A 576716-nucleotide genomic window follows, 5' to 3' on the forward strand; every position below is an offset into this window, starting at 1 on the left:
TAATTAAAAAATTATATACTCACCCTCCGGTGGCCCCGATATCTGCGCGGGTTCTCTTCTGTCTTCTATCTTCTTCTGTCTTCCGCAGGGCGCCACCATGTTTTTCCCAGGCGCCAGGCGCATAGTATGACGCGGCCGCTGCTGACGTCATACTATGCGGCGGCGGGGAGAAGGACATGGCGGCGCCCTGCGGAAGACAGAAGAAGACAGAAGATAGAAGACAGAAGAGGACCCGCGCGGACATCGGGGGAGCAGCGCGGATATCGGGGCCACTGGAGGGTGAGTATACAAGTTTTTGTTTTTTGTTTTTTTACTGTTGGGCTTGCTGTATACATAAGGGGGCAGGCTGGGCTGGCTCTATATACTGGGGGCAGGCTGGGCTGGCTGTATATTACTGGGGGCAGGCTTGGCTGGCTGAATACTACTGGGGGCAGGCTTGCAATATATTGGGGGGGAGGGTCTGTGATTAATGCATTTCCCACCCTCGGCTTATACTTGAGTCAATAGGTTCTCCCAGTTTTTGGTGATAAAATTGGGGGTCTCTGCTTATACTCGGGTCGGCTTATGCTCGAGTATATACGGTATCTATAAATTTGGTATTGCCAGAGAAAAAGTTTTTATGTTACTTAGGTTCCACAATAAAAGGCAGAACATTTTTATAAGAAAAAACAATTTCAGAATTGCATTCTTTTTAAAACATACTGGACAGAAAGAGTTCAACCGTAGGACATATGAAACCCACAATTGCGCTATTAAAAATTTCATTTTGTCCCAAAACACAAGACCTCATACAGCTATGGTGAAAATAAAAAGATTATAGCTTGTAGACAGTACTAATGATAAGAAAATTAACAATAGACTGGACATTGATGTGGAAAATAGGCGCAGAGATAAGGGGTTAAACATATAGAAATCAATATCAAGTGAGGTCGCAGAAAAAAAAATCACTGAAGGGCTTGGAAGAAGCAGAATCAAACTGGATGGAAAAATGACAAGTGTTCCAATTTACTTTTTTTACCTCATTCTATATGTATCTATCCTGTCAGATAGGGTAAAAAAAAAGTTCAAATCTGTGAATGATATTTCCTCAGCTTCAGTTATTTTATAGTGAAATGGTGACTATCTCTGTTGAATCTCAGCTGAATGAAAATTCTGGAAATACTGTCAACTTTCTTGCTCTATTGGTGAATAGAATATGCGCTTACAGAACAGCTATAAAAAAAATAGAATTTTAAAAATATTATTTCATTTAAATAACGTGATTTGTCTCTTCAGACATAGTACAACAAAATACAGAACTGATGAAAAGTTATTTGAGTTATACTTCACAACTCAAATCAAATCTAGATATGCACTGCTTGAACTTTTCGTGGCTTAGGTATATAATTTCAGGAGGAAACGCTGATGTGTGCTTTTATTATTATTATTATGCCTAAAATTGCAAAACTCATTGCAACAGACTACAACTTTTATTGGTTTTACAAAATCCATTTTACAGTCCTCCAAAATATATATTTTTATTAAAGTCGTGTATAATATATCTATTTTTCTTGCGGCACCCAAAAAGAAGATGCTTCAAAATGCAATGAAAGTCTTATAAGTAGGAACAAAAGATCACTTTGACTTATTTGAGGAGTCCCATCACACAGGTAGATCTATTGCCTTTTAAAGGTCTCTGATTGATGATCATGCTCGAGTAAGCTTGTAGTTGCACGTGGAAATCATTTTTAATATAAGGATGTATGATAATTATTAATAACATTTTCCATTTGTCATCTCTACCAGCTTTGGTGTGTACAATTAAAGAGCTGCCGTTGATAACAACAAACATTTTTATACTTGCATGATACATGAGTTTTTACAGATTGTAATATTTAAACGTCAATGATTGGGAACAAACTGTTAGTTTGATAAATCGTTAGTTTAACACTGAAAAAATGCAACAGAATAATAAAAAGTCCAAAAGAGACCACCACTTGACTATGCACAGTGTGTCATATGTACCCACGAAAGTGGTCTATAGACAAAGTTTATAGGTTGTCTTTTTTTTCTCAATAAACAATCAGCACTCTTCTCTATGAGCTAGAACTAGTACTGCAACATGTTGTGGGCAGGGTCAGATTGAGAAGGCAAATAACAAATAAAGTTAGCCTCTTGTGTACATTGTAAGGTGTCAATTTTAAGGAGGTGTCTATTGCTACTGTTGTGGGTAGGTAAATAATGGATTGCATTTGAATTAGTTTTTCGTGCAGATGAAAAATGCAAATTAACATACACATTGAAGGAGATATATCATATGTATGAAAGCAGCCACTCTCCCCTTTGGCGTGTCGTATACCTCTTGATGTGTCCAGTGGGATTTGCAATTTACACTGCAATTTACACTGAAAATAAGCATAGAATCAGTGATCAATCACCCTCTTTGAGTTTGTTCAACCGGCATTTTGGGATGCGGAAATACCAAACATGTTCATAATTTTTTACTGTTTATCTTTATATGTGCTCTAAGGATAGGAGTGCGATTTCAACTTTTTCATATAAATTTTTTTTTTATATTTTAACTATTATTTCACACCCTTTAGGGAATTTTAAGCCTGCATGGTCTGATCGCTAATACTATATGCTGCAATACTACTGATAATCTGTAATAGTCTGTCATTCAAAGGCTATTGGAGATCATTATACATGGCAAGCAATGACAACCAATTGCCACCCACCGATGACATCAAGAGTGGGCGGTAGGTGATCGGCTATCTATCAGCAGCATTGTTAGTTGCCATGGTCGGGTTCGACTGCGGCACTTTTGACATGTTAAAGGTAGTAACAGGCAGGTCAGCTGTATTATATATCTGACACCCGCTCTGTATGGAGAGGACTCAACCTGTGAGCTCCCTCTATACACCCCCTACAGCACCAGGATGGAATAATTAAGTATTAGTTAATAAAGGGGTTTATATTCCACTCCATATAGTGGGAAGCTGTAAAAAAAAAAAAATTGCCACCCAATTTGGGTATGATCACATAAATAGCAAATTTTTAAAGGTTTTATGTTTATGTTTTAAAATAATGAAAATTATTAGTACCAACTTTTTGGTACTTTGGACTTGTGTAAGGTGTCAATTTTATGGAGGTTTCCATTGCTGCTGTTGTAAGCAGGTAAATCATGGATTGCATTTGAATTAGTTTTTCGTGCAGATGAAAAATGCAAATTAACATACACATCGAAGGAGATATATCATATGTATGAAAGCAGCCACTCTCCCCTTTGGCATGTCGTATACCTCTTGATGTGTCCAGTGGGCGGCGCAGCCATTAAAGGGGTATTCTCGTCTGGGCATTCACATTCAGTTTCATTAATCTGCCATATATAAACATTTCTTCAATTAGATGTTATTAAAAAAAATTGTTCCTGTGTGAAGATAATTTCCCATAAATGTAGTCATATGGTCCCTTAGAGATAGCTTCCTCGGATCCGGCCACCTCTGCTGGAGTGATTGCACAAAGAAACAAAAGGTTATTGTATATAAAATGTCTGGGAGTTACTACATGTCCCACAGCCACCCTGTGGTAATGATTGCTGAATCCTGGTGGTCCGGCAGGACTCTATAGCACAAGTCTGGCCACCGCTGCCAGAGTGTGACGTGGTCGTATCCGAGGAAGCTATCTGGTTTCTAAGGGACAACATGACTACATTTATGAGAAATTATCTTCACACAGGAACATTTTTTTTATTAACATCTAGAGATGAGCGAGCACTAAAATGCTCAGGTGCTCGTTATTGGAGACGAACTTTTCCTGATGCTTGAGTGCTCGTCTCGAATAACGAGCCCCATTGAAGTCAATGGGAGACTCGAGCATTTTTCAAAGGGACCATGGTTCGGGAATAAAATGTGTTATTTAATTGAAATAGAATGTCTTCTGATAAGTTAGCAGATGTATGCAAACATCTGCAATCTATTCTTCACTGTTCCGCGCGTATATTATCTCCCGACAAGTTAGCAGATGTGAAGAATAGAATAAAAACAGTGAACACAGTGAACACAGGATCATTTAAGTGAAAAACGCAGTGAAAAACACAGTGAAGAATAGATTGCAGATGTTCTGCACATCTGCTTACTTGTCGGGAGATATGCTGTCCCGGGATCCGCTCCTCTGCTTCCACTGAAGTCTCCCTGATGCCGTCTTATAGATGTTTATGTACTGGATGAAAAGCGACACCAGAAGGTAGAGGAACTTGAAAAGAAGACTTCCGTCCAGCGGCAGGTCAGGGATGCGGCAGTGACGCACCGGCTCGGGGGTGATCAGGGCGGTTATCGGAGGGGCGGAGAGGCCAACAGCGCTGCCATTCCTGTTTCTTAACCCTGTGCCATTGCCACACGTCCCGCCAATCAGAGTCTGCAGTGAGGGCAAAGCGGATCGGCTCAGTTGCTGCCGGCTTGGACCCCTTCTTCCGCCGGGCATGACAAGGTACCGGTACACATCCAACAGTCAGCGCCAGTCCGACACATACAACACAGCGAGCAGGAAGATTCAGCTACATGCAGCGGCTCAGTCATCAGTGGCGGCAGGTGCGGGGCGCGGGGCTGTCTGCCGCATGTCGAGCCCATGCAGGGTGCACGTCTTGGGGGAGGGTTGCAGGGGAGCGGGACACCCCTCTTCCTGCAGCCTCGGTCTCCCCAGATTTCTGCTTCCCTTTACTCTCCGCAGCTGCCCAGGAGCTATATATTGTTCTTCACATTTTGTTCGCACCGTTCTGCGCCCTTCCGACAAGTAAGCAGATGTGCCGAACATCTGTAATCTATTATTCACTGTGTTCTTCACTGTGTTTTTCACTTAAATGATCCTGTGTTCACTGTTTTTATTCTATTCTTCATTGTTCTTCACTGTGTTTTTTTAATTAAATGCTCGATCTCGAGCAGGGGAAATACTCGTCCGAGCAACGAGCCGTTTCGAGTAGCTTAATACTCGAACGAGCATCAAGCTCGGACGAGTATACTCGCTCATCTCTATTAACATCCAATTGAATAAATGTTTACATAAGGCAAATGAATTTATTTAAATGTAAATGCCCAGATGAGAATACCCCTTTAAGCAAAAATATGCTAGGTCCCACCTGGAGAAGTTTTCAGTAAAAACTGCAAACAAAACTGCCTGTCACCTCCACAGGCCACCACGCCCCTCTACACCCACATGGCATTCGCTATTTTAATTGCAAATTCTTACACTGAAAATTAGCATAGAATCAGTGATGAATCACCCCCTTTTAGTTTGTTCATTGGCTTACATTAAACAAAGTATTAAATGGCTACCATTGCATTGTTCAGTTTTGCCACCAATGACAGAACAGCATGATTGTGTGTGTCACCGGACATCACTTCCAAAACCTCCTTTTGCCTTTTCCTTTAGAAGAGGTTACCACCACCAAGGGGGAAGTCAATGGGATCCAATACAAGTGTTACCACTCTATAGGAATTGCACTGTCTATGTAAAGTACACCTTTAGAATGAATACACACACACACACACACACACACACACACACACCATTTTGCAGCCTGGTCTTTTATGAACTCTTTACAGGAGTTTATATTTGGCAGCCTGGATCTATTCCACATGCAAGTTGAGCGTATGTCACAGATAAATTTAGCAACCATTTTCATTTAACAGAATTTATCTGCTTTAGGCAGCTTGCCTAACTGGTGATAAACTGGCATTTTCATAACCTTTAAATGATTAGCTGAGTTTTCTAATTTCAGCAATCATAGAAAACTTTTGTAAGTCTATAGTTCAATGTTGCATGTCAAAAAGTAACATAAACAAGCCTGAATATTTTAAATGGATTAATTCTAATAGAAATAAAATGCAAACCTGAAGGTTTTCTTTGTTAAGCTGCTATACCTAGAACCTTGTTCAGGGACCAAGGTCATAAGTCCTGGGGTAAATGAGGGTATCAGATAGCAGAAGTAGTTATCGGAAGAATAAGAAATCCAAGGAAGAGTGAGGAAGCAAACATCAAAGGTACAAGTGATGATGTCAAACTAAAGAAAAAGGCAACAAGAGCTCAAAATGGACTTTAAAGTGGCAATAGAGGTTGGTATATTTGGGCGACTGTGACCCCGTTGATGGTGCTCTAACCTTATCTCATTATGCTTAGTGTATAACGTCTGTGTTCACATGGTTTGGTGTCTGTCTCCTCAAGGGGCTGATGTGGTATGCAAACTTGGTTTGTAGAAAAATGGGATGTCTGAGCTCAGTGACGTAACTTGAAGCTGATGGGCCCCAGTGCAAAGTCTGTGCCAGGCCCCCCTGACTATAATGTATGTTTTATAGTACTAGTCTTCTCATATTGAAAGGTGACACCTTATGGGCCCCCTAAGCCTCCTGGGCCTGCTTGCGATCGCACCCTCTGCACGCCCTCAAGTTACGCCTGTCTGAGCTGCACTATGATGAATCAGATCCGAACACTTTATAAAGCCAATACTTCTTTTATTGTTATATATAAACAAATTACAATAAAGGAACAATAAAGGAAGCACAGGTGGTCCCCTACTTAAGAACACCCGACTTACATACGACCCCTAGTTACAAACTGACCTGTGGATGTTGGTAATTTACTGTACTTTAGCTTTAGACTATAATAAACAGCTATAACAGTTATCACAGATGTCTGTAATGAAGCGTTATTGTTAATCCTGGTTCTTTTAACAATCCAACATTTTTAAAAATCCAATTGTCAGAAAGACCCAAAAAAATTTGGCTTGGGCTACAATTGTAAAATATATAGATCCGAATTACATACAAATTCAACTTAAGAACAAACCTACTGACCCTTGTCTTGTACGCAACCCAGGGACTGCCTGTATTGACTTTATAAAGTGTTCAGATCTGATTCATCACAGTGCAGCTCATCCAGTTTTTCTACAATCTGAGATTAAATCAGGAAAAGAAGGGAGAATTTACATGGTTTGAAAGCCAAGACAAAACCAAAAGTTACCCCAAGGGAATATAGCTCTAAGAGTTAGGATATTGTGGAGACCATTAAATGGTGATGGCGCTCCATGATGTAGGGAAATGGGATGAATTCCATTGTACAGAGAGTTTGAGGAAGAAGGAGAAGGATGATATAACTACTAGATACGCTGATATTTTGAACCCATATGTAGCATCAGAATATTTATCAGGATAAAGGAGTCATTTTTTAAAGAGGGTGGGCAATAATGTTAATATTATGTACTAAAACTTATGTATTCTCCTATAGTGCTAAAAGCTCTATAATCTAAAATCTGGTGGTAGACTATCTCTTCTTCTGTGCACAGGAGGCCTGCTATCTCCCTCTTATATTACCACTGACCTTTTAGCATTGTCTGTTTTGATTACCTCAACCTACAGCCAACTATAACACAATACCTTATGTAAATCTCTCAGATCAATTCCCTCTCCATATGCTCATTTAAACCATATTGTTATTACAGGATGGAAATCGCAGAAGAGCACCATCACTATTAATATGACAAGTTGTGTCCTAGATCATAATATGACATATTGGCATATTGCTAAGCTTAATAATATGTAGGTCGCATTTACTGAAGATGATGTTCATAAGACCCTGTTCAGATCTAAAAAGGTCAAACAGACTGATTGGAATAATGAACAAAAGACTGAAAAAACAATGATAAAAAAGCCCCAAATTTAATATTTGAATAACAAACACCTAATACAAGCAGTAAATGAGAATGTGGTTTCAGTATTGTGGGCATAAAAATGTTACTGATTTAAAACTTCATATGCAAAAATGAAAAAATAAAATGGCGCACAAAAAAAAAAAGTAGCCGTTAACTTTATTCCCCCAACACTACATTTCAGTAGAAGCCATTGTCAAGCAAGATATACACTCACCGGCCACTTTATTAGGTACACCTGTCCAACTGCTCGTTAACATTTAATTTCTAATCAGCCAATCACATGGCGGCAACTCAGTGCATTTAGGCATGTAGACATGGTCAAGACAATCTCCTGCAGTTCAAACCGAGCATCATTATGGGTAACAAAGGTGATTTGAGTGCCTTTGAACGTGGCATGGTTGTTGGTGCCAGAAGGGCTGGTCTGAGTATTTCAGAAAGTGCTGATCTACTGGGATTTTCACGCACAACCATCTCTAGGGTTTACAGAGAATGGTCCGAAAAAGAAAAAACATCCAGTGAGCGGCAGTTCTGTGGGCGGAAATGCCTTGTTGATGCCAGAGGTCAGAGGAGAATGGGCAGACTGGTTCGAGCTGATAGAAAGGCAACAGTGACTCAAATCGCCACCCGTTACAACCAAGGTAGGCAGAAGAGCATCGCTGAACGCACAGTATGTCAAATTTTGAGGCAGATGGGCTACAGCAGCAGAAGACCACACCGGGTGTGCCACTCCTTTCAGCTAAGAACAGGAAACTGAGGCTACAATTTGCACAAGCTCATCGAAATTGTACAGTAGAAGATTGGAAAAACGTTGCCTGGTCTGATGAGTCTCGATTTCTGCTGCGACATTCGGATGGTAGGGTCAGAATTTGGCGTCAACAACATGAAAGCATGGATCCATCCTGCCTTGTATCAACGGTTCAGGCTGGTGGTGGTGGTGTCATGGTGTGGGGAATATTTTCCTGGCACTCTTTGGGCCCTTGGTACCAATTGAGCATCGTTGCAACGCCACAGCCTACCTGAGTATTGTTGCTGACCATGTCCATCCCTTTATGACCACAATGTACCCAACATCTGATGGCTACTTTCAGCAGGATAATGCGCCATGTCATAAAGCTGGAATCATCTCAGACTGGTTTCTTGAACATGACAATAAGTTCACTGTACTCAAATGGCCTCCACAGTCACCAGATCTCAATCCAATAGAGCATCGGTGGGATGTGGTGGAACGGGAGATTCGCATCATGCATGTGCAGCCGACAAATCTGCGGCAACTTTGTGATGCCATCATGTCAATATGGACCAAAATCTCTGAGGAATGCTTCCAGCACCTTGTTAAATCTATGTCACGAAGAATTGAGGCAGTTCTGAAGGCAAAAGGGGGTCCAACCCGTTACTAGCATGGTGTACCTAATAAAGTGGCCGGTGAGTGTATATATTAAGAGTGACATTAAGAGTGATGACCTATTTGCATAATGATTTTTACAACATGTGATTCATTTATATACAAGATTATACATAGTACACATAAGTACATAGATAAATAATTGATTCACTCTGCTCTCCTCCCCTTACAGCTATATATTGTCGGGATCCTAACCTGTGTCCGGATGTCTTGTTCTGTGTCTCAGTTGGATACTGGTTTGTATATGCATCAAAGTAGAGGTTGCACTGGTTTAAAAATCCTCTAAATTTGTCCCGGTCGCCGGTGAATCTAAATGGTGGCCTTTTTGGAGAGGGAACAGAGGTGGGAATCAGGCCTTATGCATCCAGCAGAGCAATACGTGTTGTGACCGTATTCACGGATTCCTGCAGAACTTGGCTTTGCACAGTAATTTTACCAGTGATCAACTGATCAAAAGATTCCCATTGTTGTTTCATATCTTGGACCTCCACATACATTTCACCCAAGGCAGCTTCTACTTTCTTGAAGCAGACCTCCCAAGCTTCTTTCCCAAAGGAGTCCATTGTTGGGTGTTAGCATTCTGCCACGATACTAGTGGGACGGGAGAAGGAGTCCAGTAGTCAGGTAAGGCAGAGGAGGCTGGAGCAGTGCACGGAGAGCCCACAGGGGGCTGCAGTAGCAGTCTGGAGTAGGAACATAGAGACCAGAGTAATATTCGGTTGTATCTCAGGAGCTGAAGGTGCAGTATTAGACAAGTGCAGTCACCAAAGGTGAGGTTCCAAGGAACTGCAAGAAGATCTCCAGCAAGGAGGTCTCCTGGGTGTACAGGTTGTACTCAGTAAACTGAACACAATATTAACACAAAGCAGGGGTCAGCACGGGTCTAATCAGGAGAAACAGGTGGCAGGTTTTACAAATAGTCTTATACAAATATCGGGAAGTATCAACGACACCACTTTATGTCACCAAAAAATACAAATATCTAAAGAGTGCCTGAGATAATACTCGTGGATGTAGGAACAAAATCTGAATCTGGTGGTGCTCAAGTCCTTTAGATAAACTTTATTAACATTCCAGTTTGTATAAATTTTAAAAACATGGACGGCACTCACCAATCTTCAGTAGTACTCAGTTAATCTTCTTTTATTGAAGTGCATAGGTATACATACTCACAAAAAGGACATTCAAGGGAGGATGGTGTGGGCAGGATGCCCATGAGAAGGTGACGGCCGTGTCACACAATCTAGCGCTTCTTCCGGCCTGCTATCAAGCCTGTGCGGAGGCCAGAAGAAGCGTAGACCCTGAAAAACGGGCATCCTGCCCATATATATATATATATATTTTTCTTTCACTGAGGGTTAAGGTACAAAAGATACTGACCAATCTGTTACACTATTACTCGAAAGCTACATTTTCCTACAACACTCATACTAAACACATAGGGGCAGATATACTTACATGGTCCAGTCGTGATCCAGAGGTGCATTCGGGTTCTGCCGGAATTCACTAAGGTCGTGCGCCCAATGTCCACTAGGTGTCGCTGCTGCTCTTAAGTCCGCCGTAATTCACCTTCCTCGCCTCGGTGTATGTGAATGCTATTTTTGCGACACATTTTTTTTAAAAATTCCGCGTGCGCCAAAAATCCCGGGGCAATTCGGCGCAAATTGGAAAAATTCAGGAAACCCGGTAGAAAAACGTGATTCGGACCCTTAGTAAATGTGCCCCATAGTTTCCTGCAGTGACTATTAGATCCATATAAACATATACCAGCAAGAACTATACTGCATGCATAAATATATAGCAGCATTAATAACTTCACATAAAATTAATAATTGCAACACCTGGAGTTCCCAAAATATTCAGTAAACTCAAAATTGGGTTAATGCCGCATGGGGTCCACAGACCAAGCAGTCAAAATCATCACTCCAAAAGCCATATAGCTCTCCTTCCCCTGTGTCCCGCTGTGTATCCAAATATCAGTTTATGTCCATATCATTAGCTGGCACAATTTGTGGGTGCTTTTAATTTACAATACACTTAAAAAAACATATACGTTTTGCAGAGGCATAATAATTTTATTTTGTGAAATGAGCTGTAATTTTGTTGGTACCATGTTCTTTTAAATGTGGCTTTCTGATTAAATTTAATCAAGCTTTTGTGAGGCGAACAAAGCAAAAATCAACATTTCTGGTAACTCTTTTTCTGTTTTAAGTGCTGGTTATAGAATAGTTAACATGTTTTTTTTTAAGAAATTACATTTTTTTGTATCCCACTGTAGTACTTGCTGCCTTGTTCAATAAAATACAAAGCAATGCTGATGTTTTGAGGTGTTTAAGTATTGTCAACCTATGCATATGACAGAAACAAGCAGATTCGGCTGACAGATGCTGGAAGCCCTGTGGTCCTAGATAAGACACTGCAGCTGCCATAGAAATTACTGAAATCCCCTGAAGGCAGCAAATTGTGGGGAGTGGGTGATTAGGATTCACAGTGCAGAAAAACACATTTGATCCCATGTTTGCAAGTGTAAACCATTCAAATTTCACAACCGTTATCAATGACCATGAATGTTACACTAATGATGAAGCTGATCAACTATTATATACAGCTGACATCCACTGTTTATGAGGCCCTGCACTGACAGGTGTCATAAAATGGTTTATGTTAGGGAGAGATCTCAGACAGATAAATTCTAGGAAAACTATAGAGAGAAAAGTTAGCGGATTGCTTGGATTGTTTTGCTCATATCACAAATGTAATTGTCTACTAATTGAATTTTCTCTAAGTCTGCACATATACAGTCATTGAAAGAAAACCTCTACAGGAAATCGACAAGTGTACCATTCTATTATTCTAAATAACAAAGAACGGTATCAGCAGCAATGAATGATCAATCCTCAATAGATGCAAAAAAGTTATATTATATTCAATGAAACTCATCACAGGTTACATGCAGTTCCTACTGACGCTGGAAAAAATAAATATGGGGGGAATTTCTCATGCGCTGGTATATGATGCAAGCCACCCCCCTGCCTGTTGTGGCAGATACAACAAGAGACTTATACCCAGTGATGTATCCATTGTTTGCTGCATAAAAACCTGAAAACATTTAGTGGTGAATGTTCATAGGTTTTAGTGTGACCAAATGGGGGAGGAATGCCCCACGCCAGCCCCCTCTGCTAGTGCCGCTGCCCCCTTTACGCCCACATGTTGTGGAGGTGGTGTAGTTGAAATAGTAATCTTAATTTCTTGTAGTGCAGAAAAATTTAATAAAAGCAGTGATAAATCTCCCCCAATGTATTTAACGATCACATAAAAATAATGCAAATCATAGAAAATTAAGATAGAGGAATATAATTCAAACAAGAAGAATTTAGACCCCCATCTAGTTTAACTCAAACTTTCATTTATTTGCTTGTGTATAATCACCTACCAATAGTTTTTATGTGTTTGTGTAAATTCATGTTAAAAATAAGTGGTGATAATTATTTTCATTTTGTGCCAGACAGGCATAATGGAAAATACAATATATCTTAATGAGTAGCTGGCAAGTGTTCTTTATTGAATAAGTAAGAGGTAGAGATGAGCGAGCACTAAAATGCTCGGGTGCTCGTTATTCGAGACAAACTTTTCCTGATGCTCGAGTGCTCGTCTCGAATAACGAGCCCCATTGAAGTCAATGGGAGACTCGAGCATTTTTCAAGGGGATCAAGGCTCTGCACAGGGAAGCTTGGCCAAACACCTGGGAACCTCAGAAAAGGATGGAAACACCACGGAAATGGACAGGAAACAGCAGGGGCAGCATGCATGGATGCCTCTGGAGGCTGCTTAATCGTACCATTATGCCAAAATTATGGGCAACAGCATGGCCATGACAGAGTGACCGAATGAGGCTAGATAGCATCTAAAACATGCAATAATTGACCCTGACACTATAGGGGACGGCATGCAGAGGCAGCGGCAGCAGGCTAGAGAGTGGCATGGCGACATACCCCAAATGGACTCAGGCTTCAAACCAATTAAAAAAAAATTCCTTTTGGTGAGTATAACGTGTAGCACTGTATGTATCAGTATTTTGCCTGGTTAAGGCGGCAGAGAGGAACCAAAGGAGTTGAGCAAGAAGTGCTGAAATGATTTCCTCTGTGAACAAAAGGTTGATGGTATATTTAGTTGATAACACAGCATGGTGGCGACATAGTCACCAAGTTCCATAACGTATCTGGTGAAACACCCGAAAAATGAGCCTGACACAGCTCGTTTGATAAGGGGTTGACATGTGGAGGCAGCCATGGAGACGACTTCCATGATTAAGAGCGACAGTATGGGGCATCCTTATTGCGCTGCCATGATTGCAACTTCAGGTCTCCAGCATGGCGGCGACAGATGGGCAGAGTTCCACTATGTATCTGGTGAAACACCTGAAAATTCTGCCTGACACAGCTCGTTTGATAAGGGGATGATCTGCTGCATATCCTCTCGTGCTCCAGCGTCTGGGGTATAGAGAGTTGAAAGTTGCACATGGAGACATTGGTGGATGCTGTTGGGTATCGTGGAGGCAAAATGGACAGGAAACAGCAGGGGCAGCATGCATGGATGCCTCTGAGGCTGCCTAATCTTGGGATGGAGCTGGCGGTCTGCTGCCATGCGAGCTTTCGCCTGTCCAAGCCCCTGTCTCTCGGCTCCTCCCCACCCAAAATGGGCCTGGGGCCAGAAGCGTTTACTTTGAAAAAATTATAATTTTTTAAAGCAGGCGGGGTCGTTTGAATATTTCACTTAGGAATAATGGAATAGCATAGTGGTTCTATTTTTAATTGTTTTTTCAAAGATGGTTCCATGATTAAGAGCGACAGTATGGGGCATTCATATTGCGCTGCTGTGATTGCAACTTCAGGTCTCCAGCATGGCAGCGACAGATGGGCCGAGTTCCACTATGTATCTGGTGAAACACCTGAAAATTCTGCCCGTTTGATAAGGGGACGATGTATGGAGGCAGTGAAGTAGTAGTAGATTAAAGGTGCTGCAGTTAAAACTATGTTAGTTGGATCTTGGGATGGAGCTGGCGAGCTTTCGCCTATCCAAGCCCCTGTCTCTCGGCTACTCCCCAAACAGCACTTCTTAGAACCTTTTATATAAGATCAAGTGTAGTAGTGTTCTTATAAATTTGGGTTATGGCGGGTGAAGGGAATGTAAACAGATGCGCAAGAAGCGCTGAAATAATATCGGCCATATGCGCCAGAGTCCCAACGCGCAAGAATTCACTCCCCTCACTGGCCTGACTGTCCATTTCCTCCTCCTCCAACTCCTCTTCTTCTGCCCATACACGCTGAACAGTGAAGGACTAAACAATGGTCCCCTCTTGTGTCTCGCCAACATTCTCCTCCTCTTCCTCCTCATCCTCCTCCACCTCCTCCGATATGTGCTGAGAAACAGACCTGAGGGTGCTTTGGCTATCAACAAGGGAATCTTCTTCCCCCATCTCTTGTGACGAGCGCAAAGCTTCCGACTTCATGCTGACCAGAGAGTTTTTCAACAGGCCAAGCAGCGGGATGGTGAGGCTGATGATGGCGGCATCGCCACTGACCATCTGTGTTGACTCCTCAAAGTTACTCAGCACCTGACAGATATCAGACATCCACTCCTCATTGTAGACTTGAGGAAGCTGACTGACCTGACTACCAGTTCTAGTGGAAGTTGACATCTGGCAGTCTACAATCGCTCTACGCTGCTGGTAAACTCTGGATAACATGGTTAATGTTGAATTCCACCTCGTGGGCACGTCGCACAACAGTCGGTAAGCGGGCAGTTGGAGGCGGCGCTGCGCTGCCCTGAGAGTGGCAGCATCTGTGCTGGACTTCCTGAAATGCGCACAGATGCGGCGCACCTTCGTGAGCAAATCAAACAGATTGGGGTATGTCTTGAGGAACCGCTGAACTATGAGATTTAACACAAGTCTGCCGAGTTGCAGAGCCGCCACCAGGTTACGGCCGTTGTCACACACAACCATGCCTGGCTTCAGGTTCAGCGGTGCCAGCCACAGATCAGTCTGCGCCGTGATGCCCTGTATTAGCTCTTGGGCGGTGTGCCTTTTATCGTCTAGGCTCAGCAGTTTGAGCACCGCCTGCTGTCGCTTAGAGACGGCACTGCTGCTGTGCCTAGAGCTACCGACTGATGGCGCCATGCTCACAGATGGTAAATCGGAGGAGGAGGTGGAGGAGGGGTGGGAGGAGAAGGAGGCATAGTAGGCCTGAGAGACCTGGACCGAGGTAGGCCCCGCAATCCTCCGTGTCGGCAGTATATGACCAGCCGCAGGGTCAGACTCAGTCCCAGCCTCCACCAAGTTAACCCAATGTGCCGTCAGCGATATATAGTGGCCCTGCCCGGCAGCACTCATCCACGTGTCCGTGGTCAGGTGGACCTTGTCAGAAATGGCCAGGGCACGGATGATGTTGTCTGGCACGTGCTGGTTAAGGGCTGGGACGGCACATCGGGAAAAGTAGTGGCGGCTGGGGACCGAATACCGAGGGGCGGCCGCCGCCATGAGGTTGCAAAAGGACTCGGTCTCTACCAGCCTATAGGGCAGCATCTCCAAGCTAAGTAATCTGGAGATGTGGACGTTGAGAGCTTGGGCGTGTGGGTGGGTTGCACTATACTTCCTTTTGCGCTCCAGCGTCTGGGGTATGGAGAGCTGAATGCTGGTGGATGCTGTGGAGGATCGTGGAGGCGAAGATGGGGTTTTCGCACGGGAGGTGTTTGGGCCGGGATCCTGGGCAGGGGGCTGACTAGCAGATGACACAGTGGAAGGAGCATTGGTGTGCCCGGCCGGAGGTGAACGGGCTTGGTGCCATTGAGTGGGGTGTTTAGCATTCATATGCCTGCGCATACTGGTGGTAGTTAAGCTAGTAGTGGTGGAACCCCTGCTGATCCTGGTTTGGCACAGGTTGCACACCACAGTCCGTCGGTCATCCGGTGTTTCTTTAAAGAACCCCCAGACTTCAGAAAATCTAGCCCTTGACACGGGGGCTTGACTACGTGAAACATTTGGCGCTGATGCACCAGCTCTGGCCCTGCCTCTCCGTCTGGCCCCACCACTGCCTCTTGCAACCTGTTCTGGTATAGTACTCGCCTCCGTCTCAGAAGCACTGTGTTCACCCGGCCTATCAACCCAGCTTGGGTCTGTCACCTCATCATCCTCCGATCCCTCAGTCTGCTCCCCCCTCGGACTTTCTGCCCTGACAACAACTTCACCACTATCTGACAACCGTGTCTCCTCATTGTCCGACACCTCTTTACACACTTCTTCCACTACGTCAATAATGTCATCATCACCCACAGACTGCGACCGGTGGAAAACCTGGGCATCGGAAAAGAGCTCAGCAGCAACCGGACAAGTGGTTTGTGACTCTGGGAAGGGTCCAGAAAACAGTTCCTCAGAGTATGCCGGTTCAAATGCCAAATTTTCCTGGGAGGGGGCAGACTGGGGAGAAGGAGGCTGAGGTGGAGGAGCTGGAGGAGTGCTGATTTCGGTGACATGGGTGGACTGCGTGGAAGACTGATTGGTGGACAAATGGCTAGAAGCATTGTCCGCAATCCACGACATCACCTATTCGCACTGTTCTGGCCTCAACAGTGCTCTACCACGAGTCCCAGTAACTTGAGACATGGACCTAGGGAGTGTAGCTCTGCGGCGTTCCCCTGCTCCCTCATCAGCAGGTGGTGTCTCACCCCGCCCAGGACCACGGCCTCTGACTCCTGCAGTAGTTCGACGCTCACGTCCACGCCCTCGTCCTCTAACCCTAGCCCTCGGGTTAAACATTTTCAAAATTAAAGTGTAAATTGTAAATTTTTTGTTTGTTTGTTTTTTTGTGTTATTTTTTTTTTTAAACAAAATGAGGCTATCCCATTGCTATGGCTAGTTTCTAACCTACACTGACAGCACACAACTGGATTTTGTGCTGTGCCTGATGACTTTGAGTTATATAAGTAAATAAACGTAAAAAAAAAAAATAATCAGCAGACTGTGCCTAATTCAAATCAAACCCCTAATAAATTGTCCCACTTCGGTGTTTGAGGTGGATATGTGTGTCACTAAGAGTTAAACACAACGGTCGCAAGTCTCCCTGCAAATTCCTCACAATATGGTACTAGCTGCACTACTAGTGCCAGCAAGCCCAGCCACAAGCAAATCAACAAAAAATAAAATATATAACGCTATTGTAGCCCTAAGAAGGCCTGTTGGACTCTTGTATAGCTAGTTTCTAACCTATACTAACAGCACACAACTGGATTTTGTGGTGTGCCTGTCACTTTAAGTTTTAATAAAAAAAAAAAATCGTCAGACTGTGCCTAATTCAATTAAACCCCTAATAAATTGTCCCACTTAGGTGTTTGAGATGGATATGTGTGTCACTAAGAGCTAAATAGAACGTTCCCTGGAGCAGCAGCAGCTCTCTCCCTTACGGCATCCAGACAGAGAATGATGCGAGCAGCGCAGGCAGGGGCTAGTCTATTCCAGGGTCACCTGATCAGGCCAGCCAACCACTGCTATCGTCATGCACGCGTACCACGTCATGCTGGGTGGAGTGCAGAGTCTCCTGGCTTGTAATTGGCCTTGTTTCTGGCCGCCAAAAATCAAAACGGCGGGAGATGCCATTTTCTCGAGCTGGCGAAATACTCGTCTGAGCAACGAGCAGTTTCGAGTACGCTAATGCTCGAACGAGCATCAAGCTCGGACGAGTGTGTTCGCTCATCTCTAGTAAGAGGGTTCTCCAGGATTACATACTGATGAACTATTCCTAAGGAAGGTCGTTAATATCACACTGGTGGAGATCTGACACAATGGGGCAGATTTACTTACCCGGTCCGTTCGCGATCCAGCGGCGCGCGTTCTCTGCGGTGGATTCGGGTCCGGCCGGGATTCATCAAGGCAGTTCCTCCGACGTCCACCAGGCGCTGCTGCACTGAAAAGCATCTGAAAAGTTTTTCCGAATCCGTCGAGTTTTCGCTCGACCACGCCCCCCGATTTCCGTCGCGTGCATGCCGGCGCCGATGCGCCACAATCCGATCACGTGCGCCAAAATCCCGGGGAAATCGGCGCAGATCGGAAATATTCGGGTAACACGTCGGGAAAACGCGAATCGGGCCCTTAGTAAATGACCCCAAATGTGCTGAAAGCAGAAGCAATGGCTTTGGAAAGTGCACAAGTGCAAAGTGCACAAACCAGAATTTCAAGTCTCTGAACACTATACTCATTACTTTGTATCAGTGCTGAGTGTAGGCGGTGATCAGACAACATCCAGGGTACAGATAGGAGGTCAGAGCACGAAAATACGGATCAGCATCTGGTTAAGACAAGGCCATGACCAGAAACAGGATACAGAACCTAGTCCAGAGTTTGTTGAAGTTTATTTATTTTTTTGGAGTGGATGGCTTCATCTGAACTGTATTTATTTGGACATGGTCAGGGATTCGGTCTTATATGGTCTGGTCTGACTGTATGCTTGAGTTTATTTTCATAAAGATTATGGTCTTAATTATAAAATATATTGAGTGTCATGAGGGAACACTTGTCTTTATCTGGCCACTTGAGGGACATGCAGAAACTACTAGACATTTCTTATACGAAAATAGTTTCTTTATGCAAATCACTCCAGCAGCGGTGGTCATATCCAAGGACAGCTGTTCTCCATTTCCAATGGACCATGACTTCATTTATGGGAAATTTTTTGATACAGGTCCATTTTTTTAATAACATCCAATTGAAGAAATAAATGTACATAATATATGAATTCATTGTGAATGTCCCGTTGGTAATTACCTCTTATTATTTTCATTTTGTCATGTACATCCTTGTTGCCTCTGAGGCTTTTTTCTAAATGCATATGGTTAACTACAGAACACGTATTGCTGCACTTATCAATTTAGTTCAAGAGTTTTAATGATAATGACTACATGTACATGTAACACGTGCCAATATGGAAACTGTCTAAATGCTTATGGCCAAATAAACAGAGGACATTACTTACCTTTTATGTTATACTAAGTCCCACTTAAAATAGTGCAGGAAAACTTTCCTGCATTTGTGAAGCATGCTGTAAAAACGTGATGTTAGGAAGCTGCAGATAATCTGACAGCATTTATAATGTATCTCAATAATAAAATTGTACAATACTATTAAAGTTCTGACACTATGAAGATCCTGCAGATCATGGCTTTTGTTACCGAGTGCTATGCTTACCACACATTATTGACTTCAGATTTCCAAGAATATCCAATTTACCATATCTAATGACCACCAGTATACCATTTAACAGGCTTTATTATGGTGCAGAAAATGCTTAATGATTGTCCTCCGTGCAGCTCTGCATGGTGGGTTATTTTCAGGGGATGATTATTTTTTCCATGAACATTCTTCAACATAAAAAAAAAATCTTATCTTAATCCTTTGGAACATCATCATAACTCTCCAAACCCTGAATTCCATTATGAATTTATTTTTTACTCTATTGCCTTTAGAATAATTGGCCCCAATCTATCAATGTCTAACAATGTCACTTTCCTTATATTAGCCCCTCTTGTCTTTTAGCTGCTTATAGCACATTGCATCTTTCAGCTCCTTCAATCTCCATGATCCCGACAGGTTGGAGGGGCAGACTTCAAACAATTATATCTTCTAAACCAGGGGATCTAGAAACACAGTTCTAGTATAAATTTAAAGAGAACTCATCATGCAAAATAACCCCCCTAATCTAAACAGATTTTCATAAACTGCCATTAGAAAGCATTGCCTCTATCCCTTCATTGTCCCTCTACAAACTTAAGCAATGAGGTCCTAAAGCTGTATGCAAATGACCTGTGAAATGTTGGATGTAGTTTGAGCACTCGGCGACTAAAAGGTTTGCCATCAATGTTATAGCAGAACATGTCAGGTACTTGTGTAACTGGTGTCTGATGTCACACATGTGTATTAGGAGGACACAGCATGGCAGCAGATGCAACACACACACTAGCAATGCTTTACATTACACACAGACATGAGCAGGGGGAGGAGAGGGGAGGGGTAACAGGAGTGACATCACTGCATCTGACCATGTGACCAGCCTCATTTATATAATAAAGAAAAGATGATTTTATAATGATTAATGTATGAAATAACTAGATAAAGGCTGGGATGGGATCCTTGTGAGCTACTCCAACAGGTAGAGGTGACAGAAATTGTGACAAAGACCTTATGACAGGTGTCCTTTAAAGAGGCGAGTCATCACACAATACTGGTGTGATGATTCACAGTCAGAAAGCCATTTATGATTACACTCTCGACTGTATGTATATTGGTGAATATCTTCAGTTCTCTGTCACCACGTGTGACATTAAAAGGGCGATTCTCCGATTTAAAAATATACCAGAACTGTGTTTTTAGGTACCTTAACTAGATATAGATATAGATATTTGTAACTAGGGCCTATTTCTGAAGTAAGACTTTAGCCCTTTTCTAAAATCCTGAAAAATCAAGATAGGTCTTATTTTCAGAGAAAGATGGTAGCACAGACCATTGGCATATCAGTACAGCTAGCCTATTGTTAGGGCATAATACTATGGAAACAGTCCATAACAGTACAGAAGCAACTCTGTGTCTCATATAACCATCACACTCCTTCTAAGTATAATTCCACAACCTACACTCCCACAACCTTTCTCTTTCTGCCCTCACCAAGTAGGACCATAGTATACTATATTTAAGGGGCCACAACCATCATTTTAGCCATGTGATGGCCAGTGGAGTATAGAAACTCACAAGTAAATCCATATGGTTCAATAGCATAACTATACTTGTATAAGTATATAAGCCATGTTTACTCATGTATATAAGTTTTCAGCCCTCGACTTATACTCGAGTGAGATTTGCAGCCACTGCCAAGTTACCATTGGAGCTGAAGACAAGATTTTCCCCTGGAGCACTCCCCATGTACGAGACTAGTCCCCGGAAGAATGGAGATTCTTAAACAAATCATGGTTCCTTTATTGTCAGGCTTAGAACAGCTGCACACAGTGGTCTGGTGATAACCCCCCTCCTTTTGAGGCCGAAGATTACTATATATAGCCTGACTGAGGTGATAGTAAATGCCATTTGGCTTGCAGGAATGTCAGTGTGGACCAGTGGTCAGCTTAGCTGGTAAGACCCCCTTATGGAGCCATTTTGTCTCTGCTGCATCAGCAGCACAACAGCAACCAGTCTGGTAGTGTGTTCACAGCAGAAATCTCTAGAGTGAAATCCAGAGCTTATATTCATAGGTTGGCTCTGTCTATAGACAATGGGGCAGATATATCAAGTATCTGAAAGTCAGAATATTTCCAGTTGCCCATGGCAACCAATCACAGCTCAGATTTCATTTTACCAGTGCTCATGAATATTTTAAAGGGGAGCTGTGATTGTTTGCCATGGGCAACTGGAAATATTCTGACTTTCAGACACTTGATAAATCTGCCCCATTGGGTTGCTGGTCAATGAGAATAAAGAGAATAATGCAATTCAGTGTCCTATTCCCACCACTGGGTAGTAGCGTTGTTGTAGTATGTAGCCTACCTAGGGGTTTTAAATACAATTAAAGGGATCCTGAGCATACTGACACCCTAAAGATCTGTATTACCTTGTGTTGAGGAAGCTAAGAGGTGATCACCCCCGCTAGACCACTAATGTAATCCCAGGTCTTGTTCACTAGCTCAACACAGCTGAAGTGCTCTCTGATGGTCACCAATGGAAAATATTAAAATGATTCTATATTTTTAATATTTCTTCAAATGAGTACAGCAATAGAAATAAATGTCCACAAGTCACTAAATAATGAAAAAACAATTCACTTTAAAAACTTTATCATTTCGGTCCTTCCACAACCGTATCTTTTTGATTTATCAGTTAAGAGAGCCATAGGAGAGCTTGATATCTGCAAAACAAATGGTACTTTCTAGTGGAACCCTTTAAAATTCTGTTCCATGTACTGTGAAGCTGGAAAAAATACAAAAATTTGGTGGAGTTTGCAAAAAAATCCCCACAGTTGTGCCATATTTCAATAGGCTTCTTTAAGACCTTTCAGTGTGTGGTCCAGATCCTTTCCTTTATTTATTGGGTCATTATGAATGCAGAAATAGCAAATTTATACTTTTTTATACTTCGATGTATGGAGCTTGGTAAGGGGTCTTTATTTGTGGGATGAAATGACATTTCAATTGATACCATGATGACAACTGTACAACCTTTTCATCACTATTAATGAACATTTTTATAGGATGGAGAAAAAATGTTTTATTTGAGCGTTTATATCTGTTAGTCAGTCATCAGGAATACCTCATTTTTCTGATTTTATCTGTTTATTTTTATATGTGTTCTAGGGAAAAGGGGGTGATAAGAATTTTTAGTTTTTCATTATTTTTTCATATTTATTTAAAACTACGGTATTTTGTTACTATTATTTCATAACTTATTAGCACATATACAATACCCTGCAGTACAGCAGTATTACAATAAAATATATATACATATACAGGCGGTCCCCTACTTAAGGACACCCGACTTACAGACGACTCATAGTTACAGACGGACCCCTCTGCCCACTGTGACCTCTGGTGAAGCTCTCTGGAGGCTTTACTATAGTCCCAGACTGCAATGATCAGCTGTAAGGTGTCTGTAATGAAGCTTTATTGATAATCCTTGGTCCAATTACATCAAAAAAATTTTAACTCCAATTGTCACTTGGGCAAAAAAAAAAATTGTCTGGAGCTACAATTATAAAATATACAATTCCGACTTACATACAAATTCAACTTAAGAACAAACCTACAGACCCTATCTTGTACGTAACCCGGGGACTGCCTGTATATATATTTACTACTTCTTCCCTGTTGTAATCTGTCTCCTATTGGAGCGATCGAAGATGTTGTGGTTAGTATGATACAGCTGACATCTGCTGCATTTGGAGATAGCTCAGTGTCTAAGCCCTGTCCATATACCACTTCACCACCCTCCAACACATTTTAATGTTAGTTGGTCAGGAGGCAGTTGAAAGGAAAGTCTCACCAAAAAAAAAGAAAAGTATCCAAGCAAGTGTCCATCTATATACGTTGTGCATTTCATCCATTATCAGGTAAAACATATTAATTTAAAAAGCCTTTGGTTAGCTAGTACACTATCCTTGGAAATTGAATTAGCATTCTTCTGTCTATCTATAATGCACTTACTGTTCTACTGCTATTATACATACTTTAATATTTTGAAACTTATATTAAATGGATTACAATGTGCAGTCAATTACTTTATACTAAAGGAGGCTCTTGGGAAATTCTATCTTAACTATTAATAATTATAGTGATTCATACTGGAATGATTCTGTATGATGTTTAATCCAATCAGGCTCCAAAGATGTGATTACAGTTACAAACTTTACCCAGAAACAAAAAAAATTAAAAATTGAGGAAAAATTGATTTCTGTAGCAAGTTGCCCCCCCCCCCTGCAACCAGGCCGTATCTGAAGAGAAAAAGGAAAAGAAAAAAAAACCTCATTGCCTCCACCTCTCTCCTACACTTCCCCCTCCACTTCCATATAATGCAACCACTTATACCACTTCTTGTCCCAGAACTTTCTTTCTTCTTTTGTTACCAGGGACAATCTTTCTAATTTCATCCCTTCCTTGACACTCTGTTTCAGCAATTCAATTGTTAGTGGAATATCTGTAATTCACAGGTTTAATATTACCTTTCTAATCATGAATAATAATTGGGATATTACTCCTTTAACACACTTAATTTTTTACCTCCAAAATAACCCATAATACCTAACCACAGATCTTTTACTAACAACATTTTGAACACATTTATTAACGTAAACACATCTTCCAAAGATTTAAATAATTTTGGGCATCTCCAAAACATGTGATACCACCCAGCCATCTGTTCGTGAACACATACCGTATATACTCAGGTATAATTTGAGACCCCTAATTTTACCACCAAAAACCGGGAACACCTATTGACTCGATTATAAGCCAAGGGAAGGAAATACATTTGTCACAGCCTCCCAGTATATAGCCAGCCAGCCCCCTTTAGTATATAGCCAGTAAGCCCCCAGTAGCATACAGCAAGCTAGCCCCCTTTAGTATATAGCCAGCCCCCTTTAGTATATAGCCGGCCAGCCAGCCCCCTTTAGTATATAGCCGGCCAGCCTGCCCCCTTTAGCATATAGCCAGCCAGCCCCCATTAGTTTATAGCCATCCACCTGTAGTATACAGCCAGCCAGCCAGACACACATTTTTTGTCCCTTATTATATTCCTAACTTGTGTATACCCCGGTGTCTCCGAGTGAGAGTTTACCTTTCTGCATTCAGAGCTGTGTCCCTAGTCCCACAACAGAGGCCTGTGAGGAGTGGTTCCCCCCACAGGAAACTGCTCTGTCATGCATCAAATTCAAATTGAGGGAGGGTATGAAGAGGGCTCATGGCTGTGCCCTCTTCATACACAGGTGGAGTTTGTTACATATTGCTTGCACCAATCGCAGCTATTAACTCTTCTGATACTGCCAGAAAAGCTGCAGGGGGGATTTAAAAGATGGTGGCGCGTCGTTTGCCATGACAGTCCTGGGTCTTCATCACACCCGAGGTTGCATAGTTTCTGCAGATTCATTACAATCAGCCAGTGGCTCATTGTGATGAATACTGTGCAACAACGCCATATACTGCAATACAGTAGCATTGCAGTATATGGTAGGAACTATCAGAACATCTAGGGTTAATGTTCCTTAGAGGGTCTAAAAGAAATAGTAAAAAAAAAATAAAAATCTTCAAAAAATGTTTAAAAAATAAATAAAAAGTAAAAAAAACCTGGAGATCTGATATAAAATGCTATAATTTTCTTTTTCATATATAAATTTGGTATCACCATGATCGTACCGAACCAAAGAATAAAGTAGAGGTGTTATTTGGAGCACAGAGTAAAAGTTGTGAATGGGGATGAGGATGGGGTTTTTATTTCAGTCTCTTTCGTAATGTAACACTTTATGTAATAATGGAACACTGAGGTTTACACATAAATTGTAATTATCTTTACCTAAAACTCAGGAGAATAAAGAGAAGACTAGTGGGAGTAGGAGATTTTGATCCTTTTATACTCCAATTACGAATAATAAGCACATTGTAAAAAAGCATAATGCATTTTCAGTAGAAATTATAAAATGTATATATTATTTTTTGCTTTCAATAACTATATATCCTATTTTATAGGTTGGCTGAGGGGATTGGGGGAGGGAGTTTACTTGTGCTGCACTGACTCACTAGATCTGTGAGGCGTTTTAGATGGAAAAAGTAAAAGGAGAATAAGTACTGTGCAGCCCCCACCCCTTTTGGATATTTAATGTATAAGTACCATAAATACTCTAATATAAGAATAGTTTTTCATAAAAAAAGGGAGTCAATACTCAGCAAATCCCATCTCTGTATCAATCACAGAATCACTTATTAGAAAGATTAAAGAAATAGAGACACTCTATAAGCGGACACTAGACTAGAATTGCATGCCAAGAATGTTTTTCAAAATTTTATTGATTTTTCGACGAATTTGGTAATAGGTGTAGTCGTGGATTAGCTAGGGCACTTTGTGCACAGTGTTCAACAACATATGTCCCTACTGTTGTAACTTCAACTGGCAACAAGGTCCAACAATCTTCTGTCCTTATATCTAATCCTAGGGCAGTGATGGAAAACCTTTTAGAGACCGAGTGCCCAAACTACAACCAAGACCACTTATTTATCGCACAGTGCCAACACAGAAATTTAATGTGGGATTTATGCTCCCTGCTCTGTTACAGCTTTCATTCATATCAGCACCCTGAGAACACCAATAATGCAGAAAATAGGAGAAATTTGGATGATCTTTAGCAGGATTTAATAAATAAAATAAATCAAGAAATACTGTGAGAACTTGAAAAGTAGCAAATTTTCTTGGTTGGGACAATGTGCAATTTTCAAGAGAATTCCAAGAGAATTCTTTTGTCCAATTCTATGGATTCAACAGGAATTTATTTGAGCAGGCAGAAAAGAAGTTTATTATTTATACAAAAGTAGAGAGGAGGACTGGTGTTTGCCAGATATTAGATCATATTATAAAACAACTCATTTGGTAAGAGTAATTGATCGGTGCCGACATAGGAGTAATAAACCGTAGGTCCAAATAGAACAACAATTTACAAATATACCACTATACAATGTATCATGGATAGTGAAAAAAATTTCTGTTCCAGATGAAATCACACTTGACTATTTGTGCTACAGTACAGGTGTGCTCCTGTATATATCCAATAATAGGACACCCTAGATTCAATCCCGACACTGAGAATAAAGTTTCTAAGGAATCTGACAGGTGGGAATATTTCTCACTTGGTGCAACGTGGTGCCACCTATCAGAAATTGACAAATATACGGGAGTCCCTGTTCTGAGCCCTTAGAGGTCGTTTGACAACTTTTGAGAGTATATGTATGGGCATAGAGACAGTGCAGCGTTCTCTATCTAGGATTTATGGTACCCTCCTCAGCCCCAAGAATTAGGCACCAACATTTCACAAAACTAAATGGGAAGCTGAATTACAGATCTCCCTGACACTAGAACAACATGAACAAATATTTTTATTTGGACATAAGACAACTATTAGTCCTAGACATCAAGAAGGGAACAAGAAATTGCGATCACGATGGTTTCACGTTCCAACACGAGGACATACAATATTTCCAAGTGTAGACAATGTGGATTAGAAGAGGAAACATTTTTACACATTTTTTGCTCATGTACGGTTTTATCTACATTCTAGATTTCATTACAGCATAGAATCCAGGATATAGTGAATATTGATTTTTTGTTTGAACAAGTATTTGTTCTTTTGCAGCACTGTGAGATGCCTATACATGTATATAAAGGTTCATTGTTGTATTTCCTGACATTAGTTGCACATTCTTGCATTCCAAGAAAACAGGCTACAGCCCCTTCAGTGTCTCTATGGCTTTCTAAAGTCAATGATATGATGGGTATGGATGTATTAAAGGGGTAGTTCCATTTCAGTAAAGTAATGTTATTGTTTGTATTACAAAATGTTATACAACTTTCCAATATACTTTATGTATCATTCCTCACGATTTTCTAAATCTCTGTTTGCTGTAATTCTATAGGAAGCTTCTATATTTACTTCCAGTGGACTGAAATTTGACCATGGTCACACATGTGCACAGATCGTTATATCACACAACTCGGATTATCCTCTAAGATACTAATTAGCCATCTATATATAGAAAGCAAGCCCATGCAGGCCCAGTACATATAGCCAGCCCATGCACCTAGTGTCGGACTCAACCCGATACTGAACCCCAGAGGTCCATCAGAAAACAACACAATAAGAAGGCTGCTAGAGTAAATTTCCTAGGGGATAATGATTTATTTTCTCTGGTGGTCCTAAGAAAACCCAGTTTTCCAACACTGCATGCCCCCCAGTATATATAGCCAAGCCATGTTCCCAGTATATAAAACCAGCAGCACAACCCTCCCCCCCCCCCCCCCAGTATATATTCAGCCGGCTTATGTCCAGCACATTAAAAAATAAACTCTAATCACCTTTCCGATGCCCTGCAGAGGTTCTCTTCTTGACTGTTGTGGGTGGCCAGGCCCTTGCACACTGGCCACACACACACCATGACATTAGCTGCTTGCTGACATCATAGTGTGCCATAGTTATTTTTTTCATTTATTTGAGTATAAGCCGTACAAAAAACTTGGCTTATACCCAAGAATATATGGTATATTATTCAACATAAAGCCTATACTATTTTGTGACAAGCACATGAAACCTTGTTAATAAACCAAGTAAAAAAGTAAAACTATTTGACAAGCAGAACAGACTAGAAAGTCATTTTAATTTTACTCTGTACAGTATAAACCTTGGCAGCCTATATTTAAGAAAATAATGGGGCTCTGCAACAACCAATGCAGAAAATGTTTGTTATTTTATCTTTTAACCTAGGACTTAAGGGCGCCCAAATCACTCATCTAATGACTGGTGGTTCTCTTTACTGAAAATACAGTATTCTGAGCTGTGTCATTGTTCTTCAAAAAAATATGACATCTGTGAAGTCTTATTCTGAAAAGACATTTTACCTTCTTTCCCAAGCACAGTTGTTTCGCCTGCTGATTTTGAGGATTCCTTATTTGCAGGGCCAAGGGTTACATGCTATTTCTCTGTTCATTAGATTCATTTCCTTTTTTTCAAAGTCAGACGATGGTGAAAAAGATGTCAAACTCCAGATACAGATGGAGCAGATTTCTTCACGCAAGTCTACAAAGTTATTCTCCCCTGTACCCAGGAAATTCAAAATCCCCAAAACATTAATAACACTAATCCCCAGAAGATTGGCTTTGGCTTGTATATGTTATTCACATTCAGATTCAGTCAGTTCTGACAGTTCAATTATGAAAGACCGTCTTATAGTTTGATAAATGGAAATTGATTTCATGCATCAATATTATTTGGCCGATAGCTTGCAAATGCTTAAAATATGTTACCAGAAGACAGAAAACTCGTAGAAAAGTTTAAAGTTCTTTCATAGTCAAGCATATTGTTTTATATCTGCATGACATTTTCTGTCAGTTATGTTTGAAAATACTAGTTAAAGTAGATTTAATCGGTATTCAAATAACATGGCTGCTGTCGTCATCTATAGGCTGTATTTGAAGACCAGCTAAGCCCTGAATCCTTGAATGGAACTGAACTTCAATACCAATGGACAGCCATAGACCGTTACAAGGCTTCCTCTATTTTATTTGACAAATAATGAATCTCCAAGCCCTTGCATTGTGAAACACCCGTAGCTGTTATGGTTTAAAGGGCGTGATCTTCCTTCCATGGCTGAATAAAGAATCCACAATTGCCGAGTGACTTTTTTTATTTAGATGTCTTTACATAAACTCATAGTTTGAATGAATAAAGGGACAGTGCCAGCTCATTACCTCTCTGATCCCCATTATAAGTCGATGAGTTTTGGCTGCTACATTTGGCTGCTACATTTGGTATCCATAAGATGGATCCAGCAAAGAATTGTGCCCCAATATTAGTGTGAACAGTGACATAGTAAATGTCTTTGAGGCATAAATAGAGAAAATGTAAAGAGGAAGCAGACAATAGAAAGTAGAGGGGAAGAAATCTACCACAAAAAGAGAAATATAGGGGAGTACAACATACTTGTTTACAAACTGTCCTAAGACAGAAAAAGCCTTATCAGTCAGGCCTAAAACTTAACTTTTATTAATGTTCACCTAATAAAATATACATTGCTGTAATTCACTCAATTAAGAATGTTAAAAATACTTGGTGGGGCTTCTACACATAACAAATCCCTTTAGGGGGAACAATTCCCCTCAAACTAGTGTATTTGATTGGTGTATCTCTACAGCGATTGACACTATTAAGCAGCCTCAAACAAGACATCTTAAAACACATTCACCAATCAACCCCCCCCCCCGCCCCCCCCGGCATGTTTAGCTGTAGCACCAGCAGGACCCAGCTCCCAGAGGAAGCAGCCCAGGGCTGTCAGCGGAGGATCGGACTTTCCCCCCGGTAAGAGCTGCGGGAGGGTCCGATTTTGCGAAAGGAAACACCGATCGTGGGTGCTAGAGATGGGTGCCAGCTGTAACATAATTCTGGTACCGGGTTGGTTCAGGAGCTGGTGCCAGAAGCATGACATAATAATACTACAAAATGCGGGAATGCACCTCCCGCCATGCAGTACTATTACCTCAAAAGTCGGGAAGGGGTTAATATGAAAGGGCTGCATTACAAGGTAGGTAAGTGGCAATATTTTCTTTAGCCCATTGTGGAAATCAATTTTGCACATTTCAAAGGATTCCTTCTCATGTTTTCCTTTACACAGCTGCTTCTAAGCTGCAGGTATATCCCCATCCTTACCAAGATCAGCTCTGATTCCCTGAACTTTTCTTGGTCTCATCCCTGTACTACATAGTTGCCTTACTCTTCTTCAAAGTATGAAAGAGAGAAAGGTGAGGAGCATCATAGAGGATTGCCTCTGACTGAATCTTGGCAATCAGGAGAGGCTGATAAAGTGAATGGATGGATCCCTGTGGTTTGCGGGTCCACAACTCCACAGTAGTATTGATGAGTGGACCCAAACCCTGAAGCTGGACTTCAGCCAGACGTTTGTGTTCAAGTTCAGTAAACTTCAGGAAGACAATCAACCAACTTTCAGCCCGTTAGCAGCCACAGTCATGCCCATTCTTACCATGGCTGTGGGATTGGCCAAGTGGGACATATTATCTTGCCATTACAGAAAGAAGATAGAGCTAGAAAGGCTGCTGATCAGGAAAGGGTCAGTCAGAAAGATAGGGATTTGTAAAAACAAATGATTTCCCTCTTCAGGGCAATCGGGTATGGAGAGGAGTTGTACCAAGTACTACTTATATTTACAGAAGCATACAGTACTATTTGCATTATACAGCTCTACTTTACAGTACCAATCTTTGTCTACATAAGATAATCTCCATAAGAATAATAATCATCTCAATAATAATAATAATAATCTCTGAGAAGATCCCTCTTTATATAGCAGCGCATTAAGCCTGTGCTACAGTGTAACAATGAAGCTCTTCGTTACACAAAATCCTCTCAGTGACAGGCAGTAAGCCTAGTGGATGGTGGATCTGTCCTGTATCTCTATCGCAGGTGGAGTGTGGAGGTTGTGGGTTCGAATCCCAGGCTGTGCAAAAAATATTTAATTGAATAGAGACCTTGTGTCTGGGGAAGCCCTGGGAGATTTATTGACATCATATATGGACAGATGGTGATATTACCCTGATGACATGGTCCCTGCTCTGCCACTAACCCCATACTTCTCTCAAAGGGATTCCCTGCCGATGTCTGCTCTATGGTAATCCTCTGCAGACAGATACAAGGAGTCTGTAGAACAGTAGAAGTCTTTCAGTACTGCAATCAACAGAAACCCGGTATTGAACTGTTCTGACTTTGAAAGTATCGTACAAGTCCAGAGATTTTGATGCATCATGCAACCTTAGTTGTTAGTAATGTCTACATCATACAGTACTAATTTAGATGACCTTTCTTAGTGATGTCAACATCATAGAGTACTACTTTACCATACCAGTCTTATTAATGTTTACATCATAGTTTTCCTTTTTCCAGTACCAGTCTTGGTAATTGTGCAATATTGTAGTGTTGCAAAATTCCAGCATGAGGGTGCTTGAGGGTGTAGAATGATCACAAGAAATCTATGATGATGATGAAACCCAACTGCAAACTTCTGCAGCGGTCATGATGAGGTCCTAGATGTGCAGAAGTCAATAAGAATATTCGAAGAATAAGTGGTGGTAGGAAAGCACCAAGCAGCCAGCAGAAGATAGAAAAGGGTGCCATGGCACATGGTCAGCTGGTAGCCTCTACATTTCCTGCTGCTTCACACCATGCACAGGGACTCCACACACAAAATCCAGCACAGGGGGTATTCACAAAGTATTTTTACACCCAGAGTACAGCATGCAGAATGTGTCATTTTAACGCTTTCCATCAGTCCATAAAGTGCAGCCAAAGTCTCAACAATATGACTGCAGCATTTCAAAATTGCTGGCCTTTGAAATGCTACCATTCGGGCTGGTGGAGATGGACTTTAAAAAAAATCTTATGGCGCCCATACCCCCATTTATGGTGCCCACACCTTACATACCTAGAGATGGGCGGGGTACAGTCTCTCACCGATTGACTTGAAAGGTCCGTTGCTCCTGATTCTGGACAAGGGCAATTGACAATATGGAGCGAAGTTTGCTGCTCCTGGAGCACAAACTCTCTGGGGAAGATGGGTGTGGGGATTGAAGTATGGAGGTTCAGAGTGAGGGGGCAGCTAGTTGGGTAACATTTAGAAAGCGGGGTAGAGGGAAGAGTTGTAGGGAGTCTAGTCCTGATCTGGCGCACCCTAATAAGTTTTCCAGGCTGGCGGATGAGGGGGATATCAGCTGTGGGGTAGCAATGTTGCAGCAAGACGTGGCCTCTAGCAACTAGGGGTCCGTCTGTTCCAGTAAGAAGGGTAAGGGGAGCAGATGCAAGGTCAGACAGGTGCTGGTAGTGGGATTTGATTATTAGTGGAACAGACAGGGCAATCTGTCACAAAGACCGTGCATACCGAACAATGTGTTGTTTGACGGGTGCTCGGGTTCGGCATGTTGCGGATCGGGTTGACAGATTACTGGGAGGGGCTGATGAGGAACCAGAGGTCATGGTCCACATTGGCACTAATGACAAAGTAAGAGGTATGTGGGAGGTCCTTAAAAATGATTTCAGGGATTTAGGCCATAAGCTCAGGGCAAGGACCTCAAAGGTAGTTTTCTCCAAAATAATACCTGTACCACGCTCCACACCTGAAAGGCAGCATGAGATCAGGGAGGTAAATAAGTGGCTCAAAAGTTGGTGTAGGAAGGAGGGCTTTGGGTTCATGGAGAACTGGGCTGACTTTTCTGTCAGCTACAGGCTCTACAGTAGGGATGGGCTGCACCTTAATGGGAGGGGGGCAGCTGTTTTGGGGGGAAAATTGGCTAGAAGGTTGGAGGAGTGTTTAAACTAGAGACCTGGGGGGAGGGCAACTACACTTGTGCAGGGCAAATAGACAGTGTAGATAGAGAGCTGGGAAGAGTCATAGTCCATGGGGGAGGAAGGGAGGCTGGAATGAGATTGGGGAATAAGAACAAAAGGAATAGGGAAAGGGAACACCATATAAAGTGTATTGTACACAAATGCTATAAGGCTCACAAACTAAATGAACTCTTGATTTAGGAGTGGAAATATGATGTAGTGGGTATCAGCGAGACATGGATGGACAGTAGCTATGACTGGGCTGTTACTATAGATGGTTATAGTCTTTTTAGAAAGGATCGTATAAATAAAAAAGGGGAGGGGTTTGTTTATAAGTGAATTCTTGCCTCAAGCCTGTCCTGCGAGATGACATCGGTGACGCAAATGCAAATGTGGAGTCCCTATGGGTGGAGATAAGGGGAGGGAAAAAGAATAATAAAATATTACTAGGGGTTTGTTCTAAGGCTCCAAATATAATGGAGGCAGCAGAGGAAATGCTGATAAGTTAAATGGATGCGGCTTCAAAGCATAGTGAACTACTTATTATGGGGGACTTCAATTACCCAGATATTGACTTGGGGGGCAGAAATCTGCAAGTCCTTCAAGGTAGCAGGTTCTTGTCAACAACAAAAGACAATTACCTGTCACAACTAATCCTGGAGCCAGCAAGAGGGGGGGGGGGGGCACTGCTGGACCTTATCCTTACCAACAGACCTGATAGGGTATCAAAACTACAGGTTGGGGGATAACCTGGGGAATAGTAATCATAATATCATTGATTTTCTATTACGCTTTACTAAGAGCATTAGGGAAGGGGCAACCAACACCAAGGGAAGACCTCAAAGGCATAGGCAAAGCCAATGTGGCTAACTAGTCTTGTGAGGAAAGCAATAAGCGAGAAAAATAAAGCGTTTAAGGTGCTAAAACGTGAAGGTAGCGATGAAGCATTACAGGATTATAAAAAGAAAAATAAATCCTGTAAAAAGCAGATACAGACAGTCCCCGGGTTACATACAAGATGGGGTCTGTAGGTTTGTTCTTCAGTTGAGTTTGTATGTAAGTCGGAACTATATATTTTATCATTGTAATCCCAGCCAGAACTTTTTTGGTCTCTGTGACAACTGGATTTTAAAAATGTTGGGTTGTCATAAGAATCAATATTAACACTAAAGCTTCATTACAGACACCTGTGATAACTGTTACAGCTGATCATTGTAGCCTAGGACTAAAGTACAACAAATTACCAATACCCAGGGGTCAGTTTGTAACTAGGGGTCGTATGTAAGTTGAGTGTTCTTAAGTAGGGGACCGCCTGTAAAGGCCGCAAAAATAGGGACAGAGAAAAATATTGCCAGGGAGAGCAAAAATAATCCCAAATTATTTTTCAAGTATATAAATAATAAGAAACTAAAAACTGAGAGTGTGGGCCCCCTTAGGAATAACATGGTGGAAGGAGATAAGGAAAGGGCCAATCTACTGAATGTCGCCTTTTCAACTGTCTTTACCCAGGAAAATCGCCTAGTGGAAGAAACAATGAGGAATAATGTAAATTCTCTTTGGAATGTCAACAGTTTAACCCAGGAAGAGGTACGGTGCCGCTTCACAACCACTAAGATAGTTTACCGGGGCCAGATGGCATACACCCCCGGGTTCTGCATGAACTATGTACCGTGATAGACAGACTGTTTTTTTTAACCCCTTAAGGACGCAGCCATGTTGTAGCTTAAAGCACAGCCCGATTTTTTTGGATTCTGACATGCGTCGCTTTATTTGGTTATACTTTTGAACACCGTTACTTATCAAAGAGATTCTGAGATTGTTTTTTACACATATGTTGTACTTCATTTCAGTGGTAAATTTTGGCTGATAAGTTTTGAGTATATTTACAAAAAAAAAAAAAAAGAAAAAATGATGAATTTTTGGAAAAATTAGCAATTTTCGAAATTCCAAATCATTGCGTTTTCACGCAGATAGATTTACAACCTAAATAAATTGCTGAATAACATTTTCCATTTGTCTTCTTTATATTTTCATAATTTTTGAAATGTCTGGATAATTTATTTTGATGTCACGCGGCTTGCAAATAGAATATCGCTTTTCGCATTTTCAGAATTGACTATTTTGGGGATAAATACAGTTTTGAATGAAATTTTACATATTTAGCATCAAAACCCCTATATAACCAACCCATTTTCAAATTTTCACCCCTTAAGCTATCAGAAAAAGCTTTTACAAAGATTGTTAACCCCTTGAGATCTTCATAGTAATTGAATCAAAATGGAGATGAAATTTAGAATGGTCAAATTGTGTCGGTTATATGGTCATTTAGCCCTAACAGCGAGGCGCAGAAAGGAAGGAGCACACTGCAGCTGCCAGGATTTTAGTTTCCTCATTGGCCACTTTTGTAGGCTTTTGCGTTATTGGGGCCAGGTGACACCATTTTTTTTGCAGGATGAGATGCTTTTTCCAGTGTTACCATTTTGGGTTGGAATCCCCTATTGTTGAAAATGTAGGAACTTTTTTTTCCTTTTTTCTTTTCTTTTTTTTTTTAGTGTTCACCGTATAGCCTAATAATCATGTTATCTTTATTCCATTGGTCGATACAATTACGGGGATACCATACATGAATATTTTTTCTTACGTTTTACTAAATTTGTCAAATAAAACCCTAATGTGGGGAAAAATCTATCATTATTGTATTGCTGTCTTCCAAGTGGCATAACATTGTTATTTTTTTGGCTACGGAGCTGGTTGATGGCTTGTTTTTTGCAGGACATGTTGTACTTTGCGGCAGTATCATTCTGGAGTACATATGTTTTTTGTTCACTTTTTATAGCATTTTTTGTGGGATTGAATAGGTAAAAATCATAATTTTTGGAGGGTTTATAGCAGTTTTTTTTATGGCGTTTATCGTGCGGGTTCAATAATTATTTACTGTTATTCTACGGGCTGTTACAGATGCGGTGATACTATATAAGTGGGGTTTGTGTAATGATTTAGACTTTTTTTTCCGTTATATATCTTTTTATATGTTTTGGGGCTTTTGGGCATTTTTATTGATTTCTTTATTTTTTACATTTCCACTTTTTCTAGCATGGTACATGAACAAGAAATCATCTGACTGCTTGTTCATGATAATACTCTACAATACACATGTATTGCAGGGTATTAGCAGTCTCAGCCTATGCACATGCATAGGCTGGCACCGTGCCAATAAGATGACGTCGTAGACGCCATCTCACTGCCGTTCTTGCAGGCAACACTGGGGTCCAGATCGGACCCCAGTGATGCCACAGCAACAATCTGCGCCCCCCGAAAACTGTTCGGGCGGGGGCGATCGTGGGGGAAAGACCCCCCCAGAGGCATGTTAGATGCCGCATTCGCGCTGACCACTGCATTTAACGGGTTAAGCACCCGTGATTGGAGCCCACTCTGATTGCAGTTGTTACACTGGGGTGTCGGCTATCAGTCACAGCCGGCACCCCGTGTTTTCCAATGCCGGTTTGGCTGAGATCTTGAGCTGAACTGGCATCGGCTCTGCGTCCGATATATTGGACGCTGAGCGCTAAGTCACTGCGCTCAGCGCACGATATATCGGACGCAGAGCAGGAACGGGTTAATATTTGAAGATTCAATGAGGACTGGTTAAGTTCCACAGGATTAGCACATAGCAAATGTGGTACCAATATACAAGAAAGGATCAAAAAGCGATCCTGGAAACTACAGACCTGTGAGTCTTACTTCTGTGGTGGGGAAAATATTGGAAGGGTTTGTTAGAGATGCTATCCTGGAGTATATCACTGTATAACCTTACAACCCAATGTCAGTTCGGTCCTGTAAGACTAATCTGATTCTGGTTTCTACGAGGAGGTAAGTTCAAGACTGGATCTGGGGGACGCTGTGGATATTGTATATCTGGACTTTTCAAAGGCATTTGACACCGTGCTGCATAAAAGGTTGGTATATAAAATGAGACTGCTGGGAATAGGGGAAAATCTGTGTATTTGGGCAAGTAATTGGCTTAGTGATAGAAAACAGAGGGTCGTCATTAATGGCACATTCTCAGATTGAGTTGTCGTTACCAGTGGAGTGCCACAGGGGTCAGTATTGGGGCCACTTCTTTTTAATATTTTTATCAACGACCTTGTAGTGGGTTTACATAGTCAAGTTTCAATATTTGCAGATGATACTAAGCTGTGTAAAGTAATAAATACTGAGGTCAATAGTTTAGCATTGTGGAAGCTTGAGGAGTGGGCAGAGAAATGGTTGATGAGGTTTAACGTAGATAAATGTAAAGTTATGCACTTGGGCCATGGAAACAAAAAGTATAATTATGTCCTAAACAGTCAATTACTTAGTAAAACTGGAGCTGAAAAGGACTTGGGGGTATTGGTGGATGGTAAACTTAATTTTAGTGACCAGAGCCAGGCGGCTGCTGCTAAAGCAAATAAAATTATGGAATGTATCAAGAGAGGAATAGATTCTCATGATAAAGACATAGTTTTGTCCTTATACAAATCCCTGGTCAGACCACACATGCAATATTGTGTACAGTTTTGGGCACCACTGTATAAAAAGGATATAGTAGAGCTGGAATGGGTGCAGAGGAGAGCAACCAAGATTATTAGGGGAATGGGGGGATTAGAATACAATGACAGATTACAAAATTTGGGATTATTCAGTTTAGAAAAAAGACAACTGAGGGGAGACCTCATTACGATGTACAAATACCGGGGAGTACAAGGATCTCTCCAAAGATCTTTTTATACCTAGGCCTGTGACCAGGACAAGGGGGCATCCTCTGCGCCTAGAGGAGAGGCGATTCTACCATCAACATAGACAAAAGGTTCTTTACTGCAAGAACAGTGAGACTATGGAACTCTCTGCCGCAGGAGGTTGTTATAGAGGACTCTATGTACATGTTCACGAGAGGCCTGGATGCCTTTCTGGAAAGAAAAAATATCACGGGTTATGGGGATAAAACATTTATTTAATTTGTAAAGGTTGGACTTGATGGACTTGCATCTTTTTCCAGCCTTATAGTCTATGATACTATGAATCCTATGTTCCTGCCTGGAGTGACTGGAAGTTCCATGCCCCCACAATAAGCCACTCAGATTCCATCAAGTACTAGAGGGCTCCAACATTCAACCACAGTTACTAATACCTAATGAGACATTTATCTCCACATACCTCCTTCAGTATGACCAACTCAAACATTTCTATGACTCAATTAAGAACCACACTGACCTGTCCAGCACCCTCTTAAACAGACTTGCCTAGCCTCTATTCCCACAACTCATGCTATTTCTTTCACCTATAAGTTACTGACTGCTTTGCAGTCTGCCTCTCTCCCCCTTGTACTGTGTGGCATGGGAGGCTGAGCTGAGCAAGTTATTCTCCCCTGCTCAGTGGTTGAAATATTTCTCCCTCTCTGCAATCTGCAATCACCACCAGGCATTAGGAGACAAACTACAAGATTTTATCCAGGTGATAAAGAATGGCCACGCTACTGCATAAATAGTACCCAGAGGTTCCCAATAATCCCCTGACGATGTGGCGCTAGCGGTGATACTATGGCTCACATTTGGTGGTCATGCTCATGCATTTTCTGGTCCACAGTCTATGCCTCTATAAGGGACGTCACAAGCATCCTAATTAGAGATGAGCGAGCACTAAAATGCTCGGGTACTCGTTATTCGAGACGAACTTTTCCCGATGCTCGAGTGCTCGTCTCGAATAACGAACCCCATTGAAGTCAATGGGAGACTCGAGCATTTTTCAAGGGGACCAAGGCTCTGCACAGGGAAGCTTGGCCAAACACCTGGGAACCTCAGAAAAGGATGGAAACACCACGGAAATGGACAGGAAACAGCAGGGGCAGCATGCATGGATGCCTCTGAGGCTGCTTAATCGCACCATTATGCCAAAATTATGGGCAACAGCATGGCCATGACAGAGTGACAGAATGAAGCTAGATAGCATCTAAAACATCCAATAATTGACCCTGACACTATAGGGGACGGCATGCAGAGGCAGCAGCGGCAGGCTAGAGAGTGTCATGGCGACATACCCTAAATGGACTCAGGCTTCAAACCAATGGGTGGCAGAGAGGAACCAAAGGAGGTGAGCAAGAAGCGCTCAAATAATATCGGTACATGATAAAAGTTTGCCAGTATATTTTGTGGATTACACAGCAGGGTGGCGACAAAGTTAACATGGAAGCCATGAAAACAACCCAAAATTCTGCCTGACACAGCTCGTTTGATAAGGGGACCATGTATGGAGGCAGTGAACTAGTAGTAGATTAAAGGTGCTGCAGTTAAAACTATGTTAGTTGGATCTTGGCATGGAGCTGGCGCTCCGCTGCCAGGCGAGCTTTCGCCAATCCAAGCCCCTGTCTCTAGGCTACTCCCCAAACAGCACTTCTAAGAACCTTTTGTATAAGATCAAGTGTAGTAGCGTTCTTATAAGTTAAGGATATGGCGGGTGAGGGGAATGTAAACAGATGCGCAAGAAGCGCTGAAATAATATCGGTAAATGATAAAAGTTTGCCAGTATTTTTTGTGGATTACACAGCAGGGTGGCGACAAAGTTAACAAGTTTGTTGTGGAAGGCATGAAAACAACCCAAAATTCTGCCCGACACAGCTCGTTTGATAAGGGGACCATGTATGCTTACAGTTCATGCCAGTAGCTGCACTGGCTGCCAGTCTCCTTTCGAATAGTTTAAAATAATAACCCTCATCCATAAAGCTCTGTATAATGCTGCACCCCCCTACCTCTCCTCTCTTATCTCAGTCTATCGCCCAACCCGTGCTCTTAGATCCGCCAGTGATCTTAGATTAACCTCTACCCTAGTGCGGACCTCCCACTCGCGTCTCCAAGACTTCTCTAGAGTTGCACCAATTCTATGGAATGCTCTGCCCTGGACTATCAGACTAATAACTAACCTCCAAAGTTTCAAACGTGCTCTTAAAACCCATTTCTTTAGGCAAGCCTATAACACTCATTAACTGCATGAAGTTTTAACTCTTCTACTAACCCGTCCTGTGTCGTCCTCCCATCTGTTATCCAGCAACCAACAGGCACCAGACTTCTCTACAGTCCCATTCACCCTGGACCTGGTATATAAGATGACGGCTGAGTGGTTCAAGCGACAGCAATTCCATTTATTATATTTTGTTCTATTCCCTAAGAAGAATGGCTTGACCATTAAATATTCTTTTACCTCGTGTTACCCCATCATCTTCATAAACCGTAAGCTCTGGCGAGCAGGGACCTCACTCCTGTTGTTCCATACAAATGTTGTGCTCTGTTACATTACATTTGTATTTGTTTCCTATGATTTGTAAAGTGCTACGGAATATGATGGCGCTATATAAATAAAGATTATTATTATTATTATAGAGGCAGTGAACTAGTAGTAGATTAAAGGTGCTGCAGTTAAAACTATGTTAGTTGGATCTTGGGATGGAGCTGGCGCTCCGCAGCCAGACGAGCTTTCGCCAATCCAAGCCCCTGTCTCTAGGCTACTCCCCAAACAGCACTTCTAAGAAACTTTTGTATAAGATCAAGTGTAGTAGCGTTCTTATAAGTTTGGGATATGGCGGGTGAGGGGAATGTAAACAGATGCGCAAGAAGCGCTGAAATAATATTGGTAAATGATAAAAGTTTATTAGTATATTTTGTGGATAACACAGCTGGGTGGCGACAAAGTTAACAACTTTGATGTGGAATCCATGAAAACAACCCAAATTTCTGCCTGACACACCTCGTTTGATAAAGGGACGATGTATGGAGGCAGCTATATGGACGACTTTTGGAGGTAGCAATGGAGACAACGTGTGGAGGCTGCTATGGAGACAATTTAATTTGGATAGTGCCTGTATGTGGCAGTCCCAAAAATTTTTCAAACCAGAGGAGCAGGTAGGTGGCCCTCCAGAAAAATAGAATAGATTGAGTGCCTGTATGTGGCAGTCCCAAAAAGTTTTCAAACCAGAGGAGCAGGTAGGTGGCCCTCCAGAAAAATGGAATCGATTGAGTGCCTGTATGTGGCAGTCCCAAAAAGTTTTCAAACCAGAGGAGCAGGTAGGTGGCCCTCCAGAAAAATGGAATCGATTGAGTGCCTGTATGTGGCAGTCCCAAAAAGTTTTCAAACCAGAGGAGCAGGTAGGTGGCCCTCCAGAAAAATGGAATCGATTGAGTGCCTGTATGTGGCAGTCCCAAAAAGTTTTCAAACCAGAGGAGCAGGTAGGTGGCCCTCCAGAAAAATAGAATAGATTGAGTGCCTGTATGTGGCAGTCCCAAAAAGTTTTCAAACCAGAGGAGCAGGTAGGTGGCCCTCCAGAAAAATTGAATAGATTGAGTGCCTGTATGTGGCACTCCCAAAAATTGTTTAAAACAGAGGACCGGGTCGGTGGCCCTCCAGAAAAATTAAATGCATAAAGTACTATAGCTAGAGCCAGTGGGCCCTGTCAAAAAATAGCCAGTTTCCTCTGCTTTACTGTACAAAGAGGAGGAGAAGGAGGAAAATGAGGAGGAGATGGAGTGGATCAATTATTCAGGTTGAGCTTCCTTCACCTGGTGGAGATTGGAAATTATGAGAAATCCAGGCTTTATTCATCTTAATAAGCGTCAGCCTGTCAGCGCTGTCAGTCGACAGGCGTGTACGCTTATCGGTGATGATGCCACCAGCTGCACTGAAAACCCGCTCGGACAAGACGCTAGCGGCAGGGCAGGCAAGAACCTCCAAGGCGTACAGCGCCAGTTCGTGCCACATGTCCAGCTTTGAAACCCAGTAGTTGTAGGGAGCTGTGTGATCATTTAGGACAATGGTATGGTCAGCTACGTACTCCCTCACCATCTTTCTGTAAAGATCAGCCCTACTCTGCCGAGACTGGGGACAGGTGACAGTGTCTTGCTGGGGTGACATAAAGCTGGCAAAAGCCTTGTAAAGCGTACCCTTGCCAGTGCTGGACAAGCTGCCTGCTCGCCTACTCTCCCTCGCTACTTGTCCCGCAGAACTACGCACTCTGCCGCTAGCGCTGTCAGAAGGGAAATACTGTTTCAGCTTGTGAACCAGGACCTGCTGGTATTCATGCATTCTCACACTCCTTTCCTCTGCAGGGATGAGAGTGGAAAGATTTTGCTTGTACCGTGGGTCCAGGAGAGTGAACACCCAGTAATCGGTGCTGGAATAAATTCTTTGAATGCGAGGGTCACGGGATAGGCAGCCTAGCATGAAATCTGCCATATGCGCCAGAGTACCAACGCGTAAGAATTCACTCCCCTCACTGGCCTGACTGTCCATTTCCTCCTCCTCCAACTCCTCCAACTCCTCTTCTTCTGTCCATACACGCTGAACAGTGAAGGACTCAACAATGGTCCCCTCTTGTGTCTCGCCAACATTCTCCTCCTCTTCCTCCTCATCCTCCTCCACCTCCACCTCCTCCGATATGCGCTGAGAAACAGACCTAAGGGTGCTTTGGCTATCAACAAGGGAATCTTCTTCCCCCGTCTCTTGTGACGAGCGCAAAGCTTCCGACTTCATGCTGATCAGAGAGTTTTTCAACAGGCCAAGCAGCGGGATGGTGAGGCTGATGATGGCGGCATCGCCACTGGCCATCTGTGTTGACTCCTCAAAGTTACTCAGCACCTGACAGATATCAGACATCCACGTCCACTCCTCATTGTAGACTTGAGGAAGCTGACTGACCTGACTACCAGTTCTGGTGGAAGTTGACATCTGGCAGTCTACAATGGCTCGGCGCTGCTGGTAAACTCTGGATAACATGGTCAGTGTTGAATTCCACCTCGTGGGCACGTCGCACAACAGTCGGTGAGCGGGCAGTTGGAGGCGGCGCTGCGCTGCCCTGAGAGTGGCAGCATCTGTGCTGGACTTCCTGAAATGCGCACAGATGCGGCGCACCTTCGTGAGCAAATCTGACAGATTGGGGTATGTCTTGAGGAAACGCTGAACTATCAGATTTAACACATGGGCCAGGCATGGCACATGTGTCAGTCTGCCGAGTTGCAGAGCCGCCACCAGGTTACGGCCGTTGTCACACACAACCATGCCTGGCTTCAGGTTCAGCGGTGCCAGCCACAGATCAGTCTGCGCCGTGATGCCCTGTAATAGCTCTTGGGCGGTGTGCCTTTTATCGCCTAGGCTCAGCAGTTTGAGCACCGCCTGCTGTCGCTTAGCAACGGCACTGCTGCTGTGCCTAGAGCTACCGACTGATGGCGCCGTGCCCACGGATGGTAGTTCGGAGGAGGAGGTGGAGGAGGGGTGGGAGGAGGCATAGTAGGCCTGAAACACCTGGACCGAGGTAGGCCCCGCAATCCTCGGCGTCGGCAGTATATGACCAGCCCCAGGGTCAGACTCGGTCCCAGCCTCCACCAAGTTAACCCAATGTGCCGTCAGCGATATATAGTGGCCCTGCCCGGCAGCACTCGTCCACGTGTCCGTGGTCAGGTGGACCTTGTCAGAAACGGCGTTGGTCAGGGCACGGGTGATGTTGTCTGACACGTGCTGGTGCAGGGCTGGGACGGCACATCGGGAAAAGTAGTGGCGGCTGGGGACCGAATACCGAGGGGCGGCCGCCGCCATGAGGTTGCGAAAGGCCTCGGTCTCTACTAGCCTATAGGGCAGCATCTCCAGGCTAAGCAATCTGGAGATGTGCACATTAAGGGCTTGGGCGTGCGGGTGGGTTGCACTATATTTGCGTTTCCGCTCCAGCGTCTGGGGTATGGAGAGCTGAACGCTGGTGGATGCTGTGGAGGATCGTGGAGGCGACGATGGGGTTTTTGTGGCAGGGTCCTGGGCAGGGGGCTGACTATCAGCTGACACAGGGGAAGGTGCAGTGGTGTGCACGGCCGGAGGTGAACGGGCTTGTTGCCACTGAGTGGGGTGTTTAGCATTCATATGCCTGCGCATACTGGTGGTAGTTAAGCTAGTAGTGGTGGAACCCCTGCTGAGCCTGGTTTGGCAAATGTTGCACACCACAGTCCGTCGGTCATCCGGTGTTTCCTTAAAGAACCTCCAGACTTCTGAAGATCTAGCCCTCGCCGCAAGAGCCCTCGCCACGGGAGCTTCACTAGTTGACACATTTGGCGCTGATGCACCAGCTCTGGCCCTGCCTCTCCGTCTGGCCCCACCACTGCCTCTTCCAACCTGTTCTGGTCGAGGACTCTCCTCCGTCTCAGAAGCACTGTGTTCACCCGGCCTCTCAACCCAGCTTGGGTCTGTCACCTCATCATCCTCCGATCCCTCAGTCTGCTCCCCCCTCGGACTTCCTGCCCTGACAACAACTTCCCCACTGTCTGACAACCGTGTCTCCTCATCGTCAGACACCTCTTTACACACTTCCACTACGTCAAGAAGGTCATCATCACCCACAGACTGTGACTGGTGGAAAACCTGGGCATCGGAAAATTGCTCAGCAGCAACCGGACAAGTGGTTTGTGACTGTGGGAAGGGTCCAGAAAACAGTTCCTCAGAGTATGCCGGTTCAAATGCCAAATTTTCCTGGGAGGGGGCAGACTGGGGGGGAGGAGGCTGAGGTGCAGGAGCTGGAGGAGTGGCGATTTCGGTGACATGGGTGGACTGCGTGGAAGACTGACTGGTGGACAAATTGCTCGAAGCATTGTCAGCAATCCACGACATCACCTGTTCGCACTGTTCTGGCCTCAACAGTGCTCTACCACGAGTCCCAGTAACTTCAGACATGAACCCAGGGAGTGTAGCTCTGCGGCGTTCCCCTGCTCCCTCATAAGCAGGTGGTGTCTCACCCCGGCCAGGACCACGGCCTCTGACCCCTGCAGTAGTTGGACGCCCACGTCCCCGCCCTCGTCCTCTACCCCTAGCCCTCGGGTTAAACATTTTTAAAATGAGAGTTATAGCTTTAATTTTTTTTTTAACTTTTTTTTGTGTTTTTTTTTTTTTTTTGTGTTTTTGAGTTTTTAAAACCAAACAATGCTATCCTATTGCTATGGCTATTTTCTAGCCAAGTATGAAAGCACACTACTATGCCAGATGAGATGACACTGAGTTATTAAACAAAATAAACGTAAAATAAAAAAGGACAAATGGCAGACTGTGCCTAATTGAAATCCAACCCCTACTAAATTTTCCCACTTCGGTCTTTGCAATGGATATGTGCGTCACTAAGCGCAAAACACAGCGGTCGCAAGTCTCACTACAAATTGCTCACAATTGGCTAGTAGATGCACTGCAGCAAGTACAGCCACCAGCAGATCAACCAGAAATCAAATATATAACGCTACTGTAGGCGTAAGCCGTTTGGATTCTCCTATGGCTATTTTCTAGCCAAGTATGAAAGCACACTACTATGCCAGATGAGATGACGCCGAGTTATTAAACAAAATAAACGTAAAATAAAAAAGGACAAATGGCAGACTGTGCCTAATTGAAATCCAACCCCTACTAAATTTTCCCACTTAGGTCTTTGCAATGGATATGTGCGTCACTAAGCGCAAAACACAGCGGTCGCAAGTCTCACTACAAATTGCTCACAATTGGCTAGTAGATGCACTGCAGCAAGTACAGCCACCAGCAGATCAACCAGAAATCAAATATATAACGCTACTGTAGGCGTAAGCCGTTTGGATTCTCCTATGGCTATTTTCTAGCCAAGTATGAAAGCACACTACTATGCCAGATGAGATGACGCTGAGTTATTAACCCTTTCAGGACCTGGCCCTTTTTTGTTTTTTCATTTTCATTTTTTACTCCCCATGATCAAAAATCCATAACTTTTTTATTTTTCCATGTACAGAGCTGTGTGACAGCTTATTTTCTGCGTAACAAATTGCACTTCATAGAGATGGTATTGAATATTCCATGCCGTGTACTAGGAAGCAGGAAAAAAATTCCAAATGCAGTGAAATTGGTAAAAAAACGCATTTGTGCCGCCTTCTTGTGGGCTTGGATGTTACGGATTTCACTGTGCGCCCCAAATGACATGTCTACTTTATTCTTTGGGTCGGTACGATTACGGGGATACCAAATTTGTATAGGTTTTATAATGTTTTCATACATTTAAAAAAATTAAAACCTCCTGTACAAAAATTTTTTTGGGGATTTTGCCATCTTCTGGCGCTAATAACTTTTTTATACTTTGGTGTACTGAGCTGTGAGTGGTGTCGTTTTTTGCGGATTTTGATGACGTTTACAATGTTATCAATTTTAGGACTGTACGACCTTGTGATCACTTTTTATAGAATTTTTTAATTTTTTTAAATGACAAAAAAAGTGCCATTTTCGAATTTGGGCGCGATTTTCCGTTACGGGATTAAACACAGTGAAAAACCGTTATCATATTTTGATAGATCGGGCATTTTCGGACGCGGCGATACCTAATGTGTTTATGATTTTTACTGTTTATTTATATTTATATCAGTTCTAGGGAAAGGGGGGTGATTTGAGTTTTTAGGGTTTTTTATTATAATTTTTTTTCTTTTAACTTTTTTTTATTTTTATTTTTAGTACTTTTCAGACTCCCTAGGGTACTTTAACCCTAGGGGGTCTGCACGATCCTATCATATACTGCCATACTACAGTATGGCAGTATATGGGGATTTTACTCCTCATACATTACAATGTGCTGATAGCACATTGTAATGCATGGGTTAACCAGAAGTAGCCTCGGGTCTTCGCGAGACCCGAGGTTACCATGGCGACGGATCGCCGCTCCCCGATGACGTCACGGGGAGCGGCGATCCTCGAAAAGATGGCGGCGCCCACGCGCCGCCATGCTTTTGAAGCCGCCGGCAGCATTGCCGGCGGCGATCGAGGTGAAAACACCCGCGATCGGTGCTAGCACCGATCGCGGGTGTTACCGGTAAGCCTTTGCTGCAATATGCAGCAAAGACTTACCGGCTATGGAGAGGGCTCAGCGCGTGAGCCCTCTCCATGCACCCGCGGCCGACCCGTGACGTGCTATTACGTCACGGGTCGTGAAAGGGTTAAACAAAATAAACGTAAAATAAAAAAGGACAAATGGCAGACTGTGCCTAATTGAAATCCAACCCCTACTAAATTTTCCCACTTCGGTCTTTGCAATGAATATGTGCGTCACTAAGCGCAAAACACAGCGGTCGCAAGTCTCACTACAAATTGCTCACAATTGGCTAGTAGATGCACTGCAGCAAGTACAGCCACCAGCAGATCAACCAGAAATCAAATATATAACGCTACTGTAGGCGTAAGCCGTTTGGATTCTCCTATGGCTATTTTCTAGCCAAGTATGAAAGCACACTACTATGCCAGATGAGATGACACTGAGTTATTAAACAAAATAAACGTAAAATAAAAAAGGAAAAATGGCAGACTGTGCCTAATTGAAATCCAACCCCTACTAAATTTTCCCACTTTGGTGTTTGAGGTGGATATGTGTGCCACTAAGAGCTAAACACAACGGTAGCAAGTCCCCCTGCTAATTCCTCACAAAATGGTACTAGATGCAAATAAAAAAAAAAAAAGTAGAACGTTATTGTAGCCCTAAGAAGGGCTGTTGGGTTCTTGGAGAATCACTCCTGCCTAACAGTAAGCTAATAGAACACCCTAACGCTTTCCCTGACCAGCAGCAGCTCTCTCCCTAGCGGCATCCAGACACAGAATGATCCGAGCAGCGCGGGCAGCGGCTAGTCTATCCCAGGGTCACCTGATCTGGCCAGCCAACCACTGCTATCGACGTGTAAGGGTACCACGTCATGCTGGGTGGAGTGCAGAGTCTCCTGGCTTGTGATTGGCTCTGTTTCTGGCCGCCAAAAAGCAAAACGGCGGGAGCTGCCATTTTCTCGAGCGGGCGAAGTATTCGTCCGAGCAACGAGCAGTTTCGAGTACGCTAATGCTCGAACGAGCATCAAGCTCGGACGAGCATGTTCGCTCATCTCTAATCCTAATATCAAGCACCGCTGAAACGATTCTTTACGTTTGACATGGTAGCTTGTGAGGGGTAAAAGATTTCTTATACTTTAAAGCCGGCTAGACAGTAATCCACAAGAAATGGTAATCTGACTTCCCCACCCCCTTTCAATTTCTGAATGGCTAGCGAATTGCCTTAACTCATAGGATGGAGGAACTTCTAGCTCAGTCCCATACCTGACTGCGTTGGCAGAACTTTCGGTCCTCTCTTGCATATTGCACACTCCAAGGTTAATTGTATTTATCTGATTGGTGGACCTTCTTCCTACTTCCTTGTACTCCCCCAGGTCCTCTTTTTCCTTCTGTCTACCCCCACCCTCCTTTCCAATGCTTCCTTCCTCACCAATTCTCAAATATATCCATTCTATTGATTTCTTCTTCTCTACCAGTGTTATACAAAAGCTTATGGTGCCTGCTGTCTTACATAATATATATTTGCCAACCATCACTACTTTTCTTGGCAAGTCATCCCTGTCTGCCCAACAGGTTGTGGACAAAATTGGGAAAGTGCTGCACAATTCCATTAGTCCCGAGTAGCACAAATGACATATGGATAAGTAGACATCTCTGCTTCCTCCTCTCCTGCTTTCTTATGCAGTCAGCCCCTGCACAACCAATTTTAGTAAAGCCAAGGGGAAACCACAGAAGGCTGTGTTGAAACTCATCATTTTGGGTGAAAGATCACACAACACCTGGGAGTTGTGGACTGAGTGTCAGTAGCAGATAGATGGGTGGTTGCTGCCACTGAACCACAAGCCCGGCAAGGTGGTATGCAAGAATGGCTAGAACCTTGTGGAAGCCTTGAGCCTAGCCAGGTGATGCACATATCTTGCCTTGCGCATGTTCTTAAATTAGTGGTGCAAAATATGCCTACATTACGCTAAATGCCCATCTGCAATGCAAGAATTTTGACCTTCTCACCGCCTGCATCATACGCGATACACCAACTAGTTAAAAGTCAACTTTGCATATGCTGAAAAAGGGTGTGTGAGCAGCGGGAGGCAATTGTTGAATTCCAGCCCCAGAAGCCCAGGTGAGTCAATGTGCAGACCAAATGCATTTCCCCCCCTATAACAACAGGACCTCCATGAGGGACATATGTGCCATTCTGCACTGCTTCCAATATATCACCATGGTTTGCACTGATAACGCCATTGTTATGGCTAAAATCCCCATGTTATGCCTGCTTGAAAAAGCTCTTCTACCCATGAAGGAGGATGTAATGGTGGCACTGGAGGAACATGTGTCAGGACAGACCACACATGGCTGGCAGGGTGGGTTGCTATATCAGTTGTCAGGTACTGCACTGCCCAGCCAGGGAGGTTTTGGATGATGAGGAGGAGTTTTTCTCCGAGAAGGGTGACACACAGAGCAGCTCATGGGCATCACTGGAGGGTTCCAGTGAAGAAACACCAACAACCTAGGACAGCGTGTCCTTGCCTCTCTTCATTCCACCACTTGAGCGTGAGAGACAAATAAGGGAGTACAAGCACAAATTGGTGGAGGCACTACTGGCAATGTTGCCACTCGACATTAAGAACTCAGTGGCAATGTACCAGAACCACCTCTAGAGACAGAGTTGGTATGGTCATAATTTGGAACTATGAGTTCAATTCGCCTCAACCTCCAAGAATAAAATGTATTGTATAAAGCACCAGTCTCTGTAGTTGGGAGCACTCAATCCATACAAACCAGTCCTTGTTCAAAAAAATTCAGAACCACTATCTTGTGATAAATACCTACATCTAGCCTATGCCAAAATTGTTACAAACACATGAATAAATCACTGATTGCAAACAAAAATTAAATTTACTAGTTCATAAAAAGATATACACCATAGTCACCAGGACTTAAAAACAACCCATTAAATAAGACAAATTGGTGGACAAAAAAAAAATGGTACAACACATATACATGCTGCATGTTAGAATGAAGACCAGGACCTCTTACCCCTGATGGAGTTGTCTTGAGGACAACAATACGCTTGGGAAGCCATTCACCTCGCACCTGCCTCACCTCTACCTGTATGCCACTCTGTTGGAATACCTTTTTGCACTTCTGCTTCCATGTTCCCAGTGAGACTTTTTGATCTGTGGTGTATATATATAATTTTTTTTTATTGAAGCACTTGCACTTTTCAATTTAGTTATATGCTGCACATGCTATGTACTTTATATTGGGGCAATAACAATATTATCTTCATTTGATGGATTTATAGTCCGACAGGGATTGTGCTTAGGGTTATTTACCCATTAGCTGGATTTTAAATTTAAAATGGTCAAATTCAGAATTAGTTGGAGTCAAAATTGAAATCTGTCAAATACTGCAACAGTAAAAAGGGTTTGAGGTTTTCAACATTGCTTCTTTTACCACTATGATAATAACTGGCCCTGAACACCTAGATCCCCTTTAACCTTAAGGACAGCATTTTAAATAAATTATAAAATGTTATAAAAAACTTTAAAATAATAATATAAAATTATTTTTTAATTAAGTGCAACTCATTTTTTCACATATCAATAGCTCTTTGGATGTAAAACTATTCTCTAACAACCATTGACCCAACCTTGCTCAGAGCAGGAGAAACTCTAGTGTTGCCAAAAGATGTCACTGCAGACTCAAAACCTGCACAAACTAATATCTCCCATTCAGCAGCTACAATGGCTGTCACTTGCGGATCTCTGTTTCGTTACCCGTGTCGCACACCTGTTACTGCCTGAAACTAGATCTGTAGCAGTTGCAAGGGTGTGGTCAGGACAGCACTACCAGTCTCTGTATACAGACAGACACCTGGCACTGATGGCCGGCATCACAGCTTAATGGGAGTGGAGAGAGAGGCAAGTACACGAGTATAAGCCGACCAGAGTATATGCCGAGGCCCCTAATTTTAACACAAAAAAACTGGGGAAAACTAATGATTCGAGTATAAGCCTAGTATATAGCCAGAAACCCCCCCTTGCCCCAGTATATGTCCAGCAACCCCTGTCCCCCAGAATATAGGCAGCAACCCCTGCCTCCAAGTATAAAGCCTACAGCTTCCAAGTATATAGCCTACAGTCCCCAAAATATAGCCAGCAGCCCCTGCCCCCCAGTATATAGCCAGCAGGCCCTGCCCCCAGGTATAAAGCCAGCAGCCCCCAGTATATAGCCTGCTTCCCCTGCCCCCCTAGTATATAAAATAGTCACAGAGCCTGACATTCAGCCTATCAGCAAGGCACAATGAAATGTTTCCAACAAATATCAAAAAATCACAGAGGAATAGAAACACCTAAAATATAACTTTTATTAAAAAGAAAACATTGGGGCACATTTACTTACCCGTCACGTTGATGCAGCCAATCCACAATGCCTGACGAGGATTCGGATCTGCCGTGATTCACTCAGATCGTGCGTCCAATTTCCTGCATGTGTCGTTACCCCACTGAGGTCTGTCAGAGTTCACCTTTTTCTTCTTCCCGATGCATGTGAGTGCTGATCTTGCGACACAATTTAATTTTTAAATTCCATGGTTTCTCCGAATCAGTCGGGTTATCCGACGGTCATGCCCCCCGATTTGTATCCCATGCAAGCCGGCGCCGATGCGCCACAATCCGATCGGGTGCGCCGAAAGGCCAAATCGGAAAAATCTGCGAAACCCGACGGAAATGCGTCCAACGGACCTTTAGTAAATGTGCCCTATAGTCTCAAATAGACAAACAAACAAGTTACATAAACATTGTCCTGGTATCCATTTTTTTTAGGCCTCTCAACCAAGGCACTTGATGCTCCACAAAAGTTAAATCAATACACTATATGTATCTTATGGAAAATATCACCAAGTTGAGATACAGAACACATAGCCCCTGTTAACCCTACGCATTTCGCCGTTAAAATATAGCTGCTCCTTAGGAGTCTCACTGTGGGGAAATCGAACCAAAAGGGGGGGAGAGCAAGTCCCCAGTAGTATACAGCCAGCCTGCCCTCTGTAGTATGCAGCCAGCCTGCCCCCTGTAGTATACAGCCAGCCTGCCCCCTGTAGTATACAGCCAGCCTGCCCCCTGTAGTATACAGCCAGCCTGCCCCCTGTAGTATACAGCCGGCCCAACCTGACCCCAATAGTATACAGCCAGCCCAGCCTGACCCCAGTAGTATACAGCCAGCCCAGCCTGACCCCAGTAGTATACAGCCAGCCCAGCCTGACCCCAGTAGTATACAGCCAGACCAGCCTGACCCCAGTAGTATACAGCCAGACCAGCCTGACCCCAGTAGTATACAGCCAGACCAGCCTGACCCCAGTAGTATAAAGCCAGACCAGCCTGACCCCAGTAGTATACAGCCAGCCCAGCCTGACCCCAGTAGAATACAGCCATCCCAGCCTGACCCCAGTAGTATACAGCCATCCTAGCCTGACCCCAGTACTATACAGCCAGCCCAGCCTGCCCCCAATAGTATACAGCCAGCCCAGCCTGCCTCCAGTAGTATACAGCCAGCCCAGCCTGCCCCCAGTAGTATGCAGCCAGCCCAGCCTGCCCCCAGTACTATACAGCCAGCCCAGCCTGCCCCCAGTACTATACAGTGAGCCGAGCACTAAAAAAAAAAAATGTAAACAAAGAAAAAAACTTCGGCGGCCCCGATGCGTAGCGCTGCTCCCACGATGTCAGCACGGCTCCTCTTCTGACTTCCGCGCCCGTCTTCTGTTTTCGGTAACATCCTGCAGGGTGTGGCCACATTCTTCAAGGCCGGCAGGCGCATAGTATGAAACGGCCGCTACTGACGTCATACTATGTGCCGGCCGGGAGAAAAACATGGCAGCGCCCTGCAGGATGTTACCGAAGAAAGAAGACAGAAGAAGACAGAAGAGGACCCGCACTGACATCAGGGGAGCAGCGCTGCGCATCGGGGCCGCCGGAGGGTGAGTATATAAGTTTTTTTGTGCTGTATTGACTCGTGTATAAGCCGAGTTTAGGATTTTCAGCACAAAATCGGCTTATACACGAGTATATATGGTAATTAAAAAAATATTATTAGATTAAATGTCTAAATGATGTATTCAACCAATTCAATAGTCACATATAGTAAATGCCTATATACTCAAACGCCAAATTGATTATATAGTCTTATCAGTTCTTAGTCATACCATATTATTTACATCTCTTACTTTAAAAGAAACCTACCTCTGCTCGCATGATGGAATCATGCGAGCAGACCACCCAGTAGGCTATTTAATGCTGATGCCGGCACATACTTTAGTTAGGCACAGCGATCTTTAGTTTTGCTAAAAAAAAAAACAATCTTACATATGTAAAGAACCCTCCAGTGCTACCCCTACATCATCTTTGGAATGTCGATGACTTCCGATCTTTAAATATTCATGCTTCCTTCAGTGTACTCATCCTCCTATCGGTCCCTAGAGCTCGGTGACGTCATGGCTCTCAGCACCTTAAGGCGGATGGGTACAATGAAGGAGGTGAGAATATTTAAAGATTGGAAGCCATCGACATTCCAAAGATGTAGAGGGGTAGCACCGGAGGTCTATTTACCAAAGATTTTCCAAAGATGTAGAGGGGTAGCACCGGAGGGCTATTTACAAAATGTAAGATAATTTTTTTTTAGCTAAACTAAAGATCGCCGTGCCTAACTAAAGTATGTGCCAGCATCTGCATTAAATAGCCTAACGGGTGGTCTGCTTGCATGATGAAATAAATCAGTGGTACGTTTCCTTAAAATGTTCAGATTGCATACAACCAGGATACCTATATTATTACTTAATATATCTACAAACAGATTATACACCCTCCACGCTGCCCAGATGAAATTGGGGAAGTAACCGGCTGTGTGCGCTCAGAGGCCGGTCTTGTTTTGGGGTGTATAATCCACCGCTGGACAGCGAGATCACTGGGATCCAAGAGACTAAGTGGACCGTGCAGGTCGGATCCCGGAGACAGAGGCAGTGTGGAACAGCGAAACAATTGGTGGAGACTCTCTTGGAGACAAAGAAGGCTTCGATACAGGTGATGCAGCAGGTGGAATGACAACCGGGTTGTGAATACTTAAGACTTTGTTAATATTCAAGGCAATTGATTTTGTTGCAAATACATATTATTAACATGACTAACGCCACTCTTGTTAATACCTCTTGGACTACTGCCTTCTAATCAGTCCTGGCTATCATCTGACCATTACTAACTGTGTATTGGATGTGATAGATTGTGAGCCATACCATCCTTACTAACTAAATCCCACTGTGTACTGCATACCGGGCACTTTTCAACCTGTCTGTGAGTCCCGGAGTCCAGCAGTCATTTAATAGACCTTAACCTACTAACTATATTCTCGCTGTTATTGGAAAACATATTTATCAATCTTATTTCCACAATTTTCTGGATACCAAGTTGATCATTATTAAAGTTAGTAGTAGTTTGCTATAATTACTGCTTTCTACGGAAATCTTCTGGGCTCAGCCTTTTTGCAATAACATATAAATTCTACTTACCAACTACAAACCAGTGTTACAGTACTAATACTGACACTTTAGATGTGTTCATACTAATTTTGTAAACTAAGAACTTTATGTTGAGGTTTAGTCATATGCATCTATTATGAAAAAAAATGCAAAATAAAGTGACTGCTAGAGGCGCAGTTCTGGTGGATGTGTAAGCCCCTGGGTTGTAAGTACTAAAGGGCACGGGCCATCCTAAACTAATTTTCTCCAAAACAATCCCAATCCAATCCGGCAGAGAGCACTAAGCCATAGAAAAGACAAAAAATATGTCTCCAGCTGGTAAATTTCGGTTTAAAAAATGTTTCAACTGAAGGAGGAGATCACTCCCCTAAAATGTTACAAGCAACGGAGGTTCAAGTGATGGTGGTATCTTGAATGGAAAAACTGTTGAATAAATTACACTCGAACATCAAGCAAAACTTGGAAAATCAGACCAAAGAACTGAGAAAAGAAATTACTACACATGGTTATTGTACGACACAGGTGGAAAGCCAAGTGTCAAATATTGCGGTCACATGTAACTCCTTGATAGATATTTCCAACCAACTGCAAGAATCCCTAAACGTATAACAAGGTAAACTGACGGAACTAGAAGATGGTTCCCGTAGGAATAATATACGCTTTAGGGGGATTATGTAATCAGTAACTGATACAGAGCTACTTATTTATGTATGGGATCTGATGGCTATGGTGCTTCCCGGGGCTACTGATTATGAATTAACGATTGATAGAATCCATAGGATTAAAAAACCACTTAACACCGCATCGGCGGCTCCAAGAGATACAATTGCGCTAATTTATTACTATCATATTAAAGAAGACTTTGTCAAAAATTTTAGAAGAAAGGATTCTATGCCGGTGAAATTTAAAAACATCAAGGTGTTCAATGATGTCTCGCCAGCAACAATCTCCAAATAGAGAGAATTTAATGCAATAACAGCAATCCTACAAAAAAAAAATATGCTACAAGTTGGGATTCCCTTTTAGACTTATATTTTTTCTGTAATGCAGTGCAAGACGCAGAGAACCTACCTACCAACCAAAAAGTGTAATAGGTTGCTCCCTGTTGGTCTCTCCTGGCCAGGTTTTAGAGACTTAGTTTCTAATTCTGGATATGGATAGGTCCTACAGCCTCCTTCAGGTGGCAGATGGATTTAGAGGGAAGAACAGTGAAATTTCTTTAATTAATGTTACAAATAATGTTTTCTTCCATCATGTTTTCTTTTTTTTTTTTTTCTTTCTGCATACTATCTTTCATAACGCTAATAAAAACTTTATTTCCAGGCTACTCCATTGTTCCTCTAAGTGATGGGACCACAAATACTTACTATCAGTATGGGTAGTCTGCACATTCTCAGTTGGAATGTTTGTGGTCTCAATTCTTTTTCTTTCTTTCCAGACAGTATGTCTTTTAACTGGTGAATTAACTGTCACTTCGTATTTTTGCAGGAAACACAGTTGTTGGGGAAAGATAACTATAGATTTACCGACCATCAGTTTCCTGTAATATTACATGCTTCAAACGATAAAAAAGGGGGAGTGCTAATTGCTATAAATAAAAAGGTAAATTGTAGATTGATTTAAAAAATAAGGTGCCAGACTCACTAATTGACCGATAAAAGGCGATATATACATGGCAGCGAAAGAAATTATACTTTTTTTTTTCAAATAGACATCAATCATATTCCAGAATAGATTTTTTCACAGTTAAAAAAGAATTATTGAACAGAATTTTAAGTACAGAAATTCTTCCAATCACATGTTCTGACCACGCTCCAATTACAATGACCCTAACTAGATATACGGTCCAATTCTCTAATGCCAACTGGAGACTAAATTATCGCACTTTAACCCCATAGCACAATAAGACGTATCCTTATGCCTTGTTACATATAGGAGAGTATGAAGAGGGCTCGCGGGCTGAGCCCTCTTCATACTCGCCGGGCGTTTGCTTCACAATAAAGCAAACGCCCATTGCTAACACTCGCGACCGTTGTTAACCCTTTGATCGCGTGGGCGCCACCATCTTAGCTCCGATCTTCGCTCCCTGTGAGGTCATCGGGGAGTGGCGATCCATTGCCATGACAGCCTTGGGTCACACAAAGATCCGAGGCTATCATGATTTAGGCTATATACTACAATGTGGGATTTGCAGATTATAATAGATGGTGTGCAAAATCCCCATATACTGCCATACTGTTGAATGGCAGTATATGGTAGGATCAATCAGACAACCTAGGGTTAAAGCACTCTAGGGAGTCTGAAAAATAGTAGAAAATAGAAGTCATATAAATAAACAGTAAAAATCATAAATACATTAGGTATCTTCATGTCCAAAAATGCCAGATCAAAATAAAATAACAGTTTTTCGCAGTGTTTAACCCCGTAAAAGGAAAATAGCGCCCAAAGTCGCAAATGGCATTTTTTGGCCATTTTGTAAAATATAAAAAAATTTTAAAAAAGCGATCAAAAGGTCGTACAGTCCCAAAAATAGATGCATTTAAAACACCATCAAAAGTTGCAAAAAATGACATGACTCACAGCTCCATACACCAAAGAATGAAAAAGTTATTAGCGCCTGAAGACAGCAAAATGAATATTTTTTTTTTGTACAGGTGGTTTTAAGTTTTGTAAATGTATGAAAACATAAAACCTATACAAATTTGGTATCCCCATGATTGTACTGACCCAATGAATGAAGTCAGTGAAAACAGTGGGCGCACAGTGAAAACCGTAAAATCCAAGCCCACAAGAAATGGCACAAATCTGTATTTTCATAATTTTCACTGCATTCAGAATTTTTTCCTGCTTCCCAGTACATGGCATGGAATATTAAATACCGTCACTATGAAGTACAATTTGATACACAGAAAACAAACTGTCACATAGCTCTTTAAATGGGAAAATAGATTTTTGAAGGTGGGGAGTGAAAAATAAAGATGCAAAAACGAAAAACGGCCTGGTCATTAAGGGGTTAAAAAGATATAAAGATAGGGTAGATATGGCTATACAGGAACACTTTAAGTCGAACCAGGATAATCAAATGCCGACAGCAACATTATTGTCAGCTCATTAAATTGTTACTCAATGTTAAAATTGTTTAATAAAACAGGAAGATAACCAGGAAAAAGATGTATTGACAGGTAAAATTTCTTATTTAGAAGAATTACACAAACATTCACCTACAGACCTTATTAAAATCTGATTATTAGATTTAAGACAGTGACTCCAACATTTACTTGAGAAAGATTATGTGAACAATTTATATAAATTAGGTGTGAAAAAATATAAAGCTGGATCAAGGGCAAAAGAATCATTATCTTATAAACTAAAGTAAAAAACAAGCAGACCGGAAAATAGAAAAATAATTATTTAATGGATGAGAAATATACGACCTGCAAGAAATATTAGATAGTTTTAGTGACTGTTACTCAGATTTATATAACTTAGTAGTAGCAGGGAAGGTAGTTAAACCCTCAAGAGAAGCAATGAGGGAGTACCTGAATTCCCTAGGACTCCCGGACATAGACTCTAATCAAAACACGGTTCTGGATGCACCCTTTACATTCGGGGAAGTTAAACTAGCCATTGAAAAGTTTAAAAAAGGAAAATCCCAGGGTGCCGATGGGTTTTCAAATGAATATTACATTGAGTTGAAAGAAACTTTGTCCCCCGCCTTACTATTTTATTTAATGCATTATGGACGGGGGAGAAAATACCCGAGGAAATGTTGGAGGCAAAATTAGTTACTACCCAGAAGGAAAGATCCATCGCTGCCTGAGAATTACAGACCAATATCTCTCTTGAATAGCAAATTTTTTCTTCCATTCTAGCCTCCAGACTGGCGCCAGTTATAAAGACTTTAATGTATTCAAGTTAACTTTTTTTGTGAATAAAATCCATAGGGACATAGGGATTTAGGAGAAACAATTCTATATAACATAACCATCAATGTTATTTAGGTGTAAAAAGGCATCTAGACCATTCTTTAAGCTCTCTGCTGTCCCTGCTGTGACCGGCACCTGAGGCAGGCTATTCCACAACTTCAGATTTACAGTTCTCATAGTAAAAAAGCCGTGTTGCCTCTGGTGATTAAACCTCGATTTCTCCAGACGGAGAACGTGCCCTCTCGTCTTTTGATTTGATTTAATCTGAAACAACTTACCACCATATTTTTTGTATGGACCATTCATATATTTATATAAATTAATCATGTCCCCTCATTGTCTTTTTCCAGAATAAATAAATCTAGTTGTTTTAATCTTTCCTCATTACGGAGACCCTCCATACCCCTTATCATTTTTGTGGCTCTACTTTAAACCCTCTCCAGCTCCAGGGCATCCTTTTTATGGACCGATGCCCAGAATTGGACGGCATATTCCAGGTGAGGCCGAATCAATGCCTTGTACAGTGGTAATATTACATCCCTATCCCGAAAGTCCAGACCACTTTTGATGCATGACAAGAACTTGCTGGCTTTAGAGGCAGCTGATTGACATTGCATGCTGCTATTCAATTTATGATCTACTAGTGCCCCCAGATCCTTCTCAACAAGGGACTCTCCCAGATTTACTCCCCCAAGGACATATTTAGCCTTTGGATTATTAGCTCCCAGGTGCATAACTTTACATTTATCTACATTAAACCTCATTGGCTAAGTGGATGACCAAACATTCAGTTTGTCCAAGTCACCTTGCAGCCTATGAACATCCTCCATAGACTGTATTACACTACACAGCTTGGTGTCATCTGCAAACATAGACAAAGTGCTATTAATTCCTACCTCTAGATCATTAATAAATATGTTAAATAGTAGTGGGCCAAGCACAGAACCCTGGGGTACACCACTCATAACTGGTGACCATTCCGAGTAGGAATCATTGACCACAACTCTCTGGATACGATCCTTCAGCCAGTTTTCAATCCAATTGCAAATGATTCCTGCCAAACCAATAGACCTTATTTTACCCATCAGGCGTTTGTGGGGGACAGTGTCAAATGCCTTTGCAAAGTCCAAGAACACAATATCCACAGCCGCTCCTCCATCCAGACATCTGCTAATTTCTCCATAGAAGCAGATCAGGTTAGTCTGACAACTTCTATTCTTAGTAAACCCATGCTGGCTGTCACTTATTATACTATTGTCACATACTCCAGTATATCGTCTTTTACGAACCCTTCCAATATTTTCCAATATATTCAATAAGTCACTTGGCACCACACCAGACATTACGGAATCCCTGAAAATTTTAGACAACGGTACAGCAATGACAGAACTAAGTTCTTTAAGAACTCTGGGGTGTAACCTATCTGGTCCAGGAGCATTGTACACATTGATATTATTGAGCTTAGATTGGATCATGTCTACATTCAGCCAGTCTAGTATATTACAGGATGCATGACCTATACTGGCACCACCCACGTTATAAGTTCTTTCTTCTATCTTATAAACAGAGCTTAAAAAACCCCATTAAGTTTTTCCGCCTTCTCTTGGTCTCCAGTCACCGATGCCCCATTTTCAGAACAAAGGGGTCCAACCTGCTCTGACCCTTTTTTTTTTTTTTGCATTGATATACTTAAAAAATTCCTTGGTTGGGATTTGTCTTGCTATCTTTAGCCACCTGTCTTTGATTTTATATTTTGTCTGATTTGATTTCCTTCTTACAGATTTTGGTAAGTTTTTTGTAAGTATTGAAAGCCTCAGGTGACCTGTCAGCTTTATATTTTTTGAATGCCCTCTTTTTATCATTTTTTCCCTTTTAACTGCAGCTTTAAGCCATGTGGGGTGTAATATAGCCTGTCTATACTTGTTACCTATTGCAATAAATTTAGAAGTATAATGACCCAGGATAGATTTGAATTTCTCCCATTTAACATTAGTATCATCACATGATAGTATTTGACTCCAGTCTATATCCTGCAGTGCAGCCCTGAATTTCTGGAGATGAGCCCTCTTAAAATTCAAAGTTTCCGAGTTTGCCACCTGTTTTGCTTTTTACAGTTTAAGAGGAAAATAATTATGTTATATTTCCCAAGGGTTTACCAGCCAATGACATTTTGGACAATCTCCACATTGTTAGAAATCTCAATGTCCAACAATGCATCACCTCTTGTGGGATCTTCTACAAGCTGCACCATAAAATTATCCTGCAGAAAGTTGATAAAATATTTCCCCTTCACAGATGAAGAAGAGCCCAATTTATTTTTGTAAAGTTAAAGTCTCCCAGTCTCCCATTATCATTACTGTCCCCTCCTGTGCAGCCCGCTCCATCTGTTTTGATAGGTGACCCTATATTTCCTCAGAGATGTTAGGGGCTCTATAAGTTACACAAAAAATTATTTTCTCAACGCTCTCCTGGTTTTGAATTTTTTCTGAGGCCACTGTCTCATTCACAATCACAAGTCTCTTCCGGCATACATCACCTCTCCTCCTCTTTGCCCTGTCTATTGCACTTGCCCAAACAGTTCATAAACAGATCACAATGAACTGTGTATCCCTTGGTCAATAGCACCATATATGAAATAAAACAATTAATGTGCCGTAATAATGAATGTATGAAGCTTGGATGTACGAAAACCATCATGACGCCCAGGCAATATTGATATGGATATATATAGCCTGCAGCCCCTGCCCCCCAGTATATAGCCATCAGCCCCCGACCCCCCAGTTCATAGCCTGCTTTCTCTGCCGCCCAGTATACAGCTTGCAGCCCTTCCCCCCGGTATATAGCATGCTTCCTCTGCCCCTAAGTATATAGCCATCAGACCCTGCCTCCCCAGTATATAGCAGCACATGAACGCCCCCCCCCCACCCCAGCATAAAGTGGGTGCTACACTGTCTCCTGTGCCATGCCAGTAGAGCATTCTGAGAGCATTCATGTGTGGGGCATTATGCATTAGACCTAAAATGCTGAGAATAATAAAGAAAAAACAAGGACATAGTGTAGATTTCTGTTTCCAATTCTATTGTAGCTGCACTGAAAGTGTTAAAACCTCCTTTACTCAGCTACACTGCATTTCAATATGTGTCCCCACAATCCCTTTAAACATATACATTTAAAAAAGAAAATAGCTTATTATGATGCCACTGAGCTACTACTAGCAAAGAGCTTCTGGAACATGCAGCAGGAAGCCAATGCCAGGTGTGATGCTTTGCTGTAACTAAACCACCAACAACAAAAAAGAAGATGGTTATAAAAACTCCTAGAGGTAATCTACTGCTGCTGAACCTGGTGAAGTATTCTCTGTATAATAGCTCTTGAGGTGAGCCATATGGAAATGAGTATTATTCCAGATTTTGAAATGTTTTGCTTTCCTATCTTTTTTTCAAATTGTTTTCGGTCATTACTGAAAACTTTTGGAGGATCATTTTATATAGTTTTGTCACGTTGCTCTGAAAAAAATAAACCCATGTGATTACAATACCACAGTCAGTCCAAGTAGATTATATTTACGGTCATAAGAGACATGAATAGGCAAACAATTGAGTTTCTAACAATGTATACATGCAGCCATGCTGTAGATTTCTTTATGTAAAGAAGGAAACACACAGAATTTCTACATTACATTTGTTACGTGAAAGTTGAAGAAATGAATGCAGAAATGTAACATCTTTATCAAGGGCTCAAACAGCCCTTCTACAAACAAATCACTGTGTTTATTTCAAAGCAGGCAGCCATGTATATCATAACAGAAAAAACCTTGCAGAGGACATGAAAAGGTGATAAAATACTGAAATGCTATAGGTTACTTTGAATATACCAAAACCTCCCCTTTAAGACATTTTCCCAAAATGTTGATTAACTATGCACTGCTTCTCTTAGAGGCCTTGTTCTCATATAAATAGAATGTTTATATTATCCCAGTTACAAAATGTACTGAGAATGGCTCCTAATGTTCCTTGTTAACAAAAGTAAGGAGAAGAAAACAGGCTGTAGGATGATGTTTAAATCATGACATGGCCCCCAGCTAAGACAAGATGGCGGCTGGGTGAACAAAAATGGAGAGAAATATGATCTCTATCACAGTGTGCATGGGAAATTAAAGTTATGAGTTCACTGTCTCGACAATCTGACACAATTATTGTAAGTAAACAATATATTTCTGCCATAAAATCAAAATGCTTAATTAGAAATGAAGTATGCCAGCATATGTTACAGATTTCATACAACAGGGTTGGCCAAGTTATTTGATAGACCCAGGGTAGCTTTAGGGCAATATTTTCCTTATCACACCATGGAAAACATTATAGCTTATTTACTTTCCAGGACGTCAGGAAACTTCTAAGTGCACATGGCATACTGCCTAGATTTTGATTGTGGATATTTGTCATGTTTGCCACTTGCAGCACTACAAGTGAAGCACAAAGCTGAGGAACAGCAAGGTTACATTTATGAGTAATATCGTCACACAGGTAAATGGTGTTTTATCACATTCAATTGAATAAATGTGTGTATCGGGCGGAAGAAGTTAAATGTGAATGCCCAGATGGTAATACATTTTTAAGAGTATATATCTGCCCGGCATAAGATAAAGTCGAGGAAGAAGGCAACAACCACCTCACAGCCACTCTGCTTGCTTGAGACTTTAGGAGAAGCAGGATGTGGCATTGACACTGAAGGGCATTGGTAGAAAGCAGAGTGGACCATGCAAAAGCAGAAGGAACTTGACCTCCTTCCCGAATTTATCTAAAGGATGGGAGGCTCCTACTGTAAGGATTTATGTAATGTGAACATTGGTTGGTCTACATCAACAAATGTCCCTCAGGAGCAAGTGCAATGAATCATAGAAATAAAGGACACCTAAAACACAGCCTTTACTAGTTAAATTAAAAAACATTGGTATGCTTATAGTTATAACTTTCATACTTTTGAGCATTTGGGCCTTCTATTTGCTCCTTTTACTTTGCTTGCAGTAAAGATGCATTCTATAAATAGTATGAAACAGAAATTGCATTTTCTCTAAAATATTTATGTTATTACTATAGGCGTTTTCCGTAACAATTTAAAATTCATTAGCGTCTATTGACCATAAAGCACACATTTTCTCCCATAAACTGCACAGGGCTGGGCTGTTTATGACTACTTCACAACTGCACAATTCTAGTCTATGTGAAATGTATATTGCTAACAACTGTGATACTATGAAAGCACACATATAAAAATCCAATAAGCTCTGAGCCAGCTTTACATATCTCAACCAATTTGTGCCACAGATAAAGTGGTGCAGAATTCAGTAGTTGGTAAATGAAAAGAAAACTGATGTTACACAGAACACTATTTAAATGCAGGTGCGTTAGCAAGGTACTGACAGAAAACATACTCAACCCACTGTATATGACACATTGAGACAAAAGTGTTATATTCCATTAAAATAATAGTATGCCAACACTAAACATATCTCCCGCTTAAGATATTAAGGGATATTAATGAATAATAAAATACATCAAATAACACACTAAATGCAAAAACATCTTTCACTGGAGGATTTCCTGCGTACATGTAATGTGCCAGCCAGTGAGGGAAATAGAATACCAATGCCAATAAAATTTATAGCTTTATTATAGCTACATTATTCTTGATCTAGTAATGTAAAATGAAGGAGGAGTGAGCCAAGCAGTGAACTAAAGGTTTTTTCTGCATTATTACTTTAAAATAGAAGTCCCTGTGACTAATTACAAGTTCATACCATTCCACAAATTCTGTTCTTAGATCCCAGCGCTCCTTCTTACCAGCATGAGCTTTAATCCTCTCTGCAGATCCATCAGGCAGACTGCAACATATATACTCAAAAATCATGTCGAACACTCCTTCCTCCTCCTATATTGTCTGGAAATGAAGTCCACAGATTTTCACAGCTAGTGAAGGATTATTTCAGATGCTTATCTCTTCCTTTTTCTGAGCTGCTGTTTCGAGCACACAGGCTGACATTGCCATGGATAAAGTCACCTACTTCCTTACTTTTGAGCTACTCATGACTCTTGTCTCACCTCAACCCAACCTATGTGATAGAGTGCTGATGATTGACTCCCCTGTCGATCATATGAGGATGATGAAACGCAACTGCCAACTGCTCTGACAAAGAAGGAGGGCAGCAGTGGGGGCTTGATGGCAGAAGAAGAGAGAAGTGTTGATGGGGTCCTAGACTATACATGGGCGGAAGCCAATGATAGTTTGGAGAAAGAGGTTGGGTTCAGAAAAACTCAGGCATCCAGCTGAATAAGTGCAAGGTTGGCAAGGCACAGCGGTCAGCCTATTGCAACATTGTTGCCTGCCACTGCCCAGCGCCTTCAGGGACCAAGCAAACAAAGGCCATCCCACAGAGGGTCTGTGACATGGAATGTTTTCAATCGAAGTGCAGAAGACAGAACACTTGTCATGTGCTTGCTGTGCCACTAGCCAATGCCTTAACAGCTCCCTCTGCAGTTTCGGTTAACCTGTAACCAACCTCCCAAGGGACCAGATCACCTGTCTCTCTGCCAGGGAGGATGTGACACCACCACCTCTACCACCATCACCAACCCTTTTCACACCATCCATTCAGCCACCAATGACCCAAGTATACTTTTGGGCCAAGTTCTGGTCCTGAATAACATTCCAAACTGCTGCCCATTGAAATGTTCTGATTCGGGCTGGTGGAGACTGATCAGAGAGCAGCAGTATTCCCACAGTATGAAGTTCCTAGCCGGCAGTACTTTTCCCGACAGGCCATCTCTGTCCTGCACCAACATGTTCTGGATGAAGTTAGAAGTTTAATAGACATTTACATTAGTTCCAATGTGCACTAAACAACTGACAAGCGGAAGAATGAGCATGAGCAGGTACTTTAAATCTCCTTTACATCTTTTTAGAAGTAAGACCCCACACCATCCAGAAACTGTGGACTGAGATCCAGGAGCAGACAGACAAGTGGTGGCTACCACCAAACCTCAAGCTCGGTGTCTTTTTGCAGCTTTGGGTTGAGCCATGCAAATCTCTTGCCTCACACGTGTCGAACCTGGTTTGGCAAAAGTTCCTTGCCAACTAAACAGACCTGCCAAAGCTGCTGCTTAAAGTACCTAGTGTTTGTTCTGCATTACACCCTGCTGCTGTTTGCCTATTTGCACTGAAGAGGAATTATGGCCTGCCCAACTACTGCCACATATGTTATGCACCAACTAGGTAGAATTGCATTTTGCGATCTGGAAAGGCTGTGTGAGCAGCAGCAGGCAACTGTTGATTTCTAGCTGTAGAACAGAGTGAGTCAAAGTATTGACCAGCATGAAGGAAATGTATTCAGTGCCGCTCTACTCCCAATATTCCACCAATTTTGTCTGTGTTTATATATTCAGTGCTATCATCCCTATCTTTCAACTGGTTGTAAAAGCTCTTTTGCCCATGACAGAGAATGTAAAGGGGGCACAGGAGAAAAGAAGAGAAGAAACTGTTTTTAGGCCAGTCCACACAGGGTGAGCAGGGTGGGACGATAGACCAGTGGTCAAGTACTGCTCTAGTACCAGCCAGTGGACACTTTTGGAGGAAGAAGAGTAGGATGAGACAGAGAAGTTTTCTTCAGTGCAGTGTTACACCTGGAACAGCTCACGGGTGTCAATGGAGCATGGCTGCCTCTCATTTCCTTACCTCTACAAAGCCAGGGTCACATGAGCTACTATATGCTCCAATGCCTGTGCAACACCATCCAAGTTCCATAAATTAAGACAGAGCTACTGGAGTTACCTGGACTATGTCCACCTAAATCCTTCTAGTGTCCTGGAACATCGGTGAATGGAGTAATTATCGGCACAAAGGCACGAGGTGAAGGAGGAGAAACGCTGGTGTGAACATAGGGTTATTTTAATCCTCACTATTCCCGAGTAATTTTGGAAACAGATACATCTCTGAAATATGTACGAATGTTATCCTTGACAAAGATAAAGGATTGTGGTAGAGGTTGAGCTCAGTCTGACATTTCTATTGAATAACCATCCAAGTTGCCCAGATAATCACCATTTCGATTAATGGGATTATCAGGATACAGGATACATGCTACAAGTAGAGTGTAGTATTCTTAATTCCACAAGTAGTGCATGAGACAAAAATGAAACAGCATTTACTGGGCCAAACTTCACCATGTGAGTGCCATCACAGTTGGAAGAATACAAAATGTAGGCCATTCATCCAATTCAAAGCCAAGAGATGGACATTGAGGCCAAATATCGGAGTCAATAAATCACAAGGTCTATCAATTCTGGTGTGACTCAAAAGTCTGCTACAGTGGCCCCCAAAAAAGGTGAAGGAGACAATTCAATCCAGTCAAGTTTGCAAAAAAAGAGTATAAAAATTGGAGAGTAGAAATCTAAACAGGTGATTTGGAGAAATCAGGCAAACCTAGGCAAATGATCAGCACAAATAGGTCTTGGAGAACCAAGGGAAAGTGGCTAATAAATCGAGAGATTGATGTTACTGTCAAGTGCATTGGAGGAAGCCTGATGTTATATTTTTCCCACTGTTAAAAGGCATTAGGTTATTAACCAAGATTGATGTGTTTTCTTAATGCGGAACTATATCTTACAAGATGGTTTGCTTTGTAAAGTTGAGTACTACGGGTATGAAAAGGATAGAAAAGTGCTCCAGGAAAACAATCTTTGGCTAAGAAAACAATGCTCCAGGAAAACAATCTTTGGCTAAGAAATTGTTTGATAATAATAAAGTACAATTGCTGGATTGCCCCCCACAGTTCCCGGACCTCAACAGGGTTGGCCTTTATATACCAATATACCATTGTTTAAAATGTGCAGATGAGAACTGGGCTCAGATTTTGGTTGAGGCATACATGACTCGTATTGGTAGTTTTATAAAATACTAACAAAAACTTCTAATTTTTAATTATGTAGACTCATGAAAATCCACATAACTAAGCATAGGCTTAATAGTTGTAAGTAAAATTTATGCTAGAGATAGGCAAGCTTTAGTAGACGGGGAGATATGGAGACGGATTTCCTGCATAAAATTTATTAAGGATATGTGAGATGGCTGCTTTTTGTTACTCATCTTTTAAACTACATAATTAAAATAATCTCGGATGATCATAGAATAAGTGCCTTTCACATAAATGTGCCACTTCCAACAGCTATAAATATAAGCAGGAGTCAAAATTTAGATACACTATTCAGTACAAGTTTGCATTAGTGAATCTGACAGTTCACATTATCTTGCTTTTCCATTAACCATCAGCAGGAGCTTCAGTCATGTCTTCCAGGCAGAGTTCTAATGGAAACTCATGCAATAAATAAAAAGCTGAGAATGCAGTCACCCAAATTAAGACAACCCTGACCCTTAAGAAATGGAACAAAATATAGCAGAAGACATATGTCCAGTATATAATAGATTGTTGGGACATGATTATTATTTTCAATCTTAAGGGAACAGATTGGAGGATGTATTTAAATAAACTGCTCTAAAAATAAAGGGAACACTCAAATGACACTGAAATGAGCGCTGAATGAATCATATATTGTCATTGAATACTTTCTTCTGTACAAAGTTGAATGTGATGAAAACAAAATCAAAATAAAGTAGAATAACAAACTACATGCTGATCCAACTTTGATGTAATGTCCGTAAAACAAGACAAAATGAGGCTCAGGGTTGTGTGTGGCCTCCAAGTGCCTGTATGACCTCCCTACAATGTCTCAGCATTCTCCTGATGAGGTTGTAAATAGTCTCCTTTGGGATCTCCTCCCAGACTTGTACTAAAGCATCCGCCATCTCCTGGACAGTCTGTGATGCAACTTGACATTGGTGGATGACATGGTGTCCTAGATGTACTCAGATTCAGGTCTGGGGAACTAGCGGGCCAGTCCTTAGCTTCAGACACATGCACATTCGTGGCCTGCTAGAAGTCATTTTGGAGGGCTCTGGTAGTGCTCCTGTTGTTCCCCCTTGCACAAAGGCGGAGGTAGAGGTCTTGTTGCTAGGTTGTTGTCCTACTACGAGCTGCTCCATGTCTCCTGGCCTCCATTAATAAATTTGATTTGCATTGATGTTTTTTTTGTAATTTTGTTGACAGCACATTCAACTTTGTACAGAACAAAGTGTTCAATGACAATATTTCTCAGTAAGATCTAGGATTTTTTTGAGCAGTGTATATTACTTATCTGAAATTACTGTCATAGTGCACATGTAAGTTTCAAGCACCATGATTTTATTACGGACTTGCCATCCATATGTAAAGAATTGATTTCCAGTTGCAGAAATATTTTCAAGAAAAATTTAACATGTGAATAAACATTAGGCCCTGTTAATAAGATTCAGGGCAGTTTCAGAGAACACACACTTTATCAACATTTCTGAACACCATCTCACACAAAGCGTAAATTAGAGTAATTACAGGCAGTCCCTAGGAGGCCTACAAGAAAGATTCTTTAGGCTTGTTTTTAAAGGGGTCATCCACTTTCAGTAAATAATTGATATTGTTTGGGTAATGAAGCATTATATAATTTTCCAATATAGTTTCTGTATAAATTACTTACGGATTTCTAGATCTCTGCTGACTCTCCTCCTATAAAAACCTTCTAGTGGATAGGAATCTGTCCATGGTCTTGTGATGGACATGCAGGAGCCATTATTATCACAGAAAGTAATTAGAGCTAGATATTAACACTTCCTGCACCTGTGCATCCATTGCAAGACCATGGACAGATTTCTATCCACTGGAAGTAAACATAGAAAGACCATAAGCAGAGATCTAGAAAACCAAGATGAACTGATACAGAAAGTATATATAATATAACTTTTCTTTACAAAAAGAAAAAAAAATATATTAGTTTTTATATTTTATGAACTGCAGAAAATGATAGATATATTCCTCATTAATGGCATATTAACCTATTAAAGTTTTTTTGCATTAAAAATGTAAACTAAATATAAGGCTTGGGGTTTTTTTTGGTTATCATGGCAACTCAGGGAATGGTCATTTGTGGGGGGAGATATTAGGTAATTTACCGATATACATCTATTAATAGTTCTGCACCACTTTTTTCATGTAAAGTCTGAAATGCCTTTGATCTCATCAGCCACACATCCCTGTCCATAAAATGGCAGCAGACGGAGGGTCATGTGACCCTTACGGTCCATCGCCAATCTACCTTCCAGGACCTCATCATAGTGTGAAAACAATATTAAGTTGATGGAAGAAAGGTTGGTCCTTTGACTCCGAGTAGATTCAGGAAGAGGTTAGTCTCTGCCCACTGCTGCAGAGGAGGATTTCTGAGAAGTAGCTTCTTGAACTATGGAAATAAAATTGTGAGGAGCACAATATAGGCTTTGTTCTGTTTGTTTTCAAAGGGGGAAAGACATATGACAATTTGGTAAAAATCATTATGAAAATCGGAGTTGAGCACAGAAATATGGGACCAAGGTTGTGACACAAAACAAAAAATGTAATAAAATTGCTTTGTCCCAGTGTAAAAAAAAAAAAAATAGCAAAATTTGTTTACAAATTGTACATTAACACTTTGAATGCACCATGAATTCATGTATTGCTTTGCAATGATTTCTAGTATTCAGTGGAAACAAACTTTACATTTTAATGACTTGTATCACAATACCTACACTTGGATGATTTGTTTTATATGACCAATGGTGATGGTAGTCATAGCAATCATGGGGATAAAAAAAGGTAACATTTTTGTCAATGTTTACTAATAACTAGAGATGAGCGAGCACTAAAATGCGTGAGTGCTCGTTACTTGAGTCGAACTTTTCCCGATGCTCGAGTGCTCGTATCGAAAAACGAACCCCATTGAAGTCAATGGGAGACTCGAGCATTTTTCACTGAAAGAACACATTGCAGCTGTTTGCAGATGTTTTCACTGAAAGAACACATTGAAACAACACTGAAGAACACATTGCAGATGTTTCCGTACATCTGCTAACTTATCCGACGACAAGAGTGTCGAACGGTGTTCGGCACAATAGTATGTGAAGAACAATATGTGTGAAGAACACATTGCAGATGTTTCCATACCAAGTGGCCACAAAGGGTTAGCCCTATAACCACTGCTGCATCTGGCAGCGCTACCTTACCAGAAGTATAGCATCGATATCTTAACAAAGAGGCCCTGTGTGGGTGGCAGGCGAAAGTCCCCCAAGGTGGCCTTGTGTAATATACATTTAAAGAGTGGTAAAAGGAAACTTCCAGCTACCAACCAAATTTATTGTTTCTTAATAATTCATGCCGCGTATCAGTTGCCTGTGGCCAGTGAAGGTACAAGTCGGATCAAACTACCTGTATAGTGTATGGTTTGTACTTATGCACTTTATCTTGCATTGATTAATAAAATAGGAATGACAAGTCAGGACCATGTGTATATGAAAGTTTTAATCTACTAAATAATTAATTGAAATTTCACTTTGGTTCAGACTGCATGTACTTTTCTATATTGGGTAATCAACTTTAAAGGCCTTTTGCATTATTTAAGACATGTTTATAACTAAACCTTTCTACACAGTCTGAAAATGTTCAGAATAAGTTGATGTCTGTACTATTAGTCAATGTATTGCCACAATCTTTTTTTAATAAACAGACCATTTCTATTGAAATAATTACTATATCAGAACTATTATTTGTACATGTAACATCATGTTCTTTTAAAGAATCTAAAGAATACAATTTGGATAGGAATTAAAAATGAGAATGAAGAACAGAATAATATAAGAGTATTCAATTTATTTCACAATTCTCATTTAAAGTTCTTTATCTTTGAAGTTTTATTTTAAAAGATGTTAGCCCTATTTCATCTGAATATCCCATAAACTTAATCTTGTAACCTTACAGAAGATAGATTCATTTTATAGATTAACTAAACAGGCAACCCTCTATGCTAGGATACAGTGGATAGTATATTTAAATTAAGCAACATCATTTAACTATAAAGAAATTTTGAGTTAATAAAGTAAAAGTCAGTTACTAAGGAGCCCCTTATATATTACCTGGAGCTTATAAAAAGCACAAAAAAATACAAAAAAATTGTCTGCCCACCCACCACCCACAGGCTGCATCTTCTGATAAGGTGTAGCAATGCACACAAACTTGGTCCTGTCCCAAGGGTAGAAATGTTCAAGTAAAAATTGTTCAATATGTTTATTCGTAACCCATGATTAAAATACAAACAGCACAGGATAAAAAGTGTACACTGGACAAAAAAGGTGACGCATTTCGGACCCACTATATGAGGTCCTTTTTCATACCTGATGTTCACAAGACTAAGGTAGCCGGGTAAGTAGTAAGAGGACATGGTGGAAAAGGAGTTGAGGCAAAGAGAATGTCGTGTTTTAAGTGTTAGAATACACTTAATATGTAAGAGGCTAAGTGGATTCTAACACTTGAAACATGATCTCTCTTGGCCTCGACTCTAAAAATGACTTTTATTTTGCTATTTTATTTACTTCCTTTCCTTTTAAATCTCATTATTATTCACCTGTTATACTTTGTTCCACCTTCCTCGAGTCACATAACCAGTTGGTGGTTTCCTTTTCCACCTTGTCCTCTTGCTATTTATCTGGCTACCTTAGTCCTGTTCACATCAGGTATCAATATGCACCTCATATAGTGGGCCTGAAACGCTTTGCCTTTTTTGTTCGGTGTAGACTTTTTTGTAGCTGTTTGTAATTTAATCATGGTTTACTAGCAAACACCCTGTGTGGGTGACAGGTGAAAGTCCCCCAAGGTGGCCTTGTGTAATATACATTTAAAGAGTGGTAAAAGGAAACTTCCAGCTACCAACAAAATGTATTGTTTCTTAATAATTCATGCCGCGTATCAGTGGCATGAGCACATGAGCACATTAAACCCAGTGCATTTGATATATAATTCCTAATTGCATCAAAATAGGACTTGCGAAAGTATTCAGCCTCCTTGAACTTTCTACCTTTTGCCACATTTCAGGCTTTAAACAAAGATATAAAATTGTAACTTTTTGGTGAAGAATCAACAAGTCGGACACAATTGTGAAGTAGAATGAAACTTATTAGATATTTCAAAGTTTTGTAAAAAAAAAAAAAAAAATAGTAAACTGAAAAGTGGGAAGTGCAATATTATTCCCCTTTACTTCCAGTGCAGCAAACTCACTCCAGAAGTTCAGTGAGGATCTCTGAATGATTCAATGTTGTCCTAAATGACTGTTGATGATAAATAAGATCCACCTGTGGGTAATCACGTCTCCTTATAAATATACTTGTTCTGGGATAGTCTCAGGATTCTGAATCATGAAGACCATGGGACACACCAGGCAGATCTGCGATACTGTTGTGAAGAAGTTTAAAGCCGGATTTCGATACAAAAAGTTTTCACAAACTTTAAACATCCAAAAGGAGCACTGTGCAAGCGTCATATTGAAATGGAAGAAGTATCAAACCACTGCAAATATACAAAGACCCGGCCATCCCTCTAAACTTTCATCTCAACCAAGGAGAAGACTGATCAGAGATGCAGCCAAGAGGCCCATGAACTGCAGAGCTCTACAGCTGGAGGGGCGAGTCTCTCCATAGGACGACAATCAGTTGCACACTGCACAAATTGCACAAATCAATTTCTCAAAGATATCCATAAAAAGTCTTGTTTAAGGTTTGCCATCAGCCACCTGGGAGACACCAACCATTTGGAAGAAGGTGCTCAGGTCAGATGAAACCAAAATCAAACTTTTTGGCCAAAATGCTAAATGATATGTTTGGAATAAAAGCAATACAGCTTATCACCCTGAACACACAATCCCCACTGTCACACATGGTGGTGGAACGTGTAGAGGATTCCAATCCTGGTGTTGATTGGGTACTCCCATATTCCTGTCAAAGGATCCGGCACCGTTACCTCCAGTTTGAACAAATGGTTTTTATTTTTAGTAAAACTTGTTTACACACATAATTAAATTAAAAATAAATAAAATGGCCAGCAATACGCGTTTCGGATCCGGAACGGATCCTTCATCAGTTGCATATGTGGGGTCTCTCTGCTTGTGATCTATTTAAATGTGATTTGGCGGGTAAGTGTCATCACCCAGGGTTGTCGATAAGTATGACGTGTTGAGAACCGAGTGATGGATTCCATCATAAAAGCAGAATTTTTCTTTGCTTGGAAAGTGTATTTTAATTGATATAGAGTGTCTTAATCCAGACTGCTATTAGATGTATTGTAATTTAATAAGAATAGAGTAAACCTGTATTTTTGTCAGTGTCAGTCTCGGTATTGTGATTGAGCGGAAGGAAAAAAAAAACTACTAAGATGGCTGAACTCGGATGTTTGGTACTACAAGTACGGAGGCCTGTGTAAACCAAAAAACAATGGGGAACTACCAAAATGGCTCTAGTGAGCAGGAAATACTACAACTATGGTGGCTCAAAAGAGTCAAGAAGAGTTTATCTGTAGGGGGTCATTATACCACCGTCGAGAGGTATGTGGCATCAATTAATTTACATATTTCAGACAAAAATATATAATAAGCAAGGTTATATTGAACTTACTGGATGGGATAAGTGTACTGGTGGTCGGAGTGCATACGTTTTTTACGTTGTTTCGGTATGCTGAGGGCCAACCTTTGTTTAAGAGTCCTCGCTCTTCTATATGTAAATTAGGGTATTTTAGGGAGGTTTTTTTCTAGGCACGGATCATTTAAAAGAATGTGCCAGTGTTTTTTTAGAATAGCTTCCATTCTTTAATGGTCATTTGTGTATGTAATTATAAACCTCGTGTTATTCTTGTTTGTATCGCTGACGTTATCCTTTTCTCTTTTTTTTGGGCTGTAGACAGATCATGTTGGCCTGCTTTTTTCTTGGCATCCTTAACTATCCCTTTTGGGTATCCTTTTTCGAGGAACCTTCCTTCTTTTATCTTGGCTTGCTCTCTATATGTAGAGGCATCCGTACAGTTCTTCCTAATTCGTAGGAATTGGCTGTAGGGTATATTTCTAACGGCCCTCGACAGAGAAACTCGTCTTGACTCTCTTGAGCCACCATAGTTGTAGTATTCCCGGCTCACAAGAGCCATTTTAGTAGATCCCCATTGTTTTTTGGTTTACACAGGCCTCCGTACTTGTAGTACCAAACATCCGAGTTTAGCCAACTTAGTAGTTTTTTTTTCCTTCCGTTCAATCACAATACCGGGACGGACACTGACAAAAATACAGGTTTACTCTATAAGAATATTTTTATTAAATTACAATACATCTAATAGCAGTCTGGATTACTACACTCTGTATCAATTAAAATACACTTTCCAAGCAGAGAAACATTCTGCTTTTATGATGGAATAGTAATTCATCACTCGGTTCTCAACACGTCATACTTACCGACAACCCTGGGTGATGACACCACAAGTTTAAGAGGGCCGAAAACTTTTACAAGGCACTGTATGTATACATATTTAAACCACCTGTGACGGTCATTAAATAGAAACACCAATGTTGCATGTGCTAGTTGAGAGTGTAGGCATACTTCTGACAATGGGATAAAATAAGCCACACACCTCACTGATGCCCCTCCACTTGGTGCCATGGCTACTAGGTTTGTAACACAAATCCCAAACGTTCCCTTGGACATATAATTTTGGACCAGCTGCAGCTTTACCACTTTTCTGGTTCCTAAATTGAAGTGTTGACATTGGGGCACATTTAATAACAGTGCAAACAGCACTATATGCAGTTTTTCTGTGTAGTGTGCAGAGAGCACCAGATTCAGGATTTCTGGCACACGTTCTTCATGAATCTGGCTGGCCCCTACACTGCTCCAACAGAGTGCACAACTTTTTTTTTTTTTGTGTACTTTTAACACGGCCCATTTTTGCATATTAAATCTGACGCACGGTCCACCTGAGCACCAGAACGCCACCTTCAGTGCAGAAATTTGTGGAACATGATGCCTAGTGCAGTTGCGACACAAAAGGTTTGTGTGTTATACAAATGTAGTTCAGACACTCAAATACCTGTGCAAGCAGTTTCCACTAGAAAGAATGTGCAAACTCAGACAAAGAACTGGTTCACGGCCCTTAGTAAATGTGGGCCATTGTGCATCATCTTGTCGCTCATTGACCAATCCCCTATTATCGTGCATGGTGCCTTACCTAATAGATGCATAATATGAGGATAGTGTGAGTACTCCCAAAGACATGCGATGTTATTTTGCTGGGATCTAGATATTCACTCTATTGCATAGACATTATAGACAGCAGCAAATCAACAATCACAGAGAAAACAGTAGTGCTGTAAATAATGAGAATATTGACAACTAGCTTTAGGAGATGATGTGCCAGTCTCTATCTGTATAAAGTGTACTTTTTGCATATTATTGAAAAGCAAAATTCTTATAAAGGAAATACAAATTCCAACATTCTTGGTCTCACCGATAATTGTACCATAAATTGATGGGGAAATAATCCTGCTCTGCATGGTACTTTGTGAGATGTAGCACCTGCTTTGAAGGAAAGAAACATTTCTTTCTCACCTTACTGTGTCACTACTAAAAAGATTTAAGGCCATGCTTTTCTGTTCTTAAAAGTGCAGCTATCTGTCACAGCCGCAGTAATGCCATGCTAGCGAGACAGAGGGAAAAACTACAATGACAGACTTTGCAAATCTAAATGCCCTTGTACAAAATCAATTTTCCAAGCCAGTGACAAGCCATAAACACTCCTTCCATGTTAATGGTCAGCAAGCATTCAAGGAGTGGTCCTTTCTTTTCTGCAGAAATAGATAACCCAGAACATTTCTCAAACCAACAGCAATACAGAGCCTTTCATTTTAGCATAAAGTCAAAATAATTGCAGGATATTGCAAAAATTTGAAGCTGACAATATGAAAGTACATAGACAGATAAAATTTTGTGTTTTATTTATTTAGGCTGCAGGAATTGTAATGCTGTATTTTTGATCACTTATTGACAAGGAAATGTGTAAATGTAATACAGCAAAGGGATAAGTTTAATGGGGAAAACTGTTTAATTGAAAAAAGCACTAGTACTGTACCATGTGGGCTGCCTCCAGCCTGCATATAATATGAGATATGGTTGGGCATGGTTTCATATGATGGCCTATGGCACAATTGCCCATCCTTAAGATCCTGGATACTCTTAGGACAGTGGTTCTCAACCTTTCTAATGCTGTGACCCCGCAATACAGTTCCTCATGCTGTGGTGACCCCAAACCATGCAACTCGCAGTAAAAACACAATAAAATTGCGGCTCCGATGGCTTTAGGCTACCCCCGGTTTTGGTCGTTCGACCCCCGCTGGGGTCCCGACCCACAGGTTGAGAACCACTGTCTTAGGATATCTGCACACACTGCGCATTACCTGCAGATATGCTGTGCGGTTAAACCACAATGTAATAAAGTAGGATAGTAGTATATGAATTGCTGCTGATTTGTGCTATTCAACCTTTGTAATGCAAAGGTTGAGCCCCGGTCTGGGCAGAATCACAGCTGTATCGTCTTTTAAAACTATTTGATTACCGCTGCTGTAAATCCCATAGCAATTTGGCTCACTATTTATAGATGAAATGGTTGGTATGTCACCAAATTCCTCTCTGCGAAGCCCCTGGAAATTTTCCAGGCATTGATAGGGGTTGCCACCTGTGTCTTAAAAATAGACAAGGAAACTATGGTAGATGCTCAAGCTTGTTGCTAGATTAACCCCTTATGTTCCTCTCTTCATACACATAGGGTGTTTTCTGCATAATGCAGCAAATACCCACTGCTAACAACCGCGATTGGTGCTGGCACCAATTGTGGGTGTTAACCCTTTAAATTCCACCAGCAAAGCTGCCAGAGGCATTTAGCAGACGCATGGGCGCGCCACAATCTTGGTTGTGATCATCGCAGCTCTGGGTGCCATTTGAAAGCACAGAAGCCTGAACCTGATCCCATTCAGAGCCATTTGTGAGTTCTGACAGTAACTTTAACAGATCGTGTGCAAAATACCTATACAGGCGGTCCCCTACTTAAGGACACCTGACTTACAGACAACCCATAGTTACAGACAGACCCCTCTGACCTCTGGTGAAGCTTTCTGAATGCTTTACTATAGTCCCAGATTGCAATAATCAACTGTAAGGTGTCTGTAATGAAGCTTTATTGATAATCCTTGGTCCCATTACAGCACAAAATGTTTAAACTCCAATTGTCACTGGGGCAAAAAATATTTTTGTCTGGATCTACAATTATAAAATATACAGTTTCGACTTGCATAAAAATTCAACTTAAGAACAAACCTCCGGACCCTATCTTGTACGTAACCCGGGGACTGCCTGTATACTACTATACTGATCCAGTAGACAATCAAGGGTTAAAAGTACCCTAGAGGGTCTAAAAAGTAGTTATTTTTTTAAAAAAACCTAAAAGTTTAAATCACACCTCCTTTACTTAGAACTGTATGTTGTAGTGTCTCAAAAGTACCGATCTATCAATATTTAACTGTTTTTCCAGTCTGAACCCCGTAGCACAAAATATTGCCCAAATGTCCTAAACTCCACTTTTTTACCATTTCATCAAAATTTTACTATAAAGCGATCAAAATGTCATACAGTCCCATTAATGGTGGCAATGAAAAAACTCTCACATCCTGCAAAAAATAGCACATTACCCAGCTCCATACACCAAAGCATGAAAAAGTTATTGGGCTCAGAATATGGCAAAATTAATAATTAAAAAAATAAAACTACTAAAACATAATAAAAAACTTATATACATTTGGTATCTCCATGATTGTACAAAACCAAAGAATAAAAAGGGAAGTGTCATTAGGGAGCGCACAGTAAAAGCTGTAAAAACAGGGCCCAAAAGAAAATGGTGTAATTTTTTTTGTCAATTTCACCATATTTGGAATTTTTTCCAGTTTCACAGTACGCAGTATGGAATATTAAATACTGTCACTAGGATGTACAAGTTGTTTGACTTCATAACAAACATATTATTTAGTGACTGTTTATATAATCACTAGCCTGATTGTCATGATACCCAATCAAAAATAAGCAACACTAATTGGGGCTCATTTACTAAGAGTCGCACTGCTCACTTTTGTCGGATTGTGCGCCTTTTTACGGCTTGGACAGGTATTTCACAGGTGTCTGTGCTTGGATTTTGTCGCACGCAATCAATTATTGGCGCAGCTGGCTTCCATGCGACACAAATAGGGGGCGTGCCGTCAGACGATTCTGACTAATTCGCACTGAGCGTGGGATTTAACCTTCAAATTGTGTCTCAAGACCAAGCAGTTACATGCACCATTAAAAAGATGTCGAACTCTATCGGACCTGAGCAGGGAAGCGACACATGCAGGATATCGGGCGCACAATCTTAGTGAATCGCGGCACAGTGCATTATCATCGGACAATGCACGTTCGGTGATCTCCAGTGGACGGGTAAGTGAATGTGCCCCATTATGAATTACGGGCAAATTGTTAATTGTCACCGTTCAATCGCATCACAACTGCATCTAAGCTGTATCATGAACCGACCTAGTAGTTGATTATAATAAAGGTGGTTTGGGTGGAGGCCCAAGCTGACTAGGGGGTCCATGGCCAACAAAATAAAATTATTTCCTGAGAAGGACCTTTAGCCATGAAATCCTCATACATATTTTCCTGCTCTCAATAAACATGTATACAAGAGCCATTTCAGGACCTTTGAAGGTCCTCCAAAGGTCCAGAATCAGCAGACAAAGTAGGCAGAAGGGATGCATGCTCCATTCCCCAAGAAGCATATTCCTAATACTATATGTAGGAATTCCAGACTTATAGGGGCTATAATATTCATCCATCCAGCCAAGGCCCATGGTAGTCTTAAAGGGGTTTGACCATATAAGAAAATTCTCAAATTTCAATACCCTAGTGATGTTAACACAAAATAGATCATTTTTAACCCTATACTTTACAATATTACTCAGTTTTATTGCTGTTTTAGCTCCTATCACTACCAGTGCAAAATTCCAGGGGCTCTCTTAGAAAACACATTATTTTTTTATTATTTACTAATTTACCAAGGGTCCGCTGACTCACTTTTGTCGGACTTTCCAATGTTTTCAGGTTTTGCACGGCTGTGACAGGTATTTAACGGGGGTTTGTGTTGCACGCAATTGGATTTTGGCGCGGCTGTTCTGGCTTTCATGCAATAGAAATCATGGGGCGGGCCGTGAGACAATCTGACAAATTTCGGACTAGGCGCCGGATTTAACTTTAACTTAATTGTGTCGCAAGACAATGCACTTACATGCAGCAGTAAGAAGAAGGTGAACTCCATCGGACCTGAGCAGGGAAGCGACACATGCAGGATATCGGGTGCACAATCTTAGTGGCAGAGTGCATTATCGTCGGACACTCCGCACTTTGTGAACTCCTCCGGATGGGTAAGTAAATGTGCCCCATTATGGTCCATCTAGTTTTATTCGCTGAAAATGTGGTTAGCTGATCAGCGTACAAGGTGTATATACACTTTCATTATCAGTATCTGACACATAGAAAGAGAGATGAGGCAGATCAGAGATGATGAGATGCCTATTACACACAATATCAGCTCTCCTACATCTCTGCTATTCCACAGCACACTGCTACATCTGCTGTTCCTTCCTTCCTCCCCCTCCCCAGATAAAGAACTTATCTGTCCGTAGCTTTACACTCCTCACGGCTGCTGTTGGCAGGATCTCAGAGTATGTGTCAGTGTGTGCTCCATCCTGCATTGCAGGGGGATGAGGCTAGATGCAGAGAACAAAGAGGGAGACCGAAATCTTAGCTCCATGGCCTTCAACGACCCCAAGTGAGAAGTTACAGGGTCATGTCTAGGGGCAACTGAAATTGTGTACACCAGGACTGATAGAGACAGGTTGGGATTATATATGTGAAATGCTGTATTTTGTTAATAATAGTGAATTAGAGAATGTGTCATTTTGTTATACAGTACATGAGTACATGTAAGAAACTTGTCTCTTTGGGGATATCCCTTTAATCCATCCCTGATCGGCCCATCTATTCATTACATTGTAGTCTGTAGCAAGACCTGATGTCTAATCATACAGTACCTGAATGATGTTGAATAATAGTTTGGACATGACGGAGGTTGTTCCATGTGCTTACAATAAATTAAACATTTTATGTGAAACATTGGATCAACAACTACATAACCAGAGAAACCATATGGACATGTGTGACACTGCTGTAAAAGCAGATCTTTTATCTGAACTACCCATCTGATGTGGCCCATTATAAATACATGAATATAAATGCCAATTATCATTCAATGTAAGTACTTGAATCATTTCAAATAGTCAGATATAACCAATTGTACAACCTCAAAGTACAATGTTATGTGAAAAAACTGTTTATCATTGCATCTTTCCTCGTAACACTGATCCTATAATTAGTAGCTCAGTGATTATATGAATCACCAAACTACAGTAATTATCACAGAGACTCATCATAGCTTAGATTTCAGGATGTTCTATAGTACAATTCCTTATAGTCAACAGTATCGTGGTGCAGAAAACAAATTACTGAAGCCCTCTCACCATTGTACTGGTGCACAAATCCTCCTACGCTCAATTCCATAATTGCCATTTCTCATTTGGACTGAGCATCATTTCTCACCTTCCAAAACTCAACCTTTTTTATTCTTCCAGTTACAAAGCTGTCTGATGTATTGTAATCTGCAAGACACATTTTTACTTCATAGCGGTGACATTTAATATTCTGTTCAATGTACTAGTAAGATGGAAAATAATCCAAAGAAACTGATAGAAATGTATTTGTGCCGTATCCTCTCGATTCTTTGGGTCACTGTGATCTTGGCAATACTAAATTTATATAGGCATCCAAAATTGTTTCATGCTTAGTGTTCAGAGCTGTGTAAAGTGTCATTTTCTGTGCTATGGTCTGATATAATCATTATTGGGTTTGTGAGAACTGTAAGACTGGTCGACTTTAAAAAACAAAATATTATTGGTGACAAAATGGTGAAAAAACAGGCAACTTAATGGATATATTTTTGATGGAATACAAATTTGGGTCAAGGATTACCCAGACCATTTATGACTGAGGTTGTAATGTGCCATCCAGGGAAAACGGGAAGATAGGGTTAGTAGTTTTATTTACTTACAATTTTTTTTATGATAGCTCAAACAATATTTCACTACAATTGTATTACATTACTGCTTTAGATGGTTGTGCAATTTTTTAAACTTACAAAATAAGATTACAATGAGAATGATGCCAAAATGTGTGCATTTGTGCCCTGCAGGCCACTTTTCTGAAAAGTGTTTGTGTTAGAATCTGTCAGACTCCTCATCCTCTTAATGATTCCTGCCCTAATTTTCACCTAAAAATGTATGTAGGGCATTAATCAAAGCTATAATTGCCACTTGCTGAAACAGATTTCAGTTTATGGAAAAGTGATGTATCTCACTTTGGTGCAGGGGGAATAAAAGATTGACATACTCCCCTACAGAGCTGCAGAAAGTTTTAAAGGGAACCTGTCAGCATAAATTGACCTAATAACCCATCAGTATGTTGCCAAGCAGCTGAACACCTTCCAGATTACATTTCTTTCATGACCCAGTGTGGTGGCATCATCCAGAAAATCAATTTTGAAGTGAGCTGTTAACTGGATGCCTAAAGTAGGGGGATATTTTAACACAGAAGTCAAACGCTCTTCCTCAGAAAGCCTCCTTCACTGTAATTGATGACCCTGCATCCAGAGACATCACTAATCTGATCTCTTTAAAGGGCTCTTACCACCCCGATTCTACCTATAAAGGTAGAAGGGGTGGTAGGTGGATGGATGGGACGTGAGGATAGCCCTTTTTTGGGATAATCCTCACGTCCCGGGTGTCTTTTACAAAACTTTATTACATCTATATGCAAGTTTTTTTATGCGGCTACTGTGGCGTGGAGTAGCCGGACATTAGGCTACTAGTCGCGGCTACTCCACACCCCAGTAGCCGAGTTACTCCGCCTATCAGGAAATCGTCCGAGTCCCCCGGCTACTGCGCATGCGCAGTAGTTCCGGCCCCGGAGCCGCGCCCGCGCAGCCGAAGGCCTGCGTTCTGCGCATGCACAGAACGCAGGGGACCCGGACGAGGGCGCGCAGCTACCAGGAGCTGTGCGCCGAAGATTATCTGGTAGGCAGAGTAACGCGGCTACTGGGGCGTGGAGTAGCCGCGACTAGTAGCCTCATGTCTGGCTACTCCACGCCCCAGTAGCTGCATAAAAAAATTTGCATATAGATGTAATAAAGTTTTGTAAAAGACGCCCGGGACATGAGGATTAGCCCAAAAAAGGGCTATCCTCACGTCCCATCCATCCCCCTACCACCCCTTCTAGCTTTATAGGTAGAATCGGGGTGGTAGGTGCCCTTTAAGTCTGATGCATGATGTCAATCACAGAGGAGGAGGTGTTCAGAGCCTGACCTTGACAACTAATTTACTTCACACTTCAAAGTTGATTTTCTGGATGATATCACCACACTAGACCATTAAAGGAGGAAAAACTAGAAAGTATTACAATGTTTGACAATATACTGGTAGTGATTTATTAGGCCCATTGCTGATGACAGGTTCCATTTAAGTAAAAGCCCTGGAAGGATGTGTAAACAATCTTTTGTGTGTGTGTATTAGCAGAAGAACAGTGAAAATTTATATATATATATATATATATATATATATATATATATATTTATATTCCAGGACTGTAGCTGGATTTTGATCACTCTGTTGCATTGGTGTGAGAGATATCTTCACTGAACATGGACCCTTCCGCACGGGTAACTGCAGCAGCATTCAAACAGTAGCCTACTATAGCAGAGACTCAAAGAAGAAGGGAGGAATATGCTGTGTTTAGTAAAGAGATCTCACACACCAGTGTATTTCAGTGGTCATGATGCCAATTAAAGCACATAACAGGTTATGGTTACACAGCTTTCCAGTGTCGGTACATAATACTCTATACAGCTTTATATAACCAGAACAGATTCATTTTAACAATTCAAAATCTACTGAAATAGAAATTGGAGGTTGAGAAATTGAAGATAAAGCTGAACACAACACGATTTTACTTGCCTTAGTAGAAGCTGCCAGACACTTGATACAACAGGCAGTGGTAGTTTTTAACCCATAAGTCCATGTTATTTTCAATGCTAGCTGCCTTCAACCGAACCTGTGCAGCCTTTGGAAATGGCAGGCTCATTGGCCCAACCGCATGAACTGCGCACCCTGCATCGGATGGGAATCCTTGCATCATACAGAAATATGATGAAAGGACTTAACATCTGCCAGCAGAAATGAAGCGTTGGCATTGAATCGACCATTACAGTTTTTGGCGCTGCAGTCTCGTGATGGGAAATCTATGCATCATATTTCATTATAATACAAGGACTCTATCCTTCTATACAAAGTGTGCTGTGGGATTGGGACACATCGGCATGCTTCCATGGGCTGCATATGTTCAGGTGTGCGCAAAATTATGCAGCAGTATTAAAAAAAAAAAAGGAAAAAATATCTGTATATGTGCTCTAAATGTCTCCCCCTTACAGCTGGCTTCAGTATTATTATGGTAATTAAATAATACTTGAAGAACAAAGCTAATGCATGCCTTCTTTGGAGTGATATGACTGTCATTTACAGATTTTCATGTAGAATGCCATTTTATCCAGAATGCTCATGAACAATATTTGTGCTCATAACAAAGCAGTAGCGAAAATAAAAGCAAGTTTCTATAGCTCTGGGGAAGTGATTTCATAAAATGTTTTACAACAACAACGGGAAAACTAACATTTAATATGTAATCATCAACTACAAACTAGAAGTACACTCTCCAGGAGTAGTCAGTAAATGGAAGATTACAGCTTTAACTGGTTTCCCCACAAAGGCAAGTTAGGGCCAGTGGGAGTCTCAGTGATGAGAACCCCGCAAATCGCATAAACAAGGGGTCTGATCGACCCCTCGCCGCTCCTGAGACTGATGGAGCAGACGGCCATGCATGGATGAGTTGACCTGAAATTCTCACGGGTGCGGCCATAATGCTGCCATTTGGCACCCCCTACAACATCATTAGAGGTTGTATATTGGTTGCCATGATAGCTTGACAACCACAATCAGTGCATAATGCAGCGAACGCCTGCTGTGCATAGAGTGAGCTGAGCCCATAAACCCACTTCATACATTGTTAACCAACTTGTGACATACAGTTACATCACATGTCAGAAAGGGGTTGAATGCATTAATAAGCCAAAATCAAATTATCACTTTTACTAGTGGATTGCTTAAATACATTTCGAGGTTTTGGATCTCTTCCCTGTACAATCTAACCTTAATGCAGCAGCCCGACTCCTCTAATAATCCATGTACTATGTGGATGCCTTTAATCTATACCAGTTACCTCAATGGTTGCCCACTCACCCCATCAAACTGATGACCCTCAAAGTTCACTATAGTCCTAGCCCTCCTTACATTTCCTCTATTATGTTTGTCAACTTTACAACTACCAACTTAAGATTGTCATACCAATGTTATTCATTCTGCCACCAGTCTAAGACTAAGAATTGTTGGAGGTCAGATAAAGTCTTGGACAATTAAGTGGGTGGTTCCAGTTAAATAAGAGATTAAATAGATGGTTCTGACTTTGGTGGTTAATAGAGATGAGCGAACATGCTCGTCCGAGCTTGATGCTTGGTCGAGCATTAGCGTACTCGAAACTGCTCGTTGCTCGGACGAATACTTCGCCCGCTCGAGAAAATGGCAGCTCCCGCCGTTTTGCTTTTTGGCGGCCAGAAACAGAGCCAATCACAAGCCAGGAGACTCTGCACTCCACCCAGCATGACGTGGTACCCTTACACGTCGATAGCAGTGGTTGGCTGGCCAGATCAGGTGACCCTGGGATAGACTAGCCGCTGCCCGCGCTGCTCGGATCATTCTGTGTCTGGATGCCGCTAGGGAGAGAGCTGCTGCTGGTCAGGGAAAGCGTTAGGGTGTTCTATTAGCTTACTGTTAGGCAGGAGTGATTCTCCAAGAACCCAACAGCCCTTCTTAGGGCTACAATAACGTTATACTTTTTTTTTTTTATTTGCAGCTAGTACCATATTGTGAGGAATTTGCAGGGGGACTTGCTACCGTTGTGTTTAGCTCTTAGTGACACACATATCCACCTCAAACACCAAAGTGGGAAAATGTATTAGGGGTTTGATTTCAATTAGGCACAGTCTGCCATTTCCTTTTATATTTTACGTTTATTTTGTTTAATAACTCAGCGTCATCTCATCTGGCATAGTAGTGTGCTTTCATACTTGGCTAGAAAATAGCCATAGGAGAATCCAAACGGCTTACTTACGCCTACAGTAGCGTTATATATATTTGATTTCTGGTTGATCTGCTGGTGGCTGTACTTGCTGCAGTGCATCTACTAGCAAATTGTGAGCAATTTGTAGTGAGACTTGCGACCGCTGTGTTTTGCGCTTAGTGACGCACATATCCATTGCAAAGACCGAAGTGGGAAAATTTATTAGGGGTTGGATTTCAATTAGGCACAGTCTGCCATTTCCTTTTTTATTTTACGTTTATTTTGTTTAATAACTCAGCGTCATCTCATCTGGCATAGTAGTGTGCTTTCATACTTGGCTAGAAAATAGCCATAGGAGAATCCAAACGGCTTACTTACGCCTACAGTAGCGTTATATATATTTGATTTCTGGTTGATCTGCTGGTGGCTGTACTTGCTGCAGTGCATCTACTAGCAAATTGTGAGCAATTTGTAGTGAGACTTGCGACCGCTGTGTTTTGCGCTTAGTGACGCACATATCCATTGCAAAGACCGAAGTGGGAAAATTTATTAGGGGTTGGATTTCAATTAGGCACAGTCTGCCATTTCCTTTTTTATTTTACGTTTATTTTGTTTAATAACTCAGCGTCATCTCATCTGGCATAGTAGTGTGCTTTCATACTTGGCTAGAAAATAGCCATAGCAATAGGATAGCATCGAGAGTTATAACTCTCATTTTAAAAATGTTTAACCCGAGGGCTAGGGGTAGAGGACGAGGGCGGGGACGTGGGCGTCCAACTACTGCAGGGGTCAGAGGCCGTGGTCCTGGCCGGGGTGAGACACCACCTGCTTATGAGGGAGCAGGGGAACGCCGCAGAGCTACACTCCCTAGGTTCATGTCTGAAGTTACTGGGACTCGTTGTAGAGCACTGTTGAGGCCAGAACAGTGCGAACAGGTGATGTCGTGGATTGCCGACAATGCTTCGAGCAATTTGTCCACCAGTCAGTCTTCCACGCAGTCCACCCATGTCACCGAAATCGGCACTCCTCCAGCTCCTGCACCTCATCCTCCTCCCCCCCAGTCTGCCCCCTCCCAGGAAAATTTGCCATTTGAACCGGCATACTCTGAGGAACTGTTTTCTGGACCCTTCCCACACTCACAAACCACTTGTCCGGTTGCTGCTGAGCAATTTTCCGATGCCCAGGTTTTCCACCAGTCGCAGTCTGTGGGTGATGATGACCTTCTTGACATAGTGGAAGAAGTGTCTAAAGAGGTGTCCGACGATGAGGAGACACGGTTGTCAGACAGTGGGGAAGTTGTTGTCAGGGCAGGAAGTCCGAGGGGGGAGCAGACTGAGGGATCGGAGGATGATGAGGTGACAGACCCAAGCTGGGTTGATAGGCCGGGTGAACACAGTGCTTCTGAGACAGAGGAGAGTCCTCGACCAGAACAGGTTGGAAGAGGCAGTGGTGGGGCCAGACGGAGAGGCAGGGCCAGAGCTGGTGCATCAGCGCCAAATGTGTCAACTAGTGAAGCTCCCGTGGCGAGGGCTCCTGCGGCGAGGGCTAGATTTTCCGAAGTCTGGAGGTTCTTTAAGGAAACACCGGATGACCGACGGACTGTGGTGTGCAACATTTGCCAAACCAGGATCAGCAGGGGCTCCACCACTACTAGCTTAACTACCACCAGTATGCGCAGGCATATGAATGCTAAACACCCCACTCAATGGCACCAAGCCCGTTCACCTCCGGCCGTGCACACCACTGCTCCTTCCCCTGTGTCAGCTGATAGTCAGCCCCCTGCCCAGGACCCTGCCACACAAACCCCATCGTCGCCTCCACGATCCTCCACAGCATCCACCAGCGTTCAGCTCTCCATACCCCAGACGCTGGAGCGGAAACGCAAATATAGTGCAACCCACCCGCACGCCCAAGCCCTTAATGTCCACATCTCCAGATTGCTTAGCCTGGAGATGCTGCCCTATAGGCTAGTAGAGACTGAGGCCTTTCGCAACCTCATGGCGGCGGCCGCCCCTCGGTATTCGGTCCCCAGCCGCCACTACTTTTCCCGATGTGCCGTCCCAGCCCTGCACCAGCACGTGTCAGACAACATCATCCGTGCCCTGACCAATGCCGTTTCTGACAAGGTCCACCTGACCACGGACACGTGGACGAGTGCTGCCGGGCAGGGCCACTATATATCGCTGACGGCACATTGGGTTAACTTGGTGGAGGCTGGGACCGAGTCTGACCCTGCGGCTGGTCATATACTGCCGACGCCGAGGATTGCGGGGCCTACCTCGGTCCAGGTGTTTCAGGCCTGCTATGCCTCCTCCTCCTCCCACCCCTCCTCCACCTCCTCCTCCTCCGAATTACCATCCGTGGGCATGGCGCCATCAGTCGGTAGCTCTAGGCACAGCAGCAGTGCCGTCGCTAAGCGACAGCAGGCGGTGCTCAAACTGCTGAGCCTAGGCGATAAAAGGCACACCGCCCAAGAGCTATTACAGGGCATCACGGCGCAGACTGATCTGTGGCTGGCACCGCTGAACCTGAAGCCAGGCATGGTTGTGTGTGACAACGGCCGTAACCTGGTGGCGGCTCTGCAACTCGGCAGACTGACACATGTGCCATGCCTGGCCCATGTGTTAAATCTGATAGTTCAGCGTTTCCTCAAGACATACCCCAATCTGTCTGATTTGCTCACGAAGGTGCGCCGCATCTGTGCGCATTTCAGGAAGTCCAGCACAGATGCTGCCACTCTCAGGGCAGCGCAGCGCCGCCTCCAACTGCCCGCTCACCGACTGTTGTGCGACGTGCCCACGAGGTGGAATTCAACACTGACCATGTTATCCAGAGTTTACCAGCAGCGCCGAGCGATTGTAGACTGCCAGATGTCAACTTCCACCAGAACTGGTAGTCAGGTCAGTCAGCTTCCTCAAGTCTACAATGAGGAGTGGACGTGGATGTCTGATATCTGTCAGGTGCTGAGTAACTTTGAGGAGTCAACACAGATGGTCAGTGGCGATGCCGCCATCATCAGCCTCACCATCCCGCTGCTTGGCCTGTTGAAAAACTCTCTGATCAGCATGAAGTCGGAAGCTTTGCGCTCGTCACAAGAGACGGGGGAAGAAGATTCCCTTGTTGATAGCCAAAGCACCCTTAGGTCTGTTTCTCAGCGCATATCGGAGGAGGTGGAGGAGGATGAGGAGGAAGAGGAGGAGAATGTTGGCGAGACACAAGAGGGGACCATTGTTGAGTCCTTCACTGTTCAGCGTGTATGGGCAGAAGAAGAGGAGTTGGAGGAGTTGGAGGAGGAGGAAATGGACAGTCAGGCCAGTGAGGGGAGTGAATTCTTACGCGTTGGTACTCTGGCGCATATGGCAGATTTCATGCTAGGCTGCCTATCCCGTGACCCTCGCGTTCAAAGAATTTATTCCAGCACCGATTACTGGGTGTTCACTCTCCTGGACCCACGGTACAAGCAAAATCTTTCCACTCTCATCCCTGGAGAGGAAAGGAGTGTGAGAATGCATGAATACCAGCAGGCCCTGGTTCACAAGCTGAAACAGTATTTCCCTTTTGACAGGGCTAGCGGCAGAGTGCGTAGTTCTGCGGGACAAGTAGCGAGGGAGAGTAGGCGAGCAGGCAGCTTGTCCAGCACTGGCAAGGGTACGCTTTACAAGGCTTTTGCCAGCTTTATGTCACCCCAGCAAGACACTGTCACCTGTCCCCAGTCTCGGCAGAGTAGGGCTGATCTTTACAGAAAGATGGTGAGGGAGTACGTAGCTGATCATACCATCGTCCTAAAAGATCACACAGCTCCCTACAACTACTGGGTTTCAAAGCTGGACATGTGGCACGAACTGGCGCTGTACGCCTTGGAGGTTCTTGCCTGCCCTGCCGCTAGCGTCTTGTCCGAGCGGGTTTTCAGTGCAGCTGGTGGCATCATCACCGATAAGCGTACACGCCTGTCGACTGACAGCGCTAACAGGCTGACGCTTATTAAGATGAATAAAGCCTGGATTTCTCATAATTTCCAATCTCCACCAGGTGAAGGAAGCTCAACCTGAATAATTTATCCACTCCTCCTCATTTTCCTCCTTCTCCTCCTCTTTGTACAGTAAAGCAGAGGAAACTGGCTATTTTTTGACAGGGCCCACTGGCTCTAGCTATAGTACTTTATGCATTTAATTTTTCTGGAGGGCCACCTACCCGGTCCTCTGTTTTAAACAATTTTTGGGAGTGCCACATACAGGCACTCAATCTATTCAATTTTTCTGAAGGGCCACCTACCTGCTCCTCTGGTTTGAAAACTTTTTTGGACTGCCACATACAGGCACTCAATCTATTCCATTTTACTGGAGGGCCACCTACCTGCTCCTCTGGTTTGAAAACTTTTTTGGACTGCCACATACAGGCACTCAATCTATTTCATTTTTCTGGAGGGCCACCTACCTGCTCCTCTGGTTTGAAAACTTTTTTGGACTGCCACATACAGGCACTATCCAAATTAAATTGTCTCCATAGCAGCCTCCACACGTTGTCTCCATTGCTACCTCCAAAAGTCGTCCATATAGCTGCCTCCATACATCGTCCCCTTATCAAACGAGGTGTGTCAGGCAGAAATTTGGGTTGTTTTCATGGATTCCACATCAAAGTTGTTAACTTTGTCGCCACCCTGCTGTGTTATCCACAAAATATACTGGCAAACTTTTATCATTTACCAATATTATTTCAGCGCTTCTTGCGCATCTGTTTACATTCCCCTCACCCGCCATATCCTAAACTTATAAGAACGCTACTACACTTGATCTTATACAAAAGGTTCTTAGAAGTGCTGTTTGGGGAGTAGCCTAGAGACAGGGGCTTGGATTGGCGAAAGCTCGCCTGGCAGCGGAGCGCCAGCTCCATGCGCATCATGCGCTTCTTGCGCATCATGCGCTTCTTGCGCATCTGTTTACATTCCCCATACCTGCCATATCCCAAACTTATAAGAACGCTACTACACTTAACTTGGTGCAGGCTGGGACCGAGTCTGACCCTGGGGCTGGTCATATACTGCCGACGCAGAGAATTGCGGGGCCTACCTCGGTCCAGGTCTCAAAGGTCTAGTATACCTCCTCCTCCTCCCACCCCTCCTCCACCTCCTCCTCCTCCGAATTACCATCCGTGGCCATGGCGCCATCAGTCGGTAGCTCTAGGCACAGCAGCAGTGCCGTCGCTAAGCGACAGCAGGCGGTGCTCAAACTGCTGAGCCTAGGCGATAAAAGGCACACCGCCCAAGAGCTATTACAGGGCATTCCACATCAAACTTGTTAACTTTGTCGCCACCCTGCTGTGTAATCCACAAAATATACTTGCAAACTTTTATCATTTACCGATATTATTTCAGCGCTTCTTGCGCATCTGTTTACATTCCCCTCACCCGCCATATCCTAAACTTATAAGAACGCTACTACACTTGATCTTATACAAAAGGTTCTTAGAAGTGCTGTTTGGGGAGTAGCCTAGAGACAGGGGCTTGGATTGGCGAAAGCTCACCTGGCAGCGGAGCGCCAGCTCCATGCGCATCATGCGCTTCTTGCGCATCTGTTTACATTCCCCTCACCCGCCATATCCCAAACTTATAAGAACGCTACTACACTTGATCTTATACAAAAGGTTCTTAGAAGTGCTGTTTGGGGAGTAGCCTAGAGACAGGGGCTTGGATTGGCGAAAGCTCGCCTGGCAGCGGAGCGCCAGCTCCATGCCAAGATCCAACTAACATAGTTTTAACTGCAGCACCTTTAATCTACTACTAGTTCACTGCCTCCATACATGGTCCCCTTATCAAACGAGCTGTGTCAGGCAGAATTTTGGGTTGTTTTCATGGCTTCCATGTTAACTTTGTCGCCACCCTGCTGTGTAATCCACAAAATATACTGGCAAACTTTTATCATGTACCGATATTATTTGAGCGCTTCTTGCTCACCTCCTTTGGTTCCTCTCTGCCACCCATTGGTTTGAAGCCTGAGTCCATTTAGAGTATGTCGCCATGCCACTCTCTAGCCTGCCGCTGCCTCTGCATGCCGTCCCCTATAGTGTCAGGGTCAATTATTGGATGTTTTACATGCTATCTAGCTTCATTCTGTCACTCTGTCATGGCCATGGTGCGATTAAGCAGCCTCAGAGGCATCCATGCATGCTGCCCCTGCTGTTTCCTGTCCATTTCCGTGGTGTTTCCATCCTTTTCTGAGGTTCCCAGGTGTTTGGCCAAGCTTCCCTGTGCAGAGCCTTGGTCCCCTTGAAAAATGCTCGAGTCTCCCATTGACTTCAATGGGGCTCGTTATTCGAGACGAGCACTCGAGCATCGGGAAAAGTTCGTCTCGAATAACGAGTACCCGAGCATTTTAGTGCTCGCTCATCTCTAGTGGTTAACCCCAATCCACAGGATAAGGGATAACTTGCTATTCGGTCCAACAGATAGTATCCTCACTGGTCATGAGAACAGGACCCAATGCAATTAGGAGAAGGCGATCTCTGACCAATTCCATAGAACTGAATGGAATGATAGGGCACATGCTTGGCCTTTCACTCCACCCATCAGATCAAATAGAATCCTTTTCTCCTGATTGCTGGGGGTCCTAGCTGTCGGACCCTCACCGATTAGGAAGATATTGCATATTCTGTGGATTGGGAGTAACTTCTGAAGTTGGGAAAACCCCTTTAAATGCGCTACCATGGAAAATTACATTAACTGTGGGCAGATTCTGGGTAAGTCATTTGTTGAAGATTTTTAACAAACAGCTTTTTAAACAACAGAAAATACCATAACTCCTTAAAGAAAAGGATAAGCAGCACAATACAGGCAGTCCCCGGGTTACATACAAGATAGGGTCTGTAGGTTTGTTCTTAAGTTGAATTTGTATGCAAGTCGGAACTGTATATTTTATCATTGTAGATCCAGCCAGAACTTTTTTGGTCTCTGTGACAATTGGATATTAAAAAAGTTGGGTTGTCATGAGAATCAGGATTAACACTAAAACTTCATTACAGACGCCTGTGATAACTGTTACAGATGTTTATTGTAGACTAGGACTAAAGAACAATAAATTACCAATATCCAGAGGTCCGTTTATAACTAGGGGTCGTATGTAAGTCGAGTGTTCTTAAGTAGGGGACCGCCTGTAAAGGCATCAGTTCGTTTGTTTTTAAAGGGGGAATCACTTGGCAACTTGGTAAAAATCATCAGGACCACAGAGTTACGCTGGAAAATTAATATCAATTTTTATTTAGTCCTTCTTGAAGGAGAATGGAATAAAAATGTTGCACAAACCACTGTGGTGCATTAATATGCTAAACGTATTCTGTGGATCAGCATGATTAACAAAACTACTTTTGAACAAAAAATAGCTATTTAAAAAAAAACTAATTTTCATAATAAAGATTACTAATTAGCACTATTGCTTATTTCTTATTCAACCCGTAAATCCTTTGTATTTACCGTATAAACTTGAGTATAAGCCGACCTGAGTATAAGCCGAGACCCCTAATTCTACCACCAAAAACTGGGAAAACCTATTGACTCGAGTATAAGCCGAGGTTGGAAAATGCATTGGTCACAGCCTCCCAGTCCCCTTGAAGTATGCAGCCTGCCAGCCCCCTTGAAGTATGCAGCCTGCCAGCCCCCTTGAAGTATGCAGCCTGCCAGCCCCCTTGAAGTATGCAGCCTGCCAGCCCCCTTGAAGTATGCAGCCTGCCAGCCCCCTTGAAGTATGCAGCCTGCCAGCCCCCTTAAGTATGCAGCCTGCCAGCCCCCTTAAGTATACAGCCTCCAGCCCCCTTAAGTATACAGCCTCCAGCCCTGTTCGCCAAGCACATTAATAAAAAAAACTTTCATACTCACCTACAGGCGGCTTCCTGATGCTCCGTTCCCCGCGGCCGGTCTTCGGTCTTCTCTGTGTTGTAACAGCCGGCAGACACGCGTCCACGTGATCTGCCAGCTGGCGCACAATATCACGTGGTTGTGTCGCCGCTGATAACGTCATCAGCGGCGACACCGTCGCGTGATATTGTGCGCCAGCCGGCAGATTGCGTGGACACGTGTCTGCCGGCTGATACAACACAGAGAAGACCGGAGACCAGCTGCGGGGAAGACGGAAGAGGAGCCGCCGAACATCAGGAGCCACGTGGACCATCGGGCCTCCGGAGGGTGAGTATGGAAGTTTTTCGTTTTTTATTGACTCTTGTATAAGCCGAGGGGAGGTTTTTCAGCACATTTTTTGTGCTGAAAAACTCAGCTTATACACGAGTATATACGGTATTTTGTGTGAAAAATTATTTTCTCTTATGCGTGTTGCTGGAACACTGCAGACAGACTTTTTTGTGATAAAACTGCTGTCTAGTCTGTTATGTTGACCACTTGCTGCTAATTAAACAAGTGTGGAACCATATAAATGGTAGGAAGCTGCAATGTTCTCACAAAACAGCAAATTTTCTAAACCTTTTAAGTATTTGTCTGTTATATTGTGCCTCTCTTTTTCATACGAAGGTAAAAATAGCAAAGCAGAGTGCAAGCAAAGAAAACATGTACATGAACAGTATAAACATGCTACCTTAAAATACAGTTTTTTGACAATCTGTCCTTAGCCTATTAAATATTTACTATAGATATGTTGGGTCCTCAAAATGGTTTTTCCAGTGAAGTTAAATTACCAGATTCTATTCTATACATCTCTGTTTTGGATCTAAGCCAGCCTCCGTCTCAAATCGGAAAGCCGCAATGGAGTAGGGGATTGGCTGAGCTACTGAACTGAGCCCAAGAGCCAGCCCCCACCCATGATGTCAATCAGGGATGAAGTTAGGTAATTTTATTTCCCAAAAAATCCATTATTATTTAAGAACTTTCTTACATAATAAAATAAGCACTGAATTTTATTTTCAGTGACACCTATTATTTAACCCCTTAACAATCTGGCCTTTCTTCTTTTCTATTTTTCACTCCCCACCTTCAAAAATCTATAACTTTTTTATTTTTCCATGTACAGAGCTGTGTGATGTCTTATTTTCTGCGTAACAAAGTGACAGTATTAAATATTCTATGCTGTGTACTGGGAAGCGGAGAAAAAAAATTCCAAATACAGTGAAATTGGTGAAAAATCGCATTTGCGCCGTTTTTTGTAGAGTTGGATTTTACAAAAATGCCCAAAATTACATGTCTACTTTACTTTTTGGGTCGGTTCAATTACAGGGTTACCAAATTTGTATAGCTTTTATAATGTTTTATTTAATGTTATAATAATTTTTGTACAGGTTTTCATACATTTACAAAAAATTAAAACCTCCTGTACAATTTTTTTTTAGGACTGTACGACCTTTTGATCACTGTTTATTGATTTTTTTCAAAATGGCAAAAAAGTGCCATTTTCGACTTTAAACGCAGTAAAAAAAAACGTTATTATATTTTGATTGATCGGGCATTTTTGGACGCGGCGATACCTAATGTGTTTATGATTTTTACGGTTTATTAACCCCTTCCTGACATTTGACGTACTATTACTGCATGGCGGGAAGTGCGTTCCCGCAAAATGCAGTAATAGTACGTCATGCTTCTGGTGCCGGCTCCAGAACGGAGCCCGCGACAGAAGCTGCGGGTGTCGGCTATATATTATAGCCGACACCCGCCTCTAACACCCACGATCGAAGATTTCTCCGATTGCGGTTGTTAACCACTAACATGCCGCGGTCGTGCTGACCGCGCCGTGTCAGGAGCATTTGACTGTAATCGGACCCCCCGCGGCGCTTACCGGGGGGTGTAAGTGCCTCCGATTGCAGCCTGATGCGTGATCTCCTTCCGAAGAAGGCAGGACCCGGCTGTGACACACTAAGCATGCGCAGTATTACACAGTGTTAGGTGAAGAATAGCTACAAGCGATCAGTGGACCCATACGGTGAACGCCGTAAAAACAAAACTTGAAAAACTCGCCAAAAATGAACATTTTCAAAAAATCCCTTCACAAAAATGTTCTAAAAAGGGAAAAAAAAAAGATATGTGCACCAAAATGGTACCACTGAAAACGACAACTCAACACGTAAAAAATAAGCCTTAAACCAGCTCTGTCAAGCAAAAAATATTAAAGTTATATCTCCGAAACGATGGCGATGCAAAAACAAATGAGATTTTCTTTATATTCGGTTTTTTTCCTGTTAAATTGTAAAATATATTAAAAAAAAACTATATAAATGAGGTATCACTGTAATCGTAGTGATCTATAGAATAAAAATATTATAGTATGTTTAGTGTATGGTGTACGACCCCCAAAATATACAAAAAAAAGAAAACCAAAATTGACAATTTTATTTTCCTTCATACATTAAAGAGTTAATAAAATCTCATCAAAAAGCTACAGACCCACTAAAATGAAGTATTTGTAAAGTGCATCTCATGTCGCAAAAAATAAGCCCTTATATGTCCAAATTGCCAAAAAATAAAGATTGTATAGCCATTATAAAGTGACAATGCATAATCTGCTCTGAATGGCGCAGCTCGCCCCTCGATGCCCTGGCGTGTGCACATTCAGCAGGTTACAACCACATATGGGGTATTGTTATATGCGGGAGGGATTGGGTATCAAATTTTGTGGAGCGTTTTGGTATTTTATCCACTGAGAATTTGTACATTTTATGAAAAACACATTCATTTAGCCCAAAAAAATTTAATTTCGAAATTGCATCCGATTTTGCTTTAACCCCTGTAAACCAATTAACGGGTTAACAAACTTCTTAAAAGTTGTTTTATGTACGTTGAGGGGTGTAGTTTCTATAATGGGGTAATTTATGGGGTTTTACTTTTATATAGGCCTCTCAAAGAGACCTGAAACCTGAGCAGATCCCTCAATAGCAAGATTTAGCTTTTTTAATGAAAATGTGAAAAATTGCACCGGACGTTCAAAGACCCATAACATCTTACAAAAATGAGAGTATGCACAAAAAACCACTGAGGCATAAAGTAGACATTCAGTGAATGTCAGTTATTATGTTTTTTTTGTGTTATGACTTATGTGTGGAAAAAGTAGAATATTTCGAATTTTGAAAATTGCAAATTTTTCAAAATTTTCACCAAATATCTGATTTTTTCATAAATAAATGCAAAACATACCACCAAAATTTTTTAACTAACATGAAGTACAATGTGTCGCTAGAAAACTATTTTAAAATCACTTGGATATGTTAAAGCGTTCCAAAGTTATGACCACTTTTAGTGACACAGGGCAGATTTGAAAAAATGTGCCGTGTCAGGAAGGTGAAAACTGGCTTCGGCGTTAAGGGGTTAATAGTAATATCAGTTCTAGGGAAAGGGGGTATTCTAAATATTTTGGTGTTTTTATTATTATTTCCTAAAAAAAAAATTTACTTTTAGTTTTACTATTTTTCTGACTCCCTAGAGTACTTTAACCCTAGGTTGTCTGATCGATCCTAACATAAACTGCCATACTACAGTATGGCAGTATGTGGGGATTTTCCTCCTCACTCAATGCAATGTGCACATTGTAGTGATAGGGTTAACATGAGTCAGCCTCGGGTCTTCGGAATGCCAATGGATCGCTGCTCGCCAATGACGACACGGGGAGCAACAATCCTCGGCAAGATGGCGGCTCATGGACTCTTTGAAGCCGCCGGCAATGCTCGGCGGGAAAAACACACAATATGCAGCAAAGACTTACTGGCTATGGAGAAGGCTCAGCCCGTGAGTCCTCTCCATACACTGGGACCCAACGCGTACTATTACGGCGCATCTGTAAGGAGTTTAACACATTAATAAGGCTTTTTTTTCGTATTGTAGTGCATTATGCCAACATTAAATGGAAAGGCAGCCAATTTCGGGCAGCCTTCAGTGAAGCCTAATATTGTTGCATACCGACAGTGTCCATTTTAGGACATGTTCAGCAGTCATAGATCACATAATGGCATATTTGATACCCAACACTGACACCCGCGACCTGATACTGACACGTGATACAGACACCCGACACCTAATACTGTCACCTCATACCTCACTGGGGGTCATTTACGAAGGGCCCGATTCGCGTTTTCCCGACGTGTTACCCGAATATTTCCGATTTGCGCCGATTTTTCCTGAATTGCCCCGGGATTTTGGCGCACGCGATCGGATTGTGGCGCATCGGCACCGGCATGCACGTGATGGAAATCGGCGGGGCGTGGCCGTACGAAAACATGGCGGACGGTGAACTTCAGTGCAATCCGATGAACTTCAGTGCAGCAGCGACACCTGGTGGACGTCAGAAGAACTGCCTTAGTGAATCCCGGCTAGACCCGAATCCTCCTCCGAGAACGCACCGCTGGATTGCGAATGGACCGAGTAAGTAAATCTGCCCCATTGTTAAGCTGATATGTGACAATCTTCAAATTTCACATCTCGGTGTCAGAGTAAAGGATGCAGGATACATTGTATCTTTGTACAAACTGTGGCAGCCAATGATGAAGAGAGAGGGGGAGGGAAAAAGAACCAAGAATCCAGTGCATTAGTTTCTCACACTTGCAGAGGCTGCTGCTACAAGTTTCCTATATCCCTATACAAAATAATGCAATTCCATGCAATGTATGAGTTATCATACAGGTAGGTTTATCTTTGAGGTCTGAGGTATATGGACTGTGTGGTGATAACATTTCAACAGTCCAACATTTACCCAGGAATTATGGTTATACATGATAGAAATTTTACAAAAGGGTAAAGTTTCTTTTTTCTACCCTTTTATAAATTTTCCGTGGTACTAGAGATGGTTTACACCAAGGGTGCTTCTTAAGGAGGAATTTACAGTGGTAGTACTTCATCATGGTTATACATGATGCAGGGTGTCCCTGAGCTGTTTTGCTGCCCATACCCATGTCTCTGTTAGTATGTACAAGTTGGCGCTGCCCCGTTGGTCTCTGTTAATATGTACAGGATGGCGCTGCCCTGTTGGTCTCTGTTAGTTAGTACAGGATGGCGCTGCCCTGTTGATCTCTGTTAGTATGTACAGGCTGGCACTGCCCTGTTGGTCTCTGTTAATATGTACAGGCCCTGTTGGTCTCTGTTAGTATGTACAAGCTGGCGATGCCCTGTTGGTCTCTGTTAGTATGTACAGGATGGCTCTGCCCTGTTGGTCTCTGTTAGTATGTACAGGATGGCTCTGCCCTGTTGGTCTCTGTTAGTATGTACAGGATGGCTCTGCCCTGTTGGTCTCTGTTAGTATGTACAGGATGGCTCTGCCCTGTTGGTCTCTGTTAGTATGTACAGGAAGGCTCTGCCCTGTTGGTCTCTGTTAGTATGTACAGGAAGGCTCTGCCCTGTTGGTCTCTGTTAGTATGTACAGGATGGCTCTGCCCTGTTGGTCTCTGTTAGTATGTACAAGCTGGCGATGCCCTGTTGGTCTCTGTTAGTATGTACAGGAAGGCTCTGCCCTGTTGGTCTCTGTTAGTATGTACAGGATGGCGGTGCCCTGTTGGTCTCTGTTAGTATGTACAGGATGGCGCTGCCCTGTTGGTCTCTGTTAGTATGTACAGGAAGGCTCTGCCCTGTTGGTCTCTGTTAGTATGTACAGGATGGCTCTGCCCTGTTGGTCTCTGTTAGTATGTACAGGATGGCTCTGCCCTGTTGGTCTCTGTTAGTATGTACAAGCTGGCGATGCCCTGTTGGTCTCTGTTAGTATGTACAGGAAGGCTCTGCCCTGTTGGTCTCTGTTAGTATGTACCAGCTGGCGCTGCCCCGTTGGTCTCTGTTAGTATGTACAGGAAGGCTCTGCCCTGTTGGTCTCTGTTAGTATGTACAGGCTGACGCTGCCCTGTTGGTCTCTGTTAGTATGTACAGTCAAGGCCGCCTCGCTCCGCGAGGTCACTTCTGGTTCTGCGGTATGCGAACCAGCTGTTTCCGGCTCAACATGTAATGACAGTGTACACCTCTAGATGGCCTCGTGTAAACTAACTAAATTCATGAATGAATGTTAGGAGACGTGGATTGGGTCCTTAAGCCGACGGGTGGATCCTGTTTTACAAAGAAAGCACTATGTCACTTTATATTGTTGTCACTGCAAATTTCATTGCACAATGTACCTAGACACTTTATGAACTTCACAAGAATGATATTATGAAGTATTGCGATGTTTTTTTTTTCACATTCTATCATGTATTTGTTCACTTTTACCATTGACCAATCAATGAATGGTTTGGTCTTTAAATAATTGGATACCTGACAAACATGTTATACTTGAGAAAGGTGTAAACTCACACCGAAACATCGTGGTTCATGGTATAAAGGTTCACCCCCTTTCAACACTACTTGGAGTGCGGCCTCTTCACTTTGATCTTGCTAAAAAGTCCCTGCGTCTTATATTCAGGAGGTCAGGAGGATCCAGCACTGCCAAGGGAGCACTGAAAGGGAGATCGGGTGATGCCCAGATACAGAGCTGCACCCGATCTCCCAGAGAGGAGCCTCCGTACTGCTCTCTTCCTACAGGACCTGTGACTGATCACATGATTCTTACATCACCACACGTCTCATACTGCCATGCAGCGCTGGGACAGGGTAAGAAGAAGGAGAATGGGGGTAGTATGTATGTATGTATGTATGTGTATGGTGTATGCGTGTGTGTGTGTGTGTGTGTATATATAGCTGAAGAGTGTGCATAGGTGAGCAGAGTGTGCATAGGTGAGCAGAGTGTGCATAGGTGAGCAGAGTGTGCATAGGTGAGCAGAGTGTGTGTATAGGTGAGCTGAGGGTGTGTATAGGTGAGCTGAGTGTGTGTAGGTGAGCTGAGTGTGTGTAGGTGAGCTGAGTGTGTGTAGGTGAGCTGAGTGTGTGTAAGTGAGCTGAGTGTGTGTAAGTGAGCTGAGTGTGTGTAGGTGAGCTGAGTGTGTGTAGGTGAGCTGAGTGTGTGTAGGTGAGCTGTGTTTGTATGTGGATGGATGATGCAGAGCTGAGTGTGTAAATGTATGTCTGTGTGCGCTGTGCTTTAGTGCGACCAACAGGGATATTTTAATTGGTGTAAAATATATTTTTCCTTTTTTTGGAAGCCTAAATCTGGGGTGCGTCCTATAGTAAGAAGCGTCTTATAGTCCGAAAAATACGGTATATATAACTTTCTAATAAACAAATAGCTTAAAGGACACCTGTCATCCCAAATGTGGGATTATTCAGTTTAGAAAAAAAGATGACGATGTACAAATACCTGAATGGACAGTACAAGGATCTCTCGAAAGATCTTTTTATACCTAGGCCAGTGACCAGGACAAGGGGGCATCCTCTACACCTAGAGGAGAGGCGATTCTACCATCAACATAGACAAAGGTTCTTTACTGTAAGAGCAGTGAGACTAGTGTTCAAGAGAGGCCTGGATGCCTTTCTGGAGAGAAAAAATGTCACGGGTTATGGGGATAACACATTTATTTAATTCTTAAAGGTTGGACTTGATGGACTTTTTCCGGCCTTATATACTATGATACCCCTGTTACCCCTCCCCTCTCCTCCCACTGCTGTTGTCTGTGTGTAATGTATAGTAAAGTATTGCTTTTGTCTGTGCTTTACCTGCTGATATGCTCTCCCTCCTAACACACATGTGAGGCCTAACACATCAGCTACACAAGTACCTGACATGTTCTGCTATAACATGGCTGCCTGGAGCTGTTGTATCTTTCACATATCATATATCATTCTACAGGCTGTCAGTCATGTGTATAGGAGGATCTCAAACCCACAGGCTGCAGGGGGCGCCAGCACCAGGAAGCACATGGAGGAGCCATTACACCATTATACTTTACATCATTATACAGGCCGTCAGTCAAGCACTGGGGGGTGTGACTGTGCCTCCCACTCATGAATAAGCTGGACAGCTTGAATATGATAATGAGTTATTGGAAATTTTACAGGTCATTTGCAGCTTTAGGACCTCATTGCTTAAAGGGGTATTCCGGGAATATGAACGTCTGACACAAAAACCCATGATGATATAAATAAATGAATACAACAATACTCAATGTCACTAGTCACAGAACAGAGCTAAAATAATATGATTTTATGATTTACAAAATTTATGGCCACTCTAAAGTAGGTGGAGTTATCACTAAGATGGCCGCCACTGGAAACTACAAGTTCCATGATCCTTTAGTTCTCAGTAACTCCTCCTACCTCTCAGGCTCTGCTCCCAGTGATGATGTAACAGATTTTCTTGCTCTGTTACCATAGTAATGATGTGTAACTGCCATCACTACAACACTGACCATACTGGCTGCACTGCAACCAACCGACTACAGCCAAGCATAGTGGTGATCACATGACCTGCCCAGGCAGGTGCAGGACATGTGATGTGAACATGTGACCAGCGGCCATCTTCTGTCCTGTGTATGCTCTGCAACGGACCGCGCGGAGGAAATTAACGGACTGATTAAAGGGCCAGTAGCATTTTAATTCTTCATTACAGTCTATGTCATCAGCATTTTCTGCTAAGGGGAGCAAAATTTTAAACAACAACTAATTACACATTAGCTTATTTTTTGAGTGCCCACTTGTATATGAATTATGCTGATTCCTGGAATACCCCTTTAAGTTTACAGGCATGTAGAGGGACAATGAAGGGATAGAGGCAATGCTTTCTAATGGCAGTTTATGAAAATATATCTAGTTTAGGGGACTAATTTGCCTTATGGTTTCTTTTTTAGAGGTCCCAAATGACAAAGTCTGCAGAAGGTCATTACAGAGTTAACTCACTACTGACTATGGTATATTAATTTCAAAAGGAAACTAGAAGAATAATGAACAAATTTTCTTAAAACCTAAGGCACAAATGCTATTGCATTTTGTTAAATCAATATTGATTACTCAATATCATTGCTGTGGTAATAACTTTGGAATAATTTCATTTACCAAAGTCAAGTAAACTACTTTATTTTAGTGATAAATTTGTCTCATAATGTTTTGTGTTTCTAATAATGAAGAATGACAGGTGATTCGCGTAAAATAAAGCAGTAGTAAAGTTAATTCTTCAAAACCCTTTATTCTGTAGCAAAGCAAATTTAAATATAACAAAGGATATAGGGATTTGTCATTCACTTAAAATTTTTCTAAAGCCTCTGTTGTTTTTTTAATAACAATATGTGGGTAACTGAAAATGTGTATGCTAAAATAAACAACCACTTTATGGGGATTTCCATTTATGTACGATTATCTGTTATGCATGTGAAGTATTTTTACCAATGCCACAATAATGTTTTGAGCACTCAGGGGTACTTAAGTTATTAGACAAACAAGAGACATCCATGTGTTTATAAGATAAAACAAAATGTACCTGCGCCAAACACTCTATCAAGTGAACAATCCCTACTGGGGTCTAGATGGTAATTTGCTATTAAATATAAGTGGATACCTGGTGATGGTGGAAACCAGACCTCCTGGTCTAAAGTGGATACAGTCCCTTTTCGTGCTGGAATCCGGAAATATGGTAGAGTCCACGATTATGGTTGTCCAGAAGGGTTTCTTTCCACAGGTAATCCAAACTGGATGTTCATAGACTTGAGGATCGCTAGTGTTTGCACGTGGAATAGAGCCCCGGCCGGTGGCTACTGCTCCATACACAGTTCTGATTGCAATCCGTGTGGTGACGTCACCCGGTACGGTAAGGCCAGAAAGACAAAACTTCTTCCTACGCGTTTCAAAGGCTGCTGCCTTCTTCGTCAGGGAATTTCCCAAATTACCATCTAGACCACAGTAGGGATTGTTCACTTGTTAGAGTGTTTGGCGCAGGTACATTTTGTTTTATCTTGTTTTTAGTAGCTCCACTAGTTGGATCTATACTCAAGTTGGGGTGCAGGTCACCACCTTTGTTACCAGCTACTTCAGCCTATTGTCCAGTGTTTGCGCTGACTCATTCCTGTTATTTTTCCATGTGTTTATAGTTTAAACTTGTTGCTCCTCATTAGAGATGAGCTTAGGGTCAGACTGGACCAGCGGAGGCCTGGAGGATCCTCCGGTTGGCGCCAACACTCGTGGGGCCCCCTCTAGTCACCTTCACCAGAAGGTTCCATGTTGGTGAGACACAGTCGACACAACTGTGAGAGCAGGCGCCGGGTCATATGCCCGTTGCAGCTGCTGCGCTGCACATACTATTGACAGATTCTATTTTGTAGTGGTTTACAGGACCTCCGATGACATCATGTGCATGTGACCAGGCTCGACTGCCTGAATAATAGCTGCAGTGGAGATGGTAAAGTACCTTTGATGAGGTCATTACCATATGACTCATGTGCGGGAGGAGCAAAACAGGAGGACCCTGGCTACAGTTTGCTGCCATGAGTGATGAGTTAAGCTGAGGCAGTGCAAGAGAGACAGTGGGAGAGGGGGTTATGGGAAGCAGTGTGATATGTATATAATTTGAGGTTGCAGGGGGGGTTATGGGGTGTAGTGTGTGACTCATATGAGAGGGTTCCCGCCATGTGGGGGTGCAGTGTAACACTTATGTAATGTGGGGGTACAGGGTGACATGGATGTAATGTGGGGTGCAAGGTGACATGCTTGTAATGTGTGCAGTGTGTGAGACATGGAGGGAACATGCAACGCAGGCAATGTGTGATGATGATGAAATTGACCTTTTGCAGGCTACATCTTACATTGCCTGTGGCGGAGCTGTACAGAAGGCACCAAAGCCGAGAGGAGCAAGGCAAGTATGCTGTCTTTTCTGTTGGCTACTGGGGCAGCACATTGGCTACCTGGGGGGCATCATTGGCTTCTGTGGACTACCTTCTGACTACTTGGGAACGGGACATGGTGTGGGGAATATTTTCTTGGCACTCTTTGGGCCCCTTGGTACCAATTGAGCATCGTTGCAACGCCACAGCCTACCTGAGTATTGTTGCTGACCATGTCCATCCCTTTATGACCACAATGTACCCAACATCTGATGGCTACTTTCAGCAGGATCATGCGCCATGTCATAAAGCTGGAATCATCTCAGACTGGTTTCTTGAACATGACTATGAGTTCACTGTACTCAAATGGCCTCCACAGTCACCAGATCTCAATCCAATAGAGCATCTTTGGGATGTGGTGGAACGGGAGATTCGCATCATGGATGTGCAGCCGACAAATCTGCGGCAACTGTGTGATGCCATCATGTCAATATGGACCAAAATCTCTGAGGAATGCTTCCAGCACCTTGTTGAATCTATGCCACGAAGAATTGAGGCAGTTCTGAAGGCAAAAGGGGGTCCAACCCGTTACTAGCATGGTGTACCTAATAAAGTGGCCGGTGAGTGTATATATATATATTTATTAATATATTTATTAATATATATATATATATTTTTTATATGTGTATATACATGTATACACACACAGAAACTTGTGTATATATGTGTGTGTGTGTATATATATATATATATAAATATATATATGCATATATACACCTCTATATGTATAAATATATGTATGTATACATACCTTATACATACAGAGATGGGGTGATGGGGGCACAGTGCTCGACTGGTACACCGGTACACCACAGGGGGTAGGTGCAACAGCTTGTTCTTACACCCCCAAACACCTTTAATTATGGAGGGCACTGTGTATGTATGTGAGGTCAGATCCAGAGACCTTCATTAGGTTCTCGGCTGTTCATGTAAGTAGACAGCGCCCCGTAGTTTCTGCCACCTCTCCCACAGCTATTGAAAATAGTTTATTAGGTATAAAAATAAGTTGTTCGGGTATATTGGTATATATATATACACACACACACACACACAAATATACAATATGCAGACTAAAATATGCAGACATAATTGGCAACTGCTATTTGAATACTCACTTGAATATTTATTTTATGTAAATACACTGTATTTTCATAAATGCCACCTGTAAAACCTAGCAGATGAGGGAAAATTGAGCAAGAAACGACAACGATAAATCATTTAAAATGTTTGCCACTGATAGCGCTTCAATATTATTAATTTTAAAATAAAAAATAGTATCCTCTTGCAGATTTTTCACTTATGTATGCAGATAACCAAATATACATATTACATTAGAAGCACTGCAAAAATGGGAGAGGACTGTTGGGAAATAAGAAAGATAATTCTTCAGATGCTCTGTCATTCATAACTTAAAGAGCGGAGTTACTATTCAGCAGGAATGGAACAGATTTCCGTTTAAATGTGCATAATATTAACCCCTTAAGGACGCAGCCATTTTGTAGCTTAAGGCTCAGCCCGATTTTTTGGATTCTGACCTGCGTCGCTTTATATGGTTATAACTTTTGAACACTGTTACTTATCAAAACGATTCTGAGATTGTTTTTTCCCCACGCTGTACTTCATTTTAGTGGTAAATTTTGGCTGATAAGTTTTGCGTTCATTTACAAAAAAAAAGAAAATATGATAGATTTTTTGAAAAATTTGCCATTTTCGAAATTCAAAATCATTGCGTTTTCAGGCAGATAGATTTACCACCTAAATAAGTTGCTGAATAACATTTCCCATTTGTCTACTTTACATTTTCATAATTTCTGAAATGTCTGGATAATTTATTTTGATGTCGCGCGGCTTACAAATAGAATATCGCTTTTCCGGATTTTCAGAATTGACTATTTTGGGGATAAATACAGTTTTGAATGAAGTTTTACATATTTAGCATCAAAACCCCCTATATAACCAACCCATTTTCAAATCTGCACCCCTCAAGCTATCAGAAACCGCTTTTACGAAGATTGTTAACCCCTTGAGATCTTCATAGTAATTGAATCAAAATGGAGGTGAAATTTAGAATGGTCAAATTGTTCCCTCATACGTTCATTTAGCACTAAAATTTACACATTTCAAAAATATAAAAAGAGAAAACCCACCATACAATTTGTTCTGCAATTTCTCCTGAGTACAGAGACCCCCCACATGTGGACATTACTTGTTTTATGGGCGCACAGCGAGATGCAGAAGGGAAGGAGAGCCCTGCAGCTGCCAGGATTTTAGTTTCCTCATTGGCCCCATTTGAAGGCTATAAAATTTTCGCTTTTTCGTTATTTGGGCCATGTGATGCCATTTTTTTTGCGCGATGAGATGCTTTTTCCATTGTTACCATTTTGGGGTTAGTATCACCTATTGTTGAAAATTTAGGAACTTTTTTTGAGGGCAGGAGTAGAAAAGCATCAATTCTGTACTGGATTTTTTACTCTTTTTTTTTGGTGTTCATCGTATAGACTAATAATCATGTTATCTTTATTCTATGGGTCGATACGATTACGGGGATACCAGACTTGAATATATTTTCTTACGTTTTACTAAATTTGTCAAACAAAACCCTAATGTGGGGAAAAATCTATCATTTATGTATTGCCGTCTTCCAAGCGGCATAACATTGTTACTTTTTTGGCTACGGAGCTGGTTGATGGCTTATTTTTTGCGGGACATGTTGTACTTTGCACCAGTATCATGTCGGAGTACACATGGTTTTTTGATCACATTTTATAGCATTTTTTGTGGGATTGAATAGCTAAAAATCATAATTTTTGGAAAGTTTATAGCAGTTTTTTTACGGCGTTTATCGTGGGGGTTCAATAATGATTTACTTTTATTCTACGGGTTGTTACGGACGCGGTGATACTATATATGTGGGGTTTGTGTTATGATTTAGACTTTTTTTTTAGTTATATGTCTCTTTATATGTTTTGGGGGTTTTGGGCATTTTTTAGTGATTTATTACTTTTTTTTTTTTTTTTATTGAATAACATTTTTTTTTTTACTTTTTCACTTTTATACCATGGGACATGAACAAGAAATCCTCTGATTGCTTGTTCATGATAATATTCTGCAATACTCATGTATTGCAGAGTATTATCAGTGTCAGCCTATACACTTGCATAGGATGGCACTGTGCCAGTAAGATGACGTCACCGACGCCATCTTACCGGCAATTCTTGCAGGTAACTCTGGGGTCCAGATCGGACCCCAGAGTTGCTATAGCAACGATCGGCGCCTCCCGAAAACTGTTCGGGGGGGCAATCGTGGGGGAAAGACCCCCCAGATGCATGTTAGATGCCGCGGTCGCGCTGACCGCGGCATTTAACGGGTTAAGCACCCGCGATCGTAGTCAACTCTGATCGCGGGTGTTATACTGGGGTGCCGGCTATCAGTCACAGCCGGCACCCCGTGTCTCCCGATGCCGGTTCGGCTCAGATCTTGAGCTGAACCGGCATGGGCTCAGCGTCCGATATATCGGACGCTGAGCGCCAAGTCATTGAGCTCAGCGTCCGATATATCGGACGCTGAGCGTTAACAGGTTAATATCCATCCACAATACAGGGACAAAGCACATGCTTAAATACCACATCTGAAACCAAGTCTCTACATGGGAACAGCAAGGTGAAATACAACATTTGGACCTATTTAACATTGACTGATTTTTCTCCCTCCTGGACATTAGTAATTTCTATCTAAAGTTGTATCATGACATCATTCCCATTTTAAAAAGTTTCCACGTCATTCCTTTTTTTGCATCAAATTCATCTACAATGCATTTTAGTTTGGTTATCATCTAGTCAAAGGGTATCTGGTTTCGGGTGGATTGACATGTGTGGGGCATGTCCATTGTGCGTCTGTTGCATTTGGTCTCCATTTAGCTTACATTTTTGATCTACGTCTAGAAAATATCCTGATGAGTGGAAAAAAAATGGACCTATCAGGTATTTTTTTTTGCGGGTCTGCGGTTCTGTTACATCAATGAAAAACAATGAACAGGTTTCAAAATTTGTTCCATGGACAATGGCTTTGCAGGGCATCCATGAAAATCGCTGGATCACGGATTTGAAAAACGCTAGTGTGAAAGATCCCTTAGATCCTTTAGGAGCAGACAGGAGGAACGGGTTGTATTTCCTGTATTGAAAATGAGGTTCCCCATATGCATGTAAAGATACTATCCACTAGGTTTTTAATGTTTTTTAATACCTGAGGAAGGCTATTGTTCAATGCCATAAAGCAATAAAATAACAATCGACTCAATAATCGCTGATGCAGAGTCTTTTGTTTACTTGCACTTTTCCCATCCATGCTCTAAAGTAGACACTCGATACATCTCCCTCCAACAGCGAACTTTTTTTCTCATCTTCACTCATTTGAATCTAGTGCTCTCCTCTTCGTTACATTAACTCTGATAACCTGCGGTTTACATAAGCAAAATTAGACTACAGTCCATATCAATTCAAGATCCCTTAAAGTTTATACTCTGGAGAGATTACCAATAATTATCTAGGATGGATTTCAAACACAAATGGGCAGATATAATCTTGTCTAATATTTTGGCAGTATAAATGTAGATTACACAGTTTAAAAATCCATTAGATCTACCAAGCGTATACTGCTAGATTTTGCAGGTCAAGTTTATACCACCTACTAGCTGCCCTTATGATCTAAAACACTTAAATGGTTTTCTACTTGAAAAGCGTCTGTTTCCACTGCGCAATGCCTTCTGCACCTATCTGGACACTGTAGCTAATGGCTGTGAATTTTTATAGTAATAGTCATCATTGCTAACCGTCACTGCCACAGAGTCAAACCTGACATATAAATGTGGAGGAGTTTGGCCCAGTTGCAGCCTTGCATATGTCATCTAGAGGAATGTGGCCCATTTCAGACCATGAGGTCACTGTTTCCCTGGTGGAAAGGGCTTTAACCTTTAACCCCTTAACGATCTGCGCCGTAGCTCTACGGCGCAGAGGTACAGAGAGAGAGTGTATGAAGAGGGCTCACGGGCTGAGTCCTCTTCATACAAGGGTGGGGGTTGCTGCATATTGCAGCAAACCCCCACCGCTAATAACCGCGGTCGTGATTGCACCGCTCGCGGCTATTAACCCTTTCATTGCCACCGGCAAAGTCGGGGCGGCATTTAAAAGATGGCGGCGCACAGACGAACGTCATCAGGTGGGGGGTGGCGATCGGTTGCCATGGTAGCCTCGGGTCTTTGTTTGACACGAGGCTATCTGGCATCTGCAGATTTGTTACAATTAGCCAGTGGCTCATTGTAATGAATGAGCTGCAAAAATGCCATATATTGCAATACAGAAGTATTGCAGTATATGGTAGCAGCGATCTGACCATCTAGTGTTAATGTACCCTAGATGGTCTAAGAAATAGTGAAAAAAAAAAAAGTTTAAAAAATAAAAAAAATGTATAAAATATTAAAAATTCAAATCACCACCCTTTCCCTAGAACTGATATAAAACATAATAAACAGTAAAAATCACAGGCACATTAGGTATCGCCGCGTCCCAAAATGCCCGATCTATCAAAATATAAAAACGGTCACGGCCGGCGGTGACCTCCGAAACGGGAAATGGCGCCCAAATGTCCGAAATGCGACTTTTACACCTTTTTACATCACATAAAAAATGGAATAAAAAATGATCAAAATGTCGCACAGTCCTCAAATGGTAGCAATGCAAACGTCGGCTCATTTAGCAAAAAATGACACCTCACACAGCTCCGTGCGCCAAAGTATGAAAAAGTTATTAGCTTCAGAAGATGGCAGATGTAATCTACCTTGCTAGCGTAGCTTTGCTGGCTTTTTGACTCTTGTTGGGGCCTCTCAGTTGTACAAAGAGTGCTTCAGAATTACGGAAGGAATTAGTTCTTTGGATTAATATCAGAATTGCTCTTCTGACATCCAACAGATGCCCTTTTCTCTGTTCTTCATTTTGAGGATTTGGAAATAGAACTGGCAAACATATTTCTTGTGTAATATTTTTGAAATATGGCACTTTGGGCAGGAATACAGGCATGGTTCTAAGGTTAAGGCATTCTCCGAAGTCCCTTAAGTATGGATCCCTATGGGATAAGGCCTGTAGCTCGCTAACATGCCTTGCTGAAGAAATAGCTACTAAAAAGAGAGTTTTTACTGATAACCACTTGATTAGAACCTTCTCTAAGGGTTCAAATGGTGAGCTTATGAGTTGTTTCAGAACCGTAGGCAAGTCCCAAGAGGGAGCTGGAGGATGAGGATTTGGATCCAGTCTTCAGAGAGTCTTGAAGAAGTTTTTTATCAAGGGATTACCAGAGAAGATGTTCTGTAATTGTGCATTTATCGCATTGAATTGAACTTTAAGAGTGTTTATCTTGAGGCCTTTTTGATATCCTTCTGGTAGGAACTGTAGTATTGAATTTAAGGAGTCTGAAGCAGTTGCGTTGTGACTACAACAAGATTTAAACAGGGACAATACTCTATTGTAAACTTTTAACATAGAGGGTCTTCTTGACAACAAGAGGGCGTTTCTAACTTCTTTTGAAAGACCTAAATTCTTCAGATTTTTCCTGTCAGTCTCCAGCGACCAAGCGAGGGAGAACCAAGCCCTGCGCAGGCGAAGGGGGAGAATGGCGATGGCTTCCGCTTTGTACCTTCGGGATGACGGCTATCTGGGGAAAAACATATATTAGGTGATGCGCTGGGGCTTTTGGGGAGCGACATAGTGTGAAAAAGTGAACGCATTTCGTGTTCTCCTCCGTTGCCATCAGGTCTATTATGGGGTACCCAATTTGTTCGGCAGTAGAGAAAAAGTGATTTAGTGACCATGGCACGGGCTGAGTCCTCTTCATACAAGGGTGGGGGTTGTTGCATATTGCAGCAAACCCCCACCGCTAATAATCGGTGATTGCACCGAACGCGGCTATTAACCCTTTTGAATGTCACAATGGTTGGATACGGTGCCCCAACCTTTTGCTCATAGAGCATCAGGATACATAAAAGACAGCTTCGAGTTCCTAAAAATGTTAGATAATGCTACCTGGTCTGAGAATCACATCTGGGTTACATGTGACGTTGTAGCCCTTTACACATCTATAACTCATATCCAGGCAATTATAGCTGTACGTTACCATTTGGACAGTACAGTCATTTTTCAGAAACATTGATCCAATACATTCTTGATACATTGTGGTTTTTACTCTCAAATAATTTCTTTATGTTCGCCAATGACTATTACCTACAACTACAAGGTTGCTCTATGGGCTCGAAATTTTCACCGTCCCTGGTGAACATATATATGTCATGGTACAAAGAATTTATAGTTTTACTGATAACAACCCATTTTCCACTTACATAAAAAGTTACAATTGTTACATCATCAACTGCCTGCTTATATGGACCGGTCCAGACAAATAAACCTTAGATTTTGTACAGTATGTAAATAATAACAATTTCAATCTTAAATTCACTTACACCATTTCTGCTACAGAAATTCCTTTTTTAGACATACTATGAATATGCAACCCACATACAGCCAAAATAAAAACTAATCTTTACAGAAAACCTATGGCAGGGAACACCCTACTTCATGCGACATTGCATCAATCCCCACATGTAGCACAAAATTTAAAAGACGGCGCCGCATGGGCGCCACCATCTTTATTCCGATCGCCGTGCCCCCGAACAATCATTCTGATTGTAAAAGAAAATTTGTGCTGAGGCTGTCCACAAGTTGATTCAGACAACCCTTTATATGGACTTCTGAGATGGAGGGGATGTTGCGTTGAGCCCAGTTCATGAGAAGGTTGCATTCTGTCATCATGGAGAGACTTTTAGTGCCGCCTTGTTTATATATTAACCCCTTTCCGACATTTGACGTAATAGTACTGCATCGCGGGAGGTGCGTTCCCGCAAAATGCAGTACTATTACGTCAAGCTTCTGGCGCCGGCTCCTGAACGGAGCCGGCGCCAGAAGCTGCGGGTGTCGGCTATATGTTATAGCTGACACCCGCCTCTAACACCCGCGATCGGAGATTTCTCCGATTGCGGGTGTTAACCCCTAACACGCCGCGGTCGCACTGACCGCGGTGTGTTAGAGGCATTTAAAGTTATCTAAAGCTGAATCGGACCCCCCCGCGGCGCTTTCCTGGGGGGTCCGCTCCTCCGATCGCAGCCCCGGGACTGCCGGTGCCCGGGGCTGCGCGATCTTCATCCCAGTGCCGGGTCCCTGCCTTCTGACAGGACCCGGCTGTAAGACACTGGGCATGCGCAGCCAGAAGATCACTTGTTCAAGCTTAGATGTCATTAAATGTAAAAAAAGGAAAAATAAATAAATAAATAAATAATAAAATAAAGTGAAAGTCCCCCCAAACACCACATTTCCCTTTACACAAGTAATAAAGTATAAAAAACACTAAATCACGAAAAAACGCCACTTATTTGGTATCGCTGCGTCCGTAACAATCTGTACAATAAATTCTAATCATAATTGGACCCGCTCGGTGAACGTGGTAAAAAAAAAAAAAAAAAAACTTGCCAAAAATTAAAACTTTTTATCAAATTGCTTTACAAAAAATGTTCTAAAAAGTGATCCGAAAAAGTTACAAGCACCAAAATGATACCAATAAAAAGAGCAACTTGTCACGCAAAAAATAAGCTTACAACCAGCTCCGTAAACTAAAAAATACTATAATTATACCACTATAAAAATGGCAATACTAAAACAAATGCAATTTTTTCTATTCTAGTTTTCCTTCAATAAAATTGGACAAATAAAAATAAAACTATATAAATGAGGTATCACCGTAATCGCAGTGATCCGTAGAATAAAGATAATATATTATTGTTATGCTACAGTGAACCCCCCCCCCAAAAAATGCTAAAAATCCAAAACAAGAATTGATGATTTTATTTTCCTCCACACGTAAAAAGTTAATAAAATTTCTTCAATAAGCTAAAAACCCACTAAAATTAAGTTTTTTTACAGTGCATCTCGTCTCGCAAAAAATAAGCCCTTATTTGTCTAAATTGCTTAAAAAATAAATAAAGATTGTATAGCCTATTCCCAACGAGCGTTCTTATAGAACGGTGCGGCGGGTAGTGACTTGCCAACACCGGTCAGGGTAAGACGGCGGCTATTCACTGATCGGGGTAAGACGGCGGCTGTTCCTCACAGCCATCCATCCTGCCCCATGGACCAGAAGGGTTACGTCCCCCCCCCACACACCCCCAGTTTATTATCGCTGCTATTGGCTCATCAATTCAGACGAGCCAATAGAAGCGAATTTACTTATGACGTCAGTAATACCAGTCACCATGTCTGTAGACACGGTGATCGGGGCAGGGTGGCGGCTGTACCTGACAGCCACCAATTTTGCCTTGCGGTCCAGAGGGGTTTTGTTGCCCCCCTCTGTCCATGTTTGCCGCTATTTGCTGGTCGATTTGGTCCAGCAAAAAGCAGCAATATTCGTCACAATAGGCATCGCTAGGGTGAATAAGAGTAACACTTGGTGATAATTTCCCTACTAAAACGAAGATATGGTACAAAAGTGCTGGCTGTGCACATTGTTCAGATGATGCTGTACAACTCTTACGAGCTGTACCAATGTGCAGGTCCTGCCGTATCATTTCTCCGTTTTCAAGAGGAAGATATTAGGAAACTAATATTGGGACAAGAAGGACGGAGCCCCAGTACCTCTGGTTTAGATGTTCCTGTGTTTTGCCAGGATTGCATTTTCCCGGTGAATTCTGCTGCTTCTAATGGTAGGACTCAATAAAGAGTCTGTTCCAAAAGAGGAGTTAGGATGGACACTACATACTACTAAGATATCTGCGACAACTCCAAGTGTGAAAAAAGTTTAGTTGGTCCCCTGGTATATTCTACCTCCTTATACACTAGACATTCACAATTCACGCCCAACCTATTATGAATTAATTTCGGTAAAATGAATAATTGTAACAACTGTTATGTCCCGTTGCTCCCTATACCCCTCCATTATTTCATAAGGGGCGCCACATAATGGGCACTGAACTTTCCAGAAATAATTGAAATTTCCATCTTGGACTCCATTGCACATCATAATTGGAAATCACCTATATGTTCAAAATGCTCATTTCACCACGTGTATTACACTACACCACATATTACACCTTGCTATATTCCCCAAGGGGTGTACATTCAACAATTAGGGTCACTTTTCGGGTTTTCCTCTGTTTTTGTACCACTACGGCTCTCCAAATGTATCCTGACACATGTGAAGGATTTCTTACAAATTTGGCCTCTAAAAGACAAACATCCCTCTTTTCCTCTACTGTGCGCCCATAAAGCATTTTATATGCACATGTGGGGTACTTCTACACTCGGGAGAAATAGTTTTACACCTTTTTTGGGGTTATTTTATATATATTCCCTTGTGGCTTACATAAATTAGGGGTAAAGTGACATTTATAGGAAAATTTTCACCTTTTTAATGATTCGGGCCTAATTGGATCATTCACCTGTAGGGGCAAATACATATATTACACATTGCAAAATTCTCTAAGGGTTGTGCATTCAAAGATTAGGGTCACTTTTCGGATTCTTATCTGTTTTATACCACTAGGGTTCTCCAAATGCATGTCAAACATTTCTGTCAAATTTGGCTTTTAAAAGGCAAACATTCCCCTTTCCTTTTACTGTGCGCCCATACAACATTTTATATATACATGTGGGGTACTTCTACACTCGAGAGAAATAGGTTTACACATTTTGAGGGGTTATTACATATTTTTATCCCTTGTGGCTATAAAAAAATAGGAGTAAAATGACCTTTATAAGAAAATGTTCACCTTTGATCTATTTAAGTCCTAATTAAATCAAACACCTTTACGGACAAATACACATATTACACCTTGCTAAATTCTCTAAGGGGTGTGCTTGTTGGGGTTCCCCTCTGTTTTGGTACCGCTACGGCTCTCTAAATGCATCCTGACATATGTAAAGGATGTCTGTCAAATTTGGCTTCTAAAAGGCCAACGCCCCTCTTTCCCTTCTGAGCTTCACTGCGTACCCATACAACATTTTATTTGCATGTGTGGGGCAATTTTATACTCGGGAGAAATGCTAGTACACATTTTTTTGGGGTTGTTTCATCTTTAATGCCTTATGGGATACAAAAATGTTCACCTTTTTCCTTTTAGGGACCTAATTGAAGCAAACACCTGTAGGGTAAAATACACATATTACACCTTGCTGAATTCTCCAAAGGGTGCACTTTCCAAAATGGTGACACTTGTTGGGGTTCCCCTCTGTTTTGGTACCACTAGGGCTCTCCAAATGCATCCTGACACATGTAAAGGATTATTGTCAAATCTGGCTTCTAAAAGGCCAAAGCCCCTCTTTCCCTTCTGAGCCCTACTGTGCACCCATACAACACTTTATATGCAAAAGTGGTGCAGTTCTGTGCTTAGGAGAAATAGTTTTACACATTTATGGGGTTGTTTCATCTTTTATCCCTTGTGGCTTACAAAAATTTTGGGTAAAAGTGACATTTTTGAGAAAATTTTCACCTTTTTTCCCTTTTGGGGCCTAATTGAATCAAACACCTGTTGGGGAAAATACACAAATTACACGTTGCTAAACTCTCCAAGGGGTGTACTTTCCAAAATGGTGTCTCATGTTGGGGCTTTTCTCTGTTTTGGTACCATTATGGCTCTCCAAATGCATCCTGACACATGAAAACTTTTTCAGCCTTTTTGCCCTGCAAAAACGAAACAACGCTCTTTCCATTCCAAGTGCCCCCCTGTGCCCGTATAGCAGGGTACAGTGACAAAATGGGTATTGGCATACTCAAGAGGAATTGCCCTCAACATTGTAAAATGCATTTTCCTTTTTAACCCATTGTGAAGGTGCAAATTTTAGTGTTCAATGAATCTATAGTAAGATAAAATTACATTTCTGTAATTTCACTTTCATTTATCTTTCACGCTCATGAATATTGTTTTGAATATTTTGAATATATTGTATTGTTTTGAATATTTTGAGGGGTGTAGTTTCTAAAATGGTGTCATTTGTGGGGGGTTTCTGTCATGTGGGCCTTATAAAGTCACTTCTAACTAAATTGACCCTCCAAAAGTAGGTTTTGATGATTTTCGTGAAAATCTGAAAAATTGCATCTAAAGTTATAAGCCTCCTAACATCCAAAATAAAGGAAAAGATGTTTGAAAAATGATGCCAAGTTAAAGCAGACATATGGAAAATGTTAGTTATCAAGTTATTTTAGTGATATGACCAACTTTCCAAAAAGTAGAAAATTTTGAATTTGGAAAACATTGTTTTTTTCAAAATTTTTGCCAAATTTCCATTTATTTCATAAATAAATACTAAATATATTGATTAAATTTCTCAACCAGCATGAAGTACAATGTGTCATGAAAAAACAATCTCAAAATCAACTGGATATGTTAAAGCGTTCCAAAGTTATAACCACTTAAATAGACACATGTCAGATTTTAAAAAATGGGCCGTGTCAGGAAGGTGAAAAGTGGCTTCAGCGTTAAGGGGTTAAACTGTGGCTAGATTGTCTGAATGTACAAGTATCCTGAAACCGCATAATATTGGTTGAAAGTATATCATGGGCCAACCTGAATGCTATAAGCTCCTTGCGATTCGATGACAGGCAAGAATCCTCCTCCTTCCATTTGGTCCAGAACCAAAGATGATCTACATGGGCACCTTAGCCCCAGGAGGACACATCCATAGTGAGGACCTTCTGGGGCTGAGGGACCAAGGACACCCCCTTGAGGAGAGGACGGTGTCCGCCAACAGGAGAGATCCCTGATCATTTGTGGAGAGACCATCAGATATGACTGTAGATTTCTCTTGCCATGACACCAAGCCTTCAAAAGATCCCTTTGGAGGGACCTCATTCTTGCTCTCGATTGCCGAGGTCATCTTCCCCAGCACTTTCATGGCAAATCTGATGGAGCTTAAATACTATTTCTTGGATGGATTTCATTCTTTCTGGTGATAGATTCTCTCAACTGGACAGGACAGGACACAACAGATCAAGACTCTCATGCAAATACAGTTACAACTTCATTTCTAAATAATGGGGGCCAAGCACAATTCAAAAACAATATGGAATTCAATATGGAAAATGTGGATTTACAAACAGAAACTAATCAAATGTTTATTACGGACACTTCAGGATTAATAAAAACAAAAAAAACCCATTTCTACCCTATTCAAACCAGAGTCCCATTAACGGACCAATTCCAAAACACTGTAGAAGAATTAACAAACTGACGCTATGCGTAGACAGAAAAAATATAAATCTCACAAAAAAAGAATCCGGGCCATTTACAACAGAATCCCTTCATCACAATAAGAAATTCAAATAAAGGAGGATCAATTGTTATCTTAGATAAGACAATATCATAAGAAAATCAATGCTATGTTACAGAATAGTACAACTTATATAAAATAAACTCATCACCCTGGCAAAGCAATACAGGATAAAGTTATCTAAATTGATTAGGGAAGGCATCACACTGAACTTTTTTCCGACACTGCAGGTTTATATTTACTACCAAAATATCCAGAAGATCCATTGTTCTATGCACTCCCAAAAACACATAAACCCATGTTTCCCCCTACATTTAGACCCAAAATTTCAGGAGTTAACTCCCTACTGGAAAGAATGCCACAATGGTTGGATACGGTGCCCCAACCTTTTGCTCATAGAGCATCAGGATACATAAAAGACAGCTTCGAGTTCCTAAAAATGTTAGATAATGCTACCTGGTCTGAGAATCACATCTGGGTTACATGTGACGTTGTAGCCCTTTACACATCTATAACTCATATCCAGGCAATTATAGCTGTACGTTACCATTTGGACAGTTCAGTAATTTTTCGGAAACATTGATCCAACACATTCTTGATACATTGTGGTTTTTACTCTCAAATAATTTCTTTATGTTCGCCAATGACTATTACCTACAACTACAAGGTTGCTCTATGGGCTCGAAATTTTCACCGTCCCTGGTGAACATATATATGTCATGGTACAAAGAATTTATAGTTTTACTGATAACAACCCATTTTCCACTTACATAAAAAGTTACAATTGTTACATCATCAACTGCCTGCTTATATGGACCGGTCCAGACAAATACACCTCAGATTTTGTACAGTATGTAAATAATAACAATTTCAATCTTAAATTCACTTACACCTTTTCTGCTACAGAAATACCTTTTTTAGAGATACTATGAATATGCAACCCACATACAGCCAAAATAAAAACTAATCTTTACAGAAAACCTATGGCAGGGAACACCCTACTTCATGCGACATTGCATCAATCCCCACATGTAGCACAAAATTTTTGCCCAAGGGGGAATTTATGAGAGCCAAGAGAATTTGCTCTACGGACATTATGTTTTTGGACACCTCTAAATCTATGTCCGCATGCCTCAGGGAAAGGGGATACAATAAACATAATGTGACAAGAATAATGGGAAAATATACAAAGAAGAACAAGAAAAGATACATTGTACAAGAAATCCAATCAACAAAATCAGCAACAACAGTCAACTTATCAAATAGTTTTTAGTACTACATACACGAGACAATATTATGATCAAAATAATTAAGAAACACCTACCACTGCTGTATCAAGATAAGCATCTGGCTACTATATTACCGTATATACTCGTGTATAAGCCGAGTTTTTCAGCACAAAAAATGTGCTGAAAAATGTCCCCTCAGCTTATACACGAGTCTATAACAAAAAAAAATTACCCACTTAAAAAAAAATAAACTTAAATACTCACCCTCCGATGTCAGCGCGGCTCCCCGATGTCTCCGATGTCACCGCGTCCCGTCTTCTTTCTTCTCGGCGGCTCCTCTTCTCTCTTCTCTTCGTTTCTTAGTGGCCGCGCATACTGTGACGTCAGCAGCGGCTGCATCATAGTATGCACATGCTAGAAGAAAACATGGCCGCGTCCATGCCGGAAGAGAGAAGAGGAGCCGCGGAGAAGAAAGAAGACGGGACGCGCTGACATCGGGAACATCGGTAAGTCGCGCCAACATCGGGGAGCCGCGCTGACATTGGAGGGTGAGTATATAAGCTTATTTTTTTAAGGGCCGTGGGGGCGGGCTGGCTGTATACTACTAGGGGGCTGCTGTATACTACTAGGGGGCTGCTGTATACTACTAGGGGGCTGCTGTATACTACTAGGGGGCTTGCTGTATACTACTAGGGGGCTTGCTGTATACTACTAGGGGGCTTGCTGTATACTACTAGGGGGCTTGCTGTATACTACTAGGGGCTTGCTGTATACTACTAGGGGCTTGCTGTATACTACTAGGGGCTTGCTGTATACTACTAGGGGCTGTGCTGTATACTACTAGGGGGCTGCTGCATACTACTAGGGGGCTGTTGTATACTACTAGGGGCTGCTGTATACTACTAGGGGGCTGCTGTATACTACTAGGGGGCTGCTGTATACTACTAGGGGGCTGCCAAATACTACATGGGGGCTGCCAAATACTACATGGGGGCTGGCAGGCTGTATACTACTGGGGGCTGGCAGGCTGTATACTACTGGGGGGGTTTGACCAATGCATTTCCCACCCTCGGCTTATACTCGAGTCAGTAGTTTTTCCCAGTTTTTGGTGGTAAAATTAGGGGTCTTGGCTTATACTCGGGTCGGCTAATACTCGCGTATATACGGTACAAGATGGTTACACGTTTATGTCAAGAAACGCCTATTCTATAGGTGCAATTTTATCACCAAAAAATTTTTCTACATCAGACAGGAAAACAACCCGGTTACATACCACAGGCAGCCACAAGTGTGGTGACATAAGTCAATAAATGCAAATTTATATAAGTCGAACCACCTTGTATATCTCATTAAAATGCACAGATTGCAAGGTCACATATGTCACATAGGTCTGCATATCTAACGTATATACGTAGTTCCTCCCTGAATATTGCTACAACCATGTCCGGTGCTTTAGAGAAGTTCATTCGGGCAACACCAAAACGTTTAGATTAATACCTATAGAAAGAGTGGACAAACCCAAAAGGGACTGGATTAAAAAATTACGAGCCAGAGAAGCTTTCTGGATCCTTACATTAAACACTCGTATTCCAGTAGGACTCAATCATAGAGATCTTATGTACATTTATTGAATTGTATCCCTGCAATAGTATCTCACATGCTCTGCATGAACTACGACTAAGGATCGCTTAGATCTGAAACGCATCCGTTTTTTCTATTTTTGTCATGGCATATGTTTTTTAAAGTATGGAATAAAAGTTGCTTTTAACTGCATTATCGTATGGATTTGTCTGAGTGCCGGACAACCACTGTCTCTTTTCTATGCTACGAACTCACTCCGACTCAGATACTCCGTGCACCGGTGAAGCGGGACATCAGAGAGGTGAGCTGAAAGGAATTTTCTCCCTTTTTCTTCCTAGGGTGTTTTAACCGTAGGTTGTCTGATTGATCTTGTTATACTACAGTATGGCAGTATATGGGAATTTACACATCATTTATTACACTGTGCAAATTGCACATTTTAATTGAGGAGTTAAAATAAGACAGTCACAGGTCTTTGTAAATACCTGTGGCATTTTAACACCCTTGATCTGTGCCAGCACTGACCGCTGGTGCAACCGTTGGGTGTTTGCTGCGTAATGCAGCAAATGCCCGCCTTGTATGGAGAAGGCTCAGCCCATGAGCCCTCTCCATACACCCGCAGCCAACATGTGATGTACAGATTTGTCACACATGGGTAAGGGGTTAATACACAGAAAGCGATGTTTTCTTTGTTAAAGACAAACGTTATTAGAGATTTTCAACGGATGCCTTCATCTTTTAAATGATGATAAGCTTGAAAATATAATTAGAGTCAAATTGTAGTTAAGAAAAAAAAAGGATCCTTGGAGACATTTTCATTTTTGCATTAAAATAGATATAACTTTTCTTTTTTTTAAAAAAAAAAATGTGTTGGCACAATGTAATGTGTGGAGAATATGCACTAAAGAAATCTAATTTTATGTTTGTTTTATAGTGACATTTTCTTAATATCAATTTATTTGTAAATGGAGAGAGTCATGATGTGATTAATACCATCCAATTTAGTTTTTGTAACTTGCTACATGTCGGTTGAACCATTCATAAAGCTAAAACCAAAACTATTGGAGCATTTAAACTATATTGACAAATAAAAAGCTAATGCCTTAGGAGTTGCAGAAAGCTTTTTAAATTGTCAATGGAAATATGAAATCTTTACCTTTTTATAATTGAGAAAGTCAACAAACTGGAAAAAGTGGATACTGACAGAAAAATTGCTTTTGGAATTTAAATTTGAATAACAAATCTTAGAACGGTTTGAATTGAATATCCAATTTGCTAAAGATCTACTGATTTATTCTAACATTTATACCAAAGGGAATATTTTGTTCATTGTCTAAATAAGTTCTCAATAATTGGCCCACAAGCCATCTCCTTTTATAAAGCATTATTTACGGTCATTGAAATTGATTGTTGTAACCCATGATTTTGTTCATGTCTGCTACTATCAGGAATGTTATTGTTTCAATGTTAACGTGCTTTTTTTGTTAAGCAACTGAACTCATGTATTTATCTATAGGTTAACCTTTTTATGAATTAATAAAGATGGATATTGGAAAAAGTAAAATTATGTTTAACTACCGTAATCTACGTTTAAATAGCTTGAAGAAAAAGAGCTCAACACATGTGGAAAGTTGTTGATATGTAAAGATGAGCAAATTTATTTGTTGGTTTGTTAATTTTTTTTCCGATTCTTTCAAAAGCGCAGTTAGGTAATATTATCATTCATCCCACAGGGAGATGGGATGGGAGAGAGAAAATTTTTTAAAAAAATAATTACAAAATTATGAAATGATATAGGAGCAATTTCAAGGACAATTGGAGGAACATTGGTTTGGAATGATTTGATTCAGACACAAACAGAATGTTTCCAAACATTTTATAATTAGCTCATCTCTAATGATAAGATTTATGCGGTACCAATTCTCACTAATGAGTGGAGCAGCAGGACGAATATGCACTATTATGTATCTTTGAGTATGTATCTATTGGTATATCTCTATCTCCAGCACACTCCTTGACAGAAGATGAGAGGACTGGAGATAATGGAGCGCTGTGCTTGGAAAATCTCCAACTACTCCCATAGATTTTAATGAAGCAGCAGGATGCACACTCATCCTGGCCAATCAAAGCCATGGCTAGTTGGTAGATGCATTTATATGGTGGATTAGCTGTTTGGCAGCCACTCCAGAAAATTGCCCTCAGTGTGTGGGGTGCACCTGAGCTGCAAACAGGAAGTTCGGGTCTGTTCATCTCTACCGGTAGAATTAAATGGCTCCCTGTTCTGGGATAATTCTCTCTGTTTAACAAGAGACCAGAATCTCACTTCCAGATGATCAAGCGGTCAGAACTGCACTACACAGTGATAAAAAATCATCATGCATCATAAAAAAGATAGAAGATTGCAAAGAGATAGAGAAATCTAAATGTGAAGTGCAGGAAGAAGCATTAAAAGTCCAGTAGGTATGCCAATTGAGGGCTGTAAGGAAAAAAAAAACTTTTTTAAGCTTTAATAAAATTAAGACTTAATAATATTAATTGGAAACCAAACAATCAAACCAGTTGCTGAGAAATGACGGCGCAAGAGAGAAGGAAAGGAAAGGGGGTCCAGTATTCCTAGTGATCAAAAAGTCTAGAGGAGTTTTTCCCTCTGCATCCATGTCTTGCAGAGGGAAAAACTCCTCTAGACTTTAATAAAATTAAGAAGGTTTTAAAGTTCCGAAAATAATGCCATTAACACTAGCACTCCTTCAAAAGACAAGCTCACGTCATTATGGCAATTCATTAAACAAATAAATTATGGCTTTTAAGATAAGGGCATAAAACAAAAAAAAAAGCTGAATGTTGCACCCATACCAGAATTTAGCATTTAATATCAACACAAAAACCAAAAAGAAGAAAAAATTGTCTGCAACTGCATTTGGTTACTAGCACGGTAGTCTATGAACAATGTCCAACAATTGACCACATAAACAGGCTTGATAAACCAGTATTGTCTTTACTTCAAAACTTCTTATTGATATATTATTCTCAGTAGTTTTTCAGTTTGTTCCATAAGTATATATATTGCACATTTCTTTAAGTATTGCACATTTCTTTAAATATTTGCTTGCATAGGATAAATTAACCTCAGGGTCAGGTGAGTCACCAATACAATTGTGTAACATTCATAAAGTCCGATAATGCGGTACAGATAGTATAATACTCACATTAATATGTCTGAAGAAGGGGGCGTGTCCCTCGAAACGTCATTAACATGGAGCGTACCTGACCGCTGTTCGGCGTGCAAGTGAGGTAGTGTCTCTGCCCCAGGGATCATATTAATGTGAGTCTTATTCACCATATTATACTATCTGTACCGCATTATCGGACTTTATGAATGTTACACAATTGTATTGGTGACTCACCTGACCCTGAGGTTAATTTATCCTATGCAAGCAAATATTTAAAGAAATGTGCAATATATATACTTATGGAACAAACTGAAAAACTACTGAGAATAATGTATCAATAAGAAGTTTTGAAGTAAAGACAATACTGGTTTATCAAGCCTGTTTATGTGGTCAATTGTTGGACATTGTCCATAGACTGCGTTTTTAAGGGAGAGTTGGAGAATCTCCCGTCCTAGACCACTTTTTCTGAATAACTCCACACACTGTACCTTGTCTATTTTACTAGCACGGTAGCCCAACACAAGTAAATGCTTATCTCTTAAGCCAATTAAAGATAACCTACCATTTAAACTAACCCACCCAAAAATAATACTTAATTAACACTATGATTAAAGAATGGCCCTTATCCCCAAATGGTTCCTTTCCATGGCTGCAAAAAACAAACAAACAAAAAAAATCAGTTTGTAAACTTATGTGCAACTCATCTGATGTTAGTCCAATCACACTAAGTGAGTTCTGCATATGAAATTTTATTGGCATTGCCCCGCATCCTTGGCATGCTATGATTTCATGTGATCAGATACATACATGGGGTAGATGTTGTAAATGTAACATGGTAAAGGATATTACATGAAATCACTCGGATCACATGATATGGAGATGTAGGGGAAACAATTTTAGCTAAAAATAATTAGGGCTCTATGGGAACCTATTACTAGCTGTATATGTGAAAATGTGGTGACAGGTTCTCTTTAGAGCCTCATGTACACAAACAAATAATGGATAAATGCACCACCAGATTTCATTGTTTCAACATCTAATTCATGTTTTCCTATATTTTATTTTTTGATTTGCACAAAAAATGCAATAATATTATCTCTATATCCAACATATAAACAAATTGAACAATAAAATAATCATAACAAAATAATACATATTGCAGCAAACAACTACCAGCAAAGCTGCCGGAGGCATTTACACCCCAGCAGCGCATTGGCGCCTCCATACTAGATTCAATTGTTGTCCCCTGTGAGGTCATCAGGGGGCAGCGTTTGGTTACGATGATAGCCCAGGATCACATAAAGACTCAAGGCTGTCTCATTTTAACCCATCTATTACAATGAGTGATTTGCAAATTGTGAAAAATGATGTGGAAAATCCACATATACTGCCATTACTGTAGTATGGCAGTTTATGGTAGGATCAGCAACCTAGGGTTAAAATAACCTAGTGGGTCAAAAAAAATAGTAAAAAAATAAATGCTTAAAAACAATTCAAATTACCCCCTTTCTTTAGAGCGTATTTGAATCGAAACAGTAAAAATCATACTGTCCCAAAATGTCCAATCAAAATGGTTATTTCCAGCATTGAACACTGAGACAGAAAATTTCGCCCAAAATCAAAAATGCCTATGCAAAATTAAAAAAAAAATCAATCAATAATAAGGGATCAAAAGGCTGTACAGTCCTCAAAATTATTTTTCTTTTGTACAGGAGGTTTTAAGTTTTGTAGATGTATGAAAACATTATAAAACCTATATAAATCTGGTATCCCTGTTATCATACCAACCCAAAGAATAAGGAAGACATGTCATTTGGGGCGCACAGTGAAAACCGTGAAATGGTGCAAATGCATTTTTTCTGCAATTTCAGAGCATTTGGATTTTTCCCCTCCGTGTTCCAGTACACAGCATGGAATAATAAATACTGTCACTATAAAGTTCAATTTGTTACACAGAAAACAAGCCCTCATACAGCTCTCTACATGGAAAATTAAAGAGTTTATAGATTTTTGAAGGTGGGCAGCGAAAAATGTAAACACAAAAACGAAAAAGTGCCCAGTTGTTAAGGGGTTAATAATAACTCTGTTGGATTTTATTTAGCTTTCAATAATAGTATCACTTTCATTTTGTCAACCATAGCACCATCCTCCCTCCTCAACTGTTGAAGCATCAAAAAACTGTTGTCTATCCAATTTCCTCACTTTTTCCCACTCTTCTAGCATATTTTTGGGGTTTCTTCAGCTTCTTTCTTCAAAGTCTTCTATATTGGTGTAGTTTCTATGTAATCTCCTATATTGCCCATAGGGTACATTCAAAAGCCATCTAGGGAGATGGAAACTATTGAATAGAATAAATCCATTCCTGGTTGATGGTTTCTGATATGTACTGCACACAATTTGCTCCCCCTTAAATTCTACCAATAAATTCCACCTTCTTATAGTGAGTGAAAACTTTAAACCAAAGGCTTCTGAATCCAAATGTGTAACAAAATCTCTAAGTTTGTCCTCTGAACTTCTGCTTTTATTGTTTTATTTATTTACCTAGCACACCCCTAAACCCATTCCATAGCACAAACACCATATACAATTATGGATATTTGTGAACAAAAAGTTCTATTTGAATCGGGTACAGATATAGAAATAATGACAAACTTTGAGCAAATTCCATTTCAATCTGTATTTGAGTCTTTTAGAAATTGAGAACGTTATATAAGAAAGTGAACCAATGGGAAATAAAAACTTTTAATCAGTATATCAGTGCAGCAGAAGACACAACTGTGTATTTCAACATCTTATCACTATGCAATTTCAGATAATGATGTTTATTTAGGGCAAAACATTACAGTAGGCTGAGAAAAGCATGGTCCCCCTACAAACCAGGAGGGCGATCTAAGTTATGCAAGTTTAAGTATTAGACTTGACAGGATCAACAGAGGTCCTATCGGCACAAGGATATTATAGACAATACCGACACCAACACAACAATACACCAGATCAGTACTATTCACGCAGACACCAACAGAATCAACACGGGTAGTATCAAACATGTACAGCGGATAAAGCAGACTCATTCAGATCACAATGGAGTCAACATCACTGATACAGAAAAAAAATCGCACACCTATGGATCAATATAGACACAAGCCACACTAAGGACAGAAATCAATATCGTGGATACTACCGAACACCTCCAGTGAATCCTCAACATAAATTGTATTACTACGACACAATGAACAATCATTCTCCAAGAACAGAGAATTCAGAGTGTGAATCAAGTGTCGATATGGTGAAGAACAGTGCACAGAAAAAACACATCAGCCCATACAGGGAGAACAGATGAATGCAAGAGGCAGCAAAAATTACATTACACAACAGGAACGGCAGAAGGGGGCATATTCCAAAAGAAGAGGGCTCGAAGAGGTAGAGGAGGTAGAATAAATATTCCCCAGATGCAAAAAAATTAAAATATAGAGGATCAAGATACTGCCACTTTCAATCTTCGTTAAGCTCAACTTCCTAAAACACATGTTACACTTTTAAATAAAGGTCTAAAATGTGCCCCCATACAAACTTTGGATAAGTTAAGTATCTATGTAGGTATAGACAAATACATCCGGAAAGTATGTCTTAGAAAATATTTAACCAAAAATCCAAAGCCATGATGGGGTAATGCATCCATTTTTGTAAACACAGATCTAATACTCAGAAGTTTTATATTTATACACACACACACATATATATATATATATATGCTAGTAAGGAGCTAGTAGCTAGTAGGGGGGGGGCAGAGTGATACAGAATATTGAGATGTATGAGAAAGAATTGTGTATAAACAAAATTAAAGAGAGATCCAACTGAAACATTTGGTTTGGATTAAAAAGTGTTTAAACCGCGATACAGCGGTTTAGGACACTAATGAAAGTAAGCACCGGCACCAGCTCACCCTGAGCTGGTGCTTGGTATTTCCATCTTACATCTACCACTTCAAGTGGTAGGTTTCCTTTAAAGAACTTATAGTCTATTAAGTTAGGTTTAGTGAATAAATCAGAGTACGATTACATTTTCAGACAGAACCATCAGATCCCAGTTACTGTATCCCCAATATACATAAAATATGCAGAAAATTCCCCTTGGATGTCCAATCTATTTAAGGGATAGGTTACTGGTGATAGAATCACAAAATATAGAACATAATATATAAAATTTACCCCCCCCCCCCGCCCCGTTACATTCATGACATGACATGGAAGGATTATTTGATTTTTGGCACTTTGGACACAAGCTCCCTGTACACATGAAAAGATTATCAAATGGGAATAACAGCTACTGAATATGATTTAATTAACAATTCTACATTCACGGGTCCTCAAATTAATTTTATCTTGGGGGGAATCAAATTTATACTTCCACATAATTATTTTAATTTTAATGGAGAACACTGCTGTATTTACTTGAGCTGACCCGAGTATAAGCCGAGGTACCCAATTTTAACACAAAAAACTGGGAAAACCTCTATAAGCAGACACATTATGAGCCATTTCTGTGTGGTGAAAGTGGGGTTAGATTATCAGGGTACAGGTGTATATACACTTTTATCTGGTTTCTGAACATTGTTCTAGTATCTGACACAGAAAGAGAGATGAGACGCCTATTGCACACTGTAAGCTCTTTGCTATTCCACAACTCACTAGATCTGCTGTGTCCTCCTGCTGAGCCTCCCCAGATAAACAAATTAACTGTTGTAGCTTGTAGTTCTACTCTGCTGCTGCTTAGACAGAGAGAGTAGCTCTGTGAAGCCTCAGGCAAGTAACAAGGTTGTGTCTAGGGGCAACTGAAATTGTGTACACCAGGACTGATAGAGACAGGTATGACTTATATTTGTGAATCGCTATATTTTTGTTAATAACAGTGAATTAGAGAATGTGTTATTTTGTTATCCTGAGTAAATTTAAGAAACTTGCTTTTGTGTGAATGCCCCTTTAACTCAACAATTCAAGGAATATAAATACTCCCCAAAAAATTTGTTAGATGCATGGGAGAAAGTTTTGAAATTGTATAGTGTAATGCTAGTGGCGTGTTCCGGCGACTTTCCGCCAGCCGCTGTGTCCGGTCATGCTTCCACGGGCAGTGCCGCTGTCTATTTTGAAAGGAATAGGGCTTTTCCCAACTAGGTTGTCCCAGTCTATCAGCGTGAACCGCCATATACCCCAGCATGCCCTGTTCTTGGTGCCTGAGCAAAGGTTCCTAGCTTGCTAGTCCTGCTGCATGGTATTCTATTTCTGTCTGCTATCATTTGTGAGCCCGGCTTGTTCCTGACTTCATTTTGATCTGCACTCCCTGGTATATGACCCCGGCTTGTTTCTTGAACCTGTGCTACCTGCCACAACCCTCTGCCTATTCCTGGATTCTGATTGAATGCTGCTGCCTGGACTACAGACTGTTACTGACCACTCGCCTTGCCTGACCTTTGGTACCACATACCAGTGTCTCTGTGCCTGCCGGGCCAGCTGCTATCTATACTTGGACCACCACAACAGGTAGCGGCCTTTAAAGCTCTCTGCAGCGAAGTCCAGATCCCTGTATAGGAGTAAAAGGGTGAATACCAGAGAGGTCCAGGGATAACATGCTTAGTATGTGGCCCAAAGTCAAACCAGTTGGATAGCACAGCGGGTTCACAACCCGGTACTTGTCACAGATAGACAGTTTTGCGAAGCTTCAACAATAGTTAAGGTGGAGGGAGCTATGGTTGACAAAAAGAAAATTATACTACCATTTAGTGCCAAATATAAACCGATAGAATATATTATTAAGGAACACTGGCATTATTTATAAGAAGACAAAACTATTGGACTGATGCTTCCCAACAGATCCTCGATAGTATATTCAAAAGCACCCAATCTCAAGTGTAGAATAGCTCCTACTATTAAAAAGAAAAAAACAAACAAACAAAAAAAGAATATAGCTCTTTGTCACGTACATGGTTGGACTTGAAGGGCTTTTACAGGTGTGGATCTTGTGTGTATTTATATACCTCCAGTCTGCATGTAATGGTCGATTTACCATTGAAGTAGGTCTAGCATGTATGGCCTGCAGGTTTCAGTGTGTGTCTACAGGGTTAGTCAGTCCAGGTATTCTGCCACAGATATACGCTGGAGAAGACCCTGATAGGTTGTGAGTGCAGTCTCCGTATAAGCTGGATGGTAGATAGTAGAACTCACTGACATTCATTCCACAGCGTTGCCATTTGCATGAAGGGAGGATGCAATGGATGTGCTTTAGGTTCAGTTTAATTGTCTTTACCTTAGAAATGACATGCCATGCGGTCAAAACACATTGCTACTGCACAGTGAGGATGTCTGCTACAGTCACAAATGGAGGACAGCATGAAGAAGGAGGAAGTGATGTCACAGAAAGAGGAGGAGAAACTGGGTAACAGTGCATGATGGGATAGCTAGCTTAAAGATACAGCAAGCAAATTATCAAACAATAAAAACTTTGACCACTAGGTGGCAGCATGCATAACATGAGTATGAACATATCATTGCAGACTGAATGTACAATTGACAACCAATAACAACATATGACAGGCTGTCACAGCATACCAGGCTTCCCAATTCTAGAGATATGCTACAGTGTGCCAGGGGCACACTAACAGATCATCAGCAAAGTAGCAATATAATGCAATACAGCTGTATTGACGTACACTCACCGGCCACTTTATTAGGTACACCATGCTAGTAACGGGTTGGACCCCCTTTTGCCTTCAGAACAGCCTCAATTCTTCTTGGCATAGATTCAACAAGGTGCTGGAAGCATTCCTCAGAGATTTTGGTCCATATTGACATAATGGCATCACACAGTTGCCGCAGATTTGTCGGCTGCACATCCATGATGCGAATCTCCCGTTCCACCACATCCCAAAGATGCTCTATTGGATTGAGATCTGGTGACTGTGGAGGCCATTTGAGTACAGTGAACTCATTGTCATGTTCAAGAAACCAGTCTGAGATGATTCCAGCTTTATGACATGCCGCATTATCCTGCTGAAAGTAGCCATCAGATGTTGGGTACATTGTGGTCATAAAGGGATGGACATGGTCAGCAACAATACTCAGGTAGGCTGTGGCGTTGCAACGATGCTCAATTGGTACCAAGGGGCCCAAAGAGTGCCAAGAAAATATTCCCCACACCATGACACCACCACCACAAGCCTGAACCGTTGATACAAGGCAGGATGGATCCATACTTTCATGTTGTTGACGCCAAATTCTGACCCTACCATTCGAATGTCGCATCAGAAATCGAGACTCATCAGACCAGGCAACGTTTTTCCAATCTTCTACTGTCCAATTTCGATGAGCTTGTGCAAATTGTAGCCTCAGTTTCCTGTTCTTAGCTGAAAGGAGTGGCACCCGATGTGGTCTTCTGCTGCTGTAGCCCATCTGCCTCAAATTTCAACGTACTGTGCGTTCAGAGATGCTCTTCTGCCTACCTTGGTTGTAACGGGTGGAGATTTGAGTGACTGTTGCCTTTCTATCAGCTCGAACCAGTCTGCCCATTCTCCTCTGACCTTTGGCATCAACAAGGCATTTCCGCCTACAGAACTGCCGCTCACTGGATGTTTTTTCTTTTTCGGACCATTCTCTGTAAACCCTAGAGATGGTTGTGCGTGAAAATCCCAGTAGATCAGCAGTTTCTGAAATACTCAGACCAGCCCTTCTGGCACCAACAACCATGCCACGTTCAAAGGCACTCAAATCACCTTTCTTACCCATACTGATGCTCGGTTTGAACTGCAGGAGATTGTCTTGACCATGTCTACATGCCTAAATGCACTGAGTTGACGCCATGTGATTAGCTGATTAGAAATTAAGTGTTAACGAGCAGTTGGACAGGTGTACCTAATAAAGTGGCCGGTGAGTGTATATTATAGTAATGATCAAACCCCTAGGTGGTCTGTTAATACAGTTAGCAAAAAAGGCAAAAAAATAAATAAAAAGAACCTAAAATTCAAATCGCCCCCTTTCCCTAAAATGAATATCAAAACATGTTGTTTTTAGGTTATACAAAAGCTCCTCTTTATTTACTAATGAATACTGCCCATGTTTGTTCCCTATACGTCTCCCCATGATGAACCGTGCATCGTAAAGTTAATCCCCTATTTTTTACAACAATTAATTCATTGTTACAATTTTTTGGGTACAAAAGGTTTTAGTTTTTTCAAATCTATTTAAACTTTATAAAACCTACATAAATCTGATATTATCATTATTATACAGACAAAGATAAAAGTGAAGGTGTCATTTGGAGTACACAGTAAAAGCCGTAAAAACAAAGCCCAGATTTTTTTGTCAATTTAACCACATTTGGAGTATTTTCTCCAGTACCTTGCATAGAATATTAAATAGTGCCACTATGAAGTATAATTTATTCTGCAGAAAACAAGCCCTCATGCAGCTCTGTATACAAAAAAAAATGTAAAAAGTTATTAATTTTTAAAGGAGGGGTAAAAAATTATAAATTAAAAAAGGGGATCAACGAAAAAGTTTACATAGGTTAAATAGCCAACAGAAATTGGCCTAGAACAAACTAAAAGGTTTTTCTATGTTGCATGTTCTACAATTTTGTTTCCAATTACCGTATATACTCGAGTATAAGCCGACACGAGTATAAGCCGAGACCCCTAATTTTACCACCAAAAACTGGGAAAACCTATTGACTCGAGTATAAGCCGAGGGTGGGAAATGCATTGGTCAGAGACCCCCCCCAGGATATAGCCAGCCAGCCCCCTATAATATACAGCCTGCCCCCTGCAGTATACAGCCAGCCCAGCTTGCCCCCAGTAGTATACAGCCTGCTCCTAGTAGTATACAGCCAGCCCAGAATTTAAAAAAAATAATAAACTTATATACTCACCCTCTGGTGGCCCCGATGCACAGCGCTGCTGCCCCGATGTCCGCACAGCTCATCTTCTGGCTTCCCGGCTCCTCTTCTGTCACATCGTGCTGGGCGCCGCCAGAAGAGGAGCCAGGAAGCCAGAAGATGAGCTGCGCATACATCGGGCCACCGGAGGGCGAGTATATAAGTTTATTATTTTTTAAGCCCATTGACTTAAGTATTGAATCGTGTATAAGCCGAGGGTAATAAAGCCAAGTATATACGGTAATAAAGCAAAAAAAACCTGATTTGTAAAATAAGAACACAGGAAAGGTACTTATCCTCCCTTTTTAAACCTAATAGGGAACCACAAAATATTTCTACATTAACAAGACATTTTGTTTGGTGTGTATGATGCAGGGTTTACAAAATGTCTTTAGATTATGCGTCTTTCAATTAAATGACATAATATGTATGTGCATTAGCCATGTCAGTTCATGCTCCTTAAGTAATTATCACTGCAAATCATCAGTTGTATATACATATGGAAGGTAATTATTTTCTTACATCCATCCCTATAATTAGGATGTCCTATTGACAACATAACTACACAGTGCTTATTCAACAGTAGTTGAAATTCATAAAGATACAATTGCAAATTTATGTATTAGTTGATTGAATTTCAGTTCCTTTAAAGAAAATGTGACTTGGACAGAGACATATCTTACACATAATTGGACACCACCTCTGAACAATCTATACTCTCTACACTAAGATAAAATGGAAAAGTTGAAACAGTACAAAATAGAAAGTACTGTATATACCGAATATAAGCCGACCCGAGTAAAAGCCGAGACACCTAATTTTACCACAAAAAAAAACTATTGACTTTAGTATAAGCCTAGAGTGGGAAATGCATTGGTCACAGCCTTCACCCAGTATATAACAGCACGTGCCCACTAGTATATAGCCAGCCAGCCGTTGCCTCCAGTGTATAGCCAGCAGCCCCCTAGTATAATAGCCAGCCGCTGCCCCCTAGTATAATAGCCAGCCCGTGCCCCCTACTATAATAGCTAGCTCGTGCCCCCTACTATAATAGCCAGCCCGTGCCCCCTACTATAATAGCCAGCCCACGCCCCCTACTATAATAGCCTGCCCGCGCCCCCTTCTATAATAGCCTGCCCGCGCCCCCTTCTATAATAGTCTGCCCGCGCCCCCTTCTATAATAGTCTGCCCGCGCCCCCTTCTATAATAGCCTGCCCGCGCCCCCTTCTATAATAGCCTGCCCGCGCCCCCTTCTATAATAGCCTGCCCGCGCCCCCTTCTATAATAGCCTGCCCGCGCCCCCTTCTATAATAGCCTGCCCACGCCCCCTTCTATAATAGCCTGCCCGCGCCCCCTTCTATAATAGCCTGCTCGCGCCCCCTTCTATAATAGCCAGCCCGCGCCACCTACTATAATAGCCAGCCCGCGCCCCCTTCTATAATAGCCAGCCAGTGCACCCTCCTGTAATAGCCTGTGCCCCCTCCTATAATAGCCATCCTGTGCACCCTCCTGTAATAGCCAGCCCATGCCCCCTATAAAAACTCTGTACTCACCTTCTGACACAACCTGCAGGTCCTCTACTTTCTTCTGAAGCTTCGGCGTGGGTCCTGCGCACTGTGTCTGACAAACCATGATGTCAGTCGCTTGCTGATATCCTAGTGTGTGCCGATGGCGGCGTACACACTATGTCGGCAAGCGGCTGACGTCATGGCTGACGCAGCAAACGCTGAGCTGGAGCTTCAGAAGACAGAAGGAACCTGTGGGGGGAGGGCGTATGAAAGGTGAGTACAGAGGATTTTTTTAATAGACTCGTGCTGAAAAACTTGGCTTAGGCTACATTCACAATACCGTATGGGAGCAATATTGTGCAGCACCGTACTGTTCCGTAACTGGGAGAAATATAGGACATGTGCTATCTTTCCCCGTAATACGGAGCCATGCCCCCTGTTTCTTTATGGAGAGGGGGAGGGTTGAGCAACTCTCACCCCCTTCCTCTCCCTGGCGCTGACGTGTGTCCGTCGTACTATGGTACGGCGGGCACACATAGTGTGAATATAGCCTTATACAGTACTAAAGTATACATAGCAAAGTGGGTGCCTGTGTACTAGGATTTTGCAGTGATGTGTTACTACCTTTCTGAGGGTCCATCCATCTATGTGAAAGCTATTTGTATTCAGTTTAAGTTTGAAAGGATCACATACTCAAGTAGTTCTTGATAATCAATAGAGCATCACTTTAAATTTCATGATGTTCAAATACTAAAAAGAAAGAATCAGTAAGCTTCAAGGGCCTGGTAGATGGACAGGTTATGATGTGCAGGACATATTCACCAATCAGTAGTACACAAAAAAAACCCTATGCCTATTCCCTCAAATACTGTAATGTAAATGTATATATAAATGCAAAATTGGTAGCAGAGGAATTTTACTGATGTATAGAATCCTTATAATGTCCAACACACTGGTATATACTTAAAAATATGCAATAAGTGATAAAAGTGTATATTTTGCAAAAATATAACAAAATATTTTTATAAAAATAAGTAATTTATGAAATAGTCTAATTCACATTCCCCCAACTGTGTAATGAAGCTTTCTCTGCTGTTACTAAAGCGGAATTCATAATTCTACCATGACAGCCCATCTGGAGGATTAACTTTTGGCAGGGACAGGAACTTGCAAAAAAGAATAATAGCCCCTCCCAAGCAGCATCTCACCGGTGTCTTCCGTGTGATGGTCTCAAAGACAATAATCAGAAGATTAAGATAAGGGAATATATGCCCATCATGATGGACTTATGGAAAGCAAATTAAAGGTAAAAATGTCTAATTAACATTTTCCCATCATGTACTCCATGACGTCTCCCCTGGAGACTTAACAGATAAACATTTTAGTTATCTGCATGGAGTACTTTTCTTCCAAAAGTCCTCCAGTTCTCCAAGAAGAGATGTCCAGATGGTTATGCTTAGTAAATGTATAAGCACTTGACCACGTGGCTGCATTGTAGATCTAATCTATTTTTTCTACCCAAATTGCTGCATCAGCTTTAGTAGAACAGGATTTAATATCACTGGGTTGATTAAATTTTTGTACTCCATAAGATTTTTGGATCATAGATTTTACCCGTCTAGCGATTGTAGACTTGGAAGCTTTTAGGCCATTGTTTTTTCCCCCATGAACAAATACATCCTTTTCTGGAAATATTCAGTTTCTTTGAGGTACCAGATTACAGTCCTTCTGAAATCAACGGTGTTAAAATCTAAATATTTACTGTTGGCAGGATGTTTACAAAATGAGGGTAAAAGGATCTCTTGATTATGATGAAAACTGGACAACACATTAGGTAGGAAGAAAGTGTTTAACTTTAGGGTAATTCTATCTGCTGGAATACAGAGATGGGGTTTGCTGAAAGAAAGGTCCTGAAGATCTCATATTTTGCAGGCCAAGTAAGTGCTACCAAGTAAGAGGTTTTTACTGTTAGTTTTTTGATATCTGAATCTGAAATAGGTTCAAACGTTACTTTCATCTAGGAATATCTGATTTAACAGTGGGACAAAGATTGACAGAGACCTTAAAATCTCCTTACCTTTCTTTGTTCAGCAAGTGTGAATTCAAAACAAACTCTTGGAGCAGAAATGTGTACATATGTTTCAACCCCTTGACGTATCCATCCTCTAGAAAGTCTAGGATGTGCAAAATGTTCATATTTTTCTAATCCAGATAGGATTTGCCACTCAAGGAGAACAATATTTTCTATATTTTACGGTAAATTTTCTTAGTGAAGGGTTTGCGGCTAATTACTTTATAGGACAGCCCTTTGGCTAACAGGAGTTGCCTTTCAGATCATTTTAGATCCTGTAAATGATACAAAAATACTAAAGTTTGTGATCCAGCTCACCTTCTATATTGCTCTATGTTCATTAACGCCTTCACGACCAGGCCCTTTATTTGTGCATTTCCATTTTTCACTCCCCACCTTCAACAATCTATCACTTTTGATAGATCACAAAGAGCTGCGTGGTGGCTTGTTTTTTGTGTAACAAATTACTCTTCAAAGAGACGGTATTTAGTATGCCTTATTGTGTACTGGGAAAAAAAATTCCAAATGCAGTGAACTTTGTGAAAAAATGCATTTGCGCCATTTTCTTGTGGGTTAGGATTTTATGGCTTTTACTGTGCGCCCCAAATTACATGTCTTTATTCTTTGGGTTGGTACGATCACAGGGATACCAAATTTGTATATGTTTTATAATGTTTTCATACATTTACAAAAATTAAAACCTCCTGTGCAAATGTTTTTGTTTTATTTTGCCATCTTCTGGCACTAATAACTTTTTCATACAGTTCTTTGGTTTATGGAGCTGTGGGTGGTGTAATTTTTTGCGACTTTTGATGGCATTGTCAATGCTTCTATGTTAGGACTGTACATCCTTTTGATCACTATTTATTAAATTTTTATTTTCAAAACAGCAAAAAAGTGTGCATCTTGGCAAAATGGCGCATCTTTCCATTATGGCAGTATATGGGGATTTTCCTCCTCATTCATTACAATGTGCAAATCGCACATTGTAATGAATAGGTTAAAACGAGACAGCCTCGGGTCTTTAATGTCATCTTACAAGCTAGTACATTTACTATTTCCTGGAACAATTACACTTTAATAAAAGAGTCTGGAAAATTGCATCCTCTCTTTCCTGTATGTGTCAGGACATCCTCAAAATATTACATAGACCTTAAAAAGGCGCATCCACATGACTTTCTTTCAGTAATACTAACTTTCAAATATGAAGGATCGTAGACTACGAAGATTGCTCTTAGAGATATTTTTTTAGGAAATCAAGCAAAAAGTTTATTATTTCTAAAATGTGTAGTCCAATATTCCAACTCTTAAATAATACACTACATTTACACCATAACCACTATTAATGACATTTGAGAAACCATAATTTGGTTTTTAAGAGTTGTTTTTAAAGAAATTTGTTTCTACAAAAAGGTCTCAGTTACCCATTTTTTCCAAAACATTGTTTTCTCTGTGTATTTGTTGCATTTGGTATTGCAGCTTAACATGGCAAAATTAAATTGAAGATTGCATCTTATAGACCTGGCCATAACCCAAATCTCCCTCCCTTTTTAAGCAATTAAATTGTTGTTCCAAAGATGGTCAGGGCTGATAATACCCTATTTCAAACTCCTCTGATATTCCTGACACACAACATGCCCCTTTCTTTCCCTCTCTTCTTGGTCTTTGCATGAACACAACTTTGGAACTGGTTTAGTCCAGCTGACTCATTCTCTCGTCATTATATAATATATTGAAATATTGAATATATTGAATATGTAAAACTGTTTAAATAAACAAAAATGCGGATTACAGATCAGTAACCCTTTGAGGGCAGTTAAAGGAATTTCAAGGTGTGCCACACTCAATCATTGTGGCTGATCTTGGTGCTACAGTGCATCAGGGTGCACTCCTTGTTTGTGATTGACAGGTCTAAGTGCTGTGATATGCTGCTGTGTGGAACATTGAGAGAGAGCTCGGTTACATCATTGGGCCAGGATGACATCATCTGAGGCCCTGTTACATTTGCTACATCTACCTCATGTATGTATCTGATCACATGAAATCACAGCATTCCTCCATCGAGGATAGTGAGAAGTAGGAACTGCACAGATAGTAGGCTCTATTTAACACATGAAGTTCATTTTATATTTTTTTTTATCATATAAATTTGTGTATGAGCTGACTTTTTCAGCACATTTTTTATGTTAAAAAAGCCCCACAGCCTAGTAGCCAGATGACTTCTGGTTCATGACAGGGGCATAAAATCAATTGTATGAGTGCAAGACATGTATACAATTGATTACCACAGCATCGCAAATCGAGGAAAAATCACCCAGGTCACCCAGTTTGGAAATTGATGCCAAATTATTATTTAAGTGGCAAAAAAAGAGCAGAAAAAATATCACAAAACTATAGCTCAACTAGAAATGGACTGACCTTTAGACCACACAGTATATATTAAGTGGATTCTTTTCCTATTAATATTGGATTATATATTAGTTGATACTTACTGTGCACAGTAAGCATACAATGATATAATCCTATATGAAGACAAATCTAATTTCCTAAATACATACAGTAGTATGAGGTCTACAGCTCAGTACAATACCAACGTTTAGATATGCTGCAGAAATTTTGAAGTCCAATATAGAATATATTCATCTATACTGTTCATGATTAAAAACACATTTATTAAACCGTATGCATTTTCCAAATGCTACATATATTAAGGAGTTGTGATGAAAAGTTGTGATGCTCGGTACATGTCAGGATTCGGGATGCGTGAATCCACCGGACCACCGCGGGAGGTGGTACTAGCCAACACCTGGGAACGGAGTCCAAGTGGCACCTGGTCTTCATCAGAGCCCGCTGCAAAGCAGGTTGGACTTGCTGCAGCAGGGTACCACCAGGTCATTCCACAGGTGCGACTAGCCAGCGGTGGCAGCTGAGGGTGAGGTTCCTTAGCAGGAGACCGTCTCGTGGTCAGGTCAAGGCACAAGGTCAGGGCAGGTGGCAGAGATGCAACGTCAAGTCCAATCCAGGATCAGCAACGAGAGGTCCAGGCAGATGGGAAAGGGAACACAGGCACAAGGGACAATGGACACGGGAACTCAGGAGCAGGAATGCAGGATACACAGGAACACACAGGAATGCAGGAGACGCATAGAAACGCAGGAGACTTAAGAACAAACTTATAGAACAAACTTATGGAACCTATCTTGTACATAACCTGGGGACTGCCTGTATAGGCTACCTACATGCCTTATAGAAACTAGAATTCATTCATTTTTAATGTAATACAACTCAACTGCATTTTTGTGGCTTCTCATAAAAATAAAATAAGATAAACCATTCTTTATGTGTAGTGTAGATCATGAGGTCTAGTTTTCTCCTGGTCTTCCAAGAGATACTCAATATCAGGTTACAAACTCAAGTTTGGAATGGATGACACTCTACTGGCATGATGTTGTATTTGTAATGCAGTTAAAAAAAAAGTGTTTGGGACAAAACTTTTTCTGCTATCTATAACATGTTACAATAAAATGACTTTACCGGTTCGCGACCGCCCGCCGTGTATCCACGGCGGCGGTCGCGTTACGATGCATGGAGAGGGCTCGCGGGCTGAGCCCTCTCCATAGCCGGTAAGTCTCTGCTGCATATTGCAGCAAAGGCTTACCGGTTTTCTTGCTGATCGCCGCCGGCAGCTTTGGGCTGCCGCCATCTTTCCGAGGATCGCCGCCCCCCATGACATCATCGGGGAGCGGCGATCCGTCGCCATGGTAGCTTCAGGTCTCACGAAGACCCGAAGCTACTTCAGGTTAACCCATTCATTACAATGTGCTATCAGCACATTGTAATGTATGAGGAGTAAAATCCCCATATACTGCCATACTGTAGTATAAAGATGTAAATACCCAGCATGCTGACTGTGCACGATAATGGTGCCAGTGTTAGCGGGCTTAGCCTAGCTATGGTGATCTATAGCAATGGAAAATACCCACAGTCAGATGATTGAGCTAGATCGATTGAATGGAATATACTAGCAAAAACACTATGATTGTATAGGGCTTCCATGACCTGACCACCTTTTACCACCAAGTACCTCTGATGAATCACTGGTCAGAAGGTCCGGTAAGCAACACATCAGTTAAATTTGCTGTATAAGCACTGGGGAGATTGGCTGCTGTTGCAGTGCCGAGAATGTTGATCCTGGGCAGGAGAAAATATCCAGGGGATTGCTTTTAATTCACTAGGCAGGCCTCTCCCCATGTGTCTCACAACCTAGAAAGGGATATTAGTGGCCATTAGCAGTCCCAGTCTAACACAGGCCCGGTTGGTCTGTGAGCCCACACATAATATGTAACAAAGGTGCGGCCCACTAACCATTGGCGAAACTGCTGACTCATTGTTCTTTGCGGTCTCTATCCATGTACTCGAACCCGCCATTTGATCCTCAGCATACCTGTCCTTTGACATTCTTGGGGATCTTTGGCCCAGTTTTTGCACCGTATTAAAGTAATTTTTCATGTTAAAGAAAGAAAATTAAAGTAATAGCTACTCTAATATGTGTAACCACACAAATAGTACATTCAAGGATTTGTCACCAGTGCAAACTCCCCTAAATGCATCCCCAGTCTGATCAGTATGTATAGCCACCCCTCTACCCCTCCTTTCTCTCCCCTCAACATATTTTATTCCTTTCTCCATCTTCCTACTCCCTTTGATTGGATCGGATCTCCCTCCTATCCTACATGATTTCACAGGCCAGTGGAGGCAGATTGGAGAAGTGAAGGAAGCAGGAATGGTAGTGCTGAGGAGAAAGGAGGGATATGCAGATATATGTAAGCAGGACTAATATGTGCAAAGAGTGATCATAATGAAACCCATCGGCTTAGGTAGTTTGGTGAACAAGCCTGAACAGCTAAAGTGCAAGTTTAGCTGGCCTTATTAATTAATATTAAAATTAATAATGTCTCTTTGAAACTCAAAATGACTTTCCAAAAAATTAGAACAACAATATTCAAAAATACTTGCTAGGTTGTATAGAAATATTTAAACCTGTGATTATTTTAACCCCATGGTTGTAGACATGTTTAAATATTCTAAGATGGCTTCCTCTGTCAGCAGTTTTAACATAAAAGAGAACAAGGCCCCCAACATGGATCAAAGTGGGATTTTCATGATCGTCCAAGATTCTACTTTCTAAAGTCATAACTTACATTACAATTTTCCATCCATTAGCAGTTCCAGTACAGCATGTAGAATAATTAGCTTAAGTCTAAATGCATGCACATAATTTATCTATATTACCGGATTTAATACACTACATAAAATTATTTCAGCCTCATCTGTTCGTAATGCTTTATCAAACTAAGATTATGTTGAGAACAAAATGGATATTATTTAAATTTCTGATATGTAGTATTATATTTCGTATCTATATCCCCTGGCAGACAATAAATTGTGTAACTTATCTACTGATGGAGAAGCCCTTACAACGTGAATTTAATAACACCATTAGCAAAATATGAGCACTGAAATAGTGCCAGAGAAGACACTAAGGAAAATAAAGAACAAGACTATGGATAATGGAAGAAAAAGGTCACATGGATTTCACATGAAAAAAAAAATCTAATGTGTCATATAAATGCTAATATATTATTGGGACACTATGTGGATACAATTCATAAAATGTGCCCCATAATAAATTTAATACATTTATTGCCACCTTATCATAAAAATGGGGCACCTCATTGTTTTTTAATATAAAAATAATGATTACAAATAAATAACTCCTAATATTGGGGCCAATATGTGTGTTAAAATTTCTAGGGTATTTATGAGGCTGTATATACATATAATATTTATATATATATATATATATATATATATATATATACACTCACCGGCCACTTTATTAGGTACACCTGTCCAACTGCTTGTTAACACTTAATTTCTAATCAGCCAATCACATGGCGGCAACTCAGTGCATTTAGGCATGTAGACATGGTCAAGACAATCTCCTGCAGTTCAAACCGGATGACCAGATCTCAATCCAATAGAGCATCTTTGGGATGTGGTGGAACGGGATATTTGCATCATGGATGTGCAGCCGACAAATCTGTGGCAACTGTGTGATGCCATCATGTCAATATGGACCAAAATCTCTGAGGAATGCTTCCAGCACCTTGTTGAATCTATGCCACGAAGAATTAAGGCAGTTCTGAAGGCAAAAGGGTGTCCAACCCGTTACTAGCATGGTGAACCTAATAAAGTGGCCGGTGAGTGTAGATCTATAAAGTAAAAAGTATTTGAGGGCAAGTATGTGTTCAAATAATAGCACATTTTTCCAAAATTATCAAACCACAGCAGTGTGAATTAACCTGTAAAACGGATTGTCCACTTTAAGCAAATAATTGATATGGTTTGTGTATGGAAAAGTTTTACAATTTTCCAATATACTTTCTGCATCAATTCTTCACAGTTTTCTATATCTCTGCTTGCTGTCCTGCTATAGATAGGTTCTATGTTTACTTCAAGTGGATGGAAATCTCTCCATTGTCTTGTGATGGAAACACAGGTGGGTAATCAGCCCTGTGTGATAATGGACCATGAACAGATTTCTATATACATAAATAAAGAACAAATTCACTTCCTCATCCCCTTTACACACCAAAAATGAATGTTGAGCTAAACACTGAACTTGCCTATCTTTTTTTTTTCTAAAATGTTTGGAATCAGTTTTAAAAAAAATCCAATTTATATGGTCTCATTACATTCCTAGCATTGTTTGATAATATCAAAATATTACAGCATTTTTACAACTTTGAAACAGACTGTATATTTAATAGATGCAATGACTAATGAACTCCCCCTACTGTACTTAATGGAAGACCAAATATAAGATTACAGTAGCCCTAAGTTCTCTTATAAGAGTTCTATCCTATGCATTGTACGCTTCAAAACATCAAACATTAATGTGCTGGATACGAAAGTGTATTTCGCTAACAACAATGAGAAGGCATATTTCTTTTAAATATCTTGTTGCGTCGCATATGAAAGTGGAAGATATTTTGAGCAGAAATATTGGCATAGCAGCTGGGTTATGGTCTGTCTCAACATTACTCTCGATTACTATGTACTATGAACAGATGTTAGAACACTGGCATGTGGATGTATTTTGATAAATTATTTGGATACATGGTTTTCTAGAGCTATACTGGTGTAAATGAATTTTCTTATTCATATAATTCTTCAACAAAATGCCTTCTTATACAGCAGTGAGAAAGTAAAGTGCACGCTCTATAAATATTATGTACTTACATGTAAAGGCATAATAAAAAAGCGCTGTTCCAAAAAAACTTCACCCCTTCATCACCAGTTTTTGAATTTCCCCTTCCCACTTACTCCATTTACCTTTAAGAGTCATCTTCAGTCATTTGTCATCTAGAAACAATTTCCTGGCGTCATATTGCAGAAGAGATTTTCCCCTTTGGGATGGCATCTGTGCTTCTAGATTCCACTGTTCTAGTGTGCATAAACCAAATGTTAAGTGCATCTTTAGCTAAACATGGGGAAGAGGGTAACATGAACTGTTCCTGTTATTAACCCTCTCCTAGCAATAACAAACAGATCACAATTGCTCTCTCATTGTCAAAGATTGAGTCAACTTTTCTTTTCAGAAAAGGAGCAAGCAGATAAAGTCGAATGTATTCTACTCATCTAACAGTGACTTTGACTTTTAGTTTGTGGATAAATAAACTGCTCAAAAAAATAAAGGGAACCCTTAAACACCACAATATAACTCCAAGTAAATCAGACTTCTGTGAAATCAAACTATCCACTTAGAAAGCCACACTGATTGACAATAAATTTCACATACTGTTGTGCAAATGGAATTGACAATAGTGGTTCCGCAGGGAGACCACTTCTCAGTATGTATGCTTTCTATTTGATGTATTGGTCAATTTTGAATGTTGGAGGTGCTTTCATACTTTTGGTAGCATCAGATGAACATTGCAACCCACACAAGTGGCTCAGGTAGTGCAGCTCAACCAGGATGGCACATCAACACGAGCTGTGGCAAGAAGGTTTGCTGTGTGTATTTGGTAGTGTCCATGGGCTGGAGGCGCCACCAGGAGACAGGCCAGTACACCGGCAGACAGGCTAGTACTGGGAGACATGGAGGGGGCTCTAGGAGGGAAAAAACCCATCAGCAGTTACCAATTCCTTTGCATAAGGAGAAACTGGAGAAGCACTGCCAGAGCCCTGCAAAATGACTTCCAGCGGGCCACAAATGTGCATATGTCTGCACAAATGGTTAAAACTGATAAAACTGACTCCATAATGATGCTTGGCATTTGCCAGAGAACACCAGGATTAGCAAATTCGCTGTTGGTGCCCTGAGCTCTTCACAGATAAAAGCAAGTTCTCGCTGAGCACATGTGACAGTCTGGAGATGCTGTGGAGATCGATCTGCTGCCTGCAACATCCTTCAGCATAACCGGTTTGGCAGTGGGTAATTATTGATGTGTGGGGAGGTATTTCTTTGGAGGGCCGCACCCATGTACTCACAAGAGGTAGCCTTACTTCTATTAACTACAGAGATGAGATCTCCAGACACCATGTGAGACCGTATGATGGTGCGGTTGGCCATGGGTTCCTCCTAATGCAGGACAATGCTATTCCTCATATGGCTGGAATGTGTCAGCAGTTCCTGCAAGATGAAGGCATTGAAGTTATTGACTGGCTCGCTTGTCCTCCAGACCTGAATCCGATTGAGCACATCTGGAAATCATGTCTTACTCCATCCACCAACATCACTTTGCACCACAGACTGTCCAAGTGTTGGCGGATGCTTTAGTACAGGTCTGGGAGGAGATCCCTCAGGGGACGATCCGCAACCTCATCAGGTGCATGCGAGGTGTAGTAGGTAGGTTACACCAGCATGTGGAGGCCACATACAATATTGAAACTCGTTTGTCTTGTTTTACAGACATTAGATCAAAATTGGATCAGCATGTAGTGTATTTTACCACTTTAATTTTGTGGGTGACACCAAATCAAGGCCTCCATTGGTTAATAAATTTGATTTCTATTGATGAGTTTTAGAGATTTTGTTGTCAACACATTCAACTTTGTACAGAACAAAGCATTGCATGAGAAATTTTCATTCATTCAGATCTAGGATGTGATATTTGAGTGTTCCCTTTATTTTTTTTTTAACAATGTGTATCTATCTATCTATCTATCTATATATATATCTATCTATATATATATCTATATATATATATATATATATATATATATATATATATATATATATAATTATTTTTTTTTTTTTATTTGGGTTGCAGCTGTGTAAGGGAGTGTAATATATTACTAATTATTGTCCAAAGACTTGCACAATATACTATGATATAATCTATGTTAATGTTTTTCTCAATTATGCTTATATGATACAATAACGATTTTTGGAAATATTCCATAGCATTGGTATACAAATTATATTGAAAGAAGACCCAAAAGCCCTTGAAGTATTCCCAAAGTGATCACTCTCAGTCCTGACAAGATCTGCACTTTACAATCATGCCAAAAATATTAAACATATTGGCAAAACATTCAAAGCATTCAAATGGAACCATAGGGGTAACCACAGACTAACAGTGAACAGGTTTTCAGAGATCAATACCACTAATGAGATTACCTCTAGTGATGATTTTTTTATCATCCAATCCAAACCAAACTTAGACCGGGCAAATACAGACCAATCAATCAAACCCCAAAAAAACAAAATTCTATGAATCAAGGATCACTCCCCACATTACAAGAGGGTAAAAACACGACAAATTATCCCATGTGAGCGAAATCTAGAATGACGAGAGGGTAATTTACAGATTATTAATCTGTCTGATCATGTACTCAAACTCCCTAACTGAGATTGCGGTGTTGAAAAACAACCTTTTATTTTAAATGCAGTGCCAGAGGAGGATTGGCAAACATTTCGAAATTTACTTGACCTTTTGTATGAAAATGAACAACCCAACTAACTAGATAAGCGATCTTGTACTTTATGTATTCCTTCACAAGCCTTGTCCCAGCCATCCAATTATTCTACCACAGTGTTGGTGAAGATATTGAACGACTGTCCACCAACAAGATAAGTGGTGAAAATTTGACCAAACAGGAATGACAAGTGATACAAACGCTGGCCTCTAATCCAAGTTTCATCATCAAAGAGGCTTACAGGGGGGGGGGGGGGGTAATGTAGTATTGTGGTTCATTAGGAACAGAACATACTACACCCCACTACCCTAAACCTAATAGACTATTGGATTCTACCTTACATCACTATATCATCTCTAAAAAAAAAAAAAAAAAAGAACATCAATTTTTATCAGCAAAGGATCCTAAAATTAACATTTTACATGTTACCCAAAGTCTACAAATCCCTGACCAATCCACTGCAATAGTGTCGGGGATAGGTGGACTGGGGGAAAAAATCATTCATGTATATTGATTTCTTTTTACAGCCTATTGTTTTGGATCTTCCCTCAAGTGAGGATACCGGATTCAGCCTGGATTGCCACACTTGATGTTGAAGCTCTATACACCAACATAGCCCATAAAGATGGGCTGCTGTGGCATATCATTTTGATTGGAAATCCAATGGTGATCAACAACACAACTCCTTTTTATTGGATCTCTTGGAGTATGTATTGAAACATAACTACTTAGTTTTTGATGGGCCCTTTTATAGGCAATTTTCTGGCATTGCAATGGGTGCACATAGTGCGCCCTCCTATGCCAACCTATTTTAGGTTGGTGGGAGGACACACGTGTCCCAAGCAAGAGCAGCATGGAGCAGAAGATGATTTTCTTTGCATAAAATATATTGGAAGGCCTGAGATGTGTGCTGGCCTTTGTATATATTCCACCAACGTACTCTTCAGAGATCATTAGGCACTTGTTGCGGTTCCTGGACAACTGCCCGAATTGTCCAGTATTGGCCTGTGGAGATAATAATTGCATAATGAACCCTGAGATAGATAGAATATCATGTGATCCCTCTAGGAAAATAGGAGAGACACCCCTGAAAAAGATCTGTGATGAGGTAGGATTGTTAGATATATGGAGGCAAAAATGCCCACAAAAAAAAGCATATTCGTGTTTTAGTAGATCACACAAAAGTATGTCCAGGATAGATCTTGCCCTGGGCAATGGGACCTGTATGGATCATATAATAAAAATGACGTACGAGCCTAATACCATATCGGATCACTATCTCATAGTACTAGATTTAAGAAGTGTATTAGTGGGGGGAATACATTACCTTTTAGAATTAATGCACATTGGTTGACAATATTGGATATGGATCAAGCCTTGATGGAGGAGATAGAGTCATTTTGGGAAGATAATAAAGGAAATATGGATGTAAGGATCGTCTGGGACGCATTAAAGTCTCATATTCGGGGTTTTCTATATAACAAAATCCACTGGGCTAGGAAAACCCAGCGCTCAAAAGAAGGGAAGCTAAAAGAGAATATTAAAAAATGTAGGGAAAATTTCAGAGCAACACCAAATGTTGAGAACTTTGAAAAATTGAACTTGGCCCATAAGGAGTTGTCAGACGAATTAATAGATAAATCAGTACATGCCAATCTATTTGCAGGATATAGGAAATATTATGAGGGGGGTAAACCTGGTAGGATGTTAGCTAGGGTGGTACAAAGCCAAGATCACAACCCCGGTATAAATGTAATTAGGACTAGGAAGGGGAACCTGACAAACGACCAAAACATAATTCAGAGGGAGTTTGTTAATTTTTTTTCTGAGTTATACTCTAATGCAACACAAGGGGTAGATAAGATTACAGAGTACCTTGATGGGATTGAGCTCCCGCAGCTAACCCCCGACCAAAAGGGACAACTAGATGAACCAATCACGGGGAAAGACTTAGAGGTATCCCTTGGCACCATAGTGGGAAACACAACCCCTGGGTCGGATGGAATACCCTTTGAATTATACCGGAGATGTGGGAAGGTGTTAATCCCGATTTTAGCAGATGTATTGAGGTATTCATTGGGAAAAGGAAGGCTGCCGATATCGATGAACGAGGCAATAATATCACTCATCCCTAAGAAAAATAAAGTTAATACAGAAATAGAATCATACCGTCCAATATCCCTTATTAACACGGATATTAAAATTTATGCGAAAGCCCTATCCATAAGACTGCAATCTGTTGCTGGGGGGTTGATCCACCCTGATCAGTCTGGTTTCATCCCAGGGAGATACATGTCTAGCAATATTAGCAAGGTCTTTGCAGGTATACAGTTGGGCCGGGGGGGGGGGGGGGGGGGCGCGCTCCATCCTGTCAATCGATTCGGGTTTGGCACACAGTTCGTGAACTATATTCGATTATTATATTCGGAACCAAAGGCCAAAATTAGAATAGGTCAAGGTCTGACGGAAGAATTTAACATCTTAAGAGGTACGAGACAAGGATGTCCAGTCTCTCCAATCTTATTTGTGTTGTTCCTGGAACCATTAGCAATAAGGTGCAGAAATGATACATGCATTTTAGGGTGGGGCCGCAATGGATCAGAGGATAAAATGTTACTGTATGCTGATGACATACTGTTTACAGTAGAGCATACAGAGGAATCTATTCCGATAATTATGGATATAATAGCGGAATTCGGTAAATACTCTGGACTAGAAGTAAATTGGAGTAAATCCTCTCTTCTTCCAGTGGATGAATTTTCTTTTGAAAATAGGGGGAACTTGACGGTATTGGCCAAAGGAGATACCATTGAATATTTGGGTATTAAAGTGTCTATTGAACCAAAAGAGTATATTGGAAATAATCTGATGCCATTAATACAAAAAATTCGGAAGAAAACATCTGTATGGACTAAATTACCATTATCTCAGCCAGATAGGTTGGCACTGGTCAAAATGATTTTGCTACCCCAATTGCTTCATGTTATAACAGCTACACCTATATGGATTAACAGCAATTTTTTTAAAGTTATCGAAAGACTCTTGAATGAGTTAATTTGGGGCAGGAAGAGGGTGAGAATTAAATTGGAACATCTTTATAAGCCCAAAGGAAAGGGAGGCTGGGCATAGCCAAATTTTTTTCTTTATTTTGTGGCGTCGGTACTGCAATATATACTAGGGGGGAAAGATGATGGAATAATTCAAGTTATTGCACAAAGGGTAAATATGGAATTCAATAGGGGGCTTGTTTATTTGGAATCTGGGGTGTTGAAATTCACAGAACTATGGGATTGGGTCAAAAAACAACACGAGCTGAATGATAGTATAATATATTCACCATTATGGAGTAATTATTACTTAAAAGAGTTGCAGCAATTTAAGGATCGGAGATTTGGGGAAAGTAGGGGTATTGAGCAAATTGCACAAATTTTTGTTGATGGGAAATTAATGTCGTTTAATATGATTAAGGAGTTGTATAAAATAGAAGAGAAGCACTACTTTCACTATGTTCAATTATCTCATAGAATTAAAACTATAAGTAGAAAGCACTATTTAAAAATAGACAGGAGTCAGGTGGTTGAATTTTTTGGGAAAATAAGAGGGGGAAAAAAAACACTATCAAAAATATATTGATTTATCTCGATAAACTTCTATGATGGTTTGTGTCATAGTAGTAAAAGAAAGTGGGAAGAAGATATTGGGCCCCTCTCAGAGATGCAATGGGCAATATATACCAAAATGCTGGGAATCTGGCAATGTCCGAAGACGTTAAATTAATACAACTTAAAATTGTATATAGGTTATACTACACCCCCAAAAATATTAATAGGTTTAAGAAAACACAGACAGTAAAATGTTTAAAGTGCCAGGAAACTAACGCAGACTTTCTGCATATGGTATGGAATTGTAGGCTGGTATCACAATTTTGGGAGGAAATATACACAGAGATAAATAAGATTTCCGGGCTGAGTTTTCATAAATCACCGGATGTGTTGGTACTTGGTAACACCTCAGATATAAAAGGTTCTAGAGTCCAAATACAATGGTTGGTGATGGCATTACAAACAGCAAGATGTATGTTGATTTATGGCTGGAAATCGACTAGACCTCTGGCGATCAGAGACTGGTACAATAGACTGAATAGATTAAAAAAATTTGAAAGAATTAAATATGCTGAGATAAGGAAAGAAGAAGTATGGTTAAAGAGATGGTTAGGTAAAGGTGAGGAAGAAATATAAGTACAAGGAATAATTAATGGTTGTGGTTTTTCGTGGGTTGCCTTTTTTTTTCCCCTCTTACCGGGGTTGGGGGGGGGGGGGTTGGGGATAGATAGTATGTAATAAACAGAAAGCAGAATATGTATTAATGAGTTGGTCTGGATGACTTAAATCATATCTGTATACGTGTACACGTTGTTAAAGTGACAATACAGTAAGCATCGTAACAGTACCTATAATTAGGCATTGTATGCCTTTTTCTGCGAAGTTTATAATATCTTATTCTACAATTCTGCTTGTTATCCTTGATGGTTTGTTAATATGTATGTATACGAAAAATTTATAAATAAAGCGTTAAAAAAAAAAAAAAGAAACATAACTACTTCGTTTTTGATGGGCCCTTTTATAGGCAATTTTCTGGCATTGCAATGGGTGCACATTGTGCGCCTTCCTATGCCAACCTATAAAAGTCCCCCCCCCCACCTGTGGCCCCAAAACCCAGTTTCAAAACAACACCAGAACAACTTGTAAATGGAAACCAAAATTTGCCTGAGTTGAAGGGTAAAGGAGCAGAATTGTTTGCAAAAAGACAAAGTCATATGGACAAATTTGTGGTCGATTCAGATCACAGATCAAGCTTCAGGCCTAACTCAAGGCCAAGAACGCCTTCACCAACAGCATCTCTTCCCTCTTCCTGGAAATATTCACCTAATATACGTGCACCACCCCCAATAAGATACAATCCACTGGTTTCTCCAATCTGTCCTTTAGCTCAAGATAGCAAAACAGAAAGTAAAGTGAAAAAAGGATCTAGTGGAATGCAAGCCATAAATTTTACGTGCCACCAACCTTACCATATAAATTCAACCATGTTCTGTTTTGGGGATTCTTCCAATAGCCAGGATACTCAAAAAACGAATTCCCTTCAAAGGGATGAATTTCAGTAACACATTATAAGATGGTTTTGTTTCATAGAGAATGTCCTTTTAATATGGAACAGATTTTTCTTTATATGCTCGACAGTTTTAGTTGTTTTGGCTTATTTTCTTTGCTTGTCAAGTGACACTTTTGAATTGTCAACTCTAGAGAAAAGAAAAAGGATCATGGATTTCACTATATCTACAATGATGGTTGCTGTTACTCCAAGACACCAGGGCTTCTTTAAAGAATGCCTCGGTGACCATTGAATTCAACTGGCCTTTAATTTCTGGAATTGCCTTTTCCCTGATGATCTTTCGCTACACATCTCTCATGGATGCCACCTAACTAAATTTAGACCTTCTTTCACTTTAGACAATAGACTTGAACCTGACCAGTTCGGATTACACTGTGACATGACTGGATACCATTTTTATATATAGTTTGGTAGTGTATATGTGGGGCTCCCCCCCCCCATCTATATCTTGATATTTGACTCAAGGGAACTGCATATTTTTTTGTCATAATGTTTTCTCCTGTACGGGGTATTATTTGCAACATACCATATCATATTTAATTACCATTTTATTATTCTTTTTGTTTTACTTTATTACTTCGAATGATGCACTGCAGGTGATGGGCATAATCTTGTTTATTTGATTTTTACTTTTGAAAAGGTATTCCTCCTATTGGCGTTTTTACTCTATACCATGACATACTGTATGTGTGACTTCGTTGGTAATATTTCGGCCGTTATCTTAATAATTTGACATGGTTCGGGGACACCGATCTGTTGACTTTTTGTTATGTATCTGTACCAAACTGAACTTATAAATTAAGTATGGATATTTATTTCGGCATGAATATATACTAATATATATTATACTGGATGCTGTATTATCATGAATGAGATCTATGCTAATATTTTGGTTTTCTAAGAATTCCTTTAGGGTAAATTTCTTTTTGGCCGCCTTTGCACATATTGTGGTTTTTGGGTGATATGCGTCTTGTATTATTCATACTGAAAGATGTGATAATATCGTTATATACAGCTTACTACATTCATTTGCGTTGAGTTGAATATTTGTATAGATAATAAATCTAATATTTTCACCTATATATCTAATAGCTTGTGTTGTATATCACATTTTTCTTTGGGGTCATCACTCATTACTTTGGGGTCATCGCTTGCTATATGTGACTTTTACACGCTATATTTATTATTTACTATGGATTATGTTTTATTGGGGAGACTGTTGACCAATATAAAATTTTATATCATTAGAAATAAACCATCCCCACTATTTATAATATGCACCTAGTAACCCTAAGGTATTTATAACAACTGTGTTGCTATGTTACAAGGTTAAGCTGACTCAGAGCTCTACTTTGTCCATCTGCGTGCATGCGCATCTGGCAGGCTTACAGAGCTGTAGCTTGTCTTCTCATGCAGGTGCAGTGTATACATATGCTTTCAGTTGTTTGTATTTGATCCCAGATTCTTCTACTTCTGGAATAAAAGTGACATGACAGCATACTTCACACAGGTGAAAAGGCTCTAGTGACCATGCATTTTTAGCAATTTATTTTTTGCGCCGGTTTAAGGACCATAGCTTTTTGTTTTTGCATGCTACTTTAAATTTTTTTTGGGACACATAGAGCTTGTTAAAAAGGTTATAAAAGTTTAAACATTTTTTTTTTTGCTTTTATTTTAATTTTAGGTTAAAAGTGGAAGAAAGGCTTTTTTTGTCATTTACAGTGCTTTTTTAAATTTTCAAATGAACTCAGAATTAACATTATTAACCCCTTAAGGATGCAGGGTTTTTTCGCTCATTTCTCACTCTCCACCTTCAAAAATCCATAACTTTTTCATTTTTATGTTTACAGACAGACCTGTGTGAGGGCTTATTTTGTGCGTAACAAATTTTACTTTCCCGTAATGTTATTTATTTTAACATGCCGTGTACTGCGAAGCTGAAAAAAAATTCCAAATGTGGAAAAATTGAAAAAAAAAAACGCACGTGCTTGTGGGCTCAGTGTTAACGACTTTGACTGTTTTTATTCTTTGGTTCGGTGCGATCGCGGTGATACCAAATTTATATAGGTTTTATTGTGTTTTAAAACATTTTCAAAAATTAAACGAATGTGTACAAAAAAGAAAGAAATTTTTTTTTTGCCATCTTCTGAAGCTAATAACTTTTTCATACTTTGGCGCACGGAGCTGTGTGAGGTGTCATTTTTTGCAAAATGAGCCAACGTTTGCATTGCTACCATTTTGAGGTCTGTGCAACATTTTGATCATTTTTTATTCCATTTTTTATGTGATGTAAAAAGGTGTAAAAGTCGCATTTCGGACATTTGGGCGCCATTTCCCGTCTCGGAGGTCACCGCCGGCCGTAACTATTTTTATATTTTGATAGATTGGGCATTTTGGGACACGGCGATACCTAAAGTGTGATTTTTACTGTTTATTATGTTTTATATCAGTTCTAGCAAAAGGGGGTTGATTTGAATTTTTAATATTTTATTAATTTTTTTTATTTTTTAGACTTTTTTTAAACTTTTTTTTTCACTAATTCTTAGACCATCTAGGGTACATTAACCCTAGATGGTCAGATCGTTCCTACCATATACTGCAATAGTTCTGTATTGCAATATATGGCATTTTTGCAGCTCATTCATTACAATGAGCCACTGGCTCATTGTAACGAATCTGCAGAAGCCATTAAAACGAAGACCTGAGGCTACCATGGCAACCGATCACTGGCCCCCGATGACGTTCGGGGGCGCGGCGATCGGAATAAAGATGACGGCGCCCGCGCGCCGCCATCTTTTAAATGCCGCCGGCAATCAAAGGGTTAATAGCCGCGATCGGTGCAAGCACCTACCGCGGTTATTAGACGTGGGGGTTTGCCGCCCCACCTTTGTATGAAGAGGACTCAGCCCGTGAGCCCTCTTCATACATTCCCTGTACCTCTGCGCTGTAGAGCACATTTTACCTTTTTTTTTTTTTACTTTAATTTGTGTTTCACAAGTTTTTCCCTGAAACTGAGGCATCTATAAGAGCCTCAGTTACAGAAGAAATGACCACCTGTCACTGGGGATTGTGAGCTGAGCTGTTCTGGGCCTAATTAGACTAAACAACTCTGATTAACCCCTTAAGACCCGGCGGTCACGTGACTTCTGAGTCTATGGAGCAGAAGGGCGCCGGCTCTGCTCATCGCTGCATAGTGCTCATTTAGCGTGATGATGTGAGGAGCGGAGAAGTGAGAAGCGGTAACGAACCGCATCTCCCTTCTCCCTAGTGTCTCCGGGTGTCTCTGACATCTGGAGACCGGGTCCTGCTCCAGCGGCTAGCTGCGTCTTTAGACATCACTGCAGACTCCAGAGCTGCGCCCCTGACGTCTAAAGTCATTATCTCAGTGAGGTAATGTGCAGTGATGGCAGTTACACATTACTATGTTAACAGAGCAGGACAGTCTGTTACATCATCACAAGGAGCAGAGCATAAGATGTAGGAGGAGTTACTGAGAACTAAAGGATGATGGGACTTGTAGTCTCCAGTGGCAGCCATCTTGGTGATAACTCTGCCCACTTTACAGTCATGGGCATAAGTTTTGAGAATGACACAAATATTATATTTTTACATGATCTGCTGCAATGCAATGCTTGCATTTTGTCACAATTGGTTGGTTTTTGTTTGTCCACCCGTCTCTTGATGATTGACCACAAGTTCTCAATGGGATTAAGATCTGGGGAGTTTCTAGTCCATGGACCCAAAATCTCTCTGTTAGGCCAGTTTTGTGCAGTGCAATGATGACTGCACGTGTTTCTTTAGAGATAACCATAGTTAACAGAAGAGAAACAATGATGCCAAGCACCAGCCTCTTTTTAAAGTGTTCAGTGGTGTGATTCTTACTTAATCATGACAGATTGATCTCTGAAATGTGTTTTGGGGGAAAAAGTTCATTTTCCAGGCAAATGTTGACTTTGCAATTCATTGCTGTTAAGCTGATCACTCTTTATAACATTCTGGAGTATATGTGAATTGCCATTTTAAAACCTGATGCAGTACACTTTGTAAAAAATTAACATTTGTATAATTTTTTTTTTTAAGTTTAAAAAAACATTTTATTGCAGAATTGCGACTTCAATCATTAATGTTACATGTAAATTGTTTTGCATAGGCTATCCACCAGGTTATTTAATTCTCCTGACGATTCTCAGGGCTACAAGTCCTTTCAGTAGTCCAAAGGTATTGGTGGGTGATAATTTTTCCTATGAGCTTGCAGTCCAACTTGACTCTTGTGGTGATAGTCCTTCCTGTTTAGATATGAGTGTTCTTTCCACGTGGATGGTATGTGTATAGTCAATAATAGAATAAACAAACATAACAATACAAATTACATAACATATGTATGAACAGAGTATAACAACCTGTGATTGTGGGTCATTTGTTGCAATACTCGGTGGGTGCTATTTGAAGAGGTATTCCCCTCCTAATGAGCAAATTGAACTAATTCCCAATCTAAGTCGTCATATTGTAGGTTGTAAAATTCCTTGTATTTTACTGAATGGGCTATCAAGCCAGCACTTCCAGGAGTCAAGAAATAAATTGTGCTTATTTGTTTGAAGTGAGATAATTTTTTCGTATGTACATGTGGTATTCATGGTATTAATCACTTCACTGAATGAGGGGGTAACAGCTTCCTTCCAATGCCTAGTGATTACTAGCTTGGTTGACATCGGTAAATGAGCTACCACCACTCTCAAAGAGATAGGTATAGTTTCTATATCAATTAAGAGAAGGGCTGTATATGCCTTGATTTCCTTCTGCTTATGTAGGATTGTTTCTATTGCTCTGGAAGTTGCTTCCCAGAGTGGTCTTATGACTGAGCAGCCCAATAATATATGTAAGGTGGTGCCTATTGTGCCACAGACCCTCCAGCACATAGGAGAAGAGCAGGGGTAAATTTGTGCCAGTCTTACTGGGGTAAAGTACCACCGCATTATTGTCTTAATAATAGCCTCATGGTAGTTTGTACATCTGAATAGTGTGTAGGTATTAGAAAAGGCTTTATACCAAGTCTTTATATCAAACAATTTTCCCAGATCTTTTTCCCATTTTCTCATACAGGTGGTTTATTCAGTAGCATCTTTTGCACCCAATAGTTTATAAATATATGAGATACCTTTCTTGTTTCCTGTTGTCCGATTTAACCATTTGAGCAGGGAGGGGGCCATTTTGGGTTTTTTATCTTGGCATTTATTTTGAAAATCCCTAAGTCTGAGATATGAGTAAATTTCCTGCGAGGGTAGACTGCGTTTTTCCTTAAGAGAGTTAAAGGTCATCAATTGGTCACCCACTAAAACATCTTGGATGGTGTTTATCCCCATGTTACACCAACTTTTCGGATTCATATCGGGGAATTGGCATTCAAAAAATTCTATTGGTATATCCTCAAATTGCAGAGAAGACACCTCTTGATTAGTTTTTATCAGTATTTGACTCCATGCCCAGTCTGAGACCAGTATGGCTGAAAAGGGTGAGAGGGGCGGGGGTGTTTGCCATGATTCCGCCACTAATCTGTTTTTTAGCGGGGTGTTCCTATTGAGTGTTTTTTCCAAGCATACCCAGGCTTTGTTTGTGGTGTCATTCCCCAAATGTGACAACTGATCTATCAATGCCGCAACGTAGTAACTGAATAGATCCGGCAACCCTAAACCCCCTTTCTCTCTGTGCCTAGTAACGACCTGTAGAGCAACTGTAGGATGTTTATTTTGCCAGATGAATTTGTGTAGTTGCGTGTTTGCAAATGTAAAAAAGGTTTTGGGTAGCAAGATTGGTAGGATTCTAAACAGGTATAGAAACCTTGGTAAAATGCTCATTTTGTAGGCTGCTATTTTCCCATACCATGAAAGAATTACCTTTTCATTTCTAATTCTTTATCTATCTTAATAGCGGAGTGAAATTGCAGGCAAAAAGTTTAGATGTGGGAGTTGTCAGTTGTACCCCTAAGTAGGTAATCAAGGTGGGTTGCCAGTCCAACGGGTAAAGCCTCTTTAGATGTTGTAATTGTTTAGGAGGGATTGCTATTGATAGGACTTGCGATTTATTGTTGTTCATTTTGTAATATGAAATATCTCCATATTCTTGTATTTTGGAAAATATGGCAGGTAGAGGTGTCTGGGGATTAGTAGACATTAAGATGATATCATCTGCAAACAGTGCTATTTTATGATGATTAGATCTTACTTCTATACCAGTAATATTAGGGTCAGCTGTGATTATTTCCGCAAGAGGTTCTATGGATAAGATTAAAAAAAAGAGGGGGGATAGGGGGCAGCCCTGTCTTGTTCCATTTGTCAAAGAGAATTCTTTAGATAGCATTCCATTTGTATAAACTCTAGCTGCGGGGTTAGAATATAATGATTTGATAGCTGTCTGTATTTTACCAGTGATACCAAATTTAGTGAGAGCTGAGAAGGCGTACGTCCAATTAACTCGGTCAAACGCCTTCTAGGCGTCAACTGTTAGAAAGGTTGATGGGAGATTACGGCGTTCGCAGATCTGCATTAGAGTTATTATGTGCCGGGTATTGTCTGGTGCCTGTCTGTCTGGGGTGAATCCGACCTGGTCGTTTTTAGTGTGGGTATTATTTTTTGAAGTTTTTGAAGGCTATTATTTTCGCATATATTTTAACGTCACAGTTAAGGAGTGAAATTGGTCTAAAGTTTGAGGGGGAATTTGGGGGTTTTCCTGGTTTGGGGATGGTGACTATTAAAGCAGATAACATGTCCTTGGGGAAGGTACCTTCTGAAAAAGCTAAATCAAATGTTTCTTGCATGTAAGGCAATATACTGTCATAAAATTTTTTGTAATATTCCGAGGGAAGACCATCTGGTCCAGGGGCTTTCCCTGATGGAATTGCTCTAATCGTGCTTTGGATTTCCTCTTGCGTGCTAGGGAGATTTAAAGTGTTTAGATGCTCTTGGGATAGTTAAGGTAAGTTTATTTTGCCAAGGAAGGCGTCTATCATGTTTTAGGTTGGTTTTAAAATGTTAGAATCTACTATGAAAATTTATACAACTTAGCTAAAGACCCTAAATGCCTCAAAAATTTCCCTAGGAGATATCAATTTCTCTACAGATACTGGATGCAATATGTATGGGATTTAACTTTTCTGGCTTCTTTGTTTAAGGCTAGTGCCAACAGAGCTTTGGCTTTCTGTCCCTGGGCGTAATATTTGGTTTTAAGTATTCTATGCTTGTAGGCATGTTTTTGTATTAGGAGATTTTGTAATTTTTCTCTTTCTTGGTTGAGTGTGTTTGTGAGGCCTTGGGAGGGTTGTTGTTTGTTTTGTTGTTCAAGGAAATGAATTTTGTTGTGTAGTGTTCTAATTTCTCCTTCCTTTTCCTTAGCAGCCATGATTTGTAGTTTGGTCAGTTCTCCACCGATAAACACTTTATGGGCTATCCAAATCTTATTGTTTAATACATTACCACCTGACACTGGTAGTTACGAGTCCCCAATTTTTTGCCATTCACGATTCACTTGCCTTGGAGGGCCTTTGTTTGGAATTTTGACGAGTTGGTCAGTTGCTATTTGCCAGGATTCCAGCAAGTTCATTCCTTCGTCAATTGTTTTCACTGCATAGATAGTGTTGTTCTTCCTAATTAAAATTTTTGTGGGAAAGCCCCATCTGTATGGGATTTTCTGTTTACGTAAAATTGCGGTTACTGGAGCGAGAGCCTTCCTGGCTTGTAGCATGGCTGCGGAGAGATCCACGAATAGCTTGAGATCTTCATAAGGAGCTGGGAAGCTTTGGAGTTTCCTACATTGTGTTAGAAGTTGTTCATTCACATGAAAAAAGGTAAAGCGGGCTAGAGTGTCTCTTGGTACTGATTCTGGTAAATTCGGAGGCTTAGGGACTCTATGAGCCCGATCTATGATGAGTTCATAATCGGTTAAATCCGGAAGCAAGGTTTTGGTTAGTTGTTGGAAGTATGATCTGAGTAGATGACCTGGGACTAACTCTGATATTCCTCTGATCTTGACATTGTTTCTTCTGTCTCTGTCTTCAGAATCTATTAATTTAGCTTGGATGACTTTTTCGTGACTAATGACATTGAGTTTTGTTAGATTTCATTGATTTATAGCATTAAGGGTTTTTCGTATCGGACGTTCATATTCCCGGAATACCCCTTTTATTGTTGACCAATTTCTATAATGTTTCTTTTACACTCTAGGTTGCACTGTAGAACTAAAAGTCTCTAAACAGAATTTTCAGCTGGTTAATTCAGCTTCTGGCTCAGACTGTTGTCCTTATAGGACTTATAGGGGGAGATGTATCAAGTCTCTTAGAGTACAACTGTTCTAGTAGCACATCGCAACCAATCAGAGCTCAGCTTTTCCCACAGCTCTTTATAATATTAAACCTGAGCTCTTATTGGTTTCCATGGGCAACTAGAACTATGTTACCTCAGAAACTTGATGATAAATCTCCCCCATAATGTCCATACCTTATCAATGCCTCAAATGCATTGCCAAAGCATTTATAAAATATTGGATTGTGGGGAATAAGGTGGGAGCAGTGTGATGGGGAACAGGATGAAAGGGGACATGGGTTTAGGGGGGTTATTATAGTCTATGGTATATCACGTATCTCAGCTTATGGCAGGCAGTGATGTAGTGTTCCACTTTGGCCATTGTGGTCTCCACTTTCCCCAGCAGGATGGAGATTTTCTCTAACTCCTCCATGGAGCAGAAGCCTGGGAGGGGATCTGAGAGTCTCCTGAAGTGAGTGTCCCTTACTGATGAGTATTTGGAGCAGTGTAGCAGGAAGTGGAGCTCATCCTTGGTCTCCTGGTCCTGGCACTGTCGGCAGTCAGCTCTCTCTGGTCACGTACGTCTGTCTGTGTTGCCCAGACTCCAAGGCCAGGTTGTGAGCGCTCAGTCTGTAGCGGCTCAGGATCTGACAGTCTGTGGGGTCTGGAAGTTTAGCAGGTACAGGGCCAGTTTGTAGTCTCTCTGTAGACTCTGGTAGATGGTCAGCATCTGGGATGACTATGGTGGTCCTCCAGTCACTGACATGTTCCTCCTGGGCCTTGTTTTTCAGCGCCATGATTTTGGCTTTGGTCATTTCTGGTTTGTCCAGGTTTGTGTCTGGCTGAGTTTGGGTTTCCAGGTTTTATGCTGGAAGGAATCTGGACTGCTATTCTGTGGGTGAGCCAGGAATGATAGCGCCCTCTTGTGGACTGTAATATGTAGAGTGAATCTGCCCAACTGTCCTCTACAGCCACTGTTTGAGTTGCTCCGATGGACCTGGAGAAGGTATTTGCAGAACTCCATATGGTGCAGTCAAAATGTTTTTTCCAGACGGTCACCGGTGGTTTAAGTCTTTACAATTGTCTCCTGACTGCATGGTAGGTTCTGCAGGGCTTCTAGCTACGACTAAACGTTGGAACCCACCATCAGGATGCCAGCGTATCCTCTTTCTGTGTTGTATGTGTGAACATCCTATAACAGCTATCTCTTGCACTTTCCTCTGATGAGTCTATGTATGGTGGGCTAAACGCATAGGGACAAAGGAGATGAGGAGATATATGATATGTGGTTGAACATTGAACCACATGTTGGTAGCAATTCAGGGCAAGGGATTTAGAATCATCAGTACCTGCTCAAGGGCTGTGCACACTCATGAATTTGCCGATATTTGAGCAGTCTGACTACGAGCTATTACACTGTATACCTTTGGTTGGTAACTAGTTACAGATTATACCAGTATGTAAATAGATAATGGGTAATATAAGTCTGACAATCGATGATCCAGCCCCTATGTATCAAAAATAGAGGTGGATTTTTTATTTATTATATATATTGTACACACACCTATACATTCATATAAAATATTCTGGACTACAACTATTGTGAATATGTGAATGGGTGTTTCAATAAGTCAGAAGAGAGTTACAAACATTTTGTTTTAAAATAATGAGATTTTTGCAGACAGAATGTTTGTGGGGCTGTCAAAAGCAGGGGATCCATTACACAATCCATATAACACGGACTACTTCCCTCCTATTTTATGTAAGACAGTCTTGATGGAACAGGAATTGTTTTACCTGCCATTCATACCAGTCTGTTGTCATGTAGTAGTTTAAATCATATGGGTGATGTAGTCATTTCCCAGAGACAAAACTCGGCAGACAAACAACATCCATTTCTAGCAATGGATTTTTTTTTCTGCTATCCAGCAAAAACACACATCTACGGTAGGCACGTACTGAATAAGAATACAATTCTTTTTAAATACCTGTAAAGGCAGGTTTGTCTGTGAACAGTTGTGTTGTTAGAAATAAACATTTCTTGTCAAGGAGGGAAAAGCGAAATGGACACATTCCATATAATTGGCAATGTTTTCACATTTTAATAAGTGTTTACAATGGTTTACAATGGCAGCTTTCAAATATTACTTTTTACAAAGACCCAAATAACAATGGCAGAGCATGGCAGTGTTTGGAATTAGACACGTATGTCATCACAAATGATAGCTTTCTTTATGAGTTCGTTAAACATGTTGGAGATGTATATATATTACACACACATATACATATACACTCACCGGCCACTTTATTAGGTACACCTGTCCAACTGCTCGTTAACACTTAATTTCTAATCAGCCAATCACATGGCGGCAACTCAGTGCATTTAGGCATGTAGACATGGTCAAGACAATCTCCTGCAGCTCAAACCGAGCATCAGTATGGGGAAGAAAGGTGATTTGAGTGCCTTTGAACGTGGCATGGTTGTTGGTGCCAGAAGGGCTGGTCTGAGTATTGGGATTTTCACGCACAACCATCTCTAGTTTTTACAGAGAATGGTCCAAAAAAGAAAAAACATCCAGTGAGCGGCAGTTCTGTTGGTGGAAATGCCTTGTTGATGCCAGAGGTCAGAGGAGAATGGGCAGACTGGTTCGAGCTGATAAGGCAACATGACTCAAATCGCCACCCGTTACAACCAAGGTAGGCAGAAGAGCATCTCTGAACGCACAGTACGTCGAACTTTGAGGCAGATGGGCTACAGCAGCAGAAGACCACACCGGGTGCCACTCCTTTCAGCTAAGAACACTAAACTGAGGCTACAATTTGCACAAGCTCATCGAAATTGGACAGTAAAAGAATTGGAAAAATGTAGCCTGGTCTGATGAGTCTCGATTTCTGCTGCGACATTCGGATTTTAGGGTCAGAATTTGGCGTCAACAACATGAAAGCATGGATCCATCCTGCCTTGTATCAACGGTTCAGGCTGGTGGTGTCATGGTGTGGGGAATATTTTCTTGGCACTCTTTGGGCCCCTTGGTACCAATTGAGCATCGTTGCAACGCCACAGCTTACCTGAGTATTGTTGCTGACCATGTCCATCCCTTTATGACCACAATGTACCCAAGATCTGATGGCTACTTTCAGCAGGATAATGCGCCATGTCATAAAGCTGGAATCATCTCAGACTGGTTTCTTGAACATGACAATGAGTTCACTGTACTCAAATGGCCTCCACAGTCACCAGATCTCAATCCAATAGAGCATCTTTGGGATGTGGTGGAACGGGAGATTCGCATCATGGATGTGCAGCCGACAAATCTGCGGCAACTGTGTGATGCCATCATGTCAATATGGACCAAAATCTCTGAGGAATGCTTCCAGCACCTTGTTGAATCTATGCCACGAAGAATTAGGGGGTCAATAGGGGGTCCAACCCGTTACTAGCATGGTGTACCTAATAAAGTGGCCGGTGAGTGAGTGAGTGAGTGAGTATATATATATATATATATATATATATATATATATATATATATATATATATACTGTGGGGTATTGCTCGGGTATAAGCTAGGTAGCGGTCGCAGACAGAGGGAAAGAGACAGTTCTCAGTTCAGTTCAGTGTTTATTCACACCACAAAACAAATGGAACAAAAAATCCAGCATTGTCTTCATGCTTGGTTAAAACATAAACATACAGACCAGGCTTGGCCTTCTCACCCAGAAGCAGGGTCTTCACAAATAGTCCAAATTATTGGTGTAAGTTCACACCTTGCAGAAAATGCTGTATAGCACTTAGTCCGTTTAAAGTCCAAATAAAGCCAACCTGTCTTCCTAGACAGGACACGTGTTTGCTCTTGGAACAAGCCTCTCCCTCCTTGTGCACACTTCCAGCTCAGCTTTGTTAGCTGGAACACCCTGAAAACCCGGTTTGGACCGGGGCTTGAAGTTTGGTCCGGTGCTTGATTTCAGCTTGCTGCATTACTCTGAGCAACACAAGCTGAGAGGATAATACCTCCCATCCAACAACAAACCCCTGACTGTGTCACATACCCCCTCCCTTTGTTCAACCTTGAGGGGATGAACACTCGCCAGACAGTGCACCCGGGACAGGGCATCTGCATTCCCCTGTAGCCGGCCTGCTCTGTGTTCCACTGTGAATTTGAAGTTCTGTAGATACAAGAACCATCTGGTGACCCGAGCATTCCTCTCCTTGGCCTGGCTCATCCACTTGAGAGGTGAATGGTCAGTCACCAGTCGGAACTTCCTCCCCAACAGATAATAGCGGAGAGACTCGAGTGCCCACTTGATGGCTAGGCACTCTCTCTCCACTATACTGTACCTGGTTTCGGCTGGGGTGAGCTTGCGACTCAGGAACCCAACAGGATGCTCTTCCCCATTAACTTCCTGAGATAGTACAGCACCGAGGCCCACTTCAGAGGCATCGGTCTGTACTACAAATTCCCTGTTGAAGTCGGGTGTCACCAGGACTGGTGACCCGCACAAGGCCGACTTCAAAGCGGAAAAAGCCTTCTCCGCTTGGTCATTCCAGCGAACCATCACTGTCTTACGTCCCTTCAGGAGCCCTGTCAATGGAGCCGCTACAGTAGCAAAATGGGGAATAAATCTCATATAATACCCCACCATCCCCAGGAATGACTTTATTTGCCTGGTGGTGACAGGTCGTGGCCAACTCCGTATTGCCTCTACCTTATTCATCTGGGGTTTGATGACTCCACGCCCAATGATATAGCCCAAGTACCGTGCCTCCTCTAGCCCTATGGCACATTTCTTTGGGTTAGCAGTTAGCCCGGCCCTACGGAGGGAGTCTACTACAGCCTGCACTTTTGCCAGATGACTCTCCCAGTCAGCACTGAAAATGACAATATCATCGAGGTACGCTGACGCGTAACGCCGATGTGGACGCAGCACAATGTCCATTAAACGCTGGAACGTGGCCGGGGCGCCATGCAGGCCAAAGGGTAACACTTTATACTGAAATAGGCCCTCAGGTGTGATAAAGGCAGTTTTCTCCTTGGCAGCCTCCGTCAAGGGCACTTGCCAGTACCCTTTAGTGAGGTCCAAGGTAGAAAAATACCTGGCCTGTCCTAAGCGCTCAATTAGCTCGTCCACCCGGGGCATGGGATAAGCATCAAATTTGGATACTTCGTTCAGTTTACGAAAATCGTTACAGAAACGTAGCGTCCCATCTGGTTTGGGTATCAAAACTATTGGGCTTGCCCACTCACTTCTTGACTCTTCAATTACGTCCAGCCGCAGCATCAACTGTACTTCCTCCGTGATGGCTTGTCGCCGAGCTTCGGGCACCCGGTACGGCTTTAGCCGGACTTTTGCCTGGGGCTCCGTGACAATGTCATGTTGGATTACGGAAGTACGTCCAGGGAGGTCAGAGAACACGTCCGTGTTCCGACTAATGAACTCCTTGGCCTCTTGAGCCTGTTTAGGGGAAAGGCTGTCAGCAATGTGCACTGTGGCAACCGCTTCCCCGGGAACAGTTGGAGGTATTGGTTGCCCTTCCCCTAAACATACCGGCTGCGGGGTGCTCCCAACGCAGGTCTCCCTATCTCTCCAAGGCTTTAGCAAATTGACATGGTAGACCTGCTCTGGCTTCCGTCGCCCTGGCTGATGTACCTTGTAATTTACATTGCTTACCTTTTCCAGAATTTCGTAAGGGCCTTGCCACCTTGCGAGGAACTTACTGTCTACCGTTGGTACTAAAACCAAGACTCTGTCTCCTGGGTTAAAGCTCCGCACCTTAGCTACTCTATTGTAGACCTGACTCTGGGCTCGCTGAGCCGCCTCCATATGTTCCCTGACAAGGGGCAACACTGTCTCCATCCGCTCCTGCATCTTAGTGACATATTCAATGACACTCTTATGCGGAGTGGGTTGTTGCTCCCATGCCTCTTTGGCCACGTCCAGCAAACCTCGGGGATGTCTGCCATATAGTAATTCAAAGGGCGAGAACCCAGTAGAGGCCTGGGGCACCTCTCGCACTGCGAACATAAGATAGGGCAGAAGCAGATCCCAGTCCCTTCCATCCTTGGACACTGCTCTTTTCAGCATATTTTTCAAAGTTTGATTAAATCTCTCCACCAGGCCGTCTGTTTGGGGGTGGTAAACTGAAGTCCTTAACTGTTTAATCCCCAGCAACTTGCAGAGTTCCTTCATGACCTTCGACATGAAGGGAGTCCCCTGGTCTGTCAGAATCTCCTTAGGTATCCCAACCCTCGAAAACATCTCCATTAACTCCTTAGCTATAAGTTTGGCAGAGGTATGACGCAGTGGTACTGCTTCTGGATACCGGGTTGCGTAGTCAAGGACAACTAAAATATGTTGGTGACCCCTAGCAGATTTAGGTACTGGACCCACAAGGTCCATGGCAATTCTCTCAAAAGGTACCTCGATAATTGGGAGGGGTACTAGGGGACTGCGGAAGTGCTGCTGGGGGCTAGTTATTTGACAGGTCGGACAGGACTTACAAAACTCTTCCACCTCTTTGAACACACTGGGCCAGTAAAATCGCTGTAGTATACGGTCCTGGGTTTTCTGCGGCCCAAGGTGTCCACCTAAAACATGTTGGTGAGCAAGATCCAGTACCATCCTACGATATGCCTGAGGCACTATTAATTGTTCAACATTCTCACCCCGTAGTTGGGTGACCCGATACAGTAAATTATGGTGAACCACAAAACGAGGAAAAACTGCCTCAGCTCCTGGTTGTTGTGGCTCACCTTCAACCATTAACACATTCCCCCAGGCTCGGGACAGAGTCTGGTCCCGGAGTTGCGCCGTACCAAAATTGTCACCAGAGACGTTTAATTCTGACAATTCAGGGCCTGGCGGCAAGTCCTCTACTTCCCCAACCATTACATTCATTGGTAGTGTCTCCCCATCATCCACCGAAGTGGCGGTCACCCCTACCGCTGGCCCTTCCGCCTCGGGTTCCCAAGGTTCTGGTTCTAGGTCTGGAACATGACCTTCAGCTATTGCTCTCCCTGACCCCTGGGGACTGACATGCAGTAACGATGGCCATAGTGCAGAGAATAATGGAAAGTCTCTTCCTATAATTAGGTCATAGGGCAGATTTGATGCTACTGCCACCTCGTGGACTTTCCTCCCAGCAGGTGTTTTTATGACCACCAGTGCGGTTGGATAATCTTTTAAGTCTCCATGAATACACAAAACTCGAACCTTGCGACTAGTGAACTGAGAGGGTAGCGCCAGGGTATCCCGTACTATGGTCACTAGGCTCCCTGAGTCAAGTAATGCATTAGCCCTGCACCCATCAACGGACACTGGGCACATGGGAGGTGCCCTACCTGCATCCAGGACGTCAGCGGTACATACAGGCCGTGCATAGAAGGAAGTACGGCGAGCGTACCCACAGTCCATAGGTTCGGAGGCCAAGGGGCAATTTGCAGCCATATGTCCCAGGACATGACAGCGCCAACAGCGGAGTGTGGGGATCTCCCGAATCTTTGTGGAACGTTGTTTGGACATCGTTGGGGAGCTACTCCCAGCAGAAGGTCGGGGCTTTTCCTCAGTCACTGCAAGTGGGGGTGAGGGACGGGGTGGCTTACGCGTAGGGGTACAGTCCCGCACAAAGTCCTGGGTGGCTATATAACGTTCGACCAGACCAACCAGCTGGTCTAAATTACCTGGGTCACCTTGACCTACCCAGCACTGAATGGCAACCGGCAGAGTGCGCACAAAACGGTCTACCACCACCCTCTCCACTATTTGGGCTGGGGTTAAAGTCTCAGGCTGAAGCCATCTTTTTACCAGGTGCAGTAGGTCATAAGCTTGAGACCTGGCAGCTCGGGATTCCACAAACCCCCACTGATATACACGTTGGGCCCGCACATAAACATTGACTCCCATGCGTGCCAGGATCTCACCTTTCAACTTCTTGTAGTCCAGGGCATCCTCCTGAGTGAGGTCAAAATATGCCTTTAACGCATCGCCAGTCAGGAACGGGGCCACCACTTCAGCCCACTGGTCATGCTGCAGCCCCTCACGCTCTGCCGTTCTCTCGAACACCGCCAGGAAGGCCTCTACGTCATCCTCCGCTGTCAGCTTTCTCAGCGCAGTTCGGACTCTCTCTCTGGCCGCAGGCTGTAGCTGGGTCACCACTGTTGGAGTCTCACGCAGCGCCTTTATTTGTTGTAGCAGTAAGTCGTTAGTCTGTTGCTGGGCCTGCATAGCCTCAGAGTGTGCCATCTGCTGTTGAACATTAGCTTGCACAAGTTGTTTAATCAGCTCCTCCATCTTGTCCGGTGATGCTAGCTGAAACTTTGCAGGTTTAATCCACAACATGCAATGGTGCCCAGAAAAAACTCCGGTTTTGCACCACCCTCACTGCGTTTTGCCCGCATCCTCCACCAATTGTGGGGTATTGCTCGGGTATAAGCTAGGTAGCGGTCGCAGACAGAGGGAAAGAGACAGTTCTCAGTTCAGTTCAGTGTTTATTCACACCACAAAACAAATGGAACAAAAAATCCAGCATTGTCTTCATGCTTGGTTAAAACATAAACATACAGACCAGGCTTGGCCTTCTCACCCAGAAGCAGGGTCTTCACAAATAGTCCAAATTATTGGTGTAAGTTCACACCTTGCAGAAAATGCTGTATAGCACTTAGTCCGTTTAAAGTCCAAATAAAGCCAACCTGTCTTCCTAGACAGGACACGTGTTTGCTCTTGGAACAAGCCTCTCCCTCCTTGTGCACACTTCCAGCTCAGCTTTGTTAGCTGGAACACCCTGAAAACCCGGTTTGGACCGGGGCTTGAAGTTTGGTCCGGTGCTTGATTTCAGCTTGCTGCATTACTCTGAGCAACACAAGCTGAGAGGATAATACCTCCCATCCAACAACAAACCCCTGACTGTGTCACAATACACACACACACACACACACATACACACACACACACAATGTCTTCAGTATTTATAGAGCACTGTTAATTCCAATGTGTATGTATATGCATTACAGTTTTTATTGAAGACTAGTGTTGAGCAGACCCGAACCGCGCTTCACTTTTTTTTTGTTCCATTTCCCACATACAAATTTATTAATAAAATATTAAATGCATATGAAAGTAGGGGAAAGCCTAAAAAGAACAGAGCACGGGTTAGAACTCAGGGTCGGATACAATCCAGAAATATCATGTACACAGCTACATCCCACAGTCATATGCTGCACAAATTTCAGGCCAACAGAAATATTACTTGACCTGTTGATGATGTAATATACCTACAGAACTGCACCGGGTCACTAGTCAGGGTGAGCTTTGCCACAAGGCGTACTCAACAGCTTTCAGGCATCATCACAAGAGTTTGAGAAACAAAGCTAGCTAGGAAATTTGGTATAACATATTTAGGTAGTTAGGGTGGTGCATATTAATCACATATAAAATCCAAAACAATAAAATCAAAACAAAGCTATGGATTATATTCTGTCTAATTGCACTCCACACTGAAACAAATAAATCGGTAACTCTCCCATTTAATTTTGAAATGTCACGTTTTATTAAGGGTTTCAAGTATCCTCTTATATGTCCAAAATATGATACATATCTGTCCAGCATTAAAATACAAAGTGTTACAAATAACATGGGTAAGAATGTCAGTATACATTTCTCAAAGTGCAAAAGGATGTGTGAAATGCCTCTGCGATATAGATAGGATAAACAGGATCGAAATGAGTCATAGGTTACAGGATTCATACACCAGACAATAACCTCTATGAATAAAGCTTTGACAGATTATTATATGTATGTACAGGCATAGAGACAATGCACACACTATATAAAAAATATGAAGAGGCATCAAAATGCACATGTACTATATAGTCTGCTTTTATTCATATCTGTCAATTTTCCTTACAAAACTGAAAGAACTTTACTTTCCGCTTGTCTTACTGAATATCTTCATAATCTCTCTACCTAAAGGCACCTCCCTCTTCTCTCATATTCAAGATTCCGTTGCTGAATAATAGGGGTATAATTTGGTACCAATTTATCAATTATCTCTAGAAAATATTTGACAATACAACACAGTGCCAGTAGTGAGAATCTGCAATGTAGCTCTTGGTCAGGGCTCTCTGCTGTTCTCTAGTGTCATAAACATGTAACTACAGCCAACGTTTACTAAGGGACAGGATCTTCAGGGTAGAACTAGTCAAAATGTATATAAGGTGACACAGTTACATGCAGTGAAATAAATGTTGTGTGCTATGAGATTGAAGGATATGAATGTGCCGGAGTCACTGAAAAGAAATGTATGAATACCTGCCCAAGACAAAGGAAGACTACTTTAAGTGGTGACCTACAACAATATATTATTATCAGATATTAGTGGTAATTTGCTGCACCTTACTGTCTAAATCACCTTATTCCTCTTATAACAACTATTAGTGTACTTTCATACAGATTGTGTTCAGATTTTGAAATCCAAGTTGTTGTGGATCGTAATAGGAAAGAATGTATGGTACTTCTATTTAATAATTTCACTCCTCCAAACTACATTACAAACCTAAAACAGCATCCTATCAAAACCTACATGTGTGAACATACCTTTGGACTGGACTCTCAGTGATGTCAGTTGTGCAAAGAAATATTTTATGGCCATTTTCAAAAAGTGTTACCTGTGAGCTCATATGAAAATACATACATGTGGTAGATTTTTACCTGCATTTTTTCTTAGTGAACACAGAATAGTGTAGATGGCTTAAGTCCACAGGATGGACAACGGCATGACTGACCACCACAATGGCCTCATGCGCAATTCAAAAGCTCGACAACTGATAATGAGTTCGACTTGGGCTTCAAACTCTTTTTCACGTCAGCTTGTTTTATTGCATAAAAGAACATTCTCCAATAATTAAAATGTCCAATACCATGTGATTTAGGAGGCATTTCCTATATACACCCACTTTCCTTACTCCACAACCCTGCAGGAGAACCATCAACGATCACTCAACTAAGTAAAACTAATTCAAGTTGTGCTGACCAATGCAACACCAAAAGGTGAGTGCAATTCTATAATATTATAATTATTTAAAATAATTTTCCAAAAATGTAAGGATTCACTCATTGGAGCACAATTAATGGGAATGCATAGATTTCTTCTCTTACGAATCATGATTCTCATGTATTAAAATAACTTATTCCTATTTCTCCATCCGGTCTTTGCAAAGTTCAGACCATGTTCTGGAAAATTAATACTAAAAGACATCAGTCTACTTTCTGAAGTGACGGGTAAAATACTCATAGACACACAAAATGTAGGACCTACTTGTTCATATTTTTAACCTCTTTCTGCCCATTTTATAATACACCACTAAAGCAGATGAATCATCAAGTGCAACAAGTATTGTACTGACTTCACAAAAGGCTTGACATGAAAGCAGACTGTAACTTCTGTGCTACATCTAGATATAACTGAGGAAAGATCAAAACATAAAAAAGGGGGTTAAATAAAAAAAAAACAACAGGGAAATGACTACCAGCACCAAGAATGGTGAGGGAGGGGGCTATAGTAAATGTATCCATAGCAATAGGAAGCATGCAGCAGCCAGTCTGCAGACCCCTGCCTCTTTAGGGAGGGAGGTAGCTGCACACTCTGCATTGAGGCTGGTGAGTCAGACAGCTTAATGAAGGGAGGAAATTCGGAGCAATGAGTAAGATGGGGAGGGGATGCCTCTCTCCAGACCACTAGTCTTCTATTCAGTGTTTCTAGAAGGCAGGAAGACTGTGTGGCATTTTTGGCATCTGCTGCTCAACATCTCTGCCCAGGAGTGAGAACAACCATTACTTACTATGGATCTGCTTCCATTGGAATAAAAAGGAACTGATGAATGCGCATGAAAGTTTATGGAGATTTGTAGTAGTGCTGGCAATATCTATAGTAAAGTAATAAGAAACTTTACTTGGAAAGGGAATAAACTAACAGGTGTATAAAAGGTTCCCTAGAAGAATGCAGAGCTGACAATCACCTATGACCAGTCTCCTGGATCCCAGAGATTCACTGCAGACAAGGAGATGTTGCAGAGTGATCAGTAAAGGCACCAGCAGCAGACAGTTCAGCACCACTAGAGTGGACAGCTCCTCTCCTCCCGAGCAGACAGTGACCTCTCCACCTGCTGGACTTACACAGACACCATGGAAGGTGAGATTATAAAACCCTTCCCTGGGAAGTGGAGCTTTAATGCTTAGCCATGCATACATTTACTGTAGTGTGTATATTAATATACTAATAGTGGCATACAGAGATGAATACTAGAAAATACAAGCACCAGTATCCTAATAAGATGTGTGATGCTACACTGGAGCACAGACCAGTCATATCAATATCCCCCCCTTTATCAGGGATAGCAGCATATTTCTACACACAAGGGGTGGTATTAGATTGCCCTACTGCCTGTCCATATACCTGATGTTGATTGAAAGACCATTTCATCTATTTTCCCTTCTTCTGCCTCTCAATCTTTAATGTGCAAAATTTTAAGAGGCTGTAATGCCTAGGTCAGGAGGTCATAGTGTATTTTAACACTATGCCATTACTTTCCAAGGTTTCTTATTGAATGTGAAATTCTGTGCAGATAAAGGATTAGATACAAACATATGGGAATGTAAAGAGTCTAACAATTTGCCAAACCCACAATAAAAGTCTTGCTGTAAACAGTTCAGAATTACACACTATTCTATATCATGGTAAGTAAATGGGAGGTTGTTACAAAAATAATTGTATGTTTTAAGAAACCATGTAACTCGCTGGTAGATAAACCTAGAACATGACAAATGGTGATACTGTATGGAAGAGAGTTGTGCTAAATGACAAACATCTGCATACACACTGTGATCATTTTTTTCTATTTGGTATCAAAATTGTTACCTAGCAAACAGAGGATATACCAGAAGTGATATATGTTTTCTTATAATGTGGATTGATTTGTAGTCTGGTTTGGCGATAGCCTAATTTGCACCACAGGTGTTTGCTGCTGCATGCGTAGTGGAGTAAAAAGAATGTGTACACTAGCATATTAGATGGATGCCTTACATGTTCTCAAAATATGGCTTTATCCATATACATTTTGGAATAGTCCTTTTTAGCAATACCCTATTGGAAACCTGTTCACAGCTTTTAATGAAATACAGTATGACCCTAAGCAAACAAAAACACATTAGGGGTTTAAAGTCTTGCACAGTCATGGAGGTTTTAGAAAATCTGCATGAGAAAATAGCATGGGTAGAACATAATCCATACTATTATGATAGGGTGATCTCGAGTAATAAGCTTATAATAATGTTTTCAACAAGTTATACTTTGCGCAGTATTCATTTTGGAAACTACTTGAACTGCATTTAAAGCGATTGGCCACTTTCAGCAAATAATTGATATTGTTCATGTAATGAAAAGTTATACAATTTTTCCATGTGTTCTATATCAATTCCTCATAGCTTTCTAGTTCTCCACGTGTTGCCCTCCTATAGAAAGCTTTTATATTTAATTCCAGTGGATATAAATCGGTCCCTGGTAATGTGATGGACATACAGGTGCATGAGCTGTTATATCACACGGCTCTTATTAATCTCTATGATATAACGGCTCATGCACCCGCATGTCCATCAAATGGATTGATTTCTACTCACTGGAAGTAAACATGGAAGCTTTCTATAGGAGGACAGCAAGTAGAGATCTAGAAAACTGTGAGGAATTGATACAGAAATTATATGGGAAAATTGTATAACTTTTCATCATACAAACAATATTAATTATCTGCTGAAGCTGGACAACCCCTTTGAAGTAGATCTGAAGAAAATTATAGTGTATCTGGTGTTTAGTCTCAATCCCCCAAATCATATCTGCATCTGTCCTGAAGTACTTATTGTCCAATGTATTTGTGTGTATATATATATATATATATATATATATATATATATATATATATATATATACATACACACCCATGTATATACATACATACATGCATACAAGTGATATAAATATTAAAGAGATTACAATGGTAAAGTGAAAGGATACTAATGTTGCATAAAACTGCACAGTTCAAAGAATCCTCTAGTATCCTGTTGGATTTATCTCTAGCCAGGACACGAGAGGAGACGAGCAAGGTGGAATACAGGTTCCATAATGTAAACTACAGCACACCAAGATTTTTCAGCTGGACCTGTAGATCTTGCACGCTCATAGTGGTGCCAAAGCTGGCCTCACATGGCATCCCATAAATGCTTGATTGGTATTGAATTAGGTGACCATGAAGGTCAAGGAACTTGACAAAGGGACACTTGCTGAATGTGAGTGAGCATTATCCTAGCAACTGGAGTCCTGCCATGAGAAGAAACTTGCGTGTGTTGGCAGGGTGCTAGAACATGTCCAACTGTATGCTTATGCAGTGGAAAACATCCTCCTGTTCCACTCCTCCCTCTGAAAGTGGGAGGAGGAGTGAACATTTGCAACAGCCAGTGATTGCATTCTATGTTAAAGATGTTTCCAGAGTTTTGTAACCTTCTTTATATGGACAGCTACATGGGGATGGATGCAATACAGTTGCATCTGTCCTCCACTGAGTGTATACATAGCTCTGTAGCCAGAAGGATGGAAAAACACAGCCTGCTGCATTTTGTCATCAAGTGTTTCCTATACGGAGCCATAAATGATGCCCTCATGTGCCAGTATATGGATAGGTTCAGTATATACTCCAGGAGCTTTCCTTGCATATACTTTGAAAGTATCTAGAAATCGGGATGTTGATGTAGCCTAAGCTGACTATGTCCCTCACGCTACTACTAGGAGTAACTACCTGTCAAATGCAATGGCTCCCCAGATCCTCACATCAATGAGCTGCTTCAATGTAAATACAAAATTGATACTCACTCTAAAAGGCCATACAAGAACTTGATCATTGAATGCAAAACAGACCATGGCTTCATTATCAAAGGCAATTCTATTTCAGTCCAGCAGTGTGTTCACAGCACTGCTGCAGTCAAAAGTTATTGTTCCTCGGAGATCTATTATAGAACACAAAATAGCAGGTGTAACGCTATACTTTCTTCTGCTTGGTCCCCTGCAATTATTTGGGTACCAATATGGTTGTTTATTGAAGATACCCCCTAGAGTCTGGATGGTGGGCAACAAAACTAATGGAGCTGCAAGTCCATTTAAGTGCATAAACAATCCTGCTTACTAGTAGTCTGTCTGGTCAAATTGATAATCCTGCTTTTCCTAGTCCAAGGATGCCCCTTGTAAACTGGGAAAGAGGTCTTTGGACTTTTAAGCATATTTAAAAACATATTGCTACAGTTATAAAACTTTTTACGTAAAACCATGGATCTCACGCCTAAGAGGATTTTTATAAATAATATTTTGAAAGATTGCTAGAATTTCACAGATAGAAACAAAAACATTTTAAAAGAACCCTAATATTGGTCATATTGAACATCTGGGTCAAATGAAAGGTATTTTTTTTAATATTTAACCCAACTCAGATACACATTTAAGAGATGGAAAAGCTTAGATATATTACTACTTGAATGCTTCTCCTTTTAACCAGCATAAGCATAAAACAAACAGATGTAGCAAATTACATCCCGACTTTCTACAGAATATCTTATTACAGTAGACAATAAAATCCATTAAGTTAACATTCTGTTCCACTGTGTTGCTAACACATAATGAGTGAGTAGATCTATCTATCTGTACATGTCAAGTACTTCATTGCCTTCTTTCTCCCTTCAGTTGTGTTAGTTATGTGATTATTGCAGTATTAGTCTTTATTACATATATCACTTCACTAACAGAGTCACTATGGCAAAGCAATCTGGGCAGCTTAAGAAAGGTGTATTTCCTATTACTGAAGCCAACATGGCACCAATGACAAATCATTTAGGAAACTGTGTGATATCCGACACATGGCTTACTATATGTCTTTTACTTAATCCCTAGGTGAAAAATGATTCTATTACTATGAAATTGGTTTGGAGTATAATAGTTCTAATGTATCTCTAGAATGGATATGCATTCTGTACTAAATGACAGATTGTACAGGAACTTTTGTCTAGCTATAATATATAAGAAAAATTTTTGAAGCAAGTAATATTTTTGTTTTCACTGGACCCCACGGCTTAAGACTAGGAGAGTACCCTATACTCCATAAGCCACCCCTACTTGCCTGGCTGCACTGCCTTGAACCACCCCCAATAGGGACAAGGACGATTGTTTGGATGAACCCAGTGATCCCCCGATGAGCCCCATAGGGCGAAACAAGCCTTGTCGGGATTTGGGATTCATACTTCTTTCAGGACTTGCACCTTATAACACAGTAACCGCAACTTTATTTGCGACACTTTTGTGACATTATAAGGATTATAACCTGACTTTACCTGCTAAATAGGTCTATAATAGGGCCAGTTATCGCAGGGTCAGGTTCCTGTCGGGCCTGTGGTTGAATAGGACCACAGTCCCGAGGCTAGGCTATCAGGGTGTACTAGACCTATGTTCCTAACTAGGGCTTTATAGGGATTTACTTTGACTATAGTGTCATCAAGACCCTAACCCATACGGACATAACGTCTATCCCTTCACCCTTTCATTTATGTATTCTGTGCACTCCTCATGGATTATTCCCCTACCCCAATGTGACCATTAACCATCCTCTCACCGACTCTGGGGTAGCTTTACCTCCGACACTACTTCCCAAGGAGTCTCACGGATTCCAAACTTGGAAGTTTTGAGACAATGCAACTACCGAGGTGAGCCCATTTTTTCATTTTACCCTATACTTGAACATCTAAGGACACCCCGAGCTGACTCTCACACTCCGTTAATCTATTCCATTTTTAGATTGGTCACCCATGCCGAGGACTTGAATACACCAAGCAAAAGATTTCAATAACCATCTTGTTGTAAATAGTTGTAAATAAATAAGCACTAACATAATCATTAAATCACGAGTTGTATTTTCCTTTATTGACATTTGGGTAATTTTTCAGGGACTTCTCAGTAAACCCCCTGAGAAACCCAACACGCCATTTCTTTATGTTTTCAAGAAAAAGCACATATAAATTGTCATAAGACATTGTGGTGACAGAGTTCTATGGTGTCACTGCTACAGTAAAGAATCCCTGTCTATGGTGGTGGTAGAAATGCCCCACCTCTCTAGCTGTAGAGAATGCCCGGCTTATGGCGGTCGTAGAACCTCCTCTCCTCTAGGTGTAGAGAATGCCCGGTCTATGGGGTTTGTAGAACCTCCACTCCTCTAGGTGTAGAGGATGCCCAGTCTATGGCGGTAGTAAGAACCACTTCTCTTTGTGTAGCGGATGCCTGGTCTATGGCAGTGGAAGACTGCCTCTCCTCTAGGTGTAGAGGATGCCCAGTCAGTGACAGTGGTAGAACCGCCTGTTTTGTAGCTGTAGAGCATGCCCAGTGTATGACAGTGATAGAACAGCCTCTCCTTTAGGTGTAGAAGATGCCTGGTTCTATGGTGGTGATAGAACCTTCTCTTGGTGTAGATAACTATGGTGCTGGTAGAACTATCCCTCTCCTCACTGAGTAGAGGATACCCCCTGGTCCTGGTTACAGACCTAGATATAAAAGATCTTTGGGAAGATCCCTGTACTGCCCATTCAGATATTTGTACATTGTAATTAGAAAAGGGAAGGTTATAATTGATTATTTTTAATTAATTTATTTAACTTTTTATTGTAAATTTGGTAATAATGTATATTTACGTGTACCTGTGCTATCTCTCTGTTTTATGGTATATGTGTTTTTATGTGTTTTTTAATGTATGTGATGTTTTTGTCAAATTGCTGTTTGGCGGATGTGACACTAAGTTCCCGTTTGGGATAATAAAGTATTATTATTATTATTAATAAAGTATTATTATTAATGTGGACTTCCCTTAGTCCACTTTTATTTAAACTGAATAACCCCAAGTTTAGTAATCCATCATTGTATTCTAGTCCAATGCCTCCTTGAATTAGATTCACCAGCCTTTTCTGCACCCTCTCCAAATCAACTTTGTCCTTCTTACATACTGGTGCCTAAAATGATTTATGTCCTGCTCATCAGCATCTATGCCTCACTTGAAACAAGCCATCGTTTTTTGTTTTTTTTTGCTTTGACAGCATTTGCCTGGCACTGTTCTCCAAAAAAAGTACTACCCAAAAAAGTTTACTATCCAATCTTTTTCTACTGCCATTTAATTAACACTAACACTACAGTACGAATGCAGGACCAAGCTTACAGCAGACAGGCTTATTCATGAAGGGTGGGGGGGGGGGGCTATCTGCAGATTCTTTGCCGGACCCACACTAGCCCACATCCGATGTTGGCGGTGACTGCCAGGCTCCATGCTGCAGTCACTGCCTCCTCGGACTTCCCCCTCATGAATACGCTGGACCACTGGTCCCACGTTAGGATCGATATGTATTGCAGTGTTTCCTAGCTTATTGGTATGTTCCGATAAAACTAGCAATTTAACACTGCTATAACTGGGGTAGGGCTAGGGAGCTGCTAACTTTAGAAAGTGCTTCTAGAAGATTTATTTAGCCTAACAGGTCCTTTTAAAGTGAATTACTTAAATAGTGAATTGGTTAAAGTATTTCACTATTTAAAGACTTGTTAGTGCCTAGCTTTACATTTGTTTTCATTAGATATTGCTCTGCTTACGCCTTTAGTTTCTACAACTCGAATCTTAACCCACTCCTCCATATCACTGTAATAACACTGAAACTGTGTCCCCGCAAAGCACCACATTATTATGGAACGCTTGTTCTGCCAAATCACAAGTGGTGGCAGACCCCCTCTGCGCCACTTACTGAGGGGAATCTATCTTTTCCATGACAGCCCTGCAGTCTGATGAGTGCCCTGGGGCTGTCTGACGCATCCTGCAGTCAGTTCCCATCCAGGTCTGACTGTTAACTGTTTGCTTATGCATCTGCATGCTCAGGTAGTTTACACTGCACTGTAATGCAGTAAATAAGATATTAAAAAAAACACAAAATCCGCACATATAATCTGATTCATTATTGAAGCATATAAAACAGCATAAAGAAAGGAAAAATTTGCCCAAAAAAATATTTTCATCAATACGCTTCACAGAAAAATGCTCTAAAAGTGATTAAAAAGGCATGTCCTCACAAATGAGTTATGACTTTGAAAATATGGCGATAAGGCTGCATTCACACTGCCGTATGGGGGACGTATATACAGCCGACGTATATACGGCCTATATATGTCCCCCATAGACTGCAATGGGCGCACAGAGCTCTACGGTGCCGCACATGCACTTGAAAGCTGAGCAGGTTCCGCAAAACCAAAGATTTGGCCATTTTAATTTAAAAAAATAAATAAAAAAGTCACACCTACAGCTCTAAGCCTCATAACATCCTAGATGTCTGCTTTATATTGGCAGGTTTTTATAAATTTATTTTTGTGGATGACTTTTTGCCTGAAAAGCAGACAATTTTGAACTAGGAGAACATTTAAGAAATTTAGTCAAATATCCTTTTTTTTTTTAATTTACTCCCCCAGTACATAGCCAGCAGCCCCTGCCCCCGAGTACATAGCCAGCAGCCCCTGGCCCCCCAGTACATAGCCAGCAGCCCCTGGCCCCCCAGTACATAGCCAGCAGCCCCTGGCCCCCCAGTACATAGCCAGCAGCCCCTGGCCCCCCAGTACATAGCCAGCAGCCCTGGCCCCCCAGTACATAGCCAGCAGCTCCTGGCCCCCCAGTACATAGCCAGCAGCCCCTGGCCCCCCAGTACATAGCCAGCAGCCCCTGGCCCCCCAGTACATAGCCAGCAGCCCCTCCCCCCAGTACATAGCCAGAAGCCCCTCCCCCCCCCAGTATATAGACAGCAGCCCCCTGCTTATCTTCCAATGCCCCCTCGGCAGGTCCTCTTCTATCCATCGATGCTAAGGCTTTGGCTCTGTGTCCCCGCACGGTCCGTCACTCGCACCATGACGTCAGCATCTCCCTGACATCATTGTGTGTGCCGATGGCAGTGCACACACTATAATGTCAGCTAACAGCAGCGAACACAATTTCACGAGCAACGGCACCACATGGAGACATGGAATTGAAGCCAGAGCATCGATGGATAGACTCAAGTATAAGCCAAGAAGTTTTTTCAGCACATTTTATGTGCTGAAAAACATGGCTTACACTTCAGTATATACAGTAAATGCTAAAGATATTGCTCTAATTTTTCAACTAACATAAGGTACCATGTGTGACAAGAAAACTTTTTCTAATTCACCTGCATGCTTTTAAGCATTCCAATTTCATAACCCCTTATATGTTAGTATTAAGTTATCAAGTATCAAGTTATCAAGTATCATGTTAGTATCAAAAATAAGGCCTGTGCAGGAAAGATGAAAACTGGCTTTGACATCAATGTGTTAAAAATATTATGACTGCACATTGTAATTGAGTTTTGTAAATTTATATGAATTAATGTCAGGAAACAGAAGTAGTGGATGCACTGAACCACCGTGGACGATGACGTAAGCAGACACCTGAGAGCAGAGTCTAAATGTTACCCGGTTTTCACCAGAGCTTGCCGCAAAGTGGGTTAGACTTGCTGTGGCATGGTACCACCAGGTCGATTCACAGTAACAACTTGGTCCATGGTGGTTGCCAAGGGAAGGTGCAGAGTTGTGAGGCAGAGACGGAGTCCTTGACAGGAGGTCAGGACAGACAGCACATGATCAGAGTCGGGGACTAAGTGGAAGGTCAGGACAGGCAGCACGGGAGCGAAGTCAGGAATGGAATCAAGGTCAAAACAGGAAAATCACTATAAAATGGGACATGGGACATCAGTAACAAGCTTTTTCTAAGGCACAAGGCTCAAATATCCGTCCGGGGACACAGGAAGAAGCTGGAATCCAACAGGAAAGGTGGCCGGCCAGCACAAATTATTGGCGTCCTGGCACTTTAAATATCAGAACACTGACATGCACGCCAGAATGAGGAGACCACCGGTGGAATGTTGACAGGTAAGCAGGGCTGCTGCAGGGAAGAGGGGGCAGAGGGAGGCACATGGGTGCATCTGTGACCTGAGATATGGGTCGCAGGAGCACCCATGACAATCAATATCTGGTAGAATGATGTTAGTGTGAAATTAGGCAGAGATTTGTAGACTACCAGTCTCAAAATCTATTAAAGTGGAATCTATAGTAAGGAAATGACTCATTGTTTTGTAAGTCCTTTTGTTCAATTAACAATTATGGAAGGGGGGTAATTCCATCTATATTTAAATTAAAAAAGAAAATTCTACAGTTTTTACTCTGGCTACAAAGCCTAATAAACTGATACTTTATGTTCTGTAGAAGATAACATCTCCAATTTAGAATACAGCATTCATGATAGCTGCCGGTCACATTATATCCAATTGTCCTTCCTGCACAACAACCTCTGCACAGGTCACTCACAGGCCATGTCCAAGTAGTACCCTCCCTTAGGCTTCAAGAGACATTTCCAGAACACTGTGTAGAATACTGTATATAGTTGATGAGGCTGCTGTAAATACCGTTTGGATTAGGTAAATCCATACATACTGTATAATAAATATAGATCTTTTTTTTTTTTTTTTTTTTTTTTTTTTTACACACATGGACTAGATTCTAAATTCTTAAAAAATAAAGGTAATAAACCCCTTTGAAATATTCCATTTATTGATTAAGCTTTGGCTGGAATGCCTTCCCATTCTACTTTCATACAGCTGTATGGAGTCTTTTTTGAATTAAACTACAGTAATTAAGAAGTAAGTGGAGAGGATGAGTATAATTGCGGTTACATTAGTTTTCCATCAGTAAGTTACCTTCCTGGTGATAAATCTGCACCACTGTCCAGCAGGCACAGATCAAATACTAAATGTATTGCAAAAAATCTGATGATTTCACACCAGTGTTGAGCAGACCGGAGCTGTAAAACTTAGATCCATGCAAAACTGAGGGTTTTGGTCCCCAAACCTAGGACAAACTTCAGTCAGAAGTTCTAGTGGGTCGGGGGTTCTGCTCAAAGCCCCTGCCAATAACACCCAATATATTTATATGCCATTGGCATGTGCACAGGGCCATACATGCAAGCACTGCGTCCATGCTGCCATTTTGGGGAGGATTGTTGCTCCATGATGACCCTCCCCTAAATTGCAGGGCAGATGCAGCAATTTAAATAGCAATTTAATGGGTTAACACCCATGATTGTGTGCGTTATTGGTGGTGGTGGTGGGTTGTCCGGGTTTGGTACCCAACCTGGACCCGAACACAATTTTCAAGACTCTTGGGTCTGCTCATTTCTATTTGACACAAAAATGGCCAGCGAGAGCCATTCAGGGGACGTGCATACAATAATAGAAAGCTAGCAAGACTGACCAGTCAGAAATATAAACCAGTCTAAGAGAGTGAACATTTGAAAAAAAATGTTTTAATGTTTGTGTTCTGTCTAGACATCAGTATTTGTTTGCCATCATTATGTCCTGTGACTACGCCTATTGCATAGTTCTATGCATTTCTATCATGTAAGTGTACACAAATGAAATAGTCAGAGGCTATTCATACCAACTATGACTCTAAAAAATCTATTCATCATGATATCTAAAGCATCTTATTTTCCTTTTTTCTGATTTAATGGCAGAAGAGACAAGCGGGAATCAAGCATTACTATTCAGCCCAAAATTTATTCATGTAAACTCAAATTGCAAATACTTCCATGAAGCTGAAAAGTTTCTAGCGGAGACATTTTTCCAAAAGCAATGGCACAAAGGGAACAAAATGCATTTATCAATAGCTAGGGCTGTTATTGAGATGTCTGTATTTTATTTTAACTCCTACTGTAATTTATAGCACTATTATGTACATACAACAAAATTTTACCATTCACCAAGTATCAAGACAGAAGAAGACAAACAATACAAAATAAAAGTAAAAATACAATAGGCTGACAAGGTGACAATGGACAAATTATCAATCTCTGATTGATGGGAAGCCAAAGCTTGGTACTCTCACCAATTGGCTCACGTCCAGGTGCTGTAATATTATATACATCATAACCAAAACTCCAGTTGCATTCCATTGTAGTGATCAGCACCAGAAACTGAACATGGATACAATTTAATAGGGGCTATGCTGCAGTGCCCTTCTAATATCATGTTAATGACCAAAACTTTTGATAGATAAACAATAGTGATGAGTGGACCAGAATGTTGCCGGTTCAGATCCCCAAACCTGGACTACAACCAAAAGTTGAGATTCATCTTTCGCTTCCCCCTCACGGTAATATTTACAATTTGGAGTCACAGGAAGAGACGATCCTAGGGAAAATGGCTTTACAGGCACTGCCAGCAGCAATTAAAAGGGTAACGACTGTAATCGCAAGTGTTACAGGTTGGGGTGAGCAATCGGTACTTGAACTTTCAGGTTTGGGTTTAGCCTGCTCATCCCTAGTCACCAATGCTATTATCCTTTTAAATAACTACTAAAGCTTGCATTGTGAAAATAAAACATTTATTTCCCATTAAGACAACTTATTCTGTATGTGCATAACAACAATAGTACTGTCAAAAGTGGAAAAGTGTGTATTTTCATTTACAGTGGTTGAAATTACAGCATTTCAACAGATCAATGGTAATTGTCCAGTGTTGGATTTCTTGCTGACCGTATAACTTATTATTATCCTGTTTTATGTGCAGCATCTACAGCCATTTCTTGACAACTTCTGTGTCTTAACACATTTAACAATGCACTTTTTGTTTGGGATTTACATCAGTAATGTACATCATAATTGGAAGCAAAATGAATTATGTGTTAGAGTTAATGGTGCTTGAACAAGCAATGTAAAAAGATTAGTAAGAATATTGTAATATTAGGTGCTCCATCTAGGACACAACCAAAGCCAGGCCTCTATTAGTCTTCACTCATCCCTACCAATATATATACACTGGGGCAGATCGGTTTACTCAAGTATTGCTAAGGCACAAAGATTTTGTGGCATTTACTAGGCCAACAAATAGGAATTCAAAGTTAGACTTTCAAAATAACTTTGTGCTCAGGATCAACCAATGGTTAAGTCTAGTACAGATAATGCTGCTTGATTTTGGAGTTTACCGCAGTATTCATATCTTGCCGCCATTTTGCACAACACCAATATACCATGGGAAAATAGTGTTTTAGGCTTCACTTTGACACCTCATGTTATAAAATGACAAAAAAAAGTAGGTCTCATACCTTTTTACCTTCTATCCTGAGTACAGTTATGGTTTTCAGTGATCTCAGAATTATCTCATGGCTGCACCTGTGAACAAAAAAAAAAAAGAAGTTTTAAGTGAAGTTTACAGTCTCTCTCATATAACTCCTCTTGGACCGCCGGCTGACTTTAGACATCAGCGGGCACAGGTCTGGAGTCTGCAGCAACTTCTTTAGAGGTTGCTGCAGTATTCTACTGCTCCCACACCAGGCGCGGGAGCAGGACCAGGTCTCTGGGTGTCAGAGGCACCTGGTGACCCTAGGGAGAAGGGATATGTGGTTCGCTACTGCTTCTCCCTTCTCCGCTCCTAAAAGCTTTGAGCTGAATTAGCACGATGCAGAGAGGAGCAGAGCCAGAGTCACGTGACCGCCGGTCTAAAGGGGTTAAACAGAGTTGTTTGGTCTAATTAGACCCAGTAAAGCATTTCCCTGTAACTGAGGCTCTTATAGAATAAGAAAATAACGTAATATTAAAAAAAAAAAAAGTGAAAAATGTCCGTCAGGGGTCTTTTGAGACCTTAAGGGGGACATATAAAGTAAAAACACACACACAAAAAATATTCATAAATATTCATAAAAATACAATACAATTTCCAAATAGAATAAAAAAAATAATAAAATCCCCCGCTACACTACAAAAAGCATCGCCATAGTCGCCCCATTTTCCCAAGACTATACATATTATATATCAAACCGACCAAAACAAAATAGGGAATTCTTGGGAAAACGGGCCGACTATGGTGATGCTTTTTGTAGTGTAGGTTTTTTTTTTTTTTATTGTATTAGGAAATTGTATTGTATTTTTATGAATATTTTTTATGTGTGTGTTTTTACCTACATTAATAATGTCCATTTTGAGTTAATTTGAAACATTTTTTAACGTACTATAAACGTACTCACAAAAAAAAGCCTTTTTACACTTTTAACCCCAAATAAAAATAAATTATTACCTTTTTAACTAGTTCTGTGTCCTGAAAAAACCACTGCAAAAAAATTTAGGGTAGCACGAAAAAAAAAACAAAAAAGAAGTTATGGCCCTTACACCGGCGCTTATTCGCTAAAAAATGCCTGGTCACTAGAGCCTTTTCAGGCCGCATCACTAAGGGGTTAAGGGGTTAAGGAAACAGGTAATGTTTGGTGCATCCTTTAAGGCCGATTTATTTATGTGATTTTTTTCATCATACAAATAAATAACTGCATAAAAATTTCCTTCATGGACCTGTTATTTTGCCATTACTCTGGGAAAAAGTAAAAAAAAAAATTTAAATAAATATAAATACCATATATCTCGAGTATAAGCCTAGTTTTTCAGTGCAAAAAAAAAAAGGGGTGAAAACCCAAACTCGGCTTATACTCGAGTTAAAAATATATACGTTTTTGTGGTAAAATTAGGGGCCTTGGCTTATACTTGGGTCGGCTTATACTCGAGTATATACGGTAAATAAATATGACACCAGGGTGTTTTAGGGTCATGCATTAGAATTGATGAAGCCCAGAATTCAATTCAGTCATACAGGTCCAAGAATAATAATGAGGAGAATAAGACGATGCATAATTTTCGGATTTCAGTGTAGTGACCTTTCAAACAGCTATGTGAGCAGTTACAATAGGCCAAGGTAAAATAATAAATGTCAGTCTGTCATAACCCAAAACACACAGGAAAAATAGGTTTTAAAATTTCTCTGTTGATCGTATAAGCAATCACTTTTTACCAAAATATGCATTACTATAAACTATCACCTTTCACCCTTCATATTTATAAATGTAGACACCATATGCGATTCCTAATAGAAGCAGGAAATTGAAATGGATTCAAATATATCCCGGTGTCACTCTGTGACAAGTGAATGGAAAGATGTATTACACTGAAATGTGTTATTTTATAGGAAGCTACTTCCACAGTAGCAGCCAGTCCTCTACATCATATTAACTGCTAGAAATATGCAGGTCTATCCACAAAATGGCAATAAAGAATATGCACTGGTTGCTTGGGTACAATGTAAAAACTTGATATAACAGAAAAAAGAGAGCTTAATTTGGATGGTTAAGCCTCATTGTCTTCCTATACCCTCCTTTGTGCCAAGCTCTGCTGATAAAAGACACAATAACACATGGTGCAGGGCCTAAAGGGAGGAGCAGGACTTACTTTCATTATATTTCTAAACCTTGCTAGAACCTAGACTCATGCTCCTCCCTTCAGGCCCTGCACAAGGTATAATTCAATATATCAACTGGCTGTCTCACCTAGTCTCCACTTAGTTTTGTTGTTGATGCTGGCTTTAAAAAGTCTCACTTGCCCGCGCTATTCTTCTAAGGGCATTCACAACATACTTTTTACTACTTTGTAAGGCACCTCCCTTAAAGGGAACTTGTAACAGAAGCCCATCACACCTGCATTGCAAATATGCCTTTCTGCCTTTTCTAAGCATTTGTGTTACAATATAAAATTGTGTGTTATAACTTACCTTGTACCCTGACAAAATCCCCTGTGTAGTTCCTGGGGTTGGGCTTTAGTTTGTATGCATTAAAAAAAAAAACACATTACATGTCTGTGCTACTCACTCCCCAGCTCTCAGTCCCCACCTTGGTGCTCCTGTACAGCTCCTCCCTCCTGCTCCTTCACAGAGTTCACAGCCTGGTGATGAGACATCAGGGGGGATGGAGGAGCTGTACATGAGCACAAAGGTTAAGCTCTGCTAAGCAGTCTGCAGCACAGACATGTTGCTTTTTGAAATGCATCAAAACCAAAGCCCGACCCCTGGGACTACACACAGGATTCTGTTGGGGTGCAAAATAAGTTAAACACATTTATGTTCTAATGGAAATGCTTAGAGAAAGCAGAAATACATACTTGCAATGCAGCTGTAATGGACTTCTGTAACCAGTCTTTAGTGAAAATCAGATCCCTGTTGACAGGTTCCCTTTAACATCAAGTATGACTTTCATGGAGCCCAATGACAAGATGTGGGATAAAGCCAACCCAGTGTATCTAGTTTAGATGTTAAGAGCTTACAAGACCTTACAAGGTAACAAGAGAGGCATTATTTTCTTTGTCCAATACTGTAATTTCCCAAATTTGCCTAGTGGAGCTAGTGGCTATGGATATCTCCACACACCTGTAAGGGGGTCTTAAGTGGCAGAGTCACCATAAGAACTCTTACCCGACCCCATCCCATTCCAATTCACAGATTCTTTTCTCAACACTTCTCACAGAACCTTCTCTCTCCTCATCTACTCCTCATTTCTTCACCCAATCACCTCAGATTGATCTCTTCTGAGCTTAGATATAGGAGTTGGTTTTATGTCCTTGACATAGCTCCTCCCTTTTCCAGATCTGTCCAGGAAAGCAGCCCATTGCTCATTTTTGTGCAACTAATTCTTAAGTATATCCTTTATAGCAGTGATGGTGAACCTTTTAGAGAACGAGTGCCCAAACTACAACCAAAACCCACTTATTTACCCTGATGTGTCAACGTGCCATTTTAAGCAGTAACTTATTGCTACCTGTTCTTCCACTTCTTTAATTGTAACAGCCACCTGAGGACACAAATACAGTTGAAAGAAGGAGGGCAAATTCAGACTATCATTGTAGCTTCGCTCCAGGGTCTCTCTGTTTAGAAATAATGGTTGGTCCAGCATGAGGACCTCCAAAGATAATGCACTTCTTTCAACACCTTCTCACTTTTCAAGCAGTTCCAAACAGTCAATAAAGTGTTGCTGTAAAATAGTGCTGTGCGCAGCATCTTATAAGTTGCCTGGGATTGCAGGAAGATTTAATGGATTCATTCCTATTTTGTGGCCTGAGTGCCCACAGAAAGGGTTCTGAGTGCCACCTCTGGCACCAGTGCCATAGGTTCGCCATCACTGCTTTATAGGGATATAAAGGATAGAGTGAGTTTGCACCTAGCCTTTTTTTGTGAAAAATTCCACTTCAGAAATCTGTCTACCACATTTAGAGTCAAGTAAACCAGCTACCTACACTGTACTGAGGAGATGCAACCACATTAAAACAGCACTGTCTACAGCTGAGAATCTGTTTATTTTGGAAGAGACATAATGTTTCGACTTTAATTCCACATCAGGTCATTAGGCTTCTTGAAATTCATGCTTGATGTTAAGGGGTGCCTTACAAGGAAATCCTGAATACCTTATTTCCATATTTACCATACCCAGATTTATTTGAGTAATCTGGCTTAAGTGTGCTTAAGTGGAAAGTGGAGTAATTTGGCAAAATGGTACAAAATAGCCACAAATATGCAAGAAAACAGATGAAACTACAGTGACAGTCAACCATTACAGCAATATATTGAACATTATATTGAATGATTGACTCCTCAAGAGTTTAAACATTCTGGAGGGCCTAAAATAGTTGCAAAAAAATGCATACAAATTGACATTTATTCACCAAAATGAATAAAAGTGATGACCAAACCATAAAGTTTTCAATGAAAACCTCCACTTGTCCTGCATAAAATGACAGCTTACACATCTATAGACACTGACATATACAAAAGTAACAAGTATAATAATATAGGGAGACTTTTTTTTTTTGCAGTTGACTTTTTAAAAAAAGATATAAATAATATACAATTGATACCTCTCATCATACTGACCGAAATAATTAGGTAATAATCTAATGACCCAAATAATGTAGCTCCAAATCGGATTATGTGGGCTAGATATACCCTAAAAATTTTGAAACAAGAACAAAGATATTCCATTAAAAAATGGAAGAGGAATGCGTTTCATAAAAAGTGGGGGGTATGGATTGAAAAATTAGAGGATAACCTTTTTTATGTAAAGATATTTGTGTGTGTATATAAATGGAGGTATAAGCATCTTTGTATAAGCTTCAATGCTCTGGCGTTTGTTGTGGATAATGAGTTTATATGTATATTCAATAATATTTAAGAAAAAAAATAAAATAGAAAGAAAAAAACTCTTAATTTTTAAAATGATACATGAATTCACATTTCTGCTACAGAAACACTAATAGTTTAGTGCTGGACAAGTTGTGGTTACTAGGGCTCCGGATAGGTACACCTTTTTTCACACGTGCCTAAAAAAAAATGTAGCGAGGAGAGATATATTTTTCTTTTTGCAGTTTTTTTTTTTTTTTTTTTTAAATAGTGAAAAAAAATCCCAAAAACTTAAAAGGGCCTGGTGCTGAAAGGGTTAAGAGAGAATAAAATAATCTTGGGAATTGAATGCATGAAGAATGGGTGTTTGTTTCTTGAAAATAGAATTAGACAAAGTAGCTTTAATGCCAAAGTTGACAGAACACATACAAATGTAAAAACTTTTGTGAAGACAAAGAAGGGAAACTTATCAACTTTCCTGTTAAAACAATGATAAATGCAAAGCAAGTTATGAGATATTCTTTTATAATTCCAACTTTAGTAAGCCGGATTGTATAAAGAAAAAATAGGATTTACAAAATAGGATGTGATAAATGAGCACTACCCACTACAGAATAATGGCCTTCTACTCAAATCTTCATTTTTCTGGCCTCCTTCGCGAGTATAATTTTTTAATAAATGTCATCATCTCCATACAACAAGCCTATTCAACATGATGTATTGTATGGGATTCTTGCTTTTTTTATTTACACAAATCCTTGGCATTTTTCTGAAAATTATTTTTACTTCATTTATATATTAGACAAGAAAAGATACCATAATCCTGTAAAAAGAAAGTGAGGTACATTCAACATTAACCCCCTGGTTCCCGTTTTCCACCTTAACCCCCTTAATGTCAAGGCGTGAAAAGGCTTTAACGATTGGGAAATTTTGTAGCAAATTGGCTAAAGGACCATAAATTCGTTTTTTGTTTGTCAACTGAAAATTATTTGCTGTGGTTTTGTTTTGTGACACATAGGGCTAGTTTAAATTTTAAAATAGGATTTTTGAGGACCCCTCCCCCCCCCCCCATTTTTCTTTCTGTCAAGTTTTCCATTGTAACTAGGGTATTTGGCAATATTTTAAATTGCAATCTATTGATCTTACAATGGTTTGATTTTATTCACCGATAATTTTAGTGTACTTTAAACAGTAGAAAAAGCTAGTAGAAATAGTGCTGTTCACTGTGCGGGGTCCTTGCAATTGGGGAAAAAAAGTTAACGTCATGAACCAGCATGTGATTCAACAGGTATAGTTTCCAACGAACAAGTAGTTAATTAAATACTAGTTAGATTAAGATTTTATGTATTTTTATGTAAGGAAACTTATTGATAGAGGTGAGTGGACCCAATCTTTAGGTTCGGAGTCCTCAGTTTTGACAACTCATCACGCAACTTAATGACACTAGCAACTAGGCATGGCAATGATTAGCCAGATGGACATCTGACCAATGACAGGGGTCTAAAAAAAGGTCATTTTCAAAATAAAACCAGTTATTGTTGCCATTTTCTATTCCAATCAAATGCAGCCACGTTTGTACATGTACAAATCTGTGAAGATTTTTATACACAATACATGCTATTCTACGATGTTAGAAAGCAGACATCAATTGCTTTTTCTTCTAACAAATAGCCCCAGGATGGGATTGATTATGTAATGAACTTTCTAATGATCTGATACTGTTAATTAACACAGTTCACACAGATAAGAAAGAGATTTTGATGCAATATGGTGCTTGGGTAATCCAAATACCCTTATAGCATGGAAAGGTCATTGAGTGAGCAAATTTACAAAATAAATTACCTAGTATATATAAACAGGACTCGTGAACTTTTGTCCTTAAGAGATGTAATGATTTTATTGAAATCTCAGCATATTAACCCTCTCCCTCCTCTTATCTGTAGATATACATTGTAATTAAATGTGCCCATGTAACAGGGGGTAAATCTACAGTCCTCTATTTAAGGTCAAATTGTACTGCATAGGAATATGGCATCTAGAGGTTACTAGCCCAAGTCTCCTGCAGTCCAGGGAACTAAATTATCAGCCCATTGTAAGAACAGTAGTTATAAATGACAGTGCACAATTGCCACCTTGTAATATGTGTCTATACTATTCAATTTAAAATGAACCACACTGATTATTTGTTCTTAGGAAATGTTCATAGACTGGCAAAAGAGTATATATTGAATATAGTTGCAAACATGAGGGCAAAAGGATTATGCCATGCTATAAAAGGTTTTTCATTAAATGTAAGCATTTGAAATGAAAACATTTACTCAAGTTTTTATTTTTTCTATGCTTCATGTCATAAAAATTAAAATATGTTATACCAAACTAAAACCTTACAGAAGTTCCAAAACAGGGGGAAAGAAACAACAAAAAAAAAATGACACACCAAAAAGGTGAAATTTTGCTGTGGTCATACAAGCTTCAGAAGGCCTTGGTCCTAATATCTCACCCACTCTCCCTATGGCCAGGGGGACTAGACAGGGTTGCCCACTATCTCCCCTCCTCTTCGCACTTGCCATTGAACCCCTCGCTGTGGCGATCTGTCACTCCGATGACATTAAAAACATTACTAGAGGTACTATTATTGAAAAGGTATCCCTATATGCTGATGATACACTGGTATACCTTGGGGATGTGGGCCCCTCTATGGAATCCCTTTTGTCCCTGAAAGAACGCTATGGGGGGTTCTCGGGTCTCTGGGTTAACTGGGACAAATCGGCCCTCTTTCCCTTATCAGATGAAGGGGTACACTCCCTCCCCATCCCAGTCCAGGTGGTGTCCACTTTTAAATATCTAGGAGTCCAGGTATCATGTAAGGTTCAGGCATATACGGAGTTAAACATTACTCCCCTGTTAACACTCTCCCCTTGTCCCTGTACCGGCGTATTAACATATTCAAAATTATCTTTCTCCCAAAATTTCTATACCTTTCCCATGCTTGTCCTTTACTACTTCCTAAGAGCCTGTTTAAACGCATAGACGGCATTCTCAGGTCCTTCTACTGGCAGGGTGGCGTCCCGTGATTCAGTTTAGTGCTGCTCCATGCTCCCAAGTCTAGGGGTGGACTGGCTGCCCCTGATCTGTATCTTTACTACCTGGCTTCTCAGCTAGTATATGCCCAGTGGTGGATTGACATAGACATGGGTAATGCGGCTACTGAACTGGCTGGGGCCCTGTGGGTTCCTACGAAGCCCTTACAAACCTACTCTACAGATACAAGTCCCCATCTGATACTCCGCTTCCCCTATGTACGGTAGCGGTGTGCTGGTGTAGGGCACAAACCCTGGTAGAACCAAGCAGCTCCCCCCCTCTCTCGCCTAGGACTCCATTGAGGCTAAATCCATGGCTCTCCCACTTCCTCTCCCTACCAGGCTGGACAATGTGGGGGCGGCTGGGGTGAAATTTGTAGGCCAGCTCTTATCCCCGGATGCAGAATTACTCAGCTTTAACGAGATAAGGGAGAGACATACTGTACCCGATACGGCTAGCTTCCACTACACGCAACTGCGACACGTATTTAAAGCCCAATTCGGGTCCTTTAGCCTGACAGTGAAAATTTCCAAACTAGAGACTCTGATGAGTACCCCGGACCTCCCTAAGCCACTCACTAAGTGCTATGCTCTTCTACAAGAGCAAAAATCCAGATCATTTGATAGAGCCCGTGAATGTTGGAGAAAGGATATTCCTGACCTGTCAGATGATGACTGGAGGGAGGTCGAACTGTCCTACTTCACATCTGTAGTGTGTGCGAGGGACTTCCTGATCCAGTCTAAATTCCTTCATCGAGTATATTTCACCCCTGCTAGACTATTCCGCATGGGAGCAATGCCCAATGATCTTTGCTTTCGCTGTCAGGCTGAAGCCGGATCCTTCCTGCACTGTGTCTGGTCCTGCCCTAGGGTTTATGTCTTCTGGTCTGGTCTGGTCCTAAATCTACACTTTGATTTCCCACACTTAATGTCTCCCTCTGTGTGTCTCCTCGGCATCATAAATGAAGTTGGGAATGGCCACTATGACAAAATTTTCTTTAGGTTTGTCTTATATTATGCCCGAAAAGTGGTGATAATGACATGGAAGGACCGGGATCCCTTCCCATTACTTATTAACAGTGTCATTCCCCACTATCAGTCCCTGTATGCCAACAGGAAGTGTCCACAGAAGTTTGATCGCATCTGGTCCAGATGTTGCGTGAATCCTCATAAAGGAGACTGAGTGTTCTGGTATGTGTGTATGACTGACTGTCTATGTGTCAATAGTTATTTTTGTCTTAACAAGACGTCTGGCTACATTATTCTGCTACCATTTACTGTGTGATATCCCTCAGTTAATTTTGGGTTGTGTTAAGACCTTGATTGTTACCACTGGATGTTATTTAATAACCCTGCATTGTGGGGAAGAAAATATGTAACAGACAATCTTGTTCTATGGTTCTGTTTATTCTAATTGTGTGAAATTTCAAAAAATTACAAAAATAAATACTTTTAAAAAAAGAAGGCCTTGGTCCTGGTCTGCCACCAGAGCCTCCAGCAGCATGTAACTGCTGGAGGCATGTGGGCATTGCCATCTTTGATCAGCGCTCACTGGAGGGCGACAATTGTTACCATAACAGTCTCAAGCCTCTGTTAGACTCCAGGACCTGTCATTAACATAGATCTATACAGCCTAGCTATGTCAGGCTCATGGAAATAATGTACAATACAGCCACATGCTGCAATACAGAGGTATTGCAGTTTGTGGCAGGAGTGGGCAAACCCCATAGGGTTGAACCCCTTCCTGACATTTGACATAATGGTACTGCATGGCGGGAGGTGTGTTCCCGCATTTTGCAGTACTATTACATCATGCTTTTGGCGCAGGCTCGATTTGCAATGGTCCCATGCGCCAAATTGGGCCCCCTCCCCCCTAGGACTGCGTGGATTCTTTCGGGAAACGGGTCCTGCCTTCTGGCTGTAACACACTAAGCATGCGCAGTGTTGCATAATACAGTGTAATACAGGCGGTCCCCTACTTAAGTGCACCCGACTTACAGACGATCCATAGTTAAAGATGGACCCCTCTGCCCACTGTGACCTCTGGTGAAGCTCTCTGGATGCTTTACTATAGTCCCAGACTGCAATTATCAGCTGCAAGGTGTCTGTAATGAAGCTTTATTGATAATCCTTGGTCCCATTACAGCAAAAAATTTTGAAACTTCAATGGTCACTGGGGCAAAAAAAATTTTTGTCTGGATCTACCATTATAAAATATACAGTTTCGACTTACATACAAATTCAACTACAAGTACAAACCTACGGACCCTATCTTGTATGTAACCCGGGGACTGCCTGTACATCTGTATTAGGTGAAGAAGAGCTTGAACAAGCGATCAGAGTAAAAGTAAAAAAAAAAAAAAAGTTATATACACTTAATAAAAATAAATGCAGTTTTCTCTGTATTAGTTTTTCTTAGTAAAATTGTAAAAATATGTTTAAAAAACAATATAAATGAGGTATCACCGTAATCGTAGTGATCTATAGAACAAAGATAATATTGTTATATTTATGGTACGGTGTACAGCCCCAAGAAGAAAGCAGACAAAAATTTTGAAATTTTTTTACATACATTTAAGAGTTAATAAAATCTCATCAATGAGCTAATGACCAACTAAAATGGAGTATTTGTAAAGAGCGATTGCTGCGCTAGTTGGGAGCACAGCATAGGGGTCGCCTTGTCCGTTACTCATGCCACATGATGCACACAGGAGTAAAGAATTTGACAACTGCTGCTTCTTTTGAGGAGGAAGGAAAGGAGAGGAAAAGTGAGGGCATTCTGTGTGGGGCTGGCTGCTGTGGGGGTATTCTGACTAATTGCTCGTGTGTGGGGGGAACTCAGACTATCGGCTGCTGTAGGGGTAAATACTTGCCATGGAAGTGTCTTGGGTTTCTTAACAATATATTCAGCTTTGAGGTTGCCCTCAAAGGACTGATTGTATTGGTAATACTGTTTAAATGTAACTACTTAGCAGATTGAGTACATTTATACAGTAATGAAATGACATTCAGCTCTTAAAGGGTGAAAAGGAGGCGGACACCCCTGTGTGATTGATTCAGTCTATCTGCTTTGATAGCATCTAGCCTTTCTGGGATTGTGGTGATTGGGAGGATCAACTTGACTGACAATTTGCACGGAGTGAAAGCCTTTAAAGGGTGCAAGATTCAAGCGCTTTGATCCATAGTTCTAATTATCCACTATTTGAGATACATGAGTTGAGGAGAACACGTTTGTGACTTTCAGACTTTTATGGAGTTGAAGCACAGTTTAAACTTTTAGTTGTTCTGCAGAGGTTTTGCAGAATAAGCACCATATTCTGTTACTCCTCCAACTTTTAGAGGTTGAAAATGTTGGATAAATATTTTTTTCTTTATCACCTAAGTTTTAAAATGTTGCATATTGCAAAAACCTTACTTTTTGATGTCAAAATCAAACTTAAAGGGTCAGGTGTTGACTTACAAGCCACCTGCAGACAAGGGAGATTTCTACCTCTGGGAGTATAAGATAATGATGCTGTACATCTGAACTGATACTCCTATGAAGCAATTAAAACAGCATCTCAATCTAATATAATCATCACGGCAATTATTAAATGCTGATAAACCCACAATCCTCTCAGATTCATAATCTGGGAAAATTTTATGTGATGCACACCTGGGGCTACAGCAATCATGTATACTTAATGCAGCGGTTTGAAGCAAAGGTGGTCTATAATTATTCAATCCTTTTAGTAGAATAACCCCACTGACACGCGGAAATTCATCAAAGATGATAATTTATGCATAAAGATAAAAAGTTATGTACATACCAGGTTATTGCAATTTTCTTCACGCTATAAACAAAACAATCATAGATTTTACATATTTACCATAAAAATGGAGTAATACCACCAGTACTATAATTTTGTATAATCATTCTTATGTATGAGAAATGGCTCAGATGAGTTCACTTTCTAATGTGACTACAAGGGGTTCGGACTATAATTTGTGTACTCGCTACAAATGCTTATATCTTGGCTAAGATGACAATGTAGATAGCCTTAAGACATATTGTAACTAGAATGTTTGGTTCTCCATGAAGACATTATGCAAAAATACTGCAACTCAACTATAATATACTTCTGGCACATGGACAAGACAACACTAAAAGAGGAGATGTAGATTTGGTACAAATTTGGCATTTTTTCAACTGATTCACTTTAGTTGAAGCTCTCAAAATGGTGGCATCAGCAAGCCTATTTGGTAATTCATCCCAAAAAAAACTTAAGGAAGCGGGATGGGCAAGGACAATATAAATTGAATCCCAAGACAACACAGAAACTCCATTAATACCATTTCATAATGTTCATAGGCAGATGTGGAAAATACTTTAATGTATATAAAAGATTCTACTAGGTTTAAAAGGAAATATACAGATAGGATATCTGTTAAGTACAGTAAAGCCCAGTTTCTAGCTATACTTGTATGGGACCTACTGTATACATAATTCTCTGGACCCAATAGGCAGCAGAAGGTATATGACAAGGGAGCTTTCTATAAGTAATTTATGTCTGACTAGAAGGTGTCTGATGTAATCACAAAATCTTTTAGGCTGAGATTGTGACCAGAAGGTGTAGGCTGTCAGTCGCATGAGACATCAGAACATTTCCTGGTCCAAATCATTTTCCAAAACAGTATGCGCATGTTCATCCAGTTTAGTGGATGTTTGTCCTTAATGGGGTTTGCTATTGAAAGAAACTTCTCAAATTTCAATCCCCTAATGATGTTTACACTATAAAGATCATTTACAACCCCTTACCTTACACTTGCACTCAGTTGTATTGCTGTTTTAGCTCCTATCACTCCTAGATGGTCAATGTAAAATTCTAGAGTGTGGGCGGGGACTCTCTAAGCAGAGGCTTTATGATCCATCTAGTTCTATGTTACATGTTTATAAACACTTTCATTTAATTTCTGAACATTGTACTAGTATCTGACACTTGGAAAGAGAGATGAGATATTTCAGACATGATAAGATCCATGATATGCATATTACACATGACATTCTACCCTCTGCTATCACAGTCATTAGTTTCCGGGAGCTCTACTATATACCTCTCTTCCGCTGCCCTGGATAAAGGCTGTGTCAGTGTGTGAGCTTGTCCCGGAATGCAAGGGGTGGGGCCTCTGCAGGGAGCAGAAGTAGAGAGAAGTTATGAAGCTACTGGCAAGATGGCTGCTGACCCTAAAGTCAGAAGATACAGAATCAAGTCTATGGGCAACCAAAATTGTGTACACCAAAATTTAGAGACAGATTGGACTTATAGCTGTGAAAAGCTGTATTTTTGTTAACATTGAATTAGAGAACATTTTGAAAATCAAGAATCTTTCCAAATTTTCTCCAAATATCAGTTTTTTCACAAACGCAAAATATATCACCAAAATTTTTCAACTACCGGTAACATGAAGTACAAAGTGTCATGGGAAAAATAATTTAAAATCACTTGTATATTACAGCGTTCCGAAGGTTTAACCATGTAATCTCTATTTGTCCATGAAGAATTGCCCTGCTGGACCGTTTAAATATATGATCGAGGTCCTGCCATGAACAGACAGAGATCGCATCATCAGCCATTGCAATATGTAGCAAACACCCACCTAAAATGCAGAGGACTCAGCCTGTGAGCAGTGTGACGTACACATGTCATGCGTTGGTAATATTATGCCCTGTGGTACCCAGAATATCAGATTTAATAAGAGCCTCCAGTACTGTAGTATGGCAGTATATGGAAGGATTGATCAGACAACCTGGGGTTAAAAGTTAAATTAAGGTTAAAGTACCCTAGGGAGTCTGAAAAATCGTAAAAAAAAAAAAAGTTTAAAAATAATAAAAAACGTAAGAAATTCAAATAACCCCTTTTCCTCTAGAATTGATATAAATATAAATACACAGTAAAAACCATAAACACATTAAATATTGCTGTGTCCGAAAATTAAAATGTACAGGTGGTTGGATAGGTGGTTTTAATTTTTGTAAATATATGAAAACATTTTATCATTTGAGGCGTACAGTGATATCCGTAAAAATTCCAGCCCACAAGAAAACAGTGTAAATGCGTTTTTTCAGCAATTTCACTGCATTTGAAATTTTTTTCCCACTTCCCAGTACACAGCGTGGAATATAAAATACCACCGTTTTGAAGTGAAATTTGTTCCGCAGAAAAAACAAGCCATCACACAGCTCTGCACATGGAAAAATAAAACAAGTTATAGATTTTTGAAGGTGGGCAGTGAAAAATGAAAAAGCAAAAACGAAAAAGGGCTGCGGAGGGAAGGAGCTAATTTTGGGCAGGTGATCACTCCTGTTTGTTGCTCAATGATATCCAGGAGTTGTGCTGCTCTTTTGCAGCATCTTGTAGATTTCCTCCTATAATGGCAACTTGCCAACTACGTGTTCTCTGTCAACCTTGAGACCAGTTTTTCATGCCCTTTCCTATTAACTCCTTTTCCCACTACATTGAAAACTGCCCCAGGAGAATGTAAGTATTTGTCAAGTTTATTATCTAGCTTAACACTTTAGAAAGCTTCGTCCTGCACTTTAACTCCTTTTCCCCAAGGGAATTTGTGGTTTAGAACTTTCCTCTTTTGTGTTTTATTTGCCATCTTTCTAATACCTCAGTGCTTCTATACCAGAATGCTTTGAATTTTACAAGGTTATATTTGTAAAGTCACAATGGCTTATTTCAACAGTTAAAGTCCAGTGAAGACTAGACAATAAATGCCTTGGCTTCACAAAGATGTCAGCAAATCAGCAAACACTTATAAGACTGATACACAAGTAAGAAATCCTGCCATAAAGTCCTTTTTTTAAAATAAATATACCATCAAAATCAAGCATGATAATCCAGGCCATTAACTACCGTAGCCCAGTGTAATAGTCTGTAAAGCCAGATCACAGTCTCACTCTCTCACTTGCTCCATCAGCACTTACGGATAAATTGATAACATGGGTAAAAATATATATAATATTTATAAAGCCAATGGAGAAGTTAATCTACTAATTTTAGATTATATTGTCTGGTGTCCCAGTTCTATTACATTGTACACTGTTTTAGGGAGGGGAGGTGTCACATTTTACCAATGTTCTTCAGGATAGAGATTGCTGTCCTCTCTCTACCCACTTAACGCTTGCCACAGGAGGTCCCATATAACCCATTGCGGGTTTTTTGGGCATCAGTTTATATTTCTGCAAATTCGTAGTTAAATTAGTCGGGTGATAGCTACCCTTCCTGCAGAAAGCATGGTTCTTAAGTTGGACTTGTTTCTATAACAAGCAAGATTGCAACAATTTTCTTTAAAGGAGTTTTAAAGGAGTTTGCCCATGAAAGCAAATTCTCAAATTTCAATAGCCTAGTGATAAAACAATATAGATAATAATTTTTAACCCACTAACTTTACAATTTTACTCAGTTTTATTGCCATTTTAGCTCCTATTACTCAATGATGGTCAGTGAGGACGAGGACTCTCTATGCAGACACATTGGGGCACATTGGGGCACACCGCATTTTCGTCGTGTTTCTCCGACTTTTTTCAGTTTTGTCCTGAATTGCCCCGGGTTTTCTGGCGCATGCGAACGGATTGTGTCGCATCGGCACTGGCTTGCATGCGACACAAATCGAGGGGTGTGGACGTTGGACAACCCGACTAATTCGGACAAACCGCGGAATTTAAAAAGCAAATTGTGTCGCAAGATCAGCACTCACATGCACCGGAAAGAAGGTGAACTTCGGCGGACATCAGCGGGGAAGCGACAAATGCAGGAAACTGGATGCACGATCTTAGTGAATCGCGGCAGACCCGGATCCTCGTCGGACAATGCACGTCAGGGATCGCGACGGACAGGTAAGTAAATTTGCCACATTATGATTCATCTAGTTCTGTGAGCGGAAAATGTGGCAACATTATCAGGGTCCAGGGTTTATAGGCACTTTCATTTATCTTCTGAACATTGTACTAGTATCCGACACTTAGAAAGCCAGACAGATCAAAGATGAGATCCATATTACACACAATGACACTCTCCTGCTCTGCTACATGCCACCTACAGACACACTGTTAGAACTGATGTGCCTCCCTCTGCCTTCCCCACCATAAATAACTACTAATCTGCCTGTAGCTTGTAGCTCAAGAAGTGATGTGTTGTTGTTTGCCAGAAGCGGTCAGTGAGAATGAGTTCTTCCTGGAATGCAGGGAGGGGGAGAGAAAAGCAAGATGGCTGCTGACCCTAAAATCAGAAGGGGCAACTGAAATTATTTACACCAGGACTTATAGAGACAGGTTGGATTGGTGAAATGCTGTATTTTTGTTAATAACAATGAATTACTATTTTCCAGACGAAAAAGGGTGGTTCCCTACTTGTGCCTGACTTCCCCATAGGAGGGACATTTAAGTACATTAAATCTAGCACTCTGCCTGTAGCCGGTGTGTGCTTACACAGGCAGGACTTGGAGTGGGTGCACTTTGTGTATGTATACAGAGGTGTTGAGGTGTTGTCACAACCAGAAACTGGTGGTGACGGGAGGCACAGAGCTGGATGAGTGCACAGGAGGGAGGTAAATATATTTTATTCCTTACTTTTACAGCTCCACCTATATGGTTTCCATAGATGGGCATCTTCTGCTTAGGACCCCCTCAAACTGCTTGACTTGGGTTAATCATCTGTAAACAGCCATATAATGAAACATATTACTAGAACCTAATACTGCAGTAGGTGCTGCAGAAATGAGTGTCAAAGGAGAATAATCCTCGGGTCTTTTAAAGTCTCATATGAGTGTATGTGAACATGGGGCTACTCACCAGTAAATTGCAAATGTATTCTATGTAGAATTCATGCATGTTTGGCAAAGATGAGCATTGCAAAGGGTGAATAAAATCTGAAGTGAGAAACTGGTAAATAAATGACAATTTACAACCTGCATGATGTATGCTAATCAGAAGTATGCTAATCAAATTTGGTAATATCTCATCCACTTCTCAACATTCCCCCGGACAAAATATAAAAACGAATCTTTTGTACTTACGCTCAAAATGGGATAATGCAATTTAATTCAACTCACTCTCCATAGTAAAGTCTTATGTATCTGAAAGTATGACAATCACCAAATATCTATTTATCAGGCTTTTTGCTGCTAGTAAAAAAAAAAAAAAGCTTTGAGTCATGGGAGCAGGGGCATGTCATTGGGTGCTAATAGAGTTTCTGCTGCCAGTGCCAAAATGAGATTGTTAAATGTATGTTCCTTCTGAAAAGAAAGATAAAACCATAATAAAAAAGTTGAAACTGTTGAAGTGCTGAACAGGCTAATACTTTTTTTTTGCAATGTGTCTATCTGAAATGCTTGATATAATGAAATATTGGAAATTTTTTAATGCTTGCACTTTTTAGGAGGTATATTTGGAGAGGACAGGTGTAGATTTCTGATATAAGTTGCGGCAAAAACAGGTACAATTATTTCAATAAAGTATACCCAATGTGTTCATTTTTCAGATACGTTTAGTTGTATTATACTTATATTTTAGAATATTAAATAAAACTATAATTTCCTAACAAACAAATAGGAGTCGTGTATTATAAATTTATGACTGTGGGGTAAGCTTCTTGCATTTGTCATGTTACATGGTGACCTGAGTGAAGCTTGCCCCCCCGCCACCTCGTTCAAATCTAACAAATTTGTGTCAAACGCTTGTGCTGGTTTGTGCAGCAGAAATTTTCGTTTGTGCCACCAGCGCTTTTAAGATATTAATAAAAGTTTCCAGAGGTCAACAGTGGTCAACAAGCCCCTTCAGATCACCAAAATCAAACAAAACTGGTGCCAATCAATTATGCTATGTTTGATCGCGGGTGTTTAATCCGTTAAGTGCTGCAGTCAGCGCGACCACGGCATTTAACATGCCTCTGGGGGGGGTCTTTCCCCCACTGTCGCCCACCGCACAGTTTTCAGGGGGCGCTGATCCTTGCTATGGCAGTTCTGGGATCCGATCAGAGCCCCAGAGTTACCTGTAGGCACTGCCTAAAAGATGGCATCTATGAAGTCATCTTAAAGTCACAGTGACAGCCTATGTATGTGCATAGTATTGTAGAGTATTATCATAGTATTAGAGTATTGCAGAGTATTATCATGAACAAGCAATCAGATGATTGCTTGTTCATGTCCCATGGTGTAAGTAGTAAAGAAAAAAAATGTTTTTCAATAAAAAAATTTAATCAATAAAAATGGCCATAAGCCCCATAACATATAAAGAGACATACAAAAAAAAAAAAAAAAAAAAAGTCTAAATCACAACCAAAACCCCACATATATAATCACAGCATCCGTAACAAAAAAAAAAAGAATAAACAGAATAACAGAATAAAAGTAAATAATTATTGAACCCGCACAATGAACGGCATTAAAAAAACTGTTAAAAACCCGCCAGAAATTATGATTTTTACCTATTGAATCCCACAAAAAATGTAATAAAAAGTGATCAAAAAAACATATGTACTCCAGAATGATACTGTTGCAAAGTACAACATGTCCCACCATCAACCAGCTCCATAGCCGGAAAAGCAAAAATGTTATGCCACTTGGAAGACGGCAATGCAAAAATTATAGATTTTTCCCTACATTTGGCTTTATTTGGCAAATTTTGTAAAATGTAAGAAAAAATATTCAAGTCTGGTATCCCTGTAATAGTACTGACCCATAGAATAAAAATAACATGATTTTTGGGCTATACGGTGAACACAAAAAAAAAGGAAAAATTCCAGTACAGAATTGATGCTTTTCTACTCCTGCCCTCAAAAAAAAGTTCAGCAATAGGGGATACCAACCCCAAAATGGTAACACTGGAAAAAGCATCTCATCCCACAAAATTCCGAAAAAGCTAAAATTTTATAGCCTACAAAAGGGGCCAATGGGGAAACTAAAATCCTGGCAGCTGCAGGGCGCTCCTTCCCTCCTACGCCTTGCTGTGCCCCCATAAAACAAGTAAAGGCCACATGTGGGGGGTCTCTGTACTCAGGAAAAATTGAATAACATATTTTTTGATGGGTTTTCTTTTTTATCTTTTGGAAATGTGTACATTTTAGGGCTAAATAAATGTATAACCGACACAATTTGACCATTCGAAATTTCACCTCCATTTTGATTCAATTACTTTGAAGATCTCAAGGGGTTAACAATCTTCCTAAACGTGGTTTATGATAGTTTGAGGGGTGCAAATTTGAAAATTGGGTTGGTTACATAGGGGGTTTTGATGTTAAAAATGTAAAATGTCATTCAAAACAGTATTTATCTCCAAAATAGTCCATTCTGAAAATACAGAAAATCGATATTTGATTTGTAAGACGCGTGACATCAAAATAAATTATGAAAATGTAAAGTAGACATATGGGAAATATAATTTAGCAATTTATTTGGGTGGTAAATCTATCTGCCTGAAAAAACGCAATGATTTTGAATTTCGAAAATGGAAAATTTTTCTTTTATAAATAAACATAAAACTCATCAGCCAAAATTTACCACTTAAATGTGAAGGAAAAAAACAAATCTCAGAATCATTTTGATAAGTAACAGTGTTCAAAAGTTATAACCATATAAAGCTATAAACTGGCTGCGTCCACGTAACAAGTGTATATCTAGACAACCCATGAAGATAGCACCACACAACGAATGCTCAAAAAAATATTGAGTAGTGCCCCATAGTATGAACTTTTTGTATTTGCGCTTTAGTTTAGGTTAGGCTTTGCATACCTCCGAGATGATTTAACAGGAAAGATTATTTGGGAACCAAAAGTAGAAAGTGGTCCACGTGTATAATAAAAGAAATTCTTTTTTGGCAAAAAAAGAATTACTTTGGCCAATATCTTTGTAAATACTTTGGGTGTTTAGCATATGCCAAATGGTAAGGCCAAAAAATTAATGGAGTACCCCATCAATTCAGTGCAACGTTCCCTGAGCACTACACATGCTAATTTAGAGAAACCTCTTCTCAATATGACTACCCTGACTCTCCACCAAGTACACAGAATCCCTATGCACAGCCTCAAAAGCGGGTTTGCAATGAATTGATCAAGGAGCTTCCACTGCGAGAGCTTAATAGGGCCAGAGAAACAAGTAGACTACCCATAGCATGCCTTCTAGTGTCTTCCTATTGACCTGTGGAACTTTAAACAGCTATAGTAGTCCATATGTGTTTTCTAGTTGGATTTCTGCAAGTTTGTTTTTGAGTATACGCATTTAGGGAAGGTACCCATCTCTACTCAATTTCTGGAGGCTGGCATCAGCCTAAGTCGCCATTGAAAAAATACTCACATGGCTCCAGAAATTGAATAGAGATGGATATCTTTTTAATGTGATTTGTCAAAAACAGGTGAGCAGATATTTTTAAGTTTTTTGTCTTTCTGGGAAAAGAAAATTTCTGAGAGTGCCACTGTAGAGGACAGAAAAATGTAATTTTACTGCATTTATTAGCCATACATTCCTCCCAAAGTGAAATGTAGAGGCAAATCACCTGTTTACTAACAAGTAGCCGTGTATGCAAAATAGTGAAATGAAACAGATAAATAGAAAAAACAGTATACTTAAACATTTCAATTGGTGGTATAAATGTTTAAGTATTTTGGCCAGGAAAACTGGTTCAATCTTTATGCAAAATAAAAGGCATCCAAGGCATATTTCATGCAGTGCAGTTACTGGGTGCTTACCAATTGCCTTAGCATTTGCCTGTCCTACACATTAGAGATGAGCGAACATGCTCGTCCGAGCTTGATGCTCGGTCGAGCATTAGGGTACTCGAAACTGCTCGTTACTCGGACGAATACTTCGCCCGCTCGAGAAAATGGCAGCTCCCGCCGTTTTGCTTTTTGGCGGCCAGAAACAGAGCCAATCACAAGCCAGGAGACTCTGCACTCCACCCAGCATGACGTGGTACCCTTACACGTCGATAGCAGTGGTTGGCTGGCCAGATCAGGTGACCCTGGGATAGACTAGCCGCTGGCCGCGCTGCTCGGATCATTCTGTCTCTGGATGCCGCTAGGGAGAGAGCTGCTGCTGGTCAGGGAAAGCGTTAGGGTGTTCTATTAGCTTACTGTTAGGCAGGAGTGATTCTCAAAGAACCCAACAGCCCTTCTTAGGGCTACAATAACGTTCTACTTTTTTTATTTTAATTTGCATCTTTTACCATTTTGTGAGGAATTAGCAGGGGGACTTGCTACCGTTGTGTTTAGCTCTTAGTGGCACACATATCCATAGCAAAGACCGAAGTGGGAAAATTCAGTAGGGGTTGGATTTCTATTAGGCAATAACTCAGTGTCATCTCATCTGGCATAGTAGTGTGCTTCCTTTGATACTTGGCTAGAAAATAGCCATAGGAGAATACAAACAGCTTCTTGAAGCCTACAGTAGCGTTCTATATATTTGATTTCTGGTTGATCTGCTGGTGGCTTTAGTTTCTGCAGTGCATGTACTTGCCAATTCTGAGCAATTTGTAGTGAGACTTGCGACCGCTGTGTTCTGCGCTTAGTGGCGCACATATCCATAGCAAAGGCTGAAGTGGGAAAATTCAGTAGGGGTTGGATTTCTATTAGGCACTAACTCAGTGTCATCTCATCTGGCATAGTAGTGTGCTTCCTTTGATACTTGGCTAGAAAATAGCCATAGGAGAATACAAACAGCTTCTTGAAGCCTACAGTAGCGTTCTATATATTTGATTTCTGGTTGATCTGCTGGTGGCTTTAGTTTCTGCAGTGCATGTACTTGCCAATTCTGAGCAATTTGTAGTGAGACTTGCGACCGCTGTGTTCTGCGCTTAGTGGCGCACATATCCATAGCAAAGGCTGAAGTGGGAAAATTCAGTAGGGGTTGGATTTCTATTAGGCACTAACTCAGTGTCATCTCATCTGGCATAGTAGTGTGCTTCCTTTGATACTTGGCTAGAAAATAGCCATAGGAGAATACAAACAGCTTCTTGAAGCCTACAGTAGCGTTCTATATATTTGATTTCTGGTTGATCTGCTGGTGGCTTTAGTTTCTGCAGTGCATGTACTTGCCAATTCTGAGCAATTTGTAGTGAGACTTGCGACCGCTGTGTTCTGCGCTTAGTGGCGCACATATCCATAGCAAAGGCTGAAGTGGCAAAATTCAGTAGGGGTTGGATTTCTATTAGGCAATAACTCAGTGTCATCTCATCTGGCATAGTAGTGTGCTTCCTTTGATACTTGGCTAGAAAATAGCCATAGGAGAATACAAACAGCTTCTTGAAGCCTACAGTAGCGTTCTATATATTTGATTTCTGGTTGATCTGCTGGTGGCTTTAGTTTCTGCAGTGCATGTACTTGCCAATTCTGAGCAATTTGTAGTGAGACTTGCGACCGCTGTGTTCTGCGCTTAGTGGCGCACATATCCATAGCAAAGGCTGAAGTGGGAAAATTCAGTAGGGGTTGGATTTCTATTAGGCACTAACTCAGTGTCATCTCATCTGGCATAGTAGTGTGCTTCCTTTGATACTTGGCTAGAAAATAGCCATAGGAGAATGCAAACAGCTTCTTGAAGCCTACAGTAGCGTTCTATATATTTGATTTCTGGTTGATCTGCTGGTGGCTTTAGTTTCTGCAGTGCATGTACTTGCCAATTCTGAGCAATTTGTAGTGAGACTTGCGACCGCTGTGTTCTGCGCTTAGTGGCGCACATATCCATAGCAAAGGCTGAAGTGGCAAAATTCAGTAGGGGTTGGATTTCTATTAGGCAATAACTCAGTGTCATCTCATCTGGCATAGTAGTGTGCTTCCTTTGATACTTGGCTAGAAAATAGCCATAGGAGAATACAAACAGCTTCTTGAAGCCTACAGTAGCGTTCTATATATTTGATTTCTGGTTGATCTGCTGGTGGCTTTAGTTTCTGCAGTGCATGTACTTGCCAATTCTGAGCAATTTGTAGTGAGACTTGCGACCGCTGTGTTCTGCGCTTAGTGGCGCACATATCCATAGCAAAGGCTGAAGTGGGAAAATTCAGTAGGGGTTGGATTTCTATTAGGCACTAACTCAGTGTCATCTCATCTGGCATAGTAGTGTGCTTCCTTTGATACTTGGCTAGAAAATAGCCATAGGAGAATACAAACAGCTTCTTGAAGCCTACAGTAGCGTTCTATATATTTGATTTCTGGTTGATCTGCTGGTGGCTTTAGTTTCTGCAGTGCATGTACTTGCCAATTCTGAGCAATTTGTAGTGAGACTTGCGACCGCTGTGTTCTGCGCTTAGTGGCGCACATATCCATAGCAAAGGCTGAAGTGGGAAAATTCAGTAGGGGTTGGATTTCTATTAGGCACTAACTCAGTGTCATCTCATCTGGCATAGTAGTGTGCTTCCTTTGATACTTGGCTAGAAAATAGCCATAGGAGAATACAAATAGCTTCTTGAAGCCTACAGTAGCGTTCTATATATTTGATTTCTGGTTGATCTGCTGGTGGCTGTAGTTTCTGCAGTGCATGTACTTGCCAATTCTGAGCAATTTGTAGTGAGACTTGCGACCGCTGTGTTCTGCGCTTAGTGGCGCACATATCCATAGCAAAGGCTGAAGTGGGAAAATTCAGTAGGGGTTGGATTTCTATTAGGCACTAACTCAGTGTCATCTCATCTGGCATAGTAGTGTGCTTCCTTTGATACTTGGCTAGAAAATAGCCATAGCAATAGGATAGGATTGTTTGGTTCTAAAAACTCAAAAAAAAACAAAAAACACAAAAAAAAACAAAAAACACAAAAAAACACAAAAAAAAACAAAAAAAAGTAAAAAAAAAAAAAAAAGTTATAACTCTCATTTTAAAAATGTTTAACCCCAGGGCTAGGGGTAGAGGACGAGGGCGGGGACGTGGGCGTCCAACTACTGCAGGGGTCAGAGGCCGTGGTCCTGGGCGGGGTGAGACACCACCTGCTGATGAGGGAGCAGGGGAACGCCGCAGAGCTACACTCCCTAGGTTCATGTCTGAAGTTACTGGGACTCGTGGTAGAGCACTGTTGAGGCCAGAACAGTGCGAACAGGTGATGTCGTGGATTGCTGACAATGCTTCGAGCAATTTGTCCACCACCAGTCAGTCTTCCACGCAGTCCACCCATGTCACCGAAATCCCCACTCCTCCAGCTCCTGCACCTCAGCCTCCTCCCCCCCAGTCTGCCCCCTCCCAGGAAAATTTGCCATTTGAACCGGCATACTCTGAGGAACTGTTTTCTGGACCCTTCCCACAGTCACAAACCACTTGTCCGGTTGCTGCTGAGCAATTTTCCGATGCCCAGGTTTTCCACCAGTCACAGTCTGTGGGTGATGATGACCTTCTTGACGTAGTGGAAGTGTGTAAAGAGGTGTCCGACGATGAGGAGACACGGTTGTCAGACAGTGGGGAAGTTGTTGTCAGGGCAGGAAGTCCGAGGGGGGAGCAGACTGAGGGATCGGAGGATGATGAGGTGACAGACCCAAGCTGGGTTGAGAGGCCGGGTGAACACAGTGCTTCTGAGACGGAGGAGAGTCCTCGACCTGAACAGGTTGGAAGAGGCAGTGGTGGGGCCAGACGGAGAGGCAGGGCCAGAGCTGGTGCATCAGCGCCACTGTCAACTAGTGAAGCTCCCGTGGTGAGGGCTCTTGCGGCGAGGGCTAGATCTTCAGAAGTGTGGAGGTTCTTTAAGGAAACACCGGATGACCGACGGACTGTGGTGTGCAACATTTGCCAAACCAGGCTCAGCAGGGGTTCCACCACTACTAGCTTAACTACCACCAGTATGCGCAGGCATATGAATGCTAAGCACCCCACTCAGTGGCAACAAGCCCGTTCACCTCCGGCCGTGCACACCACTGCTCCTTCCCCTGTGTCAGCTGCTAGTCAGCCCCCTGCCCAGGACCCTGGCCCAAAAACCCCATCGTCGCCTCCACGATCCTCCACAGCATCCACCAGCGTTCAGCTCTCCATACCCCAGACGCTGGAGCGGAAACGCAAATATAGTGCAACCCACCCGCACGCCCAAGCCCTTAATGTGCACATCTCCAGATTGCTTAGCCTGGAGATGCTGCCCTATAGGCTAGTAGAGACCGAGGCCTTTCGCAACCTCATGGCGGCGGCCGCCCCTCGGTATTCGGTCCCCAGCCGCCACTACTTTTCCCGATGTGCCGTCCCAGCCCTGCACCAGCACGTGTCAGACAACATCATCCGTGCCCTGACCAACGCCGTTTCTGACAAGGTCCACCTGACCACGGACACGTGGACGAGTGCTGCCGGGCAGGGCCACTATATATCGCTGACGGCACATTGGGTTAACTTGGTGGAGGCTGGGACCGAGACTGACCCTGGGGCTGCTCATATACTGCCGACGCCGAGGATTGCGGGGCCTACCTCGGTCCAGGTGTTTCAGGCCTACTATGCCTCCTCCTCCTCCCACCCCTCCTCCACCTCCTCCTCCGAACTACCATCCGTGGGCACGGCGCCATCAGTCGGTAGCTCTAGGCACAGCAGCAGTGCCGTCGCTAAGCGACAGCAGGCGGTGCTCAAACTGCTGAGCCTAGGCGACAAAAGGCACACCGCCCAAGAGCTATTACAGGGCATCACGGCGCAGACTGATCTGTGGCTGGCACCGCTGAACCTCAAGCCGGGAATGGTTGTGTGTGACAACGGCCGTAACCTGGTGGCGGCTCTGCAACTCGGCAGACTGACACATGTGCCATGCCTGGCCCATGTGTTAAATCTGATAGTGCAGCGTTTCCTCAAGACATACCCCAATCTGTCTGATTTGCTCACGAAGGTGCGCCGCATCTGTGCGCATTTCAGGAAGTCCAGCCCAGATGCTGCCACTCTCAGGGCAGCGCAGCGCCGCCTCCAACTGCCCGCTCACCGACTGTTGTGCGACGTGCCCACGAGGTGGAATTCAACACTGACCATGTTATCCAGAGTTTACCAGCAGCGCAGAGCGATTGTAGACTGCCAGATGTCAACTTCCACCAGAACTGGTAGTCAGGTCAGTCAGCTTCCTCAAGTCTACAATGAGGAGTGGACGTGGATGTCTGATATCTGTCAGGTGCTGAGTAACTTTGAGGAGTCAACACAGATGGTCAGTGGCGATGCCGCCATCATCAGCCTCACCATCCCGCTGCTTGGCCTGTTGAAAAACTCTCTGGTCAGCATGAAGTCGGAAGCTTTGCGCTCGTCACAAGAGACGGGGGAAGAATATTCCCTTGTTGATAGCCAAAGCACCCTGAGGTCTGTTTCTCAGCGCATATCGGAGGAGGTGGAGGTGGAGGAGGATGAGGAGGAAGAGGAGGAGAATGTTGGCGAGACACAAGAGGGGACCATTGTTGAGTCCTTCACTGTTCAGCGTGTATGGGCAGAAGAAGAGGAGTTGGAGGAGTTGGAGGAGGAGGAAATGGACAGTCAGGCCAGTGAGGGGAGTGAATTCTTACGCGTTGGTACTCTGGCGCATATGGCAGATTTCATGCTAGGCTGCCTATCCCGTGACCCTCGCGTTCAAAGAATTTATTCCAGCACCGATTACTGGGTGTTCACTCTCCTGGACCCACGGTACAAGCAAAATCTTGCCACTCTCATCCCTGCAGAGGAAAGGAGTGTGAGAATGCATGAATACCAGCAGGCCCTGGTGCACAAGCTGAAACAGTATTTCCCTTCTGACAGCGCTAGCGGCAGAGTGCGTAGTTCTGCGGGACAAGTAGCGAGGGAGAGTAGGCGAGCAGGCAGCTTGTCCAGCACTGGCAAGGGTACGCTTTACAAGGCTTTTGCCAGCTTTATGTCACCCCAGCAAGACACTGTCACCTGTCCCCAGTCTCGGCAGAGTAGGGCTGATCTTTACAGAAAGATGGTGAGGGAGTACGTAGCTGACCATACCATCGTCCTAAATGATCACACAGCTCCCTACAACTACTGGGTTTCAAAGCTGGACATGTGGCACGAACTGGCGCTGTACGCCTTGGAGGTTCTTGCCTGCCCTGCCGCTAGCGTCTTGTCCGAGCGGGTTTTCAGTGCAGCTGGTGGCATCATCACCGATAAGCGTACACGCCTGTCGACTGACAGCGCTGACAGGCTGACGCTTATTAAAATGAATAAAGGCTGGATTTCTCAGAATTTCCAATCTCCACCAGGTGAAGGAAGCTCAACCTGAATAATTGATCCACTCCTCCTCCTCCTCATTTTCCTCCTTCTCCTCCTCTTTGTACAGTAAAGCAGAGGAAAATGGCTATTTTTTGACAGGGCCCACTGGCTCTTGCTATACTTCATGCATTTAATTTTTCTGGAGGGCCACCTACCCGGTCCTCTGTTTGAAACAATTTTTGTGAGTGCCACATACAGGCACTCAATCTATTCCATTTTTCTGGAGGGCCACCTACCCGGTCCTCTGGTTTGAACAATTTTTGGGACTGCCACATACAGGCACTCAATCTATTCCATTTTACTGGAGGGCCACCTACCTGCTCCTCTGGTTTGAACAATTTTTGGGACTGCCACATACAGGCACTCAATCTATTCCATTTTACTGGAGGGCCACCTACCTGCTCCTCTGGTTTGAAGAATTTTTGGGACTGCCACATACAGGCACTCAATCTATTCCATTTTACTGGAGGGCCACCTACCTGCTCCTCTGGTTTGAACAATTTTTGGGACTGCCACATACAGGCACTCAATCTATTCCATTTTACTGGAGGGCCACCTACCTGCTCCTCTGGTTTGAAGAATTTTTGGGACTGCCACATACAGGCACTCAATCTATTCCATTTTACTGGAGGGCCACCTACCTGCTCCTCTGGTTTGAAAAATGTTTGGGACTGCCACATACAGGCACTATCCAAATTAAATTGTCTCCATAGCAGCCTCCACACGTTGTCTCCATTGCTACCTCCAAAAGTCGTCCATATAGCTGCCTCCATACATCGTCCCTTTATCAAACGAGGTGTGTCAGGCAGAAATTTGGGTTGTTTTCATGGATTCCACATCAAAGTTGTTAACTTTGTCGCCACCCTGCTGTGTTATCCACAAAATATACTGGCAAACTTTTACCATTTAGGGATATTATTTCAGCGCTTCTTGCGCATCTGTTTACATTCCCCTCACCCGGCATATCCTAAACTTATAAGAACGCTACTACACTTGATCTTATACAAAAGGTTCTTAGAAGTGCTGTTTGGGGAGTAGCCTAGAGACAGGGGCTTGGATTGGCGAAAGCTCGCCTGGCAGCGGAACGCCAGCTCCATGCGCATCATGCGCTTCTTGCGCATCTGTTTACATTCCCCTAACCCGCCATATCCCAAACTTATAAGAACGCTACTACACTTAACTTGGTGCAGGCTGGGACCGAGTCTGACCCTGGGGCTGGTCATATACTGCCGACGCAGAGAATTGCGGGGCCTACCTCGGTCCAGGTCTCAAAGGCCTACTATACCTCCTCCCACCCCTCCTCCACCTCCTCCTCCTCCGAATTACCATCCGTGGGCATGGCGCCATCAGTCGGTAGCTCTAGGCACAGCAGCAGTGCCGTCGCTAAGCGACAGCAGGCGGTGCTGAAACTGCTGAGCCTAGGCGATAAAAGGCACACCGCCCAAGAGCTATTACAGGGCATTCCACATCAAAGTTGTTAACTTTGTCGCCACCCTGCTGTGTAATCCACAAAATATACTTGCAAACTTTTACCATTTAGGGATATTATTTCAGCGCTTCTTGCGCATCTGTTTACATTCCCCTCACCCGCCATATCCTAAACTTATAAGAACGCTACTACACTTGATCTTATACAAAAGTGCTGTTTGGGGAGTAGCCTAGAGACAGGGGCTTGGATTTGCGAAAGCTCGCCTGGCAGCGGAGCGCCAGCTCCATGCGCATCATGCGCTTCTTGCGCATCTGTTTACATTCCCCTCACCCGGCATATCCTAAACTTATAAGAACGCTACTACACTTGATCTTATACAAAAGTGCTGTTTGGGGAGTAGCCTAGAGACAGGGGCTTGGATTGGCGAAAGCTCGTCTGGCAGCGGAGCGCCAGCTCCATGCCAAGATCCAACTAACATAGTTTTAACTGCAGCACCTTTAATCTACTACTAGTTCACTGCCTCCATACATGGTCCCCTTATCAAACGAGCTGTGTCAGGCAGAATTTTGGGTTGTTTTCATGGCTTCCATGTTAACTTTGTCGCCACCCTGCTGTGTAATCCACAAAATATACTGGCAAACTTTTATCATGTACCGATATTATTTGAGCACTTCTTGCTCACCTCCTTTGGTTCCTCTCTGCCACCCATTGGTTTGAAGCCTGAGTCCATTTAGGGTATGTCGCCATGACACTCTCTAGCCTGCTGCCGCTGCCTCTGCATGCCGTCCCCTATAGTGTCAGGGTCAATTATTGCATGTTTTAGATACTATCTAGCTTCATTCTGTCACTCTGTCATGGCCATGCTGTTGCCCATAATTTTGGCATAATGGTGCGTTTAAGCAGCCTCAGAGGCATCCATGCATGCTGCCCCTGCTGTTTCCTGTCCATTTCCGTGGTGTTTCCATCCTTTTCTGAGGTTCCCAGGTGTTTGGCCAAGCTTCCCTGTGCAGAGCCTTGGTCCCCTTGAAAAATGCTCGAGTCTCCCATTGACTTCAATGGCGGTTCGTTATTCGAGACGAGCACTCGAGCATCGGGAAAAGTTCGTCTCGAATAACGAGTACCCGAGCATTTTAGTGTTCGCTCATCTCTACTACACATTTATTCCCCCTAGAAATGCAATAATTTAATTGACAACTACAGTGGGCATTGTCTTACTCAAGTGTCAAAGTTGTATGAGCATGGATTAGAAAAAGTTAGTTTGGGATGTACCTCTACATATTCTAACACCCGGCTTGCAATTTATACATTACATACTTGTATTGAAAACTATTCGTAAAGTTGAAGGGAAAAAAAAAAAAAAACAACATGTCCACTAAGTTCATCCAAGTAAAAAAAAAGGTGTCCCTGCTGTGGCAAGTCCTGAAATCCTGAGCTTGGCTATTCTACAGTAAAGAAGCCTGACCACAATATCATTGATTTTGTATTATGCTTTACCAAGATGGTCAGTAGAGGGGCATCAAAAACACTCTAAACTTCAGGAGGGCAAATATTCAGCAGCTAAGGGAGGACCTTATAGGCATAAACTGGGACAATGTTCTCCAAAACAAAAGCTCCCAAGAAATGGTACGTTTCCATAAATATTCTAAAATAGCCCCATGAAAAACACATGCCTTATGGGAAAAAGCATTAGAGAGAAAAGAAAAAGCCAATGTGGTTAACTACTACTATAAGCGAGCAAAAATTAAAAAAGAGAAGGCGTTTAAGGCGCTTAAGCGCATAAAGGCATTACAGGATTATAGAGAGAAAAATTCTGTAAAAATATCATTAATAAACTGGTGACTATTCTGAGCAGGAATCGTTGACCACAACTTTGGATACAACCCTTCAGCCAATTTTCAAACTGCAAATAATTCTTGTCAAACCAATAGACTTTATGTTACCCAATAGGTGTTTATGAGAAACCGTGTTGAATGCCTTTGCAAAGCCCAAATTTGCGACTTTTACACCGATTTTGCAAAGTTTGCTGCAACAGAATTTTTTACTGTTACACCAGATTTATTAAATGTGGACGTCTTAAAAAGTAAAATTTTTGTGCAATTGTGGTAAAAAATAAACTCCAGTACAGTGCAGATGTAGGCAATAGGTTGATTAAACATTTACGACTTAAATCTAAAAAAAACCCAACAAACTCACATGACTCAATTGCTTGGGGAAGATCTAGAGGCCTTTTTGAATATTGGCACTACACTGGCCTTGCGCCAACCATTAAGTCATCTGTGTAGACTTAAGACAGCAGCACAGCAATAATAGAACGGAGTTCTTTAAGAACTCTGGGACATAAATCATCTGGTCCAAGAACCTTCTACAATTATTGAGATTAGATTGGACTACATTCAGCCAGTCTACTATATTACAGGATGCATCGCCCATGCCAGATGGTATTTTTTCAATTGTGTAAACAGAGCTAAACAAACAAACAGTTTAGTATCTCCACCTTCGCTGCATCACCAGTTACCAATGCCCCGTTATCATTTAAGTTGTCTTTTACTAAAACAGGCAAAGTCATTGTTCCAAAAGGACATGAGAATATAGATACCATTTTGACATCTGAATGTTGTGGCTGCTCTAGAATGAACACTAGTGCTCCATTCATTCCATTTCTCTTCCTTTTAGCATGATAAAATCTCCTGTAGATGAAATCTAGAATAGAAGTTGACTTTGCATGCAAGTCGGAACTGTAGATTTTATCATTGTAGCACCAATATTTATTTGCCCCAGTGACAACTGGATTTTCAAAAATTTTTGCTGTAATTTAAACAAGGACCATCAATGAAACCTCATTACAGATATCTAACAGCTGATCGGTTCAGCCTGGGACTAAAGTAAAGCATCCAGAGAGCTTTACCAGGGGTCACACTAGGCAGAGAGGTCCTCTTACACAGATTCTTTATCAGCTGATTATTAATGCAACAGTAATAATTTATTTTATTGTTACAAATCTAAAGCTTCATTATCAAGAATTACAATAAATTCATGAAACCTGATTCAACAAAAAACATTATAACATCCTAATAATAATTCCAGATTCCAGAAGGATTATAGTAGCTCATATAATCATGTTTGAGACTTTTATTAAATCAATTAAAAGTAAAATGTAGACACTACTGACAGATGTGTTCTGTACTCCTGCCATGGTGACAATAGTGTGCTTTAGTGTCATACGTAGAGTAGTTACAGCAATAAAACCATGAACTGCCTTAAAGAGGACCTTTCACCTCACATATATGGAGATTAGCATACCACTCTGTAAAGGCTACTACACAGGTCAGAGCCAATGTATAATATAGAAGTAGAAATCCCGGCACTCGTGTTCTTCATTAGCATAAAGGTTTAATGTACATCATACAGGATAACCTCAGCAACAAATAGAGCACGTTTCGGCTCGTGTCACAAGCCTTTCTAGACTACAATCTACAATTGCAAACCAATACAAATAAATACAAAGTAACATAGTAACCCTGCCCACTAACGTCACATCCTACCGGAACATTGCCTCCCGTGGAGTGAAGCCGTGTTCTCAGCTGTTTTCATCATTTTGATTGTGTTTCTAAGGGAAAAATAAAACAAAATTAAGAGTCATAATATCATTAAGTGTCTCTAGCATATATGAACTCCAAAGTGACCATCACCGGGAGAAAAGATATATTATGAAATGTAACCGAGATCGTAGTCTTGATTTAACCTTCTTGGTTCTAATGTGCCGAGAGTGTGAATCCAAAAGGCTTCCTGGCAACTAAGGGTTTTGATGTTACCACCTCTCCTCGGTACCTCAATATGCTCAATGACATGAAATCTCAACTGAGCAATGGTAGGTTTCCTCTCATGAAAAACAGATAGGTAATAGACAGTTATTGCATCTGATATTGATTTTGTTCATTTATCCTTGTTTTTACGGTCTGTATTGTTTCTCCCATATAGAGGAATCCACAAGGACATTTAATTAAATAGATTACATTGCAAGAATTACAACCTTTAGCTTAAAAAGGTTGTCCAGTGCAAGGGTGATAAAATGTGTCACCTTGTAGGATATTTGAACATTCAGAACAGTTTGAACAGGGGAATCTACCTACAAATATTTACTTCATTGCTGAGAACATGCGCCTGCATCAAGTGACCGCTTCCACTGACTTCTTGAACATCCCGCAAAGTTAGTTTAAAAGGAGAGACAAGGAGAGGGAACTAAGGAAAGGAACTGCTTATGAGCTACACTCCGTGACCTCAGTGGAATGCTATAAGGCCGGCCGTATACCACGGGGCTTACAAGTTAATGTACGACTGACTATTTTCAGAGGAAGATGATTTCTGCATTAATTTTGAAAAGATATTAAATATGTGCTCTTTGGACTAAATGATACTATTATTTACTATTGCAGAAAGGCATTGATGAACTACGTACTAAGACTGATACTATATAACAGATACAGGATTGTATGAGTCCTGAGGAATTCTCTACATTAAAATCTTCTTGCTAAATATCGGAAAGAAACTGAAGACACTAAGAGGAACAAATACCTCCGTGATCTGGAGGACTACAGATTGAACAGTCTCTGCAAATGGCGCAAGTACTCAAGTGGACCAGCAGGTGCCATGAGATATGGTGGGAGAACCGGACATCGTTCTTCCAGCTCCAGCAGCAAACGCAGTGGCAATCAGTTAAGACTACATCCTTTTTCCGGAAGCGAAGGAGCAGAGATCCCCAGGAGGATACGTCGCGGAGGCCGCCACCACAGACGCTGCCCGTCCACCGCTGATTCCGCCAACACAACCACCACTCACTCGAGCACATGAACTGCACAGAGTTTAGAGTATAAAAAAGAGATTTGCGGCACTCACCCGTTGGAGATATTCTTTATTGTGGTTTCACATAAAATCAGTCCGACATGGTACAGCCGAGGTGGGGCAGAGATAGGAGCAGGGGGTCAGGAAAGGCAACAGCCGTTTCGCGCCGTCCGGCGCTTTCTCTAGCCTAGGCCTAGGCTAGAGAAAGCGCCGGACGGCGCGAAACGGCTGTTGCCTTTCCTGACCCCCTGCTCCTATCTCTGCCCCACCTCGGCTGTACCAAGTCGGACTGATTTTATGTGAAACCACAATAAAGAATATCTCCAACGGGTGAGTGCCGCAAATCTCTTTTTTATACTCTATTCCTGATGTCTGCACTTTATATGCTGAGCACCACCCCTATGGACATTCCTTCACCACTATACCGTCTCTGAAGACATACATCAACTGCAGGCTTATAAGGGGTTGCGGTAGTGCCTCCGTTATTCAAGTTCTCCGCTTACTGCACAGAGTTTAGTTTAAATAACTATTAGCCTTTCTTCTAAAAACTTGGACTCGGCTCAAAAGAATGTTTTGCAAAAAGGACTATCCTTTAGTCCTGTTGGACTGTATGACTCTTTCCATATGGATTTGGACTTGCAAAGTCATTACTGACTCAGAACGGACTCAAACTCAATGGGGCATATTTATCATACGCCGGCTTCTACCTCTTGATGTATCGGGCAGGCTGCCGCGCACAGTTTATTCTACGCCAGTCATGGCATGGCTGGGTGAAAAGGAAGATAGGTTCCTTGATAGAGGTTATCCTAGATACATAGTGAAACAAGTCCAGGATGCAGCAATATCTGGGATAACTGTACCTAAAGTCCCCTCTGATAAAAGAATCGTTTTTTCACATAAATATGCTTTGAATCATAAAATAGATCGAATAGTCCGAAAACACTGGCATGTCCTTCGTACATCATTTCCTGAGGTTGAAAAATGTATTAACCCCCCACATCTTTACAACCAGAATGTGTTGTTCTGACATGTTCTATAAGATGGAGAGAACCGTGTCCAGTGCAAATAGAACTAATATGTTCGCGGAGATGTTGAATCGTTTTCCCGATATAGAATCTGCAGCAAGGACAAAATATGGCATACACCACATACTTTGATTTACAATTAAAAAATATCACCTATGATCATTGTTTTTTTCCCCGAGATTTAGATTACAATAATTACGTTGGTCGCATTTAAAATTGCTATGTAGGACAAAACGATCTGACTTGAGGAAAATCTACTGTGTACTAATTCTCTTCTTAGTGTTCTACTACGTCTAAAGGAGATAAAGGGTATGGTATTCGCTATATCCTGCAATTGTGGATCCATGGCCAATAAATGCCAATTGTTTAATATAGCGGACTGGATAATATTTTCTTGAGGGCTATACCCAAAGGTAAAAGTAAACCTTTTTTGTTTATCTTTTCTTGGAGATAAATCAAATCTAGATCTATGTAGTAGTTCTGATCGTTTGGTCTTCATAACTTTTCATACTATTCCTGTTCAGGTATGCAACAAAGTTCTCAAATTCCAATTCTGAACCTGCCCACACAAGGAAGACATCATCCACATATCTAGAGAAGTATTTAATATACCTGGTGTAGGGGTTATTGGTCATGAAAATATACTTTTCTTCTAACACAGCAAGGAAAATATTTGCTAAAGTTCAGCCAACCGGAGTCCCCATAGCTGTCCCTACTACCTGTAAGAACCATCTATTATTTAACTGGAAGGCATTGTGGGATAAAATAAACTGGAGAGAGTTGTTTGTGGCGTGCCCAGCACCGCTTGATGTTACCCTACTGGCTTGAATAAAAAATGAAGAAAACACATGAGAACACTACGTTACACCATGGGAGGTAACGATCCAGTAGGATGTGACGTTAATGGACAGGGTTACCATGTTAACTGTAACCATTTAGTCGTGTTGGTTTGCAACTGTGTATTGTAGTTGAGAATGGCTTGTGACACGAGCCGAAACACATCCTTTTTGTCGCTGTGATTATGCTGTATGATGTACAATAAATTTTATGCTAATGAAGAACACAAGTGACAGGATTTCTACTACTATACTACACAGATTCAGGGACACTTTGATTTTTCTTTTTTTGCGCCGTTAGCTCAGTGGAAATGCAGATCCACTGTAAACACACATGCAATGTTAACGCTGTGTAAACGCAAAGCAATGTGAATGTCATGCAAATGCAATGCAAAACGTAATTTAAATGCAATATAAAACACAATGTAAAAACAAACGCAAAGTGAACACCACTTAAAGGCAAACTACATGTAATTGCAAACACCATGCTCACATAAATGCAAATATGATGCAAGTGCCAAGTAAATGAAACACAAATTCCACATAAATGCAAATGCCATGTAAACAGAAGTGTAAACGAGACAAAAGCAAATACCACAATAAATGCAAATGGCATGTAAAAGTAAACACAATATAATCACAATTGCCACATAAACATAAGTGCAATTGCAACAAAAGCAAATTCTGCGTAAACCTAAGTGTAAACAAAACCTAAAATGTAAACACAAAGTATGTCTAAATGCAACATAAAATGCAAACATATCATAAACCGTAAATGCAACAAATGCAAACGCGACGCAAGTTACATGCAAGCATAAATACGAAGCAAATGAAAATGTGGCCTAAATGCTTATGAATAATAAGCAATGCGTAAATGAGATGCTGGCGCTGAGTAAGTGTAAACACAACAAAGGCAAACGCTACATAAGTGTAAACTTGATGCGAAAGCAAAGGTCACGTGACCGTAGACACAACGTAAACGCCACATAAGAGTGAGTGCAAATGCGATTCTAACTAAAAGCAAATGCTGTATAAGCGTAAATGCAACGCAAATCTCCATGTAAGTTAGTGACCAAAATGCCATGCAAGTGAAAATGTAATGTAAACACCAGTAAGAGTAAGCGCAATACAAACATTACTTAAGCGTGATGCAAACATCACGAGTGTAAGAGTGACGCAAATGCTGCATAAGCTTAACACAAACACACAGACTAGGCACGGTGCAAATGTAAGTGTAAATGCAACATAAAAGCAAACACTACATAAACGCAATCACACATGTACATGTCAAATATTTTTCTTAAATTTATCCAGTGATCTTAATCTCTGACTCCTACCCCACCCCATTTTTATTGCATATTGCCCAAGAAAACTTTAAATGATTATAACTCTTTGATTTTTGTAGATTTGTCACCAAGATTTAAATAGTGTGCAAAACTGTTAAAAAGGGAATATTTCAATAAATAGGCATTAGATCCAAAATAGACATATGTATTATTTTTCTAAAATCTATCCACTGTAATGTAGAGCATTTGATATTTGAAAACTTTGTAGGCAACAAGAAAAATCCCAATCTTTATGGGGTGGAGAATTTAGTTACGGTAATCAAGATGTCTGATGTGCAAGAGGCCAGGGACTCATTTCACCAGCCCCCGAAGAGAAAAGAAACTGTCCAAGTCGTTGTCCCTGGATTTCGCTAAATGTTATTTCTACTTAAAAAAAAAAAACACAACTTAGATTCCCCCCCTCTTCACCCATACAGGTCAAATTTAATATCAATGGATAGATTAAGAAATATTTCTCTCATTTTTGTTGTTTTTCGGTCCGATGTGCATTTCTCCAGATATCCCAATTTTTGAGCAATTTAAAGATTTTGATTTTCAGCAATTACAGTGCCATCTATCAATGAAAAGGACTTGAATCATAGATTCAATCAATGTGATTGTTCCTGCGGATCCTGAATCTGCATTGAAGAAATGGAGCTCCCATTTAAGATTTTAAAGTTGCTCCCCAATCCCATGGGGGAAAAGGCTGTGTTTGGTATCATTGAATAGATTTTTGAAAAATATTTCACACTATATGTTTTTTTAACCAATGTGTATTTTGTTAGATTCCACCTTCCCCGCCTTTTTGTTAATTACAGCCAATATATTTTTTTATTCTTTATGTAATGTGTGCATTTTTTTTCTTTTTTACTTTGTATGTTTATATCTATTTTATGAGTCAATGAAAGACCCTATGAGACATTTTCGCCCCAAAGTTATATTCCCTAAACTGCAGAGTATGAAAAGAATAAATTATTATGTGATGGGCACCCATGTGCACCATGTTACTGTCACAGCAAAGTAACTAGATCTATGTCTAATGGGTTTCCTTCACACGGCCATCAATTGATATTTGTTTGCTATAATTACAGTAAATATGGAAGGCATAATGAAAAATCTATTTCATCATACAAACAACAGGATGAGATGAGCGGACCAAAAGTTTCCGATCAGGTGCATCCCGTGTGACCAGTGTTGGATGGCCAATCACAGCCATGGATAGTAGTTATGGGAGTCAAATTACTGGATTGCCTTGGTCGGCTGACAATCGGAAAGCAAGTCTGGGTCACGCGGGATGCACAAGAATGGAAAATTGGGGTTTTCTCCTTCCTGACACGGCTCATTTTTTCAAATCTGCCCTGTGTCACTATAAATGGTTACAACTTTGAAACGCTTTAACATATCCAAGTGGTTTTAAAATTGTTTTCTCGTGACGCATTGTACTTCATGTTAGTTAAAAAATGATGGTGTTATGTTTTGCATTTATTTATGAGAAAATCAGATATTTGGTGAAAATTTGGAAAAATTCTCGATTTTCAAACTTCAAAATGTTCTACTTTTTCCACACATATTCATAACAGCAAAAAAACTTAATAACTAATATTCACCGAATGTCTACTTTATGTGGACATGGATTTTTATGCACTCTCTTATATTTGTAGGATGCTATGGGGCTTTGAACGTTAGGTGCGATTTTTCACATTTTCCTAAAAAAACGCAAAATACTGCTATTGAGGGACCTGCTCAAGTTTCAAGTCACTTGGAGAGGCCTAAATAAAAGTAAAACCCCATAAATTACCCCATTATAGAAACTACACCCCTCAACGTATGTAAAACAACTTTTATGAAGTTTGTTAACCCTTTAATTGTTTTACAGGGGTTAAAACAAAATTGGATACAATTTTGAAAGTACATTTTTTTTGGCTAAATTAATGTGTTTTTCAAAAAATGTACAAATTCTCAGTGGATAAAATACCAAAACCCTCCACAAAATTTTATACCCAATCCCTCCCGCGTATAAAACATATGTGGTGGTAACCTGCTGGGCATCGAAGGGAAGCTGCGCCATTCAGAGCAGATTATGCATTGTCACTTTTTATTGGCTATACAATCTTTATTTTTTTGGCAATTTGGACATATAAGGGCTTATTTTTTGTGACATGAGATGCACTTTACAAATATTTCATTTTAGTGGGTCATTAGCTTATTGATGAGATTTGATTAACTCTTGAATGTATGGGTGAAAAGAAAATTGGCAATTTTGATTTCCTTTCTTTTTGTATTTTTTGGGGGTCGCACACAGTACACTAAAAATACTACGTTATCTTTATTCTACAGATCACTATGATTACGGTGATCTCTCATTTATATAGTTTTTCATTTATTTTTACAGTATTACTGGAAAAAAACTAATATAGAGGAAATCTCATTTGTTTTTGCATTGCCATCTTTTCGGAGACCTAACTTTAATATTTTTTGGTTGACAGAGCTAGTTTAGGGCTTAATTTTTATGTGTTGAGTAGAGATGAGCGAGCACTAAAATGCTCGGGTGCTCGTTACTCGAGCCGAACATTTCCAGATGCTCGAGTGCTCATTTCGAGTAACGAGCCCCATTGAAATCAATGGGAGACCCGAGCATTTTTCAGTAAAATTATAAACTTAACGAGCACAGTGAAAGAACACAGTGCAGAACAGATTGCAGATGTTCGGGAACATCTGAAATCTGTTCCGGGGACACGCGTGCAGAACGGTGTTCTCCGCAATAGTATTTGAAGAACAATATGTGTAGAGAACAACTTGCAGATGTTGCCAAACATCTGTAATGTGTTCTTCACACATATTGTTCTTCAAATACTATTGCGGAGAACACCGTTCTGCACGCGTGTCTCCGGAACAGATTGCAGATGTTCCCGAACATCTGCAATCTGTTCTGCACTGTGTTCTTTCACTGTTTTCTTCAATTAAACAATTAAATTAAATGTTTTAATTGCATCTTTTTACTGTTCTTCACTTTTTTTTTTTAAATTAAATGCTCGTTATCGAGCAGGGCAAATACTCGTCCGAGCAACGAGCCGGTCCGAGTATGCTAATGGACGAGTATACTCGCTCATCACTAGTGTTGAGTTGTCCTTTCAATTGGTACCATTTTAGCGCACATAACTTTTGTATCACTTTTTAGAACATTTTTGTAAAGAGATTTTTATGAAAAATATACATTTTTGGCAAGTTTTTCATGTTTTGTTTTTACGGCATTCACCGAGCGGGCCCAATAAGGTTTCTGAGTTATTGTATGGATTGTTATGGACGCGGCAATATTTTGTGGTTTTTTTTTTACTTTATTGCATGTGTATAAGGAATGTTTGTGTTTAGGGGACTTAACTTTATTTAGTTAATTCTTTTTACTAAAAAAAATGTTTTTATTTAATGTTTTTAACAGTTTTTATTCACTTTTACAGGTTATCTTGAACAAGCGATCCACTGTTCAAGCTATTCTTCACCTTACACAGTGTAATACAGATGTATTACACTGTGTAATGTAACATGCATGCTGCTTGGTTCCGGCGCCAGGAAGCAGATCGCGCAGCCCCGGGTACTGCGATCGGAACACTTACTGGGGGGAGGGGGGGGGTCAGGGGGGAGTCCGATTCTTGTGACATAAGTTTGACATAATACTACTGCATTTTGCGGGAACGCACCTCCCGCGATGCAGTACTATTACGTCAAATGTCGGGAAGGGGTTAAAGGCCGTAAACAAGTTAGATTTTAAAGATGTTAAAAAAGTTTAAAACTGACAGTGTAAAAGTAAAAATCAAGACTTTAAAAAAAGAAAGAGTAACATGAGTTCATGTAGCATGTACTTGTCGATAGTCTTGATAAAGCTATTGAGGCTTTCATTAATATAAAACATCAGTAGAAATCATTGTACTGAGTTGTGTGTTTTTTTTTTCCTCAGGTCCTTATGTTCCACCTTTCAACATTAGTTCCCTAGGATTTGGGAACAAGTCACTCATCTCTAGGGAGAATCTAACATTCTCCTTCTACTACCAGCACTCTTCAGCAATAGCGGCTATGTTTATCCTGGCCTACATTTTTATCTTTCTCATGTGTATGATTGGAAATATGTTGGTGTGTTTCATCGTACTCAAGAACCGGCAGATGCGCACTGTAACCAACATGTTTATTCTGAACCTAGCCGTAAGCGACTTACTGGTGGGGATCTTCTGCATGCCAACTACATTGGTGGACAACCTCATCACTGGTGAGTAAAATCAATAACACATTTGGCAATTTGTCAACAGGGTCTCTCTAGCAACAGGGTCTCAACTACACAGGTTGCACACATAGCAGCCGGTATAAGGCCCATATCACCTCAGTCATAGGTAACTAATAGTATTATTTTTTTTACCTACAGTATTTTTTGAAGTAATATTCCTAAATTACAAAATAATGGTTTACATTATTCATGTGGTGTGGCTGTCAGTATTGGAGAAATATCTGATAGATCATCATTGTACTGCGATATTTGTATTGTTTCTGTAAAATTATAATAATAATAATAATGCATCAATGTGCATTAATGCAGTCTGCCATCAGTGTCTTCTTTGACAGTCTTCACTTCTCACAGTACAGGAAGAAAGCACACGGTGCTACGGCACCATAGCCCTTAGGAAGTTACTTGTGACAATTTTACGCGTGGGGAGCCTCCCACCTCTGTCTGTGGTATGCCACCTGCCTGCCTTCTATCACACTCAGAATTCTTCTCATTGGTTGCCATTCAGCAGAATTTTTAATTAGCTATTTAACATTCATATCCATGTTGTGCATTATAAAACCTCAGCATTTTTTATTCCCTTATCACATAGTGAGTGTAAACGGCACCTGTTGCAGTTCGGAAATAAAAAAGAATGTATACCGATTTGAAAACAAGTATTGTTGTGCGAGGGTAACATTTTTTATTTATTTACTTACGTGCATACATGCTAATTTATGTAGATATGCATCCACATTCTTTTATAAAAAGGGTTTCTTGTATTTCGTTTAAACCATTTGGAGTCAAAGTATTGGGCTTGTACATCCAATACACATCCCATCTACATAAAGTAGAGAATCTATTTGTTACTGTAGTGTGTATTTGATCGATAGGTGTGATAGAGATTGGGCACTTATTCTTCGGATGTCTCAATGAGCAGTGTTTTGAGACTCCATGCAATAGGAATCTTTTCCGAATATTTTCTCTTGGACAGTTCGTCCGATTTATTGTAAATGACAGATCCGGAATTGAATCAGACAGATAAAACAAATTTTGTGTCACAAAAGATATTCAATTTTTGATTTGAAATATTTCCTTTTTGTTGTGTGATGGGAATGTTGATCCTATTTTAATTGTTTTGCAGCAAAGGCATTTGGCTTTATGACATTTTGTGACATATCTAGCGTTCTTTTTACTTTTCTTTTTGTGTCACCTTAATACACTTAGGGCTAAGATATTCTTGATTGTGGCTGCCCTACTGTAAATAATCTTTGGACAGTTTGGGAGATATTCCCTCAAGTATGTATCTTTTTCAAAAGTGGCCAATGCTTTTGCATGATATTTCTTATTGCTTCATGTTAAGAGTTGTACCGAGTGATGAAATTAGTTTCATAATGGGCATTGGGTTTTTCCTGAGTATCTTTTTGTTTCACACATTCCATCTGGCTGTATGTTTTCGCTTTTTGTATGCTGTTTTCAGGATATTATCAGGGTAACCTTTTTCACAAAATCTGTCCCTTAATAAGTTTGCCTGTGTGTTATATTGGTTTATGTTTGTTCAATTCTTTTGAATTCTTTTATATTGTCAAAAGGGTATATTTTTTATCCATTTTTTGTGATGTGCGCTTTATGGTTGAGATAATTATTCAAATCTACGGTTTTAAAATGAGTCTTCTTACTAAAATGGTCATCTTAATGGTAAATTTCCAAATCTAAATAAGTGATTTTAGTGTTGCTGTTTTCAAAGGAGAATGAGATCCCCCATGAGTTTTTGTTTAGGTATTCTTGAAAGATTTTTGCTTCTTCAATAGGGCCTGACCATAAAAAGAATAGGTCGTCAATGAAAAGCCTATGCATGACTATATTTTTATAAACTGGGTTTTCGGTTTCATTTAATATGTAGTGTTCCTCAAAAGCGCCCATAAAAAGGTTAGCAAATGTGGGGGCTACTCTTGTCCCCATTGCTGTACCAAGTTTCTGGTGATACAATGTTGTATCATAAGTGAAATAACTTATTAAGAACTGTTTGTAAGCAGTCCAAAATAAAGCTTGTGTACTCATCAGTGATATTTACATCTCTTTTCAGGTGTTGGTTCATATACGATCCCCCTTTTATGTTCGATAGTTGAATATAATGAATTCACGTCCAGTGTGATAAAACACCATTCCCTGTTCCATTTGATGCTATGTAGTTCTCTGATCAGTTGATCACACTCAGCCCTGCTAACTCACCTATAACACACAAAGTCATCTGTACTATATGCCCCCCTCAGATAAAGATCTTATATGTCTGTAGCTTGTAGTCTCTGCACGCTGCTTGCCGTTGGCATTAGATCTGTGAAATGCTGCATTTATGTTAACTGTGAATTAGAGAATGTGTTATTTTGTTATCCTGAGTATATTTTAAGAATCTTATCTATGTGCGAATACCCCTTTAAGAGGTTTAATTTTAAAAAACAAAATTTTTCATGTGGACATGTAAATGAGCAAAAATTAGATTTTCAGTAAACGAAAGATGTAAGGTAAAAAGTATTTGGTTTGGAACCTAAACAATCTTCCTATGGAACCTTTATTTTTTACAAAACAGAACAACCTTTATCTTCTTTCATATAAATGCATGCCCTTAGCTCCTTGTTACAAGGAAAGCAAATAAATAAATAAAAAATTCTTTGATCATTTTAACAAAATATCATCTTTGGAGTACTGCTAGGTGAAAGAAAATAGAATACAATGATGTTCTATCAAATCTAAAAGACATGGCATTTAGAGCTAACCGGACTTCATCTTGAGCACAAGTGTCATTTTATTGAATGATACAATGGTGAAGCCACTGAATTGCTGGATGGGCTTCTGCTTTCATGTTCTTACTGTAAAAGGATGCAATTATGGTAAAATGAACATAATAATCCCTTTTTATACTGTAGCAAAGTGAGTACAAAAAGAAAGCTATTGACTAAATGATGAATTAATGTATGAAATTTACTATCTATTCTTTATGTTTAGGTCTCAAATTTCATCATTTTCTTTTCATGCAACATGCAGTTATAACAGAGAAGTTAGAGAACCCCAACTACGAAGCAAATAGTAAAAGGAGTTGGTTTACAAAAAGGCGGGGAGTGATAATTTGGCACTTTATGTCTTTTGCATTGTCAGTTGAGAAGCATGATATACAAAATATTCACAGGTTTTGTGTTGAAGCGCTTCCAATGGACATCCACACAAGAGCATAAACTTTATTTAGCCTTTCTCCTATTCTTTATGGATCACATTGATGTTACACAAGGCAAGAGATAAATCTATGGGCATGCATAATTCTATTCAATAGAATTAGAAGCTAGATTTTATAAAAACTGGAGCTGCCCCCCCCCCCCAAAAAAAAAATCTGCTCCCTCTGTTTTAGTATTCACACAGCAGATATTAGAACAGCAAACAGGTTTTTACACAAAACTACAGCAACTGAGACCTGGCGTAGTTTTGCCCAAGTCTCTTGATGTATCCAAAGGGACATGGGGGGGGGGGGCATGGCCACTATCCGCATCTCACCCAATGAGTCAATGAGCCACTAAATGTCAAAAATAAAAAGAAATTTGTAAAAGATAGGTAGAGATAATGTACCCATTTTAATTGATGGTAATAAAATAGAACAGGTGATACAAATTCAAGTACCAAAGGGTGTATGGGAATCTAAATCTACATTGGCATCACAATACTGAGAAGCGGATTAAAAAGTGTACCTTGAGGTCATCCATTATATGTACCAGGTTATCACATTGTTTCAATAAGCAGTTATGTCAATTTAATAGTTTTAGTGGTGGGTTTAACTCCTTAATGACCCTGTATGTAAATGCAAGTCCAGATCAGGGGGTGTTTCCCATCCCTGGGCGTTCATTACATCTTGCACAGTTGTCAATGGGACAACTGTCAACAGTGAGAGCAGCTCAGGAGCCCAGCTGCACACATTAGACGTGACTCCTGGGTAACTGCGGCTCCTATGGGACTTCTGCGTGGTTACAATCGCGACCCCCTCACCCCCCTGCGACAGTTTCAGAGGTTGCCGAACCTCTCCATGGCAGCCCCGAGGTCTGGACGTGGACCCTAGAACTGCCTGCAGCAGCACAATCACAGATCATGTCGGAGACCCATAGAATATAAATAACATGATATCTATGTTATACAATGTAAAAAAAAAAAAAAAATCAGTATCCGAATAATTTTTTTTGCATTCCCCCCAAAAAAGATGTCATCAATGTGGTATAGGTATCCCCCAAAATGTGTTACCATACTTCTTGAGGGATTTAGTTTCCAAATAGGGTCACTTTTTAGGGGTTCCATCCCAAAAGTGGGATGTCATATGGGCCCCTAACATGGTTTTCATTGAAATGTGCGGTATTGCCAGAGGCAAGAAAAACTGACAACAAAATGTACCTCTTCATGCCGGATATTGATTTGGATATTTGGATATTCATTTGAAAATTCTGTATAGAATCTCCATTTTCTTTCATTTCATGTTTGACATTTAAACATTTAACAGGCTTAACAAGGGCTGGTTTGAATAGTTAGAGGGATACAGTTTACAAATGTGTTACTATGAATAGGCCTCAAAAATAATGGATTCTAAAATTTTTGTGAAAATCTGGTGAATTGCTGATCGATTTGTAAGCTTCCTAACATCCTAATAAAATATCACATAAAAAGCAGGCATATGGGTAATGTTAGTTAGCAAGCAATTTTTGAGGTAACACCAACTGTATGATGAGCATAACATTTAGAAATCAGAAAATCACTATTTTATCATAATTTTCCCCAAATTAATTTTTTTTTTGTCATGAATGCATTTTTTAACCAAAATGTCTAACTATGGTGAAGTACATGTCAGGAACAAAAAAAATTATAATGGTAAATTAAGGGATTCTAAAAGTTTTAATCTCATAAAGTGACACATGACAGATTTGAAAATTCGGGCCTAGTCCTCAAGATAAAAATTAAAATTCAAAGCCAAGTGGCAAGTTTTTGAGTTTTCCTCAAAAAGGAGTTTTTATTAAAGGAGTAATGTATAAGAAAACCTGTACATGTTTGTCTTCTCCTTAAGTGTACTAACCTACAGAATCACTTTATCATTTTTTATACTGTAATGTGAACTGTGCAACCAATTAAATAATAATAAAAATAATAATAAAAAGCAGAATAGCATTTTTTTCTGCTCCCCCACAGAAAAAAGTTAATATAATATAAAGAGACAACCAGTTAAGGTGATAGAGATAGGCGAATTTGTTAAAATTCGGTTCATCCCGATTCACAGAATTGAAAAAAAAATTTGATTTGACCCGCATCATGACGAATCACGTTAAAAAAAAAAAAAAACAGGTATTTCCTGGCTACAAAGAGCCTGCAGGGTGTTGTAGAACGTTGTGCCATGCTTACATATGCATAGGGAGTGTGGTTTGGTCTTCAAATAATACTGTTTTTTGGTGCGGTCACACGTTGCAGTCAAAACCATATTGCAATTAGTTTTAGGTAGTATTACTTATTTTAACAGGTGAAAGACATCAAATTTCTCCTTCATAATCAAATTAACCCATTCAGTTCATGTCTTTTACCTGTGAAATTGACAAAACTGCACCTAAAACCACCTCAAAACTGATTGTGATCCAATTTTAACTGCAACGTGTGACTGCACCCTTAGAATCGCTTCACTCTTCAATTCCATGTGCACTTACATAGGCAAACGTCACCAAATAGGCGAAGAGGGAACGCAGCCTGACAAGGTAACATCTGTGCCAGCTCGAAAAGACTGAGCTGAGGGCCAAGATCCCATCTCATTCCATCCGCCAGTGTCCGCTTTCGGTCAATAATCCAACATCAGTATTGCTAAAGCCAAAAACAAACAGGAGTGGATCCAAAACAGAGATGACCAGTAAATGGGATATTTGCACGTCCTCTGTGTTCTGTATCCACTCCTGCTTTTGGCCATCAGTCCTGAGGCTTTTCATTTGTTTAGACTGATGAAATGAAAGGAGAAACCAAACATAGTGGCAACGTCATAGAACGATGGGTGGAAACAGCATTATGGAAATTACAGGGGTGTTCCAGGGAGACAGTGGCATGAGTAGGACACAGAGTGGCCCAATGACATATTATGGAGGTGGCGGAAACATGGAGGGCCACAGAGTGGCACAATGACAAAACATGGAGGTGGTGGCAGCAGAAGCAGCAGCAGGAGCCCACAAGTGGCAGCAACATGGAAAGCCACAGAGTGGCACAATGATATAGTGTGGAGGTGGTGTCAGCAGCAGCCGGAGCCCACAGAGTGGCACAATGATATAGTGTGGAGGTGGCATCATCATCAGGAGCCCACAGAGTGGCACAATGATATAGTGTGGAGGTGGCATCAGCAGCAGGAGCCCACAGAGTGGAACAATTATATAGTGTGGAAGTGGCATCAGCAGCAGGAGCCCACAGAGTGGCACAATTATATAGTAAAGAGGTGGCATCAGCAGCAGGAGCCCAGAGTGGCAGACAATTCCAGTCCCTGGTGAAGATTGTAGGAGGCAGATGGAGCAACTGGCAGCAGATGTGTGGCATCAGGCGGGTGGCAGCATTAGAAAAGTGGCTAAGGCAGGTAGTTAGAACCCAGACTTATTTCTCAACATTTGGGGGAGACGTCATGGCTGATGTAATCTGATGCATAAGGAATTGGTGAGTTGAAATCCTGGCCGATCCAAGCCCGACTCATCTTGACAAAGGTCAGTCTCTCCACATTACGGGTGGACAAACAGGTTCTCCTTGTGGTAACGATGGCCCCCGTCGCACTGAACACCCGCTCTGATGCCACACTACTGGCCGGACAGGACAGCTTCTCCACTGCAAACTCCGCAACTTGCAGCCACGCATCAATTGTGGAGGCTGAGGTGGGGATGGTGGACGAGGCGGACACTGGTGCAGGAGCAGCAGTTTGACAACATGGAGGAGAAAGCGGCATCTCCTGTGGAAGTTGTTGATGTGGCATGGCGGGAAGCACATTCACCCAGTGGGCTGTAAAGGACATGTACTGGCCTTGACCGTATTTACAGCTCCGAACGTCTGCGTTGCCGTGCACCTTGGAAGAAACTGATTAGCTCAAAGGCTGGCCCACCTTCTGTTGCATATATTGGTGAAGGGCTGACAATGCCTTTTTGGAAAAAAAAATTGCGGCTTGGAACTCTCCACCTCAGTTCGGCACAAGCCATTAGTTCTCTGAAGGGTGCAGAGTGCATGACTTGGAAAGGGAGGGACTGCAGTACCAACAACTTGGACAAGAGCATGATCAGCTTCTGCACCTTAGGATGGCTGGACACATATAGTTGTCTCTTTGTAAATCACCTCTTTCAAGGACTGCTGGTGCCATGCGTAGCTAGGAGCATCTGGACTGGGAGAGGATGTCAAAAACAAACAGCTCACTTCAGCAGAGGTGCTGGAGCCCTGACTGTCTGAAATGGCATATGTGCCACTAGGTTCTGCTGCTGCGGCAGGATGGACCTCCACATCTGTTCCACGTGTCTCCCAGGCCATTGGATGGTGACGTTGCATGTGTTGACGCAGGGCTGTGGTGCCACCGTTAGCTCCCTGGCCACATTTCACTTTCTGCCAGCAGATTCTACATATACACACGCTCGGCTCCTCTGGTGTCTTAACAAAAAACTGCCACACTGCCGAGGGGGTGATTTTACTGCCAACACTCTGCGCCGAGTGACTACTAATGACGCTGCCTCACTGAGTCTCACTGAGCGGGGTTTGTAACCCGTGGCCGCTTGCCTCCCGTGCTCACACTGCTGCAACCCTGCTGACTCATGGCCACAGTAGTGACTTGCTGTCTGCTCCGCTGCCTAACGCACAAGCTGACACTCCCTTCGCTCGATCTCTCGATATCTTGCTACACGCGGCTTCCAAGTGCGATCGGCTACATCATCGTCAATTTGCGTTTCCCTGTCACTGCTTCTCTCCTCAACAGTGTCAGTATGCATAGGCTGCCTACTGCATGAAGCAGAGGATGCCTGGCCCATCTCTTCACTGCCAAGCAGCTGCTGACTGTCCTCAAACACTTCGTCCTTCGTGATCAAAACACTGCCGCTAGATGACAACGGCAGTTCTGGCCTCAAAATTCACCCCTGCTGTGACGTCCCCCTACTGTGCTGCGACCTCTGCTTGCTCCACCTGCCACCTTTCTGTCTGACATAGTGGATTTTACACTTATTTGTTGCTCCCAACTTTAGCAACAAAAAAGGAGCAAAAATCACTCTATAAACTACATGGATTTGACATGTAAATCTTGCTCTGAACTTTAGCAACAAAAAAGTATTGGAATTTGCGTTATACAGATACCACACAACGCACACCCTAGGAGAGGAGCAGAAATCACTCTATAAACTAGGTAGATGTGATGCGCATTTCTTGCTCTCAAATTTAGCAACAAAAAAAATATTGTAGTTTTCTTTATACAGATACCCCAAAATGCATAACCGAGAGTGGTCCACAAATCACTACAGCAGCAGTGTGGATAGGATTTCTTCCTATTGGACTCAGTAACTAAAAAATTGATTTTTGGGGTATACAGATCCCCTTAAACGCACACCCTGGGATTGGAGCAGAAATCGCTACAGCACGGTACACTAGCAGCAGCTAGACGCTACAGACAACACATGCAGTGTGAAGAGCCAAGATTGAAAATGGCTGGTTGTTATGGGACTGTGACATCACATAAGCCTGCCGGTCACCGATTGGCTTATAGGTCAGCAGATGTCATCTAGGGTGTTCCTTTCTCCTTCCCAGAGTTCTCTGCCCCATGCAACACACTCGTGCACATTTAGCTTAAAAAAAAAAAAACTTTGTTCCCACAAATCAGCGTAAACTTCGGGTTCGTGACGAATCGAATTTTCCATGAAATTCGTATTGAATTCCACTTCATTCGAATCAATTCGCCCATCTCTAGTGATAAAGCTTCTCCAGTTGCAGATGGTATTGTTATTTGGCAAAGGTATAGAATTTGGCAAAATATGTTCAACTTTTGGAGAAAGCATTTCTAACATTTGCAACTTATGAACTTTTGTTGAAAATTATTTGTTAAGCATGTTAAATATAAAAGGATCTTCATATAAGCATATTGTTAACATCCAGTCAAGTATACACGTACAGTATATCATACTCTAGCAAGGATTTGTCAGACTGAAGCGCTACAGTAGGTTTTACTTTCATACTCTTAGCAATATGGGATGACAGCTTGGCAACTTACAGAAATATAATGGCAATCATAAAGTACAAATGAGCAGGAGAGAAAATGACAGGATACGGAGTGGGAAAGAAGAACTCATTCAGATAAGTCATTTTATAAAGTTTCTCGTATTTACTAGTACTTTTAATGCAAAGTTTGTTGAAAAAGTTTGACAAAAGCTCATTCAACATTTAGTAATGCTCATCCACAAAATAAGATGGGGACTACCCATAAAAGAGGGGCTATAAAACAATGAAAGTTGAGTCCTTAGTTGATTATACCTTTCATTAGCTTTTATTATTATTTATTCATCAGGCATGGTATACAACAACATCTGAATAGAAAACAAGTGTATACACAAATGGACACAGTAGGACAATGGTTGATGAGACACGCAATAGCCAATAAAATGCATCGACTGAGGACTCTCAACTTCTTTTTAACCCCTGGCTAACATAGTAGCAAGAATCTTTGGGGTATAAAAACAGCAGCTACAATATTATTCCCTACCCACTTACTTCCCCTTATGTTAAAAACAGATTAATCTATAGATTTCATGTTTCATGGACTGCCATCTATCTCCATAAGTCTCTAGATCAAAGCCTTTCACGAAATAAGTGAACAAGCCCACCCTTATAGTTTTTAATAGTATTCTTTTTTAGCACCCACTGTTTGGCTTCATAGGACAATGGTAGTGCTGAAAGCTTATGATTTCGGGGACACAGATGCAGGACAAGAAGAAAATATGTCAGTAAAGAGTGTGGAATGCACAGGCAGCCATTATGCAGTTGGTAAGGAAATGGATTTGTCAAACAACAAGTTCTATAAACTGTTCTATAAAGCCGCAAGTAAACTTGTATGTATATAACCTGAGCTTGTATGTTAGTACCAAAGGAGACCCTTATGCTTTTACTTAGAACACACTGATCAACTTGATGCTAACATGGTCATATTTAACCCCGTAATGACACCTGATGGAATAGTATGTGTAGTTAATGATGTATGAAGAAGGCTCACGGGCTGCCCTCTCCCGCATTATAGTTACTGGGTGGTTGCTGAATAATGCAGTAAATGCACATTGTTAAAGGAAATCTACCATGAAACTCCAGCATGATAAGCCAGAGACACATACTTCAGGACCCGTAACTGTTGTAAACCTTCTTAGATTTTTTTAAACATGGCCTCCTTCCTTATAAGATCAACTTTAAAAATCATGATACAGAGAATCTCAGTCTATCCCCCCCCCCCTCCCCTTTGGATATCCCTATTTGAACAAACATGGCAAGGAAATACTTGAGGAGGCCCCTTGGATTTTTTTTTTGAGTAAATGAGCTAAAATGCAAAAAGTCACTCTTTTTTATAGTTGAGATATATAAAGCAAGTCTTACACAGTCAATACCAGAGGTTGCACTAACATTTTTCTAGAAGAGTTATAATACTCCTCTTTTTTGAGGAGTATTTTAAGCTGGGGAGGAGTATGAAATTTTCAGTAATACAAGTATATAACTCATAGCTGTATAGAATGTTGATAGACGCTATTTATATAAGAAAGTATCTTCTGTTTTTAAATAGCAAACTGAGGCAGTTAAAGGGATCTTACATCATTAATTGGCCAGAGTGGAGCTGACGCCACCAGCCCCCCAACCACACTGCGGCTGCAGCCGCCGAAACCTCCCACCACCAGACTGTGGCTAACGCCTCTGAAACCAAACGCCAAGACTGTAGCTAACGCCCACTATTTCCCCCTTTCCAGTGCCCAGACAGTGGCGAACCCCAGCGTCCAGACTGCGGCTTAAACGCGGCTGAGCGTCAGTGACCAGACTGCAGATGACACTGCAAATCCATAATGGTTATTTAACCCATATGCTCACCAGGACGTTATCATTACCCATTTAAATAACTACTTAAGCTTGCATTGTGAAAATAAAATATTTATTTCCCACTAACCCCTACGCGCATCTGGATGTTATAGTACGTCCCTCCGGGGAGATACTTTGTGCAACGGGAAGCGCTTTAACATCCCGCTTCTGGCACCAGCTCAAGAACTGAGCCAGCACCAGAAGGAGCGGCTGTCAGCTGTCTATTACATTGCAATCGGAGCAGACTCTGATTGCAAATGTTAACCACTTACACGCCGCGGTCAAGCATGACTGCGGCATGTAAGGGTCTTTCCCCTATGGATCGGATCCCCCGTGCCGCTTACTGGAGGATCCAATTCACTTCTGGGCAGCCCCGAGGTCTGCAGAGTGCCCCGGGACTGCCCGATGTTCCTGATAGTCAGACCCCTTCCGCATGCTCAGACAGTTTACACTGCTCTACAATGAATTAGTATTGTAGTGTACTGGACCAGTGATCAGAGCATCGCTGGTTCAAGTTCAAGTATGGAAAAGTAAAAAAAGGTAAAAGCACTATAGTTTACACATTGGAATAAATAAAAAATACATAAAAATATAAGCCCCTAAAACAGTGATGGCCAACCTATGACACTCGTGTCAGTGCTGACACGCATAGCCATTTACAGTGACACGCGGCCGCCGGAGAGTTAAGTTTCATCCTCGGCTCCTACACGGCCAGGTGCAGTAGCCGGGAGGCTGAGAGATTGTCCAGCACATTGTAATAAATAGATGAAGTGGAAAATCCCCATGTACTGCCAGACTGTAGTATACTGTAGTATGGCAGTACATGGTAGGATCAATCACACAACCTAGGGTTAAAGTACCCTAGAAGTTATATAATTATACATATATGTTATTTAAACTATAAATATCACAAAATTATGTTTTTTTTTGTCAAGGTGACACACCACCCGAGTTATGCTCGGTTTTTTGGCGAATTTTGACACACCAAGCTCAAAAGGTTGTCCATCACTGCCCTAAAATGTCATTTTCCCATAAAAACACTTAATAAAGTATAAAAAACACAAAAATACAACAAACACCCCCCCCCCCCCCCCCCCGCCACACACACACATATATTTGGTATTGCAGCGTCTGTAACAATCTGTATGATAAAAAAAGAATCGCTACTGGACCCAAACGGTAAACGCTGGAGAAAAATTCGGAAAAAGATCATTTTTAATTAATACCCTTTTAAAAATGCTCTAAAATGTGATAAAAAAATGTTCCACACTATAAAATAAGCCCACTAAAAAGAAGAACTCTTCTCGCAAAAAATGAAAAGTGAAAAAATGAAAAATATGATAAGATGGTGATGCTAAAATGAACAAGATTTTCTCCAAATTAGTTTTTATTCAGTAAAATTTTATAAAATACACAAAACCCCCACATATCTGGTATTGCTGCGTCTGTAACAATCTGCATAATAAAACAGAATCATTATTAGATTCTCAATGTGAACCCCGTAAAGAAAATCCAAAAAATGATCCAAAAAGATCATTTTTAAGTAATACTCTAAAGTAATACTCTAAAAAGTGATTTAAAAATTTTATGCACTCTAAAATAAAAAAATAAAAAAACAAGGACAATCCTCCTCGCAAAAAATAAGCCCTTAACCAGATTTGTGAGGCGAAAAATATAAGTTATGCATATGAAAGACGGTGATGCTAACATTAACATTTTTGCCAAATTACTTTTTATTCAGTAAAATTGGGAAAAAAAATAAAAAATCTATATGGGGTATTTTCATAATTGTGGTGAACCACAACAGCCCAAAACAAATCTTACTAAAAATTGATGATTTTCATTTCTTCCACCAACAAACAGTTAATAAAATCACACCAATTAGCTATAGATACCCCAAAATTATGTACCAAAAAGTGCATCTCATGTGGTAAAAAAATAAGCCCCTATAGTGCCACATTAAAAAAACTAAAGAAATTAGAGCCTGTACAATTTGACAAAGCAAATCTGCCCTCGATGGCGCCTCCTTCCATTCTATGCCCAGCCATGTGCTCATACAGCAGTTTACCAACACATGTGGGGTATCGGTGTACTCGGGAGAAATTGGGTATCAAACTTTGTGGAGCTTTTTTTCCCCATTTAACCCATTACAAATGTTTAATTCTGAGCCTCATAACATTCTAGTAAAATATGTTTAATTTTAAAAAACCTTTCCAACATAAAGCAGACATTTAGGAAATGTAAGTTATGAATTTATTTGGGAGCTAGGACTATCTGCTTCAAAAATAGAGAATTTAGAACTTTGAAAATAAAGAATTTTACAAAATTTTGGCCAAATTTCATTTTTTTTCATAACTAAACACAAAAGATATCATCCAAATTTTTAAACTAATTTGAAGTACAATGTGTCATGAGAGCGTTCCTAAGCTATAAGCACTTAGTGACATAAGGCAGATTAGAAAAAAGGCGGCTGGGCCCTAGAGGCCAAAATAGGGTCCCGTAGGGGTTACATTTTTTTTGGTGTGTGTGTTTTTGAATTTTTTTTTACATATTTTTAGATACTGTTTATGTAGATCACCTATAACACGGATCTTACGGTGATCCCATAGGATCACTGTTACCAGTGCTCCAGTCACATGACCTTCTAGCCGAGGCCAAGGGGTGCAGGAATTAACTGCAGTTCCGCAGGCAGGATCAAGGGAGAGAGGAGAAAACTCTCAGTTTTTTTTTAAAGAGTAAAACTGCATATTCAAGTGTCGCTGACTTTTGTATAGGCATTAACGCAATCTCTGGGATAAGGGAGGTGATCTGCTACCACCTCAGCCCCTGCCAGACACACTGCCCCATGTAACATACACCTCATGCCACCTCAGCACCCGCCAGACATGCAGTCCCATATAACATACACCTCATGCCACCTCAGCACCCACCAGACACACAGTCCTATGTAACATACACCTCATGCCACCTCAGCACCCACCAGACATGGAGTCCCATGTAACATATACCTCATACCACCTCAGCACCCGCCAGACACACAGTCCTATGTAACATACACCTCATGCCACCTCAGCACCTGCAAGGCATACAGTCCCATGTAACTTACATGTCTTCCTTGACCTTACTACAACCATCAGATCCACTCCTGTGAAGCCCCCTCACCTCTATGCACATGTTTGCACACAGCCCCCCTACCAGTTCTTCTTGCAAGCAGCCATTACAGCTGTACTTCCTGCACTATGAGGATATTGCATAGTAAGCCACACTCATTCCCGAAGGCTCCGCCCCCTCCGTGGCATCACTGCTGCCCAGAGCAGCTCCATTCTATGATGTAGCGTGTACTAAGCAGTGCCGGGCGGCGCGCTGCAATTGTAATGTTGTGTCCTGCACATTATTCCTGTGCGCTCCGGACCGCTCAGCCCGTGCACTACAGGGGATAATTCCCAAGCGTACTTTTATGCCTGGCAGTTATTCTGGGGGGTAATGGTGCCTGACGCTTGGTGAGGCGTTAATGCAATCTCTAGTCAATACACTATCCTTTCACTAGTGCCAAGTAATGAAGGGCTCTTGGATGACTAATCTGGAAGTCTTTCCAAACATACACATAAAAAGGTGAGTGTGTATTGAGACGATCTATTGTTAATTTATCATTTTTAATGCCACATCTCTTGAGGTTTTAAAACGGGCAAGTGATTCATCAATGGATATGTTTTATTAAGGGACACAAGCTAGAGAAAACACAGGATAAAAAAAAAGTGTGACAAGGGACCTCATTTTGCAATTGGGGGACATTTACATAAAGTGTCACTGTCTGCACTGGTTTGGTTACCCACTTGCTCTTGAAAAGGAGACACAATATTTAATATTGTGTAGCTGTGCAGATATATTTCTGGCCCAAGACTATTTTCTTTCCCTGGGACCAAAATCTGTCCCGAGCTCCAGAAATGTTTCTAGCAGTCGGAGAACAAGCTGAGCGCTGCCCTGGAGTGGAGCAATGGCTGCTGCAGCAATGCATCAGTGGCTAACCTGGTCCGATGCTCCACTAGACGGAATAGGACACCCGAAGGACAGGCAGCAGACATCCTAATGCGGCAAGTGTTTTTTTTTCAGGGACACTAGTGTAAGATGAGTGCAGTGCAACAGACCCCGCCGAGGGACACTTGGCGTACCAGAAGAAGACAAGTACATGGGTTTTTTTTTTTTTTTTTTTAAAAAGCCGTTCCCAGCCTGGCTTTTTTCTAAATTTTTATACCACTGTGACATTTTATATCACCCGCATTTCCCTAGAATACATAAAAATAAGCAAAAAATAAAAATATAAATTGTATATTTACACACAGACACGCACACACATATATTTTAGATATCCCTGCATCCCAAAATTTAAAAATGGTCATATCGAAATATAAAAAGGATTATCCCATTTTTTTAAAGTTGTAATGGGAAATAATGTTTAAATTACTAAATCACGAGTTTTTCAAACGTTTCCATCCATATATATTTTAATAAAAACAAATCAAAAGAGTCTTAAGTCGCACATTGTTATAAATGCAAACACTTGCTTAATCTGCAGCTTTGTATACCAAATTATAGAAAAAGTCATTGGCCTCAGAATTTGGCAACGTTTTTGTAACAAAGATTTTAATCCCTTAAAATCTACTAAAACACAATTAAACATATATAAAAATGGAAGGTGTCATTGGGAGTGCATGTAGTATTATATGGTGTCACTAAAAAAGTACAATTTGTCTAGAAGATAACAAGAACTCATACAGCCATTCAAATGTGAAAATAATTTTAAAAAAAGTTAGGACTTTTGGAGGAAGGGCAGTTTAAAAAAACAAACAAAAAAAAAAACACAAAAGCAAAAGTATACAGCAGTAACCACCATCACTGGTATATTCTAGAGGTCAGCCCCCAGTATACAGCAGTAACCACTATCACCGGTATATACTAGAGGTCAGCACCCAGTATACAGCAGTAACCACTATCACCGGTATATACTAGAGGTCAGCCCCCAGTATACAGCAGTAACCACTATCACCGGTATATACTAGAGGTCAGCCCCCAGTATACAGCAGTAACCACTATCACTGGTATATACTAGAGGTCAGCCCCCAGTATATAGCAGTAACCACTGCAACACCCCTGCCAACGTATGGACAGAGGGGTATTGCGAATGAGGTCCTCCATCTTTATCTCCCCAGCAGATGAGACTGCGCAACTCGCCTCAGGGAGAATACAGTCATTGTTAGGCACCAGCAGCTGTTGATACTGTCTGAACAGGCAAGGGTTAAGTATTGTAAGATTGTCATCCAATGATATTCCTTTATGTGAACTGGAGTATGATTGGAGAGTGAGCCACCACCTGACCAGGGTTTAACAGAACCCCTGGACAGCGAGGGGCTAGGAGTCTTGAGTTCTCCATGACACCACCCACAGCTCTGTACACTGAAGTATGAAAAAGTTATTAGTGCCAGAAGATGTACATTTGTAGATTATAAAACCTATATAAATTTGGTATCCCTGTGATGGTACCGATCCAAAGAATAAAGGAGACATGTCATGTGGGGTGCACAGTGAAATATCACTATACGCAGGAGAGGAGGAGGAGGAGGAGAGACTCCTCCCCTCTCCATAGAAAACAACACGGGGAAAGAGAGCAAGATATCTTTTCCCGGTGTACGGTGCGGATCGGTGCCACACCTATGGCCGGCGCCACACGTGGCGCTTTGTCTGCGTTTGCAAGCGCAGACAAAGTCGCGCCCGCTGGGGCGGGCCGCGGTACGATCGTATCGGCGTTTCTATGGAAACGCCTGCGATCGGGAACGAGCCGCCGGTGTTTTGCGTTCATTTAACGCAAAACACCGGCGGCTCATTCCCGATCGCAGGCGTTTCCATATTAACGCCGAGGCCCGCCCCGGTGGGCGCGACTTTGTCTGCGTTTGCAAGCGCAGACAAAGCGCCACTTGTGGAGCCGGCCTATGGCTCTGTACCGCCATTGCTGTCTATGCGGCTCCAAATCTTTGCCCGCATATGTATCCCCACAGACGGCCGTCTGAATGAGGCCAAAACCAAGTTTTTATGAGAAACCCTCCTCAGTCATTGTGACATAGAAAACTCTCTCAGCAGACCTGGGACTGTTGTCTGACTGGAAATATAGTGTTACTAGAGTATAAGGAAAGGACTAACTGCATATGTCCACTCCTAGGTACTTACCTGTCATTTGTAGTAAATTGTGCAAGATTTGGTGCAATTCTGAGGTAAATCCTTTGTAAAATCTTCTCTACCTGGAAGTTCAGCTGTATGTGAAGCTGCCTACAACATGCTAAGAAGAAGCCCCGCCCCAGTCATTACTCACCTGTAGTGGGGATTGGATTCACAAGCAACCACTTTGTATAGACATCATTTATCAGGCAGACGTTACTAAGGCCGCGGTCACATGTACTGCAAGGGAGGTCCTTGGCCCGAACGCACATGCGTTTCCAGGGAAACGCATGCGATTGATAAGCCGATCGCATGCGCTTCTCTGGAAACGCATGTGCGTTCCGGCCGAGGACAACCCCCTGTGCGCTAACGTCACGTTAGGAACAGACGTCTAGCGGTACGTGTGACTGCGGCCTTAGGTGCAGTAACACGTTGCATTTTGGTTGCATTTTGAAACACATTACTACAGCGGGGGAGAGGTGATTTGTCTAATTAAATTACTGTTAACATTTGCATTTACAAAACACATGCAAACACAATATTAACACACAAGTTGTGTTAACACTTGACTTTTGTTAGCACATGTGTTAACATCACATTTTGTAAACACAAATGTTAACAGTAATGTAATTAGGCTGTCACACAGTGCATTCTTGGACCATTCTTGGTGTTTCTTTAAACGGATTGAAAACTAAAATGCAATGTGTGGACAATGTGTTAACACCTGTAGTTAACATATGAGTTAACATGATGTTAACATATGCATTAACATCTCTTTACGATGCATTTTGTAAATACAAATGGTAACGTTAACGCATGCGTTTTTGTAACTTTACCTTCCGTTTGGCTGGTTTGAATCTTCATTTCTAAGGCCGGCGCCACACATGGCGCTTTGTCTGCGCTTGCAAACAAAGTCGCGCCCACCGGGGCAGGCCTCGGCCCGATCGCATCGGCGTTTCTATGGAAACGCCTGCGATCGGGAAGAAGTCGCCGGTGTTTTGCGTTAATTTAACGCGAAACACCAGCGTCTCATTCCCGATCGCAGGCGTTTCCATAGAAACGCAGATGCGATCGGGCCGAGGCCCGCCTCGGTGGGCGTGACTTTGTCTGCGTTTGCAAGCGCAGACAAAGCGCTACGTGTGGCGCCGGCCTAAGGGCGATGCCACACATGCCGTTTTGAACCCGTTTTTGGTCCGTTTTTTAACCAGTCCGTTTAAAAATGCATGCGTTTTTTTAAAACGCATCTGTTTTTTACAGGTTTTACCAATTATCTCAATTAAAAATGTTCATGAGTTTTTAAAAACGGATGCGTTTTTAGCAGGCCTTTTTTTTTTTTTAAAAGCATCCGTTTTTGACAGTTTTCCCAATTATCTTAATGAGGATAATTTGAAAACGGACAAAAAAAACGGACGGTAAAAAAACCAGATGGCTTAAAAACGGCCCAAAAATGGCCTAAAAACGGGTTCAAAACACCACATGGGCTGTCGGCCTAAGGTCGTGGTCACACGTACCGCTAGACGTCCGTTCATAACGCGACGCTAACGCAAAACACCGGCGTCTCATTCTCGATCGCAGGCGTTTCCATTGAACCACTGATGCGATCAGGCTGCGGCCCTCCCCGGTGGGTGCGGCTTTGTCTGCGTTTTCAAACGCAGACAAAGCGATGATGGCACACATGGTGTTTTGAACCCATATTTGGTCCGTTTTTAAGCAGGCTGTTAAAGGAAACCTACCACATGAAATGGTAGGTGTAAGCTAAAACCGAGCACTAAAAAGTGTTTAAACTGCGATACAGCGGTTTAGGAGAATAACAAAAATATGCTTGGTTTTTGAAACTTACACCTTCCATTTCATTGGTTTTACCAATTATTTACCATTTTTTACCAATTATCTTCATTAAAACAGGTAAAAAATGGATGCGTTTTTTTAACGCATGCTTTTTTAGACGGTCTGCTTAAAAACGGACAAAAACGGGTTCAAAAGGCCATGGGGGACATTTACTTAAAGTGTCGGTGTCTGCATTGGCTTTGTTACCGACCTGCTCTCGGAAAGAAGACACACATTTAATATTGTGGAGCTGTGCAGAGACATTTCTGGCGCCAAGACCATTTTCTGTCCCTGGGACCAAAATCTGTCCCGAGCACCAGAAATGTGTCCAACAGTCCCTGCTAGACCAGTTTTCTTTTGGTCTACTTTCTGCCAGTTTACAGCGCCCAAAAATGGCTGTGACACATATTAATTGTGTCTGAGTTTCCACTCCGCCAAAGCCACGCCCCTTTTCGGAGAAGAGTCGGAGCAGACGGAAAAAGTAATTTTTTCTGTCCCCGACAGCTAATAAATAGGTAGGAGAGCAGAAGATGCGGTGAAAGCGCCACAAAACTGGCGGAGACACCATAGTAAATGTCCCCCCATGTGTGGCATCACCCTAAGGGTGATGTCACACATGGTGTTTTTAGGCTACATTCACACTACAGTATGGGGGACGTATATACGGCCGACGTATATGCGGCCGATATACGTCCCCATACACTTCTATGTGCTCACGGCCCTGTACGGGAGCGGCACCGTACCGCTCCGTAGCCCGGGAAAAGATAGGGCTGCGCTCACCTCCTCTCCCCGCGCTGCCGTGTGCCCGCCGTGCTACGGTGCGGCAGGCTCACGGCAGTGGGAATGTAGCCTTAGGGCGCTGTCCCACGTTGCGTTTGCAGACGCAAACGCAGACCAAACCACGCCCACTGGGGCGGTCCGCGGTCCGATCGCATCGGCGATTTCCATAGAAACATAGAGAAACGCCGATGCGATTGGACCGCGGACCGCCCCGGTGGGCGCGGTTTGGTCTGCGTCTGCGTTTGCAAACGCAACGTGTGACAGCGCCCTGAGTCTGTTTTTAAGCATGCATGTTCAGATTGTTAAAAAACACATGCATTCTTTGTTAACGCATGAGTTTTTGACTGATTCTGTCCGTTTTTCCCAATTATCTAAAGACAATTGTGAAAAAGGAACAAAAACGGTCAAAAACGAATACGTTTTCAAAACCGCATGCATTTTTTAATGGACTGAAAACGGCTAATTAAAAACAGCTAAAAAAAACGCCACGTGTGACATCACCCTGAGGGTGGTGGCACACGTTAGGGTGAAGACACACATGGCGTTTTTGGGCCGTTTTTGGGCCGTTTTTACTAAGTGCGTTTTCAGATCGTTAAAAACGCATGCATTAAAAAACGCATCCGTTTTTTAAAAACGCATGCGTTTTTTGAAAACGCATGCGTTTTTGTCCGTTTTTCGTTGCGTAATTTCGGAAAAACTGACAAAAACGCATGCGTTTTTAAAAAACGGATGCGTTTTTTAACGCATGCGTTTTTAACGATCTGAAAACGCACTTAGTAAAAACGGCCCAAAAACGGCCCAAAAACGCCATGTGTGTCTTCACCCTTAGGGTTTTGAACCAGTTTTTAAGCAGTCCTTAAAAAACACATGCGTTTCAAAAATGCATCAGTTTACAGTTTTTTTACAGTCCATTTTTTCAATTAAGACAAATGGGAAAAACTGGCAAAAACGCATGTGGTTTTCAAAGGGGTGGTAGCACACGTGGCATTTTGAACCCGCTTTTAGGCCATTTTTAAGTAGTCCGTTAAAAAACGCATGCATTTTTGAAAAAGCATAATTTTTTTTTGAAAAGGCATCTGTTTTTTGACCATTTTTGTCCATTTCTAATTACCCTAATTAACCCCTTCCTGACGCGAGTCATAACGGTGCAGCTGGAAGTGACTTAACGACGCACGCCATACAGAACAGGTGTCAGTTGCATATCGCAGCAGACACCCATCTGTATCACCCGCGACCGGAGGTACCTCCGATCGTGGGTGTTAACCCCTTACACGCCATGGTCAAACATGACCGTGCCGTGTAAGGGGCTTTTGACGATACATCTGTATTGCACTGTGTAAGCTGTATAAGAGCTTGAACAAGTGATTAGAAGATCACTTGTTCAAGCTTACATGTCAGTAAAAGTTAAAAAAAAAAAAAAAAAAGTTAAAACAAAGTTTTTTTTAATAAAATTATATAATAAAAGAATGTGAAAGTCCCCCCAATTACCACAATTCCCTATACACAAGTAATAAAGTACAAAAAAGCTAAATCACAAAAAAAAACACCTATTTGGTATCGCCGCATCTGTAACAATCAAAACAATAAATCAGTCATAATTGGATCCGCTCAGTGAAGGCGGTAGAAAAAAAAACCGAAAAACTTGCCAAAAATGTATATTTTGTTATTAAATTGCTTTAGAAAAATGCTCCAAAAAAAGCGATTTAAGAAAGTTACAAAAACCAAATTGATACCCCTGAAAAGAACAACTTGTCATGCCAAATATAAGCGAAGTCTTTAAGGCATTAAGATAATTGGGAAAAACATTCAAAAACTGATGCCGCATGCGTTTTTTAATGGACTGCTTAAAAACGGCCTAAAAACGGGTTCAAAATGCCACCTGTGGCACCACCCTGAGGACGCATTCACACTTTGCGTTTTCATTGCGTTTTCAACGCATTACAACAGCTGAGATGAGGTGATTTGCCTAATTACATTCCTGTCAACATTTGCATTTACAAAATGCACTGTAAACGCAATGTTCACGCATGCGTTATCAACGTGTTAACACATGCGTTTTGTTAATGCATGTGTTAACATAGCGTTAACAAATGTAAATAGTAATGTAATTAGGCAAATCATCTCTCCTCAGCTGTTGTAATGCGTTTTAAAACGCAATGAAAACGCAACCAAACGCAACGTGTGATGCGCACATGGCGTTGTTAGGCAGTTTTTGGACCGTTTTTAGTTAGTGCGTTTTCAGATGGTAAAAAAACGCATGCAATTTTTTTTTCTGGGTTTCCAAATTTGCGCAATTAAAAACGGACAAAAACGCATGCATTTTTTAAAAAGCGCATGCGTTTTTTACGATCTGAAAATGCACTAACTAAAAACAGCCCAAAAACGGCCTAAAAACGCCATGTGTGACATCACCCTAAGATCCTAGAAAAAGGAGAGGACGTATAAAATATCATCTCAACATAAAGGCCGGCGCCACACAGGGCGCTTTGTCTGCGCTTGCAAACGCAAACAAAGTCGCGCCCACCGGGGCTGGCCTCGGCCCGATCGCATCGGCGTTTCTATAGAAACGCCTGCGATCGGGAACGAGCCGCCGGTGTTTTGCGTTAATTTAACGCAAAACACCGGCGGCTCGTTCCCGATCGCAGGCGTTTCCATAGAAACGCTGATGCGATCGGGCCGAGGCCCGCCCCGGTGGGCGCGACTTTGTCTGCGTTTGCGTTTTTCAGAACGAAACGCAAAACTTATCACTTACATTTTACAACTAACATGAAGTACAATGTGCCTCGAGAAAACATTCTCAAAATCACCGGATATGCTAAAGCGTTCTGAAGTTATAACCAATTATCGTGACACATGTTAGGCCGCGGTCACACGATCCGCTAGACGTCCGTTCATAACGCGACGCTAGCGCACAGGGGGCGGTCCTCGGCCCGAACGCACATGCGTTAACAGGGAAACGCATGCGATCGGCTTATCATGCGTTCGGGCCGAGGACCTCCCCCTGTGCGCCAGCGTCGCGCTATGAACGGACGTCTAGCGGTACGTGTGACCGCGGCCTCAGATTCTAAAAATCGAGTCTGCTTACTAAGCTGAAAACAAGCGTTGATGATAAGGGGGTTAAAAAATGACTGATCAATGTGTTCACACAATACGTTGCGTTGCGATTTTTGATGAGTTTCAGCTTGGATCACCTGCCGAGGTAACATTGCGTTTCCATTGCATTTGCCAAAACGCAACGTTACCTCAAAAACGCATCAAACGTGACAACGCACTGAATGCGCCCGGAGGGTGAGGGCACGTTCACACGTTGCATTTCGGTCGCGTTTTCATTGCGTTTGAAACGCATATACAACAGCTGATGAGAGGTGATTTGCCTAATTACATTACCGTTTATGTTTGTAAACGCAATGTTAACGCATGTGTTAACAAAACGCATGCGTTAACATCGCGTTTACGATGCGTTTTGTAAACGGAAATATTAACAGTGATGTAATTAGGCAAATCACCTCTCTTCAGCTGTTGTATATGCGTTTCAAACGCAATGAAAACGCGACCAAAACGCAACGTGTGAACGCGCCCTGCAGGGACTACATTTGTGTAAGCTTTTCTGTATATTGTAGGACACTAAGACACTAATTAAAATATCCCAAATTCATGAAAATGTTATGTCCTCTCAATTGCAAGAACTCCCTATACCTGGGCTAAGCTTCACAGGTGATTTTGTATCAGCAACATGGTTGCAAGCAGTTGCAGCAACAGAATCGCTTGTATAGTTGGCCTGTGTGCAACTTCAACTGAACATTTCATTGTGATGGAATAAGACCATGATATTGCCTGGTATGACACAAGGGTATAGTCATATGGCAATTTATTGCAAAAAATGATTTTAAAAAATGTGGTGTGCAGAAATCCCAGCACATGTAACAAAAAGATCTATAGTAACAATGTTAAGTTGCCAAAATCTGGCATGGAATTACAGATCATTAAAGAGAACCCGTCAGGCAAAATAACCCCAAACTAAATATATTTTCATAAATTGCCATTAGACAGCATTCCCTATCACTTCATTGTCCCTCTACATGCCTGTAAACCCAAAATATAAGGGTGATGCCACACATGGCGTTTGAAACCGTTTTCGGTCCGTATTTAAGCAATCCATTAAAAAACGCATCCTTTTTTTTTATAAACGCAAACTTTTTTGAAAACGCAACCGTTTTTGACAGGTTTTCCAATTCGCGCAATTAGAAACGGACAAAAACAGATGCGTTTCCAAAAACGCGTTGCATTTTTTAATGCATGCGTTTAACGGACTGCTTAAAAACGGACCAAAAACGGTTTCAAAACGCCATGTGTGGCATCACCCTTAGGGCGCGTTCACACGTTGCGTTTTCATTGCGTTTGAAACGCATATACAACAGCTGATGAGAGGTGATCTGCCTAATTACATTAACGTTTACGTTTGTAAACACAATGTTAACGTATGCGTTAACATCACGTTTATGATGTGTTTTGTAAACAGAAATGTTAACAGTGATGTAATTAGGCAAATCACCCCTCCTCAGCTGTTATGCGTTTCAAACGCAATGAAAACGCAGGTCAATGTGTGTCTTCACCCTAAGGGTGAAGACACACATGGCGTTTTTGGGCCGTTTTTGGGCCGTTTTTACTAAGTGCGTTTTCAGATCGTTAAAAACGCATGCGTTAAAAAACGCATGCGTTTTTGTCCGTTTTTCCGATATTGCGCAATGAAAAACGGACAAAAACGGATGCGTTTTCAAAAAACGCATGCGTTTTTAAAAAACGGATGCGTTTTTTAACACATGCGTTTTTAACGATCTGAAAACGCACTTAGTAAAAACGGCCCAAAAACGGCCCAAAAACGCCATGTGTGTCTTCACCCTAAGGGCGCGTTCACACGTAGCGTTTTGACCTGCGTTTTCATTGCGTTTGAAACGCATATACAACAGCTGAGGAGAGGTGATTTGCGTTTGCGAACGCAACGTGGGACAGCGCCCTAAGGCTGGCGGCACACGTGGCGTTTTGAACCCGGTTTTAGGCAGTTTTCAAGCAGCCCATTTAAACGCATGCATTTTTTGAAAAACCATGCATTTTTGGCAGTTTTTAATGAGGATAATTGGGAGGACAAAAATGGTCAAAAAACACATTCATTTTCAAAAAACGCATGCATTTTTTAAGCGCATGTGGTTTTTAACGGACTTCTTAAAAACGGCCTAAAACGGGTTCACAACACAAACACCACTAAGTTACTAAAGCTGTATGCAAAATTACCTGAGGGAGGGCCAATGAATCATTATCATATTCAGCTGTCCAGCTTATTCATGAGTGGGAGGAACAGCCCCACCCCTGTACTTGACTGACAGCCTGTACAATGATGTGACACTCCTGGTGCTGGCAGCCATGCCCCCTGCACCCTGTGTGTGTATGAGATCCTCCTCACTTGTGAAGTGATCACAGACACTTTACTATAGATTATACACAGACATAAGCAGAGGGAGCAGGGGGTGACATCACTTTCTCTCGCCACGTGCCCAGTCATTTACATAATAAAGAAAAGATGATTCTAGATTGATTAATGTATGAATTAACTAAATAAAGACTGGGATGGAATCCCACAATATGATAAAGGTAATATTTTTTTTTGGTACATAAGTGTTTGGTAAAATCTATTAACACCTTATAAAACCCATATAAAATGTGGTATCACAGTGATGGTATGAAAACAAAGAATATATTAGAGATACCATTTGGAATGTACAGTGAAAGATGTGAAAAAAGTGCCCTTGAAAATCACACAAATGTGGTTTCTTGTCAATTTTACTGCATTTTGAATTGTATTTCCACTTCCCAGTACAAGGGATAGAATATAAAATATTTATAGTACAAGTGAAAAAACGTGAAAAACCATAATAAAAAGGAAGTAAAATTTGTTACGCAGAAAATAAGCCCTCACACAGGTCCGTACACAGAAAATTTTAAAAGTTATTGATTTATGAAAGTAGGGAACGATATAAAGACAGTAAAATGGAAAAAGCAAGGGGTTAATATGCCCCCAATACCACATGATAAAAAGTTTACAAATTGAAGTCAGCCACATTATTGGTTAAGTTGTTACTAGGCTCCCAGCTACCTAAACTAAGGAAAATTTTCCCTAATCTATACCCAGGAACCAAATTTATAAGATTTGTAAGATTTATAAGACCAGATCACACTCTCTACTCAATAAACAGGAGGCCAGTCTGCGGGGACCCCCAGCAATAGCAAAACCAGAATGGAGGGTGGTGTGGTCCTTGGATGTATGAATATTGTAGCCCCTACATGTCTGGGATTCACTTCCTTCATATGGGACTAGAATCAGCTTCTTGGGGAATAGAGGATGCATTTTCCCATGTAAAGCGCTGCAGGCTTGTTTTCTGCATAACATACTGCACTTCCCAGTGACGTGTACTGGAAAACAGAAATAAAAATCCCAAAAGCAATGAAATTGGTAAAAAAAATTATTTGCAACAGGTTCTTGGTTTTAACATGTCTCACATGTCTCCTTTATTCTTTGGGTTGGTATGATTATGGGGATACCAAATGTATATAGGTTTTTATGTTTTATTGTGTTTTAATACATTTAGAAAAAATGTAAACATGCTTTACAAAATCAAATAATAAACTTTGTCGTCTTCTAATGCTAATAACTTTTTCATACTCCGGTGAATGGAGCCAGGCCCGGCGCCAGCACCCGGCTAACCCGGGCAAGTGCCGGGGCCCCGGGGTACTGGAGGGGCCCATGGATCTCCCCGGGTCAGCAGGACATCTGCCCCGCTGCCCGGGAGATTCCTTTCCTCTCTCATCGCGATCTGTGTCCTCCAGACACAGATCGCGATGAGAGCATTTGCACTCACTGCTTTCCCACAGGCTGAAGGCTGAAGGACCTTTGATGATGTCATGGTCACATGACATGCCGGGGAAAGCAGTAACAACACGGAGAGAGCTGCATCAGGTGAGGGGGAGACATGACAGGGGCCAGGGAGGGGGTCAGTGTGTATACAGGAGGGGGTCAGTGTATATACAGGAGGGGGTCAGTGTGTATACAGGAGGGGGGCAGTGTGTATACAGGAGGGGGTCAGTGTATATACAGGAGGGGGGCAGTGTGTATACAGGAGGGGGGCAGTGTGTATACAGGAGGGGGGCAGTGTGTATACAGGAGGGTACAAAGATAGATCCCGGCACTCACCAAATAATGCAGATACTGTTTAATAGTAAGATCAACTTACAGCATGATGTGCAGGGACACAACACAAGGGAACGCGTTTTCGGCTCAACACTCGAGCCTTTGTCAACCATACTGTATAGTTGAATGGCACACATTTAAATACAAAGTTACGAACTAGGCCCCGCCCACTGACGTCACATCCTACCGGAAGCGGGATCTCCGTGGTGTGACGTAGCGGTTTCAGGTATTGTCCTCATTCTGGTTGCGTTTCTAGAGAGAAAATTGGAACAAGGTCAAAAGAAAATTGCAACCAACATTTGGTAAAATTACAACCATAAATCAAAGCATAAACATATCTCAGATAAATTATTGTGATATTATGAAAGATCTCTCAGATCGTAATCACGATTTAACCCTCGCGGTTCTAAGGTCCCCAGCGTATGTATCCAATATGCCTCTCGGCGGCGAAGAAGAATTTTGATATTGCCTCCTCTACGGGGGATTTGGATCTGTTCGACCACTTGAAATCTCAGCTGTGAAATAGAGTGCTTTCTATCATGAAAATGGTAAGGAATAGGTAGTAGTCTATTATTACACCTGATGGTAGATTTATGTTTATTGATGCGGGATTTTACAGGTTGCATCGTTTCCCCTATGTATAAGTATCCGCAAGGGCATTTAATGGAGTAAATTACATTGCGGGAGTTACATGTGAAATAACCTTGTATCTTAAAAGGCTGTCCGGTATGGGGATGATATAGTGTGTCGCCACGGAGAATATTGGAGCATTCAGAACAATTCAGGCATGGGAACGTGCCTCTCTTTTGGGTCGCTAAGAACATTTGCTTGGGTATTATCCGTGTGCTCCCCATATCGGCCCGTACAAGTTTGTTATGTAGGTTGGGGGCTCTCTTATTGCATATCAGAGGTGGATTTTGGAATTCTTCCACCTGAGGAAACGATGTGCGAAGTATACGCCAATGTTTCCTGACTATTGAGTCAATCTTGCTATTAAGGGGATGGTGTTGGTGACTAAGGACTATCCTCTTTTCTGCTCGTACCCTAGGTCTGGTTGTACCTGTAGATGTCAAGTCCCTGGCCCCTTTAAGGAGATGTTCGGGGTAACCTCTATCTCGAAATCTAGATTGCATCTCGTCCAACCTACTTTCTCTGGTATTGTCATCTGATACTATTCTTTGGACTCTTTGAAACTGGGAATTGGGGATGGATTTCTTTGTGGTGTAAGGATGATTGCTACTATAGTGTAATACACTATTCCTATCTGTCTCCTTCCTAAATAAATCCGTGCCCAAAGTCCCATCAAGTTTTTTATACACTACTGTGTCCAGGAAGCTGATGCTAGTATCATTATAAGTCATAGTGAACTGCAGTTCACTCCGTATAGAATTGAGGTATTGGAGGAAAGTCTCCAGGGTCCCCTGTGGCCCCGCCCACACGCAAAAGATATCGTCGATAAAACGACGCCATATTTTGACATGTCTCAAAAAGAGAGGATGTTGGTACACATATTCGTCTTCAAATGTTGCCATATAACAGTTTGCGTAGGGCGGGGCCACATTGGACCCCATTGCTGTCCCTCTTTTCTGCATGTAATAGTTGTCCTCAACCAGAAAGTAGTTCTCAGAGAGCACAATTTCTAGCAATTTCGTTAAAAAAGATCTCACTTCTGTAGAAACAGATGCATCATTCCTCAGCATTTTCTCAACCGCTTCAATACCCAACGTATGTTCAATTGATGTATATAGGCTGACTACGTCAATTGTGACCAGTAAGTCAGTGGATGTCATATCATCCAATTGTTTAATCACATTGAGAAAAGCTGTCGTGTCTAAAAGAAAAGAGGTTGTCTCCTTAACATAGGGTGTCAGGATTTTCTCCAATACTTTAGCAGGATTCGTCAACACAGAATTAGTGGAGGCCACAATTGGCCTTCCCGGTGGATTGACCAAGGTCTTATGAACCTTCGGTAGGATATAAAGAACCGGTGTTATCGGGTCGTGGTTAATTAGGAATCTCGCCATATTATTATCAATCAAACCTCCCTGTTCAGCTGTATTGACCAATGTCATGAGTTTGGTTTTAATCCGCATTGTGGGATTAGACAGTAATTTCTCGTAGGTCGTCTGGTCGGACAATTGACGATATATTTCTTTTCTGTAGGCTATCTTGTCCATAATGACAATGGCACCGCCCTTATCTGCAGGCTTCAAAATTATGTCATTGTCCGAGCAGAGAGACCTCAGAGCCCTGTATTCATTACCCGTAAGGTTGTTAGATACTGTAAAATCACCCAATTTATAGTGTTGATTAATGATAGCTACATCTCTCTTCACTACATCAATAAAGGTTTCAACTGGGTGGAACCTTTTGGGAGGGTTAAATGAACTTGTATTTCTCAAGCCAAGATCTGACAATTTAAGGGGGGTATCAGTATCAACAGAAGTGACATTGGAAGACTCCGTAGCAATAGGGTCAGCAAAATAAGCTTTCAGTCTCACATTTCTAAAGAATTTCTGTAGATCTAAGTCCATCAGAAAAGAGTCATATTTCCCAACGGGACTAAATGACAGTCCCTTTTGTAGTACACTCAATTGGTCGGGATCCAAGTTCTTTGAGGAAATATTAATAATTAAACTGGGTACAGTACCTGAGACCGAGTGAGTGGAGGTTGGGGAGGAGGTAAGTTCACCGGAGGTCGGGGATTGGTAGTTTCTACGATGATGTCTACCCCCGCGTCGGGTTTTCCTGGGGGTTCCCTGTTTCCCCCTCTGTGAAAAGGGCGACGTCTCCCTTGATTGGTGCTCCGGTCGCTGCTGGTCGTATCTTCTTCCAGACTTTGATGCGCCATATTGTCTGTTGGAGAAGTCGCGCCATTTATAGACCCTGTTGAGTCTATAATCTTCTAGATCTCGCAGATATTTATTCCTTTTGGTGTCTTCCGTATCTTTACGATATTTGTTGATTAGGGTCTCCACAGATAATTTTAAAGTGGAGAAATCTTCTGGTTTCATGCAATCTTGTAGCTGTTGTTTAGTTGCTTCTGTTTTGGAACGTAGTTCCTCGATCCCCTTTTGCAGGCGAGATATCGTGAGTACAATCAAGTCCAAGGAACATTTGTTGAGAATCTTTTCAAAATTGTTGCGAAAGTCTTCCTCCTCGGAGAAGAGGGTTGGTCGTAAGTTTATCCTTAAGTTTGGACTTAGATCTACAGAAATTCTTTAGAAATGTGAGACTGAAAGCTTATTTTGCTGACCCTATTGCTACGGAGTCTTCCAATGTCACTTCTGTTGATACTGATACCCCCCTTAAATTGTCAGATCTTGGCTTGAGAAATACAAGTTCATTTAACCCTCCCAAAAGGTTCCACCCAGTTGAAACCTTTATTGATGTAGTGAAGAGAGATGTAGCTATCATTAATCAACACTATAAATTGGGTGATTTTACAGTATCTAACAACCTTACGGGTAATGAATACAGGGCTCTGAGGTCTCTCTGCTCGGACAATGACATAATTTTGAAGCCTGCAGATAAGGGCGGTGCCATTGTCATTATGGACAAGATAGCCTACAGAAAAGAAATATATCGTCAATTGTCCGACCAGACGACCTACGAGAAATGACTGTCTAATCCCACAATGCGGATTAAAACCAAACTCATGACATTGGTCAATACAGCTGAACAGGGAGGTTTGATTGATAATAATATGGCGAGATTCCTAATTAACCACGACCCGATAACACCGGTTCTTTATATCCTACCGAAGGTTCATAAGACCTTGGTCAATCCACCGGGAAGGCCAATTGTGGCCTCCACCAATTCTGTGTTGACGAATCCTGCTAAAGTATTGGAGAAAATCCTGACACCCTATGTTAAGGAGACAACCTCTTTTCTTTTAGACACGACAGCTTTTCTCAATGTGATTAAACAATTGGATGATATGACATCCACTGACTTACTGGTCACAATTGACGTAGTCAGCCTATATACATCAATTGAACATACGTTGGGTATTGAAGCGGTTGAGAAAATGCTGAGGAATGATGCATCTGTTTCTACAGAAGTGAGATCTTTTTTAACGAAATTGCTAGAAATTGTGCTCTCTGAGAACTACTTTCTGGTTGAGGACAACTATTACATGCAGAAAAGAGGGACAGCAATGGGGTCCAATGTGGCCCCGCCCTACGCAAACTGTTATATGGCAACATTTGAAGACGAATATGTGTACCAACATCCTCTCTTTTTGAGACATGTCAAAATATGGCGTCGTTTTATCGACGATATCTTTTGCGTGTGGGCGGGGCCACAGGGGACCCTGGAGACTTTCCTCCAATACCTCAATTCTATACGGAGTGAACTGCAGTTCACTATGACTTATAATGATACTAGCATCAGCTTCCTGGACACAGTAGTGTATAAAAAACTTGATGGGACTTTGGGCACGGATTTATTTAGGAAGGAGACAGATAGGAATAGTGTATTACACTATAGTAGCAATCATCCTTACACCACAAAGAAATCCATCCCCAATTCCCAGTTTCAAAGAGTCCAAAGAATAGTATCAGATGACAATACCAGAGAAAGTAGGTTGGACGAGATGCAATCTAGATTTCGAGATAGAGGTTACCCCGAACATCTCCTTAAAGGGGCCAGGGACTTGACATCTACAGGTACAACCAGACCTAGGGTACGAGCAGAAAAGAGGATAGTCCTTAGTCACCAACACCATCCCCTTAATAGCAAGATTGACTCAATAGTCAGGAAACATTGGCGTATACTTCGCACATCGTTTCCTCAGGTGGAAGAATTCCAAAATCCACCTCTGATATGCAATAAGAGAGCCCCCAACCTACATAACAAACTTGTACGGGCCGATATGGGGAGCACACGGATAATACCCAAGCAAATGTTCTTAGCGACCCAAAAGAGAGGCACGTTCCCATGCCTGAATTGTTCTGAATGCTCCAATATTCTCCGTGGCGACACACTATATCATCCCCATACCGGACAGCCTTTTAAGATACAAGGTTATTTCACATGTAACTCCCGCAATGTAATTTACTCCATTAAATGCCCTTGCGGATACTTATACATAGGGGAAACGATGCAACCTGTAAAATCCCGCATCAATAAACATAAATCTACCATCAGGTGTAATAATAGACTACTACCTATTGCTTACCATTTTAATGATAGAAAGCACTCTATTTCACAGCTGAGATTTCAAGTGGTCGAACAGATCCAAATCCCCCGTAGAGGAGGCAATATCAAAATTCTTCTTCGCCGCCGAGAGGCATATTGGATACATACGCTGGGGACCTTAGAACCGCGAGGGTTAAATCGTGATTACGATCTGAGAGATCTTTCATAATATCACGATAATTTATCTGAGATATGTTTATGCTTTGATTTATGGTTGTAATTTTACCAAATGTTGGTTGCAATTTTCTTTTGACCTTGTTCCAATTTTCTCTCTAGAAACGCAACCAGAATGAGGACAATACCTGAAACCGCTACGTCACACCACGGAGATCCCGCTTCCGGTAGGATGTGACGTCAGTGGGCGGGGCCTAGTTCGTAACTTTGTATTTAAATGTGTGCCATTCAACTATACAGTATGGTTGACAAAGGCTCGAGTGTTGAGCCGAAAACGCGTTCCCTTGTGTTGTGTCCCTGCACATCATGCTGTAAGTTGATCTTACTATTAAACAGTATCTGCATTATTTGGTGAGTGCCGGGATCTATCTTTGTACCATATTGAGGCTAAGGCCGTACCCGGAGCACCGCTACTTACAGAGTGCCGTCCATCCACTGCTACAATTATCTGTATACAGGAGGGGGCAGTGTGTATATAGGGGGAGGGGAGGAATGTGTACACGGGGATGGGGGGGGGCAGTGTGACTACTGGAGGGCGGCCCATAAAGGGGCCCACTAGGGCTCTGTCGCCCAGGGGCCCACTAAAACCTGGAGCCGGCCCTGAATGGAGCGGTGTAAGGTGTCAAAATGAGATGATTTTTGCATTGCCACATTTTGAGAACTTTCTGACCTTTCGATGATTTTTTTTAAATCTTTTTTTTTTTTTTTAAAACCTGCAGTATATAGCAGTAGTATATATATAGTAGTATATAGAAGTAGTAGTATAAACATAGTATTATGTATCGTGATTTCCAATTCTACCTTTGGCTGTCCTAGTAAACAACCTCTGCCCCCTGATCAAATCAAATATGGCGGCGAGCTTTAATAGACACATTTACATGGTTAACACCAGTGATCAGCACCAGCACCAACTGCTGTCCAACAATGTAGAAAATATAGAAATATAGAAAATGTAGAAAATTACATTGTGCTCACATTTATTACTGACAAGTGCCACAAGTCTGGTCTGTGCCACAATTCTACAGCATGAACAAAGTGCACATAAAAAAGTGCACCAGGTTAATAAAGACACTGCACCAGTTTGATTATTCTGGTGCACCCTGCACACTCCACCGGCAAACTGCAAATAGCACAGACTGCACTGGTTTTGATAAATGTGGCCCATTATCTGGAAGACGTAACACAGTGTAGAATATCATGGTGATGATACACATAGATATGCAACATTGTTAATTATATAGAATTATATAGCATGGTACACTGTAACTTTTTTTTTCAACTAAAAGGACACCCGTCATCAGGTCTCTGTCACTATCCCCACTACCTGTTGGAGCAGCTCACAAGGATTCCATCCCAACCTTTTTCTAGTCAATTCATACATTAATCATTGCAATATAATCTGTTCTTTATTATGTAAATGAGGCTGGTCACATGGTCAGAGGCAGCGATGTCACCCCTGTTACCCCTCCCCTCTCTTTGCTCAGGTCTGTAGGTAATGTATAGTAGAGCATTGCTAGTGTCTGTGCTTTACCTGCTGACATGCTCTCCCTCCTAATACACATTTGAGACACAGGCATCAGCTACACAAATACCTGACATGTTCTGCTATACACATGGCTGCCTGGAGCTGTTGTATCTCTCCTATACACACACAGGCTGCAGGGGGCGTGGCCACCAGCAAGCGCATGGAGCAGCCATTGCACCATTATACCTCACACCATTATACAGTCATGTGTATAGGAGTATCTCATACACAGAGGCTGCAGGGGGCGCCAGCACCAGGAAGCACATGGAGGAGCCATTACACCATTATACAGGCTGTCAGTCAAGCACTGGGGGTGTGGCTGTGCCTCCCACTCATGAATAAGCTGGAAAGCTTGAATATGATAACGACTCATTGGACATATCTCAGGTCATTTGTATACAGAGTTAGGACCTCATTGCTTAGGTTACAGGCATGTAGAGGGACAATGAAGGGATAGAGGCAATGCTCTCTAATGGCAGTTTATGAAAATATATTTAGTTTAGGGGGTTATTTTGCTTGACGGGTTCTCTTTAAATTGTCTCTTTAAAGAGCTTTTTTTGCCATCTGCCTTTCACATTACTTCAATAACCTTGCTAAATTAATTGGTCCAGTAAAAAGTAAAAGCTAATGACCTACACAAAATTTTATATTTCTTGTAGCTTCCCATCTTAGTGGGGGTACAATATCAGAAATAAATTAGGTGTTACAATAAACTAGGTTATAGCTTTATTAATTACAGTATTCACTCAGGGCAATTTAACATATGTTCAGCGGCAAATTTCTGAAACTTAAGCACCTTTACCATGTGTGAGCTAATAGGCAGCACATAAATTATTTTGTTTAATTACCAGTATTTTACATGAAAACAAAAAAAAAAGGATTTTTGCATATGTTTGGGAAATGAATAAGCCCTCAAAAACATATTGGGGCAGACCTATGAATCTGATTACAGCAGAAATCTTGTGTAACTTGTGCCAAAATAAATCTCATTAAGTCTTGAGTCTCATTACACAGTTTTAGGCTACATTCACACTAACGTATGGGGGACGTATATACGGCCGACGTATATACGGCCGATATACGTCCCCCATACACTTCTATGGGCGCACGGCACCCTACGGGAGCGGTACGGTGCAGCACACGTGCGGCACCGTACCGTTCCGTACCCGGGAAAAAGATAGGACCTGTCCTATCTTTTCCCGTAATACGGCGCCGTGCGCCATAGGTTGCTATGGAGAGGGGCGGGGGTGAGCTGCGCTCACCTCCTCCTCCTCTCCCCGTACACTGCCATTGCCCGCTACAGTACGGTACGGGCGGGCAACGGCAGTGTGAATATAGCCTTAGACTGATTTTAGATACTTTAGCATAAAGTAGAAAATAAATCACTTCTATTCAGAGCAGGTAGGTACATTTATTTCACATTATAAATCACAAATGAGTGAACAGAACCCCTGGGAGGGGGACTAAAAAAATAATGTAAAAAATTCTCTATGCAGCAGGAGTGTGGAAAGTGGGTCAGCAGACCTGCGCCCATCATGTATGCATGAAAAATCCTGTAGACATATCAGAAATACAAACATACATATTACAAACACAATGCAAACATCACGGGATCTTAGTCCGATCTCATATGTGTATGGAAACACATGAATGAAATGTATGGAAAGCAGCACTTCGTGTCATGTAAATCACAAAGCAGAGACAGAATCAAAGATAATACTGCCGACTAAGTCTTATGGATACAGCAAAAAATACTGCAAGTTAAAAACCAATTTTTATTAGGCAACGTGTTAAAAAGGTGCATACAGCTATGCAAGACGTAAGCTTAATCCACACAATGGGCATAAGCACAAAATAAAACAAACACACCACAGTACATAATGTGCTCCAGAGACCAACATTTATCTCTGTCTGGATCTTCTGAACAGGTCCAGAAGATCCAAAAAAATGCCAGAAACCGCCACAGTTACTACTAGATATGTTATAGACAAACCAAATACCTCATAACCAGCCCCCCGGCGTAAGAACTCTTGCCCCGTCACATAGGCCAACTTTTTTCCCACCTTGGCCATTTCTCACATCATATTTAACTTTTATATTATGAACTTTAAAAAAAGAATTTTTTATTGTGAATTTTGTGCAGAGTATCGTCATTTTTTCTATAAGTTTTCTTCTGTTCTAGGTATGTCTATTCCTAGATCTCCCTCTACTTTCTGTTTTGGGTTGGTCCTTCTGGGTCAAGGAAAGGTGGGTCTATGTATCTCTATTCGTGGTCTGCACCTCCACGGTGCATTGCTAGAAATGAGCAAATTACCCAATAATGTGATTCAACAGATTCACCGAATTTTTCCCAAAAAATGTATTTGACCCCAACAATTTTGTTAAAGGGCTTTTTTAAAGCACTGGAAAGTGTATGTGAAGTTTTATCACTCTGTGTTGCTTCAAAATGCAGAGGCAGTACCTTCTGGTAGTGAAACCGCTATGGTGCATAAGAGAGTTGCACAAGAATTAAATTCATATAATATAATTCCCAAGACTTTAGAATTTGATACCAATACTATTGCAATATTCAAAACTATATTCTGCTGAAAAAAAGCACCTGCTTGATAACAGCCCTGGTATTTCAATAAAAATTAATGCAGTGCTTGTTAGCATATTAACCCCTGCTTGACCCCCACATGCAAAAAAAAAAAAACTATACCAAAACCTACAAAGGTTAAAAAGGGACTCAACATCTTATACCCCACTAGACCTGCTAGATATAGTATAAAATGTCCTTTGTAGAATCCACGTTTTATCTTAAATCTTTCACATTTACCTCCACAAAAAAATAAATAATCTCCAAAGTCAAATGCAAATTAGCCCTTTTTTGTTAATGTTAAATGACTGAAATGAATATAAATGAACGAATTTCTCTGCCCGACCCGAGGGGGCTGTTGGAAATTTATTGGGACAAATGTTCCAATAATGCAACATATTAACCCCCACTAACAAATAGCAAATTAATCCCTGCTTCACCAAGGTATAATAATGTACAACGTCAATGGTAATTAACATTTACAGTCACTTACTTGGGGGAAGGGGTTCATTAAGGGGTTAACTTTTCTCCAAGAACTGTTGAAGATAATTCCTTAGCAGTCAGCTCGGAGCACTCCGGCATACCCAGACACAGTACTTGGCTATAACAGAAAGAGGAAGACACAGGAGTGAAGGGGAAGAAAAATGCGGGGCATAACTGATTTTTGAAGGGATTGGTAAAAATCACCCAAAGGACCTTATGGGCCAGTGATTTAGTTAAACTAAGGAAAATTTTAGAGAATAGAAGACTTTTTTTAGTTTCTGAATTTTTAATGCCGCCACATGAGTTCACTGCAAAGAGCTGACCCTGGTCACGCCCTTTATTTATATAGTCACAAATTATTTATAAATTGTGACTATATAAATTTATTTATAACACACAAATTTTATATAGATAGATAGAGATTGATAGAGAACAATGCACCTCTAATGCATCTTTTATATGTATAGCCCTGCTCATACCTTTCATATCCAGAAAGATACAGGACAGATAAAAGCTTTTACTGTTCAATCTCTCGGATTCAGACCTTTCACTTCTCAAATTATTACCATGTGCCTTTGTAGTGTTCCTCATATTCTCTTATTGTCCACTCTGCCCCTACCCTTGTAATTCTGCTTTAACCTGTGTTATCTTCTTGTTGATTCAATTCACCTCCAGACTTTTCACTAATCTCTCTAACCTCTCCTTTCCTGCCTTTCGCTTATTTCCAATATGAACATTCATCTACGTTCTTTTACCTTGTGAACTCTGTCATCCATTTACAGAAAATAGCAAAATGTGGCGAAAAGCTGCTGGCTATAACCCACGTATGAAAATAACCACAAAGCAAAGTTTTCTATTGCTACATTTTTCATAAAGAATGCACTAGAGTGCATGCACTTCGAAGAATAAGATGTATTTTTAATGGTGCCATTTTATTGTACATTTACCTTTTTTTTTACAACTTACTAATTTTAAGCAATAAACTCACTTGTCCCTTTTCTGTAAATAAATGCTATCTATACAGTTGTACAATGAAAAATTTTTCAAAATTTTCTAATTCACTTTCTTTATCAATCTTTTATCAAGTTTTCCAGATATCAGCCTGCTGATATTCGACATTTTTACACATTAATAACCAAATTTTGCCATAGTATATTTACAAATATTTTTTGCCTATACACACCTTCTTTGGTCTTTTTTGCAATTTTGCCATAGTCTTTTTTCAATTTTTGTACTTTTACTTTCTGCCTTGCAAAAGTCATAGTTCTTTTTCATTTTCTATTTATTGCACAATATGAGGGCTTGTTTTCTTTGAGATATTATACTTTCCAGTGGCTGCATTTAATATTGCATGATATGTACTGGGAGGCTGAAGAGAAATTCCAAATGTGCAAAATAAAATGTAGTTGCACCATTTGATAACAGGATTTGTTTTTACGGCATTCACTGTGCGGTTCAAATGACACATCCTCTTCATACTTTGGATCAAGACAATCAAATATACTAGATTTATATAATTTTATGTTTTTTGCTATACATGAAAAAAAGGTTAATCTTTAAGGGAAAAAAGCTATTCTTTGTATCTTCATATTCAGACACCATCATTTTTTTTTGTATATGGAGCGGTGTAAAAGGTTGTTTTTTGGAACAAAATGGATGCATGTTTTCAGCTACTTTTCTCCTACTGTGAACTCAATGTTGTCAGATGGACAGTGGTGAGTGCCTACCTTTCTTCTTTTCTCAAATTTTGCATGAACAAACAATTCTATATCTGTTATTGTATATGGGTATGAGCACCACCACATAAAACATGTCGTCAGTTCTCCAATAAAAAGGCTCAAAAGAATTGGAGGTGAATCATCTCAACAAGAAAGTCTTTGGGAGTGCCCCTTACCCCTACATGTTTCGATTGTCAGATGGACAATATTTGCACAGAACTTAAAGGGTTTTCCCACGAGTATAAGTTTCTTACATGTACTCAGGATAACAAAATAACACATTCTCTAATTCATAACAAAATTCTCCAATTTCATAACAAAAATACAGCATTTCACAGATATAAGTCCAACCTGTCTATCAGTCCTGGTGTACACAATTTCAGTTGCCCCTAGACAAGACCCTGTAACTTCTACCTTTAGGTCAGGGACTCCATCTTGAATTTCTGTGTGACAGCCGTGGAGTTTCTCTCTCTCTGCTCCCCACACTCTAGCCTTGCACTCCTGCAGTCCAGGACGGAGCTCACTCACTGATGCACACTGTTAGATAATCAGCTCCTGTTGGCAGCAACAGTGAGGGAAGAACTACAAGCTACAGACAGCTAAGTTGTTCATCTGGGGAGGCACAACAGGAAGGCACAGGAGATCTATTGTGTTGAGGAATAGCAGAGATGAAGGGGAGCTGATATTGAGTGTAATAGGCATCTAATGGATCTCTCTAATTTGTCTCATCTCATCTCTCTATGTATCAGCACAATGTTCAGAAGCTAGATGAAAGTGTATATACACCTGTACCCTGATAATGGATAATAATGTGTCTGCTTAGAGAGTCCCCGCCCACCCCCTGGGATTTTGCAATGAGCAGCCTAGGGAGCTAAAACAGCAATACAACTGAGTAAAATTGTGAAGGGTTAAAAATTATATTTATTGTGTTAACATCACAAGGGGATTGCAATTTGATTATTCTCTTTCATGGGAAATCCCTTTAAGCATGAAAAATAAAACATCTTTACAGATACTCAAGAGCCCTGACCTGACAAACAGAAACCTCCAACCACTATATTTCTACAATCTAGCCTAAAGCTTTTCTTTAGATAAAGCCTGTCCAATGAAAAATAAGCTGAAAAAACGGGAAGGAATACTATGTTGTCTGAAATAGTATACAAGATTTCAGCTGGAGTATCTTTGAGAATACTGCACTTCAATTGCTTGGTTAAATGAACAATACTCATTACATGTCTCTGACTATAATATTTCAGGACCTACTGTAATTGCTTTAACTTGATTTTTCTGTGCAAATAACATTTACCAAAAAAGAAAAAATTATAATCCCCCAAAGTTTTACTTGTATTTGAAACTGCATGAAACTAACATCATTAACATTATCTAAAGGAAATCTAGGCTTTACAAGGTCAAATCAAGGCATAGGCATACATGTATCAGAAACAAGCTTCTTGACGGTGTAGGGGACCCTTCTGTTGACTGTCAGTTATGCTGTTTAACCCCTTAAGGACGGAGGGTTTTCCGGCTCATTTCTCGCTCTCCAACTTCAAAAATCCATAACTTTTTCATTTTTCCGTGTACAGACCTGTGTGAGGGCTTATTTTGTGCGTAACAAATTTTACTTTTCCGTAATGTTATTTATTTTAACATGCCGTGTACTGCGAAGCTGAAAAAAAATTCCAAATGTGGAAAAATCAGTTTTTACGACTTTCACTCTTCGCTCCAAATAACACGCCTACTTTATTCTTTGGTTCGGTGCGATCGCGGTGATACCAAATTTATATAGGTTTTATTGTGTTTTAATACATTTTCAAAAATTAAACGAATGTGTACAAAAAAGAAAAAAAAATTTTTGCCATCTTCTGACGCTAATAACTTTTTCATACTTTGGCGCACGGAAATGTGTGAGGGGTCATTTTTTGCGAAATGAGGCGACGTTTTCATTGCTACCATTTTGAGGTCTGTGCGACATTTTGATCATTTTTTATTTCATTTTTTATGTTATGTAAAAAGGTGTAAAAGTCGCATTTCGGACATTTGGGCGCCATTTCCCGCCTCGGAGGTCACCGCCGGCCGTAACCGTTTTTATATTTTGATAGATCGGGCATTTTGGGACGCGGCGATACCTAATATGTCTGTGATTTTTACTGTTTGTTATGTTTTATATCCGTTCTAGGGAAAGGGGGGTGATTTGAACTTTTAATATTTTATTAATTTTTTTTATTTTTTAAACTTTTTTTTTTCTTTTTTTTTACACTATTTTTTAGACCATCTAGGGTACAATAACCCTAGATGATCAGATCGCTCCTACCATATACTGCAATACTACAGTATTGCAATATATGGCGTTTTTGCAGGTCTTACATTACAATGAGCCACTGGCTCATTGTAACGAACCTGCATAAACCATGTAGCCTCGTGTCAAGAGAAGACCCGAGGCTACCATGGTAACCGATCGCCGCCCCCCGATGACGTTCGGGGGCGTGGCGATCGAAAAAAAGATGGCGGCGCCCGCGCGCCGCCGTCTTTTAAACGCCGCCCGCGACTTTGCGGGCGGCGTTTAGAGGGTTAATAGCCGCGATCGGTGCAAGCACCGACCGCGGTTATTAGCGGTGGGGGTTTTGTGCAAAATGCAAAAACCCCCACCTCTGTATGAAGAGGACTCAGCCCGTGAGCCCTCTTCATACTTCCCTTATACCTCTGCGCCGTAGAGCTACGGCGCAGAGCGTTAAGGAGTTAAGAACATTTTTATTCAACAATTCCCTATGATTTTTGTATTCAAGTGTTTCTAAAGACAACTAAAAACATATGAGGATTGTTTTTTTTATCACATAAAGTTTTTATTGAAAACCAGCAATAGTTTTCCATTTTTTCCATTTAAACAGTACAGGCAGTCCCCGGGTTACATATAAGATAGGGTCTGTAGGTTTGTTCTTAAGCTGAATTTGTATGTAAGTCGGAACTGTATATTTTATCATTGTAATCCCAGCCAGAACTTTTTTGGTCTCTGTGACAATTGGATTTTAAAAATGTTGGGTTGTCATAAGAATCAGAATTAACAATAAAGCTTCATTACAGACACCTGTGATAACTGTTATTGCTGTTTATTGTAGCCTGAGGCTAAAGTACAGTAAATTACCAATATTCAGAGGTCCGTTTGTAACTAGGGGTCATATGTAAGTCGAGTGTTCTTAAGTAGGGGACCGCCTGTATAAACAAAAGCCAAGCCCCCACACTCCCTTCCCCTGCTTGGTGGGTAAAATATCCAAGTAACAATGCATAACAAGCGTACGCATAAAGCTCATAGCCAGTGTTCATCTGTTTGGGCATATAGGTTCTGAAAGAGAGAGATATGAGGATTTTAAGGCTGGATGTCCCACTTATCAAAAGGTGGTGGGTTGTTAAGTTGGTCTTGGGCTCTCATTAAGCCAGTTGCCTCAGCCTGCGGCCCAAACTCTGCATGTTATAATTTACTACTGAACCTTATTCTCGCTGTCACCAGTGATGCAGAGAATATTGTACATGAAAAAATAAATGTAAAAAATAAATAAGACAGATTTACGATTTTGTCCAATATTCAGTTAGACAAGCTAAGTTTGGACCATCAATCTGAAATTGTGTGAGATTTATTAAAGTGGATGATACTAGAAGAAAAATTAAGTTTATCTTAAGATTACAACCAAGAAAGTACGGCTTCAGAACAAAATCCACATAGAATTAAAAAAAAAAAAGTTTCCAATAATCTTTATTTTTTCCAAAGTACATACAAATATTAAAAGTGGAAACTGAGTGAAGACAGAATCTAGGCAAAAGCCTACATGTTTCAGATAAACACTATATTCATGGCTAACAAAATAACCAATGAGTCTGAGGATATATAGCATTGACCTGGGGTCATGTGACTAGTTCTAGCCAATAGGCACCCAACAGTAAGCGGACCAATACAATCTAAAAACCAACATATTGCATTATCTCAAGACTAGGCCATTTAATTGCTTTTCTCTTTAATTACTTGCTGTACATTGTTGCATAGTACTCCAAGGATTAGTCCTGGAAAAGGTGTCAGCTGACCTGGTGCATCAAGAGATATTGGTGCAATGCACCAGCAAGCCAAACTAAGAATGGTCAGGAACAAGCCAAGGTCAAGTTTTGAATAGTCAGGAATCACACTACAGGTCAAAACACATCATTGGGAACATCACTGGACAAAGAGGCAGAATGGTTGTTTTAACAAATCTAGGTATAATTTAGACAAGGGATGTCAAGCTCTGTCCCGTGGTAAATACCAGATGTCTACTAGTGATGACCCACAAGTGCTTTCACCATCAATACTATTTAATTATAAGTTATTGAGTAAGTCTTGCTGTAAACGCTTCAAACCTGCCTTTGCTGTGGAGCGATGCACTGTTCCAATTATTGGCATGAGGATCTGGCCAACCAGTCAGTAGTAGTCACACAAAGGACACTAATAAGATCCAGGAGCCACATATGTTGCCTCCTATGGTAGGGATTACAATTGCCTCTTTTTGCAGGATAATGCCCAACCACACTTAGAGCAAGGGTTTCCCTAATAATTACCAAGTGTACTTTGGATACTATACACAACCTCCATACCCAAACTAATTTTAATATCCAGACTAGAGAAGGGTCAATGAGGTACTTGGTCCCTATTCATTGCACATTTATCTCCAATTAACTAAGCCTTTCACTCAAACATTGATATCACTTACATATATCATCATTACTTTGCCAGAAATTTTCATTCTTGTCAATAAGTCTACTATATTTTAGCATTTAACCACACTTTTTACACAATAAAAGAAGGCAATCCAAGTGGATAAACCTGCAATATGTTGTTTACAGCAGATAAAATATCCACTTAGCAATAAACTTGTCACTTTCAAAGTTGCACATCAATCTTCAACCTCAAGTGAATGCTAAAGCTGACAGGAAATTAAAGCGCTAAGAAAAAGATAAAGTACAAGGTCCAGTAAACACATCCCAACAAATATCGAGCGAGTACTTATAGTCCATTATTTTACTAGGATCATGGTATATTTTATATCCCTTTTGCAATGTTTATAGATGGTGAGTTTGTGAGGGATTTAAAGTTTTGGATTATAATTTTTGAACATTCCATCTATCTTCCTCTATAATATGTTGGCTCTCTAAAGTCTGCATGACAAGGCAGTAAGTGGAGCTTGTTGGTTCAAGTGCACAGTGTAAATTACTGGCTTAATTTCCGTGGCTACACTATCATGTGGAGAGTTTGGTGTAATACAAAGAGTTCAATTCTTCACATGGATTGGAATAATCTGCCCACCTGCTACACAAGAATTAAATATTAGATCTGAAATGACATTTGGAAGCTAGCGGGCTAGCAATGTAATGAGAAATTGTGTAGCAAGGTTTGAAGAACCTAGATATATTATAGACAACCCAATTTACCCACAGTCAGATTACATGCAACTACGGCTCTATAATAACTTTTCTGAACATTGAAATTTTGATTGTTTTAAAAAAAAATGAAATAATAATAATATACACACACATGTACAGATATTGTTAGATGCATTCATATATACAGTGGTGATTAACAATAAAACACAATTTAACAGTATTAATTGGATAAAAGGGATTTTTTGATAATTAAAAAAACACAAATTTTTCTCATTTTCACTTGTGTTATTGAATACATTTACGCCATGAGTGTATTTCGTCTGGCTCTTCTTAGTAAGCTGGATCATTAGGCTCCGCTCACTAAGAAGAGACGTCTGTTCTTGCTTCCTAATGGCTCCGTCCAGACAGTCAACCCATTCCACTTAACCTGATTAGGGTCAAGTTAAGCAAGCCATCAGCTCACTGAAGGGAGCGGAACATTAGATCCGACTCATTCGCGACCCATCACTAGTATTTTGAGCACCATGACAATCACCTCTCCTTCTGGTGATGGTTCCCCTCCATTGCGCCAGGCTCAACATAACCCTTGATAAATGGTGTAGTGGTGTAGTTGATGAGTGGTGTAGTTTCCAAAATATTATAATGTTTGGGGACTCATTGTTATGGTACCTCAGACACTTTACTTTTCAAAAATTCAAATTCGCTGAGTTCGCCGAATTTTCCGTCAAAATTTTATTCGATCCGAATCATGGCGAATCACATTAAAAAAAAAGTTGCAGAACGTTGTACCATGCTCAAATATGAATAGGGAGCATGGTTTGGTCTTCAAACAATGCTGTGTTTTACACGCACATGACAGCCACCCCTCTTAGAATCGCTTCACTCTTTAATCCCATGGGCAATTACAGGGGCCAACTAAGTGAAGCGGGAATGCAACCTGACAAGGTAACGTCTGTGCCAGCTCGAAAGGACTGAGCTGAGGGCCAAGATCCCCCTATAATATCAAAGAGTGCACTCTATTAACACGGACATCAGATGATTCCATAGATTATGACAGAACCTGTTCTGTTAAACGCAGATACATGTAGACACCTCCCAAAAGAGTGCCGAGGTTGTTGGCAGTAATTTTGCATTGACGTCATTTTGCCCTTTTTTTTCATCCGTCAGTGTCCGCTTTCAATCGGTCAATAATCCATCAGTATTGCCGAAGACAAAAACAAACAGGAGTGGATCCAAAACAGAGATGAGCAGTATTTGCATGTCCATTGTGTTCTGTATCCACTCCTGCTTTTGGCTATCAATCCTGAAGCTATTCATTCCTTCGGACAGATGAAATGAAGGGGAAAACCAAAAACAGTGGCAACGTCATAGAGGAGGATGGGGGTTAAAAATAGCTTTATGGAAATCACAGGGTGTTCCAGGGAGAAAGTGGTCAGTTGGCAGCGGCATGAGTAGGCCGCAAAGTGGCACAATGACAGATTTATGGAGGTGGCAGCAACATCGTAGGCCACAGAGTGGAACAATGACAGAGCGTGGAGGTAGCAGCAGCAGGTCAGAGAGTGGCACAATCGCAGTGTGTCTGGGTGGGCAGCAGCGGTAGCAGCAGGAGGTCAGTGAGAGGAACAATGACATATTCTGGAGGTGGCAGCCAAAAATTTGTTTCCACAAATCACCGAAAACTTCGGATTTGTGCCGAACCAAAGTTTTTCCTGAAATTCTAAATGAATTCCACTTTGTTAGAATCGATTTGCCCATCTGTAGTAATCACCTAAAAGCAACATCAACAAAATCTACCCTCTGAAAGTTTAATTGTGTTCCTTCTGTTCTGTGTGCTGCAGTGGGCCTTTAAAGTAGTTTACATTCCCACATGGGGTATTGCCCTACTCGTAAGAAACGGCACAACAAAATCTCATAGGTGTTTTCTCCTTTTATCCTGCATGAACATGTAAATTTTAGGACTAAATCATTTTATTGTCAAAATTAAAAATTCCAAATAGAACCTCCATTTTGTTTTAATTCTTGTGAGATGCTTAAAGGGATAACCCGATGAATTGTCTTATGAAAATGTAATTAAAAATGTTTAAAATCGCTGTTCAAAATGTAAGCCTCCTAATTTCCTAATAAAATAAACAAGTCAACATAAAGCAGACATGTTGTTATTGTTAGTTAGCAACCAATTAGGGTAGTTAGGCTAAATTGTATGATGGGGGTATGATGGGCATAACATTTAGAAGTCAGAAAATCACAAATTTTTTCCAAATTTTCACCAAATTTAAAAAACAAAACAAAAATAAGTACAAAAAAATTCAACTAAAATATAGTGCAAATATAGTGCAAACCAGTCTGAAAAAAATTCAGTAACAAAGTGTTTCAAAGTTATAACTGCAAATTGTGACACAGGCAAATTTGAAAAATGTGGCTATCCTAAAAGTGAAAATGAGCTGTGTTCTTAAAGGGTTAAAGTAAACCTACCATCATAAATCTATCTAATAAGGTAGATTTGATGGTTGGTTCTTGTTCACCCACTAAACCTTTATCTTTAGACTTAGTGGAGGGCCCCGGTTGCCTCTACAATCCCTCCCTACCGGTATGTCTTTGGCATGCTCCTACTTCAGCTCTTAAGTGCTATGTCGGAGCTCTGCACATGCGCAGTAGCTCTGGCACCAGTGCTGACACACAAGCGTATAGCTAATTTACATATTAGCTAGATAAAGTTTAGCTTACTTTAGAAAACATTATAAGGTTAGCTAAAGAAAGATTAGGGTTTAGTAGGCTTAATCAGAACCTACCATCAGATCATTTCTTTTAAACTGGAATCCATAACGTTTATAAAAAATATATTGTGGCAGGAATAATTATTTGCTAGAGATGAGCGAACATACTCGTCCGAGCTTGATGCTCGTTCGAGCATTAGCGTACTCGAAACTGCTCGTTGCTCGGGCGAATACTTCGCCCGCTCGAGAAAATGGCAGCTCCCGCCGTTTTGCTTTTTGGCGGCCAGAAACAGAGCCAATCACAAGCCAGGAGACTCTGCACTCCACCCAGCATGACGTGGTACCCTTACACGTCGATAGCAGTGGTTGGCTGGCCAGATCAGGTGACACTGGGATAGACTAGCCGCTGCCCGCGCTGCTCGGATCATTCTGTGTCTGGATGCCGCTAGGGAGAGAGCTGCTGCTGGTCAGGGACAGCGTTAGGGTGCTAGTAGATTACTGTTAGGCAGGAGTGATTCAACAAGAACCCAACAGCCCTTCTTAGGGCTACAATAACGTTATACTTTTTTTTTTTTTTGTTTGCTTGTGGCTGGGCTTGCTGGCACTAGTAGTGCAGCTAGTACCATATTGTGAGGAATTTGCAGGGGGACTTGCTACCGTTGTGTTTAGCTCTTAGTGACACACATATCCACCTCAAACACCAAAGTGGGAAAATTTATTAGGGGTTGGATTTCAATTAGGCACAGTCTGTCATTTCCTTTTTATTTTACGTTTATTTTTTCATAACTCAGCGTCATCTCATCAGTGTGCTTTCATACTTGGCTAGAAAATAGCCAAAGGAGAATCCAAACGGCTTACTTACGCCTACAATAGCGTTATATATATTTGATTTCTGGTTGATCTGCTGGTGGCTGTCCTTGCTGCAGTGCATATACTAGCCAATTGTGAGGAATTTGGAGTGAGACTTGCGACCGCTGTGTTTAGCGCTTAGTGACGCACATATCCATCGCAAAGACCGAAGTGGGAAAATTTATTAGGGGTTGGATTTCAATTAGGCACAGTCTGCCATTTCCTTTTTATTTTACGTTTATTTTTTCATAACTCAACGTCATCTCATCAGTGTGCTTTCATACTTGGCTAGAAAATAGCCATAGCAATAGGATAGCATTGTTTGGTTTTAAAAACTAAAAAACACAAAAAAACAAAAAAAAAGTTAAAAAAAAAATTCAAGTTATATAACTTTCATTTTCAAAATGTTGAACCCGAGGGCTAGGGGTAGAGGACGAGGACGAGGGCGGGGACGTGGGCGTCCATCTACTGCAGGGGTCAGAGGCCGTGGTCCTGGGTGGGGTGAGACACCACCTGCTGATGAGGGAGCAGGGGAACGCCGCAGAGCTACACTCCCTAGGTTCATCATGTCTGAAGTTACTGGGACTCGTGGTAGAGCACTGTTGAGGCCAGAACAGTGCGAACAGGTGATGTCGTGGATTGCCGACAATGCTTCGAGCAATTTGTCCACCAGTCAGTCTTCCACGCAGTCCACCCATGTCACCGAAATCGGCACTCCTCCAGCTCCTGCACCTCAGCCTCCTCCCCCCCAGTCTGCCTCCTCCCAGGAAAATTTGGCATTTGAACCGGCATACTCTGAGGAACTGTTTTCTGGACCCTTCCCACAGTCACAAACCACTTGTCCGGTTGCTGCTGAGCAATTTTCCGATGCCCAGGTTTTCCACCAGTCACAGTCTGTGGGTGATGATGACCTTCTTGACGTAGTGGAAGTGTGTAAAGAGGTGTCCGACGATGAGGAGACACGGTTGTCAGACAGTGGGGAAGTTGTTGTCAGGGCAGGAAGTCCGAGGGGGGAGCAGACTGAGGGATCGGAGGATGATGAGGTGACAGACCCAAGCTGGGTTGAGAGGCCGGGTGAACACAGTGCTTCTGAGACGGAGGAGAGTCCTATAGCAGAACAGGTTGGAAGAGGCAGTGGTGGGGCCAGACGGAGAGGCAGGGCCAGAGCAGGTGCATCAGCGCCAAATGTGTCACGTAGTGAAGCTCCCGTGGCGAGGGCTCCCGCGGCGAGGGCTAGATTTTCAGAAGTCTGGAGGTTCTTTAAGGAAACACCGGATGACCGACGGACTGTGGTGTGCAACCTTTGCCAAACCAGGATCAGCAGGGGTTCCACCACTACTAGCTTAACTACCACCAGTATGCGCAGGCATATGAATGCTAAACACCCGAATCAGTGGCACCAAGCCCGTTCACCTTCGGCCGTGCACACCACTGCTCCTTCCCCTGTGTCAGCTGATAGTCAGCCCCCTGCCCAGGACCCTGGCACAAAAACCCCATCGTCGCCTCCACGATCCTCCACAGCATCCACCAGCGTTCAGCTCTCCATACCCCAGACGCTGGAGCGGAAAAGAAAATATAGTGCAACCCACCCGCACGCCCAAGCCCTTAATGTCCACATCTCCAGATTGCTTAGCCTGGAGATGCTGTCCTATAGGCTAGTAGAGACCGAGGCCTTTCGCAACCTCATGGCGGCGGCCGCCCCTCGGTATTCGGTCCCCAGCCGCCACTACTTTTCCCGATGTGCCGTCCCAGCCCTGCACCAGCACGTGTCAGACAACATCATCCGTGCCCTGACCAACGCCGTTTCTGACAAGGTCCACCTGACCACGGACACGTGGACGAGTGCTGCCGGGCAGGGCCACTATATATCGCTGACGGCACATTGGGTTAACTTGGTGGAGGCTGGGACCGAGTCTGACCCTGGGGCTGGTCATATACTGCCGACGCCGAGGATTGCGGGGCCTACCTCGGTCCAGGTCTCAAAGGCCTACTATGCCTCCTCCTCCCACCCCTCCTCCACCTCCTCCTCCGAACTACCATCCGTGGGCATGGCGCCATCAGTCGCTAGCTCTAGGCACAGCAGCAGTGCCGTCGCTAAGCGACAGCAGGCGGTGCTCAAACTGCTGAGCCTAGGCGATAAAAGGCACACCGCCCAAGAACTATTACAGGGCATCACGGCGCAGACTGATCTGTGGCTGGCACCGCTGAACCTGAAGCCAGGCATGGTTGTGTGTGACAACGGCCGTAACCTGGTGGCGGCTCTGCAACTCGGCAGACTGACACATGTGCCATGCCTGGCCCATGTGTTAAATCTGATAGTTCAGCGTTTCCTCAAGACATACCCCAATCTGTCAGATTTGCTCACGAAGGTGCGCCGCATCTGTGCGCATTTCAGGAAGTCCAGCACAGATGCTGCCACTCTCAGGGCAGCGCAGCGCCGCCTCCAACTGCCCGCTCACCGACTGTTGTGCGACGTGCCCACGAGGTGGAATTCAACATTAACCATGTTATCCAGAGTTTACCAGCAGCGCAGAGCAATTGTAGACTGCCAGATGTCAACTTCCACCAGAACTGGTAGTCAGGTCAGTCAGCTTCCTCAAGTCTACAATGAGGAGTGGACGTGGATGTCTGATATCTGTCAGGTGCTGAGTAACTTTGAGGAGTCAACACAGATGGTCAGTGGTGATGCCGCCATCATCAGCCTCACCATCCCGCTGCTTGGCCTGTTGAAAAACTCTCTGGTCAGCATGAAGTCGGAAGCTTTGCGCTCGTCACAAGAGACGGGGGAAGAAGATTCCCTTGTTGATAGCCAAAGCACCCTCAGGTCTGTTTCTCAGCGCATATCGGAGGAGGTGGAGGAGGATGAGGAGGAAGAGGAGGAGAATGTTGGCGAGACACAAGAGGGGAGCATTGCTCAGACCTTCACTGTTCAGCGTGTATGGGCAGAAGAAGAGGAGTTGGAGGAGGAGGAAATGGGCAGTCAGGCCAGTGAGGGGAGTGAATTCTTGCGCGTTGGGACTCTGGCGCATATGGCAGATTTCATGCTAGGCTGCCTATCCCGTGACCCTCGCGTTCAAAGAATTTATTCCAGCTCCGATTACTGGGTATTCACTCTCCTGGACCCACGGTACAAGCAAAATCTTTCCACTCTCATCCCTGGAGAGGAAAGGAGTGTGAGAATGCATGAATACCAGCAGGCCCTGGTGCACAAGCTGAAACAGTATTTCCCTTCTGACAGCGCTAGCGGCAGAGTGCGTAGTTCTGCGGGACAAGTAGCGAGGGAGAGTAGGCGAGCAGGCAGCTTGTCCAGCACTGGCAGGGGTACGCTTTACAAGGCTTTTGCCAGCTTTATGTCACCCCAGCAAGACACTGTCACCTGTCCCCAGTCTCGGCAGAGTAGGGATGATCTTTACAGAAAGAAGGTGAGGGAGTACGTAGCTGACCATACCATCGTCCTAAATGATCACACAGCTCCCTACAACTACTGGGTTTCAAAGCTGGACATGTGGCACGTACTGGCGCTGTACGCCTTGGAGGTTCTTGCCTGCCCTGCCGCTAGCGTCTTGTCCGAGCGGGTTTTCAGTGCAGCTGGTGGCATCATCACCGATAAGCGTACACGCCTGTCGACTGACAGCGCTGACAGGCTGACGCTTATTAAGATGAATAAAGCCTGGATTTCTCATAATTTCCAATCTCCACCAGGTGAAGGAAGCTCAACCTGAATAATTTATGCACTCCTCCTCCTCCTCATTTTCCTCCTTCTCCTCCTCTTTGTACACTAAAGCAGAGGAAACTGGCTATTTTTTGACAGGGCCCACTGGCTCTAGCTATAGTACTTTATGCATTTAATTTTTCTGGAGGGCCACCTACCCGGTCCTCTGTTTTAAACAATTTTTGGGAGTGCCACATACAGGCACTCAATCTATTCAATTTTTCTGGAGGGCCACCTACCTGCTCCTCTGGTTTGAAAACTTTTTTGGACTGCCACATACAGGCACTCAATCTATTTCATTTTTCTGGAGGGCCACCTACCTGCTCCTCTGGTTTGAAAACTTTTTTGGACTGCCACATACAGGCACTCAATCTATTTCATTTTTCTGGAGGGCCACCTACCTGCTCCTCTGGTTTGAAAACTTTTTTGGACTGCCACATACAGGCACTCAATCTATTTCATTTTTCTGGAGGGCCACCTACCTGCTCCTCTGGTTTGAAAACTTTTTTGGACTGCCACATACAGGCACTATCCAAATTAAATTGTCTCCATAGCAGCCTCCACACGTTGTCTCCATTGCTACCTCCAAAAGTCGTCCATATAGCTGCCTCCATACATGGTCCCCTTATCAAACGAGCTGTGTCAGGCAGAATTTTGGGTTGTTTTCATGGCTTCCACATCAAACTTGTTAACTTTGTCGCCACCCTGCTGTGTAATCCTCAAAATATACTGGCAAACTTTTATCATTTACCGATATTATTTCAGCGCTTCTTGCGCATCTGTTTACATTCCCCTCACCCGCCATATCCCAAACTTATAAGAACGCTACTACACTTGATCTTATACAAAAGGTTCTTAGAAGTGCTGTTTGGGGAGTAGCCTAGAGACAGGGGCTTGGATTGGCGAAAGCTCGCCTGGCAGCGGAGCGCCAGCTCCATGCCAAGATCCAACTAACATAGTTTTAACTGCAGCACCTTTAATCTACTACTAGTTCACTGCCTCCATACATGGTCCCCTTATCAAACGAGCTGTGTCAGGCAGAATTTTGGGTTGTTTTCATGGCTTCCATGCTAACTTTGTCGCCACCCTGCTGTGTAATCCACAAAATATACTGGCAAACTTTTATGATTAACCGATATTATTTCAGCGCTTCTTGCGCATCTGTTTACATTCCCCTCACCCGCCATATCCCAAACTTATAAGAACGCTACTACACTTGATCTTATACAAAAGGTTCTTAGAAGTGCTGTTTGGGGAGTAGCCTAGAGACAGGGGCTTGGATTGGCGAAAGCTCGCCTGGCAGCGGAGCGCCAGCTCCATGCCAAGATCCAACTAACATAGTTTTAACTGCAGCACCTTTAATCTACTACTAGTTCACTGCCTCCATACATGGTCCCCTTATCAAACGAGCTGTGTCAGGCAGAATTTTGGGTTGTTTTCATGGCTTCCACATCAAACTTGTTAACTTTGTCGCCACCCTGCTGTGTAATCCCCAAAATATACTGGCAAACTTTTATCATGTACCGATATTATTTGAGCGCTTCTTGCTCACCTCCTTTGGTTCCTCTCTGCCACCCATTGGTTTGAAGCCTGAGTCCATTTAGGGTATGTCGCCATGACACTCTCTAGCCTGCTGCCGCTGCCTCTGCATGCCGTCCCCTATAGTGTCAGGGTCAATTATTGGATGTTTTAGATGCTATCTAGCTTCATTCTGTCACTCTGTCATGGCCATGCTGTTGCCCATAATTTTGGCATAATGGTGCGATTAAGCAGCCTCAGAGGCATCCATGCATGCTGCCCCTGCTGTTTCCTGTCCATTTCTGTGGTGTTTCCATCCTTTTCTGAGGTTCCCAGGTGTTTGGCCAAGCTTCCCTGTGCAGAGCCTTGGTCCCCTTGAAAAATGCTCGAGTCTCCCATTGACTTCAATGGGGCTCGTTATTCGAGACGAGCACTCGAGCATCGGGAAAAGTTCGTCTCGAATAACGAGTACCCGAGCATTTTAGTGCTCGCTCATCTCTATTATTTGCCCATTGTGTTCCAAGAGTATCCTTTTTTCAGACAAGTCTCGTGGACCTGTTTAAGGAGTTCTCTAGTGCAGATAGGTTGCATTTCAATTGTATTTAGAAATGCAATTTAAGTACAACGAGAACAAGCTCCTCCCTTCTGCACATGCCCTTGGACTTAAACAATTGCGAGCCGGTAAACAATGCAACCCATGTGTTGCTCGCTCCAAAACTACATTCACTAAAATGGGGGTCCCATGTTAAGATAATAAATGAAGCAGCACGTCAAACATGCCTCCTGACACTCCTGACCACAGTATGGCAGTGGTCTGCTATATCCGGTGCTGTGCTCAGCAATTTACAGTCTGTCTTACTCATTTATTTCTTACTTGTGAAAGAAGCCTAAATAAGTAAGAATTAATAAACATGTATGCCTTGCCAAATTTGTGGCCAATATATGTGCCAAATATATGTCCCCACAACATCTATGTGAAAGGCGCGTTATCAGGAAACCCATTCTCGTGAACTACAGAGTTCCAAGAAGTTGGACTCTCAGTGACCTGTGGATAGGGAATAACATTCAAAGTTAGTGCAACTCCTTTAATTACTTGTATCAAACACATGAGGTGTAAGAGAAAGGATTAAAAAAAAAATGGTTTGCAAATGTCCAGGTCCCAAGACCTCTAAGGGTGGTAGCACACATGGGGTTTTAAACCCATTTTTAGGCCCATTTTGTTAACATTGTATTAACACATTTTAACATGATGTTAAAATGTGTTGACAGCAACGTAGTTAGACAAATCTCTTCTTGGCTGCTCTGATGCATTTAAAAACGCAAGTGTTAACGGAACATGTGAACAGCTGTCACATAATATGCGGTTTGGTGCAATAAATCACTAAACATATATTTGGTAACAGGTGTAAGATCCTTGCTTTATTATCCCATCCCCTGAGTATGTGGGATCAGAATGACTCATATCTACAACAGTTTGTGGGAAAAGCCTTCTGTGGATGAGGAATATGTACCTCATAAAGATCATAAAACTAAATGACTACATATAACTGAACAGGAGAACACAAAGTAAAAGTGCAGATGCGGCACGGCATTTTGCATGGATAACAGGCACCTGCTGGTTAGCTTACAGCCTTCTACATCTGTACAGCAGCTTGTGATGCTTAATACTGCAGTCTCATGGGTTCACAACAGAAACTTACAAGTGATATTCTACCTTTGATATTTCTAGCAAGGGTTTGCCTAGGGTTTTGTGGTTTTCATGAGATGTGACAGGCATTTTTATTATTGCTTACACAATAGTGAGGACCTTTCGCCATCTCTAGCAACTCCAAATCTTTACATTCTTCAATAGGTGAAACCGCAAATTCAGAATAGCAGCCAATCATAGCTCAGGTTCTAACCACCACAGAAGCAAAAAGAGCAGACAATGGCTCCTCTATATGGTGGGTAATAAGTGTATAGCGAAAATTTTGGCTCAAAACCGAGTCTATACAAACATCCACATATATATATATATATATATATATATATATATATATATATATATATATATATATATATATCTCAGATAAATTAAAATGTGAATGTCGAGATGGGAATAGCTCTTTAAGAAGGAAAAAAGGTAACTCCTGTGACTGTTTTATACAGAAGACACCTGATCTGTATGAAGAGTTCTTAATCTTTTAACAATGTGCATGTTCAGACTAAGTACCTTGTTCCCATTTCAAAAAAGAGCGTGGGAAAGTAGACAGAGTCAAATGATTTATATGTCAAAGACATGTAGACATGTCAAATCAGATTTATAATTGAAACCTATTACAAGGTTACAGATATATTGGCATACATATTTAACCCCTTACCCACATGTGACTTATGTGTATTACACATGTCGGCTGCGGGTGTATGGAGAGGGCTCTCCATACAAGGTCGGCATTTGCTGCATATTGCAACAAACACACACTGGTAACACCTGTGATGCTGGTTGTGCATGGACGCCACCATATTGGCTTTGACGTCATTGGGGAGTGAAGATCCGTCTCTGTGACAGCCTGGGGTCTTACAAAGACCCAAGGCTGTATTATTTCTGGCCATTATAAACTGTAAAAATCATAAACACGTTAGGTATTGCTGTGTCCCAAGATATCGGATCAAAATATAGTAACAGTTTTTCTTTGCTTTTAAGTATCTCCAAATATCTGGAATGCTTCCTTTTTTTGCCATTTTGCAACATATAAAATTTTTTATAAAAAGTGATCAAAAGACAGGCCAACCTTTTTTTTTTTACAGAAGGTTTGAATTTCTTTAAGGTATTAAAAAGCCCTAAAACTTATATAAAATTTAGAATTCCTATGATCATACCGACCCCCAATTTGGGGCGCACACTGAAAGCTGTAAAAACCAATCCCCAAGAAAATGGCACAAATTATTTTCATCAACTTCACCTAATTTGGATTTTTTTTCTTGCTTCTCAATACACGGCATGGAATATTGAATACCGTCACTACGAAGTGCAATTTGTTACGCAGAATACAAGCTTTTTACATGGAAAAATAAAAAAAAGTTATAGATTTTTGAATGTTGAGAGTGAAAAAAAACCCCTGCAAAATTGAAAAAGGGTATATGAGGGAAGGGGTTAAGAAATAGGCTTACAGCAATACCAAAACAGCACTAGGACAAGTGCGTTATGGTTACATTTCTGAAAATATAAAAGCAGAACTTCTTCACATATTAAAAATTTTCCACAAAACTTTCTAGAACACATAGTACTCCTCTCATTACAATTGAAATATCCAAGAATCAGAAGACAGACCTTTGCTTCCTAAGGGATATAACTGATGATGTATTTTTCCTCTGTAGATCATTAATGACAAAGATTATTTTGACATTATTCATGTCAGACATAATCTTGCGAGCCATTACACTAAGGATTTGTTCACTTGCCCTTGCCAAGCACATTACTTTTAGAGGAAAATAAAGCATATTTATCCATTGGTATTCAGCACAAATAAATAAAAGTGCCAGCTCAAACAAAGTAGTAAAACATGTCAGGATCAGATCTAGAGCCCTGTGCTTCCAACTAAATATGAATTTTAAAAAACAAACATATTTGCACAGAAAAAGACACCAAGGAGAATTCATTAATGTGTTGCATGGACCCAGAGTGCAAAGCTGGACAACACTAGTCTAGTGCTGCGATTATGAATTCTGGCACAGTTTAAGATGATTGGGTTCTATAACAGACCCGCTTTTAGCAGGTTATATCCAAATTTTTTGGGTTTCGGACTATTTTCCACCTGACCCCGCCCCTTTCCCCAATGCCTTGCTCATTTCTCTGAGGCCACGCTCCTTTGCCAGACTTGTTGGAAACGTGCCAAAAATGGCCTAAAAGCCTAGTTAAATGTATCGGGAAAATAGAAGCTATAATTAAAAATAAATAAATAAATAACATAACAGATTGTAAAACAATGAGCAGGCATTGTTCTGGTTGGTATTGGCGCTTGGTTTCCTCTATCCTGCACACGTTGCAGATCCCTGAACCCTAAGTAATCCGCAACGTAGTTGATGTAGATGGCTGCAGAATTTGCCAAGCAGTAATTTGGCTGCCATTAGGCTGGTGTATGGGATGTGAATAAATCCTATGCTGCTACTGAATTACACTGAGGATTTGGTCATTTTGAATCCCCAACAACTTAATTATTGCTGCAGAAGTCAGTGCCAAGTATGCAATGACCAGCTTGTGTTTACAGAGAGTTTGTCTCTCGGTCGATAAAAACATATGGGCAATAAAATCTGGCGCTTCTGGAAAGATTTGCTATTTATACTTTGTACCATCCACTTTGCAAAATGATAACACCCCTTGTGAAGTTCCTTGAGAACATAATTTTCATGATGACTGATTTTACCTTTTCTAGCGCAAAAACATAATGCCCCGGATACAACAACACCTTAGCAACTTGGCTATATTGAATCTTCCCTGTGATGCTATAAGTGGTTTTAAGTTTGGAACGCTTTAACATATCCAGGTGATTTTTAAATAGTTTTCTCTTGTGACACTTGAGTTCGTAAAAAATTTGGGTGACATGGTTTGTGTTTATATATGAAAAAAATGGATATTTGTAGAAAATTCTTGAAATTTTCTACTTTTCCGGCACGTAAAATAACATAAAACCACTTGATAACTGATTTTTACATTTATTTTAATGTTAAAGTGCAAACAAAAAGCACAACAGGAGAGGACTAATGGGTTGATGTACAGTTAAGTAAATAGAGCTGCTACCCGATTATCACACAGTACAGAACAAGCCCACTACGTGGTAAGGTATCCTTAATAGCTGATAGATTTCTTCCGGTTATCGATGGTTATTTCAGCAGCTCCCACAGCTCCAGATCTGGTGACCCATGGTGAAACCTGTATAATAATGATAGAAGGAAGGTGGGCCATGATAAGCCCCCCCCCCCCTTGTATAATTTACTGAATTTACTGGGAGTTTGTTCATTATAAGACCCTACAATACTGATGTAATACTAAAAATGCTTTTTAGGGGCGCCAATCGGGCAGGGAATCTCCCTACAGACATTTAAATGCAGCAGTCGTGTTGGCCACAGCATTTAAAGGGACCCTGTCAGTAGAAATTGACCTCTTAAACTACTAACCTTATGTTGCCAAACAGCTGAACACCTTCCAGATCACGTTTCTTTCGTGTCCGGCATTGTGGTATTATCCAGAAAATCAAGTTTGAATTGAGATGTCAAATGGTTGTAAAAAGTAAAGGAGGCGGAAAGTTGAAGTCAAGCTCTCCCTACCACCCAACACCCCCTTCACTGTAATTGATGGTCCTGCATCCAGACACATCAGTAACCAGATCTCCTGAATTCTCCCTAAATCTCCAGAAGCATAAAATCCATCACAGCAAAGGAGCCGTTCTGAGGTGGAGAAATCATGATTTCATTGCTAAACACTCTGGCTCCATGATGTTAAGCAACCAAACTGGTATGGGTTTATTAGACCAAATTCCGATGACAGCTTCCCTTTAATGGGTTAACTAAGATACAGACGATACCTCATGATTTTCGTTGCCGACTCACCTCTGGTGAGAAGCTGAACCGGCATCTTCTTCATGACGTACTATTACTGCATGGAGCGCTAAATTACATCCCTCCATGCAGTAATAGTAAATCAAAGTGCAGGAATAAGTCAAAACATTTCTAGCCTTATCTGCCCTCTGAAAGGTGAAATATGATACAAGTTCTGTACTCTCCTATAATGTAGAGTGTAAATAAAAATGTATGGCCAAAAGAGTTTTTGGAATAAATTACCGTATATTTCATTTGTTCAACCCAATGTCATGATGATTCCACCACTATTGCTTAATTTTGTGTGCGATCTAGTCTGAAAATTTACAATATCTCAAATGCTTTCCAAATGTGTCCTGGCACCTTAAATGTTTACATAAAACTCCAAAAGCTCACAGGTCACAATAGGGCCCCTATTATTTAAAGTCTTTTGGCCATCCAGTGGGGTAGTCCGATACCATCAAGTACGTTACTCCAAAAGGATCTTTTTCCGACGTGTGTACTCAAAAATTCCACCATAAGTGCTTCATACAGCCCTAGACTAGATCTACTTTGGCCCCTCTGCAACGGTATTGAGGTTTTGGTTATCAAGGACAACATTTTATTCAAATTTATTTTTCCATGAAAATCACATTGCAAATGTACAGTTTCGTGGAAGGGGAGGAGCGGTCCTCCTTCTCTGTGAGAATGGAGCAGCATCTGACAGTGTATGTAGCAGAGCTATATGTGTGAATGAAAAGGTCTCTTGCACAGAATAGTAACGTACAAGATCTCCCCTGTTCCCCATCAGTCCCTCCATCCCAGTCTGTGTTTCTACAGAATTTTCTCTGTCTCTCTCATCTCGTTATGCTGCTCCGTTCCCCCACCTTGTCTTCAGCAGTATCAGCTCTGTGCAGATAAGCTATTAAGCCTTAGTGATCACACAGCACAGGCATAGACTTCATGTACAAATGATTTTTTCCACTTATTACATGTTCCCTAGTCCTCCACATGATGGAAGCTGCCAGGCTGGTCACTATATACATTATGTATGTGCACTGTGCAGTGTTCGCTGGATATACTTTTGGGAAACGAATGCTAAATTACTTTGAGAGCGAACACAAGGCATCATGGGATCTGTGGTCAAGCTAACAGGCCTCTACTTGAGGAAATAGACAGACATCTGGTGAGCTAGATTTTTGTCAAAACATCTTCAGAACAGAAAATGCCATAACATTGAAAAGAAAAGGGCGAGCAGTAGTCATCATTCTGTTTCAGTTAAGCTTTAAAATTGTTGTTCCAGACATAAATTGCCAATAATTCTACCACAGCTCTTTCCAAAGTCAGGAACAGCAGCCTACCCAATTTCTCCACTTCTGATATTTATTGTGGCAGTTTATTGTTTTTATTGTGATGTTTATAGGACATTTTGCACCTCTTGCTAGAAAATTTTCCTAAACTAATTTGCAAAGAAAACCCAAAAAACTGCCCCCCTAGCTCAAAATCACCCCTACCACCCCTGCTCAATTAGAAGTCAGTAGAGAATTAATCCTGTTCAAATATAAGTTAATACCCAACACCAGTAGTGCAACAGCCGTAATGCACCAATAATTAATTGAATACATGGTACATATAACAAGCGGTCCAGTCAAAACAGACCAATATGAAAAGCTGTGTGGAGATTTACTGAAGGATCACACTGTCAATGAGGTTCTAACAGAAAATCCATCTGAAAATTATTTGGAAGAATTCAAGGTACTCCTGATACAAGCCTTTAATGCAAACTTAATTGATGAGAGGGAATATGAGTTTCTTGAGCCTGTCACAGTTACATTTTACTGCCTGCTCAAAATACATAAGGGTCTGCACCTGTTGAAGGGTAGACCTATTGTGTCAGGGGTGAACAGCATAACTCAAAATCTGGGCATAAATCTAGATAAGATACTACTAGAGATGAGCAAACATACTCGTCCGAGCTTGATGCTCGTTCGGGCATTAGCGTATTGTAAGCTGCTCGGACGAATATTTCGCCAGCTCAAGAAAATGGCATCCCCTGCCGTTTTGATTTTTGGCGGCCAGAAAAAAAAAAGCCAATCACAAGCCAGGAGACTCTGCAGTACACCCAGCATCACGTGGTACACTTATATGTCGATAGTAGTCCTTGGCTGGCCTGACCAGGTGACCCTGGAATATACTAGCCACTGCCGTGGTGCTCGGATCATTCTCTGCCTGGATGCCGTGAGGGATAGAGCTGCTGCTGGTTAGGGATAGCGTTAGGGTGTTCTATTAGATTAGTGTTAGGCAGGAGTGATTCTACAAGAACCCAACAGCCCTTGTTAGGGCTGCAATAGCGTTATTTATTTTATTTTTTTAATTTGCTTGTGGCTGGGCTTGCAGGCACTCGTAGTGCAGCTACTACCTTATTGTGACGAATTTGCAGGGAGACTTGCAAACGTTATTTTTGGCTCTTAGTGATACACATATCCATTTCAAACAGCTAAGTGGGACAATTTATTGGGGGTTTGATTGAATTAGGCACAGTCTGTTGATTTTTTTTTTCCAAAAGTGAAAGTGAAAGTCACAGCACAAAATCCTTTTGTGTGCTGTCAGTGGTGCAAATGCAATTTCATCTAGTTTAGTCTGCCTGCTACTGTTTAGCAAGCTAGTCTCCAGAAATCCCAGTCCACATTCTCTCTGCTGGCGAAGCGTACTGTATGCCACGTGTGGCGTAATCGAATAGGTTTTTTTTGTTCACATTAGTGTCATCACCTTGCTGTTGCCGATAATTTTGGCATAATGGTGCTATTAGGCAGCCTCAGAGGCATCCATGCATGCTGCCCCTGCTGTTTCCTGTCCATTTCCGTGGTGTTTCCATCATTTTCTGAGGTTTCCAGGTTTTTGGCCAAGCTTCCCTGTGCAGAGCCTTGGTCCCCTTGAAAAATCCTCGAAAAAAAAAAAAATGGGATTCTTTATTCGAAACGAGCACTCGAGCATTTTAGTGTTCGCTCATCTCTAGATACTACGCATTAATGTAGAAGCCATCTATTTGTCAATACCTCATGAGAAGGGTCTTCACGCTGTTGAATTTTTTCTGAGAGGGGGACACAGTTTGACACCACACAATTTATTTGTAATGCGGGTGTCACGGGTGCTCCCCGCTCCGGTCCATGCCGCGGACTCACCTGTCCCCACTGCGGTCCCAGAGCAGAATGCCATGCGCACACATCTCCGATTCCTAGGGCGCGCACCGGTTGTAGGAAATTTAAAGGCCAGTGCGCTGGCTGAACACTCTCCTTTAGGAGCGGGGGGCGGTGTCGCCGACTTAGGGCGCTCACAAGATGCTAAATTTGAAAGGGACAGGACGATAGCTACTCACTGCAGGGAAAGATTCCATTCACCAGCAAACATCGGTGGGGTGAGATCAGTGTATTGCTTGAGCTGCGTGCAGGCAGCGTTGTGAAATTCCACAACGGGGCACTCAATCAGCTGTACTGTTCTACTGCACAGTGCGGGCTCGGAGCACTACAGGAAGCGGCATAATTTACAAGCAAAAGAGCTGAACACCCCACGCTATCATGTGCCATCCTGCAGAAGTGTCAGTCTAATAGATCTACTGGCCAAAACAGCGGGATATCAGAGGTTAAATCAGAGATGAACAATCTTTTGGGTCATAAAAACACATTGCTGCCAGTCTGTGTTGTTGTACTGTTTTTATAAAATAGCTGACTGACCAGCGGATAAACTAAGCTGGATTTTTACCTCTATGAAATCCCAGGGCACTACTTAGACAACAGTATACATTTTTATAAACTCAATTGCATCAGAGTGTCTCTGTTCACTTTGCAGGATGCTGGCTGGTGTGACGACTGCATGCTGCCAGCGTCCATGCTGCACAGAATATGCTGTGTTGAAGCTTATGGCAGAATAGGTGATAAGGGTAGCGGAAGCCCTGGACCTGCATGAGGTGAGGTAACTTTCACTGAGGGACTATGTACACTCACTGGCCACTTTATTAGGTACACCATGCTAGTAACGGGTTGGACCCCCTTTTGCCTTCAGAACTGCCTCAATTCTTCGTGGCATAGATTCAACAAGGTGCTGGAAGCATTCCTCAGAGATTTTGGTCCATATTGACATGATGGCATCACACAGTTGCCGCAGATTTGTCGGCTGCACATCCATGATGCGAATCTCCCGTTCCACCACATCCCAAAGATGCTCTATTGGATTGAGATCTGGTGACTGTGGAGGCCATTTGAGTACAGTGAACTCATTGTCATGTTCAAGAAACCAGTCTGAGATGATTCCAGCTTTATGACATGGCGCATTATCCTGCTGAAAGTAGCCATCAGATGTTGGGTACATTGTGGTCATAAAGGGATGGACATGGTCAGCAACAATACTCAGGTAGGCTGTGGCGTTGCAACGATGCTCAATTGGTACCAAGAGGCCCAAAGAGTGCCAAGAAAATATTCCCCACACCATGACACCACCACCAGCAGCCTGAACCGTTGATACAAGGCAGGATGGATCCATGCTTTCATGTTGTTGACGCCAAATTCTGACCCTACCATCCGAATGTCGCAGCAGAAATCGAGACTCATCAGACCAGGCAACGTTTTTCCAATCTTCTACTGTCCAATTTCGATGAGCTTGTGCAAATTGTAGCCTCAGTTTCCTGTTCTTAGCTGAAAGGAGTGGCACCCGGTGTGGTCTTCTGCTGCTGTAGCCCATCTGCCTCAAGGTTCGACGTACTGTGCGTTCAGAGATGCTCTTCTGCCTACCTTGGTTGTAACGGGTGGCAATTTGAGTCACTGTTGCCTTTCTATCAGCTTGAACCAGTCTGCCCATTCTCCTCTGACCTCTGGCATCAACAAGGCATTTCCGCCAACAGAACTGCCACTCACTGGATGTTTTTTCTTTTTCGGACCATTCTCTGAAAACCCTAGAGATGGTTGTGCGCGAAAATCCCAGTAGATCAGCAGTTTCTGAAATACTCAGACCAGCCCTTCTGGCACCAACAACCATGCCACGTTCAAAGGCACTCAAATCACCTTTCTTCCCCATACTGGTGCTTGGTTTGAACTGCAGGAGATTGTCTTGACCATGTCTACATGCCTAAATGCACCGAGTTGCCGCCATGTGATTGGCTGATTAGAAATTAAGTGTTAACGAGCAGTTGGACAGGTGTACCTAATAAAGTGGCCGGTGAGTGTATATTCACTGCAAAGGGGCCCACTGAGGCTCTGTTGTCCAGGGGCCTACTGAATACTGGAGCTGGCCCTGCCTGCTAAGGTACCTCGACCTCAGCTGCCACAGCGGGCTGGTCGCACCAGTGAATTGACCTGGTGGTACCCTGCCGCAGCAAGACCATCCCGCTTTGCGGCGGGCTGATCGTTAAGACCAGGTGCCACTTAGACTTCGGTCCCAGGTGTTGTCTAGTGCCATCTCACGCGGTTGTCCAGAGGATCCACTGTTCCTGAATCCTGACAGCAGGCAATGAATTATTGTCTGAAGAGGAACTTGTTCCTATTCAACAACAAATTCTACCACCAACTCAGGGGCACAGCAGTTAGCCAAGCTAATTTGCTTGTGGGAGGAAACAGTAGTATTCTCTGCTGATGACACTGATGACCTCACATAATACATTGAAGTATGGCTGAGGTATATAGGCAACATCCTGGTGATCTGGAAATATACCAGGGAGTTGTGGCCTTAAATTTACATTCAAAGTCCATAAGGATAGATTGGCTTTTTTTGACGTATTGATATCAAGAGGCCCAGATTGAGTTATCAAGAAGGCAACAGCCACAAACCTGTTCTTATGGTGGGACAGTTGTCATCTACAACCTCTTTAAACAAGGCATTCCACAAGGCCAGACTGCAGAAGAACTCTTCAAGAATGCACAGTTTTCCCATACACAAGACCTCCAAAAGAGATTTAAGCAAAAGGGATACGCAGATGGAGTATTGAAGGATACAATTCAGAAGGCATGTAGGCAGCATAGAAACCATTTATTACAGGAGAGAAAACAGCAACACTCATATGGTATAGTGAGTGTCACTGGTGGCTCCGGGACCCATATCGCGGGTCCTCCTGTGCTCCTCTGCCCCCGCCAGTGCATCACCCTTGCAGCTCACCGTCCTGGCTCCTGTCGTGCCGTGCACCCCTAACTCCAAGGGCGCGCACCCTCTTCTCTGAATTTAAAGGGCCAGCCCGCCACCAATTGGCGCTGGTCATTTCCAAAAATTCTATATAGGCCTGCCTCTTCCTGCAAACCCTGCCCGATCTTCGTGCCTTAGAGATGCCTTGTACTATTACTGTAATTTTCTGTTGTGACCATGGTTCCGTTTCTGACTTCGCTCCTTTGCTACGTCTCCGACTTTGATCCTGTGCTGCCTGTCCAGACCTCCTGCCTGTCCCCGACTACGAGATTGCCTGCCGTTTCTGTACCTCGACCTTGGCTGCCACTATGGACAAGTCGCGCCTGTGGAACGACCGGATGGTACCATGCCACAGCAAGTCCAACCCACTTTGCGTCCGGCTCTGGTGAAAACCAGGTGCCACTTAGACTCCGGTTCCAGGTAGTGGCTTGTGTCATCGTCCGCAGTGGTTCACAGGATCCACTACCTCTGAGCCTGACAGTGAGGTTTAATGGATCTCCTGCTGCTAAAGAAATAATCTTAAAACACTCTTCTAATGGACCCTGACATTAGAGGGTCTTTAAGTACAGTACCGTCTATCACTTATCGGAGAGGACGCTCCCTGAAGGACAGACTAGTGCATGGTCACTACATTCCACAGAAAATGGGTTCACAAAGAGCAATCTTAGAGGTAATTTTAAATGCAGTTCTTGCATATGCCTTTCCCCACATCCTTGTTATCAAACAGTTCATGCCACACATCACTGGTGAAACCTTGCAGGGCCATTTGTGACTGTGGACTGGAGTATGTTGGGAAGACATTTAGGGAGACATTTAGGGAGTCACGGCATTTGTACAATTCCTTGGAATGTGAGGGAGGAGGTGGATTGGGATTGTGCAATACAGCAATGGGAGGCGAGGTGGAAATTCTGCCTTAATACAGTACCGTCTTCAGGTCTCAATGAAACAGTGAGCTATGCTAGCTTTTAGCAACTATTCTACCGAGTTCCTCATTGCACTGCATCATATTCTATCATAACATATAGTTCCATCAATATTTAGTTATGGTTCTACTGTCCACTTTCGTTGATATTGTCCCTCTACCAATTGGATCTTAAACCTAAATATGATTACTGTTTGAATATTTTATTTGCACCCTCTACTAAAGCTCTACTACATGTCCCAATAAGATATGGCAAAGGGTTAGTTATTTTTGAGCCAACTAGGGACATGGTATTCAGCTGGGGGTGCACAATATTGAAGCTGGCATGCAGACAGCGCGGATAAATGCAAAAAGTTCTCAAGAATTTGTTTATCTCTCGTGCTTATCTTATCCTGTTGATGGTCATGTCCTTTTAAAAAGAAGCCGAACAAAGAAGGTTACATTCATCTAAGGTGAAGGTGCTGATCACTTTTTGTCTCTCTCACTAGCTATCTACTCAAATCATAAGCATGGATAGCATGCCATAGTCTATATAGACTATATAAACCGGGCAGGTTACAGGCCAATGTCTGTTTTTACAAGCCCCCTTGAAGTTATTTTTACACAATAGCTTATTCAGCAGTAAAGCATTATAGTCTCCTGGATTTGGGTCGGAGCCGACAATGCCCTCATGTGACTTGTCATGTTATGTGGGAGGGGGGGTGCCTAGCCCTCATGTGATGTGGAGGTGGGACCCATGGCCAGCAAGCGTGCTTTGTTGAATTAGATGTTTTAAATTGTGAACCTTCAGGAAGTACAGTACGCAACGCGGTGGTATTCTGTCCAGCCACTGCTGCTGAGAGTTTAACTCGAGTTAACTGTATATAACTGTATAGGCTTCCTATGACAGGGTCAGATGAATATTAGGTTGAGTTGTGGACTGCCCTTGTCAGGGCAGGATCTTGTATAGGAGTAACGGTTAGGGCTGAGAGGGATAACTAGTATGTCTGCTGTGGATTTACACAGACTTGTTGCAGGAACCCTACATGTCAGATCCCTACATTGGCAATGCCGGATTGGTGAAATTGCTTAGGTTTCTTATACTTGAGCAATTCATTTTGTTGTTAACCCTTAAATATTTATACTGCAATTTAAACCTTGTGGTTATTACCGGATCAGATAACCCTTGTTATTTGTATACCATGTACGAAGTTAATTTTAGTGCAGAGCTAGAGCCATGATCTTTGTAAGATATGCAAGACTTATTTTTACAGTGAAAATGAAATATAATAGAAGAACAGACAATACTTTCTAATAAACCGTTATGAATGAACATTTGAGAGTATTACTTACACCGACGCTGGTAAGGCTTAAAGAAAACACTTCAGATATAAGAGAAAAAAACAAAAACAAAGGAAGACTGACAGTCCTGGATATATGCAAGTGGTATGATATAAGCTGTGTATTTTTCTTACCAAGAACAAAGGCAGATGAAACCCTTGACATTTGAAAAGGCTTAGCTATTATTCATAATCCATACAGCAGTCAAACAGGTAATACAACCTGTACTGAGAAATACAACATACTGAGAAATTACATACAGCGAAGGAAATAATTATTTGATCCCTTGCTGATTTTGAGTTTACCCACTGAAAAAGACATGAACAATCTTTAATTGAAAATTAACCTACCCCTAAAATTATCAGACTCTAACCTCTATGGATGTCAGGGACAAGCAAGACGCTGGGTGAGAAGGAAAGAACTATTGGTGCAATTGTAAGAAATAGAAGAAAAAAAAACCCCTGTCAATTGACATCGATCTGGGGCACCATGCTAAATCTTACCTCGTGGGGTATCCTTGATCATGTGACCTACACATGGGGAAATTAAGAATGATCACAAAGCAGCTGGAATTACAGTCACCAAGAAAACCATCTGTAACACATTATGCCACAATGGTTTAAAATCCTCCAGTGCCTGAATGGTCCCCCTTGCCAAGAAGGCACGTGTCTGAAGTGCCAATGAACACCTGTATGATTCTGTGGGTGATTCAGTGAAGGAGCTGTGGTCATGAGACAAAAAGTTAGCTCTTTGATATTTACCTGACTCGCTGTGTTTGGAAGAGAAATGGCATTTGTGACTCAATAACACCACCAGGTGGAAACGTTGGGGCACATTTACTTACCCGTCCCGTTGACGCCGCCGATCCGGAATGTCCGACGAGGATTTGGAGCTGCCGCGATTCACTAAAATCGTGCGGCCAATCTCCTGCATGTGTTGCTTCCCCGCTGAGGTCCGCTGGAGTTTACCTTCTTCTTCATGGTGCATGTGAGTGCTGATCTTGTGACACAATTTCATTTTTAAATTCCGCGGTTTGTACGAATCAGTCGGGTTGTCCGACGACCAGACCCCCCGATTTGTGTCGCATGAAAGCCAGCACCGATGCACCACAATCTGATTGCGTGTGCCAAAAACCTGGGGCAATTCAGGGCAAAAAGGAAAAATTCGGGAAACCCGAAGAAAATGCGTCCGACGGACCCTTAGTAAATGTGCCCCATTCACTCCCCTTTTCTCCAGTAGTGCAGGCAGAGCCAGGTCTCTGTGATGCCTTAGTGGTATGCAGTGTGTGATCAACGTATATATATATATATATATATATATATATATATATATATTCCGAAAATTCCTATATATATATATATATATATATATATATATATATATATATATATATATATATATATATTAGAGAGGAGCACAGTATATATAGACAATACAGTGTCTATATTTATTACAGAGTGTACAGTATGAATTCAAATGGTGGCTGCATGTAATGATGCATTATTGGGGTACTGTGTACATGTAACATCATTTGGAATACTGTGTAAATGTATAAAGGGACCTGGAACTGTGTTTATGTAGTGAACTCCATACTGGTGCTGTATTTATATACTAAGCTTTGTACAGTATATATGTAAATCGTTAATTAAAGACAGGCACAATATTTTAGTTTGAAAGACACTGTACATTTTAATTAAAAGGGGGGGTCATTGTATGGGTTATAATAAATTTGGGGGGAGCAACATCTGAGCTAACCTAGTGGGATAGTGCTGCATACACTATAATCCATACATTGATGCATGTCATGTAATATTTTTAAATTTGGTGCTAAATAGGGGTAAATATATACGATTTTTTGAGATTCGCCCTGTATAAAAAGCTACCTAGAAACTGCCCTGAAAATAGGCAACCTATTCAGTATATACTTGGACTTTTTATTTCTATAGGACTTTCTATTCTGCCAGTTAGAATCCAAACAAACAATTACAAAATATATACAAGATTATGGAAAAGCCCAGAGCAGAAATGGGTCATAAAATAAAAAAAAAAAAAAAAAAAAAATCAACAGCATCACAGTTTGTTAGAAATAAATTGAGGTGAACGATGTGGAGGTGTCAAAGATTGACTTCTACTCTGCCCGGCAAGCAAATTGCTTGAGTGCCATTCGACCCCCTGCAATTACGGCAATTGCTGCAAGCGATGAAATGCATTTTCTGTAAAAAGGTGTCATTTATCAGCTTTATGTATGAATATAATTTCTGAAAACTGTCTACTATTCTTTATTTTGAGAAATTTGCTCCTATGCCCTTCACAACCAACTAGAACTGACTGTTCATTTATTTCTGTATCCTATGGAGTGCCCTGGGCATTTATGCCCCCAGTGACCTGATGGTTCCCAAAATAAGAAACAATGAGTTTAATAATGTAAGTGACTGCAAGTACAGAGTTGATAGAGAGGAATAAGGTTGAGAACGCATGCGATGATGATGTGGCCCAGATGCAGTTGAGATGAGGCCATCTGCAAAGAAGGAACACATTTTGCATACATTTCATAATAAAATTATTATTTAGGGTGAAGTCACACAGACACTGCCAAACTTCGGAGGTAGATCAGGAAGCAACCACAAGATACACATGGAGCCGACAGGTTACGGCATACACTTCGGTGATGGTCAGCGTAAGCAGTCAGCATAGCTATAGCGGTACTCACCGTGGTGGTATTATCTTCTTTATTACAGGTCAGCACACAGGGAGATTCAACATTGCAGCCATTTCGCGCCTAGCGGTGCTTTCTCTAGCCTATAGTGACGTGTGATCTGCCAATTATATGCGTGGTTGCAGGCAAGCGTCACCATACCCACCCCTTACCAAAGTGAACCAGTAAATGTCTGGCATAATACACAAAGTATCAAGGTGAGACAAACGCAGTTATATTGAGACAATCGCAACAAGAACCCAAATCCCACCCCATCATATTAAAAACATGAAGTAGTAACATACCAAATACAAATTAATTATATATTACCAAGAGGGACAAATATATTATGGAGATGAGTAAGCAATCGTTTATAATGAAGTTCGTGCCCGAGCATTATCTACAAATGGAGGACCTTGTCAAAGAAAGATGCTTAAATTACTACGGTCATTCAATTCATGTAAGCCCATTGCTCAAAACTTCATTACACATCTACTCTCATGTAGAGAGAGCAGTCACCTTCTGTAGGACTATGTTCAATTCTCTCGATGCCTGCAAATCGTAGCACAATGGTGTCTCTATTATGGCAATGTCTCACATGCACAATCAGCCAGGGGGACCCATCCCCTATTATAAATGGACCTAAACCGGCTGATCATACTTCTTATGGTCTTATCAATATAGTATCTTTTGCATGGGCAAAATACTACATGCACTACAAAGGTCTCTCCATGTGATAAATGCATCAACTATCTGTGTAATTCCTCCATAATTAATACATTCTGGTTGGCTATTGAACCTGCCAAAATTACATGAAACACATTAGTAATTCCACTTATGGGACCCTCTCTTGAGCCATGTGCCTTGCGGGGAAGAATATCTGCTCTGAACCACAGATCTAAACGGATATCAGGGGTCTTGACACTATTAGCTCTGCTTATTGTGGGTCCTGTTTGAGAATGTGCCAGTTCCTTTGTATTGTAGCCCTGATTACGGTTATCACTTATCTCCTTGTAGCTTGCGGCCTCTCTCTCTCTGCTCACCATGTGCTGACAGGATGTGAATCAGTGGGTGTCTCTGAGCTCCGTGTAGGGGGCGTGGCTACAGCCACACAGCAAAGACATACAGAAACTCAGCTCCACAATCTCATCCAAGATGGCTGCCAGACCCCAAGAGAATTTACAGGGTCGTGTCTAGGGGAAAGTGAAATTGTGTACAGCAGAATTGATAGAGACACATTGGACTTATATCTGTGAAATGCTGCATCTTTGTTAATAACAGGGAGTACAAAAAAGAAACTTGTCTTCGTGGGAAAACCCCTTTAACCTCAAAAACTGGCTAAAAGACAGACTGTCCTTGGTGTGATTAGGATGAAAACTAGTGTAGTGGAGGAGGGAATTAGTCACTGTGGGCTTCCTAAAAGCCGATGTACACAGCTTACCTCCTACCTCCCTTACTGACATCCAGAAACTTGAGTTGTTTTCCTCCAAACACTGCAGCAAAAACCATATGAACTGAGAGATTCACGCTTTGTATTCTTTTAATTTTATCAGATAAAATGTTGCAACAGTATAAAAAGTATATGTGGACAGAAACTGGTATCTGCACCAAGGTAATCACAACCTTTGTAATGGGTGTAGAATAGATGGTAGGTGGAGAAGCCTGAAGAATAGTTTTAAAGAATTAGGTTCAAAGCTTAAGGGAAGGACCTCCGAGGTAGTATTCTCTGGAATTCTACATGTGCCATGCGCTACACAGAGCAGACAGCGGGAGCTCAGGGAGTTAAATGCATGGCTCAGATCCTGGTGTAGAGCAGAGGGATTTGGGTTCCTAAAGCACAAGGCTGACTTTTCATTAAGGTACACGCTGTTTTCCACAGATAACTTGCACCTAAATGGAAGGGGGGCTGCTGTGCTGGGGGAGAAGATCCGAGCAGGGGAGGAGGAAAAGGAAGACACAAAATGGGTAGACATGTCAAAGAGGGGGCAGGTTATGTTGGAGAGTGGTGAGGTGGACGGTGTATGGGGGATGAAGGTAGTAGATAAGTAGATAAGGAGATAAGTTACAAATCAACAGTGCGGATATATAGGCCAGTAAAATTACTATAAATCAAATAAATAACTGTGGGAAATTAAACTGTATATTCCCAAATTCCACAAGAATCACAGGCAAAATGGGTGAGGCATCTGGGTCAGATGTTGTTGGTGTAGTAGAGACATGGCTTGATGCATCGCATGATTGGGTTGTTAATACTCAAGGTTTTACACTCTTTCGGAAAGACAGGGCAAATAGGAGGGGAGGTGGTGTATGTCTGCATGTCAGAAGAGACTTAAAAGCGATTGTGAACGAGACAGTGGTCTCAGAAGAGTGTGAGGAGGCTGAAGCTTTGTGGGTTAAAATTCAAAGCCAGGAGAGCTTTGAGAAAATTATTTGGGTGTAATATATAGACCCACTAACATCCCTGAGGAAATAGAGGGTCACCTATATCAACAGATGAAGCGGGCTGCACAGGAGGGGACCGTAGGGATAATGGGAGACTTTAACTTTCCAAATATAAATTGGGGTCAGGGTTCTACTTCATCTGTGAAGGGGAGACATTTTATCAACTTTCTGCAGGATCATTTTATGGTGTAGTTTGTAGAAGATCCCACAAGAGGTGATGCATTGTTGGACATTGTGATTCCTAACAACACGGAGATTGTCCAAAATGTCAGTGTCCAGGAACCCCTTGGGAACAGCAATCATAACATTTATTTTCCTCTTAAAACTGTAAAAAGCAAAACAGGTGGGAAAATCGAAAACTTAGAATTTTAAGAAGTCCAATTTCCAGCAATTCTGACAATAAATGATAAAAAGAAGGCATTCAAAAAATATAAATCTGACGGATCACCTGAGGCTTTCAATACTGAGGCTAAAAAAACTTAACAAAATCTCTAAGAAGGAAATAAAATCAACCAAAATATGAAATGAAAGACAGGTGGCCGAAGATAGCAAAACAAATCCCAAGAAATTTTTAAAAGTATATCAATGCGAAAATGGGTCAGAGCAGGTTGGACTCCTTTATTTCGAAAATGGGGCATCGGTGACTGGAGAAAAAGAGAAGGCGGAGATACTTAATGGGTTTTTTAGCTCAGTTTATACCAGTGATGGCGAACCTTTTAGGGACCGAGTGCCGAAACTACAAGCAAAAAGCCACATATTTTTCATAAAGGGCCAAATGGCAATTTAAAGTAACAGGTTTCAACCGTATTGGTGCCCTGAGGACACCAATACAGGAGAAAGAAGGTGAAATTCATATTATTATTGTAGTTTCCCTCTAAAATTCCCTTTAAGAGGATGAATCACAGGTCCAGAGAAGGGGCTACAATGATAATCAAGCTCTGTCCACAAAGAGAGGGCGCCGAGTGCCACTTCTGGCACCCGTGCCATAGGTTCGCCGTCACTGGTTTATACAATAGAAGAAAGAACTTCTGACATGGGGGGTGCCAGTGCGGGTCATGCATCCTGTAATATACTAGACTGGTTGAATGTAGACTCATTAAATCAATGTGTACAAGGCTCCTGGACCAGATGGGTTACACCCCAGAGTTCTTAAAGAACTCAGTTCTGTTATTGCTGTACCGCCGTCTAAAATCTTCAGGGATTCCTGAATGTCTGGCACGATGCCAAGTGACTGGCTCAAGGCGAATGTTGTCCCAATATTTAAAAAAAGGCTCTAGAACTTTGCCAGGCAATTACAGGCCTGTGAGCTTTACTTCCATTGTGGGGAAAATATTGGAAGGGTTAGTTAAAGACTGTAAATTGGAGTATGCAACATCAAATAGTATAATAATTGACAGCCAGCATGGGTTTACTAAGGCTAGAAGTTGTCAGACTAACCTGATGTGCTTTTATGAAGAGGTGAGCAGTTGCCTAGATGGAGGAGCTGCTGTAGATATTGGGGCAGATTTATCAAGCTGCCTGAAAGTCAGAATATTCCTAATTGCCCATGGCAATCAATCACAGCTCCCCTTTAAAATATTCATGACACTGGTAAAATGAAAGCTGAGCTGTAATTGGTTGCAATGGGCAACTAGGAATATTCTGACTTTCAGAAAGCTTGATAAATCTGCCTCACTGTGTTCTTTCCAAAAGCATTTAACACGGTCCCTCACAGACGCCTGATGGGTAAAATCAGGTCTATTGGTTTGGCAGGAATCATTTGCAATTGGATTGAGGACTGGCTGAAGGATCGTATCCTGAGAGTTGTGGTCAATGATTCCTACTCGGAATGATCACCAGTTATGAGTGGTGTACCCCAGGGTTCTGTGCTTGGCCCACTACTATTTAATATATGTATTAATGATATGGAGGTAGGAATTAATAGCACTGTGTCTATTTTTGCAGATGACACCAAGCTATGTAGTGTAATACAGTCTATGGAGGATGTTCATAGGCTGCAGGGTGACTTGGACAAACTGAGTGTTTGGTCGTCCACTTGGCAAATGAGGTTCAATGTGGATAGATCTAAAATTATGCCCCTGGGGGCTAATAATCCACAGGCAACATATGTCCTTGGGGGAGTAAATCTGGGAGAGTCCCTTGTTGAAAAGGACCTGGGGGTACTAGTAGATCATAAATTGAATAACAGCATGCAATGTCAATCAGCTGCCTCTAAAGCCAGTAGGATTTTGTCATGTATCAAAAGTGGTCTGGACTCTCGGGATAGGCATGTAATATTACCACTGTACAAGGCATTGGTTCGGCCTCATCTGGAATATGCCGTCTGGTTCTGGGCACCAGTCCATATAAAGGATCCCCTGGAGCTGGAGAGGGTACAACTTAGAGTCACAAAATTGATGGATGGGGTATGGAGGGGCTTAGTTATGAGGAAAGATTAAAACAACTAGATTTATTTAGTCTGGAAAAGAGACGACTAAGAGGGGACATGATTAATTTATTATAAATATATGAATGGTAAATTCCAAAAATATGTTGGCAAGTTGTTTCAGATTAAATCAAATCAAAAGACATGGGGACACTGTCTCCATCTGGAGAAATCAAGGTTTAATCACCAGAGGCGACAGGGCTTTTTTACTATGAGAACTGTCAAACTGTGGAATAGCCTGCCTCAGGCGCTGGTCACTGCAGGGACAGCACAGAACTTCAAGGAGGGTCTAGGTGCCTTTCTACACCTAAATAACATTGATGGTTAGGTTATATTTTATGGTTTCCCATAAATCTCTTCCTCATCCAATCCCTTCCTTGGTTCAACCGTACAAACTATGACATTAGGCCACGTTTATCATGCAGCATAAAACACTTTAATACATCTGGTGAAGATTAAGTTCATTTTTTTCAATAAACTTTTTTGATACTTAGATACAAGAACCTATTGATAAATATGTCCCACTATGTCTTTGGGGGCAATGCAATTATGGAAACTTTGAGGGGGGAAAAAACATTACATTCAGAACTAGGTAAGGTGTAATTTTTTTCGGGACGAGCTCCCAATTTTATTGATACCATTTTGGGGATTGTATCACCCTCTGATCACTTTTTATTAAAATTTTTAAATGTTAAAATGGCAAAAAGTGTTTCTCTGTTACAAAATGCACTGTATGGGATAATTATATTGTGACAAATTGACCATTAACGGACAAGGAACATGTTTGCGATTTTATCTAGCAAATTTTATATTATTGATGTGGATTTGATATTTTTAATTAAAATGTTAAAAAATGGTTACCTTATATACTCGAGTATAAGCTGACCCGAGTATAAGCCGAGACCCCTAATTTTAACACCAAAAACTGGGAAAAACCATTGACTCGAGTATAAGTCGAGGCTGGGAAATGCATTGGTCACAGCCAGCCTGCCCCCCATGTAGTATACAGCCAGCCTGCCCCCCATGTAGTATACAGTCTGCCAGTCCCCAGCACTTTAAAAAAAAAAAAAAACTTATATACTCACCCTCCGATGTCGGCGATTCCCGTCTTCTTTCTTTTCTGCGGCTCCTCTTCTTTCTTCTGTCATGGACGCGGCCATGTTTTCTTCCAGCAGGCATATACTATGACGCGGCCGCTGCTGACGTCATAGTTGCCATAGATGGCCCATGACAGAAGAAAGAAGAGGAGTCACGGAGAAGAAAGAAGACGGGACGCGCCGACATCGGGGAGCAGCGCCGACATCGGAGGGTGAGTATAAAAGTTTTTTTTTAAGCAAGTTATTTTTTATTTTTTAAGTCTCGTGTATAAGCCGAGGGGACATTTTTCAGCACATTTTTTGTGCTGAAAAACTGGGCTTATACACGAGTATATACGGTACATTTTTTTTAACAATAATTTTAAACTGTATTGCAGCAGACAGCAGAATAACAGACCTGGGAGACCCGGAAGTCTTTCATGGCAACTGGTTTGCATCCCCTTGATCACAGTCATGGTGCCAGCACCAATCACAGCAACTGGAACTGGTGTTGGCTGTCTGATACAGCTAACACCAGTACTGTACAGAGAGCGCACAGCCTGCCAATTAATATCCAAAATTTAAATATTGTGCCACAAATAAATGCCACACTCTGCCTTTAATTATAAATAGCCTACTTACTATACAGCATCCTTTCCATAATTAAATTGTAGATGTACATATTGCCAAATAATTTTACTGAGCTACTAAGCAGACTGCAGATTTTTCCAGCCTTCTACCTAAACTTTCCGCTCTGCCTACCAAATTCAAGTACTTTATAGGGAACCTGTCAACAGGATTTGACCTATTAACCTGATTACAGGTTTCTATAGCTCCCAACAGGCAGAAACCATTTCTTTTTGTTGAGTGTAAAATAAAGTTGAAAAATGTACCTGCCTGCTTGCCTTAGCGCTCTTTGTAACATTTCCCTAGTCTCCTTCTCCCCTTCAGTGACAGAGCATAATACTTTTTTTGAGAAAAGCAGGTATGGTTTCAGTAAGTTGTAATTTATAGGAATCTGTTGGGTTGATAGGTCAAATCCTGTTCACAGGTCAGGTTCCCTTTGAAGACACATATACAAATTATTGTTTTTTTTTACATTATGGACTTGTCAATAGCTTTTGAGAGGTGTGTAGTTATGGTACTTTTCAACATTTCGGTCCAGAAGACAGCCCAAATTATGATCTACCATCAGGGGCGTACACCTTGCGACCACGACCGGGCCAGTTAGGTGGAGGGGCCCGCACCGGCTCACTGGCGTGCAGACACCAATCACAGAGTTAAGGAATTGAGGCCCGATACTATTCGAGTACAGCAGTCTTTGAAATCAATATGCACAGCACGGCAGGGACTTTTCCTGCAGCGCTTCTGTTCTCAGCCAAAGGTCACATGATGGTGTCATCAGGTGATTTGCGTCATTACGTCACCTTGCTGGGATTTAACAAAGAAGCTGCCATAGGCCTTCGGAAGGTAAGTGGTTTGTTATTTTATTTTGGGACAAAATTAAAAAAAAAAAAAAAAAAACAGTGTGGAAATATACTGTACATCTCTTATGCACTTGATTTAGGTCCTTAAATGCACTAGGTTTTCTTAAATGGTCATTGACCCCACAATAAATTAACCCCTCCACCGCTATAATATACAAAAGAATACGGCATTGTATATACTTATTGTTGTATATACATAGTATATTTATATACAATGCAGTTTAGTTTTTTATGGTATTGGTGGTGGAGGGGGTTAAATTTATTGTGGGGACAATGAACCTTCTAGAAAACCAATTGCATTTAGGGAAAATACTAAGATATACACTATGAATATAGTATATGTTTATACAATGCAACGCAGTTTTATATCTTATATTGGGGAGATTTCATTTATTTTGGGGACACAATGGGGCACTTTTTTGACGGGCTTTGCACCTGTTTTCTGTCAGACTTTGCACTTTCCTTTAGGTGTAAACTGCTTGCACAGGTATTTAAAGAGAACTCATCAGGCAAATTAACCCCCTAAATATATTTTCATAAACTGCCATTAGAGAGCATTGTCTCTATCCCTTCATTGTCCCTCTACATGCCTGTAAACTTAAGCAACGAGGTCCTAAAGCTGTATGCAATGACCTATGAAATGTCCAATGAGTCATTACCATATTCAAGCTGTCCAGCTTATTCATGAGAGAGAGGCACAGCCACACCCCCAGTGCTTGACTGACAGCCTGTACAATGGTGTAATGGCTCCTCCATGTGCTTCCTGGTGCTGGAACCCTTGCAGCCTGTGTGTATGAGATACTTCTATACATATGACTGACAGCCTGTACAATGGTATGTAATGGCACCTCCATGTGCTTCCTGGTGCTGGCGCCCCCTGCAGCCTGTGTGTGTATAGGAAAAACACAACAACAGCTTCAGGCAGCCATGTTATAGCAGAACATGTCAGGTACACGTGTAGCTGATGTCTGTGTCTCTCACATGTGTATTGCAGAACATGTCAGGAGATAAAACACAGACACTAGCAATGCTTCACTATACATTACACACAGACATGAGCAGGGGGAGGAGAGGGGAGGGGTAACAGGGGTGACATCACTGCCTCTGACCATGTGACCAGCCTCATTTACATAATAAAGAAAAAAGATTATTTTAGAATGATTAATGTATGAATTGACTAGATACAGGCTGGGATGGAATCCGTGTGAGCTGCTCCAACAGGTAGTAGTGACAGAAGTAGTGACAGAGACCTGATGACAGGTGTCCTTTAAGAAGTGTCTGAGACACATTTGTGTCATACTTGACAGTTTTGTGGCGCCGCTGCACTAGGCTACAGACAACACAAATTAGGGAGTGTTCAGGCATTCAGTCGGACTGTGCGCCATATCTAACATGCAAAGTCTGCCGAACGCTCCAAATTAAAGGCGTATCACAAAAAAGTTGGTGTACTCTGGGGATATAGATTAGTAAATTGCAGTCTTAATCATACAACTGCCAGTAGCACAGTGAATAACTCACAAATTCACCAACCCATACAAATATTATATATATATATATATATATATATATATATATATATATATATATATATATATATATATATATATGATAAATAGATATATTATAACTTTTAATAAATACAAGTAAAAAATAAAAAAAAATACAAAACATAAACCACCAAGTTACTTTCTGCATCAAGCTACATCTCAGTATGACAAGATGACTGGAAGGGCAATGAAATGCATTTTAATCAAAACTTATGTTTTGTATTTTTTTAACTTATATTTATTATTTCCCACAATCTTAGTACATGTGCCCCAATGTGTATTATTTTCTGCAGTTTTCACTGCACAGTATAGATATACAGGTGACACTATACTCTAAGTGAAGGTTTATAGTTGTACAGTGTGGAGGATGTGCTGCGCTGAAGACACAGGGGTCTTGGTTAAATACAGCAGCAAAAATTTATGATCAGGAAAAGCTACTATGTTCTGTACCCAGAGGAGCAGATAATCAACTAGATGGCTGTCACGCACAGGGGTGTGAAAGAGTCTAGAGGGGCAAGAGTCTGTGGACTCCCTGGACCACCGCGGGGTATGATGATACCAGACGCAAACCGGGACAGGAGTCTAAGTGGCCCCTGGTCTTTGCCAGTGGCCGCTGCAAAGCGGGATGGTCTCGCTGCGGCGGAGAGCCACCAGGTCATTCCACGGGTGTTACCAGGCCCGCGGTTGCAGCCAAGCTAGGGACACAGGAAAGGCAGGTCCTCGGGATGGCCACCGGTATAAAGGAACACCACAGGAACACAGGACCGCCACGAGAACACCACAGAAACAAGGGTATACCATAGGAACACGGGAATACCACAGGAACATGGGAAACATCTGGAAATGCAAAGGAAACACGGAGGCATCTGGAAACGCAAAGGAAACACGGAGGCATCTGGAAACGCAAAGGAAACACGGAGGCATCTGGAAACGCTCAGGAGGCTTTCACTTCAATAGAATGACTTGAAGATCCGGCAGGGGATTCTGGGAGCCACCGGATTATATAGCAGAGCCAGGAATGCCAGCGCCAATTAGGAGGCCGCTAGCCCTTTAGAAGAGTTGGCACGCGCCCTAGCAAGCAGCAGGAGCGCGGCCTACAAAGGAAGCCGGTGTGGGACCTGGACGAGACCAAGGCGGCATCCAGAGCCAGGAGAGGCGAGTACAGGCCCGGGGGTGGGAGGAGGCACCACATCGGAGGACATGGATGTCTCAGTGATATCCGATTTGTGCTGTGATAAAACTCTTAAAGTGCATTACATTATGCACATGTCATATGGGGGGGCTGGAGTGACTAGCTGCATCAAGACTTTTGGTTTTGGTTATTCTCATCGACTATGGAGGAAAATTACGGAAATCAAATACTTGGTTGAATAAAAATGGAAGTACTTCAGTTAGCCATAATTTACAATAGACGTGCATGCATTGAAGGTTCCCTTTTGTCATTATTATTTTTTTTTTAATGCTTTTACTTTTGCATTCTTTTTAATGTTAAACAAATAAGACTGTGGCTTATATATTTTTTTAACTATATTCGAAGCATGACCGAAGGTAATTTTTGATGCTTGCAAGCGTATTGTAAATGGTGGTCTGTCATAAATATTGCCCTGGGCTCCAGGACTCTAGTTACGCCACAGTCTGCCATTGATAAAAATTCAAAAAGTAAAGTCACCGCAACTAACCGTTGTGTGTAAAATGACTTTGAGAGACTGTATATGATGCCCAAAAAAGACGAGAAACTAAAATAGTAAACATTTTGAGTTTCAGAGAGACTACAGGTGGTCCCCTACTTAAGGACACCCCACTTACAGACGATCCCTAGTTACAGACGGACCCCTCTGCCCACTGTGACCTCTAGTGAAACTCTCTGGATAATCATCTGTAAGTCTGTAATTAATTTATTGATAATCCTTGGTCCCATTACAGCAAAAAAAATTAAAACTCCAATTGTCACTGGGGCAAAAAAAAAAAAAAAATTGTCTAGAACTACAATTATAAAATACACAGTTTAAACTTGCATACAAATTTAACTTAAGAGCAAACCTATGGACCCTATCTTGTATGTAACTGCCTGTAACTGCATGCATTTTAGCTGCCTAGTTAAGATACTATTCGGAAGATTGATAAAATGGTATTTCAAGTTGCAGAACTTTGGAAGCATGTTCAACTTTTAATTATTACAAAAAAACATTTCACGCTTGGTTAGTGACTATCAACTTTCTTAATTCTCTTGAATTCATTTTCCACATTCATGAAGATATTAAAATATTTCTGCATTACATATTAGCATAGAAAAAGCAGCAGCAGGAAATAAGTTATTTTGTCATGTGACGGAAGCCTTACTAAATCACATTGATTTACATCTTATTTAAATGAATGAGAAATGAACAATAAAAAATTAAAAGTTATTTATTCATTCCCCAAAAGGCTAAACACATTTTCCCCTCCTTACAAGTCAGAGATTCAATAGCGTATAAAGTTGTTACCAATGATTAAATTGTAGATAATTGAATGAAATTGAGAGAAACATCCAAAGAAAATCATGTGGGAAGAATTAAATATATCTGGAAGGTTACAACGTACAGCCCACAATAATTATAAAAACTGTACCCGTAGACTTAAGAATCCTATAGAGCTTTTGTTATGGGATTATGAGAAACAATAATAATAATAATAATGTGGAGGTGAATCTAACAAACAAAAATTAAAGAAAGATTTTCTCACTTAGAATGTACACAGCGGATTAAAGCGAAGAGATTATGGCACCCAACAGGCTAACCGTCTCAATCAGCACCCGCACTGTATGGAGAGGTTTCACAAGCTACATACACCTTAAACGACAACATAATGTACATGTATATTATAAATTATGTGCAAATTAAACTAATGAAAATACCTTAACCCCTTAAGGACACAGCCATTTTACAGCTTAAGGCTCAGCCCCATTTTTTGGATTCTGACTTGCGTCGCTTTATATGGTTATAACTAGAGATGAGTGAACACACTCATTCGAGCATTAGCGTACTCGAAACTGCTCGTTGCTCAGATAAATACTTTGCCAGCTCGAGAAAATGGCATCTCCCGCCGTTTTGATTTTTGGCGGCCAGAAACAGAGTCAAATCACAAGCCAGGAGACTCTGCACTCCACCCAGCATGACGTGGTACCCTTACACGTTGATAGCAGTGGTTGGCTGGCCTGATCAGGTGACCCTGGAATAGACTAGCCCCTGCTCGGATCATTCTCTGTCTGGATGCCGTTAGGGAGAGAGTTGCTGCTGCTGCAGGGATAGCGTTAGGGTGTTATATTAGCTTACTGTTAGGCAGGAGTGAGTCTACAAGAACCCAACAGCCCTTGTTAGGGCTAGAATAGCGTTACATTTTTTTATTTTTTTTTTGTTTGCTTGTGGCTGGGCTTGAGGGCATTAGTAGTGCAGCTAGTACCATATTGTGACGAATTTGCAGGGAGACTTGTGAACATTCTATTTAGCTCTTAGTGACACACATATCCATCTCAAACACCTAAGTGGGACAATTTATTAGGGGTTTGACTGAATAAGGCACAGTCAGCTTTTTCTTTTTTTTTTTTTTTTTCAAAACTAAAAGTCATCAGGCACAGCACAAAATCCTGTTGTGTGCTGTCAGTGTAGGTTAGAAACTAGCCATAGCAATAGGATAGCACCGTTTTCTTAAAAAAACAAAAAACACAAAAAAATTTTACAGTTTACACTTTAATTTTGAAAATGTTGAACCCGAGTGCTAGGGGTAGAGGACGAGGGCGTCCCAGTCCCACTACTGCAGGGGTCAGAGGCCGTGGTCCTGGGAGGGGTGAGACATCACCTGCTGATGAGGGAGCAGGGGAACGCCGCAGAGCTACACTCCCTAGGTTCATGTCTCAAGTTACTGGGACCCGTGGGAGAGCACTGTTGAGGCCAGAACAGTGCGAACAGGTGATGTCGTGAATTGCGGACAATGCTTCTAGCCATTTGTCCACCAGTCAGTCTTCCACGCAGTCCACCCATGTCACCGAAATCAGCACTCCTCCACCTCAGCCTCCTTCCCCCCAGTCTGCCCCCTCTCAGGAAAATTTGGCATTTGAACCGGCATACTCTGAGGAACTGTTTTCTGGTCCCTTCCCAGAGTCACAAACCACTTGTCCAGTTGCTGCTGAGCTATTTTCCGATGCCCAGGTTTTCCACCGGTCGCAGTCTGTGGGTGATGATGACATTGTTGACGTAGTGGAAGAAGTGTGTAAAGAGGTGTCGGACGATGAGGAGACACGGTTGTCAGACAGTGGTGAAGTTGTTGTCAGGGCAGGAAGTCCGAGGGGGGAGAAGACTGAGGGATCGGAGGATGATGAGGTGACAGACCCAAGTTGGGTTGATAGGCCGAGTGAACACAGTGCTTATGAGACGGAGGAGAGTCCTCGACGAAAACAGGTTGGAAGAGGCAGTGGTGGGGCCAGACGGAGAGGCAGGGTCAGAGCTGGTGCATCAGCGCCAAATGTTTCACGTAGTGAAGCTCCCGTGGCGAGGGCTAGATTTTCGGAAGTCTGGAGGTTCTTTAAAGAAACACCGGATGACCGACGGACTGTGGTGTGCAACCTGTGCCACACCAGGATCAGCACGGGTTCCAACACTACCAGCTTAACCACCACCAGTATGCGCAGGCATATGAATGCTAAACACCCCACTCAATGGAACCAAGGCCGTTCACCTCCGGCCGGGAGCCTGGAGATGCTGCCCTATAGGCTGGTAGAGACTGAGGCCTTTCGCAACCTCATGGCAGCGGCCGCCACTCGGTATTTGGTCCCCAGCCGCCACTACTTTTCCCGATGTGCCGTCCCAGGCCTGCACCAGCACGTGTCAGACAACATCATCCGTGCCCTGACCAACGGCGTTTATGACAAGGTCCACCTGACCACGGACACGTGGACGAGTGCTGCCGGGCAGGGCCACTATATATCGCTGACGGCACATTGGGTTAACTTGGTGGAGGCTGGGACCGAGTCTGACCCTGGGGATGGTCATATACTGCCGACGCCGAGGATTGGGGGGCCTACCTCGGTCCAGGTCTCTCAGGCCTACTATGCCTCCTCCTCCTCCCACCCCACCTCCTCCTCCGAATTACCATCCGTGGGCATGGCGCCATGAGTCGGTAGCTCTAGGCACAGCAGCAGTGCCGTCGCTAAGCGACAGCAGGCGGTGCTCAAACTGCAGAGCCTAGGCGATAAAAGGCACACCGCCCAAGAGCTATTACAGGGCATCACGACGCAGACTGATCTGTGGCTGGCACCGCTGAACCTGAAGCCATAACCTGGTGGCGGCTCTGCAACTTGGCAGACTGACACATGTGCCATGCCTGGCACATGTGTCTGGCACATGTGCTAGGCTGCCTATCCCGTGACCCTCGCGTTTAGAGATGAGCGAACATGCTCGTCCGAGCTTGATGCTCGGTCAAGCATTAGCGTACTCGAAACTGCTCGTTGCTCGGACGAATACTTCGCCCGCTCGAGAAAATGGCAGCTCCCGCCGTTTTGCTTCTGGCGGCCAGAAACAGAGCCAATCACAAGCCAGGAGACTCTGCACTCCACCCAGCATGACGTGGTACCCTTACACGTCGATAGCAGTGGTTGGCTGGCCAGATCAGGTGACCCTGGGATAGACTAGCCGCTGCCCGCGCTGCTCGGATCATTCTGTGTCTGGATGCCGCTAGGGAGAGAGCTGCTGCTGGTCAGGGAAAGCGTTAGGGTGTTCTATTAGCTTACTGTTAGGCAGGAGTGATTCTCCAAGAACCCAACAGCCCTTCTTAGGGCTACAATAACGTTCTACTTTTTTTTTTTTTATTTGCATCTAGTACCATTTTGTGAGGAATTAGCAGGGGGACTTGCTACCGTTGTGTTTAGCTCTTAGTGGCACACATATCCACCTCAAACACCAAAGTGGGAAAATTTAGTAGGGGTTGGATTTCAATTAGGCACAGTCTGCCATTTGTCCTTTTTTATTTTACGTTTATTTTGTTTAATAACTCAGTGTCATCTCATCTGGCATATTAGTGTGCTTTCATACTTGGCTAGAAAATAGCCATAGGAGAATCCAAACGGCTTACTTACGCCTACAGTAGCGTTATATATTTGATTTCTGGTTGATCTGCTGGTGGCTGTACTTGCTGCAGTGCATCTACTAGCCAATTGTGAGCAATTTGTAGTGAGACTTGCGACCGCTGTGTTTTGCGCTTAGTGACGCACATATCCATTGGAAAGACCGAAGTGGGAAAATTTAGTAGGGGTTGGATTTCAATTAGGCACAGTCTGCCATTTGTCCTTTTTTATTTTACGTTTATTTTGTTTAATAACTCAGTGTCATCTCATCTGGCATATTAGTGTGCTTTCATACTTGGCTAGAAAATAGCCATAGGAGAATCCAAACGGCTTACTTGCGCCTACAGTAGCGTTATATATTTGATTTCTGGTTGATCTGCTGGTGGCTGTACTTGCTGCAGTGCATCTACTAGCCAATTGTGAGCAATTTGTAGTGAGACTTGCGACCGCTGTGTTTTGCGCTTAGTGACGCACATATCCATTGCAAAGACCGAAGTGGGAAAATTTAGTAGGGGTTGGATTTCAATTAGGCACAGTCTGCCATTTGTCCTTTTTTATTTTACGTTTATTTTGTTTAATAACTCAGTGTCATCTCATCTGGCATATTAGTGTGCTTTCATACTTGGCTAGAAAATAGCCATAGGAGAATCCAAACGGCTTACTTGCGCCTACAGTAGCGTTATATATTTGATTTCTGGTTGATCTGCTGGTGGCTGTACTTGCTGCAGTGCATCTACTAGCCAATTGTGAGCAATTTGTAGTGAGACTTGCGACCGCTGTGTTTTGCGCTTAGTGACGCACATATCCATTGCAAAGACCGAAGTGGGAAAATTTTGTAGGGGTTGGATTTCAATTCGGCACAGTCTGCCATTTTTCCTTTTTTATTTTACGTTTATTTTGTTTAATAACTCAGTGTCAGCTCATCTGGCATAGTAGTGTGCTTTCATACTTGGCTAGAAAATAGCCATAGCTATAGGATAGCATTGTTTGTTTTTAAAAACTCAAAAACACAAAAAAAAACAAAAAACACAAAAAAAAGTTAAAAAAAAATTAAAGTTATAACTCTCATTTTAAAAATGTTTAACCCGAGGGCTAGGGGTAGAGGAAGAGGGCGGGGACGTGGGCGTCCAACTACTGCAGGGGTCAGAGGCCGTGAACAGAGCACTGTTGAGGCCAGAACAGTGCGAACAGGTGATGTCGTGGATTGCTGACAATGCTTCGAGCAATTTGTCCACCAGTCAGTCTTCCACGCAGTCCACCCATGTCACCGAAATCGCCACTCCTCCAGCTCCTGCACCTCAGCCTCCTCCCCCCCAGTCTGCCCCCTCCCAGGAAAATTTGGCATTTGAACCGGCATACTCTGAGGAACTGTTTTCTGGACCCTTCCCACAGTCACAAACCACTTGTCCGGTTGCTGCTGAGCAATTTTCCGATGCCCAGGTTTTCCACCAGTCACAGTCTGTGGGTGATGATGACCTTCTTGACGTAGTGGAAGTGTGTAAAGAGGTGTCCGACGATGAGGAGACACGGTTGTCAGACAGTGGGGAAGTTGTTGTCAGGGCAGGAAGTCCGAGGGGGGAGCAGACTGAGGGATCGGAGGATGATGAGGTGACAGACCCAAGCTGGGTTGAGAGGCCGGGTGAACACAGTGCTTCTGAGACGGAGGAGAGTCCTCGACCAGAACAGGTTGGAAGAGGCAGTGGTGGGGCCAGACGGAGAGGCAGGGCCAGAGCTGGTGCATCAGCGCCAAATGTGTCAACTAGTGAAGCTCCCGTGGCGAGGGCTCTTGCGGCGAGGGCTAGATCTTCAGAAGTCTGGAGGTTCTTTAAGGAAACACCGGATGACCGACGGACTGTGGTGTGCAACATTTGCCAAACCAGGCTCAGCAGGGGTTCCACCACTACTAGCTTAACTACCACCAGTATGCGCAGGCATATGAATGCTAAACACCCCACTCAGTGGCAACAAGCCCGTTCACCTCCGGACGTGCACACCACTGCTCCTTCCCCTGTGTCAGCTGATAGTCAGCCCCCTGCCCAGGACCCTGCCACAAAAACCCCATCGTCGCCTCCACGATCCTCCACAGCATCCACCAGCGTTCAGCTCTCCATACCCCAGACACTGGAGCGGAAACGCAAATATAGTGCAACCCACCCGCACGCCCAAGCCCTTAATGTGCACATCTCCAGATTGCTTAGCCTGGAGATGCTGCCCTATAGGCTAGTAGAGACCGAGGCCTTTCGCAACCTCATGGCGGCGGCCGCCCCTCGGTATTCGGTCCCCAGCCGCCACTACTTTTCCCGATGTGCCGTCCCAGCCCTGCACCAGCACGTGTCAGACAACATCATCCGTGCCCTGACCAACGCCGTTTCTGACAAGGTCCACCTGACCACGGACACGTGGACGAGTGCTGCCGGGCAGGGCCACTATATATCGCTGACGGCACATTGGGTTAACTTGGTGGAGGCTGGGAGCGAGTCTGACCCTGCGGCTGGTCATATACTGCCGACGCCGAGGATTGCGGGGCCTACCTCGGTCCAGGTGTTTCAGGCCTACTATGCCTCCTCCTCCTCCCACCCCTCCTCCACCTCCTCCTCCGAACTACCATCCGTGGGCACGGCGCCATCAGTCGGTAGCTCTAGGCACAGCAGCAGTGCCGTCGCTAAGCGACAGCAGGCGGTGCTCAAACTGCTGAGCCTAGGCGATAAAAGGCACACCGCCCAAGAGCTATTACAGGGCATCACGGCGCAGACTGATCTGTGGCTGGCACCGCTGAACCTGAAGCCAGGCATGGTTGTGTGTGACAACGGCCGTAACCTGGTGGCGGCTCTGCAACTCGGCAGACTGACACATGTGCCATGCCTGGCCCATGTGTTAAATCTGATAGTTCAGCGTTTCCTCAAGACATACCCCAATCTGTCTGATTTGCTCACGAAGGTGCGCCGCATCTGTGCGCATTTCAGGAAGTCCAGCCCAGATGCTGCCACTCTCAGGGCAGCGCAGCGCCGCCTCCAACTGCCCGCTCATCGACTGTTGTGCGACGTGCCCACGAGGTGGAATTCAACACTGACCATGTTATCCAGAGTTTACCAGCAGTGCCGAGCGATTGTAGACTGCCAGATGTCAACTTCCACCAGAACTGGTAGTCAGGTCAGTCAGCTTCCTCAAGTCTACAATGAGGAGTGGACGTGGATGTCTGATATCTGTCAGGTGCTGAGTAACTTTGAGGAGTCAACACAGATGGTCAGTGGCGATGCCGCCATCATCAGCCTCACCATCCCGCTGCTTAGCCTGTTGAAAAACTCTCTGATCAGCATGAAGTCGGAAGCTTTGCGCTCGTCACAAGAGACGGGGGAAGAAGATTCCCTTGTTGATAGCCAAAGCACCCTCAGGTCTGTTTCTCAGCGCATATCGGAGGAGGTGGAGGTGGAGGAGGATGAGGAGGAAGAGGAGGAGAATGTTGGCGAGACACAAGAGGGGACCATTGTTGAGTCCTTCACTGTTCAGCGTGTATGGGCAGAAGAAGAGGAGTTGGAGGAGTTGGAGGAGGAGGAAATGGACAGTCAGGCCAGTGAGGGGAGTGAATTCTTACGCGTTGGTACTCTGGCGCATATGGCAGATTTCATGCTAGGCTGCCTATCCCGTGACCCTCGCGTTCAAAGAATTTATTCCAGCACCGGTTACTGGGTGTTCACTCTCCTGGACCCACGGTACAAGCAAAATCTTTCCACTCTCATCCCTGCAGAGGAAAGGAGTGTGAGAATGCGTGAATACCAGCAGGCCCTGGTGCACAAGCTGAAACAGTATTTCCCTTCTGACAGCGCTAGCGGCAGAGTGCGTAGTTCTGCGGGACAAGTAGCGAGGGAGAGTAGGCGAGCAGGCAGCTTGTCCAGCACTGGCAAGGGTACGCTTTACAAGGCTTTTGCCAGCTTTATGTCACCCCAGCAAGACACTGTCACCTGTCCCCAGTCTCGGCAGAGTAGGGCTGATCTTTACAGAAAGATGGTGAGGGAGTACGTAGCTGACCATACCATCGTCCTAAATGATCACACAGCTCCCTACAACTACTGGGTTTCAAAGCTGGACATGTGGCACGAACTGGCGCTGTACGCCTTGGAGGTTCTTGCCTGCCCTGCCGCTAGCGTCTTGTCCGAGCGGGTTTTCAGTGCAGCTGGTGGCATCATCACCGATAAGCGTACACGCCTGTCGACTGACAGCGCTGACAGGCTGACGCTTATTAAGATGAATAAAGCCTGGATTTCTCATAATTTCCAATCTCCACCAGGTGAAGGAAGCTCAACCTGAATAATTGATCCACTCCTCCTCCTCCTCATTTTCCTCCTTCTCCTCCTCTTTGTACACTAAAGCAGAGGAAACTGGCTATTTTTTGACAGGGCCCACTGGCTCTAGCTATAGTACTTTATGCATTTAATTTTTCTGGAGGGCCACCTACCCGGTCCTCTGTTTTAAACAATTTTTGGGAGTGCCACATACAGGCACTCAATCTATTCAATTTTTCTGGAGGGCCACCTACCCGGTCCTCTGTTTTAAACAATTTTTGGGAGTGCCACATACAGGCACTCAATCTATTCAATTTTTCTGGAGGGCCACCTACCTGCTCCTCTGGTTTGAAAATTTTTTTGGACTGCCACATACAGGCACTCAATCTATTCCATTTTACTGGAGGGCCACCTACCTGCTCCTCTGGTTTGAAAAATTTTTGGGACTGCCACATACAGGCACTATCCAAATTAAATTGTCTCCATAGCAGCCTCCACACGTTGTCTCCATTGCTACCTCCAAAAGTCGTCCATATAGCTGCCTCCATACATCGTCCCTTTATCAAACGAGGTGTGTCAGGCAGAAATTTGGGTTGTTTTCATGGATTCCACATCAAACTTGTTAACTTTGTCGCCACCCTGCTGTGTTATCCACAAAATATACTGGCAAACTTTTATCATTTACCAATATTATTTCAGCGCTTCTTGCGCATCTGTTTACATTCCCCTCACCCGGCATATCCTAAACTTATAAGAACGCTACTACACTTGATCTTATACAAAAGTGCTGTTTGGGGAGTAGCCTAGAGACAGGGGCTTGGATTGGCGAAAGCTCGCCTGGCAGCGGAGCGCCAGCTCCATGCGCATCATGCGCTTCTTGCGCATCTGTTTACATTCCCCTCACCCACCATATCCCAAACTTATAAGAACGCTACTACACTTAACTTGGTGCAGGCTGGGACCGAGTCTGACCCTGGGGCTGGTCATATACTGCCGACGCAGAGAATTGCGGGGCCTACCTCGGTCCAGGTCTCAAAGGCCTACTATACCTCCTCCCAACCCTCCTCCACCTCCTCCTCCTCCGAATTACCATCCGTGGGCATGGCGCCATCAGTCGGTAGCTCTAGGCACAGCAGCAGTGCCGTCGCTAAGCGACAGCAGGCGGTGCTCAAACTGCTGAGCCTAGGCGATAAAAGGCACACCGCCCAAGAGCTATTACAGGGCATTCCACATCAAACTTGTTAACTTTGTCGCCACCCTGCTGTGTAATCCACAAAATATACTTGCAAACTTTTATCATTTACCGATATTATTTCAGCGCTTCTTGCGCATCTGTTTACATTCCCCTCACCCGGCATATCCTAAACTTATAAGAACGCTACTACACTTGATCTTATACAAAAGGTTCTTAGAAGTGCTGTTTGGGGAGTAGCCTAGAGACAGGGGCTTGGATTGGCGAAAGCTCGCCTGGCAGCGGAGCGCCAGCTCCATGCCAAGATCCAACTAACATAGTTTTAACTGCAGCACCTTTAATCTACTACTAGTTCACTGCCTCCATACATGGTCCCCTTATCAAACGAGCTGTGTCAGGCAGAATTTTGGGTTGTTTTCATGGCTTCCATGTTAACTTTGTCGCCACCCTGCTGTGTAATCCACAAAATATACTGGCAAACTTTTATCATGTACCGATATTATTTGAGCGCTTCTTGCTCACCTCCTTTGGTTCCTCTCTGCCACCCATTGGTTTGAAGCCTGAGTCCATTTAGGGTATGTCGCCATGACACTCTCTAGCCTGCTGCCGCTGCCTCTGCATGCCGTCCCCTATAGTGTCAGGGTCAATTATTGGATGTTTTAGATGCTATCTAGCTTCATTCTGTCACTCTTTCATGGCCATGCTGTTGCCCATAATTTTGGCATAATGGTGCGTTTAAGCAGCCTCAGAGGCATCCATGCATGCTGCCCCTGCTGTTTCCTGTCCATTTCCGTGGTGTTTCCATCCTTTTCTGAGGTTCCCAGGTGTTTGGCCAAGCTTCCCTGTGCAGAGCCTTGGTCCCCTTGAAAAATGCTCGAGTCTCCCATTGACTTCAATGGGGTTCGTTATTCGAGACGAGCACTCGAGCATCGGGAAAAGTTCGTCTCGAATAACGAGTACCCGAGCATTTTAGTGTTCGCTCATCTCTACACGCGTTCAAAGAATTTATTCCAGCACCGATTACTGGGTAATCACTCTCCTGGACCCACGGTACAAGCAAAATCTTTACACTCTCATCCCTGTAGAGGAAAGGAGTGTGAGAATGCATGAATACCAGCAGGCCCTGGTGCACAAGCTGAAACAGTATTTCCCTTCTGACAATGCTGGCGGCAGAGGGCGTACTTCTGCGGGACAAGTAGCGAGGGAGACTAGGCGAGCAGGCAGCTTGTCCAACACTGGCAAGGGTACGCTTTACAAGGCCTTTGCCAGTTTTATGTCACCCCAGCAAAACACTGTCACCTGTCCCCAGTCTCGGCAGAGTAGGGCTGATCTTTACAGAAAGATGGTGAGGGAGTACGTAGCTGACCATACCATCGTCCTAAATGATCACACAGCTCCCACAGGCCCATTTTGGGTGGGGAGGAGCCGAGAGACAGGGGCTTGGACAGGCGAAAGCTCGCCTGGCAGCGGACCGCCAGCTCCATCCCAAGATTAGGCAGCCTCAGAGGCATCCATGCATGCTGCACCTGCTGTTTCCTGTCCATTTCGCCTCCACAGCGTCCACCAATGTCTCCATGCGCAACTTTCAACTCTCTATACCCCAGACGCTGGAGTGCGAGAGGATATACAGCACATCATCCCCTTATCAAACGAGCTGTGTCAGGCAGAATTTTCGGGTGTTTCACCCCTCAAGCTATCAGAAACAGCTTTTAGGAAGATTGTTAACCCCTTGAGATCTTCATAGTAATTGAATCAAAATGGAGGTGAAATTTAGAATGGTCAAATTGTGCCAGTTATACGTTCATTTAGCCCTAAAATTTACACATTTCCAAAAGATAAAAATAGAAAACCCACCATACAATTTGTTCTGCAATTTCTCCCAAGTACAGAGACCCCCCACATGTGGCCGTTACTTGTTTTATGGGGGCACAGCAAGGCACAGAATGGAAGGAGCGTGCTGCAGCTGCCAGGATTTTAGTTTCCTCATTGGCCTCTTTTGTAGGCTATAAAATCTTAGCTTTTTCGTTATTGGGGCCATGTGACTGCATTTTTTTGTGGGACGAGATGCTTTTTCCAGTGTTGCCATTTTGGGGTTTGTATCCCTTATTGTTGAAAATTTAGGAACTCATTTTTGAGGACAGGAGTAGAAAAGCATCAATTCTGTACTGGATTTTTTACTTTTTTTTCCCCCGTGTTCACCATTAAACCTAATAATCATGTTATCTTTATTCTATGGGTCAATACGATTACGGGGATAGCATACTTGAATACATTTTCTTACATTTTACTAAATTTGTGGCATAACATTGTTACTTTTTTGGCTACAGAGGAGGTTGATGGCTTGTTTTTTGCGGGACAGGTTGTACTTTGCACCAGTATCATTCTGGAGTACATATGTTTTTTTTAATCACTTTTTATTGCATTTTTTGTAAGATTGAATAGGTAAAAATGATAATTTTTGGTGGGTTTTCAACAGTGTTTTTTTAATGGCGTTTTATTCAACGGGTTGTTACGGATGCGGTGATATTATATATGTGGGGTTTTTGTTATGATTTAGACTTTTTTGGGTTATATGTCTCTTTATATGTTATGGGGCTTATGGGCCTTTTTTTTTACTTTTTCACTTTTTACACCATGGGACATGAACAAGCAATCATCTGATTGCTTGTTCATGATAATACTCTGCAATACTGATGTATTGCAGAGTTTTAGCAGTGTCAGCCTATGCACGTGCATAGGCTGCCACTGTGCCAGTAAGATGACGTCACAGACGCCATCTTACCGGCAGTTCTTGCAGGCATCTCTGGGGTCCCGATCGGGAGAGGACAGGTAGGTTTTCATAGAATGGTGTGGGCTTTCTCCATAGCCAAAATGACATAAATGTGTTACAAAGATAATACGCCAACAACTTTTTGTGCAAAATCGCCAGAATACTGATGTATTTTAATTGTTAAATCTGCTCCAACTTCAAGTATGATGACTTTTTTTTTTTTAAGCTAAAAAGCAGTTACATTGACTTTCATTGCTGCTACGATTGCAGTGATATTCTGCATTGGGCATATGTCACCTTATAACCCTAGCTTAATATGGACTTTCCTATCAACAAACTCCAATCTCAGTTGTCAGCCAAAAGATACTTAAAACAGATTTGTTTGAATTCTAGCAGAACACCATTTCCCCGCAGCATTAGAATAATCACTTTGTAACAGGAGGAGTAAACATAAGGAGAATGTCAGTGATATCAGCCGTCTCAGTACATCAGATATCTGGAGGATAGAAGTTCAGACTTTGGAACGTGCCTCATAACATACACTGAACATTTATTTCAGACACTTTAGAATAACAAGATCTTTATCAGAGTTGAAGTGAAAGCTCTGGGGAGGTTTTTGTAACTGCTATAACCATCATATTGGAAATTCTATCTAGAGGAACATAACAGTGCAGCTCACCTTATGTAGTCTCTGCAGCCACCGAGGTCCTGAGGTTCTTTAGCTATAGACAGAAGTCAGTGCTCCACTCGGATTGTTATTCGGACTTGTCCACTTTTAGTAGTCCCTTGTCAGCGCTTGTTTGCTTTTCCATTTTCAGACTTATACATTATACTGTAATGTTATGGTTCTTGCAAACTTTGCTCAAAATCAGTGACTCCTGACCACAACTTCCACCAATAAATGGTCCTGTATTCTCATCTAAAGCTGTGGACAGCAAGTTACCAGCACACAGCTCAGTGATCAGCTCCATGTGATTACAGGTGGAGTCTATTGATGTGCTCTGCTTGAGGTGCAATTAAAACTGCATCAAAAATCACATCAAAGGAGGTTAGACTTTTTTTTTTTTTTTTGCTGCGGATTCCCATGCTGTTAGCCTGTATTCACACGTTCAGTACTTCAGATGCAGTTTTTGCTATCCAAACCAGGAATGGAGATAAAATAGAGGAAGATCAGCTTTCCTCAATGATATGTTCTCACCAATTATGACGTGCTCTTTGAGGGTGCATTTGCACAATGGGGGACATTTACTTACAGTGTCGGTGTCTGCATTGGCTTTGTTACCGACCTGCTCTCGGTAAGAAGACACACATTTAATATTGTGGAGCTGTGCAGAGACATTTCTGGCGCCGAGACTATTTTCTGTCCCTGGGACAAAATCTGTCCCGAGCACCAGAAATGTGTCCAACAGTCCCTGCTAGACCAGTTTTCTTTTGGTCTACTTTCCGTCAGTTTACACCGCCCAAAAAGGGCTGCGACACATATTAATTGTGTCTGAGTTTCCACTCCGCCAAAGCCACGCCCCTTTTCGGAGAAGAGTCGGAGCAGACGGAAAAAGTCATTTTTTCTGTCCCGACAGCTAATAAATAGGTCGGAGAGCAGAACATGTGGTGAGAGCGCCACAAAACTGGCGGAAACGCCATAGTAAATGTCCCCCAATGTGTTTTTGACGCATTCCAACGGCTTTAGCATTGTTCACATGCTGAGGTTACTTGGCGTTTTAGCAAATGTAATGGAAACACAATGGGGGACATTTACTATGGCGTTTCCGCCAGTTTTGTGGCGCTCTCACCACATGTTCTGCTCTCAGACCTATTTATTAGCTGTCGGGGACAGAAAAAATGACTTTTTCCGTCTGCTCCGACTCTTCTCCGAAAAGGGGCGTGGCTTTGGCGGAGTGGAAACTCAGACAGAATTAATATGTGTCACAGCCATTTTTGGGCGCTGTAAACTGGCGGAAAGTAGACCAAAAGAAAACTGGTCTAGCAGGGACTGTTGGACATATTTCTGGTGCTCGGGACAGATTTTGGTCCCCGGGACAGAAAATGGTCTCGGGGACAGAAAATGGTCTCGGCGCCAGAAATGTCTCTGCACAGCTACACAATATTAAATGTGTGTCTTCTTTCCGAGAGCAGGTCGGTAACAAAGCCAATGCAGACACCGACACTTTATGTAAATGTCCCCCAATGTAACCTTAGCATGTGATCAAGGCTGAAACCTTTGGAATGTGTCAAAAATGCATCAAAAAACGCGATCCAACACATGTGAACGTGCCCTTAAAAAACTGCAATAACAGCAATGTAATTAGGCAAATCTCCTCTCATAAGGGCGCGTTCACACGTTGCATTTTAGGGTGAAGACACAGTTGGCGTTTTCAGGCCGTTTTGGGCGTTTTTTGACAGGTTTGACCAATTATCTTCATTCAAACTGCTCAAAAACGCATGCATTTTTTCCGATCTGAAAAAGCTTACTAAAAACGCCCCAAAAACGGCCTAAAAACGCCACGTGTGTCTTCACCCTGAGGGCGCGTTCACACGTTGCGTTTTGGTCGCGTTTTCATTGAGTTTGAAACACATATACAACAGCTGATGAGAGGTGATTTGCCTAATTACATTACTGTTTACGTTTGTAAACGCAATGTTAACACATGCGTTAACAAAACGCATGTGTCAACACGCTGTTAACGCACACGTTAACATCGCGTTTATTATGCGTTTTGTAAACGGAAATGTTAACAGTGTTGTAATTAGGAAAATCACCCCTCCTCAGCTGTTGTATATGCGTTTCAAACGCAATGAAAACGCAGGTCAAAACGCAACGTGTGACCGCGTCCTTAGGGTGATGCCACAGATGGCGTTTTGACCCCGTTTGGTCAGTTTTTAAGCAGTCCGTTAAAAACGCATTAAACACAGATGTCTCGTTCCTGATCACAGGCGTTTCCATAGAAACGCCGATGCGATCGAGCCACGGCCCGTCCCGGTGGGCGCGTTTTTGTCTGAGTTTGCCTTTGGGTGAAGACACACGTGGCGTTTTTAGGCCGTTTTTGGGCCGTTTTTAGTTAGTGCGTTTTCAGATCGTAAAAACCGCATGCGTTAAAAAAACTAAAAACGGCCTAAAAACGGCACGTGTGTTTTCACCTTTTGGCCGCGGTCACACGTATCGCTAGACGTCCGTTCATAACGCGACGCTAGCGCACAGGGGCAAGTCATCAGCCCGAACGCACATGCGTTTCCAGAGAAAACTTTTGTTAAGCGATCGGCTTAACAATTGCATGCGTTTCCCTGGAAACGCATGTGCGTTCGGGCCGAGGACCTCCGCCTGTGCGCTAGCGTCGCGTTATGACGGACGCTTAGCAGTACGTGTGACCGCGGCCTTTGCAAACGAAAAATGGGACAGCGCCCTGAAACAGCTGAGGAGAGATGATTTGCCTAATTACATTAATGTGAACAAAATGCACAGTTAACACTTTGTTAACACATGCATTAACATCACGTTTGCGATGCGTTTTGTAAATGAAAATGTTTACAAAACATGGTTGACAGTGATGTAATAAGGCAAAGCACCTCTCCTCAACTGTTGTTATGCGTTTCAAATGCAATGAACGCAGGTCAAAACTCAACGCGGTGGGCGCAACTTTGTCTGCGTTTGCAAGCGCAAACAAAGCGCTACATGTGGCACCAGCCTCAGGCCACGGTCACACGTTCCACTAGTCTTTCTTTCATAATGCGACACTAGCGCAAATGTCCGTCAATATGTATCACATGTTTATATTTTTAGAAGCCATGGAAGTAAAAAATAGTTTTCAAGGGTGTCTTGCCAAGTTTCCTATTACATCATTCATCAAACCGTTCCATTAACATTTTGTTTTTATTGTTTGGTGGGTATCACATGTTCGTTTCTTTTTTAAAACTTTAATAAAATTAAAACCATTTATATATGCAGTAAAATGGTCACATATTTTGTAATTGTGTTATCATCAAGTGTTTTCTAATGCAAACTGAAAGCATTTCCAAATTCTGACTAAACAATCTCATGCATCTGTTTTTCTGAGGCATGTACTGGATCGCATGGTCTTTACTGTTCTGTAGATATATCTGTATTCTGGCCGTAAATACGGGACATATTGCAACAGTATGGCAACGTATTGCACTGTATCCGTACTGTATCAGTATAAAATACGGTGGGCTAGCAGATGATGGATGGCTGACTATTGGCTGGCCTACAGAATGCACCTCCCACTGGTTCTGGATACTGCACATGAATACAGCAGTATACGGTGCACAACCATATGCAGCACATATTTAGCCCGTATTTTATACGTTCCCATTGATTTATATGGGCCGACTGGAATGGAAATACAGTGGAAAATAGGACATGCCCTATATTTTCACACGGCTTGCTTACGGTACAGTATGGTGGACAATACGGCCATGTACATGGATGGCTGTATTGCCCATTGCAATGCATGAGGCCATTTTCCAGCAGTATTTCGGGACGTTTGTATACGGTCGTGTGCATGGGGCCTAACCACTGTTGACCATCATGTTTTTAGCACAATACAGTTTTCCTGTGGGGAGGTTTCTGTAGCCTTTTTTCTTAAGAGTTTCTTACCCGCAAATTTTGGAGCAAGTGGTATTCATATACATTTTTTTTTAGAATTGTGTGAAAAGCTAACCAAAAAAATTAATTTAAAAAGTTTTTAGAATAGAATAGCCCAGTGTATATGGAATAGAAGCTTTTCCGGTGAGTGTGATATTCAGGCTTTTACTCTTGTTAAATACAAATAAATCCATAGAAAAGCTAATCCCAATTGTGGTTTAAGGCTTTTCATGGTTTTTATGATAAGATCTTGCTTTAGATAAAAAATAATAAGTAAAGCACTCTCGCCTTAATCATATTATCTATAGCACTCGTAGCATTGTAGCTATACATCCAATTTACATTGTTTTATTTTTCATGGCCACAGTGACATTGTATCACATTCACGCAGGGAGTTCAGTTCATACATTGGCCAAGCTAGGTCATGGAAATGCACCAAAATATTTAATATTTAATTTGAATGTTAAATTACACACCTCTATTGTTAACCCCCCTGTTAATCCTTTTTGTCATAAATTGTAGTCTATTATTATTATTATTTAAAGTAGAAATGTATCTTAAAATATTCACATTAAACTAGGGACAGAGAAATTGCAGGCCAACACTGGATTTTCATTGTATAAATAACAGTAAATGTAGCCTTTCATTGACCAAAAACATTATGTTTCATGTTAATAGCAATAGAAGTATAGCTGTAATAAAAATTGTTATTCTTATTTTTTTTAGGATGGCCCTTTGACAATATCATGTGCAAGATGAGTGGTCTTGTCCAAGGAATGTCCGTCTCTGCATCTGTATTTACCCTGGTGGCCATAGCGGTGGAAAGGTATGTACAATAACATTAATAAAACAGGTTTAATGAATATAATAACTATAACCTGGCTGGAAGAACTTTTATTTATCATCGACCAAATTATATACAAAATTGTGTTATGCCGGTAAAAGCTTCCATAAACTGAAATTTGCAACCCAACTACTAGTTGACCATATAGGATACCTCTGTTTGACTTTGCAAAAATCAAGCAGTTTGGAAAGAGTAGTCATCTTGTGATACATATCTGGACATATGAGCCAAGAGGAAAGTTATGGAAGGACAAATGTTTGCCACATATTTGTTCTTTTCGGTGAATTGTAAGTCAACCACCAGCTATCCAAGAACGCAAAGCAAATTTCAATGTAGGTGAGTCGTTCACACAAACATTTATTTTTTTTTAAATCGCTTTATTGGCACAGAAATGAAACCGTACAGCATCAGAAAACAAGGTGCATTATCTGAGGTACATCAGAGATAACATCATACATCATTATCACGCAATTATTCGCCATGCGTAATAAATTCTGCACAGAAGCAGCAATCTAATAAACCCCTCCCCGACATATAAATAAAACAATAACCAACCTGGTCAAGTGGTGTTAAGAGACCAATAAAGTTAAAGAAAAAGTAGTAAAAATGGTTACACAACAAGCCACCCTACATCTGGAGTTTAAGGAATCCCTCCTGTTGACAATACACAGAGGAGTGCAGGGAGGGTGCCCGCACCCAGTTACAATTGTAGTATGTATGTTATAATATAATCTGGGGAAGAGCACCAGGAGCCCTACACTTTTCGGAACTTATCCAGGCAGTCGTGGTGTTCTCGTATGGTTGAGTCAATTTCTTCCACTGAGCGATATTCACAAAAACTGTCTTATTATGGTAATCCTATGGTGCATTCAGATGCTTATAATCAAGGTTATATTCAGCCAGAATAGCAAAGTTATTAAAATTCTTTTTCATTTAACCTTTTAAAGGAAATCTATAGAGATGAGCGAACATGCTCGTCCGAGCTTGATGCTCGGTCGAGCATTAGGGTACTCGAAACTGCTCGTTGCTCGGACGAATACTTCGCCCGCTCGAGAAAATGGCAGCTCCCGCCGTTTTGCTTTTTGGCGGCCAGAAACAGAGCCAATCACAAGCCAGGAGACTCTGCACTCCACCCAGCATGACGTGGTACCCTTACACGTCGATAGCAGTGGTTGGCTGGCCAGATCAGGTGACCCTGGGATAGACTAGCCGCTGCCCGCGCTGCTCGGATCATTCTGTGTCTGGATGCCGCTAGGGAGAGAGCTGCTGCTGGTCAGGGAAAGCGTTAGGGTGTTCTATTAGCTTACTGTTAGGCAGGAGTGATTCTCAAAGAACCCAACAGCCCTTCTTAGGGCTACAATAACGTTCTACTTTTTTTATTTTAATTTGCATCTAGTACCATTTTGTGAGGAATTAGCAGGGGGACTTGCTACCGTTGTGTTTAGCTCTTAGTGGCACACATATCCATAGCAAAGACCGAAGTGGGAAAATTTAGTAGGGGTTGGATTTCAATTAGGCACTAACTCAGTGTCATCTCATCTGGCATAGTAGTGTGCTTTGATACTTGGCTAGAAAATAGCCATAGGAGAATACAAAGAGCTTACTTACGCCTACAGTAGCGTTCTATATATTTGATTTCTGGTTGATCTGCTGGTGGCTGTACTTTCTGCAGTGCATGTACTAGCCAATTCTGAGCAATTTGTAGTGAGACTTGCGACCGCTGTGTTCTGCGCTTAGTGACGCACATATCCATAGCAAAGACCGAAGTGGGAAAATTTAGTAGGGGTTGGATTTCAATTAGGCACTAACTCAGTGTCATCTCATCTGGCATAGTAGTGTGCTTTGATACTTGGCTAGAAAATAGCCATAGCAATAGGATAGCATTGTTTGGTTTTAAAAACTCAAAAAAAAACAAAAAACACAAAAAAAAACAAAAAACACAAAAAAAAACAAAAAAAAACAAAAAAAAGTTAAAAAAAAAATAAAGTTATAACTCTCATTTTAAAAATGTTTAAGCCGAGGGCTAGGGGTAGAGGACGAGGGCGGGGACGTGGGCGTCCAACTACTGCAGGGGTCAGAGGCCGTGGTCCTGGGCGGGGTGAGACACCACCTGCTGATGAGGGAGCAGGGGAACGCCGCAGAGCTACACTCCCTAGGTTCATGTCTGAAGTTACTGGGACTCGTGGTAGAGCACTGTTGAGGCCAGAACAGTGCGAACAGGTGATGTCGTGGATTGCTGACAATGCTTCGAGCAATTTGTCCACCACCAGTCAGTCTTCCACGCAGTCCACCCATGTCACCGAAATCGCCACTCCTCCAGCTCCTGCACCTCAGCCTCCTCCCCCCCCAGTCTGCCCCCTCCCAGGAAAATTTGGCATTTGAACCGGCATACTCTGAGGAACTGTTTTCTGGACCCTTCCCACAGTCACAAACCACTTGTCCGGTTGCTGCTGAGCAATTTTCCGATGCCCAGGTTTTCCACCAGTCACAGTCTGTGGGTGATGATGACCTTCTTGACGTAGTGGAAGTGTGTAAAGAGGTGTCCGACGATGAGGAGACACGGTTGTCAGACAGTGGGGAAGTTGTTGTCAGGGCAGGAAGTCCGAGGGGGGAGCAGACTGAGGGATCGGAGGATGATGAGGTGACAGACCCAAGCTGGGTTGAGAGGCCGGGTGAACACAGTGCTTCTGAGACGGAGGAGAGTCCTCGACCAGAACAGGTTGGAAGAGGCAGTGGTGGGGCCAGACGGAGAGGCAGGGCCAGAGCTGGTGCATCAGCGCCAAATGTGTCAACTAGTGAAGCTCCCGTGGCGAGGGCTCTTGCGGCGAGGGCTAGATCTTCAGAAGTCTGGAGGTTCTTTAAGGAAACACCGGATGACCGACGGACTGTGGTGTGCAACATTTGCCAAACCAGGCTCAGCAGGGGTTCCACCACTACTAGCTTAACTACCACCAGTATGCGCAGGCATATGAATGCTAAACACCCCACTCAGTGGCAACAAGCCCGTTCACCTCCGGCCGTGCACACCACTGCTCCTTCCCCTGTGTCAGCTGATAGTCAGCCCCCTGCCCAGGACCCTGCCACAAAAACCCCATCGTCGCCTCCACGATCCTCCACAGCATCCACCAGCGTTCAGCTCTCCATACCCCAGACGCTGGAGCGGAAACGCAAATATAGTGCAACCCACCCGCACGCCCAAGCCCTTAATGTGCACATCTCCAGATTGCTTAGCCTGGAGATGCTGCCCTATAGGCTAGTAGAGACCGAGGCCTTTCGCAACCTCATGGCGGCGGCCGCCCCTCGGTATTCGGTCCCCAGCCGCCACTACTTTTCCCGATGTGCCGTCCCAGCCCTGCACCAGCACGTGTCAGACAACATCATCCGTGCCCTGACCAACGCCGTTTCTGACAAGGTCCACCTGACCACGGACACGTGGACGAGTGCTGCCGGGCAGGGCCACTATATATCGCTGACGGCACATTGGGTTAACTTGGTGGATGCTGGGACCGAGTCTGACCCTGGGGCTGCTCATATACTGCCGACGCCGAGGATTGCGGGGCCTACCTCGGTCCAGGTGTTTCAGGCCTACTATGCCTCCTCCTCCTCCCACCCCTCCTCCACCTCCTCCTCCGAACTACCATCCGTGGGCACGGCGCCATCAGTCGGTAGCTCTAGGCACAGCAGCAGTGCCGTCGCTAAGCGACAGCAGGCGGTGCTCAAACTGCTGAGCCTAGGCGACAAAAGGCACACCGCCCAAGAGCTATTACAGGGCATCACGGCGCAGACTGATCTGTGGCTGGCACCGCTGAACCTCAAGCCGGGAATGGTTGTGTGTGACAACGGCCGTAACCTGGTGGCGGCTCTGCAACTCGGCAGACTGACACATGTGCCATGCCTGGCCCATGTGTTAAATCTGATAGTTCAGCGTTTCCTCAAGACATACCCCAATCTGTCTGATTTGCTCACGAAGGTGCGCCGCATCTGTGCGCATTTCAGGAAGTCCAGCACAGATGCTGCCACTCTCAGGGCAGCGCAGCGCCGCCTCCAACTGCCCGCTCACCGACTGTTGTGCGACGTGCCCACGAGGTGGAATTCAACACTGACCATGTTATCCAGAGTTTACCAGCAGCGCAGAGCGATTGTAGACTGCCAGATGTCAACTTCCACCAGAACTGGTAGTCAGGTCAGTCAGCTTCCTCAAGTCTACAATGAGGAGTGGACGTGGATGTCTGATATCTGTCAGGTGCTGAGTAACTTTGAGGAGTCAACACAGATGGTCAGTGGCGATGCCGCCATCATCAGCCTCACCATCCCGCTGCTTGGCCTGTTGAAAAACTCTCTGGTCAGCATGAAGTCGGAAGCTTTGCGCTCGTCACAAGAGACAGGGGAAGAATATTCCCTTGTTGATAGCCAAAGCACCCTCAGGTCTGTTTCTCAGCGCATATCGGAGGAGGTGGAGGTGGAGGAGGATGAGGAGGAAGAGGAGGAGAATGTTGGCGAGACACAAGAGGGGACCATTGTTGAGTCCTTCACTGTTCAGCGTGTATGGGCAGAAGAAGAGGAGTTGGAGGAGTTGGAGGAGGAGGAAATGGACAGTCAGGCCAGTGAGGGGAGTGAATTCTTACGCGTTGGTACTCTGGCGCATATGGCAGATTTCATGCTAGGCTGCCTATCCCGTGACCCTCGCGTTCAAAGAATTTATTCCAGCACCGATTACTGGGTGTTCACTCTCCTGGACCCACGGTACAAGCAAAATCTTTCCACTCTCATCCCTGCAGAGGAAAGGAGTGTGAGAATGCATGAATACCAGCAGGCCCTGGTGCACAAGCTGAAACAGTATTTCCCTTCTGACAGCGCTAGCGGCAGAGTGCGTAGTTCTGCGGGACAAGTAGCGAGGGAGAGTAGGCGAGCAGGCAGCTTGTCCAGCACTGGCAAGGGTACGCTTTACAAGGCTTTTGCCAGCTTTATGTCACCCCAGCAAGACACTGTCACCTGTCCCCAGTCTCGGCAGAGTAGGGCTGATCTTTACAGAAAGATGGTGAGGGAGTACGTAGCTGACCATACCATCGTCCTAAATGATCACACAGCTCCCTACAACTACTGGGTTTCAAAGCTGGACATGTGGCACGAACTGGCGCTGTACGCCTTGGAGGTTCTTGCCTGCCCTGCCGCTAGCGTCTTGTCCGAGCGGGTTTTCAGTGCAGCTGGTGGCATCATCACCGATAAGCGTACACGCCTGTCGACTGACAGCGCTGACAGGCTGACGCTTATTAAAATGAATAAAGGCTGGATTTCTCAGAATTTCCAATCTCCACCAGGTGAAGGAAGCTCAACCTGAATAATTGATCCACTCCTCCTCCTCCTCATTTTCCTCCTTCTCCTCCTCTTTGTACAGTAAAGCAGAGGAAAATGGCTATTTTTTGACAGGGCCCACTGGCTCTTGCTATAGTACTTCATGCATTTAATTTTTCTGGAGGGCCACCTACCCGGTCCTCTGTTTGAAACAATTTTTGTGAGTGCCACATACAGGCACTCAATCTATTCCATTTTTCTGGAGGGCCACCTACCCGGTCCTCTGTTTTAAAAAATTTTTGGGACTGCCACATACAGGCACTCAATCTATTCCATTTTACTGGAGGGCCACCTACCTGCTCCTCTGGTTTGAAAAATGTTTGGGACTGCCACATACAGGCACTCAATCTATTCCATTTTACTGCAGGGCCACCTACCTGCTCCTCTGGTTTGAAACATTTTTGGGACTGCCACATACAGGCACTCAATCTATTCCATTTTACTGGAGGGCCACCTACCTGCTCCTCTGGTTTGAAAAATGTTTGGGACTGCCACATACAGGCACTCAATCTATTCCATTTTACTGGAGGGCCACCTACCTGCTCCTCTGGTTTGAAAAATTTTTGGGACTGCCACATACAGGCACTCAATCTATTCCATTTTACTGCAGGGCCACCTACCTGCTCCTCTGGTTTGAAACATTTTTGGGACTGCCACATACAGGCACTCAATCTATTCCATTTTACTGGAGGGCCACCTACCTGCTCCTCTGGTTTGAAAAATGTTTGGGACTGCCACATACAGGCACTATCCAAATTAAATTGTCTCCATAGCAGCCTCCACACGTTGTCTCCATTGCTACCTCCAAAAGTCGTCCATATAGCTGCCTCCATACATCGTCCCTTTATCAAACGAGGTGTGTCAGGCAGAAATTTGGGTTGTTTTCATGGATTCCACATCAAAGTTGTTAACTTTGTCGCCACCCTGCTGTGTTATCCACAAAATATACTGGCAAACTTTTACCATTTAGGGATATTATTTCAGCGCTTCTTGCGCATCTGTTTACATTCCCCTCACCCAGCATATCCTAAACTTATAAGAACGCTACTACACTTGATCTTATACAAAAGGTTCTTAGAAGTGCTGTTTGGGGAGTAGCCTAGAGACAGGGGCTTGGATTGGCGAAAGCTCGCCTGGCAGCGGAGCGCCAGCTCCATGCGCATCATGCGCTTCTTGCGCATCTGTTTACATTCCCCTCACCCGCCATATCCCAAACTTATAAGAACGCTACTACACTTAACTTGGTGCAGGCTGGGACCGAGTCTGACCCTGGGGCTGGTCATATACTGCCGACGCAGAGAATTGCGGGGCCTACCTCGGTCCAGGTCTCAAAGGCCTACTATACCTCCTCCCACCCCTCCTCCACCTCCTCCTCCTCCGAATTACCATCCGTGGGCATGGCGCCATCAGTCGGTAGCTCTAGGCACAGCAGCAGTGCCGTCGCTAAGCGACAGCAGGCGGTGCTGAAACTGCTGAGCCTAGGCGATAAAAGGCACACCGCCCAAGAGCTATTACAGGGCATTCCACATCAAAGTTGTTAACTTTGTCGCCACCCTGCTGTGTAATCCACAAAATATACTTGCAAACTTTTACCATTTAGGGATATTATTTCAGCGCTTCTTGCGCATCTGTTTACATTCCCCTCACCCGCCATATCCTAAACTTATAAGAACGCTACTACACTTGATCTTATACAAAAGGTTCTTAGAAGTGCTGTTTGGGGAGTAGCCTAGAGACAGGGGCTTGGATTGGCGAAAGCTCGCCAATCTGCAGAGCGCCAGCTCCATCCCAAGATCCAACTAACATAGTTGCAGCACCTTTAATCTACTACTAGTTCACTGCCTCCATAATAATAATAATAATAATCTTTATTTATATAGCGTCATCATATTCTGTAGCGCTTTACAAATCATAGGAAACAAATACAAATGTAATGTAACAGAGCACAACATTTGTATGGAACAACAGGAGTGAGGTCCCTGCTCGCCAGAGCTCACGGTTTATGAAGATGATGGGGTAACACGAGGTAAAAGAATATTTAATGGTCAAGCCATTCTTCTTAGGGAATAGAAAAAAATATAATAAATGGAATTGCTGTCGCTTGAACCACTCAGCCGTCATCTTATATACCAGGTCCAGGGTGAATGGGACTGCAGAGAAGTCTGGTGCCTGTTGGTTGCTGGATAACAGATGGGAGGACGACACAGGACGGGTTAGTAGAAGAGTTAAAACTTCATGCAGTTAATGAGTGTTATAGGCTTGCCTAAAGAAATGGGTTTTAAGAGCACGTTTGAAACTTTGGAGGTTAGGTATTAGTCTGATAGTCCGGGGCAGAGCATTCCATAGAATTGGTGCAGCTCTAGAGAAGTCTTGGAGACGCGAGTGGGAGGTCCGCACTAGGGTAGAGGTTAATCTAAGATCACTGGCGGATCTAAGAGCACGGGTTGGGCGATAGACTGAGATAAGAGAGGAGAGGTAGGGGGGTGCAGCATTATACAGAGCTTTATGGATGAGGGTTATTATTATTTTAAACTGTATTCGAAAGGAGACTGGCAGCCAGTGCAGCGACTGGCATGAACTGTAAGCATACATGGTCCCCTTATCAAACGAGCTGTGTCAGGCAGAATTTTGGGTTGTTTTCATGGCTTCCATGTTAACTTTGTCGCCACCCTGCTGTGTAATCCACAAAATATACTGGCAAACTTTTATCATGTACCGATATTATTTGAGCGCTTCTTGCTCACCTCCTTTGGTTCCTCTCTGACACCCATTGGTTTGAAGCCTGAGTCCAATTAGGGTATGTCGCCATGCCACTCTCTAGCCTGCTGCTGCTGCCTCTGCATGCCGTCCCCTATAGTGTCAGGGTCAATTATTGGATGTTTTAGATGCTATCTAGCTTCATTCTGTCACTCTGTCATGGCCATGCTGTTGCCCATAATTTTGGCATAATGGTGCGATTAGGCAGCCTCAGAGGCATCCATGCATGCTGCCCCTGCTGTTTCCTGTCCATTTCCGTGGTGTTTCCATCCTTTTCTGAGGTTCCCAGGTGTTTGGCTCATCGCTCATCTCTAGAAATCTACCATTAAAATCCATCATGATAACCCATGGACAATTACTCATAGAACCAGGCACTCTGGCTTCGTATATTTGCTACCAAGGCCTCCTTCCTTCTAAAATCAAGTTAAATTAAAAAATCAAGTTAAATAAAATTATGCTAATGAGCCCGAGGGGCTACCCTAGCCCCTCTGTGATCTGGATTTACAAACTGTTACATTGTCTTACCCTCCCATTGCTTCCTTAGCACTTATGCAGTGAGCACTTCCTGTAAGTGCTGAGGGAGTAGGGGGAGGGAATTTCATGAGGTAGATCTGGATACAAGAGCTACTGGTGCTGTATGCAGACTTGAGGAATTAATGGAGAAGAATAAGCATCCTTATTTCTTCAACTCAACAGGAGAAAATCCCCCCTTACAAACAGCCAATACTAAATTGAGACCTTAGTCTAGGACAATGCTCCCCTCTGCTATGAATAAAGACCTGCCGCCATAGGTCCAAACGTGTCACCTCTAATCACAGTTGTTAACCCCTTACACGCCGCCATCATGTATGACCGCGGCATGTAAGAGGCTACTAAAGTTGATCGCTCCTCCGATAACAGCCCCGAGGTCTGACAAGTGCCATGTAGCTGCACAATGCTCCCTGGACACTGGCCCTGCCTCCAGACAGGACCTTTATGTAATCCACTGAGCATGCACATTTCATAGCACATCTGTATTGCACTGTGTTAGCTCTATACGAGCTTAACCCCTTAACAACCAAGCCCTTTTTAGTTTTTGCATTTTCATTTTTCACACGCCACCTTCAAAATTCTATAACCTTTTATTTTTTTATGTAAAAGGCTATGTATGGGCTTGTTTTGTGATAAACAAATTTCAATTCTTAGTGATGGTATTTAATACTCCATGCCGTGTACTGGAAAGTGGGGAAAAAAAATCTGAATGCAGTGAAAATGATGAAAAAAATGCATTTGCACCATTTTCTTGTGGGCTTGGATTTACCAGCTTTCACTGAGCAACCCAAATGACATATCTACTTTATTCTTTGGGTCAGTACGATCCTTGAGATACCAAATTTGTATACGTTTTATAATGTTTTCATACATTTACAAAAATAATTTTGCCATCTTCTGGGACTAATAACTTTTTTATACTATGGAGCAGTGGGTGGTGTGATTTTTTTGTGACTTTTGATGACGTTTTCAATGATACCATTTTCTGTGCAACCTTTTTATCACTTTTTATTGAATTTCTTATATTTTACAAAATGCCAAAAAAGTGGCATTTTTGGAATTTGGGTGCTATTTTCCATTACAGGGTTGAACGCCAGGAAAAAACATTATTATATTTTGATAGATCAGTCATTTTGGGACACGGTGATACATAACATGTTTAGGATTTTTACTGTTTATTTATATTTGCATCGCTTCTTGGGAAAGGGGGGTGAATTGACATTTTTTGTTTGTTCTTTTATTTTTTTTACATTTTTTTTTTTTTTTTTTACTATTTTTCAGACCCCCTAGGGTACTTTAACCCTAGGTTGTCTGATTGATCCTACCATATGCTGCCATACTACATTATGTAGTATATGGGGATTTTCCACACCATCTATTACAATGTGTGACAGGGAGCGACGATCTGGGCCAAGATGGTGGTGCCCACGCGCCGACTGCTCATTAATGCCACTGGCAGCTTTGCCAGCAGCGGTCAAAGGGTTAACACCCACTATGTTAGAAATGGGTGTTTGCTCCATTGTGCAGCAAACACCCGCTGAGTATAGAGAGGGCTCAGCCCGTGAGGCCACTCCATATTCCAGCCTCCTGAAAAAAGTGAAAGTCCCCCAAACACCACCATTCCCTATGCACATCTAATAATAATAGTCTGTACAATATATCATAATTAAACCCGCTTGGTGAACGCTGTAAAAAAAAATCAGAAAAACTAGCCAAAAATGTACATTTTTCATCAAATTCCTTTACAAAATTTTTTTCCAAAAAATATAAAAGCACCAAAATGGCACCACGCAAAAAAAAGCCCACAACCTGCTCCGTCAACATAAAAATATTAAAGTTATACCCATGAAAAAATGGCAATACTATAACAAATGTAATTTTTTTTTCTATTCTAGTTTTTCTTCAGTAACATTGGACTAATATAAATAAAACCTATATAAATGAAGTATCACCATAATTGTACTCATCAATAGAATAAAGACAATATATATATTTTTATGCTTTTACACACATCAAAGAGTTAATAAAATCTTATCAATAAGCTAAAGACCCACTAAAATGAAATTTATTTTTAAAGTGCATCTCGCATAGCGCTTATTTGTCTAGACAAAAATAAATTAATATTGGCAGTAAGTGACTTGCCAAAGTGGTTCCCAGTGATTGGGGCAAGACGGCGTCTGCAGATATAGAGATTGGTGCAAGATGGCCCCTGGCAGACAATTTTTTGCCTCACAGTCCTGAGAGTTTTCTCTGCCCCCCCATCCCCTGATCCATGTTCACTGCTATTGGCTGGTTGATACAGCCAACCAAATAGCAGCAATAGTCGTCACAATGGGCATCACAGGGATTAATGGGAGGAACACATATCAATTATTATTTCTGCTGTCTAGCAGAGAGCTCTGATATTCCGATCCATGCACCCACTGCTGGATAAGGGTTACCACCTTGTTAGGCAGCCACTTAGAAAAGGGACCATCAAGGCGCTCAGCAATCAGAACATGGTGTTGGTCAAGTATAAGGACAAAAAGGGATGTCCTTGTTCTGACCACAATTCATGGGGACTCCAGCACCTCGACAGGTAGCACCACCGCTGCCCCCAAGCCAGACGGCATCCTGGCTTACAATAAACACATGGGTGGGTTTGATCTGTCAGATCATTTGCTGAAGTCGTACAGCGCCCTATGGAAAACGAAGATATGGTACACAAAACGCTGGCCGTGCATATGGCACTGTACAAATCTCATGTGCTGTTCAAATGTGCAAGTCATACTTATTACACAAATTTAGGGTCACTTTTCGAGCTTTCCTTTGTTTTATATCACAAGGGCTCTCTAAATGCATCCTGACAAATGTAAAGGATTTCTGCCAAAACTGTCTAAAAGGCCAAAATCACTCTTTTCCTCTACAATGAGCCCATAAACATTTTATATGCAGCCGTGGGGTACTTCTACGTGGGGGTTATTTTAATCTCTTATCCCTTGTGGTTTATAAAAATGAGGGGGTGAAATGAACCTTTATGCTAAAATCCTCACCTTTTTCCTCTTTAGGGCCTAATTGGATCATTCACCTGTAGGGTCAAATACACATATTATACCTTGCTAAATTCTTTAAGGTGTGTACTTTACAGGTGTGTCACTTGGTGGGGTTCTCCTCAGTTATGTACCACTAAGGCTGTCCAGATGAATCCTGACACATGTCAAATGTTTCTGTCAAATTTAGCCTATAAAAAGCAAACAGGGGGATTTCAAACAAAGCAAAGATGGACATACTAGTAGTAGAACAATTTTAAACAGGTAAATGGCACTCCATAAGTGAGCGGTACTCTGGGTTGAGTCAATGCCACAATAAAATATTCAACAAAGATCCCGGCACTCGCTATCTTCATCAGCTCAATTCTTTATTGTAGTAAATATAACTTACAGCATATTAACTCAGGGACACTTGGGAACGCGTTTTTGGCTCGTATCACAAGCCTTTATCAACCATGTTACACAGCTTCAATAGACACACATAAATACTAAGTAGTTTATAAAATTGTGTCATTTGTGGGGGTTTTCTGTCATATAGGCCTTATGAAGTCACTTCTAACTAAATTGGCCTTCCAAAAATAGGGTTTGATGATTTTTGTGAAAATCAGAAAAATCACACCTAAAGTTTTAAGCCTCCTAACATCCTAAAAGGGGAAAGGATGTTTGATATATGATGTCAAGTTAAAGCAGACATATGGAACATGTTAGCTATCAAGCTATTTTGGTAATATGACTAACTTTCCAAAAAGGAGAGCATTTTGAATTTGGAAAAAATCACTTTTTTCAAAATTTTTGCCAAAATTCCATTTTTTTCATAAATAAATGCTAAACACATTGCTTAAATCTCTCAACCAACATGAAGTACAATGTGTCACAAAAAGAGTCTCAAAATCACCAGATATGTTAAAGCTTTCCAAAGTTATGACCACTTATAGTGACACATGTCAGATTATAAAGAAAGGGCAATGTCAGGAAGGTGCAAAGTGGCCAAGTCGTTAAAGGGTTAAAGGGGTTTTTGGAAAAAAAACCCTCAGGGGTAACACGCTTTTTAAAAAAAATAGGAAAAACACCCATACCTTTCCAGAAAGCCTGCTCAGTTCTGGTCATAGCTTTCTATTATCCTGTGTTTTTGCTCACTTTTTACAGGAGATGATGACATCATGTACATTGTACATGTAAGATCGGAGGCAATGAGATTTCCCTAGTCCACCTTGTTTCATACTGGGGCCTTGGATCTATTTTATAGTCTTTACTACACAATATACTATCAGAAAGGGATCTCTGAATGTTGCTTATATAATATATAATGCTGAGTGTGTGGGTATGTATGTATGTCTGCCAAACGAATCTACACTGTCACTTTTTTGCACAGCTGAAATTTTCACCCCGCGCTTTCCAAAATCCACTTATTAACCACCATATACAGGAGCCATTGTCTGCTGCTGCTGTGGCAGTTGGAAGCTGAGCCATGATTGGTTGCTGTTCTGCCACAGGTCATTAATATGAGCTCTGAGCTTTGATTGGTTACTTTAGGCAATGAATATAAGATGCTTATGTGTAAGGTAAGATGCAGAGAGAGGTGGAGATGTATCAGAAATGTCTGAGGTAAAACTGTTCCAGTTGCCCATAGAAGCCAATCAAAGATCAGCTGACATTTTATAAACACCTGTGCAAAAAGGAAGCTTGAGTCTGATTTGTTGCAAATAGGCAACTAGAGCAGTTCTGCTTTTAGATACTTCTGATAAATCTCCCCATAGACCAGTGATGGCGAACCTTTTAGAGATCGAGTGCCCAAAACGAGACCCAAAAAACACTCGCTTTTCCCAAAGTGCCAACACGGCAATTTAGGCAGTAACAAACTTATTGCTACCAGAATTTTGTAGCTCCAATCTGACCCTGTCCACATCTTCTCACTCTTTGGACAGGACCAAGCAGCACAGGATGGGTCACTTTAAAATAGCAGGGCACTACTTGGACTGCCCGAGACTGCAGGAAGGTGCCATGTCTGGCAAGCTCTGTGCCTGGGAGACAGCCCATGTGCCCACAGAGAGGCCTCCCGGCACCAGTGCCATAGGTTCGCCACCACTGCCATAGACAAAGTGACAGTCAGAAAAAGTCACAGTCAGATATAGAGAAAGTCACTGAAAGAGACAGTCCTAGAAAGTCAACAGAGAGACACATATAAAACAGTTTTTATTAACCCATTCAATTTTGTTATAGATAAGAGCAGTTATTTCCTTTGCCGGGCAGCACTGGGATCTACCGTTAGTTGCTAATAATAGAAACTTGATTTTTTTTGTTGGCTTGCTTATTAGTATGCCAGTACTGCCTAGGCAACAAGATATTCCCTCCATCCATCACTTAATTAAGGGTTATAACTTGTTCACAAAGCTACCGTGCAATTAAAAGGAAAAACTTGTGTTCCTTTTTGTTATTTTTAACAGGAAAACACTGTATGTTAACTATTTATATACTATTAACAAATGTCTGATGCATATGCAGAGGCATCCCAACACTATTAAACATTTTCATTGCCTTGACATGTTGTTGTTACTATGCTTATGTGCCTATTGTTATGATAACTGTCTAATGATAGGGCATATTTAAATGCACTGTAGAGAAATGAAATTGAAGTTTTCCACTGTAATCATTCCTTTAAGAGAGGACATTTTTGCAATATGGTGATGTGCGAGGCAAGATATGATGGCCAAGGATTGCCAATTATGCTCTGCCGTGTGCAATCATTATCAAGTAAATCATTATCAAGTCAATCATTATCATGTAAATTTATACTGCTACACTAAAACCTGTTGGAATAGTTATATAACGTAATGAAAGATAATTTACATCAGAAAGCTGAGAAATGGAAAAGCTCACCAAAATAAATGCCGAGCACAGAGATCATTCAGCAGCTAATGTCATCCTGAACCGTTGACATTTATGATTCTACTTCCTCCTTAGGAAGACATACCGTAACTATAAGCCTGTAAAGCAAGCTTCACATGACTGTCTATAGCTGTGAACCATGATCCTTTACTTCATCATGAGAAACTGTTTAAAAAAGGTAGATGTATTGCTTAAGATGAAAAGAAAAATGTGAGAAGTAGACTATTTATATTTTACATCTAAGTATATTTTTTCCTGATATACATTTTCCAAGTATATCCAGCGGGTGGTGCTGTAACCATTGCCTGTAGGTTGTAGCTAGCCTGGAGGCCCAGAGGAGTAAGTTGGTAACGCCCTGTGTCAGCCCACTGCGCTGCCCGGCACGGTCCCCTTCACGTCCTTTAGTCTGGAGGTGATATTAGGAACAAATTGGGAAAATAATCGCAATTCCTGACTGTGATTATTTCAAGTCTTGTAAACCAGAAGAATCCTTATATGATCCACCAACAATCACCTTGGCAGAGAAAGACAGAAATAACAGAAAGGCAAAAAAAAATAACATATGTTTACAATCACTGTATAACTACCGTATATACTCGAGTATAAGCTGACCCGAGTATAAGCTGAGACCCCTAATTTTACCAGCAAAAACTGGGAAAACCTACTGACTCGAGTATAAGCCAAGGGTGGGAAATGCATTGGTCACAGACCCCCCCCCCCCAGTATGTAGCCAGCCAGCCCACTATAGTATACAGCCTGCCCCCAGTAGTATACAGCTTGCCCCCAGTAGTATACAGCTTGCCCCCAGTAGTATACAGCTTGCCCCCAGTAGTATACAGCCTGCCCCCAGTAGTTTACAACTTGCCCCCAGTAATATACGGCCTGCCCCAGCCTGCCCCCAGTAGTATACAGCCTGCCCCCAGTAGTATACAGCCTGCCCCCAGTAGTATACAGCCTGCCCCCAGTAGTATACAGCCAGCCCCAGCCTGCCCCCAGTAGTATACAGCCCAGCATTAAAAAAAATAAATAAACTTATATACTCACCCTCCGGTGGCCCCGACGTGCAGTGCTGCTCCCCCGATGTCCGCGCGGGTCCTCTTCAGGCTTCCGCGCCAGTCTTCTCTCTTCTGCTGGGCGCCGCCATTGTTCTCCCCCGGAGACGCGCCGCTGCTGGCGTCATTCTAGGCGCTGTCTGGGAGGAAAACATGACGGTGCCCAGCACGAAGTAAGAGAAGAAAGAAGACGGGCACGGAAGCCAGAAGAGGACCCGCGTGGACATCGGGGGAGAAGCACTGCACGTCGGGGCCACCGGATGGTGAGTATATAAGTTTATTATTTTTTAAATATATATATGTGTGTATTGACTTGTGTATAAGCCGAGGGGACTTATACACGAGTATATACGGTAGGTCAATGTTGTATTTTTATATTTGTCCTGTTCATCTTTGTGTGAAGTAAATCAGCATCAGGAATATGATTTGCTTTTATTAAAAAATTATTTTTTTTTAATTCCTTTTACATTTTTTCCCCCAAGGAAAAAAAAAAAGATAATGGTCTGATAATTTCCTTCTCTTTCTTCCATTTTCTCGACCTTCTCCCAACTTACTTTTGATTATTCCTCCATTTTATCTTTAATGCAGTATGTACAGCTTTTCTCCGTATCTCTAAGATATCACTTTATTTCTCATTGCATATTTTATATATTCAGAACTGACTTTAATATTCACATCTTGCTCCATTCTTTTATTGTTGGACAAAAGATATCTACCATAGCTTTTCTAGTATATAATATAGTATTATATAGAATATAGAGTCCTACAGGCTCCATATGGTAATCTGCTGCACCTTGACCCACGCCTCTTGTAAACACTCATTTGGCAATACGTCTGTCAGGTAGGCCAATGAACTGTTACAATTTTTATGGAAAATGAAAAGAAAAGTTAAAAAAGTTATCACAAAAGTTATGCGTGCTAAACAAATAATTTGTGTCTCCTAAAGGCCAATAGAATCCTCAACCTAAACAGCTGAACCAGATTAGACCATTTATCAACAGATTTAGGCCTCTTTTACATTGGCGTTATTTTTCACGTGCATGATTCAGTGATTTTCACGGATGCCTCACAAAACCATTGATTTCTATGGGTGTTTTCGCATTGGCTCGTATTTTCACTGATCCATTGTCCATGGAAAAAAATATGAAAAGTGTCCTATTTTTTTCACAAATGCAGATCACGGAAGGCAAAAAAAAACAGGTGTGATGTTTTCAAGGCAATGTTAAACCTTCATTTTCTTTTGCGAACACGGAGACAAAACAGAAGGAAAACGGAGATCAACGGAGACAACGCCATTGTGAAAGAGCCTTAACTGTCCATCAATCTCTGACATTATTTTTATTTGATTTGTACTTTTTTTAGGAAGGAGAGGAAAAATCAGAATAATTTACCTGCCAAGAAACAAACCACATACCCTGAATAATTGCTTTCTCTGGCCAAAAAGGAGTGGTAAAAAGAACCTTTTTTTTTTCAGCAGGACTTAATGGATTTTCAGATTCTGAGGATGAATATACATATCTCTAAGGTTTCCTGGAATGATATCACTTTATTTCTCATTGCATACATTATATATACAGAATTGACCTTAATATTCACTATATTTCTTGATTCTTTTATAGTTGGACAAAACATATTTAGCTATTTGTATCCTATATACACTCAGGGACGTTGACATACAGTTGGGCATGGAGTTAATAAATAAGAGAATGGAAAAGAAACTCCTGATGGGAAGTTGCAGTGACTTGGTTCAGCCTCTACACATTTCATGTTCTATTCTGTTTACAAATCTCTGAGAACAACCGATTTGTGCAATTAGTAGATCTTGGACTTCTAGCAACATGATATTGATTATCTATCCTTATTACATGTCTCTTAAATAAAACTTTAGTGGATCATAAGAAGCTCTTTATCTCTGCTAACTAACACTGTCTACTGTTTTGCATGGTTAAACTTGCTGACAGATTCCCTTTAATTACTCAGACATCACAAGAGAATTTAATCACCAACCTAGATTATTCTACATGTCTCTCCTGTTTTCCGACAGTGGATCAAAATAATGTTTTATCAATACTGTAATTCATTCATTTGATACGCATTCTCCTCTATGTTCCAGGTCATAAATTTATCCAACATTCATTACAGAATAGAACACACCCTCTCAAGAAAAAATATTTTCTGTTCCTTTCCTCTATGTACCAATTTCTAAAAATTCCAGAGAACCAGAAAACATTTGGCTGCACTGTATGGAGGTTATTTTTCAAATACCAGCACTCGTGCACCAGCCTTACAGCCCTAACGAGCATCTGGCGCCGCCAGATACATCAAAAGGCTCCGGCCTCTTGATGTATCAGTTGGGGGCCTGAGAAGTGTTTGTTTCTACACCAGGCATAAAATAAACACAGCCGGCAAATTTTCACAAAGCAAAATTCACTGGCCACCGTGAGTACGCAGGTGCGGGGACAGGAACGCCCCACGCCATCCCACTTCTCGACAGCTATACCCACCCCCTGGCCGGTCGAGCCCCCCCTTCATGACCCTCCGTGCCGTCCCCCCCTCCCCTGGCATGTAGGTGAATCAATCCACAGGTTCCAAATTATTTTGAATAGTGGGAGTGTGCCCCTTGTCACGGGTGCCTCTGTGACCTCTCTCCCGGGTCACAGGTGCACCCGTGCCTCGCTTCACTGCTGCCCCGATCCCCCTGCTTCTAACTTACCTCGTCCCGTTCCTAGGGCGCACGCGCGCTACCTTCAGTAAATTTAAAGGGCCAGCGCGCCACTAATTGGCGCTGGCCATTTTCAGCTAAACTATTTAAACCTGCCTCTTCCTGTGTCTCTTGCCGGATCTTTGTGCCTCACAGCCTAAGAGAAAGATATTCTGCGATTTTCCTGCGTTCCTGTGTCCCTCCGTGTTCCAGTGTTACCTGAGCTCCTCCGTGTTCCCATGTACCAGTGTTCTTCCGTGCTGCTGTCCTGTGTGCTGTGTTCCCGTACCCTTCTGCTTGGACCTCCTGTTGCTGACCCCGGACCTGACTCTGACGCCTGCCCTGACCTTGTGCCTGGACTTCGACCACGAGATTGTCTTTCTGCCGTCTCTGTACTACAACCTTGGCCGCCACTGCAGACAAGTCACGCCTGAGGAACGACCTGGTGGTACCACGCCACAGCTTGTCTAACCCGCCTTGTGGCGGGCTCTGGTGAATACCGGGTACCACTTAGACTCCGGTCCAAGGTAGTGGCTTGTGTCATAGTCTGCAGTGGTCCAGAGGATCCACACCTGCAAGCCTGACACCGCTGATCTTCCACTGTATCACATCATCTAAAATTACCATGCAATTCTTAAAAAAAGGCACCCACTTGCCTTATCACAAAATACAGTACTTACATAATTAACAACTGATAGCGCCCACAGTCAGTTTTGCCATCCTTGCAGCCAGAAGATTTGTCTCACTAATCCAGAAAATGCAGTCTCACTTTCAAATACTTGATCAGCAAATAGCGCAACCACTCCCAGACTTGGTGCAAGCTGTCAGGCTGGGTAAGCGATAGCGAACTCACCCTAAAATGACTTTATGCTGCAGAATTAACTGGCCTTTTTTGTATTTGACAGCACATTTCCACACTGCATCCCTGAAAATACCACGTATACCATGTACATTATAGTGTCCACTGAATAACAATGATACGAAATAAAAAATACCCCTTACAACTGACTTGACTGTGTCCCTTGCGTACTTCTAGCTGTAGAACCCAGCATTGCCTGCAATAGTGAATAACACATAGGCTGTCTTACACAAAGAATGCCCTCTGTTGTCAATAGCAACCAATCAGAGCTCATATAAATTACCTGAAATAAAATAGAAGCTGAGCTGTAATTGGTTGCTGTCCAAACTAACTGCCACAATAACCAACAGGCAATGGCTCCTGTAAATTGGCGGTTAGATTACTAATCATATTTTTTGGCAAGTAATTAGAAAGCATGGTGAAAATTCCCACTAGAACTGTGCTAGTGTAACGAGTTGTGACTTCTGCTTTCAGACATTTCTGATAAATCTCCCTCTTTGGTCTTTGATGTTCCCCAAATCACAGGACACATCTGTGATTTTAAATGTGACGAGGTGGATTCCTTTAACAGACATACTTACATTTGTACAGCTTCATGTTATATATACAGTACAGACCAAAAGTTTGGGCACACCTCCTCATTCAAATTGGTAAAATTGTAGATTTGATGTATGCATCAAAACTATGAATTAACACGTGTGAAATTATATACTTGAAACAACTTAAAATATGTCTTATATTTTGGGGACTTCAAAGTGGCCACCTTTTGCTTTGATTACTGCTTTGCACACTCTTGGCATTTTCTTGATGAGCTTCAAGAGGTAGTCACAGAAAAGGTTTTCACATCACAGGTGTCCTGTCAAGTTTAATAAGTGGGATTTCTTGCCTTATAAATGGGGTTGGGACAGTCAGTTGTGTTGTGCATAAGTCAGGTAGATACACAGCTGATAGTCCTACTGAATAGACTGTTAGAATGTGTATGATGGCTAGAAAAAAGCAGCTAAGTAAAGAAAAAGGATTGGCCATCTTTATCTTAAGGAAATGAAGGTCAGTCAGTCCGAAAAATTGGGAAAACTTTGAAAGTGTCCCCAAGTGCAGTTGCAAAGACCATCAAGCGCTACAAAGAAACTGGCTTACATGAGGACCACCCCAGAGAAGAAAGACCAAAAGTCACCTCTACTGCGGAGGATAAGTTCATCCAAGTCACCAACCTCAGAAATCACAGGTTAACAGCAACTCAGATTAGAGACCAGGTCACTGCCGCACAGAGATCTATCAGCAGACACATCTCTACAACAACTGGTAAGAGGAGACTGTGAGCAGCAGCCTTCATGGTAACATAGCTGCTAGGAAACCACTGCTAAGGACAGGCAACAAGCAGAAGGGACTTGTTTGGGCTAAAGAACACAAGGAAAGGACATTAGACCATTGGAAATCTGTGCTTTGGTCTGATGAGTCCATATTTTAGATTTTGGTTACAGCCACCGTGTCCTTGTGCAATGCAGAAAAGGTGAACAAATGGACTCTATACTTCTGGTTCCCACCGTGAAGCATGCAGGAGAAGGTGTGATGGTGTGGATTGCAATGTTGGTGACACTGTTTTGGATTTATTCAAAATTGAAGGTATACTGAGCATGGTTAACACAGCATTTTGCAGCAGCAAACTATTCCATTCACTTTGTGTTTAGTTGGACCATCATTTATTTTTCAACAGGACAATGACCCCAAAAACAACTCCAGGCTGTGGAGACTTCCGGTTCCGGTTCAAGCATGTGAGGACAGGGGATAGCGGAGCTCCGCAGCACATAGCCCGCAAGTAATCACCCCGCCGCTCACACGCAAAACCAGAGCCGGAGAGGTAGGCTCGTTGACCCGGAACGCCGCAGGGCAGAACGCGAAAGGCGGTGGCAGCATAGCAACGCCATTAACAAAGCGGGGACGGAGGTGTGAGAGAAAGCCGCATGGCCAAAATGGCGCCGACGCGCCAAACAGCGGAGCTGCGTGGGGAGCAGACAGAGGAGGATGGGGGTGAGTCGGACGCCAGCACCACATCCAGCCAGCAGCCACACATAAATTACAAGAAACTGGCAAAAGAAGTGGTGCGTAGAATGGGCCCCACACTACAAGAGGCTATATCATTCACAATAGCAGAGTCCCTGAAAGCCTTGCAAAATGATGTAAAAACCAATGCAAGCAGGATAGAGGAGGCGGAGCAACGGATCTCTTCAATGGAAGATGATACAGCCGGAGTAATGGCAAGAGTAAAGTTGCTTGCTGCTGATAATAGAAAAATGTCTGAAAAGCTAGATGACCTGGAAAATAGGTCAAGGCGCAGCAATCTGCGCTTAGTAGGTCTGCCGGAGACCATAACGGGACTTGCATTGAATAAAGTGTTCTCTGACACGTTACCAAGATTGCTGGGCATAGAGGAAAATTTACCAGTGGAAAGAGCGCACAGGATAGGCCCGCCGAGACCAGCGCGCTCCCCATCTACGCAGTCATCAGGGATGGGTGAACACCCCAGGCAGGCCATTGCGAAATATTTAAGCTATGCAAATAAGGAACAAATATTGAGGGCATATAGAAAGAGAAAAGACCAGATTGAAATAGAAGGGAGCAAGATATTGATATTTTCTGATTATTCTGCAGAGCTTACCAGAAAAAGGCGAGTGTTTAGTGGCTTATGCACGGAACTGTTTAAGCGTAAATGGAGATTCCAGCTCATCTACCCGGCATTGCTAAAAGTTACACATCCGGATGGATCTACTCGCACTTTTGAGGATCCAAAGGAGGCAGAGGAGACGATCAAGGAATTACAAGCCTGGAGAGAATCAGGAGAGACACTAACTCAAAATAAAAGAGCAGCGAATACAGAACCGAACAGTTCCAGTCACAAACAGGGACATGGAGATGGGCATTTCTCTAAATCGAAACGCAACTAAGATGGAAGCAAAATGGAAAATTGTATTTTTTGAAACTCTTGCAGATTATAGTGATCGCAGTGAGTAAACTCATGAAGAGTAACGATAATTGCAAATGGTGTGTTTAGAGTGATATTTGTCAATTTGGGACGAATAAGATATAACCTCCCATTGAAAATACCTGAATAATTTGGCAGAATGTAAACATATATGTGAGAATAGGGCGGTGTGCTGTAGGCTTCGCACATGTTGGAAGAAGAGGAAGTCACTAATGAGATTTTCCCCTCATATTGTACGTTGTGGGAAGCATAATGATTTACATGTCATTTTGTTATTTCTAATGTCATTTCTAATGAAAAATGTTATATTAAGAGTTTTTAAGTTGCATTCCTCAGGTAGATACATAAGGTTTAATGTAAAGATGAGTGTAGCATGCGGTACTACCTTTAGAGCATAACCCAGGTAACAAATCATTAAGTTAGTTTCATGGAACGTAAGGGGACTACATACCCCACAAAAAAGGTCGCTGGTCCTGAGGCATCTAAAAAAACTGAAAGCTGACATAGCTCTGTTACAAGAATCGCACTTAGAACAAAAAGATGTGAAACTTATGCAAAAATACTGGGTAGCCGTTGCCTTGGGAGTGGCAAACTCTAATAGAAGAGGAGGAGTCCTCTTATTGAACGCAAGAATTAAAGTTCTTTCTCATATATCTGACGAGGAAGGACGAATAATGCAAGTCAATCTTGACACCCCCACGGGGGACATGAGCCTATACAATGTATATGACCAGCGACCTTTTTTCAAGAAATTAGGAGGCCTGCTGGCGAAAGATGCGTGCCCATGTAAAATAGTAGCAGGAGACTTCAACCAAGTCATCCAACATCACCTAGACCGGTCAACCACACTCACACAGGTAGGGAATGAGACATTGACGGACTTACACATGACGACAACGGACCATAACTTGATAGATGCATGGAGACACCTGCACCCTGATGGAAGGGAATATACCTTTCACTCCAAGGTGTACCACACGTGGTCGCGCATAGATTATATATTGGTGAGTGAGCCGATACTTCATAAAATAATGGAAACAAATATTGAACAATTAATAATATCGGATCATTCTCCAATAACCATGACAATAGCGGAAAATCACATGAAAGGAGATGACTATGTTTGGCGTTTCCCCACGTATTTAGTCAAGGATGATCAATTTGTTCAACAATTAAAGGGATGGTGGACTGAGTATGAGTTTGAATGCTCGACTTCACAGACCTCACCGGCGCTTTACTGGGACTCGGACAAAATGGCAATTAGAGGGAAAATTATGGCGTATGTGGGGAGACTGAAAAAGAAGGCAAGGGAAAAATATAAGCTTGCTAGTCAGGAGCTACAAGGAGCCTATACAGCTTACCTAAAACGTCCAAGTGAACAAAATTTAGGGATCTGGAAAGCAGCCAGAAAAGCTCATGATGGGGCCTTAGAGCAGAAAGAACAATTTCATAGAGGACTTTTTGAAGCAGAATTGTTTAAGTTTGGAAACAAATCAGGGCGGCTTTTAGCAAATTTGGCAAAAGGACAGAGGAAAACAGCACACATATATCGTATACAAGATCATTCGGGAACAGAGCATACAGACCCTTCAGCCATTGTCAGGGTGTTTCAGACCTTTTATGAGACGCTTTATTCTGACTCAGATCCGAACACAGATGACAAAGCGAAGGAATATCTAAATGCGATTAACCTTCCAACAGTAGCTCAGGAACAGCTAGACGTGCTAAACGCGGAGATTACGGATGAGGAGGTGAACGCAACCATAAAAGGCTTGAGTTACCATAAAATGCCGGGACCTGACGGTTATCCAGCAGAATTTTATAAAGCCCTGAGAACTCAGATATCGCCTTCATTGGCGAAATATTATAATGACATTCTGAAGGGTGGATCATTGATGCCGCAAGCAAATGTGGCGTTTATAAAAGTACTTCCAAAACCTGAAAGGGATTTGCTCAAGCCTGAATCTTACAGGCCAATATCCCTGATAAATCAAGATTTGAAATTAATAGCGAAACTGTTGGCTAACCGCCTTTCCCACATTATGCCATCGCTTATTGAACAATCGCAGGTAGGATTCATAAAAGGGAGGGCGGCAGTCACGAACTTGAGAAGAGTTTTAGCGGTCCTAGACGAGGCAAAACTTAGTACAAAGGGGGCAAGGGCGCTTTTAGCCCTGGACGCCGAAAAAGCTTTTGACAAAGTACGCTGGCGATGGCTGAACCAGGTGCTAGACAGATTTGGCTTCAAAGGTGCATTTAGACAATTCATAAAAACGTTATATCAAGACCCTCAAGCAGCTATATATACCCCTGGTTTCCGGTCCCCCCCATTTAGGTTGGCAAGGGGTACGCGCCCGGGATGCCCGCTATCCCCATTGCTATTTAACTTGGCTTTGGAGCCCTTGGCAAGAAAGCTTCTGGATCCGGATGCAGGATTGGGCATTAGAATAGGGACAAGCGGCATTAAAACAGCACTGTTCGCTGATGACATATTAGTGTTCCTCACAGACCCCTCAAAAACAGTGCCAACAGTATTCCGGTTAATTGAAGAATTTGGAGTGGTATCAGGATTTAAAATTAACCCAACCAAATGTGAACTATTGTGCTTAGATCACATGTCCCAAATGGACATAACAAGAACACAAGCAGCAGAAGTAAAAATAGCCCCGAATAGTATTAAGTACCTGGGAATAAAAATAGGAAAGACACAAGCATCCCTTTATACACTCAATTATGATCCCTTGATCAGGAAAATAATTAATGAGTTAGAGAGATGGGAAAGTCTTCCCCTAAACCTAATGGGTCGTATTCAACTCATAAAAATGATGAGCTTTTTAAAATTATTATACCCGCTACAGACACTCCCATTGATGCTAAAAAGTCGTGACATAGCGAAATTACACAAAGCATTTGTAAAATTTATATGGCAGGGTAAAAGGGCGCGCATATCTCTGACCAAGCTGTCCCTAGATAAAAGTGGAGGAGGCCTTAACTTTCCAGACATTAGAGACTATAATCTAGCGTGTCTCAGCAGACACATAAGAGATTGGGTGTTACAGACCGAGCACTTCTCTAACACAAGGCTAGAGGCGGCAGTACTAGGCCCATATAGCTTAACGGCTATACTTCATACGGCCTTTGCAAAAATGCCCACAAGGGTGAAACAGTCGGTGTTGCTACGTGACACCGCCATGTCATGGAAAAAGATGAGGAAAAAATTCGCACTCTCTCATTTGATATCAAAGCATATGCCCTTGTGGCAGCACCCGGAATTTCAGGCAGGTGTCTCCAGCAAACTATTTGAAACATGGAAGAGGCAAGGGATTAGTACATTGAGACAGGTGATGCATGACACGGAACCGAGACTTCAGACTTTGGAAGAATTGACGGAAAAATATGACTTACCCCCCAGACAGGAATTCCAGTATTTACAGCTAAAATCATTTGTGGGAAACAGACTAAAGAATCTGGCTAGCGAACTGATGGACAACACTTTTGACTGTATATTTCAAGACAGAGACTTTAAGAAATCAATATCGGAACTTTATCAGATCATAAGACGAAAGGGAGAGACATCGTATCCACAGACATCCTTCACATACTGGGAAAAGAACCTGAGAATACCTGACACGACTGATAGACTGCTACAGGGATGGACTCGACTGAGAAGATGGGTAATAAGTGAAAGGTGGAGAGAAACACATTTTAAGCTTATGCACTCGGCAATATATGCATTTAACTTCCCCTTAAACCCAGCGCGACCTGACAGAATCACAAATTGCCCTAAATGTTCTCTACCAGGAGCAGATTTATATCATTCTATATGGTCATGCCCCAAAGTACAGGAATACTGGAAACAGTTGCAGACATTCTTACAAAACACATATGGGGACCTAGTCCCATTCACGCCAATATCCATGCTCTTTCATTCACCCACTTCAGAAGAACAGGAAGAAGAATCCACACTGTATTTTAGACCCATCACTCATATTACTCTCCTAACAGCGAAGAGAGCATTGCTAAATCACTGGCTTGAGAACACGCTTCCAACATTAAGCGAACTCAACCAACAAGTAACGAACTACCTACATATAGACAGACAGGAAGCAACCAGAAGGGGTGAAATAAAAACAAAAACATTCTTTCGGAAGTGGAGAGTATTTATTGAAAAATACCTTACGAGAGAAGAAATTAAAGATATAATGACACATTTCCAATACACCCAATGGTACTTAACAGAAGAGCTAAAGGGCACACTGGGGACACTTAGAGTTATGTAAATGTACAAGGCAACAAACTAGTAAGACCTAAAAGGAAAAAAAAAAAAAAATAAAAAAAAAAAAATAAGGAAAGCACTCAAAGCATAGATGTAACAATAATCAAAGAGGAATGCACTAGGTTTGATGTTTGTTATTACTGTTTTCAATTAAAAGTTAAAGGGGTGCGAGTTTGGCGCCTAACAAGTAAATCTAGTTATCATACAGGAATATGACACTTGTAAATGTGAGTAAACAATGTCTGATAAATATAATGCGAGCTACCATTGATAAGATGTAAAAACGAGAATGTAATGTAAATTCATATGGTTAACATAAATGTCATACATTGTATCTGGAAACTCACAATAAAGCTGTTTAAAAAAAAAAAAAAAAAAAACTCCAGGCTGTGTAAGGGCTATTTGACCAAGAAGAAGTGTGATGGGGTATTACGCCAGATGACCTGGCCTCCACAGTCACCAGTCCTGAACCCAATTGAGATGTTTTGGAGTGAGCTGGACCACAGAGTGAAGGCAGAAGGGCCAACAAGTGCTAAGCATTTCTGGGAACTCCTTCAAACCTGTTGGAAGACCATTTCAGGTGACTACCTCTTGAAGCTCATTAATAGAATGCCAAGAGTGTGCAAAGCAGCAATCCAGGCAAAAGGTGGCTACTTTGAAGAACCTAGAACAACGCACTGATAACACTGCTCCAGAGTCAGAGTCTGTGTCAGAGAGGGTCTCCACTCCTTATAGATGAAGATACAATGAATTTTTCAATTGGCAGTGTGGACCTGTCAATGATAGCTGTTTGAGCTACACCTACAATGTTGTCCTCTTGACCACCATAGTAGATTTTAAGTTTTTTGACGAAAGTTGAGTATGGTGGAGACAGCCACACATACAGTAATACTGCACCTTTTTCATTCAAAACTATTGTTTGCTTGACACTGCGTTTTAGCTGTTACACTTGGCATAAAACGATGTCTGCTTTAGCAAAAATGACAGTATTTTTCCAAACTGTTTATCTGTATTCAGCAAATGGTCACAATTTTGTCACAGGCTCTTGCAACTGCCATAGTACCTTAAAAAGATTCAACAGCTAAATTTCCAAACACCAAAAATAACTTATCAATAGCTGAATCTTGCTTCAGCTCTAAGAACCTAGATGGCATATCAATCCTTTTGTAGCACACTCCAGCATCTTTCCACAGAAAAGATTAGGTTTCCTACAGTCACCATCCCATTCACCTGACAATAAACTAAGCAATTGCTTTTTCAAGTACTACTGTAGTTACAAATAGATAGCGTGTATCTAGTAGCTCGGATCTTAAGAATGAATTGCAATAGCTGTAATAAAAAGCTACTTTTAGAGATAGGAAACTAAAGCCAGAAAAAGAAATTTATGGTGTGCAGTCCAATAAGAAATCTCCATGTCACTCTCCAGAGATCTCCAAACACAACTAGAATGCGTACAACCCATGGAAATTAAACGTATGTTAGCTTCAATACCACAAACTGCACACATTGCACAGGACAAGGGTATTTGCATCATAGAGAAATAAGATTTAAGGCCCCCCCTTGCTTGCAGCCAGAACTGCCATGAAAGCCGGCGCCAATGCGCCAAAATCTGATCGCGTCCGCCAAAAACCCCTGTGCAATTCAGGGCAAATCGGAAATATTCAGGAAACCTGACGGAAATGCGTCCGACGGACCCTTAGTAAATGTGCCCCATTGTCTCCAGCAGCTCTCCACAATGAAGGTCACATATATGAATCTGTGGCATACGCGCCAACTGCATTACCTGGCTCGACGTGTAGCGGGGTTGATCTATTATTGTCTCATCAGTGTAATATATTGTATATGAAATAAACTAATTCTGTCATTTGACTGTTCTCTACTGGAACAGAAAACTGATTTGCTCTGTGTCCAGACTGATCCTGTTACGTGGGCCACTAAGATGCGATGGGTGGGACGCTCTGGCACTTTAACCTGATTTTTACTGTCTGAAGTGAAGTATAAGAACACATTTTTCCTTTTTTTACCCGATTTTGTTCAGTCTTTCATTATTATTATGCTATATAAGCAGTTTCCATAAGTAACCCACTTGGGTACAACATGGAAATGTCGCAAATTAAAGTTACCAGGCATTGTAAATTAGCTGTACATGAGAAATAATATTTTGATCTATTTATATACCATAGTCCATAATAATCATATTTTAGTGATATTTTTGAGTATTGCATGATAAGATTTAATTATTTTTATCCTTTTTGTCTTGTTATAGAATAGTAATATTACTTTAGATTTGTAGGGCTTATTTGGGTGACAAACTATTATATGATTTAAGAGCTAATTGGACAGTGTATGGGAACTGTATGGTATTTAAGTTATTGGATTAAGTCATGATTACAGATTTAATTTGCACTTCATTATGTTACCACTTCTGTAAATCAGTAAATATCCGCAGAAAGCCCTTACGTTTTTACTTCCAAATGAAGGGGAATTCCGCTAACAAGTCAGAAAATTATTATATATCACGCACATGATGGAATGAAATGAAAAATCTGACTTTGGCTTTGCCGGTTATCATTCATTTTTTGTTCATGTAAGAAATACATGTAAAGACATCACCGTTTCTAATATATTCACATTGAGGATAATTTGCTCACCTTACAGTATCCCATCTGTTTCACTTAGTGTACAATAACTTTATCATCCAGTAAAAAGTGTTCTTCAGAAATACAGTAACTTGCAGTAACACACAGAACAGAGTAAGAGGGTCAGGCTACAGTTACAATGCCATACGTTCATGCTGTGAGAGGGGAGAAGGAACAGCAGGAAGAGACAAAAGGTTGGTGAGAGCAAACATCACACATGAAATATAGAGTTGTTTAAATAATGTATAGAGCAGAAAAAGAGACAATTCATGACGGTTACTCTAGCTGCATTACAATGTAATCGCTTTAGGATATATGGCAGTCAGGACACATGTGCTCTTTATCCATGATATTTCATGTCATGCAGTCACTCCCTTTCCATGTGATGGACTCTGGACCTTTCTGAGAACTGATAGCATGCGCTGAGCTAAGGTGTTAAATCTTAAAGGGGTTGGCCACTTTTTTACATAAGTTGACCATGTGCCTTTATTGCTATAAGGATGGTAATGGTAAACCTGAGTGGTAATAAAGTGATTCAGCAGTCCTGCTACTTGGTTTTATACCGTGTGCAGACCCATTTTTTCTTCTTAACATGAGTTATGACTTATCCCTTTCCACACCCAGTCTTTGTCAATGTAGACAATCTGAGGAGAGAGATACAGAGGGTGATGGATGGCCTGGAGATGATACAAAGAAGACAGCTGTGTGTATGTGTAGGAAGCATCAGGGCAGAACAGGGATAGCCTGCAGCCTTCAAAGGTGGCAAAGACACAGGTACATATTCATGGAGAGATATGTCTGATAGAAGAGATTTTTTGAAAAGTGGCCAATCCCTTTAAGCCATTGTCACTTCTCATCCAAGTCTGTATCGGCAAATATCTATTGCCCATGTGGCTGAGACATTCCCATATATGGCTTGTGTATAAAAGCAGCCAAAAATTGATCCAAAACAATTCCTTTCCATTTTGTTATTGGACTACTGCCCCCTTTTCTAGTCTCTTCTGGCAATACTCTTCTGCCTTACAATTAGGATCACTGCACCACAAAGCTCTAGGTCTCATGACATATAGGGATCATAATACAGATGTCTTTGGGTGGTAATGCCCTTACTGTGACTTGTAGCTCACAGTAATAAAATTGTTGAACTCACTCCCCATGCTCGAGATCCATGTGATCCAAGAGAGGACACTTCACTAATGTAACCTATGGCAAAAAACGGAAGGGGTACAGTAGGCCATTACAAATGCTTCATTGTTGACTTTAATTGAGGACCATAAGAAAAGCTGTTGTTATAAGAAGCATTTGGAAGAGGAAGTGTCATTTTTACTAAAGGACACTATCTATCTGTATCTTGTAAATATATTGTAAAGCAGCAAGTATCCACTAGCATTTTGAAGAATACGCAGGCTTAAGTGTTTTCTGGCTATATCTGTATTACACAGCTCTTTCAAATCACAAGGACAAGTATGAAATATCAATGTTACGTGATCTCATGCAGGTTTATTTCAAGTACAAATGAATAAAATTGCTTCCATTCCTCTCTCCCTCAGCTCTATAGTTGGGCACGTTTCTCACTTCTATTCACACACTATAACCGCCATATATTGGAATAAAAGGGGGATTTATCAAGCGCTAGTGCATTGTTCCCCAATGCTAGAGGATTCCCCCACCCCAAATGGTGTGCTCCAGCCCTTTCCGACCTAGAATTGTGCTGTAACTTGCATCAGGACCTCGGGTGGTGTGGAGGTAGTTTAAGGAATTGTAACTTTTTTAAGACTTGTATACCAGTACAAACCTCGATAACCCCCCCAAGAGTATCCACCTACACTCATTCTTCGTGGAATTAGAAGATCTTTTAACTTTGAAGAATCAGAAAATGTTGAATGGCAAATTTCCAAGCATACGAAGAACAATCACTTTCCTGCAAACAATATGACTTTACGATGTAAATTACAACAAAATCCAACACCTGTAGTTAAAGTGCAAATAACAAGAGTTCACTTTGTTCCCACTCTGCCAAAGGCAATCTCCGTCAATCTTCAGCGCAAGTAAAATTAGCCTAAGTGTAGAAGAAAGTAGTGAGTCACAATAACAAGTGTACACCGCAGCATCTGTGTTTGGATGGATGTAAACTATATCTGTGTTAATCTGTTTTCGTGTTGGAGACATGACCCATTCTAATCTTCTATATAGAGAGAACGATAGGTCTTTAACAGCCATGTCGTTCCAATGGTAAATGAACAGAGCCAATAAAACTGTACAAAAAAAACAAAAAGAACAACATGTTGACAAGTTCTCCAATGAAAACTAAGATAAAAGGTGAGGAAACAATAGCACAAATCTCAAAAACACAGTGGGGAGTTCTTCCAAATGCCATGAATGTAAAGGCAAATTAGCATAGACCTTAGGAGTTAGCGTAATTCTTGCAATGTTTTTTCATATGTTAAATGACGATTAACCTTTCATACCAATATGAATTTATGTGAACTTGAAAATCATGTTGCATGAAATTATATTCATTATCAAGTGTTCTTAGTATGTCTTCCCAGACAGCAGGTGGTTGATTATCAAGCACCTGGGGCTAAAAAGCTTCCTTAATGTGAAACAATTGGCAATTTAGTGAGTCAACAGATCAACCAGTGAATTATGTCAGTGGGCTGAAAGAACTGTGGGTTTCTTTATTCTCTCTATATGGTTTTCTGTTTTATTACAGCTTCAAAAAGATTCCATGTCTAAGTGATTTTTTTCTTTTATGTTTCGACACTATAACTGTGGTTACTCACACAGCATTTTCCTGATATGCCTCTACTGCCGCATAAACTAAAATCATCTTTTTTGTGGTAGAAGTCCTATGGGCATGGTGCAAAAAACCCTATTCAAATGTTCTTTATGGAAGAAAAGAAAAATTCTTGGCTGTTATTCTTTCCTTTATATCGGCCATTTTTATCTTATTGTATGGAAAGTCCTGTTCTTTGGGGAACAATTACCTATGTACAAGAGGCTACTGGCCAAGGCCATAACAAGTCTATGGGGGTCATTTACTAAGGGCCCGATTTGCGTTTTCCCGACGTGTTACCCGAATATTTCCGATTTGCGCCGATTTCCCCTGTATTGCCCCGGGATTTTGGCGCACGCGATCGAATTGTGGCGCATCGGCGACGGCATGCACGCGACGGAAATCAGGGGCGTGGCTGAGCGAAAACCCGACAGATGCGGAAAAACCGCCGCATTTAAAAAAAGAAATGTGTCGCTCGGGAGGCGTTTATCTTCACTTGGTCCAGCCCGGTGAACTCGAGTGCGTTCAGATGCTTTTCAGCGGAGCGCACGGCGGAGGAACTACCTTGATGAATCCCGGCCGGACCCGAATCCAGCGCAGAGAAAGCGCCGCTGGATCGCGAACGGACCGGGTAAGTAAATCTGCCCCTATATATTTTTTTCTATTATTATTCTTCAAAATTATATTTTAAGTAATGGTATGGTAAGGTTTCCATTAGAAACTATCACCCCTGCAGTCATTCATCACATGGGTAAGCTGTCATAGCCTTGTCATAATATCAGGGATTAAGTTAAAAATTAAAAGTATGTCAACCACCCATGTTTTTCAGTGTGATACCCATCTACCTTACCTGACAATTTCAAAATTCTAAATAATATTTTTTAGTAACAGAATTGTAACAGTTTCTTATGTTATTTATTTTTTTTAAAGGCACATGCAATAAATTTGTCTTATAAAAAAATTACTAATCCAATCTATCTTTTTTGTTTTCTTAACAGATTCCGTTGCATTGTTTATCCTTTTCGACAGAAGTTGACTCTGAGAAAAGCTATACTCACAATCGTTGTCATATGGGTTTTAGCCCTTATCATAATGTGCCCTTCAGCTGTAACTCTAACAGTTACCAAGGATGATTATCACTTCATGGTAGATGATTACAATAATTTCTATCCTCTCTATTCATGCTGGGAAGCATGGCCAGACAAGGAAATGCGGAAGATTTACACAACAGTTTTGTTTTCTCATATTTATCTTGCTCCTCTGACCTTGATTGTAATAATGTATGCTCGAATAGCTTTTAAACTCTTCAAATCATCCGCCACCATACGAGGATCCATGTCTGAGGAACATGAAGGCCGTAGGGTTTCCAAGAGGAAAGTAAGAGTTATAAACATGCTAATTATCGTAGCGCTATTCTTTACAATTTCTTGGCTGCCACTTTGGACCTTAATGCTACTCACAGATTATGGAAATCTCAATGACCATCAGCTAAATTTAATTGCTGTATATATTTTCCCCTTTGCTCATTGGCTGGCCTTTTTCAACAGCAGCATCAATCCTATTATTTATGGATACTTTAATGAGAACTTCCGCCGGGGTTTTCAGGAAGCGTTTAAAGTTCAGTTTTGCTCAATGAAAAACGAGCACAAGGAAACATATTCGGAAAGGAAAAACAGTGGCTTTATGTTTGGTGTAAGAAACCGGATTTTTGTTGAAGTACAACCAAGTGACTCAGCTCAAGGCTCAGACTCGTGCAACAGTACCACAGCAAAGGGTGGTATGTTCTCTTTAAGAAGTGGAAGGATAGCCCACCATGGCATGGTGATTGAAGAGTTAGACAATAAAAGCTGCAGTAACACAGTCAGCATACCAGCATGGGATATATAAAACTAATACAATTGTTTTTCTCTGCACTGGCTATGTTACATTAATGGACTGTCAACGCTAAAGCATTTTGTAAATCTTCAAGTGATGCTAAAGATTTTGTGAGATGTATTGCGTCTGGTTGTCATAAAATCATGAAAAAACACTCCATCCAGTGATGGTATTAGGTAGAAGTTTTTTTTACTGAATCTAAAAAAAATGTCCACATTGGATTTGTCATCAACATTTGATGAGATTTTCATATCATCCTAGGTGGGTCATATATGTTACATATAATTTCTGTAAAATAGATTTTTTTTCTATGAGATACTGATTTCAGTGCATTCTTAGAACATATAAATAATTTTCAAGTTTAATGCATAGAAAGAATACTTGTCATGAAAAATGATTTATAAGGTCAGAAGAGTCTTTAGAGAATGAAAACATATTTTGATCATGATGTGACATTATACAGGTCCATGCAGTTAAAGCGTTATAATAGTTTAATCATGACCAAACTAGTGAAGCCATGTTTTTTATTTTTACATAAATAGTGCAGATTGTTAAAAAATTATTTTCTAATATAGTTTTAAAAGGAAAATAATTTTGTCTCCTGTTTTTCTCTTCTTTCTCTATTGGAAGGCTATTATAAAGCCCATAGACACCAAACAGGGAGAGGGGGCTAAAGCTTTACTCCTTACAGATTTTGAAATTATTTCACTTGATGATTCAGCTTTCTAAAGAGATAAAGTTATCATGTATAATATTGTCCAGGTATAAAGGGGAAACTGTATTCAGGGAGGACAAAATGAGAGAGTGAATCCTAAACTCTAGCTACCAAAGGCCCTGTGTTGTTCTAGCGCCACACAAACTTTTGGTGTAAATACGTTGCAAAATAGAGTTTTGTGACTTTTTAAGCCTACTTGTTGTGGCTCTGGATTACCTATTTGAAGTACATTCAAAAGTTTTTAAAAATTGTTAATTTTTACTCGACTCAGGACGGAAAAGTTACTTATTCACATGACAGCCCTGTGCATTTTTTATTGGACAGCACTGACTACATTAAATGCAAGACCTTTTAATGACTCAATTACCATGTTTTTTTTTTTTTTTTTTTACATTTAATTTTAACATAGTGTCTGAGAGCAGAACTGTTCTAATTGCTTGTGGCAGCTTATCAGAGCTCTGGTTTCATTTTATAAATTGCTGTGGGGAAAATGAGAGCTGAGCTCTGATTGATTGCCATGAGTCACTAGAACAATTTTGCTCTTAAACACTTCTGATAAATCTTTCCCAGTATGTTCGAACAGTTAGAAACTAGAGAGTGTCCTTATTTTCACATTCATTCTAAAGAAAAATCAGATCCAGCTGATTTTCCACACAAATTTCTGCAGAGGCTCTTCTAAGCATACAGCTTGAATTAGATGAAAACAATCTATTCTTAAAGGGGTTGTCTGAGTGTGTTAAAAAAATCTACAAGTGGCATGGGGGTGCTGTAAAAAAAAAGAAACTTGCACTTACCTTCTCCGGCGCTCCTGTTCTTCCGCCCGAATGTCAGTCAGTTCCGTGTCTCTGTTCGTTTACAGGGGCAGACATGCTCTGCTCCAACAACTTCCACCTGTTCCCTCTCCACGAGCCTGATATAGCATTAGTTCCAATATGTATCAGGCGCGAGGAGTAAGTTGTCAGAGCGGAGCACGCCTTCCCTGGTAAATAAACAGGGGCACGGCATCGACAGATGGCGGTGCGGTAGAATGGGAGCACCGGAGAAGCTAAGTACAAGTTATTTTTTCCAGCCTCCAGGTCATCTTTAGATTTTTTAACACACTCCGACAACCCCTTTAATATAATCTATCATTTTAACACATTAATCCAACACAATTTGGATTAGGACAACAATAGGATATATTAGTTTTTAAATGTGCTGAATCATCTGTCAACTTTACTACTGTAAAAATATTTTCTGAGTAATCTAATTATTGCATGACTATTTATTTATTGTCCTTCAAAAACATCTGTAAGTAGAAGATAGTGTCCAAAAGAAAGTTGTGCTTAGAAAGAATGTGAACATAGCTCAAATCTAATACACTTATTGTTGAGATTCATGTAAAAACTCATTAAAGGAAATAAAACACGTTGAAAAGTACCATAGTATTAAACCTAAAATAACTACAGGCCAGTTTTTTTTCATTTGAGTCTGGATCATATCTTTATTGGCCAAAAAATAAGCGATTTTGCCACAATAGTACTTTTAAAATTATGAAAATTAGGTTCTGGCGCTCATGTGCATGATATACAGGGTCTTTCCTTCTGCTCCAAATTATGCATGCCTCCAGCATGCATTAGAAGCCGCCCAATTTCACCCATTCCCTTTTTTGAGAGCCAAGTCTCCTCTGCTTGTAATTATGCAAGCCTCCAGCATGCATTAGAATCCCCCCACTGCCTCCCATTCCCGTTCCTGAGAGCCAGTGAAGTTACCCAGGTCTCAGGAAGGGTACTTGATGAGAGTGGGTACATTTCACATTTGGCAAAATATGGCAAATATCAGACCTATAGGTAGGTTAGGTTTAAATACTGTTTCTCAAAGTGGTATATTTCCTTTAAATGGCACAAATACAAGCAACCTATACTACTTTTCAGATTGTTAGTAATTATCTTTGTCAAGTATAATAATAAAAATTTCAGAGACATTGCCAGTAGTGGATTATAATATCAGCGGTTTGATGGGAAGCCCAAGGTTCCTAGTGGCTCATGGCCAATCTACCTAACAAGTTTGATACTTTCCTGCAAATAACAGAGAGAGAGAGTAATGAAAATATCATACATGTGTACAAGCTCTTAAAAGACATGTATACAAGAGCCCTTTCAGGATCTTTTAAGTTCCTCCAAAGGTCATTTACTGAAATCCAAAATAATGGAACCCTTTCCTTTCCCATTAAGCTTGGTTCTTGTAAGAAGTAAATGTAAAACCACTGCTATTTATTAGCATTTCCATTTGGTCAACTATGTCATAAATGTCTGCAAGGTAATACCGGCATATTGGTATACATTGGGGGTGATTTTTCAGAAGTGTCTGAGGTAAAACTGTTTCAGTTGCCCATGGAAACCAATCAGACTTCAGCTTTCATGAAAGCTGCGCTCTGATTGGTTGCCATGGGCAACTGGAGCAGTTCTGCTCTTAGACACTTCCGATAAATCTCCCCCATTGAAGCTCTACTTTGAGCTACAACTATTACATGGAAGTCATTGGTAACTTTAGGTAGCAGCTAGAAATACATGTATTTCTATGAAGGGTAGCTAGTATTATTTTGGATCCTACAATGCAAGTTTCTGTCTACTGCTTGTTAAATTAAAAGCACAGTATGCAAACCATGCAAAACAAATTGAATACTACATTCACAGAAAATGGAAAAAAATATATATATTTTTACAAAAAGAAAACATTTGCTACACTCTGATTGTTTCTGCATATTGACTTGTACACTATTCTGAATGTATCTTCTGATTTACATTTGTTATGCTTAGTTATTCCACTGTGTTCTGCACAGAAGGGCTTTGTACTACAATAAAATATACATCACTTGGCTGTTTCTTATAAAACATCAGGTTGTAAACATCCTGTAGATAATCATATTTTTGTATGTTTTGCTTGTAAATTATCTGTAGGTGTGCTTTTTTGAAATTGATGTTAAACAATAAAATATTTCATTTTTTTACTGCCGTCTTAGATTTTACTTAAATGGGTTGTACGAGGGTATAAAAAAATCCTTGGGTGGCCAGGTTGGAGTGGGTTGAAGCCTCAACCTGGCCACACTCACCCATCCCTGTTCCTAGCATTGTTGATTACATAGGGAATGGACTGGAGAAATCTCAGCGCTGAAGGCCGGGAGGGACCGTACAGGTAAGTACATGTTTATTTTATTTTTAACCTGCCCCATCCCGGCCACCCAAGGTTTTTGTTTATACCCTCGGATAACTCCTTTAACAATGGTTATATGTAATAATGTGAAAAGGGGCGGAGCAGAGGTCTGGTTTTCCAGATAATTACTATTTGATGGGCTTATTAAGACAACATCAAATAGAGTGTACAGATCTACACTCTACATCCACTTCCACACTCGTAATTATTGCGTTCAGGTGGTTCATCACCTGGTAATTCACATATATGTATCTGCCGACAGGTACATACAATGAAGAAACAGCCATGCAATCTCCAGGACAAATACAAGGTGGGTTGTACTGAGAGCTGTCAAAATATGCCTTCTTTGTCATAAACCAGTATGTCAAATACAGTAGATCATTGTGTTGATTGTAAAATATTATATATGAGAACTGGAAGCATCTAGGAGTAAAAATAACTCATTCACAAATCTTTAAACCAAGCAATCCCACAAAATACAGCCGCTGAACCACCTTTTCGATATTACATGTGCAACATCCCCCACCGGTGCCTAGCCTTTTCTCGGGGCCAGGAGTCAGCCGGGGCCCGCAGTACCTGAGTGGCTGGCGGTTGCGGCCTAGGCACGCTAGTGTCACGGTGCTTGGTATGGGGGAACCGGAGGCCTGTCCTACAGCCTGGCAGGTCTCCAGCTGCTAAGAGGCTGCTATAGCGGATCTCCCTGGGGCAACCCTTTGGTGTCTAGAGTATGAGTCTCTGTGTAGTGGACAGGGTGCCTGTGATGATGGCAGTCGTAGTAGCAGGGACCAGACGGAGGCAGAGGTTGAACAAAAACAACTTACAGTTCTTTATTGGAACCGACAGGAACCGCAGCAACATGCCTTAACAAAATGGTGGAATGCTGGAGATGTAGTTGGAGGGAGCCACAGGAGGGATCATCAGCCTGGATGCAATGGCAGGCTGGGAGATAGCTGTGTCCTAAAAGGATGCTTCAGCTTGTCCTGGGTTGCTTCAGGTATCACCCTGGAAGGTAGGATGATACCCCTTTCCTCTCTCTTACTCACTACACTCTACTGTCTCACTGCTTGGTCTGACTGGCTAGTCTTTCTGACTGAATCCTGTCAGACTCACTGCTCTGAATGAACTGACTGTTGGAAATCTCCAACCGTCACTTTTTCTCAGCTCTTTGGTCATGTGGTGGTTACTCCTCCAATTACATCCCAGCTTACAATACATTAGGATAACACATGTGATTGGAAGACACATCTTACATCACATCAAAGAATTAACTCCTGCCTTGCCAGGCAGGATCTACCACTGCAGTACTCATCTGTGTTATCTAGTGTTATGTAGGGACATGCTGTGGGGCTGATCAGACCCTACACAGGCTGCAAGCTACATGGTGGGACGTATTCGCAAACACAGCTCTGCCTTGCATCGGCGAGGGTGTTGCATACCCCCGGGGCAATTGAAAGAGCCGCCCTCGGCTCGACTACAGACTGATTGGGGCGCAGAGGTAGATAGGGGCACTTCTGTGGAGTGCAGGCTACATGATCTGTAGGGACAAACCGCCCATGGTCCTGGAGACAGGCACCTGGGTTGGTGTTGGACTAAGACAAGGACATGTAAATGCGAAGTGTGACAGTTGGTCGCTAACGCCATTAAACCAAACTGTACAGTAGGAAAGGTGTGATGTCATGTACTGTAATCCACTCCTTGCACCAGGGCCTGTATATTTGTTATATAAACACTTCTTCCCTAGCGACAAATATAAAGTGTGTATATGCATTACATTGGCATATGTGACACAATGAGACATTATACAAATGTATAAGTACCTGCCGACTGACATTCTTACAATTGTATGAGTGGCATCCAGGTGCTATCTCTGTAACACCCCCGGTCCCCTAAAGACCCGCAGTTTACAGACTACCCCCACTTACAAACTTCGGTTTGAGGCATAAGATAGCGGTCAGGGTTTACATATTGGACGGTCCGACACAGCCACACTACAATCTGAAAAGCCTATAAAAGGTTAGTGCAAACTACTGGCATAAATTGACAGTGTGCAAACATTTGGTAAACTCACATTGGCTTAGGAGCCCAATGGGTACACATCTTATTACATTACAAACGTTACAGATAGATAGGCTACTCAGGGTAGCAGCATAGAATGTCTCTTTACCTGAAAAGGAAAGGCATAAAAGTGCATGTAGAATGTCCGTACCTAAAAGGAAGGCATTAAGTGCAATATAAAAATAAATAAAGTAGCAACTTTTCCTTGAGGTTGGCAAAGTCTCTCAGAAGGTCTTTAATAGCAAAGTCCATCTTCTGGGTACAGCCCTTGATGTGGGGAAAAGTGCAATAAAAGAAGCAAAGGGTCTCCTCTTTGTGTAGAGGGACAGAGTCCTTTGGTAGGAATCTCTGCTGTGGCAGAGGAAGGGGTGCTATCATAGCACATGACAGTGGGCAGTTCAAGGAAAGTCTCTTGACTGAGATAAATAAGGGTGAGAGTCCCAGGAAAGTCTCTGGCTCTATAGTATAGGTGGGTATTCAGCCCAACTGGGATAGCAGAAATAAGTCTATGTATAATATACACAGTACCTGAAGAGGGCTACAGCCCATCAGGGGTTATTCAGTATCTCCTTTGGTGGTGAGTACTTCGGTGTCAGAAAAGCGTACTTGCCTTCTCCTTCTGTGTGACACCAGTTGATACTCCTGCAGGTACGCAGGAGCTTTACCTTTTGTCTCCCTTTGAGACCTCCGAAGTTCCGTCTGGGAGAAGATAACAACCTCCTCATCGTCCTCCTCTGAGTCAGGCGCTGGAGTCGGAGTCTCAGCTGTCTCTGATGCTTCAGGTTGCAGACACTGGAGCCGGATCATCCTCCACAGGCAGCAGTATTGGAGACTGCGGTGGGGATGATGGTCTCTCTGGGGTACCTCTTACTGGAGTGGAAACAACAAAACAGAGTTGAGGCACAGTCACAAGTTCTAAGAAACTGGGGGTAAGTGAACACCTCCTTCTCCTTCTGTGTGACACCAGTTGATACTCCTGCAGGTACGCAGGAGCTTTACCTTTTGTCTCCCTTTGAGACCTCCGAAGTTCCGTCTGGGAGAAGATAACAACCTCCTCATCGTCCTCCTCTGAGTCAGGCGCTGGAGTCGGAGTCTCAGCTGTCTCTGATGCTTCAGGTTGCAGACACTGGAGCCGGATCATCCTCCACAGGCAGCAGTATTGGAGACTGCGGTGGGGATGATGGTCTCTCTGGGGTACCTCTTACTGGAGTGGAAACAACAAAACAGAGTTGAGGCACAGTCACAAGTTCTAAGAAACTGGGGGTAAGTGAACACAAGGAGGTCTGTAAGTTGGGGGTCGAGGTGAGAGGTGTGGACATAGGGGCAAAAGGACGAAGACATCTCTTCAGCCGGTTCCTATGTACCCGGAGTAGTGGACGGTCTCCTCTTGAAATCTCGTAGACTTCAGGGGAGAGACTGTCCCTAACTAGGTATGGCTCACGCTCCCACCGCCCATCTAGCTTACTGGTGGGATGGTTGTTGCGCAGCCACACTCGATCTCCTGGGGCAAGAGGCTCAGCACAGGCAATACGATCGAAGTCCCTTTTTTGTTTCTCTCGGGCCTCTTCCAACCGCAGATCCACAACTTCTCTGGCATCCGCCAGGCGCCTCTGGTGTTCGTGAACCCAGTCAGTCTGGGGGAGTAGAGACTGGGAATCAGGGGACTCCATGTCCCAGGTCATATCAGCAGGGAGATGGCCGTGTCTCCCGAACATCAGATAATACGGGGTGTATCCTGTGGAGCAATGAGTGGTATTGTTGTACAGGTACACTAATTCGGGCAACAGTTTGGCCAGTCAGCCCTTTTTGCAGGGGTCAGAGTCCTCAGCATGTTGATTAGAGTCTGATTCATCTTTTCACAAAGCCCGTTGCCTTGGGGATGATAGGCTGTGGTCCTCAGCTTTTTACAGCCATATAGAGTGCACAGCTCTTGGAAGACTTGGGACTCAAATGCTGTTCCTTGGTCCGTAAGGATCTGGTCCGGACAGCCATAGGGGAGGATGAAGCTCTTCCACAGGGCCGCTGCGGTGGTCCTTGCAGATAGGTCTCTGACAGGTACTGCAACTACAAATTTGGTATAGTGATCGATGATCGTGAGAGCATAACTGTGACCGGATCTGCTGGGCTCCAACTTCACATGATCCAATGCCAGGATCTCTAAGGGCCGCAGCGCAGGCGATGGCGCAGGCTGGGCATTCCCGACACCAGGCTTCAATGTCGGGCTTCATGTTGACCCAGTAGAAGCGCCTTCGGAGGGTGGCTTCAGTCTTCTGAGCGCCAAAGTGTCCGGACTGGTCATGGTACATATCCAGTAATATCTTGGCGTCCCTCCTGGGAATCACAATCTGGTATAGCCGGTCATAAGTGATAGGGTCCAGAGTTCTTCTCTTTAGCAGACCCTGATGCATGTTCAGAGTCTTTCTCTGGCGCCACAATTGAGACAGTTCTCCATCAGCTCTTCTGCGGCGGATTCTTTCAGGCACTCGCCCACTAGAGAGATAGTCCATTACTTCTCCTATGGCGCGGCTATCAGCCTGAAGACTTATCCAGAGGTCCTTTTCCGCAGGGGGCTCTGACTTTTCTTAAGGAGTAGCTGGCGCTGCCTCTGACGGTAAGGAGTAAACTCTCTGGGCATCTTGACGCACAAACCGGGCATAGAACGCTGGAATCTCCACATCTTCCCACTGAGCATCCGTGGAGGGTCCCTCCCACTGGTCAGGGAGACGGGACAGAGCGTCGGCGTTGTCATTGGTCTTACCAGCCCGGTACTTGATGGTAAAGTGGAAGTTGGCAAGTCTGGAGGCCCACCGTTGTTCCAGTGCTCCAAGACGAGCGGTGTTCAGATGCGCCAAGGGATTATTGTCTGTGAAGACAGCGAAGAAGGATGCAGCCAGGTAGTCCTTGAACTTTTCGGTCACAGCCCGGACTAACGCCAGAAACTCCAACTTGAAGGAACTGTAGTTCTGGTCGTTTTGCTCCGGTTCTCGGAGGGAACGGCTGGCGTAGGCTATGGCCCTTTCAGTTCCGTTTTGGAGCTGGGATAGTACAGCCCCTAGGCCTTGCTTGCTGGCATCAGTGTATAGGGTGAAAGGCAGACTGTAGTCTGGATATCCCAACACCGGAGGCTCAGTCAACCGTTGCTTGAGCATCTGGAAGGCAGCTTCTCGTTCGGCTGTCCACTCAATGGATACTCGGGAACGATGGCTCTCTTTTGGCAGGCCCCTTAGAAGTTCTTGCAGGGGAGCCGCCAGCTGGGCAAACTTCGGGATGAAATGCCTGTAATAACTGGCAAATCCCAGGAAGCTTTTGATGTCCCGTATGGTTGATGGGGTAGGCCAGTTGTGGACAGCTGCAATCTTCTCTGGATCTGGCTCAATTCCATGAGCGCTCACCACATGCCCCAGGTATTTGACGCTAGGTTGTAGCAGGTGGCACTTGGATGGCTTGACCTTCAACCCATGTTGGGTCAGGATTTGGAAGACTTCAGCCAGATGGTGGAGGTGGTCTTCATAAGTCTTGGAGTAGATGATGATGTCGTCCAAATATAGCAGGACGGTCTCGAAGTTGCGATGACCCAAACATCTCTCCATCAGCTGTTGAAATGTGCCTGGGGCGTTGCATAGCCCGAACGGCATGTTGTTGAACTCGAACAGGCCCATTGGGGTGGTGAAAGCCGTCTTCTCTCTGTCTTCCGGTGCCATGGCCACTTGCCAGTAGCCACTGGTCAGGTCCAGGGTAGAGAAGTAGGCAGCTGACCCTAGGGCTGCGAGGGATTCCTCGATTCGAGGCAGAGGATAGGCATCCTTGTGGGTGATATTGTTGATCTTCCTATAGTCAACACAGAATCGAAGGGTTCCATCCTTCTTTTTCACAAGGACCAGCGGGGCAGCCCATGGGCTGTGACTTTCCCGGATAACATTGGCTGTCTTCATCTCTTGTACCAGCTTCTTCACCTCTTGGTAGCGGGCTGGAGGTATGGGCCGGTATCGCTCCTTGATAGGGGGATGAGAGCCAGTAGGGATGGTATGTTGGATCAGGGTAGTCTGCCCAAAATCCAGTGGGTGTTTGCTGAAGGCCTGGTGGTGCTTCATAACGACATCCAGGACACCTTGTACTTGGTCTGCAGGAGTAAAATCGTCGTCTCCAATATTGAGCTCAAGCCACCAGGATTGCTCGGCAGGCTCACCTTCAGCACTTTGCTTCAGTTCCAACTGTTGGGAGGCAGACAGAGAGGTTTCCACCAAGTCTTCAGGATGGATGCTGAAGAGAGTGGCTACTGCTTGGTACTTTCTCAGATCCACTGGAAAGTCTCCCACATTAAGTAGTCGAATGGGCACTTGTCCTCGGGATACAGTGACTAGGCTCCTGGCGGCTAGAATGGGCAGGTCTTTATCAGCTGGTAGAGGTTCTACTATCGCCTGGTAGTCTTGACCTTGGACGCCCATGCAGGCTCGACACCATACTAACGTCTCAGTCCCAGGTTGAAGGCGGAAAGGTTGGGGATCCTTGATCCGGGCTCTGCAGATTTCTCCATTAGGGCCAGCAAACTTCTGTTGCGCCGCTAGAACCTGCATAGTCTCCTGAATTACCTTCCGGGAACCGTTGGGCACTGTTGGCAGGGAGTCGTGGAGAGCCTTCAGCACTTCAGGGTAGCAGTTGTGGAGGATAATGGTACCCAGTACCAGAGAGAAGTTACTGTTTTCGGGCACTCGTGTCACCACTACGCCCTCCAATGGTTAGCGTGGGCTCCCAGTAGCCACGGATGGGTACGGGCTTTCCGTTCGTAGCAATAATGTTCAAGTAAGCCTTGGGAGGCTGGACTAAGGATGCTCCTTCTCTGCATTTCTCGAAGGCAGCACTCCGGAGGGTGGTCACTTGAGAGCCGGTATCAATTAAGGCCGGTAGGGTAACTCCGTTGATGGTTACATAAACCATGGGGCGAGTCCCCACGAACCTGGGCATCCAGTTAGCATCTCGGGGACTTACAGGTTCTTCCCTTGGAGGTTGTCCCTTAGCTCCAAGGGTTTGTCGTTTAACTGACGACATCCATCCTCTTCATGCCCATATTTATGGCAGTAGCTGCACCGCTGGCGGGGTTTCTTCTGACTCCAGGTGCTTAACGACTTCGCTTCTCTTGGGCGCTGTTTGGCCGGAGAGTCACAAGGGGTAGCTGACCGTACAGAGTTCTCTGGAGGTTTCTTCCTCATAGCGGAGACAGTCACTTCCAACTGGGTCAACCGATCGAGTATTTTATGCAGGGTGTCTGCCAGATTAGGGATCTGTCCTGCTAAGCCAGCAACTTCCGTAGCTGCAGGAGTAGGTGATGTCGACTGCGTTGGATGGCAAGCTAGAGCAGAGTCCTCCATTTCCACAGATTCAGGCTCTTTCTGCGGTCCAGTAGGCGGTCGGTCCCCTAATATATCAATGGCAATTTCCTTAAATTCAAGAAAGGAGGCCTGGGCATGTTGAGAAGAGATGATCTTTAGTTGACACCTTTGATTTCTATCAACAAGTCCATTAATGAATTGTTCCCTCAGGATTTGATCAGAGGTTTCAGCGTCTTTGGGATCAAGACGGGTTATGGCCTTCCATGTCTCCTGTAGGGAGAGGGCAAAGTCTCGGAGGGACTCTTAGGGCTTCTGTCTTTTCCCGAAGAATTGCTGCTTCAACTCTGAGGCAGTACACTTGTCAAAGGTGTTGCGCAGCCTATCAAGAATTTGGACAACATTCTGACACTGTTCTCGGGGCTAAGACTTGACTTCCCGGAGAGCGGGTCATTTCAACTGCCCGGTTAGGATGCCCACTTTCTGTTCCTCTGTGAACGGGTACAGGGCGAAGGTGGCTAACAACTTGTCTCTGAATACAGGGAGAGTGTGTGATTCTCCCTCATATTGGGGTAACCAGGGGGCCCCCAGATAGTAGGGCATAGTCAGAGGCATCATGGTGGGGGTCACAGGGCCACTAGCAGTAGCAGGGCTGAAGGGACTCTCTGGAGGACTTAACATGCTCCGGTACCCTGAGGAGTGACCAGGGGACGGGACTTGTTCCAGTCCCGTATCTTCGTCCTGGGCGGACATGACTGGCCTAGCTGAGGGAAGTCTGTAGGGTTACACAATGTCCGTTGCTATGGGCAATGGCTAGAATGGGACGTGGGCACTTTAAGACACAGTCACTATTCCCTGGGAGGTGAGCCAATAACCTAGCGTCGGAAACAATCTCTACCCCCCTTTAACTTCCCCAGCGGTACTCACTCAGGATCAGCCGCGGTGACAGGACAGCTCCGGTGCATGAAGGACTCCGTTCCCGATGTCCGGCAGGCAGCAGGGGCTCGGTGATGCTCAGCGGTGTTTTCCTCCAGTCGCAGGACACGTGCGCCGGAACTCGGGATGAGGCGCACGCTGCTGGCAGGCTTCAGGCGCGGCCTGCGCCGAAATCCAAGATGGCCGATTAACCCTCTTCGTTGCCGGCCGCACGCGCTCCAGCTCCTCCTCCTCGGTGCTTCGCGCCACTCGCGCAGGGGGCGGAGCCTAGTGACGACTCTGGAGTTCCCGCCAGTGAGGATTTGGCAGGCTGGAAATACTTGCTGCGCCACAGCCTTGTGAGGTAAATGCTTCAACCGCCCTGCACCAACTGTAGTTGAGCTAACAGAGTCCGTTGGCAGGGATTAACCCCCTGATTGCTGGAGCAATGCTTGACAGCGCTTGGCAGCAGTAATAAAGTCAATGTGAAATATAGCACAAAGTCACTTGGGCCTATACCCGAATGGTAGCAGGGTTAGGCAGCACAGTAGTTTTTCAATAAAGGATAGTCTCTAGTGCCAGAATAAGGCACAGAAGTAATGATCCTGTGTTCGTGACGCCTGGCAGGTCTGGCAGGTCTCCAGCAAGGTGGTGTTGGCAAGAAATGATGAGGGAGAGGCTGCTTTAGCGGATCTCCCTGGGGCAACCCTTTGGTGTCTAGAGTATGAGTCTCTGTGTAGTGGACAGGGTGCCTGTGATGATGGAAGCAGTAGTAGCAGGGACCAGATGGAGGCAGAGGTTGAACAAAAACAACTTACAGTTCTTTATTGGAACCGACAGGAACCGCAGCAACGTGCCTTAACAAAATGGTGGAATGCTGGAGATGTAGTTGGAGGGAGCCACAGGAGGGATCATCAGCCTGGATGCAATGGCAGGCTGGGAGATAGCTGTGTCCTAAAAGGATGCTTCAGCTTGTCCTGGGTTGCTTCAGGTATCACCCTGGAAGGTAGGATGATACCCCTTTCCTCTCTCTGTCTAACGCACTACACTCTACTGTCTCACTGCTTGGTCTGACTGGCTAGTCTTTCTGACTGAATCCTGTCAGACTCACTTCTCTGACTGAACTGACTGTTGGAAATCTCCAACCGTCACTTTTTCTCCGCTCTTGGTCATGTGGTGGTTACTCCTCCAATAACATCCCAGCTTATAATACATTAGGATAACACATGTGATTGGAAGACACATCTTACATCACATCAAAGAATTAACTCCTGCCTTGCCAGGGAGGATCTACCACTGCAGTACTCATCTGTGTTATCTAGTGTTATGTAGTGACATGCTGTGGGGCTGATCAGACCCTACACAGGCTGCAAGCTACATGGTGGGACGTATTCGCAAACACAGCTCTGCCTTGCATCGGCGAGGGTGTTGCACATGACTCTATGGCACTTTTTTGGATTTGGTAGTGTAATATCCAGAGCACCAGTTAGGAACACCCTATTGTGGTTGCAATCAAACACTTATTTATTAAATAAAACACTAGTGTCAATCTCACCAATAACCCATAAAAATAGTCAAATTCACATAAAATATATAAAATCACAAATGGACCAAGGTAGCAATGTAAGAGAATGACACTTGCAGTATGCTATACAACTATATATGCTTGTTACATGAAAAACATCCAAAAGGAATGATTCTCCAATAAACTGTCCGTTAATGTATTGCAACGTTATTCATAAACATTGGGTAGTGTGCAAGTTTGTTATAAAGAGATGAGTGAACAGAAAAAAGAAAAAAAAGGATAAAAAATAAGTGGATCCAAAGTTATAGCTCTAGTGTACTAGTATGATCATGGTACGTATTTGCATGATGAATTTAGCAATAGCTATCAATACCTATTGAGAAAGGAGGGAAAACCTCTGAAACGTGTCTAGCTTGTTCACTGAATTGAACTGCATCTCTACAGAGGAACCATATATGTATGAATAGACATCTTCTAGACAAATTAATAGCCTCCCCATGCTATTTCCAGGGACATCAACGAGTAATATTTTGCTGAAAAGCCGTTTCACCCAACCCTCACTGTTCTAGATGGTTTTTCCAGGAATGTCTGGGGACTGGGAACAGCGAGGTAAAAATTGATGGTATGGGTCCAAATCAGACACCACAATCCCCATATTGCCTGCCTTCAGGAAACCCACCTCTCTGCAGACAAATTACATTTCCTACAAAAACCCTGGATTCAGTGGGCACAACACTCATGTTATACAACAGCTTCTAGAGGGTCTCTCTACTGAACCATAGGTCTGTTAGGTGGGAACCTCTAGATACAAACAGATACTAAAGAACAATTAGTGTTTGAACACATGGCAAACTTTATGAAATAATCAGTATATATATATATATATATATATATATATTGCACAAGGGTGCACTATTCGTCGCCAATTACCCCCATGTCAGCACCTTTGCATGGGAGATCTTAACATGCTTCACCACCCCCAACTAGACAGCAGGCAAGATATAACCTCCAGACTCCCCCTTCCTTCATGGTCCTTAGGCTATTTCTAGATGAAATGGGATGGATAGACTATTTCAGACACAAACATCACACTACCCACTCTTATTCCTGTCATAGCTACACTTTTCATTCCCTCTCTGAAATAAATTATGTTATTAGATATAAAGGAATATTCCAACAATATGCAACCCAAATTCAATTGATACAATACCTGGCTAGGGGAATCTCTGAACACTCACCTATCCTGCTCAGCAGTGCATAGCTATGATACATGCCTTCTGGCTGGGACTAATAGGGCTGCTCAGAGATGCTCCCCATCATTGGGAAACCCTCAAGGAATTCCTGGGAGGGTGCTTACTATCTTATTAAAAAAGAATCTAGGCATAAAGTGAAATAATTGGCAGCTACGTGCACTATACTAGACTACAACATATAACAGACACCTCAAAAGATAACATATCTTTTTGACTTAACACAGGGAGATTATATTTGAACGCCCTAACAGAAAAAGCTAGCTCTAGATTTTTTTTTCTAAAAACATACTTGAAAGACTTAGAATTTACCCAACTTTCGATGGATCAGGTTCTAAGCCTGGACACTGTTATAACCATATAGAAGGTAGAAGAGGCCATAGGCCATAGACAGAACAATAACAAGGCACCGGGCGTTGATGGCCTCCCTAAAGGGGTCTATGACAAATATAAGGACTTGAGTACAACCCGACTGCTGAATTTGTACAATGCTTCCTTTGAAGATTAATAACTTTCTGACTCCCTGTCGGAGGCTTCTGTTGTTTTGTTGCTTAGACCAGATAAAGACCCATTTGAGTGCGGCTTGCATAGTCACATAGCTCTCCTAAACACAGATTATAAACTGCTAACCTGTATTTTAGCAACTAGATTAAATAGAGTCGCACTCTCTCTTATACATTCCGACCAGTCAGGATTTATGCCCAGCCGGTCCACTACAAACAAGTAGTGGAGCAGGTAGGCCAATTACATAGGGGAAGCTTGGCACTCAATTCTGCAAAGGCCTTCAACTCGGTAGAGTAGAAATTTTTAATGGATTGCCTGAACTGCTTTAACGTTGGCCCTCGATTCCGCAAATGGATTCATATGGAACACTTCCCTGAGTTATAAACATAGCAATCACCCTGTTAAATTTCACCATGTATGGGGTATTTGGTGTGATTCTAACTGCACCAACTACTCTCGCCCCCAGATTGAGAGTCTCCGAATCTGGGGGCGAGAGTAGTTGGTGCAGTTAGAATCACACGAAATACCCCATACATTTCCAGCCTCTTATCTAGAACATAGTTAATTTCTCATTAGATGGTCATATACTGCGTAACACAGCTTAGAAAAAAGACGGCTGAGGGTTGTCCTCATTACATTGTACAAATACCTGAACGGGCAGTACAAGAATCTCTCCAAAGATCTTTTTATACCTGTGACCAGGATAGAGGGGCATCCTCTATGCCTAGAGGAGAGGTGGTTCTAACATCACCATAGACAAAGGGATTCTTACTGTAAGAGCAGTGAGACTATGGAACTCTCTGATGCAGGAGGGCATATAAAACCACTTTTTAACCCCTGTAAATCTTTTCAAAACTAGAGGGTTGTCTTATAGAGGAGTCAACAAGGTGAGGTGGCATCTCACAGGGAATATGTATTGTGCTCTCTGGTGTCCATACCCACCAGTGACACCACCGTAAGCAGCGACGGCCCTAAGGGAACTCATTCCTGTGGCACCCGATGCCGGTATCCAAGCCCCCCAGATCCTGACAAGGAGAATTGTTGCAGCTGATGACCGTCAACACTTGATTTATGTGTGCTGCCCGCTGCTATGGTGCAATCCTGCTCCCGGTACCAGAACCAATAGTCCACCTACAACACGGAGGATACCTAAAACTGGGACCAGCGGCAGCACAGAGCAAGAAGAAGCAGGGCGCACAATGAAAGGAAAGAAGAGATGCAGTAGTGGTGCCAAGTCACCATGGAGGCATCCACCCTCCCCCACACCACACTGTTTAATCCCCCCACACTGTAAAACATCCATGCATCCCCCACTATATAACACCCATGCCCCCACCACCACACTGTATAATTAACCTCCCCGCACACACCACACTGTACAACCCCACACACACCAGCCTGTATAATCCCTCCACACTGTATAACACCCATGCTCCCACCACCACACTGTATAATAAACACTCCACTCCCCCCACACCACACTGTATAACACCCAACCCCCCATATCACAATCTAAAATCCCCACACACTATATAACACCCATCACCCCCAACATGGTTCAAAGCCTCTTTAGTACTCCCAAATAGTATAGTGCGTCCCTAAGTTTGCTCACTCTATTAAGCACTCTGTCCATGCAAATACAGTATCCTGTATATCCTGTATCATATATATATATATATATATATATATATATATATATATATATATATATTCAGTGGGAATTGTGTAATCCTTATTTAATTATATCATTATATGATATATAGTCCAACCCCCCTTCCCAAAGTATTTCTATCATATCCTTCCCTCCATTAATGATATTGGGGCTCATTTAATTACCCGTCCCGTCGCGATCCCTGAGGTGCGTTGTCCGAAGAGGAGTCGGAGCTGCCGCGATTCACTAAGATTGTGCGTCCAATTTCCTGCATCTGTTGCTTGCCCGCTGAGGTCCGCCGGAGTTCACCTTCTTCCCGATGCATGTAAGTGCATCGCTTGCGACACAATTTTGAATGTGAAATCCCGGGTTTAGTCTGAATAAGTCAGGTTGTCCGATGGCCCACCCCCCGATTTTAAACCCCTGTTAAATGCAGCGCAAAACGGAAAAAGTCGTGTACAGTTTCCCTTAAATCATATCAACGTAGTGCTGATCAATTAAAATATATATACAGGTAAGTATGTTACTTTTTTATAAGCATTAATTTAAATACATAGAGCGCCAGAATACAAAATAACACAGTGACCTACCTGCCAGTACTCCAGCTTCCTCGATTGCCCATTTATCCACACTCCAACACTAGACCAGCTGAGAGCCAACTTCCTGACCTGCAGATAGAAGAAGCAGAGCTTTAAACCATATTCGTACACTTTCAAAGGTGCTGATTTAAGAATTAATTACAATATTTTCACTTAAAAGAGGGATTAAAAAAAGAAATATATCAAATATGTATAAAGGTATTATGAATTATGTGTGTAGGGATATGAGGCACAGTAGTAAAAAAAAAAAATGAACAGAAAATATAGGGGAACCTGATGAAGCAACATGGAAAGAAGTTTTTAGTTTCAAGAATATCAGTAAACGCTAACCATAGGTTGGTGCAGTTGAATATAATATATAAAATTTATCATTCGGCAGATTTATTAATGGAAGACAAATTAAGGGATAGCTGAAGTTTTTACAGATACTATCAGGATAAGGCCGACATATTTCCTCTACTTTGGACGTGTCCTAGAATAACTGAATATTGGAGAGAAATCTTTGAAGTAATAAGAAGATGTTTGAACATTTCTTTGCCCTGGGAAGAATTGTGTGCAATACTTGGGTATACTCAAATGGTTTCTTGTAAAAGCGATTTGATGAAAATTATTGATAAACAGGCTAATAATCTCCAGGCTGATTATTATTAAAAATTGGATATCTAGCAATAGACCAGTGATTCAGGATTGGAGATCATACATGGAAAAGTTTAGGAAATATATATATATATATATATATATATATATATGTTTATGGGAGTAAGTTTGGATTGACAAATAAGTTGAAAAGAATCTGGCCTTTTGGCAATGTTGAAGATACTGAAATTCTGAAATGTGTTATATATGCATGTGGTCCCTACTCAGCTCAACCCCTTCCCGCTCCGCAGCAGATATACATGCCGCTGAGCGCAGTGACTTCGCGCTGAGTGTCGGATATATCCAACTCTAAGCATATGTCGGCTCAGCACGAGATTGGAGCCGGCATCGGGATAACAGCCGACATCCCTGTGTATAACCAGTGGTCGGAGTGGGCTCCGATTGTGGGTGTTTAACCGATTAAACCCGTTCTACCCCATAATCGCCCCCTGCGCCGTCTTCCCGGGGGAGGGGGGCACCGATTAGTGCTATGGCAGCCCTGAGGTCCAATCAGGACCCCAGGGCTGCCTGCAGGCAGTGCCTGTAAGATGACGTCTGTGCAGAGTGTCATCCTATGCAGGTGCAGAGGCTGACACAGGTAATACCCTGCAATAAATCAGTATTGCAGGGTATTATCATAAACACGCAGTCAGATGATTGCTTGTTCATTTCCCATGGTGGAACTTATAAAAAAGTTAACAAAAAAAGTTATTCAATAAAAAATTAATTCATAAATGTATAAAAATGTCCATAAGCCCCATAACCTATAAAGAGACATATTATGCACAAAAAAGTCTAAATCATAACACAAACCCCACATATATAGTATCACCGCATCCGTAACAACCCGTAGAATAAAGGTAAATAACAATTGAAAACCGCACAATGAATGCCGGAACAAAACTGTTAAAAACCCTGCCAAAAACTATGATTTTTAACTATTTAATCCCACAAAAAATGCTATAAAAAGTGATCCAAAAAACATATGTACTCCAGAAAGATACTGTTGTAAAGTACAAAAAGTGAGCCATAAACCAGTTCTGTAGCAAAAAAGTAAAAAATGTTATGCCATGCAGAAGACAGCGATGCAAAAATGATAGATTTTTTCCCCACATTAGGGTTTTTTTAGCTGATTTAGTAAAACATTAAAAAAAAAATATTCAAGTTTGGTATCTCCATAATCTAATTGACCCACAGAATAAAGATAACATGATTATTAGGCTACACGGTGAATAACAAAATAAAAAGTTAAAAATAAGTTAAAATCCAGTACAGAATTGATACTTTTCTACTCCTCCCCTAAAAAAAAAGTTAAAAAAAAATTCAACAATAGGGAATACCATTCCCAAAATGGTAACACTGAGAAAAGCATCTCATCCTGCAATAAAATGCGATCAGATGGCAACAATAACAGAAAAGCAAAAATGTTATAGCCTACAAAAGGGGCAAATGAAAAAACTAAAATCCTGGCAGCTGCAGGGCTCTCTTTCCCTTCCGCGCCTCACTGTCGCCCAAAACACATGTAACGGCCACATGTGGGGGGTCTCTGTACTTGGGAGAAACTGTATAACACATTTTAAGATGGGTTTTTTGTTTTTATCTTTTAAAAATGTGTACATTTTAACCATTTAAAAAAAATTTCACCATTCTAAATTTCACCTTCATTTTGATTTAATTACTATGATAGTTTGAGGGGTGCAGATTTGAAAATGGGTTGATTTATAGGGGGTTTTTAATGTTAATTACTTAAAATTTCATTCAAAGCAGTAATTATCCCCAAAATAGTAAATTCTGAAAATATGGAAAACCAATAAATTATCCAGACATGAAATTATGAAAATGTAAAGAAGACAAATGGGAAATGTTATGCAGCAACTTATTTAGATGGTAAATCTATCATTCATAATTTTTTTTTAAATCTTTTTTTAAATAAACTCCAAACTTATCAGCCAAAATTTACCACTAAAATGAAGTACAACATGTGACGAAAAAACAATCTCAGAATCGCTTCGATAAGTAACAGTTTTCAAAAGTTATAACCAAATAAAGCGGCTGTAACTGTCCACAGACAACAGAACTCAAGTCTCTATGGGAAGAGTCCGGAACCAGGAGTCTGTGAACCAGTGGACCCTCTGAACCACCGCGGGAGATGTAGATGGTACTAGCCTACACGCGGCTTCGGTGTCTAAGTGACACCTGGTCTTCACCAGAGCCCACCTCAAAGCTGGATGGTCTTGCTGTGGCGGGGTGCCACCAGGTCATTCCACGGGTGCGACTAGGCCCAAGGTGGCAGCCAGGGGTAGCAGAACACATTCCGAGCCTGGGATGACAGAAGGAGTGCTGCTTGGAAGGATGAGCTGGAACTCACAGCAGGCAAACAGGCAGGTGCTGGCACATGACCCAGGCAGACAGGAAAGGACAAGTCCTTGAAGAAACACTGTGAAGACACGGAGGCGTCTGGAAACGCTGAAGACACTCAGGAGCGTATGGGAACGCTGGAAACTATCTCACATCAGTACAGGAACAGCTTTGGGAAGCTTGGTCTGAAACCACAGAAGTTCTTTTAGGCAAAGGAGATAGGGCCTTCACTTACAGGTACAATGCTGAAGAATGATGCTGAAGCAATGCTGAACTGAAGATCCGGCGAGGCAGGAAGGGAGGTGCCAGGAAGGGAGAGTCGGATTAACAAGCTACAATCAGGAGGACGCTGCTGTGCGCCCTAGGAGCGGGAGTGCACGGCCAAGTCGTTCGGGAAGCATGCTCGTGGAGAGGTAAGTCCAGGCCGGGGGCGTTACGGGTGTGCCTACTATCTGTACCGAGGATCGGGAGTACGGTAGTAACAGCGATGCATGTCAGAAACAAAAATATGGTGCTGAGCCTTAATCTATAAACTGGTGCTACCTGCTACCTGCCATTCATACAGCTACGTTACAGCCGCCATGTGTGAATGGGGCCTAAATAGAACCAAAAAGGATGTTTTCCTTGACGCTGTTATGATTATATGATTTTCTCCTCATCTACAACTTGCTTCATATGCTAATATATAAATATTCAATATTGGAAGCAGGAAGGTTTTAGCATGCAGATATTTTTCTCCCTAATTGAGCAGTAGATAAAAGAAACATAATTACCAGTTGAGCTGTATAAATAATAATGCACATAGCCATAGCAACCAAGATGAAACATCCATTGTTTATGCTACGGGCAGCATTTGGAAAACAAGAAAGCAGTTTAAATTACCAAAAAAAAAAAAGTTTACACTGAAAAGTTTCCTATTATATTTCATTATAAAGTGCTTTATTAAAACCATTATAAAATTATACAAACCCTCAATAAGATAAAGGCCACAAAGAATCCAATTCAATTCACGTACGGGGAATCTTTATTAATGATAACTTTCTGCAAGTTGACTACAGGAACACTAAAACTTCATACAATATTAATAACTAATAACTTGTATATAGATGTCTTAGTGCTGCCATATTGGATGCAGAAAAGGCTGAATGCTGTGTTATAAAGGGAATTATTGAAGGAAATTCATGAAATAGTGTGTCACTACCTTTGGCTGTGGACACACATGGCGATTTGAACCCGTTTTCGGCCTGTTTTTATCAGTCTATTAAAAAAAGCATGTGTTTTTGACCAGTATTAATTAAGATAATTGGTCAAACCTGTCAAAAACGGATGCGTTTTCTAACGGACTGCTTAAAAACGGGCGTAAAACAGGTTTAAAACGCCACGTGTGATCGCAGCCCTACTGCACATACTTTAACATCAGAATGGCAATGACAAATAAATGTGAAGGCCTGTGAAGGAGAAACAGATCTCAATAGCCAGTGCTTATTGACTATGGGTCCTCTATTCTGCATTTACCTGTGAAAAGGTCTTTAATGCCTTTCATGGAATAAAACCTTTGGGAGGAATTCATGAAGTGTTTGACAAGACTTCTAGTGTAATTTGCGCCAAAACACGCCCTACACCACATTTATGAAGGCTGTTTGACCATTTTCTGACCATTTACATTTCTGACTGGCCCCACAAATGGGCATGGCCTTGGGGAAAGTGGGCGGGGTTGGACAGGAAATAGTATATGCGCATCACAAAAAATTAGGTTTAGATCAGCTAAAAGTAGGTCTAATTGTAGAACTCAACAGTCTTATCATCACAATGAATCTATCGCAGCAAAAGACAAGTGTTATCCATCTCTCAACTGTCAGAGACGGCAACAAATTAATGAATTCTCCCCTTTGTTTTTCACATTTATCGACTGCTAATTAGTTGTCTAATTACTTTTTAACAGAATTCAACAATTAATCTCATCTGCAGGTTCACTTCTGGATGGACGTAAACTTCACATAATCAAAATATTCACAGGATTACAGAACATTGCGTCTTGTACATGGATTTATTATGTTCAGTGACAACAATTTCTAACAAAAGTATTAACAGAAACAAATTTGTGAGTAAAAGTAAGAAGATCAAGAAAAAAACAAGTAATAAATTGAGTAATTTTTTTACCTCTATTACGAACTGTATAAAATGAATACTCAGATATTCTATTGTAAACATAATAACATTGCAGTTTCTTAAAGGGAACCTGTCCCATTTTTAGCACTACCATACAGAGCTACAAAGCTCACCACCATACAGTACTTTGTATAGCAGTTGCACTTCGCACTTGGTATTTGAGTAACACGCTCACACTGGGTCTGACAAGTAGTCTGTCAATGTAAAACTGTGGATATATGTATCATGAATTGACACCTTGCCTGTCCACACACATTGGGGCTCATTTACTAGGGGCCCCGCGGACCGTACGTTCGTCTGACATCCCAACAATTTCCGTTTTGCACCTCTGGAACAGGGATTTAAAAGGGGTTTTTGGTGCACACAATTGGATTTTGGTACAATCGCTCCAGCTTACACCAATAAGGGGGTGGGCGATCGGACGATCTGATGGATTCAGACAAGCCGTGGATTTAACTTAAAAATTGTGTCGCAAGCCATGCACTTACATACACCGGGAAGAAGAGGGTGAACTCCGGCGAACCTGATTGTGGAAGCGACACATGCGGGATATCGGACGCACAATCTTCATGAATCGCGGCAGAGTTCATCCTCGTCGGACAGTCCGGATCTGGGACCGGGTAAGTAAATGTGCCCCATTGGCCCCATTTTCTTGCTCAATAAAATTCATATTTGTAGTCTATACGCATAATCTTTTCTCTCACTAAACTACTAGTCCCAGGTATCAAGACTGTTTTTTTCAAACAAAAATATATAAGACATAAGACTCTCCAGTCTCCATGGTTGCCCCATTGTGGCAGGGATTGGGTCCCTCACCTAACCCCTATCACAGTACTTGGATTGGCTTTTACCCCCCTTGTTGGCCAAGGTACCGTTGTAACTAGAGGACACCAATGACTTCCTGACTGTGATATGGGAGTGGCAGGATGGGCTTAACCTTTCATCTGTTGATGTAGAGAGTATAATATTAATAAAGCTTTATTATATTCCACAGTGTTGTACAGATTAATGCCCCCAAATCCATCAAGACCTGGAGGTGGAGTGTGCCTATGATGTGTGAATTCACAACAAGAAAAGAAGTATTTAGACTTCAAGTCCGGGGTTAATTTTATACTTCTCACAATGCCTTCATGTTGATGATAGATGGTTTGTCCAGAAGACTAGAACTGTATTGAGCAATAAACAACAGGAAGGGAAGATCTCTTCACACGATCCAGCTTTCAGGGAGACACCAGGTAATAAAATCTTCAAGGCGTTATTTGTAGGTAAAAAAGACACATAGTAGCCACGAGATACACATGTCACAGCAAAGCGGTCTACGCGTTTCGGATATCACATATCCTTATTCATGACTACCTCTGGGATACATACAAGGCAATATAATATACTAATTGAGTGAAAACAAGGAATGGATTCCTCACGTGTTTATCCAATGATCCTGACAATAGAGCCTGATGTATACACATAAAAACATATGAGAACAAATACTGACACAACAAATACTCAATAATGACAGATCATATCCAACCTTTTGTTCATGCCTTTTGGAACTCTCGTGTCCAGGGTGAAGATCCAGAAGGTCTCACGATTGAGTAACTTCCGTCTGTGATCTCCTCCACGGACAGGTTTCCACACCTTCTCGATGCCCATAAAAGTAAAGGAACTACAATCCCCATGATGCATAGCTTGAAAATGCCGGGAGGCCATGGAAACATTAACTGCATCTTTGTTTCTCGCATCTAGTAGATGTTTCCTAATACGTATTTTAAGAGGACCTCCTGTGCATCCAACATATTGGATATTGCAACTTCTACACATAATTAAATAGATAACATTTGAAGTATTGCAATTCATAAAACCAGAAATATTGTATTTCAGACCCGTGCTGCAGGAAACAAATTCTTTTGAAGGATTTACAAACTTGCAACATAGACAGATATTATGTCCACATCTGTAGAAACCCTTGGTAGATGGTAAGTATCTCTCGGTCTTTTAGGAGTGGAAGAAAACAAACTTGGTGAGAGAATTGAGTTAAGAGTCGGAGCTTTCCTAGAGACAAAATTTACTTTTTTTCTCCAAAAACCCTTGCCACCTTATTGTCTGAATGTAGTAATGGGTGATATTTACGTATAATATCAACCACCTCTCTGTATTGGTTACTATAAGTGGTTGAAAAAACCAATGGTGCCTTGTCTTTTGACCAATCTTTTCTCTGATTTTTTTGTCCTATATACCAGGTCCTCTCTGTCAATATTGTCAACTGTGTGTTGTGCCCTAACATCCATTTAGGATATTTTCTTCTTGAGAGTTTACTACATACCTTCTCCCTTTCAGTATTGTAAGTGACCGGGTCAGTACAGTTTCTTTTAGTTCTTATTAGCTCTCCAACAGGGACATTTTTTATTACATGGGGAGGGTGACATGATGTGGCCTCCAAAATGGAATTAGTAGCTGTGGGATTGATATAAGGGGAAATTGAGACATTCTCATTACCTCTAAGACTGACATCCAAAAAATTTATGGAATCCTTATTGTAAGTAAACGTAAATTTTAAGTTCATATCATTTCTGTTGATGAAATCAACAAAATGCAGGATGTCATCCTCCGGTCCCTCCCATATCAGGAGGAGATCGTCGATATAATGACCATACCACCTGACATGGGAGAGACACGGATTAGATGGAGAAAAAAGAAAAAATTCCTCCCAATATGACATGTAAATATTCGCCAGAGAGGGAGAACACCTCCCCCCCATGGCTGCTCCGCATCTCTGGACAAAAAATCTATTGTCAAATAGGAAGTAATTATTTTTAAGTAAAAAATCAACAGACTCCAACAAAAATTCCTTTGTCTCATTTGTATATCTGCTATATCTCTCCAGATGGTAACCCAAGGATTTAAGAACCAATGAATGTTCTAAAGAAGGATAAAGTCCTATAACGTCACATGATAACCAAAATGAGGTGGACTTATTCCATGGGTAACCATCTAAGAGAGAGATAACATGTTTTGTGTCTTTCAACAAACCTGGCAGAGAAGATGTGCTTTACCTCAGTATTCACTGTACAAGAACTTGAAAAATACAGGGAGCCAGGTAAAGTTTAATAAAATAAAATTTCAAAACAGGTTTCAAATCTGCAGAGTATAAGCAGTGTCTGCCTATGCACTGTGCCAGTAAAATGACGTCATAGACGCTATCTTACCGGCAGTTCTTGCAGTCACCATAGCAGCGATCGGTGCCCCCACCCCAACCCCCCCGAAAACGGTTTGGGGGGGAGGAGATCGTGGGGGAAAGATCCCCAAGAAGAATGTTAGATGCCGCGATCGTGCTGACCGCGGCATTTAACGGGTTAAGCAACCGCGTTCAGAGCCCACTCCAATTGCGGTTGTTACACCGGGGTGCCGGCTATTAGTTACGGCCGGCACCCCAGTGTTTCCCGATGCCGGTTCTGCTCAGATGTTGAGCTGAACCGGCATCGGCTCAGCGTCCGATATATCAGCGTCCGATATATCGGACGCTGAGCGCCAAGTCACCACGCTCAGCGTCCGATATATCGGACGCTGAGCGTTAAGGGGTTAACTGCAGACCCTGGCTTCTCTAGATTTATTTTCCTTCGCGGTGTACCATGCCTTATGATACTTTCCAGAGAACAGCAACATATGAAGTGCTAGGGTCCTGGGTTCAAGTCCCATCAAGGTCAACATCTGCAAAGAGTTTGTATGTTCTCTCCGTGTTTGCATGGGTTTCCTCTGGGTCCTCCCACACTCAAAAAAAAAAAAAAAAAAAAACATACTGGTAGGTTGATTAGATTGTGAGCCCATTGGGAGCAGGGACTGATTTGGCTACTCTGTGCAGGTCTGCGTAATCTGTGTGCGCTACATAAATAATTATTATTATTATAGTGACAACTCAATGGCGTCTGGCAAGAATAGCATTGAGACCACTCCTTACTTTGAGCCCTGTAGGTGGTGACTCTTTTATATATAAATAACACTTGACTCAACATTATTGTTGCATTCACCCAGCTGTAATAATGCTCCATGTGAAAGATGTAGTGCCAAGTACAAGATTGAATCCAATCACAAGAAAGCTTGAAAAGTTTGCTTTGAAACAAGTTGAAAATGCTTATTTTCCTATAAGAGAAACCTCACATAATTTAAAAGGATTTGAAGAGAACTTCTCTATTTTAGTTTTATTTGCTTTCTCTACAAAGCAACAATTTGGAGCAACTCCTTTTCATCCCTCTAGCAAATGCATGTTAGCGTTCCTTTTGCCAATAGGGTGTATACCTACATAGTCTGACACTTTCATCATTTATTGCAGTGTGACCATCTAAGGACAGGGTCTATCCACAAGTGGACTAGTACCATTGGGTCAATTTATGAATACGTTTCCCAGAGAAAGATATTAACTCTTCGAAAAGATAATTCCTTATCCAATGACAGTGCTGAAGGTAAGAAGATAAAGTATAAATGTGACTATGCATAGGGTAACTATTTTTTGAGCACAATAAATGACATAAACAAGTTCACCTCAGCAAAACAGATCCCATAGGAATTTTTTAGTATGTTTTACTACAATAAAGTTGTAAAGGTTTTGAGATAGCTCACCATAAGATGTTTCTTGGGTGGCAGTTTGCTAATGAGTCAGCTCTTTACATGCCATCAGTTGAACCAGCTGATATTATTTTTCACTATGTGGCCTGGTTGTTTTCTAATTTTTGGTAGATTTCAGATGGTGTCAAGACTTTCCATGGCTTTTTGCACCTCTCTTTCTTTATGTGTTCAATACTAAGTTTGTGTCCCATTTCTCAATATTGCACACAGGGGCAGATTTATCATTAGCCAAGAGATTAAGCGTTTTTCTTCGGAGCTACAAGTGCTTCTCAATAAATTAGAATATCAGCAAAAAGGTCTTTTTCCCAGTAATTCAAAAAGTGAAGTGTTTATTTATATTAATGTTGATGATTATGGCTTATAGCCAAGGAAAATTGGAATGTTATATTAGACCAACTATAAAAGAATTTTTGAACACAGAAATGAAAGATGAAAATTACTCTTAGCGGTAATTAGATTTCCTGTAGAGAGCCACAACGGCACTGACAGGAGGGATTCCCCACCTCTTCCATCAACACAAAAAGGTGAAGCCAATAAAAGAAAGTCCCTCCTCTCCAGACCACAGTTGGTATCTGAGGACTTTTAGTTAATTTATTTTTATTTACTTTTTTTGAGGTGGGAAAAGACTGTGCCATTGTTGAATTACAGAGGAATAAAAATAGGGTGTGACAACTGCAGACAGAAGGATAGACATGGGTCAGGACCTACATCTAGTTTGTAATGCTGGAAAACGTAAGAGGGTTCTTCCATGTAGCTGCTCTGCCAGAACAAGAGGGAGTATGCCCCATTGTGGCATTGTCTATGAGGATTTTTACATCATGTAATGTAATAAGATGCAAAAAAGAAAGTAGGGCTTTTTGTATTGCTGTAAGCTCCCTAAAGTTGGAGCAGGCCTTTGAATCCATGTAAGCGCTACTTCCCTTGCTGCTGGCATTCGTCGTAATGCTGAGGATTTGGCTCACCAGTGTACTCCCTTCTTCAAGTTTTCTTTTAGGAGCCACCAGTTTCGGCTCTCTATTATTTCTTCTGGAATTTTTACCTTCTTCTCCAGAGACCGCAGGATTCTGTCCCAGATTGACAGGAGAAAGGATTGCACTGGTCTGATGTATGTTTGTGTCCACTGGACTGCTGGCAGACAAGAGGTCATAAATTCTATGACTCTCATGATCTCTTTGATTAATGGGTTTTCCGTGCTCTTCAATGATTCGATCCTTTGAGGTAGGACATCTAATTTTTTTTCCGTCTGGAAGGTCTTTTGTAGTTTTGTATCAAGAAGAATACCTAAGAATTCCCATCTGGATAGATGTCCATGGAAACTTCTGTGATAACTCGTGGATCGGCACATGGCAGTATGCATCCTGAAGCTCTGCTGTTACCATGAACACATCCTTCTCCTGTAGTGGACGTCATGTAGTGGACTTCATGGTCTCCAATTTGAATTTCCTGTATGTGAGGAATTGATTTGGGTCTTAGATTAATGATGGATCTGTACAATCCGTCTGGTTTTTTCCGCAAGCACATCGGTAAATAAAACCTGATGTGATGTCAAGAGGGGACTTGAGTAAATACTTTCTTTTCTATGAGTGATGTAATTTCATCAGGATCATTTGTTCCTGTGGCAGAAGTGTTAAGCAGTAGTGATTTAAGGTGTCAGGCACCAGGGGTAGTGAACCCACTGGACCACAGCGGACGATGATGAAAGCTGACAGCGGAGTCTAAGTGGAACTCGGTTTTCACCAGAGCCTGCCGCAAAGCGGGATGGGCTTGCTGCGGCGTGGTACCACCAGGTCGATCCACAGCCGTGACTTTGTCCACAAAGTCGTATAGCAGAATGGGACATAGAGGCAGGTCAGGACAGGCACCACAGGATCAAAGTCATTAACGGAACCAGGGTCACAACAGGAAATCGCAATACAGACATGCACAGGGCATCAGCCAAAGCTTTCTCTAAGGCTATGAGGCACAAAGATCCGGCAAGGGTCACAGGAAGAGACTGGCCACTTATAGGTTGTCAGGTGGCCAGTGCCAATTAGCGGTGCACTGGCCCTTTAAATTTCAGATGGGGGGGCGCGCTCTAGGAGGCAGGTCATGTGTGCTGGAGCGAGGAGACCTTTGCTGGAGCAAGGAGATTTTTGCTTGAGTGCGGCTAGAGAAGCTGCTGCTGGCGTGAGGGTGCACAGGGAGGCACAAGGGTGTCCTGCGAGCCAGAACATGGGTTGCTGCAGCACCCGTGACAGTACTGGCCCTTTGTCCTTCCCCCTATTCTTGGTCTGAAGAAACCTCTGCAGAAGGGCACGGTCCAGGATGTTGTCCTCAGGCTTCCAAGACCTCTCCTCTGGACCAAACACCTTCAAGTCGAGAAAGAACCGCTTTCCTCTGACCAATTTCATATCAACCTTTTTTACCTCAAAGACATTGGTGGCCTCAGGAGCAGGAGGAGGTACCTGTCGAGAGAAGCGGTTTAGGATGACTGGATTCAAAAGAGAGACATGGAAGAAGTTCGGGATGCGGGAGGAAGGCACTGCTTATATGCCAAAGGATTGATGCGCTTCAGCACCTCGAAAGGACCCAGGAAATGGGAATCTTCAGCCGGACATATCTGGAGGAGAGCCACATTTTATCAACTGGGGAAAAAAGTAGAGACTGACAAGTCTGTTCCCAGAAGGACTTAAGGTCTTCTACCAAGTCTTCCAAGGCAGGAACATATGCAGACATGGAGAGAGGAAGAGGTGGGCGTGGATGTCGTCCATAAACAACAAAACAAGGATTGGCACCGGCAGACTCAGAGTCCAGAGAGTTGTAGGAGAATTCAGCACATGGCAGCAGAGTGGACCAGTTGCCCTTCCGGGTGGAGACAAAATGGCAGAGATAGCAGCCCAGGGACTGATTAACCCTCTCCAACTTGTCCATTGGACTGCGGATGGTAGGCTCTTCTGATGAAACTGGCACTTCTCGGTAGCGGTTCTTAGCGGTCATTTTGTTAAGGACACAATAGTCTATTCATGGACGGAGCAACCCATCCATTTTGGCCACAAAGAAGAACCCTGTACCGGCAGGAGAAGAGGATTTGCATATGAACCCCCTCCGGTTCCCAGTGGAGAACTTCACCACCAGTTTGCCAGTTAAGCTCAGGAGCATGTCTTTGCAACCACGAGAGGCCCAGTAGAACAGAAGACATGCATTGTCTCTCACTATGCAGGGGGCCCTTGCAGGCATAGGGGCTTTGTGCGATACTGGACTGAATCGCTGAGGTCCTGACCACTTACAGAAGCAATGACCATTGGCTTCTCTAGACGAACCACGTGAGTATCTGAGTAGGACTGGAACATTCAGACAAGGAGAAGATTTGTTCTCACCTAGGAGTGCTTCTCCCAGGAGCCACAGGTGCGTGCGTTTCTCGGACTTAGAGGATGAACAGGACACATCTTAAGAAAGTGCTCTGGACTAGCACAATAGAGACATAGATTTTCCAGCCTTCGTCGGGAACACTCTTCAGCGCACTTGTTCAAGAAACTGATCCTCTGAACGCTCAATAAACCGGATGTCATTCTGAGTGGCCAGAGAGATGAGACCACTCAGGGTAGACGGCAGGTCACATACAGAAAGTGCGTCTTTAATCGATCCAGAAAGTCAAAGACGAGCCTTCCTGGAGAGGAGACTGATGATGAAAGCCACCTTAGACCATTCCATGACAAACTGTGTCAGCATAAGTTCAATGTGCAAGGAGCACTGGATGATAAAGCCCCTGCACAACTTGGCGTAACCATGATACTTAGATGACATGGAGAGTCTTAGCTTGGGTACCGCAGATGGTAGACGAACTTGAGTGGCAAGAGGAGCTGGAGGAACTTGACGCTGCTGCTGAGTAGCCATCAATTGCTGCAACATGGCGGTGACTTGTCCAAGTTGCGGAGCTTGTGTGGCAATCTGCTGGGATTGCTGGACCACTATGGTGGAAAGGTCATCCAGCTCAGGTAGCGGGCCCTTAGCAGGATCCATGGTCAGGCAGCAGGGGTAGTGGACCCACTGGACCACCGATGGTGATGACGTAAGCGGACTCCTGGGAGCAGAGTCTAAGTGGCATCCGGTTTTCACCAGAGCCTGCCGCAAAGCGGGATGGACTTGCTGCAGCGTGGTACCACCAGGTCGCTGCAGAGGCGCGACTTTGTCTGCGGTGGTGACCAAGGCAAAAAGTACAAAGTTGTATAGCAGAATCGTAGTTGAGGACAGGCAGCAGGTCAGGACAGGCAGCAGGGGATCACAGTCGGGGACGTAGCGAAAGGTCAAGACAGGCAGCACAAGATCAAAGTCAATAACAGAACCGGGGTCACAACAGGAAATCGCAAAACAAGCACAGGGCATCAGGCATAGCTTTCTCTAAGGCCATGGCTATGTGAGTCCATGGGCAAGTGGCAATGGCAGGAACAGACCTGCAGGCTTGAGAAGTGACAACTTGTTATGGGCACAGGAAGCGCAGGAACTCACAAAAGGCACGAGGCAGTTCCAGACAATGTGACTGGCATTCCGGTCCCCAGTGGAGAACTTCACCCGTCTGCCAGTCGAGCACTGGTGCATGGCACTGCAACCACGGTAGGCCCAGAAGAACTGAAGACTCTCCTTGCGCAAGACCCCCACTTAGGGGGTTCAGTGCGGTACCGGATCGGGTCTTGGAGAATCTGCCCACTGAATGACGAGATGACCAGCGGCTTCTCGATATGGACCAAACCACAGGAAGCAGTTGTTGGCTACTTGTAGTAGGGACAGGCAGGAGTTTAGGACGGGCAGCATGGGATCGGAGTCAGGGAGGTAGCAGTAGGTCAAGGCAGGCAGCAGAGGAGTGTAGTCAGGAACCGAACCACGGTCACAGCAGGACAATCACAATAACAGTGCAGGGCATGAGACAAACTTTTCTCTAAGCCACAAGGCCCCAAGATCTGGCAGGGTATGTAGGGAGAGGCAGGTTTAAATAGAATTTTGGGAAATGGCTAGTGCCAATTAACGGTGCGCTGGCCCTTTAAATTTTCTGAAGCCGGCTCGCACATACCCTAAGAATCAGGGATGCCCACAGCCAGAGGCAGGAGCATGCATGGCCCAGGGATCGGGATCAGGAGCGGGGACAGGTAAGAAGCATGGGTGCCACGCCAGCGTGTGCCAAAGGGCAAGAGGCAGTAATGGCTGCGGTTGAACCTAAAACTGGGATATTTTGAAAAGTTGTGCTTCATAAATCTGTCTAGCACATCTGCATTCACTTGATAAATCTAGAGTAAGTGAAAAGTGGTTTGGGTCACAAAATGTCAGATGCAATATTTGTGAGACATTTTTAAGACATAAAAAGTATATAACAGTTTTACTTTGAGACCAACTAGTGGTTTCATGAAGTTTAATACTACCAGGTTAATATTTAAAGAAAATCCTTAGACCTTAATCACTCAATTAAGTGCTTTGCATTACTACTCAGTGGGGCTCATTTACTAAGGGTCAGCGGACCACAGTATAGTCAGATATTCCGACGATTTCCAATTTGCGCCGCATTTTGCAGGGTTTTTTGGCTCATGCGATCGGATTTTGGCGCATCGGCGCCGGCATTCATCAGGGGGGCGAGACTGATTCGGACTAAGCGTGGGATTTAAAATTTAAATTGTGTCGCAAGCCCAAGCGCTTACATGAACCAGGAAGAAAAATGTGAACTCCGGCAGACCTGACCGGGGAAGCAAAGTGCATTATCGTCGGGGAATGCACCGGGACAGGTAAGTAAATGTGCCCCAGTATATCAATACCAGAAGTGTTAACTACACATATATAAGGTACAATATATATGGATAACAACATGTTTGTCCCTATGCTGGCTATCAAAGACAGACCCAAACACTTCAAATGCTCTATGTTGGCCATATTTCCTTGATAAAACACTCCTCCAGGACCCCAGCCCACAATAACATAACATATAATGCTGCAAGTTCTCATGGGAATATGGTCTCCCACCAAAATCCTATAATTATGGTTTTAGTATGGGGCACAGTAATGTGGGGAGGCAGTGACTCACTAATACTGTGAGTCTGGACCAACACATAGGCATCAGACCGGAGAATGCATTTGGTAAAAAATTACCTAAGACTTCAGTTTTAGTTGATTATTGTCTGATTCTATGACACAGATTATGCGGCTTTCAGTTCTTTATTTAATAACATCCTATACAAAGGTTCTCCAAGTCAGACATTAGCTTTGATCCTCCTGAAGCAAGTTAGAGTCTAATTAAATTTTGTTGATGAAAATGCATCACTGCCATTTTTGAAAAACATTTAGTAAAAGTGTCTGTGTTCTTTTGATCGCTGCTTGGATTTTCTATGTTGCTTGCTGCTGATTATGACTTCATTAAAGTTAAGTTGACTATACAATCAACAAATATCAATTTCATGGCCAAGTGGATTTTGTGCATAGCTCTTCTTATTTTTTTCTCTAAAACCCATATTGAAAAAAGATCAAACAGGACCCAAGAAAGTCACATTATATAGGGAAAGCTCAAATGAACTGTTGACCAACATAATAATCATTAAGTTCAAAAGAAGCGTATTTCATTGATTTATATTGGTTGGTATTCTGGCTCCACAACTGCTTTCATGCTACAAGTCGGCAAGTCACTGGAAGTCATGCTGAACATCACAAGATGCTTTCACTAAAACACTGAAATGAATGGTCTAAATACTAGGTAACAAATTCTCTGGAACATGATGAATTTTAACTTGCCGGATCCTGGCAGAATCAGGGGTGTAAAGATCACAGTTGTAGGGGTCGCAGAGGTGGAAGGGACCTGCATCTGCCAACAAGCAGATTGCAGATCCATTAGGGAGAAGACAATCAATTGTAGCTGTGTTAAGCAATTTCTTAGAAAAACCCCTTTAAGGGTGACAAGTGGCAGCCTCATTTCTCTGAGCCATATATCCCTATTTCCTATATTTCCTATATCTGAAAGGTATTAATACCTAGCCAACCCATACAATTTTATAGGTAAATCTGGAAGAAAAAATTTTTTGTCCAGCTATTTAAGGTGTACAGATATCTTCACAACCTTAGTGTAAGGTCCATGCCAAAACGTCCCTCTATCTGCAGTTGGCAGATTAGGTGGCATTAATTCCTGTTTGTGTTTCCTGTGTGTGAACTGCGACTTTGTTGTGTTTTGATATTCTGAGCCATACCCGGCTCTCTGCATTTCAGCCCTGTATAGCAAGGGTTACTAGCCTGATGGACAGCCACTCCAGTCTACTGCTGGAGATATGTCCATGATCTGCTTATATACCTTCTTAGTTCTATCAGACAGCACAGGTTATACTACTGGATTTCTCAGCTCATTTCTTGTCTGTGCTTGTGCTATTATATTCTATTGCTTACTTGGTTTTCTGATCTCGGCTTTGTACTAATCACTATCCCTGGACTTCGATTTTGAATGCTTGTCAGTCTAGTTTCGTGTCTGCACTGTGACTTAGGGAGGGAACGGCTCCTAGTTGCTGGTTACTGCTTAGGGTGGGGCCAGTAAGTAGGTAGGTGACAGCTTAGGGCTCACCGCCTGTCTGTACCTCTGCGCCCCTTGCTGCCTTCCCTACACTTTGCCTCTGTAAACTGTATACTCACACCTGTGATTCTTTTTAGAACTTGTTTGCCTTTAAAGGGAGCCAGAACACAGTGGTACAAGAAATAACAGATTTCTGAGAAGCAGTGGAAAAAAGGAACTGCTAAGTCTAAAAATGTTCCGTGTGTGTAACATTCTTAACTATGTGAAGAGATATTTTAAGATGAAGTCTGAATATGGAATACCATGAACTCTCTAATTTTTTTCCCTCTTCTATCATTTTCAATGCCTCTTCATATTTGTGTGGGTTTTCCTATTCTATTTCTTTAGGAGTGCACAACACATTTCTTTCACTTGCAAACCTGGCAAGTATATAAAGTTCTTTGATTCTGCAGTAGTTATACTTATGTGGATAAACAATATAAAATGCCTTCAAACCCTTCTTGATTTAGAATCGCCAGTGCAAATTACGACATCTGTCTTCTTGTAATGTGCTTGAACTTTCTGTGCACTGTACAATATGTTTGAGCCTACTGTTAGAAACCACAGAAATGATTACATTAGAGAGACATTAAAGCACAAATATGCTACTTTGTCATTCAAAGCAAGTTCACCTATACTATTATCAACATCATCCCATTTGTGAGTCAGCATTCAGAGATCCGTATAATACAGGAGTAGGTGACTAGTGTGAGGAGCTGTCAGTCGCAACGTGTTAAAGGACCTCTACCCGCAGGATGAAGGATTGTAAACCAAGGACACTTACATACTGGTGTGTGCCCCCACTGGCAGGATCTGCTTTTCTTTAAGCTTCTTATGCACTTTTTTAATGGAAAAAAAGGCTTTAAAAATTATGCAAAAAAGCCTGAGGGGCTCCAGGCTGCATAACCTATGGAGCCCCTTAGGCTCATTTGCATAATTTTAAAAGACCTTTGTTTGTAAAAAACAGGAAATAAGCAACAAAAAGAATAGCAGATCCTGCCAGAGAGGACATACACTAGTATGTCAGTGTGTTTGGTTTACAACCCTTGAACCTGGTGGTGGATGTCCTTTAACTATGTCCTGCAACAGCTATATATCTTTTATTTGCCCTGCAGATTAGTTTATCGTTCGACGCAACTTCGAGTGACAAGAGGCGACGCTGCATAAGGTGATCTTCACAACGGCACTGCTCTATCGGAGCAGATATTTGTGCTATAGAAACAGGAACCCTTGCGGTATGAGGACACAGAACCAGTGCCAGCACTGTGATTTGAAGTGCCGTCGTAGATCTTCATGGTAAGGCGCTTTATATTATTAACAAGTCCGGCCTTACATTCGGCCTTTATGTGATGTGCTGAGGCATGTGGTACATATTAACAACATCGGGTCCTGAGTGACAAGTCAACATGGATGCTTTCCGTAGGGAGGCAGGCTGTGAATAGCGATCCCGGTCCCTAGGAGAAAGAATTATTTATTGTCCAGGCCGTTTGATTTTGTCACCTCCAGCATTATATTACCCTTTTACAAAAAAAGTGCCAGCTAAGTAGGTGGGGAGAACAGTGTTACCAACGGTGGAGAACAGGGCTGTTTATACCTTGGAATACTAATATGGAGCTTCCTGCTGGTCTGGGCCACTAAAAATTCAACTTGACTGTTATTTGGCTATCAATACTATCTGACATCAACTAACATCTGCTATCATCTGTTTTTTTTTTATGCCATGAACTCCTTAGATTATCAGCCTGAATGTAGCCCGGTGTTTCATGATGCAAGACAAGGAACACTGGCTATTTAAAGTGTCATTAAACTAGGGAATAAGGCACATGAAAAGTCGCCGGCAGCAGCAAGTGCGCAGGCGCGGGGACAGTAACGCCCCGCACCGGCCCACTCCCGTCCAGTCGTGCCCTCCTCTCCGCCGGCCGCGCCCCCCCTTCACGCCCCACTGAAGTGAAGGTGACGGATCGGGGCAAATAATCGCAAAAGCTAGTATTTGTGATTATTTAAGGGCCTCTGCGCCATTGGCGGTGCGCAGAGGTCCTGATAAATATCCCCCACAGTGTCTGTCCTCCATGTTCTACATCGAACGAGCGCATCGAGCCCCAGGGAAAAGATCAATATGAGGACAAATTCTTTCTTGACAATGCAGAAGAAGGAATGAGATGGGCAGAATCAAAAGGACTATAACTTAAGTAGCAGGTTGGACCAGAGGGCGTAGTGGAATAAAGGATTGAACACGTCCTGGTGAGTGCCACATTTGTGACTGAATATATTTTATGTACATTTGGAGCTGAGCACCTTCAGAAGTGGAGGAGTAGATCTGGACGGGGGCTATTCACTGTAGTAGTGCCTGTACTCTTTCATCTCTTCTTTCTGGATGTTAAAAGGCATATAGTATTTGATATTATATAACCTTGTCTACCGGCTATATTATGCCCGATTGAAATGCATCTGAATAAAAAAAACGGTGGAGAAGGTTAGGGAAAAATGTGCAGGTGTTGAATCATACTCGAGGGGAGTTAGAGTATATATTCATTGTAGGGATCTTCCCGGGGGATGGTGTGTTAGGACACAGTTCACAGCAGACGTAGATGTATAAAAGATCAACTTGGCGTTTATTTTTAGCATAAACAGTCCAGCAAACATAAATACAGCAACACCGTGCTTTTAAAAGTTCAAACAAAAGACCTACCCGTCTGGGCGCTTACTAACAGGTTGTCTCACCTATCTAACACTCGTAAACACAGCGGCCGCATAGACAGGAAGATGCAGGGCTCCTCCAAACCCACATAGGCTGTTTCCTGGCTGAGAGCCCAGACCTGCAAGCTTTGGAAAGCTTTTACCTTCACAGGCTGATTAGGAGCAGAGCTCACCTGATCCAAAACCCGAACTGGATCGAGGGGAGGGAGTGGCAAGTCCCACTACCAAACCTACCTGCCACTCCATGTAAATCCAGGCCCGGCAAGATTAAACAACAACTCAGCAGCATAATACTGCTGAGCAACAGATCAATCCTGGACTTACCATCTCACACTACGTAGCAACCTAGGTGAGATGTACACCCCCTCGAGCACTTCCCCAGTGAGATGTCTACATATCCCCCCCCTCTTTTTCAGACCGGAGGGCTGAGCATTTTGTCCCCACAGACAATGTACCCTTGACAGTGCATCAGCATTCGCCTGTAATTTCCCTGGTCTGTGTTCCACAGTGAAATTGAAATTTTGTAGGGACAGAAACCATCTAGTCACCCTTGCATTTTTCTCCTTGTTTAGTTTCATCCATGTTAGGGGGGCATGGTCTGTCACTAACTTGAATTTCCTGCCTAGCAAGTAATACTTCAGGGATTCTAGGGCCCACTTCACTGCCAGACATTCACGCTCCACAATAGCATAATTCTTCTCGGCCGGGGTTAACTTCCTACTCAAGTACATCACCGGATGCTCCTCACCATTCACCACCTGTGAGAGAACTGCACCTAACCCTGTGTTAGAGGCATCTGTCTGGACCAGAAATTCTCGCCTGAAATCGGGGGTAACTAGCACAGGTTGTTGGCACAGAGAAGACTTAAGGCTTTGGAAAGCCTTCTCGGCCTCTGGAGTCCACGTCACCATTGCTGACTTTCCGCCCTTTGTCAAGTCAGTTAGCGGGGCTGCAATTGAGGCAAAGTTCGGCACAAACCTACGGTAATAGCCCGTAATACCCAGGAAAGCTCTGACCTGTTTCTTTGACAGGGGTCTAGGCCAATTCTGTATTGCCTCAATTTTATTTAACTGTGGCTTAATCAAACCCCTCCCAATAATGTAACCCAGGTACTTGGCCTCTTCTAGGGCTAGTGCACACTTCTCGGCATTTATGGTCAACCCTGCATCACTTATGGCATTCAACACAACCTGTACCTTACAGAGGTGACTTTCCCAATCGGGACTAAAAATGACCACATCATCGAGGTAGGCAGCTGAATAATCACGATGTGGTCGCAGAATCAAGTCCATCAACCTCTGAAAAGTCGCAGGTGCTCCATGTAACCCGAATGGCATCACTACATACTGGAACAACCCCTCAGGGGTGGAGAATGCAGTTTTCTCTTTAGCCTCATCAGTAAGAGGAATCTGCCAGTAGCCCTTTGTGAGATCGAGGGTGGTTATGTACCTGGCATTACCCATCTTTTCAATCAGCTCATCTACCCTGGGCATAGGATAAGCATCGAACTTGGAGATCTCATTCAACCTTCTGAAATCGTTACAGAACCTCCAAGTTCCATTGGGCTTTGGGATTAGCACAATCGGACTGGACCATTCACTCTGTGAAACTTCAATCACTCCTAGGTCAAGCATACGTTTCACCTCAGCCGACACTGCCTCTCTGCGTGCTTCTGGTATCCTATAGGGCTTGAGGTTTACTCTGCTTCTAGGCCCAGTTTCAATGTGATGACGGATGAGGTGTGTACGCCCTGGAAGGTCAGAAAACTTGTCTTTGTTTTTCTGCAAAAACTCCTTAGCCTCCTGTTTCTGTGACCCTGATAGGGTATCACCAACCTTGACCGAAGGGATTGGTTGTGACAAATTATTACCAGGATTTGTTGCCACCAAGGATTCCCTGTCTTTCCAGGATTTGATCAAGTTTATGTGATAAACTTGGAAAGGCTTCCTTCTACCTGGTTGGTGCACCTTATAGTTTACCTCACTGACCTTTTCAACAATTTCATAGGGACCTTGCCACTTCGCTAGGAATTTACTCTCTATAGTGGGAACTAGTATGAGAACCCTGTCACCTGGGTTAAATGTCCTGATTCTCGCAGAACGGTTGTAAATTCTACTTTGGCTCTCTTGCGCCCTCTGGAGGTGTTCCCTTACTAGGGGCATTACAGTGGCTATACGGTCCTGCATTTGTGCTACATGCTCGATAACACTTTTGTATGGGGTGGACTCACTCTCCCATGTCTCCTTTGCAATATCTAATAGACCCCTAGGGTGACGACCATAGACCAACTCAAAGGGAGAGAACCCTGTGGACGCTTGGGGAACTTCCCTCACAGCAAACATCAGGTAAGGTAACAAGTGATCCCAATCACGACCATCTTTTTCTACCACTTTCTTCAACATATGTTTGAGGGTTTTATTAAACCTCTCCACCAATCCGTCTGTCTGGGGGTGATATACAGAGGTGCGTATAGGTGTGATTTTAAATAGCTTACATAGCTCCTTCATCACCTTAGACATAAAGGGCGTACCTTGGTCAGTCAGGATTTCTTTGGGGATCCCAGTCCTAGAGAACATATAAAACAGCTCCCGGGCAATTGTTTTAGATGCAGTGTTTCTTAAGGGCACAGCCTCAGGATAGCGGGTCGCATAGTCTAAGACAACCAAAATGTACTGGTGTCCTCTAGCCGATTTTACAATGGGACCCACTAAATCCATGGCAATACGCTCAAAAGGCACCTCTATAATGGGGAGCGACACCAAAGGACTACGAAAATGTGACACTGGGGCGCTAAGCTGACATGTGGGGCATGACTCGCAGTATTTTTTAATGTCATCATAAATTGCAGGCCAATAAAACCTCTGGAGGACTCTCTCCCGCGTTTTTTCAGTCCCCAAGTGTCCCCCAAGAACATGGTTATGTGCCATGTCAAGCACCTGACGCCGGTACGGCTTAGGGACCAGAAGCTGTTCCACAATTTCATCATTAATTTTAGTGACTCTATAGAAGAAATCATTAGTCACGGAAAAATGTGGAAATTTATTCTCAGCATCTGGTTCCTGAGGTACCCCATTCAAAACAGTAACCTGCTCTCTCGCATTTTTAAGAGTGGGGTCCTGCAACTGTGCAGTCCCAAAATTAACCCTAGACACCTCTAAGTCTGGTATATTTTGCTCAGTGGGAGGAGCTTCCTCCTCCTCTCCAGCCAGGACCTGTAAAGGAAAAGCATCACTTTCATCCTGCACAGTTTTATCATTTACAGTGGGTAATGCAACAACCTTAGGGGTATTCTCACTCCTTTCGGGGGTTTTTCTTTTTCCCCATAAAGCCCAGAACAACGGAAAATCTCGTCCCAATATTACATTATGCATGAGGTTTTTAACCACACCCACTTCATACTGTACGGAGCCTAGTTCAGTCCCGACTTTAGCCAGCACTATAGGGTAAACTTTTGTATCACCATGTATGCAAACCACACTCATGTGTTTTTTTGACCCAAAGTCCCCAGCCACCAGGCTGGCATGCACCAAGGTTACAAGGCTTCCTGAGTCCAGCAACGCCTTAACAGGGAAGTCATTAATGGTAATGTTGCAGACTTGCGGTTCAGTCTCTAGTCCAGGAACTGCAACACAAGATGGTTCCGCAAATAGCGACTGACGCCGGCTAGCGTCACACTCCATTGGCTCAGAGGTAAGGGGGCAATGGGCAGACACGTGTCCCACCTCATGGCATCTCCAGCACTTGATAGGGCCTGGTCTCCCTGGCAGGGAGTCCTTTTTAGGGCCACTTGGCCACCCGGGACCATCGCCAGTCTTTTGCCCCTGAGATACCTCTTGAGCCCTTTTCCCTCGATCAGCACCCCTCCACACTCCCCCAATCGATGGAAGTCTCTTACCAGGTGACGGCACAGACCTGGCACTCCGGGGAGGTGAAGAAGCTGCAGGAACATCACGGAGGTAGTCCTCAGTCGCTTGGAACCTCTCCACAAGGTTGACAAGTTCGTCTGCATTCTTAGGATCACCTTGTCCCACCCAGCGTTGCAGGTCAGCAGGCAGTGCTCGGAGGTAGCGATCCATCACGACCCTCTCTAGGATCTGTGCAGGAGTAGAGGTGTCTGGCTCCAACCACTTTCTTGCCAAATGGATCAGGTCATACATCTGGGACCTCGCAGATTTGTCCAGACTGTAGTTCCAGTTGCGTACCCTCCGGGCACGGACAGCAGCGGTAACTCCTAGTCGGGCAAGTATCTCTGCTTTTAGCCGAGTATAGTCCTTGACCTCCTGCTCACTGAGGTCATAGTAGGCCTTTTGAGGTTCACCTGTTAAATAGGGCGCAATGACCTCTGCCCACTCAGCAGCTGGTAGCTTCTCTCGCTCAGCCACACGCTCAAAGACAGTTAGGTAGGCCTCAACATCGTCCTCAGCAGTCATCTTTTGCAGCGCTCGCTGCACAGCCCGTCTCACATAAAAAGTCTCTGGAGCGGCTGCCACCGCTGGCTGTGGATTAGCCTCTGCAGACGCCTCTTGCTTAGCTATCAGGAGCTCGATGAGTTTCTGTTGTTGAGCCATTGCTTGTTCATGGCGCAGGTTAGCCGCTGTCTGAGCCTGCTGCTGTTGCAAATTCACTTGCATAAACTGCTTCCACATCTCCTCCATGGCGCTTGTCTGTTTTTGGAGTGAAGTAGCAGTCTTCACCCAGGACATAAGCAGCTGTAGCCAAGTTGATACACACCGTTGCCCCTAGCAACCGTTTTTGCCCGCTCCGCAGCACCAATTGTAGGGATCTTCCCGGGGGATGGTGTGTTAGGACACAGTTCACAGCAGACGTAGATGTATAAAAGATCAACTTGGCGTTTATTTTTAGCATAAACAGTCCAGCAAACATAAATACAGCAACACCGTGCTTTTAAAAGTTCAAACAAAAGACCTACCCGTCTGGGCGCTTACTAACAGGTTGTCTCACCTATCTAACACTCGTAAACACAGCGGCCGCATAGACAGGAAGATGCAGGGCTCCTCCAAACCCACATAGGCTGTTTCCTGGCTGAGAGCCCAGACCTGCAAGCTTTGGAAAGCTTTTACCTTCACAGGCTGATTAGGAGCAGAGCTCACCTGATCCAAAACCCGAACTGGATCGAGGGGAGGGAGTGGCAAGTCCCACTACCAAACCTACCTGCCACTCCATGTAAATCCAGGCCCGGCAAGATTAAACAACAACTCAGCAGCATAATACTGCTGAGCAACAGATCAATCCTGGACTTACCATCTCACACTACGTAGCAACCTAGGTGAGATGTACACCCCCTCGAGCACTTCCCCAGTGAGATGTCTACATCATAAAAAGGTTGAATGCGAGAGATTTTCCTCAGATCTGGACACAGAAGACAGATACATTTAAACTTTTTACATGTTCACTTATTTTTGTGTACATTAACCCCCTTCCCCCATATTCTTTAAATTTGTTTGGGAAAGTGATGTCTTTCCTGGCCTCTAGGAAAGACTGCCCGTGTATGTCTTGAATACGGTACTGGATAGGCTAAATGTGAATTGGGCTCAAGATCTAAAACAAAGTACTAATACCCGTCTAGCTAAATTTTGTCGAGAAGTGGGATGGGTAGACGTATGGAGATATCTATATGGGGGAAAAGAGGGGATATTCCTGTTTCTCAAGATCACACACTGTGATGTCTAGAATCGACTTAGTGGTAGCAACCAAAGACACTATAGGGCATATCAAACAAATGAAATACCTAAACACTAATCAATCAGTCCACTCAATGATGATTATACAGTCGAGATTTTAGGATAAAGAAGTTAGGTGGAGACGACCCTTTAGACTAAATCCACATTGGATGTCCATTATTACAACAGGGACAGCATGGGATGCTTTAAAGGGGTGTATACAGGGATGGTGGCATTGGGAAATTATTAACTCAAAAGGAACTTTTAAGAAAAGGGAGGAGGAATTGAAGAGAAGCATTCAATAGTTAGAACAGTTAGCAAGTAGTCAACAATTACATAGGGAGAAAAGAATAAACAGAATATTTGGAACACAAAGCACAGAAGGTGATTTTTTTTCGGGGTCAGAATTACTTTTGTGATGCAGGTAAACTTCTTTCAGAGATTATTTAGGATCAAGGTAAAAAACATAAGATCGAAAATATTCAGGACACACTGGGTATTAAAGTAACAGACGAGGAATAGATCAGACTGTTCTTTGAGAGATACTTTTCAGAAATATATAGGTCCCAAATTGAGGCAAAGGAAGAGGACATCAACAGATATCTTATGGGGGTAAATATCCCAAGATTAGCAGAGGATCAGAAGAGGGAACTGGATACCCCACTGACAGTTAAAGAACGGAGCCAGGCAGTGAGATCTATAAAGGGAAATACCAGTCCAGGATCTGATGGCCTCCCTTTGGAAATTTATCAAAGATATGGCGATGTCCTCCTTCCCATGTTATTGGAAGTTTTGATGAGAGGGAGAGACAGAGAGATCCTTTCGGAGCTCAATGAAAGAAGCAATAGTTATCTTGCTACCTAAGAAAAATAAGAACCTACTGGAAGGCGATTCTTATAGACCTATTTCATTGCTCAACACGGATAGTAAGATCCTGGAAAAGACTATAGCCTTTAGGCTACATAAGTTGATTGGTGAACTGATACATAAAGACCAAAGTGGGTTTATGCCGGGGAGGTCGTCAGTCAAAAACTTTGATAAATTGTTCATGAACATACAGATGAGTGAACCGGGGGGAGACCTTTCCATCCTGTCTTTGGACAGGATGGTATAATATACACATTAGGGAATTTTGGAAAATGGGTGAAATGGGAACTTTTGTAGTTCTCTGGGGATTAAAAGGGTCTCACAAATATTTAAGAATGGAAAACCAATTCCTTTTTTAGAATTACAAAGGGGGTATGGGGTAAATAAATATTATTTTTACTATATTCAGATTATGGATGCATGTAGGGGGTCTACAAATAAAACACAATTTTTGGTTGAGAATAACACTTTGATAGATAGGATTTGGACTGAATGGAAAGGTAGATATACCATATTCAGAGTTTACAACATGTTAAACACAGAAAACACATGTAACAATGTACCAGTACAGGTGAAGTCACCAGCAACCTAGATTTTCAGAGATGATGGAAAGCTGGGTGTTCTCAATCCTGCTACCAGAGGGTCATGACAGTACCCTCCTTCAAGGAGTGCCACTAGACCCTCATACTTTGGACCATAGAGTGGTATGGCAAATCCTTTTGTAATGTTTTTAAAAAATAAAAGCAACCTTTATTGCAACAGAAAACAGAACACAAGAAAACAAGGGAAAGCAACAAAAACCAAAATCAGAATACAAAAAATATTAAACTGAAAAGTGCCAGAGCAGCTGGCGCTCCAGGCAGGGCTGGCAGGGCAGCTGGCGCTCCAGGCCGGGCTGGCAGGGCAGCTCAAAGGGATTAAGATCTGGGGAGTTTCCAGGCCATGGACCCAAAATCTCTATGTTTTGTTCCCTGAGCCACTTAGTTATCACCTGTGCTTTATGGCAAGGTGCTCCATCATGCTGAAAAAAAGCATTGTTGATCACCAAACTGCTCTTGGACGGTTCGGAGAAGTTGCTCTTGGAGGACATTCTGGTACCATTCTTTATTCATGGATGTGTTTTTAGGCAAGACTGTGAGAGAGCCGATTCCCTTGGCTGAGAAGCAACCCCACACATGAATGGTTGCGGGATGCTTTACAGTTGTCATGAGACAAGACTGATGGTATCGCTCACCGTGTCTTCTCCGAACAAGCTGTTTTCCAGATGTAACAAACAATTGGAAAGGGGATTCATCATCAGCAGTCCACTTCCTGTACCTTTTGCAGAATATCAGTCTGCCCTTTTGTTTCTTCTGGAGATAAGTGGCATCTTTGCTGCCCTCCTTGACACCAGGCCTTGCTCCAAGAGTCTCCGCCTCACAGTGCGTGCAGATGCACTAACACTTGCCTGCTGCCATTCCTGAGCAAGCTCTGCACTACTGGTAGCCCGTTCCCGAAGCTGAAACACTTTTAAGAGACGGTCCTGTCGCTTGCTGGTCCTTCTTGGGCTCCCTGGAGCCTTTTTGGCAACAATGGAACCTCTCTCCTTGAATTCCTTGATGATGCGATAGATTGTTGACTAAGGTGCAATCTTTCTAGCTGCGATACTCTTCCCTGTTAGGCCAGTTTTGTGCAGTGCAATGATGACTGCACGTGTTTCTTTAGAGATAACCATTGTTAAAAGAAGAGAAACAATGATGCCAAGCACCAACCTCCTTTTAAAGTTTCCAGTGGTTTGATTCTTACTTAATCATGACATATTGATCTCCAGCCCTGTCCTCATCAACACCCACATATTTGTTAATGGAGCAAGCACTGAAACGATGTTACCTGCTCCTTTTAAGGCAGGCCTGCAATTACGTTGAAATTTGTTTTGGGGGAAAAAGTTGCTGTTAAGCTGTTCACTCTTTATAACATTCTACAGTATATGCAAATTGCCATTATAAAACCTGATGCAGTAGACTTTGTAAAAATTAACATTTGTATCATTCTCAAAACTTTTGGCCACGACTGTAGAGACACTGGCTAACTGCTATGAGAGTGCATGGTGGCATTTTAGATGTTGCGGTTATTTAGAAACAAGTTATTTAGTAGATGGCGTGCTATGGCATAAGTGGCTAAAGTTACCACTGAGTGCTCTATTAAAAGGCATGCTGTGGTAAGCACTAAATGAGAGGCTAGAAGCTTACATTTGTGTGTTTCATGTAATTTTAGAGAAAGAACACAAAGAAAGCTGGTTCTTCTGATCAATTGAAAAAGAAGTGCAAAAAGCCAGGAGGGAATCTGAAACGTTACTTTTAGAGGGAGAAAAAAATAAAATCGGGAAGATTGCAGGTTAGAGAACGCTTGAGCTTAAAATGGGCTGACAACTGCCATAGCCACAGATGTCCATTTATATAACTCACTTTGCTCTTACTGGAATCCCTGAAATTGGTTTTACCAAGAAAGTTGGGTGTATAATAACTTCAGTGTGTCATAGGTCAGTGGCAGAATCATAAAAATAATTATAGCCCTTTCAGTTAAATAGACAGTAATATGGGGCGGCTTCTCTGCTGACTCACTCTTCTTTATAAATTGCTCATCATATTTTGGCAGGACTGCTGCCAGGGCTGCACCATCATTGAGACAAGATCAGCAGGTAGCATTGTAGAAGGTGGTGGTGTTTTGCAATTTTGCCTCTAGCCATCCAAATATTTCAGGGTGCGGTCACACGTTCAGTTTTTCAGGTGCAGTTTTTGAAACCAAAAGCAGGTGTGGATCATAATGAGTTGAGACAAATAATGGAAAGTTGCTGCTCCTCCTCCTACTTTTACTCCGTTCCAGGTTTGGGCGCCTAAAACTGCATCTGAAAAACTTAACGTGTGACTGCACCCTCAGCAGTGCAGGTCAGAAAGTAGGTGGCTCCTACCTCACAGCAGGTTGAGGTGCATTTTATTGTCTAAAAATGACTCAATCATGTATGAGGATCTGCCCTGCAGAATTCAAGCCCATTATTGTTTCTAACTTAGGCCGGTTTTACATTGGTCCGTGAGCAGTTTGTGATCACAGACCACCACTATGGCGGGGACTGAACAACATGCATCATATTGATATATGATGCCCGGAGATCTTGTTTCCCCGATATGTAGCAGAGCCAAAAGAACAGTGTCGGCTCTGCTATATATCAATGGAAACAAGAATTCTGTGCATTATAAATCAATATGGTGAATGGATTTCCCTGCCATAGTGATCAGTCAGTGGCACGGCACCTCTTTTGTCTTCGAGCACAACCTGCTCACGGACCAATTTAAAACCGGCCTTTTGCAGCAAAAAGGAATACTGACTAATAAGCACCTCCCTCCCAATACTTAAAGGGGTTATAAGGTCCCTGAAGCCCAAAATAAAACTCTTGGTAGTTATTAGTGCACCCACTACTCCTCTAAATTCAAAATATTGCACCTCAATGTCTGTGAATTTACTTTTTATAACCCAAAAGTACCTTCATGCAATGTCCGAGAAACAAAGATGGCCACGTTGCTCCGCATCGGGACTTCAAGTCCCATCATACTCCGCTCCCACGGATGCACAGATCCAAGCACACAGGAGGAGGGAGTGTGGAACTGGCCGCTGATCAAAGGCAGCTGAACAAGCATGCGCGGCGAGCGACAGTCGAAGAGACAGTCTACATGTCGTTTTCCAGGAGATGAGGTAGTATAAACAAAAGCTAACCCTATAAATTCATATTTCATTATCTCTAAAAGTACCTAGAATCCCTGATAACATTGTATTTATGTATGGTGGGCTTTCATCACATTTAGTGAGGAAGGAGATGCTTATTTTTTTTGGAAGCTATGACTGAGGCTATCAACAAAAGTTACTGCTTTCTGGTGCCTGGAGCATGGGAGAGCGAGGGTAATCCATACCTCTGGCATGACGCAACCTCTCTCTCCCAGCACCGGAGAGGGAGGTGTGGGGGCATGCATAATTAGCAGCTTGGAGCGATGGACATCTTGTCCCTGCGTTTCATGCTGCTAATAATAACTTTCTTTTCTAGGTGATTCCCACTTGTCAAGACTAGAGATGGACAAGATAAAGAGGAGTAGAGGTGAGTATTCCTAGGTTTTTGTTTTTTAAGTGGTTAATTTCCTTTAATGAATACAATGAGCAATAGCCATTTTCTCATTGGCCACACTGAAATATAGGACTGTGACAGCCAAGGAGAGCAGTGGAGGATCACCATGTATCAAGACCTCAGGACCGGCATCAGTATCCCCAATCGCAGGTGTTTAACCTTTCTGTGACAGGATCTTAAAGTCTCAGTATCAGCCTAAGCATGTGGACCCCAGGTCCATCGCCAAAAAAATAAAAACCCACATTTTTTTTCCTCCCACACTAGGTTTCATTTTTCAAAACATAAAAAAAAATATCTAAGTTTAATATCCCTATAATCATATTGACCCATAGAATAAAGATAATGGGGCATATTAATCAGGGCCTCTGTGCCATGTCAGACGCTTATTATTAGTACTTGCGATTATTTTGCCCTCTCCGCCACCTTCATGCCAGTGGGGCGTGAAGGGGCATGTGGGGGGAAATGGGCCAGCACTGGGAGTTACTGTCCCCATGCCGGGTCTGTACAACAAGAGGAAAGGACTACATCTTGAGATTTGTGAAAATCAGTGACTTACTTTTGGTAAAAAATGCGGGTTTGGTCTGTGAATGACCCTATCCTGAAGGAACATAAAATATGGGGACTACAGGAAAGGGTGAATAGTTCTCCAACCCTTATGGTTGATGTGACAGCTGTTAGAAAAACAGTTTTGAAGGTAAGAATTTTAGTAGAAATATCTCCTAGGGCAGTGATGGCGAACCTTTTGGAGACAGAGTGCCCAAGCTACAACCAAAATCTACTTGTATTTCGCAAAGTGCCAACATGACAATTTAAGCAGTAACTTATTGATTCCTGCAGCATCATAGGTTTTAATCGTATTGGGGTCCTGAGTTCACCAATACAATAGAAAGATGATGGAGGATTGTAGCTTCCCTCCAGGGACCCCTGAAGAGGAAGAATCAGGGTCCCCAGAGCAGGAGCTCCAATGACAATCCATCTCTTTCCACACCCTCTCGCGCCTCCTGTAGTCCTGGCAGCCAATGATGTTGCTTTAAAATAGTGCTGAGCATGGTGCGTCCTGGGCTGTATTGGATCACAGGAGAAAGCCTTGAGTCCTAGCTGGCAAACTCTATGCTGGGGTGAAGGCCTGGGTGCCCACAGAAAGGGCTCTGAGTGCCACATCTGGCACCCGTGCCATAGGTTTGCCACCACTGTCCTAGGGGCTCAAAAGGAGGTTCTGATAATACTTTAAGCACCAGAGACAACTACCAGGGACGGCATCTAGATCTGATAGGTGGTCATAGTCTATCTTCAGGGTAGCTGGTCTTATCTTGATTTAAGAAACTGTAATATCATATTCACATCTAACTTGGACATATCTAATAAGTCTTTACCTCCAAACAAAAAAAAAAAAGGCTTTCCAGACCCATAAATATAAACTAAAAATGATGGTGGGCTTTCTACTACCTTGCAAGGTTCAAATAACTCTAGAAGAGAGATCTTTATGTTCCAGAATTAACCTCTCAAACCTCTGGATGACAAATAGGCCCTTTGGTATCCCAGTGATCGCACCGAACCAAAGAATAAAGTAATAGTACCAAATATAAGTATACTGAACCACAATAGAATACTGAATTCATCAAATGTAGATAAAATAATAGTTATATCTTTATTTCTATTTGTACACAATATGGCAACCAACAACAAATATTATAAACATCACATAAAACCCATACAGACAGACAGAAAGTGGTGGTGGTCAATTCAAAAATCAGATATTCGCCATAATAGGCATGCAAGTAAAACCAGGGAGAAATATACCGGTATAAACAGTGTTCCGAACCTTAACCAGGCGTTCTATACTACCAATTCCTACCACAGTGAAGAAACTCCCAGACCACCACCACAGCACCCCTTTATAAGAATAAAGAATTATTACAAGAATAAAGTATACATGTCATTTGGGGTGAAAGCGTTTTTTCACCAATTTCACTGCATTTTGATTTCTTTTTCCCACTTCCCAGTACACGGCATGGAATATTTAATACCATCACTATGAAGTGCAATTTGTTATGCAGAAAAAAAACCATCACAGAGCTCTTTACATGGAAAAATAAAAAAGTTATAGATTTTATAGATAGAAGCTATATTGCTGGTGAGGAGTGAAAAAATGGAATTGCAAACACGAAAAAGGGCCAGGTCATTGGGGGGTTAAGCCGGGGACTGCATGCATATGACAACTAAAACTTGATTTTCTCCATCAAAACTGTTGAGGTCCGCTGAACAGCAAGCCAATGACTTTACCTTGAGTATGCTTTAGGGCACGTTCACACGTTGCGCTTTGATAGCATTTAAAACGCATTACAACAGCTGAAGAGATTTGTCTAATGACACTACTATTTACATTTGTTAACGCAATATTAATGCACACGTTTTGTAAACGCAAATGTTAAAAGTAATGTAATTAGGCAAATCACCCCGTCTCAGCTGTTGTAATGCGTTTAAAAATGCAATGAAAATACAACCAAAGTGCAACGTGTGAACGCGCCCTTACACCCTTTTCCTTCAGGTCTACCACTACTAGTTTACCTTGAAGGTTCGTTCGGATGTTCCGTTAGGGGGCGGGGCTTCATACAGGGAGCGGGGCTCGGGCCAATCGCATATGCGTTTCCCGGGAAAATGCATGCGATTGACAACCTGATCGCATCCCCAGAGCCCCTCCCCCTGTGCCCTAGCACCGCGTTATGAATGTGACGCTTGCGTTTTTGTCGCGTTTTCATTGAGTTTGAAATGCATTACAACAGCTGATGAGAGGTGATTTGCCTTTCAAAATGCAATATAAAAGCCACCACTTTTACTTCATCACTTTCAAAATTATTCTATTAATAATATAATATTTTTATTATTCAAAATAAACATACAAGGAAGAGAGTCCACCAACTGTCAAATAACTACATAAACATTATAAATAAATTGCAGTGCTCCTATATAGCGGTATGGACTAGTCCTCAGAAGAAGTCAAAGTATTTGCTTACAAACAAGTATCACACTTTACCCAGATACATTTACTCCTATACATATCACCCAGAGACTGACAGCTAATAACCCCCTCATGCTCCTACACATGTACTCCTATACAGATCACCCAGAGACTGACATCTTATATACCCCCTCATGCTCCTACACATGTACTCCTATAGAGATCACCCAGAGACTGACATCTTATATACCCCCTCATGCTCCTACACATGTACTCCTATACAGATCACCCAGAGACTGACATCTTATATACCCTGTGAGACACTGAAGGGGTTAACTGTGGATGGGCGGTATGTTTCCCCTAGGTTTTGCTATTATGCAAGGCCTTAGTGCTGAGGTTGGTTGTCCAGCACCTTGGACACAGCTGATGGGAGCAGCCTAATCAGTGTGCATAAAGTGACTGAGCAGAGCTCAGAGTGTTGTCTCTCTGTGGAAGGAGGCTGGAGAGCACACAGCCCTGACCTCTGTGCCTGGAGCAGCTAAATGATTTTGTATAGTGGTGAGTTAGTGGAACGCGTTTATAGTTAGCACCCTGACGGGTAGGATTTTTTTGTTTATTTAATGCCTGAGTGTAAAGGCTGTTTTGTTTTGCTGCTGCAATAAACGCAGGCGAGACCTGTTTTGGACTAAACCTTGGTGTCACTGTCTTGAACTGCATCCCAGCACCCCGCTACCACGGTCTCTACTGGGCCAAATCCCCACATATGGTGCTTCGGATTGCGGGCAGTTCAAAAAGACATACACCTGAAAGGCTTGCTACATCCTGCAACATTGCATGGCCTGGGTGAAAGCAGCAGGCAAAGTGCAGGATAAAGCCAAGATGGAGGACCTTATTAAATACCTGCAAGAGGAGGCCAGAGCTAATCGGCAGCAGCAGCAGGAGGAGGCCAGAGCTACTCGGCTGCAGCAGCAGGAAGAGTCCCAGGCTAATAGGCAGCTGCAGCAAGCCATGCTCCAGCAACAGCGGGAAGAGTCCCGAGCCATGTTCCAGCTGATGATGGAAAAGTTTTCTGGCGTTATGGCAGCACCGCAAGCGACGACTTCTGAGGGGTCCCATACTGGTTTGCAAGCGTACCCGGTAGTCCAGCATTCCGCACGGGCTGCAGTGCAGAAGGCTTTACAAAAGATGACGGCGACCGACGATGTGGAGGCGTATCTCACGGTGTTCGAGCGAGTAGCTGAGCGAGAGGAGTTACCAGCCGAGCAGTGGGCAGATGTCCTGGCGCCGTTCCTGACAGGCGAGTCGCAGAAGGCTTACTACGACCTGAGTGAAACGGAGGCCCGTGAGTACCCCCAGCTAAAGGCGGAGATTCTGGCTCGTCTTGGGGTCACCGTTCAAGTTCGTTCCAGCCGGGTCCACCAGTGGGCTTACTCAGAAAAGTTACCCCCACGCTCCCAAATGCATGACCTGATCCATCTTGTCCGGAAGTGGCTACAACCAGAGGACTGCACCCCAGCACAGATGGTAGAGAGAGTGGTCCTCGACAAATTCACCCGTTCTCTGCCCTCTCGGCTCCAGCGGTGGGTTGGACAGGTCGGTCCCACAAAAGCTGAGGAGCTTGTGTCCATAGTAGAGAGGTATCGGGCTACGGAGGACCTTCTACTTACCTCTCCAACACGAAGCAGTGCCAGTGACAGGGTCACCAAACCAGCTGGTAAGACTGCTACGGTGGAAAAGGGGAGAAATGTCAGGTTGGGAGGGGGTTCATTGGGGGGCGTGGATACCCAGAAACCCAGTGAGGCTCGTGACAGAGGTCATGGCCGTATCCAGTGCTGGCGGTGCCATGAAATGGGCCATATTGCTGCCAACTGTCCGCTGTCAGAGGAGCCAATGGACTGCAACCAGACCCGGCGAGTGTCACTGTTTGCCCGGCCAGTTCTGGCGGCTGAGTCAGTCGCGGATGCAGAACCCCAAGTATGCATGGTCACAATCGGTGGTCACACAGTGGAAGCCTTGCTAGACTCAGGGAGTCTGGTCACCCTGGTGCGGGGAACTTTGGTTGATCCGGGACTATACAGTGGGCGGAGAGTGGGAGTGTTGTGTATACATGGGGACACTCGCGAATATCCCACTGCTGTCATCAACCTACATACCCCTTGTGGTACTGTTACCCATGAAGTGGGGGTGGTGGGGACCCTTTTTCATGAAGCTATTATCGGCAGAGACTTACCGGTGTTTTGGGACCTCTGGGGACGAAGACCCACCTCAGGTGCTGTTGCAGATAATGGACATCAGGTATGTCCGGCCTTGGCCCCTGAACCCTTTGAGGCCGATGTACCCACACCAGCAGTAGGGGTGACCCCATGTGATGAATTCTCTCCCCTAGAGGTCCTAGCTGGTGAGGTCGAGGGCCACGAGGAGGTGTCCGACGTGCTGGACCTTGAGATTTCCCGTGAAAATTTTGGGGCTGCACAGCTACAGGACCCTACCTTGGTTAAGGCACGGGAGAATGTTAAGGTGATAAATGGGGTACTCCAAATACCAGGGGCTGATAAAATATACCCCCGAATGGTGATTATTGGGGAACTGTTGTACAGGGTCGACCAGATACGGGGTGAGGAGGTTGAGCAACTGGTAGTACCCCAATCTCACCGTAGGTTGGTGCTAGAGTTGGCACACAAACATGTGCTGGGAGGGCACTTAGGTGCTGAGAAGACCCGAAAGAGGGTCCTGCAGCGATTTTTCTGGCCCGGGGTGTGGGAGGAGGTAAACCGGTATTGTAGCTCCTGCCCTGAGTGTCAACTTACTGCCCCGGTCTCCCACTTCAGGAGTCCTTTGGTTCCCCTACCAATCATAGAAGTGCCCTTTGAACGGATTGCAATGGATCTGGTTGGCCCCATAGTCAAATCCTCCAGGGGGCACCAATACATCCTAGTTATCCTGGACTACGCTACGCGGTATCCCGAGGCGATTCCATTAAGGAACACCTCCTCCAAAAATATTGCTAGGGAGCTGTTCCAGGTGTTCTCCCGCACAGGCCTCCCCAAGGAAATCTTGACTGACCAGGGTACCCCATTCATGTCTAGGGTGATGAAGGAGATGTGCAAGTTACTACAGGTAAAACAGCTCCGCACCTCTGTGTATCATCCTCAGACAGATGGCCTGGTCGAGAGGTTTAATAAGACCTTGAAGGGGATGCTTAAGAGGGTGGTCAGCAAAGATGGGAAGGACTGGGATTGTTTGTTGCCCTATTTGATGTTTGCCATACGGGAAGTTCCCCAGTCCTCCACGGGTTTCTCACCCTTTAAGCTGTTATATGGCCGTTCCCCACGTGGGCTTTTGGATGTAGCCAAGGAGACCTGGGAACAGGAGAGGACTCCCCACCGTAGTGTGATAGAACACGTCTCCCTTATGCAGGACCGCATAGCGGCGGTAATGCCCCTTGTAAAGGAGCACATAACAAGGGCACAAGAGGTCCAGTCTAGGGTCTACAATAGGTCAGCCAGACTCAGGACCTTTAACCCAGGCGACAGAGTGCTAGTTCTGGTGCCCACCGTGGAAAGCAAGTTCCTGGCCAAATGGCAAGGACCATATGAGGTCATGGAGAGAGTGGGGAAGGTAACCTACAGGGTATCTCAGCCGGGGAGGAGGAAACCCGAACAGATATACCACGTGAACCTCCTAAAGCCATGGAGGGAAAGAGAGTCCCTGATGGCCATGGGAGTAGAGAAGGCGTCTGTCTCCAAGAAGGGGACACCGGAGGTAGGTGTACCCGATGCCAAGGTGCCTGAAGTACGGATTTCGGAGTCCCTCTCCAGGGCCCAGATTCAGGATGCGAAGGAGTTTGTGCTCCGAAATGTGGATGTGTTCTCTAAGCTACCGGGACGTACTTCAGTCATCAAGCATGACATCATAACCGAACCCCACATCCGGGTACACCAAAAACCCTACCGGGTCCCTGAAGCGCGCCGGCTTGCCATATCCGAAGAAGTCAGGCAGATGTTAGACCTGGGGGTTATCGAGGAATCTAAAAGTGACTGGTCGAGTCCTATTGTGTTGATTCCCAAACCTGATGGTTCCCTACGGTTCTGCAATGATTTTAGGAAGTTGAACGAGGTGTCCAAATTTGACTCCTATCCCATGCCCAGGGTTGACGAGTTGATAGAACGACTTGGACAGGCTAGGTTCTTCTCCACCCTTGACCTGACGAAAGGGTATTGGCAGGTACCCCTGACTGACAGGGCTAAAGAGAAGACCGCTTTTGTTACCCCTGATGGGCTTTTTCAGTACGTGGTACTCCCCTTTGGGCTACATGGGGCTCCCGCCACATTCCAGAGGTTAATGGATCTCGTGCTAAAACCTCACCGGAGTTATGCCTCGGCCTACTTGGATGACATCATAGTCTATAGTACCGACTGGGAGAGTCATCTAGCCAAAGTACAAGCAGTGGTAGACTCCCTGAGGGCAGCAGGGCTGACAGCGAACCCCCAAAAGTGTGCACTTGGTCTGGAAGAGGCCCGTTACCTGGGGTACCGTATTGGGCGAGGGGTCATCAAACCCCAAGTAAATAAAGTAGAGGCGATCCAGCAGTGGCCACGACCTTTGAGCAAGAAGCAAGTGAGGGCTTTTCTGGGCATAGTGGGCTATTATCGCCGATTTATCCCCGATTTTGCGACGATAGCGGCACCCCTGACTGACCTGACTAAGGGTAGCAGGGCGGTGATGGTAAAGTGGAGTGAAGAGGCTGAGGGGGCGTTTCAGCGACTTAAGACGGTTTTGTGTGAAGGACCGGTACTGATCACCCCTAACTTCACCAAGACCTTTATTGTACAGACTGACGCTTCTGACGTGGGCTTGGGGACTGTCCTGTCCCAAGTAGTGGGGGGTGAGGAACATCCCGTGACATTCCTGAGCCACAAGCTCACACCTCCTGAGAAGAACTATAGTATAGTTGAGAGGGAGTGCTTGGCGATCAAATGGGCTCTGGAATCCCTGAGGTATTATTTGGTAGGGCGACAGTTTACACTGGTGACCGATCACTCTCCCCTCACCTGGATGAGTCAGGCCAAAGAGAGGAACGCCAGGGTCACAAGGTGGTTCCTAATGCTGCAGAATTTCAAATTTACGGTAGAACATCGAGCGGGAAAGCTGCATGGGAATGCCGATGCCCTGTCTCGTACCCACTGTCTGATGGCCAAAAGTGTTCGCCCCCACAGGGTCAAACAGAGGGGGAGGGTATGTGAGACACTGAAGGGGTTAACTGTGGATGGGCGGTATGTTTCCCCTAGGTTTTGCTATTATGCAAGGCCTTAGTACTGAGGTTGGTTGTCCAGCACCTTGGACACAGCTGATGGGAGCAGCCTAATCAGTGTGCATAAAGTGACTGAGCAGAGCTCAGAGTGTTGTCTCTCTGTGGAAGGAGGCTGGAGAGCACACAGCCCTGACCTCTGTGCCTGGAGCAGCTAAATGATTTTGTATAGTGGTGAGTTAGTGGAACGCGTGTATAGTTAGCACCCTGACGGGTAGGATTTTTTGTTTATTTAATGCCTGAGTGTAAAGGCTGTTTTGTTTTGCTGCTGCAATAAACGCAGGCGAGACCTGTTTTGGACTAAACCTTGGTGTCACTGTCTTGAACTGCATCCCAGCACCCCGCTACCACGGTCTCTACTGGGCCAAATCCCCACAACCCCCTCATGCTCCTACACATGTACTCCTATAGAGATCACCCAGAGACTGACATCTTATATACCCCCTCATGCTCCTACACTTGTACTCCTATAGAGATCACCCAGAGACTGACATCTTATATACCCCCTCATGCTCCTACACATGTACTCCTATACAGATCACCCAGAGACTGACATCTTATATACCCCCTCATGCTCCTACACTTGTACTCCTATAGAGATCACCCAGAGACTGACATCATATAAACCCCACTCATGCTCCTACACATGTACTCCTGTACAGATCACCAAGAGACTGACAGCTTATATACCCCATAATGCACCTACACATGTACTCCTATACAGATCACCAAGAGCCTGACATCTTATATACCCCCTCATGCTCCTACACATGTACTCCTATACAGATCCTCCAGAGACTGACATCTTATATACCCCCTCATGCTCCTACACTTGTACTCCTATAGAGATCACCCAGAGACTGACATCTTATAAACCCCATAGTGCTCCTACACATGTACTCCTATATAGATCACCAAGAGACTGACAGCTTATATACCCCATAATGCTCCTACACATGTACTCCTATAGAGATCACCCAGAGACTGACATCTTATATACCCCCTCATGCTCCTACACATGTACTCCTATACAGATCCCCCAGAGACTGACATCTTATATACCCCCTCATGCTCCTACACATGTACTCCTATACAGATCACCAAGAGCCTGACAGCTTATATACCCCATAATGCACCTACACATATACTCCTATACAGATCACCAAGAGCCTGACAGCTTATATACCCCCTCATGCTCCTACACATGTACTCCTATACAGATCCCCCAGAGACTGACATCTTATATACCCCCTCATGCTCCTACACATGTACTCCTATACAGATCACCAAGAGCCTGACAGCTTATATACCCCATAATGCACCTACACATGTACTCCTATACAGATCACCAAGAGCCTGACAGCTTATATACCCCATAATGCACCTACACATATACTCCTATACAGATCACCAAGAGCCTGACAGCTTATATACCCCATAATGCACCTACACATATACTCCTATACAGATCACCAAGAGACTGACAGCTTATATACCCCATAATGCTCCTACACATGTACTCCTATAGAGATCACCCAGAGACTGACATCTTATATACCCCCTCATGCTCCTACACTTGTACTCCTATAGAGATCACCCAGAGACTGACATCTTATAAACCCCATAGTGCTCCTACACATGTACTCCTATATAGATCACCAAGAGACTGACAGCTTATATACCCCATAATGCTCCTACACATGTACTTGCAACATCCCCCACCGGGGCCTAGCCCTTGAGGTGAGGCCTGGTGACAGCCGGGGCCCGCGGTACCAGAGTGGCTGGCGGTTGCGGCCTAAGCACGCTATTGTCACGGTGCTTGGTACGGGGGAACCGGAGGGCTGTCCTACAGCCTGGCAGGTCTCCAGCAGGGTGGTGTTGGCAAGAAATGATGAGGGAGCGGCTGCTATAGCGGATCTCCCTGGGGCAACCCCTTAATGTCCCGAGTGTGAGTCTCTGGGTGATGGACAGGGTGCCGGTGATGAAGGCAGCCGTATTAGCAGGGACCAGACGGAGACAGAAGTTGAAGAAAACAACTTACAGTTCTTTATTTGAACCGGCAGGAACCGCAGCAACGTGCCTTTAACAGGTAGATGGAGTGCTGAGATGTGAGTTGGAGGGAGCCTCAGGAGATAGTTCACCAGCCTGGATGTAGAGGGCAGGCTGGGAGGCAGCTGTGTCCTGGTAGGAAGCTTCAGCTTGTCCTGTAGGGCTTCAGGTATCACCTTTAAAGGTAGGATGATACCCCTTTTCCTCACTACACTAACTCTAGTCTGATGCTCCACTCTTCAGAGGCAGGGGCTAGGCTCTTCCTGCTCTGGTATGGGCTAGACAGAGATTACTCACTCACTCACTAGGATTCTCCTACACCAGAATCTCTCAGAAGATCTGAGAGACTTCTCTCTAGAATGACATACTGGAATCCTCCAGAACAAGTCCTGGCCAGGGGGTTTTACTACCTCCCTTTGGTCAGGTGGTGGCTACTCCTCCAATCACATCTCAGCTTACAGAGCACAGGATGTAACACATATCATTGGACAACAGCATCTTGCATCATACAAAATACTTAACCTCTGCCTTGCCAGGCAGGATTCACCACTGCAATATCCCCTATGTCAGTGATGGCAAACCTTTTAGCCACCGAGTGCCCAAACTACATCCAAAACCCACATATTTTTTGCAAAGTGCCGATGCGACAATTTAAGCAGTAACTTATTACTCCCTGTTCTGTCACATGTTTAAATTGTATAGGCACCTGAGGACACCAATACAGTAGAAATAAGGAGAAAAAGCTTTGGTTATCATTGTAGCTTCCTTCTAGGGTCCTGGGCTGCCTGGGACTGCAAGAGGTCTTGAGTTCTGTCTGGTGAACCCTGCCCTGGGGTGATGGCGAGGGTGCCCATGGAGAGGGCTCTGAGTGCCACCTCTGGCACCCGTGCCATAGGTTCGCCACCACTGCCCTATGTCCTCTCAGGACCATGTAGTGTAAGGTGATTACATGCAGGTGGGACATATTCGCAAACCCTCCCTCGCCATTGCATCGGCGAGGGTGTTGCATACCCCGGGGGCAATTGAAAGAGCCGCCCTCGGCTCGACTACAGATGTTTTGGGGCACAGAGGGGGCTAAGGGCACTTCTGGGAAGTGCAGGCTATGTGAGGTGTAGGGACAAACCGCCCATGGTCCTGGAGACAGGCACCTGGGTTGGTGTCGGACTAAGACAAAACATATAGCTGTATGACAGTTGGTCGCTGACGCCATTAAACCGAACTGTACAGTAGGAAAGGTGTGGTGTCATGTCCTGTAATCCACTCCTTGCACCAAGGCCTGTATATTTGTTTTATCAACACTTCTTCCCTGGCGGCAATTATATGGTGTATATATGCATACATTGGCATATGTGACACAATAAAACATTGTACTACATAGAGACGGTCCGACACAGCCACTCTACAACCTGAAAAGCCTATGAAAGGGTTAATGCAGACTACTGGCAGATATGACAGTGTGCAAACATGTTAGCAAAATCACATTGGCTTAGCAGCCCAATGGGTACACATCTTATAACATAACGTTACAGAGGTAGATAGGCTACTCAGGGTAGCACGATAGTAAATGTCTCTTTTCCTGCAAAGAAAAGGCATAAAAAGGTGCAAGCAGAATGTCCGTACCTAAAAAGGAAGGCATTAAGTGCAAAATAATAAGTCAATAGCCACTTTTCCTTTGTAGTATCTGGCAAAAGTCTCTCAGAAGGTCTCTACTGACAAAGTCCATCTTCTGGGTACAGCCCTTGATGTGGGGAAAAGTGCACTAAAGAAAACAAAGGGTCTCCTCTTTGTGTAGAGAGACAGAGTCCTTTGAAGAAATTCTCTGCTGTGGCAGAGGAAGGGTGCTATCATAGCACAGGACAATAATCAGTTCAAGGAATGTCTCTTGACTGAGATAAATAAGGGTAAGAGTCTCAGGAAAGTCTCTGGCTCTATAGGGTTAGGCAGAAATATACAATATGTACAGTACCTGAAGTGGGCTACAGCCCTTCAGGGGTTACTCTGCATCTTCTTCGGTGGTAAATACTTCGGTGTCAGAAAAACGTACCTGCCTCCTGCTTCTGCGTGTCACCAGCTGGTACTCCTGCAGGTACGCAGGAGCTTTACCTTTTGTCTCCCTTTGAGACCTCCGAAGTTCCGGCCTAGAGAAGATAACAACCTCCTCATCATCGTCCTCTGAGTCAGGCGCTGGAGTCGGAGTCTCAGCTGCCTCTGATGCTTCAGGGGTTGCAGACAGTGGAGCCGGATCATCCTCCACAGGCAGCAGTATTGGAGACTGCGGTGGGGATGATGGTCTCTCCGAGGTACCTCTTACTGGAGTGGAAACAAAACAGAATTGAGGCACAGTCACAAGTTCCAAGAAACTGGGGGTAGGCGAACACAAGGAGGTCTGTAAGTTGGGGGACGAGGTGAGAGGTGTAGACATAGGGGCAAAAGGACGAAGACATCTCTTCAGCCGGTTCCTATGTACCCGGAGTGATGGACGGTCTCCTCTTGAAATCTCGTAGACTTCAGGGGAGAGACTGTCCCTAACTAGGTATGGCTCACGCTCCCAACGCCCATCTAGCTTACTGGTAGGATGGTTGTTGCGCAGCCACACTCGATCTCCTGGGGCAAAAGGCTCAGCACAGGCATTACGATCAAAGTCCCTTTTTTGTTTCTCTCGGGCCTCTTCCAACCGCAGATCCACAACTTCTCTGGCATCCGCCAGGCGCCTCTGGTGTTCGTGAACCCAGTCAGTCTGGGGGAGTAAAGACTGGGAATCAGGGGACTCCATGTCCCAGGTCATATCAGCAGGGAGATGGCCGTGTCTCCCGAACATCAGATAGTACGGGGTGTACCCTGTGGAGCAATGATTGGTATTGTTGTACAGGTACACCAATTCGGGCAACAGCTTTGGCCAGTCAGCCCTTTTTGCAGGGGTCAGAGTCCTCAGCATATTGATTAGAGTCTGGTTCATCTTTTCACAAAGCCCGTTGCCTTGGGGATGATAGGCTGTGGTCCTCAGCTTCTTGCAGCCATATAGAGTACACAGCTCCTGGAAGACTTGGGACTCAAATGCTGTTCCTTGGTCTGTAAGGATCTGGTCCGGACAGCCATAGGGGAGGATGAAGCTCTTCCACAGGGCCGCTGCGGTAGTCCTTGCAGACAGATCTCTGACAGGTACTGCAACCACAAATTTGGTATAGTGGTCGATGATCGTAAGAGCATAACTGTGACCGGATCTGCTGGGCTCCAACTTCACGTGGTCCAATGCCAGGATCTCCAAGGGCCGTTGGCTCACAATGGGACGTAGAGGGGCCCTTTGATTGTGTCGCTCTCCTCGAGCGATGGCGCAGGCTGGGCATTCTCGACACCAGGCTTCAATGTCGGACTTCATGTTGACCCAGAAGAATCGCCTTCGGAGGGTGGCTTCAGTCTTCTGAGCGCCAAAGTGTCCAGACCGGTCATGGTACATTTCCAGTACTATCTTGGCGTCCCTCCTGGGAATCACAACCTGGTATAGCCGGTCATAAGTGATAGGATCCAGAGTTCTTCTCTTTAGCAGACCCTGGTGCATGCTCAGAGTCTTTCTCTGGCGCCACAATTGAGACAGTTCTCCATCAGCTCTTCTGCGCCGGATTCTTTCAGGCACTCGCCCACTAGAGAGATAGTCCATTACTTCTCCTATGGCACGGCTATCAGCCTGAAGACTCATCCAGAGGTCCTTTTCCGCAGGGGGCTCTGACTCTTCTTGAGGAGTAGCTGGCGCTGCCTCTGTCGGTAGGGAGTAAACTCTCTGGGCATCTTGACGCACAAACCGGGCATAGAATGCGGGCATCTCGACATCTTCCCACTGAGCATCCGTGGAGGGTCCCTCCCACTGGTCAGGGAGACGGGACAGAGCGTCGGCATTGTCATTGGTCTTACCAGCCCGGTACTTGATGGTAAAGCTGAAATTGGCAAGTCTGGAGGCCCACCGTTGTTCCAGTGCTCCAAGACGTGCGGTGTTCAGATGCGCCAACGGATTATTGTCTGTGAAGACAGTGAAAGATGATGCAGCTAGGTAGTCCTTGAACTTTTCGGTCACAGCCCAGACTAACGCCAGAAACTCCAACTTGAAGGAACTATAGTTCTGGTCGTTTTGCTCCGGTTCTCGGAGGGAACGGCTGGCGTAGGCTATGACCCTTTCAGTTCCGTTTTGGAGCTGGGATAATACCGCCCCTAGACCTTGCTTGCTGGCATCAGTGTATAGGGTGAAAGGCAGACTATAGTCTGGGTATCCCAACACCGGAGGTTCAGTCAGCCGTTGCTTGAGCATCTGGAAGGCAGCTTCTCGTTCGGCCGTCCACTCAATGGATACTCGGGAACGTTGGCTCTCTTTTGGCAGGCCCCTTAGAAGCTCTTGCAGGGGAGCCGCCAGCTGGGCAAACTTCGGGATGAAACGCCTGTAATAACTGGCAAATCCCAGGAAGCTTTTGATGTCCCGTACGGTGGATGGGGTAGGCCAGTCGTAGACAGCTGCAATCTTCTCTGGATCTGGCTCAATTCCATGAGCGCTCACCACATGTCCCAGGTACTTGACGCTAGGTTGTAGCAGGTGGCACTTGGATGGCTTGACCTTCAACCCATGTTGGGTCAGGATTTGGAAGACTTCAGCCAAATGGTGGAGGTGGTCTTCATAAGTCTTGGAGTAGATGATGATGTCGTCCAAATATAGCAGGACGGTCTCGAAGTTGCGATGACCCAAACATCTCTCCATCAGCCGTTGAAATGTGCCTGGGGCGTTGCATAGCCCGAACGGCATGTTGTTGAACTCGAACAGGCCCATTGGGGTGGTGAAAGCCGTCTTCTCTCTGTCTTCCGGCGCCATGGCCACTTGCCAGTAGCCACTGGTCAGGTCCAGGGTAGAGAAGTAGGCAGCTGACCCTAGGGCTGCGAGGGATTCCTCGATTCGAGGCAGAGGATAGGCGTCCTTGTGGGTGATATTGTTGATTTTCCTATAGTCAACACAGAATCGAAGGGTTCCATCCTTCTTCTTCACAAGGACCAGCGGGGCAGCCCATGGGCTGTGGCTCTCCCGGATAACGTTGGCTGTCTTCATCTCTTGTACCAGCTTTTTCACCTCTTGGTAGCGGGCTGGAGGTATGGGCCGGTATCGTTCCTTGATAGGAGGATGAGAGCCAGTAGGGATGGTGTGTTGGATCAGAGTAGTCTGCCCAAAATCCAGTGGGTGTTTGCTGAAGGCCTGGTGGTGCTTCATAACGACATCCAGGACACCTTGTACTTGGTCTGCAGGAGTAAAATCGTCGTCTCCAATATTGAGCTCAAGCCACCAGGATTGCTCGGCAGGCTCATCTTCAGCACCTTGCTTCAATTCCAACTGTTGAGAGGCAGACAGAGAGGTTTCCACCAAGTCTTCAGGATGGACACTGAAGAGAGTGGCTACGGCTTGGTACTTCCTCAGATCCACTGGGGAGTCTCCCACATTTAGTAATCGAATGGGTACTTGTCCTCGGGATACAGTGACTAGGCTCCTGGCGGCTAGAATGGGCAGGTCTTCATCAGCTGGTAGAGGTTCTACTATCGCCTGGTAGTCTTGACCTTGGACGCCCATGCAGGCTCGACACCATACTAACGTCTCAGTCCCAGGTTGAAGGCGGACAGGTTGGGGATCCTTGATCCGGGCTCTGCAGATTTCTCCATTAGGGCCAGCAAACTTCTGTTGCGCCGCTAGAACCTGCATAGTCTCCTGAATTACCTTCCGGGAACCGTTGGGCACTGTTGGCAGGGAGTCGTGGAGAGCCTTCATCACTTCAGGGTAGCAGTTGCGGAGGACATTGGTACCCAGTACCAGGGAGAAGTTACCGTTTTCGGGCACACGTGTCACCACTACGCCCTGTCTGGTTAACTCAGTGTCTCCAATGGTTAGCGTGGGCTCCCAGTAGCCGTGGATGGGTACGGGTTTTCCGTTCGTAGCAATAATGTTCAAGTAAGCCTTGGGAGGCTGGACTAAGGATGCTCTTCCTCGGCATTTCTCGAAGGCAGCACTCCGGAGGGTGGTCACTTGAGAGCCGGTATCAATTAAGGCCGGTAGGGTAACTCCATTGATGGTTACATGAACCATGGGGCGAGTCCCCACGAACCTGGGCATCCAGTTAGCATCTCGGGGACTTACAGGTTCTTCCCTTGGAGGTTGTCCCTTAGCTCCAAGGGTTTGTCGTTTAACTGACGACAATCATTCTCTTCATGCCCATATTTATGGCAGTAGCTGCACCGCTGACGGGGTTTCTTCTGACTCCAGGTGCTTAACGACTTCGCTTCTTTTGGGCGCTGTTTAGTCGGAGATTCACGAGGAGTAGCTGACCGTACCGGGTTCTCTGGAGGTTTCCTCCTCCTAGCGGAGACAGTTACTTCCAACTGGGTCAACCGATCGAGGATTTGATGCAGGGTGTCCGCCAGATTAGAGACCTGTCCTGCTAAGTCAGCAACTTCCGTAGCCGCAGGAGTAGGTGATGTCGACTGCATTGGATAGCAAGCTAGAGCAGATTCCTCCATTTCCACGGATTCAGGCTCTTTCTGCGGTCCAGTAGGCGGTCGGTCCCCTAATATGTCAATGGCAATTTCCTTAAACTCAAGGAAGGAGGCCTGGGCATGTTGAGAAGAGATGATCTTTAGTTGACACCTTTGATTTCTATCAACAAGTCCATTAATAAATTGTTCCCTTAAGGTTTGATCAGAGGTTTCAGCGTCTTTGGGCTCAAGGCAGGTGATGGCCTTCCATGTCTCCTGTAGGGAGAGGGCAAAGTCTCGGAGGGACTCTTGGGGCTTCTGTCTTTTCCCGAAGAATTTCTGCTTCAACTCGGAGACAGTACACTTGTCAAAGGTGTTGCGTAGCCTATCAAGAATCCGGACCACGTTCTGACACTGTTCTCGGGGCCAAGACTTGACTTCCCGGAGAGCGGGTCCTTTCAACTGCCCGATGAGGATGCCCACTTTCTGTTCCTCTGTGAACGGGAGCAAGGCGAAGGTGGCTAACAACTTGTCCCTGAATTCAGGGAGAGTATGTGATTCTCCCTCGTAGTAGGGTAACCAGGGGGCCCCCAAATAGTAGGGCATAGTCAGAGGCATCATGGTGGGAGTCCCAGGGGCACTAGCTGTAGCAGGGCTGAAGGGACTCTCTGGAGGACTTAACATGCTCCGGTACCCTGAGGAGGGACCAGGGGACGGGACTTGCGCCAGTCCCGTATCTTCGTCCTGGGCGGACATGACTGGCCTAGCTGAGGGAAGTCTGTAGGGTTACACAATGTCCGTTGCTATGGGCGATGGCTAGAATGGGACGTGGGCACTTTAAGACACAGTCACTATTCCCTGGGAGGTGAGCCAATAACCTAGCGTCGGAAACAATCTCTACCCCCCTTTAACTTCCCCAGCGGTACTCACTCAGGATCAGCCGCGGTGACAGGACAGCTACGGTGCACGAAGGTCTCCGTTCCCGATGTCCGACAGGCAGCCGGGGCTCGTGATGCTCAGCGGTGTTCTCCTCCAGTCGCAGGACACGTGCGCCGGAACTCCGGATGAGGCGCACACTGCTGGCAGGCTTCAGGCGCGGCCTGCGCCGAAATCCAAGATGGCCGATTAACCCTCTTCGTTGCCGGCCGCACTCGCTCCAGCTCCTCCTCCACGGTGCTTCGCGCCACTCGCGCAGGGGGCGGAGCCTAATGACGCCTCTGGAGTTCCCGCCAGTCAAGATTTGGCGGGCTTGAAATACTTGCTGCGCCACACGCCTCTGAGGTAAATGCTTCAGGCGCAGCAGCGCCGGATGTAGCAGAGCTGACACAGTTCTTGCAGGAATTAACCTCTTGAGTGCTGGAGCGGCGCTCGACAGCACATGGCAGCAGTATAAAGTTCAATGTAGAAACACACAAATACTTGGGCCTAAACCCGGATGGCATCAGGGTTAGGCAGCACAGTCTTTTTCTTAATAAAGTACAGTCTTTAGTGCCAGGATAAGGCACAGAAGTATATATCCTGTGATTCGTGACGCCACTTGCAACATCCCCCACCGGGGCCTAGCCCTTGAGGTGAGGCCTGGTGACAGCCGGGGCCCGCGGTACCAGAGTGGCTGGCGGTTGCGGCCTAAGCACGCTATTGTCACGGTGCTTGGTACGGGGGAACCGGAGGGCTGTCCTACAGCCTGGCAGGTCTCCAGCAGGGTGGTGTTGGCAAGAAATGATGAGGGAGCGGCTGCTATAGCGGATCTCCCTGGGGCAACCCCTTAATGTCCCGAGTGTGAGTCTCTGGGTGATGGACAGGGTGCCGGTGATGAAGGCAGCCGTATTAGCAGGGACCAGACGGAGACAGAAGTTGAAGAAAACAACTTACAGTTCTTTATTTAAACCGGCAGGAACCGCAGCAACGTGCCTTTAACAGGTAGATGGAGTGCTGAGATGTGAGTTGGAGGGAGCCTCAGGAGATAGTTCACCAGCCTGGATGTAGAGGGCAGGCTGGGAGGCAGCTGTGTCCTGGTAGGAAGCTTCAGCTTGTCCTGTAGGGCTTCAGGTATCACCTTTAAAGGTAGGATGATACCCCTTTTCCTCACTACACTAACTCTAGTCTGATGCTCCACTCTTCAGAGGCAGGGGCTAGGCTCTTCCTGCTCTGGTATGGGCTAGACAGAGATTACTCACTCACTCACTCACTAGGATTCTCCTACACCAGAATCTCTCAGAAGATCTGAGAGACTTCTCTCTAGAATGACATACTGGAATCCTCCAGAACAAGTCCTGGCCAGGGGGTTTTACTACCTCCCTTTGGTCAGGTGGTGGCTGCTCCTCCAATCACATCTCAGCTTACAGAGCACAGGATGTAACACATATCATTGGACAACAGCATCTTGCATCATACAAAATACTTAACCTCTGCCTTGCCAGGCAGGATTCACCACTGCAATATCCCCTATGTCCTCTCAGGACCATGTAGTGTAAGGTGATTACATGCAGGTGGGACGTATTCGCAAACCCTCCCTCGCCATTGCATCGGCGAGGGTGTTGCATACTCCTATAGAGATCACCCAGAGACTGACATCTTATATACCCCCTCATGCTCCTACACATGTACTCCTATACAGATCACCCAGAGACTGACATCTTATATACCCCCTCATGCTCCTACACATGTACTCCTATACAGATCCCCCAGAGACTGACATCTTATATACCCCCTCATGCTCCTACACATGTACTCCTATAGAGATCACCCAGAGACTGACATCTTATATACCCCATAGTGCTCCTACACATGTACTCCTATACAGATCACCAAGAGCCTGACAGCTTATATACCCCCTCATGCTCCTACACATGTACTCCTGTACAGATCACCAAGAGCCTGACAGCTTATATACCCCATAATGCACCTACACATATACTCCTATACAGATCACCAAGAGCCTGACAGCTTATATACCCCCTCATGCTCCTACACATGTACTCCTATACAGATCCCCCAGAGACTGACATCTTATATACCCCCTCATGCTCCTACACATGTACTCCTATACAGATCACCAAGAGCCTGACAGCTTATATACCCCCTCATGCTCCTACACATGTACTCCTATACAGATCACCAAGAGCCTGACAGCTTATATACCCCATAATGCACCTACACATATACTCCTATACAGATCACGAAGAGCCTGACAGCTTATATACCCCATAATGCACCTACACAGATCACCAAGAGACTGACAGCTTATATACCCCATAATGCTCCTACACATGTACTCCTATACAGATCACCAAGAGACTGACAGCTTATATACCCCATAATGCTCCTACACATATACTCCTATAGAGATCACCCAGAGACTGACATCTTATATACCCCCTCATGCTTCTACACTTGTACTCCTATAGAGATCACCCAGAGACTGACATCTTATAAACCCCATAGTGCTCCTACACATGTACTCCTATATAGATCACCAAGAGACTGACAGCTTATATACCCCATAATGCTCCTACACATGTACTCCTATAGAGATCACCCAGAGACTGACATCTTATATACCCCCTCATGCTCCTACACTTGTACTCCTATAGAGATCCCCCAGAGACTGACATCTTATATACCCCATAGTGCTCCTACACTTGTACTCCTATAGAGATCACCCAGAGACTGACATCTTATATACCCCACTCATGCTCCTACACATGTACTCCTGTACAGATCACCAAGAGACTGACAGCTTATATACCCCATAATGCACCTACACATGTACTCCTATACAGATCACCAAGAGCCTGACATCTTATATACCCCCTCATGCTCCTACACATGTACTCCTATACAGATCCCCCAGAGACTGACATCTTATATACCCACTCATGCTCCTACACATGTACAGGCAGTCCCCGGGTTACATACAAGATAGGGTCTGGAGGTTTGTTCTTAAGTTGAATTTGTATGTAAGTCGAAACTGTATATTTTATAATGGAAGTTCTAGACAATTTTTTTTCTTTTGCCCCAGTGACAATTGGAGTTTCAAAATTTTTGGTGTAATTGGACCAAGAATTATCAATAAAGCTTCATTACAGACACCTTACAGCTGATTATTGCAGTCTGGGACTATAGTAAAGCATCCAGAGAGCTTCACCAGAGGTCACATGGGGCAGAGGGGTCCGTCTGTAACTATGGGTTGTCTGTAAGTCGGGTGTCCTTAAGTAGGGGACCGCCTGTACTCCTATACAGATCACCAAGAGCCTGACAGCTTATATACCCCATAATGCACCTACACATATACTCCTATACAGATCACCAAGAGCCTGACAGCTTATATACCCCCTCATGCTCCTACACATGTACTCCTATACAGATCCCCCAGAGACTGACATCTTATATACCCCCTCATGCTCCTACACATGTACTCCTATACAGATCACCAAGAGCCTGACAGCTTAAATACCCCATAATGCACCTACACATGTACTCCTATACAGATCACCAAGAGCCTGACAGCTTATATACCCCATAATGCACCTACACATATACTCCTATACAGATCACCAAGAGCCTGACAGCTTATATACCCCATAATGCACCTACACATATACTCCTATACAGATCACCAAGAGACTGACAGCTTATATACCCCATAATGCTCCTACACATGTACTCCTATACAGATCACCAAGAGACTGACAGCTTATATACCCCATAATGCTCCTACACATGTACTCCTATAGAGATCACCCAGAGACTGACATCTTATATACCCCCTCATGCTCCTACACTTGTACTCCTATAGAGATCACCCAGAGACTGACATCTTATAAACCCCATAGTGCTCCTACACATGTACTCCTATATAGATCACCAAGAGACTGACAGCTTATATACCCCATAATGCTCCTACACATGTACTCCTATACAGATCACCCAGAGACTGACATCTTATATACCCCCTCATGCTCCTACACATGTACTCCTATACAGATCACCCAGAGACTGACATCTTATATACCCCCTCATGCTCCTACACATGTACTCCTATACAGATCCCCCAGAGACTGACATCTTATATACCCCCTCATGCTCCTACACATGTACTCCTATAGAGATCACCCAGAGACTGACATCTTATATACCCCATAGTGCTCCTACACATGTACTCCTATACAGATCACCAAGAGCCTGACAGCTTATATACCCCCTCATGCTCCTACACATGTACTCCTATACAGATCACCAAGAGACTGACATCTTATATACCCCCTCATGCTCCTACACTTGTACTCCTATAGAGATCACCCAGAGACTGACATCATATAAACCCCACTCATGCTCCTACACATGTACTCCTGTACAGATCACCCAGAGACTGACAGCTTATATACCCCATAATGCTCCTACACATGTACTCCTATACAGATCACCAAGAGCCTGACATCTTATATACCCCCTCATGCTCCTACACATGTACTCCTATACATATCCCCCAGAGACTGACATCTTATATACCCCCTCATGCTCCTACACATGTACTCCTATACAGATCACCAAGAGCCTGACAGCTTATATACCCCATAATGCACCTACACATATACTCCTATACAGATCACCAAGAGCCTGACAGCTTATATACCCCCTCATGCTCCTACACAAGTACTCCTATACAGATCCCCCAGAGACTGACATCTTATATACCCCCTCATGCTCCTACACATGTACTCCTATACAGATCACCAAGAGACTGACAGCTTATATACCCCATAATGCACCTACACATGTACTCCTATACAGATCACCAAGAGCCTGACAGTTTATATACCCCATAATGCACCTACACATATACTCCTATACAGATCACGAAGAGCCTGACAGCTTATATACCCCATAATGCACCTACACATATACTCCTATACAGATCACCAAGAGACTGACAGCTTATATACCCCATAATGCACCTACACATGTACTCCTATAGAGATCACCCAGAGACTGACATCTTATATACCCCCTCATGCTCCTACACTTGTACTCCTATACAGATCACCAAGAGACTGACAGCTTATATACCCCATAATGCTCCTACACATGTACTCCTATACAGATCACCAAGAGACTGACAGCTTATATACCCCATAATGCTCCTACACATGTACTCCTATAGAGATCACCCAGAGACTGACATCTTATATACCCCCTCATGCTCCTACACTTGTACTCCTATAGAGATCACCCAGAGACTGACATCTTATAAACCCCATAGTGCTCCTACACATGTACTCCTATATAGATCACCAAGAGACTGACAGCTAATACACAGCCACCTCAGGGAATACATTACATACATGTGACAGATCACAGCTCATACACCTGACCACACAGCTGATTGGAACTCTCCCCCCCGCCCGGCGGGATTTTTAACCCCTGCAGCACCAGCTACAGTTCTCCTACAGATGGAGGGGGAGGAGGGGGGTCACTGCTGCCACCACTCGCTGCTCTTTTCCCATTGACACTCTGCTACTTACTCTGGATTCTCCTGGTGTTTTTTTGTTAGTGGACTCAGTTTATATTGTTGTTATGTTTCTCTTACACTTGTGGCTTTGCATTGTACCTTTACCTGCTGTAGCATATCTAGTAATCCCCCTGTAACGTGTGATACACCGGCCTCAGTATAGGACAGATGGACCTGTGCCATGTATCTGGACTAGAACACCCAGGCCCCCTGCTTGGTATTGTACCAGGGAAACCCGTGACATATTGATTGTTTATCCACTGTCTATAACTTTTATAACTTGCATCATATTGTATTTAGGTTACACTTGGTTTATGCGTCTTATTCTAGTGTTTGGTAAAGTCTGAGTAATACTTCTAATCTACTAAATTAGTGCCGGGATTTCACCTGGATATTCCAGTATAAAAGCTGCGGCCGCCCACAGCGCTGCCTCCACGTGGCGAGCACAGAGCACTACGTCATACCGCGCGCCCAGGACGTCACTCTCCCTTCATTCACTGCCCGGACTCGGCCACACCCACACTCGCTGCTATTGGCTAGAGGGCGTGCTCAAAACAATTCCCTTTTGACAGGAGTACCAGCCTGGGACACAACCCCCGGCCTCGGCGGCCAATCAGATATGAGCCGGGAAGGTGTGTGCAGGGATATAGGAGCTGTGCACGGCTCGGCCTGTCCTTACTGTGTGTAACTGCAGCCTGAGCACTGAGCAGCATGTCATTCAGCGTGGAGCAGAGGGCCAAGGCCAACAGCCTGGAGTTCCGCCTCTTCTTCAGTGAGTGATGGGTGAAAGCAGAGGCTGGGGGAGGGAAGGGGTTAATGGAGAGATTCCAGGGGTGTGTGACCCGTCATCTGCACCTTCCATAAGGACAGTGTAACAGCCACAAGATGATGCAATTGCTTTTTTCTGATTTGCTTATAGAATTCATATTTTTTGGAAAATATCTTTGAAGGGTTTTTCAAGTGTAAGATACATGCACCCATAAATGGTTCATGGGGGGAAGGGGGTCTGCATCAAAATCATATTAGCATTCTTAACTCAGTTAGCATTCCTAACTGAGAGATCTGTGCAAACACCTAAAATGCTGTGGTTTGTACAACTTGCCGTGACAGATTTTACGATGGAAAAAGGTTTTCTTTATCGAATTTAATATAACTACAGTAGACGGCACATTTTCTACATCAGGGGTTAAGATTGTGTACCCCCTTACTAATATTGAAGTTCTCTCATTCCAATAGGGTAGAAGTGTCTGGTGTCTGCATTCATTTTGGAGAATTTGATTGATGTCTCCTGCTTTCCTCCATAAGTGGAGAGCACCTGTGCTAGATTTTTATGGGGCGTTTCAGGTGATTTAATCAGGGAGAATCTGAAGTGTGACAGCCCCTCCTGCAGGGGACAGGTTATTCTCTGCGTGATTGGGAATATACTTCACTGTAAATCATACCACCGTTGCCACGGCGGATACAGTGTTCAGTAAAAAGTAGTGAACGTACACTGGTGTGGAGGCGGCTTGGTGATCGGAATACTCACAATTTCTTGTGCACTTATATGAGTGCTTCTATTCCATAAAACTGGTACTGATATATCTTCTCCATTCAGCATATTCACCATCCTCTGCACTTGTATAAGGATACAGGTAGATGTGTTAGGTGACTGGTAACACCTCTAGACGCAGTGTGAACCAACCTTAACCCCTCCTCCCCTGGCCCCAGTATGTTCCTCCTTAGCCAGTATGTTTGGGCATGTATATCTCTTCAGTAGAAAGAAGAAAAACTTGTTCTTTCACCACAAACTGTGAATCTTTTTATTCGAAGAAGAAGAAGCGCAGGCAGCGCAAAACGGTCCGTTGTTCATTGGTTTCTGGCATAATTTTGCCCCCTGTGTGGCTTGGATAAAAATATATTCACAGTTTGTGGTGAAGGAACAAGTTTTTCTTTTTTCTACTAAAGAGATTTGCATATATGAACTCCTTGTCTTGTTTGCACCACCGCTTGACTGAGTTAAGCGTTTCCTGGGACTTGTGGTGCTCCAGAAGTAAGTCAGTTTTTTCATCTCCAGTGCCAGTTTGAAACACATTTTTTTGTGATGTTTGGGCATGTATTTCTGGCTCATAGAACTAATGAGCCAGATGCAGTCATCAGCTTATTGACAAGGCCCCTACGTCCTTAACACTCCAATACACGAGCTACTAACTCTACTACTCCTTAGGATTAAACAAGATCTGTTTCCTATACTATGTAGTAGTTGGATTTCACATATTGAGCACCTGCTAGTGGCATGATCCCAAACCTTAGTCCTTTATATATGCTGCAAGGAGTTGCTTTAAAATCTCCAGACAACATGATTATGGTAATCATGATTCCAATATGGAACTTGTTCTGCAGGGAAGAAGAATATAGAGTGCTGTCAATGTTGTGGACATCATTGGAGTTATCTTTTTTCTTTATAATATATTCATTGCTGCTATAAGAATTTAATATGCATGCAAAGTGTAGATGCCATAGTCTACTTGGCACAAATGTAATATTGGTGTAGTGACCGAACTACTCCAAGAACTAAAGTATTCCTCTACAAGATAGATGGGAATGGGGGTTCTTTGTACCCCATATGACTGGAGACATGCTCACTGCTGCCTCATTCAATGTCTGTGGCACTGAAGGAACCAGCGGAGTGCTGCGCTGGACTAGCTCTGATGGCGTCATAGACAGGGAGGCGCATAAGAGAACCGGCTTTTATTCATAGGGATACAACAAAAACTGTTCTGGGGAAAACATTACTTGACTGCAGAACCGCCTTTAACTTAAATCTACCATCTAAATCTATTATGATAAACCAGGCACCTTACTCATGAGTCCAGGCACTGTGGCTGTGGTCATCTTCTTATATTTGTTATCTATGGCCTCCTTCTTTCCATGCTTCTGAACCTGCAGGGCTCTGGGGCAGTTACTAGACTCAAATTTTCTTTTCACTACAAAGGGAATGGCATAGAATTTTATATTTATCCTATAAAAGGTGTCGTTTACTTGTGTCCTTGTTTTGATTTCAAAAACTTTTGGAAAACCCTATTGCTGCATTCACATTGACTTGTGCCCGCCGTACCATAGCACGTTGGGCACATGTCTGCACCAGGAAGAGGAGAAGCAGCCCCTCTCCGTAGAGGAACTGCGCTGTATTCCGAGAAAAGATAGGACGTGCCCTATCTTATCATGGGGTACGGTACAGGGCCGCACTTGTGCAGCACCGTACCGTTCCCGTAGGGCGCAGTGCACCCATTGCCATCTATGGGGAATGTATATAGGCCGTATATACGTCACCCCATATGGCAGTGTGAATGCAGCCTTAAAGGGAACCTACCACCACATATCTACCTATAAAGGTAGATCGGGTGGTAGGTACATCTATAGGACGTGAGGATAGCCCCATCACAAACTTTTATTTGGTAAATTTTCTAAAAACGGCTGCTGGGGTGTGGAGTAGCTGGAGCTGAGGCTATACGGTGCAGGTACTCCAAGCCCCAGTAGCCTCTTTGTTCCTCCTACCAAAAATCTTCCGCCCTCGTCCGAGAAACCTGCTGGCTGCGCGGTCACTGCTCCGAAGCTGGAGCCACTGCGCATGCGCTGACGGCAAGGTTCTCGGACGAGGGCATGCAGCTACAAGGAGCTGCGCGCTGAAGATTTTTGGTAGAAGTAAAGAGGCTACTAGGGCATGGAGTACCCGCAGCTTCGGCTACTCCACGCCCCAGTAGCCACTTTAAAAAAAATTTACATATTTGCCAAATAAAAGTTAGCAAAAGATTGTGGGGACATAAGGATGAGCCCTTATCCTCACGTCTTATAGATGTACCTACCATCCGATCTACCTTTTGTAGGTAGATATGTGGTGGTAGGTTATGTTTAATGTGTGTGATGCTGGTGAATGGTTAGTCTAATAGAAATAATAGTACATCAATTGGTAAATAAAAATCTAGTCTTTAGCACAGTAACTAAAAGTAAAGAGGGGTAGGGGAGAGGTTGCACAAAATATTTAGCAGAACAATTAGTTTTTTTTCTTAGTCATGGAGGATTGTGTAATATTTAAGATACACAATTACATCTGGTTTTAAATAGTCTAAAAAGATTAGAAAGGTGCACTATCCAATTTCCTTATGGGTTCCTTTTGCAGATAATTGTCTGAGACGGCAATATATAGGAAGCATATTGGTGGTGCTTAGCATGTACTAGAATAAAGTTCTGATAATGCAATGGTAATGAGTAAAAAACAGCGGCACACACGATTAAAAAATTTATCATGGGATAAAAAAATTCTAACATGTGGCCATTATGGGCTAAAATTAGGAACAGGTGACAGCGGTTTCGTTGTTGCCTGTAACTCCCTGTTCATATTTCTACCCCTTAATGGCCAAAAGTTAGAATCTTTTAATGGTGACTTTGGCTGGTTTCCTTTTTTTTTTTTTTGATTATCATTGTATTAAATCTGGTTTTAATACTGACCCAATAGATTTCTTCCTCCTAAGGATGGGACCACATGGATAGCCCTTGCAGTGGATTGGCTGCTATGAACTTACTTGCCTTTGCACTGAAAACTGAACTTGAGGGCGTGTTCACATGATGCGTTGTGGTTTTTGATACATTTAAAAGACTTCAGCCTTGATCACATGCTAAGGTTACATTGCACTTCCACTGCATGTGCTAAAACGCAATGTAACCTCAGCATGTGATCAACGCTGAGGCCTTTTGAATGCGCCAAAACGCATTGAAAAAACGCAACGCATCGCGTGAAAGCGCCCTCACTGTCATTATTATTGCACGAATATTCAACCACAACTTATGCAATGCAAAAGTAGAAAACTGCAGTGGGCCCATAAGGAAAGCTATATGGGAGCCATTATTAAATTAATTTTTGGGTTACGGGGAACATGTGGCAGAATTTGTCATTTGTCAATAAATGCTTTATCAGGCCAGAAAACGAATTGCTTTACTGCCCTTCTATTCAATAACCGATCGGTTGGAGTGATACTTTTGGAGAAGGGCGTGTAGTGTGTTTATTGTAACAAATAAAAAAACAGTGAATACATACTTTGTGATCAGTACGGTGATATCATATACGGAGAAAATATTGCTTTTTGGTACAAAAATAGTTTTGGGCCAAACAAAAAGATGCCTGACTCTTGCCAGGCTCCGTTCCCAGGCGCCCTTTGCGCTACGTGACGACTTTCGATCGGAACAACACGGAAGCGCAGCTGAGCGTCATTGCGGCCACTTGCATGGGGGATGGGCTCCCCAATAAGGTACATAAGCCTCATATAGCGGTTAGTCACGTTGATCTGAGGTGTATAGGTGTGCACGCTGTATATGTTCATTGCAGTCCCAGACATCATTATGGCTGATGAGGCAGACTTGGGCCTACTCCATCCTCCTGGTCATGAAATTGGTGCTGTATGGCATGTTCTAATGTATTTATTATACTTATTAGAACCACAAGTTGGTAAAGAAGACTGATCAAAAAGATCAGAAAAATCTAGCAAGTCTGATCATTCTGAGAAAAGTAGGACCATTGCCAGGAAGTGTAATATGGGTCTTCATTCCATGCCCAAGTCATACAAGAAACCCATATGCAGGCCCTGTATTGAGAGCTTTATACGGGAGGAGAAGACTTCCTTCATGGATGAATTAAAATCCTTTAATGAAGAGAAGGTGCTTGCATCTGTCGCTTCGGCAACACAAAGACCCTCCTCCCAAAAACCCAGACTGACGGTAATTTCTTCCTCTGATGAAGAGGACTATGAATCTGTGGCCCCTTCTTGCTCTCTCGCTCACACTGAGGAGAAGGATTCTCTGGATCTTGGTCACAAGTTTGAAACCTGTCACCTCCTTCATGTGGATGAGCTACATAATCTCTTTAAGGCTAGACCCTTAAGATCGAAGATGAGGTTTCCTCTGTCTAGGGAGGACGAGCTATTCGGTGGCCTAATGGCCTAAAAACAGCAGATCTTTCCAATTAACAATACACTAATGGGGCTGATCACAGAGGAGTGGCGGTATCCCAAAAAAGATCATAATTTCCAAGAATTTTAGGAGAAGTCTTGTTTTTGACCAGGAAGTCTCTAAGGTTTCGGACTCCTTTCCTAAAGTGGATGTCCAGGTGACTAAAGTTAAGAAGTCGGACCTTCCCTTTGAGGATTTGGCGCAGCTCAAGTATCCCATGGACAGGAAGTCTGATGCTCTTCCTAAAAAGGCCAGGGGGACTTCCATGCTCAGCCTGAAGTCCAACTTATCCGCCACTTCTGTAGCAAGGACTCTCTTTTTCTGGGTAAAAGAGCTTGAGTCGCACATCAGGGAAGGTACTCCCAGAATGACTCTCCTTGAAAGTATTTCCCTATTGAGATCTGCCACCGCTTTCTTGGCAGATGCCTCTGCCGAGGGTATTCGGTTCGCAGCTAAAGAGGGCGCTTTAACAAATACAACAAGGGCCGGATGGCTGAAATAGTCGGGCGCTCCATAATATATGCTCCAAATCCAAATTCTGCAGCGTTCCCTTCACAGGCAGTTTTGTCTTTTGCACAGAGCTGGATGCCATCTTGGAGAAGGCCTCTGATAAGGGGTTTCCTGAGAACAGGAATGGTTCCAACTTCATCACCTACAGGAAGTTTCGTATGAAGTCAGTACGATCTGCTACTCAACTCATTCGCACCAATTTTTGTATGTGCTCCGTGGATCTGCGGGATGCTTGGTATCATGTCCCAATTCACCCTTCCCCTCAAAGATTCCTCAGGTACTCAGTTCCCTTTCCAGAGGGTTCTGATTGCCATTTTCAGTTTCAGGCTCTCCCCTTTGATATTTCCTCTGCTCCGAGAGTTTTTACAAAGGTCATGGTGGAGGTTGTGGCCTTCCTGAGGCTGCAGAATGTCTCAATTATTCCATATTTAGCTGATCTTATCGTGGGGAAAGATGGATCAGATATAATGGTTGCAAGAGAGATTACCCTAAAGAAACTCTCAGATCTAGGGTGGTTAGTCAACACTCAGTCAGATTTAACACCTTCTACTGTTGTTGAATTCCGCTTATTAGATGTCTTTTCCATTTCGTCCCCATGACGGCCCCACTGGAGGTTGCTTCCCCTTCCTCTGTAGTGCAAACGAACTGAAAGGTCACCATGTGAAAGTTATGTCGGACAACACTACCACGGTTGCCTATCTGAGAAGACAGGGAGGTACCAGGTCAAAAAGGCTACTGAAAATATCACAACAAATATTTTTCTGGGCAGAGGAAAATATCCAGTCGATTTCGGCCATCCATCTGAGGGGCTCAGAAAATATAGTAGCAGATTACCTCAGCCGGTCTCAAATCCTTCCCCACGAATGGAGCCTGAACGAGGAAGTCTTCCAAGAAATTGTCTTAAGATGGGGACTGCCGGACATCGACTTGTTTGCCTCCAGGAGAAATTCCAAAGTGAAAAAGTTCTTCTCCTTGAACCCAAGGGAAGTCCCCTGGGGACTAGATGCATTTTCACAGACCTGGAACCAAGACCTAGTGTATGCTTTTCCTCCGATTCCATTGATGAGCAAAGTGTTGCAAAAGCTACTAGTCAGTCCAACCAAGCTCATCTTAGTAGCACCCTTTTGGCCAAAGAGGAATTGGTTCCCAAGTCTACAAAAATTGGCGATAGACTTTCCTTTTATCCTGCCCAGGAGGCCAGACCTTCTACATCAGGGACCAGTCCTGCATCAGAACCCAGGGTTTCTAAACCTAGCAGCCTGGATCCTGAAAGCACCTTCTTAAGATCAAAAGGCTTTAATAATAAAAACCTTAAAGAATAGTAGAAAACCAGTAACCCATGCTATATACCTTAAAATATGGAAAAAGTTTTGTTCCTGGTCAAAAGATATGCCTAACCAGGGTTCCCCAAATATCTGTCAGATTCTTGATTTTCTACAGGAGGGGTTTGAGAAGGGACTACGACCTAGCACCTTGAGAGTCCAGGTCTCGGCCTTGAGCGCCTACTTCGATACAGCGCTAGCAGAACACAGGTGGGTAAAGAGGTTCTTTCAAGCCTGTTCACGCTTACGTCCTACTGTTAAAGAGTCATCCCCTCAGTGGGATCTATCTCTAGTCCTAGATGCTTTAACTATGGGGCCCTTCGAGCCAATCGACCCTAGTCATATCCGTTTCTTGACACTTAAAATCGCCTTTTTAATCGCCATTACATCTGCTAGAACAGTGATTTTCAACCTTTTTTGAGCCGCGGCACACTTTATATACTTAGAAAATCCTGGGGCACACCACCAACCAAAATAGCACAAAATGACACTAAAACAGTCATAAAAGGCCTCCCTTTACTAATAAACCCCTAGCGGCCTCCCTTTACTAATAAAAAACCCCTAGCGGCCTCCCTTTACTAATAAAAACCTCTAGCGGCCTCCCTTTACTAATTAAGAGCCCCTAGCGGCCTCCCTTTACTAATTAAGAGCCCCTAGCGGCCTCCCTTTACTAGTTAAGAGCCCCTAGCGGCCTCCCTTTACTAGTTAAGAGCCCCTAGCGGCCCTCCCTTTACTAGTTAAGAGCCCCTAGCGGCCCTCCCTTTACTAGTTAAGAGCCCCTAGCGGCCCTCCCTTTACTAGTTAAGAGCCCCTAGCGGCCCTCCCTTTACTAGTTAAGAGCCCCTAGCGGCCCTCCCTTTACTAGTTAAGAGCCCCTAGCGGCCCTCCCTTTACTAGTTAAGAGCCCCTAGCGGCCCTCCCTTTACTAGTTAAGAGCCCCTAGCGGCCCTCCCTTTACTAGTTAAGAGCCCCTAGCGGCCCTCCCTTTACTAGTTAAGAGCCCCAGCCTACCTTTACTAATAAAAAAAAAAAAAGACCCTAGCTGCCTTCCCTATACAAATAATAACCCTATATACTTACCCTTGATGTCTTCTTCCACGTACCTTCACTCCTAATGGCGATCCGCCCACCTTCTGTAGCTCCTGCACCGCGCGCCTCTGGTCACGTCACTTACGCGACCTGACGTCAGGTCGCGTCAGTCACGTGACATGGGCCGCGCGGTGCAGGAGCTACAGAAGATGGGCGGATCGCCGACGCGGGGCTTGGAGGTATGGGCACAGAAATACGGGGCAGCTCTACACAGGGGCAGCGTAGTTCGGGGAACTTTCCCCGCGGCACACTCAACCTTGTGTCGCGGCACACTAGTGTGCCGCGGCACACAGGTTGAAAATCACTGTGCTAGAAGACTGGGCGAGTTACAGGCCTTGTCCATTTGAGAACCCTATTTATCTGTATCAGAAGATAGGATCATGCTCAGACTAGACAGAAATTTTTTACCAAAAATTGTCTCAAATTTCCATAGGAACCAGGAAATAATCTTACCCACGTTTTGCCATCATCCAAAAAATCCTGTTGAAGAAAAGTGGCATCTACTGGATGTAAGACGTACTGTTCTTAAGTATCTCGAAGCATCCAATTCTTGGAGAAAAGATTTAAATTTATTCAATTTGCAGGAAGAAATAAAGGCAAAGCTTCAAAAGCCACTATTGGACGTTGGATTACAGATACCATCAAAGAATGCTATAGAATTAAAGGTGTTCCACTACCTCTCTCCGTCAAAGCCCATTCCACTAGGGCCATGTCTACATCTTGGGCTGAGAGAGGAGGTGCATCTATTGAAGAAATCTGCAAAGCCGCTACATGGAGTACAAATGTCACATTTGCAAAGCACTATAGGCTAAATGTCTTAGCTTCCAAAGATCTGGCATTCGGCCGGAAAGTGCTTCAGGCTGTAGTCCCTCCCTAACTGGGCATAAATTTGGTATGTCTCCAGTGGGGCCGTCATGGGGACGAAATGGAAAAAAGGAATTAGTCCTTACCGGTAATTCGATTTCCATAAGTCCACCATGACGGCCCTGATATTTCCCTCCCATGTATATAAAAGTGTTTTCTTTTTCTGGATCTTGACCTATGTATGTGAAATTTAACATACTGAATAAAATTATGTTGCAACCTATACTGGTGTAGTTATTTGATAAACACTGGTGGGAGGTTGAGGGAGGGGCTATTTAATGCTCTCAATTTCCTGTCCCTACAGAGGAAGGGGAAGCAACCTCCAGTGGGGCCGTCATGGTGGACTTATGGAAATCGAATTACCGGTAAGGACTAATTCCTTTTTTTTTCCGCTAAGGAAAAAGCAGAAATTAAGATGTCAGATGCGATCCTTCAGGAGGAAAGCTTCCATATCGGTCTGAAGGGCGATGAAAATCCTGGGCCTTCTTACCGCCTGCCTCCCATTGGTAACCTGGAGCCAGAGTCACTCTTGTGTTCTGCAAAATTCAATCCTCTGGTCCTGGAACAGAAGATCTTCAGGCTGGACAAAAGTCACCATCCCGTCCTCTGTAAAAAAGGAGCCTCCAATGGTGGCTAAAGACGGAAAACCTGGGGAAAGGGGTTCCTTGCCACTGGGTTCCTCTCCTTGGGAAGGAAAGTTCTGCAAACTGTGATCCCACCCTAAAACATTTTACTTTTTTTTTTTTTTTGTAGATCTCCAAGTGGGCCGTCATGCAAGGTAGTCATGGAAATAGTGAATTAGTACTCACCGGTAATTCGGTTTCCATCTAGTCCTCCATGACGGCCTATATATTCCTTCCCTAATTTCTGTAATATGTATGTGACTCTAACATACGAAATAAATTGTGTTGTATCTTCCGCTGGTGTAGATATTTGGTAGACCTTGGCAGGAGGATGTGGGTGGGAGGCCTTCCTGTCCCTTCAGAGGTCAAGGGGCATCCTCCAAGTGGGCCGTCATAGAGGATTAGAATGAAACCGAAATCACTGGTGAGTACTAATTCACAATTTTTCTAAGTGTTCTGATCTGGAATAAATGGAAGCTGACACTCCATCATTCTCATACGTCATATTCGGGTCAAAATCCTGCTGTGATGGGGGGAGCCGGGCGTTTCCTAAACAGAGGAATCAGGGTTTTGGCTGCTTTCACTAGGTGTAGGAATAGCTTAGACTTGGCTTTTCCAAGACTCTGGGGGGGTTATCATGGGGTCAACACCTATGGTGACCTCCAGCACTGCTAAGAGAACCTGATTGAGAGTGTTTTGTTAATGTAAAGCTGAAGTGAAATATGTGTGTAGGGACCATAGATGGATGACATTATCCTTTAATGGGGAAACCATACCCTCTACATATCTGCATAGACACAAATTGACTGCCTTTATCTAATGGACACTTATGAAAAGATGTGTTACTGACCTGTATTGCTGAACCATAAACTATTGGTCTGCTCTTAGTAGGTTTATTGGGTGTGGAGTGGGGAAAAAAATGTTAGCATTAAAACTCTGAGCACAGCATTCCGGTATTCTAATGAAGTACTCTCAGGCGATGTGCTCTGCTGTTTTTGGGAATCGCCTACTGCTCCATAAACTAGGGGTTATAGAACCCCATTCTCAGAAATAGTGCATGGTCCCAGAGGTTGAACTACCACCAATCTAATTGCTGTTCCCTATCCTGTGGACAGGAAATTACAATGAAACTTTAGCCAACCCCAGCTATTTAGAGTACAGCAATTTGTAACAATTATTTTGTGTATTGATGGGAAAGTTGCGTTTCTTAAAATAAACTTGCCACATGGATGCAGGGCTTTTAAGCCAAGTATACTTGTATGCTAGGGAGTAGCTCCTGACACAGGATCCATTAATTCTCTTAAATTAAAATTCTCTTGTTTACCTATAGAAAATCTGCTCCAAAGTCACATGAAAATAATCTAAAAATAGTCACATTTTGCCTTAGATGAGTCTCAAGGGGGTCGCCACTTCAAATGCCCATTTTGAGTTCTATAGCATCAAGAACGATGGTTTAATTGTAAAGATGACAATTGTATCTTTCATGACAGATCATGATTGTAGTTCTTTATTCTATACACAGAATCTTGGATCTTTATCTGCAGCTTGCCTTATGTCTAGCAGAGCCACAATCGTGAAGAGATTATCTGCTCTGCTACATATCATGTACCCTGATCACGGAATAATGTGAAACTGCCCTAAGTTTGCTTGATTTACAATCCTTCATCCTGGTGGTAGATTTCCATTAAAGTTTGGAATTTTACACTGTGGTTAAATCTTTAATTGAGGGGGGGCTGAACTCTGATGCCAAACTCAGCCCATAGGTGTAGAACTTTTTCTACACCTATGGGCAAACTTCAACCATCTTGTCTTGTACAATGAACCTTGGGATCTGTTGTGTTGGTGTAAGTACTTTGTTTTACAGCGTTAACGTGTCCCTGTTCCACGTCTTGGAACCTGTTTTATTTGTATTGTATTCATTTTGTCCTTTGCTGAACTTGTGCATGTCTCTATCTGGATCCCATAATGTGTCTTAATCTCAATTTTGTCTGTCCTATTCAGTTTGCCACATTCTTTGTTGTTCCTTCCCCCTACACACAACCTACTCCAGAACTAGGTAGTCTCCTACTCACTCACATTCAGATTCTCATTCATCCAGTTGAAGAAAAAAAAAATTGCTTATAAAATTTAACTTTAAATATTATAAATGCATCTTTAAAGGGGTTGTCCACTTAAAGCACATTCCCACAAATAACTGTTATTGTTTGAGTAATGACGTTATAAAATTTTCAAATACATTTAATTCTGTAAAGAATCACTGGTCCATGGTCATGTTACACATGTATGGCTCGTTACAACAGTGTAATCGGAGCTCTGTAATTTTACACAGGTATATGGCTCGTTATCACATGACCATGGACCTTTAGCTACAGGAATAATAATTCCTTTATATAGCACACACAGATTAAGCAACGCTGCACTGAGTTTGCAAACAATCTAATCAACCTACCAGTATGATATAGATTGTGGGAGGAAACTGAAGGAAACCCATGCAAACGCGAGAGAGAAAAAATACAAACTCTTGGCAGATGTTGACTCTGAGACACAGGTCCCCAGCGCTCTAAGGCTGTAATGCCAACCACTAAGCCACCATGCAGTAAATGTAAAAGCTTCTTATAGAATGACCACAATCAAAGACCTAAAAAACTGTAAGGAATTGATACAGAAAGGTAACTTGAAAATGTAGATATCTTTTTTTAATTACACAAACCATATCAGTTTCTGTAAAGTGCTTAAAGTGGACAGCCCCTTTTAAAGACGTATCGTACACCACTAAAACAACGATGGCTCCAGTACGAAAAGTGTGAAAAAATGTTTAGTCACAAGTGTGGGACAACTGTCAATTAACAAATTTAACTTGACTATTAGACCTGGACCGTGGTAACTTAAGGTTAGGGGGTCAAGCAAAGTTTGTTCAAACTGATGCACCTTGCAGAAAAAGCTGAGGTCAGAGAAATAAAGGTTCAGGACATGGGCTGGTAAATGACTGCACAGATTCTGGCCATGAAGAAAAGTCAGGCAGGGGCATGTTTTCCACCACTTTTGTTAACTCCATTATATGGATCCATGTTCTTGGGGACTAGGTGTGTGTGCAGGAAGTGGGGTTTGTACAGTTGATGTACAGTATTTTACCATTCTTCCAAAAAACAAGTAGTTTGCTTTATCAGAACGAAGCAATACTTTCGCTTATTAACAATTGTAAATTGTCTAGCCTGTCATGGAGTATTGTTCACATCTTCTCCGTAGACTAGACAAGTGTTTACTTCACCAGCTAGGCAGATATCATGGGATCACTGAAGGAATATGAACAGGGGAATCTTGGTTCGTAATCCGATTTAGTTCTTTAAATAGCCTTACTTCTTGACCTTTCACAGATGCATAATCCTGAGGCCTGTAGAGAAGATCCTCTTGCTGATATTGTAAAATCTGACTACAAAGTTATAGGAAATATACCAGCAGGATCTTTGCAATATAAACCAGTGTCACTTAAATCTCTGTGCACCCTTGTTCTGCTTCTGTTTAACTATTTTATCACCTCGTTTTGGTAAAAATACTTTTTTGAAAAATATGAACATGAGCTGTGTGACGGGTTATCTGAGCCAATCTGGATTTGGTTTAAACTTATGTCACCAAAGTTGTAAAAAAAAAAAAAAAAAAAGGAACGAACCATTCGATGATGCCACTGAACTCGATTCGATGGACCGTTAATCGAACACTTCTAAATCAGGCCTGGGAAATGTCTGTTAAATATGTTATATAGACAAATATAACAGCAACCTCTCTGGCTAGAACCTGAGGCCCCTTCTACACTTGCAAGTGTGATGCAATGAACTCGCATCACACTCACAACGCGTGCTGGTCGGATCGCACGGCCCGAACTCCGCAAACTGGAACAGAACTCGATCCAAGCACCACGCGATAACACACTTGCGAGTGTAGAAGGGGCATTACTCTTCTGGTTAAACCAATTTGAAAACCACATAAAATGACTTTTCGAGCAACCTTGCTTGAGAATGTTGCTACTAAAGTTGGCCACAAGCTTTTTAGCTGATGCTTCAGCCAAAGAAGACACACTAACCAACTCCTCTCATCAGGCCTTGTGGTTAAAGCAGTGGACTGGAGACATTGGATCCAAAACAAAACTCTGTAGAATTCCCTTTGCCAGCAAATGTGTTTGGGCTTGAACTAGAGACCATACTGGAAAAGCCTGCAGATGAAAGGCTTCCGAGAAAACAAACTCCTAAAAGAAGCTCCTTTTTGTAATTGCAAAGAGCAAAAAGACTCCTACAAATGTAAAGGAAAGCAAGGTCGCGGGAGGTTACCCTAAAGGAGGTAAGTTGTTGTGGTTTCCTCTTCTCTTGTGACCCCAACAAATCTAGGAAACAATGTCAGGGTTGGGGGGGGGGGGAAACTTCAGAAGTTCAAAGATAAGTGGGCCAAAATAACTTCAAACGCTTGGGTCCTAGATATCATAAGCAACAGTTACAGGTGACTCCCAAGGTCTTCTCCCAGAAAGATACATCAAAACTATAGGATCTCCCAACTCCGTCTGGCAGGAAATGTGGTTCGTAATAGCTACAGTAGTTATATTTCCAGTAGCACAAGATCAGAATAAATCTGGATTCTACTCAAAGTGGAGCATATTGCTTAATTCTCAACTGGTTAATCTCCTACAAACTATTAAAGATTGACTTAAGGTCTGCCACATCCATAATATGCAAGTATGCTTATGTGTACAATAGACCTAAAAGATTCATATCACATCCAATCCATTCTTCTCATAGATGTTCAAGGTTTGTGTTTTCCTTCCCAGAAGGCACTGTGCATAATTTTCAGTTTCAGGCACTTCCTTTTAGAATCTCTTATGTCACACAGGTATTCGCAAAGATTATGGTGGAGGTTGTTGAACATTTAAGAAGGGAAGACATTATGATTATACCTTGCGTAGACTACCTTCTACTGACAGCAAAAAAACACAGAACAGCTAGTCCTTTCCAGAGACTTGACTAGTTCCCTACGAATGGACTGGATACAAGCAAACAAATCATTCTTCCACGGGAAAGAGCCAGCGTGGTAGGCCAGATTGAGACCACATTCTTCTCCAGAATGCGACAATCAGGCCTGCAATAAAACTGACTGCTTCTATACCAGCAGTAGCATGGTATCAAAATCTTACAAGGACACTTCAGAGGTGGATTCTCACAAACAGTGAAACAAGATTGTTCCTGGTCCCTTCTAGAAGAAAATGGCTTCAAAGGGGTTCGCTGGCCTCACCAAACTCTCACCATACAGACTGATGCAAGCCAGACAGGATGGGGAGCAAGTTTTCTAGACTGTCTGGCTTAGGGCCTGTGACCGAATCACATTCGGCTACAATCCTATATAACCAGTCTCCTACTTAGGGGATTTTGTACCAATCCCCTCTTAACAGCAGTATCCCAGAAGATTTTAAGCTGGGTAGAGAAACGTGTCGATTTGATTTCAGCCACACATCTACGGGGGTGGGGGGATGGGTGGACAATATAACAGACTTATTGAGAAGCCAAACGAATTCTGCCCAAATCCAGAGATCTATCAATACCCAAACAGATCTATTAGCGACAAGGGAGAACATGAAATGTCCTCATTTTTACTCCAATAGGCGCCGTAGAACCGTATTCTGGATGCTTTCAGCCACAAATGTAAATGGCGTTAGCATAGGCCTTCTCTCAGATTCTTCATTTATCTAGAGTCCTTCAAAAACACAGATGGATGGAACAAGATTAATACTGATATGACCAAATTGGCCATAAAAAGAAGTTGGCCCTACAAGAACAATAGTTCTGCCTCTGGAAGAGATTCTCCTGTCTCAAGGGCCAGTGTTCTGTCCCAACACAGGGAGTCTATATTTTTCAGCCTGGATCCTGAATGGAAATAATACCTGGTCCTTTAAGTATCTATCAAAGGCCATACATCACAAAATTTGGAAAAAAAGTTGTATCTTTCTCTAAAGATAAATTACAGGTTCTTGAGTTCCTTCAGGCCAGACTTGATATGGGACTCTCAACAAGCACCTTGAAGGTGCAAGCCTCCGCTCTAGGAGCATTCTTCAATTGTCCGTTTTTGTTTTTTTTTGTGTTTTTGAGTTTTTAAAACCAAACGATGCTATCCTATTGCTATGGCTATTTTCTAGCCAAGTATGAAAGCACACTACTATGCCAGATGAGATGACACTGAGTTATTAAACAAAATAAACGTAAAATAAAAAAGGACAAATGGCAGACTGTGCCTAATTGAAATCCAACCCCTACTAAATTTTCCCACTTCGGTCTTTGCAATGGATATGTGCGTCACTAAGCGCAAAACACAGCGGTCGCAAGTCTCACTACAAATTGCTCACAATTGGCTAGTAGATGCACTGCAGCAAGTACAGCCACCAGCAGATCAACCAGAAATCAAATATATAACGCTACTGTAGGCGTAAGCCGTTTGGATTCTCCTATGGCTATTTTCTAGCCAAGTATGAAAGCACACTACTATGCCAGATGAGATGACGCTGAGTTATTAAACAAAATAAACGTAAAATAAAAAAGGAAAAATGGCAGACTGTGCCTAATTGAAATCCAACCCCTACTAAATTTTCCCACTTTGGTGTTTGAGGTGGATATGTGTGCCACTAAGAGCTAAACACAACGGTAGCAAGTCCCCCTGCTAATTCCTCACAAAATGGTACTAGATGCAAATAAAAAAAAAAAAAGTAGAACGTTATTGTAGCCCTAAGAAGGGCTGTTGGGTTCTTGGAGAATCACTCCTGCCTAACAGTAAGCTAATAGAACACCCTAACGCTTTCCCTGACCAGCAGCAGCTCTCTCCCTAGCGGCATCCAGACACAGAATGATCCGAGCAGCGCGGGCAGCGGCTAGTCTATCCCAGGGTCACCTGATCTGGCCAGCCAACCACTGCTATCGACGTGTAAGGGTACCACGTCATGCTGGGTGGAGTGCAGAGTCTCCTGGCTTGTGATTGGCTCTGTTTCTGGCCGCCAAAAAGCAAAACGGCGGGAGCTGCCATTTTCTCGAGCGGGCGAAGTATTCGTCCGAGCAACGAGCAGTTTCGAGTACGCTAATGCTCGAACGAGCATCAAGCTCGGACGAGCATGTTCGCTCATCTCTAATAATGAAGTTTCCCAAACTTAGTCCACGACCTTGTAAATGCATTATGTTATCTGCTCAGCAATGGGGGTAAAATTGGGTTTCAACCAATTAAATTCTGGCTTGTAAACTGAAAGTCATAGGGTAATGCATCTCTAGTCATTGGTTACCATAGCAACTATTTCTGCAAATTGTTTGCTGATTTTGTGGCTTTTACCCAGACTGTGGGATCCAGTTGGCAGAGGTGAATAATGCAATTTCTATACTAGTTTATGCTTTTGTTCTGATTTGTTTCGCTTATATAATGTAAACATCAAATAAAAATAACCATAAGGGTGACGGAGCACTGGACACATGTAAAGTACATAAATAAGAAGTTGTGACATCTGCTGGTGTCTGAAACCTTGCAATTATAGTCTGGCCCTGATGCTTGGCTGAAGCACAGTTACTTTATGGCTGTACTTGTAATCTAAAGAATTTAGTGTTTGTATTACTAGTATTATGGTTGTGTAGCTGTATAAAGCAGTCAAATCCATCATGGTAATCCAGGAGCACTTGTAGATTCAGGCAGTGTGAAAGCTGCTCTACTAAATGACATTAAATCCGGGGGATGGGGGGAAGAGTACTGAGGTGAGATGCTGACAGTGTTACAGCATGTGAAGCTACAGCATTGAGGGGATCTGGTAACTCCAGGAGCCCTTCTCATTAGCATAATTTTATTTGATTTTGGAAGGAGGTAGGCCATCATTAACCTTATTCTATCATTATATTCCAATATTGCATGTATGAGCAACTTTGATAAATAAGTGAACAGTATTGAATATGATGGAAACTGATAAATTGAGCTACTTTATCGGTGATTCGGAATTAAAAAAACAGTTGTGAGATGAGTTTTTACAGCACCTACATAAGTTGATACATGACTGTACCCACACAGTGAGTGGATCTTGGGAGGCAGTCAGGTCTTTCAATTACTTTTTCTTGCAAATTATTCTCAAAGCTCTAAAAAATGCTCAGAGCTCTGCTTCTTCCCTTTATCCTGATCAGACCGTTGGCAATTATCTGACAGGTTCTCTGTAAAATCTAGCTTTTACTTTCTTCACACGTGGAAAATCATATAAAAATAGTTGCATCAAACTTGGTAAGTGTTCAGTATTAACTGCAGGTCATTATGCCTATTTTGTTGGCCAATGCTTCAGGGTAAACTTGGCTTTCTAATGACCACCACCCCAAATATTGCAAGCCATCTTTGGATCTGTCAATTACAGCAGTGGTCCCCAACTCTTTTTTTTTTTTTTTTTTTTTTTTTTTTTTTCTTGCCCAGGGACCAGCATTGAACATAAATTATTAATATTTTTAACGGAAGGAGGGTGCAGAGAATGAGATCTGGTGTCATTGTCTGAAGGCCAAAAAAATGTGTTTGCATGTGCCGCCATAACTCCCTATGCGGCCAGCTTATATGGTCCCATTTCCTGAAAGTGACCCACCCTCCCCCATGCATAAATGGTCTCCTCTTGTATAGCAAGGCTCCCCTGCTTCCAGTGTCCCCTCTGCACGTCTTCCCCTTTTCCCTAAATGCTACAAGAAAGGGGCCATTGGAGGGAACACAAATGTCCCCTATCCTACAACATACTCACCTTCTCCATACCCCCCCTCCCCCCCATCCCCAGCAGTCTTCTCTTCCTTCACTTTTCTTCTGCATTGTGTGGCTCTATTATTGGCAGACGCAATGTCACTACATAATGCTCTGCTCTATTGCCAGTGTGCCTTGGCGCACAAATTAACAAAAGGGAGAGAGGACTGCAGTGGGGGAAAGGTGAGGGTGTTTGTTGTGGCTTCCCCCCCTTTGGCCTAGTACCAGTTGCAAACCTGTGTTTTTTTCAGGGTTTTTTTGTGCAAAACGACGCCAGGTTGCAACCGCCTGCCGCGTACCTGAAGAAGTCTAGACCTCTTGATGTATCCGGGGGGTGGCCTCTATCATACTTTGGTGCACAAATGCTGTATGATCATCATTTTAACCCATTTTACTAATAAAAGGTCCCAAGTTTCTTGCATTAAGAAGTCAACATCTTGTATACATTGTCATCTTCCCCATCAAGTTGACTTGGTTATTTTCCCATGGTAGTGGTAGAAGTAATCTCGTTGAAGAAGCCATGGCACGTGAGCCTGGTGCCAAGTTGATAAATGGGAAATCATTAGTCAGAACTTGATACTACTGAATTCTTGCACAAGTAATTCATATAAGAACCTTTTGGCTATTTATTTATTAGTGCAAATGTTCAGTAATATTCTTTTGGTAATTTCCGTTTTTTTTTGTTTTTTTTTCCAGAGGACTGCAAAGGACAATACATCTCTCCATTCCACGACATTCCTCTGTATGCAGATGAAGCAAATGTAAGTTTATGACCCAAAGCTGTTACTACACCTTACAGCACATATGGCAATATCGATTGTAGTGTTGTGTATGAAGATATTTAGCGTGTCATAACTTACTAATTGGTTGAGAGATTTCCTTTCATCTCCCTGGTCTTAATCATTAAGCAGCGGATAAACAGAAGCCTATGGAGATTTTCCTCTTCTGCGTAACATGCCTCATTAACGGAGAATGTGTTTATTTTGCAGCTATTAGAGTGCTATTCAACCATTATTTAGTACCTTCTTTGTATCTTGACAAAATAATTTGCATAAATCCTAGTGCGTTTTAAGGTTTAATGATTATGTTAATTGCAATCAGTATTAGTCATTCCATTTGTACAATCCTTTCCTTGGGGGAAAAGTCTTAGTTGAAGATTATTTTTCATAAAATGAAAATAATTACAATAAAGACCAATCCATTGGAGTAAGCCAGATCATATAGGCATTTCAGGTCAGTACATTTTGCTGTTAAAACTGCTTTAAATCTACCAGCATGAATGTGTCCCATGAAGAACTTTCAACATTTCATGTCTAAGTTTTTGTCTGTGATGGTAACCACTGGACCCATAGGGAAATGTGGAAAGGGGTGTGGCTCGACCATGTCCACAGTTTTGGCATTATGTTCTCAAAACAAAAAGCTAATTGTTTTGAGGTCTTGCAGACAGCCACCCCATGGTTTGCCCAGCACTTAAAAAATTAACTCGCATACTCCCCTTCGGGTGGTCCCCGATGCTCGGCGCAGCTCCTCTTGTCTTCTCTCTGCTGTAACCGTGCATTCTATGACGTCATCAGCAGTCTCATCATGTACGCAGGTCGGTAGAGCGCATAGCCAGTACTCTGCCAGCAGTGCGTTGGGGAGCCTCGCAAGCATTGAGGTGCTGGAAGGTGAGTTTTTTGACTCGTGTAAAAGCCGAGTATATATTATTAAGCTGAGCTGCAATACCAGAAAATGTGCGGACCGATATGGCACAGCCTTTAGAAGAAGGCAGCTGCATTTTTTTCAAATCTCAAACATTTGAAATCTATCACTGCTATACAGCTTCTTCACCTGCAGCACCCCAACAGTGTGTAACATTAAAGCCCAGAAATGGTAGTGAACAACTTGCCTCTCCCTTTAAGCATAATTTTGCACACTACTCTCAGCTCGAGGGGCTCTTCTTCCCTCCTCCTCCCTCCCATTTCCATGCAGGAGGGGCATGCATAGTTATGCATATAGGGTGCGCCATATATGCAGCACCCCAGCAGTGTGAGTGCTGCTCAGCCATCATATAACAGTGCTATATTTCCTTTAACCATATGGAAGCATTTAAAGTCCATTAAAGAGGACCTGTCACCTGAATATTGGCTCCTATTAGCAGCTCCGAGCCCTACCCCAGTAATACTAGTGTTAAACTACTAGCTTTATCGGAACATGGCGAGAAAGCTAGCGAACCCTGCATTACATTGCTCTGAGATCTGACTAAGCTTACAGCGTTTCGGCATATTCATGCAGGAGTGGTCCGAGGAGGCGGTGACTGTCACATGAATCCTGGCAGTCACTGCCGGCCTGTGGTGTGTGGGAGTGCCGGTCGGGGGAGGAGAGTGGTGCGCCTCGGACCTCCCCCTCATGTATAAGCCAGTACGCTGTGAGCTTGGTCCGGCATTCTGAAGGCTATGGCAGTGCAGTGTTATTGCGGAAGACTTCAATTGTTTGGTAACATGTGATACATGCTCTGTTTACAAAGCCCATGCTGCCAAACTTTGTAGTAGTGTATGGAAATGCATGGTGACAGAGTTGGCTACAGAAACCACGGCTAGCATGTGTCCAAAAATGTTCATGTGCATAAGGTTTTACATAGGATTATAGGAATTACAGTGATGCCCATGTTTTGGACAGACACATTAGGTGCAGCAGCAAGAGATGATTTTTCTAGCTGCAGTTTCTCCACAGGAAAACTGTAAAATTATTTATTTTATAATAAATAAATAAAAAAAAGTGTAATAATAATAATAATAATAATAATTCTTTATTTATATAGCGCACACAGATTACGCAGCGCTGCACAAGCATATCAAATTGGTCCCTGTCCCCATGGGGCTCACAATCTAAACAACCTACCAGTATGTTTTGAAGTGTGGGAGGAAACCGGAGTACCCGGAGGAAACCCACGCAAACACGGAGAGAACATACAAACTCTTTGCAGATGTTGACCTGGGTGGGATTCGAACCCAGGACCCCAGTGCTGCAAGGCAGAAATGCTACTCACTCAGCCACCGTGCCGCCCTAGTGTGTTAAGGACAATAAGGCAAAACTCCAGCAAAGCTGAGCCTGGAGCGGAACTTACAGGACTAATGTATTAGAATAACACTTAATTCCAGCTCTAGGCAGATGTCTGCATATTGGCCTTAACCCATATGCTTTTAAAATAAGTTTCTATAAATTTAGCTAAATCCTAAATTTGACATTTTTTTTCATTACACATACCTGCTGTATCGAAAGAAAGTTGCCCAAGAATAAAGATTGCCTTGTATACGGTATATTGACAGACCTCTACAAGCCTTGTGTACTTACTTGCTTCACGAAGCCTCTGTGTACTTTTCATTGTCTCATGCTGTAAGATTTTTTTTATTTTATCTTTTCTTCAAATAAGCGTAAATCCGTGGTTGTAAATGTCAGTGTCCATACTAAGGGAAATAGTACTTATTCGTCTGGGGAACCTGAAAATGGTGTGAACAAAAATGCAGAAGCACGTTCACGGGAAAGAATCTGTATAAAAGAATGTCAGGACGCCTGGTAGTAAACGACACTGGCACCAACTGGAGAAAGTGGCTACAAATTCGGACATGTTACCCCATAAACATATAGGAAACGTTGCACTGGGTAAGCCTTTATTGGCTCCCAAAAACAAAAGCCTGTTTGATATGACCATTTAATTAAATTAATTGAAATTGCTCTTTATATCGGATGGCCTTCTCAAAGGCAAATACGCATGATATATTTTGAGACTGAACATCTGTCATCTCGGCTGAGGGTCGGTATCTTGTAGAGTTGGTCTTTAAAAAGTCAGTCCATATGCCAGAACAGACACCACATGAACAAAACATTTTTAAACGGAAACTTAAGCAGCTTAGAACAGAAGATTAGAATTTTCTGACTTTTAAAGCGTATTTCAATAGTAAAATCAAGGGGCGACATCTGGAAGCAAAACGTTTGCGTGCGCAAGAAATGTTCACAAAACAGCACAACGCTATTGCTGCTGCATTGTTTTATACAGATACGTCACGTTTACAATCACCAAATTTTGCACAGTTGTTGCCTGTGACTCGGGGGAACATCTTAGACCAGGTTTTGAGTTTGAATTTTTACCCCGCGCTTTCCAAAACCCACTTTTTACCCACCATATACAGAAGCCATTGTCTGCTGCTGCTGTGGCAGTTGGAAGCTGAGCCGTATTTTGGTTGCTGTTCTGCCACAAGTCATTCATATGAGCTCTGAACTGTGATTGGCTGCTGCAGGCATTGAGTAGAAGACAACTTATATGTGAGGTAAAATGGATTGGGATACAGAGATTACTGAGGTAAAACTGTTCCAGTTGCCCTTGGAAACCAATCGGAGATCAGCTGTAAATTTGTAAACTGATGTGGGAAAATGAAACTTTACCTCAGACAGACGGTCACTGAAGGAGACTGCCGGCCGCGTAGGTGGTCACTGAAAGATTGCTGGCATATAGATAAGTCTATAGATAAATGAAAAAATATTTTTTGTTAACCCATTCTATTGTGTTCTAGCCAAGAGTAGTAATTTACTATCCGGGCAATGCTGGGAGTTACAGCTAGTATATCATAATAGAGCTTAATCCTCAATGCGCTTGAGTAGGGCCCTATTCACTAGCGTAAAGTTCCTCCTCATGCTGAGTATAGTGACCTTTTTATATTGACTTTGTTAATTCTATACAAGAGGCACAAAACTATTGTTCATCGCTGTTTATATAGTGCTTATTGTTGGTATAAATTTGAAGCGTGCATGTACTTGTGTGACTTGGGATATTAAATGCTGTCCCGAAACGTCTTTGGGTACAGCGTCTACAGTGGTGTGTTTTTGTTTTTTATTTTTTTTCTTGTTTCACAGTTCACTTTAAGTATTGCCGTAATCGGTAGAATAAATTTCACATTTTTATTCTCTTAAATTTAAGTTGTTAGGTGTCGTAATGGAGATTTTAAATTTATGGGTTATACACGGTCTTGCATGTCTAGCAGGAAGACTTTCACGACCCAAAGACTAGATTTCAAGAAATGAAGAAATGTTGTCTATCATAAATGTGTATTATCAGTTTAAGGGACACTTTTTTTTTTTTTTTTTTTTTTTTTCTTTCTGCATGGACACTCGCGTAAGGAATCAATATTTTCGACCACTAACCAAATATCAAATAATGCATCAGGTGACAAGCTGTTTTCTCCTGATAACAATTCTGGACTTTGATTTGTCAACTTGTAAAGTCAAGAGACCAGTTGCACTATGAAGCCTTTGAAAGATGAAGCCTTCATGTTCATTTTCTGCAGCCTTGGGAAATGACTCCCTAGTTTTAATATACTTCAAAGATTTCTGAGAACTTGACTTTCTTGCATCTAAGAATTGTGAATTCTAAAGTACATTGAACGGTCTCTTACAAAGTGATACTAATCTTCAGGAAAAACATGTTGAAATGTACTAAGTGCTCTCATTTGTATTTCAAAAGGTTTCTTTTTCCATGGCAGAGGGATAATCCTTCTGTAAGTGCAGTCTAAAGGAACTAGGAAGCATTTGGGTGTCCGTTTATACCAACTACTTTCATCCATTCTTTGACAGCTGAGCGCTCCACTTCAGTGCTATAAAAGGACTGCCCCATTAAATATTAATTTTGTGGATAATAGACATTTTTTATATTTGACTCCAGTAATATTTTCACAATATTGTAACAACTGGTGTCCATATAATTAGCCAAGTGCTGGGGGCTAGAAGCCCCAGACAAAGCTGAAACGGGGGGCTCCTTCAGCAGAGTAAAGTGTCTTTGTTTACTTTTAGGCAAAACCAACCCAAAATAGATGCATCTCAATGGTATCGACTTCAGACATAATTATGTAGCCATTTCACAAGCCTCATAAACCAGCCCCAATTGGGTCTGCAGCAAATAAATAACATGCTGTGCATAACGTGATTGTAATAATAATCCCTTACATTACACTGTATTCCCAGCAGATTATCCACATTGAAAATCCATGTGTAATATAATTCTTGTTTGGACGCCCTTGTGGCGGTGGTTCTGACATTTCATGCTATTGACTTTTGTCTCTTACACTCCCAATCCCTTTAACATAGACATGTTAATTTATCAACTACTACATCCTCTGCACTATATGACTGCACATATTTTATTTATTAACTTTATTTCCCAAAAATACATGAAATTAATATGCAATTAAATTGAGACCCACACTTCATGGCCCCAGCCCTATTCTTGACCCCCAGCAAGGTTAAACTAAACAAAAAATATTTTAGTAACCCCCTCCCCATCCTTTAACATTATTAAAATGTCCACTGGATGTGTTACAAAGTGCAACCTTCTGTTTGATCAAAAACATTATTCCAAAAAGGTGTAATTTCTTTGCATTCCCAGATATGGTTGCAATCGCCATCTGATTTGACATATACCATTGACGATCAAACAGTTTGAATTGTCCCACAATTAAGACTATTAACATGTAATTTTGGTGTAAAATATTTTAATAAATTGGAAATTTTCATTTGAAATTTTGTAATTCCCAAATGCATTAAGGGAAATCTACCATCAAAATGAAGCTCGGTAATCCACTTGCTCATAGGTCCTCCTTCCTTCTAAAATATACTTTTGAGTGGCTGATAATGCTCCCAACATCTTATCTGGCTCATTCAAATAATTTTAAAAGTAGGTTTTAGGGAGGCTAGGGATAACTTATGATTACCACAGTCAAGGTGCCTGGATCTATGAATGACGTGTTCATGATTTATCATGGTTAATTTTGGTGGTAGGTTTCCTTCAATATTTATCCTTTAGCTCTCTTCCTTAAAAGCATGGTAAAGAGAATTGGGGTAAAGAGGGGACACACTTTACATCAGTGCTTCCGTTCCCAAAGGATCTGCCTATGGATGCAGCCACACGTTTAGTTTTTCAGAGGCAGTTTTTGAAGCCAAGAGCAGGTGCGGACCATAATGGGTGAGGACTTTTCATTAAGAATTGCTTTTCCTCCTCCATTTTCACTCTGCTCCAGGTTTGGGCATCAAAAACTGCATCTGAAAGACTGAACGTGTGGAGGCACCCAAAGGAGGTGGTCCGCCTCTGAAACACCATTTTTTAAAATAAATCAATAAAAAAAATATATACCCATATATACTCGAGTATAAGCCGACCCGAGTATAAGCCGAGGCCTCTAATTTTACCACAAAAAAACTGGGAAAACCTATTGACTCGAGTATAAGCCGAGGGTGGGAAATGCATTGGTCACAGCCTCTCCAGTATATAGCCTGCCAGCCCCTGCCCCAGTGTATATAGCCCCCCTTTCCCCGTTGTGCAGCACAACAATACCGGATGGATCGCACAGAAGATCTACGGGTGCTGCCAGAAAGGCGAGTTTTGATTTATTTATTTTTTTGACTCGAGTATAAGCCGAGTTTGGGTTTTTCAGCACCTTTTTTGTGCTGAAAAACTAGGCTTCTACTCGAGTATATAAGGTATATCCGTGTGGACCCTACTAGCAGTCCCAACTATCCCCTGGCCCGTTGCAGTCATATCTTACTAGTACCCTCACCGTTGAAGAAACGGTGCACTCTTGGGTCAACTGTTGGGCAGCCATTCTGTGGAATATCTATAAGGCTACCATACAAGAATCTAAAAGGTAAACCTCCACCCAGGGTGTGGTGACAGTAAAACTACACGGTCTACCTTAAAGGGTGATGTCTTGCTTTAATCTTCCTTACTAGTTACTACTTGTATGGCTGTGTCCTGTTCTGTTTTGTCATTGGCTAAAACTTCAGTTTCCATACCCAAATCTGTAATTTTACTATTCCTGCGTTTGTTATCAAACAGTGATCAAAGGTCTTATTCTGGGAATTTTGTCATATTCTGTCCCTGTGTTTCCGCCTATGCCTTCCAATTCTAATCAAGTGAATTATCTATGTTGGTGATAGATGGGATACTTAAAATGTTCATCAATAAATGAGCATGCAACAGCGTAAAACTGAAATTGTGAATGGTTTATGATTGGAAAGGAAGTTGGCGTTTTTATTTTGGATATTCTTCTGTTCATGGTCTGTGCCAGGCTGTAATCCAATTTGTGACAAAGTATAGGCATTTGAGCTGCGGCCCTCAGTACGTCGGCACATAATGTGTCACAGTGGATTAGTGAGCTTTGAGGTCAGATAACACTAGTGGTGGTCTAAGATAAGAGCAGTAAATCCGAGGCCCTCACATAATGCTTCCATGTTATGCCCTTACTGTCTATCTTTTTATGTAACTTGAAATCAGCAATGTGCAGCTGCTGGAATTTGTAAGGAAGATTCTAATTTCCTGGTACAATACAACTCTTCTAATCACTCAATAATTCTGATTGAAATCTACTCTGATCAGACGGTACAAGAGGAAATCAATGACGATGGGGAACAAAACGGTGAATTTAATTTTGTCAGTGTTTGGTACTGCAGTAAAAATTCACATTTTGTCATTTTTGTAAAAATAAAAGGAAGCGGCTGGAAAAAGGTGGCATTTACTGTATACAGCAATATTTTTAAAGGGGTTGGCCAATTTACCTTCATGGTTTTCTAATGTGTGTAAGTGTGGGGGGTGGGTGTTGAGATGTGGGGTCTTCTGGCCGTTAAAAAATAAATCTTTACTCAGGCTTCAGGTCCAAAGAAAAGGCTTGCATTTATTTGCACAAAAATAAAATGTACAGAACAAAAATGCAGATAATTCAGGGGATAGATTGCAGCTACCTTGGAACAAGCAGCTCCCCTGTGGTCAGATCAGACACTCTGACCTAAAGACAATCCATGTACACACAGGTGTCATTAAATACCCAACTATTTCCCTTGAGTCTTAAAGGGATACACCCCTGGGTTGCACCTTTAACAACAAACATCACACAAGGATATATTTCTTACTTAATAAACACAATGCCACAATACAATATAATACACAATATAAAAATAATGGGGAGTTTACAATATACACAAAGTAACCAAAGTTAGAAATGCAAACATAAACCACATGGCTTCAGCTCAGCATCACCTGGCAGTAATCAGGTGCAGCTATATAACCCCAGCTCACCCTCTGCTCAGGTTTTGCACACACAGGTAAGATCAGGTAATGCTGAGTGGTGACTGCTGAACTGGTTTGTCTGGTGAAACAATAGTGGACAGAGACAAAGGTTTGCTGGCCAGCAGGAGGAGAAAAAGAAGAAAAGTTACAAACACACAGAGAAGACAAACAGTTCACCATTCACCCCTCAACAGTGGGGTAGGATGTTAATTTACTATTCTACATCTTTACTTGTTCTGCTGTAACATGAAGCATCTTGTCTTTTACCTCATCAGCCAGACATTCCTGTCCATAAAATGGCCGCAGATGGAGGGTCATGTGATCTCTAACTGCCGATTGTTCACAGCCAGTTAAAGTTCAAATGACCCTCCATCTGCGGCCATTTTATGGACAGGATTGATGTGAGACTAGATGCTTCAGATTACATATCAAGAATGAAGTGCAGTACTATTATTGATGTATATTAATAACATCCTGCCCCCCACACTAACAAACATTACAAAATACATGAGGTAAAGTGGGCAAGCTTGTCACTGGAATCAATTTTCCTTTTTTTTTCTTTCTCTTTTTTTAAGCAGTTATGTCTTTTCATACAAATGACAATTTTAGATTTTATAATGTAAAAAATCAAAAAGTTGAAAAATTTTAAGGCACCTGCAGACTGGAGAGCAATGTGATGTATCATTGTAATTGTAGTTGGTAGCAGCAGGACTGTAGAATGTGAACTTTTAATCACATCTGAGTGGTATTACAGCCTGAAGAGCTTTCTGCAAATATCAGCTCCACAGCCATGTCTGAGTAAGGCTACATTCACACACATGTATGGGAGACGTATATACGGCCCATAAACCTCCCCCATACACTTCTATGGGCTCATGGCACCGTACAGGAGCGGTACGGTGCGGGACCGTACCGCTCCGTAGCCCGGGAAAAGATAGGACATGTCCTATCTTTTCCCATTTTGTAGCGCCATATGTTCCTATGAAGAGGGGCGGGGGTGAGCAGCACTCGCCGCCTCCTCCTCTCCCCGCGCGCTGCCGTGTGCCTGCCGTGCTACGGTATGGCAGTCAATGTCCGTGTGCATGTAGCCTAAGAGCTATAGCAGGTTAAATTAAGAAATGGTAACTGGGAGGAGCTGTGGATAAGCTAATTTTTAACAGTCCTGCTGCTACTACCACACAGTGCAAGGTATGGTTACACAGCTCTAATACCTTGCACTGTCTGCAGTTTTGCATCTTAAGCAATGTTATTTTCTCTAGATATATATTCTTTGCTATGCTGGGTAGTAGATAAGCATGTAATGGATTTTCAAGGAATAGGATTTTTGATAACTTATCCTGTTAAAAAAAATCTATACAAAATTGTTGGGATTCTGACACCTATTAATTGTTTCCAGTAGCTTTCTTAGCCTGCTTACAGTTCAGATGAATGGGCTAAGCTGCAGTATCTAGGATAACCACTGTTCTACATGCTCTGTCTTATCAGCCCATGCATGACCATTCAGTTGGAATGGATCACAAAATCTTTTAGATTTTCAAGACTGACATACCAAAGGGCATCCACTGGTCTGTCCACTTGGTAAATCCAGAGGTGTCCTTTTTTTATTACATTGAAATTGCTGCAATGTCAGCTCTGGTGACGATTTCTAATGTAGTCAGTTGGTTATAGTAAATTGGGTGTGACATGTCCTCACCATCCCGCCCGCTGTTGGAGAAAGTGGCTTTCCAATCAGGAAACCAAGAAAAAGGCACCACAAACTCTTGTTTTTCTCAATATTAATTCCTCACAGCTTTCTAGATCTCTGCTTGCTTTGCTGCTATAGAAAGCTTTGGTTTACTTCTAGTGGGTAGAAATCTGTCCATGGTCATGTGATGGACACGCAGGAGCATTAGCTGTTGGTATCTGAGTAATCAGAGCCATGCGCCTGTGTCCATCTCATGACCAGGCACAGATTTCTATCCACTGGAAGTAAACGGTGATTCTGACAGCAAGCCAGGATCTTGAAAACTGAGGAATTTATACTTTTCATTCTACAAACCATATCAGTTATTTGCTAACCTTAACCATTTATTAGACTCCCTTCACTAACCCTTCAGTTAGGCCTTGAATTTTAGTAAAAAGTTTTTCCAGTCCTAAACTTTGAAGTACCAATGTCTTTTCCCGTAAGAATAAGTGACTTTCAACCCATTTTTGTCTAATCCCAGTCAGAATTTTAGTAGAATTAACTATAATTGACTTCATGCTTTTCCTATTCCAGTAACATTTAGATTTAAATCCCTTCAAGGTCTTGCCTCACTTTGTGCCAGACAGTGATGGGATTTCGGAGACGTGCCCACCTGTAAATCGCTGTGGGTAGCCATCAACGCAATGTGCGAAAACTGCATTAGACTAAAGCCTTCTGCTGCTGCTTCTAAGCTATGAGCGCTTTTAAATTATGGGATTTCTTGACTTCATACAGCTTTTATTTGCCTCTGGAGCAAGCGTGAAATCTCGCTGATACATGTTATTAGGAGAAAAGTATAACATAGTTGTTGGCTTGGTGTCCTAGATATATATAACGGCAGCGGAGGGTACTTTACTACCTAAAACTAGCAAAACGGCATGGGTGTCTTGCTGCTAATGCCTGACATGGCTCAAGATTGCATTCTTTTGATGATACTCTTCAACAATTGTCTTGCCTTCTCTCCCATTACTACTTCTCTGTAGAAGCATAAATGAAATACATTGTGAAAAGGGTTTCCAGCTATAAAAAGTGGAACATTTGCGCTACAAGTAAAAAATAAATAAAAACAAAATTAAATGATATACTGTCCTATACTGAGGCTACTCTGGAATACAACCTGGAGATTCCCTGCACAAAGTCCAGGGGACAATTTCCCTTAAGGTGAACGCTTTATCTGATTTATGGTTCCAATCAACTTTATTGCAAATGGGAAATAATGGTCAAAGAGAAGGAAGCCCATATCAGCGGCAGTTGTTTCGGGGCAAAGCCCCATGATGAAATATGAATAGGAGACAGAATATGCTCAAGGAGGCGACCAGCATATTTTAACAATGCACAGCATAATAAACCAACATATAAACAAGATTAGGGGACAGTCATCGGTGAAGGGTCAGGGGTAGGTTGCTCCTCACAAGGGGGCATATACCCTGAAATCTAAAGTGATGGAAGAGGCTCTATGTCAAGGCCGGGCCTAATGTGTTGTTTGGAGCCAATTAGAGAAGGAAGGGGAGTTTCTAAAATGGATTGCTCTTATCTGTTTTAAAATTACCTGCACATGAACGCTGTGAAAATCAGCCATGGATCAATGTTTTTTTTTTTTTTTCTTCACTGCCGTTTTGCTTCAGTCTGGTAAATGTTTTTCATTGTCTCATGAGACCCATGAAAAACTGATCGAAGACCGGCTCTAATTTTTATTGGTTTTGATTACTGATCCATTGCATTTCGTGCAAAATAGACATCATTTCTCACTGCTGCATGTATCTGGCCTAGCACAGTTGGTCCCTGCTTTCTATAAGAGGCCTATCCAAAACTGTAATCACATTCTCTTTAACAAAAGATTGCATCCCTACAAGAAAAACTAAAGACATTAGCCCCCACAGGCTCCTGGGTAAAATTTGAAAAGGAAAATGGATCAAGAAATGGGGGGGGGGGGAATATAAATTTGAACATGGCAAAGAATGAAGCCAGGGACTCTGCGAAGGACAGAATCCTCAACCTCTTTGGACTCTAGTACATCAGAAGCATTTAGTTTCCTGTTCAGATCCAACACTACCACCATCAGCCGTAAATATGACTCCAATCTGGGAGAGGACATACAAGGCCATTTGAAGGTAATACATTTATCTGATCCTTGGGCATTAATTCCTGTCCAGTCTTCAAAATGGATGATTTTACAATAATAAAGGATGTCTATCTGTTTGCACGGAAGCTTCTTTTAAAAAAGCATTTTGCTAAAAATATTCAATCTGATTCCCCCATAGCCCAAGAGGACTTGGAAACTATTCTGGCTGAGGAGCAGTTCCAAACAAGGGAAATTTTATATTATCCCCCCCCCCCCCCATGTCAAATTCTCCAGCAGTGGACATGTTTGTCCGCATGGTGGTCAACAAGCTAAGGGGACAATCTCAGCTGTGCCTAAAAAAATGCGTTAAAATGGGATGTTCTCTTTAAGCCAGTCGACAAGGGGGGCGGGGTAATAGTTGTGTGGCCTAAGATTTTATATAAACAAGAAGCCCAGAGACAATTGGGGCAGTCTGATTATACCCTTTTTGAGTAATCTTCCAACAGATATATAAGGGACTACTACATAGAATTCTTAAAGCGGCCTTGGCTACTAGAATAATCTCAAAACTGAAATCTGAAGTTCTTTGTCAAATTTCCAGTCACTCCAGCATACTTTTTGCCGAGTCCACAAGGAGCCCAAAAAGCCCCCTGGTCGTCCTATAGTGTCGGGGTGTGAGCCAGTGTGTAGGTTAATTGACTTTTATTTAAGACCATGGGGGGATTTACTAATTCTGGCACAAGCACGACTGTCTGCATCGGAGATCAGTCTCCAGAGAGCACAGCCCGATGTATTAAAGTGACGCACGGCTGTTAGTAATTAATGGGTAGATGAAACTTATCAGTTATGCAGCATAAAAATGCCGACATCAATTAAATGTGTGTCAAAATCTTACATGGACTGCACCTTAATATTACTCTGACCATTTTTTTTTTCCCCTGGGCTATTGTGTGCGCCAAAAAAAAAAATATGCCAACAAAATACACATAAATGTGACGGATAATGTGGAAAAGTTAGGCCATGCCCACTTGCACTAAAAAAAACGCATTAAAAATGATCCACTACACTTTTGTGCCAAAAAGAGTTCCCAACACTTTTTTGGCGCGGTTACGATATAATGCATCTGCCCCCTGTGTCGGATCTGCCTTCGTATACTCGACATTCCACTGATGTGTTGATATGTATCAATGGGATGTCCTTGGAACTTGACATGTATTTGATCTTATGTGATGTGGAATCGCACTATACATGCATGGGACATTCATTGGGCATAAAAGCAGTGGAATTTTTTCCTTTAATGGGATTGGGACCTAGAATTTGTGAGATTTCTGCTAAGGCCCTTGAGATTTGTTCTTGAGCATAATTATTTTCTGTTTAGGGACCTGTATTACCTACAGACAAGGGGAACGGCAAGGGGGGCCATGTGTGCCCCCTCCTATGTTTATTTTTAGGTCTATGGGAAAGGGAGGAGGTCCAATATGCGATGGATATATCTAATGGCCACATGGTATCATGGATGCGATTTTATACTAGATGATCTGTTCATTTGGCAGGGCACTAAGAAAGCATTGGATGATTTTCTGCATCTTCTGAATTTTAATTAACAAGATATCATATTGACTCATGTGGATGGATTTTTTTTTGGACATAGAGATTAGGGTAGGTGTTGGTGTTTTTTTTCTTTGAGCACTACGGTATTCCTTAAAAAAAAAAAAAAACATCAGCCAATGCTCTTACACTCAACACCCCACCCATCTCGTTATTCGTTCCATCCCAACAGGACAATTCTTGCATGTTGCAGAATTTGCAACACAGAACAGTACTTTGTAAAACATTGCTTTAGATCACCAACCAAAATATCCCCTCTGATGATGAAGCATGGATTCTGGAGAAGGCATACTTTCGAGCCAGAACCGAAAATTGAAAGACTCGTCTCTAAACCCCGAGGACCTACGGATAAAAAGGTGAGATTAATTACCCCTTATAACTCGCAGTGGAGGAGCATTGAAGGGGTATGTTAACCAATTTTGCAATATGATCCTGATCTATGCGAATATCTACCATCTAGGCAACAATTGGTTGCTAAAGGAGTACCGTATATACTCGAGTATAAGCAGAGACCCCTAATTTTACCACAAAAAACTGGGAAAACCTATTGACTCGAGTATAAGCCGAGGGTGGGAAATGCATTGGTCACAGACCCCCCAGTAGTATACAGCCCAGCCTGCCCCCAGTAGTATACAGCCCAGCCTGCCCCCAGTAGTATACAGCCCAGCCTGCCCCCAGTAGTATACAGCCCAGCCTGCCCCCAGTAGTATACAGCCCAGCCTGCCCCCAGTAGTATACAGCCGTGCCCCCAGTAGTATACAGCCGTGCCCCCAGCAGAATAAAAAAATAGTTATATACTCACCGTGCGCCCCGATGCGCAGCGCTGCTCCCCCGATGGCATCGCGGCTCCTATTCTTGCTTCAGCTTGCTGGGCGCCGTCATGTTCTTCTCGCGGGCGGCGCCTAGTATGACGCGCCACTGCTGACGTCATACTAGGCGCCGCCCGCGAGAAGAGCATGGCGGCGCCCAGCACGCTGAAGGAAGAAGAACAGCCAGGAAGCCAGAAGAGGAGCCGCGATGACATCGGGGGAGCAGCGCTGCGCATCGGGGCCACCGGAGGGTGAGTATATAAGTTTATTATTTTTTTTAGTCAATTTTAGTCAGTATTGACTCGTGTATAAGCTGAGGGGACGTTTTTCAGCACATTTTTTTGTGCTGAAAAACTCGGCTTATACACGAGTATATACGGTAAATCAAATGGAGATATGCTGGTGAGGAGCCACTACACACCACAATATCCAAAGAATTACATCTTTTTTGGGTCGAAGGGACAAAATTGGGATTCGTTCCCATGTGGACATTGTTCAATTTTTAAGTTGATGGTTAAAACCAGTACCTTTAGTGTCTCCTCTGCTACAAGTGCTTCAAATTGTCCATTTTATTAATTGCAGCACTCCCGGAGGTACCAATTGTGCCCTTGTGGCTTCAAATATATTGGAATGACTACCAGGGAACTCCGTGTCGGGGTCCAAAAACTTCTTAAGAACATATGGGCTTTAAAGGGAACCCGTCACCACTATTTTCACAAATACAGGTAGTGGCAGGTTCCTATAGAGCTCTAGTAACTATCTGACACCCTGCTTGTAGCTAGAAATTGTTCCCCTCAGATCCCCATAAAATCAGAGTTATAATCTTGCCTGGTATCTATGCAGCTTTGGAGAGAGTCCACGGGGGGCGTGGCCTAATGTCATGTGACCAGGGTGACATCATCAAAGGTCCTTGAGCTACTTAATATGAAAACTATACCCCATGTACATATCTGACCACATAAAACCATCACAGCAGCCTCCATGGACTTCTACTCCTCTCCATGCAGCCTGCTGTGATTTCATGTGATAAAATATGCTGTGATTTCATGACATATATGCTTAGTGTACATTTCTAATGCTACAAAAGCTATAGGACCTGTGGTGATGTCACCCTGGTCACATGACATTATAGCAGCATACAGAGATAGGGATGGGGAGGAGCTGCTGGATTCAGCCTGAGGCCACGCCCACCTGGACACGCTGTAGCCATGCTTAGTTACCAGATAAAACTATAAAGTTGAATATATGGGAATCTCAGGCATGGCCGGCGCCAGCACCCGGCTTACCCGGGCAAGTGCCGGGGCCCCAGAGGTCTCAGAGGGGCCCACAGCACACACTGCCAATTCAAGCATACTCAATTACATCGGCATGCTTGTTGCCGATGTAATTGAGAGAAGCGTGAGAAGCGCTTCATTCACACTGCGGGGCGCGGCTGACAGGGGGCGGCACCGCAAGCGGGCAGTCACAGAACATAGGTGCATCGGCGTTGCCGATGTATTTCTGCTGCACAGCGCCTATTGCTGTGCAGGACGCTGGACGTGATGACTTCACGCCGCCAGCGTCCCTGGTGCTGCACAGTAGATGCTGTGCTGAAGATGTAGCAGAAGAGCGGCGAGCCCCAGAAGAGATGAAGAAGAAATCGCATGCAGCCCTTGAGGTAAGTTAGCGTTTATTTTTTTTTCTGGCCACTAATAATGTGTATTTAATTAATTAATGGAGGCTGGGAAGGGGGGTATATATTAATTAATGGACCCTGGAGGTATACATTAATTAATGAAGCCTCAAGGGGGTATATATTAATTAATGGACCCTGGGGGGGGTATATATTAATTAATGGACCCTGGGGGGGTTATATATTAATAAATTAATGGAGCCCGGGGGGTATATATTAATGAATGGAACCTGGGGGGTATATATACTCATTGATTAATGGAGCCCGGTGGTGTATATTAATTAATGGATCCCGGGGGTTATATATTAATCAATTAATGGAGCCTGGGGGGTGTATATTAATTAATTAATGGAGCTTGGGGGGTGTATATTAATTAATGGAACCTGGGGGGTGTATATTAATTAATGGAGCTTGGGGGGTGTATATTAATTAATGGAGCCTGGAGGGCTTTATATACTTAATTAATGAAGCCTGGGGTGCTGTATACTAATAGACCCTGGGGGGTCTGTATATACGTAATTAATGGTCCAGGGGGCTGTATATACGTAATTAATGGACCAGGGGCTGTATATACATAATTAATGGAGCCTGGTTGCTGTATATACTTAAATAATGGAGCCGTGGGGGATGTAGGGGTATTGTATATTAAGATTCCGCGTTTTTAATGCCACCACATTTCACTGCTTAGGGGCCCACTGAGGCTCTTTCGCCCAGGGGCCCACTGAAACCTGGAGCCGGCCCTGATCTCAGGGGCATAATTTTTAGCTACAAGCAGGGTGTCAGATAGTTATTAGAGCTCTATAGGAACCTGTCACTACCTGTATTTGTGAAAATAGTGATGACGGGTTCCCTTTAACAAAAATATCAGACCGTGAAGCTTTCTCAAAGCTCAAGTGTCCCGAAGCATTTTTACGAACATCATGGACGCCAATGGCAAGAAGTGCGTGTCTTCGGCATTAAGATCTCAACTGGACCACATGGTGGGAACATCTTTTGGAGAAGTGAGACAAAATGGATTGTGAAATTAGACTGTTGCCCCTTTGGGATTGAATGAACATGTGTCCTTTGCATACTCTGTGCAATAATAACATTCTTGATAATTTATGGTGATATTAGTATCTGACTCTGTACTACAAAAAGTTTTTTAAAACTGTGGCATTGTTGGCCGACGTGGGACTGGTGTGGTAAGCATGGCTATAGAATAGGAGTAGTGTGTATCTGTTTAGGCTCCGATGTGGCGTTTTTTTCCCATACACTGTATGTGACATGAATAGTTCAATCAAGTATAATACACGTTACTCAGTAGGTTTCTCGTGTGTGTGTGTGTGTTCCTGTGGGGGACTATGAAATGTATCAATTTTTATAATGTGCAATCTATTAATTTAGCTCTTTCACAAGTGCTTTATGCATTTTGCACTTTTCACATTTTTTTTACTAAAGCAAATTGATCATATATTTTATATTGCAGTCTTTGTTCTGAAGTACCGTATGTCCTTCAGATGCTGTTATGCATGTTTCTTGTAGCTCGCTATGTAGGGTATATAAAAGTCCATTGGCCAGGATATTTTCCTGGTGATGGTATATTGCGCATGCTTGGGGTTTTGTGTATTTCCGCGATGTGTTCCACCTCTCTATCCATGCCTTGCTTTGGTGATGGCAGTGGAAGTGATGTCTATTGTGGAGTCAGCGCTCCACTTGTATGCCATTACCATTTACCTTTTTTTTTTTTTTTTTTTTTTTATGGCTGTTCTTGGTCCCAGTGACCATGATATGTGTTATGTACTAATAAAATACAACTAAAATGCTACATTCTTGGTATTCTTTCATTATTTGATGCATATCTATTTTTCTAGTTGGGGCTTTGCCAACGCTGGTTGAATAATTCAATTTTTTTGGTATTTATTCCCTTTTAACATGTATCTATTTGTGCAGTGTACGGTAATAGAGTACGGTAGTTACTGTTTTTTCTTTAGAACCTTATTCCACTTTTCCTTTTCCACTTGTCTGACAAAGATATTTTGATGCCTAAACTCTCCAAAAATAGTTTTATACTTTTGTTAACTGTGATTTGCCCGTCTAATATAAGACCTTGGCATAAAGCTTCCAGCCTCTGTTCCATACTTCTGAAAGACTCTTAGGAAACTCTTGAAACATGACAGGCTGAGGTAATTTTCTTCAGTGTGATGTGCTCCAAGGACAGGCATAGGATTGTGATTAGATGTAAGGTTTTTTCTTTTTCAGACCCGCTGCAGATCGGATTCTCTGGGTGAGACTTATTAGAGAATATGAAACTATCTGCAAGGTGCTCTGATTGCATATGTGTGACAGGCAATAAAGGAAGCTTTAGATTCTTATGTGGAGTTATGGAACAGTTAAAGGGGTATTCCAGGAATCAGCATAATTCATATACAAGTGGGCACTCAAAAAATAAGCTAATGTGTAATTAGTTGTTATTTAAAATGTTGCTCCCCTTAGCAGAAAATGCTGATGACATAGACTGTAATGAAGAATTAAAATGCTACTGGCCCTTTAATCAGTCCGTTAATTTCCTCCGCGCGGTCCGTTGCAGAGCATACACAGGACAGAAGATGGCCGCTGGTCACATGTTCACATCACATGTCCTGCACCTGCCTGGGCAGGTCATGTGATCACCACTATGCTTGGCTGTAGTCGGTTGGTTGCAGTGCAGCCAGTATGGTCAGTGTTGTAGTGATGGCAGTTACACATCATTACTATGGTAACAGAGCAAGAAAATCTGTTACATCATCACTGGGGGCAGAGCCTGAGAGGTAGGAGGAGTTACTGAGAACTAAAGGATCATGGAACTTGTAGTTTCCAGTGGCGGCCATCTTAGTGATAACGCCACCTACTTTAGAGAGGCCATAAATTTTGTAAATCATAAAATCATATTATTTTAGCTCTGTTCTGTGACTAGTGACATTGAGTATTGTTGTATTCATTTATTTATATCATCATGGGTTTTTGTGTCAGACGTTCATATTCCCGGAATACCCCTTTAATGATCTGTGGATGTTTTTTTTTCTCATTTGCCAATTTATTTTTTACAGGGCATATTCAACATGATCGTAGAAGTCCCACGATGGACTAATGCAAAAATGGAGGTTAGTGAAAATTTTGTATTTTGTTTTATATTTATTTATATTTATTTGTATTGTATTTATTAAATGTATCTATTGAACAGTCATCAGTGCCCTGTACAACCTCGTTGATTTTACAAAGCTTTATAGTATCCAGCAAAAGAATCAAACTGCCTCCAGATCGATGGCAGTTGAGGGATTATTGTCATATACATGGGGTCTAGGACAGGAACTGCTACTGACAGTAAACTAGGGAACAAGAGAATCCTATAAACCGGTCTGCCTGGTGTTGGAAAAGACTTGGCTAATGAGAAGTATTCACAAATACACATCATTGATACGTTTTAGACCAGGAGTCCCCAAACTTTTTACATAGGGGGCTGTTTACTGTCCCCCTCAGACCGCTGGACTAAAGTTTAAAAATAGAAAAAAATAAGAACTTCCTAGAAGAAAAAAAACAGTGTTGGTGGTACATGTGACCGCATCTGTAATATACTGCACCCCCATGTGAAGTTTTTTTATATATTGGCCCAATTAACCAAGCTTCCTGTCCAGACGGATGGAGGCCCCTGCACGACTGCCAAAGGCCGTGGCCTAATCATTGACACTATTGGAGCGCCAATATGGAGAGTTGGAGAGTTGAATATTAAGTGTTACAGTATGTTGCTTGGTGATGTCTGGGTATTATGCCATCTATACCTATTCTGTATTTGTGTAGGAGGTGATGCATTTTGTGTGTGGAAATGATCTAGCTATATATACTGACATTAATAAAGTCAATTGTACAGTCTTCACACGTTTCATTGATTCTATTATCCTGTGCAATCCTATTATAGCAGGAATTACAAAAGCCTGTACCTAACAGTACTGCATTGCATTGTGGCCTCTGTATAACGTCTGCATTTTCTTATGTATTAGAAGCAAATGAAATTTGCAAGAGCAGATTAACAATTTAGCTAAGAAGCAGATGAAGAAGCTAGCAGACTCTAGCTTGATGTGTGTGAGGTTTTTATTTTTGGGGGTTGTATAGCTAAGGTGTTACCTGTGATTATTTTTCAGCCTATTCTAAGCCACTGGAGCTCTTTTTGGGCTTCCATTAACCTACTCTGCTTGATTTTCCAGATCGCCACAAAAGACCCATTGAATCCCATCAAACAAGATGTAAAGAAAGGCAAACTGCGTTATGTGGCCAACGTGTTCCCTCACAAGGGCTATATATGGAATTATGGTGCGATCCCACAGGTAATAATATGTATTTAAAGCCCCGAGCTCTGGATAAACTGGAACACTGGCTATGTTCCTGAACAGTATTTTTGGTTCCAGGCAGTGTGTGGCAGTTTTATGTAGTATCTAGTAAAATCTGTTTAGAGTATAGAATCTGTGCCAGAGGATTCCCAGCCCAAGCGTATAATCAGAAAACTGCTTTTTACGATCTTGTAGCGGTGGTTTTGTTGCAGTTAGTGATTTACCAGAACACATTGCAGAAATTCTTTGGCATCTGGGCTGATCACATATTTGCTTTTGCACCATTTAGACTAAACACTAAGACAACAATTTGCTTTTCTGCATCTGAAATCAAGGACATTTTCAGCCTGGGAATTACAAATGTCTCCTTGCAAACAAGCACTGAATTGGCAAGAGGGTTTAATAGCAAACTCCTTTTAATCGCTGGTAAGGTCGAAAAGCCAGTTAAGCTCACCTGATATTTTTACTACAGTATGTTTTTGTGCTTTAACCCCTTTGTCCCGCTGAGGCCCTTTTTTCCATTTTGCCTTTATTTTCCACTCACCATGCTCAAGAGCGTCTCAAACAGGAAAAGTAGTCTGTTTAGGAGTCCGGCATCTGCATCGCATTACGGGTAGTAATAGGACCTGCTCTTATGCAGCGCAGCCACCAATGTGCTTACTATATGCACATAGACCTTTGTGTGTCCATATACTGTTGGGTGCACATAGAATGAAGGGGAATGCTTGGTGAATGACAAATGCAAACAGTATATGAGCATCTGTTTTTTCCTCTGTACTGCTCACGTTGCGGATTTACCCCTACAGTAATCCCGCTGCCATTCGGCAAGCATTAAAACCCAGTGTAAATGGTCTATTCTCTGATGAGCATAATTCCACTGCTGGGGTATCAGAGCTCAACCTTTTACATAACAAAGGTTAATGACTGCACCCTGATCTGCTGCAGACCTTTTCAGCAATGTTTGTATGCGTCATAAATCCCTTATACAACACTACTGCTGTACACCAGTACATAAGCTCTGTGTGCAGACATCCCAAAATTTTGGCAGTTTTCACCTAAGCTGCTTTTTCCGATATACTGATTATACATTTATTAACATATTTCCGTTCCGGCCAGGACATTTGCCACACTTAATGATGGATGTGTATTACCTGCCTAAGGCTATATTAAAACGACAGTAGGGGGACTTTTACACGGCTGAAGCTTGTGGCCTCACATACGTCCCCCATATGCCGGCAATGGGCGCATATCATTGTGCTCTGTATCCCTATAGCTCACCATTTTGTTGACTTTACCATGCTCCGGTATCAACACAAATGACAACCTATCTTTTAGAGATTCATAGATGTGGCTTTAGTATTCTAGACACACAAACTACATGTACGGTACATGGATGGTAAGAAAATTCATAGTAATTCCTGGAATTTTCTAGTAAAAGGTATATGATTAAAAACAGATCTGTCACCAGACATGTTATTCTGTCCCTATTAGTGAGGTCATCAATTGACCTTTAGTTTCTCAGTCAATCAATTGCCACATATTGTCAATGATTTTACCCCTCCGGATATTTAAATGGTTGTGTTTCTATCCTGTAGATCCTTTTAAAGTAAGGTTGTATTTTATTCTTAAATCAATTTTAATCCTTTTAGTTGATTTACTAGTATGTTTCTTCATTTTTAAAAGGCTTTTCTGTACATGATAAAAAATATGGCCATTTATGTATCTGCAGGGTAATGGTAATTGCAGAAATTTATGGAACTAGATCTATCAGAATTTGATGGATGGAAGAATTGAAGGTTACATGATGATCTTGGCTAATGTCCATTATGTCTGGTACATAAAAGAGAGATGACAAATTTCTTTGGCTATTCCAGAGATTAAAATGATTATCTTTTTTTCTTTGCTGCGGTTGACGTACATTAATATTGTCATGGCAGATTCATTGGTTTTGGTGTCAAGTAGCCCCAATACTACATCATTTTATATATTTCTGAGCCTTGAGGGGGTGTAGAAGGATTGTCATATTATAAACACAAATTGTGAATCCCCTGAAGATGGATAGATTTTTGTGTGTTCGATACCTGGACATGGTAATCCCTATGCCAGGAATACTGTACAGTGCTTCTTTATGAGCACGTACAAGGTATATTACAGTTTTTTAAAACTTGAAGGGGTATTCCAGGAATCAGCATAATTCATGTACAAATGGGTCCTTAAAATATAAGCTAATGTTATTAGTTAAAAAAAAAATCTGCGTGGAGCAGACACAGGACAGAAGATGGCCGCTGATCACATGTCCTCATCACATGTCCTGCATCGGCCTGGGCAGGTCATGTGATCATCACTGTTTGGCTGCAGTGTATCCAGTATGGCCAGTGTGGTAACAGAGCAGGACAAGCTGTTAGATCATCACTGGGAATAGAGCATAGGACGGAGGAGGAGTTACTGAGGACGAAAGGATTATGGGACTTGTAGTTTCCAATGGCGGCCATCTTGTTGATAACTCTGCATACGTTAGAAAGCCCATAACATTTTATGGATCATAAAATCAAACTATTTAAGCTCCGTTTTGTGACAAATGACAGTTTTGTTATATATATTTATTTATTTATAGCATTGTGTTTTGGCATCGGATATTGATTTTTGCGGAATACCCCTCGTTTTGGTGAGGACTTTGAGGCCTATCTCACACCAAAATACACATGAAAAACTAGCAAAAATCTACCATCAAAATCGAGCATGATAAACCAGGGTTACTTATTCATAGATCCAGGTACCTTGACTGTCTCATCCTCGCCCTTCCTCCTTGGCACCCCCCGCCCCCCTTGCTTGCTTTATTGTAATATCAGCAGCTAACAGTGTGGTAGGAGGGTAGGGGGAGTGTTCCTCACACTGTAACAGCCTGACCAAGCCCTTAAGGCTTAAAAGGTGTTGATTTTAGAAAAAAGCAGGCCTTGAATAACTAATATGATTACAACAGTCACGGTGCCTGGATCTGTGAGTAAGTGTCCCTAGTTTATCATATTTGATTTTGATAGTAGATTTTCTTTGTTGGAAACCACCCCATACTTACACTTTTTTTTCTAAACCAATAGAGGGCATCCAGTCTTTACTTTGCATCGAAACGCTGTGATCGTCAGTGTACTTGTTGCTATGTTTCTGAGCCTTTAATAAAATAGACTCTACCTTATATCTCCCGGCTGTTCCTGTGTGTGCCGAACCTATACCATTTTTTTCATAAGTTCTTCTGCTAAGTTGGGTGTCAATTTTATGTGAAGATTCAATATCTATTCCTTAGTCCCTGAAGAAAAACAACCTTTTGAGTGAACATGCCCTCAGAGGATGCGTACTTAGAATTTCGCTTAATCTGCTTAAAGGTAATTTGTTAGCAGTTATGACCATACAAAACGACAGAGTTGGGCATTTTTATGGGTGTATTAGTATGAGCAGGACTTTGAAGATGCATTTATGTTTCAGGACTGTGGTCTGGTGCACTGATGTATGAGATCCTCCACCTGTTTGGTAGCAGAGGGGAGGTTCTTGGAATATAAAAATGCATTTTTCATAGGTTTGGATACACTGCTCTTAAGGGGCTGCTACCTAACACGGTCTGCAGCTTTGTGTGCTTAATACTACAGTTGCCCTTTAACCCATTAGCTGATTGAATAATATATTCATGTTCTTTTAAGTTAGGAGGAGGAGCTTTGGATCGCTGAATACTGTACATTTCCTGCTGAACCCAATAGGATGTTGATCATCTTGTGAAACCTTTCAGAGATTGTTATCCATATATCAGTTATTGATTAGGGGCATGAGGTGTAGCTGCACTTAACAAAAATATTACTATTACAGTTGTACACAATTGTTTGATAAGGGATCATCGCATCTGATGTTCCCGTTTTGCCGCACGACCCGGACATATTGCTAGCTGAGTAGCCAATACGGCAAATTAACGCCCCTAACAATTAACCGTGGGTATGATTGACCAGGGGTCTCTCCAATTTGGAAATAAGTTTGGGTCATGCAGCCAAACCAGAACCCTGCACCCGTATGGGAACGTCAGGTCCGCTCATCTCTAGTGGTGGTGGCAGTAAATTTTCGGGCTGAAAACTGATATTTTAGGTCCACGTTTCCAGAAATAGTACAACCTATTTGATCTTGTACAAGCAATTTCTAGCAGATATGCTTGCCATAAGCAGCTGTCAAGAGTTTTACTATCTTTTCTGAGAAATCCTGATCCAATATGTATGGGTTTTTTTGTTATTAGGCCTGATGATGTGCCGGAAGAAAGAATATTAATACTTAAGGGTATTATGGCCTAAATACTATGCCTCTAAATAACTGCTTCTTCCTTTCATCTCCGCATGCAAAGATTTTGCTTTTACATTTGTTAAGATTTTTTAAAAGTTATAACTATGTCCTGGAGCTATTTACACGCTTTATCTATTTTTAATGCATCATTTGATGTTTTTAATACCGTATATGGTTTATAAAGATAAAGAAATGTAGATTTTTTTTTTTTTTTTTTTTTGGTTCATGAAAAAAACATTTCTGGAACATTTATCATAGTATGGAGGTTTAAAGATGTGAATAATGTAACACTTTATTAACCTTAATGGTAATAACTCGGCACTACCTTAACCCCAACATTGAATCAAAACTAGCAATGAATGTGCTCAGGTGATATACAGGTGCTTAACTGTATGAAAATTGGAAGTATAAAAGGGGAAATTGCACCAAGCACCAATCCACGCTAATGGTTAGATACTATACATACACATTATTTATTAACTGTGATGGTTAAAATACAAATAACATCAAATACATCAAATTAAAATACAATATTGTATAATGTAATGGTATGCATACCAGTGTGTAACACTTTGTAATATCTCAGGCTGGGCTAAAAAAGGGGCACAAATGGCACCATAGGGCCTAAAAAATTAGAATATAAATGTAGCTATAATTATGTACCGCTCATATATGCCAATAGGTTATACGCCTTTTAACTCAGATTTTTCATTGGAGTTCAGACTAATGAAATAGTTGGTTCTTGTAATATGTCCCAATAATGTTAGCTGGGAATGCAATTTATATATTTTGCTCAAAAATGTTGTGAAAAGTGTTGTAAACAGTCCTGTTCACTAAAAGTCGTGTCGGTCATGACCAGTGTCACACTCACGGTATTTTCTTTGGAGGACGTATAGTTGCTCCTGTTATTTTGCTACTGAAGAAAGAGCCAAGCAGAGCTCAGAACCGCGTCTAGCGATATACATTTTTAAGCAAAATATATAAATTGCATTCCCAGCAAACATTATTGGGACATATTACAAGAACCAACTATTTCATTACTCTGAACTCCAATGAAAAATCTGAGGAGTTAAAAGGCGTATAACTTATCGGCATATGTGAGCTGTTTATAACCAATCGGCATATATGAGCTGTTTACAACTTATTGGCTTATATGAGACTATGCATAAACCCCACGGTACATAATTATAGCTACATTTTATATTCTTATTTCTTATTAAGGGCACAGATGTGCACTTGGGCCCTATGGTGCCATTTGTGCCCCTTTTTTAGCCCGGCCTGAGATATTACAAAGTGTTACACACTGGTATGCATACCATTACATTGTGCAATATTGTATTTTAATTTGATGTATTTGATGTAATTTGTATTTTAACAATCAGTTAATAAATAACGTGTATGTATAGTATCTAACCATTAGCGTGGATTGGTGCTTGGTGCAATTTGCCCTTTTATACTTTAAAAAGCATAAGACAAGGTTAAGAGTCCTTTTTCTGGTGGGAAGCTTGAGCCTTAAGGGAGGGTCAGCTTTGTGTATGATGTGCTATTCTCTAAAACCTTACAAGCGGTAATGCAACATAAACCCTAAAGGGTACATGTGTCATTAGTCTGGGATTGTATACCTCCCTCCCCCACCCTCAGTGGGATATGTTGCCCGGTGAATCCTCCGACGTGCGGCTTCTACGTCCCTGTAAACAAGCGGGCACGGATCAGATGCACCGCGGCGCGGGACATCGGCGGCGCTAGAGGGAAGTACATGTTTATTATTTTTAAATGGCCCAGGCTGGCCCCAATTTATTAGTAAATTCGGATAACCCCTTAACGCTCTGCGCCGAGGTATAGGGAATGTATGAAGAGGGCTCACGGGCTGAGTCCTCTTCATACAAAGGTGGGGGTTGTTGCATATTGCAGCAAACTCCCACCGCTAATAACCGCGATCGGTGCAAGTAAAGGCTATTAACTCTTTCGTCGCCGGCGGCATTTAAAGGATGGAGGCGCACGGGCGGCGCCATCTTTATTACGATCGCCGCGCCCCCGAACGTCATTGGGGGGCGGCGATCGGTTGCCATGGTAGCCTCGGGTCTATCTGGCATCTGCAGATTCGTTACAATGAGCCAGTGGCTCATTGTAATGAATGAGCTGCAAAAATGCCATATATTGCAATACAGAAGTATTGCAGTATATGGTAGGAGCCATCTGACCATCTAGGGTTAATGTACCCTAGAGCGTCTAAGAAATAGTGGGAAAAAAAAGGAAAAAAAAGTTTAAAAAATAAAAAAATTTTATAAAATATTAAAAATTCAAATCACCCCGCTTTCCCTAGAACTGATATAAAACATAATAAACAGTAAAAATCACAGGCACATTAGGTATTGCCGCATCCAAAAATTCCCGACCTATCAAAATATAAAAACGGTTACGGCCGGCGGTGACCTCAGAGACGGGAAATGGCGCCCAAATGTCCGAAATGCGACTTTTACACCTTTTTACATCACATAAAAAATGGAATAAAAAATGATCAAAATGTTGCACACACCTCAAAATGGTAGCAATGCAAACGTTGGCTCATTTCGCAAAAAAAAGGACACCTCACACATCTCCGTGCGCCAAAGTATGAAAAAGTTATTAGCTTCAGAATATGGCAAAAAAATGTTTTTCTTTTTTGTACACATTCGTTGAATTTTTGAAAATGTATTAAAACACAATAAAACCTGTATAAATGTGGTATCACCGCGATCACACCGAACCAAAGCATAAAGCTGAGGTGTTATTTTGAGTGCACAGTCAAATTCGTAAAAACTGAGCCCACAAGAACGTGACGTGTGTTTTGGTTTTTTTTTTTCAGTTTTTCCACATTTGGAATCTTTTTTCAACTCCGCAGTACGCGGCATGTTAAAATATAATAATATTATATATAATATAATAACAACAATACGGGAAAGTAAAATTTGTTACACACAAAATAAGCCCTCACACAGGTCTGTACACGTAAAAATGAAAAAGTTATGAATTTTCGAAGGTGGAGAGCGAAAAAAACTGCGTCCTTAAGGGGTTAAATAATTGAGCACAACTTGATTACAATGCCTGGAACCCTAAATATAGATTGCAGGTATGCATATTACACCTCAGACACACTAGACATCTCTATCTTGGGATAGAGAAGGGGAGACCACAAGGATGGTGGGCCTATTTCCCCCACCCACCACCATTAATGCACTAGCTTTCTATACTGCTACATCCTCTCCACCCATTGTGACCCCTTTCCTCCTTACTATGTGGCACCTAACTTCCTCACATTGTTGCCTCTCCTCTCTGTGGCCGTTTCTCTTCCTCACATTGTTGCCCTTCATAACCCCACCCATTTTTGATACGGACTAAATGGCCACAAGTTTTGTGCCATGACAGTTATCCCTTATCCCAACCTCTCCCAGCATAGTAAAATATCCACCTTAATTGCCCCACTCATCGTACAGTCTGGATGACCGGGGTCAGCATGGCATAGCCCAAAATACAAGGAAGGTTGGCATGTTAATATTTGCTTTTGCTAGTATTAGCATGTGTCCTCCTTTTATGGTTTTTAGAATATTTGCATGAGTTTCCTCAGGGTCCTCTGGTTTGCTGCAAAACCTAATGGTAGGATGATTAGATTGTGAGCTCGATGGGGACAGAGACCAATTTGGAAAGCTCTGTGCTGCGCTGCTTAATCTGTAGGTGCTATTAGTATTTATTATTTAACCCCTTAACAACATATACTGCAGGATACTTGAATAAAATTTAAAAAAAAAAGTTATTCAAGAAATTTTCATGACTTTTAGTTTACAAATGTTGTATGTAAGATCTCAGGAAACCCTCATAACGAAATACGAACTTGAAAACAACATTCGTTAAAAACTTTGTTCTAGAAAACTTTTATTCTGAATTTGACAAGCCTAGTTAATGATGTGGTTTACTGCTGGCACAAAGTCTTCAAAACATGAGCATTGTTTAACAAGATCTGTAGGATTTCCCTTGATTCCTATTCCCTTCTGATATTCAGCACTAGTCAGGAACTTGTGGTTTACAGTGATTGCCAATTGGATTCATTAGTTAGGAGAATTCTCTCTCGTGCATGTCTGTAGGTCAGATGGAGGAAGCAAAACTGGTTTTCCTTACAATATTGTATGTCTTGTGGTTTGTTGCAGTTGTTAGTTAATGTTTACCTCGAAATGGTGTCAATTACAATATGACATCACATATATATGTGTTTTTATGCACATTTTTAGAGTTCTTTATATTGTATGTTATGCGTAATATTATTGGAAAAATAAATTTACAGCTGACCCTTTAATACCAAATTTTCCCAACAACAAACTTTTAATATATCTAGGATTTTTAAACATGGGTGGGTCACTTTTTTTTTTACACTGTTTTAAGGAAATCTACGATTAAAATCAAGCCTGATAAATCAGGGATACTTGCTTATAGGTTCAGGCACTGTGACTGCGTTAATCTCCTTAAATTTGTTGTTCGCTGTCTCCTTACTTCTGAAAGCAACTTTTAAAATCATGCTTATGAGGCACTCTGTGCTGTAGCTACATAGGCTGTTAGACTGCGCTGGAACACACCTCTCATTTTGTGCTGAAACTTCCTCTGCTGCAGTGAGATTTCATCCGGCAGAGGGGGAGACAGTATAACAGCCTGTGAAGCTGTAGCACAGGTGACTCTGGTAACTCTCCCAAAACCCTTTGGCACCATTAGCATAATTATAAAAGCAGAGTTTAGAAGGAAGGAGGGCATCGATAACAACTAAGGCAAAGGAAAAATTAAAGCTACAAACGGCAAAGTTTAACCTGGCCGCTCATTCTAGCTTATGGAAGGGAACTTCGGTGAGGCACCCAGTATTTACCATCCATATTATATAACTTATTGAACATAATATTCTTAGTGTACATTTTAATTATACAGTTTGTCTGCAGTTTGTACACAGGTTGGCACATCATTTAAAACTTATCTTCTGAACTTTTTATTTTACCATTGGCTTACATCCTCCCACATAAACATTTAGGGGGGGGATGGGGGTTAAAGGCAACTGTCGTGCCCACAGTTCCCCTTTAAGACCAATCCTGTGTCTAATTTAAATTGGTCACCTTTGCTAAATAAGTACTTGGATACTAAGGAATACTGTCATAACCCTAATAGTATTGAACACTGATAGTGGGAAAGACGCAAGTCAAAGCAAATCTACCATTTGGTTTTTATGCAATGGGAACCCAAACATACATTGAGAATGCTGTATCTATACTGATGCGGAAACATATCTTGCTTAATGGCTGAACTTGGTGGTTTTACTGAAAAAAAACAAATTATAAAATTGTGATAATGCGGCTCTGTGGCTGATTCTGCACTTCTTCTAAACCTAATTATGTACTGCTTCAGCCTTGTTCTGCCCAGCATAAGCCGAGAATACATCATCCCTGTGTTGTCCCTGACGGGCAGAAGTAATCAGTCGCTGCACCATCCTCCAGCTGCTGTGTATGAGTCATCCAGCTCAGGTTGATTAGTCCTGTCTGGACAGTTCGGGCAGCTCCTGTGTATGTGGAATTAATGTGTTTATGTACAGCACTCAGTTCAGGGACCAAACAAGATATGTTTCTCCATCAGTGTCACTACAGCCTTCTCAAGGCATGGTTGGTTCACAATGCATAAAAACTATTTCCACCAGTAAGCCATAACACGAAAAGCATAGTATTTTGTAGGTCCTGCTCAGGCTTCCAAAACAGCTGACCTATCAGGACTTCTTTTAGACTTTAGGTTCCTTTGAGGCTTTGTTTTGTATTAAATGTTCTTTGGTCTAATAAAGAATGTGCCAGATTTCCATCCTTCCCATAATTACAGGACCTAAAGAGGATGATGCTAATAAAAAAAAATTTCTTTCAGACTTGGGAAAATCCATCTCACATTGACGAGAATACTGGATTTGGTGGCGATAATGATCCTATTGACGTATGCGACATTGGGAGTAAGGTAATACATTTTGTCATCTAATGTCAAATATAGTGTAAATCTACTCCTGAAAATGTACATTTATTGGTTACAGCTGCACATTTTTCCCACTAGGTTTGTGAAAGAGGAGAGGTCATTAAGGTTAAAGTTCTTGGCACCCTAGCATTGATCGATGAAGGAGAAACCGATTGGAAAATTATGGTTATCAATGTTGAAGACCCGGATGCTGCGCTCTACAATGGTGAGTAACGGGGAGCCAACTGTGGATGAATCCGATCCTGGATTACTGCTTAAAAATCATAATAATAATGCATAATAAAAATGGTAAGTGATACTTATACACTATAGTACATAATACAGTATATATGGTGCATCAGGTCTTGTCCTTGGGGCAGTAACCCTTTCCTAAGGGAACTCTTGGTGTACTCAAAGCAGGAGAAACTTTTTTATATGTTAAATGCTAGCAACTGTAAATCCAAACTATTTTACTTGTACATGACTGACTTCATCCTCCCACTAAGACCGGTGTTTAGTGTTTGCTAGGGAGGCAAGGCTCAAAGTGTTTTTTGGAGGCCCCCTTTGAAGAAATTTGGACCTCCTAGATCCAGTCTATACATTGACTAAATCTAATTGCCCCATGGCCCTGTGATTGCCCTGTGCTGCTGTTATGGGGCATAATCAAGGTGTTGGTTGCTATATTAGGTCACTTATCTACTAGAAAAATGGCTTGAATACTTAATATTATTGGGTGAGCGATAGTCGGAGGAGATAAAATGGCTTCTGGTCTAAATGGCACCTACCAGAAATAACTGGCCCAAGAGTTCTTCACCCTTTTAAGGTGCAGTCAATGTCTAGCGTGTGTTAAAAACACAGTGCACCAGCTGGAAAGAGATTTGCCTAATTAAACAGCTCTGTGCCCCACCTTGCAATGTATTGATGCACATTTTAACATCATGTTAACGGTTGGATTTTATAAACTCAAATGTTAACAGCTGTTTATTTGGGCAAATCTTTCTCCAGCTGGTGCACCACATTTTATTAAGGGTTCTAGACAGTTTTCGGGCTGTTTTCCAACTTGTCTGAAAAAGGGTGTGCCCAAACTGTGCACCAGGAAATTCTGTCTGAGAATCAGAAAATCCAGATGTAAAGTAGACCAACTAATAGCTGCTTTAAAGTATCCCTCCAGAATTCTAAACTACTCCTGATACATCATCCAGTGTGATTTATCCGGCACGGAAAACAACTCTGTTGGTGAATAGACCACTACAGATTTAGACTCCACTTTTTTATACATCCCCCTTGCTGTGTATTTAAAAGTAAGGCCTAACCTAGACAAACCCTCTAAGCTCTTTGACCCAAATTAAATACCAACTTCATTATTAACAATCATAAAAACAAAAATAATATTTTGATAAAATGCCTATTTGGGTATTTACAAAGTCAAAAAATGTTTTTTCTAGGTAGAGACTTTAATTTTCTTGTATCTGAATAATGTGAAACGATGGATTACTAATAATATCACAATCCTTAGTGTTTGCCACCACTATTGCCTTTTGTTTGTTTCAGGGCACAAAAGATTCTCATATCTGGCTCAGGTCTGTTTGGGTTATCTGATTTCCCTTGTGCTGTGAAAAAGCTATTCTATGGTGTTGCGTACAGGGAATTCTGGTTAAAGATATCAATTTCCTTTCTCTTATATTGTCCTGTACTAAAATAAATGTTGGTTGTGCTGCAAAAGGCAGCTGGGTATGGAAAAATTGCTTTTTTTTGGAGATTATTTTTCTTTCATTAGGATGGAGATGGCATCTCAATATATTATTATTTGTCAACCTTTATCTCCACTTTTAATCCTGATCTAATAACCGCGGTAGAAGAAAAATCATTGAGAATGATGTTAGTTGCTTCAAAAAATGTCTTTGCTGTATATTAGGTGTATTGTTGTGGTTTGTGTGTAATTTTTTTCTTTACAAAAACTGACCTGGTTCTCTTGTGCTATAGAGTGGGTATGGAAAGCATTCAGACCCCTTTAAATATTTCACCCTTTGCTTAATTGAAGCCAATTGGTGATCAAAAGTTATTTTTCTCAATGTACACTCTGCACCCCATATTGGCAGAAAAAAACTGATTTTTGCTAATTTATTAAACAAGAAAAAACTGAAATATCACATGATCATAAGTATTCAGACTCCTTGCTGTGACCCTCCACCATTCGGGGCTTTATGGCATAGCGTCAACAGAAGCCTCTCAGTGCATGTAAAAGCTGCATATAGTTTGCAAAAAAAACACTCCCAGACTATGAGAAATAAGATTCTGTTGTCAGAACTAACACCAAAAAGTTCCATCTTTTGTCTCTTCAAAGTGATATGTGTGAAGAAAACCAGGCACCGCTCTCCACCTGCCAAATAAAATCCCAACAGTGGAACCAGGCGGTGGCAGCATCGTGCTCTGGGGGTCCTTTTCGGCTGCAGGGACGGGACGACTGGTTTTAATTGAAGGAAAGATTAATGAAGCCAAGTACAGAGAGATTCTGGGTGAAAACCTCTTCGAGAATGGGCCAATGGTTAACCTTCCAATAAATCAGCGGCTTCAGAACAACTCTGACCATTCCTGACTGGCCCAGCCAGGGCCCTGACTGTCTGGTTTTTGAAGCCGCCCACTGTGGACGGTCTCATAGAAGTCGTGCACAGCCACACTATACCCACAGCAAAATAATAAATATGTTTGTTAGCCCTGTGATCTTGCCGACCAAAAAAACTAAGAGAAAATGGTAGAAGCCATTTAAACCAGAGCCCACAAGAAATTTGCATCAAAATTGTCAAAAACATTTGCGCCATTTTGGATTTTTTCGTTCCGGCCATTTAAATGACATTGGAAATTTAATGCGGAAACTGGGAAGTTCAATACATTGCCCAGAAAACTAGCAGTAGTTTACTACTGCTCTGTAAACTGGAAAGTTATGGATTTTTAAAGGAAAGGAGCCAACAGACTTAAACGGGGGAAAAAAATAACATTGGCAGCAAGGGGGTAGATCTGCATTCATTATCCTTAATTATCATAGTTTGGACGACTTTGCTTGTTCGCTTTCTTTTAAGTGTCAAGAAAGTCATCACTTTATAGAATCAGCAAGCACCTCTATGTATTACAGCGCGTGTCTGGTTAATTGGATTATGTTACACTAATAGGAGAATCTTCTGCTTTCAGATATTGAAGATGTCAGGAGACTGAAACCCAATTATCTGGAATCTACTGTTGACTGGTTTAGAAGGTACAAGGTTCCTGATGGAAAGCCAGAGAACCAATTTGCCTTTGATGCTGAATTTAAAAATAAGGTACTTCATTTTTTTTTTTCCTTTCATCCATATAGTTATTATATAATATTATAAAACCTTTGTACTTAGAAGTGGCTTCATAAAAATGAACTTGCTGTTTAAAATCCCTTTCTGAGAAATGAGCCAGATTGAAAAAAAACAAAGTACTAATATCTTTAGTTGTGAAATGTTTAAGTGCGATAATGTCACTTGTGGCAGGAATCTGAAGGAATTTGGTGTTAAGTCGGTCTTTATATTGGATGTCCTTTTACATTGTTCTACAGGATTTTGCAATTGAAGTGATCAAATGTACTCATGCTCAGTGGAAGGCATTGGTCACCAAGAATACGGATGGCGGAGAAATTAACTGGTGAGTTCTACTTGCAGAAGTGTATAGTACATATATGTGCGGATGTGATGTTATACTGTAGGTATTAAAGGGAACCTGTCACCAGTAACGCCTACCACAAACCACACACTGTAGTTGGCTCTAATCCCATGGACACCGACATCAGTGGAACGTGTACCTCATTCTTGTAAAAGACTTATATTGATATCCTCTGTTCAGTCATGAAGGCCGGCAAATGCAGTATACAGACAAGCTACCTGCCCTCCTCACTGACACTGCTAAACTTCATTTGTTGATTTTTGATTTGAGTTCATTTGTCTTGACATATCCAGTGTCTTTCACCTGGTCCTCACCCCATCCTCAGGAATTCTCTTCATCCTCAGGGTGATGCCTCCCATCCAGGTTTTTGAACCATGTAAAGAATTTTGAATGTTTACCATGTGTTTGGCTGGTTTTAATTTAACAGCTGCCTACACTTCTAGAAATGAAGATAAACAGGATTTAAGCAGCCAAACACATGGTAAACATTCAAAAATGCATGCTTTAAAACGATCCAAAAACGCGATGTGTGGCATCGCCCTTACTGATTTGAGCAAGCAGGGGAAAGTAAACCAGTAAAGAAAGCTTTGTCTATTTTAATATTGGCAGATAGCCTCTAAGTCCCATACCGGCAGTGTGATAGTGACAGGGAGGGAGGGCAGTGCAGGCAACCATGGATATGCAAGACTCTCACTTTGATTGGTTTCACATCATTGATTTGCATGTACAAACATTGCATCCCATGTAGGGATAAAGGAAATCCTTTTTAGTTTTTATTGATGTATTTTGGGTGGCTTTATTGTAATGGCAGGTTCCCTTTGCCTAACAACTAGTTATTAAAACTGTTATGACCACCACATATGTTTGAATGGAGCAGTAGGTTATGTATGTGCTTTGCCTCTCAGTTCTCTGAGGCTCAGTTCACCATTTTCAGTAGGCGTTTGGGCATTTCCAAAATCGGGTGTGGTTAAACACAGATCAGGTGCAAGTATTTACGGTAATGTGGAAGTTTTTCAATTCCGCATGTTCTGTGTGTTCAACCACTTAGATGAAGGCCTAACTACCGAGAATGGCCAAGTAAGAACTGTTCATCTCACTTGTGAATTTTGCAGTCAATGGAGAAACAACCTTTCCCATGTGGCCTGACTCTTCATTCAGAAGTGGAATTCTATAGGGTACAAATTTTAAACTTGGACTATTCAATTTAATTAAAGCTATTTTATTTACACCCATCATGGAGTACAAACTATATTTGTGGGTCACTTAACCATTTTGCTGGTTAGAAATTAAACTGTAGTCTAGTACTTGGTGATCATTGGTACAACGAGAGAAGATTACAAGTTTTAGAAATGGATTGATATTGGTTTGATCCTTTAACGGGGTCCTGTAAATATTGCGTACATTTGTTTGCTTCTCATTCACATGGCTGAACTGAGGGCTGTGATCTGGTCACGTGATTTGCAACCAGATCTCTGCCCCCGTAGACCTCAATGGCTCCTGGTCACAGCATGGTGAGCACATGGTGACAGTTGGCACCATGACATTCGGGCGGTCGCTGGGTGGAGATTGTAGGGTAAGGCATGGGAACCAACCATCTTGGACAATCTCCTTTTTATTATGCTACTACATATGACTATACGATACCTGGCTGAATATGAGGTTTCCCAAGCATTGCCTCCATATGTGACTATTAAAAATCTGTAGTTTTACTTTTAAACTGTCTCCTTTTATCTGGGAACAGGGCCAGCTTCTCCTTTTTGGATAACCTTAAGTAAAGCCCATTATAACCATTTTGTAGGAGATGTTTTGTATGCACAAAATGCATTTAATTGAATAGGGGATGTGGGTGGCACATCAACACTTTGCACAATTATACGTAAAAAGGTGGAAACTGGCTTGTTGGCATCTTTTGAAAGTGGCTCTAAAAATAACCTTCTTTTTTTTTTTTTTTTTTTACCTCCAATTGTTGGAAATGGGTCCAGCTGAAATGTCCAACTCAACATAAATGTCTTTTATTATGTTTGAGGCACAAACGACTGTTTAAAGGAAATCTACAGTTTTTATCTTGTTTTGTGAACCAAACATACCTTGAGAATGCTGTAGTTAGTTGCAGAAGCAGTTGAAAAAAACATAAAATTATGATGAGGCTCTGACACTCCTGTGGCTTCCCCAGCGCTCTCCTCGCCTTAATTATGACCTGCTCCAGCCTTATACCGCCTAGGATACATAATCACTGTTGTCCCAGACAGGCTGAAGTAATCAATCGCTGCACCATCCCCCAGCTGCTGTGTCATCCAGCTCGGATTGATTAGTCCTGTCTGGACAGTAGAGGCAGCTCCTGTGTATGTGGAAGTAATGTGTTCATATACGGCAGCCAGTCTGCACCCTGATTTCCCAAGTTCCTGATTGACATTGCAGTATAATCTGCAGGATCGGAAAGCTGGATGACCTCACCTGCTCTTGGGAAGGCTTATTGGGGGTGGGATGACGCAGCCGTATGTTGGAGGAGTGCATAATTAGGCTAAGAGCCTTATTGTCATTTTATTTTTCAGCAAAACCACTTGGTTCAGGGATTAAACAAGGTATGTATCTGCGTCAGTGTAGCTTCCGCATTCTCTGTTACATTTCCTTTAACTTGCCTTGGACCACCCACTGACATTAGATGTCTCTGTAGTTTTCAACTGCTCTTGCATTAATTGCAGGAGGAGGATCGGGTCAGACACCAAGAGACACTAGGGAGATGCGGTCTATTTCCACTTGTCCCTTCTCCGCTCCTTACAGTATCACACTGAAGTAGCACGATGCATAGGAGTGGAGCTGCCATAACTCCATAGACTCAGCAGTCATATACCGCCGGGTATAAAAGGGTTAACCAGAGCTGCTGGGTTTACTTAGACCCAGTACAGTTCTGATTAACATTAGCAGTCACAAGTGGTACTTTCTCTTATAGATGCCCCATTTACGGGGGAAACTTGTAAAAAATAAAAGTTGAAAAAAAAGTCCCCAAGGGTCTTTTTGTGACCTCATGAGGGACTTGTAAAGTAAAAACACACAAATTAGTATTCATAAAAATTACATTTCCCAATTTAAGAAAAAAAAATACTGATAAGCTACAAAAAAACTGCCATAGTTGCCCCATTTACCCGAGACACTACATGTTATATATCAAAGTGACTGAAATAAAATGGGGAGTTCATTAATGTTTGTTAATTTGAAAATTAAAAAAATGTCCTATAAATTACAAAAGAGCCTTTTCTTCATTTTTAATTTTATTTGGGGTTAAAATTGCAAAAAAGTATTTAAACTTTTAGAATGTTTGTTTGTTTTATTTGTCCTGAAAAAACATGTCTGCAAAAAATTTTGATATAGCACATAACAAAAAAAAGTTATGTCCCTTAAACCACTGCATACGAAAATTCCCTAAAATGCCCCGGACACTAGAGCCTTTTCATATATATCTGAAATGGCAATGGATGATCAAGATTTTCCTTAACCCCTTCAAAAGGCTCTAGTGATCGGGCCATTTTAGGGAATGTTCGCATGCAATGGTTTAAGGGCCATAACTTTTATGTGCTATATTATATATTAGCTTATCCTCCTAGTGCTTTCATATAGTGTTCAATTGTATAGCACTAATGGTCCTCATACTACTGGGGGAGTCTCCTTGTAATCGGAGTATTTCCATTTGTTTTTAAAGAGTGTGAATAAACATTAAAAAAAAAATGCTTAAATGAAAAGTGCAAGATAATAGCAAACTATGGAATATATTTCTTTTAATAAACTATATAAGTGTCCTATACTACAGTGATGGCTGATAATGTTCCTAATGACTTAATTCACGCACTGGATAGTCTTTTTTGTTAGAGCTGAATGAAGAGAAAATTTATCTAGGTATGGAAAGGCTTAATCTTTAATGCTGTGTCTCTATGCTGTGTACAGGACTTCAGATACACTGCTCTCTACAGAAAAAAGGAGCAGGAAAAAAGATGGTTGAAAGGTTTAGTTATGCTTTAACCTATAACTCCTAAATCTTTCCTTTCTATGTCGTTGTTTGGTTGGTGTTTTTTTTTTTTTTTTTTTTTTAAACATTTGATGCAAATTGTGCAATTGAATCGCTTTTTATAGAAATTTGTGTTCTGATGAGTTTAAAAAAAAAATAACTAAGGACATTATTGGCAACATCACAAACCTGAACAATCAGAGTATTAAAGCCTCGTTGGTGATGTTCAATGGTTGTAGATATCTCATCACCAGCCGATCAAAGTCTTCTAATGCTTTGTACACACCTCTGCACAGCCACTAGAATACTGCAGTGAAGTCGTACTGGATACATAACTTTTGTATCTAGTGCTAACAGTGCCACCTCCTGTTGGTTATATGTAGAACAGCTCAAGGTTTTTTTATATATTGGATGCATCAAGTGGATTAGAAAGTATTTAAGGGATTTCTATGTTGCCAGTCATGTGCAATAATACTATAGACAAAATATATACAAACTCAAACCTTTCCTCTTCTGGTCTAGCACAGAACTTTAAAGGGCATCTGCCACCAGGATTAAGGACTGTATCCATGGTAAGGCTACATACATGGTAATGGAGCAAGGAGCCCGTCGGGCTCAATTGCAATACAGTCTTTCATCCTGGTGGTAATGTCCTTTTAAGGAGTTTCCATGTCCATACCTGTGGACATGGAAAAAAAAAATTCAATCTTTAACTAAAACTTTACATCTTTCATTTATTTAGTCCTAGTTTACAGAAATGCATTAGATATACCTCACTGTTTCTAGACAAGGCACCTACATTTGACGAGTAAAAGCTTAATATTTAAGTTGTATCTGGGACCTCGACCTGTCCTTGCAGCTACTATTGTAGACCGCCCCTTAAAGTAATTCCATCATTGAAACCCATCATGATAAACCACTTGGTTACCATCTTGTATATGTTATCCATAGTCTCCTTACTTATATGTGCTTCTATAATTATGCTAATAATCCTGGAGAGCTCTGTTGGGTGTTTCCAGAGCCCCTCAGTGCTTCAGATTCAAAGACTGTTACACTGTGCAGAGCAGGTCTTTCCTCCCCTTGCACTTGCTGCTGTTGCTAGATTACACAGGCAGAGGGAGGAGGGAGAGAGCAGCGAGTTGGATGACACATGTTATGCTCATTGAGACAGCCTGGGAATCTTCAGCACTGAGGGGCCCTGGAAACGCCCACCAGAGCCCTTCATGCTGTTTAATATAATTGTAAATCTTACATTTGTTAACCATGGGCTCCTTCTTTCTAAAAAAATTACCATGGTCACGGTGCCTGGATTTATGAGTAAGTGCCCCTGGTTTATCATGGATTTTTCTGATAATTTCCATTTAATGTAAATTTAATACCCCACGTTGTATCACAGTAATTTAAGAGCATTTTATAGAACATTTAAAGAAAAACCTATGCTAAAGTCCCCAAGTTGTCCTTTCTCAAAGTTTTTAATAAATAACTCAAAAAAATATAATGTGCAGAAATCATCCTAGAAAGAAATCGTTAATGACCTGACATTATGTGTATAATATAATCTTTGACATGCTTATTCAAGGACATCCTACATTTTCACATTACAAAAAGCAACGGGAATTTGCCAAGCGCTAAAGTTTAATTCCCACAGAATCCAATACACAGAAGATATATTAAGAAAAGATTTGCAGAGGAAGCTTAGCCTGGAATACCAACCTAAAATATTCTGTAATTGGTCCCCCGAGCTTTATTTGTCATCATCCCTTTAAAGAAAAGTTTGAGTTACAGCTTTAATACAGTATTAACTGTGAGCGGAACTGGTGGTTGGTCATTTATAAGTTGTGCTCGTTCCAGTACTGACAGTAATGTGCACATAGCGCCCAAATACAAGTGAATAGGCTTTGTCTTGTGTGAATGTAATTTCAAGGTTATTTACTACACAGAAAAACCTTCACATTAATATTCTGAATAGTGCCTGAAATAACCTCCTATTTTTAATAATTTAAGATTCTGTGTATAGCGTTTATTGAAGAGTAGTAGGAGCTATCCAGACTTTACATATTGGGTAATGTTTAGGCTGAGTGTAATGGTGCAGCAGGGTGCAAATATTATATTGTGCCCTAGTGAGTAGGATGATCCACTTTATTTATCAGTTAAAGGGGATGACAAGCTTTTACTGTTATTGACCAAGCCATAGGATGGGCTAAAATGGGAGTTTGGGGCTATCCCTCCACAATCGGCCAACAAAGATCAGCTGTTGGTAACCCTGTAAATATAGGATTACAGAGCAGGAAGCCCTTTCCTTGTCTCTCCCGTCATATTGGGCTACCTGCACACAAGTGGGCTCATTTACTAAGGGCCCATGGAGCGCATTTTCGCCAGGTTTCCTGAGGATTTCCGTTTTGCGCCACATTTAACAGGTGACTTTTGGCGCATCAGCGCCGGCTTGCACGTGAGAAAAATCGGGGATTCGGACAACGCGCAAGATTTAACATTTAGAATTGTGTCGCAAGACACGCACTTACAAGCACCGGGAAAAAGGTGAACTCCGGCGAACCTCTTCATGAATTGCGCCGGGCTTCAACCTCGTCGGACCGTCCGAATCGGGGATCGCGACAGGACAGGGTAAGTAAATTTGCCCCAATGTGTGCAGTTCGATGGGCTGCAAACAATAGTCTCATGTTTATCGCCAGATACCTGACGATAACGTTAAGGCTACATTCACACTGCCGTATGGGGGACGTATATACAGCCGATATACGTCCCCCATAGACGGCAATGGGCGCACGGCGCCCTAGGGGAGCGGTACAGTGCAGCACACGTGCGGAACCGTACTGCTCCGTACCCCGGAAAAAGATAGGACATGTCCGATCTTTGTCCGTAGTACGGTGCCGTGCACCATAACTTCCTATGGAGAGGGGCGGGGGTGAGCTGCGCTCACCTCCTCCTCCTCTCCCCGTACACTGCCGTTGCCCGGTACGGGCGGGGAACGGCAGTGTGAATATAGCCTAAGACTGCATTGGCCGCAATACGGGCAGTAATAGGACCTGTCCCGACTTCTGCAGCCTGGGCGGTGTGTTCATACATGGGGCCCATTCACATAGAAGAAAATGGCGACATTTGCTAGCTACAGATAAAATGACTAGCATATGGCCCAAGTATCACATGTTGTGTCTGGGATCTCAGACAAATGTTTGCAATGAGAAATGAGCATTCCAAACTCCAAAAGTGTATTATGCCTCCCACCGCCTAATTTTTTTTTTTATAAATAGAATAAAAAGTCCACTGTACCCAAAATATACTTCTTGCCCAATGCCAATAAACAAACAAGACCTCACATGACTCCATAGAATGAGGGAGGGAAAAAATTTTAAAAAACAGATTATAAAAATGACTGATATGAAGGGTTAAACGTTATGCACTTGATCTTAAAGAACTTATTTTTTTTCTTCCCTAGTAATCTATATTATTTTTGTTTATTATAAGGCATAAACTAATGGATGTATAGACTAGTCATTTTCTTTGGTATGAACTTTGAAAAACTACAAAGAATTTTATTCAGAATTTTTATTCTTTTTTTCCCCCCAGCACTAACACCACGGTACATGACAGTCCATTCTTTTGCAAGCCAAACGACGCCCAAGTCATTGTAAAAGCGGTAAGTTGATGGCCCTGAACAGGTAGTTTGTAATATGATCTATGTTGATGGTGGAATCAGTTTCTCTGGAATATGTTGCACAATATGATAACCTATGTATTAATGGAGAATGGGTTTTAGAAGTGCCCCCCCACACACACACACACACACACACACACATTACAGTAATATAAGCAGCGGGTGCAGAACCAGGACCTTTTTAGGTTGATTTGGACCAATACAGTTACTTATGAATTTGTGTTGAAGCGCCTAAATTGGCCTATATGTGCTCTCTGTGGGAGCAATAAAAAAAAAATTAAGTTTTAATACTTGAATGCAAGTCCAAAGAGGCTCCTCCTACAACAGCTAAAGTTCTTGTATCCTTTTGCGGTACTTCAATAAAGTTGGCACAGCCTCAACTTTACTGCCCATGCACAACAATAAAGTAAAGTTGTACCAGGCCAACTTGCAGCATTGCAGAGTGTGTGTGTGTCCACCTGTCCATAAGGACCCTACAGGTCATTTGGTGTCCAAAACCAACTCCACAGGTTTCTGTTAAAATGTCCCTCAGCCCTGTATATGGAGAGCACAACACGCCTATACCCTATTCATAGGAAAGAGGGGCTAAGTATCCTAATCATAATGAAGATCCAAATTCTGGGACCACTTTGATAAAAGACCTGAATTGCTAGTACACATATAAAATGAATAGTGGTGGTGGCTGCAATCCTTGACCTAGCCACAATAGCGTCAACGGAGTCTTGTGTTTCTGATTCTAACTAACTTAGTTCCATCATGGAAGGAATCCAAGTGCCAGGTGTCGCTCCCCAGCAATTTCAGACTGGTGGCTTGCTAACCTATGGCACCAATATCCGCATTTTCTGAATACCTCTTTAAATTATACAGTACCACTCCCTATACAATGGTTACAGACTTATAAGATTGGACAGGAAACATGACAGAAATGAAGCTGCTGCTATCATTTATGATGTACGTCAACATGTTGAGAACATAGCACAATAGATGGCTGATTTAATTGTAGTACTTATGTAGCAAATGATAGAGAATGCCGGCTTAGACATTGATGGAGTAGACTCCCCAACACACAATATTTTAGCCCTCTTGTTCTATGGCATTGATGGAAATGCTTTAACAGTATTATAAATAAATGCCTAATCTCTTCCGATCGGAGCTGATATAATGAATAGGTACGCTACATACAGCCACAAAGCATCTTACATTTTAATCATTTCAAGATGATGAATAAACATGACTCGTCTCTCTCTCCCCCGCTGCACCCTAATGTCTACCGGGAGCGTGAGACGCTGCATTCTGACTTTACAAATGAGAATCCCACAGCTTTCGGAGACAGATATAGGCTGAAGAGTGTACAATATGACGGGTACACATTTTTTATCTGCCAGTGCACAAGTATGAAGTTTTGCCTCATTAGCTTGGCTTGTAGGGGGATGACAGCACAGACTAATCATACTCCGCTCCTGCAATGCAGGAACTTTAGCTGGTTTGGGTCTAATAGACAAGAATAAAGTTCCACTCACTATTCTCACTGCTTAACTCTGACTAGTATTGATTTCTTATGGGCTGGATACTGAAGCTGCAGCATTTTACTGCTTCAGTTCTTTCAATCTTAGAAGTGGATTCTTTTGAAGCTTTGTACTAATTTTTAATCCAAAAAAAATCCAAAAATTGATTGATTGTAGTCAAGACTTTCTATTTCCTTGGGACAGTCTTTAACCCTTGTTCACCACAATTCGAAAGAGTTGAAGTGGTAGTAGGGGAAAAAAGTAATACAGGCATTTCTCCGAATTGATTTTGTTTATCCTGTGGATAAGGCCTAACTTGCTGATTGGTGGAAGTCTGTTGCTCCCTGAAATGACTGGAGTAGCCTGCTCAGACTGCCCCATTCAGCGCTATGGAGGTTGTGGAGTATGGCGCTCAGCAATGTCAATCTGCTCCATAGAGCTGAATGGGGCAGCCCGTTTATTATCCCAAAGATGACCAAAGTACATTGGACTCCCATGTTCATGTGATCTGGGGGGCTGTAGTCCCTGTAGATAGTGTCTCACTTGTTTCATGAGAACACCCCTTTTAAGTAAAATTTGGTATGCAAGTCAAAATAGGTGTTGCCAAAATTGGCCTCTTGAAAATTCTGGCTTATCACTAGAACAGGGATTAACAATAACACTTAATTGCAGAAACCTTTTGTAACTCTTAGAGCTGGCCACTGCAGCATGTCTAGTAAATCACCAGAGTTCAGTGGCTAAAGAGCTCAATCTGTTGCTAGGAGTTGTCTGTGCGTCACATTGTCTTAAGATCTCTACCACCAGGATGAAGGATTGTAAAAGAATGACACTTACGTGTTGGTGTGTGCCCCCTCAGTCAGGATCTGCACTTTAAGCTTCCAAACCCTTTGTTTGTAAGAAACGTAGGCTTAAAAAATTATGCAAATGAGCCTGATGGTCTCCAAACTCCATTAACATGGAGCCTGCAGCCCCTCAGGCTCATTTGCATCATTTTAAAAGCTTTGCTTTGTAAAAATCGGAATAAGCAGCTATAAGAGCAGATCATGCCAGAGGGGATTACACCAGCATGTAAGTGTCCTTGGTTTACAATCCTTCATCCTGATGGTAGATGCTCTTTAACCCCATAGCGCAATAAGACGTACCTGTACGTTTTATTGCGCATGGGGTAGTATGAAGAGGGTTCACGGGCTGAGCCCTCTTCATACACGCCGGGTGCTTGCTTCACAATGAAGCAAGCACCCGTCGCTAACACCCGCGATCGGTGCTTGTACCGATCGCGGGTGTTAACCCTTTCAAAGCTGCCGGCGGCATTAATGAGCCGGCGGCGCGTGGGCGCCGCAATCTTGGCTCCGATCGCCGCTCCCCGTGACGTCATCGGGGAGCGGCGATCCGTTGCCATGACAGCCTGGGATCACACAGTGATCCGAGGCTATCATGTTTTAGGCCATCTATTACAATGTGCGATCTGCACATTGTAATAGATGGTGTGCAAAATCCCCATATACTGCCATGCTGTAGTATGGCAGTATATGGTAGGATCAATCAGACAACCTAGGGTTAAAGTACCCTAGGGAGTCTCAAAAATAGTAAAAAATTTTAATAAAAAAAAATAAAAAATTATATTAAAAAAACCTAAAAGTTCAAATCGCCCCCCTTTCCCTAGAACTGATATAAATATAAATAAACAGTAAAAATCATAAACACATTAGGTATCGCCACGTCCGAAAATGCCCGATCTTTCAAAATATAAGAATGTTTTTTTACTGCGTTTAACCCCGTAACGGAAAATAGTGCCCAAAGTCGCAAGTGCCATTTTTTTGCCATTTTGAAAAATATAAAAAGTGATCAAAAGGTTGTACAATTCTAAAAATAAAAGCATTGAAAACGTCATCAAAAGTTGCAAAAAATGACACCACCCACAGCTCCATACACCAAAGTATGAAAAAGTTATTAGCGCAAGAAGACGGCAAAATGAAGAATTTTTTTTTTGTACAGGAGGTTTTAATTTTTATAAATGTATGAAAACATTATAAAACCTATACAAATTTGGTATCCATGTGATCGTATTGACCCAATGAAGAAATTAGACATGTCATTTGGAGCGCACAGTGAAAGACGTAAAATCCACGCCCACAAGAAAACGGCGCAAATGCGTTTTTTCACCATTTTCACTGCATTCAGAATTTTTTTCCCGCTTCCCAGTATATGGCATAGACAATTAAATGCCATCACTATGAAGTGCAATTTGTTACGCAGAAAACAAGCCATCACACAGCTCTCTACATGGAAAAATAAAAAAAGTTATAGATTTTTGAAGGTGGGGTGTGAAAAATAAAGACGCAAAAACGAAAAAGGGCCTGGTCCTTAAGGGGTTAAGATTAGGTCTGCCTGTACATCTCTGCATACCTCCATGAACTGCAGCACACATGTGCACGGGTTTTGCAGTTAAATGGTTTTAAAATTAAACAAAGCTGCAATACCACACACAATCTGTAGTCTGGAGTATTGTTTGTAAAAGCCAGCTTTATCAGAACTTCTTCACATAGAGGTGTATATACAGGCATACGAGCTTATCCGGCCTACTAAAACTGCACCATAGTCTTTTATCGACAAACCTAACATTGATTTTTATGTGCTGGATCAAACAAATGTAGCGTTCGGGAAGAACGGTAATTGAAAAAATTTCTTTCTGATGCTGGAATTTTTTTTCCTCCAGACCCCTCCATGTGGAGCTGCAGATCCCATTCCAGTAGACGGTAAGTAGATGGAGTTTGAGTGCGATTATGTTAGTCTTGGACTTTTACAGTCAGGGAATACGAGGTTACGGTAGCTAAAGATGGAATTGTCCCTTATTGATTTCTGTAATTTAACAGTTATTGATTGGTTTGACGTGTAAAGTCTCCAATTATGTCTTGTAAATTAAAAAAAAAATCACTCTTAACCCTTTCCCATTATTAGCCTGTTGCACAAGAGCCATAAATGATACGAAGGGAAATCATCAAGCCTCTTGGTATATACGGCACTTGACGATGCGGCCCTGCCTGGCGTAGAATAGCATTTTTAAGTTTTGAATGTTTTTGCTATTTAAATGCCTGTGACACGCCTCAAAGTATATTGTCCCTTATTAGGGATACATTTTGAGTTGTGCGGCACTGTCTGTGGAGAAAGTTGTCAGGACATGGTTTTTAATTGGGTTGACACTTGACTTTAACGGAACAACCTAGTTAAAGTGGAGTTTTTTTGGTTTTTTTTTTAATGAATCTACTCCAAAAATTTTTTTTTCAAAAACCCTCGTTAGGACAGGTTTCAGATGTATAGAATAATTTTAAAAAATGCTATTGTGATTTTTTTTTTTTTTTTTTCATTGAGGCTATAAAATTATTATCCCTCTTAATACTTTCATACGTAGAATTTATAATCCATTGAAAATGGTTAGGAATTATAGATTAAGCCCCAAAAGCTAATGTGAAATTGTAAGACTTTTGCATTTTAAATGTTTGACTTTTGAGCTGCAATTGTTGCGCTCTGAAAGGAACCCAATGCTCATTTGTGTAACATAATTACATTTTTGTTTTCTTTGTGGCTGATCAAAATGTGCTCTTGGTTTCATTCTCGCCCACCTCTCCTTTTTTTTTTTTTTTTTTTCTTCCATGGCATATGCAGTGGACAAGTGGTACTATTATCAGAAGAACTAATTAGAAGGTGAAGACCTCTCGCTGTTATTGCATGCCTTCCCCTAGGCGTTTGGATATGCACCATAGAGACAAAATCGACAGAACAGACACGACCGGATAAACAAAAACTGCTGTAACCCTCTTGTATTGGACAAGCTAATAACGAGAACTGTGATGTGTAACAAGCTGTCACAGCCTCTTAGGGGTTACTGTTAATAATGCCGGAATTGTCTTCATTGTGTGTCTGCAATTTAAGCATCTGTTTAGTTCTTGCTCGTTTTGTTAGAACCAGACTACAGAATTGGCATGCTGAAATCTGCTGAATCTCGCTGTAGATTTCCTCTACAATAGAAGCAAATAAAGCTACTTTGGTCTGTTTTTTGTCTCCTATAATATGTATTAAAAAACCTCAACATTTCAAAAGATCTGTTACTTTGTTGCACAGTAGTTGAAATTATGCCACAAAAGAATTCTTGGCAAAGTGTGCTCCAATTGTGACCCGACAACTGTTCTTTTACTTGAAAGAAGAATTAATAAGCTCTACAAAGGCTCCTGCCAAAATGACACGACTGCTGTGTTCTTCAGTTTATTTCACGCAAGACTATCTCGGAACACAAAAATATTTTCTAAGGCTTGTATAAAATTGTACAGGTTTTTTTTTTTTTTTTGTTCAAGAATTGGCTTCATGTCATTTATTACATTTCAGTTACATTTCCTTTATCCCCTTTTATTAGAGACTAGGAACTAAACTCTAACTTGTTAAACCTCCATCAAAAGGAATAAAAATCTGATAAGTCAAGGGCCGACTGCTTGGACCCCTATAAATCTGGATAATGGAGGCCCAATTTTTGCCCAACGTACAATTAACTTTAGTCAGGATGCATGCTTGTCCTGCCTCTACAGCACCGCCCGAAATCCTGCATGGTGTAAGGTGAGGGTACGACTGCAGGGACCCCAACCCATCACAATAACACGTTTTTGTGCACTTTTTTGCGAATTCTCCACATTTGTACCACAACTCATGGTGCACTGTTTTTCAGTGGATTAATTTTACATTTATCTAACCAAATTCAGTAGTTTAAACTAGAGTTAGATGTATTCGCCAACTGGAACTGCATTCTGATCCTTGGGTGCATATTTTATCATATTTGTCAGAGAAAAAACGTTCTGCATGCTAGGCTCTAATTGTTAAACCAACAATACATTGGTGTAAGTGGAATCCAAAGAACCAAGGGCATAACAATCACTCTTACACTGAGTGATGAGTAAAGGATGTTTAGCATTGCTCTTCTAGTAAAACATAAGTTGGGTTAGATCATGGTTGCCATATTGGTGACCGCTTGGCTAAAGCCTTGTCTTGTAGCCACAGCAACCTATACAGGCTAATTGGCAATAGAACTGGTTACGCTTGTCTACAAAGCCATTTAACTGTCTTGTTTTGTCTCCATTAATGCCATTTAGTATATTTAGTTATTTTTTTTGAATGTTTTTAAAAATGGAATACATCTTGGGCTACATGCATACGTAAGTGTGCCCGACTGTATGGCAGTATTCGAGAATGCACTGGTCCTATGCCTGCCCTTCCCATGAGCTACCATAAAGGATGATGTCTTCCATACATTAGATATATAAAGTACACAAGAATCTTCTGCTTAACACTCACACTTGCATTTGAAAATCATATGGGACATAATAAAGAAATATTGATCCATATTGATCTTTCATGCTACGCTCCTGCTCTCTCTCCTCTATTGTGAGATGTTATTACACCTCTGTTGCCATACACTTTGTGCTCTATTGAATTTTCTTTTTTTTACGTGGGAAGAATGTACCGTGATACTTGAAGCATTTACCTGGGGTAGGTTTATTCTAATATTTCTGTTATTCACTTAATTAATGCCATTTAATTTGTGCAAAGTTGGTTGAAAAGATATTAAAGATATTTTCAACTCCTAAAAGGAATAGAGAACATGGAAATTTTAAGGGGTGATGTAGGACACAGGAACTGTTAAAGGTGGTCATTATATTAATGGGGCACGGTGATAAATATACCGATACTGCTTGCCTACATTATGCCATGTCAAAACAACAAACAAACCAATACATTTTATAAACAAGAGAAAAGAATAGATGCAAACATTGGACCAAAGTAATAAGACACATTTTATTTCATAATCAAAAAACGTAACAATGACAAGACATTTATAGGTTAAAAACACTTAAAAAGGTGCACCGATTAGATGTGCCCAACTCCCACGGGTCACAATATGACCCAGCACTCCCGAGCTCAATCTGCCCACAATTACAAATAACCTTCAATACTAAGAAAGAATATATAAGAAAGACAGAATAAACAATTTCAAAGTAAAGAAGTAGTTCTGATGTATGTAAACTGCCCTACTAATACAATACACAACTAGATTATCCTCAAAGAGCCAGGTGCACAAGATGGAGGAAATGGACAAACCCCACATGTATCCTCACCTCGGGGGTGCCTACTTTATTTTATCAGTTTAGCACACTATTCTTGAACCCATGGGAGGCTCTGGTAAACTTGTGCTTTCAAAAAGTCACAAAGCCTTTCATTTATTTTTGCAAACCTGCTGGGGAAAGATGAGGATGTTAGTCCTGAAAAGCAGAAATATCACAGGCAAGCTAAGGAAAGAGGGAATTCTTTTAAGTGCATTATAAACCTGATGAGAACATAACAAATAGAATTCAGAACTGCTTTAAAAAAAAAAAAAAAGAAAATCTGAGCTTTGTTTATTGTATTCCTTAACCGGTGGAATATTCTGCTTCAGGCACTGTGGTGATAAAAGCTGGAAACTGAGTCAAACTAAACCGAGGGTTAACAAAGGCAGCAGAAAAGTCAGCTACCACTCATCTACCACCACAATATACAGCTCAAGATAACCCAAAACTAAAGTAGAACATCTACATGCTCTACACAACAGTTACTGTCACTTTTTATTCATCTTCTCTTTCACCAAATGGTTGAGGCTTAATTGAAACGGTGGCCTTTGCGCCAGTTTTTTTATTTTCACTTTTTTCATCTTTTTAGTGCAAATGGCTTGTACATGTATTTTATAAATTGTCCGTGACACATTGGTGCTGTGGCTCCACTATCCGTAACACAATTCTGCAATGAAATGGGCATTCTGGGGCACAGTCGGACCGTTTATCACGCAGTGTTCGTCAGGATTGTGTTGCACTAAAAAGTTGGTGCACCCAGTGCAGGGGGTGTCAGATTCCTGACGCACATGTGCCACAATTCATGAATCTGGTGCACCCTGCACACTTAACAGGAAAACTGCACTGTTTTTGATAAATGTGGTCCACATGTTACATTGTTTACCCAAAAATTTGTCAAACATTTGACTTGGTTTTTGGCGTGTGGCAAAGGAAAATATAAGCCTATGTAATGGTTAAATATATTGGAATAAATATAAGTTTTGTTAAGATTTTTTTGCAGATGTTCATAAAGATATGGTCACATTATTGCAAAGGAAGGAAAAACCATCTACTTGCCCATATACAATTTTGCTTTAAAAGGTCTGTTTTAAAGGAGTTTTTCCCACGGAGCAAGTTATGCCCTATCCACAGCATAAACCTTAATTGCTGGGCGATCAGTGATGGGACCCGCACAGATGTACTATGTTACTCCCCTCGTAGCACCACAAAGATGGCCTGTGTAAACGGGCTGCCTAATTTATTTCTGAAGCTATCGGCGATTGCCAAGTATGGCGCTTGCACAACCAGGTGTTCTGGCCATCTCAGTGATGCGATAGGGGTACATTGGCCTCCCCTTCATGTGATCTGTGGGGGTTCTATCACTGAGAACCCCCACTGATTAACAAGTTAGGGCCAAACTTGCTTTGTTGGAAAACACCTTTTAAAAGAAATGTTACACACTGCACATTTGCATCCTGCCTCCTGCTGGAAAACAAAGTATACATTCTCCAGAGACCATTGGAGACTATGGGGGGTGGATGTCAACGTAGAGCATCCATCCCCAGCACCCTGCTGAGCATAGCTTTGTCAATATATACAGGTATAACTGAGAAAATTCTTAGTGACATCAGTTTGGAGATACTCTGAACATTATTTACAAAGAAGATCTACGTGACCTCATTGAGACCCATTGGTCAAATTTGGTAATAAAACATCAATTTTATTAATTGTGCTTAAAAAGAGGAACTTTCTATGACATAACCTGTGGCCAAGTTTTCAGCCTGTACCCATAATAGCAACTACCAATATTGTGCCCAAAATATCTTTTTTAGGGACACCAGCCCCAAACATGCAATTGACAGACTGAGAGAAATGGGGCTTCAACAGAAAATGATTATATCCCGAGAAACGAATGATATTAGGATGCAGAATGAGAACGATAAACGTTAATGTCTCCACCCATATTTTGGATGATGATGAACTAAGGGTACCGAGACAAGGTCTATCATTCACTCCACTGCCACATTTTGATTCCTTATCTGGATAAAGGATATCAATTTTTTGCACATAAACTTGCGTTACATAAACATTTGAAATTGGATAATGAACATAAACAATCATAGAGAGGATAGAGCATTACAAACCCTCTTAGATTTAGAAGATGAAAATGTAAATCCACCTTAAACGTCTCTAAAACCCTGATCAATAAACACATTACCATTCTCACAGTTCCCTATGATTGACACTTTCGTACAGCTGGTAACAAAGGACATAAAAAAAAAATAATTAAAACCCCAAATCGCAGGAAAGATAACCCTATTTAAATCCATGTTTGATTGTAGGATATCGGTAAAAAAAAATATATCAGACACATTGGTACATAGCCATTATGGATCAAATGTACAAGTAAACATTCCTGGCTAACAACGCAAATAATGCAAATATATGGCAAAAGTAAAGCAATTTACAACTAATGGTAGAACTTAGTTCTTAAACTGTAAGAGTACTTGGGTGATTTACATTGCACAATGTGCATGTCCAAAAAGCTACATATGAAAGATCCAAGAACTTCGAAGGAGAATTTCCTCATACTTGAGCACTGTGAGGACTGATAAAGAAACGTCATTGGCAAAACATGTCAAATTAAAACACGACAGTAACTTGAATCATCTCAGATTTTGGGCCATCGACCAAATCAAAACAGGCCCCAAAAAGGGGACGTGGATAAATTGCTGCTCCAGCTAGAAGCCCGGTGGATAGAATGCCTGGATAGCCTAAGTCCTATAGGACTAAATGAGGGATTCACCTATTCAGCATTTCTTTAACTTACAGTGGATTTTCATCTCTGAAATATATGTGTTGAACATGAGAACTCAGAATAATAGTCCCCACTCTTATTGTCATGGGAGTGATCTTCTGAGTTTGAATAGTAGCACGCTTTATTTGTAGCGTATATGCAGTACCGCATTGTAATTACAATATGGCTATTAATCTTTAGTGTATTTATATGTACATATAAGGAAGTTCAATGGTAGTGGGAAATAACGGGATTGCATATACTGTACTCCATAGAATGAAAAAGTGGAGAATTGGGTTTTCATTCGAGGCATTGTTCTCACATTTCACTGCCCTAAATTCATAATTATGACGTTTACCCGATTTATGACTCTATACACAATTGATACTTGTATCATGTCAAATAGGTCCTTCCAGTTAACGACTTACCCAATTGTCTTCTAGATGATCAACTGGAGTTTTTAGAACGCGCACAGCCGCTGAGAGTCGGCAGAGGATATGAAGTCCCAGTGCATGAGCCTAAGAGCGTGAACTGTGCACAAGTCAGTCTAATCGTCTGCGCAGACGTACTACATGCAGATACTTACTCATAGTTTTCTAAGTGTACCGGCATGCGCGGATAGATGCAATTAACTGGTCAGTATAGCGACCAATGCCAGAGAAACAGCATATAGGGTACGATTGGTCAACTGGTATACTATTGGTTGAAACCAGCGTTAACGTAAAAGGTGACATCACAAACAGAGGTATTATTACCCTGTGCTGAGTGAATATGAGCACACCTTAGCCCCGGCACCCCTGAGGACACCACTGAAGTGGCGAAACATGTCGGGGGGACTGTAGATATTTTTAGCCAGTAGTCATAATGAGTGTGATAATGGAAAGTTGGTGTATGTGTGTCAGCGTTAGTGTCCTACGAGTTCTGCTCGAATTTGATACAAATAGATAGCACAGCCATATGAAACCATATGTGTACAAGTTGGGCATACAGTTTAGCACTTTATGGTAAGTTGAATGAGATGCAGTGCCAACTCGGCAGTGAGAGTTAACTTTTGAAAAAGTGGCATAGGATAGCCTATCAGGCGAGGCTATTGATATAGTAATTGTAGTTTTGTGATACAATGTAGCAACAGTGTTCTGAAAAACATTGAACAATAGTGACATCTACTGACACAAAATTGACACTGCCAACATTGAATGTGGTATTAGAATTAACTACTCAATGGCTGTAACGCCGTTTACTGCATGCGACATAGAAGAGATCTCACAATAGACTATATCATTTTTATTTGTGTGCTGAAAACTTTTCCACGTGTTATATCATAGAAAGTTCCTCTTTTAAGGCAAAACTAATAAAAGTGATCATAAATTTGACCAATGGGTCTCAGTGAGGTTGCTTAGACCTTTTTTGTAAATAATTTTCCAAGTGTATGAACCCAGTCATTCATTGTTCACATTTATCGTGCCACTTGGACAGGTATTTAGCAGTCGATTGTGTCGCACGCGACCGGCTTTCATGTGACACAAATCGGGGGCCGGGCCATCCGGCAATCTGTCGAATTGAGACAAACTACGAGATTTAACTTAAAAACTGTGTCGCAAGCCAAGCACTTACATACACCGGGAGGAAGAGTGAACTCCAGCGGACCCAATTGGGGAAGCAACACATTCGGGCGCATGATCTTCTTGAATCGCGGTACAGTGCATTGTCGTCAGACAATGCACTTTCGGGATCTCCACCGGACCCGGTAAGTAAATGTGCCCCAAGATGTTAATTTTGCCTATAGTTGAAAATGGACACTTAAGTCCATCAAGTACCTATATTTCTACAATTCTAATTCTGACCCTACAGGACAAAGAAAGACTATAAAGACTATACCATATTCTTTTTGGTGGGGGAGGGACCTTCACTACTCCAAATGTGACAGAAAAATCCATGGGTCAACATTTCACTCCAGTAGTACAACTGCTTGTTGCATAGAAGTCAAGCAAACTGTGACCACCATTCATGTATGGATTAACTTTAGCAATCAATGCTATTTGTCCTGCCATTACTACCAATGGGGGCAGGGCATCCCATACTATACCTATAAAGGAACATTTCCTATATAAATGTCTAAACCTTCTTTCCACAATCTGCAAAATATATGTCCCCCCTGGTCCTTTGCACAATTCTCTGAAAGAATAAATCATGTGCTAGATCTTTTTGTAGTAACCACACATATGTTTGTACTTGTAGATGAGATCATGTCAGGTGCCATTTTTTTCCAAGCTAAAAAATTCCAATGTTTTTAGCCTTTCATTATAAGACATCATCATCCCACCTTTGACTCTCTTCAGCTCCCCTATACCTTTCATCAGTTAAGTAAGCGGATCAGAAACACATATTCCTCATTTTAATGCATCTTTTTAATGGTTTTTAGATTTAATAATAATCAAACTTGTTTGAACAGTGTCTCATCACGGATATTTCTCTTCCATCTGCTCTTCTAATCTCTTCACTGCATTCCTAACTCCTAACCATCAGTTGCTGTTGACTGCAAGCTCCAATTAACAACTCTGCAGTTTACATTTTAAAAATTTCAATATTTAGCTTAAGGGGAAGATCCAATTTTGTCTGTAGTGAAAACTGTAACAAGCCCTGTAGCAGTAAGACATATATAGGTTCTGTTAAGTGAGCTTAAATTGGTATCTGTCACCAAGCTGGTGACACACAAGCTAAGCTGTGTCTCATGTAGTTTTTTTTTATTTTTTTAAGAGAAGTAAAGTGTCGGTGGGAGTGTATATGTTCAGTGACAGATGCCAGGCAATGGCCCCTGTCAGTTTTATAGGAATTACTGTATATACTCAAGTATAAGCCGACCCGAATATAAGCTGAGGCTCCTAATTTTATCACAAAAAAATGGGAAAACCTATTCACTCAATGCATTTGGTCACCACTCCCCAGTATACAGCCAGCCTTCCCCCTGTCCAGTATATAGCCAGCCAGCTGCCTGCCCTCATGTATAGCCAGACTTGTTTACCCAATTCATTAAAAAAAATAAACGGTAAGACGCTGAATTTCTCCATACGCTTTATCCAGCTGAATCCAAAGGGGACTATTCACTCCTTATTCTTCTGGATCTATCGGCAGCGTTCGATACTGTGGACCACCAGCCGCGCCTTTAGGATGCTACACTCCATTGGTCTAAAGGACACTGCATTCTCTTGGTTTTCCTCCTATCTCTCTGACCGCACTTTCAGTGTCTCCTTTTCTGGATCTTTCTCTTCTCATCTTCCTCTCATTGTCGGGGTTCCTCAGGGCTCAGTCCTAGGTCCTCTTCTCTTCTCTCTCTATACTGCCCCCATTGGGCAAACCATCAGTAGATCTGGTTCCCAATATCATCTCTGTGCTGATGATACCCAGCTATATACTTCTGCACGTAACATCACTCGGCTCGTAAGCCCCCTCCATACACCCGCACCCGATGTACCGCCGTACTATTACGGCACGCGTCAGGAAGGGGTTAATCAAAACTGGTGGATATGCCAAAAAGCCTAAACTGGAATAACCCTTCAATAAATATGTACTTAAATAGTAATAGCACCTTACTTGGATTAGTTAACAGAGGATTTAGCTTTCAAGAAACACACAAAAGCACATGATATCACAAAAGATGAAACCCAGAGGAAACATCTAAAGACATATTGATGTCTACATGCTGGATGTGTTCAGTTTATGGTATTTCTGCAGCTCGTTTTATCAGCAGGCTGTAAACGCTAATGTTGCCAATAAATCTTGGTATTGGTAAAGAAAAAACAAAGGTTATAAATGACTGGAATGTGTTTACTTTAGAAATGACTCAAGATTCAATTACCTTGGAAAGAAAACGATACTCCAAAATCACCCAGCAAGAATATTGATAAATACATAACAAATCGACCAATGAAAATCTGATGAGAGACTCTTAATCTGCCCAAAATTTCTTTTAAAAGAAATCTACCATCAAAATGAAGCATAGACAAACCAGGGACACTTACTCATACATCCTGCATAGTGAGTGTTCCTGGTTTATCATGATGGATTTTGATGGCAGATTTTCTTTAACCCCTTAAGACTTGGCACTAGACCAAGCGATTGTACAGCGTCAAATGGGCTGTTGCTCGTAGTGCGTTTTTCCTTTATTTTACATAAAATGCTCCAGAAAGCTAGGAAAAAATTCAAAATGAGGTAAAATTGACATAAAAATTAGTTTTGCCATTTTCTCATGTGCTTTGTGTTTATGACTTTCAGTGTGCAGTTCATAGGCATTTTCACTTTATTCTTTGGGTTAGTAAGAACACATATACTAAATTTATATAGGTATATCTTATGTTGCAAAACTTAGAACATAGAATTTGGTCACATTTGTGTTGTACAGCAGAAACGCTGAATAGTGGGGTCACCCAATGATTCTGTATCCTGATTGGCTGGGCTGTTTAGAACTTAGAATTATGGTAAGAGAGAATCTGAAGATGATTTTACAAGTAGGACTGATAGATATATCAGGCTGGATCTCAGGCTATGAAGAAGTCAGCAGAATTGTATAGGAATTATTGTTTCCATAGGCCAGTTGTGCAAAAACTTTACACTTAAAGAAATAAATATCTCAAATTTTAACCCCCTAGTGATGTTTACACAATAAAGATAATTTTTAACCCCTTACTTCACAATTTTATGCAGTTTTATTGCTGTTTTAGCTCATATCACTCAGTGATGGTCACTGTTGGGGCACTCTCTAAGCAGACACATTATGATCCTGGTGTGCTGACAGTCTGGTTACGTTATCAGGAACCAGGTTTGTCTCCACTTTCATACTACAGTTCCTACTATATTGATGTCATTCAGAAAGGCTGGTGTCATGATGTGTCATAATAACCAAACTAGATGATTCTTGGGTGTAAAAACTATGGTCCCTATTAGTTACTGTCCAAGAGTAATCTGTGAAAAATAGTTCAGACTATGACATATCTACTATTTACCAAATCTGTCACGCTTGTGGGCATTGATCCATTAAAAGTATTGCGTTTAGTACAGCCATGTGCTCCATGTGTCTGTGAAAAAGGCTGTTTTTTCCTTTACTCTTATGGGCATGAACCCTAAGACCAGAGGCGTACAACCATGGACAGTCAGTGAAGCACAGACCGTATGCTGGCTGGATTTCATGAACCAACCACATATGATGCAAGGACCCCCTGCAGAACAACAGCACTGTATTATAATCATGAAGAAGCTCTCATACAGGGTATGAGTAAAAAACAGAAAATGGCTATAGCCATAAGGGGTTAAAGATTTATATTGCTGTATGTATTACCTGAGCTGGGGTTATTTCCCATTTCACTATCTAAGCCCCATAAGCATTGTCTCAGGCGATGTCTGGAAATAAGGCTGCAGGAAATATTTGACAATAAACATTGCCTATGCCTCAGAGAGCAATCCAATTGTTTATAGTGAAAGATGACAGTGTCTGATAACCTGACTCTAACCCCACTGCCTCATAATAATATATAATTATATAATAATAATAATAATTATATGCACACCATATAGTAAATCCAAATTGATATTCATTTCAAAGCCTGCCCTATAATTTCACATCAAAGTTCATTAAAAGATCCCTGGTGGCTAGCTCATTTCACATCAGCTAAATTCTCATCTATTTTTTATTTAAATATTAGTTTTCCTTTCAAATGCAGATATAAAAATTGTGCCTCAGTTACCAGTAGGTCTATCATCTAGAAATTGGCAAGAAATGAGACATCAACCTGTGTAATATAACATATAGTAGAAGTATGAGAAGATGCACAAGTTAGTTTAAAGTCCATTGCCAAACAATCTTAGACCTCATTCACATGAACGCGCTGGGTCTGTGGAAATGGTCCCATGTGGTGGTCAGATCCCACAGACCAAGTGCAGTTCAGTGGTCAAAAGTCCTTGTATCATAGAGAAATATAATGCAAAGACCCCCTGTCTGATGGCCGAACACCAACACTGACACTGTAACAGCCGGCACAGCTGCTCAGCCAGCAGACAGGGGAGTCCTTGCTTCAGATATCACTACGAAGCATGTCATGATGTGGCATAAGAACCAAACTAGATGATTTTTGGATATAAAAACTGATGTTTTCTAACATATATCACAACCAAGTTGCATGCTTGTGGCATCTGTTATTATATGTGATACCTATAAGCTGCAGTCTATGAGTAATCAGACTATGACATGTCTACTATTTAACAAATCTGTCACGCTTGTGGCTACTCATCCATAAAAAGTATAGTATTTAGTACAGCCATGTGCTCCATGTGTCTGTGAAAAAGTTTTTTTCTTTGCTCTTATGGGCATGAACCTTAAGACCAGAGGCATACAACCATGGACAGTCAGTGAAGCACAGACAATGTGGTGGCTAGATTTCTTGAACCAACCACATACGATGCAAGGACTCCCTGCAGAAAAACAGCACCAAATTATAATCATGAAGAAAATGGCTATTGCCATAAGGGGTTAAAGATTTATATTGGTGTATCACCTGAGCTGGGGTTATTTCCCATTTCAATATCTAAGCCCCATTAGCATCTTCTCAGGGGATGTCTGGAAATAAGGCCACAGGAAATATTTGACAATAAACATTGCCTATGCCTCAGAGAGCAATGGAATTGTTTATAGTGAAAGATGACAGTGTCTGATAACCTGCCTCTAACCCCACTCCCTCATAATAATATATAACTATGTAATAATAATAATTATATGCACACCATATAGTAAATCCAAATTGATATTCTTTTCAAAGCCTGCCCTATAATTTCACATCAAAGTTCATTAAAAAAAATCCCTGGTGGCTAGCTCAAAGACTCCCTGTCTGTTGGCCAAACACCAGCACTGACACTGTAACAGCCGGCACAGCTGGGGAGTCCCTTCTTCAGATATCACTACGAAGCAGGGGTCCACTGCACTTTGCTTGGTCCCTGGGATCTGGCACACGGGCCATGCATGTTTGTTATGTCAATAAAGTGATCTTTTCTTTTACTGTTAACCCCTTACCGACATGTGACGTATTAGTACGTCACAAGTCGGGTCCCAGTACATGGAGAGGGCTCGCGGGCCGAGCCCTCTCCATAGCCGGTAAGTCTTTGCTGCATACTGCTGACTTACCGGTAACAGCCGCCATCAGTGCCGGCACTGATAAAAAAATAATGAAAAAAATTATAATAAAAAAACCTAAAAATTCAAATCACCCCCCTTTCCCTAGAACTGATATAAATATAAATAAACAATAAAAATGATAATGGTTTTTCACTGCTTTTAACCCCGTAACAGCAAATCGTGCCCAAAGTCGAAAATGGCACTTTTTTGCCATTTAAAAAAAATTTTTAAATTCTATAAAAAGTGATCAAAAGGTCGTACAGTCCTAAAAATGATAACATTGTAAACATCATCAAAATCCGCAAAAAAACGGCACCACCCACAGCTCCATACACCAAAGTAAGAAAAAGTTATTAGCGCCAGAAGATGGCAAAATCCCCCAAAAAAATTTTGTACAGGAAGTTTTAATTTTTTTAAATGTATGAAAACATTATAAAACCTATACAAATTTGGTATCCCCGTAATCGTAACGACCCAAAGAATAAAGTAGACATGTCATTTGGGGCGCACAGTGAAATCCGTAAGATCCAAGCCCACAAGAAAACGGCACAAATGCGTTTATTTTTACCAATTTCACTGCATTTGGAATTTTTTTCCCGCTTCCCAGTACACGGCATGGAATATTAAATACCACCATTTTGAAGTGTAATTTGTTATGCAGAAAATAAGCTGTCACACAGCTCTGTACATGGAAAAATAAAAAAGTTACAGATTTTTGAATGTGGGGAGTGAAAAATGAAAACGCAAAACCGAAAAAGGGCTGCTGCGGGAAGGGGTTAAAGACACTGCATGTGGGAATACTTGCTCTAATATCGAACCCTCTAATATTAAGCCCAAAGTAAGGCAACATTTATTATGAGGGCAAATGTTTACAAAATAATGTATTAAAATTTAGACAAAAACTGGTAATAATTTAATACGGGTAGCCCCGGTTTACGTACAAGATAGGCTCTTTAGTTGTGTACTTAAGTTGAATTTGTGTATAAGTCGGAGCTGGTATATTTATAGTTGTAATTCCAGGGGGGAAAAAAATGTTGTCCCTGTTTTGGATTTTCAAAATTTTGTGCTGTCAAGGAAACAAGAAGAACTCTCACCCTATACCAAATATTGGTTGCTACAGATAAATAGAAATAACAGCAGTTATTATAGCAGAAATTACATAAAACATAGCTTTTAATAGTATTAGTTATTTTTTTAACTAATACTATAAAAAGCTATGTTTTAAGGATTATCATAAAATCTTCATTACCGACACCTAACAACTCATCATTGCAGCAAGGGACTAAAGTAAAACATCCATAGAGCTTTACCAGAGTTCACAGCGGCAGAGAGGTCTGTCTATAACTAGTTGGCGAGTACCCAGTTACTAGAGTCTTTATCAGATTGAATACACTTGTAGAAGTATCCTGAAAAATATGCTGTGATATCACATGACAAAATAATCACCAGACATGAATAGTATTCTGAGAAAACAGATAGGCTTGTGATCCTAAATATTCCCATCATTTTTAGGACTGTATGACCTTTTGATCACTTTTTATAGAATTTTTTTATATTTTTTAAAATGGCAAAAAAGAGCCATTTTCAACTTTGGGCGCTATTTTCCGTTATGGGGTAAAGCACAGTGAAAAACAGTTATTATATTTTGATAGATCGGGCATTTTCGGAAGCGTCGATACCTAATGTGTTTATGATTTTTACTGTTTATTTATATTTATTTTATTTGTTTTTTTATTATAATTTTTTTTAAACTTTTTTTTCATTTTTATTTTTACTATTTTTGAGACTCCCTAGGGTACTTTAACCCTAGGTTGTCTGATCGATCCTACCATATACTGCCATAACACGAAGCAGCCTCTTGTCTTTGGTAGATGTCGTCAAGGGGAGCGACGAACCTCGGCAAGATGAAGCGGCGATCGGCCGGAGAACACCCGCAATATGCAGCAAAGACTTACCGGCTATGGAGAGGGCTCAGCCCGTGAGTCCTCTCCATGCACCCACACCGGCATGTGACGTAGTATTACGTCACATGTCAGTAAGGGGTTAATGTTATTTTCTTGAATGGCCTGAACAGGATAAATATTAGCTTTTAAAAATATGCAAATAAGCCCGGAGGGGCTCTGGAGGTGTCATTGGGGCCCCACCAGGCTCTGCCGTGTAATCATTTATTCCCCCCTACTCCCCAATATTCCTCCCTTTACTCCAAGAAGAGGGTCGGTGATGTCACTCGGCTCTCTGCATATCCCCTGATTACAGAGTAGTATCTTCCTTGCTCATTTTTATCAAATTCAGGCCATTCCAGAAAATAACATTAACAAATCCAGAGAAAGAGAAGATTAAAAACTTACATGTGAGTACTAGTATTCTACCACCAGTTAATCTGATGGCAGATTTCATGTAAAGCAACCCCAGTTGCAGCATAAGACCTCATGATGCCTCTGCATTTCTCATTGCTCTATTACCTTCTTACACTACCTGCGTTATCTCTTAGTTCTGTGTTCCTGCATTATCCATACCCACTTCTGTTATATGAAAATTAAAAGATTACCTAAACACAGCCAAAAAACCTATCCCTTATGAATTATGTCTGGGAAAGGTTCCAAGTTGCTCTGAAGTTACGACAATTAGTAAAAACTCTCTGCTTTTTGAGACCTGATCATTTACTGAGGGGCTTATTATTTTACAGCCAGTGGGACACAGTTACTAACAACAGTGTAAATTGCACTGTGTATATTGCAGGGCGCACCAGATTTAGGATTTCTGGCACACTTTCTTCGTGCATCTTGGGCCCCCTGCACTGCTCCGACAGAGTGCAACACTTTTTTTGGTGCACCTCTAACATGGAGTGTGCTACACGATTCTGATGGACTTTGCATATTAAATCTGGTGCACGTTCTGACGGAGCACCAGAACAACCTCTAATTTGTGTCACATGACCCACAAAGGGATCACAGGTACTTCTTAAATACATGTGCAAGCAGTTTGCACTAAAAAGAATGTGCAAAGTCTGGCAGAAAACCGGCCCTACTATCTTTTTGCTCCGATGCCTTTCACTACCATAGCACGCCATTGCTCTGGTACATTATCACAATAAGGGAGGACTCATCTCTCCAGTTCATTTTTCAACCAATGTCATATTTCTATTCCTATTAATACTATATTTGTAGCTAGAACATGGTCCCGATTAGGATACTGTGATACTATGACACTAGGGTCCAACTTATTGAGCCTTTGTCTTTACATTTACAATGGCTTTGGCAACCAAACTAATTTTCTAACTATCTAGAATGCCATGTAACACTTGTCTGCATCTATTAAGTAGACTTAAAAATCATTATCTAAACAGGGGATGTGCTACCAACAAACAATGTATGTCTAACATAGGAAGGGTTTGAATGAACAATGATTGACAAGTGAAAAAGGAAGTACATGAGCGCCAATCGAATTCCTATATTGTTGACCAAACTTCATTATGGCCCATTCATCTGCACATGAGAAGGAGGTTTAGGCTCTGATAATGTAATGTAAGTCCTGTCCCACTTGTAAGATTTCCTTTATGACCCTGTTAGATAAAGCAGAAGTTCATCACGGTTATAGTGTTTCATTTATGTGGCTCTAGCAGTTTTTGTGCAATCCATACAATCCAATTAATAGACTATCAGAACCATGATTGTATCATACTGCAGCTAATTCTATGACAGCTCCTCTTAGCTCGTTTATTTGCCTTTAAATGCACAGACAGCCTGACTTTAACCGGTTGTTTTTTCATTTCTCACTCCCCACCTTTAAAAATCTATAACTTTTTTATTTGTGTGTGACGGCTTGTTTTCTGCGTAACAAATTGCACTTTATAGTGATGGTATTGAATATTCCATATCATGTACTGGGAAGCGGGAAAAAAATTCCAAATTTTGCTTGGATTTTTTGGCTTTCACATGCGCCCCAAATGACATGTCTACTTTATTCTTTGGGTCGGCACGATTACGGGGATACCAAATTTGTATAGGTTTAATAATGTTTTTGTACATTTACAAAAATTAAAACCTCCTGTACAAAATTTTGTTTTTGATTTTGCCATCTTCTGGCGCTAATAATGTTTTCATACTTCATTGTACGGAGCTGTGGGTAATGTCATATTTTGCAACTTTTGATGACGTTTTCAATTACCGGTATATCATTTTTAGGACTGTACGACCTTTTGATCACTTTTTATTGATTTTTATATATTTTTCAAAATGGCAAAAAAGTGCCATTTTCGACTTTGGGCACTATTTTCTGTTACAGGGTTAAATGCAGCAAAAAAAGTTATTATATTTTGATAGATCGGGGGCTTATTTACTAAGGGCCCACAGCCGCATTTTCGTAGTTTTCGGGATCGAGCCGGGGACTGCATCGCACAAATTGGGGGGCGAGCCGTTGGACGATCCAACAGATTCGGACAACGCTCAGGAACAAGAAGGTGAACTCCGGCGGACATCAGCGGGAAGCGACAGATGCAGGATCTCGGGCGCATGATCTTGGTGAATCGCGCCAGACTTCATCGGACAGTCCAGATCGGGGATCGCGACAGGACCGTGTAAGTAAATGTGCCCCAAAGTGTTTATGATTTTTATTGTTTATTTATATTTATATCAGTCCTAGGGAAAGGGAGTGATTTGAATTTTTAGGTTTTTTTATTATAATTTTTTTTTTAAACTTTTTTTATTTTTCTTTTTACTTGTTTTTCAGACTCCCTAGGGTACTTTAACCCTAGGTTGTCTGATCGATCCTATCATATACTGCCATGCTACAGTATGGCAGTATATGGGGATTTTCCTCCTCATTCATTACAATGTGCTAATAGCAGAGCATGTTAACCATTAGTTGTTATCTTGAGAGAGGTTTATCTTATGTCATGATTATAATGAATGCATTAAAACGTTACAAAAATGTTTATGTTACAAAATTTTTATGTTACAAAAATGGTTCTACTAAGGAAAGATGTATTTTTTTTATTCTGGCGTTTTATCAAGGCTAATCATCTGCTGAGCAAGTCAGTAGAAATAATTGGATGTCTACTGAATAGCAAGTAATTGTATATTAAAAACAGAAGCTTTGACTAGGACGCCAAAGTAGGAGGGATTGTAGAGGCAACCAGGGCGTGGAGTAGCCTTTGCCCCAGCTCCCTGGAGATGCTATTATACGCCCCACAAGCCTCTGCACAAAATTAGCATATTAGTTAGATAAAGTGTAGATTAGGTTAGAAAGCATTGTCATGGGTGTTCCCGCGAACCACGACTTGGGTCATGGGCGCACTCTTGCTCCTCCATGTGCCCCCAGCCCCCCCGGCCCCCGTCACGGCTCTCACCTCTCCTCGATCCAGTGCAGGCTCTGACTGGCTGATAACTGCCACTGGCTGGCTGCCAATTCGGATAAAGTCTCAGCCTCTTCCTGTCTTCCTTGCCGTATCTTTGTGCCTCATAGCCTTAGAGAAAGCTTTCCTGTTGCCCTGTGCAATTATCCCTGTGCAACACATTTCTGACGGATTTTGCATGATAAATGTGGCGCAAGGTCCGCCCATTTCAGTGCACAAATTTGTGTTGTATGAAAAATAGTGAATAGTGCAGCTGCGCCACATTTGTTTCGCACGTTACCGTTTTGTGGCGCAGCTGCATTATTCACTGCTATTTTTCATACAACACATATGCATACACTTTATACAGGAGATGCAGAATTGGGTACTGTGCTCAACTTTTTGGGGGATATAATCGCAAACACAATTCTAGATTTGTCAGAGGCTGCCAGTGGAGCCCTGTCCTATGCATCACAGGGGGTGTTTGCTGCATTGATTTATCTCCAATAGAGGTGAGTCTGGTGTTTTGGTATCCACTTGGTAGGCGACACGCCATGTTTGAATTAAAAAAAAAAAATTATTAAAAGAAAGTATATACACAAGGTAACCTATAAGCATATAGAACAACCACTAGAATAGTTCAAGTAATGCTGCTTTCAACTGCACGTATGCCACGGCCGGATCATATCATATGGTCAGCTGAAGAGGTGAGCTCACCCCTCCCTTCTCCATAGTGGGACATGTTGCTAGGCTGTATATATTGCAATGGCACAGTACGGTGCCACACTTGTGTTCACGTTGTACTGTGCACTTTGCACTTCTATGGCGGCCATATGCCAGCTACTGTTCAAACAGCTAGATTAAGGTTGCCATATATACGTTTTGTGAGAGTGTTTTAACACTTATATTGTTGAAAGCTAAATGGGAAATCCACATTATGATTGAAGCTTCCGTCAGGTGCCCCCAAAACAGCAAGAATCTCAGGGCCCAGAGCAGGAGCTCCAATGATAATACAATGCTCCCACACCTTCTTACTCTTCTGGCAGTCCCAGGATGTTTCGCTTTATAATAGCACTGAGCACGTCCTGATCTTCCTTGGGCAGCAGGAGGATGTTTTGGGTCCTGCATGGCAAACTCTCAGCTGGGGCAACAGCCTGTATGCCCACAGATATGGCTCCAAGTGCCTCCTATGGTACCCGAGACATAGGATTGCCACCACTTGTGTGTATATTTCTTTTAATAAATAATTTCAAAAAACACATAGTGGATTTTTTCCAACTCTCCACTATTGGAGATATATATCTTTATAACACACGGTAGGTTCTGTTATTTTAATACATAGTATGTGTCCTATTTATGTCTAAACTGGCCCGAATTAATTCATTTCTTGTATCATCTCATAAAATATTCCAAACCATTGTGTCTGACCTCCAAATTGTAGTGAACATCTCTAACAATACAACTCGCTTCAATATAAATCAGTTTACAAAGCCTTTTTTTATGCCTGAGAATTTTGACCTGTAAAGTTGGGTTTAATAATAAAAGTTTTTTTAATAACCAAAAATGTTTCATTCTGCTCCTCCGCACAATGTACATACCTGTAAAGTCCTTCAATTATGAGTCTGAACATATTACTATTATACTGTGGTACTCAAAATCCTTTTTTTTTAACAATAACCTTAAGTATCGACAAATGTCAGAATCATCATAACCATCATTATTCTTCGTAATCTGAAAATGTCAGGAGACTTGTGAATGTGGATCTGTAGAAAGGCCTTACAGTGTCATCTATTGGAATACAATAGCATCCATCTAAGCGAATCACCGCAAGCAGCATTATACATGGACAATGCACTTTTAGTGAACTCCAGTGACTGGGTAAGTAAATGTGCCCCTCAGTGTTTCGAACCAAGGCCAGATATGCATCCTAAATAAAGGGAAAGTACAAGAAAAAACCTGGTGACAGGTTTGCTTTAACACCACTCATTATCGGATATTATACACTTTACACTAGTGAGGAAGGAATACACACTGGGGAAGATTTATTAGAAGTGTTGCATAGTAGATTAGTGTAGACTTAGACTTGACAGGGGGGATCAATTAAAGGGGTTGTCAAAAATGTAAGAAAATAATCGGCTTGGCGAGCTATAAAAACAATAAACATCATCTTTTACCTTACTCCTCCAGCGCTCCTGTTCACCTGTTGTGTGTATGTCACTGCAGGGCCTCTGCTTGCTTACAGAGGCTGGCAGTGATGTCTGGACCACAGTCATGCCGGTACAGCATTAGCTTCAGTGCTTAGCAGGTACAGGAGTGATCGGGATGGCATCTCCAGTCTCTGTATACAAACAGAGTCCCAGCAGTTACATTCGGGAGTGCCGGAGAAGGTACATATAAGATAAGATAATTATTGCCTTAATAGCTTAATATCTTTTTTAAAATCCCAGACAACCACTTCAAGGCGTTTTAAAGGCCAATCGTAATATTCCCCACCGTCGGTGCTCTACAACCGGATCTATTAAGAAGCGCCAGCCTCTTAGTAGATCTGGACGCAAAATCTCCGCTACGTCAGACCAGTATAAAACCAGTTGAGACTACACTGGGATTTTGGCGCACGCAATTGGATTTTGGCACAATCACGACAGAAATCGGGGGGGCATAGCCGTCGGAAAACCGTACGGATTCGGAAAAACCGCAGAATTTAACAAACGAATTGTGTCGCAAAATTAATCACTCGCATGCACCAGGGATAGGATGGTGAACTCCAGCGGACTTAAGCGCAGTAGTGAAACCTAGTGGACATCGGGTGCACGACCTAAGTGAAGCGCCGGAAGACCCGAATCTTCGTCTGAGAACGCGCCGCTGGATTGCGTCAGGACCGGGTAAGTAAATGACCCCCACTGTCTCAGACTTAATTCCAACAAAATTTTATGCAGTTCAAGATTTATCCTGCTGAATGATAAATCTGGTGAAGTATAAGTGTTAGGGGGCCCAGCCACACAACCTCACACTCAGAGGAGAACACTTGCAGCAGTGTATACTTTAGATATGTTGCTGCACCTTTTTCACAACACACTGTGCACTACAATCCAAGCCGTTAACTTAAGTAGAAATACTGGGTGAGGGGCATGGGCGGCAGGAGAGCAAGACTAGGAATCTCCTGCCATCTATTTACACCATATGATAAGAGACATTTGCTTACTGGAGACAGCAGGAGATGGAGATAAGAAGACTTCTGGACTGTGGGTATATATACTGTATATGGGGATTTATTTACTGTATATGAGTGTATTTGAAGTGTATATACTGTATATGGGGGTTTATTCACTGTATATGAGTGTATTTGAAGTGTATATACTGTATGTGAGTGTATATGATGTGTATGTACTGTATGTATTTGTATATATTGTATGTGCATGTACATGATGTATACATAGTGTATCTATGTGAATATAAGGGGGGAGATTTAGCATAATAAATTTACCATACACCCGCTATTCGCAGGTTTTTCAAAAGTACGGTGCATGGGGCAGGAACGCCTCATGCCCACCCACTCTGCTGGGCCCCGCGTCCATCTACCCCCCCCTCCATGCCCACATGGCCTGGAGGTTAAGTAGTCGCTTTTATAATTGCAAATTGTTGCACTGAGCAAGAATTAGCGATTATTTCACTGCTTCTACGCCAGAAAACTGGAGTAGAGATAGTGATAAATCTCTCCCATGATGTCATTTGAATGTGTGTGTAAATGATGTATATATACTGAATGTGTGTTTTTTATGTGTATAGGGTTACTGTACTATATGCGTGTATATGATCTGTATATACTGTATGTTCATGTATATGATTCATATATACTGTATGTGTGTGTATGTTATGTATATAAATGTGTGTATATAATTGGGCACATTTACTTACCCGTCCATGTCGTGATCCCTAATCCGGAATGTCCACCGATCATGAATTGTGCCGTGATTCACGTAGATCGTGCGCCCGATATCCTGCAAGTGACGCTCCCTGCTCGGTGTATGTAAGTGCATTGTCTTGCGACAATTTTAAAGTTAAATCCTGCACTTAGTCCGAATCATTCGGATCGTCCAACGGCCCTCCCCCCGATTTCTGTCTCATGAAAGCCGATGCGATTGGCCCAAAATCCGATCGCAGGCGACACAATACCCTTTTAAATGCGGCGCAAATCGGAAAACGTTGGAATATCCGATTTTTGTGCGGTCTGCGGACCCTTAGTAAATGAGCCCCAATGTGTTTTAAGGGGAAGGGGGACCCATACAGAAGAATCTATTAGTTGGTCTAATTTACTCCAAAATTTTGTACTGTCAAATATGGTGTGAATTCTGGAGTAGACAGCTTAAACCTCCCCCAATGTATGCAGTGTGTTATCAAAGAAACATATATAATGAGATCTGTACAGACTGGAGGGAAATGCTAACTCCTTGTAATAATATTAGGGGCTCCCTAATATTTAGCATTATTCATGTCAGTCTGCATAGTGAAGGGTTAAACATATCATCATAATGTGATAAGACGTTTGTAAAATATCCCTGGATTAGTGCAGGGTGTCTGGCACTAGCCGATTCTTCCATATTTCATTTTTCTTGGATTTTCTTTACAGTGACATCTGCCCAGACTCTTTAATGTCACATCTCAGACTCTATTTTTATTCTGAACACCTGAACCACCTCTGCCCTGTATACTCAATGCATTTCTTCATTTATAATTCATCTATACATAACGGCCACTGCCCTGCTCCGCTTGTCAATTATTCTTGCTATGTTTTTTTTAAATTTTTATGTATAAGTGTATCACAGTAGTTCTTTATGTAGACTATTCATATTGGCCAAAAACATAAAGCTTGTTGCAAAAATACATAATTTCATATGAAAACTGCATAGGGTTTGCAACCTGCATTAGATATACCAGGCAGCTCACACAGTGAATTATTATTTGTACCCCTACCTTATTAAATCAAAGCAGGTGAACTCCGGCGGACCTCGGCGCAGAAGCGACACATGCAGGAACTCGGACAACGCACTGCGGTATCGCGACGGGACCAAGTAAATCTGCCCCATTGAGTATCATCACCTATAGATAAAAACAAAATTAGTGTATGATAAAAATTACTGTCTCAAATACATTCTATTTATTTTTATCACTGTTTGTTGTTTTATATAATAAAAGATTTCCAATTCAGATTATTTCCAGCTATTTATCACTATTGTAGATACGATTTGGCCTATTAGCGCCCCACGATAGCTTCTTTCTCCTGTTTTTTCCGGTTTTTTTTTTATCACACCTCCCCTGGCATGGAGGAGGCGGAAAGGGGAAAATAATGGCAAGTACTAGCAATAAGCTAGGATGTGCGATTATTTCAGGGCTTCTACGCCTGTGTAATCTAACATCTCACCGAGTTTCTGACTGTCTTGCTATCAAGATGGAATTCAGTGTGGTGAAAAGCAAATTAGGAAGGAAGTTGGGAGGAGAAAGAACGAGGTACTTTCCTCTGATAAGTTACATTACAAATTTTGCTGTACTATTGTTTGTTGCAAAGTTAAACAGTTAGTAAGCATTTAAAACACCACACTATTAGATCTTTGGCTTTTGGATTCCTAAGCAAATGAATCTTGAAACAATGAACTTGACTCTTCCAACAGAAACCACAAAATAAATGGTGTAAGGTGGAGCTGATGAATGCAGATGACACGCCTTTCCTTTCACTGTCATGCCTTCTATGAGGAAACATCACAAAGCTTCTGTCTGGGTCATAGCATAAACATGGTAAATGAACAGCCTGATTAATATCGCAGATCAGGTAATTACATTGATGTCTGAGTATCGGCATACATGGCTGCATGAACTTCTTCCTTCTCATACACAACTGTAGTAAAATGATAAAAAGGAAATCTACCACCAAAATCAAGCAGTGGCACTTACTCATAGATCCAGGCACTGTGACTGTGGTAATTTTCTTATATGTATTATCCATGGCCTCTTTCCTTCTAAAAGCTAAATTATTTTAAATTATGCTAATGAGTCCAAACAGCTTCTGTAGGTGTTACCAGAGCCCCTCTGTACTGTAGTTTCACAGGCTGTTGCACTTTGCAGGAGCACGTCTCATCCTCCCCATCTGCTCCCTCAGCAATTCCCCCTCCCCTCTGTCATCTCACTGCAACAGAGGAAGTTGTAGCACATGGTGGAAGGAGTGTGCTGCTTGCACACTGTAACAGACTATGAAGGGCTATGGTAATACCCCCCTAGAGCCCTTTAGGCTCATTAGCAAAATTTTAAACGTTGATTTTAGAAGAAAAGAGGCCATGGATAACAATTATAAGAAGATTACCGCAGTCACTGTGCCTGAATCGATGAGTAAGTTCCTTGGTTTATCGTGCTTGATTTTGATGATAGATTTCCTTTAAAGGGAACCTGTCACCAGGAATGTAATTTTTAGCTGGTGACAGGTAGCAATAGCCCATGCCTGATTATAAAAATACCTTTGTTAGCATTCTAAATAATTTCAATAGTTTATAACAGTTTATTTTCCTTTATCTGTCAGCAGCATGTGGTGAGTCCTGGGGGAAGGAGTGGGGCAGACGCAGCCTGTGTGTGCAAAATTACTGTATGTACTCAAGTATAAGCTACGAAAGCCAAAAATTGTGTTTAAAAAACCTAACTCGGCTTATACTGGAGTCTATAAAAAAAAGTAACACTGTACTCACCTTTCCGACGCCCTCTGCAGGTCCTCTTCTTGCCCAGGATGCTCCGATGCCTCTTCGGGTACTTCGGCTCCTCTTCGAGTCCCTGCACAATGCTGACGTCATTGTGTGTGCCGGCCATTCGCAGGGACCCAAAGAGGGGCCGAAGAGACACCGGAGCATCAGAAGAAGAGGACCTGCAGGGAGTCGTCAGAAAGGTGAGTGTTCATTTTTTTTTTAAATTAAAGGCTTGGCATACTCGGGGCAGGGGCTGGCCGGCTATATATTGGGGGGATGGGCTGGCTATATACTGCAGAGGCTGCGGGGGATGGGCTGCCTATATACTGAGAGGCTGGCAGGCTATATACTTGGGGGGCGGGGGCTGGCAGGCTATATACAGGGGTGGCTGGATGGGTATATACTGCAGGGGCTGGCATGCTATATACCGGAGGGGCCGGCAGGCTACATACTGGGGGGCAGGGGCTGGCAGGCTACATACTGGGGGGCAGGGGCTGGCAGGCTATATACTGGGGGGCAGGGGCTGGCAGACTATAGACTGGGTGGAGGCTAATACTCGAGTCAATAGGTTTTCCCAGTTTTTTGTGTTGCGATTAGGTAACTTGGCTTATACTTGGGTTGGCTTAAACTCGAGTATATACTGTATACTTCAAAGAAAACCTGATCATAAATCAAATATTTAAATTTGTGGGCAATAAACACGTGGTCAGCATCCTCTAAAATTCCTGGGGTTTTAAGCACCAGAGACTTTAGAGTTGGGGAGATAAGAAAATAGCTATTAGACCATTGGGCCAACATTTCATAACAGTTTTTGAAATATGTCCCCAACTTTCCACCTTGATTCAGGTGTAGCCACACCCATCTCACATGACAAAGGGGGCGGATTAGGTGGTTATTCAAAACAGCACGCCAGCATCAATTCAATGTCAGTTACAGGAGATGCAACTAAGATTTGTAGCACTTACTATGATTTTCATTGGTTCTCCTCCAGGGATCTCTATGCCAATCTAATTAGTAAGAGGTCTGTTTTTTCTTTATTTTATCCCCTTTTATTTTAGTGTCTTTGCTTTTATGTATGTCTGTTATTTCACCATTTTTGTAACCTTTAAGCATTGTGACTTTTTGCATATTAAATTGTCATTTAATAAATTTTTCCTTGTGCTCTATACGTTCCCATAACTCTGGAGAGGTGAATTACCGCTAAGCCTTGTTACCTAGTGAGTGCCTGTGTGTTAGCAGTGGCTATAAGCAGTGTGTGTCCAGTTTAACTGTACATCACCAGAGAAGTGTGTATCTGCGCTTATGTGTGCGGTCATGGTGTATGCTTCTCGTAAGCTGCAATTGCAAATGGTGGCAGCTGTGATAAGTGTGAACTTGTGACTGTATTGGGGAGTAGAGTGATTCTGTCCAGTGATGTTCCATAGGCACGGAAGTGGTAGGGGGTACATAATTTGGTTGTGCGTGGGCTATGTGTGCGTGGTGTGTAGTGTCGGGGATTCTGATACATTAGAAATTACGCTATTTTGCATGAGAGGGGCTTAAGGGCTAATTGATGTGGTTCCCTAGCGTAAGTGCACCCGGTGATTGGACTCGAGAGTGGAGGGCCCATGACATTCTACATATTGGGGCAGATTTATCAAGCTGTCTGAAAGTCAGAATATTTCCAATTGCCCATGGCAACCAATCACAGCTCCCCTTTAAAATATTCATGAGCACTGGTGAAATGAAAGCTGAGCTGTGATTGGTTGCCATGGGCAACTGGAAATATTCTGACTTTCAGACTGCTTGATAAATCTGCCCCATTGTCTTAAAGTGTGATCCCTGGCTGCCGCTATCACCATGGGCCTCCCCTGTACCATTTAACCAGGATTTTCTAACACACACACATACAGCGGGAGAGCCCAAGAGAGAACTTTCCATCATACTGCAAGCTCTTCTTGCTATCCCCTCACTGGACCTGCTGGCCTTGACGAGGCCTGCTCCACCTGGACAAAGGGATCATGAGAAGTCCACTGGTAGGCAGGGCTAAAGGCCCCGGTGGGAGGACATTGCACTTTTAGTTTTTATTTTTTTCCATATATGTAGACCCCGTTAGGGTACTTTAAATCCTTAATGACCAGAACCTTTTTCATTTTTGCGTTTACATTTTTCATTCCCCACCCTAAAAAAATCGGTAACTGATTTTCAATTTAAAGCGCTGTGTGAAGGCTTTTATTCCACTTTATAGTGACAGTATTTAATACTCCATGCCGTGTACTGGGAAGCAGGAAAAAAATCCAAATGCAGTTAAATAAGTGGAAAAAATGCATTTGTGACATTTTCTTATGGGCTTGGTTTTTACGTCTTTCACTGTGCGCCCCAAATTATATGTGTTCTTTATTCTTTGATTTGGTACGATTACGGGGATACCACATTTATAAAGGTTTTATTGTGTTTTAATACATTTAGAAAAAATAAAACATTCTGGAAAAAAAAATTCTTCATTTTGGCATCTTCTGCTGCTAATAACTTTTTCATACTTCAGTGTGTGGTGTAATATTTTTGCGAGATGAGATGAGGTTTTCTTTGCTACCATTTTGAGGACTAGTACCTTTTGATCACTTTTTATTACATTTTTTATGTTGAAAAATTTAGAAAAAGTAGCGTTTTGGACATTTGGGCTATTTTCCGTTACGAGGTTAACCATTTTTATATTTTAATAGATTGGACATTTTGGAACGTGGCAATAACAAACATGTTTGGGTTTTTTACTTTTTATTTATTTTTAACTTTTAGGTTTTTACTTTTTAGAAACATTTTTTAGACCTCCAAGGGTAATTTTTAACCCTTGGGTGTCTGATTGCTTTTACCATATACTGCTATACTACAATATTGAAGCATATGGCAGCTTTGCTAATGACCTCTTGGAGATCAGGCTGAGGCCGGTGGCACACGTGGCGTTTTGAACCCATTTTTGGTCCGTTTTTAAGCAGTCTTTAACCGGTTTTACCAATTATCTCACTTAAAATGGGTCAAAAACACAAGCGTTTTTTAATGCATGCGTTTTTTACGGGCTGCTTAAAAACAGCCCAAAAAGGGGTTCAAAACGCAACATGTGCCATCAGCTTTGTGGTGGTTTTCGGTGCAGTTTTGTTCATTGTCCAGGGAAACACGTGTGCGTTTGGGCCGAGGACCACCCCTCCTGTGCGCTAGCGTTGCGTTATGAACGGACACCTAGTGGAACGTGTGACCGCGGCCTAAGGGCACACGTGTTTTTAGGCCGTTTTTGGGACATTTTTAGTTCATTTAGTGCGTTTTCAGATAGTAAAAGCCGCATGCGTTAAAAAATGCAAATCAAACCCAATATTAAGACCCACAATTGGTGACAGCACCAACCACAGGTGTTACTGATGTGTTTTTGCAGCAAACACCCACATGGTACACAGAGGGCTCAGCCATAAAAGTACGGATTGTCACTTCCCAATGATGTCACGGAAAGCCAAGATGGTGGTGCCCACACATGGCCTGGGTTTTAGGCATGTCATTTAAGTGTGTCTTATGAGCTCTTTAGATGTTGTATGCATATCAGATGTATTAAAGTGGCTTAATAAAACTTGTTAATGTGGTTTTATTTTGGCACAAGATTTTAATACCTGGAGTGTATTTGCAACATTTTGACAAAGAAAATTCCCTCATTTGGTACAACTCGTTCCCCAGTTTTCCCTGGGCCTCTTGTTTATCTCATAAAGTAACAGGTCTGGAGTTGCCTGAAGTAAAAATGATCCGGTCAGTGGATAATGCAGGTGCCATGACCCGCCACAGCTTCCAGTCACAAGCTTCGTACATGGAAAAATAAAATTATTATTCATTTTTAAAGGAGGGAAGCAAAAAATGCAAACAGAAAAAGGGCATTGGTGAGAAGGGGTTAATGCGGCCCCGGTGATTAGTGATATGTTTTTTTCCACCAGAAAACGTGTATAAATGTGTATGGACTCTGTGCACCACAACACACACCAGAAATAAACATTCAGAAAAGCGAATTGTGTGTAAAAACGTCCCGTCAGAACAGCGCCAAAAACACCCCGTGACATTTCCTTGTCACGACGTCATCACTGAGTCACATGACCCGAGAAGAGCCACGCAGCCGAAGCACCCGCTGCTTGAGGCTCTTGCGCTCCTGGCCTGCGTCGATAGGTGACACGCATACCTATTGCCAGTGCGCATGCCCGGTCCGGCCTCGCGCCTCGGCCAAACCCACTCGCGCGTGCGCAGCGCGACCGAACGAAGCCGATCTCCCTCCTGCTGTCTGCCGGGGCTGCCCTTTTTGCTACGTATTTCCGGTGTGCGGTGTCTATTACTAGCTAGTGTCCGAGGCCCCGGGCCGGGAGAAGAGGAGTCGCCGCTGCCACCGCTGCCGTCACCGGGTACGAAAGGGGAGAAGCGGAGAGACGGGAGGAGGTAATGTCATGTAATGTGCTGTGCGACCGGATGGCAGGGAGGGAGCTGCTGAGCCGGGAGACGAGTGCTGGGGAGGCCGCAGAGAGCAGGGCTGGGCCACCCCAGACAGCTGCCCCGGTGCTGGGCCCTGATCCGGGGCAGGGTATTACAGGGGGGTGGTCCTGGCTCATGTCACCCAGGCTGATGAGCGATCCGATCGGTTGGAGACAATTGCTTCCCATCACACCGATCATATTGTTTTTGCCACCTCCATGCAGTGTCAGCATAGTTATGGGCACGATGGGTCTGGGGGCAGGCAGGCAGGTGGGTGCCAGGGTGAGAATGTGACATAGGAGTTTACATGATTCTGTGCCTGATCCTAGGCCTAATATTCTGATAAGAGATCTGCCCCCTGGACTGTCCCCCTAAATCCAGCACCTTCCTAATGTCCTGGTGTAAAGACTCTGGGTCCAGGTGGGATGTTTTGGCTGATGGTTACAGCTGCCACCAACCTGCTGCCGTTGCTCTGTGAATGCCAACATAAAGAACGCCCCATTTTTAGGCAGCTTGTGCTGGGTCACAGGTCTCAATACTTGTATGAGAATCCCTTGACAGTCGGTGTTCTCAGTGCCAAGTATCTGATGACCAGGTTTCCTAATGACAGGTGGTAGCGGCCGCCCCTCCTGTGAGGTGTGTGCACATCTTGTAGAACGTCACAGTCTGGAATGCCAGGATCTTATGTAAATGAGTGAGTCCATATTTAGGTAATACTTGACGTAGCTCAGTAAAAAATGCATATGACGTGGGAGGACACATTTTATAATGATGAATATGAGTATTTGTATCTATCCTGGAGTAGAATTTAAAAAAAAAACTCTAACATTTGAAGATCTAGAGGGCGACCCTTCTCTTGGTCCTGGTGACACTTGTCACCATCCTACTTGGGGACGTTAACGTCCACCAAATCATTCACCACTCCCCTTGTTCTTGCTGCTCTTTAAGGTATATTGGTTTTGTCCTCTATCGACTTTCCTCTTGGGCTGAGATTTTAACAGCTGTTGGGTGCGGTTATTGCCAAGTCTGAATCAGAATTTATATAAAGATGCATCTGAATATTGTGGGTTTTGTGCCTAATGACTCTGCTGACTGGTTGTAGCTCACCACGCACCTAGGTTTGCTAGTAGGGACATAAGGTGAGCAGATGTCCTACAAAACGTCTTGAATGATCAAGAGCTGAAAACCACCAATAAACAACTATTAAATATTCAACCAAAATATAAGAGGAGTAAGCGGTATCAGATGCCCTTTTTGCAGGTTCTCCAATAACCTGATGATTCAGGATCCGGCATGAGTAGATATAGATTTACAGTAGGTTGTTCCGACAGGGTCCAACTATTTGTCACAAATTTTAGTCTTGTTGCAGAAAATTCACCATCGTGATAAAGCAGAGACACTTACTCATAGATCCAGGCATTGTGACTGTGGTAATGGTTTTATATTTGTTATCCATGGGCTTCTAAAAACATTTCCCAGAATCACAGGCTGTTAAAATGAGCAGAACATGTCTCCCCTTCCCCTGTTCTCTCCCTACTCCCTCTGTAATTTAGCAGAAGCAGGATGTGCAGAGGGAGAGGAGACCTGCTCTGTTCATTGTAACAGCCCTTGAATCTGAAGCGCTAAGGAGCTCTGGAAACCCCTACCAGAGCCCTTCAAGCTATAAAAGTTGATTTTAGAAGGAAAGAGAATATGTATATATACATATTATAAGAAGATTACCATGGTCAAAGTGCCTGGATCTATGAGTAAGTGTCCCTGGCTTCTCCATGATGAATTTTGTTGGTAGATTTCCTTTAACATTTGATTTTAGAGCCATTTAGGTTTATAGTTTGATGTTGTTGACGGTCTTAGTATTACTTTGTCAGTACGGAAGGCTCCATAGTATGAACCCAGTAGGCATGCTGCATTACATTGTCTGCACATATTACATGAGTCATAACACTTTTTATTTATGTGTATACGTCTCAGTATTTGGGCTGAAATTGTGTAGTCTTTTAAGGGATATCTAGAAAACCAAATATTTTTAAAGTAAACTTAACCTAAGCTCATGTCAGTATCCCAAGCACAAATGTGCAGTAGAATTGTAATATTGATAACTACGAATTGTCATTTATTAGCTGAAATGCGTCTAGTTGCACGTGATGGCTTAGGGATACATTATAGCATTTATTATTATATTCCTCCATGAGCTCTGGCATACGACAGCTTATTTATCAAGTAAACGATTCAATATAGCAGCGTCAGGCGTTGCTGGAGCATCCTTTGGATCTGGAATGGCAATATGCTATGTACTTCCAACTATTTTGATTATCAGGTTACTAATGTCTATGTTGCTGGGCCACTATCAAATTGAGGTGAAGCCACAAGTTTTGGCAGGAGAGGCAGTTGTGTGCTGATGTGTCCGAACTTCACAACAGAAATCTAATGTGTATTGGGTTATTATGGCTCCAGGAGTAGATTCATTGGACTTTTAACGGCCTCTCAGTTAGTGTCTGTGTGCACCACTAAGGCTACATTAGATTAGATGATATGATATGAGATTGGGGGGGGGGGGATAGCACCACAGATATTCCCATTACGTGATGTGTTGGTGGCAGAAGATCATAGCAGAGGTCTGATTGTTGGTGTAAACTGGGCTTTAGCAGTGATTTTTACAGTGCAGTGTAGTATTGAGAAGTATTAGGGAAAAGGCAGATTTTGGCTCTCCTCTTTTTCTGATCAAGCCCCTTTACTATAATGACAACCCCAGATGCTGAGACCCCCAACAACCAGGAGAATAAAAGAAACCAAAAGTCACTCTCTGTCCTCCCTGTAAATAAAGTGCCAGGGTGCGTGTGTGGCCGACCTCTGGGGGTAGGCAGGATTATTATTTTCTCCTTACAATGTAGCATGTATAAGTATTATTCAATGGCTACTGAAATCGGTCCATTTCACAAGGCCATACCAATCCTACTGACAGGCACCTCTAATAAAGCAGAATTATTTTTTATGGACCAGCAATAAGATCTTTGACATGTTTCCAAGAATGGTTGTTGGAGGAAGGTGAAAACATGGGCTGGAAATTGTATATGTGTCGCACATCATGGAAGTCAATGGGATCCTGCGTGTCCAGCGTTGGTGGTTTATCCATACTCTTCATATTTGCATCAATCTGAGGGTCATTCATAGTCCGGTTCTATAGTTATCATATGGAAGGCAAATAACTATACCACCATTCCTACAGCTGAAGCCACCTGAGATCAGGATTGTGATCATAAATGGAAGCCATTGTGAGTAGGCTTTGCATTGCTCTCGGCTGTACAGAGAAGGGAACGTTAATCTGTGTGTATACCTACAAGAAATGTAACAGGATACTAAATCCTGGAGCTTGCGGCACATCAGACCTTTCGGAGTTAGGGTTATTGTACGTAAAGGTTTTCATTGGTAGGAGAGTAACTCCTCCTGACGAAGCTAGAAGTTAAAGGCGAAACGCGCGTCGAGGGTGTTCAGTGGATGCTGGGTCCTTCGTTTTTAGACCGTCTCGCTTCTTTTTGCCTGACCAGTAAGTACGGTACTCGTATTGATGTGAAGATATTTTCATATAAGTTTAATGCGGCATCTTAAAGGGATAGTACAATAATAAAAGCAGGGACTGGTGCATTACATCTATCATAGTAAATGTATAAAAGGACCAATTAGCTGCTTATTTAAAAGAAAAAACATCTAAAAAAAATCTTACGAGCTATAAAAATACCCAGGCCATCCACAGTTGTTGGTTTTTTATATGTGTGTGAAAACCTTTTTTTTTTTTTTTTTTTAACTATATTAAATGTACAATCTTTTTAAGCATCCAATAATAAAAAAAAATTGTCTGATTTTATTTATTTTTTAAAAACTTTATTGAATAAATTTTGGTCTAAAACTCAAAAAAAAAAATTTTGGTATATTTTTTGGTATAGTCGAAAGACGGTAATCTCTTGAGAGACTGGTGAGATTGAATTATGAAAAATTATTTTGGATGAAATTGCTAGAAGAGTGTAGCATGTTATCAGCATATTCTATGTCAGTGGAGGTGAATTGACTTCATCATAGATTCTGTAGAAACTGAAGCCTTGACACCTGTGTGAGTAGAGTCTTTATTTACACCATTGCAAAACTGGAACATTGCGTAATGTATTATATGACACGAACGGTAAGGTTGTAAATAAGGCAGCTCGGGGTAACGTGGAGATGAAATCTGGTACTTGGAGTGTTAGTCACAGGTCAGAAATACGAATAAGTTGTGTCCCGTCATGACTCAGGAGCTCCTGCCAGTATTACTGATATGGGTGTATGACTTTCACCGTCCATCAGTAATGGTTGTTTTGTTCTTTCTCACATACAGGCAGTCCCCGGGTTACATACAAGATAGGATCCATAGGTTTGTTCTTAAGTCGAAACTGAATATTTTATAATTGTAGATCCAGACAAAAATATATATTTTTTTGCCCCAGTGACAATTGGAGTTACAATTTTTTTTTTTCTGTAATGGGACCAAGGATTATCAATTAATTTTAATTACTCCTTGCAGCTGATCATTGCAGCCTGGGACTATAGTAAAGCATCCATAGAGCTTCACCAGAGGTCACAGTGGGCAGAGGGGTCTGTCTGCAAGTCGGGTGTCCTTAAGTAGGGGACCGCCTGTACAGTAATCCTTGAAAAGTCTACAGTACTATCTTTAAAGGAAACCTACCGAAGCCTCTCCTGCTCTAGAGTTTAAAAAGTGTTAAAATCGCGATACCGCGGTTTATAACACTAACGAAAGTAAGTACCGGCACCAGCTCACCCTGAGCTGGTGCCCGGTACTTACAGCTTACACCGACCATTCTAAATGGTAGGTTTCCTTTAAGTTGGATACGCACACAGATATGGTAGAAAGAGGGAGCTCTCTTATAGTAACACCATTATTGGGAGATGTCTGGATTCTAAGGAATCTTGTAAAACTATTAGCTTTGGCACTCCGTATCCAAGAACTTCAGGTCCTACCATATATACTCGAGTATAAGCTGAGCCCCTAATTTTAACACAAAAACCCTGGAAAAACCTATTGACTTGAGTATAAGGTGAGGGTGGGAAATGCATTGGTCACAGCCCCCTGTAGTATATAGCCTGCCAGCCCCCTGTAGTATACAGCCTGCCGAGCGCACCAGCCGGGCGGTGCGTACGGGGCTGTCGCAGACAATGCGCTGGCCTGAAGAAAGAAGTGGCACTGTCACGGACCCGCCGCATACATGAAGATAGAGGAGCTGCCCGCACCATCGGAATGGTGACTACTCAGTTTTGTTTTGTTTTTTTTATACCTGAGTATAAGCAGAGTGGGGAATTTTCAGCACAAAAATTGTGCTGAAAAAATTGGCTTAAACTCGAGTATATACGGTATATATTCTACTCCAGGACCTTGTCTTAGCAGGTCCTAAAGTATCTTTTAATAGGACAGCACCTACTGGCTACGGCCGCAGGTCCAAATAAAGTATTTCAGTAGGTTGAAATAAGTAAGGATAACCTCCTTATATCTTCTGTATAATGTCTTTCTAGCTCACAAACCGGGACACTAGTGCTCGGGACAAAAACAAGGAAAGGTAGCCCCACGCACAGCAAACTAGAAAGCTGAGGCAGCAATCCAAAGGTCAGGTTTATAAAACTCAGAATATTGCCTTCTGCCCGTTCTGTCAGGAGTATAGGAGAGCAGAGATCTACAATAGACATTGATATAAAAGTGATGCATCTGCCCAGGATCATTTGCGGTCTCCATATGTGCAGCAGGGTTGTGTTTGGCTGTGTTCATGGGAGGTCAACCCTTTCACTAGTGTTTTCTGGATCTGTTGAGTCATTGTGAAATAAAGGGCGTTCTTTGTGGATTTAAACTAAGGCAAATGCCAAATCTACAGCTATTGCTCAGCTTATCCCTCTGTGTATAAATCACATTAGGTTGATTCCCAAATCCCTACTGCCCTTCTATTCACATTTCCTTCTTTTATATGTGCTTTTTTTATTTTATTTAGACTAAGGTTCATCCTCTTAACCTTCCTTCTTCTAAACTGCTCCAATATTTTCTTCAGTGGAGACAGGCACATAGATGTCTATGAAAGGACGAGGAGGCTGAGTGAGAGATGCCCATTGGCAAGCTGCTACTATGTATTTGGGGGCACATAGGGCATAAGTTGAGCAGAGTTCATTGTATTTGCACTGCTCATATCCACATTTGGAATCTGCTGAATGTCAATTTACATTGCAGAGTTGTTGTTTTTTTTTTTTGGTGTATTTTTTTTCCATCAGAAAAACAGCATTTTTGATCCATGTCTTCCTACAGCAGTTTCTGTCCTACACTTTAGTACTGAATTACATTGATGTGAATGATGCACAGGAGCAAGATGGAGAACATATACATGGCACTGTTCTTAAGGCTTTCATTGTGCATTCCACATGACACCGTCCCCTTTAATCTATCATGGGGCTAATGTTTTAATAGATCTAAAAAAAAAATAAAAAAAAGTAAATTGAAACTTATTTGTACAAAATATTCTTCCGCCAATAGCCTTTTCATACTTTGGTGTGTGTAGGGAGCTGTGTAAGGCATAGTCACCTGTCCTAAAGCGGTTAAGAGTCCCCCTTGGCTCCCTGCAATGCCAACTTCTGGCTTCCAATAAGCAGGGCTCAATAAGTTACTCCAGAATTTGATTACACCCTGGAGTAGAGCGATGTTGTGCCCCTTGCACACGAACGTGATCTCCAGGCTGAGCACACAGCCGCACGTTGGAGAAAGGAAGGGTGAGCGCTGCTCAGCTTCCCCTATCCATAAAGAAGTCATCACTCCGCTTAGTACAATGAAAAAATATAGGACATTTCCTATATCTCTCTGTACACATTGCAGTGAGACGGCATGTGTTCACCGCGACCAGACGCCATAGGTGTCCGAGGTCTGGTATCAAGCTGCAAATTGTGCGTCCAGATATCCATTTTTGTGCATGGAGCCGAAGATCTGTTAGGTGACCATAGTTTTATATGACCTCTTAAATTGTTGCTGTGCATGTGGATATAGAATGGGATCCTCCTATGATTCAGGGTGCATTATGAGAGGGTGTGGTGACAAGTATCCGGTAGAACAAGGTAAAATTAGTGACATTCTGCCAATACGTCGCAGGCAAACTTGTGACCTCTGCCGGGTGAGGGTATTCTGGATGAGTCATTTAACAAGTACACGCGGGTGTCATATGACAGTCAGTAGGATCCTACACGTGCTAATTTTACCCCGGCCTTGTGTGTGTGTGAGTACCTGATGCGGCAGATGACTAGAAATCTAGTCCTAGCAAAATGGAGTCTGCGAAACACTGACAGTACAGCTGATCCCTCACTGTCCCGTGGGAGAGAACATAACCACAGGTTGTCTCTGCTCCCGCCAGACTTCACTTTACATTGATTTTATTAGGGACCCATTTTTAAAACTTCTCCTGATCTGTTATGCATGATATTGCGAGACATTCAGTATTCTTCCAAGTTCTTGGCGGTGGCTCTTTATTATATAGGGAAATGGAAAGATGCGCCATGGGGACAGGGACTCATTTGGCAAGCTCTGTGCAGCGCTGCGTAATCTGTGTGCTATATAAATAAAGGATTTATTAGGGAGCCTTTATGCCTCAAGCATGTGTCATGTCTATAGACAATCACCATGAATAAATGTTTTCTATCTGTACCGTATAAGCCTACCTGTATACGACCATGTGCATTCTTGTTGTGTGAGTGGGCATGCATCGCTTTGAGTCTACTTTGATACTAATACTTGTTTTATTCTCTGTTTCAGGACACAGATTCAGAAATGTCTTTCATATTTGAGTGGATATATAATGGCTTCAGCAGTGTACTGCAGTTTTTAGGTAAAAATCATTTAGAAGTTATTAATTTTTTTTTTTTCGCTATTATTCTTAACATGCTTTACCTACGCTCTCTTACTCTCTATTAAAACCTGTTCATTCTTTTGCAGGATTATACAAGAAGTCTGGGAAACTAGTATTTTTAGGCTTAGACAATGCTGGTAAAACCACATTGCTACATATGCTGAAGGACGACCGGCTTGGCCAACATGTTCCCACACTACATCCAAGTAAGTGATGTGGAAGCCTACGACTACAACCAAATCCTTTTTGTTTTTTATACTAAGGCTGCGATCACACGTGACATTTATATTGTGTTTAGAAAACTCATATGTAATCGGGAACAATGCAAAACATATGGTGCTCATTCCAAACACGTATGCAATTGGGCCGAGCCCCTTTCCTCTACAGATCCCAATATAGGGTGATCTGAAGTGAAGGTCCACCAGGGCCTGTAAAAGTGACCCGTATATGACTCTTCTCTGCTTATTTGCATTTTTATGGGTAAACTGTGAGATTTCAAATAAGAAGGAATTTTAGAAATAATAATTCATCTCCAACTTGAGGAAACTGGTGGATTAAAATCTGTTGATAGTGTTCCTTTAAAGGGTTTAGCAAGGGTTATTAATGACCTATCCTCAGCTACAGGATTCTGTACTTTAAGGTGCCGCACACCTTTAAAGCAGGCTTGGCTCCCATAAAGTGATTGGGGAAGAGTGATGGTGTGAAAGCCTATCCATATCCCCAAGGGCATTTAGGCCCACAAAACAATACCAACCTTTTATTGGATGGTGATCACAATGACATCCTTGTATAGCATCACGCAAAAAATATATTTTTCTATGCTTTTATCTAAATGATAGGGAGGCAGAGAGAAACTAAAACCTTTTCAAATGTCAAGTTTCCCTTCAAACATTGATGAAAATTAAAGTATTGAACACAATTAATTGCATACATATTACCCACAACCAATCCTGATCCCTAAACTGACCTCTTCTATCACGACGGTCTAAAGTAGATGCTTGTGTTCAGTGCTTGGGGATAAACTCTGCACCATCTTTACAGAATACATTAAAATCACTGGATTCTGTATGACTTAATGGGAAGAAACTGAAAGGAGGTTTTCGGCACTGAATGTAGGGTGCCGGGTCTAGCAGCTTCTCATATTCCACACGCAGCTACATTTAGCACTTGTTCTATACTTGGGTGTATTGGGAGATCACGTTGATAATGTACTGGACATGGGATATGACAGGATTAGAGGTGCAGGCAGGGTTCGCCCAGCAATGAAAGATCTGCGGATGAACTATGGGTCTTGCCTATATGTCTGTTGCACTAACACAAGATTGTGTTACATATTTTTCTCAAAGATTTTTGATGCTTAATTTGAACATACCCTAATATTATAAAATCTATGTAAATTATAGAATTCTGTAAAGCCATTAATCAGCCTTCAGCTATCATGTTTTGTTACATTATGTAATCCGGACTCTTTGATCTTCTAACCTTTTAACCTTCACACACAGCATCAGAGGAATTGACGATTGCTGGAATGACCTTTACAACTTTTGACCTTGGTGGACATGAACAAGGTGGGTAGTCTTACGGTATCTCCTGAATCAATAATGTGATCTTTGGAGTACTGGCTATACTAACAAAGCTAAAAATCTAACATTACTGAAGTGAATTACAAGTTTTGTCTTGATTTTCTCCTAGCTCGACGTGTTTGGAAGAATTACTTACCAGCAATCAATGGAATTGTGTTCCTTGTGGACTGTATAGATGACAAACGCTTCATGGAGTCCAAAACTGAGCTTAATGTAAGATATCGCACAAGTTTCTTTCATGGATAGATACTCCTGCTTTCTGCAACAATACTGTATTCATCCTTTTATAAAAGGATGCCCTCTGATGCCAGGTTGTATAACATAAAAAGGGATATCTGTGGATGTAAGCGATGTGGCTGTGCATGTTTGCATTTAAAGGGAACCTGCACATTTTGCACAAGGTGGCTAATGCCTTTAAATGCTAACAAGACGGCTAATGGCGCCAGCAGTCCCTCTCGAATTACCAAGGTGAATGCGCACCAGCAGTAGTGAGGTGGACACATCCATAGTAAGAAAATACTGTGAACCGGGAGGTGCTATAAAGCTGCATTTTATTTATTGTATTAGATAATCATTGCAAATCTGCTCTGATTTTGATGCTAGACTTTATTAAACAACCCCATTCAAATGGAGCAAGACTTGTCTCTAGGTGAGGCCGTCTTTATATATTGAAGTATATAAAGTAATCTTTCTACTGGACTGAAGTAATCACATGACATATTGTCACATCATCTGCAATTATTAAGACCCATTGTAAGATTTTGTCTCTCTATTGCAGGCACTCATGACAGATGAAACAATATCCAATGTGCCAATCCTTATCCTTGGTAATAAAATTGACAAACCGGAGGCAATCAGCGAAGAGAGACTGAGAGAAATCTTTGGACTTTATGGACAGACCACAGGAAAAGTAATTTCATATTTACTATGTAGTTTGTTTCATAGCCTGGATAGGATGCCCCTAGTGTCTGGCAAATTATATAGATTATCAATATCCGTATTATGCAGAGAATTCTCCAAAATCCATTATGATAAGCCAGAGACGCTTATTCATAGATCCAGGTACTGGGACTGTGGTAATCTTCTTACATTTGTTATCCATGGCCTCCTTCCTTCTAAAATAAACTTTTACAATTATGCTAATGAGCCTGAACGAACTACTGTGGTGGTTCTCGGAGCACTGTTGGAAGATGGGGCCTTGTTTTTGATGGTTATGTACAAGATGGGGTCCATCTGTATATTTTATAATTGTAGCTCCAGACAAAATGTTTTTTTGCCCCAGTGACAATTGGAGTTTCAAAATTTTGGCTGCAATGGGACCAAGTATTATCAATAAACCCTCATTACGGACACTTTACAACTGATCCCAGCAACCTGGGACTAAAGTAAAGCTTCACCAGAGGTCACAGTGGGCAGAGAGATCCGTCTGTAACTATGGGTCGGGTGTCCTTAAGTAGGGGACTGCCTGTATGTTATAAATAATACCTCGTAGTACCACCCCAGGCTAAGCGGAGCACACAGGCAAATTCACAGCTTTCCTTTGCTCCTTGTGCAAGTTGAAAACCGGAAAAGCGAATCTCATTAGAAAAGATTACTGAAATTTCAAATTTTTGGAAGGAATAGGACCTGCTCTGTTATCTGTGTGAGCAGACCTGGCGCTGATAACACAGGGGGCCGCTAACAATGGACCATGGGTGGAGGCAGAGCATAGTGCACATGTAGGTTGAGGCTGTGGATGTCTGTTCATTTCAATGCTTTCATATATGGAGGGTCAGGCCCAGTAATAGTCTAGCATTGTTGTAACTTGTCTATACTTCTGCCTCCAGGGAAACGTGCCACTGAAGGATCTTAACGCCCGGCCCATGGAAGTGTTTATGTGCAGCGTGCTCAAGAGGCAAGGCTATGGCGAGGGCTTCCGCTGGCTCTCGCAGTATATTGACTGAACCTTCCCCCATCCTCCTCCTCTCCAGTTTTTTCCTTTTGACAAAACAAGAAAACAGATTATACAGAGTTTAACTCCTCCGGACCCGATCCAGACGGACTTCTCTCTCAGTATGGGGCAGACTCACAAAGGCAGTGATTAACACATGCAACAACCAGGAGTCTTGTGGGGAACCCCCTCTGATCATAAGTCACATCAAATGAAAACCATCCTATCTTACAGGAACGCGTCAACAAATAGTGTTTCTTTCCAGTTTTATTTGGGTTTTTTTTTTGTTTGTAGTTTATAGGTCCGGAGCCTTTTTTTTGTTTTGTTTTTTTTTTTTTTTTGTTTACCCCTTTTGGTTTTGTTTAGAATTTTTTTTTTTTTTTTTTTAAATCTATTTAATGGTATTTACATTTATCACTAAATACTGATCCACGTATCATAACAATAGAAGTCCACAATAAACATAGATTTTGGGCTGGCCTGCTCTCTAACAATGATTTTTGCTGTAGAAATTTGGCTAATGTATTTGGAGCATGGTTTTTACTCTGAAGGATTGTGCTTTTGCTTTATTTCACTTGTGTGGAGTGAAAAGAGCCCCTTTTTGAAGCAAAGGTATTTGTATTTCCAGACATTAATTTCTTGGGTGTTTGTGGCAATGATGTGCTCCTCGGCCTGAGCAATGTGTCTGTGTCCTTTTATTATTCCAAACTCAACTCTCACTACAAAGTGTTTAAAGGGTCCTAAGGAAGACCACAGGTTTTGGGGTGGCTCTACTTTTTTTTTTTTTTACTTCCCAGACCTGAGTTTACTAACAGCAGAAAAGAGATTTGTAAAGAAATGTCTATACACAGTTTACATCATATTTTCTCAAATTATTGTTTTAGTTGCATTTTAAAAACCACTGGGTTGTCCAATTTCCACTTTACAACCTATATAGAATTTGCAATAAAGTAAAAACACTCGGATATTACTTGTGAATTGTTTTTTGGCCCCATTTTACACATTTCAGCTTAGTAGTGCTACTCCAGGACCGGTTTTGGTGTTTGTGTGTTGACCGGATTGATCAGCCCAAACTGAGTTTCACACAGTGTCAAATGGTCACTTGGGCTGCACCTCATGAGTCTGAGTGATCCCGAGCAGAGACGCTGTGCCTTCTGCATCTGTGTATTGTGGCTCGATCCCTTGAAAGGTGACTAGTTTTGGAAGAGATCTCCTTTTGTAAAGTATAGGAAGCATATGTCTTTTCATTGCTGAACAGAAAAAGATACAGGCCAAAAAAAGGAAGCTAAGGGGATCGTTTTGGTCAATTAAGTGTTTTGTTTTTTTGGTTGGGGGGGGGGGGAAGTTGGCAAATGTGATTTTCCAGGCTAAATCTGCATGAAATCCACATCAATACAAAGATCATTTGTGGATTTCTTGTAGATTTTTACAAACCTTTGGATTTCAATGTAAAAACAAAAAAAAACATACCTAGGCAGAGGAATGACCATGGTCATTTATTTATTTTCTGCATCATACAACAATTTCTGCACAGGGAAAAAAAAAGCCCAGCACATTTATTAAATTTTTTCCAAATATCCTGACTGCTCAAACCTCGGGCCGCATTCACGTGTGGCATTTTTTTTTTTTTTTTCCTTTTTTTAGAATGGGATGTAGACACAATCTTGCTTCAATGGGTAATCGCAGGAGGGACCCTAAAACTATGAAGCTGGTTCTGTTTTGTCTCTTTCTATAGTAGGTGACATGTTAGAGGAGCTCACATGCAGATGATCCATGGGTCTGTGTTTGCGGCCTGATGTTGCACAAGTAGCAAAAAAGGATAATGTGCTGAGTGCAAGGTATCCCAATCACAGCGGTGGGAACACTTTCCCCAGGTTTTATTTTGGCTGAGATGTTCCATTCACTCTATGGGACTTCCAAAGAGCGTAAAATAGCAGGGAATGATACCCCTGTTGTTTTGATTAGTGGGGGCCTAGTTGTTGGACAATCAACCTGTTATATTCTTACCTGTGGATAAAGATAACTGGAACATTGGCCCGGAATATGCTTGGCCATCTGCATATTACTCCCAATAATATGGGATTGGAGGTAGCCGAGTTCTGTGCTCCCATACTTGTCCTGCCTTTCTGGTTGTTAGTGAGGCGGAGACCCATGTTCTCAGGGGAACTTGGGGTCCCAGTAGTCACATCCTCACCGAAAAGCTGCTTCTACCCTGTGGATAGGAGATAGCTTTCAACGTTGGTACAACCCTTTAAATTATTTTAAAAAATAAATATAAAATCCAAGTACTGTAATTAAGTGACTGCAGCAGAAAAAAACAAGTGACAAGCAGATATGGGTGGTTATTAAATGAAACCTGCTGATGTCTGCAATGCAACTAGTAAGGCAAAGTTTAGCAACAGTTTGTTACAAGAACCTTGAGCCTTGGCCATCAACGTTATCAACCAAAGTCCTCCAAGCAGCAACCGGTACGACGTGGTCCACTACATGAGTTGTGTGCCTTTACTACACGGCCTGGTCTGGTGTGTATGTCTATACTTCACTACCTGCTTATACCACTGTCTAGAAGACGACAATGAGGTGATGTGCAATCTCTTTATAAATAGACATTCTGGCTCGAGTATCTGCTGTATAAGCAGTGCCGGCCCTAGAAACCTGATAGATAGGAATGTTACAAGCACAACAGCAATATATACAAGCAAAGAACTGCAAATGGGTGAAGAATACATCCTTTAATGTTTATGTATAGTGAACTACTGTATATACTCGAGTATATGCTGAGGCACCTAATTTTAACACAAAACTGGGAAAACCTATTGACTCGAGTAGAAGCCTAGTATGTAGCCTGCCAGCCCCTGCCCTCCAGTGTATATCCAGCAGCCTCCTAGTATACAGACTGCAGCCCCACCCCGACAGGTCCTCTTTTTTCCATGGATGTTCTGGCTTCAGCTCGGTGCAGTCGCACACACCATGACATTAGCCACTCGCTGGTGCGACAGTGTGTACCAATAGCGGTGCACACACTAGAATGTTGGTAAGCAGCTGACGTCATGACGCGAGCAACGCACATAGCCGAAGGCGGTACATCCATGGAAAGAAGAAGACCTGCTGGGGGGGGTTCGTCGGAAGGTGAGTACACAATTTTTTTTTTGTGCTGAAAATCTCATCATATACTGGCGTATATACGGTAACTTTTAAAGGGAACCTGTCATCAACTTTTATCCCACTAATCTAGCAGCACCCTCACATATGGTGTGAAATATCCTTTCTAGAAGTCTCTCTTTTATGTGAAATCTTCCCTGATGTGGATCTTAACCTTAAAAATGGAATGACACAACTACAATGGTGTAGGTTTTGATAGGGTCTGAGGGTATCATATTAAAATTTTGAATCAATCACCTGGTCTCCCAATTTTTTTTTATTGTTTTATTATTAAAAACGTGGATCCTACACTTTTAAACACCTCCTTCCCAGCATAAAACAAGTAATACTAGAGACCCCCTATAGAATTGAATATGCACCCTGCACCACACTTCAGCTTCTCTCCTCCATGTATGCGCCAGCATCAGGACCCAGGGAAGAGCTGTGCCAGGAGCAGGAGAGGACCTGATAGCAGAACAGTACTTAAAATTTCTGCGTCCTGTCCTGCTCCCCTGGGCCGCTCTGTTCTATGTCCTTACCCTGAGGGCGCATTCACACGTTCCGCTATCGCACAGTGGGTGGGGCTCGGGCCAATCGCAAATGCGTTTCCCGGGAAACGCATGCGATTAATAACCCGATCGCATGCGTTTCTCTGGAAAAGCATATGCGATCGCCCCAAACTCCCTGTGCACTAGCGTCACGTTATGAACGTGGCGCTAGCGGAACGTGTGAACGCGCCCTGATGCATACAACCAGCTTCAGTAGTCAGGACGCAGAGCGGCAGGATGGGACCCTGGAGCAGTACTGACAGGATTGCAACTCATAGCTTGACAGGCCACATGTGCTTCACAGACCTGTTGGTGCGGGTTGGATTCCCATCCCATCCGAGTGATCAATGTGTGAAATGTGGCAAACACATGGGGGGGGTTGCAGTTATCAAACTAATAATAATTCCTTTATTTATATAACGCACACAGATTAGGCAGCGCTGCACAAAGCACGAATCGGTCCCTGTCCCCAATGGGACTCACAATCTAATAAACCTACCAGTATGTTTTGGAGTGTGGGAGGAAACCTGAGGACCTGAAGTGAACATACAAACTCTTTGCAGATGCATATTATGGCGGGCATACATTGGCGTCGGGGAGAGGAGCTCTGCTCACCCCCGCCCTTCTCCATAGCTCAAAGGCGCCATATTCCGTCGAAAGACAGGACATGTCCTATCTTTCAACGGGCTAGGGAATGGTACGGCGCCGCACATGTGCAGCACCGTACCGCTCCCGTACGGCGACATGAGGCCATTGAAGTGTATGGGGGACGTTTATATACGCCGTATATACGTCCCCCATACATTCGTGTACATGTAGCCTTACACTGTGTTTTGTAAACACAAAAGTCATGTAAGTATGTAAATCACCTCTCCTCATTTGCTGTAATGCATTTCAAAAAGCAGCATAAACGCAACCAAAACGCAACTTAAAGCACTGAGGGTGGTTTCGCACATTAGCGTTTTTAACCGGTTTTTAGTCTGCATGTGTTTTTTAACGGATTGCTTAAAAACGGGTTCAAAACGCCACGTGTGCCACCAACCTTATACTGTTGCGCCTGATTCATCTTATAAAATCCAGATGCCAGAATCTGAAAATGTCACAAATATCTGAGCAACTGCGGTAAAAAGTCACAATTTTTGGCTGCAAATGAACTGTAGTCCAGAACATGCAATAGTTTGCAGCTTTTGTGCACAAAAAAAACCCATTCTCACATGCCTCATATATCAACCACTATGATAAATCCGGCAAGCCCAAAAAATCTCAAAAGGGTGCAGTCACAGGTACCGCTAATGCTACATTTACAAACGCAGCGCTAGCGCACAGGGCTCAGGCCTTGGCTCAATCGCATATGTGTTTGTATGGAAACTCATGCGATCGGTACACGGCATTGCTGTTATGCAAGACACTGGGTCCTGGTCTCCCTATTAGCCCAAACCCCTGATGAAGCCAGTTCTCTGGCAAAGCATGTTGGGGGGCTAATGTTAGGATCTTTTTTTTAACTAGCAGTGGGTCAACTGCTCCAGTTTTTCTGACGTATTTGCAGTACGTGTTTCAAGTGCGAGCTTGGTGTGTGGGAAATAGGGCGAAACTACTAATCAGCATATAGGGTGTACTTTACATAGGTGCGACGATTCATGTGCTTAATAGGGTGATCACACCACCTATTTTTACAGTGAACAGAAAAAAGCTATAGGCTCTTTTGCTAGCGGCTACCTGGATAGGGCTTCATGTTACACCATTTACATGAACTGCGATAAAGGTTACAGCACATGAATAACGATTAAAGACCATACAGCTATTGACCACCCTCTATATCACTCCAAGCCCAATCTGATCGTGAGAATAAACGCCTTACTTACTGTCTAAGCGGCTAAGCCCCTTCCCCACAACCCCACTACTACTTACAGTGGGGCTACCTAGTACATTACAGTATAGAACAATATAAAAGGGGTCATTATAGGCCCAGAGAACTGTGTCACACTGTGTTTTTAAACACATTTGTTTTTCATGGAGCACCCATTCTAGCAATGCTACTACTATTTTAAATGATAATAAAAGTGACATTTTATGATTTAGCTATTGTCCTGATATGTGAACGCGCCCGAAGTGTAGGCAGCTTTAAAAAGGATTCAAACCAGCCAAACACATGGTAAACTTACAAAAACGCATGCTTTAACACAGAACAAAAATGCAACGTGTGGCATCACCCTAATCCTACCCCATTTCCAATCACTGCTCTCTATGAGGCAACCTATTGTTCTCTGTTATCAGCCAGTTCAGGCTAGTGAAATTAGACTTTTTGTAGGAGATTTGAGTTAAAACCCCATCTTCTTCATTTCTCTGGTGCTGAGAACTTACACATTCAGATATATACCTCTGTATGACAGATATTGCATGACCTTAACATAGAAAAGAGTTGAACTATTGTATTTCAATTCTAAAGGAGAATATTTATTTATTATGTTTGCTCTTACGCAATGTGAGACAAGTAACTACATGTCTCAGGATTACCTAGGTGCAGCTCTAGCACCCAGAGGACACCACCTGCTCCTCTTATCCTGATCAGATACAATTTTCTTACAGCCCTGGAAATACATTTACAAATATACATATGGATTTTGGTATAATGTATCATGTTTTATACAATGTTGCACCTGAGTTTCAATATTTCCATATCTGAGTCATAGCTTTGGATCCCAATCGGTTTTTATCACAGTTTGGCAATGTAAGGGTGAATTATTGCACATGGATTGAATGTGATAAGATTGTAGCTGTAGGTAAAAGGACACTATGCGTGGAATTAGTAGTATGTAATGTGAATAGAACTTTGCAGCCATTGATGCACATAGAGGGTTAAATCTCCAGAGGGCGGACTTGCTGGATTACTCCTAGTGTGTCACAGAAAGCAACCTATGAATGGGGAGAGGAAGACACAGCAGTCATGGGAGGCCTAGCCATTCACAGAGAGCTTCCAGGTCAGATACAAGCTGTGAACTTTGTGTCTGCACATAGTCCATGCTGTATGTATAGTCTATATAGTCCTACAGTGTTACATGATCTTAAAGGAATGGGCCTCATTACCAGCAGATGGACATTATAGACAAGAACGTGCGGATGTTGCATTTCATCATACTACACGTGCAGAAAGTGAGTGCTGCAAATCAGATCTTAACATGAACAAGACTAAACCTCACTTAGTCCAGGCACAGTCATCTGCATGTGTGATCACCGTCTCTGAGACACAACCTGTCCCTCGAAATAAGAGTCATACACTTCCTACTACTTGTGAAAGTGACAAGAAGCCCTTCAATCATCTTGTTTCCAGTGCGGAGAGTGATGGGCAGTGGAGCTGCAGTGGTGTGATCTTAGACAGAAACGTTGGCATTGTTATTTGTCAAGGAGCTGTATTCTTCCCTTTCCTGAAAAGAAGACATAATTGTTTTCCCAGTCCGGATTGTACGGCGCTCTCCGCCAATGACTTACCATCAGATTTATTGATTCAAGTGGAAACCTCCAATCCACCAAAGATAATTGCAAAGAACCGGAATGAGGTTCTGGAACATAGATCTGCACTTGGACTTGTCCCCATGTCAGAGTCAAAAGATGGACGCTTACACCTCCAAGCGCAGCTTCTTATGCTTCTGCCTTGTCCTGATTTCCAAAAAGCTTTCTCTGGACTGTTCAAGAAAGAAGATGGGTGGGTGTTCTCCAGTGAGGATGAAAAGAAAGAATATGGTGAATTTCAGAAGGATTTAGCTTACCTCCATTGGTTTGCTGTTTTGAAGATTCAGAGTCCATTGCCAAACCCTTATAAGATGGGCATCATGGATTCCTCCAGGCTGGTAAAGGGAAGTACAGTTTACGCTTGTGGCTCTCCGTTCGGCTCATTTTATACTGATATCTTTCTCAATACAATAACAAAAGGTGTCCTAAGCAATGTAGCCGGAGACAGAAATGTTGTACTGCTGACTGATGCCCGATGTTTACCAGGATCCGAAGGTGGTGGCATTTTTTTGTTTGAAGAAGGAGCTTTACATTTGATTGGCATCATAGTGGCGCCCCTCTGCTGGAAAACCAACGAGTGGGTGGGCTTGACAGTTGCTTGTTCTCTTAGTAACATCCTGGACAACATCAGTAAAGTTCTTGGAAGCACAGGAATTGCTTTACAAAATGAACTGAAAACTTTGCATCTGTTAGACCACTATATTCCTAAACACATGGGCACCGGAACAGTGGAGCGCTTGTTGGCATCGGTAGTAATCGTGGACTCAGGCCAAGCTTGGGGAACTGGCGTTTTGTTAAACCCCAAATTAGTGTTAACTTGCCGACATGTGATTAGAAATGCACTCAAAGTATCTGTCAAGACTTATCATCCTAGAATTCCAGCTGGGCACCAAACCTGTAAAAGGTGAGTCATACATAGTTTTATATCTAAGGCCCTGTTCAGGCCTGCATTTATTTGCAGATTATATTTAAAATGTCAGAAGGTATTAAAGGAAATCAACCATCAAAATTCACCATAATAAACTAGTGACACTAGATCCAGACACTGTGGTGATCTTCTTATATTTGTTATCCATGGCCCCCTTCCATCTAAAATCAACTTTTAAAATTTTGCTAATGAGCCTGAAAGGCGTTACCAGAGTTCCTCGGTGCTGTAGCTTCACAGGTTGTTACACTGTGCAAGAGCACATCCCCCCCCCCTCCCACTGTTTTCTGAAACTACCCTCTGACATGAGATTACAGCAGGCAGATGGCAGGTAAAAGTGTTTTGAGAAAAGCAGGGAGGTGAGACAGTGTAACAGTCTATGAAGATACAATGGGGATGGCTATGGAGATGCAAAATTCTTGCTCAATTGCATAATTTAAACGTTGATTTTAGGAGGAAGGAGGCCATGGATAACAACCAAGAAAATTACCACAGTCACAGTGTTGAGTAGGTTCATCATGCTTGATTTTTGATGGTTAAATTCCTTTAAAGGACATCTACCACCAGTATGAAGCATTGTAAACCAAGCACACTGACATGCTGGTGTGTGCTCCCTCTGGAAGGATCTGATTTTCTTGAAGCTTCTTATGCCATAGTTTAATTATGCAAATGAACCTGAGGAGCTCCAGACTCCATTAACATCAATTGAGCCCACAACCCCTCAGGCTCATTTGCAGAATTTGAAAGCCATTTTTTTATTAAAAAAAAAAAACACAGGGAATAAGAAGATAAAAGAAGAGTAGATCCTGCAAGATGGGGGATGCACCAGTATGTCAGTGTGCTTGGTTTACAATGCTTCATTCTGGTGGTAATGGTCCTTTAAGGCCCTGTAAAGGTAAATTGTTTAATAAAACCTGACTGGCCCTATAATAGTGAATTTGGTTCCTTGGTGCTATTAGTGTCCATTATGTGAATGATCTAGCGCTGTTTGTCAAATTTGCTGCTGTTTTTTTGTTACAAATTAATCAATGCAGATGTTATCAAAACATGAAGGACATAAAGCACCAGGATGAAGGATTGTAAACAAAGCACACTTACATGCAGGTGTGCACTCCCTCTGGCAGGATCTGTTCTTCTTTTAGCTTCTAGTGTCCTGGTTTAGAGTAAAAAAAAGGCATTTAAAATTCTGCAATGGAGCCTTAGGCTGATGCCACACGCACCGCTTTGTCTGCGTTTGAAAACGCACACGCAGACAAGGCCGCACCCACCGGGGCGGCCCGATCGCATCAGCGTTTCTATGGAAACGTTTATAATCCTTCATCCTGGTGGTAGATGTCCTTTAAAGGGGTTTTCCCATCATGGCATTTACATTTAATTAAATTCATTTGCCTTTTGTAAAGATTTCTTCAATTGGATGTTAATAAAAAAATGTTCCTGTGTGAAGATATTTTCTCATAAATGTAGTCATGTTGTCCCTTAGAAACCAGATAGCTTCCTCGGAAACGACCACGCCACACTCTGGCAGCGGTGGCCAGACTTGCGCTATAGAGTCCTGCCGGACCACCAGGATTCAGCAATCATTACCACAGGGTGGCTGTGGGACATGTAGTAACTCCTGGACATTTTATATACAAAAACAATTTGTTTCTTTGTGCAATCCCTCCAGCAGAGGTGTCCGTATCCGAGGAAGCTAAGTTTGTTTCTAAGGGACCATATCACTACATTTATGAGAAATTATCTTCACACAGGAACATATTTTTTAATAACATCTAATTGAAGAAATGTTTATACATGGCAGATTAATGAAATTGAATGAGAATACCCCTTTAAGTTCTATTATGTTGCTTCTATGCAATGCAGTTGGTTAGCTACTGATGACTCTGCCATGTGGATATGGAAAAGTTGTAGATTAAAGGGTGTAACTGATGGAACCCCTATCACCACCACCCCGTTATTTCCCAGACCTGAAAACAGGGATTGCGGTTTTCAGGTCTGTCTTAACCTAAGACTGAAGTATGGAATTGTAGTGGCAGTCTAGTTGGCCACTAAATCTCTATTTACTCCCTCATGCCACCGATCCATCACTGGACACTACCTATAGCTTGCACCATCAAAAGGCCCAAGTTATAGCACAATTCTGCTCCAGGCAGATTTCAGAGGCTACTGATGGATGCAGCACAAGGGGGCAGGGTGGTTGAGAGTTTGATCATGTGCTGGTGCTTCTATGGTAAATCCCCCCCCCCCCTCCTCCCTCGATAGGGCATATATGTTGAATACCAAATGTTTTCTTTTTATAAAGTGTTCCCTTGATATAAAAAATTGACAGTCGGTAAGTCAGGTTGCACACAAGTGAGTTTAAAGGGGTTGGCCACTTTACCTCATGTTTTTTGTAATCTGTTCATGAGCAATCACCCTTGCACGACTTTATGTTAGTATTCTTGAATATAAGACAAAGGTCCTTCCAGGACGATTGCTCATAGACAGATGGAGATCACATGACCCTCCATCTGTGGTCATTTTATGGACAGGAATGTCTGGCTGACAAGATAAAAGACGGGAGGCTTCACATTACATATCAAGAAAGCAGCGCAGAAATATTAATATATGAATTTTGGTAAATTAACTAATATCCTTTCTCCCACATACTACAAAAAAAATCAGGTTAAATGACCAACCCCTTTTAATACAAAATTGTTGTCCACATTTTATAAATTTAAGGGGCCCGAATTTAGAGCAGATAAGCAGAACTGACATAGCAAGAGGATTTGTGTTCACTTCCTGGAACTTGAATTTCTCTGTCAATTGACTCCCATTCATTTTGGTACCATAAAGCTCATACACCCTTCTGTAACATCTAAATCAATGAAGGCAGCTGAACCATGTAGAGTATAAGGTTTCCCTTGTCATATATGATGAGGTGACCACACCTATGTCAAGAATGAAGTCCCCAAGACTCCTGGCTGACATTTCTATATGTATTTTCATTGTCTTCTATGATGACACCATGTTAACTGTTGTTTCCAGGTTCCAGACTATGAAAGGTCGAGTTTTGTTTGCTACTCAAGCATTTTCTCCGTATGATGTTGCTGTGGTGGAACTAGAAGATGCTATTCCTGGTGTTCCTGAAGCAGTCTTGGCATCTGGATACCATACAGGTTTGATACCATTCAACACTGCTTCAAAGTGCTTTGAACTAATAAAATTAGGTATTTGCATAGAAAAAACACAATCCATGCAAATATCATAGGTAAATTGTTCTTATACATGTAACATCACAGTCTCTTTGAATATGTCCTTCTCAGGAAAGACCATCAATCGTTCATCTGTAGGTAAAAAGTGCATTGGTGGTCACCTACCCACAGTATAGGGAATTAGTATTGGCAGTACTACCACTGATCCATGCCTAACAGGTTATACAGATGTGCTACTGCTTTATACAAGATCCATATAGGTATCTGAGGCAGCTAGATACAGCTCCTGGCTCTTCAGTACCTCTTCAGGACTATGAACGGAGCAGCAACATCTGTGCATTCACATTTACATAATGGACGTAGGACACCCGTTCTTGTGATCTGGTAAAGCATTCCCGTATTATTACTGGTGGTCCCCTACTTAAGGACACCCGACTTACAGACGACCCCTAGTTAAAGACGGACCCCTCTGCCCACTGTGACCTCTGGTGAAGCTCTCTGGATGTTACTATAGTCCCAGATTGCAATAATCAGCTGTAAGGTGTCTGTAATGGAGCTTTGTTGATAATCCTTGGTCCAATTACAGCAAAAAAATTGGAAACTCCAATTATTCAGGGGAAAAATTTTTTTTTTTGTCTTGATCTGCATTTATAAAATATACAAATTCGACTTAAGAACAAACCTATGGAACCTATCTTGTATGCAACCCGGGGACTGCCTGTATTATCTTTAATTTTTTTTCATTTTTGTTTTACTTTTTATATTCAAAATTTCTTTGCTATTTTTCCTTGCTAGCGAAGAGAAGAATAGCGAAGTCTTAATAACTATGTATTTACTGCTATACATATCAGTGGTAACTTGAATTAAAGAGAATCTGTCAGAAGTTTTGACTGTACAAAGCTGTAGACGGTGTTATGTATGAGCCCAGAGAGCTGTGTAACCATTGTATGTGTTGCTAGTAGCAGCAGGACGTTTATATTTCAGGATACCCTTGGAGCACTCTGGTGCATAGCTGTAGTATCCAAAAAGAAGCGTCATACAGAAGTGACTTATAGCAGAGGTGAGGGGTTGTGCTGTGTGGAGAGATCTTACATAGCAGTACCTCAAGTCCAACTATAATTTTGAAATATGAAAGCATTTGTCCTTCTGCTACTAACAACACACACAGTAGTATGGATAAACCGCTCTTGAGGTATAATACCTAATGCTGTCTGAAATTCTGTATGGTCCAAACTGCTGACCGATTCTCTTTTAAAGGGATTTCACCACCAGATTCATCCATCATCTATCTACATGATGGTTGGTAAATTGATGGGAGGTCTGATATTGGCAAAACACTGTGAAAGCGACAGAAAGATGCAAGTACAACCAAAGATTATACTTTACAAGTAGAGAATATGCATGAATAATCAACTTCTAAGTAGTTCCCTCCAATAAGCTAAGGTTGTCTCGACTATCAACATAAAACAATAAAATATTTCAAACTTTCACCAATATAAAACTATACATTTGATGTAATTTAGTGTATTACTTTTAGCATAATTTTAGAAGACGTTTAATCCATCAAAATGAATGTTTTTCGTGTTTGTATATATGTCCATGATGAGCTTAAGGTACTCGAAAACCTAATGCCACATTTGCTCAAATTTACCAGGAGAAGATGTCTACGTTGTAGGATTTGGGGCTCTTGGTGAACGATGTGGTCCATCTGTAACATCTGGTGTTCTGTCAGCTGTGATTTCTGTGGGTAATGTCCCCGTTATGTTACAGTCTTCTTCTGCTGTACATGGAGGTTCCAGTGGAGGACCTGTGTTTGCTGCTGAGTCTGGACATCTTCTAGGTAACAGATGGCTCTCCCTTTTATACAGAATAAATTTTACAATTCAAAATTATCAACTTTCCACAGTGGGACCACTATTGGTGATGCAATGCTGGTCCTGCATACAGGCTACTGCTCTGTTTAAAGTGCACTTTGCTAGTCCAATTAAACATGAAGGGAGGTATCATCATAGCACCCATGACTGTTCAAACTAAGAGATGGGACCCTCAATGGTCACCAGTTGTCTGTACTATCAACCAGAGTTGATAGTTACTACCAGGGGCAGATTAAGGCCATGGGCCCTGGGCTGTATGTATAGTGCCTACAAGTACCTACCTGTAATTCACTTCCTACATATGGTACTAGAATCAAGCTTCTGGTAGAAAGGAGGATGTTTCCCTTTTGCCTGCTTTCAATCTGCGGTTTCAGGCCTGTGGAGGACCTTCAATGGTCCTGAAGAGCAGGAAAAGATGTACAAGGATTTCATGGGTGAAGGTCCTTCTGAGTATGAAATTTGGTGGGTAGTTTGGGTGGCCATGGCTCCATAGAAGGCTACTGGTTACTACTTTCCAGGGACAGACCTTCAAGTACCCCACCCCACTGTCTTTCTACCTGTAGTAGTAGCTGCAGCTCCTACCACCACCAGCAGTTACATCAGTTCTCGCCCATATCCCCCAATCGTTTTTTTCTCTCTCTTCTAAATGAAGTCAAACATTCCTCCTCTCCTTAGTACTTTGTACTTAGTCCATCATCTTCCACCAAACCCCCGGTTTCAACTATACTCCTTGCAGTGCACCCCTAACTTCCCACAGTCACTGGTACCGGATTTCCCCTTTTCTCCAGTATTCCCAGCAGTCTTTGTTTCTCCAAATATTATTAGCCCTTCCATTCTCATGTAACAAAAATAAATCGAATATTCTGCAAAAATAAACATTTTATGTCCCTTTTTCTCCTTGTAGGTATTGTTGCAAGTAACACAAGGGATAACTCTACAGGTGCCACATATCCCCATTTAAATTTTGGTATCCCAATTACTATTGTCCATTCTGCTATTCAGAGGTATAGTCAGTATGGGGATTTACAAAGTTTTGAAGAACTTAACAAAGCAGGACGTGCAATTCAAGATATATGGCGCCTGCAAAGACCGCCTGAGAAAGTGTTTCAGAGCAAGCTCTAAGATGTGCACAAGTTCTTCTGCACTACGTTTCATCTATTATTTTTCCATATTCCATCTACGGTATATTTAATTTTTTGGGACATATATGAGAAGTACTGAAAATGGTGACCGTTTCTTCACCAACTATTCAAGATTTGAACACCTAAAGACAAAATCTTCAACTTTTTTTTTCTCGAAAAAAAACCAGGTTAGAGAACTAAAATCATCATATTGTTTAATATATTAAAGTCCTATAAGAACATCAAATCTGTAATAAAAGTTAGTAAAAAAACCACATTATTTTGATTTAGGTTATTACTGGCATTCGAGCTGTCGTTTTATTGCACTTATGTAAATGGTCACCATGTAATTTGGAAAGTGTGTATGGCAAGTGAAGGCTGACTCAATTTGGCTACTTACCAGTGGTGCTGCTTTAATATTGAACGGTTGTCTCTAACTAGTTATATTAGGGGAAATCTACCATCAAAATCAAGCATGATAAACATTTACTCTTAGGCCTCTTCCACACTAGCGTTTTTCGCGGTAGTGACACGCAGAACTTGCATTGCACTCTGTCCCTTTGTTTCCAATGGGTGTTTCCTCATTTGCGTTGTTTTTCACGCGCGTACTTGCGTTTGTTTTGACGCGCGTCAAAATCGCAGCATGCTCTACTTTTGCGTTTCATGCGTGTTTTTTCCGCCCCATTCAGGTCTGTGGAGACGCATCAAAAACGTATTGCACTCGCAAGCAATGCGAGTGCAATGCGTTTTAAACGGATTGGTTGCTAGGTGACATGAATAATTCCCCTGCTCGAGATCGAGCATTTAATTAAAAAAACACAGTGAAGAACAGTGAAGAATAGAATAAAAACAGTAAACACAGTGAACACATGATCATTTAAGTGAAAGACACAGTGAAAAACACAGTGAAGAATAGATTACAGATGTTCGGCACATCTGCTTACTTGTCGGGAGATACTCGCGGAACAGTGCGAACAAAATAGCATGTGAAGAACAATATATATGTGTGTGTGGAACACATTGCAGATGTTTCCATACATCTGCAATGTGTTCTTCACATATATATTGTTCTTCACATGCTATTTTGTTCACACCGTTCTGCGCATATCCCCCGACAAGTAACAACACGCGCGTGAAAAACGCAAAAACGCTAATGGCTCCAAGCAAAAATGGAACAAAAACGCAGCCAAAAACGTCAGTTTTTCACGCATTGCACCCTGACGTGAAATGCAACGCTAGTGTGGAGGGGGCCTTAGTTCCAGACGTCATGACTGTGGTATTCTTCTTGTATTTGTTATCCATGGCCTCTTTCTTTTTAAATTAACATTTAAAATTGTGTCAATGAGCCGGAAGGAGAGCGTTACCAGAGCCCCTCCGTGCTGTAGCTCCACATGCCGTTGAACTGCACAGGAGCACTTCCTCCACCTAATGCATGAGATCGTAGCAGCTAGAGGGAGTGAGGGAAGTGCCAAGGGAGCAAGAAAGGGGAAGTGTCCTTGCACAGGTAACTCCCTTTTGACTTTTTAGCATAATTTTAAAAGGAATGAGGCCATGGATAAGAGATATAAGAAGATTTACCACATGCCTGGATCTATGAATATGTGTGTATGCTAAATTTTGATGGTAGATTTCTTTGAGTGAAAAACATAAGTGTCAGGAAATCAAAATTTTTGAGACTAGTTTTGAGCCTCCATTTATTAATTGGAGTTTCCATATGAAAGGATGAATAATAAAAATTTCACCACACTGGTCCACATTACTAACGTGCTTGCCCTAGTTTTTTGGTGGACTTTGCACACTCTTTTGAGTACAAAACCTACTTGAAGAAAAAAACAGATTTGCACAGAAAAATTTATGGAAAAGTGTAAGACAAGAAACTTTATTTAGTATTTTTTATAAAATCATACAATGAGAGTAAAATACATAGAACAGACATTTTGACGCTGAGAGGGAATCAGCTGATGCTGGGGAAAAAAGTCTAAAAACATCAGGGAGGCATAAGAAATAGAAGGGTATTTTGTAAATGGATAAATGGGATCAGTCTCTTGTGCCAACAAAGGAAATAGTAGAGTAAACACGGTACTGCACAGTGGAGTCATATACGACAAGAAAAAACTGTAACAGGTTCAATCTAACAATTACCTAGGCACCAAGAGTACACAGCCTCCAAGATGGGTAGACACCCCGACGTGCGTTTCGGCACGCTGCCTTCATCATGGGGTCTTTTGAGTGCAAACTTCTTGCACTTGCATATATTTAAGAAGTGTCCACGCCTCATATATGTGACGCGGCTGCATTACTCTTCACACGACACAAAATTCTGCACATAAAGGGACGTTTGTTCCGCCGGTGCTCGCAGCTCCACATTGATAATGCCAAATCTGACAGAAATGTGTTGCACGCCCCATGTTAAAGGTGCACTAAAAAAAAAAAAAAAAGTTGTTGTCAGGGCAGTGCACCGGACACCAGATTCATGAAGAACGTGCACCAGAATCGTGAATGTGGCGCCCCCTGCGCACTACACAGGCAAACTGCACATAGTACAGACTGCACTGTTCTTAGTAAATGTGGGCTATTGCTTTGAGTCAGGGCTGATCGGGGACTACTATTTATAAAAATGGGTTTTCCTTATACCTCCATTATTAATGTTTACCTTTCGAGTCTCCTGGTTACCCTGTGTTTGACTCAGGATTGAGACCAAACGGGATGACTGACTTCTGGCTACACGGAAAGTATGAGGAATTTCTACTTCTATATGATTTAATTATTATTATTTTTATTATTACTATTATTATTACTATTTATTATATATTTCCTCATGGTTATCAACCGTGTTTATGTTTGGTTTCCGGTAATTATTCCTGTTTTATCTTTTGTTGCTTCTCTGCGTTGAACCTGGCATAAACCTAAAACTTCTTTACTATAAATATTTGTCAACTGGCCCGGTCTGACCTATCTTTTGCTAATGATTTTGGAAACTAGACCCATTTTTTCCATATCTCTGATCCAGCCTACCACTTTCTTCCTGACTGCCTATTAGGACTGTGTGCTGGTTGGTCCGCTGGTCTATACACCCTTGCTGGGGTTAAGGTCAAGGATTTTAGGCGTCTTCCCTTTACAAATTCAAATAGGTCATGTGACATTGCAGTCCTAAAGTCAGCCACCTGCATACCAAGCTTCATCTAAGCGGCGATTGGCACACAGGTATGTGGTTGGAAGAGATTTTATGGTTGCAGTGAAGGTCTTTTTAGAAATGCCCCTGGGATGGGCAAAATATTCCTTTTTCTTGGCTTATACTACAGACAAATACTCCATTAGACGTAGGAATGAAGTATATTAAGACATGCTTTATCTATGTTATGTATAGAATCTTAATTTAAAGGAAATCTACCATCAATATCCATCATGATAAACCAGGGAAACTTACTCCTAGATCTAGGCATCGTGCCTGTGGGGATTTTTCTATAGTTGTTATCCATGGCTTTCTTCTTTCTAAAATCAACTTTTAAAATGATGCTAATGAGCTTGAAAGGCAAAAACTTTCATGTGCAACAGTTTGGGTTCTAGGTTTCAATCTTCACCAGCAGAAAATGCAGCTGCCTCTGACTATATGTGGATCCATTTCAAGGTGCTTTCAAACATGAATTTTTTTTGGATGCATTTTTACATGTTACCATGCGTGTGGGTCATTTGATAGCATTTCTCATCGTTGCCAAAGTGTAAACAGATGTGTCTCAATGTTAACGCAGCTGATTACACTTCCAGCAATAATCAATGGCGCATTATAATATGGGCAATTTTGGGCGGCTGCCCAGGGCCCGATGTTCCCAGTAGGCTTGTCTCTCCTCGAATCGCCCATATAATAACCCAGGACCTTCTCTGAATTTGCCCGCTTTCCCTGGTTCTTCTGAACTATCTGGCCCAGAGAACTGGGCAGTAACCGGAGCAGTGCTTTACACACTGCATTGGTGTCTATGGCAGAGAAAAGGAGTAATACACTCTCTGCTGTGCCATAGACCGCAAGCGCCCGGGACATCGGGCCTCAGTGTGACCTCACACACTGCAATGCCGGCACCAGACATCTGAGTAGTGGAAGAGAAGGAGGACGCTCCACATACTGGGGGGATAATGAAAGGTAGGTACAGTTGTGTTTTTTTTAAATAATTATTATTGCCGCACTGAAGACCTACTTACGGTAATACATTAGCCGGGTGCAGGATTTATTTATGCAGTGCTCATGAATATCTTAAAGGGGAGCTGTGATTGGTTTCCATGGGCAACTAAAAATATTCTGATTTTCAGATTATATATTGGGGCTGGAGATATTATATATTGGGGCTGGAGATATTATATATTGGGGCTGGAGATATTATATATTGGGGCTGGAGATATTCTATACTGGAGGGCCGGAGGTATCCTATACAGGAGGGCCGGAGGTGTCCTATACAGGAGGGCCGGAGGTATCCTATACAGGAGGGCCGGAGGTGTCCTATACAGGGGGGGCCGGAGGTATCCTATACAGGGGGGGCCGGAGGTATCCTATACAGGGGGGGCCGGAGGTATCCTATACAGGGGGGGCCGGAGGTATTATATTTTAATACCTCCAGTAATAAATATCTCTAGCCCCTCATAATATCTCCAGCCTCCAGTATATAATATTTTAAGCCCTCCAGTAATAAATATAGTGGGGCTGGAGATATTATACTGTTTGGGGGGGGGGGGGATATTGTATACTGTGGTGGGGGGCTGGAGATGATATGCTATAATATACTGGAGGGCTGGATATGATGTAATATACTGGAGGGCTGGAGATACTTATTACTGGAGGGCTTAAAATATTATATACTGGGGGGGCTGGAGATATTATATACTGGGGAGGACTGGAGATGATATAATATTCTGGGGGGGGGGGGTACAACTGTGAAGGTAGAGCAGCACTGTGAAGGAGGGGACTAGGGTCCCAGTGTGGTTGCAAGCCTCTGCTGACTGGACTCAAGGTAAGCAAACGATTGCCAAAGGAAATAAAAGAGATGAGGCAGCACTCCTGGAGAAGGCTAAGTGTTTATTCACCCAATGTGGAAGGTGCGACGTTACAGCCCCTCAATGGAGCTATTTTCAAGCATTGGGGGGGGGGGGTGCTGGAGATGATATAATATACTCGGGGGGCTGAAGATATTTTATACCGGGGGGATTGAGTTGTTGTTATATACTGGAGGGCTAGAGAAATTTCATACTGGGGGTTGGAGATGATATTATATATTGGAGGACTAAAAATATTATATACTGTGGCTTGGAGATATTCTATACTGAAGGCTTATTGGAACATATCGGTAAAACATAGAGCTCAGCTTACAGTGGTCCGCTGCCTTCGGTGTGTGGGAGGGGCGGTCCTGGGGAGAAGCAGAGAAGAGGGATGGGCCTAGAACCGCCTCCTCATGAATACACCGGACCAAGCTTACATAGGGCTATGGCAGTGCAGTGTTCGCTAGCTTTATCAGTATGTTTCTATAAAGCTAGCAGTTTAACACTGCTACACCTGCGGTAGGACTAGGGAGATGCTTATTTTAGTAAGCAGATCCTAGAGGGTTTAGTCAAGGTGACAGGTCCTCTTTAGCTACTGGGGGATGGAGATATTTATTACTGGAGGGATAGAAATATTATTTACTGCTGCTGGCTATGATTGTTAGGGGGTTCTGCATATCACTTCATACTAAATTAATTTATAAGGAGTGGATTTACTGTGTATTTTTGTTATAAGGGGTATGCAGTGAATACATTATAAGTGTAGTTGGGGGCACTACCATATAAATTATAGAATAATTTGCTGTATTTATTTTTCTACTCTGTATATATTTAAAGTGTTATATATATTCATGACGTGTATATATAATGTGTATTTATGTAGAGTCTGTCAGTAATGTGTGTGTGTGTGTGTGTATATAGCATATGCGATTTATTGTGTGTGTGTTATATGTGTGTGTGCATGTGCAAACTGTCCGATTGTGGAGCACCACAGCGAGTATAATGGGTCAAGTCCAATGGTGGGTGCACACCTCCAACAAACCCAATCCACCGGTTTGTAAGGTCAGATATCCAAAAAAAGGCAGCACTTAGGTAATCTTTATTCACCCATTATCAATCCATAATCGCTCTATGGATGAGCTGAAACGTTGCACCTTATTATGCCATGGGTGAATAAAGGTCACCTTTATACTTACCGGAGTGCTGCCTCATTGCATTTTTTTGGATATAATTACAGGTAGTGGGCCGTACCCTGCTGCCCAGCAAACACCAATGAGCACTGATGAAATTGCTCCTTGGTGTAGAAGCCCTGTAGTGGCATGTACAGCTGACTGTAAATACTCACTGGTTCATTTTCTGGTGGTAAGTACTTGTCAGATGAACTCATTGCTGGAGGGCACCACTCAACGTTATGATGCCAGCGCATACAACCAGCAGAGTAGAACAGGGAGCCGAAGAGGAGCCAGGAGAGATGACCTTTTTGTTTTCTTTTTTTTTGCCTGCTGTAGGGTCTCCAGCATTATAAGTTGCTTGTTCTGGGGTCTCCAGTACTATTAATCGCTTGTTCTGTGGTCTCTAGCATGTCCCCAGGACAACAACTGTGTACCACTGGTTCTTCCTAATAATATACTGTATAGCACTGACACCATAATTAAATGCTCTTTGCCACTCATGCATATCAAATATTTACTGTGATCCCCCCAATACATCATAAAAATTCTATGTCCATTTGAAAAAAGATAATATACAGTGCTCTCTGAATATGTTCTGTATTTTTCAGTCTGTAGGATGCACCTTACTATAAAGCCTGCACCGAATCTACAATCACTTAAATGGGTGCAAATTCTGAATTTGGTTCAGTCCAGCACATCCATGTATTAATGCTGCAAGCACTCGGAGTGAGCATAAATACACTCATTACAGTGTATGTCCTTTAGTCCTCCCGCCAGTGGTGTAACTAGGAGAGGCAGGGCCCCATAGCAGACTTTTGCCAGCTTAAAAATATACCTTATATACTCGAGTATAAGCCTAGTTTTTCAGCACAAAAAATGTGCTGAAAAACCCAAACTCGGCTTATACTCGAGTCAAAAAAATAAATATATCTAAACTCACCTTTCCGGTGACCCCTGTATATCTTCTGTGCGATCTGTCCGGCAGCGGCGGCAGGCTATATACACTGGGGCAGGGTCTGGCAGGCTATATACACTGGGGCAGGGGCTGGCTGGCTATATACACTAGGGCATAGCCTGGCTGGCTATATACTGGGGAGGCTGTGACCAATGCATTTCCCACCTTCGGCTTATACTCGAGTCAATAGGTTTTCCCAGTATTTTGTGGTAAAATTAGGGGCCTCGGCTTATACTCGGGTCGGCTTATACTCGAGTATATACGGTACATATATTACATTCCTATATACATAAACATACAGTTCATCACTCATACATACATATTTATACACTGTTACACAAATCTAGAGCATATACACCTCACATATACACACATACAGTGCCATATACAGACATACAGCTTACATACTCACATAACGTACTGTATTTATACACACCATATACACATACACCATATACACATCACAGAAACACATAAACAATATATATACCACAATGTGCAGCGTAATATGTATATAATGGTAATACATTCTTCTTCTTTAGTATCAGGTCGGATGACAGGGCCCCCTGACACTGTGGGCCATAGTGGCTGCTACCGCTGTAGTTACGCCCCTGCCTCCCGCTAGAAGTAGAGGTACAAATGCAAAAGTAACAAAGCCTGTTTTTGTCATCTATATTATGACCACCAGATGGCGCACTTGTTTTACTCTCTGCCCATCCATATAACAAAGCCTGTTGTTAATATATTACAGGTAACACACGAGAAAACGAAATTAATTGTCTGTGCAAAATAATTTCATAGTAAATTAAAAAGACGTGGCGGATATCTATATGTGGAGAATCATTGTGACAGGGGGCTCCTATTTTGTTGCACATCGTGGCTTTCTATATAAACCTGCTCTTGTCCTTAAGATCTCTTAAGTTTGTAACAAAAGCCATATCATCCTCCATAGACACCAATTGTGTGATTATATGATCGGGTCTTATTGTGGGAGAATCAAAGGACCTATTGAATTTCTCTGAAGAGTAAAAAATGTGATTCATGGAAATCAATAATGCGCTCCAACAAAAGCTTCACCATTCCTCAAAGGGTTAAGATAATATCTAGTTTCTATGGCAACCAAATGCAGAACCTGCAGGTAGGAATAAACTGTTGTGCCAGTGCATTAAGGCGGCTGGTCTCCCAGCTGATGAGAGGCACAATAAATTGATTTAGTGGCAGTATTTATACAGCCCTCGTTTTCATAAAGCTGCCAACACTCATAAGTGTTTGTTAAAATGTGTTCCTGCAGTGTAGCCAAGTAACGTCCTGCCTAGCTACTTCTCAAGACCTTATTTTACAAATCCGAGATTTTTTTCCCCACATTCTTGAAGAGCATTTGCGCCTTAAGCTTTGGACACACGGGGGCACATTTACTGACCCGTCCACGTCGTGATCCCCGATCCGGAATGTCCGACGACGATGCACTGACGATGCAATTAGATTGTCCGCCCGATATCATAGTAACAGTGGCGTAACTAGAAGCTGATAGGCCCCAGTGCAAAGTCTGTGCCAGGCCCCCGACTATAATGTATGATTTATAGTAATAGTCTTCTTATATGGGAAAGTGACACCATAAGGGCCCCCTAAACCTCTTGGGCCCAGGTGCGATCTTAACCTCTGCACCCCCTAAAGCAGTGATGGCGAACCTTTTAGAGACCGAGGGCCCAAACTACAACCAAAGCCTACTTATTTATCGCAAAGTGCCAACACAGAAATTTAATTAGTGGTTTATACTCCATGCTCTGTCACAACTTTCATTAATATCAGCACCTGAGGACCCCAATAAAGCAGAAAATAGAAGAAATGTGGATGATCATTGTAGCTTTGCTCCAGGGTCCCATAAACAGGAAGAATTGTCAGGGCAGGAGCAGGAGCTACAATGATAATCCAGATCTGTCCACACCTTCCCACTCCTCCAGTGGTCCCAGGTAGCACTGTCACTTTAAAATAGCTCTGTGCACAGCAAGTCCTGGGCTGTCTGGGACCTGGAGATACCTGGAGTCCTCTCTGGTGATGGCCTGAGTGCCCACAGAAAGGGCTCTGAGTGCCACCTCTGGCACCACTGCCATAGGTTCGCCACCACTGCCCTAAAGGTACACCCCTGATATTATATAAGGCCGGAAAAAGACGCAAGTCCATCAAGTCCAACCTTTAAGAATTAAATAAATGTTTTTTTCCCCATAACCTGTGATATTTTTTCTCTCCAGAAAGTCATCCAGGCCTCTCTTGAACATGTACATAGAGTCCGCCATAACAACCTCCTGCGGCAGAGAGTTCCATAGTCTCACTGCTCGTACAGTAAAGAACCTTTGTCTATGTTGATGGTAGAATCGCCTCTCCTCTAGGCGCAGAGGATGCCCCCTTGTCCTGGTCACAGGCCTAGGTATAAAAAGATCTTTGGAGAGATCCTTGTACTGTCCGTTCAGGTATTTGTACATTGTAATGAGGTCTCCCCTCAGTCGTCTTTTTTCTAAACCGAATAATACCAAATTTTGTAATCTGTCATTGTATTCTAATCCCCCCCATTCCCCTAATAATCTTGGTTGCTCTCCTCTGAACCCATTCCAGCTCTACTATATCCTTTTTATACACTGGTGCCCTAAACTGTACACAATATTCCATGTGTGGTCTGACCAGGGATTTGTATAAGGGCAAAACTATGTCTTTATCATGAGAATCTATTCCTCTCTTGATACATCCCATAATTTTATTTGCTTTAGCAGCAGCCGCCTGGCTCTGGTCCACCAATACCACAAAGTCCTTTTCAGCTCCAGTTTTACCAAGTAATTGACTATTTAGAACATAATTATACTTTTTAAGTAAATAAAACCTCATCAACCATTTCTCTGCCCTCTCCTCAAGCTTCCACAAATCCCCCTGTAATGCTAAACTACTACACCTCCGTATTTATTACTTTACTCAGCTTAGTATCATCTGCAAATATTGAAACTTGACTGTGTAAGCCCACTACAAGGTCATTAATAAAAATATTGAAAAGAAGTGGCCCCAATACTGACCCCTGTGGCACTCCACTGGTAACATCAACCCAATCTGAGAATGTGCCATTAATGACGACCCTCTGTTTTCTATCACTAAGCCAATTACTTACCCAAATACACAGATTTTCCCCTAGTCCCAGAAGTCTCATTTTATATACCAACCTTTCATGCGGCACAGTGTCAAATGCCTTTGAAAAGTCCAGATATACAACATCCACGGCGTCCCCCAGGTCCAGTATGGAACTTACCTCCTCGTAGATTAGTCTGACAGGACCGATCTCTCATAAACCCATGCTGACGCTGGGTTATAAGGTTGTACACAGTGAGATACTCAAGGATAGCATCTCTAACAAACCTCAAATATTTTTCCCACCAGAGAAGTTAGACTCACAGGTCTGTAGTTTCCAGGATTGCTTTTTGATCCTTTTTTGTATATTGGTACTACATTTGCTATGTGCCAGTCCTGTGGAACATAACCAGTCCTCAGTGAATCTTCAAATATTAAAAATAACGGTCTGTCTATCACGGTACATAGTTCATGCAGAACCCGGGGGTGTATGCCATCTGGCCCTGGTGATTTATCTATCTTACTGGTTGCGAGGCGGCACCGTACCTCTTCCTGGGTTAAACTGTTGACATTCCAAAGATAATTTACATTGTTCCTCATTGTGTCTTCCACCAGCGGATTTTCCTGGGTAAAGACAGTTGAGAAGGTGACATTCAGTAGATTGGCCCTTTTCTCATCTCTTTCCACCATGACCCCCATGTTATTCCTAAGAGGGCCCACACTCTGTTTTCAGTTTCTTATCATTTATATACTTCAAAAATAATTCTTTATTATTTTTGCTCTCCCTGGCAATATTTCTCTGTCTCTATTTTTGCGGCCTTTATCTGCTTTTTACAGGATTTATTTTTCTGCAGTGTGTTTTTTGAAGCAAAGAGGCGTGGAGGAGGATTGGGTGATGAGGAGCGTGGAGGGGGTTGACTAATGGGAGTGTCTGACTGAACATTTGCTGGTTATGGTGCAATTGTACACAAGCCTTCTACCAGATATATCGGGAAACCAGAGCTTCTTGAAGTATCAGGAGGTCAGGGTATATAGCATATGACAAATGTCACTGGATCAGAGGGTAATAGGGAGGTAAATATTAGCAGTTTTTTTTAACAGCCCCTGCTAATCGTAAAAAAAAGTGGATTCCCACACGACCTCTTTAGAGTTACTGTAATTGACATTGATGCAAAAAATGTCTTTTTGCAAATCTCTTTCAAAAGTGTTTTTTTTTAAAGTTTCATGGACATGTTTAACCAATTAACAAGGATAAAGCACTAAAAAGCAAAGCGTCTACTTACTACTCCGGTGACCCTGTGCTTGCATCTCCTAGCAACTAGTGACATTAGCGGAGGAGCCTGTGGTGATGGTAAATGATGCCAAGAAACCTTGGGCTTGCTATAATCTCTAGTTTTCCCTGTGTAATATTCCTTTGTTAGTTTAGCACAACCGAAATTTTTTTGTTGTTGTTGCAGAAATCACCTATGCTTAAAAATAAATTACATTGGTATATTAAGAAATATACCCAACTACCCAACTCTCTTTTGCTTCCCTTAACATGTTCATCTGATAAAAGTAAACATATACTGCAATGTGAAATGCAAATTAGCAGTATTTAAGGGCATGTAAACTTCGTCAGATAGGGAAAAGCTGTGCATCCTTTTACCATCTTTTCCCAAGGTAAGTGACATACTTGTATTTGGCCATTCACAGGATGTACAGTATAAAAATTGTAATCTAATCATATTAGGTCACCGACCTTCATTACGCCATAGCCCATTACTGAACACTATTGCTTAACATTGCTTAATATTATTGATGCTTTTGCAGGTGAACAGGGTAAGATTTAGATCTTATTCTTTGGACCATTTTTGGTAGTTACTACCCCTTTTATATCTTGGACATCCCACAAGAGCTGACTGCTCATTGATACAGAGGAGTACATTATAATGCACCTCAAATGCTTCATCAGCGGACCTTCTATTTAAATGACTCGATGAATGACATGAAAAAACACTAGGGGTCACTTCACATCTTTAGGAGCCATGGAGACTACACAGGGATCGGGTATAATGGAAAGACTTGCATCTATTCAGTGTGTTTTACCACTCTTAATTTTGGCTCCCAATCATAGTATCAGAGTACATAGGGTTTGAGATATTGGATTAAACAAATGTTTTCTACCCATAACCTGTTATATTCAGTTCTCCATAACTCAATACTCAATTCCATATTCGGTTCTCTCTAGGCTTCTCAGCATAACCTCCTGCGGCAGAGAGTTCCATAGTCTCTCTGCTCTTACAGTAAAGAATCCCCATCTATGGTGATGGTAGAACCATCCCCGTCTATGGAAAGATCCCTGTACAGGCAGTCCCCTACTTAAGAACACCCGATTTACAGACTACCCCTAGTTACAAACAGACCTCTGGATATTTGTAATTTACTGTAATGAAGCTTTATTGTTAACCCCTTAAGGACCAGACCCTTTTTCCGTTTTTGCGGTTTTATTTTTCATTCCCCACCTTCAAAGATCTATAACTTTTTTATTTTTCCATGTAAAGAGCTGTGTATGGGCTTATTTTCTGCGTAACAAATTGCACTTCGTAGTGGTATTATTCAATATTCCATGCAATGTACTGGGAACCGGGAAAAAAATTCTAAATGTAGTAAAAATGATGAAAAAACACATTTGCGCCATTTCTTGTGGGCTTGGTTTTTACAGCTTTCACTGTGTGCCCCAAATGACAGGTCTACTTCATTCATTGGGTCAATACTATCACAGGGATACCAAATTTGTATAGGTTTTATAATGTTTTCATGCATTTACAAAAATTAAAACTTTCTGTACAAAAAAAAAAATTCTTCATTTTGCCCTCTTCTTGAGCTAATAACTTTTTCATCCTTTAGTGTATGGAGCTGTGGGTGGTGTCATAAGGGGGTTATTTGAAATTTTATATTTAACCATAGGTAGCCTGATTAATCCTACCATATACTGCCATATAACAGTATGGCAGTATATGGGGATTTTGCACACCATCTATTACAATGTGCAAATCGCACATTGTAATAGATAGCCTAGATCATGACAGCCTCGGATCTTTGTGTGACCCGAGGTTGTCACGACAACAGATCGCCACTCCCCGATGAAGTCACGGGGAGCGACGATCAGAGCCAAGATGTCGGCTCTTTAATGCCGCCGCCGCGATCGGTGCTAGCAAAAAAAATTCTGTCTGGAGCTACAATGATAAAATATACAGTTTTACATTATCACTTAAATAAAAGTTACGTTTTAGGCCTGACCAATAAGGCTGTTTGTCTGTCTCAGGTTTTGAAATTAAGGCAAATTCAGAAGCACTTGTGCAGAATATCTGCTGTGCAGAGTTCTGTAACCTCTGGAGTACACAAGCAATGTGACGTCATCAAACACCTGTGTCCTCCTGCATAGAAGCAAGGATGCGGGAGAAGAGAAGGTCAGGTGTAGTGTGGGAGCTTAAGTAGGTGAATAAGTGTTTTATTATTTTTACTACTGCCCACATTCATTATTAAAATCATGGGAGGGTATATCTACTGGTGGGGCGTGGCTGTATATACTGGGATGAGGGAGGCTGTATGTACTGGGATGAGGGAGGCTGTATGTACTGGGATGAGGGAGGCTGTATGTCCTGGGATGAGGGAGGCTGTATGTACTGGGATGAGGCAGGCTGTATGTACTGGGATGAGGGAGGCTGTATGTACTGGGATGAGGGAGGCTGTATGTACTGGGATGAGGGAGGCTGTATGTACTGGGATGAGGGAGGCTGTATGTACTGGGATGAGGGAGGCTGTATGTACTGGGATGAGGCAGGCTGTATGTACTGGGATGAGGGAGGCTGTATGTACTGGGATGAGGGAGGCTGTATGTACTGGGATGAGGGAGGCTGTATGTACTGCGATGAGGGAGAAATCCTTTCCAGGTCACAGGATGATCATATCCTAATGAGAGCTAGCATTATATCTCCTCTTTGCAGACGGTATAAAACATTGTCCTCCAGGCGGTCATCTCTGCTCTTTTCATTGGGTGCTGCTATTTAGCCTTCAAGTGGCAAGTAACAGCCAAACAGAACCAAGAGTTAGTGCTCATGTCATGAGTACAGAGATTTCAGGACCTGACAAGCTGTCAATGCCGCGGGGAGGCACAAACTGTGACCAGCTGATTTTGTTTCCTGCCAGTTTACCACATTTCACTGAGCATATTTACAGCTCTCAACGTACAGCTGGAGCTTGGCAGGGTATAGCCTGGGCTGGTAATGCAGTAAACAGTTAAGACAAATCAGTCAATTATAATGATGGAGATATCAAGGCTGCGCTCCTCCCTTGCTTTGATCTGTCCCATCTGCTTTGCCAGGCTGCTTAGACTCAGTTCTTCACTTTTAAGACTATCATTACAATTATACATGTCATAAATGTACATGTTTATGGATAATGTACATGTTTATGTAGACTGTAAATGACGGCCATAATCTAGCCTGATCTTAATTGGAATTTTTAATGAATGACACTGCCTTAGTCCTAAATTGGACGGACAGCCTTCTATCAGTCCTCAGAATCTGTTCTGGGTTCACAAATAATATAATGCACTCAATATATGGGCAGTCCCCGGGTTACGTACAAATTTTCCAACTTGCATACGAATTGGTATGCAAGTCAGAATTGCTATATTTTATAATTGTAGCTACAGACAAAAAGATTTTTAAAATTTTGTGTTTCCATGGGAACAAGGATTATCAATAAAACTTGATTATGGACACCTTACAGCTGATCATTGCAGCCTGGGACTAAAGCAATATCATCCAGAAAACTTCACCAGAGGTCACAGGGGGCTGAGAGGTCCATCTGTTACTAGGGGTCATCTGTAAGTTGGTTGCCGGAGATCCCCTGTATACTGATGGCTTGGTCTCACAGGGGGCATACCAACCATTTGATACTTTGTGCCTCAACTTATCATTTGACATTACACACAATGAACATCCCTTAGTTTATTGACTATACTTTGATTTTTCCGTGTATCAGGTCTATTGTTTTGAATTAACCATTGCCTTCGGTGGACTGTAAGAACGAGCTCTTTTTTTCTGCTCAACAAAAAAAAGAAATACTCTTTCTGATTTGAGGCCCAGGAGTAGAGATAAGCAGACCCAAAGTTTCTGTTCTGGTTTTGGTTGTCTTTCGTGCAACCCTGATATATTGCTGGGTGGACAGCCAATCCAACATATTGATGCCCCTAGCTAACTATCCATAGCTATGATTGGTCAATCACAACCATGGCTAGCAGCCAGGGATGTGCATTTGCTGGAGTGGCTGTTCGACATGAGACTTTAACATCTTACATTGGGAAGAACATGATTCCTCGAGGGTTGAGGATTAGAAAAGCCCCCACAACGATATATTCAGAAGAATTTATGACATGTTGGAATGCAACCCTCAGTGAGTGTTCCACCAAACTAATGCATATGATTATCAAAGAGGAAAGAAATTTGTTATTAGAGATCAACAATGATATTGAAACTACACAAACGGACATAAAAAGATCTGTCTCACCGATGGACTTTGAACATCAGCTTACTCTGATTAAAAATAATATTGAGAAAATGGAAAAAGATATTATGGACATTAAAAAAGATAAATTTCGGAGGGACATTAGAGATTACCAGTCCAATGAAATCTATACATGGAAAAACAATCGACAAGAACAACGTAGGAGAATGACGGATGACACCCCGAGATCGATCCTAAAGAAGTCTAGATATGGACGTCGACCCCGCAACGCAAGCAATGTCAGTAAAGTGGGGTTCTCCGAGACCGAAGATTCGGCGGCCAGCTCTGCAGTTTACACCTCGGATGAGGGGGATCCCGTACCAAAAGGGAATCCCCCTAACACCGGTTCATCACAGGTTTCAAAAAACGCGGCAGGCGGGCCGGGAGGAAACACAAAAGGAGGTGGCATGAACACCAGGAGAAATCGAAACCGCAAGTAGAACTTTCTGTGCTCAATTTATCCAGTTATACTTTGACTGAACAACAGACTTTAGTCCTTAGTAAAGGGTTAAATTTTTCTCCAACTGTTGATTTTGATTTGTTTGCCACCATTTTGGATATAAATAGATTTGCTCGCAGTATTACAGTGAGAAATCATTTTTCTAAACCCTCTTTTCTAGAAGGTAACTCTGTTGACCCTATATTTGTTGAATCTGATGCCCCTTCTTCTGGTAACCTTAATCCCTGTTTAGAGGAAATGTCCGCTTTAACTCATGATTGTCCCAACTTTGATGAGCAAGCAAGTGCACTGATTCTTAAATCGTTACTATGTGAATCCTGCCCTAAAAGCGGTGTTACGAATAGCAGGTTTCTCACTAGTAACCGGGAATTTTACCCTATTATGTCACGTACATCCAATCTGGATAGGTTTCAAGAGGCCATAGAAAGGGATCTCATTGAATTGAAGAATATTTGTGACAGGTCCAGAAATAAGTCCTCTAACCTATCCAGAGAGGAAACCAGAGCCCTTGTTCAACTCAAGAAAAACAGGGACATTGTTGTACGCCAAGCAGATAAGGGGGGTTCAGTGGTTATCTTAGATGCCACCCTTTACGAAAGGGAGAATATGGCCATGTTAAACAACATCAATACATACAGAAAGGTCACCAGTGACCCTACTTCAACCTGTCTCCTCAAATTAAAGAATCTTTTACATGAGGGTGTTAGCATGGGGGTCTTAGACACCAAAATGCGGGATTTTTTGTATGTGAAGAACCCTGTCACACCCATTTTCCACTCCCTCCCGAAAACACATAAAGGGGTCTTCCCACCACCACTACGTCCAATAGTGGCAGGTATTGGAAGTTTAGGGGAAAGATTAGGGGCTTGGGTTGATCACTTTCTACAACCCCTCACCAGAATCTCCCCCACATTCCTTAGAGACACTAAACATGTCCTCCAAATAGTAGACAAACTAGAGTGGCAGGACACATATAGTTGGGCCACTACGGATGTAGTGGCACTATACTCGTCCATTCCCCACAATTTGGGTTTATGTTATCTCAGTAAACATTTAGACACCTATAGTAATTACACTAGTGAGTTGAAAGAATTTTTACTCCTGGCCACAGAGTTTTTGCTTAAAAACAATTTCTTTTTGTTTAATGACCAGTTCTTCTTTCAGGTAGAGGGTGCTCCCATGGGGGCTAAATTTTCTCCCTCATTTGCTAATATCTATATGATTCAATGGGAGGAGAGATTTGTGTTCTCGGTCGATAACCCGCACCGGGCATCTATCAGGTGGTTGGGGAGGTATATAGATGACCTGGTGTGGGTGTGGACCGGGAGCAGGTCTCTCTTCCAGGAGTTTGCCCTCTACCTGAACAGAAATGATATGAACTTGGTTTTCACATATCATTTTGGGGGAGACCGTGTCCCGTTTCTGGATGTCATCTTGAGGGGGACACAGGAACGGGTATGTGTGGCCCCATATCGTAAGGAGACTGCTGGAAACTCAATTTTACTAGCCTCCTCATGTCACCCGTTACATGTTAAAAATAACATTCCGTATGGGGAGTTGGTTAGGACCAAGAGAAACTGTTCGGAGGATGAATGTCTCAAACAAGAAATGTTATCCCTCTCTAATAGGTTACAGGAGAGAGGTTACCAACCTGACACTATCAGGCAGGCAGAACATCGGATAGGGGCAGTCAGTAGATGGGAACTCCTGCATGGGGACAGTAAAAAGAGGACTCGGAGTGGGGCACAGACTGATAACACTCTTACGTTCAGCACTCCATTCAGCAGGCAGTTTAATGCTATAAAAGGCATTGTTAAGAAAAATCTCCCTATTCTCACAAGAGATCCAGAATTGTATAATATAGTTAAAGGTGGCATCAGATTTATTCCAAAAAGGGCTCCTACTTTAGGAAATCAACTTTCCCCAAGCTTATACCAAAACATTACTGGTGTAACCCCGACATGGCTTGCATACCCAGGTAATCACAAATGTGGGCATCGGGTATGTAAAATGTGTTCCTATCTCACAGAGGGTAATCAAGTTTCCTCTTACTCTACGGGCAAACAGTACACTATGAAATCCTATGTTAATTGCAACACCACATATGTTGTTTATGTGATTTCGTGCACTGTGTGCAGGATCCAATACGTGGGTTGTACCACTGGTCCGCTAAAAATTAGATTACGTCGACACTTGTCCGATGTCACTGGCAACTCAATTAATGTATCTGCTGTTTCACGGCATTTCAGGAATATACATGATAGGGATTGCACAGGTTTCACGTGGCAGGCTATTGAAAGGGTTAACCGCCCTAAGAGGGGTGGAGACCATCAGAGAAAGTTATTGAATAGGGAATCCTTCTGGATCTTTTCACTAGAGACGAGGATACCCAAAGGTCTTAATGCCAGACAAGACATCATTCTATGCTACTGAGATCGATTCTACTAAGATATTAAAATAATATTAAGATATTAAAATGGGCACAGATAAATGTTAGCAAATGTTGACAAATGTTGACAAACGTTGACAAACGTTGACAAACGTTGATAAATGTTGATAAATGTTGATAAATGTTGACAAATGTTGACAAATGTTGACAAATGTTGACAAATGTTGATAAATGTTGACAAATGTTAGCAAATGTTGATAAATGTTAGCAAATGTTGACAAACGTTAACAAATGTTGGCAAATGTTGATAAATGTTGATAAATGTTGATAAATGTTGACAAATGTCAGTCCATACCTACACATTAGCTCATTCCACGTTTTGGTCATTCATGTCGATCTGTGATGCTCTTTCAGTCCTCTTGACTAACAATATATATCTAATGCTTTGTTTCAGATGCTATAAGTAATATTTTGCCTTATCACATACAAAATTTGTATCCTTCTCCGTATGGTTATCTCGCCAAACTTGCTGATGTTTTTTATCATAATGTGATGTTTTACTATATCTATTTTTGACTCCGGTCCAATCGGCTCCGGTCACGTGACCAGCTTCTCAGCGACACGGGGCGGAGCTTCTTGGACACGGTCTCTTTAAATAGTAATTCCATATGTGTTTGTGTTAGACCTTGATAAAGACACTGTTGTGTCGAAACGCGTCGGTCTGTGACGCCGCCTGTGATGTCCTGTATGGAGGTTTTTAATCCTTGAACAATAAAGAATATCCTTTTACCTCTCCACCTTTTTGTGCTGGACTTATGGCTATATGCCTTTGTTTGCTGTTCGACATGATGCACCCGAACAGAAACTTCGGGTCAGCTCATCTCTACTCCTGGGCCTTGAATCAGAAAGAGTATTTCTGACATTTTGCAACCCTGACATATTGCTGACTGGACAACCAATACAGCATATTGAGGCCCCTAGCTAACTAATCATAGCTATGATTGGCTATGATTGGTCAATCATGACCATGGCTAGCAGTCAGGGATGTGCATTTGCTGGAGTGGCTGTTCGACATGATGCACCCGAACAGAAACTTCGGGTCTGCTCATCTCTACTGAGGAGGCTGAAAGAGGAGTTTTTACACACCTGGGAAAATATTAAGCATTAAGGGGTATTCCAGGAAAAAGTATAATTCAAATGGGCCATTAAAATATAAGCTAATATGTAATTAGTTATTAAAAAATTTTTCCTCACTATTTTCCTTAGCAGAAAAATGTTCTGGACATACACTATAATAGAGAATTAAAATGCTACTGGCCCTTTAATCAGTCTTCTGACTTTGTCCCTATGGAGGACATCATGTGATCATCAGGATGTTTGGCTGTACTCGGTTGGTCGGTTGCAGTGCATCCAGTATGGCCGGTATTCTGGTGAGACTAATGAGGTAATGTGCAGTGATGGCAGTTACACATCATTACTGTGGTAACAGAGCAGGACAGTCTGCTACTTCATCACTGGCAAGAGAGCATAAGAGGGAGGAGAACTCTAAGAACTGAAACATCATGGTATTTGTAGTTTTAGATGGCGGCCATCTTGGTGATAACTCTTCCTACTTTAGAAAGCCCATAAAATTTTGTGAATTATAAAATCAAACTATTTAAGCTACATTTTGTGATTAATGACATTGATTTTTGTTGGATTAATTTATTTATAGCATTATGGGTTTTTGTACAAGACGTTCATATTCCCGGAATACTCTTTAGTATTTGGATACCCAAACCAGGAACGAGTCCAAAACAGAAGATGTAAAAATCTTTACTTTACATTTTCTCTTTGCAGATTTTTCGCTTCTGGTTTCCAAATACGGATGGGGTTCTGGTATACAATACAATATAACTTTATTGATCCCTTTTGGGAAATTGGGTTGTACACAAACTATCCGAGCCTGGACTACATATAAACGACAGAACACAAGCATATAATCAATAGGGATAAGATTGGGGGGGGGTTGAATTCATCCTCGGTGTGGTCTAATGGTGGCGGGAGGCAGATCTGGCCTTGTTGGAGCTAATTAATTTGTTGTGTCTTTAGTAGCTATTGGGACAAAGGAGACCTGAAACCTCTCAGTACGCCAGTTTATTTGGCGGTATCGTTAGCTGAAAGTGCTCAGTTGATTCGCTATGAATGGGTGTGATTTATTACTTGTGGTAGTTGCAAATTTATTGGAACATCTATCATGCCAGATATCCTCAAAACAGGTAAGCGGCAAGCCAATTGTCTTCTTGGCCCTTCCAATAATTTTTGTGATTTTGCACATGTGAACCCCCAACAGGTGAAGAAAAGTGAACTTGCAATTGATGGCTCATAGAACATTCTCAGGATTTTATTGCAAACGCTGAAGGACTTGAGTTTCCTGAGAAAGTAGGATCTCGAAGCATTTTTTTCCCCAGTCCAGCCTGTCGTCAATTTGGACACCCAGGTAGTTAAGTCTTGACCTGTTCAATGGTTTGGCCTTTAACAGTGATTGGTCTAGAGCAGGGGTAGGGAACTTATGGCTTGGGAGCCAGATACGGCTCTTTTGTTGGCTGCATCTGGCTCTCAGAAACAGAACTTTAAAAAATAGTGATGGCTGCTGTATCAGACTGATCACTGACCAAATATCTACTGGGATGCATGTAGTGTGTGTCAGGATTTGGTGTAGTGAGCCCCCTGGACCACCACAGACAATGATGTAAGCAGACACCTGGGACCGGAATCTAAATGGAATCTTTGCCAGAGCCCGCCGCAAAGCAGGATGGTCTTGCTGCAGCGTGGTACCATCAAGTTGTTCCACAGGTGCGATGGTGGCAGCCAAGGTCGAGGTACCAGATCACTAGGCAGTCTCGTGGTCAAGAACAGGTAGACGGTAAGGCAGGCGGCAATGATGCAAGGTCGGGGATGGAGCAAGAGATCAGGGCTGGCAGCGAAGGTGCAGAATCAGGAACAGGTCCGGGGTCACAATGGGAGGTCAACACTTGGGAAGGAAACAATGTGGAAAGCTCCCTCATAGGCATAAAGCACTAAAATCCGGCGGGGAATGCTTGGATAGGATAGGAGCCGGAAAGTGGTGAGTTGAGTGAGCTCAGAAAGGGGAGCCACCACAGAGAGGGGCACAGGGGTGCCTACGATCCGAGACGTAGATCGCTGGGGCACCCGTGACACTGGCAATACCAATCTACTTGGGTGCATGTGCATATTGTACGGCTCTTACGGAATAACATTTTAAATATGTGGCGTTCATGGCTCTCTCAGCCAAAAAGGTTCCTGACCCCTGGTTCAGAGGCTGTTTTTTTCCTGCTTAGGTCGATAATCATTTCTTTGGTTTTTCCCGTGTTGAGGATAAGATTATTATCCTCACTCCATTTCACAAAGGAGTTGACAATGTCTCTGTAATTTTCCTCACTGCCATCCTTAATGCATCTAACTATGACCGTATCGTCAGAGAATTTCTGCAGGTAGCAATGGTCTGAGTTGTGGCTGAAGTCAGTTGTATACAGTGTAAATAGGAACGGTGATAGGACCGTACCTTGTGGTGTGCCACGATTGCTGATCACAGTACCTGACCTCACATTGCCCAGTTGAACAAATTGAGGCCTGTCCAGTAAGATAATCGAGTATCCAGTTGATGATTGTGGGTTGTAGCTCGAGCTTTGTCATTTTTTTCCTCATGAGTGCGGAGTCGATGGTATTGAAGGCACTTGAGAAGTCAAAGCAAGTTATTCTTACAATGCTGCTTTTTTGTTCCAGGTGAGAGTAGGTCCTGTGCAGTAGATATAACACTGCATCATCCACGCAGATTTTACTGTTCTGCGTGAATTGTAACGGGTCAAGTCTACCTTCCAGGTCCTCCTGCATGTGGAACAGGAGTAGTCTTTCAAATGCTTTCATTATGTAGGATGTGAGTGCAATAAGTGGGAAGTCATTGAGGTCTTTTGGTTTTTTTGTCTTTTTTGCAGCGGTCGCACACAGGAAAATTTCCAGATGTTTCCAGATGTTGGAACCGCTTCCCAATGTAGACTGTAGCTGTATAAGTTGGTCAATGCGAGGCTTAACTCGTTGGCAAAGGTTTTCAGTAGGCGTGGACAAATGCCATCAGGCCCACAAGCCTTGTTGGGTTTGATGGAAGATAGGGCCCTTCTCACTTCGTCCACAGTTACCATCAGCCCATTGTGTTCCTTGGTTATTGTTCCTGTGGTTGGTGTAGTTGGGGTGTGGAGAGTATGGGGGGGCGACGATGGCGATGTTGGCAGGATTCCCGAATATCCCACAGAGGAGCGGTTAAAAAACTATTCAGGTCATTGACCTTGTCCATCCACTCCTCACTTTGTTTGAGTATGTCACCCGTGTAGGTGATTTTTTTTTTTTTTATCTTTGACCAAACTTCCTTGATGTTGTTGGTCACCAGTTTGGCCTCAAGTTCCTTACCATATTCTGCCTTGCTCTTTTAGATTAGTTCTACTTGTATACCTTTTATGGCTGCTTTGTCCCTGCGTCTGAAGGCTTTCTTTTTTTTGTTCAACAAGGCCTTACGATCCTTGGTTACCCATGGTTTGTTGTTCGGGAAGCAGCGAATTACCTCCTCTGAGTCGAAGCAGAATTTTAAGTATCCACTGAGTCAGTTGAATTGAGGTTTGCCTTAAGTTCCTCAATTTTGTCATTGGACCGTCTATACGTATAGATTTAGGTATCGTCTGACCTACCTGGGGGGTGGGGGGGTCGTATTTTGGTCTTGTATGCCTCCTTGATGTTAGTGAACGCAAGATCTAATATATTCTGCTCTCTAGTTGCCTGCTACACGTATTGGTGGAAATTTGCTTTGTTGAAATACCCTACTAGCAGGATCAAAGAGTGTGTCTATTTAGTAATGCTAATACTGGGGCTTATTTACTAAGGGTTTGCGGATCGCATTTTCTTCGAACTTCCTGACGTTTTCTGGATTTGTGCCACTTTGTCAGGAATTTAAAAGGGGATTGTGTCGCATTTTGGCACAGCGGTGCCAGCTTTCATGCGACAGATATTTGGGGAGTGGGCATGCTGTCGGGCGATCCGTAGCATGCCCTACGATTAAAATTGTGTCGCAACCAATAAACTTATACACCGGGAAGAAGATGGTAAACTCTGTTGGATCTTAGCAGGGAAGCGACACATGCAGGTAATCGGGCACAGGATCTTAGTGAATCGCGCCACAGTGCGTTCAGGTCAGACAATGCACATCGGGGAACGCACCAAAGATGGGTACGTAAATGTGCCCCACTGTCTCCAAGGATTTCAGACCCTAGCGTAGAGTAAGCAGGGGGGGAGGGTATGTAAATTACACTTACAATAATTAATGTGAATTCCCACAAGTAAAAGTTCAATGTTTGGACAACAGTGTTGGGAGGGGCTGCACCATCTGTCTGAGATATTCAACATTATCCGTCCTCCACCTTTTCCTTTGCCAGCAGTAGCCTTGCTTCTGCCAGCCCTAATTAATTGAAAACCAGGGATATTAATTACTGAATCATCTATATCTTTATGTAGCCATATATTTGTATTTTATGGTATATTTTTATTTTACATAGCCTGATTTTTTTTTCCCTTCCTTGTCTAATCCTTGCTGTTTTTTTTGTTTGTTTTTTGAGAAGCTGCATCTGCTAGTGAAGTATTCTGTATCCTATACTAAATACTATGGAGAATATAAGGAATTCTAGACACCGGCATACATTTTGGAACTTGTGTATCTTCAGGAACATATGAGATGAGGCTGGCAGAGGTTAGCTCATATTCACCTGGTTCTCTGGTTCTCACTTTACTTGATACCAGAAATATCATTTGATCAATCTCTTCTCCTGAAAGAAGCCAGCTCCCTGTGGTTTAATCCTGACATCCAGTGTAAAAGCTTTACTCACACATGGTTCCTCCAATTCATCTTCTTCCCCACCAAGGTGTCCCTGCGGCTTTATTCAAGCCCTAAAACCTCTGCCCAGCGTGGTTAATGTATCTGAATCGAACTTGATTTCAGAACTCCCTGCAGTGTCAATGTCAGGACTGCTGCTTGTTACCGATTGTGTTCGTGGAAATCCTATCACATAAATCCACTGTTTCTCACACCTCATGCACTCCATGAAAGATGGTGCTTAATAGGGTCCTTGATTATCATTATTTCTTTAAACTTAACTTTTGATTTTCTGGATTGCAACTAAATGGCAGGGATCAATAACTACCCAGGTACTGATTGCTCTTTGTATTCCATCTAATGTCTGCTCCTACCTATTCTATAGGTTCATGCTACATTTTACCATGTTATTTTAAACAACATGTATGTAGTATATTTACCAGTATTTACTGTGGTCTTAAGTTATTTTGTAGCATACCCAGCAGTGATTTATCATACGCTCCGGCCTCTTGATGTATCTGGTCCCATTATGTCACATGTCGGTAAGGGGTTAAGGCTCATCCTCATCCTCTTTTTTTTTTTTTTTTTTTTTTTTTGTAATCTGGAATGTGTCTCTTTAAATGGTTATAACTTTTGAACTCTAACTTACCAAAATGATTTTGAGATGGTGTTTTTTGGTGACACATTGTACTTCATGTACCATAAGTAGTAAATTGTGGATGAGTTGTTTTGCGTTTATTAATATTAAAAAACCTGGAATTTTTTTTTAATTTTATTTAGAAAGTTATCATTTTCAAAATTATCTGGTTTTGAGACCACCCAAATGGGTTATTTACTAACATTTTCCATATCTCAACTTTGTTTTCATCATTCAAGTCCTTTTATTCATATATGATGTAAAATAGCTTACAAATCAAACAGATTTTCATTTTTTTCCCAAAATTTCTAAATTGAAAATTTTGGGATCATTTTTTTTAATGAGTTTAACATATAAATTTATTAGAATCCGCCAATTTCAAAAGTACACCCCTTTAAACTATAAAAAATCTTTCAACCCTTTGAGTGCTGTATAGTATTTAAGCCAAAATGGAGGTAACATCTAGAATGGTCTAATTTTTGCCAGTAATACATTTATTTAGCCCTACAATTTACACATTCCCAAAAGATAAAAAAGAAAACCCATCTTAAATTTTTTTATAAATTTCCTGAGTACAGAGACACTGCACATGTGGATGTTATTTGTTGTACGTTGTACAGCGAGGTGCAGAAGGGAGGGAGCGCCCTGCAGCTGCTAGTTTTGTCTTATAGAATGTAGTGGATTTTAGATTCCACATTGGGGCAGTTTTGTAGGCTATAATATTTATTTATTTCTGTTAGTGGGGCCATGTGTGGATATTTTTTTTGCAGGATGAGATGTATTTTCAAGTGATATTTTGGGATAGCTATGCACTTTTGTTGACAGATTATTAATAGAGATGAGCGAGCACTAAAATGCTCGGGTACTCGTTATTCGAGACGAACTTTTCCCGATGCTCGAGTGCTCGTCTCGAATAACGAAGTCAATGGGAGCCCCATTGAAGTCAATGGGAGACTCGAGCATTTTTCAAGGGGACCAAGGCTCTGCACAGGGAAGCTTGGCCAAACACCTGGGAACCTCAGAAAAGGATGGAAACACCACGGAAATGGACAGGAAACAGCAGGGGCAGCATGCATGGATGCCTCTGAGGCTGCTTAATCGCACCATTATGC

General features: G+C 42.1%; 4 protein-coding genes and 2 long non-coding RNA genes across 6 annotated transcripts; 5 read left to right on the top strand and 1 right to left on the bottom strand.

Moving 5' to 3' along the window:
* Positions 1-108394: 108394 nt before the first annotated feature.
* On the bottom strand, positions 108395-318549 carry LOC140106230 (uncharacterized). Its single transcript, XR_011850738.1, has 5 exons — positions 318190-318549; positions 261642-261749; positions 215781-215845; positions 183695-183761; positions 108395-108598 (listed from the first exon to the last, which is right to left on the bottom strand). It is a non-coding gene; the product is annotated as an uncharacterized lncRNA (long non-coding RNA).
* On the top strand, positions 171109-360315 carry NPFFR1 (neuropeptide FF receptor 1). Its single transcript, XM_072130509.1, has 4 exons — positions 171109-171613; positions 224216-224521; positions 322834-322933; positions 355788-360315. The coding sequence occupies exons 1-4, from the start codon at positions 171607-171609 to the stop codon at positions 356674-356676; spliced, it is 1302 nt and encodes a 433-aa protein (XP_071986610.1). The 5' UTR covers positions 171109-171606; the 3' UTR covers positions 356677-360315.
* A 30410-nt stretch (positions 360316-390725) lies between these two features.
* LOC140106723 (uncharacterized) lies at positions 390726-405349 on the top strand. The gene is made up of 4 exons (XR_011850842.1): positions 390726-390880; positions 392836-393016; positions 405038-405088; positions 405186-405349. It is a non-coding gene; the product is annotated as an uncharacterized lncRNA (long non-coding RNA).
* A 23676-nt stretch (positions 405350-429025) lies between these two features.
* On the top strand, positions 429026-496108 carry PPA1 (inorganic pyrophosphatase 1). Its single transcript, XM_072130510.1, has 11 exons — positions 429026-429203; positions 448281-448345; positions 467615-467668; positions 468767-468886; positions 479117-479203; positions 479297-479423; positions 482384-482511; positions 482775-482860; positions 490464-490533; positions 494773-494812; positions 495720-496108. Exons 1-11 carry the CDS (start codon positions 429143-429145, stop codon positions 495749-495751), a joined length of 870 nt encoding a protein of 289 aa, XP_071986611.1. The 5' UTR covers positions 429026-429142; the 3' UTR covers positions 495752-496108.
* Positions 496109-524445: 28337 nt separating this feature from the next.
* On the top strand, positions 524446-537057 carry SAR1A (secretion associated Ras related GTPase 1A). Its single transcript, XM_072129563.1, has 7 exons — positions 524446-524628; positions 532481-532553; positions 532661-532780; positions 534077-534142; positions 534267-534370; positions 534936-535067; positions 535984-537057. Exons 2-7 carry the CDS (start codon positions 532496-532498, stop codon positions 536098-536100), a joined length of 597 nt encoding a protein of 198 aa, XP_071985664.1. The 5' UTR covers positions 524446-524628; positions 532481-532495; the 3' UTR covers positions 536101-537057.
* Positions 537058-542675: 5618 nt separating this feature from the next.
* On the top strand, positions 542676-550560 carry TYSND1 (trypsin like peroxisomal matrix peptidase 1). Its single transcript, XM_072129608.1, has 4 exons — positions 542676-544187; positions 547233-547363; positions 549054-549239; positions 550178-550560. Exons 1-4 carry the CDS (start codon positions 542833-542835, stop codon positions 550393-550395), a joined length of 1890 nt encoding a protein of 629 aa, XP_071985709.1. The 5' UTR covers positions 542676-542832; the 3' UTR covers positions 550396-550560.
* Positions 550561-576716: the final 26156 nt, after the last annotated feature.

This window comes from Engystomops pustulosus, chromosome 11 (assembly GCF_040894005.1).
Source record: "Engystomops pustulosus chromosome 11, aEngPut4.maternal, whole genome shotgun sequence".
NCBI classification, from domain to species: Eukaryota; Metazoa; Chordata; class Amphibia; order Anura; family Leptodactylidae; genus Engystomops; species Engystomops pustulosus.

Bases quoted from the DNA above. Each gene is read 5' to 3' on its own strand.
- SAR1A (XM_072129563.1), top strand. From the start codon at position 532,496: ATGTCTTTCATATTTGAGTGGATATATAATGGCTTCAGCAGTGTACTG. The intron at 532,781-534,076 runs GTAAGTGATGTG...CTTCACACACAG, and splicing joins TGTTCCCACACTACATCCAA to CATCAGAGGAATTGACGATT. The intron at 534,371-534,935 runs GTAAGATATCGC...TCTCTATTGCAG, and splicing joins AGTCCAAAACTGAGCTTAAT to GCACTCATGACAGATGAAAC.
- TYSND1 (XM_072129608.1), top strand. From the start codon at position 542,833: ATGATCTTAAAGGAATGGGCCTCATTACCAGCAGATGGACATTATAGA. The intron at 547,364-549,053 runs GTTTGATACCAT...CAAATTTACCAG, and splicing joins GGCATCTGGATACCATACAG to GAGAAGATGTCTACGTTGTA. The intron at 549,240-550,177 runs GTAACAGATGGC...TTCTCCTTGTAG, and splicing joins TGAGTCTGGACATCTTCTAG to GTATTGTTGCAAGTAACACA.
- NPFFR1 (XM_072130509.1), top strand. The intron at 224,522-322,833 runs GTGAGTAAAATC...TATTTTTTTTAG, and splicing joins GGTGGACAACCTCATCACTG to GATGGCCCTTTGACAATATC. The intron at 322,934-355,787 runs GTATGTACAATA...TTTTCTTAACAG, and splicing joins GTGGCCATAGCGGTGGAAAG to ATTCCGTTGCATTGTTTATC.
- PPA1 (XM_072130510.1), top strand. From the start codon at position 429,143: ATGTCATTCAGCGTGGAGCAGAGGGCCAAGGCCAACAGCCTGGAGTTC. The intron at 482,861-490,463 runs GTGAGTTCTACT...TTTTCCCCCCAG, and splicing joins GATGGCGGAGAAATTAACTG to CACTAACACCACGGTACATG. The intron at 490,534-494,772 runs GTAAGTTGATGG...TTTTTCCTCCAG, and splicing joins CCCAAGTCATTGTAAAAGCG to ACCCCTCCATGTGGAGCTGC.